Source organism: Panthera tigris, chromosome D1 (genome assembly GCF_018350195.1).
Source record: "Panthera tigris isolate Pti1 chromosome D1, P.tigris_Pti1_mat1.1, whole genome shotgun sequence".
NCBI classification, from domain to species: domain Eukaryota; kingdom Metazoa; phylum Chordata; class Mammalia; order Carnivora; family Felidae; genus Panthera; species Panthera tigris.
The window spans coordinates 81,860,023-82,436,738 of NC_056669.1; the positions used below are offsets into that span (position 1 = coordinate 81,860,023).

General features: G+C 36.2%; 2 protein-coding genes, 2 non-coding genes and 1 pseudogene across 10 annotated transcripts; 1 reads left to right on the forward strand and 4 right to left on the reverse strand.

Annotated features, from left to right (window-relative positions):
* Positions 1-28,481: 28,481 nt before the first annotated feature.
* KIF18A (kinesin family member 18A) lies at positions 28,482-108,521 on the reverse strand. Of its 2 annotated transcripts, none has more exons than XM_007098465.3 (18): positions 108,417-108,521; positions 107,786-107,898; positions 99,077-99,446; positions 96,584-96,741; positions 93,405-93,509; positions 92,568-92,678; positions 90,232-90,429; positions 87,730-87,906; positions 86,273-86,347; positions 85,957-86,069; positions 82,028-82,190; positions 76,840-77,004; positions 72,496-72,617; positions 66,056-66,294; positions 38,019-38,457; positions 37,129-37,236; positions 31,338-31,447; positions 28,482-29,142 (listed from the first exon to the last, which is right to left on the reverse strand). In XM_007098465.3, the coding sequence occupies exons 3-18, from the start codon at positions 99,399-99,401 to the stop codon at positions 29,060-29,062; spliced, it is 2,691 nt and encodes an 896-aa protein (XP_007098527.2). In that variant the 5' UTR covers positions 99,402-99,446; positions 107,786-107,898; positions 108,417-108,521; the 3' UTR covers positions 28,482-29,059. The 2 variants fall into 2 exon arrangements, with proteins under 2 accessions (XP_007098527.2, XP_042815226.1); XM_042959292.1 differs by lacking the exon at positions 108,417-108,521 and adding an exon at positions 108,277-108,347.
* Positions 71,066-71,131, reverse strand: LOC122231601. Its single transcript, XR_006208858.1, has one exon. It is a non-coding gene; the product is annotated as a small nucleolar RNA SNORD57 (small nucleolar RNA).
* Positions 108,522-108,607: 86 nt separating the features above from the next.
* Positions 108,608-356,543, forward strand: METTL15 (methyltransferase like 15). Of its 6 annotated transcripts, none has more exons than XM_042957668.1 (9): positions 108,608-108,682; positions 110,616-110,824; positions 114,291-114,577; positions 135,214-135,290; positions 136,561-136,699; positions 196,992-197,128; positions 256,527-256,718; positions 260,698-260,876; positions 296,490-297,447. In XM_042957668.1, exons 3-9 carry the CDS (start codon positions 114,308-114,310, stop codon positions 296,933-296,935), a joined length of 1,440 nt encoding a protein of 479 aa, XP_042813602.1. In that variant the 5' UTR covers positions 108,608-108,682; positions 110,616-110,824; positions 114,291-114,307; the 3' UTR covers positions 296,936-297,447. The 6 variants fall into 6 exon arrangements, with proteins under 6 accessions (XP_042813602.1, XP_042813603.1, XP_042813604.1 ...); XM_042957669.1 differs by lacking the exons at positions 108,608-108,682; positions 296,490-297,447 and adding exons at positions 108,692-108,785; positions 356,475-356,543; XM_042957670.1 differs by lacking the exons at positions 108,608-108,682; positions 296,490-297,447 and adding exons at positions 108,692-108,785; positions 263,789-264,102.
* LOC122231579 lies at positions 304,955-305,061 on the reverse strand. The gene has a single exon (XR_006208841.1). It is a non-coding gene; the product is annotated as a U6 spliceosomal RNA (small nuclear RNA).
* Positions 340,978-341,905, reverse strand: LOC102959560 (annotated as a pseudogene).
* Positions 356,544-576,716: the final 220,173 nt, after the last annotated feature.

Here is a 576,716-nt window from a genome sequence, read left to right on the forward strand (position 1 = left end):
TCATAAACTTGGCTTCCTACTTCTATCCTTGCCTCAGCTGGCGTATCTCTTTTAAAACCTAAGTTAGATCAAGTCAACTAACTACTCAGAACCTTCCTGTGGCTCCTGGTTAGCCTCAGAGTAAAAGCCAAAGCTCCTACAGTGGCTTGTGAGACCCCATGTCACCTCCCTGACCTTATCTCCTACTCCTTTCCCCCAGCTCACTCAACTCCCAGCTCTGCCCTTTCCCTCTGAATGATGAGATCTTTCTCTCATATCGACATGGTTGATGGCCTCATCTCTTCAGGCTTTGCTCAGATTTCAATTTTGTAGCAAGGATTCCCTGATCACTCAGTTAAAATTGCTATATGCCCTCCTGTACCCTTCTTTATTTTTTTCTTTTTTCAAAGCACTTCCTGTCTTCTAAGAAAACACCATAAAACTTTCTTATTCATCTAATACTGTCTGTCTCTCTCCACTGGAATATAAATATAGTGAGGGTAGAACCTTTGTATGTGCATGCATGTGTCTGTGTATGTGTGTTTTGTTTATTGATGCATCCCAAGAAACTAGAACTCAATATGCATTTTTTAGTAATAAATAAAGGGAGTTACATAATGTCGATCAACCTTTTTCTTCCTGTCATTACCTTTCCAGGGCAAACCTATATCATCTGGTGCTAAGAAGGCCCCAGTAGCATCCCAAGTCCTCTATCTGGCATGTAGGTCTTTCCAGGTCCCATCCAACTGAGCCCCCTTCCATCCCATCCTTTTGCAAAGAAGACATCCAGATGGCTGACAGACCCATGAAAAAATGCTCAACATCATTAACCATCAAGGAAATAGAAATCAAAACTACAATGAGATATCACCTCATTGTCATGGCTAAAATGAACAACATAGGAAACAACAGATGTTAGTGAGGATGCAGAGAAAGAGGAACCCTCTTGCACTGTTGGTGGGAAATGCAAACTGGTGCAGCCACTCTGGAAAACAGTGTGGAGATTCTTCAAAAAGTTAAAAAATAGAACTACCCTATGATCCAGCAATTGCACTAGCAGGTATTTACCCAGAGGATACAAAAATACTGATTCAAAAGGATACATGCACCCTGATGTTTACAGCAGCATTATCACAAAAGCCAAATTATGGAAAGAGCCCAAATGTCCACTGGCTGATGGATGGATAAGGAAGAGCTGGTATATATAATGGAATATTACTCAGCCAGCAAAAAGAATGACATCTTGTCATTTTCAAGGATGTGGATGGAGCTAGAGGGTATTATGTTAAGCGAAGTAAGTCAGAGAAAGACAAATATCATATGATTTCACTCATGTGTGGAATTAAAGAAACAAAACAAACATGCAAAGAGGGAAAAAAAGAAACAGAGAGGCAAACAAAGAATCAGACTCTTAACTATAGAGAACACACTGATGGTTACCATAGTGGAGTTGGGTGGGGGAATGGATTGAATAGGAAATGGGGATTAAGGAGTGCACTCATCGTGATGAGCACACGGTGATGTATGGAAGCGTTGAATCACTATATTGTACACCTGCAGCTAAAATTGCACTGTATGTTACTGAAATTAAAATTAAAAATTAAAAGCAAATCCACTAGATACTTGTGAATAGCCAAAGTCAGTAAAATACAAACGTTTGGCAAATGCTGGGGTATGGATAGTTAATGATGGACTCCTCTAGCAGGCCTCTGAGGCATAGCTCTTTTACTATAGAGTATTTAGTCTTAAACCTGTAGGCAATAGGGAATCATTGAAACGTTTTTAGTAAGAGAGGTGTGATAAAAGTGGTGCTTAACTATTCATTCTTTTCCATTTTTCAAGGCAATTTTCTCAGAATCAATTTAGATAGTCCTAAAACAAACTAGTGGGTTCACATTATCTCTGACCTTGCGGGAATAGCTTAATTGAGCTACAGTTTGACTGTAGACATGAAACCCTTTTATAAAGAGCCATACGATCTGGACAGTCTCACTGTATTTTCCAAAGTTGAAAACCTTTTTGTTTAGTCACGAATAAGTTAATAAAAGACCTACATGATTGTTCTACATTAAAAGTGGTAACAGAAAATAATATTTTTTGCTCTTGCAAATCAATGATTTTTCCTTCATCTGAAAATGACAATAAAATCTAATATATATTATATATATTATATATACATATACATGTATTTTTTGCCTTAGTAGTCAGAAAAGCTTAATTCAGTGCCCTATCATGCTATTTACCTTACCACTTCTATCTTGTAACTTTTGGGGAACAAGGAATTAAGCTCTACCACCTGAAGGAAGGAGTATCAAAAGAATTTGTGGACATAGTAATTTAATAAATATCTGGGAGGGAGTTTTTATGAGGCTACCAAGCATTATTTTAACTCTAAATCAAGTTCTTCTTCCTCCAAGTAGATTTTCTAAACAATAAGGATTCTCATCCTTGGAATGTCTCACACACAGTGTGTATATTAGCACATATCAATCTTTGTTCACTATGAGCTACCTGAAACACACATTCTCTTTTTTGCCACGGTCCAATGGCTGTGCTCAGACTTCTAGCTATAATACTATCGTTTTTCATTCCAATGGTCAAGACACACTGGATCTAGCCATTACCTCTCATTTCAAAATCAATCATGCAAGTCCTTGTGCATTTTTGTCTCTGTATGTACGTGTGTGTGTGTGTGTGTGTGTGTGTGTGTGTGTGGGTGGGTGTAGTTTTCAACTCTTGCATTCTTTTTAGGTATAAGAGTTTTCAAGGATGTTGGAATCAGCTAGACTTATGTTGGAATCTCAGGTTTGCCAAATATAACTACGAGATATTGGGTAAGTCATTTTATCTTTCCAAACCTTAGGTTTCTTTGGGTCAAATATAAATGCTTATACCTACATATCCAGATTGTTTTGATGATTAAATTAATTGATAGAGGCAAAGCCCCAGTAAGAGTGTCGAGCACAGAGGGGAGCATATTAGCTGTGGTTTCCTCACCATGACCAACCATAGTCATAATCCCAAACCTTGACTGATCTATGCTTTTATACATCTTCTGGAGCTATTGGTTTTTCACACTGTAGTTTATGGAGTCCTTAGAGGCAACCTGGAAAAAACTTATCGATGGAACATTAAGCTTCTACTTCTGCATCCTCCAGAACAGTCTGAATTGAAGTATTTTATACATTAATTTCAGCATAAGATTTTAGTTCAAAAAAAGTGAATTCTAAAATTTATTATTGTTTTTTCATTTTTTTATGTTTAGTTTTGAAAAAGAGAGAGCACGAACAGGGGAGGGGCAGAGACAGAGGGAGACACTGAATCCGAAGCAGGCTCCAGGCTCTGAGCTGTCAGCACAGAGCCCGACGCAGGGCTCTAACCCACGAACCACGAGATCATGACCTGAGCCAGACACTTAACCGACTGAGCCACCCAGGCACCCCTAAAATTTATTATTTTTTTAAAACCTACACTATAAGTTGCAGAGGGGAGAGGAAATCTAGTATACTTTTCTTTGGTCATAACTCAGTATAGACCATGAGATTGTACATGTCGTTGATGTTCAATAAATGTCCAACCAATAAAGGAACTAAAACTCATTTTGGCTCTTGGTCTTGTAGCAGAATGTGGAATATTTATCCACTGATTTTTAATATCCAAAACCACACATGACCTGCCTGAAGATGGTTATATGGTATCCTTAAAAAAGATCAACATAGGGCACCTGGGTGGCTTAGTCAGTTAAGCGTCCAACTTCAGCTCATGTCATGATCTCATGGCTAATGAGTTGGAGTCCTGCATTGAGCTCTGTGCTGAAAGCTGGGAGCCTGGAGCCTGCTTTGGATTCTGTGTTTCCCTCTCTCTCTGCCCTTCTCTCTCTTGTGCTCTGTCTCTCTCAAAAATAAACAAACATTAAAAAAAAAAAAAAAAGATCAACACTATAAATTTATTTTCTCAGAGACCCTATAAACATTGGGCTGTTGGCACTAAATTAAATATATTATTGGGGTGCTTGGGTGGCTCAGTAGGTTGAACATTCGACTCTTGATTTCGTCTCAGGTCATGATCCCAGGGTTGTGGGATCAAGCCCTGTGTCAGGCTCCATGTTTAGCATGGATCCTGCTTAAGATTCTCTCTCTCTCTCTCTCTCTCTCTCTCTCTCTCATTCTGCCCTTCTCCCCTGCCCACACTCTCTCTGTCTCCCTCGAAAATAAAAAATAAATGTTTTATAAAAAATAAATAAGTAAATAAACAACCAAATAAGCAATTGATTGATTGATTTGCTGAGTAGTTTCTAACTGGAAAGAAGCTGTGCTCCTGAAACTTTCTGAGGGCTTATAAAAGTTTATAAAAATTCTTCTAGTCTCTGTAAATTCAGTTTGGAAGTTGTATTTCACACACTTACACTCATGCAAGTGCACTGAGACATATCTCAAAGCAGATACCAAACTGCCAATAGTATTTATTACCAGTTTATAGATTGTGTGTATTTCTTATTTTTCCTCTTTGCTTATCAGCCTTTTATAATTTTTCCATAAAACTTAATAAAATGTATTTTACCAAGAAAGTATATGAGGAAGAGAGACAGAAACAAAGAGAGAAAATTGAAACATATTATTGAAATTGAAAGCACAATATTGAAATCTGCATTCACATTTCTTTCCCTAACAGATTTTCTCTGCAGTCCTCCTTGAAATGTTGTTCTCTGAAGCTCTCTGTGTCTCAGTTTACTGGTGGCAATGCCATTTGCAGCTTCTTTGCATCTCTGGTAGACAGGCATGGTAAGTCAATGCCCCTAGTGTGCCTCAAGAATTACAAAAGCCATCATCCAAAGGTAGTTATATACTTTCATATATTATTAAAAAAAAAAAAAAAAAACAAAGGTAGTTATATACTTAACAAGCCCCTGAAAAAGGGACAAACCTGATGATGCTTGAGGATTTTGCATATTATTTGGACATTGCAACTGTTTTTGAAAAGACAAGAGAGTCATAGAACTCTACAGCAGATTCAGAAAAGAACATCTATTCCATCCTGAGACAACTGAAGTTCAGAAAAGGGGATGTGATTTTCCCAGGACGATTTATATCTTCCCATGAGAGCTTATTCTCCACCTTTTCTTGGCTGCTTTGCTCAATCATCACAGCTCTGTATGGTCAGTTTTCTCTTTAGTTGGTTTTTAGAAGCTGTACTTTTATTTCATTATCCAGGTAAATAAGACCAAAAGCAAAAATACCTTGGAAACAAAGCTGTACCTCATTTCTTCTGCCATGATTACTTTGCTTAATGACCTAAATGCACCATCACTTTGGTCAGGCTATTGATTTATCAAGTAAGAGGGTGTTATTGAAAAGGAGTGAGTCAGAACGTCCACAAAGAGAAATATTGCTCTCAACACACTATGAGCAAGATGTTGGGGGTGGGGAGAGGGAGAGTGGAGGTGGTACACAGGGAGTTAGGAAAAATAAAAGACTATGTTTAAGATATAGAAAAAAAAAATTACAGTCTCCAATCTGCTCAGTTCACCCAGATTATGGAACAAAGACCAAAGCCAAGTGATCCCCACTGGGCCTTGTCCTTTTGAAACAAATCCCAGCCACATTCTTTACCTGTCCAGGCCTGGGCTGCCAGACTTGCACTGCTTTTGATGAAGCCAAGTATCCTTGTTTGCTACGCTGTCATAACAAATTATCACAAACTGTGTGCCTTAAAATAGCAGGAATGTATTCTTTCACTGTTTTGGAGGCTAGAAGTCCGAAATCAAGATATTGGTGGGGTTGGTTCCTTCTAGGGGTACGGAGGGAGAACCTGTTCCATGGCTTTCTCCTAGTTTCTGGTCATTGTCAACAACTCTTGGTATTCATTGGCGTGTAGATGCATCACTCCAGTCTCTGCCTCTCTCATCACATGGTATTCTCCCTGTGTCTCTTCTCCTTTTCTTATAAGGACCCCAGTCATGTTGGAGTAAGGGCCCATCCTACTCCAGGATGACTTCATATCAATGATTCCATTTGCAATTACCCTATTTCCAAATAAGGTCACATTCTAAAGTGCTGGAGCTAAAGACTTCCACATATCTTCCTGGAGAACACAATTCAACCCATAACAGGGTCCAATGGACTTTAACTGAGCAAAGAATGTGTTTCCTTCATTGCGAAAAGGTCAGTGTCCAGTTGGGATAATCAAATGTGGCAGCTTTGACATTGATGTGTGAGCCAGTGCTACATGAAGAATGAGGAGAGGGCAACAAGAAGGAACACTAGGGGCATTTATGAGAAGGTAAGAGTGAATCAAGAGTGGTTAAGGTATGAGTTTGGGGCAAAGCAGATGAGGTGAACAGGGGAAACACCCCTGGCTCACAGGCACTTCAAGAAGTGTTGGAAGTCCTAGCAAGCCCATGGAATGGACAAAGTTCAGTTCACCACTGGAAATTTTGAAACGGTTGAGCACAACTGCTTCCATGCTTGATAATTCTAGTCTCTACCTCCCTGTTTGCCATTCTGTGTCGTATCCTTACAAATACATGTGACAGCCACCATACTACTCTTCCTCCAAAATTCATTAGAGTGAGGGCTGCAAACAAAAAAAAAAATTCTACAGGGGCCAGATGATAAGAGAAACAAGTGAAGTGGACTGGGTATAAAATACTGAGAGTCCATCGATTTTCAGTTGTTTAATTGGTACTGGGTCTCAAAGCTGGGGAGAATGAAGAGAATGTTAGAGAAGAATGTGCCCCACCTTTAGAAGGAGCTGTGTGGCTACAGCTGCCAGATGGAAGTGTGCAAGAGGGTGCTGACAATGAGGGAGGTGGGGGAAATCCGACCTGGTCTCCTCTTACCGAGCTGTGAGCCCACTGGCCCCATCAGCCTGGGGCAGCCCCTTGTTCTAATTTATGCAAAGTACAGGAGTATAGACAGAGAGCTGGTTCCAGCTTGCTATTGCCAGACTACAAAGTGTACTCTGTTTCTAGGTCTTTGGATTTTTGAAGAGAAGCTGGAAATCTGCAACTTTGTATGTAATCTCCTAATATTTCTACATTTTTAAAAATTTTATTTATTTTAGAAAGAGGGAGAGAGCACACATGTGAGGGTGGGGGAGAGGAGCGAAGGTGGTGGGAGGGGCAGAGAATCTTAAGCAGACTCCACACTCAGAGCAGGGCCTGACATGGGGCTCGATCCCACAACTCTGGGATCATGAACTGAGATGAAATCAAGAGTCAGATGCTCAACCAACTGAGCCACCCACATACCCCATAATCTAACTTTTACATGGTGGCTCCAATATTGTAAAAGCCTGCATAGGCCAGTGAATCCATGGCAGCAGGCTCTGTGCCCCAGTGTGTGAGTCTCCTCTGGTGGGCACAGAGGGGATGGCACCACACCAGTGTACTAGCGTACTATCAGAGGGTCACAGGTGAGTATATGTATAACCCCTGCCTCCTAGAGGACTTCAGAATTAGTCACACCAGCCCAGTGTCTCAGTGGAGAGGTGCTGGCTCTCCTGGACCCTCCCATTAAGGTAACCCCTCCAGAAGGCCTCTGAGTGTGAATTATTGGTGAGTGGCTGCGAATCACCAGCTGTGTTACCTAAGGCAAGTCATTTAACTTGTCTGGGCATTTGTTTTTGCATCTGAGCCAGCTGTCTCAGAGGTGCTTACAATGATTAAATGAGATAAAGTTTGTGAAGCCCCTGCATATATGGCTGTCATTCAGTGCATGGCAGCAGCCATTACTTTCAAGATTTGACTGTGAGGACATGCTGATACCCTTTTCATCAGGAAGGGCTGCCGCTGCATTCTTATTCTTGTCACAATCAGACTACCCCTTTGAGTAACAATGCCTAATATCCTGCCCATAATTGTTACAGCATCCAACTGTGGGGATCAGAAACCTTCATCACCACCTATTATTTACAGGCATAACAAATTTAGTTATATTCAATCACGTGAAAGGAACATAGAAATGGTTTAAGATACTATTTCAATTTCCTCATTTACCAGATGAGAAAACAAAAGCTGAGAGAGAGAGAGAGAGAGAGATTCATCTGTGGCCACACAGTGAAATATTAACAGAACATGAAATGCACTTTATATCTATGTTTTTTGTTTTAATATTGAGCTTGAAAGAATTTTATGCTTTTAATTGAAATTTTGAACATTGTAGATGTTTCAAACATGAAGTAATAAATGTATTCTTGATGGATTTGGCAATGAAATACCAATTTTCTGATCTGAACTAAAATGTAAAAAATAAAAATACACTGTCCAAACCATACCCCCCATTATCCACCCCATCTTTGAAGGGAATGAATTGTATTAGAAACATCTTGCTTTTGGAGGCAATCGAAGCTGTATTTAGCTTTTTGAAGTGTAGGGCTGGCTTTGATCTCTTTTTGGGGGGAACCTGGGGAGCAATGTGCTGGTACCTTCCTTATAGAGATGTGAGGATTACATGATCAGTACTTGGAACCTTATTAGTCCTCAATAAATGGTAGCTTTGATCTCTTCCTTTTCATTCCCACATACTACACCCTATATACCCCATTCCTGCCCAGAAAACACACATAGACTTCACACTTCTACACTGTACTAGGGGCATTTTGGGGCCACACTAGTGTCTTTTATTTTATATAGATCTGGAAATAGTACAAGACTGGCCACCATGAACATACTCAGTAAAAGTTCGTTGAATTTAATTGACTTACTGTGCTGCATTCAATCATAAGAATTTAGATTATGCTCAGAGAACAAATTCATTCACACATTTGTTTGTGTGTTTATATCCCACCAAATGCTACAAAGGATTTAAGTCTACTTAATTGCTTTAGGTCAGATGTAAAATACTTGATCATATTTACCCCTGTGACCACTTTTAAATGTCTCTGTTACAACACACATGTGCTTGATACTCTGTTTACATGTCAACCTCCTGAACTATACTGTGAGCTTCTAGAATCTAGAAGCCAAGACAATATCTTAGTGTTCTTTGCATCTGTCTCAGTTCCCGGCCTTGTGCCAGGCATATGTCAAGTATTTCATTAAAGTTTGTTAAACTAAAGAACCAGGTTATTTGAAAGAAGTTTGATGAACAGAGAGAGGCAATTTTTTTTTTTTAAGTTTTTAAATTTATTTAGGGGGGCGGGGAAGGCAGAGAGAGAGAGGAAGAGAGAGAGAATCCCAAGCAGGCTGTGTACTGTCAGTGCAGAGCCTGAACTCATGAACCATGAGATCATGACCTGAGCGGAAGTTGGACGCTTAACCAACTGAGCCACCCAGGCGTGAGGGGCAACTGTTAGAGGCAAGTGTTAGTATACCTGATAGAACAGGTTTCAAGAGTGGGCAGAAGGGGAGAGGACCAGAGCACAGGTGGAGGGATTAATCTTTGATAGGAAGAAGTCTAATAATAAGTGGGATTTGATTTCTCTCCAACATGACCATCATCATTTTCCTTTTAGGGCTATGCACACAGCCAGGCACTAAATATCTCCCAGTGATTATTACCAAAGCAAGGCCTGGGAAAAACATTTGTAACAGAAAGAAATATCACAGTGAACTATCCTCCAAGAGGGCTGGAACCAGTATCTGTGTTTATGTTATAGATTAAACTGAATATGACTTTTTAAAGAGAGAATTATAATTTTCTCACACAATATTAATCTTTACTACATAACATTTTGAGAATGGAACAGGTCCAACAGAGAAGAGAAATGAGTTGCTTAAGGTTCCAAGTCACATAAATGATAATAGTAATAAATATCTTGACACTATCGAGTAGCAGTTTTAGAAATATTTCATTTTTCTTCATCAAAAGTTCTGTGGGGGGTTAACAAAGCATGAGTTGTTACTTCTCTTCCAACATGGATTAGTCATGGATTAAGTCATTTGGAGTAGACCAAATTCAACAATACTATTGTTTATGCATTAAGCAGCAGCAGTAATGTTACAGGCACAGGGCTAGCTCTGGGGGACACAGAGATAAACGAGGCATAAGCCCTATCCTTATAGAAATTACTTTTTAATTACCCCAAACCCAACTAATTGAAACTTGTCTGTAGTCAAGTTTGAGGAGAAAGTAGGCAAATAGGAGGATGAGTTCATCTTTGACGATTCTGCATTTTTTTACAGCAGCAGAGTATCTCCTAGGGCTATTCGGCATTGAGCCCAGTCTTCCTCACAGCAGCTGACATTTTCCATTTCTGTGATGACCCAGTGCTCCTGTATAATCCTCTCAGACTGCACTGGTGGGCACACGCCCTCCCCTCCCCTTGGAGATCTGAAATGTGTGTATAAACTAGAAGCACAATAGAAACACCTGTGGAGCTCCCCTGGGGGTCAGGTGTGTGGAATAGCTCTGGAGTTAGCACCCTTGTTTCTGTGCACTGGAGAATCTGTTTCTGATTTGGACCCTGCACAGGAAGTGACTTGAATTGCCAGATGGAATTTATATGTTCTTTTTCAACTTCTCTCACAATTGCTCTCTTCCTTCTCTCTACCCTTTCAATTGCCAAGACTCTTGCAGATAAGAATGCAGATAAGAATGCAGATAAGAATTAGAGAGACAGGAAGCTGCAGCATGATGCATGGCCAGCATTTTGCAGAGCAGGATGGAAGGAAACAAGGCTTTCTAGGCTGTGCATCAGTGGATAAAGCCCTGGAACTTAGAGGTGTACTTCAAGTACAAACTTTTGGGCAAATGCACAACAAAGTTCAGGACTTAGTGGAAAGAACCTGAAAGAAACAGTGGACATCCCAGTATCAGGGCTGCCCATGTGGCTACAGTGTGGGATTCCTGAAGAAAGACACAGACTTCCCTAGGTAAAGGGTTGATTGTCATCAACTCCCTAATAATGAGACAATGCATTTATTCAATGTGAACTGCATGCCAGGTGCCATGTTAGTCTACAGACTCGATCTGTATTTACTGTAATCTGATCCAAGACAAGCTTTTTAGATCACTACTGTGATTATCTTAATTATATGAATAAACATAGACTCAGAGAAGTAAAGGAACCACCCAAGAGTTCATGGCCGGAACTCAAACACACATCTTTCCAACTGGCTTTGCTTGTAACCATTGTTCTCTACCACCTTGTCAGAGAAGATCAGGAAACTGATAGCAGAATCCATCATTGATCCTTTATGATCTGTTCTGTCCATTTACAGTATACTGTATATAGTTGCAAGTCACACAATATACTTTTTTTCTACAAAGTGTGTTCAGTCACTTATAAAAAGCCCTCTGTCCTTTCATAAAATGTAAGTGCAAAACAATACCTGAAAAACTCCTGGAGATAGAAGACAAAAATGACAGCAAGTAATTGTAAACTATAAAAATTGGGACAGCACTTATTTGCAACAGAATCAGCTAGAAATGCTCAAACTGAAAAATAATGAAAGGTTAGGGCCCAAAAGTTCAATTTGGCAGCAGTGAAAGGATGGAAAGTATGGGAGAGAGATACTTAAATGAATAGGTTTAGTATGCATTTAACTTGAGTCCTAGGAGAGGAGAGAGAGAAAATGCAGAGATGATCAATTATCAAATATTTCTCTGTGATGCATTTTTCTAGTACATTTTATCTTTTCTGAGACCAGGATTTATCTGATAACTGATAGCCTCCTACTTTTACTGAAGCTAGACAACTGTTATCTATTATCATTGCCTGTGCATATGTGAATAGCAAAAGTGCAAACAAAAACTTGGAGGAAAATCCCTGAGACAGTAGTGGAACACTCTTTCCACTTGCTAGAAAACAAATGGTTATGGGAAGAGGATGAAGGAGATCACACAGGCATGTTTAATGACATTTTCCAAAGAGAAGTCACTCGTAGGCTAGTTTTATATAATTTCAAAACCAGATTAGGAGCCCATCACTAATGGCTTTTAGTTCCTTAATGGAATCTTTGAGGAAAAGCTATGGATGCAGAGTAGCCAAAAAGTGATTCAGAAGACTTAGATTCTTTATGGGAAAAAAATTTTTAGGAATACCTGTGTAGGTAGTTTATTTTGCTTATGTTTTCCTTGTTGGGTATTGCAATGGTTAGTTTTATGTGTCAACTTGGCTGGGCCACAGTGTCCAGATATCTGGTCAAACATTATTCTGGATGTTTCTCTGAGGGTGTTTTTTAGGTAAGGTTTGAATAAAGGTTATACTTTGGAGTAAAGCAGATTGTCCTCCATAATGTTGGTGGGCCTCACACAAAACACTGAAAGTCTGAATAGAACAAAAGGCTGGCCTCCCCCACATAAGAAGGAATTCTCCAGGAGACTGCCTTAGGACTCGAACTATAACTCTTTTCAGATTCTTCAGTTTGCTAGCCTCTGTCATCAGACTTTAGACTCGCAAGCCTCCATAAACACATAGCCAATTCCCTGAAATAAATCTATCTGTCCATCTACCTATATATACACTCACCCATCCTATCCATTTCCCCACAAATGCATCCTACTTGTTCTGTTTCTCTGGAGAACCCTGATTAATACAGGTATGAGCAATGATATATAACACAATTCTGTCTAATAAAAGGAATTCTGTCTAATAAAAGAAGATACAAGAGGAATGAAAAGCAACCAAAATGGGGGCACCTGGGTGGCTCAGTCAGTTGAGCATACGACTCTTGGTTTCGGCTCAGGTTACGATCTTATGGTTTGTGAGTCCAAGCCCTGTGTCAGGCACTGTATTGACAGTGCAGAGCTTGCTTGGGATTCCATCTCTCTCTCTCTTTTTCTCTTTCTCTCTCTGTCCCTCCCCTTGTGTTTTCTCTCTCAAAATAATTAAAGGAACTTTAAAAAAAGAGAGAAAAAGAAAAACAACTAAAATGGAAAATGATGGGAATAAATCTAAATAAACATTGTATATTATAATAAGAATTTTGTCTGAGAGATAAGATACAGAACAAATTCACAAGGAAACAAAAACACGTAAGTGAGAAGGGGGTAAAAGGAGCAAAAGTGTGTGATGATCTTTGTTTAGTCTGGGAGGAGGTAAATTACCAAGGACCATTAGACTTTGGTAAGTCAGTGATGCATGTTGTAATTTCTAGTGAAATCACTAATAGTAAAGGAATATATGCATCCAAACTGACGAAGAAAAATGTAATAAAAAATAATCCAAAGGAAGGAGACCAAAAGGGAAAGAGAAGCCTAATAGAACAAGCAGGACAAACAGAAAGCAAATATTAGATTGAACCGTATGAAATTATTGGTTTGTAGGAAAAATGATCAAATATTGGCAATTTCATATAACTCAAACAATAGTGAGATATATTTACACAAATACATAAGGAATGATGATAATGTTGGTATCAGACATCACACTAGCAACACTGCATGAGTTCTGGGTGGAAAGGATACTGAATACAGAATTCTGAATACTCAGCCAAACCAGTAATCAGTAGTAAGAGCCAAATTGAGACATTTTGGGACTAGGAAGAAGTCTGAAAGTTTGCCTTCCACACACTCTTTACTTAAAAAAAAAATTATTCAAGGAGGTACAATAGCAAAATAGAAACTACATCATGTAAATAAAAATACATGGATTATAGTAAATAGTTGGTTTACTAATAGTTGGTTTACTAGTGGTTGGATATAAACTAAGAAGTAAAGGAAGAGCTAGAAAAAAATGAAGGGAAGCTGTTTGGAAGATTTTCTGTCAAAGGGCAAAGTCTTCTTGCAGACTATTGTTTCTCAACAGGGGACAACTTTGCTCCCTGGGAAAATCTGGCAATGTCTGGGAACATTTTTGGCTTCCACAACTGGAGTGGGGATTGCTACTGGCATCTAGTGAGTAGAGGCCAGAAATGCTGCTCACCATCCTATAACGAACAGGAACAGCCCTCTATATCAAAGAACAATCTGGCTCAAGTAATGCCCCAAATGGGAGTAGTGTCAACTCCAATGTAGAGTATTACATTTCCTTCACCTTGGATAAAGTCATACTACTTAGTTCTGTATACATGATTTCTATGTAACTATAGTAATAACATTGAGAGTCCTTAGTTGGTTTATGTAAAAGAACAGAACATGTTATATAATATTATATAGTTTAATATAATAATAATAATATAGTATAATCATATACATAATGAAGAAAAATTGATGGTGGAGGAAGAAAGGATGGAAAGAGTACATATTACAGATTGCCTGGAGATCTTATTAAAATACAGTTTTTGATTTAGGAGGGCTGGGGTGAGGCTTGAGATTTTCCATTTCTAACAAGTTCCCAGGTCTTTTTCCTCCCTGGTAATATTTATTTATTTATTTTCTTTATGTTTTGAGATTTCACCAGGAAAGTCTCCACAACAACAACGTATTGATCATTTATTTTACGTTTACTATTATTTGAAGACAAGTGTCATCAAATGTGTACCATGAGAGCCCCTTTTGTCAGACTGAAATTTCTAGCAAGCAAGAAATAGCATTTAAACAGGTTTCCCTTTAGTTTCTTCCTTCTGGTTGTTTTCTTTTCTCTTTCAGAGAGGAGTGAGAGCTTTTGGATTGCATTGTGTCTTGATTTTATATTTATCCCCCCTCTGGTCTGGATTCCTCTAAGGCCAGTGTTTTATACACATGATGATGCTGATGTAAGACATTCATTCATGTATTAATTTCATAACATTTAGTGATTGCTTGCTGGGTGCCACATTCTGTTAAGGGCTGGAAACAAAATGGTAAATAGACCATACAAGTCTGGTTGGAGTCTTTCTGGGAAAGCTTTTGTTGCTTTCTTGAGAAAAAGAGAGATGCATCTGGGGAAAACCTTGCACTTTCCTTTTCTTCGTGCCTTGAGCATAGGAAATGACAAGAAAGACCTAGAGGATTGCAGAGAGAACATTCCTGAGCATTGCTCAACTGCTGAACAAACATTAGCAATTAGTTATCTTTAGATTTCTAGCTAGGAGAGGAAGTACATCCTCATTCCTTAAGCTTTTGTACTTGGGTACTCTTCCTTGCAGCTGAAGGCATTTTTGACAGACACAGCATACACAAGTGATTAGGAACTGGATGTTTCACAGTGGTGTTATCAAGTACTTGCAATAATGGTTAATGATACTGCACAGCAGATTTTACATTATATATAAGTGGGAGGAATTATATATATATTATTATTATATATATAACATGGGAGGAAAGGATATACCTTTATTGCTTCCAATAACAGGACTAGAACCAATGGACCAAAGTTTCAATGGGCCAAATTGAATTCAACATAAATTAGAACTTTCTAACAGGGGCGCCTGGGTGGCTCAGTTGGTTGAGCATCCGACTTCAGATCAGCTCATGATCTTGAGGTCTGTGAGTTCCAGCCCCGCGTCAGGCTCTGTGCTGACAGCTCAGAGCCTGGAGCCTGCTTCCGATCCTGTGTCTCCCTTTCTCTCTGCCCCTCCCTCACTCATGCTCTGTCTCTCTCTCTCTCTGTCAAAAACAAATAAACATTAACACAAAATTAAAAAAAAAAAAGAACTAACAAAGTATTCCATTCATGGAGTGTGCTCTCTTGCAAAGAGATTGATTCTTAACCATTAAAATTTTCAGGAAGAGGCAGCAACACCATAGCTTAGGATTCTAGCATTGTGTGGAAGGTTAGAGGAGGAACTCCTAATATTCCTTCTTACTCTAAGGTTCTAATACCACTTTTCAACAATGAGTGTCAAAATCAAAAAAAAGTTTTAAATCAGAAACTTCTTTTAAACCATTAAATCTCAAATTCAAATAGCCAGAGCACCCGGTTCCTTAATTCTGATTGGTATTTTGTCAGACAGAGATAATAGTAGTTTTATCCAATTCCTACTCAAAAATGAAACATTTCACTTACATATAAAATGTGATTTTTTTTTCTTTATGAGTCAGTAGGTAAAGAAAATGAAACTATAGTACAAAACCTAGATGTTCAAACATATTGAAGTGGTAAATTTACACAGGATTAATAAAAGCTGTGTACTAAATGTGTAGTATGAGTTCCAATACAGCAAAAGAAAATAATACTTTTAGCTAAAAATAGCCTGTAAACAATTACAGTTATAATTCCAGGCAATCACTTACCTTGGCATTATAGACGAGTCCAATATGTTAAAAGTAATTTTTAAAAATTTCAACAGAAGTTATTATTAAAAAATTACAGTATTTAGGGCTCAAATGAGAGCCTTGCCGAGAATGGCATAGCCATCTATCCCTCTGCCCACACAGAGGGAAAAATGGCATACACCTCTCAGGTTATATGACTCACTCACTACCTGAGAGATATAGAACATATGACCCAGGCCACTCCGGAGAAGTCAGAACATATTTTAAGAGATAATTGTAAGAAATAAATCACTTTTTAATTGCTGGTTAAAAAAAAATTGTGCCATTTGTACAGACAGTGTTGGAATTGTGTTCTCCTAAATTAAGCAGTTTGCATCCCTCTGGGAAATGCCAAACATGAACCATGATAGGGCCTCCCACTGGAGTTCTTGAGCACAGGAAAACACCAAACCAAGTACTGGGTTATGTACAAGGTGAACAAAAGTGACATGATCTTGAATTTCATACAGCTTCGAGTCTTATTGCTATGAGCATCACATAACTAAAGTGCAGTGGAATATGAAATACTGATTTATTCATTTTAAGTGAAATAATTTCTTTCTTGGTTTCCCTACTTTAAATAGAAACAGCTCATTACCAAGAAATGCAAGTTTACTCACAAATAAGTCACTGGGTTCTGCCCAATGTTTATGGCTATACAAACCTATTAGACTATGGCTCTGATTATAGTTAGGTGAAATAAACCTAAATGACATTTCTGAAACTTTTACAAATAAGTTAATTTTAAAATGGCAAATCTAAGGTTTCAAAGTTGGCCTCATGAATATTTACAGTGGATATTTTCTACTCAGCTTTTTGTTTTCATCTAAGGTACAGGTAGTTTCATGTTTGCATCAATGATTTCTTCTAATTTACTTTGACATTTCAACCAGTTATGAACGCTTCTTAATGTACACCTGTGGATAGGCTAATTGGCCCTTTCACAAATAGACATGTTTGAATCCAAAGGGTCCATTTTGCTACATGTGTGCTAATGCTACAACTGCCTTCATCAATATAATAGTCTGAAGAATTGGTTACTCAGGAACAGGTTTTCTCCCTTCCCCCAACTCCAGCATTTTTCTTTCTAATGATACTTCTAATTGAAAAATATTCTAAATCTAAGCCACTTGGATTGCTGAGTCATGCTAAGTTGTGCAATATTATGTTACATTCCATCTGGCATTAGATAATATGTTAGGATGTAGAATCTTGAATTTTAATTTAAAATACGTTTCAGATAGAGATAGATTTCAAGGTATCATGAAACTACCTATAGTTCAGGATTTATCTTGAATTCTATAAATAGCCTTTACAATGGCCACTATAAAAGGAAAACATTTTTACATTCATTGTACCAAATGTGCTTTCCATATCCAAATGTTAAAAATTATTGGCATTCATTTGAAGAACTTGTTAAGCATCTAAAATTTTGTACCAGCAAGTATCTGGAATATGCCTTGAAGCAACTTCTGTTTACAGACAAAGTCTGTAAGATATCCAAATACCACTGTGATGTGTTTACAGTTTATAAAAGAATTAAATATCAAGTCCTTTTGGGTGTGTATTTCTAAATGAGCATTAAATGAATTGGGGGAAAAAACTAGAAAATTTTCATGTCTGGTTCATGCCAAATGAACGATTGCACTCATCGCCCCTTTTCAGCTTACTTTTGGTTGATGAGGGACTCTCTAATGGTCATTAAGGTCATTGCTGGGAATTAGTTTACTTTTGTAAATGAGTTTCACCTGGAAATGTCATTTCAATGCAATCAACTGTATCATCTTGGGCCTATGAGCAATGATGCTGAACTACTGACAGATGGAGAATTTTGAAATGAGTTCCAACTAATTCTGACAGCCATCACTTCCCACCACTCTTAGTTAAAAATTAACTTCCAATAGTGGGAAAGAAAGATGATGAAATCTACCCAATACCTACAAAAGATGTTTCATATCACGAATTGTTACCCATCATTTCTTTTTTGGGAGGGAGCATGGGTTGATCTAGAGAGTCATGATGACTACCAAATACAACCAAAAGTTCATTACACTACACTGCCGACAAAATTAAACTTGTAGTCATAAGGAAGCAGTCTCCCAGGGAACATCACTGTTACAGGAATCAAAAGTATTATGTTGGTGAAAAAGAAGCATTAAAATTCACCTGCATGGAGTTCATTTAGTTCAATTAGTTCTCAAGGCTTGCCCTGTATTTATTTATTATTTTTTTTTAATGTTGATTCATTTTTGATAGAACACAAGCTGGAGAGGAGAAGAGAGAGTGGGTGACACAGAATCTGAAGCAGGCTCCAGGCTCTGAGCTGTCAGCACAGAGACTGACGCGGGGCTCGAACCCACAGATGAGATTATGAGCTGAGCTGAAGTCGGTCACCCAACTGACTGAGCCACCCAGACACCCCTCGAGGCTTGTCCTTTAAATCTTGCCAGGAAATGGAGAATAGTAACAGCACATTTTTTCAATTCAAGATCATTAAAATATTTAAGAGAGTCCCTGTGGCTGTCTGGGTACCACACAGAGCTAAATTAGACTTGGTTACTTCTTAAAAATAGAAAACATAAAAAGAAAGAAAGAAAGAAAAAAACATAAGCAAGAGAGAATCCTCTTTCATTGGAGGCTTTGAAAGCAAGAACTAAGATCATGAACTTTGGGCTTTCAGTAGTGGAAGTGCCCAATTGCTTGAAAGATTTATACTCTGGTATACTCAGGGTAGCTTTATCGAACTAAGAACCAAATAGAGGACTTTGGTAGAAGCATCTGCTCAGAGTCAAATGCTAATTTTGAAAAAAATTGTGTGAAAGATGGCTTTTGTTACTCTAATTACCAATAGACGTTCTACATTTTCCCATCATGCATATCTCTTTTTGATACCTTGTATCTCCTCTCAGCTTTGAGGCTCATGTGCCAGTGATGGCCAGGTACAGGAAGGCAAGCTTTGTTGCTATCAATCCTTGGCTTTAAAAAAAGAAAAAAAAAGCATATGAGGACAAGATGGAAACATTGTAAATTTATTTCAGTAATGTAAAAAAATGTAAAAAGAGTGGCAGCCCTCATCACAACAATAAAGGTGAGTAAATGTGTTTGAACTGAGGATGAAAAGTTGAGAATAGGTACTCAAGAGATGGAGTCAAGTGGAGTTGAATAATACAGTTATGGGTCAGTTGTGCATAGGAGTGATTTAATTCAGGAATTGAGGACCATGTTTGAAGTGTGTGTGTGTGTACATATATATGTATGTGTGTATATATATATATATATATATACATACATACATATATATGTTATATATGGGGGAGAGAAGGGGTAGAGTGAACATAAACAGATTAGAATTTAAGTGATCACCATGATGCAATAAAAAAATTTCAATTTAATTGTGGAAAGCACTTAAGTGTGGCAATATCTTTGAGAAGTCATATAATACTTCTTAAAAAATATATAAGCATCTTATATTGGGAAGTTTGGGAAAAACTAATCTCTCACATCTCTTCTCTAGGTTCAAAACCAATTAAGAGGTAGACATGAGATCTGGATGGGGCTACTAATAGAGTATAGAGCTTTCTATCACTTCCCCCCTAGTTTATATCTTGGAATTCTTATACCCACCTAGCTCCTCAGGGACATAGGCTATGCAATGCTCCTGGAATGCGAATGAGCAAGAATAGAAATGCTGGAGGACAGCGAGGCTCCCGGCTTATGTCCCAATCCTGGCTGTTTACTACATGGAAATAAAGTCTGAGAAAGCACAAGCCAAGAGAATGCAAGAAGAGATGCAAGAGAATATAGCAAGAGGCCAGGCTACACATGAAATAGAGTAATAACATTCTACAGTTTAACTCAACCCAGTAGAGCAATGTAGAACAATGGGCATTGGGATTTTACTATCCCAGCTTAGATAAATCTATTCTCTTTGAGAAAGTAAAAATAGGAAGGTGGAGGAAAGAAGCTTCTCTATTTCCATTCAGAGAGAAGAAAATGTTGGATAAAATTCCTAATTTATGGGCAATAAAGGAATATGTAAAGATGGAAAAAAATTTTCTTCCTATACTCTTCTGTCATTTTCTGCTTCTATTACTCAAAACTCTTTTAGATACAAGTGATCGAAAATTAAAAGTGACTCAACACACAAAAACCTGTATGTGAATAGTTTATAGCAGTTCTAATTTTAACAGCCCCAAACTGGGAACAACCAAAATATCCTTCAAGAAATGAATGGTTAAACACATTATGGTATATCCATATCCGCATCATGGGATACTATTCAGCAATAAAAAAGAAATAAACTATTGATATATGCAACTTGAGTGACTCCGAAGGACATTAAAAGAGTGAAAAAAGCCAATCTGAAAAGATCACATACTGTTTGATTTTCATTTATATAATATTTTCAAAATGATCAAATTTTAGAGATGGAGAACAGATTAGTGATGGCCAAGGGTAAGGGATGATGGGTGGGTTTGACTATAAAGGGGTAACATAAGGGAGGTCTTGGTGGTGATTGCAGTGGTGGTTAAATGAAAATACATGTGATAAAATGGCCTAGAACTATTCACACATACTGTACCAACATCAATTTCTTGGTTTTGGTATTATGCTGTACTTAAACTGGATGAAGAGGACACAGGACATCTCTGTACCATTTTTGCAACTTCATGTGAATCTAGATCTTAAAAAGTAAAAAAAAAAAAAAAAAAAAAAAGAAAAGAAAAAGTGGCTCAAGTGATAAAGGGAATACATTGGTTTATGGAATAGGATAGTCCAGAAGTTGAATCTACTTTCAGGCAAACCTGGATTAAGGAGCTCAATCGGGGGGCCCGGGTGGCTCAGTTGGTTAAGGGCCGGACTTCCGTTCAGGTCATGATCTTGCGGTTTGTGAGTTGGAGCCTTGAGTCAGGCTCTGTGCTGACAGCTCAGAGCCTGGAGCTTGCTTCGGATTCTGTGTCTCCCTCTCTCTCTCTGCCCCTCCCCTGCTCAAAATTAAATAAACATTAAAAAAATAATAAAAAAAAATAGGAGCTCAAGCAATGTCACCGGGCACTTGCTCTCTCTCTCTCACCTTTTTTCAGTTCTGCTCACCTTTCTGTGTTGACTTCATTCTGCTGACAGCTTTCTCCATGAAGCTGGGGAAGATGTCAGAGATCTATGCTTACACGATCCAATAGTAACCCGGGAAGAAAACAAATTCTCCATTTTTAGGGAAGACTCTAAATTTTGGATCAGATGTCTTCTTGGAACAGATCATTGTTGCCAAGAAGAGGGACTACATTGACTGGTCACGGTGGGCTGGGGGAATGTGTGCGTGTGCTTGTGTGTGTGCACACACATGCACAGAAATAGCTCCATTAGGACCTCACTGAGGAAGAGTGGTTTCCCAAAGAAAAACTGAGATGGTTTTATCAAACTCATGTTAGGCTGGGCCAGGCAAAATACAGATTTCTACTATCCTATTAAAATGTCACAGTGATAACTCTGTGGATATATATAAATACTTGAAAATCTAATATTTGAATATTGATAAAGTATAATGAAGAGTGGCTACAGGTTTAAATTGCATGTATTTTTTGGGGGGTGGGGGAGAAGAGTTAAGGCTAAAAAGACTGAATAGAATTTAGTAACTAGCTAAAGATCTACCAGAAACATGATAAGATGTAGGGCAAAATGAATCTCAAATTGCAATGTAAGTGAAGTTAACAAAAAACTACAAATTCCCCATGGTCTCTAAATCATACAGAAAACTAAACTTTTATAGGTAAAATGATGGAATAGCTGAAATAGGTTAAATTGAAGTTTTGGGGAAAAAAAAAGTAGAAGCCCTCTAACACTGATTCCAGGATTTAAAAATACCCACTTATGCTCTCAAACCTGGAAAATACCTTTTTTTATTGGCAAAACCCCACTGTGATTATCTATTAAGCTCAGTGGTAGCTGGAGACTTTTTTGAGTTGGGGCCATTTTAGGTAGTGCTCTGTAGCAAAAGAGAGAAAGAGGGTTGCTGGTTGTCAGAGATGTATTCTGAGTGAGGAGATTCTCTTCAAACTGTGGGGGCAGAGCTAATCGGGGACTAACAACATAGTTCAGCTTGAAATTGACTGGGGAGGTAGAAAAAACTGGCAGACTTGTTTGGAGAAAGCAAAGGAATCAGGCAAAGAGGAAAACATAATGGCAGTCAGGTGGTGATCTTTCAGACTCAGCTTGAGTAGATTTGTTTTATTTGATATGAAGAATTCAGAGTGGCAATATACTTGGAAAAGGAACATTTTCAAATAGCGTTTTGAACAGTGAGAATTAGGGTGGGAATTAAGAACCTACGTTATTAATTGCTACTGGGAAAAACAGGAGAGAGTAATATATATATATATTTTTTAACGTGTGATTCTGGAATAGTCATATAAAGGGAGAATGGGAAAGGGATGTGTGCAGGGGATGGTAGAAAGGATCCCCAGCATTTCGTTTTTGAGAAGTGAGAGGGTAAGAACATTCTGCAGGGATGAGAAATGAGGCTGAGGACAAAGTCCTGATCATAGAACTGTTTTCCTCTCATGTCACTAATCTTCTTAATTATACCAAACAGACATCTTTCACCTTCCATCTGTTTGAAAGTATGAGAATAAATATTTTTTTAATTATAACTCCTGGCTTATTTTGTCTTATATCTGCTTTAGGTATACAGACACATACGTGATAGAAATATCTCAGAACTAACCTTTCCTGACAGCTCTTAACTTGACAGACTAATCCCTATAGTGTTATGCAGAACTTGCCATTTGCGGGGCTTGAGTGGTTTGTTAAATGATGTTCACTCTGAGAAGTATGGACTATCTGTCAACTACTGTCTTTTGAGGGAAGTTACAGGAGAGGGAGAACTTAGTACTCTACCTATACATTTAAAGAACTATTTTTCTGTGCTTATTCTTAAAACACATACTATATTTTGTATTAGTGTCCAAGTGGTGTCTTCAGACTTTGAATACAGAATCTTAACACAAAAAGATTCAGGATATAAACCAGTGATTTTGTAACATATCTTACCTTGAATAGTGGCCAAAACCTCAGGAGCAATTTGTGAATATGCAATTGATTGAATAATCAATCCATACGATTTGTGAATGTCTTCAGTGATACTATAGACTTTTGTTAATAATATTTTAATAATACTTTAAATTGTTTTTGTTTTCATATAAACAATGAGATAAATATAATTTACTTATAAATTATGATTTTATAATTATAAAATGCATTGAATAAACTTCCACCAAATCTGTAGTATAATCAATTTGCTGACCTTCATCCACAAATTAAATTACCTAATCACAGGTGACCATGGGAGTGGAACTGGTTTTCTGTAGTAGATACTTTTTGTACAGTTATCCGCTCCACTGTAGATGAAGGCAATGTTTACTGTCTAGGGTTAACAGCAACCCTTTTATACCAATCTTAGTTCAAAATCCCAATTCTGCTACCATTTAGTTGTGGGATTTTTTTTGGCAAATTAATAAAATTTTCTAATTGTCTTCTCTCCTTTTTAAGCAGAAAAATAGATATACATCTTCTGAAATAGTTGGGGCTAGGAGTTCGGGAATTCAAAATTCTTTGTTTCGGAAAGGCAATATAGTACACATACTTGCTGATACAACACCCTCAATGGGATCTAGGACAACACTCCATAATCAGTAACATTCTGTAGTAAAACCTTTGGGTTTTTTTTTTAATGTTTATTTTGAGAGAGAGAGAGCAAGAGAGAGAAGAAGGAGGGGGGAGGGGCAGAGAGAGAGGGAGAGAGAGAATCCCAAGCAGGCTCTGTGCTGTCCGTGTGAGTTGGATGCAGGGCTCAATCCCAGGGATCGTGAAATCATGACCTGAGATGAAATCAAGAATTGGGTGCCTAAACCGACAGAGCCACCCATGCGCCCCTGAAAACTTTGAATGTTCACTCCAAGTGGGATAAATACTCTCATTAGTTTCACATTAGCGGAACTCAGGTTTTACTGCCCAAAATTACAGAAACAAAAAACTTCTAGTAATTTTCAAAACCTATGAAGTTTTAGAACTGTGTATGAGGGGCTGTGGATCTGTTTTCTTTTACTATTATTATTTTTTAAATGTTTATTTTTGAGAGGGAGAGAGAGTGCAAGTGGGGGAAGGGCACAGAGAGAGGGAGGCACAGAATCTGAAGCAGGCTCCAGGCTCTGAGCTATCAGCATACAGCCGGATGCGGGGCTCAAACCCACAAACTGAGATTGTGACCTGAGCTGAAGTCCCATGCTTAACCGACTGAGCCACACAGGTGCCCCTGTTTCATCTATTTTAAGTTTGTTGTGAAGAATAAATGAAAATTGCATTTAAAGCACTTAGCACATGATAAGAGCACCCCCCCCCCCCCCGCCCCAAATGTGACTATTATTAAAAGGTATTGATTGATGGCTCCTTCCCAAGGATGGGATACTTCAGAAGACTTGTGACTGGAATTCTCTCTCAAGGGAGGGTTAGAATGTCTATTCTACAATCTGTATCTGTAACAACACCAAAGCTCTAATTGAGCAGTTATCTTAGATATTTCTAAGTTATTTAAATGTGAAAGAACCAAAGGATAATTTAAAATAAAATACATTTCTCATAAATACTAATTCTTCTGATTATTAATAATAAACTCAGTATTTACATGTATAGTTCTGCTTTAACTCTTTTGAAAACACATGAGTTTGCTCCAGCACCACTGAGAGATGAGGGGAAACAATTTGAGCATAATGTGCATTTCGTGTTTGTGTTATTTCATCCATATGAAACACTAGGTGAACACAAAACACTGCATCCGGCTGAACCAAGCCATGTAGGAGTACACAAAATGCACACACCTCACAAGAACGAGGAGCCATGGCTATCCACATCTGATCTTATAAATGTCCATCTAACTTTGGATCACCCTCCTTCCATTATTTTACATTAACTTGTACAAGCTACAACCCTTTGACACCCAAGTTTATAGGCAAACTTAACTTCTTTTTCAAAGCAAAGTGCCATACTTATTTATTCATTTATACATTTCTTAAACATTTAATGTGTGAAGCTGGGCTACTGTTGATATTAGCTTCCAGTCTTTGTTTTATTGTGTCAATGACAAAGCTTTTGAGTGTTGTGTCCCCTAACCCATTTTCCCCATAAGCTCTGGGGTTTTACTGCATAGTTCTGCACAGCAGTGGTGATTTTTAGGAATACATACCGGGTGTGTATTTAGCATGTACACAGTTAACACAATATCCAGGCACATAAGAACAAGTTCCCCAGCTAATTTTAAAAAGTAGGAAATCATAACATAAACTTACTTTTTAAAAAATGTTACTCTACAAAAACGAATGAATGAAAAAGATTGGTGGATTTAGCACTAACATGTCAAAAGAGGTTATTTGAAACTAGTAAATCCCTACCATAAAACTCTGTTTTATAATCCTGTTAACTTTATAGAGATTTTTAATCTAAAACACTATTTTTTAAATATTTATTTTGAGAGACAGAGAGAGAGAGAGAGAGAGAGAGAGAGCGAGCACACATGCAAAAATGGGAGAGGCAGAGTCAGAGAGGGAGAGAGAATCCCAAACAGGCTATGCTGTCAGCACAGAGCCCTACGCAAGGCTTGATCTCACAAACCATGAGATCATAACCTAAGCTGAAATCAAGAGTTGGGTGTTTAATGGATTGAGCCACTTAGATGCCCCTAGAACATTATCGTTTAAAGTACATTCTTAGAGATATTACTAGGAGTGCTTTAATAAAAAGATACATTTTTATATTTAAATAAAAAAATGGCCTTTTTTTTTTAGAGATTCATGAACAGTATATAAAGGTGAAATAAAATGTCTAGGGTGTGCAAAGCAAAAAAAAACACACAAAATCAAATGATAAAAGGGATACTACAGGCAAATGTGGAAAATTTTGATAAATGGATTCAGTGTTAGGATTATAAAAGGGTTCACTGCCTTATCCTCACTTAAACATTTTTTTTTTTTTTTACGTTTATTTATTTTTGAGACAGAGAGAGACAGAGCATGAACGGGGGAGGGGCAGACAGAGAGGAAGACACAGAATCGGAAGCAAGCTCCAGGCTCTGAGCCATCAGCCCAGAGCCCGACACGGGGCTCCAACTCACGGACCGTGAGATCGTGACCTGAGCCGAAGTCGGACACTCAACCGACTGAGCCACCCAGGCGCCCCCTCACTTAAACATTTTTAATGAGTTTGAGGTTTGAAAGGAATTTGAGAATTACTGGATTAAATCAAATAAGATGCTGGATGGCAAGACTTCAGGGTTTACATTGTCAACGTGCATGATCAATGTCCCAAGAGACTCTGTTTCCCACTCTTCTTTTACACAACACTCTTCTCTTAGTAGAATATCCAAGGTGAGTCATGTGTGTGGACCATCCTTTGGACACTCATCTACAAATAATACTGAGTAATCCAACTTATTCTCAGAAACCATGTTCAGTGTTAGTCAAAAGAGACTGAGCATCATCAAGGTTCCTCTCTGATCTTTGATTTGTCACATATAAATTATTTGTTGTCAGCTGATACTAAGAGCAGTCTATTTGCGATAGCAGTACTTAAAAAATTCACACTTAAAAATTTGACATAGATGGCCATGCTGCTTTCAGATATGAATAAAAAAGCCAACTGCAAAACAATATACAGCATGATACAAGTTTTGTATAAAACCAAGCATACAGGTTTGGAAATGACCCGGTGGGGTACCTAAATTATTAGCAGTGGTTACAACTGGGATGATATTGGTAAGGGATGAGGAGGGAACACATTTTTACTGTCTACAGTTCATGTCAGTTTTTCAAACAAGATATTATTTTTTAATAAAAATAAATTTAGTTAAAATCTGTCTATAGTGTTAGAATAGTGGTTACCTTTATAGGAAGGTGGGATACAAGGGAGGCTTTTGGAGATATAATTTTCACTTCCTTGATCTAAGTACTGGTTACATGGATGTGTTCATTTTGTGAAAATTCACTGAGCTATATACTAATGATTAGTCTCCTTTTTACATGAATAAAGTTCATTTAAAAATTGTTTTCCAGGCACGCCTGGGTGGCTTAGTCAGTTGAGCACCTGACTCTTGATTTCAGCTCAGGTCATGATCCCAGGGTCGTGGGCTCAGAGCCCTGTGTTGGGCTCCATGCCGAGCGTGGACCCTGCTTAAGATTCTTTCTTTCTGCCCCTCCACTGCTCACTCTCTCTCTAAAATGATAATAAAAAAATTATTTCACAGTGACTTACTGAATAGCATTCTTGTTCTAGTTTAAATGCATGTAGTTTCTCTGTATTCATATAGTCAACAGCTTTCTTTCCTCACAATCATTATGATTTCTTCCCACTACTTTCTCCTTAACATGGTTGTATCGCAAATGAATTATTATTAATTTTTATAGAAGGCCAAACCTCTAGCTTATAAAAATGGCATATAAGAAAATCATTCACTCATACTCAGCCATACAAAAATGAGATCTTGTCATTTCAACATGGATGGACCTAGAGGGTATTGTGGTAAGTCACACAAAGAAACACGAATACCATATGATTTCGCTTATATGTGGAATCTAAAAAACAAAACAAACGAACAAACAAACAAAGCAGAAATAGACTCATAAATACAGAGAACAAACTAGTGGTTGCCAGAGTGGGGAGGAGTGGGAGATGGGGGAAAAAATAATCACTCACATCTTATGGTATGAGGTGGACCACGAGGTGTGGTCACTGAATCCTGCTAGCTATTCATCATTACCTAGTAAAAGGATGTGTTTTTTTTTTGAAACACATAATTTCCTAAGACAGATGGAAAGGAAAACAGGCGAAAGTGACTGGTAAATAGGCAACACAACTAAAGGCTTAATGTCAAAGGGACCTCAAAGAAATTGCATGGGTGGCTCTTGCTAGGACAGATCCTGTGTGCACATTTATAAACATGGAATTGCAGACCCAGAGTTGGGAGGAACCTGAAAGATTATTATTCCATCTCATACTCTCCCACCAGATTTTAAGTTGAAAAACATGACTAAATTAAAGGTCCTAAGATGTTTCAACTGGTTGTTAAGTGGTTGTTTGTTCTGGTGGAACAGTTCCCAGGCCACATAAAATTAAAAATGTGCTTGATCAAATATTTGTTGCACTCAGAAGATGAACAGGTCAAACACGGCAAGTGAACAATATGATTAATTGCAGCTCCATATATTTCCTATAGGAGAAGGAATGATTAAAAACACTGTCTCACTATCATTAAGGAATCTACGGATTATTTTCAGACTTGGTGCTACTGCCATATACCTTGATCTAAATTGAAATACAAATCTACAAAATTCACATGTTACACAAAATGATAGTTTAAAGTGTGTAAGGGGTGGTAATAAGACAGAAAAGCCAACATTGTAAAATCTACATCTTTAATATACCGAGTAGCAAGGAACAATATTAGTATTTTATTCATGAAGACTACTTAAATAATCTTTACAACAACTTTATGGGCACATATATGTACATTTGTACATCAAAGTATTTTTGGAAAGTAAAGTCACATGTGATTAAAATAATGTAAGACTAAACATATCCTGTGCCATAATTTTATCACTTCTAAATTCTCCTTATTTTAAAACAAACAGTAAGGATAACGTAACTCACTATTATTTTCTAAAATGTCCTAATCAACTTGTTGTAGCACAGTAACACTGATCTGCCACCATGCTGACTTAGGGATCTCAAAAGGTAACAAATATGTTAGTAACTTTATTAAACCATAACTTTTTCTGTTGAAATTTCATATTTGCTTAGAATACAAAAGAATAAAACAGAAAGAACTTCATCTTCTGCTTGTTAAAGTAATTAGGGTAAACTGAGCTTTATTTAAGATGGTCTTCTTTCAAAGGTTTTAAATAAGTTCCTGAAAGGGGACTGGCAACAAATCTTTTTAAAAGGAGACATGTCAATTTCGTTTTCCTTGATTTTGAAGTGACTTATCTTAGACTTCCTTTTGAAATACTTCTTCCAAATTTTCTAACCATGTTTGCCTTTACTTTATGGATGTTTCTTTTATAGTCTAGAAAGGAAAAAAAAAAGACATATAAATATGGTAAAAGTATCATTCAAAAATAATTTTCACTTTTCATTCAACGTATAAAAATTTGTTAAAAATTATAACCAAATAAGAAAAATTTATTTTTAAAATTCATAGTTGTTAACTAACATGATTTAAAACATGACATGAAAGAAACATTAACAACATTCATTTAAAAATAGGAAATCATTTCTCCATGTTGTCAACTGAGTTTGACAGGTATCAAGTAATATCACTGAATAAACCACTACATTTACTTTTGTTCTTTTTCAACTATTCTACAAGCATTGCTCTCTTTCTTTTTTGCATCATTTTTTCCCCTCATTCTTTGGGATTACTTCCCTAAGACTTTTAAACTTTCATATTTTTCCTATTTAAGAGTATAATTTGCATCTAGTACTTCCCTAAGTGCTAATCCTGATCCCATAGCCCTTATTCCTTTTCCTGCCACCTCTCAAATGTCCATTCCTCTGGTTCTTCATAAGCCTTCACCATGACTGCTCAACCAAGCCGTTAAAAACAGTGCCACTGACTTATTTACAGATCAGCCTAATCTCTTATCCATTTTCCTGGTCACATTAGGTTTTAGTTTCAGGGGCACTTAGTCTCTTGACACTCTTATTTCTCAGTAAATAGCAGTTACCTTCTTTCCCACTGATGTTCCTTTGTTTTTTTTATTTGTACATTGTTAGTTGGAAAACTCAGATAAAAATATTCTAGGAAAGGCAGCTCTAGTTCTCTCTTACTTTTCTAGCAATTTTTCATGTGTATTTGGGCATTTTCACTCGGCTATCCTAATACACATAAACTATTACTGCCCCTTAAACCAATACTTCTTTCTAAGTACTCCATTATCCTTAATAACACATAATCTTTTAACTTAGCTTTAGCTCCTCTTTGCTCTGGCAAGCACTGCAGTTTAGTATCAACTCCTACATTCTTCTCTGTAGAATTTTTTAATTCACCTCTCTTTATACATGAGATATTTAATGCATTTTTATACCACTCTTAGGAAATAAGCATATTAGGAAAACCAAATCTCTATTTGAGAAATATCATAAATTATTTAGTTGTAAATTATGATTTCCTGGGGAAATTTTTCAGGAGACCAATGGGGCAATATATATCTATACCAACTGCACATACACATTTTTAAACATTATTAAGTTTGGCATGCTAACCAAATAATTGTAGTAAATTTTACATTTCAGGACTTTTTTGATTTTTAAAATTTTCATTAAAGACATTTCCACTGAACTTAAGGATGCCACTGGCTACCACAATAAGTAAGGATTTATCGATACAGTTCGGCAAAGCTATTGAGAGATTTTGTATTACTCTAATAAAGAGGATTGACAGGGAAAAAAAAAGTTTTCATGTTATTCTTAGAAACCCTCATTATCTCATGAAACCCCTTTAAATTCCAAGCACCATAATTACAAGTTACTTTAGGGAAGAAACCAAACTGGGTCTTAAAGATCTTGCTATCTGTCACAGAACCTAGCATATAGTCAGTGCATAGTAAAGAAATACTTCCTAAATGAAGTCTTATGAATTACAGTGTCAGAGAGACAAAGGTCTGGACACCAACGCCCAGATGCTGGTTTGTGCTACTACCTCTACTTTTACCAAAGATGTGGTTTTGTTACTACAGATTCATCTCACTGCCATATGCAATTGAGAAGATGTAGCGGTCTCCATCAGCATCTTTTGCAACTTGCTAATGTGGTTTACAATATGACTATAACTAGATACAGATTGAAGCCTGGCAATAATTACACTAATGATTCAGAGGCCAAATTATTAAAAATAATAAGCTAATAAATTTCAAGTAAACTGTAAAATACAGTTAATCATTAACTTATTAAATAATACATTTAGCTAATTATTTCAATTATTACTTAAATTATTTATGAATTCTTCTGCAGTATGGGTGTAAAGAATACTGAGTTAGAAGTCTGGCTCCACCATGAAATATCTGTGTGATTTCAGGTAAGTGTTTTCTATTTTGTGTCTTAAATTTTCTTATCTGTAACATGGAAAGTCACACTTATCATGTAGTAAATGTAATGGGTAGATAAAAGGAGATTCTTATGAGAACACTGTAAAAAAAAAATGTACTATACATATGTTTGGCAATCATGTTATTAAATCTCAAATTAAGAGCTGAGACATACCTGCTGTTGGTCTGTTTTCTTGTAAGTGCTTATCACTTGCATTATCTTGTCGAACACGTTTGGCAAATCCAGAATTTACCTCCACAGTTAATGAAGTATTTGATGCAGAACTTGAGGGAAAAAAAAAAATTATTTTAGTAAAGCATTTTTTATATTTAGAATTCTAATACATATTCTACATGCAAAAAAGATTAAAGAGAAAGTGAAATCATAAAACAGTTAGGTTGCAAAATTCCATAAAATTGGAGGTACTAAACACATTTTTGGCCCATAGGGAAATGTAGTGATTTTAATGATGTTTACTCAAGTTGGAGATTATGACTGTAGGTATATGTAAACAAGTCTGTAACAAAATATTTTCAGAGTGCCCTGCTAGAATATAAGCAAACTCTATTATTCCAAGTGTAGAGATAAAGAACACCCTGCAAGAGGTTAAAAACCAAGTTCCTATTATACATTTGGAGCATGAACCTTAATCTGGAGAATATAAACAAGTGAGATTTTTGGAAACCTTGTTTTTATATCGAAGCATGGTAATAGACTGAGAATCTCTCTCTGATTACTACAATTATAGAAACTGAAATGAAAAGAATGGCCTATTTTCATTTGTTTTGTCTTAAAAAAATTTTAAAGGGTCAAATTTCTAACTCAATTTGAGGTGACATATTATGACTAAACACCTACTACTATGGCCTCATGTTACAGGATATACAAATAAGTTAGGCATTAATAACCCCTGTCCTGAAAACTTACATAATGAATTTATGGGGAGTGGGGGACAAATAAGACAAATACACAAAATAATACAAGGTAAAGCAAAAAACAGTGCTGTAGGTTTTTAAACTACAAGGAGCTGTAGGTTCCTGATTTTAAAAGTAGAAAAAACAAAACAACTGAAAGATTGTGGATAAGAGGAGTTTGATCTGGGTCCTGAAAAATAGCAATCCAATCCTTCTTAATCCAAAGAGGATCAAGTTTTAACAGGCAGGGTTGGGATCCAGTGAAGGATAAACATCCCCCCTTCATACTGATTCAAATAAGCTAATTTAGGGAGTTGCTGATTAAAAAAGATATCATATGCCATTTTACAAGTTGATACTAATTTGAATGTGGGTTGCATTAACACTTGGGGGCTTCCCTGTTATGGCAACAGCTTGCTCTAACCAAATAGTAAACTGATGTGGGTGTGTTTGTGGAATAGGGAGAAGATGGATCAGTTGTATGGTAACTGACAGTGGTCAGAAATGGCAACTTACCATGATAGGAAAGAAAAACAGGCATGAGCACACTGAGTGCTGGCAAAAATAAATCAACCTATGTACCTCAATTTTTCTAGAGCCTGTGAGAAAAGTAATTATGGTACTCCAAATGTAATTTTGCCTACTCTATTCAAGAATATAAGTTATATCTACTCAGAATGCTAACAAAAAAGTACTAGTATTATGAAAGCAAACAAATTTGGTTGTAGAAATTCTCCATTTCTAAATGGTGCTAAATAAACTAAGTTACTATAATTCTGTTTGGGGTACTAACTGCCCTTTTTGGATAATATATGTATCCGCTGTCTAAGGCAAAAATTCTTTTTTGGTCATTTGGTTATTTCAAGTATAGAGATCAATGTCATGGGTTACTTTTGATAAGAGTTAGTTTTCCTAACAATTTATCTTAAAATTACCTTTATTATTATGTGGTACGATTTTTCACTTTGGTTCTAGGACCTCTGTTTTTACTCATAAATTGTTTTTACTTGAAAATTAGGCTTTCAAATAAATCTATCTGAAAGAATCTTCATATTTCGAGGAATGAAATAAAAAATAAGTTATATATTTATATATAAGTAAAATACCTGCAAACAGTTTTTTAGGATTTAGATAAAACAGTCCACTAACGAAATGTTTAACAGTCATGTTATAAATTTATTTTAGATTTACGTTGGATCACAAAATAAAAAGACTTAAAATTGGTATGAGTGAAAATTCAAATTATCTTAAAGACTATATTGAGAAGAAATTTAATAACTCTTCTGGTTATGTGTCAAATATACTGTTACAACTATTAATGAAAGTAAAGATTTAACCCCTGTCCCTTATAAAAGTAGTATGTTTCTGCATTATGTTAACATAATGCATTTCATATTCTTTCAGTTGAGATAGTTTCTAGTTGGACTCATTAGATGCCTTTCAGAATTTTATTATGGTTTATTTATTTTTTTTTTTGAGAAACAGAGGGCAGGGGAGGGAAAGAGAGAGAGAGCGAGAGAGGATTCCAAGTAGGCTTTGTGCTGTCCACGCAGAGTACGATGCAGGCTCGAGCCCACAAACTGTGAGATCATGACCTGAGCCAAGATCTAGAGTTGGACGCTTAACCAACTGGGCCACCCAGGCACCCCTAGATGTCTTTCAAAACAAACCAAAAATGTATTATGAATGTGAGACTCATTTCTGGGTGCTAAGCTAGATTGTGAAACAAAGAAAAAAACCAACTAACCAAATAAAGACAAAGCAAACAAACCTCCAAAACTCTGATTAGTGTAATTTATAAGTACAATTTTACATATGTATATATTACATTTGATAGGTTGATTTATAGTTAAATCAGTGTGCTATAGTGGTATTAAATAATCTGAAATGATTAAAAATTTCATATTCTCAATTTAAGCAGTAACTAAGAAGTTGAGTTTCATAAGTTTTTAGAATATCCAGTGCTTTTTGGACTGTAATTTTTTTTTTTCAGAGAGAAAAACTGGTACAAAATAATTAAAAAAACTATACATATGGAGCCTTCCCTTCTTCATTTTTAGAAACCACATTAGAATACACATACACACCTAAATATGTACATAAAATGGAAAATATGCTAAGTGGAAAATACCAGAGTTTATTACTCTCAAACTCATGTAGGCTTAATTGGGGAAAAGGAAGATTAAAAAAAAAAAAAGTAATTATGTACATTTCTAGCATTAATCTCTTTTAACCTTAGTTAATGGCAGGATCTAATTATTGGTACCAGAGGGAATGTAATAGAGCAATTAATAGGCTATGAGAAATCTTACTTTCTTCATATGTCCTTTAATATTATTTCGCAATATTAGCTGCTCATGTGGAAGCTCTTTAATTCATCTAAAACCACTCTAAATATAATTTTCATACCTGGACATTTCTTGAAAACTCATTTGATTTTGATAATGATGCAAACATTTTGAAATGATAATTAGCTATAAACTTTTGCTACATCTTAGTTAACACAAAAGAGCATGCTATCAGTGAAGAACCACAAGAACCAAAAATTCCAACACTAATTAGCAGAAAGAATAACACAATTGACGCAATGAAAATTAGTGATAAGATGGATGAAACGTGATGGTTAGCTAGGCTCACTCATTAAATGATTGATACTCATACAGGAGCCAGACAAACTGCATCATTCAAATTTGTGCCACAGCAAAATACAGAAATTTAAACGTTATGGATAAAGACATTCTAGAAAAATCAATCCATGAATCTTAAATCTATGTTCCAAGGTTCTGCTATACTTTGGAAGGGAAAAGGACAGATCTTAAATATGCTAATGAGGTAATACTCTATGTGGCACAAACAGACTATTTGTAAATTTGTTTACACTAGCCCAGATGATAAGAGGTTCATGGTGGAAAACAGTAAACTTAAAAAGAGTTATCCTATCTTAGGATCTTATACTCTTCCTCATAATCACATGTCAAAGAAAAAGAGATAAAGCAATTCAGTCATTTTATAATATAACCATTTACTACAATCTTGTCATTGCATTCAGTGTCGTGAGATATAAAGACTACAAAATGGACTTTGTGTCCTATAATTCAGTATATTTAAGATTTTTTCCTTGTCTTTGATTTTTAGTTGTTTTATTGCTATGTAACTAGGTATGTTTCTTGTAGTATTAATGCTGTTTGTGGTTTGCAGTGCTTCTTGAATCTGTGATTAGTTATCTTTTGTCAGTTTGGGAGAATTATTAGCCAGTATCTCCTCAAACACTGTTTTCCCCATTCTTTTTCTCATTTCTTTCTGGGACTCAAAATACACACATGTTAGATCTAATTGTGTCCCATATGTCTTTTTCACTCTGTTCCATATTTTCTATCTTATCCTTTTGCACATTGGTTTAGACAGTTTTCTGTCAATCTGTCTTCCAGTTCACTAAACTCTCTTCTGCTGTGTCTAATCTATTAAAAAAATTTTTTTTATTACTTATTTATTCTTAAATTCAGATTTTCATTTTTCAGTTCTAGAATATTCATTTGATTCATTTTAATACAATATAGTTCTTTCGGAAATTGTCACTGTTTTGTTGAACTTAATCACAGTTAAATTTTTAAAGTCTCTACCTGATAATTTTAATATCTGTATCACTTATGGATCTTCAGTTTTCAGTAATTTGGTCCTGTCTCCTGGCATAGTTGGTGATTTTTGCTTAAGTGCTAAACATGTAAAACAAACAAACCAAAAACCTGTATATGCTCTAGGTATACTTCTCCAGAAATTAATTTCTTCTGGCAAGCAGGCAGGACAGAGCTAGATCACTCTGATCCAAAAAGAGACTGAGTTGTTGTAAGGTCTGTTTCAGGCTTTCAAGAACTGGTCTATCTCCAGTTTGCCCTACTCCTACAGCACAGGCCTTCAAGAGTCTCAAATAAAATCCTGAAGGTTTAACAGCACCTTTTCTTCTTGATGGATCCCGGTACAGTTTTTGTGTCCCAGCCGCATGAGAATGTCAAAACTCTACTTAATACTTCTGCTTCTTTCGGCTTTATTTCTTGGCCTCTTATGCCACAGAATTCAGAACTTGGCAAACATCTTGAGGGCAAAAGCTACATACAGAACTATTTTATTTCCTTAGCTCAGTGAGACTGCTGGTAGCTGGAGTCTTCCATTTTGTGCTTGGCCTCTACACTTGATGCTTGGCAAATGCTAAATGGAAAAAAGAGGCAGAGAAGGTTTGACTCTCTATAGCTTGTCTTCCTTTCCTCTGCATCTTAAACCTTCAAGTCTTGGCTACTTTGGTTGTTCTCCAGTGCCTTTAAAGCAGCCGTTGGTTGTATTTTATCAGCTTTTATAACTTGTTGATGGGTGGGCTCGGTCTGATATAAGCTACATTGTCATAGCCAGAAATAGAAGTCTCTTTGCTCATTACATTTTAGTCATATATCAAAATACATTTAGTCATATATCAAAATACATATTTTAGGACTGAAGCAATTAATTAATGTATAAAAAGAAAAATACCAAATGAGTACAAGTTGTCACCAGAAGAAAAGTTAAAATTAAATGACATTTTTGAAGGCCAGAAGACTTTTCAACTTATTTTTAATTATCTGAGATATAGAATACTTTATGTAAATAGCAAGTGAAATACTTGGGATTTATCAAGATCTGCTTTTGATAATATAAATCCAGTGCTGCATTCAGAGCAATTAATTATATATACGTTTAAATATGAATTCACAGGGGGCGTTTGGGTGGCTCAGTTGGTTGAGCATCCAACTTTGGCTCAGGTTGGTCATGATCTCATGATTTGTGAGTTCAAGTCCCTCATATCAACTTTGTGTGGAAAATGTGGAGCCTGCTTCAGATTCTGTCTCCCTCTCTCTCTCTGCCCCTCCCCTGCTCACATACATTCTCTTTCTCCAAAGTAAAGAAACATTAAATAAATATGTAATAATTCACAGTTTAATCACATGAAATAAAAAGCAACTATAGGAAACAAAGTATAAAGATGATCTTATGTAAATACTGAGTCAGTTTATGTTTAATTGTACCTTGTTAACTTCCGTTTCCTTTTGGCAGCCGCAGTCATTGCCATGTACGATGGTACTATGCTTGGTATAGGCAGAGAATGTTTAGTTGAAAATGAAGAAGAGGCAAGCCTGCATATTAAATAAAAAATAAAATGAGTACTTTTGATTTGTACTATGGAGAAAAATGAACATACACTTTCATAATTAGAATATTATTTTGTATGCATATACAAAGAAAAATATTTTTGTAGACTATAAAGCCTCTCTTGCTTGCCCTAGGGTTTTCTTCTTTTTTATCTCATAGAAAGAGTTGCTCTCAAGAGATTTCTGCATCCCAACAGCATAGAAAGGTGAAGGTATCATTCTTCCCATATTTGGATTACTTGTGATTAAACAGATGAAGTGTACAGGACATGAACTGAGAAGAAGTGAGAAGGCTGTTTGCTTGGATGACATGTAGTCAGCCATACCTTAGATATATGATGATTCAGGGTAAGCTGAGGTTCACCGAACGTGAATAAAAAATGTGAGATTTTCTTTAGTGAACATATTAATAAATAAAAGTAAACACAGTAATCCTCTGATGATGGCTTGTATCATCTAACTTTGGAGTAGGTAGGACAAACTAAATATATCTTAAGGTTTCCTCTAGTCTACTGAGGGTCAATCAACTAAGATATCAAATTAAAGACTTTAAAATATTGTGTTAGTGGATTAATATTTATAAAAACAAGATTTAATGAAGGTAAAACACTGACTTTTGTAATCAAGATAGCATACTTGACTCATGAAATAGACCTTAAATATAACTAAAGAAGAAAAAAAAGCTACGGTTTAAAGACTATGTAAACAAAACAAAATGAGATAAAAACACAAACAAAAGAAGAACTGGTAAATACTCTTTTTTGTACCTTTGTAAAATGTTATTGTTTGATAGTGATTCTTGTTCAGGTAATTTACTCTTTAAGCTCCTGGTGTCTTCACATATAGTAAATGTAGAGTCCAAATCTTCCTGTCCATATTCTTTCTTCCTGCTGAGAGGAATACCTGCTTCACATAACATTTTCAGAGAATTATCACTGTTTACATTTGAGCTGATGGTCTGAAAACTTGTAGAATGTGATGATGGTTGTAGTAAGGTCACTATAGATGAATTTTGAGTTTTTCTACAGTCTTCTGGTGTATACACAATAGGTTGAAGTTCTTTGCTGAGAGAATCATTGAGCTGCAAACTTTCAGACAGTGTAGACTTTTGGGGATGTTTTGTGTTCAAGGGAGAAGGCATTAATTTTCTTCGGGTTCTTTTTTGTGGAAGGATTTTAAACAGATTAGATTCACTTGAAGATGTACCTATTCAATAAAATTAAAAAGAAGCTCAATAATGTCACCTAAATAGTTTTCCAATAACCATATCAGTTAAACAACAACATCACCACCAATAATAAAGTACATTTTCTGCCAACTGATTAAAATTTAAAAGAAAGTTGGAAAGAAAAAACATAGTTTATTGCTAATAACTTTAAATAATGTTAATGAACTCATTATAAAGAGATTCTGGAACAGAAAATAAATAATAAATGGCTAATACCAACCCTAATTCTTAGAGATAGCAGAATTTAGATTTTATGTTTGATTTATGTTTAAGATAACAAAAAAGTACTCAATAATCGTACACACAGAGATTAATAACTTAATAACTTAGAGATTATAAAATATCACCAGTTATTTTTTAATTGGGTGGCAGTCTAGTCTAAATTAACAAGAATGGTAATAACCAATAAAATCCCAAGTGAATGAAAGAATTAAATCTGTTACTATCTCAGATATGATGGTTAATAAAGCGTTCTGATCATTTGTTTCCTATACCATACATAATTCATCAGTTTTTGAAAATTAGATTAGTACCTTAAGATAAATGAACATAATTTGAAGAGGTCAGAATACTCTTACATGGCCCTTCCTTATCACTCTGTACAAGTAAGTCTCCTAAATGTCAAGAGGTCGTCAAGTTTAATGAACTTTTCTTAGCTCTATCCTACAACTTCTGTAGCTTTTCAAAATGATTTCCCTCTCCAACATCTATTACCTTCTTTTTCCTTCATCCAGTAAACATATATATTTCCCTAAAGATCTGTACTTGACCTCTAGTCTTATTCTACACTCTTGTAATTATCCTCTCGCCACTACTTTCTCAGTCACCTGGGTCCCAAATAACTCTTACTGTTTCCTTGCATTTTCGAACCTCCACCAATCCTTTCTCTCTTACACTTAAACTTGAAACATAATGTTGATGTCATTCTTCTGACTAAAGGCTCTTAGTGATCTTTAAACAGAAACATGATATCCAGAGATTATTAGTAAGGAAATTCCTGTTTCTTGTTCCAAAATTAAGAGACAAATTGTTTTGTTTGAACTTAAGTTTGAATTCCCACAATCTAGACAGGCTTAATATTTACCTCTCAAATACCTTTTTAAAATATATACAATAATGAATTGATTGAATACATAACAATACACTTCATCAGCTCCAGTGTGCTAATCTTGTCTTTCTTAATTAACTTTCCGCTGCTTTGCCAGTTTCATTCACGGTGAACTTCAGGTGCCTGACATGAAGCAACTTTGCTGGAGGTGTATTGTCAGGAAACTACAATGTGTATTTCTGCCCATGTTTTCAAATCGTGCAGTAAGATTCCCAACTAATGCTATATTTGCTTTATGATATAATACTAACTTAAATAACACTGAAAGCTGCATAAGTGTTACATATTTCAATAAAGCAATTCAAGCTTTCAACCCAGTTAGAAAATACACTTATAATAACCACTTATAATAATCAGTACATGCATTATTCTTACTATGTTAGTTGACAATAGGCTCTGCTATGGCGAGGTTGACAATTACCCTCTAGGAAAGACAATTTAAAAACAGGAAGAAAAATATGATCCCTGTTCTACTAAGGAATTTTACTTTTCTGAGAACTAGATAAATGAGATCCAGATCTTAAAATAATTTTCCACTCCCTTTAACATGACATTTGTCAAATTTTCCATTACCAGATATTTTTATACTAATGCTGCAGTGTAAAGACAGTTACTTTTCTCCACTGTGCTGCTACCACCAATTTGGTGGCTATTAATAGCTGGAAGATTAACTTCTTTTCCCATGAGAGGCAGCAGGGGTATATAGAGGATAGAAAACTATATCAAGGATAGAGAGCTGAATTGGGAGTCAGGAGACTTGGATTCTATTTCTGGCTTCAGCAACAACTCACTGAGTGACCTTGGGCAACTCACTTAAGCAGTGTGGGCATTAATACCCCCTAAAAAAGGCTGGTGGGGGGGGGGGGAATACTACCTTCATGTACAGGGAGTTTTCTAGGATTAGGTAAGATCTATAAAATACTTAAGGTTCAAAGAAAGGCTCTAGAAATGTAAATATGATCCAACTGTTAGCACTACTACTTTTACAGAGAAAGTTATAATTTACTTTCCATTAATACCTTATACACAGTTATCACAAAAAGAACACATTTCAAACAATGTCTCATTTTTAGTTTATCAGATAACCAGTTTACCAAAGCTGATAGTAAACTGTAATATAAACCCAAAGTGTTGGTAAAGCATACACAACTAAGTGTTCTTTAAAAATGCAGGCTTCATAACAATATTGTAAAACTTAAAACACAATGGAACATGAAATCTCAAGAGATAAGGATTATCCAGAGTCACTATTTTTCTTGTACATAGTATCTAGAAAGGGATAATCTCTGGAGTGGCACTGGGCAAATTCCCATGATGGTGGACCACTTTTACCCTACTGCTTGTAAAGAACATGAAAACAGGGGTCTTCCATAAGACACTGAAGAAATATCCACCTGTTCTCTGGGATAATTTAAACATACAGCCAACATCAAATTTTGATATCATCAGACTAACAGTTTGTCAGTGAAATCAACAGCAATGTCATTATGACACATCTTTAGCCATAATTCTGCTCTCTTGGAAAGAAAGATATGGTAACTTCAAGGAGAAACATGGAGATGTGGTAGTTAATGTAGATTCACATACCATGGTTTTCCTGTGCCTGGAAGAAGAGATGCTACAAACCTACAGCATACATGCAAAACACAAATCTAGAGGGTTCTTTTATATTTATCCTTTCAATTATTAAATACATACAATAATAAAAAGGGAGCAGAAAATAGATGGTCATTTCAGGACTACTTAGGCTGACTAGTTGCTCAGAAAGGCACAGGAGATAACCAGACTAAAAACAAGATTTAGAGGCTTACATAGAAATTCAACAGTCAATCTACTGTTACTTGATAAAGAGTTTATGTCTCCATTTAATCCATGAAAACTAAAAGAACACAGTAAACTGACATTTGATATGATTTCCATAATATATAAATACAATTATATGATAAACAATTATTCTCCTTTAGGCGATAAAGTGAAGTATATTAAGTGGGCGTGGCAAACTGGAGACTTGTTAGGTTAGGGACACTGTACATTTTAATAGGCTTTAAGAACCATTGGGTATGCTAGGTCTATGTCTATAAAAGAGATTTGCTGTACTTTTCCATTAGAGGATGTACAGTAACTTTCCAGAAGACAAGGCTTGGGGCAGTTGTAGTTTCCCCTGATTCAGACTGGGAAAATACTATCTAACAAGATTCTGTAATTCTTGGGCCTACAGAGTGGAAATGATAAAGAAGGAACCTGGAGGCAGATTATAATTCCTTTAAAAAAAGCTTCATAAAATGAGAAAAGGAATCATGCAGTTACAGACTTGCAGAACAAGGGACTCTAACAGATGATAATAGTCAATAAAATACCTCAGGAACATGGTGTCACACAGGAGAAGATAGCAAATTAAAAATGCATTGTTATAGGCTCTTAAAAAGTGGGATAAAAATGATTGGTAGCCCCTTGGAAGGACAGCATGTCTTCTCTCCTGGGCATTTCCATCCCGCAAACCAACTGGCATCATCATATATTTAAGTATAGGAGGCAGTAGGTAGCAATGTATCTTACGGTCTAGAAATAGCAGTTTTGGGACTCTAGCTCTTCAACACATTGTAAGTATACTGCATTTCTACTGCTCTGAAACAATTATGATCCATGGGATATAAATGAATATGTTGAAATTCATTTCCAGATAATAACAGTAACCATGTCAAGACACCTAAAATAAGTCACTACTATTATTTCCAATCTAGTATCAATGTTTATTTTAATTACAAAAGAAAAAAAAAGTTTTCGTCAGCTATGGTACAAGAGAAATAACTAAGAGGACTGTATCCGCATAAAGAGAAGTCACTGTTTGTTCATCCACCCAGTATTAAGCACCCACCATGTTCCAGACCTTTTTTAGGTTTTGAGAATCTAGCAGTAAACAAGACATTTAATAACTTACATTTCTGGGGAGAGAGGGAAGAAAAGTAAATTATCTTAATTAAGATAATCATGACAAATTCATTTAAATTCAATAAAACATAGAAATGTAATAGAGAGCGATGGGAGATAGGAAGGGTGTTAATTAGATGGCCAGGGAAGGTGATTCTAAAGATGGGAGATGGGATGCGACGTGAACCGCTGGGAAGGAGTCAGCCCTACGAAGATATGGGAAAGAAGCAGAGGAAATAGCAAGTGCAAAGACCCGATGGCAACAATAAATTTGTTGAGCTCAAGGAAAAGAAAGAAGACTAATGTGATTGAAGTGTAGTGAGTCAGAGGGAAAACAGAAATAAGAAGAGGCCAGAGAGTTCAAAAGGGGCCAGCCAACGTTAGGGCTTATGAATGAGATAAAATGAGATATTCTAAGTGCAAAGGGCTATCTGTGGAGGATTATTTTAAACATGGATATGAGGTGATATGATTTATGTTTTAAAAAAAGATTGCCTTGTTTAATGTGTAGATAACAATATGAATGGGTGAGAGAGGAAACAGAGAAATCAGTAACATAGCTATTGCTACAGCTCAGGCAAAAAATGAGAGCCTGGACTAGACTGGTAGCAGTATGATGGATGTGGGAAGGGTGTTGTAATCAAATGACCAGATTAAAATTATACAAAGTAAATTCAGAACATTTTCAATGGCATACATACATGTGACTAGCTGCCCAATAATCAGGACCAAAGATAAGGACTTCACACAAAGGAGCAGTATTTCATATAATTTAATCAACAAAATTGACAACTTTCAGTGAAACCATGAGCCATTTCTATGTGAGCAATTACAGAAAAGTTCAAAAGGTCCTAAATGTCATTCCTTCAAATTTGGCATCCTCATTGTTACTGACAGCTTCTTCCCCCCACTCCCACTTATCACATTTGAGGTCCTGTCCTCTACTGAGGAACTCTGATTCAAGTAAATGCAGGTGTCTGGGAATCTGCTTCCTTCCCTGTCTAGTTTGGATGCTCATGGACCTGAGGCAGCAGATACTTTTTGGGGTTTGAGGATATAGCTTCTTATTCAGAGATGATGGCTGTTATTGTCATGCTTGGGTAAGGAAAAGGAAAGAACAGGAGAGAGGAGAGAGGTTCAGTAGGAAATGGTTCTAGAAAAGGGTGGCAGAAAGACAATTACTGAAAATGGACTTTGGCTCCTAGGAATTTATACAAAGGGAGGGAAAGATTTAAGTGAACAGAATGATACAGAAAAAGTATCCTTTTTTAGGTCAGGCACTCTACTTTCTCTGCAAATTCATCTCTAGACACCCTCTAACAATTGAAACAGATTTATCTTCAGTTCTAGGCATAGACCTACTATGATTTCAGATACAAGGACTGACTGCTCCACCCCCAATACCTTGTTGATTGATGGCTGCATTCAATTCCTTAAAAAGGAGCCACTGCATTTTAATGCGTATTTAGTGAAGCTTCAAAATGCAAATGTGGTCCCATAATGAATGCATTTTGATCAAATAATATATGATATACATGGTATCAGAACCTTTTCTTTTTGATAGGGAGGGAAGACAGAAAGGCATCAAATACTTGGAAGAATTTCTTGCTGGAAGAACCAGAACTTGGTTGGCTTCACCTTGTACGTGTTGTTTTAGAAGCATCCATGGTACAAGAAGGGACATGAAGGTTAACTTTGCAAAAGACAATCAATTTTAACCAAGATGGTAATCTGAGTAGAGGCATCTAGCTTCCCTTCCACATTTCCTTTAAAATGACCATATAATAAAAATAGGAGAAAACTTGTCTTAATGTTGGTGATAAGGGAAGAATATTATCTGCACACTAAGGCATTAGAGGACTTTAGGGATGATACTGTGTACCTAGAACTAGAATAAAGAAAGACATGGAGGAGAATATGATAAAATATTCCCCCACCTCATCCTTCAGTGCTATCCCTGGGAGTTGAGTAAAAGACACTGGCAGAATGTTACTAGAGTCCCTTACATTAGGAATAGGAATGAGGGAGTAGATGAAGTAGAAGTAGAAAGGATGAGACAAAGCTATGGGATGCAGTAAAATGGTAATATCTGAATACTAGCAGTAGCACTAAGAGGCCCTCAAACCCAGTCCTGGCCCAGCTGTCTCAGTATTGAGAGGAGTACGGAACAGAAAGTACCCAAACCTGTGGGCCTTGCTCCTAGCATTGGTACCACACTACACGTGGATCAGAAGATCTTGGGCAAAATGGCAAAGTTTCTAGCTGATACTACCTAGAGCTCTGGTTCCTTTTCTATACTCCTGGGGCTGTTAGATCCATGAAAAGGAATGCATTTGTCCCCCACTTGTGGACCCTAATTTCTAGTTGAGTATCAGCAAGTTATGGGCAAAGCATACTGATAACACGTATTGAGGGAACTCACTGGATCAGTAAAAAGACATGGCAGAACAAAGGAATGGCAGAACTGGCATACAAACTCAGGCCTGTTGATAATCAAGATGCATGTTCTTCACTCCCACACAAGATGGAGTCCCTACCACATGGAGAATGAAACCGATTAGAATAATGGCTAAATAAAACACAGGATATTCATAACTACAAAATTATTTAAAGCCATGTTTCATAGATTATCTGAAAATATGGAAAAATGAAGTAGTGTACAAATTGTACACACAGCATGATCTCAATTTTGAAAACAAAAAACATACACATACAAACTCTGCAAGCAAAAAAGGTGGGGGAAAGTTAAAGAAAACAGCAGAAGGAAATATGCATAATCTATTAAAATATTAGTAATTACGGCTGGAAAAATTCTGAATGATGTTATTTTCTTCTTAAAGTATTTGACTACTTTTGTAATAAACGTATAATTGCTCCTCCAAAATTGTAAATAGCAAAAACATTTTTTAAAATAAGAGTAATGTAAGGAATGAGACAAAAACAAATAAAAACCTAGCTCTCTGAAGCCTCAGAAAATCTCAGGAATTGGAGGCATGAGGATGACTCTGAAGGCACAGGGCGGAGCTAAAAACAGAACTGATTGAAAGTATGTATAAGGAAGTTGGACCCCCTAAATTCTTACCCCATCAATATCACCTGTCCTGCCAGGTGATTATTCCTTCATCACCCTGTTAAAAGACATGAGGTTTTATTCTCTGGACAGGTGGAGACTTGGCGCCATCATGCAAAGATTACATTAGGGGTTTTTTAGTAATTTCTCAATAATGAATGCACAGATTTTTCTCCTACTGCTCTAATACACTGGTGCCAGACTTACACACCTCCTAAATGGGAAATCAGAATTCTTCATAGACAAACCATAACAATAAAGACATAGGTACTCACATTTTCAGGCTCCCCAAAACTATTTTTTTGGAGATCACCATAAAGTAAAGCTGAAAGACCTAACTATGTACACAGAATATAACTAGGGTCACCAGATGTTTGAGTATATATCTTTCAACATGATAATCAGGATAGAGAACTACATGCAGGAAAAAAAAAAAAAAAAGAGAGAGGAAATAGACAATGTAGAAATAGAAGACTGTATTAGAATAACCACAATTAATATCTTCAGAGGGATGAGAAATTACTACATTGATGAAATAGAAACAAAATGTTATGGAAAGAAACACTGAATTACTAAAAAGAGTTCTTAGGAATCTAAAATATGAGAGGGACGAAAAATCAAAATAAAGTCTGTAAAATCAAGTGGAGGACATCTCTTAGAAAGAACAAGCAAACCGAAAGAGTTAAATACAAGAAGGCAAATAAAAGAATTAGAGGCTCAACCCAGGAAATCCAACATCAGATTAGTTAAGAGTCCAAAGACAGAGCAGGAAGTAGGAAAAAAATATTATTATATGGAGGTACATGTATGTATATGTGCACACATACATATATGAACATTTCTCAGAGTGAAAAGATAAAGATTTTCAGAGAGAGAGAAGCCCAGACTACTTAGTTTAATGAAGTAAAAAAGACTAATATCCAGGGTACATCATTGTGACATTTCAGAAAACTAAGGATAAAGGGAAAATCCCAAAATCTTCCTTAGAGGAAAAAGTCACACACAAAGTACGGAGAATAAAAATGGCATGTCACTTAACAGCAACACTGGGATTTAGAAATCAGTGGAGCCAATATCTACATGGTTCTTAGAAAAATTATTTCCAACCTAGAATTCTATACCTAGTCAAATAACCAGATAATATAATGCCAAACATGCACTATCTCAAAAAAGTTTACTTCCTGCACACCCACTGGAAGACTCTATTGGAGGATGTATTTCTGTAAAATAAGGGAGAGTAACAAAAAAGAGGATGGGAAAAAAAGCAAGTACTACATACAGAAACAATAAAGCTATACAAGAAAGAAAACTTTCATATTTTTTTGGCTCAACAGGAAACAATATTTACTTGAACACACCCTAGAGATTTATTTTTACAAAGCTGAAAAACTTTTGGAAAGATGGGAGTAGGGGAGGAAACATATATAGCATGTAAAGGTATTAAATACTTAGGGTCCAAAGTAAAAAAATAAGTAGATGATATTTAAAATTGGAAAAATGTAAGCAAATAGGAATTAGCAGTATAAATTTGAAATTTGGAAATTAAAAGGAAAAACCAGAAGTTATCGCTAAAAGGGGAATAAGAATTGGGAATGGGCAACAAAATGGCAGAGATATTTCCACAAATAGGAGTACCTGTTAGCTTTCTAACCTATGCACTATGTACACTATGTACATATTAAAAAGTATGTATTATTACTTTTATAAAAATGTAAGCTGGATTTTAAAAGCAGATGAAGGTGGAGAGGGGAGAGAAAGCAGAGGGGGAGGCAGACAAACACACATACGCACCCACATGTAAGAGTTTTGATGAAAATAAAATAATCAGACTTTAGAGCTGTAAAGAGAAAAGCAGGCCAAAATATGTATCTTGCTTGTTCTGGGAAGGCTTTACTCAAAATCTGTGGACCCCAAGTGGGGTCAAGCTAGCCAAAGCTGTGAAGTTTTACATTCAAAAGTCTAACTGAAACATGTAAACAAATAATATGAAAGGAATGGGCAAAAAGAACAGCATATGAATGTTCTAGGCCTAGGGAAGGTGGGAAAGATCTTTACTTAGCCCTACTCTCTAGATGCTTACCACCAACCTCCCTCCCCACGTCATGTTTTCTCTGGCATATAACAAAAAGCAAGGGAGAACAACTTCCTACCCGGAAAAATTTAAAAAGGGCTAATAAAAATGTGACTCAATTATCAGAAATAAATCATTCAATATGGTGAGAAATGGATAAAACAGATTTAAAGTCATGAGTTCCAGAATGAAGGAAAATTCCTTTTCTTCAGGGACCTGCCTGTGTAATCTGAATGCCAGCAGATGTAATGTTGATATACCAAAAATATATAGAGAACAATAGCAGAAATAAAAATAACATTTAGGATAGCAAAATCTCTAAGAAAGAAGACATACTTTGTATAAGAACAAGGATTTAATCAGTTTGTCTTCAGATATTCTGTCTTAAAGATCTCCAGCTTTAGTTATTGGATTTCTTATACCTATCTTTACCTTCACATTTAGATTCCATATGATGACATGACATACTTTAATTTCTTTATATGTTTGTTGAGAAATATTCAGATGATTAAACAGAGAGAGGTCACTTTAAGGATCCGCAAATTTTCTATTACTATTTTCTACTTAACCGGATTATATAAGATTGTAAAAACACGTTGGGAACTACTCAGAGAATTATTCACTGAAAAATAACTTTGGTATTTCTTTAGTTATAAAGGCCTAATACAATTATTCTTAAGTTCAAGAGGATCTTTTTAGACTTATTAACACTTCACATTGTTGAAGGCACATATTAATGAGGTAACAATATAATGCACCTGATTGCTATTTCTAGAATCATGAGGCTTTTCTTAAAAATAACAATTTAACAAAAATACATATGACATGCTAAAGACTTATTGATAAACTCCTAGTTTAGGAAAGAGGGTAGGCGGTGGAAGTTATAGGATTAAATAATAGAACTTTTCGAAATAATTATGTGCTATAATTCAAAACAGGATTTTAAAAGTAATCAGAGATAGGACTACTGAAAGATATAGAAGAGCTCCTCTTCTAAACCCTATAATAAGTTGTGTTTAATGAATCCAATCCTAGTCTTTGTAATACTTATCCATTAATAGTTTACGAAACATCTTAAAATATTTATATGATGCTTTAAGGCATCTTATGTACAACTGAAAATGTGCATTTCAGGATAAAGTGGTTAGTGTTCTATTCATCTGTTCCTGCATTATGGCTAGAGATTTCCCGCTTTAAAAAGTTTGTTTACTGTAAGTCCATAGAGAGGCTTAAAAAGGAAGTCAGACAAAAACATTTTGTTGAGACTGCCAAGTTTTAGAAGCCTTTCAAAAGACTTTTAAGTATTAAAACCACTTTTAAAATGAACTGTAAATGCAACCACTAAAGTTGTGGATTAGATGGAAAAAAAAAATACAATTTTCATCTGTGATTGTCCAGATTGTAACACAATATTACCTAGGTTACAACTTATGTACATTAACATTTGTGTAGTTTGTATAGTATTATACAGAATAAAATATGCTAATATAAGCCACAGCTTAAAATCAAAATAAAAACAGTGACAATCATAATGAAATTAGAATAATTTGCTTCTCCATTAAATTACATTTGTTAGTGATGAAAAGAAATTATGAATAAATATTTGATCCCTGGGTAAGGAGTTAATGAAGAAGTAAATGAAATTGATATACTAATTAATCTACCACTTGCCATCTCTTTCTCAAACTTCTGGGATCTTAAGGAATATGATCAATTATGGTAGTATAATAAAAACAGTAAGTTGTATATTTTGACTCTTAATGAAATATAGGACAGTCTCATGAAAAAGTATATGCAAAAGACCTGAAGAGAAACATCTAAAAATGTATTTATTGGCTGTATTGTTCTTTAAGCTATTTAAATCCACCTCTAAGCACAATCTAGTCTTCTTCATTATTTCTATCAGTATTTCATTTCTCCAAGAACCCTATCCCACAGATTTGGTTGAGGAATCTGAAACATTTCTAGTAGGAAGCAGAAACAGATTGCTTTCATATCTATCTTTCTGAAAGTAGTTTTAAGGAATGTCTTTAAAAAAATCTTGCTAATATTTATTAACTTAAAAATTATGCCTAAAACTTAAAAAATGTTTTAATAATATTTATATTTTATTATAAAAATTTCCTTAAATAGGCCCTAGTATTGTTATATTATTAACATATGTGTAAGTATAATATTATATATAATATATGCCACTTATTACCTGATCCTGCTAATATGCCAGGATATTATAGATTTAAGTTAATTATGTATTATATAATATTATACATGTCTATAATGTTTTAATAATTATCACATAGTAATTATAAAATAATATATAATAATAAACTATGTATATTGTATAATACCTGGCTACATTAGATCAGGGAAGAAGAAATAGTGGTGGTATAAATGAACTAAATCTTCATCAGAATCAGAAGATGATAAAAATCTAAACATAGATAAATCAATAAACAGCAGTGTAAGCATACTGTTTAGAAATACTAGATAAATTCTAGCAGTTTGTTATGTCATCCATCATGAGTTTCAGTGAACAACAGAATAAAAACTGATATGCTGATTTTCCTAAAGGTAGTTATAAGAATGTTGGTATATTTTTATTTTTAAATAATTATTATTTTTTATTATAAGAAATGCCCTTAAATTAATAAATTATTAAGAAAGTCAGGTCTAAATAATTTTAAACCAAATGTCACTGTGATATTCCTATGTCACAGAAATCATGACATTTAGCTATCTATCTATATTTAAATGTTTATTTATTTGAAAGAGACAGCGTGAGCAGGGTAAGGGCAGAGAGAGGGGGAAAGAGAGAATCCTAAGCAGATGGATTAGGATTAGGATCCTAAGTACACTTGGAGCAGAGCCTGACATGGGGCTTGATCTCATGAGTGCAAAATCATGACCTGAGCCGAAATCAAGACACTTAACCGACTGAGCCACTCAGGTGGCTAGCAATCTACATTTTTTAAATGAATTTCCACTTTAGAAATTCCCACTTTAAAGCAGGTCCTACTTCTTTCCTAATTACAGATCACCAGAAAAGTCACAGTGGGTACCATCTCACACAAAGAACCAGAATTTAGTATTAGATTATCTTATAATTTGTTGTTCACAGCAAGAAAGTGACATGCTCAAAATCATATCAATCATATTTGTTGTTGACAGAACTCAAAGTATCTTGATGAAGTCAGGTAAAGAAACCAAAGTAATAGCATATATAATTATAATGAAGACTTAAAAAAATAAAATTTCACAGATTCAAAAATATGAATAGAGGTAATATATAATTTCATCTCCCCAAAACAGATTCTATCTCCTGACTACTACTGTCAGAAAAAGAACGTTAAGAGTGAATGAAATATGGGTATTTTTATAATTTAAAGTTGGGTTACATAAAAATTAAAAATCACCATGAATAAAAGAAAAAAAAAGTACCATACATGGCAAAGGGTTTAAAGCTCTTGTATGTGTACATGTCTCTGTCTGGGTATTTATATATATATATATATGTATCTGTGTGGTTGGTTATCTTTGGTCTACCAAGAAAGAATTCTTAAAAGATGAATAAGAAACATGAAAGAGAAAAAGAAAGCAAAGGAAGTGAACAGGTAATTTAGAATGAATCACAACTGGACAAAAGCACATAAAAAAATGCCCACGTTCATTACCCATGTAAAGTGGTAGATTCTACATTTATAATAGTTCTGGGGAATAATTTGACAATGCATATCAAATACTGTGAAAATGTACATACCCCTTGATCTAGCTATTCTATTTTTTAGGGGCTTAGCCTAAGGAAATAATTAGACAAGCTGTGAAACATAAACACACAGAGAGATGTTTAGTGGAATGTTACTTGTTAACAGCAATAAAATGAAAACAAACTAAACGTTCATTGGTAGGGGATGAGGTAAGCATGCAATTGTTAAAAGTAATTTAATTTCATATTTGATAGGAAAATGTGTGTAACAAGTGGTTCGGTGAGAAAAAGCTGGTTATCAATTCTATGTATAATAGATCTCAATATTTATTGTTTAAAAAATACCAACTGCATATGAATGCTTAGAAAAAATGTCCAACTATTAAAACAAAATATTAATAGACGTTAATGAAAGACATCTTATTTCTTTTGGCTGGACTTCTTTTTCCAAATTCAAATAAATGAACATTTATTGCTAAGATAATAAAAAGGCTAAAATATTAGTGAAAGGAGAAATAAAGTTAAAAATGAATTACAGAAAACAGTTTCTGACTGCCAATGAAGATACAGTTGTTGGGGAGAGAGAAGGTAAGGAGTGGTAATCACTGTAACAGAAATACAAAAAATATGGTGGAAATGCAAGGGTATGTACAGGCCAAGGAGAGAGGACTCAGTAAAGGGAAGGTTCATAAAGAAGGCAGAATCTGAACTGGACTCTCAGCGGGGATAAGGATTTTAATAAGTTAGGATGTGGGATGAAGCAAGAGGAAACAGCATTCAAGATTGAGGGAAAAGCTTGGAAACTAGAGAGGCAAGAAACAGAAAGTATGTTTAAGAAAAGCCCGGGACACCAAGTGCTGTAGAAAAGTAAGTCTGCAGCTTGAAAACAGACTGGCAAAAGCCTTAGAAGGCTCTCCTAAATAAGGGGGTCTGCACTTTATTAGGAAGATAATTGTAGTGTGAAGGGTAGACTGGAGAGAGGAGAGACAGGAGAAATGGAAACTAGTTTAGATATTGCTATTATTATTCATTTCTTACATCACATTTTCTCAAAGTGTTTTAAAATAAGTTGAATCAAGAACCATCATTCTATTTCCTGTCTTTCTCTCTTGGTTTTAAATAAATCTCTAAAACACAAGTATGAATGGGCAATTTCATGTGATGTCTTAGGTACGAGGGGTCTATATTTTTTAGCTTTCTGAAATATTCCACAGATGGTTCTTTTAAATAAAGAGACTAGATAATTTATCACTAATGAGTGAAAAATCCCTCTCTTAAAAAATGGGCAGGCCTTCTGGGGTCATCTTTTGATGTGCCATATCAGGTGTCCTGAGTGATTTTACCCAGAGGAACTAATTTATCAAGAGCTTAAGACTGCAAACGTTAAAAGATTTACAGAGCTGTACGTTAGTGTAAAAAGCAGAATGCAGTATTTAGCAAACATGAGTCACAGGCTGCAAAGCAGGGTTCACGACAGGGAGACATTGATGAATGGGATTAGATCTAATTGAGGCTTGGTACAAAATGATGGCAAGGATTTTTCTTTTGCTAGTACTCATGTTAATATGTACGTGAGGAGGTATTTTGGGAAACTATGCTAAATTAAAATTAGTTGGCAAAGGTCTAAAGTGAAATCAAATATTAATATATGCATTTCAATAAACACTTCTAGGCTACAAATGCTTGATACAATTACTGTACTAATCATAAATCTGGATTCCTTTAACAGCCTTATGACTCATGGAATTCAGTTGCAAATGATACAGGTGAGTGAATTTTAACTATTTAAAAGATATGTAACTTTAAGGCACTACTGATTAACCATACATACAATAAACATTTTATAATGCATTCATATGACACTATTGTGGTTACTGCAGTATTAATGCTTATATAGATAGTTTACAGCTATTTACAAATATTGCAAAGAGAGAATACATTTCCCTACGTATTAAAAAATTGGCATAGTGTTTTAAATTAATCCAACACTCTGAGTAATAAATCAACCATAACCTTTTGATACTTGCCTTTGTGGGAAATAGCAGATACCATGTTTTCCACTCAGTCTCATTTTCCTACTATTCATGCTTTTTTTAAGGGGGGGGGGACAATGCAAGAACCTTATAATTTATAGTAACATTTACAGTTATGGATGAGCAACTGAACACTGTTTTGTCTACGAGGAGAATAAGGGCCAAATGAAATGTATTTAAGGATATAAACATGACTTCCATTGTCTATTGGTAATGATTAAATTTTATTGCCAAATGGGAAAATACATGGAAAATTTAGGTTATAAATATTTTTGCTATTTCATATTTATTATATGAGGAATTCATCTAGAGACTTATTTTTTTAAATGACATATTCAAGTAATTTTAGGGTAAACCTAAACTTACATTGGAACTATATTCAATCATAATATATCTACTATATAGAAGACACTGATTCTACTGGTATCTTTTCTTTTATTGTACTTTAAGATAAAAACCACTAACATGAGGTACAAAATTTAAGAAAAGGAAAGGTTAGAGACAGAAATATTACTAAATGTGAGTTTCCAGATGGATAATGAGGAAATCTTGACTTTTCATTTAATGTCAGGAATTTTATCCGTTCCATAAATAAACCTTGCTGCCAGCACCCCCATCCTGCATGGCACTCAGTGAGTGCACTTTCTGTTTTCCAGACCTAAAATAGGTGCATGTTTTACTCCAAGTAAACAGACATTTAGTTTGGAGGCAAAGATTTCAAGTCAAATAACTATTCCAAAATCAAGCACTGACATTGGTAAGATATTAAAATGAACAAAATTTTAAAAGTTAGTTTCTTAAGAGATAATACAGGCTTATTAATAAGAAAAATTTAAATAATCCATGTAACAAAAATAAAATATTGCATTTAGGAATTTAATAACAAATGTACAAAATATATACAAAGAAAGTTCTGTTCTAAAATTTTGCTGAGAAACATCTAAGAAAATATGAATATGGAGACACACTACTGCAGAGTGAGAAGATTTGATGGCGAAAAAATGTGAAGACAAAATTAACTTACAAATTTTTAAAACTATTTTATTTCTTTGGAATTAAAAAAATTCTACTAAAATTTATTTCTTAGGGGCAGCTAACAGCATTTTAAAAACAAAGAATAATGAAGGGGGACTCGCACTGCTATATATCAAAGATACTATCAAGTATCAGTTATGAAAATAATAGCTACTAGTTCTAGGACAGACAAATAAGCTAAAGAATAGGACAGAATAGGATAAATAATTCCAAAAAAGGAATTATAGGACTACCTATTGCATTTAAAACAAAGGTACCATGAGGATGGACTATCAACTTATTACACAAGAATGTCAGGTTCTTTGCAAAAAATTAAGCTAGGTTCTTGCCTGTTACCTTACATCAAAATAAATTAGAGAAAACGAAAGTAAAAATTAAAAGAAAAAAAAAAACCTTATGGATAAAAAGACCTTTTGAGGAATTATTCCAAAAGCAAGAGAGAAAAAAAATGAAGTTGTTTTATGACATAAAAATTTTAAAAATTCAGTATTAAAAGGGGTATCTCAAAGTTCAGAGTTAATGATAAACTTAAGATATTCACAACATGTATCTTAGAGGAAAGAGTTAATATCCCTTGATGATTTCATCCAGTCCTATGGCTTTAAATATCATCTAAATGTTAACAGCTCTCAAATTTATATTTCAGTTTGGACTTTTCTTCTGAACTCCAGATTCTTATCTCCAACTGCTTCCACGGCCTCCACTTGGATGTATGGTAGACAAATTTAAAATGCCCCAATTGTGCTTTAATCTTCTGCCACACCCACCCTACAAACCTGCTCTACCTGAAGTCTTCCCAATCTCTTGTAACGTGACTTGATTCTTTCTGTTGTTAAATTCAAAAACCTTAGGGTCATCCTTGACTTTTTGCTTCCCTCACATCCCAAATCCAATTTGTGATGAAATCCTGCTAGTTCTACCTTCAAAATATATTGAAATCTGACTACTTCTCACCAACTCCATTGCTACCAATCTGGTCTGAGCCACCATCTTTCACCTGCGTTATTGTAGTAGCCTCCTGTTTCCACTCTTGCCATACTACAATCTACTCTCAACTCACCAGTCAGAAGGATCTTTTGAAAACATGATGGAAATATGTTACTTCTCTGCTCAGATCATGCCATGGTTCCCTGATTTGTTCAGCGTTAAAGTCTAAGTCCTTATAATGACCTATAAGACTTTACTTGATCTGCTTTCCTCCACTTGATCTTTGTGATCTCATCACTGTCTACTTTAATTCCTTTTTCTTTTGTACCAATTATATGTCCTAGCCATTCCTTGAATATGTCAGACTGTGTTAGAGACCTGCGTGAGTTGTTCTACCTAAAAATGAGTCTTCTCTCAGATATCTACATGGGCAACTGTGAACTTCTTCACATTTATCAGTGAAGCCTACTGTGACAATGCTATTTAAAGTAGCAACCTCTCCCCCTCCCCCTTCTGAACTCCCTGTATTTCTTTGCTCATAGCATGTACCACCTTCTAAGATTTGGTTACTTTACTGACTATATTTATTGTCTTTCTTCTTGCCCTAGAATGTAAACTCCGGAAGGGTTAAAAAATTTGTTTTGTACTTTGATGCATCCTTAGCATAAGTATCTGGCACATAGAAGTTCAATAAATATTGCTGAATGAATAAACATTCATATCCTAAGCTCTTGTAAATATGTAACAATTTTTACAAAAGATGACTATGCAAGAAAAATGATCAATTGATGGCTAAGTAATTCACAGAAAAGAAAATAGATCCTTGAATAGATGAGAAAAAATATATTCAACTATACTAGTAAACAAAGGAAAAATGGAAAGAATATTTATGGTTGAAATTGGCAAAGAATCAATAAATTAGCTAGCAAAGACAAAAGAGGGAGAGAGAACCCCACATTCAAAATGATTTAATAGATATATCAACCAATGACAAGGTATGGGCCTTGTTTGTATGCTGATGAAAGGACTTAAAAAGAAATCATTTCTAAGACAAAGGGGGAAATTTAAACACTAATTGGATAGATATTTAATGACATTAGGTATGAAAAGGATATTGTGTTTTCTTTTAGAGACACTAAGATGTAAATGGAAGAAATGATACGCTGAGATTTCCTTCAGAATAATCCAGTACAGATTTGATGGGGTGGAGAAAAGCAGATGGAGTTCTCAAGACTAGCCATGAGATAAACCTTAAAGTTAGGTGATGGGTTCATAGAGTTCATTACTGTATACTTTGCAATTTTACGTATGTTTGAAAATAATTTTCTACAAATTAAAAATTAAAGATACTTTAACACCAAGAGTTGGTGAGAATAAAGGGAGAAAGGAACACATTTTCTTACACTGATGATGGGAATTAAAATTGGTATAATCACATGGGGGTGGGAGAAGTTACTAAGCAATATATACTTCAAACTTTAAAAAAATGTGCTTATTTCTTGAGTTAGAAATTTTACTTCTAGGAATTTGTCATAAGGGTAATCAGACATGAGCATCAAGATAAATATACATATTTGCTTACTGCAATATTATTTATAATAAAAAGTTATTAAACAATCTAGATGCCTAACAACAGAGCACAGAATAAATTATTATGGTTAATCTCATCAGACTTTTAAAAGCAATGTAGGCATTTTAAATATAAAGACCGCTGCTGATCTAATAAATACTATTAAAAGGTCCCTAATGCACCAGAAAAACAAAACAAAACAAAAAAAACAAAAAAAAAAACCAAATTCAAGTCTCAAATACCAGAGCATTTAGCATTTTTGAAATTTAACAACAACAACAACAACAACAACAAGAAATTTGACAACAAAACTACTTATTACCTATTAATGAGAATGTAGGAAAAAAGTCAGTAACACATGTATAAGCTTAGATGAATGAGACACATTTTTAACTCAGGTTTTGCTTAAGTTGAATCTCTTCAATTTTCTTAAATGTGTTAAGGCTACCATTAATAGTATAATTTTCATAATATGTTATCTAGCTATTGCTTCATATCTTTAGAAACACAAACATAAATTTCACTATGTTTTTTTAATGAACGATTTTATTTTAGTATTCTAAGACTAAGGAAAATAAATATTTATAAGTGGACTTGCTTTGTACTCCATGCCCCTTCCCTGTTACTCATCTTTGACTCCCTACTCATAGTGAATACAACATATAAAATTCATGGAATGAATAAGACACAACAAATAGTTAATCTATGAAATCATGTGAACAAAATATTAAACAACAAACCAAGAACAAAACATAATAAAAACAAAACTCATCTTCTGATACACTTTCAAAAGGAAATACATGTTTATAAAATGTAACATGACTTCAACAGTTTTTCCTTTTAAAAATGTTATGAAAAGGAATTATGAGCCAAATAAATGTTGTGTTTTACTGCTGACAAGTATAGTCTATGCAATTACACTGTAAGTGAAATATGGATTTTTAAATAAGTAATAATGACCATCAGGTGGTCAGTATTTCTCAATCTTGGTGGTTAAAACACTATTTCCTCTCCAACATCTTGAGTACATTATATAAGAAAAAAAACAAAAAAAACAAACAAAAAAAACCCCCAAGGCCCAAAAGATACAAGAGAATCTGAAAAAAATCTTAAGTTTTCTTTCCTAAGATCTCAACTAGGTTAGTTCTAATGACGATAGTACTTTATTAAAAGAAAAAGAGGATATAAATATGTATCTCCAAATTCCCACTCATTTTAATGTAAAAATATTAACATAGGGAACTTAATAATAGAGAGCTAGGTAATCCAGACCAATCTCTCTACTGAAGGCAGTAAAAAAATTCTGGACAAAATATAAAAAAACATATGGTTGATTGCACAGAAGAGCTAACAAGATTGTGAAGAATTATAGGTAAGTATCAAGAGAAAGTGGGGAACCTCTGGAAGGTAATCTCTGCATTTACAGCTATTTTCCCCTTGAGATTTTTTGCTGATCCTGAAGGAGGTGGCAGAAAAACTTAATGTTGTTGAGAACTTGGTAGAACTGGGGTGCTGGCGCTTGAAGTTAGGGCAAAGTTCTTCCTAAACCCTCCTTGCTTTGAGTTAGAACTCTAAACAGCTTATGCTCTTGAGGGTAAATCAGGGGGTAGGCAGACCCTAGCAGAAGTTTCTGTGTAGTTTCAAATTATCCCAGTCCTTAAAACTGGACTACAGTGATTTTGGATTGTTAATGCCATCAGGGGCCTAGAAGAAACAAATGTAAATCCTCTCTGAAGGAAGACATTACTATGAGAAGTCAAAGTATTTCTGTAAACAATTCTGCAAATACATGTCCGATGAACAAAACTTAGCATGTCTTCAAGGAAATGAGACCACGTGAAAGAGAACCAGAAGAAAGAGATAACAGAAACAGACCCAGAGGGCTCCAGACCTGAAATTCTCAGACACAGACTTTAAAATAATTACACCCATTGTGTTCAGTGAGAATTTTAGTCAACAAACGGAGTTTATAAAAAAGAATCAAATAGAAATTCTAGAACTGATATACAACTGAAATTAAGAACTTGATGGATTTAGGAACCATTTGACACAGCTGCAAAGAGAAGTAAACTATAGAATATGTGAAAAGCAATTTCCAGAGACAAAAAAAAAAAAAAAAAAAAAAAAGGCACATATAAGGCAAGGAGAACTAATGTGAGATAATCCAGACACAAAATTTGAAAGTTCTATGAACCTACATAGAGAAGTAAAAATAAAATCATATAGGAATAATAGAGCAAAACTACTAAGACCCAAAAACAAAGAGAAAATATTTTGGGAGATCAGAATTCTGATTATATTCAAGGAAGAAATGACAGCTGACTTTAACAACAACAAGAAAAAAAAAAAAAAAAACCCAGAAGATAATGAAATGATATCTTTAAAGTGCTAAGAAAAGAAAGAATACCAAACTGGAATTCTATACCCAGCAAAATAGTCTTTAAGAAAGAAAGTAAAATAAATACAGCTTCAGACATATAAAAACTAAGAAAATTCATCATTAGCACATCCACTGTAAAGGAAATAAAAAAGATTCTCTGGATGAAAGAAAAAATTTATTGGATGGAGATGCAGAGATGCTGAGAAAATATAGAAGAATAAAAAGAGTAAAGGTGAATACTGATTACATAGACAATAAAAAAAACACATTTTATGGGTATATTATATATAGAAAAATAAAATGCATCATAACAATGGTATGTCAGGAGAGGAGTTTACCCAGGTAAAGAATTTTTTAAGTTTCTAGCACTGTTTGAGGGTGAATGTAACATAATTACTTTGATAAACAGACTTTGATAAAGCAAGGATACATAATGTTACTCAAGGGTAACTACTAAAAGAATATAAAAAGAGTATATAGTTTCCAAGCTGAGAGGTAAAAAAATGGAATATTAAATATCACTCTATCATTTTAAAGCAAAGTTCAAAAGAAAAAGAATTTGGAATAAGCAGGACAATTAGAAACGTGCACAAGATGGCAGGTTTAAAACCAAATATCAATACATTCATCAAGTAGAAAAGGAATGAATAGTTTAAAAGATAAAGACTGATAAACAGAACAACAAAGCAAAACCCAGAGATGCCTGGGTGGCTCAATGGGATAAGTGTCCGACTCTTAATCTTGGCTTAGGTCATACTTTCAGAGATTGTGAGTTTGAGCACTGCATTGGGCTCTGCGCTGACAGTGTGAAGGCTGCTTGGGATTCTCTGTCTCCCCCTCTCTCTGCCCCTCCCCTGCTCACAGTCTCTCTCTTTTTCTCAAAACAAACTTTAAAAAAAAAAAATTATATATAAAAAAAGCAAAACCCAATTACATGCTGTTTATAAGACACATGTTTGATTTAAAGTGAAAGAATCAGAAAAAAGATGAACCATGAAGACATGAAGCAAAAGAAAAGTCGGATAGCTATATTAATAGTAAACTTAGGGTTAAGAATAGAACTTTCTCCCTGAGATCAGGAACACGACAGGGATGTCCACTCTCACCGCTATTGTTTAACATAGTGTTGGAAGTTCTAGCATCAGCAATCAGACAACAAAAGGAAATTAAAGGCATCAAAATTGGCAAAGGTGAAGTTAAGCTGTCACTTTTTGCAGATGACATGATACTATACATGGAAAATCTGATAGACTCTACCAAAAGTCTGACGAAACTGATACACGAATTCAGCAAAGTCGTAGGATACAAAATCAATGTACAGAAATCAGTTGCATTCTTATACACTAATAATGAAACAACAGAAAGACAAATAAAGAAACTGATCCCATTCACAATTGCACCAGGAAGCATAAAATACCTAGGAATAAAACTAACCAAGATGTAAAAGATCTGTATGCTGAAAACTATAGAAAGCTTGTGAAGGAAAATGAAGAAGATATAAAGAAATGGAAAAACATTCCCTGCTCATGGATTGGAAGAATAAATATTGTTAAAATGTCAATACTACCCAAAGCTATCTACACATTCAATGCAATCCCAATCAAAATTGCACCAGCATTCTTCTCGAAGCTAGAACAAGCAATCCTAAAATTTGTACGGAACCACAAAAGGCCCCGAATAGCCAAAATAATTTTGAAGAAGACCAAAGCGGGAGGCATCATAATCCTAGACTTTAGCTTCTACTACAAAGCTGTAATCATCAAGACAGCATGGTATTGGCACAAACACAGACACATAGACCAATGGAATAGAATAGAAATCCCAGAACTAGACCCACAAAAGTATGGCCAACTAATCTTTGACAAAGCAGGAAAGAATATCCAATGGAAAAAAGACAGTCTCTTTAAGAAATGGTGCTGGGAGAACTGGACAGCAATATGCAGAAGGATGAAACTAGATGACTTTCTCATACCATTCACAAAAATAAACTCAAAATGGATAAAGGGCCTGAATGTGAGACAGGAAACCATCAAAACCCTAGAGGAGAAAGAAGGAAAAAACCTCTCTGACCTCAGCCACTGCAATTTCTTACTTGACACATCCCCGAGGGAAGGGAATTAAAAGCAAAAATGAACTATTGGGACCTCATGAAGATGAAAAGCTTCTGCACAGCGAAGGAAACAATCAACAAAACTAAAAGGCAACCAACGGAATGGGAAAAGATATTTGCAAATGACATATCAGACAAAGGGCTAGTATCCAAAATCTATAAAGAGCTCACCACACTACACACACGAAAAACAAATAATCCAGTGAAGAAATGGGCAGAAGACGTGAATAGACGCTTCTCTAAAGAAGACATCCACATGGGCAACAGACACATGAAAAGATGCTCAACGTTGCTCCTCATCAGGGAAATACAAATCAAGACCACACTCAGATATCACCTCACGCCAGTCAGAGTGGCTAAAATGAACAAATCAGGAGACTATAGATGCTGGAGGGGATGTGGAGAAACAGGAACCCTCTTGCACTGTTGGTGGGAATGCAAACTGGTGCAGCTGCTCTGGAAAACAGTGTGGAGGTTCCTCAGAAAATTAAAAATAGATCTACCCTATGACCCAGCAATAGCACTGCTAGGAATTTACCCAAGGGATACAGGAGTGCTGATGCCTAGGGGCACTTGTACACCAACGTTTATAGCAACACTTTCAACAATAGCCAAATTGTGGAAAGAGCCTAAATGCCCATCAACTGATGAATGGATAAAGAAATTGTGGTTTATATACACAATGGAATACTACTTGGCAATGAGAAAGAATGAAATATGGCCATTTGTAGCAACGTCGATGGAACTGGAGAGTGTGATGCTAAGTGAAATAAGTCATACAGAGAAAGACAGATACCATATGTTTTCACTTTTATGTGGATCCTGAGAAACTTAACAGAAGTCCATGGGGGAGGGGAAAAAAAAAAAAAGAGGTTAGAGAGGGAGAGAGCCAGAGCAGAAGAGACTCTTAAAAACTGAGAACAAACTGAGGGTTGATGGAGGGTGGGAGGGTGGGGAGGGTGGGTGATGGGTATTGAGGAGGGCACCTTTTGGGATGAGCACTGGGTGTTGTATGGAAACCAATTTGACAATAAATTTCATATTAAAAAAAAAAGAATAAGCACATGAGTAAGTACATTTTGTAAAAAAGGGAAGATGTAAGAATTCTGAAATATATAGATTTAATAATATAATCTCAATGTATAAAAACCAAAAATTGACAGAACTACAAGGACAAATATCTCCTAAAAGATGTCCATCCCTAGCTCCTGGAACCTGTGAATATGTTACATTACATGGTAAAAGGGATTTTACAGATGTAATTGAGGTTATGGAATTTAAACCAGGGAGATTATCCTAGATTACCTAGCAGGCCCAATAGAACCATATGAACCCTTAAAAGCACAGACTTCCCTTTAACTGTAGGCAGGAGAGATGAAGCAGAAGGGAAGGTGAGAGAGATTCGAAGCATGAGAATGAAGTGTCCTGCCTTTCTTGGCTAGGAAATGAAATGATGAAGAGGGCAACGTGCCAGGGAATATGGGTGACCTCTAAAATTGGAGAATGACCCCTGGCCAACAGCACCAAGAAAACAGGGACCTCGGTCCTACAGTTGCATAGAATTGAATTCTGCTAACAACCAGAATGAGCCTAGAAGCACATTCTCTCCTCAGAACATCCAGGAAAGAGATCCAGCTGGCTTACACCTTGATTTGGCCTTCTCAAACTCTAAGTGGAGTTACCAGTTGAGCCTGCCATAACTCTGATCTACAGAACTCGGAAATAATAAATCAGTGTTATTTTAGGTTGACATATTTGTGTTGATTTGTTAGGGTGGTGAAAGAAAACTGATGCAAAATAGAAAAATCCAATGTAATAAAGGGAATTTTTAATAGGTCTCCTCAGTATATGATAGAATGTGAATTAAAAAAAAAGTCTGGGGGCGCCTGGGTGGCGCAGTCGGTTAAGCGTCCGACTTCAGCCAGGTCACGATCTCGCGGTCCGTGAGTTCAAGCCCCGCGTCGGGCTCTGGGCTGATGGCTCGGAGCCTGGAGCCTGTTTCCGATTCTGTGTCTCCCTCTCTCTCTGCCCCTCCCCCATTCATGCTCTGTCTCTCTCTGTCCCAAAAATAAATAAAAAACGTTGAAAAAAAAAAAAAAAAAAAAAAAAGTCTGTAAGAGTAAAATTTGAAGAACACAGCAAATTTGACCTAACAGACTGGCAATATATGACTACAAAATACACATTCTTTATAAGCATACTTGAAACACTTATACCAGCTAACTATATGTTGGGCATAAGACAAGTCTCTATAATCTTCAAAGGATTAAAATCATATTAAGTATTTTCTCTGAATACAATTTAATTAAGCTAAAAATAAAAAATTGGATGGAATATGCTATAGCTTTTTAGAGAATAAAAACTAAAAAATATTAAAACTAATCTACCAGTTTTGTGAAATATTTATCGGATGCCTATATGGCACTTAAAAAAGTATGATTCTCGGGGCGCCTGAGTGGCTCGGTTGGTTAAGTGTCCAACTTCGGCTCAGGTCATGGTCTCACAGTTCCTGAGTTCAAGCCCCACGTCGGGCTCTGTGCTCACAGCGCAAAGACTGGAGCCTGCTTCAGATTCTGTGTCTCCCCCTCTCTCTTTCCCATCCCCACTCATGCTCTCTGTCTTAAAAGTAAATAAAACATTAAAAAAAAAAAAAAAGTATGATTCTCATTTTAATTGCTTCTCCAAGCCTGAACACAAATGGAAATTTGCTCAATCTGAAAGTGCAATTTTAAATAAAAAGTGAGGAAAAAAATGCTCCATAGGTAAAAGAAGAAATTACAACAGAAATCAGAAAATATTTTGAACGAATAATAATCTAGAATATTATGTATCAAAACTTGTGAAATGAAGTTAAAGCTGTGTTTAGAGGGAAACCTATGGACATTAATGCATAAATTAGAAAAGTCAGGTGAAAGTTAATGAACAAATATCCATCTTTATCCAGTCAGAAATAAAAACAGCAGTATAAACCGAGTAAAAGTAGATGGAAAGAAATAATAAAAGTAAAGATAAAAGCAATTAAATAGAAAATAAAACCCACAGTGAAAAAGGAAACAAACACCTAAAAGGAAAAAGCTACAAAATAAATATTTGACTGACCGTTTTGACAAGAAGAGATCATACTAAAAGAAATAAAATCAAATACACAAATCTACAGAGATTTGCCTCATCTTCCTCTTAAAATCCATTGACACAGCATCAGCAATAGAAAAAAGAAACAGCTGCCAACATCAGAAACTGGGTAATTTTTGGAAGTTGGAAATCGCGTGGATCAGATCAACAGAAAAGCTACAAGGAAGATTGGGACCCCACTATTGTATATATGAGAAATGCTTTTCCCAAATCTGTAAACTCAGAAAAAAGGAATGGGGAGAGACTACAAGGTAATTACCAATGATAATCAGATTAACTGATCAATGGATTGACTGCGATGTTGTACGGTAAATTAAAACTCTCTAAACAAAATGGAAACCTCCTAGTACCAGCATTGGAAACAAAGAAAAGTAGAATAGGGCCTTGGGAAGATCCAAACTTCTAGAAAGACAGAAAAGTTTGGAGGTAAAGTCTGAGAGCTGCAAATTTAAAAAGAATACAGACCAGTTTAGGGTTGCTATTATTTTGGGATAAGAATGAGAGAGGTTATCTCATATACATTTGGCATAGAGAAAATTTTGGAGTTTGATAGATTAATTTTTTAAAAAATTACTTGTCCTATATTCCAACAAATCAGTCTCTAGGAATCTGGTACATATGCACAAATGTGAATATACAACCATGTTTTCTGATGCACTGTTCACCAATAGATCAACGGTTAAATAAATTATGGTACATCTATTCTCTGAATTCTCACAATTGTTAAAAAAATAAACAAATAAGGTAAATTCTTTAAGCATATACCCTAAATATGTTCATAATAAACTAGACAAATAAAAAAAAAGTTGTAGATCAATATATATTATGTGCTATGATTCATATGAAACTTAACAAAAAGCTAGAGTTAGATTATGTACTACAAATATTACACATTCACATACACACACGGATGCACACATTCACACACGCTATAAAGACAATCAAACTGTTAAATGTATTTATTTCTGAGACAGGACACAAGATTGGGTTCTGGGGAAAGTTGAAGAGGCCATTCCACTTGTACGTGTAATTCTTTATTGCCTGAATTTATTTTAAACATTATATGTTTGTTTTGCAATTAAAATGTCCTAAACACACTTTGATAACAAGTGATATATGGCAATAAAATATAGTTTATTCTATGCTGTTAGTTGATCTTAAGAACAGATTATTATGTATTACAGAATATAATATTCTTGATTATCATCTTCATTTTTAAATGAGGTTAACTTTTAAAGAAGGGTGGAAGTACAATTATTCCATCAAAAATAGGTAAAATAACTTAAAGGTTTTATTGCTAGAGTTATTTAGGACATCAAGCATACTTGGCTCTTAAACCTTTGAAAGGTACTGGTTAATGAAATGATTGTGAAGCTAATTTTCCCATTAATTCTCACAAAATAGCCAAACCTATTAAAAAATTAACTGTTCTGGAGATCAATATATAAAGGAGGTTACTCTTTAGAAATAACCTTATAATTTACCTAATAAAAGAAAAGCTGTACTTACAACAAGGAGATTGATCTGGTGGTCCAAGTTGTGGAAAGGTCATAAGAACAGAAACCGCTGTTAGGTCATTTTGCTTTAAAGTATGCTCATTAGTTTGGTCAGCCCAAACCACCACTTTCTTTCTCTCTACCAAATGTTCAATTTCTTTGAAGTCAGACTCAAAAGCAGCATTTGAAAGGCCAGCTTCTTTTAATGCACAATACTGTTTTCTTAGGACTGGAAGCAAAGCATTCAATACTCTATATAAAAAAGGTGACAAGAGACATAAATATTAAATTTTAAATACACTATTACAGTTCTACATAATATCCTAAGTATTAGCACATCATTAAATAATATCTTGTATATGTTTTCATTTAGATATTTCAATAAAATACCTCAACATATTTTCACTACATTAAGTACAGAGTGGAAAGAATCCTGGATGGGAATTACAAGCACCAGGGTGTAGACTTGGCTAGTTTTCAATTCCAAGATGATCTTGGGTAATACACGAACTGAGGTTTCTTCTCGATAACTTGGGGTACAACTAGACAGTCATTACTTAAAACAGGAGACTACTGTCAAAACTAAGTGAGTTAAATACATGTAAAAGGTTTCTACAAAGCATTATGTGATTTATAAAACAAAGATACTGTTATTACTCATACTAAGTACCATGGAATTAAAATGAAAAAATGCACTGTTAAATGATGAGATCTGTTTCAGGTATATAGTATTTTGAAGGAACCGCAGAGTCAAATTTCCTCCAAGATAGCTCTTTATGAGTTAAAGCAATGGCTTTCAAAGCCATTCAGAGGGGTTCCAAGTAGAAGAGTTGTGGACAAGGATGGTAGCTAAAGGGAATCAAAGGGGCACTGGATTCTTGGCTCTGATTCAAAATCTTGCCTAATGCTATCAATCAGAGCAGTACTGAATGTATCTTTTCATGTATTAGACCTCCATGTAAGTGCTCACTGAAGAAATACCACAGCTAAACAGTTATAAATTTATACACTCAATTAATGGTTCCTAATTTTTATATCAAGGAAGATGTCAAACAACTTGAATGACCTTGAAATGCTTCGGACCTGGTTGATTCAGTTGACTCATAACATCCGGCAGAAAAGGATTATTTGAAGTATGGTAGGGCAGCGGAAAAAGGATAGGCATTAATTTTAACAATCAAGGAAATAACTGCGCTTTTACCTCAGAGACTTAAATATTTAGATAGTAGTACACATAAATTGTGACACTGCCCCTTTTGGGGAGGGTAGAGAGTACTCCATTTAAATCACGTAGGCAACAACTATAGGGAAAAGTCATTAAGTATAAAGTCACTAAAAGAAACAGTATTTATTGAGCACCTATACTAATGAGGTGCTGTGCAGAGAACACATAACACAGCCAGCCAGACGTTGCTATTCTTAAAAAGTCTTGCTAGTTGGGGCACCTGGGTGGCTCAGTTGGTTAAGTGTCCAACATTAGCTCAGGTCATGATCTTGTGGTTCATGGGTTCAAGCCCTGCATCAGGCTCTGTGCTGAGAGCTTGGAGCCTGGAGCCTGCTTTGGATTCTGTGTCTCCATCTCTCTCTGCCCCTCCCCTGCTCCCACTCTGTCTCTCTCTCAAAAATAAACACTAAAAAAAAAAAAAAAAGGCTTGCTGGCAAGGTTGGCCCTTGGTTGACATCTTAATACTTGAATTTTGAGAGTGTTCTCATTTTCAGAACTAATAAGAGTGGCTCACTGTACTTAAACTATTTGTATAAGCAATATGGTTTATGCTGAACAACTACTTTCCTCCTGGAAAGTCTGGAATTTTGGTACAGGCTAGGAAGAAGGTGCCTTTGTAACCAACTCCCAGTAAAAACCCAAGTGCACTAATTGTATAATGAGATCCCAAAGTTTAGACAACATTCAAAATGTATTCACAACTTTTTGCTGGAGGACTTAAGCACATCCCGTGTGGGTCCAAGTGGAAGAAGACACTTGAAAACTTGCATATGGTTTCCTTTGGACTTTGCCCCATTTGCCTTTTCCTCTTGCTGATTTTGTTTTGCATGCTCTTGCTATAATAAATCGTAACTATGAGTACAACTATATGATGGGTTCTGTGAGCCATCGTAGTAAATCATCAAACAAGGAGGTGGTCTTAGGGACCCATGACATACATATGTACTTATATTTGTTTGAATGTATTTATGAATTCATTCATTTATATTTTTTGATTTAATATTTATTTATATTGCAAATGATCACCACAATAAATCTAGTTAATTTTCATTACCACATGTAAGTTTTTTTTCTTGCAATGAGAACTTTTTTAAGATCTACTCTTGAGCAACTTTTGGATGTACAATACAGTTTTACTAACTATGGTCGCCATGTTGTACATTTTGTTTCATGATTTATTTATGATGGTAAATTTGTATCTTTTGACTCACTTCACCTATTTTGCTTAGTCCCCAACCCTGGCCTCTGGCAACCACCAATCTGTTCTCTGTATTGATGAATTTTTTTTTTTTTTTTTTTTAAGATTCCACATAGGAGTGAGATCATTTGTTATTTCTCTTTCACTGATTTATTTCATTTAGTATAATGCCTTCAAGGTACATCCATGCTGTCACCAATGGCAAGATTTCATTATTTTCTTATGATTGAATAATATTCCATTGTGTGTGTATAGATATATTATACACATAAACATATACCACTTTTTCTTTAACCTTTCATCCACTGATAGTCACTTAGGTTGTTTACATATCTTAGCTATTATAAATAATGCTGCAATGAACATGGGGTGCATATATCTTTCTGTGTTAGTGTTTCATTTTCTTTGTATAAATACTGAGAAATGGAATTTGTTGATCATATGGTAGTTCTATTGTTTTTTTTAAAGAAAGACTAAGAGAGAGCAGAGAGTGTGTAAGCATGAGCAGGACTGTGCAGAGAGACAGAGATTGTTAAGCAGACTTCATGCCCATGGGACTCAATCTCATGACTGTGAGATCATGACCTAAGCCCATATTCAAGAGTTGGACACTTAACCAACTGAGCCATCCAGGTGCCCCAGTAGTTCCATTTTTAACTTTTGAAGAACCTCCATACTGTTTTCTATTGTGGCTACACCAATTCCCATCAATAATACACAAGGATTCCTTATTGTGTTCATACTTGGAAACACTTGTTATTTCTTGTCTTTCTGGTAAGAGCCATTCTAATAGGTATAAGGTGATATCTCATTATGGTTTTGATTTGCATTATCCTGGTTAGTGATACTGAGCACCTTCTTATGTACCTGTTCACTATCTATATGTCTTCTTTGGAAAAATGTCTATTTAGATCTTCTGCCCATTTTTAAATCAGATTGTCTCTCTCTCTCTGTTATTGAATTGTATGAGTTCTGCATGTATTTTGGGCATTAACCTTTTATCAGATATATGATTTGCAAATATTTTTTCTCATTCAGAAGGTTGCCTTTTCACTTTGTTGTTGGTTTCCTTTTGTATGTAGAAGTTTTAAAGTCTGATGTAATTTCACTTATTTTTGCTTTTGTTTCTTCTGCTTTTTGGTGTCAAATCCAAAATATCATCTCTTACCACCTATGTGGTGGTAAGGAGCTTACTACCTACATTTTCTTCTAGGAGTTTTATGTTTTCAGGTCTTATGTTCAAGTCTTTAAACCATTTTGAGTTAATTTTTATGTATAGCGTGAGACAGTGGTCCAGTTTTATTCTTTTGCATATCACCCTACTGTATACTCTTGGCTCCTCCTCTGTCATAAATTAATTGACCTTATATCTGTGGGTTTATTTTCTGGGCTCTCTACTCAGTTCTATTAATCTACATTTTTTCTTTTTTTTTTTTTTTTTAAATACACAGAGCAGTTTCTTTTTTTTTTAAATTTAAATTCTAGTTAGTCAACATACAATATACTACATGCTTGTTTTGAAACCAATACCATAATGTTTTGATTGCTACAGCTTTGTAATATAGTTTGAAGGAAATAAATCAGACAGGAAGTGTGATACTTTGTTCTTTCTTGAGATTGCTTTGGCTATTTGGTATCTTCTGTAACACTATACAAATTTTAGAATTTTTGTTCTATTTCTGTCAAAAATGCCATTGGAATTTTGATTGAGATTGTATTCAATCCATAGATTGCTTTGGATGGTATGGACATTTGAACAACATTAATTCTTCCAATCCATGAGCATAGAATATCTTAAATTTATTTCTGTCTTCTTCAATTTCTTTCATCAGTATCTTAACAGTTTTCAGTGTACAGGTCTTTCACCTCCTTGGCTAAATTTATTCCTAGGTATTTTATTCTTTTTATGCAATTGTCAATTGGATTGTTTCCTTAATTTCTCTGATAGTTTATTAGTATGTAGAAACCCAACAGATTTCTGTATATTGGTTTTGTATCACGCAACTTTACTAAATTCATTTATTAGTTCTAGCAGTTTTTGGTGGTCTTTAGAGTCTTCTATATATAGTATCATGTCATCTGCAAATAGTGACAATTTCGATTCTTGCTTTCCAATCTGGACTCCTGTTCTTTCTTTTTAATGTCTAATTGCTCTGGCTAGGACTTTTTTTGTTTTTTTTTTTTAGATTGTACATAGAATCTATAATAATATATATAATATATAATTAATAATCCAAGTTTTATGTTTTGATGACACATTTTATGTCTTTTCATCTTATATATCCATTAATTATTACAGTTAGAGTTTTTCTTTTAACTCTCATACCAGCTTTTTAAGTAATTAATTCCCTACCTTTACTATATATTTCCTTTTACCAGTGAGATTTATACCTTCATGTTTTCTTATTATTAATTAGCATTCTTTCTTTTCAGCCTAAAGAAGTCTCTTTAATGTTTTTCATAACACCAGTTTTATGGTAATGGATTCCTTTAGCTTTTGCTTCTCTGGAAAATTCTTTATCTTTCCCCTTTAGTTCTGAATGATAATTTGTTGGTGGTTAGGGTTTTCTTGGTTGGAAATTTTTTTCTTTCAGCACTTTGAATGTATATTAAATCAGTTTTTTTGCCTCCACTACACAAGGTCAGAATAAGACAGTTCACCTCCTTTTTAATGTCATTTAAATCCTTTAAAAATCTTTTAAGGAAAGTATTATGGTCTATTAACATAAAAGAAAACTAAGGCTTAGTGAGGTTAAATAATTTATGCAAGTTTATTCTGCTAATATAAAATAGAATTCAAGACTAACTCTAAAACTCATACTCTTTCTACTATGCTGTGTTACCTCTGCTTGTAATGTTTTGGCTCACCAATTTACTAAATTGGAGAGTTAGTCAGAATCTTTTTGCCCATTTTGAAACTAAAATTTACCTTAAAATGTATATATGTCTTATATAATAAATACAGTATGGGTAAAATAAATTAATGGGTTTCTTTGATAACTTTAACTCTTGCAGGTGGTTTGACTGCTAGTGAAAGAATTTTCATTGTCTGTTCTAGACAGAGATACAAAAAGTATGAGGACATTAGGTTGAACTTTTATCCACAGAAGAATATCTCCCTAAAGTTCTTCCTTTCCTTTTTCTTCTTTTTTTTTTTTAATTTTTTAAAAAATGTTTATTTCTGAGACACAGAGAGACAGAGCATGAGTGGGGGAGGGGCAGAGAAAGAGAGAGAGGGAGACACAGAATCTGAAGCAGGCTCCAGGCTCTGAGCTGGGGCTTGAACTCACAAACTGTGAGATCATGACCTGAGCCAAAGTCGGTCGCTCAACTGACTGAGCCACCCAGGCGCCCCTCTTTTTTCTTCTTTTTAAAGTAACTATCCTAATATGATTTCCCTTACATGAGACGTATGGAAAATTAATTGCTAGATATGCAAGAATACTAGAACTGCAGAATTGTAGACTGGTGGAAAGCCCTTAGAAAAATAAATTTCTTTTCTACAGAGCATGAAAGTGACACCTAAAGAAGCGACTGACATATAACAAAAATAAAGACTTATACTTTTTAAATATTATGTTTCAAAAGATGTTACTACTAAGCTAGTAGAGCATGAAAGAGCTACTATAGCATCACATAAAAACTGGTACAACTGAAGTTAAAAAATATACATTTTTAGTAATTTCATTTTAATGACAGAAAAATCATTCTGGAATTATGAATACTTAAAAACTGCCTCCTTAAAAATTGATTTGGTATTAATAGTAATTGCTTCTAATAATTAAGTTTTATAGAAAAATGCCTTCAAAACTTTATTATAAAGCAATAACAATATTAGTTGGAGAAGAACTACCTATTTTATACTTTATCAATGTTTTCTGACTCTGCATACTTTCTGATGCTGGCAGACACTAAAAAATAATGTATCCTATACCTAATAAAACTCAATTTTCTGGAAAACAACTTCTGTTTCAGGTTCCTTAGGGCCACAATGTTAAAATTTGTAGAATAGGTAAATCCATGCACTTACGCCTCAGTTTGCCTGTGTTGCTGTTCTTGAAGACAAGCTAGATCCATCATATGTTTAATTTGTGCTTTCAAGTCTTTGTTCTGAAGGTGCAAATGGTGACAATGAAGATCTTTACTGAGCTCCTGGGGAAAACAATGCAAACTACACTTCAGATTCCTTTAAGAATGTTGAAATTAAATAAATTTTAATAAAACTTATTTTATATTGGTGTTAATAATTTTAATTTTTTATATATAAAATGATAATGTTTAGAAACAATTTGACAAATAAACATATTGGTATAGGAGTTCTATAACTTACAAGCAAGATAAGTTTCAAGTTTCTCAGAAACTAAGTGTTAGGAACTCAGAACAAATTTTATTCTGGTGGCAGTTTCTTGGTCTATCCAATTTGTTGATAATGCTGTGAAAATACATGAATATGACCAGTTTTTACTTAAATGTCACTTCTTCAGGGAAGCTTTCTCTGAGCATTATATTTAAAGATGGACACTCTACTACCAATAGTCTCTGCCAGAGCACTGATCAGTAATTATTTCATTTACCTATTTGTTTGTTTATAGTTTCACTATCTATACTAGAATGTTAGGTTCAGAACCAGGAGGGGGGTGTGTCAAACTATTTTAGTGTTACAGACCTAGTGTCCAGTGTCTGAAGTTGCATGTAATAAAAATTTCTTGCCTTCACTCACTCAACCTGGTGTAAGCTTCATCCTAGAGCAAAAGTATGAAAAGTCTTTTGTAGCTGCCCATTTTCCTAAACTTCATGTGCTTAGGTACAAGTGTTCTCCAACCTATCACCTAACGTCATTCTTCTTTCCTTAAGCCTACTATACCCTCAGTAGGAAAATGTCAGCTAAGTGGTCATATGAAAGAGTGAATGGGATAGTCCAATAGCATTCTCAGAATCCTTAACTGGGAAAATTTTACTCAATACGATGAAAGGAAATGAAATCTTTTGGACATTTGAGGGGCTAAGACAGCAATCCGATAAGTAGGGAAGCTAAGCTTGGAAACTTGCTCCTGGAGACAATTCCCACAATCCATTTTAACTTTTCAATATTCCTTCCTAACCTGCATTTGACCAGATTATCTAAAAGCTTAAAACTGTTTTTTTTTTTTCTTTTTTTCAAAACTTCCTATGCCAGTGGTAGGCACTATGACTGGAAATAATGTCATTTAATATATCTGAGACAGAGTAAACTTGGGGGTTGTTTCTTTACATGATTTATATTTCAAGAAATATAGCATGCATTTTAGAGAAAATCCTTCCTAGGGAATCAGGATAATATAGTTAGAGCACTGGCCTATGAGTCAAGTTGTCTCAGAGATGGTTTCAGCCAGGACAAAAGTGCTACCTTAAGCCAAAAATATAGTGTTTATGGAGATCACTTTACTTGACTACAATTTAAGAGCTTGACTAGATGATCTCTATAGTCTTTTCCAGTTAGAAAATTCAATGATCCTAATGGTCTGAACATATTTGCCAAATATTCCATCCTTTCTCTTAAAAAAAAAAACCCTTCTTTAAATATTTCCTCCAATAATTTTATTCTTTTATCTTCTTGAATTACTTATCTCTTAAAAAGACAAGCCTTGAATGTATAATTATATTAGTCAACAATGGGCCTTGGCTAGCTTGTTGTCTTTGGAAAGCCAAGTTTACAATGGGAGTCTTTTCTCAAAATTAGCTATTTTAAAGCAAGTAAACAAATAAATAGATAAACAAGTGCAAAAATTTTAACTCTAACCTAAAGCCATTTTGACAATGATCATTTTGAAAACAAGACCATATTAGAGATACATGGTATCTAACGAATAAGTAAAACTTATAAATAAGTGAAACAAAACCAAAAACTACTCTAAACATTCAACACCTGCTGCCTTTCCAAGAGAAGAGGCTCTTGTGCTGTGAATGAGAAACACTTATATGCCCAGGACTCTCAGCTGTTTTCTCAGAAAACCTGTCACTCAGCACCTGGCTTGGGTGCTCTGGTAGGTGCTCTGACGGAGGCTGCTGCATTCTATGATGAGCCCTTACAGCTTTAGATGCCTTAGACCTACGTGGAATTTTAGAAGCTACCTTTTCTAAACCTAAATAATCTCTAGTACAGTTTATTGATTAATCACTGTCTCTTTTTGCTTACTCCTCTTGTTATATAAATGTCTATTCTGTCATCTTAATATGAATACAGCATTAAAAAAAGTGTCCCTTAGTTTGCTTCTAAAGTAGATACTCTTAATGCTGATAAATAGAAAAATGACTTAAAAAAAAAGTGAAATTATATGAATGTGACCTCCCTAATCTCTGGGAGAAGATCTGTATAGCTTTTTGATCAGATTCTCAAAGGCATCTATTACCCAAAAAGGTCAGAATCACTGTTCTGGAGGAAGAATAGAAAGTGCATTTTGTAATGCAGCTGACACTTTTCTTTGGCTACTGACATGTATGTTATAGATGCTGAGAATACTATTATTTGTCAACCATCTACTATGTGTTAGGTGGTGCTAGGCCTCTGCATATAGCATCTCATTTAAATATTTAAATATATTTTGAAGACAGGAAATTAAGACAACAAAATTAAACAACTTATCCAAAATCATACAACAGTGTTAGAGGGGATATTCAACACAACTACTAAATAACAGAATGACTAACCACTCCAACTCTGAAGTCTAACCTTTCCCCAATATTTACATTCTTTCTCTGTAGGGAATATTCCAAAGTGCTTTATCAATTAAATTATATTATAAAATATTATTAAATTATGCTTTGTATTACACTTAATACCTAATCTACTGAATTAATCCAGTGGCATGCTTTCGGTAAGATACTTTGAAGACTTCTAGAATAACTGAAGTGTAGATCAAGTTGTTGGCTGACCCTCCACAAATCTCCACACTGAACAATTACTCAGTTTCTACTTGTCTTTGGTTTTCTTTTTAGGAAACAGGGTATCTGCTGTTTGTTGCTCACTGCTCCTTTCACTACCTTGACTGTCATCACTGACTGCTCCCTCTAATCTTCTCCCTCTCCAGTCTGAGCTGTAATGCTAAAAGATGGCCCCTGATAGCTATTGCTAGACAACCAGAGAATTCATTTCCCTAATCATGGTGTACTGGGTAATACCTTTTAAAATTACCTTTGAATATTAACCATTACAACTTGGATTCGTTTGTTACTGAATATACTGAGCTTTATTTTATCTGTATTGATAATCAGTCTAGTGCTTTTTTAAAAATTTCAAAGTTCTAGGACTAGATACCAATTTGCCAATACATAGTAGTGAATTTCAGAAAAGCACCACCAAAGTAAAGGCTGTAGATACTCGTCCTTTAAAAAAAAAAAAAAAGAGTGTAAAGAAGTTGTTCTTTTAAAGTATTAGGTACTTGGATCAAAATTAGTTACTTTGTAGTAGGCATCTACTTGTCGCTTATTATATATTCATTTCCCTCTTCTTTCTTATTAAGAAAACTCTAATTTTGTTCAGGGTGATAATGTGTCCAGCAAGAACAGTCACCTTTCCATATTCCCTTATATCTAGGGACAGTCATGTGACAATTCTAGCCAATAAGATGTCTGTTAAGAGTTTCTGGAAAAGCTTCTGCTCTCCCCCGTTTCTTTCTCTCTTCTTCTTCTTGGCCTAAGTGTGAACTTGAGGCTAAAGATGAAATGATGACATGGCAACTATGAAATGAAAAGTAGAATGATGACATTTTGGAGGTGCTATATTGGGAACGAACTGCATATTCCCAAGACTTATTGTGAAAGGAACAAAATACAGCCCTAACTGGTAAAGGCAGTAAAGTCACATTTCTGTAACCATGCGGATGAAAAGAATTCTTATCTGATTCAGCCATTAACCATTACCCATCACTACTTTTTATAATCCTTTGCCATTCTAGGTGGAATATCTTCACTTTCGTACACACACATACAGCTTTCAAATCAGCTTTCATTAGCCATAATACAAGTAAGGGTGACTACATTTAAAACTATTTTTCCACAAAACATCAAGCATTAAAACAAATTACCTATATGATGAATCCTCAAATAGTTTGATTACTTCATTCTAACTTAAGAGCTACCTCATAAAAGGAAGCGATTGCTTAAGAGTAACGTCACTTAAAAGTAACCTTACTCTTCTCAAAGTACAGAAAAGGCAAATTTAACGGGTAATTAGCAAGGCAGATGGTATATTCAAATATAAATGGTAAAAAGAATCAAATCTCAGAGAGATGGAGCAATAGTTGTCTTATGAAAGATATTTACTCCATGACAAAGACAATGGGTTTAAAGAACTCAGTTTTTACAAAGTGAATCTGAACACATAAACACATCTTACCTTTGGAATATGGCCATTTTGACCTAAGAGCTCCATTTCGGATTTTACACGATGGAGCCAATTAGTATTCTCATCAAATTGCTTCAATTCCTCTTCCCTTTTCTTCTCTAGGTAGCAGCGACGAGTTTTCAACATTGCAAGTCTATGATCTCGTCGGCAAGTGGCCTGAAAAATAATGTATTTAATAGCCAGACTAATTTTTATGATATTTGATGTATGTGATATTAGCAAAGTAGTAAATTTTCTTGTAAGTTTGCCATTGTAATCTATTAAGTTAGACTATACTTTTATATTTAAATCTATTTCCCCTTTGAAATCTCCACAATACTACTGCTTGCAGGAAAATAGGAAATTGAGTTGTGACTCATTTTTATAAAATTACATGTTGAGAGTTTATGGCTTTAAGAATTTCACTGGCCAAATTGAAGACTATAACTTTGTGTGTGTGTGTGTGTGCTAAAATACATTCCATTAAGTGTTGCATATGAAAAGTTCGTACAAGGTCTGATAATTCCCACAATTTTACTCAAAATCAAAGTAGACACAAGTCCCACCTTGCCTTTCCTACAACATGAAAGATGTGAAGAAATAACTCTGCTCTGATTTTGCCCACAACGCTTTTAGATAGGCTGGTGCAAGTAATAGAAAATAAAGCTTATATCAGAGTGCTTATAAATATCTGATCTTACCTGATGATTGGTTCAGGACTCATAATGGATATTCTGAATAGTTTTGATGTTTTATGTAGGCACAAATCTGGCCTTTTGGCTCTCTTTAAAAGCTAACTTCTTCTTTCTTGCTATCTTTCATAAAAGATGTATTGAAACTTTTGGGGAAAGCCAGGCATTAGAGACATTTGCAAAAATGTGAAACAGTGTCATTCTTTTCACTATCTCTTTTGGTTTGTTTTAGAAAATATAACTCACTAGTTTTCATTAAAGTGTTAGTTATGTTGTCATGCAATGAGCTAATGGTTTTAAAATTAACTGATACTAAATAGATTTTTATAAGTCTCAATTTGAATTTTTAATATAGGAATACTGGTAGATGGAATTCATATGAACAAAAGCTCTTTTAGGTCCTAAATAATTGTTTTTTTAAATAGGAAGGGGTCCTGAGACCTGAAAAGTTTAGAGCCACTACCTTAACAGAAGGTAGGATATGTAGCTTCTTGACTTTCTTCTGCTGTATTCAGCAGGTAGGAAAACTTAGGCAAGTTAATCTCAGTGGTTCTTTATCACCTCATCTGAAAATGAACATAAAAGTATTGTACCTGCCTGGAGGAAGGCAGTTAAATCAGATTATCTTTACTTGGCTTTAACATTTATAAATGTTGTAGGAACTCTTAGAAACCAGGGCAGGAAATGCTCTGAGGCTCTCATGGCAGCCAATAATTTAATACCAAAAAGTTCCTAACTCAAAACCCCAAAAAGTATGCTTTTGAGTTTTTACTTCTAATGTCCATCAAATGTATCCTCTATGATGGTTCCCTATGGGGACATTTTCCATCAAGGTACTCATAATAACCTACTGTTCTGAAATAAATAGCAAATAACTATCTGAGAATAAATTCTAAATATGCATGTTAAACCCTGACATTAAAGTAAATGCTTCCTGTTAAGGTTTAAAAAGAACTTTATACACTTTATTAACAAACCCCCAGAATACCACAAAACTTTTTGAGTGAGAACAAACATATAATTCTAAAATTTAGGTGTTACTACTGCTCTGTGCAAAAGGACTGCTAATGTGGTAAATAAACTCATTATTTTGCTAAAAATAATTTGCAGATTATCTTTATATGGTCATAAAATTACCCAAGAGCTTCACTTTAATTCTAATCTCAGAGTCTATACTCTGGAACCATTTCTGCCTGAATCAATGTTATGAGATTCTTTTAGCACTTCTGATAATAAACCACTTTTGGAGAGGGTCCAACACAGATATAAAATTTCTTGCCTTAGCAAGCAGTTTAGTAAAACTATAGTTTGACACTTTAGTGTGTAAAAATCAAAACAAAAACAACTCAATCTCTATAGATGTCTTCCTATGTTTTTCAATAATTTAACCCAAACCGATACACTTAGGAGGTTTTATCTCCATTGTTTACCTAGTCTCATGAAAATACCTATAAGAACTGGAACATGCAGATTGAAATGACCAAAAGTAAGAAATCATAAAAGGTAAGTGGGTTGAAAAAAAGGCAATTAAGCAGAAGAATACAGATGAAAACAGAAAAAAAAAAAAAATTAAAAAAACCCAGCCAAACCCATTCCCCTACTCCATCTTACTAAGTACTCACATTTTTGGTGTCAATCATATCTAACAGTGATTTTTTAAATAGACATTTTTTGATAAGATAAGGCACAATAAATGCATACTCATAAGTAAAAATACTAATGTTGAGAGTGTAACAGCTACTGATAAGCTGGCATCAGTGATATACTAATGAATCCTTTAAGATTAGTTTCTTAGCATATCACATTTTACAATTTCATAGGCTGGAAAAAAAACTGAAATACTAGTGTTTTAAAGCACTGTTTAAAATTTGATGGCTTTCAACATTAAAACATGTGAAATTTTTATATAGAGTTGATACTTCTGGGACAGGAGAAACACATTTGGGGTAGAGGTCTAAGAGGACTGAAAAGTTATTTATAAGAGGTTTTTTTTTTTTTTTTTAGTATTTTAATGTTTATTTATTTTTGAAAGAGAGAGTCAGAGCACAAGCAGGGGAGGGGCAGAGAGAGAGGTGACACAGACTCTGAAGCAGGCTCCAGGTTCTGAGATGTCAGCACAGAGCCCGTTGCAGGCTTGAACCCACGAACCACAAGATCATGACCTGAGCCGAAACTGGACTCTTAACCAACTCAGCCACCCAGGAGCCCCTATAAGAGACAGCTTTTGAATAAGTAATTTGCAAATCATCTCATGTATTATCTATGTAACTAATTTCATAAAATAAAAATAAATTAAGCTTATCATCAGTGAACACCAGAACTGGGGGGGAATAATTATCAAAATGTTTATTTTTCTGCTCTTTGGTGATTTGGAGTGGCATACACCTAGGAATACATTATTTTTTATCCTGTTTAGAACTCATTCTTCTTGAATGTACATCTTATTAGTCCTAGAAAATTCTAAGCCTGAAATGGCATATTATCCTTTCCCCTTTTTGCACTAATATACCTCCTTCATAACAATTATTAGAAGAATGCATGCCTTTTCAGTCTGTCCTTCATGCAACATTTTATTTACATTTGCTATTTTTTATCCTCTATTTGACATAGTCTCCTCAGATCTCCCAGTTCAGTAATTCATCTTTAGCTGTATCTAACACATAGAAAAGGACAGAGGTAACAGGTTCTGGAATCAACTTGCTTGAGTTCAGACCATATAGGTCTGATACTAATGAGAGGTGTGACTTTGCCCAAAATGACTTCTCTGTCCTCTGGTTTCCTCATCTTAATTATGAGGATAATAACATATCCCATAGGGTTTTCTGAGAATTGAGTTAATGCATGCAAAGTATTTAAAACATTGTGCCTATAAAATGAACTTATAAACTTCAGTGAATAAATCTTTAATTTCTGGACATTTCATTTGTTTTCTTTTTGTATAATGTATGTTCTTTTGACCTTTAATTCCTTTATCATTAATTCCTACTTTGATGACTTTAGTCATTTTTATAGTTTTTTTTTTTTTTTTTTTAACGTTTTATTTATTTTTGAGACAGGGAGAGACAGAGCATGAACAGAGGAGGGTCAGAGAGAGGGAGACACAGAATCTGAAACAGGCTCCAGACTCTGAGCTGTCAGCACAGAGCCCGTCGCGGGGCTCGAACTCACGGACTGAGAGATCATGACCTGAGCTGAAGTCGGCCGCCCAACCGACTGAGCCACCCAGGCGCCCCAGTCATTTTTATAGATTAAAAAACTTTTTTTTTAATGTTTATTTTTGAGAGAGCGACACAGAACATGAGTGGGGTAAGAACAGAAAGAGGGAGACACAGAATCTGAAGCAGGCTCCAGGCTCTGAGCTGTCAACACAGAGCCCGATGCGGGGCTTGAACCCACAAACCATGAGATCATGACCGGAGCCAAAATCAGACCCTTAACCGACTGAGCCATCCAGGTACCCCAGTAGTTTTTTTAGTTTTTAAATCAGATTGCTCTAGTGTCTGAATTTTTGGGGATCCTGTCATTATTTGCTAAGTCTGCTGACTTATTTATGGTGGATTGTTTTACCATGTGTTTTGTAATTTGGACAGTGAGTTCTCATTAGTAATTTGAGTTGAGGGTCTGTTTCAATAGGCTATTTCTGTACGGCTTCTGCATGGTTACCCATAGATTATTGCTGCTCTGATACCATTTTCTATGTTAATTTTTCATTTTAAGGCTTTACTAAATAAAACATATGGATTGTAAAAATTCAAACCTCAACTCTTTGAAAAGTATATTTATAATGATAATCTTTACATGAGACTTTTTCTTACTCTAGGCGTGGTTGTCTTGCTGATTAAGAAGATGTTTCTTCAAGGTGTACCACCAATATGAACGGTGAAGGCTTCTGAGGTTCCCAGCTTTACGTGGGGTCTGCCATTTCTATCTCCCTGGTCTCCCTTCAGTCCCTTATCTAAATAGCAGTGTACATCAAAGCTAGGGTATCGGGAGTGGGCTGTGTATATGGAGGTTGTAGGGCAGTGTACAATTGCATAAAATAATAAAACCAAGTAAAAGATGGTCTGCCTTTTCAAGTACCACGCAATGGAAATTCTAACAGTGTTAGTGATAAAATATTCTTTCCTGGAAAAAAAAGATCTGAGTTTGGTCTAAGTTGTACATTATCACCTACATCTGGGATATACTGCTCCCACTGCCTCACCTTTGATACCCAACATTTCCTGAGTGCGGTAGGTTTATGTTAAGCATTCCAACAACCCTCACAGAAGCAACAGTTCCAACTGAGATTTTGTTCTTTTGGTTTCCGTTTTCTCTCTGACACCTAGGAATTTAATTTTCTGTCTTGCATATGTAACTATGCATTTGAAACAATCTTTGATACATTTCCCCCAGCATTTCCAGGTATTTGTAGTGAATGGGCGATTAGATAACATTATCTATCACATTTCTAGAATTAGAAGTCCCCATGTCTTTACAGTGCCTAAAATTTAATTATAAATAAATACCTTTTCTACCTTGTCTTCAGAACACATCATTTCAATTTGCTTATGGCACTGTTGTTGATAGAATGATTTAAGTTCATTTTCTTTTAGTAACATTTCCAACTTCAGATATTCTTGTCTAATTTCGTCTCGATTCTGGAACAAGCAGTTCAGAATTTCTTGAAATCTACCAAAATTAAAAATTAAAACACATTATAGAATCTCACTAATTTTGTGACAGATGTTACAATGGTTACCTAAAGAAATAAATGAGCAAAAGAATATATATCACTCACAGAATTAGACTAAACGACAAACAGCAAATAGGTTAGAGTGTTTCCTATGAAATTACAAAATGTTTGGAAAAGAATATTAAATTATTTTTACTGTATTCTTCCTCTTTCAAGGAAGATCATGTTATTAAAAGATATGGGTATTATAAGGCCTCTATATATAAGTCATAGGTATGTAAGTCATATACTCTATGTAATCCAGCTGCTTATTAGCAAAAATATTTTGTTTGTAGGAAAAGGATGATAATTTGGACCTGTACTATCCCAATTAACAAGGCCCCAGAAGCAACACATTATTGTGTGTTGTTTTGATGTTGGCTCACTGCAAAGAAAGAAGCAGTGGGTGGCATGATCATATGGTGCCTCCATGGCCCCCTAGGGAAAGTGAGATAGCCAGTTTTTAGTTTCAGAATTTGTTACAGCAAAAACACACCATAAGGTTAGGTACCCCCTACAGCCTGGCTAAGAGTCAGCTGACACTGCCAGGACCCAAAACAACCAAGTTTGCAATGTGGCAAACCTAGAAAAGCCACTCCAGTGTCTTTCCTCCAAAGGCAATGGAGATTTAGAGAATCAAAGTTGGGGAATTTGATTCACAGCATCTCCAAACACATAAAAGGCCTCAAGCTGAGAAACTACTATAAAAGGCCTAAAAGGAACCTGCAAATCTGCATCCTCCAGGGTCACCAGAACATTGGTCTCAGCAATATTCTAGTTTTGTAAGTATATATTTATGTTTTAAAATCTCAGATCAGGTAGGTCTGAGCTACAGTAACAGTATAAATAGTCACATACAGGTAAAACTCTCAAAGAAAAATTAACTGTGAAGCCTTTAAAATACAACTGTAACAAAGTATATGCATTTAAAAATAAATGTTCCTCAGCTAGAATTTTAAATGTATTTGTGAGGACCTGTGGTAAAAACATTGCCAATTTACGTCAGTAGTTCTTAATGAAACTCTATTGGGAATGGCTATAAACCACAATACATCGACTTTATTGCAGTTTTGTCAAACTGATAAATATTTCATAGGAAGTATGTACGGACATTGCAATTCCATTGTATTATATTACAACACGCTAATGCCAGTAAATGAATTGATAAGTTATCTTTAGGTTATACTCAAAGATAATTTCTCAGGTTTTTTAATAACATTTTATTCAAGGACATAGTTAAATATTGGTCAATTTTGTAATTTTGTGGTTCAGACTTATTTTAGTTGGTGGGGGTCTATTGTTTAGGATGGAAGAAAAGGTAATAGTATCAAAGGTTTCTAGAGATCTCCTTTAAAAAAAAATTTACCATTTTAAAACAGTAAGAACCCTAAGGGATTGACTCATAACTATTTTCTAGTCATTTAAAACATTCAAGTAACTAGTAACAAAAATATTTGCCAATAATTTTAGGTGATACATGATGAATATTAAATTCTACACAATTTTCGTGATACACTCATAGTGAAGTTTTATAATTATTCTGTATATAAAGAACTGTACTTTCTCTTTATGACTTCTCCTAGAATAGCTTTGATAGGCAGTAAATACTGTACATTCTTCCTTTCATCTCATTCAACCATATAAAAATGTTAAGTTTATTTTTAAAAAGACACTTTGCAAATTCATGGCATTAAAAAAGCTCTATGTAACAGTATGATGGATATGATAAAAGTTATTTCATATATTTCTTTCAGGAGACAGCTAATTTTGAGGGAAAATGACAAAGGCTATGGGGTATATAACCCGATTATTAAAGCTTCTTTGTAATACAAGTAAATTATTTAACATGTTGTACAAATTAAAACTCTAAAGGCTTTTACTCTTGGTTAAATCAGGTTGAAATGTGAAAAATACCGCCCTGAAATGCTTATTTCATAGTTCAGGCCATCTCCCTCCAGAATTATCTTACCAGAAGGAAAGGTTCAAAACTTAAAGCCATCAATTGCAGAAAAGTTTAATAAGGTTTCAACTGATAACTAAATCTGGTTAGATAGTGTTGAACAATTCCATGCAAGAAAGGAGTCCAATATATAGGTCAACTTTATGCTATATTAAAAACTGATTGTCACTCAGAGAAATAGTTGTTTAATTACCTCTTATGATATTTGTAAAATAGCATGGTATGGAAGAAAAAGATTAAGATTTAAAAGTTCTTGGCTTATCTTTGAAAAAACAATATCCCACTTCAAATTTCAAAGGATTGTTCTAGTGATCAGATTAAATTGATATGGGGCTAAAAATCATCAAAAACTATAAAGTCATCTACAAAGATAAAGTACTATTACTAGAAGTAGCAATCTTAGCATCTGGGGTCAACTGAGTCAGAAAACATTATTTTTTTCAAATCAAGGATATTTTCCATAAACTTCAAAATACAAATCCAATTTTAAAAATGGTGTCGTACCTGAAACTAGGTTGAAAGTCACTGTCAACTAGTCTTCCTTACATATAGCAAGATATCTTCTATAACCTCTAGAGTTCTAAAACAGTGTGAATAATCATTGGTTTCCAAATTGTGGTTAGTTTCTCATACTAATGATAACAGAACACTGGCTCTGGAGAATGTCAAGTAACTTTAACTTCAGTCAACTTCAATCAAGATTGAACAGATTCCTTTATTATAAGACCTCTCAGAGCCTTTAATAAACTGATATACTTTGGAAATCACCTAGAATCCTCAAGTAAGGTGTAATTTCCAAATTTGTTTGATCCAAGAATTTCTTACTGCCTTCTTAGAGCTACTCAAGATTCACAGCTTTTGAACTAGCATCCCCTTTGGGACAATTTGGAAAATTATCTTAACTGCTTAGGGGAGAAGTATTCGTGAATATCGTATTATCAACACCTTTTTTTTTTTTTCCCCAATTACCTGCTAGGAAGCTTAGTGGGAACCTATCAAAATTCCGTATTAATTTATATCGCTGAGAGATGTCCCTTCAAATAATTAACCAAACTAAGTGAGTTATTAGAGTTATACATAGTCAAGAAAGAGTAGATAAGATTCATGTGAACTATACAAATAATGATATTATGCCAGATGAGATTGCCTGAATGTTTGTTACCCAAAATTCCTATGTTGAAACCTAACACCTAAGGTGATGTATTAGGAAGTGGGGCTGTTGGGAGGTAATCAGACGAGGGCAGAGACCCTCATGTGTGGGACTAGTGCCCTTATAAGATAGGCTGTGGAGAGAGAGATCTCCCTTCAGAGTTCATGTGAGGATTCAAGAATTGAAATCTTCAGCTGGAAAGAATGCCCTCACCCAACTATACTAGCCCCCTAATCTTGGGACTTCCAGTCTCCAGGACTGTGAGAAAGAATTTTTGTTTATTTATTTTGTTTATAAGATGCCACTCTGTGGTATTTTGTTACAGCAGCCTGAGTGGAATAAGACACCTGAGAAGAAAAATATGAAAACAGCTAAGAACTAATTTCATAAGTGACGTAACTGGCTTTACTTTCTCCATCTTATACCCAAGTCCTGGTATAATCACAACTGTGTATAATCATAACTAAAATTATCTGATCTGATCAGTGACTTCCTGAATTCAGTTGAGAATATATATAAAGACATACTTACACAAAAAATGATGATAACATAAAATATCTGACTAAATCAAAACCATAAAATCCTCAAAATGAGATCTTAATGTCATTTTTACCTTTCAATTTCTTTTTCCTGAGGGTTTGAAATCATTAACTTTGCTTTGTTATTTTCATCAGTAAAGGCTTTCTGTTCTTCATAGGCTTTTAGTTTTTCTTTTAACATTAAAATCTAGTAGAGAGAAACACTAGTTAAAATACAAATTATTTGTCTCCATAATACATGGCTACAGAAAAATGTTAGCTGTGAAAAATAACTGAACATGCTAGATTTTCAACTATAATAGAAAAAAAATGTCAAATTTTTAAGCAATTAAGTTTGCAGAATCCCATAAATGAAGAACTAAAGGAGATTAACATAAAGAGAAGACATACCTCTTCCTTCTGCTCATTACAGATCTTTACATACCGAGTTATATGATTGTCAAGGTTAAGAACATTGCTCTTCAACTGTTAAAAGATAGAAATTATGATTGTATGTAGGTAGATAATAAGCACATAGCTATATATATATATATATATATATATATATATGAGAAAAATGGCATTATATCCTCATTAATTCAGATCCATGAATTCAAAATTTGAGACAATTACAGTCATGTGATAATCATGATCATTTACGCTCATGTTCAAAATCTATGATAAGAGGACATGCTGAGCACATCTACAAAATAAATGAAATTATAAAGAAATTATCTTACTACCTGAGAAAAGATACTTTTAAGAACTTACAAAATATTCATTCACATTATAATTAAAATTGCCCATTTTCTTTTTCCTCTGACTTCTAAGAAATTTAGAGATAATTTTAAGTTTCAATCATTTTTAAGTTCAACTAGTTTTTAATGAGTTCTTATTACATTTTATCCTTTTTATAATTGTATGGGCTCTTTGGCAGCTATGGAATAGTGGGAAAACATCAAAGATATAAGTCCAAATACTTGATTTCAAGGCCCTGTCCACTTCTTACTTAACTGATTTAGAATTTGGTACTTAAAATTCTGAGTATCAATAGGTTGGTGTAAGGAATATATGAAAAACATGTGAAAAGCTTTGTGTACCCATATAATATAATCTTTCCCAATTAATTATATAAAATGTATATAGACATTTCTCTAAGGAAGACAATAACTGGCTCATCTTCATACAGTGGGAGTAGCAGAAGGGTAAGCAGGAGGAGAAATCATCATACTACCTGAACTCTAGGTTTCTTCCAACCCTGAGATCCTGTGATTTTTAAACATATATCATGTTTGACCTAAGTTTCTTTAAATTGCCCCAAATTACTGGCGAGAATACTGACCTAATCAATAATTATTATATTGTTAGAGCTATATTGGTTGCATCAATATCATGAATTATTTTAAAGGGGTTATTTACTTCATAAACTGAGCCAGATATATCTATTTTACAGATGAAGTGACCGTGGCTTGTAGAAATTACCTAACATGTCCAAGGTTTTCAGGAAGAAAGGGCTAGATCTGAGCTATAGCAGATGGCATCATCCTTGGCTATAACAAATGTGTTAAAGCCTTGATCAATTACCCCAGGGTGCCATCAAAATATAATGTGCCATGATGTGAAAAAGTTTAGGAAGAAAGGCACTAAAGCATTCTAGCTTCCAAAAGACTAAATAATGGTATCTATTATATATGTAATCAAGATGCTTAATGATTTAATTGTCCAAGTAAGTGCTCAATTAACCAAGCCAATAAAGACATTTCTAACCCTGTTTGCTAATTCATTAGTAAAAATACAATATTTTTCAGAGTTATAAAAATAGTATACATCTAATGCCCTTACAACAAAGGCAGAGTAAACACACTTACAGAAGATTTAATGTCCTTTGCACGATTAGCATACTTAAGAGTGTTATATGTGTCATCGTAGAACACAGAGGAAGGACTAACAGCAGCTATCATTATAGTTTGACAGTTTCCTCCAAGAGAATCCTTTAACAAGCGAGTGAGCTTACTATTTCTGTAAGGAATATGCTGATTCTTTCTCTGAAAGAACAAAAAAAGAATTCTTATGTCATTTTCCACATTTAAATGCAAACCTGCTATCACTTCACTCTAAGAATTTAAGCACTGCCCAACTTTGCAGAGACTTATGATATAATTGGTGACTGAAATGATGATGATGAATCTTATGGAACTATTGAGTGAATATATAAAACAAATATCCTACCTAAGGATTATATCCCCATCTCAATAAACGTTAGCTAATTAAAAAAAATCAATATTGGTTTATGAGTTGTGATAAGTACACCAGATAAATGTGAAATGTTAACAACTGGGAAAACTGAATGTGGAGTATATTTAAGAAGATCTTTCCATATTATTTTAGCAACTTTCCTCTCTTAAAAAAATAAATGTCCATTAAAAAAAAATCACCATTAAAAAAAATTAAAATACAAAAGTATTACATGCCCTATACAAATATAATAAGAATTTTGTATGGCATACAGCTATTTCTCTCATTAAATAATTAGCTAACATGGACATAAAGTAAATTAAAATTATAATTTTACAGAGACTTCATCTGAAAGGACAACAGAGTTCTAAGAGAACTTAATACTTCTAGGTTCCCCTTTACTTAAAAGATACAGTTCTGATTTTAAAGTAAAAATCAAAATTTCCAAAAAGCACATTTTCTATATAAAAACAAAACATTATAATGTTGAGCTAAAAGCAATCTTATGCTATCTAGTGTAGATCTTTCATATTATACAAAAGACTAATGGAAGCTAAACCAAAAGTGAAATGGCTTGCTTCGGGTCATGTGCCTGATAATTCAGAGCTAGAAATGCACCCGAGGTGCCCCAGTTCCCAGTAGTACTGTGCTTTCCACTATAGCAGTGTTTCCCAAATAGTGTGGAATGATTTTGAAATGATTTTACATGTACAAGTTAACTTGAAATGATTTTACATGTACAAGTCCATACGTTAAACATGGACTCATAAATGACTCAATAGTTGAGAGTCAATTATTAAAAATGTAGACAGTATGGAAAAAATGCTATAAATGGCTTAAGTTCAGAAAATCAGTCTCTTTATCATGCTATTTACATGTTTGACATTTTAACTTAGAATATAAAAGACATATTGCCTTTGTAATCTTTATGTGATTTCAGGAACTTGCCTTTTTTAAAAACACTTCCCAAATCATTTTAATTTTATTAAATCAAAATACAACATTTTCCTAGCATTCATTGACCTGTATTTTCCTAAATATAATTTCTTAAATCTTGAACCTGGCTTGAACTTGATTAAAAAAAAAGTCATTTTTACCAATACAGAAATTGTTAAATATGCTGTATTCTAGTAAACACTCCAGCATATAGACGTAAAATATTTTTAAATGCCTCAAAGACATCTAATAATAAACGTGACCTTATTAGGTGATTTGATTATACTTTATATCTTAAGCCCTTCTTCCTAAGAAAAATTAAAACTCTAACATTTAACCCAATCTTACAGTATATAAAATACAAACCAGAACAAAATTTAGCTTTTCTAAATATGGTTTTCATATTCATCCCAATTCACTTATCATGCTTGCTGTGTAGTGATCATTAAGTGATCATTTTATTTTTTTAAATGTTTATTTGAGAGAGAGTGAAAGGGTACATGAGCAGGGGAGGGACAGACAGGGAGAGAGAGAATACCAAGCAGGCTCCATGCCATCAGCACAGAGCCTGACACGTGGCTTGATCTCACGACCCATGAGATTATAACCTGACCCAAAATCAAGAATAAGAAACTCAACCAAATGAGCCACCCAGGTACCCCTAAATGGTGATTTTAATAATCAGGTAGAAAATAGGTGATGAGAAAGTACGATAAAATACTGACTATGAATATGATAGTCAATCGTTTTCTTTCAACAAATTCTGATTCTAAAACTAGAAACTAAAACGAAACAAAATATAGCTTTATTTGATATACTAGGCTTTCTGTGATCTTTGCCCTATATACAAATGACATTTGATTTATAATAGACCATTAAAACAAAATTATTTTGGGGCGTCTGGGTGGCTCAGTCGGTTAAGCGGCCGACTTTGGCTCAGGTCATGATCTCGCGGTCCGTGAGTTCGAGCCCCGCGTTGGGCTCTGTGCTGACAGCTCAGAGCCTGGAGCCTGTTTCAGATTCTGTGTCTCCCTCTCTCTGACCCTCCCCTGTTCATGCTCTGTCTCTCCCTGTCTCAAAAATAAATAAAACGTTAAAAAAAAAAATTAAAAAAAAATTATTTTAAGTAGTATCTTTCTAGGAATTATACATATTTCATCATTTCAATATATTTAAATAAGTAAACATATGGCACCTACCTTTGTATCTGCTAAGGCATTGATAACATTCCCAAGAGCTAAGAGTGACCGATTAATATTTGTGCCTTCTATAAATCGGGTCCCTTTAGCACTGGTAGTACTGGCTCGCTCAGACCCTGCCAGATCAATGAGTGACATCTTGGCAATTCGTACATTTTGACTGATACTTGCTGTTCTGTCTTGTTGTCGCAAATAAATCTTTTTGAAATTACAGGAGAATAGGAAAAATGAGGATAAGATTTAACAAAATTAAAAGAGAAATGTGTACTTTATTTTTAAAAGAGCATGAAATCAAAATTATTTTCATTTCAAAAACATACTGAAGAAAGTATAATATTCTGACTGGCTGATATGTAAGAATACCAGAATTATGGAAGTTGAAAAAAACCTCAAGAGTGAGATTTCCCGTATGTGTACCAGAGGGCAAATGACTGTTGGCATGACAGAAGCTCAAAACAACTACCATTTGTGTTCTGGTAACCCTTGAACCAGAACATAGACTTACCAGTGGTGGTGGTAGGGAACAGGTACTCTAGAAATAATACTCTTTTTTTTTTCTTTTTTAAATTTTACTTTATTTTTTATTTTTTAAAATTTACATCCAAATTAGTTAGTATATAGTGAAGCAATGATTTCAGGAGTAGATTCCTTAATGTCCCTTAGCCATTTAGCCCATCCCCCCTCCCACAACCCCTCCAGCAACCCTCAGGTTGTTCTCCATATTTATGAGTCTCTTTTGTTTTGTCCCCCTCCCTGTTTTTATATTATTTTTGTTTCCCTTCCCTTATGTTCATCTGTTTTGTCTTTTAAAGTCCTCATATGAATGAAGTCATATGATTTTTGTCTTTCTCTGACTGACTAATTTCACTTAGCCTAATACCCTCTAGTTCCATCCATGTAGTTGCAAATGGCAGGATTTCATTCTTTTTGATTGCCGAGTAATACTCCATTGTATATATATATACCACATCTTCTTTATCCATTCATCCATCTATGGACATTTGGGCTCTTTCCATACTTTGGCTATTGTTGATAGTGCTGCTATAAACATGGGGGTGCACATGTCCCTTCGAAAGAGCACACTTGTATCCCTTGGATAAATGCCCAGGAGTGCAATTGCTGGGTGGTAGGGTAGTTCTATTTTTAGTTTTTTGAGAAACCTCCATACTGCCTTCCAGAGTGGCTGCACCAGCTTGCATTCCCATAGAAATAATATTCTTAACAGAACGAAAGGCAGTGGTCAGAATGCTTTGCCTTTGTCCGGGGACTTTTCCTAAAGGAAAGGTGAATTTGATGTCGGCCTAAATTGGAGAGTAAATGTATTCTAATTCCCAAAATTGTTGTATGTTGTTATATTTAAGAAAATATCCCATATAAAAAAAAATAGTAAAATGTATTTGTCATGTTCAGCTCGTTGGCATACAGCATCATTTATTGAGCCAATTTAGGTTACTTTATAGTTTAACTGAAATAAGCTAAGTGGCAAACTTAAAAAGATGGAGAAGATTAGCTATTATTCCATTATAAAACTCTTTGCTAATATTCTTATGAAGCAGGGTCTAAGACATTTGGGGGAAATTTCAGTGTCACAGATAAACATTTCTCTCATGACCACTGATAAATGAAGAGTCATTGGAAAGAACAGAAAAGATTAATAAAATTTTATGGACTAGAGACTTTCTGAATGACTTGACTGCTTCCGATATGAATTCTTTCAACTATGTCAATTTCTTTTATAAGATGTGCTCCAATAATATAATCTGGAATGAAGCTATAAAATAATTTGTATTTTAACAGGACCAGAAGCTACAAAAAATAATATATATTAACCTATGCTTTAACTCTTTCTAGAATTGTATTCCTAAAAAGAACTGTAACAATGCAATTGATGCCCTTCAGGAATGCAACTACTCACACAGTCCCTATGGTGAAATCTTTAGAAAGTGAATCAGTATCTCCCCAACTTATTGGTTCTGTAAATCTAGATCTATAAAGAGAAAGTTTGCTCTGAATATAAGGTTATCTTTAGAAAAGACTAAATATTTTTGCTAACTTAAAAAAAGAAAAACAACTAACTCAAGGAAAAAACCCTCTAACACTACTACCTTACTATCCTGTATCTTCACACATGTAAAACTTTATACTTCCGATTTACATCATCTCAATTCTGAATATTCTTGATAAAATCTTTTCAAAGCTGTAGAGTTAAGGAAATACTGAGTAAGGAGTCCACAGATGAAGGGATTTTCTTTGTATATGTGAAAACTACCACACATGAATTTGGCTTTGTTCATTTTAAATTGAATTTTAAGAGCAATAGTCTAATGGCCTGTTACCTGGAAAACAGCATGAGAACGAGAAGATGTGGCATTCATGTCAGTGGGATGCTGTGTCCTGTTTCTGTTTCCATTATCCAACAACTGTAAAATTTCCTCTGAGGATTTGGGCTAGAAAAGTTTAAGTGAAAGAAAAATATACAAATTAGCCATCTATCTTTAAAATTTTTAATAAACTTTCAACAAGAAAAAAGACTTTTAAAGATAAAAGGTAAAAAACGTTTTCTATAAATTGAATCCCATTAAATATTCCCCACCCCTCCCCTCCAGGGAATTGAAAATCTATGTGTAACTTATGATTTCCCCAAAGCTTTACTAATAATGTGCTGTTGACTTGAAGTCTTTCTGATAGTAGGAACAGGTGATTAATACATATTTTGCATGTTACATGTATTATACACTGTATTCTTACCATAAATGAAAAAAGGGAATGTTATTAAGAGAATCATAAGGAAGAAAAAAATACATTTGCAGTACTGTACTGTGTTTATAAGAAAAAAATCTGCACATAAGAGTACGCGTTCAGCTCAAACCCATGTTGTTCAAGGGTCAACTATACTTTGGTGTTCTATGAGAAATAAAAGATAAAATCTTTTCTTTCTGTGGAGATAAAATATAAATGTATTATGCAGAACACATGGTATTAAATTTTCAAGTAGATTTTTAAAAGAAAAGGTCATTCAATTATTTCAAAGGGAAACAATACTAAAGATATACTCTGATTATTTTAACTCTGCACTTCATTATTTTTCTATCTTGAACACAATGGAAAAAAAGTAAACGGCTAAATAATCACACTTGCTATTAGCATAAGGAAAAAGAAATTTATAAACATACCTGATGTAAAGTCAACCCCTGAACAACTACCCCTTTTTGGGCGTCTTCCCGAACGGCAAGTGGTCCTGAATTTACTAAGAGGTCACGAATCTGTTCATTATATACCTTAAGGGGGGAAAAAAACCCAAAAACAACTGCTTTAGCACTGATGTTGAAATAATAGTGATAACATCACATATGCTACTGATTTAACGTTGTATTAGAATTACATCTTAAAGGTAAGCATCAACTCATTTTCATTCATCTCACCCATTCTACCTCTTGTTGCCATTAATTTTCTATCGTCTGAGAAAACAGAATTTTTATTACCTAGGTTTGCAACTGAAATTTAGAGGTGAGTCATTATATTCTTACTCTATAATTCCTAGTTTGATAACTACAGTGAAACAAATAAGATAGCTGGATGTGTCTTTTCCTATTTTCTGGAAATATATGGGACATAAGGTCTTGGGAGATTCTAGTAAGTTATATGGAGATGCCATGGTTCTTACTGAAGATATATGTTATTTTATTATGCCCCAACAGTCAAAACTTTTTAAATTTTAGAGCTTAAAAGTTAAAGAAAACCCATACTCAGGGATATATTTCATTTATCTTTTAATTGCATTAAGTTTAATATGCAATTCTTAATAATAAATTCCATAATAGGACACCCCCCCCCCCCACACACACACACCCTTCATTCGAATGATGAGGGGAACTGAGGCCCTAGAAGGTTAAGTGATTTGTCCATGGTCACAAAAGTAATAGCAGAGTGGTGCCAAATAGCTTTACCCTACTGCATGGCATTGAATACACATCTGTATTTTATGTCTCTGGCAATATATATATTTTTTAGTAATTTTGTAAGCAAGGCATAAAAATGGTACTATTGATTTTATGAATTTATCAAAGTTACTGAATTTTCTACTTGCCAAACAAATCACAACTACAACTAGTGATAAAACTTAAACACATACACACACACCCCCACCCCCCCCCCCACACACAGAGAATTAAGGCTTTAAGAAATATTTTAAGTTATTTCCATGTTCTAATAAATAGCCAATAGTGATACTTCATTTCTCGTAAGATTTTCTACAATGAATGATAACCATTTTTAAATGTAATAAAAAAATTTTTTTTTAACGTTTATTTATTTTTGAGACAGAGAGAGACAGAGCATGAATGGGGAGGGTCAGAGAGAGAGGGAGACACAGAATCCGAAGCAGGCTCCAGGCTCTGAGCTGTGAGCACAGAGCCCGACATGGGGCTCGAACCCACGAGCCGTGAGATCATGGCCTGAGCCGAAGTAGGATGCTTAACCGACTGAGCCACCCAGGTGCCCCAAAATGTAATAAATTCTTAAAAGTAGTAAAATCGAAAGAGATAATTTTTGTTGGTTGTTATTTTTCTGATAAGCAGCAGTTACTTTTCAAACGCTTCCCCTTACCCATTTCAATCACACAAAATACACATTTAGAACAATCATTCTCAAGCCAGTCTACACATCAGAATCACCTGGGAACTTTTAAAAAACCTAAGATGCCTCAACCACAATCCAGACCTATTAAATTAAAATGTCCAGGGGGTGATACCTAGGTATGTCTATTTTTAAAAAGCTCCATAGCCAACTCGGGTGCAGAGCCTGAGTGAAAAACCACTAGATCAGACATTGCCTTCCTTACCATTAATAAAATGAAGGCAGATTAAAAGAAAAAACAATTAAAAACATTATAAAAATAACCAAACTTTAGAATTCCCCCAGTTACAAAAGGATCTAAGGAAGAAATAATGAATACTGCTATGCTCTTTCCCCAATTAAGTTCAAAGCAATTTTTTCAACACTTACTTATAGACAATGAGTTTTTTCAGCAACCTACATATCTTAATCAATTTTTGAAATGTGAAGAAACTTTCTCAGTAGGAACCAAACTACAAGATGTCAATAAGAGAGCTGTAACCAGTAGAAATGTTCTCTCCGATACCACAAACGAATAGGCAGTAAAATCACGGATTTGTTTCTGCACTGGCATCAGAAACACTATCTGAACACAAAGTTAAGAGTGCCTACCACCTAGTTATGATTTGTTGAATGTCAGCTACTACTAAGAAAGCAGAAGTCCTCAAAGAATGATGGCGTATGTCAAAGGACACAAGAGAAACATGAAGGAGACTTGACTGGTCAAATCTAGCATAATTTGAGCTTTATAAATAATTATGGAAAAGGTTTATAAGCTCTTAAATAATAATAAGAAACCATGAGTTCACACTGATATAATAAAGAAAAGGAAAAGCTCTTTCCGTATAGGAGAAAGTGAGGAATGACTATAGATGAAATTATGGAATTTAAGTATCACTATCATCTACCATCATAATAACTGATTCAGGCATGAATCATCAGTGGATGCCAATAGTAATAGATGAAAGTTTGAGGAGTAAGAGGATAAAGGGTAAAGTAATATCTTTATAGGGCAGAAATTTTGCCTACATCAACATAATGAAATGGATCAAAGTTAACCAAACCAGTAATGGGACTAACTAACCACGTAAGTTATGATACCATAAGAACTCAACATTACTTCTACGGTGTTCTTGCCAGTTTACAACCTGAATCCAATTGCTGACTAACACAAATTAGAGGTTTTATGACAGTGACATAAAACAGACAAAAAAAATCCAAATTAAAACTAAAGAGATATGACAATTGCATGCAACTTATGATCTTAGATTTCCTTTTTCAAAAAGGGCAACATTGGAATAATTGGCAAAATCTCATTAAGATTTATAGATTAGGTAATGGTGTTCTATCACTGTTAATTTCCTCTTTTTGATAACTATTCAGTGGTTATTCTTGTTTTTACAAGTTTGTAACTTAAACAGATTAGAAAAAAGAGGAAGACACACACATACCAAGGGAAAAAACAAAGGTAGTAAAGGTAGTAAAATATGGGGGATCTGGGTGAAGGGTATCTGGAAGGACTTTGTGCTAATCATGCTACTCAGAAATTAGGCCAAAATAACATACTCAGCAGAAAGAGATAAAGATGCATAACAAATACCTAAGAGCAGGAATTTCAATGATTTTATACATTCATAAGAAAATTCCTATATGATAAAATAGTTTGAATAGGCCATGGAACGTCTTAAAGATTTTGTAATACCATTGACTCATCTAAAGAATGATATTGTCAACTCACCTCCAGATAAGAAACTGCGGTACTACATACTTTCTCTTCTTTAATCTCCTCCATAGATTTGTAAAGGTCTAACATCGTTAGATACATCACTCCAGGTTCAGCAGCTGATCCTAGCATCGTGTGGGTCTTCCCAGCTCCAGTGGCACCATATGCAAGTACTAAGTTTTTATAAAAGGGGGATCAAAGCTCTTTATTATGACACACAACATTACTATATACACTGTCCAGTGGAGAGTTCAATCTGTATATCCCGAACATAACCTTAAACTCATTAGATCCAAAATTAACTTCTAGGCTTATCCTAAAACCTAGGAATTTTAGCACAAATCTGCTCTTAACTCCTGTATTCTTTATTCTGGTTAATGGTACCACTGCTCTCCACCCCCCCCCCCACCCCAGCTCATCTGCTCCCTTTCCTCTACAGCACTCTTAAAACCTTTAATCAGTTATCAGTATCCCTACCTAGTCTCAATCTTCTTTAATTCATCTCTTAGAATTTTGTACAGTTATTTTTATGAAAACAAAATCGAGTATGTTAAATCTCCTTAATTGTTCCACAGTCCTATATGAGAAAGTAGAAATTCCTCCACTTGGAATATTAATATTATTAAGCCCTCTCTCTATCCTATTCCTTCCTTGCTGTGGTCTAGGCATATTAGATTGTGTGACGTTCTCTGCATGTGCTGCTCCTTATCTACTCCACTGCCTTTCCATTGAAGAGTTCCTCCAGTTAATCCAGCTGGAACACTTACACCTGTTCTAAATATTCAGCACACGTCACTTTTCCATGTCACAGGCAGATATGTGTACTCCCTCATTTGAGTTCTCAGTGTATGCTGCACATCCTTCTATTCTAGCCTGTATCACCCTGTATTTCCAACTGTGAGCTCTAAGTCTGAAACTGTGTATCCTTCACAAATCGCGAATCAGCTGAAACAAAGCAGATATCCACTGCAAGTTTGCTGAATAAATGAATTCCAATAGAAGCCATTTATAAAATTCCTTTTTAAAATTTGCTTTAGGGGCGTCTGGGTGGCTCAGTCAGTTGAGTGACCGACTTCGGCTCAGGTCATGATCTCACGGTTTGTGAGTTCGAGCCCTGCGTTGGGCTCTGTGCTGATGGCTTGGAGCCTGGAGCCTGGAGCCTGCTTTGGATTCTGTGTCTCCCTCTCTTTCTGCCCCTCCCCCACTCATGCTCTGTCTCTCTCTGTCTCAGAAATAAATAAACATTAAAAAAAATTAAAAAAAATAAAATTTGTTTTAGGCAAATTACTTTGTTTTCACAATTCTCTCTAGCATAACATAAAAGTGATGTTTGAAGAACAAAAAACAAAAAGCTACTCTGAATTACATATGGCAATTCCTGACATAATAATCAATTAAGACAATTAAGTCCTCATATTATTACTGGTAAGAATATTTTTATAAGTTAAATTTCCCTGCTAAACCAAATATTAACAAACTACTAAAATACTTTTCAACAGAATTAATTGAACTGACACATGTTTCATTTTGTTCTATATTATGTAAGCTAGTGGTAAACTGAGAAGTCTTAAGACAGTTGGATCATAGTGTAAAAGTCAAGATTCACAGAGATTCACTATTTGCTTGGTGGAGACTTTTTCATTTGGAGTCAAGAAAAATTTTAAAAATCTCTAGAGACAATATGGAGTTTCATGAATGAGGAAAATATACACTTAAAAATGAGAATAACAACAGTTCTAATCAATAAACCACATTCTATTCTTATTTGACCAAGACGGTAAGTCTTCTGTAATAAAACTGAATGAGTCAGAGACAGTGAAGCATGTTACAGTTTTGGGGTATCTTAAAGAAAATGTCATAAATGGTGGTAATTACAAAAATAAGATATAAATAATAGTGTTAAGGGCCTTTGAAACACTGAATTAACTGGCCTTTTGGATCTCTCTCTAGGAAATGAACATGGCTGTTTTGAAAGGCAAATTAGAGATCTATCCAGAACACTAGAGATGCTTTGTGGGCTGAAGATATGCTGAAATAGCACATGGTACTCAATTAACATGGTCTTTTAACATTTTTATTTCAAGGTACTATAAATGAAATGTCCAACTATTCCCCAGGGATAGATCGTTGTATAGGTAAGCGGAGAGAATACTAATGAATTAAATTGTGAGAAATCTGGAATCAATTACAAGATATGTGTGGTTTAATAACATAGGAAACTGAGAAGATGACTGCCTAAAGGGACCATAGCAAGGCTCTAGAAGAGAGAGTTTCAAGATATGTTATATGTGATAATTGAATTTCAGTATATGTGCTGCCGAAGTGAGCACGTGATAATTGAATTTCAAAGGAAGTCTACATTTACAGTGAAATACTACTGAACTTAATAATTTTTAGCAAAAAGCACCTTAAAATTGATTATATTTAGAAGAATGGGCCAAGCTGATGTACATTCTAATGTAAAACTGAAATCAGGTGGAAAAATTAAACTCTAACTGAAATAATTACCTGTGCAATTATATCCATTCAAAAAACTACGAAGAATTGGCTTAGTAGTGTGTTCAAAAACTTCCAATTGAGTTGAAGTTTCATCAAAAACAGCATCAAATACAAATTTGAGATCCTTATTTTGTCTCTTTGTAATATCTCGATTTGCAGTTTTCTTTCCATGGAAAAAACTGATTTCTTCTTGTTTGGGATCAAAAACTAGGATATGCTTATCCACAACATGGACCACTTTATGGAATCCAGCTGCCTTTTCTTTTGTATTTTCAGGACGCACACGAACAACTACTTTCATGTGGTGACACAGGTCTTCCTCGGTGACAGACATTATTGACTATCTTGCTTCTGTTTATGTGAAAGCCTGAATATTTCTCTGTAATTAAAAAGGAAAATAAAGTATTAATATTAATTCTATTATAATATGACTGGAATGTAGTAGTCACTAAAAAAACTATGAATAATTCTATTCTACTCACCTGGTAAATGTTACTGGAAATATGTACATTTAAAAAATACAATGTATATTTCACTCCTTGGTTCAAAACCTTCCAGTCGTTCTTTATTTTATTCAGAGTACATGTTTAAGTTCTCTAAATGGTCTCAATTTCCCATTTTATTGATCTTCCCTTTGTTCCCTCCATTCCAGCTAACACACCAGGCACCCCAATAAGGTCTTTCCACTAGCCATTCTATTACAAAATGCTTCCCTCAATATCTGCATGACTAAGTCCCTCGCTTCTTTCAAGTCCTTGCTCAAATGTTGCCCTCCTCACGACTTATTAAAACTACCAAACCAATTCCTAATTACTCTTATACAGCTTTTCCCCCCCAAACACTTACCATCTCCAAATAGTATATATTTTTTACCTATTTATTGTATTTGTTGTTTATTTTCTCTCTTCCAGGTAAACTATGCACTCTTTAAAGGCATGCATTTTTTTAAATCTGTTTTGATTACTGATAACATTCCAAGAGCCTAAAACGGTGCCTGACACATGGTAGACTGTATAACTATTTGATGAATAAATACATTAGAAAATCTAAAATGTTTTAAATTTTTTTTCTTAGTTTTAACTTTTAGATTCTAGATTATTTTCTGGATAATTGAGGTTTCCAAATTATTGATCTTTGTTAGTTTATCTTCACTTTTACTATTTAATTTTATGTGAGACAGTCTAGCCAAAATTTTTTGAAGTTTATCTATTTTGAGAGAGAGAGAGTGCGCACATGCAAGCACGTAAGCAGGGGAGGAGCAGAAAGAGAGGGAGAGAGAGAATCCTAAGCAGGTGCCATGCTCAGCGCAGAGCTCAACATGGGGCTCAACCTCATGAACCATGAGATCGGGACCTGAACCGAGATCAAGAGTCGGATGCTTAACCGACTAAGCCTCCCAGGCGCTCCAAACAGACAATTTTTAAACCTACCATCACTGACGTACAGTAGACTTATAGAATTACAGAGCAGATTAGGATCTCTGAACACGTCATCGTGTATATGCCATCTTTATCACCTTCATGCCTGGGCTAACTAATTGAGGCATCCTTGTAACTATTTTTAAACACAGGGGTTTGTGAAGATACAGGTAGAGAAGAGTCTGGATGTATCAATTTCCACTGCCAACAGGCTTGCAGCCAAGATCACTTTTATTAAAAATAGTTCAAAAGCCAAGACTTTCCCTTCATTACCATGATGATTCTGAGAGATCTTTTCCTGTCCATTCCCATAACCCAAACTAAAATAGTGCTGAAGTTCTTATGAAAGCAAAAGCTTGGTTTTTGAGCAGCCTAGCTGTGGTTGTATGTGGTTTAACAGTAGTGTTTCAGTCTAAGTGGAAGCCCAGGGTCTGACTTATACTTCAGGCAGAGAGATTTATCAGGGTTTTGTGTGTGTGTCATTTAATTTTTTGTTTTGCGATATAATCTGCTCACTCTGACTACTGCGTAGATAACACACTATAAGGAATAGAGACTAGTTAGAACACTTTAGTAATATAAACAGGAGATGATGCTATCAACTCAGAAGCAGGTAGCGGTCATATTCTGGATGTATTCTGAAGGTAAAGACAATAGATTTTCCTGATAGATGTGCAGTATGAGAGAAAGTAGCATTCAAGAATAACTCCAAAGTTCTTGGCCTGAGTGTTGGAAGATCTAGAAATCTACAAATGTCAAGGCGGATAGAACCCAAGTTAAAAAAGTACAGTTTGTCCTCAGAGTCCTAATGCTCTTTGAAGCTTTTATTAGTTTTTAGAGCTTCAAGTGACACTAAGATTTTTGGGGAATCTTTAAATGAAGGACAGGATCATCAACTGTGTTAGATACTGCTAATACATAAAGTACACACTAAGAAGTAACCATGAGATTTAGTAACATGGAAGCCGACTAGAAGAAAAGTTCTAGGGGAAGACGGGACAAAAACCTGATGAGAGAAGACTCGGTGAACACAGGTAATAATAATACAAAAGTGAGCCAAGAAATGGTGTGGGGGAGGGGGAAGGTTAGAAGAAAATATTTTGTTATTTAAAAAATTTTTTCTTTAACATTTATTTATTATTGAGAGACAGAGAGACACAAAGCGTGAGCAAGGGAGGGGTAGAGAGAGAGGGAGACACAGAATCCAAAGTAGGCTCCAGACTCTGAGCTGCCAGCACAGAGCCCGACGCAGGGCTCAAATTCACAAACTGTGAGATCATGACCTGAGCCGAAGTTGGCTGCTCAACTGAGCCAGCCAGATGCCCCAATATTTTGTTATTTTAAAATGGGATGAATATCAACAATGATAAAGCCATACACTTTTGGGAAGAATTCAAAGAAGGCCGAAGTAATCTAAAAGCAGGAGACACTGGACACAGCACTCCCTTTTTAGGACTCTGTCTTTCCCCAGAAATAGAATGCTGAAGAGGGAAGGATGGTCATTTTGATTCCAACAGTCAGGTTCCATCCAGAAGAATTACCTTCTGACTAGCTAAGTCCCACAAAGCACCTATGCCTCACCTCTGTGACCTTGGACAAGTTACTTAATCTCATTGAGTCTCAGGTTTCTCATTTGTATTAAAGAAATAATACCTCATAGTTGTGAAGGCTAAAAGATATAACAAGTATTAAGCGTATTAAGGCATTCAATAAATGTCAATTCTCTTCCCTATCCACCCCCATTCTTGTCTCTTCTTGCCAGAGATATGGTTCATCTTTTTAGTGTTTCCCAATGGGCTTATGATGGCCCTTTGGATAGGACAATTCTTCCTTGTTTGGAACTGTTCCATGTATTAGAGAATGTTTAACATTTCTGACCTCTATTATAGGCCAGTAGCATCCCACATTCCGGGTGATACCAAAAACTGACCTCCATACACACTTCTAAAAGCTCTTAGGAATATTGAATGCTTTGATTTTGATGGATACAATTCCCCTCCCCGCCAATGATAGGTAAAATACACACAAATGAAATGGTTAAATAAGCACAAAACATTAGGTAATTATTTCAAAATAGACCTTAGAATCTCAAGGTTGGATGGGATCTCTTGCTAATGAATTAATTAACGAATCAACTCAATACGTTCACTGTTAGATGTTGGAGCCAGATACCTTAGGTTAAAATTCCAGCTCTACTATTTATTGGCTGTGACAGCAAGTTACGTAACCTCCCTGTGGCTCAGTTTCCTCATCTGTAAAGTGGGACTAATAATGCCTACCTCACAGAACTGTTGTGAGGAACTTAGAACAATGCCTGGCACACGATAGGTACTACAAGTGTTTGCCACCATTGCTATTATTATTATTATTATTATTATTATTATTATATACAGTGCAGTGAGAGAAAGTGGTATTAGTAAAATAGTGACACAAATATGTAAAGGTGTAACTATGACAAGTACTGTAAGGTAAATAAAGGTTAATAGTGCTACATAAGACTATCATGGGGGGCTCAAATAGTTAGAAAGCTTCCTAGAGGAAGTGACAGGAGCAGAGAGTTGAAGGATGCATAGTTATTAACAAGGTTAAAAAAAAAAAAAAGCATTTCAGGAAGGAAAACTAGTTACACATTAAATACATATGAGCTAGGCATTTTCCTGGGTCTCAGGATAGATGGCAGGAGTGTATGTGTGGGCTCCTATTTTAGATGGGGCAGTTGAGAAAAGCTTGTCTAGTAGAGTGTCTTTTTACAGAAACTGAAGAGGAGTGGCTCTCTGGGACAAGTATCTTAGGCAGCAAGTCTGAAGGCCTGTGGTAAGAAAGAGCTTGTGGTGAAGACATAACTGATTTAAGCATGGTCAATCTGCTTAAATCTCATTTCTTTTAGCTGTTTCGTTTTACCTAATTGCAACTTTACAGTATATAAAGAAATACTCAACTTAGCTTTACCCAGTCCTAAGGCAGCTGGAGAGAATGAAAGGGAACAGAGTGGGTTGCATTAAGAAGCTATAACTAGATAAGAGTGGGGCCAGATTTGGAAAATCTTGAGTACAGGCTATCAAGTTTAGATTTAATTTTGCAGTTTACTGGAAACTGCTGAAGGTATTTTAGAAGGCAAATGATCTTACTCAAGGAATACATCAAGTAGAAATACTGACAAATATCTAAAGGGGTTTAAGAAGTATAAACTCAAATACAACTTTGTTTTACAACTTGTTACAGATTTTAAGAAAGACATTGATCTTAACTTCTAAAGTATCACATATTTCTCCAATTTTTCAAAACAAAGGAGTGACTATAATTTTCTTAATAAAAACACCCAAGGTCAACAGAATCACCAAAATGTAAACAAGTAGTCTATGTTCAAATACACTGATGTCTTGGGGGAGCCTGGTTAGCTCAGTTGGTTAAGCATCCAACTCTTGGTTTCAGCTCAGGTCATGATCTCAGAGTTCAAGAGACTGACCCCTGCGTTGCGCTCTGTGGATGGCTCGGAGCCTGCTTGGGATTCTCTTTCCTTCTCTCTCTGCCCCTCCCCCACTCAAGGACACACACGTGTGCACTTGCTCTCTTTTTCTCTCAAAATAATCACATAAACTTAAAATATGAAGTTTTTCCTACATTAATGCATGATGCCAGTTTTTTTCCTGACATGGTCAACTAAAAGAGATGGGCATCTAGTTGATTCTGAATAAAGGCACACAGAAAGCAAATTCTTTGACCATGTTGACCAAGAAGCAACAAAAGAAAAGCCTAGATATTGCTATCTGTGTAATAATGTGTTGATTCAAACATTCTTTTCAGATGACTGTTCAGAAGATAGAATCACAATTTCTGATTAATTCTGTCATATCTACTCCTAATTATATTTGTTTAATAGAACCAAGAGTAAGCTGCTAGAATTTCACTGATGGGACTAAAACATTAAAGATAAATACTTCCAACACCACTGTTCATTATAATAAAAAGGTATTTGTTTAGTTTTGAGAAAGTAGAATATAAATGAGAATAATGAAGAGGCTTCAGTTGCTAATCTATAAAGTGATAGGATTGGTGAAAGGATAAAGTCCTTTTTTAGCTCTAATATTTTATTATTACATGTGATTGGAAAAGGGTCTAAAAAAGTGACAAGAAATAATAGCTAATGGGACTGTATGTTTTTACCATTATATCCCTAATCTCTTGCAGTGAGCCTAGTCAATAGCATGTTCTCAAACATTTGATTAATGAGTAAATTAATAAATTATAAAAAGTAGACACAGAATCCAAGACAGTAACTCACTCATTTAGAATAGAGGCAAACATACAATATATTTCTCTGAAAGAATCAACATATTATAGTAAGTATGACTGGAGTAATAGGCAGTTACAATGAGGATTCTGAGGCATCAAAAAAAAAAAAATTTTTACATAGTGTACCCAGTTTCTTGTTTACAAAATTAGGAAAATGGGAAGATCATCTTTTATATGAATTATTGAGGGTGGTTAAGACACCATGCCATGTTATACTTAACAAGGGTAACATTTAATTTTCTGGGACATTCACTTATATAAAAAAAGCTCATTCCTCTGCTACATTTAATGAAGAGGTGTTAAAATCTAGTTCTCTACACCAGCTGCAAGATAATATAAACCAAGTTGAAGAGGCAAATTCTTAACTTACAAGCCACTACTGTTCACCCAAGAAAAAAATATAAACCAAATAAGTTAGACTCACCCCCAGTTATGTGCAAGTAAATAATAAATTTTATTTAATTCATTGATTGCATGCACTGATGTCTTCTTCAAGAGCGATCAGATCATGTTATGTATCTCATGTCATTCCCCAGCTCCAAACTCTCCAATGACTTCCCAGCATCAGAATAAAATGTAAACTCCTTAGCATGTCTTGTAGGTTCTATATCTGGCCCTGTCTACCTCTTCAACCCCTTCCTTAAATGTTATCCTCCTGCTCCAGTCACACTGTCCTAAATGTTCCTAAAATACTCAGTCTTATTCTAACCTCATAAACCTTGCACTTTCTCTTCTTTTCCTGGAAGGCTCTACCTTCAGACACTTGCAAATCTTAATCTCTCAGTTCATTATTCTGGTCTCTGTTCAAATAGCACTACACAGAGGCTTTCCCTAAAGATTCTATTCAAAATAGTGTCACCTTGCCTTTTCCTCTTTAAGGCTATCTCTTAAGGGCTTTATTTTTCTTCTTAGCATCTAGATTAACTGGAAAATATTATTTGGTTACATATTTACTGCTTGTTTCCTCTTTAGAATATAAGCACTATGAGACTATGGACTTCATTTGTACCCTAGAAACTTGAACAGGGCTTGTTCAATATTTACGACTCAAAACACACTTGTTCAATAGATGAATGAATGAACTAATGCAGCTTTTCAAAATATATGTGCAAAAAAATAAGTGCAGAATAGCAGACTTGGCATGTAACCATTTGAATTTTTAGAAACATACATATTTGTATATGCATGGGCTGTCTCAGGAAGACAACACAAGGAATTGGTAACACCAGTTGCCCCATGGTGGGGAAATATGAAGGTCTGGGTGACAGGCAGGCTTACTTTCTACTGTATATTCTTTTGTAGAATTTGGATCTTAAACAAGACTAATTATTTTTATTTCAAAAACAAACCAAAGGAGAAAGTACTAAAATTTACCTTAAGCACAATCTTGCATTTAATAACATTGTATTTATGGAATATTTTCTATTGAGCTCTTAGTATACAAATAGAAATTGCTAAGCAACTTACATACTTCTCATTTAATCCCCGTAACAATCTTATAATATAGGTATTATTATCATAGGAAAAATATAATATAGAGAGATTAAGTTAACTGGCTAAAGTTAACTTGGAAGCACAAGACATGAGATTTGAACTCAGACTAACTGGATATGAAGTCAAAGTATTTAAATCACTACTCTTTCAGTTGTAAATATTTAATCTCTAGAAATTTTCTCAGAGAGAATAAAAATATATATTTGCCTATTTTTGATAGAAACCTCAGGGCGTAGCATAGGAGCTCTTGAATGAATACTGAAATAAAACCAAAAGTGTGTGATTTCTTTCTGCTTGTGGGATATCCAACAGCATCTATTCTCAGCAAATATACTATTGAGAACTCTTAAATTAGATCAGTAAAGTGATAACTACTATTAATGAACAATGATTATCATTTGAGCATGTTATGTATGTCAGACATACATATGGTATGGTAAACATTTAATATTCATCATCTTATTCAATCCTTAAAATAATCATATAAGGCATACTCTACAATAGTCTCCATTTTACAAAAACAGAGACTTAATTTAGGACAAGTAATTTTTCCAAGATGACATAGCTAGTAAATGAGAAGCCAGAATGTAGACTCATGTCTAAATCCAAAGCCCATGTCCCTAATGATTACACTCTACTGGAATAACAACAGAACATTTTCAAACAAAGGAACAGAAATGCTGCTCAAATTATCTTGAGTGTGGAGTTATACAGTTATAAATGATTTCTTATATTCAAACTCAAATCTGAATTAGATTCAGGTTCAACAAACATTTTTTAGGAGCAGGAACTATCCTTCACAATATCATTTATAGTCTCTATGCAGCTTACACCTCTCTGGAAATAACTTTAGTGTTAGAGCCAGTGCTTCTACTAACTTAAAAACATCAGGGAGGAACAAAAATTTCAAACGGAGTTTAAGGGTGGCACTAATATCTGGGCTATTTTTTCCTCCTAGATTTCATGGAGTTACCATAAAAGTGACTTTATTGTGTACTTTAATTGATTCAGGCTATCAATGGATATTGACAAGATGCACTTTTAAAGTGAAAATTTTATGTACTTCTATATACTTGCTCAGTAACAGAAGAGATTAATTACTACCGTTAAAGGCAGATAATCTTTGTTTACTGAAAAAGTCAATTCTTACAATGTAACGGAAACTTATTAACAAGCACTATCTAGTCTTTGGATCTGATATTTTCTAGCACCAAAGTTCATAAATACTTCCCAGAGGGCCTGAGTGTGGTGGAATAACGCTACCAACTAAACCCTGTAGAATGCTTAACACAGTCTACTCCATAGTTCATAGTAAATAACCTAAAGTATGTATTATACAAAATTACTCAACTCTGGACAAATAAACTCTTTTCATAAACAGCAGTTAGCCTTGATCTCTCTGTAACTGAATGCCTAGTAAGCTGCTAAAAGTCTTGCATAAACTAAGAACAGAGGGTAAAAGGAGTTCTGATTCATTTGCAAAGCACTTTGCCAAGTGGTATCGCTTCCATACCTCATCTGATTCTTGGCAATCCCGTTACACAGTGCTGGCAGGTCTCATCTTGACGCTACAACTGAGACTCAGAGGAGGTTCCCGACTGACCTTTGCCACGTTAACACCAGGACCTTGCAGGACAAAAAGTTTGTAAGTTGGAAAACCAAAATTCCTCATTACATAGTTAAGCTCAGAGTCACATTTACAACTGTATCTTAAACAAAACATTCTGAATTTGGAGTCCGGAACGAACTTTACACTGTAAGGTGCAAGGCAATTAAAGTGCTCTGCCAGTCTAGGGAAAGAGCCAGGATGCCCTTTAAAACTTCCGACTTTCTCAGAATTTAAGGCAGGAGATTTTTGCCCTTCCTGTGGAGCAGTGAAGGGCTCCCGATCAGGTAGAGCCCTGCTCTAGCTGGGACTCGAGTTCCTCTTCCTTTCACTTTCTCCCCGGGGACGCTAACTACCCGCCCCCTACGCCCACCTCCCCTACCCCCCCCACCCCCTACTCAATCCTTCGACGTTTGTCAACAAGCCCATCCCGTCTTCTCCTCAGGCGGCCGCAGGAGCCTTCCGTTTCCAGCGAGATAGGCCATCAAAAGAAGCGTTCCCGAGACGAGAAGTTTCTCCTCACGTGCCTCTCACTCACCTCTGGTCCACCAAAGGTTACCGCGACACTTCACTTCGATGTCCGCCTCCCCGCGATTCAAACTCGGCAACAAGATTCAAACCCAATCCAGCTTTTCCAGCACCTCGTTTCATTGGCTGCCGACTTCGTGACGCAATCACGTCGGACGTTGCCGTGGCGCGTGGTAGCTTGGCGCCAGTAGTCTCAGCCGCGCGGCTCTGTGGAACCGGCCTTGCTGCGCGTCGCCAGGGCAACGCGCACGGCTGTTTCCGGAGGCGTTGGCCGAGGTGGGCGGGGCTAGACCGCAGCTGCAGGTGGGAGGTAGCCACCTGGGATCCTCAGATCACTTCAAGAGCCGCGGGCGCAGGGCCCGGTCCTTGGGTTCAGGGTGTGAGTGAGACGGGAGCGGGCAGGGGTTGGCTTGTGCCGTCTGCTGGGGGAGAGGCGGAGCCTGTTGGGTGTGGGTTAATGGATTCTGAATGTTTATCTTCTTTTCTCTATTGAGTAGTGAGGCCTCCAAGGCACAGGTCCCATGCTCTGGAAGGTGTAGGGACCTGTTCCTTTCAGCCACTTTCACTTAAACCGAACTGGGGTCAATTCGCCTCAATTAATTGAAAGTCCAGAGCTTTAGGTTTGAGGCCCTAGGCTTCATTTCTCAGGACTCCCAGGCCTACTCCCTTTATTGCTGACTGAAACTATTTGGTGTTTTTGACATTCCTTTCGGATGAGGACTTTACAAAATAAATCCATTTAAATTTATTGGCTTAGTTCATTTTTGGATGCAGTGTTTTTTAAAGTCCTAGATTGTAGATATTATTTCAAAATGTACGGTTTAAAAGAAAAAAAAATACCAGGAAAAAAGGGAAATATGTTTGCTAAGATAAGTCCATTTTATTTGTCAGGATATTTTCAATAGCATGATCTGAATGTCATTGTTATTCTTTATATTAACATTATTGTATCCATTCTGCAATTACTGATTGTAGACTTTAGGGACATAATAGCATAAATAAAAACTCCCTGCCTTCTTGGAGCTTATATTCTTATATGGAGCTTATCACCATAATAAATAGGATGGCACAACACATTGCAGAATATTATAAGTGAAACAATTATGAAAACTTCTACATTATGGACACTTATTTCCTTTTGAAGAAAATCAGAAGCACAGTGTATTGTATATGATGCATGTTATATGATTGTTTCTGAACTCTGGATAGTGCATCAATAAAGATATTAATTGCTGGCTATATTACATATATGTTAGCTAACACAATAGTTACTTGTGTGGTGCTGGGTTTGGTAATAAAATTGAGAAGTCTTTTTATTTTATTTCAAATATGTACTCACTCTATAGTACTTGATGTCCCAGGCATTTTGTTAACCCTATATATGTTATTTTATTTCACTCTCAAAATAGCCCATGAGATACAGGCACAATTTATTTTACTTAAAAAACAAAAACAAAAACAAGTTTTCAGAAGATCCCTAAAGGAAATTTAACTGTACAAACCAGCCAATTCAGAAATGAGGCATTTGTCTCAGAAATAATTTCTAGGTTAAGTGATCTTAAGATACTTAATCTATTCTGAAAATAGGTATTTTAAAACCAATTTCTTGTAAAATTGCGTTCATTATTGGTGAATAAGAAGTGTTTTAGATTTCATTTATTTCGACACCACATTGTAAGCCTTGCTAACAGGTGTTTCCACACCTAATCTAAGTGCTTATTTTACATTTAACTTTAAATTCTGCCTTACAGTTGCCATTTAGCACATTTAGATGATGAGGTCTATATTCTTAAAGTATTGTGTAGTCAAAGCAAAGAAACTTTAATGTTACAATAAATGCCATCACTCTGCCAGTTGGCTTCTGTTTGGCAAGACATCAAGAAATAAAACAAAGTATGAGACTAGTGTATTTTGTAACGAAATGAAGGAAAAAGAACCGAAACCATAAAAACATAGGACTAAAGGAGACAGAAATTCCCACCTTTTGTTAGAAATTGGGAGTATAATGTGTTACAATAGAACACGGAAATTTAACAGAGGCTCATAGTAAACGGAATAGAGTGGAGTTAAGAATAAAATGGAGTTAGGTTTAAAGTTGATTCAGACATTAAAAAAAAAAAAAGTAAAAGTAAATTTAAACCTGGCAGTGGTAGGTTCTTATTTCCGCCCCCTCTTCAGGAACGCTATTTGAACCCCCTCGTGCCTGCAGGACCCTTTGTCAGCTGGGGCCTGAAAAGAGCGGAACGAAAGGCGGACGGTTTTCGGTTGCTGGGGCGGACGTGGACCAGATCTGTCCGTCCTTGCAAGTTTCCCCCAAGGCTGGGACCTAGACGTGCGCCAACTCGTGTTCTCTGGCACCGTAGTAGTGGTCGTCGCTGGCCCGAGTTAGAAGCCAACAGTGAATTCTTCGTGCCTCAGGTGAGGAGAAGGTGGCCGAGTCCCGGGAGCTCTCTTGGAGCTCACCCCAAGCCTTTGGGGGAACTTCCAGAGGTCGCTGAATTCGCCCAGGACAAAAGGAAACACGCCCCTGCTCCCGCTTTCCCTCCTAAACACTCACTCATCCTGAGTTCAGAAGTTTGTGAACAGTTTTCCCTCCTCCGAGTATAATTCTTAGGCAAAAGGATGCATTCTTCCTGAACTTTAGAACCTCTTTCAGTTTCTCTCCTTTCGGCTGCCAGCCTCCAGGCTGGGTTTTTGGCCTTAGGAATTAAGTTTTCGAACGTTTTTCTCCACTGGGAAAGCTGAGTGCTAAGATGGTAACGGCACCGTTGAGGAAGTAGTTTTCAAAGGTATCCCTCACTTCTGTACCCACAATTAAAGAGTAACCTGGCCAATTCCCTGCTTTCAACAGCTGAAACTGAACTTTGCTGGTAAAGCTAAAAGACTTACCTAGGAAACCAGAGTTGGCTCAAGCAGCCGGTTTCCCGTCTCTCCGCTTCCTTCCTGTGACCAGAGGAAACTTTTAAAGGACCTTAAATCCTGTAGGGTGTTTGGTTCATAGCCAACTGCTTGAGCGCTCTGAGTTATCTGGTAGGACACTGGGCTGCGGAAAGGAAAGAACATCCTCCTTTAGAGCTTGTCCCCTTCCATTCTTGGGAGATAGTCAAGGAAACCACCAAAGAGGAAGATTATTTGAGGTCCTTTCTCCATGTTAACCCACGTTAGTAGCCAATTGCTGCATAATAAAATCTTCAGGCTTTGTACTTGAAACATAGTTGAGTAAATACGTATAAATTGAATGCAAAAAGAAAAGAATTAACGGTTGGCAAAGGAAGCTTTTTTTTCTATTCTACTTGCGGTTCTGTGCGCACTTCCTGTGCGGTTCTGATTCCTGTACTGGAATATTATAGAGATGTATAGATGTATGTATATCTGTCTATTTAAATATACATCATACATTTATCTAGGTATATATTTAAATATAAACATATGGATATAGGATTAAGCAATAGGATATTGGCTCTTTACAGAAAAAGTAACCCATGAGATACAACAAATATACAGTCAGTATAATTAAAGTGCCATGCAATTACATGGGTGCATTAAATGGAGCTAGTGGGCTATGTTTGTAACATAGAAGCTAAGATTAAAGGCTTGGGATAGAATGCTGGAGTTACAGTTCTAGCTTTATGGCTTTCTAGGTATGTGACCTTTTGGCAAATTACTTCTCTGTTTTTCTCATCTGTAAAATAGAAATAAGTATACTGTCTATCTCTAAGAGTTGTAAGGATAGAATGAGTTTAGTGGTATTTAGTAAGTGCTTAATAAATGTTAGCCTCTATTTTGAAAAATGTTAGAAACACTAGGTTTTGAGGGTAGTAGGGTTTACTTTGTATAAGCCTTCTTTTTTTATTTTTTTAAATTTTTTTTTTTTTTTAATGTTTATTTTTGAGAGAGAGAACCCTTGCTGTGCACATGCGTGGGGGAGGGGCAGAGAGAGAGGGAAACAGGAACTCTGAAGCAGACCCCACACTGTCAGCACAAAGCCCTACCTGGGACACAACCCACCATCCACTTGAGCCATAGTTGGATGCTAAACCGAGTCACCCAGGTGCCCCTGTATAACTTTTCAGAAACAAATGAGGCATAATTAATAATTTGACTAATTTGAAACTGGTGAACATTGAAAACTTTACTTAAAACATTCCCCCCCCTCCCCCAATATTTTTCCTGTGTCACGTTTGCTACAAAATTCTGTGGATTATGCCTTAGGTAAAGTTGGCGTATTTTTAAGGTAACATCTTGTTGATACTATATTTACATAATATAAATGTATTTCTTTTCTAGTCATTATGTGTGGTCAACTTTTCAACATCATTTTTCATTTTCTGTTGCAAAAGGAAGGGAAGGCATATTTAAACAAGATATTTATGTTTCTTTTTCTTTTTTGGAGGTGGATATTTATGTGTCGAAGTATTTTGAGAATGTGGTTTTTGGTAGGGTCTGTCAGGCAGGCAAAATTTCCTAAAGCAAGTTTTGTTAAAAATATTAATTCTGTAGAATTATCCATCCATTCACTTTTTTTTTTTCAGAAAACACTAAGCACTGAGTGTGCATCTGCTTTTGTAGATAAAAAGGTGTTATCTTATTTTTAAATAACTCCTAATCTATGAGGACTAAAAAACAGTGTTAACTCTGCATTTACTATAATAGTATTAAAAACATTGCTTACAACCTGTATAAAAAGCATAATGTTTTTAAAACGTTTTCCGTTAATATATTTACATACTTTTTTCCTCTGCATTTAAGAGTTACAGATTGCAGAATAACAAGGAACAAGTGTGAGAAAGTTAAGGAACTTAATCTTTATTTTCTTGTTTTTTGGGGGCAAGGACAGACAGTTAAAACAAAGGTGAATACGAAATGCCAAGGTAGGCTCAGCTGAGTGTTTATAAGGTTAAAATTTATTTATTTTTATAGATTTCCTAAGCTTTTTTTTTTTTTTTAAGTGTTTATTTGTTTACTTTTGAGAAACACAGAGCAAGCAAGCAGGGTAGGGGCAGAGGGAAAGGGAGAGAGAGAATCCCAAGCGGGCTCTGCGCTGTGTGTGCAGAGCCTGAAACAGGGCTCGATCTCACAACTGTGAGATCATGACCTGAGCTGAAATCAAGAGTCAGGTGCTTAACTGACCGAGCCACCCAGGTGCCCCTGTAAAGTTATAATTTAAATTGAAACATGCTTCGCTGATATAGGCCATCTGAGACAATCTTGTCAGAGCATATTCATAACAAGTCTGCAAGATTTTCACAGACAGTTTTACCTTTCTTTCTTTTTAGATAAACATATGTAGCTTTTTCCAGGGACAGTTCCTCAAAGTTAAATTAAAGATGAAGATTTAGCATTATGAGAAAAAACAAATAGAAGAGCTTGAAATGAAAGACTACCTGAACCTAAAATAGGATAATATTTATAATCCCTTCAATCATCCAGATAGTTTTTTCAAATAAACATTTCTAATGCACTGAATCCGTTCTTTACTCTTAATTAAAATTAGAAAAGTATATTTCTGTGGTGCCTAGGTGGCTCAGTCAGTTAAGTGCCCAACTTAGGCTCAGGTCATGATCTCATGGTTCATCAGTTTGAGCCCCGTGTCGGGCTCTGTGCTGACAGCTCAGAGCCTGGAGCCTGCTTTGGATTCTGTGTCTCCCCCTCTCTCTACCCCTGCATCACTTGTGCTCGCTCTCTCTCTCTCTCTCTCTCTCAAAAATAAATAATCATTAAAAAAAAGTATATTTCAGAAAAATGATGACTTAATAAACAGTTTTTACATTTCTAATAATTAACATGTTAATGGTTTTAGAAGCTTACCAGGCCATTTTAAAAAGTTATACAAAATTACATATTTTAAAAATCCAACAATCATGATATTTTTAATTTTTTCTAGATTGGTTGACCTACAAGATGCTTCGATACCCATATTTTTGTAAAATCTATAAAGAATTTCTATCATGCTGGTTGGAATCTGGCATATTTAATTTAGGTATCTGGCCAAAAAAAATACATGCTACAACAGAAAGATGTAATGAATATGAAGCCCAGGAGCAAACAGATCAAACTGGAGCTCAGGAGTTACATAGATCTCAAAATGGAGATTTTGAAGCTATGACTAAATTACATATCCCAGTAATGGTGGATGAAGTTGTTCGTTGTTTGGCACCACAAAAAGGCCAGGTAAGTTGATTAGTTTTTAAAATTTTTAACACTTTGAAAATTGAGATATTCACTTATCTTAATATTCACTATTTTAAAGCATATTATTCAGTGGATTTTAGTATATACACAAGGTGGTACAATCATCACTATCTAATTCAGGAACATTTTCATCACTTCAATAGGGATTCCCATATCCATTAGCATTCACTCCGCATTGACCCCCTTCCTTTTGCTCCTGACAACTACTAATCTATTATTGTCTGTATGGAGTTGCCTAATCTGGAAATCTTATATAAATGGATTCATATTATATGTGGCCCTTTGCATTTGCTTTGTATTATTTAGCATGTTTTCGAGATTCATCCATGTTATAGCATGTGCCTGTACTTGATTTCTTTTTTCCCTGAACAACATTGCATTTATGGATATACCACATCCTTTTTATCCATTCACTAATTGATGGCATTTGTGTGTCCACTTTTTGGCTACTGTGAATAATGCTGTTATGAACATTCACGTACAAGTTTTTGTAGGGACATATGTTTTCACTCAGGTATATACCTAGGAGTGGAATTGATGGGTCATATGATATTCTATGCTTAACTCATTGAGGATCTGCCATACTGTTTTACGGAGTTGATTAGTTTTGTCAAGTAACTGTTTTAAAAGAAAAAGAACATTACATTGGCTGAGTGGTTTGGGTATGAAAACAATTCTAGCATAGCTTGAGAATTTTACTATCTTTTTAAGAATGACTATAGACAAAGATAAGGATATGAATTCCTGTTTTCTTGTTTTGTTAGACTTTTCAACTACCCTGCTTTTTGATTTAGAGTTCTCCAGAGAAATAGGACCAACAGGATGTGTGTGTTTGTGTGCATGCATGTATATGTGTACGTACATGTGCATGTATGTGAGTACATATGTGTGTGCACACACATGCGTGAGGTGGAAAAGAGATTGAATGATTGATTTTGAGGAATTGAATCTCAGTTAAAGAGGATTGGTAAGTCCAAAATGTGTACAGTAGGCTGACAGGCTGGAGACCCAAGTAAAAAATCTGAGTCCAAATTGAGTCTGCAATTTGCCGGCAGAATTCTTGTTTTCAGGATGTCAGTCTTTGTTCTATTAAGGCTTTTCACTAATTGGATGGGACCACCCACATTATGGAGAGTAATCTGCTTTACTCAGTCCAGTAATTTAAAATTTAATCTCACTCCCCCCAAAAAAACCTTGACAGAAACATCCCGAATAATAATGTTTGGCCAAATGTCTGGGTATTATGGCCCAGCAAAGTTGACATAAAATTAACCATCATACTTGACTTATTTATAGTGTTGCTGGCAGGATTATATAAGGTTTTAGATACAAAAATGCTTTAAACTCTATAAAGAGATCACAAAAATGTTAGGTAATATAATATCCAATATGATAAAGCTAGAATTTCTGGAAATTAAGCTCATTCACAAGAGAGAGAAAAAAAAAAAACCCTTTTGTCATAGTAAATTTTCATCAGATGTGTTCTTATAACCTAATGCTGATACTTAGCTTACTGACTTCAGAAATATGATCTCTTATTTTAAAAGTTATTATTCCCTAAATCAGTTATGTACGTTTAAAAGTCACACCTTGGTTCTTTTCCAGGATATAGTGGCTTAATGGTTAAGAGCAAAGATTCTATAATTGGACTTCCTAGGTTTGAATCCGTCATCTAACACACAAGTGTGTACATACATTCACATGCACAGCTCTTTTTTTTTTTTTTTTTTTTTTGAGACATGTTCAAGTTACATCAGATAGTTTTCATGAACTAAGTTCTAAGCTATACACATAAGGTATGCTGGAATGGGTGGATGTTGCTCATGTGAAAGCCGTCATTAATATGACTTAGGTTGCTTTACCACAAAAATATTCATTTACCTTATCCTTAGGCAGTATATATATAACAAGGTAAATCCAGTATTCTTAGATGAGATTATGTGTATAAAGCATCTAGGTCAATGCTGTCATATAGTAGGGACTCTAAAGTATACATGAAAATATAAATTAAAAAATTGGATCAAACTTCCTGTTAAATATGACTTAAAGTGAAATTCTCTTCATTTTCTGTAAAGATTCATAATGCAGGAATAGCAATTAATACCCATACCTTAATGTGAGTCTAAGAAAAAGTACATGTAAATACATATGATATATTTGAGATCTATAGGAGAGGGAAGGGGCAGTTAGTAAAAAAGTGGAACTGAATTTAGTGGCTTGAATTTGACCTCTGGAACCAGAAACTAAAGCTCGTTGTATAAATTCGCTGAAACTTAGTAACAACTAAATATTTATTTTGTAATAACTAAAGTAGAAAAATAGCCAAACAAAAATAAACCCCACAAAGTCTCCTACTAAATCGGTATTGGATCTGCCTTTGTTCTAAAACCAAGTGGAATAAAATGAGACAATTTTACAACTTGACCTATCTTGCTGTTTCATTTGTTCAGGTTCCTGACAAATGTAATGTTGGTTTATTTTGACATTTCCATTGTTCTGATTTGAGTTGGGTTTTCTGGTAACTTTTTATAGAAAGTTTAATTTTATGAATGTTATATTTGAAAATTTTCATGCGAGGTACATTTAGAGACAACGTTATTTCTTACCTTTTCTGCTGTCTGGCAGACAGCTTTATTCACTATTCCCTTAATCTTCAAGTAATAAAGAACTGGTGACAGTTCTTGGACAGGAAAGGTCTTCATTTCTTCCAGAATCCATTATTTGCTTCTTTCTTCCTGAGCCTTTTCCCCCAAATCATTTTCTTTTGCAAACTATGAGTCATACACTCACTTGTATCAATCACCCACATAATTATTGTTTTTCACATCACCTTCAATGGTGAATTAACAAATGAAAGTTTTGATCATAACAGGAACCTTAAAAATATCTAAATATAGTTTTCAATGAGGCCTTGTTCATTTAATAGTAATTTTTTTTTCTGTAACATTTAAAAGTTGCTTACTTCAAGCTAATTTGGGGGAATTTGTTCTATATCATAACCAATTTACTGTTATTAATTTATATTACTATTGCAAATACATGCAAAATATAAATTTGGATTAAAAGAAAAAAAAAGTTCTTCCTTTGGGAGGTATAGAAGGGATTGAATAAATTATAATTCTTTCTCCTTGGCAAGTTTCCATTTCATATTCTGGGGGAATAACTTTTTGTAAGAATATATTATTCTAAAAATTTTTTCTTGCTTCTGGAGATGGTTTAGTGTTGGCTACTGTGGTCAGTTTTTCATTCCTAATTTCTGAAAAGTGGAGAAAAAGCATGACCCTGCCTAGTTGAAGATGGTAGCAATTTGGAGGATATAGGAGACTTGATATTTATTTTTTTCCTAGTAGTAGTGCCAGTTTAGTTTGGTGCCTTGGGGTTTCTGTGAGAGTGATAGGTTATGAGGCAGGTGATGGACATGCAAGGACTAGTACCAGTAGCTGTGTAATTTTGGGCAGGTAGCTAATCATGACTGTGCCTCAGATTCTTCATCTGTAAAATGGGGAAATGTGACGTACCACCTGGTCACTGTAAGGATTAGGTGAGTTCACATATGTAAATTGCTTATAATGATATCTTCCAAGTAGTATGAACTCAATAAACATTAGCTGTTATTATTAGGGGGGATAGTAAGGGTCAGAGCTGGTAGCTAGCTAGATACAATAAAACTCAGGAAAAAAATACCAAGAGATAACAAAGGTGGAAACAAAAGTTCAGGAAAGGTGAAACCAATATGTCTGGAATTGGAAAAAGTAGTTTCCTTTGCACTATTGAACTCTCCTTATTGTCATATTTCTGGTCTTGAGTCAAATTTCACTTTATCAGGCAAATTTTTTCTAAGGCTCCAGAGGTGGCAGGTCTTCCTGTTATACATTCATTGAGTCATATGTTTTTCTTTCATAGCATTAATAATAATTTATAATTATAATTTTTTAATGACATATTTGTTCAGTGGACATTTCTCCTAACAGACTGTCCTCTATGAAGTCATAGGTGTGTTTTTTTGTTTTTTTTTTTCCATTATATCTTCAGTGCCTGGCACAGGCCTACAACATGGTGGGTTTTATAATGATATTTTAAGTGAATGAGTAAAAGTCAAATTGAAGGACAGATGAGAGGCACAAATAAAAAGAATGTCCCTTGGGTACTAAGGTTGCTTCTTGGGCTCAAGACTTTATATCATTCCAACTTCAGTGTGACAGGCCTAGTCCCTGGTGAGGGAGTAGATACAAGGACCGAGAAAATGAGCTGATATCTAAACTGATGCAAAATCAATTATGATAAATATCAGAGTAAGATTGTAAGGTTGGTTTTATATGTACTCGAAATCATTATCTTGCTATTTTGATATTCTAACATTTAATATTAATTTCATAATTACTAGATTTACTGAAGTTGTCCCGGTACCAGTTATGATAATTTTCTTTATAAAAAGATTCATTATTCCCTGTATAATGGATTTTTCTTAAGATCAGGAGCAATATTTTACTTGAAAATCTTTATAATCTTTAATGTAGAGTAAACATCAAAGAGAAAATCCTGAGACTATATGTTTGCTGTCTTAAACAATTGAAGGCTGATTGGTCACAGAGAGGAGGAGTTTATTTTGTTTGACCTCAAATTATTTAAAAAGGAACTTTTCTGAGAGACAGGACCAGTACCATAGCTCCTGTAGGGAGTTGCCTTTTTTTTTTTTTTTTTTTAGGAAGGACTATTAAAATTTCAGATGGAATGGACTGTCAAAATGTAGTGCTTCCTCTCCCATATATTTTTTTAAATTTTTTTAAGGTTTATTCATTTTTCAGAGACAGAGAGAGTGTGAGCAGGGGAGGGGCAGAGAGAGAGAGGGAGACACAGAAGCTGAAACAGGCTCCAGGCTCTGAGCTGTCAGTACAGAGCCTGATGCGGGGCTTCAACTCATGGACCGCAAGATCATGACTTGAGCCGAAGTCGGACGCTTAACCGACTGAGCCACCCAGGTGCCTCTCCCATATTTTTTAAAGTATAGGTTTCTTTGAAGTAAATTTTTATTTTACATTGCATTCTACCAATTATTTGAAAAAAATAATGTTTCTATCTTAAAAAATGAGGTAGCTAATTAAGTGAACTTTGCATCAGAATACTTTCTGCAGTGTGATACTTCCAGTGTTACACTGGTAAATATTTAGTGCCTGGTCTGAGAGTCAGGGTGTGGTGTAGCTTTAAAAACAAAAACAAGGGGCGCCTGGGTGGCTCAGTTGGTTAAGTGTCCGACTTCGGCTCAGGTCATGATCTCACAGTCCATGAGTTCGAGCCCCACATTGGGCTCTGTGCTGACAGCTCAGAGCCTGGAGCCTGTTTTGGATTCTGTGTCTCCCTCTCTCTCTGACCCTCCCCTGTTCATGCTCTGTCTCTCTCTGTCTCAAAAATAAATAAACGTTAAAAAAAAACCAAAAACAAAAAACCTTGATTTATTTTGTTTACAGATTTTCATGATATATGTATTCCTATTATAGGCCATTTCAGCCTACCAACCTAATGTCACTGATTGTAGCCTTAGGGAGAAATATGAATAGCTGGTGCTCTTCAGCTGGTATGACCAATACCAGGTATGATTCTCATGATGCCATGAGATATCTGTGAATTATATAATGGCAGAATTTTTGCCTTACGTTTCTGAAAATCAGTATGGTCTGTAGAGTTCTTTTGTCTTTGTTCATTTGATGTTCCCTAGTTAAAACCTTTGTTTTATGTTTCTCTGCCCTAGGAAGTACCATGGTATAGCCAAAGAATATTGTTTTTCATACATTTTTTAACAACAGAGTTCTTTTTTCTCTCTAATAAATAATCCCAAACATAAGACAGATAAAAACAGCATTACATAGTGTAAATTTGTTTATATAATTTAGTTGTGACAGAGTCAGTTACGGAACAGAGGCATTTTGTTGAGTGCAAAACTTCAAAATCAACATCCGTGTCTTTTTTTTTTTTTTTTTTTGCATAATTTCAAAAATTTTTTTAAATGTTTATTTAGTTTTGAGAAAGAGAGACAGAGCAAAAGTAGGGGAGGGGCAGAGAGAGAGGGAGACACAAGATCTGAAGCTGACTCCAGCCTGCTAGCTGTCAGCACAGAGCCCAGTGTGGGGCCTGAACTCACAAACTGCGGTGAGATTATGACTTGAGCTGAAGTTAGACACTTAACTGGCTGACCACCCAGGTGCCTCCCCCACTTTTTTTTTAATTAAAAAAAATTTTTTTTGTTTGCATAATTTGGATTCACAAAGGTAAATTATAATTTATAATTTATAAAATGTAAATTTTTTTAAACAGTGTTCCTGAAATCTTAATTTTTTAAAAATTTATTTTATTTATTTTTATTTTATTTTAGAGAGAAAGTGTATGCAAGGGGGCTAGAGGGCAGGGGTGGGGGAGAATTCTAAGTAGGCTTCATGCTCCATGCGGAGCCTGATGTGGGGCTCAGTCCCATCACTGTGAGATCATGACCTGAGTTGAAACCAAGATTTGGACACTTAACTCACTGAGTCACTTAGGTGCCCCTCAGCTTAATTTGTAGTTAAATTGAGGTGGTAAGAGAATTTTTAATTAGATTAAAAAGGACACTATATATTAATAAATATTCATGTGCCTAGTGCCAGGCCATCAAATTATATGAAGCAAAACCTGACAGAATTTTTATTTTTACTTTTATTTTTATTTTTATTTTTATTTTTGAGAGACAGAGTGGGGGTGAGGGGCCAGAGAGAATCCCAAGCAAGTTCCATGCTTACCATGGAGCCTGACATGGACTCAGTCCCATGACCCTGGGATCATGACTGAGCCGAAATCAAGAGTTCAACTGACTGAGCCACTCAGGTGCCCCCAAACCTGACAGAATTAAAGGGAGAAATAGTGCTATGATAATAGTTAGAGATTTTAATACCTCACTCAAAATAGCCTCTCCAATAACGAGAACAAATATTAATAAAGAAGTAGAGGCTTTAACACAATAAACTTACTAGGCTTAACAGATGTATACAGAACACTCTACCCAAAAATAGCATACACGTTTGTCTCAAGTGCACGTGGGACATTTTCTGGGATAGAACATATGGTAACTGGAAAATTCATGAATTTATGGAAATTAAACAACATACTCCTAAACAACTAAGAAGTCAAAGAAGATCAAAGAAGTCACAAGGGAAATTAGGAAATACTTAGGAATGAAAAAAAATACAACATACTAAAATTTATGGGACACAGTGAAATTTGTGCTAAGGGAGAAATTTATAAATTGCTTACATTAAAAATCAAGAAAGGTGCCAAGTCTTCCATAATGTATATAAGCACATTTTGTAATGTATATAAATGTTGAATTGCTGCTGTACACCTCAAAGTAATATTATATGTCAACTATACTTCAGTTAAGATCTCAAATCAACAATCTAAGTTTATAACTTAAGGAACTAAATAAAAAGAATAAATAAATCCAAAGTTAGCCGAGGGAAAGAAATTAAAGATTAGAGCACTGTTAAATGATATAGGAAATAGAAAACCAATAAAGAAAATCAGTGAAGCCAGATTGAAGAGATCAGCACAATTGACAATCTTAGCTAGAGGGACAATTAAAAAAGAAAGAGATGGCCCAAATTACGAGACTGAAAATGGGGACAATTACTACCAATTTTGCAGAAATAGGATTATATGAAAGCACTATGAACAGTTGTATGCCAACAAATTGGATAACCTAGGTGAAACTAGACAAATTCGTAGAAACACAAAACCTACCAAGACTAGGGGCACCTAAGTGTATCGGCTGAGCGTCTGATTCTTGATCTCAGCTCGGGTATTGATTTTGGGGTCATGGGTTAGGGCCCTGTGTTAGGTTCCTTGCTGGGTGTGAAGCCTGCTTAAAAAACAAAACAACAAAAAAACAACAAAACAAACCTACCAAACCTACTGAACCATGAAGAAATAGAAAATAAGGATAGACCTATTACTATTCAGGATATTAAATCACTAATAAGAAAATCTATTGACAAAGAAAAGCCCTGGACCTGATGACTTCACTGGTGAATTCTACAAATGTTTAAAGAATAATTAATAGCACCTCAGGCTTTTCCAAACACGTTGAAGAGGAGGGAATACTTCCTAACTCATTTTATGAGGCCAGAATTATCTTATACCAAAGACACTACAAGAAAACTATAGCCCCAAATCCCTTATAAACATGGACACTAAAATCCTCAACAGAATGCTAACAAAGAGAATTAGGTAGTATATTAAAAGGACCAGGTGGGCTTTATTCCCGGAATGCAAGGAGGGTTTAGCATACAAAAATTAATGTAATCTGTAATATCAACAGAATGAGAAAACCCATATCATTTCAATTGGTGCAGTAAAAGCATTTGACAAAATTCAACACCCTTTCATGATAAAACACTCAATAAACTAGAAATAGAAGGAAACTACCTTAACTTAACAAAAGTCTTAAATGAAAAACCTACAGTGAACATCATACTCAATAGTGAAAGACAAAGTGTTTCCTCTAAGCTTGGGAACAAGGCAAGGAAGTCTGCTTTCACCACTTCTGTTCAGCATAGTACTGGGAGTTCTAGCTAGAGCAGTCAGGCAAGAAAAAGAAAAGTTATCTGAATTGGAAAGGGGAAGTAAAATTATCTGCAGATGATGTGCTCTTATATATAGAAAACTATATGGGCTCCCCCCCCCCAAAAAAAAAGGAAAAGAAAAAGAAAGAACCTATAAGAACAAATAAATTCAGTAAAGTAGCAGGATACAAAGTCAACACACAAAAATCACTGTACGTGAACAATCAACCATCTGAAAAGGAAATTATAAAAACAGTTACATTTACAATAGCATTAAAAAAATGCTTAGGAATTAACTTCACCAAAGAGGTGAGAGACTTGTACACTGAAAACTATAAAACATTGCTGAAAGAAATTAAAGAAGACCTAACAAAAATGAAAAACATCCTTATAAATGGATTAGAACACTTAATATTGTTAATGTCAATACTATCCAAAGCAATCTACAGGTGCAATGCATTCCTTATCGAAGTCCCAATGATGTTTTCGAAGAAATAGATAAATCTGTCCTAAAATTTATATGGAATCTCAAGGGATCCTGAAGGGTCAAAACAATTTTGAAAAAGACAAAACTGGAGGACTCATACTTTGTTACTTCAAAATTACTACAAAGCTACTGTAATCAAAACTGGTACTAGTGTAAAGTCAGGCATGTAAACAAATGGAATAGACTAGAGAGCCCAGAAATAAGCCCCTAAATATATGGTCAAATGATTTTTAACAAGAGTACCAAAACCATTCAAGAGGGAAAGGGCAGTCTTCAACAAGTGGTGCTGGAAAACTGTATATCCACATGCAGAAGGATGAAGTGGAACCCTTCCCTAACACCATATACAGAAATCAACTCAAAAAATGGATCAAAGACTTAAATATAACACCTAAAACCATACAATTCTTAGAAGAAAACATAAGACAAACCTTTATAACATTGGATTTGGCAGTGATTTCTTGGATATAATACCAAAGGCACAGGTAGCAAAAGAAAAAAAATAGACAAATTGTACTTTATGAAAATTAAAAAAAAAACTGTGCATCAAAAGACACTATCCACAGAGTAAAAAGGCAGCCCACAGAATGGCAGAAAATATTTGCAAATCATATATCTGATAGGAGTTTAATATCCAGAATATATAGAGAACTCCTAAAACTTAACAGCAAAAACAACCCAATTCAAAATAGACTTGAAAAGACATTTCTCCAAAGATGATATCTGAATGAAAATATGCTTGATATCACTAATCATTTGGGAAATGCAAGTCAAAACCACAATGAGGTTTAACCTCATACCCATTAGATGGCTACTATCCAAAAAACTCCAGAAAACCAGTGTTGGTAAGGATGTAGAGATATTGGAATCCTTGTGTTTTGTTGGTGGGAATGGAAAATGGTAGAACTGCTATGGAAAATAAGATGGTGTTTCCACAAAAAATTAAAAATAGACTTACTGTATGATTCAGCAATTACACTGAGAGAGGGAGACACAGTGGGTATATATGCAAGAGAATTGAAAGAAGGTTCTTGAAGCAGTATTTGTATACCCATGTTTATTGCAGCATTATTCACAAAAACTAAAATGTGGATTTAACTCAAGTTTTCATTAATGGATAAATGGATAAACAAAATGTGGCATATATATACAGGGAGTATTATTCAGCCTTAAAAAGGGAAACAATTCTGCTGTTTTCTACAGCATGGATGAGTCTTGAAGACATTTTGCTAAGTGAAATAAGCCAGTCATAAAAAGATACTAGATGATAGTGCTTGTGTGAAGTATTTAGTGTAGTCAGAGTTATAAAGACTGAAAGTAGAATGGTAGTGGCCAAGGGTTGGGAGGAATAGGGAATAGGGAGTTATTGTTCAATTGGTACAGAGTTTCAGTTTGATAAGATAAAATAAGTTATGTAGGTGGATGGGGGTGACAGTTGCACAGCATTATGAATGTATTTAATATCTATCATTGAATGTATACTTAAAAATGGTTAATATGGTAAGTTTTTTTCTTATGTGTATTTTAGCACAATAAAACTGTTTTTAAAGCAAATTACCTTTTTGAAGAAAGCACAGTTCTTATATTACTTTATGGTTCTAGGTATAGATGATTGTCTAATATGAAGCTTGCAAGTAAAATGAATTTGTCGCTTTTTTATTTTTCTTTTGCAAATTTTATACTTGCAGATTTTTACTTTTTAAAAAAAAATTTTAATGTTTATTTTTGAGAGAGAGAGAGAGAGAGACAGAGCTCAAGTGGGGGAGGGGCAGAGAGAGAGAGAGACAGACAGACAATCTGAAGCAGGCTCCAGGTTCTGAGCTAACAGCACAAAGCCTGTATACTTGCAGATTTTTCTATGTGTACTTCCAAAATATGTCTTTAATATATACTTAAGAATCTTATTAGTACTGAATTTCATGATTAGCTTTGTGCTTATTATATGTAATATTTTATTAGTGACATTTATTTTGTTATCTTTCACTTGAACATACTATTAAGCATTTATAGAAAGCTACACTACCTGATGATGTGATGAACATACTGTTAAAGTATTTAAAATCTTATAGGGAGTCAACAGTAGTAAACGTAAAATAGACAAATGTTAAATCCTTATATTTTTTGATCATTTATTAAAATATTTTCTTTACAAATATTTTTAAATTTTTTTTAACGTTTATTCATTTTTGAGAGACAGAGAGGCAAGCATGAGCTGGGGAGGGGCAGAGAGAGAGGGAGACACAGAATCCAAAGCAGGCTTCAGGCTCTCAGCTGTCAGCACAGAGCCCGATGTGGGGCTCGAACCTAGGAACCATGAGATCATGACCTGAGCCGAAGTCAGTTGCTTAACAGACTGAGCCACCCAGGTGCCCCTTCTTTTCAAATACTCTCAATAAAATTTATCGTTTATGAAAATGTTAATGTGTATTATTAGTAAATCCCATCTCCTTAGACTGTCAAATTTAGAAATTCCTCTTAGAGTTTTGAGGTGGAGCATATGGGAGTATGGAACCCAGTGGTAAATTTAATATAATGTTTTCAATGGGAATTTATATAGTTAATGTTATTTATAAAATGCTTGCTTGTGTCTCGTTATAAAAAATGTTGAGAATTGATGCAGAAAGAAGTTTTCTGGTTACTTTTTAAAATTTTACTTGGTATATATAAAGGAATAAAGCTTTTGTAACGAAATGAGCTATTCAGTCATACCTAAAATGTTAGTTTCTTTAACAATTCCTTTAATGTTTTTGATATAAATGTGTCACTTAAAACTAAAAGGAAAATAACTTGTTTATGCTTATTTTTCATAATGATATGATACTATTTAAAATACTTATTTTACATGTATTTTTGTACACATTTATGTAAATAATACATATATTAATTTTCATATTGAAATCTTTAATAAGTGCTGTATATTTCTTGCATGTATATCCACCCTTTCCTTTAAGTTCAACATCCATGAGAATATTCTTGCTTTTTTACCAGCGAATTAATGCATTTTTATCACTGAATATAATTTTTTTCATTAGAGTTTACAATCAAATTAAAGAGGGCATAGGAAAAATAAGGCCAATTACTTAACTTGATTGTTTGGCCTATCCAATGTCTTCACATTATCGTCCTACAATTTGGTCATTTTTGTAGTCCAGAAGCTGAATCTTTATTACATTGTTACTATTAAAATATAAGAATAAAGATTTTTAAATTTTAAATTCAACTTAAATGATAGTTAGGAACTACAGTTTTAAAAATCACTGGTCCAGTTAAAACCCCCCAAATAAATATGTTTCTGTGGTTGTGAAAAATGATGTTCCACCATGTCTAAAAGTCAGCTTTATGTACTGATTTTTAAAAATTATTTAAGAGTCATTCTTTTAGTTCAGTAAATAGAGAGCCAGGAAGAAAACAGAGGTCCATTCTAGAATGGAAGCTCAAAGAAAACAGGAGAAATAAGACTTTTTTTGTTCCCAAAACACATTCTCATGAGTCATCCTGGGTACTGGTTACTCTCTATTTAGGTCAGTCAGCACTAGTCCTTAATCAATAGTCTAATCATAGTTACTGCAAGAGGCTAGGTTCAGTGGTTCTCTCTGTTCCTATTGTTTTTCTAAGTCCCATACTGTTTTTAAGAGTGGTAGGAAGTATACCTTGACCTTGTAAGTTCTCATAATATTTTATTTTATTCTTCCTACACTACTTTCTCCTCATATAACAAACTACTGAGCTGTAAGTAGCATACTTAAAATGTTATTTTATAATAAACCAAGTTGCAAAGCTTTATGATGACTCATCTTCTTGTAATGTTCTGTGAACCCTCTCTCTCTTCTTTTTTGCGGGTGCTAGTTTTTGTTTCTCTTGGGTGAAACAAATACCATTTACCAGGAGGTAATGTGCCTTTAAAGGTTTTATTTACTTTGATGAATGTCGTTTTAGAAAGTGTTTATGTGCATTTTTTTATAGTTACTTATTTTTCTTCTTGTTCTGTGTAAACATTGCACTTGTTTGGTCCTCAGTATATGAGATGTCATTATATCACATTTCATACTAATTTAAGCATATATTTTATCTTTGTCATATTTATTTTCTCTGAGTGGCATACAGTATTTTTCTATATTTATAATTAAATTTCCAAATAAAACCTAGCTTTTTCTTTTGTTGTATGTGTTTTTCTTTCTGGAAAGCAAGTAAGTTAACTCTGGATATTGAATATATTCATAAAGATGGAGGTTTTTCCACATGAGGCCAGTGTTTGCTAGGAAGAATATTATTAATAATAATAGCATAGAATTATGTAAGATTTTACTGTTGGCAAAGCACTTTCATATATTGTCTGTGCTTTTCATTAGGTCCGATCTTAGTAGCTTTTTGTACAAAGTACTATGTTAAATGTAGAAAGTAGGAAAGGAAATATTTCCAGTGCTTCTGTGCTACTGGAACCATGTAGTAATAAATGATATTGGTTGGATTTGAATGCTTCTAGCTAATATCAGATTATGCAGTATGCTTTTTAACTCCACCATTAGTGTTAGTTCCCTTGTATCTAGTGGTCAGACTACAAGATCTTCAGGATCTGTATTTGGTCCCTTAATCCCTTACGTCAGCCATTTTGGCCTAATATCCTTAGAAAATAGATAACTAGTTTCCCAAGCACTCTAGGGACTATGTTAGTACTCAGTCATTCAGAGCACATTATGCTGCTTTTGCCATCACAACACTCTGCAAGGGGTCCTGACACATCTCTTTGGTCTACTTTCTAGGTTTTTCAGAGCTTGTTTCAAGATCGATCTTTCATTCTGGCAAGGAAACCTTGTATTTCTAATGACAGGAGAGGGAGGTATATTCGTGTAATAAAGGTATAGGATAAATTGACTAGAGCCATTAAGTGACTAAGGCTTAGAAATGAAGGTGGAGGGAAAGGATAGGGTCAAGGGAAGGAAACTGTTAAGAGGATGATTTGAAGAACAGTATTAATGCTAAAGAGAGAAACAGCTTCATGAATTTCCATCTTTTATATGTTTTCAGTTCTTTCTCCTACACCTTGCTACCATATGCCTCTTCTCTGTGTTTTGATTTTACTGTTTCTTTGCAGCAGAAATCATGAAAAAAATGAGTTTATTCTCCCCCACCCCCTTTTTAAAAATGACCTTCATAATTGTCCTATGAAGACTAACTTTTCCACCAATATAGGATATCATCACTAAGATGATTTCTTCTTTGAGCCATATGTATGAAACCAACATTGTTAAATAGAAGGACTTCCTCTGCATCCTTGCCAACACCTGTTGTTTCTTTTTGTTAAGTTTACCATTCTGACTGGTGTGAGGTGATATCTCACTGTAGTTTGGATTTGTATTTCCCTGACAATCAGTGATGTTGAACATCTTTTCAAGTATCTGTTGGCCATCTGCATGTTGTCTTTGGAAAAATGCCTATTTGTGTCTTCTGTCCATTTTTTAACTGGATTATTTGGTTTTTGGGTGTTGAGTTTTATAAGTTCTTTACATATTTTGGGTATTGGCCCTTTGTCAGATGTGTCATTTGCAAATATCTTCTCCCATTCCGTAGGTTACCCTTTACTTTTGTTGATTGTTTCTTTCACTGTGCAGAAGTTTTTTATTTTGATGAAGTCCCAATAGTTTGTTTCCCTTGCCTCAGGAGACCTATCTAGTAAGAAGTTGCTATGGCCGATGTCAGAGAGGTTACTGCCTGTGCTCTCCTCTAGGATTTTAATGGTTTCCTGTCTTACATTTAGGTCTTTAATCCATTTTGAATTTGTTTTCATGTGTGGTATAAGAAAGTGGTCCGGTTTCATTCTTTTTCATGTTGCTGTCCAGTTTTCCCAACACCATTTGTTGAAAAGACTATCTTTTTTCCATTGGATGTTTTTTCCTGCTTTGAACCACAACCCATATAGTTGTGGGTCTATTTCTGCGTTTTCTATTCTGTTCCATTGATCTTTGTGTCTATTTTTGTGCCATTAAAATACATGTGTTTGTAAATGTATATGTAGAATCATATGGGAATAGCTGTATGCTTCACACTCTGAAACCACGATGTATAATGTCTTTCAAGTGTCTTCTTTCATTAGAAGTTTCTACATATATGTGTAGACATATATGTGAAAGCTATATGCTTAGCTGTGTATAAACTGTTACTCAAATAACACCTTCTTTCATTGATATATATGTTTGTAAACATATGTATGAAACATGTGGGAATAGACCTATTCTTACCTGAATGAAACTACACAGTATGTAATGTGTGTTTCAAGTAACAACAATGACAAAAAGAAAGACTTGATTTTACTTCAGTTTAAAATGATCAAAATGGTGAATCACTTTAATGAGTGAATCAATTTCTCTTGCTAAGGAAGATTACTGTAGAATTTAAATACAAAATGGGATTTTTAGAAATGAGAATAGAGATACCAATGAGAGAGAAATGTTTTATAATGTTTTCTTGTGTTAATGATTATTTTTGTAATATGTTAGTAACAGAAACTGCCCAGATTTTTCTAAAGTTACAAAGTTTTCCCCTGAAAAGCCATTAGCTTAAAGCATGATTCATAACATACAAAACAAAAAAATTATTTCGGAATTCATTCAAAGTATATATTAGAAATTCTTTGAGAAACGTATATCAGGGACATTTAATCAGTTCTGCTTAACGTGACTATGCCTTCTGAAAGCCAGAGGTGAGAAGTGGTGTTGTGTCAGATTCTTCAGTTCCTGTAAAATCTTCCATAAGTAGATTGACACTACTGTGGCTCTATTATGCTGAATGTATTATTTCTGAACCTTTTGCAATTGGTATCCATCTAAAACTAACATTTTTTGTTTGTTCATTTTATTTTCTGTGTGTTCTGTTCTGAATTTTTTAATTACACCCAAGCTATCTTACTTGACACATTTGGTTTTATAATTATATATGGGGAAAAATCCAAAAAGTAATTGTTTTTTATAAATGATTAATGAATGACTTTTGCCAGAATTATTTTTTCTGAAGATGTAACCATAAAAATTAGAAAGTTCTTTTGTTCATGGCTAATCAATAAATATTTATTGACCAACTGCTTGGATATGCCTCAGTCTATTTGGACTGCTATAACAAAACTCTATAGATTGGGTAGTTTATAAACAACATAAACTTATTTCTCACAGTTCTGGAGGTTTAAGTTCAGGATTGTGGTGGCAGCACGGTAGGACAAGGGACTTCTTCCTGGTTCATTGCAGGCACCTTCTTGCTGTGTCCTCACATGGTGGAAGGGGCTAGGGATCTCTCTGGAGGTTCTCTTAAGGCACCAATCCCATTTATGAAGGCTCCATCCTCATGATTTAAGCACTTCCCAAAGGCCTCACCTCCTAATACCATCATCTTTGGGGGTTAGGATTTCAACATAAGAATTTTGGGTAGATACAAACATTCAGAGCATAGCAAGGTACACATTTTTCTTCCATTTGAGGAAACAAGAATATAATCTGGTACCCACCAAAAATAGCTTAGAGTTTCCTATTGAAGGTAAGAGAGAAGCAGCCTAGGTTTCAGGATAGGAGACTGTTGACAAAACTAATATTAAATGATATATCAAAGTTAATATAGATTTTCATTTTGCTGAAATAGGAGCAAACTCTAATTGAGTTATGATCTGCAAAGGCAGATATTCATTTGTATGGTGATATGAAAACTAAGATATTAATTTATGTTTTAAATAGGATTCAATATTGCATTTCTGTCTAGTTCATTATGTCAGTTTAAGATGTTAACCACAGTGTTGCATACCTTGGGCCCTTTTCACTGTACTTCTATGATAATGGGAAAACAAGAACTAACTAATTAAATGAGAAAACAAACCATAGCTAACACTTATGTTTGATTTTTAATTAGGGTGATTGCATATTTAGTTACCACTTTAAGTATTATAATTGTTTTTGTTCACTTGTTTTGTATTGGTTTTTCGATAAAAGTCTTCTAAAATCTGATCTTTCAAAAATGCAAACTTACTTACCTTAGAATATATGCATTTAAGTTAAACTTTTCTTAATTGACTTATGGTAGTAATTTTCAATATTCTTTTTCTGTTCTGTGTAACAGTGATATTCTTAGTGCTTTAATTTCTCCCTTATCTAAATCCCTACATGGCTATGTATTTCTAGATGCCTTTTTGTTTTTAAATTATTTCTGCAGGTGTTCATTTTGTAGTATGCAGACTTACAGCAAGAGCTACATACTTACTTACAACATAGAGCTAATCTAAGCAAATTGGGGAGTTTGTAGGTGAAAGTAGATAACACATTTATTGAGTCAAAAAAAGCCTCAAATACTCATCGCTTAGTTATCCACATGACTGGCTTCCTTACTACTGGTCTTTCTTTAAAAAACACCTTTTTAGAGACCCCCTTCCCTGGCTACCCTATCTAAAATTTCAGCTACCACCCACCCCCAATAGTTGATGTCCTCTTTTCTTGGTTTTTTTTTCTTTTTCTTCAGCACTTATCACTAATATATATGGTATATATTTAATTTTCGTCTTGCTTCTTTTTTAAAAAAAAATTTTTTTTCAACGTTTTTTAATTTATTTTTGGGACAGAGAGAGACAGAGCATGAACGGGGGGGGGGGGGGGGGGGGGACAGAGAGAGAGGGAGACACAGAATCGGAAACAGGCTCCAGGCTCCGAGCCATCAGCCCAGAGCCTGACGCGGGGCTCGAACTCACGGACCGCGAGATCGTGACCTGGCTGAAGTCGGACGCTTAACCTACTGCGCCACCCAGGCGCCCCTCGTCTTGATTCTTAACTGTCTGTTGCCCTTGTCTTATGCCCTTCCTCTGTGGAATCCTAGAATATAAGCTTCATGAAAGCTTGGATTTTGGCTGGGTTTTACAACCCTATCCTCAACCCTGAAAACAATGTATGGCACATAGAAGGTGACCCATAAATATTTTTTGAAATAATTACTGAATGGAGGAATGAAAAGAAAGATGCTAGTAAGAGAGATGTTAAGGAGAGAGATGTGGCAAGTGGTTGGATGAAGACCAAAATTAATGAGTAGTGATGGTTGTGGAGTTGGAGAGGAATGGATGGATCTGAGAGATATTTAGGAGGTAAAAACACTGGATGAAACTGATACTTATTAAAACACTATTTTTACGTTAGACACTGTGTTAGGTAATGGGGATACAGAAAAGAAATAACCTGTGGTAAAAGAGCTCTCTGGAATAAAGGTATCTATTTTAGAGATAATGTATAGATTGCTTTGGGATAATAGTAAGGAAACACTTCTGCCTGGTGTTTCACAGAAGATATGGAAAGCTAATATACATTTTCAGAGTTTTCTAAGTGGATAAGTAGAGGAAAGGCATTCTAGCTAGAGAGAACTATTTGTAGAAAGGCAAAAAGGCAAGAGAAGGCAACATTTGTTCAGGGAGGCAAAAGTTCAGAACATGAAGGAATGTCTAAGGAATGCTAATAACATAGGAACTTTATCCTGTTGGAGATTGGAAACATTGGTCATTTCCTCTTTCTCATTACCTTCAGGTTGGTGTGGAATCTGGAGTTAAAACTCATTTGGGGGTAGAGATGGAAAGATGGACAGTTGGGTTTGATGAGATAAGGTTTTCATTTGAAATGTTCACCAGCAGAAAGAAGAGACTAGAAAGAGATAGGTACTAAATATGGAGATTGAATATATCACACAAGTGATATTTAAACCCTTGAGAATAGATATGATTGTTAAGGCAGATAAAAGAGGTTCTTGGATAACACATTGAATATCAAAGCTGTAAAAGAATTTGGGAGATAGAAAAAGAAAGGGTTAGAGAAGTTGGTAGGTATGTAAAGTAAGTTGGAATGAATGGCTACCTAGTCTAATCTGCTTCATTACTTTTGGCCCATTGGCCCGGGGTTTGAAGGAAAAGGTTGTTTTCTGGCTCTGTGAACAGCTCAAGTGAAAGGCAAAAATGATTTATAACATCTTTAATACCTGGACTATTTTCTTCTTTATATTTAGAATTAACTCTTCCCTTGTTATAATTAATAATAACATTTCATCCAAGTTCCAAAACACCCACTTGCAATATATGCATTATTTAATCTAGAAACTTAAATTTTAAAAAATGACTTTATTTAAAAGCTTTACATTGCTATTGCTTTATGTAGAATAAACTTTACCACATAGATCCAGTTAATCAAATTAATACTATATCACTACTAATCTTGACAGATTTATTTACAAAAAGGAATTCCAAAGAAATTGCCCAGTTTAAATTATTTTTTAACATTTATTTTTGAGAGAGAGAGAGAGAGAGAGAGAGAGCGAGCAGGGGAGGGGCAGAGAGAGAGAGGGACACACAGAATCCGAAACAGGCTTCAGGCTGCAAGCTGTAAGCCCAGAGCCCGACCCAGGGCCTGAACTCTGAAAGGAGAGATCATGACCTGGGCCAAAGTTTGATGCCTAACGACTGAGTCACCCAGGTGTCCCCTGTTTTGAATTGCCAGCTTCGAATTAGAGGTTACCCATCTCTGGTCCATTGTTTGAATTTTGTTGTATTTCTTTCCATGTGTTTATAGCTTCAATGCTTTGGGCTAATATTCAACCTATTAGTTGACTTATTACCTTTCAGAGACTTAATTTCCATGTAAATTAAGTAACAGAACACCTACTTAAGTTGTGAATTTTAATTTTGTCTTTTTGGACCTACTTGATGAATTATATATAATGTTCATACCTAATGGAGAAAAGAAAGGATCTTCCTGCATATGAGTTTCCATTGAATTATCTGTAGGCGTTGTTTTTTTTTTTTTATTTTTATTTTTTTGAGAGAGAGAGCATGCATGCACCTGGGAGAGAGAGAATCTTAAGCAGACTCTATGCCTAGTGCGGAGCCCCACTGAGGCTCGGTCTCAGGATAGTGAGATCCCAACCTCAGCTGAAATCAAGAGTTGGACTCTTAACTGACTGAGCCACCCAGGCATTTTCTTATGGCAACTGTTTTAATCGAGGTATAAACCTCTCTTCCATATTTATATATTGATGGTATTGTATAGATTGGGTAAAAAAAACAAAAGGAAAATAAGTAAATAAATTTAAGAGCAGAAAACTAACTAGGAATAATAGTCTACTCTCAAAATGAATGAATGTTGCTAAAAGGTACACTATATACCACACTTATAGTCAATGAGAACATTTAAAATAAGAATAATTTAGCTTACATATACATAATGTTCAAAATTGAAAAGTAGAGTTTGTATGATGTTTTAAGAGAGGCATTCAGGGTGTATTTTTTTTGTAAATTTGTTGTCATTTGCTGAAAATTAACATGAATGTGTATGCTTGCTATAAACATTTTCAAGATGCTTAAAAATCAGACATGTATTTTGTATAGTTTTTCCTCAGATAATATTACTGCTAGAGATAGAAACTTAATTGTTTTGCAATGGACATTTTATATGAATCTTTGGGGTTTTGTTTTTTCATGTTTTGTGTAAAAGTTCAAAACGGAGCAGAAATTACGCATTCACTGTTTTTCTTTTTACTAAAATCAGGGATATATGATTTCCTGTAAGAATGTGAATTGGGAAACTAAATTCTTTCAAATGAGTTTCCTGAGCAGATTTTATAGGTAAGGCTTTATTATTTAATTATATTAGATGACTTGGGGATGTGTTGACCATCAACAGAAGTTTTTAGACTGTAATTTAAAGTAGCACTGATGGTGTTTTAGGAGAGTACAAAAACATTAAATTGACAAAATGCATCAATTAGTCTTTGATGGTTTTGCTTTTTGTTATGTTAATTTATTCTCATGACTCAGAAATGAGAGCTCTTTTAGATTCTATTCATTTACACTGCAGGTCAGTGGACTTTAGATCAACATGTCTGTGAATAGATATTTGTGGTTATCTTGAACATTTGAAATTGTTTAGATTTCCCCCCAGTCTTCATAACATTTTATTATATTGATTTTGTTAGATTGCAGAAGAAAGGCATACTCATATACTTTGATATTCATTTTTGTACTTTTTTCTTTCTAATCTAATGATGGGGAAAATGTTCAAGTTATATCAAATTACTTATGGATCTTTTATATGCTCTAAAATTTTTTTTAAAAATTCAGTAAGTATGTATTGAATGTTTTTTATGTGTCTGGCATTGTGTTTGGAGACGTAGGGGTTATCAAAATAGTGGGTGAATAAATATTGAGGGGATAGTCAAAACTAAGGAGATTTTATCCTTTAACTGAAGGCCCTTATTTTGTGTTTGTGGGATGATCATCTAAATCTAGAGTTGGTGGAGAAAGAGCCCAGGTATGAAATAGCTTGGGTATTCATGGGGAAAAGGGGTGGGTTTTCTCTTACTTAAGGAGCAGTCACATGTTAGGGGTGGTATGTGTGGGGATGGATTTAAAATTTCTCTCAGGGTTTATAATTCAACCTGTGAGAATAATCCATATTTAGATGACCATAATAGTAACACTAGTTGAAAAGGTAAGTGTTATAACAAAGGTGTATTATTCAAATTAGAGGAGGGAGCAATTATATTAAATAGGGATCTTTAGAAAATACACTATGGAAAAGGTGGCATTTGATAAAGACTTGGAAAGATGCTTATGCTTTTGGAGACTTGAATATTTCATTGTTTAATGGAAGCTTACAGAACTCATGAGGTGTAATGGAAATTGTCACCTAACTTCCAGTACATGTATTGCTCCTAAGTAATGATATGACTTTGGAAATGTCACTTGATTCTCTAAACCTCAATTCCTAATATGGAAAAGGAAGATTTTGGAACTATATTCCTCTTTAAGGGTTCTTTTAAACTGTAACAGATTATTTGTAATTATCAGAGTTGACTTTGTAAATGGACTGGATATCTTCTGTTTACCTTTTCAGAACTACTCTCTACCTCTGTCTACACTATTTGTGTCCTGGGAGACTGACCTTCCCCAGCCAAATCATCTGGCTCCCCTGCCCTGTGGCTTCTGGTTGGATTACACAAATGGGAGTCACCAGCTGGAGATCAGAGAGTGAGGTGAAAGTGGAGTCAGGGTAGTTACTCCCCTGGTGCCCTCCCTTGTGTTGCCTTGAATTGGCAGCTTTCCTCTCCCAAAAGCTATACCTCCTGTCAGAAGGCCCTCTCTATATAATTACCCCTTTTTAGATTCTGATAATTACTTACTCCTCTTGCCCTTCAGGCTTAAGGATGGTAATATCTCTTGTTGTTGCCAGATCCCCAGGAACTGTGCACTATCCCCTGTTCTCTATCCCCTAGACTCTGTCCATGTTTTTGAAGTAGACCCTTAGTTAAGCTGTCATTCTCAAATTACCAAGTTTGAGCATGCCACTTTTTTTTTTTGCCAGAACTGACTGAATACTTTCTGTTCTCCTGGAATGATGTCCCACAAATCTCTATATCTTAAAGATTTATTGCCATTACGTGTTATCAAGAGTCTCTATAAAATGAAAATATTCTGGGAGGAACTACATGTTAAGTTGTCTGGGTATTATGTTAATTGTCAGTAGCTATGATTGGATTGTATGCTACCTGTTTAAGAGATGTGTGTGTACTCTTCTGTGTGTGCCCCTTTTCTTTGCATTCAGTGAGAACTGAACAGTTTTATTTAAGTCATCTTCCTGGAAGAAAATATCATTAGACTAATTGGATCAAGGTGTGTGGAGTCTTTTCTTGTACCAGTGAGGAGGAGTCTTTGAAGAGTATAAGTCCAGGGCACCTGGGTGGCTCATTCAGTTAAGTGTCTGACTCTTGATATTGGCTCAGGTCATGATCTTGGCAGTCATGAGATCAAGCCCCATGTCATGCTTTGGGCTGACAGTGCAGAACCTGCTTGGGGTTCTCTCACTCCTTCTTTCTCTCTCCCCTCCCCTGCTCACTTGTGTGCATGTATATTCTCTCTCTCTCAAAATAAATAGACTTAAAAAAAAAAAAAGAGTATAAGTCAAGGAGTCACCTGGTTAAATTTCCATTTTTTATGGGCTCCTCAGATGTCTATATGTTGGGTGAATTTGTAGGTAAGGAGGCTGATGTTTTATATTAGATAAACAATTATAAGTATCTGAAGAAGAACAGTAGTAATCAGTGTGTTGAAGGAAGGAGTTGAAAAATGAGTGGTTGTGGCAGTGGACTGGATGAAAGGGGAAAAAGCTTTACATCATTTTTATCTTTTTTGTGTGAGTAATCAGATGGAGGATGGTGACATGATATGGAGAATAATGGAGGAAGATGAGGTTTGGGGGAGAGATGATGAATTAATTTTTTATTTGTGTATTTGAGGTGCCTAAAGGACATCTAGGTTCTCCTGTTATAGAAGGCAGTTGATTGGAATAGTCTGAAGCAAGGAGGAGTAGACTAGATTAGAAATAATAACCTAAGGAGTCATCAGCAAACCATTATTAAAACCAAAAAGGGAATGAGATCACTCAATAATTGTGTGTAAAAAAGAATGTGCACCAAAGATCGGAAGCTGGAGAAAACTAATGTAATATGAATTTGGTAGAAGAAGTTGACCTGAGGAATGAGAAAGAAGGAATGGTTGAAGGGGTGTACAGAGAACCAGGAGACGCTGGTAGCCTGGAAGCCAAAGAAACTGAGCTTTAAAACACAGGACCATCAACAATGGCAAATGCACCCAAATTTCAGAAAGGTAGAGGCTGAAAAATAGTGTTTGGAGTTGACAGTTAAATGATTACTGTAGGGAAACAGCGGTTTCAATGGAGTAATTGCTCATTAGATATTAGATTTCTATATGGAAGGGACAGAAAGAGAGAGCAAGTGTAAACTGATATGAAAAAAATTGAGGTGAGTAAAGGAGAGAATATGGATGGAAATATGTCAAGACAAGGTTTTATGTATGTGTGTATGTATGTATGTATGTATGTGGGTGAGTAGGATGGTAGGTAGATAGGCAGAAATAGATATTGATTTACTTTTATGAGAATGGGGTAGGGCAGAATGAAATTTTGGAGATACAGGAGAGGGGATGTCTGATAAAAGCCAGACAGTCTTGGTTCAAGAACACAGGTACTAGATTGGCCTTAAGTAGAGGAGAGTCACTGCACCCTTTGGGACTTGAAGTAAGGATAGGGATGATTAAAGGTAAATTTGTAGGTAAGGAGTCAGAAACATTGAGAGGAATCGAGTCTGAGTGCCTTTACTTTCATGATAAGGTCAAAGACAATGTTGTCTGTAAATCTGAGGGTTGTTTGAAGAAATTATTAAAGTAGGGGTTTTAGGAGGTTGTTAAAAATTTGGAGTAGTCACTGAGAAATGAAGTGTGGTTAAGAGCTTGAGCTCTAGAATTCTGCTACTGTTTAGCTGTGTGACCACAGGAAGGGTACACTGTCTTTCTGTGCCTCAAGTTTCATGGAGAAATGGAGATAACTATAGTTCCTGCCTCACTGGAATATTGTGACAGTTAATAAATGTTTACCTTCTAAAGTGTGTCTGGTACTTAGTAAATACTCTATAAATTATAGTTCTGATTGTTATACTTGAAATGTGAGGGATGAAGCAGTGAATAAGTGGTATGGAGAGGGAAAGAGAGCAAGAATATATGTGGTTGTGTCCATGCAAGAGCTGGAGTAGTTGTGGTTAAAGAATAGGTTATTTGAATTAAAAATTTTAGTTAGAACATGTTGAATTGATGAGAAGGTCTGGTAACTGACTGTGAGAGGTAAAGGTCACTGGATTTGAGATGGACATATTGTCAAAGTATTAGAGTTTTGTACTTATAGACAGAATGATTGATGCAACCTCTGCAGACTGACAAAGGGGTGTGGTATTGACTGTTGACCACTTAAATATGACAAGTGGCATTGCTAAACGTGAATTGATTTTCTGGAATGGAAAGCTATTCTTGGTAAAGTTTCTCTTAATTTACCTAATAGTTGCATTCTTGGAAAATTTACTGTATATTAAATTCTTATAAAAAGTACTGTGTGATATGTAAATTTAAATTTGGTTTCAGGCATAATTGTCCTCCCCTTTCCCCTACCCCCTTTGTGAACTGTATGTCCTATAGAATTTGGGTTCTTTTTCAGCACTGTGCTGTCTATTGCAGGGCATCCAGCATTCCTGTACCTCATCCATTGATAGCTAGCGGTGTCCTCTAATGTTTTGTACAGCCTAAGCACATTTTCAAAATGCTCCTGTCGAGCATTACAGGGAATTAGGGGAGAGAAGGCACAGAGTAGCATGTGGATTGGATCCCAGGAAAACGGTCCTGTTTTGCACAGTGACCTAATATTATAGAGATATGAGGAAGGGAATTACCTGGTAACAAAGTTCCAGGTAGAATCCTGATACAAAGTTGAAATGGTGCAAAGTGGTAAAGTTTTCTTACCACCTTAGCCTCTTGTCCTCATTAATTCCTTCCTCCAAGCCACCCCCAGCCCAGTTGCAGCTGGTAGCCAACCTATGTTAACACTTCATGGCCCGGTGCAGTAAGAATTCTTGACTGGATTTGGTGAAGAGTATAGTTTCAGCATAATTTCTCTTTTAACTACATTAGCATTTTACTTCCTTTCTGCTAACTTCCAAGCTTTCCTTTTCTGTATGAAGACTGGTATAAATGCCTTATCATTCCCATTTAAATGTTTATTCTCATTTTTTTCCTTGCCATCAGTAAATGTTTTGCATAAAATTGTAATCATTGAATTTCTGTGTTTGCTTGTGAACGTAACCCAATGCATTAAAATGCAGTAGTATTATTTCTGTTTCATCTTTTGCTCAAAATGATAAACCTTTCATAGTGTCACCTTTGTCCAATGTCAACAGGTTTTGTTATTTTGGAAGAATCATCTCATTTGCAGCAGGTTGCTTCTGGTGATCTTAATCAAAAGTATTGCTTTTGAAAGAGTAAAGTTTGGTCAAGTTGTGCCATTCAGATATTGTGCTTTTTAAAAATTAGGTGACTTTTCTTGTTGGGATGAGCACTAGGTGTTATATATAAGTAATGAATCATGGGAATCTGCATGTGACGCCAAGAGCACACTGTATACACTGTATGTTATATAACTTGACAATAAATTATATTAAAAAATAAAAAAATAAAATTAGGTTACTTTTGAAATATGGAACAATAGTTTCCATTAAAAAATTTTTTTTAATGTTTATTTATTTTTTGAGAGAGAGGGAGAGAGAGAGTGTGAGCAGGAGTGGGTCAGAGCAAAAGGGAGACACAGAATCTGAAGCAGGCTTCAGGCTCTGAGCTGTCAGCACAGAGCCCAACGTGGGGCTCGAATTCTTGTACCTCAAGGTCATGACCAGAGCCAAAGTCCAATGTTTAACTGACTGAGCCACCCAGGCTCCCCAATAGTTTCCATTTTAAATAAAAATTTAGGATGATAAAAAAATGATTAGTCAGGGATAAATGAGGTTTGATGAGGTTTTTATAGCTTCCCTTGGGAAGTAAAACCCCATCCTTAATAGTGAAGATTCGTTGTAGTTCCTTAAGTATACATGCTTTGTGCAATATACCTACTTTCAGTCTGTTTCCTGGGAGAAATGTCCATGCCAAGAAAATCATTGTGATTGGCATTAATTGTTATGCCTCTTGGGTTTCCCTGCAGATTAGCCAGAGTTGTAAAAATGGAACCTTTTTTTTTTTTTTTTTCCCCATATAAAGGTCAGAGCAACAAATATGGTCTTGAAATGAAGCACTAGTATGGTCGCCTAGCACTGTGTAATTACATCACAATTATATGCATGGGTGGCATCTCTTTATTCAGTTACATTTCTTCTGTATTAAAATATATATCATTTTTATGTGAGAAAAAATAGATTTTTCATAAATCCAATTTGTTCTTGTCCCTTAACCTTAATACATTAGTCTATGTTTTAAACTGGTAGAAAATAATTTGTTCTTACTGTCTTACTCTTTTTATCATGGCTCCTTAATAATCTTGAAAATGAGTCTATTAAATCAATTAAATTAATTTCAGCTGCTTTTAAGTTCATTCTGTGGGGGTTTTCCCCTATGAGTTTTTCGTAAACTATACTTGAGCTTATATATACCATAAATGAGTTTTTCAGTCATCTATTCTTTGAAATTCACTTTGGTGTGGCATGTGGTATATTAGAGGAGAATTACTTCTTCATCTTTGATACATGGTGTATAGTGTTTTGTTTGTTTGCTTGTTTGTTGTTTTTGCCACCAGTGACAAATTCCTGAAAAGTTCTATGAAAATCAAATTTCAGAAACTTCCATTTACTTACTGTATATTATAATCTTAGCAAGTTTTATTTGAATAAAATATTGAATTAATACTGATTCCAAAAATCAGCAAGAGTTGGTAAGATTAAAGGGAAGTATATTTTTTAACTTTCAATTTTCATTTCCTCAGATTTGGAAGTCTATAGACCTATTAGAATAATGATGCATAAGGAAATTAATTGCAACTTAGAAAATAAAAAGTTTTAATATTTGTTAAAACCTATCATGTCATGAAGAAAAAATCCTGAGAATATTGCTTAAGAGTAATCTGATTTAAGAAAAAGATTAAAGATCTTAGGATATGTAGTTTTGTAAGTTTTTTTTCTCCAAATATTGACATTGATTTTAGGGGAGCCTGCCTGGCTCAGTTGATAGAACATGCAACTTTTGATCTCAGTGTCCTGAGTTTGAGGCCACACTGGGCGTAGAGCTCACTAATAAAAATTATTTTAAAAATGTCTCGAGGCACCTGGATGGCTCAGTCTGTTAAGCGTCCAACTTCAGCTCAGGTCATCATCTCACAGTTCGTGAGTTCCAGCCCTGCATCGGGCTCCATGCTGACAGCTCAGAGCCTGGAGCCTGCTTCAGATTCTCTGTCTCCCTCTCTCTCTGACCCTCCCCTGCTCACACTCTGTCTCTTTTTCTCAAAAATAGATAAGCATTAAAAAAAAATGTCTCTTAGAGTAGTTAGGCTAGGTAGTGGTTGAAGTGCGGGAGGCAGATGTAGAGTGCTTTAAAGAGGATGTTTTTGGAACGTGGCAAGAAATAGGTTACCTTGGGGGTGGGAGCTGTGACTCAGATTAAGCACAGACTTCAAGGTAATTTCAGGTTTACTATAGTCACTTGAGTTTAGGACCTGGAGTTTAATCTCTTGGGGAACATTACAAAAAATCAGTTAACACACTGTGATATTCAGTGTACAGATGGCTGCTGTTGATCTTCACCTCCTGGTGTTCACAGTCTTTGGAGTTCCTTCCCACAGTGAGTTGGGTTGACCTGTGTAACTAGTAAGATATTCCAGATATGATGGTGGGTGACATCTGAGGCTAAGTCAGAAAAGAAATTGTGTAGGGGTGTCTGGGTGGCTCAGTCTGTTGAGCGTCCCACTCTTGGTTTTGGCTCAGGTCATGATCTCATGGTTCCTGAGTTCCAGCCCCAGTGGGCTCTGTGCTGACAGTGAGGAGCCTGCTTGAGATTCTTCCTCTTTCTCTGCCCCTCCCTCGCTTGCACTCTCTGTCTCTCTTAAAAATAAATAAATAAAATTTAATAAAAAAATTTTAAAAAAGAAAGAAATTGTGGGTTCTTCCTTTCTGTCTCTCGGATTGCTTGCTTGCTCTGGAAGGCCAGTTACCATACCATTAGGATGCTTAAGCAACCCATGGAGAGGCCTGCATAGGGTGGGATTGAAGCCTCTTAACAGCCAGCACAGGTAAGTCAGCCATCTTGGAAGCTGATCCTCTAGGCTCAGACAAGCCTTCATTTTTTTTTTTTTTTAATTTTTTTTTCAACGTTTTTTTTTATTTATTTTTGGGACAGAGAGAGACAGAGCATGAACGGGGGAGGGGCAGAGAGAGAGGGAGACACAGAATCGGAAACAAGCTCCAGGCTCCGAGCCATCAGCCCAGGCCCGACGCGGGGCTCGAACTCCGACGCGGGGCTCGAACTCACAGACCGCGAGATCGTGACCTGGCTGAAGTCGGACGCTTAACCGACTGCGCCACCCAGGCGCCCCTCAGATAAGCCTTCAAATGAATGTAGTCCTGGCTGACACTGCAACCTTGTGAGAGACTCCAAGCCAGAATCACCTGGTTAAACTGTTTCTGTATCCCTAACCCGTAGAAACTATGAGATAAGAAATATTTATTGTTTTAAGCCCCTAAGTTTAGGGTAACCTGTTACACAGCACATTAATATGCTGCACAGTAATGCAGAAATAATACACACAAATAAAAGAGTTTCAATTGTGATAAATGTCATCAAGGAAAGGTATGTACTGCTATGAGAATGGCTAACAGACTTTTGACTTAGTATGGGGGTTTGAGAAGGGCTTGTGAGTTTAGATCTAAAGAACAGGGAAGAGCATTCCTGACAGGAAGCATCATATGAAATTCTGTTGTGGGAAAAGGAGAGTACTTTTGAGAAACCTGGAGAAGACCAGTGTGGCTAAGGGTAGACAGCAGAGAAGAGATGGAAAGAAAGGAAGGTAGACCAGAAGATGCCAGGCCTGGGGCCGTGTTAGGGATTTTGGTCTTTATTTTAAAAAGCAGTGGGAATCTACTACAAAGTTTTTATCAGGGGTTGTGGGGTAACTGGATTAGATGTGTTTTGTAAAGAGCATTCAGACTGCCTTGTGGAGAATAGATTAGAAGTGGTAGGCTGGCAAAGGGTTGTACAAAGGTGGATGAGAGGAGACCGTGGGAAAGCAACTGAATTCATCTAAAGAGGTGATAGTTTGGGCTAATGTGGTGGCAGTTTAGATGGAAAGAGGTGGGCAGATCTGGGAGGTTTTCTATTTAAAATAAACAGAATGTTGTGAGGAGTTAGATATGAGAGGTGAAGAGAAAGGCAGCTGTTAATGAAGGTGTTTGGCCTTGTTACTGTATGGATAAAGACTCAATTTTTTAAAGGAAGAAAGATCTTGTATTTCTTTTTGGACATGTTTTTAGGTGCTTTTCAGACAGCCAAAATGGAGTTTCCAGAACTAGTTAGATACATTGTTCAGAAGCTCAGTGGAGAGTTATGAACATGAGACCAAAGTTTGTCAGATTTATTTCTTAAGTCATAACCTGTGTGATGCAGTCCTTGAAGAGTGTTGTGGTCAAAAGAACACAGTCTAGCAAAACAGTTATGTCAAAATAATGCAGATCCTTTGTGCGTTTCTTAAAACTGTGAATGGGACTCCTAATTCCCAGCAGTACTTTCTGTTAATGCTCTTGTTCCATTTTCCTCTTTCTTCGTCACATGCAGCTGCTCTTCCACCCCTGTTTTCAACACTCCTGAAGAAGCTGCTCCCTCCTATTCAGGCCAACTTTTATACTAACTCTTCCTTTACCTTTTGTTTTTTGCTCCTCATTGCTTAAATTGATGTAACTGTTTTGTCCTGTTTTGACAAAATAGGGCTTTCCTGGCAATGGAGGGTAGGGAAACTGGGAACACAAAGCCAGATGTTCTTCAGATGGCTTAGGGAGAGGAAAGTCAAGGAACACTTTTGGGAACAGTGACACATTAATGATTTTCGTTACATCACTGATTTTTCAGCGTGTTAAGTAAAAATTGAAGCCATAGGCTCAGATGATTTTGCCTGTCATTGAGTAATGAAAGAGTGTCCTGATCCTTAAGTAGCTCTATCACGTAATGGTTCGAGTTAGGAAGATGAGCCTAGAGAAGGACCAATCTGTTGACTTCTGACTGGAACCTCTGAGCTGACTCCTCTGTTAGGTCTCAGCTTAGATAGTCGTTTCTTTGAAAAGCCTTTTCTAACGTTTCATTTCCAGGTTAGGTTCTTCTCCAGTTGCCACTGAACCCTATTATTGTCCTCATCATTGCTATAATTATTTAATTGCATGTGGTCCCCAATATTCTAACCTTGGGAGGATGGAGGACAAGTTCACTATTGTATCTTCAGTAAGTACTGCCTTATCTGTTAAAAATGGGACTCCTTAAGCACTTGTTTAATTAATTTAAGCAGGTATTCTCATTGGACTCATTAGGTTTTATATGTGTATATCAACCACATTCCCTGCTTAGCTTACTGGTAAAATATATAGACTTTCTCTTTAACAAACATCATAAAATAGCTATAGTCCAAGTTTTTATTGTAGGTTATGACTTTGAACTCTTTGCCACCTAATACATATAAAAAGTTGGGGGGAAATAGAATTTATGAAGGACTGCACTGTACTCGGATCATATCATTTTCACATTCTTAGAACTGGTTTTACTGAATTGTGTTATTCCATAGCTTATATCAAGGGATACTGAAAGTAACACAGCTCTGACACTCACCATTGTGATCACTTGTAAGGTTGGAGGAGAAGGTAGTTTACTGTGATTTCTTTGTGAAGACTAGTAGGAAATTTTTTTCAAGGTACAGTAAGTAGGAAGACTTATTTTGTATGACTATGGTTTGTGTATGTGTGTGTGTGTGTGTGTTTAATTTTCCATGGATATGGCAAATGATGCATCTGCTTATGTTTCTCTCTTTATACTGGTTTCTGGGATACTCAGATAAATTTTGTAGCTGCCTTTATCAGAGGACATAAACATTCTTTGTTCTGTGTTTTGACTAATAGTCTTACTACTGATTTTAATTATACTTTTTAATTTCTTCTGTCTTTGTTGCCACCTTCCTCCCCTTCCTATCTCCATTTCATTGCTTTTTTACTTTCTGTGCTGATTTCTCTCTGTAAGTCATTTTAAATTTCCTTTGAATCACAAGGCATTAAAAATTACATGTAGACATGGATCTCCTATTGGCAGTTTGTTTGGGAACTGACTTGGTGTTAACTTTGGCTTCTCTCACTGGATTCTCTAGGCTCTCCAGGATATTGAGACTGGCTGGGGCCTGTGGAACACCCCCCTCTCTTAGACTCTATTTTGTGAATACAGGGTCTTGTTTGTCTACCCTGCAGGCAATAGTCTTTCATTCTTTTTTTCTCTGGTCCTCTACCCACTCTCCCAACCCCAAAGCAATTTTTAAGTATTTTAAAAATAGTTACCTATATTATAACTCTATGATCTAATAAAACCTTTGAATTAGGTAGAAGTAAATTTTATACTAAAAGCAAGGAAAGCTAATTACTTGCCTTCTTTTTTATATTATGTTTTGTAATTTTTTTGAAGAACCATTTAACTCATTTATATTAATTCTAGAAAGGTCAGTAATCTTGGATCACACTAAGAATAAACTAAATCTGAAAAAAATATAAGAAAGTTCCCATAGGCTAAATGTATTTTAATGTTTCTAGGCTTTTGTTCATATCTAAATTTTATTTCCATTGCTATTTACAAAGAGTTAGGAAATATGGGATATGTACATATATATAAATATATATATATATATATATATATATATATATATATATATATATGAATTGGTGCATTTCATTAAACACTTTAATATGAGTTATTTATATCCTCTATATGGTTTAGAAAGCAACTAGCATTCCTTATGGATATATTTGCAAAACTGATTTTAAAGCAATATATTTTCATTGTTTTGTTAACAAATCAAACTTTTCAAGCTATTTTTGACTATTAAACCTTTCTGAAAAGTTGTTCCATATCCTTCCGGTCATCTAAATTTATCACAGGCCTTTAACTAAGAAGGTTGGTGAACCTTCTTTCCTTTTGATCTTGCATCCTGGCGGGTGCTTGGATATTTCTTCTGTAAGAAAAGTTTTGGTGGATGAGTCAGTGCACTGAGTCATAGGCAGCATGAAGCCTCTAGTGTTCTATACGAACTAATTGGAAACAGTTTCAAAATTAATTAAGGCACAGTTGTCAGCTCAGTGTTACTGATTGACATCCCACCAAAGTATTTTGTCTTTTGGCAACTTGCTTAATTGTTCTTTGGTATTTAGGTTTTTGTTTTGCTTTATGTATTTTTTTTTAAATCTGTTGAATAGACCTATAGTTACCATGTTGATTTTTTTTTAAGCTCTCTTATGAACCTTGTGTCATTTGTGTTTAATTTCTCCCTTGCTTGATGCCTTTTTTCCTTTAAAAATTATTCAATACAGTTCCTGTTCTTTCTGGCTTGCTAATTTATCAGGTCACTAGAGAAGTCTTTTATGCTCCACAGAAACCAGTTTATACAATAATAATATATTGATTTATCAAATAAGAGCCCCTTCTCCAATGAAACACCATGTGTTTAATTTAACAAATACAAATTAAATGGCTTATATAGATTTCTTTACATTGCCTTAATTTGACCTTAATAAATTCATTAAAGATGACATGTTTTTGAAAGATTCTTTTTCTTTATTGTACTTAGATTTGTTGAAAGTACTTTCATTTGTATGAAGGATTTTGCAAGGGGGACATTGATTAGGTGTTCTTCATGTTTACAGAAGATTAAACAAGAAATTAAGACCAGGAAGATATTTTGGCTGAGAGGTCAAATATGTTCTGGCAAGATGATAAAACGCTAAGGTGAATTAGTAAGGGGGAAAAAGAAATAAAAGTAAGAAAACTCACATAATAAGTACCTACTAATTTCCAGGTACTTTGCATATATTATTTCGTTAAGTCCTCTTAGCATGTCTTTAATATGGGACTTATTTACCCACAATCAAATGTGGAACTTGAAGCCCAGCAAGTTAATAACTTATTCAAAGTCCTTTAGTAAACACCTTAGGCAATCTATGGCAGCTCTTTAGTGTGCTGTCTCATGCCAGATTCGGGCATTATGCCAAAGGAAAATGCAGGAAAAGTATTTATTTTAGTTATACAATAGACCATCTATATGACAATAAATGGATGACACATTTTTTTAATCATTCCTCTTAACCATTACTTTTGAAGTTATTTCATTGAAATTGAGAAACATTTTACGACTGATGATATGTCAGTTTAATTGGCAGCATCTTTTTTTTATAGTATGTAAGATTAATGCTGCATCTTATAATCAGTATGATCTTAGATTTGTTGGAATACAGTAGATAGTCTTTGTTCTTGTCACTCCTTAGAAATGTTTAAGAACAAAAGCAACCATTTAACCTTTTGGTTTTTCTTTCATTTTTTCCTATGTCTGCTCTAATGAGATGGTCTAAAAAATTCAATGGTCAACGAAGTTTTAGAAACATAGCATACTCTATCCTCTTGGAGATTCTCATTGCACAGTAGCATATAAGCATTTTAGCAAAAAAAAAAAAAAATGAAAAGTAAAATATATTTAACTTTGTTTAACCCATTGTTGTACAAATTTGTTTGACCAAAGAATCTCCTGTATTCTTTTTTTTTTGTCTTTTTGCACCTGAAGAACTTAATACCCTGCTTATACCTTTGGGAAATGCTGGATTACACACTCTCTTGTCTGAGGGTATCACCACTTAAGAGTCTTAGCTTTCTGAGGGTTAACAGGTTTTTCTTTTTCAGACTTCTTACCCAACCTCATTTTATTTTTATTTTCATGTATTAATCATACCTCATTACCAATTTCTTGTCTTTTTTTTTTTTTTTAAGTTTCTTGAGTTGTGTCTTGGTGTACAGTTTTTCCTCATTTGCTAGCAAAATTTTTGAAGCTTATCAACTGGGTGTTTGGAGTTTTGTTAAGGATTCTAAACAACCAGAGAATTCTTGGTAATGTATAAATTACAAATGTATAAATCACATTTTCTTTCATTTTATGACATCTAAAGGTCAGTAGGTTATGGGAGACTCATTTACATATCTTATGCTGATCTCTTCAAAGGTATGACATTTTTCATCTTCCAAGGACTTACTAAGGAGGAGTATGTTCCCTGCTATTTTTCTTACTTATCTTCTTATTTCCTGACCCTCCCCTCCGCTCTCCTCCTCTCTATCCTTCCCCCTGCCCTCTGCCTAATATCTGGACTCAGTTTACTTACCAATTCTGTGTTCTGTCGGGATTATGAATTTAATCATGTAATATTTGTACACTCTCATTCCCCATTGTATATTTTAATGATCTTGCTTCTGGAGCCCTGTTCTTAGCACTTCTGTACAACAGAGCCTGCTTTTGGCTTTTTATGCTTAAGCTAAACTAACTTCTTACCAGTCTTCCTGTTGGCCAATAGATCATCATGTCTTTTCAGTCACCAAGCATTCAGGTATGCTGATTTTATTGCAGTGTTTTCCAATTTCCTCCTTTCTTACCTGTGGTACTTGTAGCTATGCTTGTGATCATTATGCCTGCTAGCAAGTACTCTTGAGTTTGAAGTATGTTTCTAAAATGGTAGTGGCCATCATGGAGTTTACATATTCATGCTTTTAAGCATCCTATGATCTCAGTGAGGAAAAACCCATTAAGTCGTAAGTTACTGCATTCATAGCATATAAAGGGGACCCTGAGAAGTATAATACTGCATTAAGGGTGTAGAAATGGGATTAGAAATGTGGACTGGTGCCAGGTTGTTTAGCAGTTTTATTGCCAGAGTAGGATAGCTCTTGAGCAAGGGAATAATACACTTCATTTTTCCTATCAAGCTATGTAGTTAGCCTAAACACTTGAATTTATTTCAAGAAGCTTGATGCTTTTATTACCACCACATCTTTTTGGCTTCAGCCTGTTTTCTGATATTATGTTTTAGCCTTTTCTACTTTGAAGAACCTATGTCATAGGATTTTCTGGTGATTAAATTATACATTGTTCTGGGGCGCCTGGGTGGCTCAGTCGGTTAAGCGTCCGACTTCGGCTCAGGTCATGATCTCACAGTCCGTGGGTTCGAGCCCCGTGCCGGGCTCTGTGCTGACAGCTCAGAGCCTGGAGCCTGTTTCAGATTCTGTGTCTCCCTCTCTCTGTGACCCTCCCCCGTTCATGCTCTGTCTCTCTCTGTCTCAAAAATAATAAACGTTAAAAAAAAAATTAAAAAAAAATTATACATTGTTCATAAAGCATTTAACAGTTCTTGGCACATATGACAATGACAATAATAAAGTGCCAAAAAGTACTGGAATATGGGTATAGCCGAAGTATGTGTGTGGGGAGTTTCGGGGCAGGAGTTGAAACCACACAATCTGTTCTAGTCTAGCAAGCCTAGCTGGGTAGCGGACATACCACCCCAGGGCCATTTTTGCAGCTTGTATTTTCTAGACTAGAAATCAGGAGACCTGGGTTCTGGTCCTAGCTCTGTGTGACTTTGACAGTCACCTTCCTTTCTAGGCCACTGTACCTAAATAGATAAAATAATGGATTTGGATTAGGTAATTATTAAAAGATATTATCCCAGCTTAAAATATATGATATTTTGGGGCCAGGCAAGTAGTAGTTAAGGATGGCTTAAAGATGACAGGAGAGTTGGGCTATCTCTTTTATTTCATTATACTATTTCTGATGGATTACCCTAAACAAACTGGTAAATGACTATTCAGGATTCATCTGCTTCCAATAGAAAAATTATTTTAACTACAAGAAGGAGTTACACACACACACACACACACACACACACACACACACACACACACAAAGCACTGTACCAAAACAGTGCTTAAAGTGCATTTAAAATGCATTTGTGTTTTGCAAATTGAGAGTCAATACATAAAATTCTCAGACAGGAAAACATCCCTGCAGTTGGAAAGTGCTCACTGAGTTAACTGAAGAATTTAGAAAAAAATAAGTTGAGTAGTATCTGATATTTTTATAGTCCTTACACATCTAAGGTAAATGTAGCCTCTCTACATTTCAGATATACAAACTTCTGGCCTATTACTGTGCAGGATGCATCTCTTGGGCAGGCAGTCTTCAACTCCTAGCCGGATTAGGGTTGAAAGGCTCTTCTTTCCATGCCCTCCTATGTACTCCAGTTCTCCTTTGTGTCAGATTGTCAACAAAGTAGTTAGACTGGAATATTTTTAAGATACCTTCCAATTCAGTAGTTTTGCTATATCAGTATATACTGATCTTTCTTCAGCTTGGCTCCTGCTTCATTGTTACTGGTTCTTTTGCCTTTTCCCTGTTACTGCTTATTTCCCTGTTCTTTCTTACTATTTCTATTTCGGCCTTGGTACTGAGGTGGATTTGTGTGAGAGAGATTATGGGAACAAAGAATTTGACCAGTATCTTCTCACTAACACCTCTTCCACAAGCAAACACACAAATACCTAGCATTTTGGACATGGAGAAGGAGGAGACAGTGAGATGGAAAAAGGAGAAAAGGTGAGGATGTTGAGTTGGGAAGATGCATTGGGAATATCTGTACTGAATTCGAAGTGTAGATGATTTTAAAAAAATGAAAGATTCTCCCCTTACACATACATACATGCCCCCTGAGGAAAAAAACAAAAACCTAAACAAAACCCCCTAACATTTATATAATTTCATTCTAAAGGATGGGATATGTTGTTCTAACTTCTGGTGATCAGCAGTTTAGGAATCCTGCCCATGAGGGTTAGAACATTAAAAACAGAAGAGAATAATTCCTGTCTATTCAAGAGAGTTGAGGCTTTAGCCTTACTTTTCTTATAAAGCTTTATTTATCAAAGGCATTCTCAGGAGGTAATGATAAACCCAAAGCTCCTCCAACCTGTGCTGAAATACTCCCACACTATGTTGTTGGAATAGATTTAAGCACTCTTTGTAAACCCATGCCAGAAGGTTCTTACCATTTGAAGTTTCTGCCCTCAGTTGGATTAAGAGGAGGAATTTCCCATCTGTTCAGACAGAAGAACAGTGATAAAAAAAAATAGGTAATAAAAAAGATTTCCCTGTTTGAGATGTGCTTTTTGTGGATGAAAGCTTTTCATTGGAAGGGATTGTTTGTTTCCATATGACAAATATTTGGACCTGATATTCAAAGCAAGTATTTGGACCTGAATTAAAAACAAACTTATAGCTTTCAAGATTGTACTATATAATCTACTTGTTTGGGTTGGTGATTGAATTCAAGACCCAGTAGGTATTCTTTTGCTTAATATCTCACCCATTTTAAAACACTGTATCACCACCTTTTCATCTCTTACGAGGATGACTCAAGAACATCATAATAGGTCATTTACCTTGAATACATCTTCCACTCTGCTGTTAAATGGATCTAATGTTACCTGTGATCATATCACTTTTCAGTTTAATCGTCTATAAATTCCTGACAAATGTACAGGTTCCTTTACCGCTAGACCCATTCTACCTCTTCAGCCTCCTCTTCTGCCACATGCCGTACTTGCCACTCTGATCAGACCTGTGATGTTCTTTTAGGTCTTTGTTACTCTGCACATGCTTCTGTCCCTTGTTTTCTTTCGTGATGACACTTAGGCACTGTTTATTACGCTATTTTTTTTTCTTTTCTTCCAGTATGGCATTTATTACATGCTTTATAATTGTCTCTTAACTTACCTGTTTCCTCTTTAAGACTGTGGATCATACCAACTCTGTATTTTCTCAACATTTAGCCAGTTAGCCCATTTGCCCCTCCTTCTGTGTCTTATAAAATTCACTCTGTGTTTGTTCAACAACATTTAGAATTGTAAGTAAATTTATGACTATTCTTTTTTTTCCTAAACCACTTAATTTTTTTTATTTTACTTTTTTATGTTTATCCTTTATTATTATTTATTTTTTTTGAGAGAGAGAGAGAGACAGAGTGTGAGCGGGGAGGGGCAGAGCGAGAGGGAGAGAGAGAATCCTAAGCAGGCTCCACGCTGTCAGGACAGAGCCCCATGTGGGGCGGGAACCCATGAACTGTGAGATCATGACCTGAGCTGAAGTTGGACACTTAACCGACTGAGCCACCCAGGTGCCCTGATGGCTGTTCTTTAAGACCCATATTTTCTAAGTTTTCCCCTGAAAACATATCTTTAATTTCTAATTTTTACCCCTGCTATCATTGGTCCCATCCTCTTCCTTCAGATTTCAATAATCAGTTGTAATTATTTGTCTAGAGAGGGTTAAACCCTGGCATGAATGTTTGCTTTATTCATACTATGTAACATTGGTTAGTGTATCTGTATTTCTGCTTTTATTTCTTGAGACTTTTACATTTTCCTTCTATCCTCTAGGCCACACCTGTTACTTTATGCACATTCTAGATAAGTGGAATTGGGTTTAGAGAAGTGAAATGAGTAGCCCAACATCACAGAGTGGGGAAGTGATAGAATTAGTTTTACATGGCCTCAGAGCCTGTGTGTGTTTTTTTGCTGCACCACCCTGCTTGTTCCTTTCTGGTTCATTAGCATTATGCCTAAGCTGCTCTCTACAGTCATCTTGTAACCTTAGCTTTCTTGATTCATTTCTCGTTTCCAAATGGATGATAGGGAAGGAAGTGGAACTTAGGATACAAAAAATTTTCTTTCCAGTCAGTTTTGATGAAAGAGATTTGTTTATATACTGTAAATATATAAACAGTGTAGCCAAATGGTGGTCCCATCACATTCTTTTTATAGTTTGACAGTTCACAGAGAGCAAAAAGGAAAAAGGTTATGAAACCTTCATAGCCTTTAGTGATGTTTTTTAATTTTGAAAAATAATCTTTTAAAAGAAATATTCTAATGTGTGATTTATACAATTGGGCTTGGCTACATGGAGAAGGGATGCGGGGGGGTGGAAGGACGTGGAGGGAGAGAGATCTGAGCCCAGGAAAATATTAGTCTGTTGGTTGCTTGTAATAATTAAAGAATTAGAAAACTTCATTTTCCTGTTATCTCAAAATTTTGTCTTGGTGACCCAGGCTACTGAGTGGGCAAAAGAGTGTGCTCAGAACATGATGGAACTGGCATTTAGAAAATCCAACAGATAAAATATTACACCCACTGACTCATGAAACAGAAACAATTAAGGTCCCAATTTAGAATGATTCTGGACACAGACTCTAATCGTTAAGCTCGTTTAACAAACATCCATGTGGTAGAGTTGGAAGCATGAGCTAAGTGCAGAAATTAGTTGTGCTGGGAAAAGTTCTAGTTTAAAATTTGAGCCTCGGTTAATCTCCATAAATTGACTCATTTGCCTTCTAATATAAATATCTATTATGAGTTGAAATAATGGAGTTGTTTGAATTTTCAAACTAGGGTTCTTATCTGATGTTTCTATTATTAATTCTTTTATCCATAACTCATAAGTGCAAAGTTTATCTTAATTTCAGGTAGGAATTTTTGTTTATTTAGTCTGCAGTAAAGGGAGCTGAAAAGGGAATTAGGAGATCCAACTTGCAATTGAAAGGCACATTCTAGCACAGCAGTTAAAAACACAGGCTGTGGAGCCAGACTGTCTGAGGACAAATCTCTGCTCCTCTTGTTGCTTGCTTTATGATTTTACACAAGCCACTTAAACCTTCCCTTTGCTTCAGTTTTTTTCATTTAAAAAAATTGGATAGTAAGAACACCTATGGTACAGGGTAGTAAGTTCAACATAAATGTGAACAGTTTGTAGTTTCTGTCCTGCCAGTTAACTAACTTGTTATGTAATCTTACGTGAGTTACTTTATATCCTTGGCTTTGTTTATTTTATTTATTTTGTACAAGAAACTAAGCTCCAGGTTTCCTTCTGGTTCTAGAATTAATTTTAATAGAATGAAGTAGACAGGTAGCAGCTTATTGCATCAGTGTATATATGAAGTATATAGTTTTTGATATTAAATAGGTGAATAAGGTTTCTGATCTCAGAAGTCTGTGATTTAATATTGTGTTACTTTGGACAAAGTTTTTTCTTTAAGCTTCAATAGTATTGTGTATAAAATAGGTTAATAGCAGCTATTTCATAGGGATGTTGTACTCATTTTATGAGATAATGTGCACACTGCCAGTTATGCTTGATATGTAGTATATATATTCAAAAATGCTGCTGCCCTTAACTTACAGTTACATACACAGTCTTTCTCTCTCTTAAAGGAACTTCATTCTAATCTGTGTATTTGAATATGTGTCTGTCTCAATCTGGGATGGTTGTAGCATATGACTTAAGTGAATTTGTTGGTTGCCAGTGAATTTGAGATGAAGCAAATTTCATCCAGTCCTTTGTGGAAGGGAAAGCCGTATTAAGGTTGCTGAAAATTAAGAAGCCACAAAAGATAGAAAGAAGCTCTCGAAAGAAGCTCTCCTGATGGCATTTATTCTGGCAGGATCAGAATTGAGAACACAGGGAAAAAGAATTACAAAAGCAGTGTAAGGGTAGGGTGGATCTCAAGTTATCTGCAGTGCTAATGCAGCAATTTATAGGGAAAACCAGTCCCAGTTCCTTCCCTTCTGATTATTTTGCTGAAGTCTTTCTGTGCCTTATTACTGCACTGTATTTGGTAATTCTCCAGTATTAAGGATTTTTAGAATGTATTGCTTTCCAATAAGAATTCAACATCGGTTCTTTATCTGGTTTTGCCACAGCTTATTAGGGCTTGAGAAAAGTCACCCAACTTTTTTAATGTTCACTTAATGTTTCAGCCTCTTCTTTTTGGGGAAGGAGAAAGGGGGGAAGAGACAGAGATCGAAATAGATGATTTAAATGTCTCCCACCTCTAAAATGTTACCGTCTCTAATATTAACCTAAATATATTGTCCTGCAGAGTGCAGAGTAATCAACCTTAGAAAATGCTACATTTATTCCAATAAAATTTCCTTTAGAGCCAATTCTTGATCTGTCAAAAAGCATAGCTCTTGCTACTTTACAGTCTGAGTAATGTGTCCTTCTCTCTTTAACTTTTATTAGAATTTACTTTGTCTTTTCATTCCCTCCCTTGCCAGGTTTCTGGAGCGGTTGTGTTTGAATGAATAGCCCATAGACCCTCTTAGCAAGAGTGAGATGGAGGGGGTGGTGAGACCATAATAAATCTAGGAGCTGAAGATTTGAGTAAAGGACAAAGAAGAAAGGACAATACAGAGAAGAGGTTATGAGGATGGGACTTGGAGAAAGACTGCCTGAGTTCACATCCTGACTTCTTTCTGTGCCTGTGTCCTTCAGTTTAATGAAGACAATAAACCTCAGAGGACTGTATTAATGTGATACATACTTGGTAGTGATCTTTAACTAATGTGTGATAAACACTAAATGAACACTTGCTAATATTAACAATTATTATTTTAAAGGTTGTTACTAAAAAGTTCTTAGGATTATATCAGAAAGTAGATCGGGAAGCATGGGCTTCATTTTTGTGATAAATGTGAATTACTAGAAACTGATATGCCTAAAGCTGAAGGCTGTGTAGGTATATGTGTAAATTTCCTCTATGAATGCTATTCTGTTTGGAAAAATTTGTATGTTCCCATGTGTATCTAGTGTGTTATTACTCTTGCTCTTTTAGGGTCTAAAGTGTACCGTAGGGTAGGAAATTAGATTTGGAAGGGACCTCAGAGAAAATCTTTTTTATCCCTTGTACTTTTTAGGAGACATGCTCGTGATAAGGTACCCAGTTAGAGAAGAAGGAAGAGATGAAGACCTGGAATTTATATTAAGGCATATATAACTTGGGAACATTTTGTATCTTTCAAATAGATAGAATGGTTAGAAATTCATCTTTCTATTCATGTCATAAATGCATTTCATATGCTTGAAACTTTAACATTAACACATCTCAGTGTATTAGGAAAGTGTATCTTTAGTTCAAAATACCATAACTCTTCCTGACCATGGATATTTATTACAATAGAATCTTTGAAGCCTTTAAAAATAACCTTTTCAAATAGGTAAATATCTTTGCCCATAAACATTTATGTCATCACTTTGTAGATGTTTTAAGCCACTCTTATTCTTTTTTTGAAGTGTTAACAATTACCAGTGCTTCATTCTCTGGGAATGGGGAGGGAATAAAACAACCAAAAAGACATTTGTGTAAGGTCACTTTCTTAAATGAAGAAAACTCCAAAATATAATATTTACGAGCTGTCAAACTTGCCTGTGGACAAATTTGTTTCCCCTCTTATCTTATAAAATTAAGTGTATCACCTTAAAACTTACAAATGATAGTATGGGCAATTATTTTATTCCCTGGTAGTGTTAGACATATGACTCTGATGGCTCCACTGAGAAGAAAATGGGCTTCAAACACAATAAAAGAACAGAAAATATCCTTGACATCAAAATTCTGCAAAAACAGTTACTTTATGTCTGAAAAACATGGTTATTTAATCTGCAATAGATATAAGAGAAATGATAATTAGTTCTTACTCCTGAAATTATAAACCCTCATTTTCTTATTTCATAACAGGTGTAGTAGTTAATTCTTGTTGTTGGGAAGTGGTCAAAGAGAAAAGGATGGCATCTTTCTCTTCATAACAAGTTAATAGACTATTTTAAAAATTGCTTGTTAGATATTAGGATTCTAAAATTAATGACCTGGCTTATGTGTCGGATTTAGGATTTTTTGTACAATTTAATCTGTTTAAGAATGGTTTCCTGGATATCCTTTATAAATACAAGTGCATAGTTATGTACTGATCTAGTGTGGCCCTGGCTTCTTAGAAAATCGTTGTTAGTTTGTTTTTTTTTTAAGTTTATTTTTATTTATTTTGAGAAAGAGAGAGCAAGCGGGAGAGGGGCAGAGAGAAAGGGAGAGGGAGCATCCGAAGCAGGCTTCGCGCTGTCAGCGCAGAGCCCAGCACAGGGCTCCAATTCACGAACCGTGAGATCATGACCCAATTGAAACCAAGAGTCGGACGCTTAATTGACTGAACCACCCAGGCCACCCCTGTTGTTACTCTTTAAAAACTTTTTATTTTTTATATTGGAGTTGGTATACTTAATTCTGTCATAGAATTTATACATATGAAATCAATATGCTTAGTGAGATTTTGCAATAATTACATACTGGTATGATGAAGACATTTGTGAAATAGTATTGTACTGGTAATGATCAAATTCACCCTATTATTCATATATAGTACATACCAAGTGGCTATAATACTAAAATAAGTAAACCCAATAGCAAAACATTCCTCCCTTTAATAAACCTAGCAAGACAATAGAACTTCATGATGTAGCTCTTCATTTAGTACAGTAATTCTAAATCCTATCAGACCTGGGTGCCTGGGTGGCACCAGGCATCTCATGGTTTGTGGGTTCAAGCCCCACATCAGGCTCTGTGCTAACAGCTCAGAGCCTGGAGCCTGCTTCAGGTTCTGTGTCTCCCTCTCTCTCTCTGCCACTTCCCCGCTCATGCTCTGTCTCTCTCTCTGTGTGTCTCAAAAAATAAACAAACATTAAAAATAAAGAAATAAATAAATCCTATCAGAGGTAACATCCCCTTTTTATAATAAATATTTTGTAGCATCTCTTATAATCCTGAATATATAGCCAAATATGCACAATAAAGCAAATCAATGTAATATACCAATTGCAGTTCAGAAAAATTTAAAGAAGTAAATCATAGTAAATACTAAGTATTACAATATGTAAATGCTAGAAAACAATGCTAATAGTGAATATTTGGAGTTAAGAGATGGAGGAGATCACATATTATTCCATATAAGAAAGATAGGAAATTGAAACAGCTCATGTACAAATGGGCTGTAGAGTCACAGGGGATGTTAGAATAAGTAATAACATACCATGTTTTTAGTTTTTTATTTAAGCAAAATACCTTTTTAAGGATAATACCTTTAGCCAAAGTAGGGAAACATAATAAGACAAATTATATACTATCAAATTGGAGACAATGAATTGGGCCTCATTTTATGTGTAATAGTAAAATGATTGTCTAGGTTGTGACATAAGGTGGTATAGTAGTGAAATAGGATAGAAAATATGACTTGTATTTGGAATTCTTCTACATCAAGAAAAAGGAACGTAAGTGTAATAATTTTGGGGTAGTAATGAGTTCGGTTTGGGGTCTGTTGAATTTGTGCTTATTGTCAGGGCATTGTAATGGAGATATTCAGCAGGTAATTGAAAATGAGAATTAGAGTTCCAGAAAAAGGTTATCTTGACAAGATTTAGTTTTGAAGGTCATTCACAAAGCAGGAATCATTGAAGCTGTAAGATTAGACAATATTACAAATAAAGAAGAGGATGATAATAATAATATAATAATAATAAATATCTTCATGGCTAACATTTGTTCGTTTCTTTTGTGCCATGCATTATACATCTATTTGACATATATTTTCTTATATATTTCTCACAAACCCCTATAAAATAGGTAAAATTATTATCAACATCTCCTTTTTACGTATTAAACAATGGACACACAGAAAGGTTGCCTTACTTCACATAGCTAGTAAGTGGCAGGGTTTGAATACAAACTCAGGTGATCTGACTCTGGAGCCCAGTTTCAATGAATTCTTGAAGAGTTCATTCATTTTAGAGGCAACAGTAATAAGAAATAGCAGTTAGTGAATAAATTATGTTGTTATAGAAGGCCAAAGACACGAGAATGATAGCTATATCACAGGATTAAGAGCATTTTAGAAAAGGTCATTAGATTTGGTGATTAGTAGATCCTTGGGAAATCATCATTCAGTAATGTTACAAAGCCCACAAAAATTATCCAAGTGTGTTTCTTCAGACTTTCTAGAAATTTTTAATTTTCTATTTCTCCAATACCTATTCTGAACTTTAATATATTCTATACAGATTGAATTTGAGCTTCAGCAACCATGGTGTAGCCATTCTTTTAATAAATCCTTATGCCATTCTCGAAGATCTATCAGAAACAAGCGGTCTAATTTTGGATTTAATTGGAGCAGTAGAATCTGTTGAAAACACCAGAAGCAACAATTAAATTATTTTTATTTGGAGCAACAAATATTACAGAAAAGTTCAGTGTAAAAGAGAAACAATTTTAAGTATGATTTGTACTATGCAGTCCAGAAGAAGCCACTCATCATTCTTGGGTGTGATAATGAAGAGAGAAATATTCATGTGGGCGTTTTGATGATTAATTAGTTGTGTGTAAAATGCTTGAAGAAAAAAAGTATGGCATAAATTTTAAATATTATTATTGTATTCCCAGAGTTCTGTCAGGCTTCATGGCCGCCTTCCCATGTGCCCATCTTTCTGGACCTTTTGCCAGAACTTCTTTCTACAGCAGCACTGCTTTTGCTGTCATTTGAAATCTGTTCCAGATTTTTTCCTGTCATAACTCCTCCACATGCTGTTACTTGGTTATCTAATTTTAATAGGATCCTTTTTCTTATAGAACTATATATATCACACAATCATCATATACATAATAAACACAAATACGTTTCCTCACCCTTAATGACTTAGGTGGAATAATTTTGTTTATATAATTTTCCCCTAGAATTACCTTACCCAAAATGGCTTGTTCCTTGGGAACTTCATTATCTTTAACTAAAATTTAGTGAACTGTTGTTAATTCTTCAATGTGCATTTCATTGTCTGGAAGCCTTTTCTTTGTCCAATTTGAAAACTTGCCACAACTAATATGTCTTCTCTTTTATTAGAAAGAGTTATACTGGTAATGTATTTTCCAAATTATAATTTGTATCTTTTTAGAAGAGGCTCTTTTTATTTCTTTTGTTGTTTTTCATTTTAAGAATCAAGACCCCCCCCCTTTTTTCCTGGTGGGCTTAAATTTATTTTTAAAAATTAAATATGAATTTTAGAGGCAATTGGTAAAGTCTGAAGACAATACAAACACCAAAATTTCACATTTTGAATTCTTCTTTTTTTTAATTTTTTTTTTTTTTTAATCATTCATTTTTGAGGCAGAGACAGAGCATGAGCAGGGGAGGGGCAGAGAAAGAGGAAGACACAGAATCTGAAGCAGGCTCCAGGCTCTGAGCCATCAGCACAGAGCCCGACGCGGGGCTCGAACTCACAGACTGTGAGATCATGACCTGAGCTGAAGTTGGACGCCCGACTAACTGAGTCACCCAGGCACCCCTTGAGCTCTTTAAATATAAACATAAGTCACCCTTAGGGATTATTCATTGCCAAAATGAAATCACTGTATTTCCTTGGTACTTTATTTTGATACTGACTTTATTACACATGCATGTGCACACACACACACAGACATACACACACACACACACTGGGTCACTATTATATCTTTCTTTCCTGGTCTAAAACTAAAACAAGCATTTAAAAACTGTGTGAACAAAATGATTACGTATTTCATCTGCTCTCTCTATACCCTGTGGGTTCTGACTTAACCTTTTGATAGTGTTTGTTCCTTTTTTTTCCCCCTGAATTAACAAGTTTTGCTATTGAAAGACACAGTCATTAAATAATGGGGCTTCCAGGAACTTTGAGAGATCTTTGCTTATTGCCAAATGAATGGATATGGCTAGTTATCAAGGCAAGAGTGGAAGAGGAATTCATTGAAGTAAACTGAATAGTTCTCACAGTCAGCAAAAGCACTGGAGAACCAGGTTCAGAAAATGGGCAGAAATCAAGGGAAGCTGAGCAGTGGCAAACATAACCAGCATCATGCCACTGAATAGTCTAGGTTGGGAATCTGTCATTCTCAGTCCTGTTGCTGCTGCGAAATTCTCAACACTTTCGCCACACCCGGGCTCTTATCCTCACATGTATAATTTTAACTATCCCCGATTCTTACTTAGTATCACTCCTTCAGGATTCAAAATCCCAGGTGGAACCATTGAACTGCCTGAATCTAGATCACTTATTGCCGGGGAATGAGAGCAGAAGGGGGGTGATGTGGTCCCTGCAGCTTATTTATGAGGAGATAGAGGGTACTTGTTACCAAGGAAGCCCACGCTGGGGTATTTACCTCCATGGAAAGATTTTTGGTGCTAGATACTAAAAAGTCAAATTTAGACTGTAATGACAGAACCCTACAAGTTTTCTCAGATGGTATTTCAATATCTTATCACAGTGATCTGCTACTTAGATTTTCTTTTATCCAGTGTAAGTTAATTTTTAAATAATTTTATATTCTTGTTTTAGTCTTTGAGAAACATGAAGAAAAACTTGTTAGCATCCATATGTGAAAACTACTTATGTTCTATAAGATTGTAATGTGCCAATCCATTTTTTAGAATTAAAGTGAGAAGAAGGTAATAATGGAAACTCTTTAAATTTTTATTTATTTATTTTTAAATGTTCATCTATTTTTTTTAAGTTTATTTATTTTGAGAGAGAGAACGAATGAGAGCAGGGAAGGGGCAGGAGGGGGGTGGAGAGAGAAGCCCAAGCAGCCTCCACACTGCCAGTGCAGAGCCCAATGTGGGGCTCAAAACCAAAAAACTCACAAACCATGAGATCGTGACCTAAGCTAAAATCAAGAATCAGATGCTTAATGGACTGAGATGCACAGGCGTCCTGTTTATTTGTTTTTGACAGAGAGAGAGAGAGAGAGAGAGCGGAGAGAGAAGGAGACAGATGATCCAAAGTGGGCTCTGCACTGAGTGGAGAGCCCGATGCGGGGCTTGAACTCATGAGCTGGGAGAACATGACCTGAGCTGAAGTCAGACGCTTAACTGACTGAGCCACTCAGGCACCCCAATTTAAATTTTAAATTCAATACTTTTCCTATATTTGGGGAAAGATTCTTATACTGACGATTTTTATTCTTTCCCTTCCTCCTCCTTCCCTTCCTCCTTTTTCCTTCTTATCCTGTTTCCAGCCCTCTTTCCATTTGTCACTTATTTATTGAGCACTTCTATATGTAGGCATGGATGTCTAAAAGAAAAAAAAAAAAAAAAACATGGCACCCTCAGCCTCACCCACCCTTGAGGAAACTCACAGTCCAGTGTAGAACTGCAGACAGGTATGGATACTAAATGCAAGTGATTACCATTATAATTGAGAAATGAAAAATGGTATAAAAATAAGTATAAATTTTGATAGGTTATGTGGTAGGATAATTAAGGATAATCTCTTTGCTTTCACTTGGTTTTTAAATTTATTTTTTCCTTTTAGAGAGGGAGAGAGTGCACAAGGAGAGGGCAGAGGGGGAGAGACGGAATCTCAATGTAGAACTTGATCCCATGACCCTGGGGTCATGACCTGACCCGAAATCAAGAGTCGGTCACTCAGTCAACTGAGCCACCCAGGCGCCTTTTCATTTGGTTTTTTAGAATCAGTAATCTAGCGGCACCTGGGTGGCTCAGTCAGTTAAACGTCCAACTTCAGCTCAGGTCATGATCTCCCGGTTCCTGAGTTTGAGTCCGCACTGGGCTCTGTGCTGGCACCCCAGAGCCTGGAGCCTGTTTCGGATTCTGTGTCTTTTTCTCTCTGCCCCTCTCCTGCTTACATTCTCTCTCTCTCTCTCTCTCTCAAAAGTAGACATTACATTAAAAAAAAAGAATCCGTAATCTAAGTGATGCTTCTTTTAAAGAGAAATTTTTAAATATAGAAAAACACAATGTGTAGTACAATTAACTCCCATATTCCCATCTCTCTAAGTTAACTCCTTGTCATAATATCTTTTAGTTAATTTTTAAAAGAAATAAAACATTAATAGATATAGCTTAAGTTCCCTTTAACAAACACCCACACTGTTCCATTCCCAACCCCTTTCCTCAAGAACAACTATAGTCTTTGGATTTTTAACCTGTAGGCAACAGGAAATCCCTGGGGTTTTTTAAACAAGGGAGTGATATGCTTAGATTTGTTTTATTAAGAAGATGTTTCAGAAGGCAAAGTGGCGGTCAGATCAAAATGGGGAAAGAGAATAAATGGTAGAATTAATAAAAATGTTTATGTAATCTAGGTGAATGATTCTGACAACGTAACTAAAGAAATCACTGTTACAGTGGAGAGAAGAGAGCAGGTTTGAGAGTGAAATCTGAGGGTTAATTCAAAGGATCGGATAAGAGGTATTAATGTTCAAGCTTTACGTCCAATCTGGGTGTCATTTTATGTGTTTTGAAATTTTCATGGAGGAAAGATTCTCCAGATGTTTCTTATCTTGGCTCTCCAAATCTTTGAAAGCTTCAGATTTAAAACATTTATGAGGGCTTTTCCTATTTTCATTCGTCTCTAATATACATTATTATTAGTTATTTGAGTATAGTTGATACACAATGTTACATTAGTTTCAGCTGTACAGCATAGTGATTTGACAGGTTTATAAATCATGCTGTGCTCACCACAAGTGTAGCTACCATCTGTCCTATTACATTGCCATTACACTATCATTGACTATATTCCTTATGCTGTGCCGTTTATCCCCATGATTTATTCATTCCATAACCGGAAGCCTGTATCTCCCAATTCCCTTTACCTATACCTCCCTTCCCCCTACCAGAAACCACCCGTTTGTTCTCTGAATTTATAGTTTTGATTCTGCTTTTTGTTTGTTTATTCATTTGTTTTTGTTTTGTTTTGTTTTAGATTTCACTTATGAGTGGAATCATAGGGTATTTGTTTTTCTCAGCCAGACTTATTTCACTGAGCATAATCCCCTCTAGGTCCATTCACGTTGTCTCAAATGCAGCACAGTCTCATCCTTTTTTATGGCTACATAGTATTCATTATATATAGATAGCACGTTTTCCTTAACCATTTGTCTATTGATGGATACTTAGGTTATTTCCATATCTTGGCTATTGTAAATGCTGCAGCAAACGGGTGCATATGTCTTTTCAAATTAGTCTTTTTGTTTTCGTTTTCAGTAGTGGAATTATTGGATCATATGGAGAAATACCATATGAAAATAGAAATAATTTTCAGTTTTTGGATGAGTGTCCATTTACGTTTTCACCAACAGTGCACAAGCATTCCTTTTTTTCTATATCCTTGCCAGCACTTGTTATTTCTAGTCATTTTGATACTAGCCATTCTAAAGTGATATAAGGTGATGTCTCATTATGGTTTTGGTTTGCATTCCCCTTATGACTGGAGATGTTGAGCAACTTTTGTGTCTGTCATCTATATATCTTCTTTGAAAAAATGTCTATTCAGGTCCTCTGTCCAGTTTTTAATTGTACTGTTTTTGTTTGTTTTGTTTTTGGTGTTGAGTTTTATAAGTTAACTTACTATATTTAAGATACTAATCCTCTATCAGGTATATCATTTGCAAAAACTTCTCCCATTCAATAGGTTGTCGTTTCCTTTTGTTTTGTTTTTTGATGGTTTCCTTTGCTGTGCCAAAGCTTTTTATTTTGATGTAGTCAAATAGATTAATTTTGCTTTTATTTCCTTTGCCTCAGGAAACCTATCTAGAAAAATTTTGCAGTGGCCATTGTCAGAGAAATTATTGCCTGTGGTCTCTTCTAGGATTTTTATGGTTTCAGGTCTCACATTTAGGTCTTTAATCCATTTTAAGTGTACTTTTGTGTACAGTGTTAGCAAATGGTCCAATTTCATTCTTTTACATGTAGCTACCCAGTTTTCCTAGCATCATTTATTGAAGAAGGTGTCTTTCCCCTATTGTATATTCTTGCCTCCTTTGTCATAGATTAATTGTGAGTTCATTTCTGGGTTCTCTATTTTGTTCCATTGATCTGTGTGTCTATTTTTGTGCCAGTACCATGCTATTTTGATTACTACAGATTTGTAGTATATCTTGAAATCTGGTATTATGATATCTCCAGCTGTGTCTTTTCCCAGAATTGCTTTGGCTTTTGGGGTTTTCTGTGGCTCTTACAAATTTTAGCATTATTTTTTCTAGTTTTGTAGAAAAGCTGTTTGCATTTGACAGAGATTTCATTGAAAAAAGTATATTGCTTTGGGTAATATGGACATTTGAACAATATTAATTTTTCCCATCCATGAGCATGGAATATCTTTCCATTTGTTTGTGTCATCTTCAATTTCTTTTATCAGTGTTTTATAATTTTCACAGCACAGGTGTTTTACCTCTTTGGTTAAGTTTATTTCTAGGTATTCTTTTTGGTTCAGTTATAAGTGATTTTTAAAAAATATAATGTACATTGTTTAAAAATAAATTTAGAAAGTAAAGGCAAATGATATAGAAGAATACTATACAGCCATTAAAACTTTGATGTAGCTGAAAACTTTATGAACTTTATGAGTTCATTGTAGATCTGAAAGGTGATATATCAAAATTACTGTAGAATCATAGCAATTAATTTCTCTCTTCATTTCAAAACTTTTTTTGTTGGTTTCTTTAATGGTGAACACTTTTTAACATTAAAACTTGTTTTGTGGTGCCTGGGGGGCTCAGTTGGTTAAACGTCCAACTTCACTCAGGTAATGATCTCACAGTTTGTGGGTTTGAGCCCTATGTTGGGCTCTGTGCTGACAGCACAGAGCCTGGAGCTTGCTTCAGATTCTGTGTCTCCCTCTCTCTCTGCCCCTCCCCTGCTCACACTCTGTCTCTCTCTGTCTCTCAAACATAAATAATCATTAAAAAAAAAAATTTAAAAAAAACTTGTTTTAAGTTACTAAATTTGTGAAATCTTATTTTGATAATTACATTAGTCATAAAGCTATAACTATTAACTGGGTTAATATTAATTACATTTTAGAATAAATATATATTAAATTTAGAAACTTAAGAAAACACAGGTAAGTTTGAAGGAGACCAAAAATATCCCTGTTATTAGGGGTGATCACTGTTAATACCCTTGGCATATATCTTTCCAAACTCTTTGTGTTTGAAGGATTGTTCTTTTCTTATAGAATTGGAATCATACTATTCACACTTTTTTGTATGTAGCAAAAAATTTAAATATCTTTTTTTTTTTTGTGATATAGTATTAAGAGCCTCGAATGTCTGAGTCGGAATCCTGATCTTGCAAAGTACTATTTGTGTTCTTGGGCAAGTTATTCTCTTCTGTGCATCAATTTCCTAATCTATAAAGTTAGGATAGGGGTATAACAAGGGTTAAGTTAGTTGATGTTGGAAAATGTTTAGAACACTGCCTGGTACCTAATCAGCTTTAAATAAGTATTTGCTATTATTATTATCATCCAGTATTCTTTTACACTAAGATATCCAATCTTAGGAAGTGTGGTCTTTGTAACCTAGTGGACCTGGCTTGTGTTGCCAGTTATTACCAGTGTGACCTTGAACCATTGACTTTAACTCTGTGAGATTATTTTTACATGTAAGATCGAGTTGTTATGGTACTGTGTAAGGTTTTTGTGAAAAATAAAGTATTCGTATAAAACACCAACTTAGAAAAACTCCTGGCACATAATATACTCAATAAATGTTACCTACTGTTTTTGTCAAGGTAGAATAGCTTCATAAAGGGCATCAAAAGGGTATCTTAAGTTTTTAAATGATATTTGTAAAATTAAGAAGTTATGAGTGATAAGCTTTGATAAATTTATAAATGTAATAATTCTTAGCTGGACACACTAGGATAAAAGTTCTATGTAAGCTGGACACACTAGGAGAAAAGTTCAATGATTCACATTGTAGTTATTTTTTAAACTTTACATTAGTTGAGATATTTGGTAAGTCTTTTTAGAAATGAAAAGTTTCACAGAGTCTAGAAGAAAATATTTAAAAGTTTGAAAATATTTTATGTAAACTTTTTTTGCAGTAGTAAAATAAATGAATTTTGTTCAGATTTCTACTAGGGAATAGATCACGCCATAAAAAAATATATAGTAATTTTTTGTAAGTATTTGGCTTCAAATCAAGAGAAATGCTAATTTCTACAAAGATGATTGAAACAAATGTCTTCAAATTTGAAACATTTGGTGGCAAAGCAGATGTTTTATTTGAGACAAGTGTCTCAAGTGTTTCAGGTTGTGTGAAGACTCCAACTAAAATGTTTTCTGTTCACATAGAAAGTTGTATTTAATGTGAAATATGGCAATGGAAGCACAACATTTGGATTATAAAGGTTAGGTAAGAAAAAGTAAAAGTTAGAACACAGAACTCTGGGAACTGCAAAATTAAACTACTCACATGATCAGAGGAGTTAGGAAGGCATTTGAAATTGTATGCTTTCTTCACTGGATTTATGAATTTTCATGCTTTTCTTGGCATCTGTTCCTCATCTGATGTGGTAAAAGTGATAGAATCTTTTGGAATTTAGATATCCTAGAGTGTTTAGGCCTTAGAAGGAACATTTAATGTGAAAGTCTGAAGAGAGGTTGTAGCTTAAATTGCTTTGGGTGGATGGATGGACAGATGGATTTAAAACAAAGTTGAACAACCCTTTATGAGTTCATTGTATGTATATGGGACTAGAACTTAGGACCTTACTATGATTTAAGACTGTGATTTTTACTATATTATTACATCTCTGATTTGGGACTTTTCAGTGCTTTTCACTTCCTTGGAAGAAATACTGAACCCAAGTTACTTGCTTTTTTCCTTTCCATAGAGGTAGAAATGATTTGATGCTTGACTGCCTAATTTGCTTCTGTTATCATTTATTTGCCTGCCCAGCCATTCTACTAAGCCACATTTACTGGCAGTGTGGTTGCTTATTCAAGATTATGCGAGTATGAAAACCCATACATATATACGCATTCACTGCTCTTACACCAGTATTTTTGAGTAGCAATTTATCATTAACATTTGTCATATTAATAAACATAAATACAGTATATTAACTGTATAGGATTCTGCCATAAAAATATACCACAAATATTTAAGCAGTCATTGTTAGGAATTCACTTTGTTTTGGGGTTCCTCGGTGGCACAGTTGGTTAAGCATCTGACTCTTGATTTTGGCTCAGGTCATGATCTCTCGGTTCGTGAGTTCAAGCCCCGCATCAGGCTCTGTGCTGATGGTGCCCAGCCTGCTTGGGATTCGATCTCCCTCTCTCTCTGCCCCTCCCCTGCTTATGCTCTCTCTCTCTCAAAATAAATAAATAAACTTAAAAAAAAGAAATACACTTTGTTTCTAGTTTTTGCTATTATTCACAATTTTGTATGGAAAATTGGTATCTCACTTATATAATTACTACATTCGCATCAATTACTTGACATAGACCATTTTATGGTAGTTGATACATATTACTTAATCGCCCTCCAGAAAACACCTACCAGGTGATAGTCTGCCAACAGTGTTATCAGTGTCGCCCTCCTACAAGGCCAGATGTTAACAAACTTTTTTGTCAAGAGTATTTTATTTCTATTTTAATTTACATTTCCTAACTATATGTAAAGTTGAACATTTAATCTTCTGTCTCTATGTCTTACTTTCAATGTGGCCATTAAAAAAATTTGGGGTGCTAATCTTTTTACTGTTTGGAACAAAAACTCAATATCATTGACATGAATACTTTCAAGTCATAATCATTATTAGCCTTAGAAAAATGGGGTAGGAACAAGATGGTTTTTATAAGCAATGCAAATAAAATGAATAACATTTGAACACGAGTTTCCCCAATTCTTTGGTATTTTATTTCATTTTTTAGGCCTTTTTTTCTACTGGTGGTCTCTAAGACTTGAATAAGAAAATTGAGTTATGACAATTGCCATCGAGTGTTACCAGTTTTTCCTTTTATTGTTGGTAAAGGAAGTAAAAGCATTAGTAATTAATTAATAATTTACACATACACTAAATCTTCCATATTTTTTTTTTTACCAGGTTTAGGTTTTTTCCTCTCAAGTGTAATAGCTACAGAGATAAAACATTGACTGATAATAAATTTATTTTCCTTTCTTTCCTGTTTGTCCTGTGGATTTCAAAAATGGCCAAACGGCAAGATAAATAATAAAGAAAATATTCATGCCCAGAGGCATGAATAACTACTGTGTTACATAAAGGTCTCAAGCATATGTGTAGAGACACATTGATGAGTCATAATTGTAAGTAATTTGTTACTAATAATATTTAAAGATGATACATGTAAGTACTTAGGACTGTGCTGGGTTTATAATTCTTAACTACCATTCTCTTATTGTCATTAGTACCAAATGCAAATTTTTAAAATTATAGCCGATTCAGGTTATTGTTATAGTAATGTTACCTAATACTTTGCAAATATTCTCATGTATGTTCATATGGGGGAAAGATGGTAAATGATGGGTATTGGTTAGGAATCAAACCCAGTCTTATCTTCCCTACAGAGTAAGTAGGCTCCTAGCAGTATGTGTCACCTGTGAAAGCCATCTTCCATCAAATGTGTGATGGAGAAAAACTGTTGAAAATGCCCTGATATGTCATCCCTGGGTAAAGGAGATATATTGGAAGTTTGTAATGATGAATCCTACTTAATTCACATTTCACTTAATGCATTTAATGCCAGAAGGGGTATTATAAGAAGAAAATTGCATTTTAAAAAATATATATAAAATAACTGCTATATATATATATACGTATATATATACGTATATATATACGTATATATATGTGTGTATATATATATATATTTTAAATATTTTTTTGATTTGAAAGCTATCTACAGTGGTCCCTTAAGTTGTATATAATAAGCTTTATAGGACTAGGGATTATATCTGTATATTTGTTTACTGTCCTACAGTGTGTTACACATTGTAGCTATTGATTGATAGTTCTTTTGGTTAAGTTGAATACTGTTGAAAATGAGTAGACACTAAAAATAAGAAGAAATGAAAACATTTATTTTAAAAACATTGAGTTTTGAGTCAGACTGATTTGGGTGGGCTCAAATCCTAACCCCCCCTTTAAAAGAACTTGGACAGGTTGCTTAACTTTGAGTCTTAGTTTCTATATCTATCATTATTTGCATTTGGGAACATGAAAATACCTTTCTTTTAAAATTGTTAATTAGGATTAATTATGTATAAAGCCGTTTCAAGTGTGACTCCCATATAGTAGCCATTGAACAGTTAGTAGCTATTGTCATCATCATCATTTTTTTTTTTTATTATTGATTAGGATCAACTTGACTTTGCTATGAAACAAAAGAAATCCATTGTTATGTAATTCACTTAAAGATAAAACAGTTCATCAGTTATTACCCTGTGATGGTTTTAGGTTTAAAACTGTTTTGCGTATTATTTTAAAGCCCAGGGCAAAAGCAAAGTGAAGAATCGTTTATTCCAATTCTGTATGTTATTTATTCATTCACTTAGTACATATTTATAGAGCTCTATGTTTCAGGTACTGAAACAGGTTTGTTCACAGCCCTGAGGATTTAACAGCTAACAAGAAAACATTCATGTTTTCGTGGAGTTTATGAGTTACTGGGGAAGACATAATTAATACATAAATAAATATAAAATGCACATTTATATATAACATATATAAATATATATATATATATGTATGCACATATATGTATGTATTTAAAATGTAGTAGAATCAAGTATTCTGCTTTAGCTGTGTTAAGTGTAGGATGCATAGTAGAAATCCAAGTAGAAATGACAAATATGACATTTGGATGTTCGGGTCTAGAAAATAAATGAAAAGTTAGGCTATAGAGGGTATTTAAAGCCATGGCTAGGGAAGACAGTAATTTGAGGAATGAATCATCCACTGTGTAAAATGCTGTGGTCAAGTAAGATAAGAACTGAGTTTTGTCTAGATACAGGTCATTGGAGATTTTGTGAGGAGATGTGTCAGGAAAGTAGTAGGGATTGAAAAACCTGATTGGAGTGGGTTAAAGAAATAATGTTATAAGGATAGCAAATATAGGAAACCTGTATTACAGAAATTTGTATTATTTTCAATAATTATCAAATATTTTACATTCAGCAAGAAAATAAATGATTTCTTAATGTTTATATGCTTAAGATTTGCATTTCTTGATATAATTTTTCAGTGTTTTTACTAATTTATTTGGAAGGCTAATTTTATGAATTTGGATTTTATATTTATAATAAAAATTGTTTTAGTGGTTAATACCTTGAGATGAAAACATCTTGTTTCATAATAGTTAATTATAAATAACCATAATTGCCTAGTTTTTCACTATGTACAATAATATATAGTACCTATATTATGAATGAAAATGGCATAGGTGACAAGTGTGAACAAAGCTTTAAATCCCACAAGCTTGAGAATATTTAGTGGGATAATAATTCTTTGTAAAATATTTTTAAACTTTGTTTTTTTTATTTTGATAGAGAGTGTGCAGAAGTAGGGGAGGGGTAGAGGGAGAGAGAGGGAGAGAATCTTAAGCAGGTTCCACACTCAATGCCGAGCCCGACATGGGACTTGATCCCAGGACCAACTGTGAGACTGTGATCTGAGCCGAAATCAAGAGCTGGGTGCTTAACCGACTGAGCCACCCAGGTACTCCTCTATGTAAAATATTTTTAAATGCAGTGTAGCTGTTTATCTTTAGTACTTTTATCATCTTAATTTTACCCTACACTATAGTAATACAGCATTTTTAAAAACTTTTAGGAAGAGGATACTGTGGTTAAGTAAGCTTAATCAATCTATGTATAGTATACTTGTCAAAAGCAAGGAGATTCCTTGGATAGAATAGACTGGTAAAACCTTTGAAGATGTACTCATATTGGTTAATCTTTAAGTATGTATTTTTGGAAATAAATTAGTTTACCAATCACATATCTTCATTCCAGTAATCAGATGGGATGTACACAGGGTGACACTGTGTACTTATACTTGGAGACAAACCTCATAAAAATATAAAAACAACTCTATTCTTGAGGAGCTTAAACTGAATAACCTTAAGTAAATCTTTACTGGAAACCTCTCAGAAGTATATAATAGAAAGCTTCAGAAATCTATGGGGTATACTAGCTCTTTAAAAATAATAATTAATGAATATAAAAGTAACTAAATTTCTCCACATATCTAGAGGTGATTCTGCACAAAAGTAGGTGGGTTTGTAAACTTTGACGTTGCTTATGGCCCTCTTTGACTAAATAAATCCTAGCTGAACTTTGAGCACATGCAGTTAGGTAGCTGGAGATTTTGAAAATGTTTGAAAATTTATCATTCAGGAAATGCTTAAATAGAATTATAAGATTGCACATGCAGCTTTTAGAAATGATGAAGTAGGACTGGTAGGGGAGGTAGGGGATATTAATAAAATAAAACTCAGAGTCATTATGAAGATTGAAGAAAAGCATATGAAATAGTACTTGATACATAGGAAGCACACAATAAATGCTGGGTTTTTTCTACATGTCAGTAAAACATAGTTACCTCATAGTTGCAATACAAGACTTACTGTATAATTTTATTTTAATCTGTTATTTTTTTTGTAGTGAAAAGCTATATATGCATATTTAAATATATTTATATTTGGGGCACCTGGGTGGCTCAGTCAGGTGAGGGTCCAACTCTTGATTTCAGCTCAGATTATGATCTCCTGGTTGTGAAATTGAGCCCTGAATCAGGCTCTGCACTGACACCACAGAGCTTGCTTGGGATTCTCTCTCCTTCTCTCTCTGTCTCTCTCTCTCTGCCCCTCCCCCACTTATAATCATTCTCTTGCTCTCTCTCTCAAAATAAATAAACATTATAAAAAATATGTATTTATGTTTGCATATGTATAAAACAAGAAAAAGAAGCACTTAAGTTTATATTGGAAAAACTAGGAGGAGGAAGTAGAAGCCATTATTTATTTTTCATTGTTATTTATTGTTTGAAGTGTTCTAATTTGGAAAATAATAATAGAGAAGAAAAAAGTATATATTCTGATCTGGAAAGGTCTTTAGGTGATAGTTTCACCACTTCATGTATATGGATACTATCCAATTTATTGACAGCAGAATTGGATTAATTTCTACTTAAAAGTGTTTGACTGCTACTGTAAGTTAACCGATTACTTGGGAGAATGGCTTTACTGTATTTTCATGTATAAGAAACTGTGAGGTTTGATTTATGTCACACAGGTAAGTGATCAAATATATGGAAAAGAAATGTTTTTGATTCCATAAAATTGTAGACTATAACTTAAATTTTAGTGTTCTAGTATTTGCATTTATAATTTAGATATGCAAGTATTACTTTCTTGGGTACTTTTCTCTTTACCATTTATTCTTTTTAGGTTTTCCCCTACCCCAGCCTATGCCAGATTAGATTAATATTTTATTCATTACCTTTCCTTACACTAGTTTTCATGGCATTTGAAAATACAATGAACACCATTTCACAAAATTTTATCCAATTAACTTTCTAAATGGGAAAATATTCTGAGACATATCATAGTTGACTTAGCCTATTTCTGGCATTTGGTTCATCAAAGAATATGAATTACGTATGTTATTTGAAAATAAATTCAAATATATCATTGGAGAGATATTTTAATATTCTGACAAAGTTTTAAACTGAGGCATATATGGTATTTTAATTTGTGATATTTAACAGTGAAAATTATTAAATAACTTTGATCTTTTGTTTGGATTTATTTAGGGATGAAAAATATAAAGTCAGATATTCACTTATTGGAACTAACTTACTATGAATTTGAAAACTGATGTAATGATACCAAGCAGATATTAAAAAATTGACTCGACTCATGCCTAAATGTTAGCTTACTAGTTTGTAATATTCATAACAATAAATAATGTTGTATAGATGTACAGAAGAAACAGAAAGATATGAAATCTTTTTTTTTTTAATTTTTTTCTGAAGTTTATTTCTAGAGGCAGAAAGACTGAGCAAGGGAGGGGCAGAGACAGAGGGAGACACAGAATCCAAAGCAGGTTCCAGGCTCTGAGCTGTCAGCACAGAGCCGGATGCGGGGCTTGAACCCACCAACTGCTGGATCATGACCTGAGTGGAAATTGGAAACTCAACCGACTACACCACCTAGGCTCCCCAGAAATGCCTTTCAAAAAGGTGTAGATAGGGGCACTCTTGATTTAGGCTCAGGTCATGATCTCAACCCATGTTGTGGGTTGGAGCCCTGTTTTGTTCCCTTGTGGGACCTGGAGCTGGCTTAGAATTCTCTCCTCTCTCTGCCCCCCCCCCCCCACTTGCCATGAGCGCGCATGCACACACTGGAGTGCTCTCTCAAATAAAAATAAAATTAAACAAAACAAAAAAACCCAAAAAGTGATACATAATATCAGTAGCAAAGCTGATGTTAGGACTTACTTGAGTTTGTATTAAGCTGCTTAGTTTCAAAGCCTTGGTGCATTCCGTATAGTCTTGGCTGAGCTGTACCTGTTAGCCCTTTGAAGCATGGCTGTTATTGTAATTTGCCCAAAGTCAATTTAATCATATCATATAGATGGATAACTGATTCTTCCCTGTAACCTTATTTATTTTTTTACACTGGGAAATGTCATCACTAACTTCTTTCAGTGTAAAATAATATTTATTTCCCAAAGGAAACTGTGATTGTTTGCATAAATGATAGTATAAAAATATATTAACTTGTTTCTTAGTAACCCATTCATCTTAACTTATTTTTAATGTTTGCATTCATGAAATATCATCATTTATTCGATGTATAATTTAGGTATATAGCTTATTTTATTGTTTTTATTTCCTAGAACACACTTAAGTGTATAATAAAGTGTAGCATATAGGTGATAGTATAAATTGACTGAACTAGTATGCCAGTAAATTTATTGTTGAATTTTTATTTCCCTCAGAAGCCCTCAAGAAATTTTAAATTTAATGTTTAATCATAATTCCAAGTTTCATTTCCTTCTTTAACATGTATTTAGAATTTTGGGGTTATAAACCTTGCTGCAAAGTCACTAATAACTTGAACTACCAAATGAGATTTTTGTGTGCTTAATTTAATGGCATTTCATCCTGTGTATCTTCATTTTTTATTAACTGAAGAAAGAAACAAAGTCTACAGAATGTCATAGTAGATAAAGATAGGATTATGCCTAAAGTCAATATCAGATATTATTTATGGAGAAAGAGACCATGAAATAATTCCCAAGGAATTTTCCAAAAGCTCTAATTTGAATTCTTTTTGAATTTTGTTTACAAACTCCTTATATCTATTCTCCAGTTCTTATTCTGACAAATATAAACAAATATGGATCAACTTATTAGTCTCAATTAAGCATAGAGGAAGTGGTAGTAAATGACACAGACCAGTTTAAAAATCTGATTCCATGACTACTTTTATCAGTTGACGTGTACAACTGGGTGAATTGTTATAATTGGACTAAACTTCCATGAGTTCACTTGCATTGATGATTCCCAGTGATGATTAGCTAGCCAGTACAGTAAACTTCACATTTTATAAAATATCAGTAGGTTGTCATGCAAGAGTATTTTGTGAATTGTTCGAATAACATTATAATAGAAATTTTAATAAAAGACTCCCAATTGATCACAGTCAGCTGTGTTTTTATTGCAACAGCACTTAGTTATGAAGCCATTACCACAAAGTTCTTTGAAACAGATTTCATGTGTATTTGCAATGTTATTGATTTATAATTTTTTCTTTTTGGGGCTCCTGCTAGAGTCCTCTGCAGTGCTCTGTATTTTGAGTTAATGTAATTGATCTATTCTTATATAGTGATTATACTTTATTGTCTACTTTAATTTTTTTCTTGATCAATGGTTATTCAAAAGTTGATTTAATACTGTTTATTATTGATGATTTTAAGATTACTTCTCATAAAGAGAGACCTCTGACATCTAAATTTCCCTTAATAGTTCTCTTCTTGTGTGTGACAATAATTATTTAGAGAAGGGAAATAGATGGCCTCTTTTTGCATTTATCCTAGAACATGAATAAAATCCCTTCATCACATGAGACTTTTTCCCCCCTGTAGCTAGCAGTAACAAAAATAATTTATATTTTTATAAGTGATATATATATGAAATTCAACTATTTTTCAGGAATTTTAGGAAAAATCATTATTTCAAGTATTTATCAATCTTTCAGTTACTTAACTCTTTGGATTTAAATTTCCAGTGCACTTGACGTGATATTAAGTTATAAGAGAGTTATTTTAAGTCTATTTAACTCTATTAAAAATGCAAAGAAGATGTCTCTGAATTTATAGTCAGCTATATTTAGATCCTGTTTATTTTAGAATTTTAGAATATTTGAGCTTGAAGAGATTATCTTTTTTAATCCCCTTGCCTTATCATTTAGGCAATTAAGGCCTGGAGAGGTAAAATGGCTTCCTGAAGTTACATACCTGTTTTTATATACAGAGCTTAGCATGATGCTTATACATGAAGTGTTTACTAATTATCTGTTTCAAAACCTGGGTAAGAGATTATGACAGAAAAGGCAGAATTAATGTTTACATTAGGTAGAATTATAATGTGACTTAAATTGAAATATTTATTTATGGGGCTCCTGGGTGCCTCAGTTGGTTAAACGTCCAACTTTGGCTCAGGTCATGATCTCATGGTCCATGAGTTCGAGTCCCACATCGGGCTCTGTGGTGACAGCTCTGAGCCTGGAGCTTGCTTCGGATTCTGTCTCCCTCTCTCTCTGCCCCTCCCCCATTAGCGCTCGCTCTCTCTCTCTCTCTCTCTCTCTCTCTCTCTCAAAAATAAAAAGTAAACATTTAAAAAATAAAATATTTATTTAAAAAATTAAGTGAACTTTTTCTCAAGATTTGGAATGATGCAAGGCAATATTTGTCATACTTAGCTCATGTGCTTTAGTTATAACTTGTTTAACTCAAGTTATAGATGTAGAATGGCACTAATGAGAATTATACTAGATTTTATTTACATTATACTATACAATGAAGTTATAACATTGAGCCTATTAATAATACCTTTGCTTGACAACAGTTAGATTCTGTATTATCTCCCAGAAGACAAGTGATGCTTCCTTCATATAATTACCATAATAAGTTTTATATTTTATAGTTATCCCTGAAGTTATAAATTGTTTTGTAGAACCAAACTAGCTTTGTAAGTTCTTACATTTGCCAGTGGAATTTAAAAGTGGGTGACAATACTTTTACTTAAAATTTTGTCTGAAATTTTAAAAGCAAACCTTTTCTCTATGTAAGTTGATTAAATTTATGAAAAATTTCTTTTTCTTGTGATGTCATTAGTTTGGGTATTGGTGTAATTCAAATTGCTTTTTTTCTCTTGTGTTACAGTTTTGTTTTTTTTTTTTTTTTTTGTACCTCTCAGGTATTATTGAGAATTCAATTATTAACTAAAATTAAAAAACAGGAAAAACTTGGAATAGAGGCAAAAAAGACAAAAAGATCGAAATTTTACTTGGCCTTTCTATCTAGCATAAAGAAAGTTACCTTTCAAAGTCTGTATATTTTCATAAAAAACTATTTTTTAGTGGAACAGTTAGTCAATAATAGTCATTTTTACAACTTAAAAATGTTTTTATAAAAATACCATACGGATATAAGTCTGTGGTATACTTCAGGCTTTGTGGATAGTATTCTAGTGTTTAATTTGAACTCCGAGTATAAAAAAGCAAGTGGTAATATATTGTGGAAGAGTTCTTTTGGCACAGAAATATTTTAAGAAGTAACAGCAATTACATGTCTGAAGTTAGATAAACTCCTGAAAGGTAAAGTTGATTTATTTTTAAGTCTCTTGTGAGAACTAATAGAAAATAGCTTAGCATTGTGTTTTGACAGTAAAATACCTTAACTAACCGAAAGTGCTGATTGTTTCTGTCTAATAACTCTTAGCCAGAGTAAGAAGAATTTTCTTGATCTGCACTAATATTTTAATATATATTTTTTTATTTTCTCTTAGCCTGCTTCTGATCTCTGTTTGCTATACTTAATGTTTACATATTTAAAGCATGTTTTATAATGATTAATCAAATCATCTGAAGTTATTTGGAGTATTATGTTTTACTTCAAACATAGGCAACTAAACTTTCTTCTTTGCTTATTTGTATGTCTTTTCAGGATTGGGTATTCATTCAAAGATCATATCTTCTCTGGCTTATGGTATCTTCTCTTAAAATCATATCAAATAAATAGGCTTAGTACTTGCATTATGAAGACATAAATGATATTGTTCGATAACAAATGATAACACATACTGCAGTACACGACATGGCGTAACTAAAAGATTTACATGCTTTAAGTGATTGTGAACTTGTTTGTAGTCATGTTTACTGCAGCATAAATCTAGAATTGGAGATAGAAAATTTAGGGTAGGCATTTAATTTTAGGTGAAGGGTTGAAGGAATGATTGGAAAAATTGACTTTTCATCTAGTTTAATGTTTCTTCCTTAAATCCAGAAGGCATGTTAAGATGATTTAATTTAGAATGGATTGAAAATATTGGACTTTTTTGGTCATTTCATAAATAGAAGTAACTCAAGCACCACTTGAAAAGTGGAAGAAAGAAGATATATTGAGAAGACTAGCTTCCTTTTGTTATTAGATTTATAGCAATTTACATTTTTTGTTTTAAGAAGTTGCTCCTTGTATTCTAACATAATATAGTCCTGGTGCTTAAAAATATAATTATTTTGCACGTTACAATTATTGTTTTGAAACCTAAATGGTCCCTGTAGTAATGGATATATTTGGCATTTAAGTACCTTTGTAGCTTAAAAAAAAATTTTTTTAATGTTTATTTATTTTTGATAGATACAGAGAGCAAGCAGGGGAGGGGCAGAGAGAGAGAGGAGACTCAGAATCTGAAGCAGGTTCCAGGCTCTGAGCTGTCAAGCACAGAGCTTGATGCAGGGCTCGAACTCACAAACCGTGAGATCATTATGTGAGCTGAAGTTGGATGCTTAGCCAACTGAGCCACTCAGGTGTCCCTAAGTACCTTTGTAGCTTTGAAAATATTTATATACTTTGGGTTATTGCTTCAAGTATTCCAGCATACTTTTTGGATGTGCAGAGGTGTGAAAATTGGGGGAGAGACAGGAAGTATACAACACAGGTCATGAACTGTTCAAGAATGTGGACCATGATCTGGGCTTTTGAGATTCCCATTACAGTTGAACTCAAAGAGTAGTAGATCTCTAATAGTGAGACTTTCGAGCTTCTTAGTTATTTTTCATAGACAAATGAAATAAAAAATAATAATTTCAAGTGACTTGAACTTTTTCATTTTTGATATATGGCGTTTTGAGAGGCAGTTTTCTTTAATTTTTTGTTTGTTTCAAGTTTTTATTTGAATTCCAGTTGAAATACAATATTTCTAAACACATATGAGATAGAATTAGATGCCATGCCATTATTGCCACCATGAAATGATTAATGGCAAAAATAATATTTGTGTAGTGATCTACAGTGTACAACACATTTTCATATGAATTATCTCATTATTTTAAACAACAGTATTGAGACTTTTATTAAATGACTTTTCCAAAGTCATTTATAGTGGAGACCGCTTTCTAAATGAACCCACCCTTTGCTTACTCCATTTTCAGTGTTCTTAAGGGCACCCATCTGTTTTCCAGCACTATATTGGGACTCTATTGAATTATGTGGAGAACTATCTTATGTCAATACCTATAGTAAAGAACACTTGAAAGAAGCCCATAGTGAATCTAAGATTCAAACAAATAAAATTAACACTAATTCTGGATATCATTTTTTTTAATGTTTACTTATTTATTTTGAGAGAGAGAGAGAGAGTGGGCGAGGGGCAGAGAGAGAGAGAGAGAGAGAGAGAGAGAGAGAGAAAGAGAGAATCCGAAGCAGGCTCTGCATTGTCAGCACAGAGCCCAGTGTGGGGATCTGTCCCACGAACCATGAGATCATTACTTGAGCTGGAACCAAGAGTTGGACACTTAACTGACTGAGCCACCCAGGTGCTCCTAATTCTGGATATCTTTAATGTATTTTAATAACACTGTAACAATCAAGCAAGATGTTCATTTCATATCAAAGTTTATTTAAAGCTTTTCCTGGTAGATAATATTTTCTTTATGGATTTTATAGACTTCCTCTCTTCTTTCCATTTTAAGTAAGCCATCTATTTGTTCATCTATACTTAACAAATATTTATAACCTGCTGTGTTCATAGCATTGCTGGAAGTCTACATTTGGAGTTTCTGTTTTGTCCTATTTATTGTTTCAGACATTTTGGCAGTATTTGTAAAAGTCAGGGTTCTCTGGAACCTGAAAAAAAGAATCAGTAGGATGTATACATATATATTAAGAAGTTTATTTTAAGGAATTGGCTCATACATTTGTGGGGATCTGAAATCTGTAGGGCAGGCTGGCAGTCTGGAATCTCATGTAGGGGTCAATACTATAGTGTTGGAGTAGTACTTCCTCTTTCTCCAGGAAACCTTAGTTTTTGCTCTTTATGCCTTCCAACTGATTGGATGAGGCCCCACTCACTCACCTAATCTCACTTAAGGTCAATTCGTTTTAGATGCTAACTATATCTACACAATATTTTTACAGCAACACTTAGAGTAGTGTTTGATTAAGTGACAGGGTGCTATAGCCACACCAAGTTGACACATAAAACTAATCATCACGATGCCATTTACTTGAAAAGTTACTTATGATTGCATCCCTCCATTGATGGAGTTTACACATGCTAGATTAGATATGTAAATCTTAGCTAGTACCTAAAATACTTTATAGGAGGCAGGGTGATAAAGCAGGAAGCTCATTGACCCTCAGAATCAAAAAGGCACTGTTTACAACTTGGCTTCATTACTTACTACAGTTTGTTTTGGGAAAAGCTGCTTAACCTCAGAGTTTGTTCTTGTTTTATAAAATAGGGGAAATCTGTATCTCACAGGAGGATTAGATGAGTATTTAGTGAGTTAATATATGCTAAACACCCAGTAGACTTCCTGGCACACATTAGATGTTAAATAAATATTAATTATGATTGCCTTTTCTCCTTTATTCTTTTGAAGACAAATTGTGTTTAATTACCAATATATTTGTATTCGTTTACCCATGTATACATTCAACAAATAATAAATGGTATAGGGAAGCAGTAAAACAAGAAAGGGGTATAGGGATTGAGGAGTGTTAGTGGTGAGGAAAAGAGTTTCAGTTTAAAATAATAGCTTTACTGGAGACAGCCTTACTAAGGAAATTATATTTAAGCAAAGACCCAGAAGAGAAGATAGGGTAAGTGCTCCAGCCTTGAATATCTGGCTGCAGTGGAGTAGGCAGATGGGACACTTAAGTGCAAAGGCTTTGCGACAGGAGTGTGTTTGAGGAACAGTAGGGAGGCTCTGGTAATTGGAATAGAGTGATCCAGGAGGAGAAGGGTAGAAGATGAAATCAGACAAATTGGGTGAGGTGTGCTGGGCATATTTTGAAAAGGGCTTTGTGAAATAGAAGCCATCAGAAAGTTTTGAGCAGAATTGTTGATGTGATCTTGTATTTGTGCTACTCAAAAACAAATGGTAGGAAATGGTTTTGTTAAGAGTGTAAACTCAGAGGATAGACTTCATCCTTTGGATCTGTAATTTATTAACCCTACAAGCTTTGGTGACTTCTCTACATGAAAAGGAAATAATAATAGCATCTATCTCATAGAGTTGTTATATAAAGTAACCTTCTCCTTGACATATAGAAAGAATCTAATAAATCTTTGCTATTAGTAGTAGTAATAATAAAAGGGTCTAACTCTAATGGAGTGCTTGGATGGCTCAGTTGGTTAAACATCCAACTTCCTGATTTTGACTCAGGTCATAATCTCACAGTTTGTGAATTTGAGCCCTGCATCAGGCTCCACGCTGACAGTGTGGAGTCTGCTTGGAATTCTCTCTCTCTGCCTCTCTGCCCATCCCCTGCTCTTTAAACAAACGAACAAACTTAAAACAAACAAACAAAAAAAGTAAGGTTCCTGGTGCCTGGGTGGCCCCATAGGTTAAGCATTCAACTTCAGCTCAGGTCATGATCTCTTGGTCCGTGAGTTGGAGCCCCGAATCTGGCTCTGTGCTGACAGCTCAGAGCCTGGAGCCTGCTTCAGATTCTGTGTCTCCCTCTGTCTCTTCCCATCCCCTGCTCGTTCTCTGCTTCTCTCTCTCTCAAAAATAAATAAAATATTTTAAAAAATAATGAAAAAATAAGGTCCTAACTATACTATTTTTTGCTAGTGATCTTGAATAGAACCTGTTCTTGTCCTTGTTTTAGATACAAAACTATATTGGTGAAGTAGAGATGATGATGAGTCTTAGGGAAAAATACCTCTGCTTCTAAATTCATGCTTCTGATTTTGAGAGGGCCGGATTTGAGAGGATCATGGTAATTCCCTGAAAAACAGATTATCTCCTTTCATGATACCATCTTTTGGTAAGCACTGTCATTAGTTTTGAAAGTGTTGTGACAATGTTAACCTTTTTCCAAGTGTAGTATTTACATCCAAACTGAGCTTTAGTTCTTATGAGTACTTCTTTATGGTGGTATTCCTTCTGTCATTTCTCTCATATGGACCCTTTCCTCTCCATCTGTTATTATCCTAGTGCAAGTCCTGTCATGCCATGGACTCTCGTCTGTTCTACTTTTTGTCAGTGGAAGTAGTAGGTTTTATAATTATTATCGTTGTCATTGTGATTGTTATTATTTGAATGCTCACTATGTTTCTGGAAGTTAAGCACTTTATATGTAAACACAAAATTCACTTAATCTGTAAGGCAGTGTTTTTGACTCCATTTTATAACTAAGGAGCAGACTTAACAAAGGTTAAACAATCTAACATTCAACCTGGTCTCTTCTATTTCTTATTACAAATCTTGTATTTCAAACAATTAAATCAATGAATGATTCAAGGATAATATCTTTGTTTTAGATTTTTTCTGTACCCTGGGGGCATATTTTTTCCCCTCTATTATACTTAGTTAATTATAATCCAGGCTTGACTTGGGCCATGATTTTTTAATAAAGGGGACTTTTAAGACAATGACTGCATGGCGTATTATTTGCTTCTGTAAAACATAGTTTACTCGTTATTAATTCTGCCATTAATTGTATACTGGTGTTTAGCATGCCTGGAATTTTCTTTCTTCTTATTTAATCATTCTATAGATATGTTTGGTCTCTGCAAGTAGATTGAATGTTCATTAGGAACTAGGAATTATTTTAATAATTCTTATATTTCCATACAAAATTTATACTCTAAAGTTCTGTATTCTACATACAGAATTTATACAATAAGTATATAATTTTTCTTTACTGTCGAGATAATTAGCTAATTGATTTTCATATGAATAGTGCTTACTTTGAGTAAACTGGCCAATTTGAAAGTTGTATAAAGTCTTCCGGGTCAGTTAAGAATTGAGAAATTTTGAATTCTTTGTTCCTAGTACTATGTCAGAGTACTAGTGCAGTTAAATTTGCCCCACTGCCCAATTCATTGTCCTAGATGGAATTGTTTATCCACTCTAAAATATGACCAGCAGTGTGATAAAATTTTAAAGGGCAATAATAAAATTTTTTAAAGCTATTACTATCTGAAAAAGAAAAGTAATAATTCTTACATTAAAAAATATTTTTTAGGGGCGCCTGAGTGGCTCAGTTAGTTAAGCATCCAACTTTGGCTCACATCATGATCTCACAGTTGGTGAGTTTGAGTCCTGCGTCAGGCTCTGTGGTGACAGCTTGGAGCCTGGAGACTACTTCAGATTTCTATGTCTCCCTGTCTCTCTCTGTCCCTCCCCTGCTTGTGCTCTGTCTCTCTCTCAAAAATAAATACACACTAATAAAATTTTTTAATTAAAATATTTTTTATTTTACTCAAAAGTCACTTGGAATAATTTTTTTCTGCATGGTTAGGTTATTTATTTGAGAATACCAACAAATGTTTCCAATTTGGGGGTTTGTTTTTTTTTTTTAATTTAAATTGATGTTTTGACTATGTAAAATTTATATGACTCAGAAGTCTATATATAAAATAATATTCATGGAAAAATATTTTTAAAGAGTGAGTACTTACAGAGAACAAATTGTTGGTTGCCAGAGGGAAAGGGGTAGAGGAATGGGCAAAATGGAAGAAGGGGAGTGGGAGATACAGGCTTCCAGCTATGGAATGAGTAAGTCACAAGAATAAAAGGAACAGCATAGGGAACATAGTCAATGGTATTGTAATAGTACTGTATAGTGATAGATGGTAGCTACACTTGTGAGCATAGCATAATGTTTGGCGTTGTTGACTAGTTATGTGGTACACCTGGAACTGTGTAACATTTGTGTCAACTATACTCAAATAAAAAAAATAAAAATATAAAGAAAAAGGATTTAAAGATCATCTACTAAACTGTTTTGCTTTTTTAATTTGGGCTGAATTAAAAGATAACTCAAAGACATTTTCTTAGTTTTAAGCATACCAAAGACAAATTATGAAATTGTCTTATTTCAGATGTATCATTAGTGATTTTTGTTGCATTTAAAAGTTTTTGAAATTTCTCCCTCTAGAAGCATTACATTATGGAGAGGCTTCTTTTATTTGCTGAATTTATTTAAACAAATCAGTTTAGAAATATCATAGAATTAAACAAAAATTTTGACGTGTAAACATACTGCCATGTTCCTGAAACAGATGTTAACACCTGATAAAAGTTAATAATCGCTTGTTAGGAAAGCTGTCCATTAATAAGGCCAATCTTCATGAAAACTAAAGCCATTTTGTTTCTTTAGCTTTCCTAGTGTGACAATGCAATACTATCAAACCACAATCAGACAAGATTGGGTGGATAGATGAGTACCACTGGTTACAGCTGTTAAACAGTTTCATTCTCGATGCTACATAAAAAGAAGCCAATCACATCAAATGAATCATGACTTTTTCCCTTTATTACAGAGAGTCTCCTTTTAAAGACCATCTGCCAACTGAATGTTCTGTTAGTGTTTCTTCAGATTCAGAAGCCAAAAAAAGTGGGGTTTTTTTTTTGGTCTGCTAAATTACTTTTGTATTTAGTATAAATTATTATGGAATTTAAGTCTTTTGTGAATAATTATTTTCTTAAAGTACATTTTTAAAATGTTTATTTATTTTTGAGAGAGAAAGCACATGAGCTGGGGAGGGGCAGAGAGAGAAAATACCAAGCAGAGCCCAATGCAGCACTCAGTCTCAGGAACCGTGAGATTATGACCTGAGCCGAAATTAAGAGTCAGACACTTAATTGATGCTTAACCTTAAAGTGCATTTTATTACTAGTATTATTAAATAGCACTATACCATTTTCAAAATTCCTTTATGTATATTGTCTTATTTCCATATCCCAATAACCTGGTGATGTGGAGTAGGACATATACTTATCTCCATTTGCATATGAGGAAATTGAGGTTTAGAGAAGTAACTTGCCCAACTTTTATGGCAGTTAAATAATAGATTCTGGACCAGAAACTAGATATTGTAACCTTCAGTCTCCTTCTTTTACACCCTGCTGCCTCATTTATGTCTTATTTTTCAAGTTATATAGTACTTGAAAGTCACAAAGGCAGTTCTAAAAGTATTTAGATATTTTATTTAACCTGTTTCTTCTGATTATTTTGAATTATTTTCAAAATAATTAATGATTTTCCTTCTTACTAACCTATGAAACTCTTTCTCTTTAAATTTTACTTTCTAACATCTACTCCACACAAGGGTTTCGTGGTAGTGTAGTGTACCCTATTCTGAGTATGAAACTTGTCCAACCTTGAGTCACATATTTAAACAAGTCAAGTACATTGGCAGTTTGTACTCATCTGTTTTTATATGTATGCATGCATGTGCATACACATATGCCTTCTTGTGTGCGCACATAGCACAGTAGATTGGACACCAGTACTTATGTATATATTGGTCTGCTTTGATTTGTACAAAGTTGTTATCTGAAGGCTAAGTAGTAGAAAATGTTACCATTATTGGTTTTATTTTAATGCTGATAAAAATTTAGTACTAGAACCACATTGAAAGTGCCATCAGTAAAATGACATTTGCCCCTCTGACCAAAAAAAAAATAATAATAATAATATTGAAAAGAGCATTTGCTGAGCACACTGATTAAAGAGCTCAATATGCCATTATTTTCACATTATTTTTTGCAAATACTGTAAACAATCTATATATTTAATAATATTTATAAGAAAATATTTGTCTGACATTCTCAGAGAAAGTGTGTCCAGAATATGTCATATGAGTTTCTTGATGGTGTAGATAAAAACTTTTTTTCTTATTAAAAAGATGCTAACAGATTGGCATTGTCTGGGCCAGAAATGTCTGTGAAATTAAGCTTATTGTGACCACCCATGCCATATTATTTTTAGCTATTTTTGTTAATTCGTGCATTGTATGTATCTGCAAGCAGATCAAGTGGGAGTCCATTGTACATAGTTGGGACTTATGACTGAAACCCATCCATGTTACAGATAAGAGCAAACCTACTTATCACTGGAGAAAGATGAATACTATAATTATTTAATTTAATATAACTGAAGAACATAATTTATGAACAAGAGAAAAATAAGGTTTGTTATGACAAGTAAAGGTTTCTATTGTGAATAGGATGGAATTTAAGCTACAAGATGAAATGTTTGCAGAATGAGTTATAGTAACACCAATACTCTTGATAAAATGGGAAAAGAGATAAATTTATTGCAGTACATTGATTGTTTTGTTTGTGGTATAACTTTTATGTCCTTTTGAGACTTTTTTTTTTTTGCTTTTACATAAGCCCATGTAATAGTTACAAATAAAACAAAATAAGCGTGTAGCAGACAGATACTCAACAGAGCTTGACAAGACAATAATAAATCAAGGAGTTTGGTAGAAAAAATGTTTGTTCAGAATGTTAGCTGACTATAAGGTTGGTAGCCTTCTATGTTCACAGTTATATGTTCTAATTTATTTTGGGTCTTCAGATTCTTCGGTGTGATAAATGTCTACCTGTCAGTAGATTAGACAGATACATAAGTAAAGTCTGAGAGAAGTCAGTGATAGTCTTGTATGATTCAATACACAATGGTACAACAATAGTTTGCTTAGCAATTATAAATATTCCAGTGACACTGTAAAGCAGGTAACTTCTTCTAGTCATTTTTTTTTAATTCAAAATATCCATTATATTTATCATATCATGTCCAAATAACTAGCTCATCTCCCTTTTAACATTTGCCTCACTAATTACATCAAGGGGCTCTCTTCTGTTGCATTTGGTTTAATGTGTGCTACGTTACACTGTATTGGGGGCACAATACTTCCAAAGGCTACATAATACAATTTGGATATATAATAAAAGTAATTTATCTTACTTTTTTTTAATGTATCAATGTTTTTGACTAGGATGAGCTTTAAAAATATAGTTAGAACTTAGTGTTCTTTAAGTATTTTAGGAAATCAAACTTCTTCCTCCCACTATGCATTAATGCTGTTATAATTGGTCTTATGTTTTTGGGTTTCCAGCTTTGTATTATTATTACTCTCTTCAGAATCTCTGCTCAGTATGGCCCCTCACTTCACTGTTTCCAGTTTACTACAAAGAGTTACTCTATTCCCACGTGGAGTTCTTAAATCTTTGTTCTCCCTGTCAAGCTGCCTGTATCTTCTCATACTTCTGTTTTTCTCTCTTCTGGAGTAAAAGAAGTTGTTCATTGGCCTTTCTAACACTAATTGGGAGGTGGTGAGGGTGGAGTAGAAGGGTGGAAGGGAGGAGAGGGAAATGCTTATTTCTGCCTCTATCTATAATTACACTGCCAATTTATATTTTCCTAAGTAAATGGCTCTGATATACTCATCTGTGAAATGAAATTATTTTATGTACCATACAATCTGTTGTAAGTATTAAATTAGGTCAAGTTTTTAAAGTGTGTGGCATAATGTATGGTGGCACATAATAATTGCACAATAAATATTGTCTTTTGTGTACTCCTAGTTACCCAGATAGCATGCCTTGTAATCATTTTTTTATTTTTCTCACTTCTCCACTCACTACATCTAATTAGTCTATTCTACCTCTATAGAAAGGCAAAGCTGTTAGGTTCAGGAGACAGGATTGCTTTTGAAATCTGTTTCCAACATTCATCAGCTGTGCCTCAGACAATTCACCTAACCCTCTTTTAAATCTCCTGTTTCTCTATAAAATAGTAATAATAATAGTAACTTAGAATGTGTAAGAATCACATTCAATTAACTGTGTGTGTGTGTGTGTGTGTGTGTGTGTGTGTGTGTGTGTGTGCTTATGCCTATGTATAAAATGAATACATGATGCAGATCAAATGTTTGGCACCATTTTTGGTTCATAAAATAAGCACTCAATAAGTGCATTGTATGTTGTTATTTATCATAATTACTCTCCATTTCTGTTGACAGCTCAGCCTTTGTGTCCTCTGGCCTGGGTGCATGCTCTATACCAAGTCACAACTATATTCTCACAACCTGCCACCCATCTAATACTCTTGGCAGTTACATTATTTTATGTACTTTAGAAGTCTTCAAAAGCTGTTCATTTTCTAGCAAATGTGATGTGAATCACTTACCTTGGCCTTTTATGATTGCCACAGTTGCTTCACCCTACCTTCCAGCATTATTTCCTAGTTTGTCTCATAGGGCTACTATTAGGACGGAGAGAGGGAACATATCACAACAAATTACACAGTATCTGGCACATAAGTGAAAGTTTTAATTTCTCCTTGCTTCTCTTTCCTCCCTTTTTCTTTCTCCTCTCTTCTATTAATACATCCTGGATTCCAATCAAACTGTATATAACATATTCTTTCCTATGTCTACACCTTTGCTAAGATTTAATTCTCTTTGTCTTTATATATTTATTCAATAGATATTTATTGATTATATTCTGTGTCATTCATTATTTGGCATTGGGGACAGAGATGTTTAGGACATCTTCCTGAGGTGTATTCTAGAAAGAAAGAGAGAGAGAGAGAGAGAGAGAGAGAGAGAGAGAGAGACAGAAAGAAAGAAAGAAAGAAAGAAAGAAAGAAAGAAAGAAAGAAAAAGCAAGCAAAGAAAGGAAAGAAAGGAAAGAAAGCAAGCAAAGAAAGAAAGAAAAAAGCAAGAAAGAAAGAAAGAAAAAGAAAAGGAGAGGACAGGAGAGGAGAGGGGAGGAAAGGAGAAAGAAAGAAGAATATATTAAAGATACTAAGGCCCCCAGTTAAATATTACATGAGAGCAGAGGCCATGTCTGTTTCGGCCTACTGTTGTATTTCCAACTTTTGGAAAAGAGCTGTGGATATACCAGAATCCTTGTAATTGTTTGAGAATAAAATGAGCGAGATGGAACAAGGAAAGAAGGGAGAGAAGACATGAGACAGTTCAGCATGTTTGGTAATTGCATGTGCTTTTATTATGTTTTATAACCATATGGCTAAGGAATACATTGTAAAATTCATGTGTGAGTGGTGGGAGATAACGTTAGGCAGAAATGCAGAGGCCAGATTCTGAAGAATATTATCCAATATGCCTAGAAATTTGGACTCTATCTTGAACCTTTGGAGAGCTTTTGAGGAGAATAATGTCACATGTTAACAATTTTATTTCAGAAAGGATATCCTGTTAACAGTGTAGAAAAAAAATTAGAATTCAGATTAGAGGTGCGGATATGAGTGTGAGCCTATTGCAGTAGTAAAACAAGGAAATAAGGGGGCCTGAATTTAAAATGGGAGCGGAGAAATTTAAGACATATTTATATGATAAAATCAACAGGACTTGGTAGCTAATTGAATTTGGAGAATATAGGAGAGTGAGAAGATAGGGTGCTTTCGGACTTCTGCCCAGTCTTCGAGGCCCAGCTGAGTGAATTGTAACCTACCCTGATTCTGTCCATCTCACAAGTGATTGACATAAGTATGTTTTTTTCACTCCTATAAAATATGCTTTTTCTTGTATTGCTGATTTATTTTTATTAGTAGTTATTTGTATGCATGTCTTAATTCCTTACCAAATTTGAAGGTCCATAGCTTAATATCTTTGTATTACCTCATGTGGGCTTATCTGTACTGAGTGTTCAGTAAATATACAGATTATTAATTAATGCTACATTTAAATTTAATTGCCTCCTGAAAAAAAATTCAGAAAGTTAAGTATATGCTTGAGACGTTTCAGTATTTAAAAAAATACCGAAATAGGTGCCCGTTGCAAATAGGTGAAGCTTAACTAAAATTCTTTCAAAAACACTTCAATTCTAAAAATTCAAAATTAGTAATTGCCAGAAAAGAAAATATTCATAGGAAGAAATTTTAAAGTGAAATCAGGCCATATTGTTTCCAAATTCGGATGAGAACTTACTATTAAAAATCTTGCACAGATTGGAAATGACTAATCAACATTAGGAAAATGAAATTGAAAGATCTGCCCTCATGCTATTCATGGCTAAAAATGTTTTCATGTCCAATTTTAACAGTGTTCCAGTGTGAAAATTTCAATGATTAGAATTCTTGGTTTGGAAAAAACAAATCATTTAATTATCTAGTCTGCAGGATGATCTTGGGCAAATCCCTTGATTTCTGTCAGTCTCCCCCTTCAGAGAGCAGCGTTAGCTGAGTCTTAAAGGATATCATTTCTGAAAGGTATAAAGGAATGCTAAGAATACTCTAGAAAGAGTAGTATACACTAATGGGATTAAATTAGCATTATTTCTATGGGTCATTCTAGCTCTAACTACCCATGAGGCTGTGATTTTAAGTATTTTAATTTTTTGCTCTTAATTTCAATATCAATTTGAAAACTGTAACTTGTCAAGAAGTCAGTTATCCCCAGTTGCTCTTACATATAATGGGTGGACATTTATATGAGGCCATATATATAACATAATTGTCTTTGGAATTTAATTCAATTGGATTTATCTTCATAAAGTCTTAAAACAATTTAGAACAGTAGAACAGTGGTTGCTTTCAACTGTGTTGGAGGCTTAAGATGTAAAGTTCCTACATATATCTATCTTCATATTAAGAAAAAATACTTTTTCAAAAATTGATTATTTCAGTGTTATTGTATAATGTCAGTAGAAGAATATTATGAGATCAAGTGGAAAGAGCATAGGATCTGAGTTTTAGTATTAGCTTTGCCCTCCACTAGTAAACATCTACCTTCTTTGGTCCTTGGTCTCCTCATAAGTAAAATGAGGAGGTGGAATAAATAGTGTGTTATGTCCCTTTCAGCTCTGAAATTCTGCATTTGTACCCTGTTCATTATCAGATTCACAGCTATAGCTCAACTATTCAAGTGTGACTCATCATGGTGCAAGGTAGAACCTAATCATTTCTATATTTAGAAGACCATGGGGATAAAATGTCATTTAGTTGTATTTGATTAAAAGAGGGAACCTAAAATAAGAAATATTCATTTCTTATTTCAAACGCAAAGGAACACTAGTCAACAAATAGGAACATGGTGCATTAGAGGTACATAATACTATTAATATCAGATTATTATGAATGTTTTGCAAAAGTTTTTTTCCTTAGTGAATCAATTTGTAATGTTAGGATTATATTAATGTTAAATAAATCCAAAAGTTGGATATCCTGTGACTGTTTTATGTCCTCCTATGGTAATGAATCTTCTATCTTGAGTATTTCTGAATTAATATGCACAAATGAGTACTGCTATCTTTATCATTGTTACCTTGGGAGGCTGAGCTCTTTTTTTCAAATTGCATCACTAAATATTTACTATGCATCTACCTCTGTGCACTGATGCTACTCTATTAAATTTGAGGCAAGGGGCATCTGGGTGGTTCAGTCAGTTCACATTCAATTCTTGATTTTGGCTCACTTCATGATCTCTTGGCTCATGGGGTTGAGCCCCTCATCTTCGCTGGCAGTGCAGAGCCTGCTTGGCATTCTCTTTCTCTCTCTCTCTCTCTCTCTCTCTCTCTCTCTCTCTCTCTCTCTCTCTCTCCCTGTCTCTCTGCCCACCCCCCTTTCTCGCAAGATAAATAAATAAACTTTGAAAAAAAGTTGGAGAATTGTAGTCATGGATCTTCCCTCAAATGCTTGTTTATTTTTTAAGTCACTTTCATTTTGACTCTGAGCCTCAATGTCCTTGTGCTAAGAAACCATCAATCTCAGTCATTCTCTTGACTCCACACACCATCCAGAGCTGTGCAGAGAAACCCTGCATCTTATTGTTCACCTCATACTACCCTTTGTTTCCCCTGAGATACCTTTTGTTATAACCTGTGTAGGCCCTCGAGGACCAAAGGTTCTGCTTCTTCTGTACCACATAGTGGTATGGAAATCTCTAGTAGCACTGAGAACCCTGTGTTGAGGGACCACACTCCCTCAGTTCCTCAAACAGACAGCTGCTTTGAGATCTTATCCCCTGTCAGTCATTCATCGGTCCTGCACCTTCTTGGAATTTGTTCATTCATTTCCATCGCTCTTCTGCCCAATTTCAGTGAAATCTCTGTCTCTCTCTGTCTCTTTTCCTTAAAGACACTAACCTATCCAGGATAACTAGCATTCTTTCTGAGCTTTTTTTTTTTTTTTTTTTAAACTACTGACAGGAAAGTAGTTGTCTTCAGACTATAGGAAAGATACTTTTTTCTTTGTGCCATGCAAAAATCCTCAAGGAACATACATTGTAAAGCTCTGAATCCTTAGGTGCCTGTTTGAAAGAGGAGAAGGAGGGAGGACAAAGGAAAAAAAGAGAGAAACACACATATCTCAAGAATTACCCTGGTACAACAAAGATTAAGACATGGTTTCCAAGAGCCTAAATGCCAGTGGGAATGAGTGCTCTATAAAACAAGTAAAGTTTTCTTGTATAATTTTTGTAAAGCTATCTCTGCTGTGATTGTTTCTGTGCCATCCACTTTTTAAAATTTCTTTTGTTTGCTCACCCCTCCTCCTTCTCTTTTTTTCTTTCTTTCTTTCTTTCAGAAAAGCACAGAATTTAGAGTTGGTGACACATGGCTTAGAGTTCTCTTTCCCTCACTTGCTAGTAATATTATCTAAGAAATCAAGTCACATCATCTCTCTGCACCTTGAGGTTTTTTTCTATTTGCAAAAATGGGAATAACGCCACTTGTCCATACTCACTAACAGAGCTTTTGTTAGACCAAGAAGGAAAACGTTAATGCTTGTAAACATGAAGTAGTGGGCAAATACAGCCTTCACTGATTTAATGCAGAGGCAGAGTAGTGCGAGAAAAAACACAAATTGTATTCAAGTTCCTGTATTCAGTTCCCGCATTTGCCACTGACTAGCTTAATGTAATCTTAGTTTCTGTGTATGTACAAATCTAATAACATTTACTTTTTTGGTCATAAGGAAGAAATAACATAATTTTTATAAATCTCTGTAAAGTAAACAGGGAGACATTCTATCTCCCTTTCTTAGATGAAACAGCTGGGGCTCAGAGAGTTAAAATTTGACCAGGGTTATACAGGTGAAAACTGACATTAGCAGAATAAACTCTTAGTATCAAATATGGGTTTTGTGTTTTAGATAAATTATATCAGGTAATCTCAAAGAAAGAGTTCCATGTATGTTTGGAACATGACCTAAACATATGAACACACACACACACAGATCAGACTCATAGAAAGATTGTTTTTTAACATGCAGATATATTTGTTCTTGTGCATTGTTCTTGTCCAATCTCCTAATTTTATCATCAACTCGTACAAATTAAAAAATGTGGTCCTATATCAAGTTAATGACCCAGGAAAAGGGAGAGACTGATTGGCTCCCTTTTCAATTGTAGTGCTGGTTGACTCACAAGGCCTGGATGTCATGATTTATATTTGATGAGCAATGTATATTTGAATTTTAAAAATGAAAGTCTATGGCTTCAGTCATGTATTAACCCAGGACATATGGTGGGGTTCACTTATAGTTTTATAAATCCCATATCTCCCACTTTGTTTTGTGTTACACTTGACTGGTAATAATTTTTTCCCTCTATGGAAACTTCCTTGATTGTCAATATATCTCCAATGGTGTAATCATTGTATATTAAAAAAAATAATCATGTAAATTATTATCATCATCTCACATTTTCAAGAACATTTTTAATGATAAGGAATTTTTCTTTTTAATTACTGATGGGGACTTTTCCTGGCTTGGGATAAGGTAATCATATTTTAAGTGCAGGATTATAGACTTGATATTAAGACTTGATACTGAGCATAACAAGAAGGTAATTTATACTTTGCCTTGGAGAAGTTTTTTTGTTTATACCAAACGCCTAGAAATTTCGTTTTTAATTTCTTTTTAAAGCTTATTTATTTTGAGAGAAAATAGAGCACAAGCAGGGGGGCACAGAGAGAAGGAGAGACAGAATCCTAAGTAGGCTTCATGCCATCAGCACAGAGCCTGATGTGGGATTCAAACCACAAACTGTGAGATCATGACCTGAGCTGAGATCAAGAGTTGGACCCTTAACTGACTGAGCCACCCAGGGGCCCCTAAATCCCTAACAATTTTAAAACTGAAATACGGTGAGATGGCAGATTTTTACCTATTCATAGATGCATAAGAAAAGTATACAGACTGGGAAAAGAAATTATTCATTCTTGAGAGTATAAGTACGTACTCCTAACAACTATACAAATAATATGACTTCAAGTATTGTTTTCACATTACTGTTTATAATGGTGAAAAGAGTGTGTAGCCATGTCTTTTGTGCTGACAGTGACAGAAATGCAAGGTTAAGTTGTATTAACATACTTTTGTTAAAAAGCAGTGCTTGTGTATTTTCACCACATTTACATCCCTCATAACTTATATCTCTCTTCTTTTCAATTTTTATTGGAATATTTTCTCCATATTATTCTTCAAATAGCAGGATAGCTTTTCTGAGGACTTGATCAGAGGATGGGGCTCAGCATGATTGCTGGTAGCAAAAATTGAAAGCATACTTGCGTCTTGTTTCTGCCCACTCTGCTGGAAGTAAGTTGTAGCGTTCAGGGCAGGGAAATGTTCACATTCATTGCAGGGATTTCCCTTGTGCAGTGTATTCATATAACTTTAAAGTTATATGTTTGAATATTTTAATAGTTTGGCTTAGTATATATTATTTTTTCACAGTATTCGATATTATTGGAATGATTATTTTTATTTTCATAATACCATGAAGCTTATTGAAAGGGTACATTAAACTAAGAGCACAACACTGAGTGTCTTGACTTCCACATTGGCTGCCATCAATTAACTTCTTCACAAATATGTTTTTAATGGTTTTAATTATTACTGGCAAATATTTTACTCTCAAAAGTGTCTTCGTTTAGGTAATTATATGTCATCTTACCAGTTAGGTAGGTATTGATGGTATCTTCTTCTAGACTTTCTTTTTCTTTTCAGAGCCTGGAGAAACCTAAAGACACTGGGATTTTAAGTGTCTTTCCCAAAGATGTATAGCTGCTTCATGGCAAAGCTAGAGTTTACTGTAGTTGTTTTTGACTTTAGATTTTTAAAGATTTGTCCTGTGACTATTTATTGTTGGATATATTCATTCTCTTTCCCTCCATCTCTCCCTTGCTCGCTCTCGATGTTTCTCTCACTCTCGCTCTCTCATTCTTTCTTTGTATTCTTGAATATCTTTATGTGTAATATAAAGTATTTAGAGAAACTGAGATAAAATGAGCCATACTAATTGTAAGCTGTCTCCTTTTGATGAGAAATTGTTGGAAATATCATTATCAGCCAGGTGCTGGAAAGCATTAAAAAGCTAGCAGTACAACACTGTGGCCAGTTTGACCTTTGGAGGAAAATGTAAATTTGTCTTGAATTGGCCACCCTGTACCAGAGATTATCATTTTACTGATATCTGTCCCGTTCTTTTGGACCGATCAATCATAATTGATCCAGATCTCATGTATAACAAATTCAACTCTCGGCAAAATGATTTTAATTGTTTTTCAAATTACTATCAGCTCTGAAATTCAGTATGTGCTTCTAGAAATTAAGGTAGCTAGCAAGAATATTTTCTTCATGCTAAGTGGTAATTTTCTTTTTTCATGTTGGCTAGATTTTTCTAGATATGACATTTGGTTCCGGAGGACACACAAGAGCCATTCTACAGAAGGAGTCAGATATTACTCTGTATGCCTTAGACAGAGACCCGACAGCTTATGCAATAGCTGAACAGCTTTCAGAATTCTATCCGTAAGTAATACTCTTGTATAATTATTGAATTTTCATGCTGAGTTTTATAGAGCTTGGTTTACCATTTTGGCATTTGTTCTCCCTTGTGTGATGTTATGCTTCACTATGCTACATATTTTCTCCCTTTTTTCCTCAAAAGAATTAATGTAAATAATGTTTTAGTACCACTTAAAATGATATTACTGCCTTTATCCTTTCTGAATTCATAAAAATGAATACAAAAATGATTTATGGCTAAAATCTGAAGATGGGTTGAAATCCATCCATGAATAATGTTTTGACAAATAAGCCTTGGTTTAAAAAATAATTTTTAAAGAATTTATGAGTTACAGTTTCCAAGAATTTACTGAAGTAAATAAGTATGTGAGACTTCTGCAGAATTCATTAGGTCACATATATTAACGTAATACAGTTGTTGTCTCTGAATTCTTTTTGAAATTCACAAGTAAATTTAGAGCAGTCTATCCCTCTGTCACGAATTAGGTGACCTTTCACCTTGGAAATGAATATAAAATATTGTCTTCCTAAGTTCTTCCTTAGGAAGAACTTCCTTCCTGTTCACTTCCTAAGTGAAAGCATCTTCCTTTAGAGAAAATTTTGGATGAGTTATGCTATGTTGTTTAAAAGTTTTCAGCCTGAAAAAGGAAAATGTCTTGGAGTTAAGATGACTATCTACAAATATGTAAAGGGCTGTTTTCAGGAATAAGGAATTGTTCTCTTCTCTTATGCTTCAGAGACTGAAATCAAGAAAATAGATGAGAATTTTAGAGGTAAATTTTGACTTGATGTAAGCCAGGGTCTTTTGATAGTTCTAACTGTCCAATAATGAAAAGGTCCATTTGGTAAAGTAGCAAAAGTATGACCATGGAAAAGTTTAATCACAGACTAAGGATAGGAAGCTGAATTACTAATGTAGAATAGTCTATTTTGAGGCACCTGGGTGGCTCAGTCAGTTAAGCGTCCGACTTCAGTTCAGGTCATGATCTCACAGTCCGTGAGTTCGAACCCCGCATTGGGCTCTGTGCTGTCAGTCCAGAGCCTGGAGCCTGCTTCAGATTCTGTGTCTCTCTCTCTTCTCTTCCCCCACTCACACTCTGTCTCTTTCTATCAAAAAATGAATAAATGTTAAAAAAATTTTAAAAAAAGGAGAATAGTCTATTTCACGTTTTCAGGTCCCAAACTCTACAAATCTATCAATGTGATTAATTCTCCCAATAAAAATGTGAATAAATACACCTAAGTTTTTGTTAGCAGTATCAGAGGGTTTATTGGAGTGCCTGAAATCAGTTTGACCCCAGGTTATTTTCTTCTAAGAAAAATAGGAGGATATGGTTTAATGATATGATACTTTTTTTTTTAAACCTACCTCTGTCATTCTGCAATGTCCCATAGATGCATCTTCTTTAAGAAGATCTTGTATTAATTAGGGCATCCATGTTTGTAAAACATCTTAGGAGTTCACTTGTTTATGACCTGAACATTCATAGAATGCATGTAGGTCTCCTATTTCACTATCATAGAAAAACTGGATTTTTCTTAGATATTGTTGTTTCTAAAGGCAATGAGTTCCAGTTCAGATTTTCCAAAGTCTCTTATTCCTTCAAATAGCCTCCTTTCCTCAGATAGAACTTAACATTTTATCAATTTTGTCAGGTGTAGTTTTATATCTTGAGACTGTGTTTTCTTTTCAGTTTTCAGTAGTAGAAACCATTAGCTAGACAGATATGATTTGCTAAAAGGCATATATGACTAAATAGAAACAAAGCTGAGACATGCATCCTGCCCCATTACCTAATATTGTTATTATCATCGTCATTATTATTATTATTATTATTATTATTGTTTTGAGGAATAGGTGACATAAATGTTCTATTAGTTTCAGGTATGCATCATAGTGATTTAACATTTCTACACATTACTCCATGCTTACTATAGTAAGTATAGTTATCATCTGTCACAATATAACATTATTACAATGTTATTGACTCTATTCCCTAGGCTGTACTTTTCATCTCTGTCACTTATTTATTTTATAACTAAAAGTTTGTGCCTCTTACCCCTTCAGCTATTTCACCCATCCTCCCGTCCACCTCTTCTCTGGCAACCACTAGTTTCTCTGTATTTAAAAATCTATTTGTTTTTTGTTTGTTCATTTTATGTTTAGATTCCACACATAAATGAAATAATAGGATATTTTTCTTTCTCTGTCTCACTTATTTCACTTAGTATTAATACCCTCTAGTTCCATCCATGTTGTCACAAATAGCAAGATTTCATTCTTTTTATGGCCAAATAGTATTCCAATGTATATATACCTTTATCTCTTCATCTGTCAGTAGACACTTGGGTTGCTTCTGTATCTTGGCTATTGTAAATAATAATGCAATAAAAATAGAGATGCTATTATCTTTTGAGTTTAGTGTTTTTGTTTTCTTTGAGTAAATTCTCAGCAGTGGAATTACTAGGTTGTATGGTATTTCTATTTTTAGTTTTTTGAGGAACCTCTATACTATCTTCCACAGTGGTTACACCCGTTTACTTTTCACACAGGAACGTTCCATTTTCTCTACATCCTCCTTAACACTTGTTATTTCTTATCGTTTTGATACTAGCTATTCTAACTGGTGTGAGGTGATATCTCATTATGGTTTTGATTTTCATTTCCTTGATTAGTGATGTTGAACATTTGTTCATGCATCTGCTAGCCCTCTGTATGTCTTCTGTGGAAAAACATCTATTCAAGTCCTCTGCCCATTTTTAAATCAGATTGTTTGTTTGTTTTTGTTTTTTTTTATTTGAGTTATATAAATTCTTTATATATTTTGGATATTAACCCTTTATTGCATGTATCATTTGCAAATATCTTCTCATTTAGGAGGCTGCCTTTTTGTTTTGTTGATGGTTTCCTTTGCTGGGAAAAGCTTTTAATTCCTCTCTCTGTCTCTCTCTCTGTGTCCCTCTCTCTCTCTGTCTCCCTCTGTCTGTCTCTCTCTCTGTCTCTCCCTTTGATGTAATCCCAATAGCTTATTTTTGCTTTTGTTTCCCTTGCCAAAGGAGACATATGCATAAATATGTTGCTAGGGTGAATGTTTAAGAGATTCCTGCCTTTGTTTTCTTTTAGGAGTTTTATGGTTTCAGGTCTCACATTTAATTTTTTTTTTTTTTTTAACATTTACTCATTTTTGAGAGACAGAGAGAGACAGAGCATCAGTGGGGAAGGGCAGAGAGAGGGAGACATAGAATATGAAGCAAGCTCCAGGCTTTGAGCTGTCAGCACAGAGCCCAAAGCAGGGCCCAAACTGAAGGACAGCAAGATCATGACCTGAGCTGAAGTTGGACGCTTAACCGACTGAGCCCCCCAGGCACCCCTCAGGCCTCACATTTAGGTCTTTGTTTTTAATTTTTTTTTAATGTTTATTTATTTTTGAGAGAATGAGACACAGAGTGCAAGGGGGGCGGGGAGGGTCAGAGAGAGAGTGAGACACAGAATCCCAAGTGGGCTCCAGGCTTTGAGCTGTCAGCACAGAGCCCGACACAGGGCTTGAACTCACAAATGGTGAGATCAGACCTGAGCCAAAGTCAGAGGCTTAACCAACTGAGCCACCCAGGCACCCAGGCATTTAGGTCTTTAATCCGTTTTGAATTTATTTTTGTTTATAGTGATCCAGTTTCATTCTCTGGCACACAGCTGTCAAGTTTTCCCAATACCATTTATTAAAAATACTGCCTTTAATTCATGGTATATTCTTGCCTCCTTTGTTATATATCAGTTGACCATATCATCATAGGTTTATTTATGGGTTCTCTATTCTTGTCCAAAGAGCTGTATGTGTCTATTTTTGTGCCAGTACCATACTATTTCATTACTATAGCTTTGTAGTATACCTTGAAATCTGGGATTATGATACCTTTGGCTTTGTTCTTCCATTTCAAGCCTAATAATCTCATTTTATTTTGTTTTATACTACCTTGACTCAAATCTAATTGATACTTTTTTACTTCATCCATAAGATAATTCTTTGTCAAGCATAATAAATTAGTTAAGGAACAATAGAGTAAATCAAAATAAGATAGGAAGAAGGGATTAATACAGATTGAAATCAGAATCAAAGAAACTAAAAAGAAAAAAGAATAAAGAAATCCTAAGTGTTTATTTGAAAATAACAAAAGTCCTTGATAGCTTGATTAATTTTTTTTATTATTTAAGAAAATTTTTTTTTTTTTACATTTTATTTATTTTTGATAGACAGAGAGAGACAGAGCACAAGTGGGGCAAGTGCAGAGAGAGAGGGAGACACAGAATCCGAAGCAGGCTCCAGGCTCTGAGCTGTCAACACAGAGCCTGACGCGGGGCTCGAACTCACAAACCACAAGATCATGACCTGAGCCGAAGTCTGATGCTCAACGGACTGAGCCACCCAGGAGCCCCAATAGCCTGATTATTAAAGAAAAAAATGAGCAAAAATATATGATTAAGACTGTAGAGGACACCAACCATAGACACAAGATAAATTAATCATAAGATAATACAACCATAATTCTGTGGTAACATGTGAAACCTGGATGAAATGAATAATGTTTTATCAAATATAAATTATTAAAATTGACTGAATATTATGAAAGTTGAGTAGATCATTACATTATCACAACAGAGATAAGAAAGGTAGCTAAAGTATGTAGAACAATGTACCATGACTAGATTTGCAGTTGTTACCTAGTTCTTAAAAAAATAGGAAAGAGCATTGTCTTTTACACTATTCTTGATCATGGTAAATATGTAAAGCCCTTTCAGTTCATTTTATATTGAATCTAACCTAGTTTTAATATTTAATCCTGATAGAAATAGTATAAAAGAAAAAAAATAGAAAAAGTCTAACCTCACTGAAGAATATAGATGCAAATTCAAAAGGAAATACTAGCATATCTAACTCATATATTATTTAATTAAAAGAATAATACGGGCCACCTGGGTGGCTCATTTGGTTAAACGTCCCACTCTTGATTTCGGCTCAGGTCATGATCTTATGGTTTGTGGGTTTGAGCTCAGCATCATGCTCTGTACTGATAAAATGGAGCCTGCTTGGGATTATCTCTCTCTCTGTGCCTCCCCCCAGCCCCACCCCTCTCTCTCTTAAAAAGAAATAAACTCAAAAAAAAAAAAAAAAGAAGAAGAATATGTATAGCCTAATTAAGAGTAATACCTAAAGAATATAGAGATGGTTCCACATCAAACAGCCAGTGATAAGTTGATAAGCATGACTATAATCAACTATTCTTATTAAAATCTCTATGCTAAACAGGAATATAAATAAACTACTTAAATGTAAAATATCCTATTATGCAAGGACAAACAGAAATTATTTTCCCAAAAGGTAAAATACTATAACAATTTAAATCAAAATCTAGATTTAAATATGGATTAGCTTCTATAAATATTCTAATCAGTATTTTTGGAAGTTCTGGCTTATGTAAGTAAGAAACTAAAAGAAAGGTTAAAATATTCTTCTTGTAATCATTTAACTGAAAGACTTGTAAAATTAGTAAGATGATACAATAAGATGGCTAGATAAAAACTTTAAAATATACTCAGTAGTAAATACTTGGAAAGAGAATTAGGAAAAAAATTCCATTCTCAAAAAAGTATCTAACACTATATAGAATATTTAGCAATAAATTTAATAAGAAAGGCGCAGTTCTAAATTTTAAAAAAATATAATTTTACTGAAGGACATATGGAAATGAACGAAGAGAAAACATTTGTTTTGGTGTAGTACCAGTAAATTAGTATTATTTAAAAAGTCAATTCTCCCCAAATTTAATGTACTCCCAGGAATTATCTTAGTTGATTGCACTTTAACTGAGGTACATTTGTTTATTAGTTTATATAATATGATGTTAAGTATGTATGGCAGGGGAGTGACAAGATCTTTTTTTGAGGGGATGGAGGGAGTGACACGATCTTTGGGGGGAAATAAAAAAGTGAGGGGAAACTTGCCTTACCAGATGTCAGATCATACTTTAAAAACACTATAATGAAATCAGTATCATATTGGCACAAGAATAGGTAAGTAGATTAGTGGAAGAAAGAATCTAGATATAGATTCCAGTATGTAATAGATATATACTATACTATAAAAAAATTAATAAAAGACAAAGGTATTTCACTTCTTTGAGAAAATAGTGCATTGTTAAATAAATAGGGTTGTTACAGTGATCACTATGAAGAACATAAAATGAACCCCTATTTTAAATCAGATTCAAAAATAACTTCCAGATAAAGTAAAAAGGTATGAAAAACTGAAAATAAAAATTCTGTAAGAAAATTGAAGAGATAATATAGACAATCCAAGGTAAGAAAATTTCTTAAGACTAGAAATCATAAATCTATAAAATTAAATGCTAGAGTATCTCATAAAAATTTTAAAAGTATATGACAAAAATAATATGGTATATTTTCCAGTCAATCTGGAAAAAGAAATATTAGTAATATAGAGAATAGGAACAGAATTGATATTCTAGGGAAGGAAAATATCTTTTTCCTCTATCCTCCTAAATTCTCAGCCTGAGCAAATTAACAAGAGAAAAAGCATACACATTTTTTATTTAAGTTTTCTGTGACATAGGAGCTTTTATAAGGAAGTAAAGTACCTAAGACATGGTTATACTTGATTATTTCTATACTGGGTTTGATGAAGAGTGGAAAGTTATGGATAAATATGATAGGACAAGGGTATGAACTAAGTGTAGTCAACTGGGAGAAACTTAGCAAGCCCCATGCATTCAGATTCCTCTTGTCCCTCATCTTCAGAGATAAGAAGGCTTTTTTCCTCTGCATAGAGGGAGGGCATCTCTCACATAAGGGTCTGAAGACCTACTGCAGAAGAAGGTCAACAAGTTCTTTCATGTGCCATTTCTCAAATTCCTTCAGTTTGAAATATTCAGTGTGCCAAGGTAATGTATTTTGAGGTAGCATGTCCTGAACCCGATCAATATTTATTATGTAGGAAGAGTTTTTTTTCAAAATTGATAAGACAACAAAATCCAATTTGGCAAATGAACAAAAGATATGGAAAGGTCATTTATGGTAGATTAAGGTATGAAAAGATGCTCAATATCAATAACGGTGATGAGGAAAATGAAGTGAAAATAATAAGGGCTAATATCCTATATATATCAGACTGGAAAAACAGAATGATTTTGAAAGTGAAGATATGGGGAAAGGATATTCATCCATTTCTCGTGAGCATCTTTTAATATTAAAAAAGTACACAACATGCTAAGAATTTATTTCATCTAAGTAAAAGAATCAGTATCTAAGGAAGCATATCTTCAGCATTATCGTAGACTTTATATATACATTTTGTGTATATATAATCATGGAGTACTTGAGGAAGAAGGAATTAGTTGTGGGTGGATGTGTGGAAAAAGGGAAAATTGGTTAAAAAGGACAAACCCAGAGATTGTATGATCACATGTCTGCATGATATGGAAAGTAGAAAATGCCAAGCAATGCTATATATTATTTATGAATACCTACCTATGTAGTTGTAGTATAGGAACATACATGAGATAAAAAAAACAGATTCGGCCTTAGGATTATTTTTCAGGATAATGGATGGATGGATGGATGGATGGATGAATGGTTGGAAGGATGGACAGATTAAACTTCTTAAAAATACATCTTCTTAAAGATACATGTATAATTACGACTTGTAGTAAGGTACACAATAAAGGAAACGGTTTTTCGTTTCAGTGTGAGTATCCTTTGAGGAAATATAGTAATTTCTTTCTTTCATTTATTTATTTTGCCATTGTCAAAGAGAAGCTTATGCTTGTGAAAAATCTCATATTCTTTACTCTGTCAAAATGAAGTCAAAAATAGAAAGTAACATTTTCATTGAAAACTAAGAAATTCATGGGAAGGTTGAATTTTAGGCTAACCAATTTTAGGTGTTTCAGAAAAGATGGCATGTCAGATCACCTCTTGTTTGAAAACTGAAGCTTTTTCCTATTGCCTCTGAAGACTGTAAGAGAGAAAACACATTTAAATTGGAGCAGTGGGGTGTTTGCTTACTTTTGCCACAGTGGAAGATGGATGTTGGAAGACAATTTTTTTAATGATTTTTTTTTTCTAAATTCAGGAATAAAATGTGCTATTGAGTAGAGAGAATATAGACATATATAAAGAAAATAATAAATATCATAATTGATTCTATCATTTGACTAATTTTTTTTTAAATGTTTATTTATATATTTAGAGAGAGAGAGAGCGAGCAAGCAGGGGAGGGGCAGAGAGAGTGAGGGAGAGAGATAATCCTAAGCAGGCTCCACGCTGTCAGCACAGAGCCCGAGGTGGGGCCCGAACCCACAAACCATGAGATCATGACCTAAGCTGAAATCAAGAATGGGACACAGCCAACTGAGCCACCCAGGTGCCCCGTCACTTGACTATAATTTTAACATTATAGTTCAACAGTTTATAAAAGTAGGTAGCTCATTGGAACAAATTTATAATATACAGAAAAATGTAAAGGAAAAAATTAAACTCACTAATTATTCCACCACCTTTATCAATAGTAATGATTTTATGTATTTCATTCCATCTTTTTAATTATCAATATTTCATTATATGTACTATTTCTTTTTTGTACTTTCTTGGGTACTTTTGCTTTTTATACTTATATCTAAATTGTAAGAATATCTTGGCCAAGTTTAAAAAAATTTTTGATCAATTGTATTAAACAATTAATTTAGAAAGAATTGGCATATTTATTCTATATCCTAATCCAGAAGCGTCATATGCTTTTCCATTTATTACAGATTTTGTGTAATTTCTCATTAATACTTTTTCTTGATTAAAATGATAAAATACAGAACAGTCTGAAAAGAAAATTAAAATAACTCAAAATCCCATCACCAGTATTAACATGTTTATGCATTCAATATGCATACATATATGTTTTATAAAATTTGATCATACTTCTACATTATCAGATTATTATACATTATATATTATATGTTATATAGATCATATATGATATATGTATCATACTATTACTTATATATTAGCACGTTCATATTTCATTAAATTATCTAAATAATAATTTTATTGATTGTAGAGTGTTTCCTTCATGTAATTATTACTTAATTTATAAGAATTCTAACTTCACTATAGTGTCATCCATGTCCATATTGCTGCTATTTTAAATCTTTCTATGCTATATTATTTTAGATGTCTTCCTATTAACAACAAATACCAGATGTACTTTGTGTAAACAAATCTGAGTATGTGTTCTGTAAACGGATAATTAATTCAGGACATGCTTGCACTCTTCTATGTGATCTTGTTTTATACTTTTCTATTTTTATGTTTCATTGAAATTTTTTTGGCTTTTAAAATCTATTTTGTCCATATATATATCCAGTTTGCCTTTTCTCTACCAGTTTTGATGACATACTTTTTGTTTTTTAATTTACTACTGGCTGATGTGTTTTTTTAAAATTTAACGAATTTAAACATTTTTTTTGTTAAGTATACAGAAGAAAATGATATTCCCACTTTTATTTTACTTGTTTTTCCCAACCCCCTGCTTGTCTTTTAAAGTATTATCTTGGATTTATTCATTCATATCTACTATTATGATAATTTATTAACATTTACACTATTTGGCGGTCATATCTAAAATAATTTAAAAAAATTTTTAATGTTTATTTTTGAGAGAGAGAGAGAGAAAGAGAGACAGAACATAAGTGGGGAAGGATTAGAGAGAGAGGAAGACACAGAATCCGAAACAGGCTCCCGGCTCTGAGCTGTCAGCACAGAGCCCGATGCAGGGCTTGAACTCATGAACCATGAGATCATGACCTGAACCGTGGTCAGATGCTTAACCGACTGAGCCACCCAGGCACCCCTAAAATAATTATTTTTACTTAAATCCATTTAATTCATGTCAGTGCACTCCACTAGCCTTTTTATACTACAGGTCCTATTTTGAGTTCTTCATGTAGGCTCATATCTTAGTCGGTTGATCACATCTTTAAATGTTATTTCTAGAAATATGCAAAAGGGAATCATCTCTGCTTTTGTCTACAGAGACTGTGGTACTCATGCTTTCTTACATCAGTAACTTGATTTGGCATACCATTTGGGGCATTTTATAGATTTTACTCTGTTTTCTTCTGACGTGGAATGTTGTAGAGAAGTCTGAGATCAACCTAGTTTCCTTTTTCCACTCCTAGGTAATCTGTTTCTCACTCCCCTCTCCCCACACCAGCCTAGATGCTTACTAGATATAGTTCTTGACCATTTTTGATATTCACAAATTTCACTAAGAAATATTACTAATTGGTCTCTTTTCATTAATTTTCCATATACTCTGTGAACAATTTTGCCTGTGGATCAGGTCTTTTCTCTACAAAGGAGTTTTTTGTGTTAGCCTCTGCTTTTCTTTCCATTTTCTAACCTTTGAGCACTTTTTATTTGTTGGCTGGAGTTGTATTATCTGTCTCCATGACCTTTAATTCCCTTCAGTGTTTCCTGCTACTTTTACTTTGCCTCACTGTACTGGGACATCTCCTCAAGGTTATTCTCCATGTTACAGATTTGGTTTTCTACAGTGTCGATTGTGATTTTTACTGACTCTTGTTCATGTTTTGATTCAGGTATTGGAAGTTATCTTTCCTTGTAACCATATTTAATTTGTTGATCTGTTCTTTTCTGCCATTTCCTTTTTATTTCTTCCTGTTCTGTTGTCTCATTTTTGTTTTAACAGTCAGCAGACTTTTGAAATTTATGGAATCCAAAGTATATGTATTTCTGTTTTTTCTAACAAATCTTTTTTAAAAGTATGTTTTTGCTCTGTCTCTTGAATGCAAAGTTTTCCTTCTTTTCTCTTCCAGGATCTTTTCATAGGCCCCCTTCTTGGTCATGTATTTATATGTACAGTTTTTACTATTTGCATAGGTTCTTTGTTGACCTGCTCATTATTTGGTGTTATGTGGCTGGAATCTTCACTTTAGATTTTAAGCTAAAAAATTACTTGAGGCACATAGTCTCTTACTGCAAAAAGTTTAACATTTTAGACTCATTGTCTAGGATCTGCCAATAGGAGGAGGATTCTGTTTTCTTATTCTTACTGGAGAACACGGTTTATAAATGCTACTGATCCCATAACCTATTACTTCTGTGGCTTTTCCAGCCTTCCATTCTACAGAGATTCTTCATATCCAAGGTACCTTTTGACAATACCTATCCATTTCTGCCCTTGGTGTTAACACATTGTATGAATTGTAAGCCCTAAATGCATGTAGTCATAAAAGTATTGTTTCCTGCATAAGAAGTAGTGAGGTAAAATGGCCCCGGTAGCCCCAGAGTATTCCTGTCTAGACTGTTTAAATAATCCTTTCAGGTGCTTTTTTGTGTTTCTGAGGTAATGAGTAAGAATGGAACATTCTTAACCTTTTAATTAAGTGTCTCTACTGCCTTCAATCAGGCTCTCATCTTACCTTTGGTAAGAAGAGATGTTTTTCCAGTATTCTGCCACATTTTTGAGGAAAGTTTTTAGTTACTGATACTATTCGAACATCCATTGTTTTGTTTGCTTTCAGAGAAGATTAAATAGGTATCAATAGCTGGCCTCCATTTTTTTAGATTAAAGTTTGTTCCATGGTCATTAAAGTGGAGAGTTATAAGTATATTACTCATATGACATGATCTATTCTTTTTTTTTTTTTTAAGTTTATTTATTTATTTTGAGAGAGAGTGAGAGAGGGTGCATGAGTGGGGGAGAAAGAGAGACAGAGAGAGAATCACAAGTAGGCTCCACACTGTCAGTGAGGAGCCCTACTTGCACCTTGAACTCACAAACTGTGAGATCATGACCTGAGCCAAAATCAAGAATTGGACGCTTAACTGACTGAGCCACCCAGGTCCCCCTGACATGATCTATTCTAAATCAAATGATCTCTTCTAAGTCTATAGTCTGTTCCCTGGCACTTTGAAGTTTACCATTTAACTTTTATTCCTTTTAAGCGACTATTTCTTATTTTAAGCGACTATTTTCTTATTTTTGGTTAAACTTGTTAAATTTTATTTTAAATTCATACAGGAAGCCAGGGCAAAGGCAAATCTAGACCTCATGGGTTCAGGCTTGCTACTTATGTTCTCTGTACCACTCTACAATATTGTATGCAAAGCAATTTAGTCATTTTCTCTAGCAGAACCCATACTCATACCCAGGCTTTTTGTCCCCAGGGTCAGTGTAAAAACCGCACAAAGGGATACACTACCTCAAACAGCCCTATCTACCTAAAATTTAGACTACCAGGATAAGATAGGAGACACAGCTCCTATTAATCTTACTAACCATGGGAGGTCAGTTCTACTATGTACCATCAAAGTAAAAGAATTTTTATAAATATAAGCAAGCATAAAAAAGCAACTTGAAAAATTAACAAAGCCATTTTGAACTATTGTTGATGGTCTGTCACCTTTTCACTATTTTTGGTAATATAAACATTACTAAAAAGACATCTTAGGTTTTGTCCCACTGAACACTACTAAATATAACCTTTACCCGAGGGATATCCATCTTACAGGATGAAGGTGTTTGGGGAGGTGAACGTATGTGATTTTCTGATATACTAAACATTTAGTTCCAAGGCTTGAGGAAACATGCTGTACTAAGTAGTGTTAGGCAGTCGTGACTGTTGTAGTGGCTCCCAGGGGATGGGTACAGGGTCCATGCCTTCACATAGCTCATGAAGTAAATGGAAAATAGATAGGAGAAGATAATTTCACAATTAATTATTGCATTGCAGTTGTGATTATGGCTAAGAATGAATATAGTATGTTCTAGGAGCAATATGTTCTAGTCTAGAATACCTAGAAAGCTACCTACTATGTGAATTCAAGACAGGACCTGAAGGACTAGTGACTGTTAGCTAGGTGAAGAGGGAGGGATGATGGAGTTGAGACAGCACTTGTAGTAGTGAGAACAGAATATTCAAAGATCTTTAGCAGGAAAGAGAATGCCAATGAAGGGACTATAAAATGAACAGTTTGAATGGATGAGAGACAGAGAGGAGAAGTGGATAGAGAGGTAAACTAGGGCCAGATCATACAGTGCCTTGTGAAGGATTTTAGATTTTATTTTATGAGCAATGTAAAGGTACCAAGTGCTGAAACAGAAAACTGACATGATCATATTTGCATGTCTAACAAATTATTCTACCTGAAGAATATGGGTAGGAAGAGGGTAAAATGGAAAAGATTTAGTGAGAACAAGTTAAAAGACTAGGAATTGACACTCTTTGTGAAAGCTGGTAGTGATTGGGCCCTGTAGGTTTCCTTTTTCTGATCATCCTACTAGAAATCCTACTTTTCTTTGATGGTCTGTGGCTTCCCATTTTAATGGGATTTGAAGGGATTAAAGTAGTTCATTCCAAGGTAAAATTATGTTGCATGTTCATAGGTGAAATTTAAGTTAGTATTGTGATACTAAATTTTATTTATTTTATTAAAATTTTTTTTTAATGTTTATTTTTGAGAGAGATAGAGCATGAGAGGGGGAAGGACAGAGAAGGAGGGAGACACAGAATCCAAAGCAGGTTCCAGGCTCTGAGATGTTAGAGATATCCAACACGGGGTTGAACTCATGAACTGTGAGATTGTGACCTGAGCCGAAATCAAGAGTTGGACGCTTAACCAACTGAGCCATCCAGGTACCCCTTTTTTGGGGGGTCTTGATCAGCATTTTATGGAATTGAATGAAAAAGAATAGGAAATATAGTATATCACATGAAGTTAATTTAAGTATTGTTTTCAATGAAATAATATGTATGTGTGTTTGTATATATACATATATATTGTATTGTTTTCATTTTTAAGTTTTTATTTTAATTCCAGTTACTTAACGTACCATTTATATTAGTTTCAAGTGTATAATATAGTGATTCAACAATTCCATACATCACTTGGTGCTTATCATGACAAATGCACTTCTTAATCCCCATCACCAGTTTAACTATAGGTTATATCTACTTAACAATTTAAATATATTGTATTTTTGTATATGGGATTGCGGTTAAACTTTATATATATTATATAAACCATAATATATATAAATGTTTATTTTTGAGAGAGAGAGAGACAGAGACAGAGAGACAGAGAGACAGGGAGACAGAGTGCAAGCAGGGGAGGGGCAGAGACAGAGGGAGACACAAAATCCAAAGCTGACTCCAGGCTCTGAGCCATCAGCACAGGGCCTGAGGCAGGGCTTAAACTAAGAAACTATGAGATCTTGACCTGAGCCAAAGTCTGATGCATAAGGGACACGCTTAAGGGACTGAGCCACCCAGATATCCCTAAACCATATTTCTGACTATGTATCTTGATCAAATTCTTTTGAAAACAGTAGTTCCATATGGCTACATTTCACATATTTGTTCACATTGTATACTAAATGTTCACTGAAGATAGAAACTCTGTCTAATGCACATCCATATTCCTAGAACCTGGCTCAGTGCTTGAAATACATATGGAAGTTAACAAGTGTTTGTTTATGGTTGAAACAGAAAGAAACCAATGGTATAGAGGGCAATTATACCTTCTAGGATCGTGCTGTCTGGAAAGCCCAATTTGCCTAGAGAATTAGAACCCCCTGAAAACTGCCATCCCTTAACTTGTATTTGCTTAACTGTCCTGCCATGATTGAGATAGAATATAAAATATTAGACACCGACTATGAAGAAAGGACACATGGTTGGGAGTGGAATAGTGTTTCAAAGTAAGAGATAAAGCATGATGTCTATAATCAAAACATTTTTAATATATGACAAAAGTTAACTTTTCTTTTGACTTAGAACTATGATAGCACCTGGAAGAAGGAATGATAAACAGGCTCAGAAAGGTACCTGATTCCAAGTTGACCAAATGAATTGCTTTTCTCAGTTTTTTTTAAGTCAACCCTTACTCTTCTGAATTCCTATGAGGTGTACTGAATAATCTCCATTTATCCCTAGGCTCTCCCTCCACCCTTGTCCACATTTGAATCCCAGAAGATAACCTTTATGGATTTATCAACAGTCTTCTTTGCCTCTGGCTTCTGGTTGAGTTCAGCAAATGGGAGGCACTGGAAGGAAGTGACAGGGCAGAGGAGAGTGAGGCCAAAGTGTGAGACACAGTGGCCACATTCCTCTTCAGGGAGGTCATTGTTCATAGCCTCCTACCAGATGTATCTCTGGCTCTTCGGGATTCCACTCACCACTTCTTGTCCTTGCCTTTTCACCTCGTAGCTTTGGGGTGCTTCTCACAGCCCGTTTTGACTCTCCTTAACCTAGTCATACTTTTGTAAATAGTCTCTTTATTAAACTTTTTCTATTTACCCTGCCTGGATGTGCCATTTTTCTCTTACCTTAAACTTTGCAGATTCACAGGGTTTCTGACCCTTCTTTATCTCTGGGTTCTCCTTCTATGGACTCATGTGGATCTAACTTATGACAAATTTCCATCCCCACTGATGGAGAAGGACTCTAGATTTTGGAATCAATCAGTCCTGGTTTGGAGTCTTATTTCAGCTTTCTAGCTGTGGAATTTTAGATAAGTGACTTAAACTTTCTGAGTTTTTATTCTCATCTCAAAAATGAGGTACTATTAATATATGCCCCATGGTATGTTTATTAAGTTAAATAAAATTATACAATTAAATTGTGTAGCTTCAATTTACTTACTAAATATTAGCTATCATTCCTTTGTTATAATAACTGTTATATAAGATAATACATAATTATACTAATAATTATTGCCATTATTCTAAAAGTATGGAAAGTTTCTTTGGCATATACCAAGATGATGGTTGGCTTTTGTTTCCTGTCTTTACCTTCTTGGTTCCTTAACATGCATGGATACGAGCTGGTCTGAGATTTCAGGTGTGGGACACTGCATCCAGCTTTCTTCACCTTGCCATATTCTGCCTTCTGTCTTTTATTACAGGTTCTTTTTCCTGTTATCAGCAAAAAATACTGAAGACGATGTCTGTCACAATTCCAAACACTTTTCCACTGAGCTGTATCATTGTCTTCCTTTTTACCCCCCTCCCCCCCGATTTACTTTTTTATTGATTGTGATTTCTCTATCAATTCTTGGCTTCAGGATAAAATAACTAATATTCTACGAATGCCATCAACCAATCAAAAGACCTTTTCTATGTGTCTCTTCTTCTCTGGCCCTCTCCTATATTTATATGCAGCTACCTTCCCCAAAACTTTTTCCCCATTAAAGAAGATTGAAGGTTTTCTGTCATTTACTTTTCAGTTACTTCTTGTTCTGAAATCTGAAAATTCTGAAAGGTTGATTCCTGAGTCATCTTCATTGCCTTTATATTTAAGTTCTAACTGTCTATTATTTAGCTTATTACCAGCATGGGGAGACAGAGTCTGCAAGTGTTTATTTAAAATAAAATCTTTGATGGGGCACCTGGGTGGCTCAGTCAGTTAAGCACCGGACTTCAGCTCAGGCCATGATCTCACAGTTCGTGGGTTCGAGCCCCGCGTCAGGCTCTGTACTGACAGCTCGGGGCCTGGAGCCTGCTTCGGATTCTTTGTCTCCCTCTTTCTCTGCCCCTTCTCAGCTCTCTCTCTCTCTCTCAAAAATGAATAAATGTTAAAAACATTTTTAAAAAAATTAAAAATAAAATAAAATATTTTGTTTTTGTTTTCTGACATTAAAAATTTAACTCTACATCTATATTATTAACACCTCTACACCCATTTCCAAGTGGTGTTATAGATTAATTTCTTCACTTAGAATATTTGACTTAAAGGTTTACAAAACTGATTCATAGAAGTCAACATTATATTTGAAATTCAAATCATGTTTCATATTATGATAACTATGAGAAGATGAATTATCTCTTCACAAACTTAAGATAATCCATTTTTATTGCCTACGTCATTTGAACATATCCATATGGTACCAGGATGAGAATAGCAGCTTGTTTAGCACAAGAATGACTATACCTAGAAAGACTTCATTTTATTTTATCTTGGGTAAACAATACATATTTAGGGACATATATTATTACATATGAGAAAGCTTTAGTAAAACCCTTTATGTTTGGGCTTCTGAGATATTAAAAGAATGAAAACAATAATTGTATTTTCTCTAACATCATAAACTAATTAAATCAAAATAGGTTAGCTATAATTACAAGTATAATCTTCCTGTTCTCTACACCCCCACTTTTGCCTGATATTTAAAGTAAAACTGAGACAAACAGCTGCTAGATTGGATTATCTACTTTAGTATTTTATTCTTGTTTCCTGAGAGAATACAATCTAAATTTAGTACACAATTCAACATGCATTTTAGTACCTCCTGTGTATAGGGAAATAGGCTTGGCATGGGGAGTGCTCAGAAGCCCCAAGACAAGGTCTCTGTACCACAAGAGAGAGTTCATTGTCTAATACCTAGACAGGTAAACCAATAATGAGATCAGTTAGGTAAATCTCTCGGAAGGGAAAATACCAGATGTATTCTAAATCCAAAATTAAATTATTTTTGGAAAATCTGTTCTTATTTTCTCTGTTAGTACTATCTTTTATTCATTTATGCACTTCAGGAAACCCCATTTTGGGGCAGATATTAACCACATTCTGGGAGTACAGCTGGATAAAAAGAGCAGTATAATCCCTTCCTACGTTATTAAAAATGACAGATATTAAACAGGTGTTTACAATAGATAGTAATGAGTGTCAGGACCCAGAAGCATTAGATGTTACAGGAATAAGCTTTTATATCATGGAAGAACTGATTCTATGTTATTTAAATAAAATACCATTTCCAGAAATATTTATGAAAAGTGGGAATACTCACTACATAACACATATTACGGACATTTCATAGGACAATTAAAATGTCTATAATAACGATAACACTGATCAAGTTAAATGAGCTATTCAAGTAATACTTATATACAGCAATCTTTATTCCATGGTAAAAGTCTTATAGTTTTTCAATGATGAGCCATAGCTTTCCAAATAAAGTTAAACTTTTCAGCTTACCACAGGAGGCCATTGAGGATTTGGCCTCTGTCTTTTCTCTAGAATCCCCTCCTATGACTCCATACCAGTTTCCCCATACCCTCTATGAAATACTAAACTGCTTTTACATAAACTTATCATGTTATGTCATACTTTATATCTACATGCTGTTCATTTACCTGGAGCATTATTTATCCCACTTATCTTTCAAGACTAAGCACTATGGCCTCTGAGAAGTCATCAGTGATTCTCCCAGTCTGTTTTAATGTCTCTCTTTTGTTCCCCATCACACCCTGTACAACCCTTGTCTAAGTTCTTAACACACTATTCTGTTGGTTTACTTCCATATATTACAGGCTTCTTACAGTATGGTTGTAATCTTTCCTGACTTTGTATCTTCCAAATTCTGTAGTAGATACTTGATTAATGTCATATGGATAGATGGATGAATGAATGGTGATGATTTTCTATTATCTGGATCACATGTGTGAAGGAGTCAAATTAGATATAATTTGCAGAGTTTATCTTGCTTTCCATTTCACAATGTAAATATAACCCTTCTAAATCTCCAAACCACTGTTTGAAATCATGTTAGTCCAGATCTAGGTTCTAGTGAGAACTAAAGACTAAGTGCAGATTCAACTACTCATTAAATATTTATGAAGAAATACTAGGAGATAAACTCTGATTGGATACAGTAAACTTTAGAATGAGCTAAAAGCCCTTATTACCAGTTTTACTATGGAGAAAGTAGTTACCACTTGTTTCCACTTGAAGTCCTGCACATCCAGGGAACCTATATGGAAATATATGTATTCCCATTACATAAAGGTGTTTAGATACCATATGTTATAAGAAATTTTAATTCCATTCTCTAGTAATGCTAGTCTGTTTCTCTTTCACTGAAACTTAAAAATTCAGATTTAGAATGTCAAGCTCCTATAGATAAAATTAATAATTTCTTTTAAAAGAAAAAAAAGTCAGTACTACATGATATTAAAGTCATGTAATAATTTAAGACATCAGGATACATAGAATAATCTAGAAAATAATTTTTATATTAACATCCTTATTTGTATCTTAAAGGATTGTTTTCATATAAGCAGGTATATTAAAAGGAACATATTGTGTGCAATATGTAGGCTCAGTGTAGGATTTTCTGCACTAAAACTTTGCAATGATATTGGTTAATTGCTAGATTTCGGACACCTTTCTAACCTTCTTTTTAGTGGGTGTGAAAGGGTTTATTTGTAAGAGATATTGCTACTGACAGAATTTTACCTTTTTCCCCTGGAATCTCAACAGCAATTCCCATGTCAGAGGCATCCCCAGAAAGCTCGTCAAAGGATTTCCACCTACACTCTGAATATCTAACAGGGCCTGACCTATTTTTTTCCCCTTATTAAGGTAGCAGCATACACATCATGGGGAAAAATAGAATAAGAGCTTGTCCAAGCTTGGACTTTCAAAAAATTATCTACCTGTATGCAAGGAATTGAAGTGGAAACCAAAATTCCTCTTTATTTCTTATTATACCCATAATAAAAATCTAAATTTCTCATATCAAGGAATCACATCTGGTATCATCAATATGGCTTCATTTTTAACGTCTTAAGATTTATGTTATCAAATGCAATGAATGTGAATACCAAAAGTAGAACACATTTATAAATCATGAATATGCCTTTGTATCTGAATTTTAGGATGCAAAGTATTTTTTTTATAAACCACTTTATCGAGGTATGCTCGACACACAAAAAGCTATATATATTGAATGTATATAACTTGATGAATTTATAGGTAAGTATACATTCATGAAACCATCACCACAATCTATGCCATAAACATATCCATTAGTTCCAGAAGTTTACTCCTACCCTCTGTATTATCATTTTGTGTGTGTGTGAAAAGACTTAGAATAAGGATTACCCTCTTAGCAAATTTTAAAATATATGTACCGTATTGTTAACTTTGGCTCTATACTTTCCAGTAGATGACTAGGATTTATTGATCTTTATAACTGAAACTTTGTACCCTTTGACTAATGTCTCCCCATTTCTCTCTCCCCCCCAGTACCTGACAGCCACCATTTTATTCTCTCCTTCTGAATTTGACTATTTTAGATTAGGACACAAAGTATTTGCCTTACTGGTTAAATAATATAGATAGTAATAATTGAATGAAGACTAAAACTTTGAATAGTAATACTGGTAGAATTCTTTAAAATCAAGCAAAATAATTATATAGAGAATAAGAAAAAGTATTTTAAAAATAATTTGCTCACATAAACGATCACATCTGCTATAAATTTCTTTATCCATCTGAGCCGTAAAACTCTTGTTTGTTTTGTTGCTGTGTTTTATTGTTGTTGTTGTTGTTGTTCTATTTCATTTTTGTTTTCATGTGACATCCAGATACTCCTATGTAATCTGTGGCTGATTTTTTTTTTTTTTTTAACCTAAAGGATAAAAGTCTCTTTGGAATACAAGACTACCTTCAGTTTTTTCCTCTCATTAACTGTCCAACTTTGAGCAAGTTCCTTTATGTGTTAGTCACCTTGTCTTCTTCCTGATGAGTGTAGTTTATAGGCTTAAAGAAAATAATGCTCAATTATTTAAATAAATGTTAATCATTGTTACCATAGCTGTTGCTTCTTATGCTATTGTTAATTTGTAGTCAGTCCCCCAGCTAACATCCAAGTACAAATACATGAGTGTCATATTCACTGTCCTGTTTTAGTTATTCCATCATCTCTCTGCATTCATTGTTTTGAATTCCTCTTTCTATTCTTTCTTGGATTCACTCAAGTATGACTTTTCAGCTGCCGCACCTCCCAGCTCTACCAGAACTGCGCCCCATCAAAGGTACCAGTATATCACCCTGCCAAATTCAGTGCTCCATTTTCATTCCTCATCCTATTTGAACCAGCAGCATCATGTGATATAGTTGACCATGTCTCTCTTCTTCAAACTATTTTATTTGGGTGTTCTGGTTTTCCTCCTCCCTGGGCTGTTTACCTCTTGTGAACTTCTCCCCACATTCTTCTCATCTTCCCCTTACATTTGTGCTTCTCTGGGGCTCATTCTACAGGCTTCTTTTCTATTTATAATCACTCCCTCTGTAATCTTATCTAGTCTCAGAGTTTTAAAAACTACCCATTGATGACTCTCATATTTTTATCTCTAGACTTATCCATCCAGTTGCTTAGTTAACACTTTCACTTGGCTAATAGAAATTTCAAATCTAATACATCGAGACAAAGCTTTTGATCTTCCCCTTTAAAACATGTTTTGCCCTGATTCTGACCATCTATTAAGGGCAATTCTATTTTTCTATTTGCTCATGCAAAAAAAATAAAATAAATTTTTTAATTAAGAAGAGAATATCATCTTTTCATATGCCAGTACAATTCTGTCTGGAAATCCTGTTAGGTGTATCTTCAAAATACACACAAAATTTGACTCCTATAAACCACCTTAGTGATACTGTGTACCATGGTTCAAGCCACTCTCATCTCCTACCTGGATTTTTGCTTTCTTAACTGGTCTCCCTGCTTCTTTCTGCCATTATAATATTTTTGTAATCTATTCTTACCACCAGCACAAGTCATTCTAACTGTTAAAAGCAAATTAGATCATGTCACGACTCTGCTCTTTGCTTGCCTCCATTTTACATCATTCTAGCTTCCCCAGCTTCCCAGTTTCCTTCCTATTTTTTGAAGATTCCAAACAGGCTTGGAACAATAGAGATATGTATTAAAAGACACCTAGGTAAGAAATCAGATAATGGAAAAAATTTTTAATTTGCTGATAGGTTTCAAATTTGAAGAAAATAAAAGCTAAATGGAATTATTTAGCAAGATGATCATCAGAAAATGAAAGATGTATTTTTATTTTTTTATTAAAAACATTTTTTAGTGTTTTATTTATTTTGAGAGAGAGAGAGAGAGAGAGAGAGAGAGAGAGAGAGAGAGAGAGAGAATTCCAAGTAGACTCTGCACTGTCAGCGTGCAGCCTGATGCAGGGCTCAAATTCACAAACTGTGAGATTATGACCTGAGTCAAAATCAAGAAGTTGGATGCTTAACCGACTGAGACACCCAGGTGCCCAAGATGCATTTTTAAAGAGCTAATCAGATTTCTCAGAATAGTAAAATACTCTGGAAACGTTTTCTTGAAATATTGTTTTATTCTAGACACACAGTCATTGGTTCATTCATTCAACACATATATTTTTAATACTGACAATGTACCAGGTATTTTTCTCAGTGCTTGGGTTAAATCAGTGAACAAATTAGACAGAGTACTCTACCCATGGGAGTTAACGCTAGCACAGCAGAACCCATAATAAACATATTGTTGTCCAGTATGTGAGAAAGTGTTACATGCTTTGGAAAAACACCAGAACAGAGCAAAAGGGGTTGAGATGGGACGGAGAAGGGAGTGTAGACATAAACTAGTTGCAGTTTTCAATAAGGTAAATGGGATCTCATTAAGAATGGGACATTTGAGCAAAGATTCAGAGGAGTTGAGAAATTAGCATGGGATGGATCTGCGAGGATGAACATTGAGGCATATGAGTGGCCAGGGCAGGGTGAAGGCATGAGGGTTATACCACTCACATCCAGAGTGTTCAAGGGAAAAAATAAAAAAAAAAAAAAAAAAAGGAAGTCCATATGGGGAGTAGATAATGATCAAGTAAGATTTTAAGAATAAGAGATGTCAGAAAGCTAATGGGTGGGAAGGAGGGAGGGTGGTGGTGCTCGGATGACAGATCATGCAGAACTTTTTAGGCCATTGAAAGAACTTTGGCTTTTATTCTGAGTGAAATGGGAAGTTATCACAGATTTTTGAGTACAGGAATGAATGACATTGTCTGACATGTTTTAAAAGCACAACTCTGGCTGCTATGTTGAGAGTACTCTCAAGAGGCCAAGGGCAGATGCAAGGAAGCTAGAAATAGGGGGGCTATTAAAATAATATCAATAAAACTCTTTAAAATTCTAATCTTGATTAGGATTGTGAGAATGTCAGAACTAGGTATTTGGTAAAAGATCTATACACACGTTTGCATGTTATTAGCGTGCACTTGTCAGTTCTTAAATATTCATGTTAAAATTCTTGTTACTATACTTAGATTTATTGATTTTCTCTCATGCTTTGCATCATCTCTGCTCCAGAGTATGAGCAACTCAAAGACAGAAATGATGTCTTATTCACCTGTATTTTCAGTGCTCAAAATTTGTTTCTTGAATTAGAATAGTTCAAATATACCATCAATATGCAAAAATTATCCTAGAAAGAGAGACAGCCAGAGGCTGGATTCCAAACAACAAACCTTAGTCAACTGTAATTTAGAGAATATCATTTCTAGCATATAAAAATACCCATTTATTCAAATGTAATAAAAGGATTTCATCAGATTACAAAGTCATGATAGTTTCCTTTTCCATGTTTATCTATTATATTATTGCTTTTCATTTTCATTTGTGTCTTTCCATGTTTTTGTAGATAAAACTCCAATTTTACCTTCCTTGGACTTTCTGCATCTATTTTAATTTCAAATGATAAAATAAATATTCACGATAGTCTTGAAGAATCAGGGAAAAGGAACTTTAGAGTTAATTTCCTTCTCTCTATGGACCCTGGAGGAGTTTCTTTAAGGCTGCTCTGAAGGGAAAGGATACGCTAAGCTGGCAGAGAACTAAATCTTACAAATCTAGCCCAGCCTTCCTATAAGAGTTGTTTATTGGCAGACACCAAATTTCTTACATTGTTTTCTAGACATCCTATTGCTTTAATAATTTCATTAACATAAGTGTCTGTTATTGAGTGAATGCTTGTTGTTTTGAAGGAGGTAATGTGGATTAAACTTCATAGCCAAGAATGACCACATATATTTTTATAATCTCTTTAAAAATAAAAGAACTTACTGAGGAAAAATTGTAATTCTGTATCTTAATAGAAGGATAAGCAAAAACAGCATGAGAGTGAAAATGGTATGTTTAAAACTGGTATTCTAGAGGGATTTTTAAATGATTTTATAGATGAATGCCAAAGAAGAGTTCCTCAAATGTATGGGGTCTTGGTGCCATCATTGGTATAAGTGTATGTTTCCCAGCAAGACTTCTAGTAGAGTACTCAGCTGTAGGAATATTGGTTTGGTTAGAATTAGTCTTGTGACTTCTTGTGGTCAATCAATGTGTTATTTGCTACAGTTAAAGTAGTTAAGGTGGGAAAGAATATCTAAAAACATACAGATGTGTTTGCTTCCTTGAATTTGTGATTGAAGACTCATCTTCCTACTTGACTTAATAAAATGATGCATTGACATCAACTACTTTTTTGAGAAGAAAACTGTTTTATTCTATTCTTCTCCCTTTTGCCAGTGTTATAGCATTCAAATACCTAAGCAAAGTTATTCATATTAAAGTTTAATTCAAATTAAGAATAGCATTCCAGGATCTCCAGATGGGTTATGTGGAAGTATATAAAGTAAGGGACAAATCATCAATTTTACTGACCATTGAAATTTACTGACCAATTTGCTGCTCAGCTGGGTAGCTCAAATGGCTGGAAGTGGCTAGGACAGCCAGTTCAAAACAAGTTTTAAAAAAAGTTCAAAATCAGGCAAGTAAACAGTAATATTTAGTTATATAGTCATAGACTGTAAAAAATAAAAAGCTATAAATAAAAGTAAGGGAATAATTAGTGCAGAATTCAGGATCTTAGTTATAACTTGATATTAGGCAAGGACATCAGATTGCTGAGGATCAAGAAAATTTTGTTTCTTTGCCTGGTGAGTATCTACATGGGTATCTATTTTATTGTTATTCTTTAATATGAAAAGTGTCATTTATTATAATGATTTTTTTCTTGTCCTGATCTTTTTTAGCTCTACCTGAATTTTAACATGATGACATTTATATAAGAAACAATGTAACAATCATTTCCCATAGATTGTGGGATCTAAGTAGTTGAAATTCCAGATACATAAGATTATTGGGGGTGATTTTTTTATTTGTTTGTTTTCTTCTCCCCCACCTCCCATATACATTCCTAGGTTCTAACTCCAATTTTGTTTTGTTTTGTTTTGTTTTGTTTTGTTTTGTTTTGTTTTGTTTTGTTTTCACTATAGCCCAGCAATTTGTATTTCTAAAAGCTCTTCCAGGTTATTTTGACATTATGTCCAGGTTTGAGAACTACTGGAGTTTTATCCAAACCTTATACTTATTGGAAAGAGTATTAGCAAGTGTGAGGAGAATTCTAGAACAAAAGGAGACTCTCTCAGTGAGGGGAGGGGATATATACACAGTAACTGAAGAGCTGAGAAGTCAAACAGGGAGGCTTTCCAGGGATTAAAAAGGCCAGAAGCCACTACTAATCCTAGGCCGGGGGACAAAGGCATGAAAGTCTTACTAGAGCTCAAGAACCTGGGTCACCTAGCTGAAGCTGGAGCTATGGAAAAGAGACCCAGAGGAAGTGGAGAAATCCCCTGGCTTCTTTCTTCCTTTTGCATTCTGATATTATGTCAGTATCCTGTATTGGCTGACCCTGATTGACCCCCGGAGAGTGCAGCCTTTAGCATTAGCCCCCCTGAAATAGAAAGCAGAGCAGGAGAAGGTCAGAAGATAGATTTGAGACAAGCATGTCTAGGACCTGAACTGATGCCCGGCTAGATGGGGGATGACATTCTTTTTAATTGATTTGGCTTCTCGTATTTTGGTCTGTATCAGTTGGAAATCAGAACTGCAGAATTGTTAAAAAAACAAAAAAAAGCACAGATGATGAACCATTACAAATTCTGTTCAAAACCCAACTCTACCCTTAGTCATGTGAGGCTTTGGGAAAATTACTCAATCCCAGTGCCCATTTCCCCATTTGTAAAATAATGGAAGTAATTAACTACCTCTCTCCACTTCTGAAACTGTATACCAAGGAGGCTAAGCTAACTAATGTGGCCACAAAAGGATATTTTGAATTTTCAAGGGAAACATAGTGATACTTAATACCTTTTGTATATTGCCAACCCACCAGTTCAAGGTTATTGATGATTTCAACATTAGATCATGCATTATTTCTTTCAGTGATGTTATATCTTTACAAAGCTTGATTTTTAGTGGTTGTTATGAGAAAAAAAATTACCACATAAAGGCAACGTGGAAATAAGTAAGGGTGGTAACATTCAGTCTGATGCCAAGATTTGAAAAGCTGTACATTGTCTAACAGGCATACATATACCTTTAGTAAGTAATTGTGATGAAGAATAAAATAGAAATATTTCTTGTTTCAATTAATGCATACTTCAAATGTCTCTAAATGATGAAGACATAAATACTTATTAAGCTGCTTGGCCCTAACTACTTAATAACAGAACTTTTGGATATTTATTTTGTCCTGGGGGGTGTTGTGAAAAAAAAATGACTGAAACACTAAGGGTACAGTGAACCAGGCAAGTTAACCTCTCATCTGTTTCATAGCATTGTTGAGAGGATGAACTAAGCTAATAAACATTACATGATTTTATTTATTTTTTGATTTATATCCAAGTGTGTTAGCATATAGTGCAATAATGATTTCAGGAATAGAATCCAGTGATTCATCCTCTATTATAACACCCAGTGCTTATCCCAACAAGTGTCCTTAATGCCCCTTGCCCATTTAGCCCGTCCTCCCACCCACAACCCTTCCAGCAACCCTCAGTTTGCTCTCTGTATTTAAGTCTCTTATGTTTTGTCCCCCTCCCTGTTTTTATGTTATTTTTGCTTCCCTTCCCTTATGTTCATCTGTTTTGTGTCTTAAATTCCACATGAGTGAAGTCATATGATAATTTGTCTTTCTCTGACTCACTTTGCTTAGCATAATATACTCTAGTTCCGTCCATGTTATTGTGAATGGCCAGATTTCATTTTTTTTTTTGATTGCCAAATAATACTCCATTGTATATATATACACACCATATCTTCTTTATCCATTCATCAGTCAGTGGACATTTGGGCTCTTTCCCTACTTTAACTATTGTCAATAGTGCTGCTATAAACATTGGGGTGCATGTGCCCCTTTGAAACAGCTCACCTGTATCCTTTGGATAAATACCTAATAGTGCAATTGCTGGTTCGTAGGGTAGTTCTGTTTTTAATTTTTGGGGGAACTTCTACTGTTTTCCAGAATGGCTGTACCAGTTCGCATTACCACCAGCAGTGCAAAAGTGTTCCTCTTTGCGTCCTCGACAACATCTGTTGTTGTCTGAGTTGTTGATTTTACCCATTCTGACAAGTGTGAGGTAGAATCACATTGTGGTTTTGATTTGTATTTCCCTGATGATGAGTAATGTTGAGACTTTTTTCATGTGTCTGTTAGCCATCTGGGTGTCTTCTTTGGAAAAGTGTCTATTCATGTCTTTTGCCCATTTCTTCACTGGATTATTTGTTTCTTGGGTGGTGAGTTTGATAAGTTCTTTATAGATTTTGGATACTAACCCTTTATTTGATATGTCATTTGCAAGTAGCTTCTCCCATTCCGTCGGTTGCCTTTTAGTTTTGCTGATTGTTTCTTTCACTGTGCAGAAGCTTTTTATCTTGAGGAGGTCCCAATATTTCATTTTTGCTTTTGTTTCCCTTGCCTCTGGAGACATGTGGAGTAAGAAGTTTCTGTGGCCGAGGTCAAAGAGGTTTCTAACTGCTTTCTCCTCGAGGATTTTGGTGCCTTCCTGTCCTACGTTTAGGTCTTCCATCCATTTTGAGTTTATTTTTGTGTATGGTGAAAGAAAGTGGTCCAGGTTCATTTTCCTGCATGTCACTGTCCAGTTTTCCCAGCACCATTTGCTGAGACTGTCTTTATTCCATTGGATATTCTTTCCTGCTTTGTCAAAGATTAGTTGACCGAACGTTTGCGGGTCCATTTCTGGGTTCTCTATTCTGTTCCAATGATCTATATGTCTGTTCTTGTGCCAGTATCATACTGTCTTGATGGTTACAGCTTTGTAGTACATCTTGAAGTCCAGAATTGTGATGCCTCCCTCCAGCTTTGGTATTCTTTTTCAGGATTGCTTTAGCTATTCGGGGACTTTTCTGGTTCCATAAAAATTTTAGATTCCATACAAATTCTAGCTCTGTAAAGAATGCTGGTGTTATTTTGATAGGGATTGCATTGAATATGTAGATTGATTTGGGTAGTATCAACATTTTAACAATATTTGTTCTTCCAATCCATGAACATGGAATATTTTTCTTTTTTTGTGTGTCTTCTTTAATTTCTTTCATAAGCTTTCTATAGTTTTTAATGTATAGATTTTTCACTCTTTGGTTAGGTTTATTCCTAGGTGTTTTGTGGGTTTTGGTGCAATTGTAAATGGGATCAATTCCTTGACTTCTCTTTCTGTCGCTTCATGTTGGCATATAGGAATGCAACTGATTTCTGTGCCTTGATTTTATATCCTGCAACTTTGCTGAATTCATGGATCAGCTCTAGCAGTTTTTTGATGGAATCTTTTGGCTTTTCCATACAGAGTATCATGTCATCTGTGAAGAGTGAAAGTTTGACCTCCTCCTGGCTGACTTGGATGCCTTTTATTCCTTTGTGTTGTCTGATTGCTGAGGCTAGGACTTCTAATACTATGTTGAATAACTGGTGAGAGTGGACATCTGTGTCGTGTTCCTGATGTTAGGGGGAAAGCTCTCAGTTTTTCCCCTTTGAGGATGATATTAGTGGTGGGTCTTTCATATATGGCTTTTATGATTTTGAGGTATGATCCTTCTATCCCTACTCTCTTGAGTGTTTTTATCAAGAAAGGATGCTGTATTTTGTCAGATGCTTTCTCTGCATCTATTGAGAGGATCATGTGGTTATTATTCTTTCTTTTATTAATGTGCTGTATCACATCGATTGATTTGTAGATATTGAACCAGCGCTTCATCCCAGGTATAAATCCCACTTGATCGTGGTGAACAATTCTTTTAATGTATTATTGTATCCGGTTGGCTAGGCTAGTATCTTCTTGAGAATTTTTGCATCCATAGCATTACATGATTTTAAAAGTATAGCAATTAATAAGTGCAGTTTAAGTATCACATACTTAAGTATCAGTGCAGTTTAAGTGTCACATCACATAATCGAAAAGGCGTAATCAACAGATTTATAACTATGGCCAGTAGTACTTCTATTATCATGAAAACCAGGGAAAACTGACCTGGGGCTTTTATGGTATTTTGGGGGGACCCCTTTCAGTCAAGCTCACATTTCCTACTAAGATACATTAGTGATGCACATGGCTGATGTCTATGAGCAAGGATGACCATTTTCAAGAATTGCACTGTCCAATAGGGTAGCCACTAGCCACATGTGACAGCTTATTAGACACTTAACATGAGGCGCATGTGAGTAACTGAATTTTTAATTTTAATTAATTTAAATTAAAAATTCAGTACTTAATTATTGGAACATTTTTTTAAATTATTGGAAAGCTTTTAAATGTTTTTGGAGTAACATGGGCATATGAATCTACTTTTTCACCTGCATTTTATGAAATCTAAATACAGATTGAACATTTCTGATGAAATTTTGCATTTGAAATGAGATGTGCTGTAAGTGTAAAATATATACTGGATTTCCAAAACTTAGTGTAGAAAAGAGAATGTAAAAGATCTCATTAATAATTTTAACATTAAGTTATCCACAGTGGACATATTCTTCACATAACTTGGTACATGTCTATAATTTTTTAGTAGGAAACTTATTGAAAATGGAATATGCGAATTAAAAAGTATGCATATTTTAAATTGTGGTATGGGCGCTTGGGTGGCTCAGTCGGTTGAGCGTCCGACTTCGGCTCTGGTCACGATCTCGCGGTCCGTGAGTTCGAGCCCCGCGTCAGGCTCTGTGCTGAGTGCTCAGAGCCTGGAGCCTGTTTCAGATTCTGTGTCTCCCTCTCTCTCTGACCCTCCCCCGTTCATGCTCTGTGTCTCTCTGTCTCAAAAATAAATAAACGTTAAAAAAAAAAATTTAAATTGTGGTAAATATTGTCACAATTGTACAATTTATAATAATACAGTTTTAATTTTTAGTTTTGTGACTGGTTTTCCTAATTTCTCAAGATATTAAATTTGTTCATGAAAAGGAACTTTTCAAAAGAAGTCTGTTTATTTCTGTATACCTTTCACTGGTTTGTGAAGTGAGTTGCTTCATACTTTTATGCTATAAATATCAGTTAGCATCTTTTATAATTTGACCCACAGATCAAGCCTTATATAAGGCCAGAACCTGAGAACATTTTCAGATTGATTGGTAATTTGAACAGAGCTTCCTGGGGGGAAAGAAAATACCATGTTGCAAATCCGGAACTAAAAACTCATTCTCTCCTTATTGGGTTGCTGACGTCTTTGTCCCATAATCAACTTTTAGAGGTACAGCAGGTGGCTTAAAGGTAAAGTGAGTTAACAATTAATAAGGCTTTTCAAGGCTTTTTGCGTCACTTTTTATTTCCAAATCATTTACTAACAAGTCATCCAAGGGGTTGAAATCAACCAGAAAAATAATCAAACAAAAGCTGTTAAGCAGCATATTTTAACCAACAATGGCTAGTTAAAGTAAATTAAAATAGGTAACTGTAATAATAATTAAAAAGACATTCACCTGTTCAAAATGATATTTTTGAGTTTGAAAATAGCTTCTATCAAATTCTTGGTAATTTATATTTATATTTATTGTTGAAGACAACAATGAGAGAATTTGAAAAAGAATACTTGCCAGTTTATTCTGTAAATCTCATCATCAGGTTACTCAGTGGTTTCTCATCTTTTAAGAATAAAATTCAAAATCCTTTTGTCAGAAGTTGAAAGCCACTTATGAGTCTGTCTACACCCCATCCCTATCACCTCTCCTTTTATTCCAGCCTGCAGTCCCTTGTGTTGATTATATCCAGAACCCCTCTCCTCCTCCTACACCTGGTAAACTCCTACTGCTCTTTGCAAGCCTTCCTTGGTTTCCCAAGTCCAGATCACATACCTGCCGTGTGTTCCCTTAGTATCTACTTCTTATCTCTTTCATAACATTTATTGTATTGTAGAGATTTGCCTGTTGGTCTCTCCTACTACATGAGAATAACTTGATGTAAGGGTGTTTTTCAATCCTCATTGTTTAAAACAGTGGTGTATGAAAGGATTTGATAGATATGTGATATTGAATAAATTGAAAAATAAGGCGTTTCATCTGGGAATGGATCAGTTGCAGATGGTTTTAAATTCAAAGCGTGATACTTTTTATCCTGAGAAGCTAACTAATGTTATATAACTTTTCTAATTTCAGTTTACTTTTCTATTGCAAAAGCAATTAAACTGATGGATTTTAAAATCAAAGAAGGAAGTAAAAATTCACTCATGGTCACCCTAATGTAAAGTCTGTAGCTTTTTTGCTGAAATCTCTATCATTGTGGGTTTATTTTTTTCTTCATGTAGTTCTATCAGTTTTTGCTTCATATATTTTGAGGCTTTATTATTAGGTGAGTAAAAATTAGAATTACTACTTTTAGCAACCCTCATACATTAGGTACTTAACTAAAAATTGAAATACTCCTCTGGTATTCTACCTAATATTGTATTATAGCATGTAAATATATTATTTCCTAAATTACATTATATTTTCTGTGGGGAAAATCTTATGCTTCTTAAATTTATTATTTCCTTATTGCTTTGCATTTTGTAAGGGATTCAGTAAGTGTTCATTAACGGGTAAGTTCCTTCTTTACATCATTAGACAGGTAATGCTCATCATCATGCACATTAATATGTTGTATAATTTAGCTGCCTTGCCCTATTAAACAAATGATGTTGTCATGTGATGTTGCACTGATTTGGTACGACACTAATGAGATATTTTAAAACTTTTTTTCCATTAAAACATCATGTTTCCCCTACATCAAGTTGCTTCATTTTCTTCTTGCTCATAAAAGTATGAGTAGAGGAACCTAACTATGTAACTTTCTGGGCAGCAGGCATGGCTGATGCAGCAAAATTAATTATTGATTCAAAGGCCAAAGCAACCTTCTCTTCATTGGTTTTCTTGTCCAGAAAATCCCCTTCAACTCTGCTCTTCACCTGCCAGAAAAAGATCTTCTCTCTTGTTATCAGTGACCTTTGACTTGTCAGTAGCATTCAAAACATTGTTATTTCTGCATCACTAATAAAATGTTTCAGGTCAACCACCTTGTCAGTTTTAGCTCTTCACTTTCCTGTCCCACTTGCATTATTTGTGTGTGGGGTGTAAGAGAGGAGCTTCAGGAGTTTCTGTGGATATTTTGGGGAAAGGGTGATTCTTGAATCAAAAGTATCAGATCTGGAGTTTTCTTTTGTCCTTTTAAACAAAGCCTCCCCATAGTCGCATGTGAAATATAACTTGTTCTCTAATGCTCTATGACTTTCTAACCTCTCATTTGCTTCTCAGTAATGCAGATCCTGATATTCCTACTAATAGTTGAAGCAAATTTGAAGAGATAGAGAAATTACTCCTTTTGCTTTTCATACCATGGTCCTACCCCGCTGTGTCTGCTATTCTCTAGCAAAGGGGTAAATGAGAATGATCATTTTTTGGCCTAGCCCCCTGTTACTAAATTAGAAACTTCCTATTTTGGTCAGAGTTTTGCTTCACTCTTTACACATAACCCTCTTAGCCATAAATTTTATAATTAATAAAGCTTTTAGCTTTAAGGAGACCAAGGCTTTCAGCTAACTCCAAACTCATAAACTTCTCTCTCAAGTCATTGTTGAAGGTTAATTTTATTCTTCCTAGGTCATTAATTTTCTTGTCTATCTGAGTCATTACTCCAGGGCTCTGAGATTCTTTATGCCATCAGAAGTAATATAATGCTGGAATAGACTTTCCTTGTAATAACTGACAAAGTCCTAGATGCTTCATATACACAAGGTACCTGGTACTCCAGGAATCAATATTAGAAATATGTTACTAACCAGTCTCCGCGATGAATTCCATTCAACATCCTGCTGTCTCAGTTCCTTGGCTTCCTTAACTCTAATGATTTTTTCTTTTATCCCACCTCAGCCATCAATCACATGATCATACCCTAGATCTCTAAAATTTTCATTTCAAACATTCTACTTTCTGACCATCACTTTCTGTCCTTTTAGATCCCCTACCCAAAAATATACCTGCCAACTTTCAGCTGCTTGGTGACCTCCGACCTCTAGTTAACATCCAATGACTATTATTCTGTTTCACTCTTCATCATCCACTTCAAGCCATTACTCATCATTTTCCCTTTCTTCCTCTGTCATATTGCCTCTCATTACCCCCGAATTTCTCTAAACCCACCTAACTCCCAACTCCACAGCTGCAACTGAGCTTTATTAGAGAAGGGAATATAATTTTACTGGGTGGACAAATCTCAAATTTATTACCACAAATTCATTCAATTAATTGATACTTATTGCTTATTAACTATGTGGTAAACATGGTCTGAGTGCTGGAACTGTATTTGTAAACAAAAAATACAAAAATCCTTTCCTTCATATAGCATACATTTTAGTGGGAGGTAATATATATATTATCAAGTGCTAAGGATAATATATAGTAGAGAATAGGAATAGAAGCATTGATGAGAGGAAAGGGGAAGTATTGATATCTTTGCTAACAAAGACAGCATCGCTAATTTCAAAGGGACAATATTACTGCCAGTAAATTTCCATTCTCTTAGACAGGTATTTTCATACCTCCACTCTTCTTATATCCTAGCTCCTTTTTCCTCTCTCCCTCTCAGCCACTGACTTGCCAGGTACAGATAAAAAGGATGAAATAAAATATGAACTGTTTCAAATTTCTCCCATCAGCCCCACCATCTTACTTGTATCTGTATCTGTCCACTGTTGTTCCTTATAGTTGTAATGGAGAAGTACTTTTTTATAAAGTAGGCCTCAAGCACTGAACCCCACTCTCTTTTTCTTCTCAAGGATTTTGCTCTTGAAAATTTCCCTTCCCTGCATTATCAGTCTGTCCCCTTCTATGATACACCCTCATCAGTAAACAAGCATTTTTAATATCACAATTTAAAAAATTCTCTTGACCCCAAATTTCTTTACAGCTTTGCTTTATTTTTCTCATCTCTTTCCAGCAAAACTGCTTGAAAAAGTTGTCTATATTTACTCCTTCCAATTGTCCACTTCCCATTTGCTCCTTAAACCACTCCCATTGGTTTTTTTGTCCTCATGACTTTACTGAAATAACCACTATGCAACCTTTACACATAAAATGCACAGTTATATTCTGACTTATATTGACCTTTAATGTCAACAGAATGTATCATTCCCCTAAGAAGATGGTAAATGCCTTGAAAGCAAAAGTCACATAATATGCCTCATGTGATTCTTCCTTAGGGCTCGGCACAGTGCTACACACATGGCAGTTAATTTTTTACACTTAAATTCTAAGCTCCGTTTAACCACATAGAATCTTAACAGGCCTAAAAAATTCTCATGACTTTGCCTAAGTTGCACAGCTGGTTGAATCCCTACTGTTGTAATCCCCGTTCAAATCGTGTGACCGACACTGTGAGAAGTAAATTCTTTTAAAAATGTGAAAGTGTTGTGGCGCCTGGGTGGCTCAGTCGGTTAAGCATCTGACTCTTGATTTCGGCCCAGGTCATGATCTCACAGTTCGTGAGTTCATTCCCTACATTGGGCTCTGCACTGACAATGCAGAACCTGTTTGGGTTCTTTCTCTCCCTCTCTCTCTGCCCTCCCCCGCTCTCTCACTCTGTCTCTGTCAAAATAAACTTAAAAAAAATGTGAAAGTGTTTCATTCAGCCCAATTCTCTAGTATAATATTTTGAATAATATTGCTCATAGACTATTATTGTATTTCTGTTACTATTCATACAACTTATTTTTTTCTTGACCTAAATTACTGCTTAGTATCTGATAATCAACATTAATATCTCACCATTTTTTCCATTCATTTTAGTAGAATTTTTTGTACATTGGTAATTAGAGCAATAGAATTAGTGGTTATCTGGATGGTTTTTGGTTTTGTTTTGTTTTTGTTTGTTTGTTTGTTTGTTTTGGGGTTTTTTTGGTTTGCAACTACTCAAAAATCAGTGTAGACTGAGGACCCTGCTTAAGAATATCCTCTCTGGTAACGAACCTCACGCCACTGTCGTCTCAGATCCTGTGGTTACATGTCACCTAGTTATTGATCAAGTCAAGGATCAATTGTTTGTAGGAACCAAGAAAAATCATTGTGTACCAAGATTTTGTTCTGCATATTAAGAGAATAAAGATGTAAAGGATTAGAATACTCTAGAATACAGTCTCTTTAATATATTCCTTTTCATACCCTGTTCACAGTCTCTTGTGGTAGACTTCAATTCTGAATAGACTTTGGTTCTTCTACTCGTTAACTATTTGAACTTGGACAGACTACTGGCTCTCTTTGAATTTTTCCTTATCTGTATGGTAAGGGCTTAGTTAGGCTATATGATCTCACGGATTTTGTGTAACATTTAAGTTGTAAATATTGACTACAGAAGGATATGACCTGGTGTAAGCATTGTGTATGGAGAAAAGAATCCTTCTTACTCACCTAAGGATTTACTTGTAGTAATGCTTTGCATCAATAATAATAGCTATAATATATCAACCATCTAATATACAAGCCTCTGTAATTGGTGGTAATCAAAACAATTGTAAAATACGTAATAAGCCAATCAGAGACTTTGTGAAATGAATTCTATATGTGCTGGGAATGAGTAAGTACAAGTTACCAAAGATAGCTAATGCTATAGAAAACAGTGGCTAAACAAAACAGATATTTTAAGGTCTGTGTATGTTAAGGTCAGGCCAAGCCCTATTTGTGATTCATAGGCAGGTAGGATCCTCATTCCCTGCACACCTCCCCTCCCCCTTTCCCTTGTGAATTCCCTAACTTTACAAGGTCTGAATTATTCAACCAGATTAGTACTATATGGAATGTAATGATGAAGTCTTCCACCTTAGCAGGTAGAAGCTTACTTATATCACAGAAAGGTAGAGAGAAAGAACTTTCTTTGAGAAAAGCATGAAAGAGGCAGTGAGTAAATGAAATTGTCAATCCTTTGGGCCTCTCTATATTATCTCCTATTTGGAGTCTAGACATGCACATGAAGCCCTAAATACAGTATCTGGGGAGCATCCTAATCTAAATTATTATTATTGCAATGAATAAATATTAAACATAAATACATTGTCAATCATAATTTCATCAGCTTTCCTAACTTGGTATTAGTACTGGAGTTCTGTGGTTCTCTTCTCTGTCTAGTTTCACACCCTTAGTAAGCTCACCAAGTCTAATGGCCTCAAATACTATCTTCATATCAATATTCTCTCTGGAACTCTAGACGTGTATACCTAAATACTTTCTTGACATCTCTACTTGCATATATGATGAGACCTCAAATTTAATGTGCTAATTGAACACCTGATCTTCACCCAAAACCTGCTTTATTTATGTCCTTCCTCATCCTTCCAATAGGTATGGCCAAAATCCTTGTAGACATCCTTGATTTCTCCCTTCCTCTCTCAGCCTACATCTCCTCCATTTAACTTCACAATATATTATAAATGAATACCTAGACTGCACCACCTCTACTGCTACCACTCTGTTCCTAACTACCATCTCTTACCTGAATCACTGCAATAGTCTCTTACCCAATCTTCTTGTCTCCTCAGTATATTCTCAACACAGCAAACATTAATGATCCTTTTAAAACAAAAATCAGGTTATGCCACTCCTTCGCTCAAAACTCTGCAATGGTAGCTATTTTACAAAAAAAATGAAGAACTTACAGTAGGTTACAAAGCCCTACAATGTATAGCCTCCTCATTACTTCTCTGCCCCTTGATCATTTTGCTTTGGTCATTCTTGCTTCCTTGCTATTCCTGAAATTACCAAGCATGCCTCTGAATTAAAGGGATTGCATTAGATATTTCCTTTACCTAGAATGTTTTCCCTCTTCTCTTCCCTCCTTAAAGTCTTTGCTCAAACATCATCTTCTCAATGAGGCCTACCTCACTACTTTATTAAAATCACAACCCAGCACTTCTGATCTTACTCTTTCCTATTGTATTTTGTATTTTTTGATGCTACTTATTACCTATTAAACTATATAATTTACTTATTTAAAATGTGTATTCTCATTCCCTACCCCTTCCAGACTATCAACTCCATGAAACAGAATTCTTTGTTTTGTTTGCTGATGATTCTCAGTAGCATAGAACGGTGCCTGGAATATTGCCTGTGAGGAGCACTGTTCTAGAGATTTTATATACATTAGTTCATTTAATTATTATTTCTGCATGTATGGAGGAAGACAACTCATAGAGCTCCCCTAACTTGGCTGAAGTCAACATGTGGTAAATAGTGGAGCTGAGATTTTTCTGTCTAAATCTTCTGCTCCTTGCCTCTCTTATGCAAAGTAAGGAAAAACAAGGCAATAGAATAAATACGGATAGATTAAATAATAACTATGTATAGATTTAGGTGTTATTTCATGGATAAGGCACTGTTCTAAAAGTGTCTACTGTAAGAATAAAATATTTTTTATTTTAATATAGAAATAATAATTGAATAACAATTCAAATATTTTCTTTCGTATAAATCATTGTCTTCATCAATCACTTAAATAAATATTGCTTTGTTTTGATATATTAGTAAATATTGTTGCTGAAACAGAAATTTTTTCTTCTTTCTTTACACAAATATATCCTCTATGCAGTCCATAGCAAGACACTGGTATAGAAAAACTATTATCATTCTGATTGTGCATGATCTGTTTGATGGATTGTTCCAACCTTATAAGATCTGATTTGCACTCACTTTGAAATGAACTGTTTCAATTGGCATCTTTTCAATATTAAATATAATACATAATTAGAGCACACCCTTCAGGTGTTTTCAACTTACCAGTTCCAAGTCTGGTTCTAGGGTAAGATTGTACAGTTGCTCTATTTTGATTGGAATGCCTGTATTTATTTGAGCAGTATCCTTTCAGAAAGGAGACTGATATTCCTATATGAGCTAACATAATAAGCCCCCCGCCCTTCCTTTGGCATTCTGTAGACTCACTGTTCCTATTGCTGTAAGTCCTTGGTTAAAATATCATCATTATACCTATCAAGGGAGATTTACCAGTGTATGAATCACTTTGTCTTTGAGATATGTAAATATTTCTAATTTGACACTGTGCTAACAGTGAATAACTCAGCTGTGTACCACTTTAGGTCCAGACAAAATAAAATATAGTATTTTTTAAATCTGAAATTTAAGGAGCAGGGCATCCTACACCACCAGATACTATTTTGGTATAATCTATCACCTTTGTTAACATTTTATTGGATATAAATCATAACGTATCAGGTTGCATAGCGACAATATGGTTCACCAGGCATTCTATTTTTATAACTTTATTTAAAACTGACATGTAACTTGCTGTACCTGAAACCCCAAGTGAGCCAGTTATTGGAGTGTAACAAAGTTTTGACGTCAGAGTAGCTATTTATTCCACTGGAAACCATTAGCGATGCATTACCCTTTGGCACTGCTGTTTTTTGCAGAAACATGGTTAAAATTTTATGACTGATTTTGACCAATTAGATTTCTTTCCCTCTTAGAACTAAGAAATTATATATAATACACAAATATATATACATGTGTGTATACATAATATGCATATGCTTTATATTCCTAAGGTGTGTAATATATATTTAAATGTTTATATTTATATATACTCTAACATTATACGTATAAAGCCTTTTAAAAGTTTCTTCTCAAAAGCCACGTATTATGTTTTTATTTTCTTAAGACTGCTTAGTATTTCATGGAAAAGCATTACCTATATATTATTGTTATTTCTCACTATCGATGTGGATACTGATTAGCTGCTTAGTTTTACATGTTTGTTGTCATTATTGCTGTTGCTTTTATTTTAAGAGGACTCCATAGCATTTCATTTGTTTACTACCAATTGTAGATTCTTTGGAAGTGATGGGGTAATACTGTGTTGTACAAATGTAATATAATCAGTTACAGACAGGCTTTCCTCCTGCTTCAGTTTGTCTGGTTTTTTGGTTTTTTCTTTTTTCCCTGAAGATACTAAAATATGCGCTGTGCATCCACGCATGGTGTTAAAGTCCCTTGACTCCTGAGCCAGCCAAGCATCAACTTATATGTTGAGCTCTGCCAGTGCATTTCAAATTGGATCTGATGGGACCACCATTTAGAATTAAGAAGAGGAAGTTTTTTGAGTTTTTTATTTAATGACCTAGCTGCTCTTAAAACCCTGTATAAAACTTTGCCAAACTTGTGTTTGTGGAATAATTCAGTTGTCAGTTAAGGAGATGCTTGCATTTAATCTGAGAAAAGAAAGTTAATTCTCTCAAACTCCAATGTGAAACTTCAAATGAACAATCATCTTACTATTATTTTTCATGTGTCATCTACTTTTTAATCCTCACATATTATTGGGTTGATTGTTTTTCTTCAGAAAATTCAAATACTTCTATATAAATTGGTAACCCCTTCACGTTATATAATTTTTTCAACTCATCTTTTCCTCTTGAAACCCACCCCACCAAAACTCTTTTGAAGTTCAAAATGTATATGATGAGTTCCAACTCCAAAAGTAGCATATTTCTAACAAAGCATCCTAATATTGCACATTGGTTAAGCATAGAGGCATTAGAAGCAAAGAGCAAACAAGGTTAGAATCTCAGCCTGCCGCTACCTCTGACAGTGACCATGCATTTTTAAATCCAGAGTCCGTTTCCTGACCTGTGAAATAGGTATAATAACAACTACTTCAAAGATTATTGTTTCTGTAAGGATTAGATGAAATAACAAACATAAGGTAGTTCAATGTCTGGCAGATAGTAACAACTCAGTAAAAGGTAGCCATCAATTGAGCTGTTGCACTCGATTAACTCTTGTTGTCTACAGAGGCAGTATGGCACAGGACCGGCTTTAGAACTAGACTGCCTAGGCTGGAATCCCATGTTTACTACTTATTGGCTCTGTAAGCCTCAAGAAGTTCTGGAGCTCTGCTGCCTCAGATTCCTCATCTATGAAATGGGAGAATATGGTTGTACTTACTTCAGGTGTGTTTGAAGATTATATGCTTTAATACAACGAGAGTACTCAGAACAATGCCTGCCACATAGTAAGGGTTCAATAAATATTATTTTTCACTGTCCAAAAATTACTGAATATTAGTTTCCCTGGTATATTTGAGGTTTGGTTTTGCTTTTTGTTTAAGTCTAGCTCTGGTATTTTATAATGACTAAACAGGCCCAGCTATAGAAATGATTTTCCCAAAGACACACAGCATTTCTGAGCATTTTGACATCCAGAGCCCACGCATCCTGTAAATTGCCTTTCAATAAAAATTTATTGTAAAACTCATTTAAACACAAATGAAATAACCCAAATAACTGACACTAAAATTCAGGTGAATTCATTTTAGTACTTAATGCAAAACCATGTTATTTCAGATTTTATTGGTGTTCCATTTTGGAAAGTTGAGAGAGTCCTTCCAGGAAATCTAGTTACACTGGTCTGAGGCTAACCTGGTTAATTCTCATTCAAGATTGAGATTTGGATTATTCCTGTTTTTGAGCACACAGTAAGTTTTTTTTTTTTTTTTTTTTTGTTTTGTTTTGTTTTTTTTAGTTTAGTTTTGTTTTTTAAGCAGGCTGATAATTTCAGTCTGATAATACTTGCCAGTGCCCTAACCATCCATATTGCTGACCTGGATGCTAGAGCTCTATAATTCCATTTCTTTGCTGCCTCCTCTCCCTCAAGGGTGGATGCTAAAACTAGAACAATGAATAGACTTTTTCTTCTGGCATGCTTGCCATTCCACCTTAAAAAAAAATGTATACATAGCTCAAGAATTACTATATTAAGAAGTTGTTGAATCAGTTACATCAGAGAGATGTACAAACAGATGCCCTGAATCAACCTCTCAAAACTATCTATAGTAATACTTTGACCTCTTGGTCTTAGAATTAACTTGACCTGACTTTAATTTTTAGTGTTACTGGTACTAGCTATGTGACCTTGAGCACATCACTCATTATCAAATATTTATTGAGGATCCACTATGCTCCCCGTTAGTGTGCCAGATAATCTTATACAAAGATACATTAGAAAAATATTCTCTAAGCCCACATTTCAATAACTATAAGTTAAAGGTAAAAGTATTTATATTATATAACTTCTAGGATTGTGATGAAGCTCCAAATGTAATCATCTAAGTTAAAACATTCGGTAAATAATAAAGCTTTGTACTATTATTTACTGTGAGATCTTGGAGAGTAGGGACCAGGTGTTACCTTTGTTACCTTAGTATCTAACATAATACCTGACACAAAGAAGTATTCAGAAAATGCTAGCAGACTGATTTCCTTAAAAAATCTCAAAAGCATTTATCTGTGCATAGAAGGATATTAACATTTCAAAATTGATTTAATCTATTATGGCCAAAAGCTGGTATTATTATGATGTACCTAAAGCCACAGTTAGCCTCCAGATTTTAGAATAATTGAATTTATATGTCATATATAGAAATATATTGAGTGGTTGAAAATATATTTTATACCTAAACCTAATAATAATCTTTGAATGATGAAATCTACTTAATCGGCATTGTAGTCAACTCCTTAAAATCCTTCTAATTATTTGGACACTATATGTTTATAAACATTATTGAATGGACGAGAAACACAAACTTTAGCACACTGGACTGCATTTAAAAATCTTTCATGTAATGTGTTTAATGTATTTTAAGTTAATAATGCAGGAAGTAAAATCCTGTAGACCAGAAAAGTGTTGGAGTTAGGCAACATTAATCTGACAAAAAAAAAAAAAAAAAAAAAAAAAGAGATCCTGGAGATTATTTCTTACATTGCATTTCCAGGTTTGAATCTAATCACCCAGGCACCCTTTTGCAAAATAACAGCACTCAAGATATATATGAACTAAATCCATGCTTGGTTTGGGAGATTATCTGCTACTAATATACCCTTGAATATTCTTTTAAAATGAGAAATTATATATAGTAGTTACAGGACTAAAACTCAGCAACTGAAAAGTACAGAAAGCCTTTTTTCAGAGAGAGGTCACTGGAAAATAATACGGCTAAAAGAAATTTCCTTCTGACACACACCCAGCGACTTAATTTGCATTTACAGAGGGAATGAATTTTCTTACTCCCACTGAACTTAAAAAAGCAATGAACATTTACTAAAATTTCCCACTATCAATTTTAAGTTTTAATGAACTTTCTTAAAGAGGCCAGAAAGGTTATATTTTCTTTTCCTTAGACTAAAACCATTAACTATTTGCCATAATCTTCTTGCTATATTATGTAATGACCACACTAAGTGTCTAAGCTAATGAGAACCACCAACAGGACAAAAGTTTGCATGCTTTCTTCTTCTTCTCAGGATACATCATTTTATTTTATTTTCTCTGGATACACATTTTAATATGCCAGTAGTTGTCAGCAGTGTTGCCCAGTGAGTATTCAAGACTACAGGAAAAAACATGATATGGCTTTTAGGGCATCAACTTGTTAAGTTAAACATGGTTTTATAATTAAACATTATATTAAAATGAACACAGATATAGAATAGATAAAAAATGTGCATTAATTTAAACATTAAAACCTCAGACTTCATGGTCTGAATTTTGAACTAATGACTACTCTCTTCATTTGAAAAACACTGCTTTGAGGCACCTGGGTGGCTCAGTCGGTTAAGCATCTGACTCTTGATTTCAGCTCAGGTCATGATCTCACGGTTCATGAATTCGAGCCCTGCATTGAGCTTTGTGCTCACAGTGTAGATCCTGCTTGGATTCTCTCTCTCTGTCTCTCTCTGTCTCTCTCTCCCTCCCTCTCTCTCTCTCTCTCAAAACAAATAAATAGACATTAAAAAAATGAAAAACACTGCTGACTTCCATTATAGATTTTTTTCCTTCATTTTAAAATACTTGGTTGTATTTAGTGATTTTTATTTATTTATTTAAACTGAACTCAAGGTGCCGTCTTAGAGTCCATCCATCAAAGGCTACTAGGGTAGGAATTGGAAATTTCAGATTGACTAGAGTTAGGGCCAGTTGATACATGAAGGCAGGTTAGCATGTGCCCCCATACCACTTCCTCTGTGTAGGTGACTTTATTGCTTACCACAAGTTAAGTGGAATTTCTCTCTTCTCTCTGCAAGGAGTGACATACACACCTACTTCCTAAGCCTCAGGTTCCTAACAGCTGCTGTCCTTTGTCTATGTGACAACCATCATTCTTTAGTATAATAGTAAGCATTTAATTTTTCTCACTCATTTGCTTCATGCTTGTTGTACATACTTCATAAAAGCTATTAGCCTCAAGAATTTACCATTCCTCATGGTCTTTATAAACATGCCTAAAGTTTTTTTTCTTTGTGTCTGAATCTAACTGTTGCACCTTAAAGAGGGCTGTGAGAATACCTCAGGAAAATCCCCAAAATATAGCATGTTTGTCTTGATGTTGATTCTTTAGGTTGGTAAAAAAAAAAATCCATAATTTGTAAACACTCTCCAGATGATTGTGATATTCATCCTTAATTAGAGATGTCTAGATTAAATCATCTGGCCCCTTCAGACTTGATTCAGGCCATCATCCAAGCATCCTGCATGAACAATCCCAAGCATTCAAAACTATTGATGTTTAAATTGTGATAGAATTCCCTGAATAACTAATAGAATCAGTGATATATTTTGGCAGTGTATATGCACAGTGATTATTTAGAGGCTGAATTCATCTAACCTACTTCACAGGGTATAAATTTTAGAAAGTGAAACCTCCGAGAAATGGATACTTTTTATTCCAATTATCACATTACTTTTTAGAAAATTGGATGTGAGGGTAGTATGAAGGGAGCGAGGTTAACCAGCATGCAAAAGCCAGAGACATATTAGAAATCATAGAAGGAGCAGTTTAAAGACTATTTTTTAATTACTATATAATTATTACCCAGAGAAAACCAGACTGTAGATAAATTTTTCTGCATATGAAAAAAAATACATTTATTTCTGGGACTTTTTAAGTGCCCCAGATGAGGAAAAAGAATACTCCAAAAAGAAATTTTGTTTAAATAGTATTGTGACTGTAATACTATCTTTCAAAGTAAAGCTCTTCAAAGTTTTCTTTTTTATTGAGTGAATTAAATTTATCTTTAATTCTCTGGCTATAGTTGGTATGAATTGTGAATTTTATTTTTTTTGTAATAGAACATGCTAGTGTTCTTCCTTTGATATTGTATGTATGTGGCAAGATATTGTGAACAAAAACTTAAAATAATCTAAATTGATTGTGGTTACAGATTAGTTCTATAAAACTTATAACTCTCAGACATGTGAAAAATAAGTGTCTAAAACTTATGCCCATATAACAATTGTATTTAGTTAACTACTTATGGGATAAGCACTGTATAACTACGCTTCCTCTCCAAAGCCTGTATAAGTATACTTTGTATCTTACGTCTCTTTTTTAGTAGTTGATCACATTTAAGTATGACTTAAAAAAAGAAATGAGTTATACTAAATGTCATGATAATCACCACCTTTATTGTAAAAAAAAAAAAAAAAGTTTATTATACACTTACAAATTTTTGGGTGATACAAAAGAGTATATGACCTAGTCCATGTGACCCTTAAGAACTTTAGGTTCTTATTGCAGATGAAGCAGGATGCACACAATAATGTTACAAAGTAGCATGTACTGAGCGCCAAATGAATCATCAGTAAATTCTATAGCAATCTAGGAAGAAGTGATCAGCAAACACTGGAATAGTACAGTCCAATTATGTTGGTGTTTTTATGTGAGCATTACATAGAATCAGAGTTCAGTGTTTGAATACCATGTCAAAAGAGTACATGAAATGCTAAAATAAGAAAGCAGTTTTTACCAAGAAAATTTCCTTATTAGAAGTCTTTTTTATTCCTTTTCTAATCTTTTTATACTATTAAAGTATATATAACATCCCTATGAGGGGCCCAAGTATAATGAAGCCTTCTCTAGACCAAATATTTGGGAAAATTACATTTTTATTTGATATTTCTTTTAGTATCAAGTATCCATCTCCTGAAAATATAGGCCTGAAACTGAGGCCAGAAGAAGTCTTCCACTTTAACGTCCTGTTATATATTCATTTAGTAAAAATTTAAGTGCTTACTATTCTGAGACAATTGCAGAAGCTATCTGCCCAGCCCTGACTTCTCTCCTTAGCTTCAGTACAGTGTGGTCAACTGCTTCATGGGTCTTGCCACTTGGATGTCAACCTAGTGATATCTATCATCTCATATGTGTGTAGTTGGATTTGGTATGCTCATATTTTGTTAATTTTGTTATTTTTTTATTTTGTCCATGAGAGAGATTGGTCTTTAGTTTTTCTTTTTTGTAATATCTTTGTTGAATTTTATATCAGGGTTATTCTGACCTTGTAAATTGAGTTGAAAGAGATTTCCTCTTTCTCTATTCTCTGGAAGAGCTTATATACTACTACTGATTTTTTTTTGTTTGTTTACATAATATTGATGTTGTATAAATGTTAGAAGAATTCATAATAAAGCCATCTACGCCTGTTTCCTTTGTGTGAGGTTTTATAATTATAGATATAATATCTTAATGTTTTAGGACTAGTTTACATTTTTTCTTAGGTCAGTTTTATATGTAGGATTTTTCTGGGAAATTTTTTATTTCTTATAAATTTCTAATTTATTTTCACAAAGTTGCTAACAGTGTCCTCCTATTACATTTTTAATGTCTGTAGAATCTGTAATGACATGTTCTTTTTCATTCCTTATATTAGTAATGTCTCTCTTCTCACTTCGTCATCATCTTTATAAGGGGTTAAACAAGTTTCTTAGTATTTTCAAGGAAGAAATTTTTAGTTTTTGTTTAATTCTTTCGATTGTATGTTCCTTTTCTATTTCTATAATTCGTTTTTGCTCTAGAGAATTTCCTACCTCTTTTTAGGAATTTAAATTGCTGTTGTTTAACTTATAAAAATGAATGCATAGATCATTGCTTTTCAGCCTTTTTAAACATGAACATTCAAGTATGTGAATTTTTTTTCAAATATAATTTTAAAATATAAGTTTTGATGTGTTATATTTTCATTGGGTTTTAAGTTATGCTGTACTTTTTATTGTTTAAAAATATTTACTAATTTCCATTCTTTCTGTATTATTTAGAAGTGTACCACTAAACTTCTAAACATTTGGGGACTTTCTAGCTATTTTCCTATTATTGATTTCCAATTAAGTTCCACTATGTTTAGAAGACACATTCTGTATAGTATCAGTTCTTTGAAATTTGGTGAAACTAGTCTTATAGTCTGGCATATAGTCCATTTTTTACATATTCAGTATACCTTTAAAACTATGTATATTGTGTAGTTTTACAGTGGGGAGTTTTCACATTTCAGTTATATCAAAGTTGATAATTATGTATTTGGAGTCTTCTATATGTCTGCTTATTCTATATTTACTAAGAGTGATATTTAAAAAACTACCATGATGATTATGTATGACATTTTCCCCCTTACTTTTTACTTTTCTGTCTCCAAGAGTTAAGTTGTTATTTATAAGCAGCATATAGATTTTAAAAATCTTAGTCTTTGAATTTGAATATTTAACCTGAGTATTTAATATAATTACTGTTATATTTGAGTTTAAATCTGTATACTATTTTCCTGTTTGTTTTCTGCTTGCCTAACCTATTCTTTGTTCCTTTTTTTTTTTTTTTAACTCCTTTATTGTCTTCTTTTCTTGTTGTTTTTCTATCTTCTCTCTCTGGTTGCTCATACATTATACATTATTATTCTTTCTAAGGTTACTCTGGAGATCACAATATGCATAATTTGCTATGAAAATCTCACATAAATTAGTACTTTAATCTCTTTCTGGACACTGGAATTGCAAGAATTTTAAATTCGTTAACTACATTTATCACACGCTTGCCTCTTGTGCTACTACCATATATTTAACTGTACATATATAAAAGGCACAAGAAATTATTATTGTCTTATACAGTCAGTATTCATCCAGATTTACCAATATGTTACACATTCCAGTGATCTTCATTCCATCATGTATTTTCTTTCTTTCAACTTGAGATTACTTTCCTTCTGCCTGAAGAAAACTATTTTCAGTATGTCTTTTAGTATGGGTCTGCTAGTGGTGAATTATCTCAATTTTCTTTATCTGAAAATATTTTTATTTCCCTTTCACTTCTGAAAAAAAATTTACCAGTCTTTTGGCTTTCATTACTTCAGTTCTGACTATTGCTCCTGTGAATGCAATATATCATTTTTCTTTGTTCTTAATATTTTAATTTCCCTTGTCTTCACAAATTCTACTGTGAAGGTCCCACTGCTGGTTTTGTTTCCTTTTGGTTTTGTTTGTTTATGTATTTATTCTCTTTAGACTTTATTATGCTTTTTGAATCTGTGGCTTGAAACCTTGAATCATTTTGGAGTCTCTTGGTCATTATATCATTATAAACATTGTTTTTTTGCCTCATTTCCTCTCTCTTCTCCTTTGGAATTCCAGTTATACATATGTTAGATTTCATTACCATGTTACATGTCTCTTATGCTCTGTTCTGTATTTTTCAAATCATTTCCTCTGCCTTTTTCAGTCTTAATACTTTCCACTAAACTATCTTCTATGTCAGTAGTACTTTCTTGGTCTATGTTCTAAACTTACCTATTGAATTCTTAATTTTAATTCTTGTGTTTATCTGTTTTCCATTTGCTCTGATTTTCATTTTACCATTGTCTATAGAGGCATTTTTGGGTTGAAATTACTTAATTTATCCTTTCTTTTCTTGAGCATATTAGTTATATTAAAGTTCATTCTAAGGACTTTATTCTATATTCTGTATGTCTGTTTCTATTATCTATTCCTTAAGGTATTTGGGCTTTATCTCTTGGTCTATCTAGTAGTTTTTTATTTGATTTCATACATTGTTTTTGAAAACTCATGGAGCTATTTTGAGAGTCTGAAATGTATCTTCCTCCAGATATTGTTTACTGTTGCTTCTGGTGGGCAATTCATCAAAGACCATATCACCTTATTGCAGTGTGTATTGAACTGATTTGAAACTGTATTGCAGTCTTTGTGTGACTTATTTTTGGTCTACCTTTCCACGAGTTTTAGCCCTTTTGGGTCCCATCTAAAATTTTAGGGCTATTTCCTGGTCATATCCACTTAATGGACTCTAAGCTCAATCTTTGTCTCCCTCATCCTATAAGGTTCCCAAAAGTTCTCAGTTTCATAGCCTCTGAGTTTCTACTTGCAAATAAACAAAGGCCTTGAGTGTCAGGCTCACTTGTTTGCACTACCCATTTATCTCCTCAAGTCTTAGCTGCTTTTGTAGCTGTCTGATCCCTTCAAACAGATAACTTTAATTCTCTAACTTTCCTAGGTTTTTTCAATGGAAGGGTTGTTCTGGTCAAGTTAATTGCTATAGACAGAAATAGATGTTTTCAAATATATTGATTGGATTATCTTCTGGATTGTAAGCTCTGCAGTCGTGGGATTTTATGTTTTATTTACTTATATCACAGGTGCTTAGAACAATGATTGATATTTAATAGTTGCTCGGTAAATATTCATTTGTTGTTTGTTTTTGTAGCCGAGCACTGGGCAGTCTAATTTCTAACCTTGCTATGTTTACAACTCACAATAGCTATAGGACTGTAACAAATTAGTGAGTGGAAAAGTTATGAGGCCTGCCAAGCTATTATTCCAGAACAGGGGAGATTACTCCAGTGAATAAATGTTGAAAAATTTTGTAAGAGATACAAATACCAATTACATTTTATCATTTCTAAAATGTGTATTATTCTAAAATGTACATTATGAGTTTGAATGAATGGCTAGATCAATTTTTAACAAGCATTTCCTGAAAGGAAATACAATGGTCAGTAAATATGCTATCGAAGATTTTGAACAAATTATGCAAAGCAAAAATAATTTTTTTTTTCATTCTACCTCTGCGGTATATGGAACTATTCTTTGAGCAAGGGCATCTTTTAATAATATTTAAAAGTGATCATAATTAATATGAAAATCAAAATATCTTAGATTACATATATATGTGTCTGCAAAGAGCTCTATGCGGTATGGTAAACATAAACATATCAAAAAGTTAACAGTTCTCAACATCACTTATCATCGGAGAAATGCAAATCAGAACTATGGTGAGATATCACTTCATACCTGTCAGAATAGCTGGAATCAACAACACAAGAGACACCGGGTGTTGGTGAGGAAAAGGAGAGAAGGGAGCCCTCTTGCCCTGTTGGTGGGGATGCAAACTGGCTCAGCCACTCTGGAAAACAGTATAGAAGTTTCTTGAAAAGTAAAAAAAATAGAACTACCCTACAATAGAGCAATTGCACTACTAGGTATTTACCCAAGGAATACAAAAATACTGTTTCAAAAGGATACATGTACCCTGATGTTTGTAACAACATTATCTGCAATAGCCAAATTATGGAGGCAGCCCAAGTGCCAATTGACGATGAATGGATAAAGAGGGTGTGACATATAATGCAATATATAATTCCAATATATAATGGAATATTACTCAGCCATGAAAAAAGAATGACATTTTGCCATTTGCAATGACATGGATGGAGCTAGAGAGTGTTATACTGGGTGAAATGGGTCAGTCAGAGATAGGTACCATATTATTTCACTCATATTTGGGATTTAAGAAAGAAAACAAATGAGCAAAGGGGAAAGAGAGAGAGGGAGAGAGAGAGAGAGGCAAACCAAGAAACAGACTCTTAACTATACAGAGCAGACTGATGTTTACCAGAGGGGAGGTGGATGGGGGGGGGATGGGTTAAATAGGTGATGGGCAAAAAAAATAGGTGATGGGGATTAAGGAGTGCCCTTGTGATGAGCACCAGTTGTTGTATGGAATTGTTGAATCACTATATTGTACACCTGAAACTAATGTTACCTTGTACGTTGACTAAATGGAATTTAAATAAAAACTCAAAAGAAAAGTGAACAAGTTCTCAAACTAAAACAGGGGCATGGTGAAGTGGAAGGAGAAATAATAGTGGCACATCAAAGAGGTTGGAGAGAAAAATCTTTGTAGTCAAAGGGTCACAGCCAGTATGCCCTGCATTTGGTGGGCTTGAAGGAAATCCTTGCCAATGCTCCCAGCTCTTGATTGGCAGCATAGTGACCAACTTGTAAGAAGAGTATCTAAAGGAATAAAATAACGTGGAGCAGAGGAAGAGAAGTAACATTTCTTGAGGGCTTTTCTATGCCTAGGGCATCTTAGTAGGTGTTCTCATGTACATTAATTAATATACTCTTCACAAAAGCTCCATGACATTGGTACTGCTGTGTTGTTCACATAGTGCAAATGAGGAATCTGGCTCCAGAATCATTAGACAATATGCAGCTAGAAGAAGGATGAAGTTATATATCCGATCTTAAATACACAAATCAAATGCTCTTACATCACCAGCCTCAGTACATACCAGTGCACCACAGTTTTTTGTAATAGAGCAGACCCATAACTTGTATTCCAAGTGCAGATCTTGCTGGAGTCAAGATTAACAATACCTAACATAGTCAGATTCAAAAATAATTAAAGAATTAGAAAGCTAATGGTCTGATTCAGTCTGAGTCCAGAACTTACTGAGATATTTCTTCCATACTAAGTTGAGTTAAAGGGGGGAAACTTGGGGTGCCTGGTTGGCTCAGTCAGTTAGGCATCCGACTCTTGGTTTCAGCTCAGGCCATGATCTCACAGTTCATGGGTTCAAGCCCCGTGTCAGACTCTATGCTCTCAGCACAGAGCCTGCTTAGGATTCACTCTTTACCTCTTTCTCTGCCCCTCCCCTGCTTGCTCTCTCTCTCTCTCTCTCTCTCTCTCTCTCTCTCTCTCTACCCCAACCTCAAAAAAAAAAAAAAAACAACTTAAAATAAAAGGGGAAAATTTAAATAGCATGAGATATTAGGAACTGAAATGGAGAGAAATTAAATTACTTGTCCAATACCACAGGGTTTAATAAGTAGCAGAGCCAAGATTTAAACATAAACCTTATGCTGCAGTGTCCCCATTCCACTCTGCCACTGTTGTTTTAAGAAGAAATAAACCACCTCCTCTGTAATTTAGTGAGTTTGTGCATATACCTTTCTATATTATGTGCTCTCTTTCATTTTTATATTCCTGTGTCCAGCACCTAATAGATAATCCTTATTCAGCAAATATTTGTTGAGTGCTGAATCTGCAGACCTACAACTATGAAGAGATGGCAAACATTAAAAACAATTAAAGTATTTTAATAAAAAGTGAGACAAACTAGGCAGATTTGTGGATCATGACAAGGTCATAATGGTAAGGAGTAAGAGATCTGAAATGGTACTAAGTAAATAGAAAGTTGAAAGGTATCACAGTATAGTGGTTGCGAACAGAGACTCAGTAGCCAGACTAGCCTGAGTTTGCATTCTAATTCTGCCACTTACTAGTCGTATGACTTGGATAAATAACTTCACCTCTGAACTTGTTTCTTCATCTGCAGATTGCAGGCCATAGTGTCACCTACATCATAAGGTTATCAGGAGCTGAAATGATTTGATAAGTATAAATGATTTGATAGGGTCTGGCACACAGAAAGCACTCTGGATGTTTGTTCTTACCATTGCTCAAATTAACTACATGTTTCATCCACTGCTTTGGCTCACTCTGAATTCCTATTTGGGAGGCCTAAGGACATGGTAAAAGCAGCCACGGGCCCTGCTTTTTGCCTACAGATCAATTAAATTTAATGACTGGAAAACAGGCAGTACATTGGGATTCATATGAAATAATGTTGATGCTAATGTAAGAAGGACCTGGAGCCACAGTAAAAAAAAAAAAAAAAAAAAAAAAAAAGCTATTTGTATTTTGCTCTTATCCTCTTATGGAATGTTATCACCTAGGTATGTCTCCAAGTGTACACACAAAATGAATGATTCAGGTTTATGATGAAGTGAACCCTGGATTCAGTTCACTTTAAGTTCAGTGAAACAAACTTGAAGTGTCTGGGTACTGTTCCTGGCAGCTTCTTAAGAAATGTTAGTTCTCTTCTGCTTTCCATTGCTCTGCTTATCACTCTAGTTCATATGATCAGAGTTTTCTGTATATCCATCTGCTAGTTCAGTGTACCCTCATTTTTCACCACAGGGCTCCGGTAATGGATTGAAGATGGCCTAGTCTGTAGCCTAAGTGATAGCATCAAGTTGCCTTTACTACTACTCCCGATTTGATGCCTTAGTTTTAGTGACTGGGCTGGTTCTAATTACGTGTCTAAGCTTATTGTCTTATGCCTGAATCTCTTCCCTTATTCCTGTTTAGCACCTCAATTCCTTTACACTTGTCCTACACGACTTGTTTTTTTAGGAAAAGTCTGGCCAACAGTTAGAGCCCGCCTATTTGCTGCCACATTTACTTGATGTGAACACAACTAATTCCCAATACATTGCTTTCTTGCAGGCCCCCTACTACCACATGCTACCCCCTCCCAGATGATCATGTATTAGCTCTTGCCAGACCCGTATGGCAGACTCCTTGTTCGTCTCTGCCCAGAGTTGTATTTCTGGTACCAGAACCTAGCACCTTAGTCTTCCTCTGCATTCTAACATCAAACACCACCACTCACCACTGCGTATTTCTTGTGATGCCTGTAGAGGAAGCTACTCTGTAATATAAATTCTAACTCCATAGAAGAGAATCTAGAGGGAATTTTTTTTTCTCCTTCCTACTTTCAAATTCACTCCTAAATACAAAGAAAGTGGTACATTGTTTGCAAAAATGCCTACTGTAATCCCTCTCTTTTCTCTACATACTCCCTTGTAATATGTCTTTACTATTTTTATCAAGAGGTGAATCTAATTTTATAGCCTTTGAACCTGAATTGAGCTGTGGGCTTCCTTTGGCCAATGGGATATTAGAAAATCCCATTGGCATAATCAGAAACTTAAAAAGTACTTCTGTATTGGGGTTGTCCTACCTTGCTATTTTTGGAACTTGACCACTCTGTGTTGAAGGTTGGGCTAGCTGGCTACATGGTAGAGACACATGGTTTACCCCAGCCAACTTCCCAACATGTAATTGAGGCCAAATGAGACCAACTAAGCCTCAGTCACCCACTATCAAAAGAATCACCCAGTTGAGCCTAACCTAAATTGTTGATGCACAGAACATGAGCTGATAAATAATTGTTGTTTTAGGCTAATAAGTTTTGGGGTAGTTTGCCACACAGCAAAAGTTAAGTGATTCAGAAAGAATCAAGACTGTCATTAATCATTTTCAAGGACCATTTTTTGTTTTTGTCAGTTGTGTATGTTTCTATATTTGTTTATTATGGAAAAGTTCATTACTGTACTTGAGGCTAGAGGCATATAATGACTTAAAGCATTTATTTAGTATTATTGGTGAAGGTGGAAGAGTGTTAAATCCTATGAGGAAAAGTATAATAGTGATGGTTTTCTTCCCTAGCCTGTCTCAGAGTTAGTCTCCAAATTCAGTGTTTTTTGAACATTTATGTTCAGACTTCATATGTTTTAAATTGTGTTACCTGATTCTACACAAATAAGTCTTCTCTCCATGAAACTGAAAATTACATATCCCTGGGCAGCCAAAGTACCTCTTTTGTATCAAGCATTTTATAAACCATTGGAGTTTTGGGGTTTTAAAACCAAGATGGATAGATATTCATGTTAACTCCAAGGTGTTCAACCCTGTGAGTTGGATCCACTTTTATAATTTGTAGAGTAATTCATCTTTAACATCCTTAAACCCTTATTATTAGACTTTATGTGCAGTTAGAGGAATGGTGATGTGCCACATTCAATCCTAAATCAAATACACAGTGAGTTGTAACTACTCTTATATCACCACCGCAGTATATCCCAGTGCACCTTAGTCCTTTATAATAAACAGACCCATCACTTGTACTCAAAGTGCAGATGACTTGTTAGAATCAAGATTATCACAGAGAACCTCATAAATGGCTTCCAGCAACCAAGGTATTGTTGACACTCTACTGCTAAGCACTTTGGCTTTTCCTGGGCTTGGGTTGCAGAACCATTCTCACATAGGATGTGCTTTGAGTCACAGTAGTATTCTGCTTACATCCTAGGGAGCCTAAGGTGACGACACACGATGATGACAATTTGAACAAATTGTGCACTTGTAATTATGGCTAAATGTCCTGGTTTGCCTCTATTTTTTGTGACCATCATGATCCTCCCTGGCCAATTCACACTTCATGTTACTTGTTCTAGAATCCTTGTGAAATACATATGCAAAAAATACTGAAAATTAAAATTTGAAGGAAGGGAGGAAGAAAGAGAAAAGGGTGCATGGAATGTGCCTGTCCAGGAAAATTAGCCTGAACATAATTGTATATATGAAATAATGCCCCAGGGTCTGAAGTTAAGGCTGAGTTTTCATGCGACAGATTGGTCAGTAAACATTGTGGATGGTTTTTTGACTGTGAGAACGATCTAATTCTGGAAACATATAACTGATTTCAGCATCAGAAAACTCTGCCTTAATGATCTGCCACATGATTTACTTTGTGCTATTGCCACGTGGTTACTTTTGTTCCCATGTGACATTTTCATACTTGTGTTTTACACTGAGTTTTGTACCACAAGGATTGCATTTTTATTATTTACTAATAGGCATAAAACTGTGTGAGTACTGTGTGTTAAACAATTATGTTTGAGGGTACGCAAGAATGCAAACACTCCTTATAAGATGTTACTTGTTATTTAACAAGTATGTTAGCTTCAAGCAGGATAATAGCTGTAATACTAAGGAATTAAGACTGGGAAGTAGTGATTTGTTGGAGGTTTTGCTGAAATATAAAGAAGAGTCTGTGGTTAAAGGTAATACCTGGATTCTAAAGGGTTGTAGAGAATGTGTAGGGCAGAAATTATACTTAGATCTGCAACATTTGACAAAACAAAGCTATACAAACACAGTGATGGAGGAAGCTTAGCAACTGTGTACAGGAAAAAAACTGAAGGGTATTAGGTACCATAAGGCAATGGTGTGAAATCAATTCTAAAATTATTTTGATATCGAGCTGCGTTAATATAGTAACTACAATAAGAAAAGGCCAGAATTGACTTTATTCCATGCTGATCATTATAGAATTTAGATCAAGGGGCATAGGCAAACTGGAACACATTCAGAAAAGAGCATCTAGCATGATAGATTTTCTTTTTTAATGGAGAATATAGCAGAAGAAACAAGAGTATGGTTTGGAGGAAAGAAGACTTAAAGGAGCATGATAGCTACAATAGTTATGATGTTTGTCTGCCATAGTAAGAGAAAAAGCATTTCTAACTGGCTTCAATAACAAACAACTTATGGGTTCATGTAACTCAAAAGTTCTAAGACAAGTTGGATTTTATTTGAGTCTCAATCTAGTGGCTGTTTGGCCAAAAATGGTTACTCTCTCCTTTCTTTGGGTCAGAATATTTGCTGGCAACAGTCCAGGCAGTGTGCTTCTTTAATGTCAAGTGAGAATCTGAAAAACCTTTTTCTTCCTATATAGTTCATTGAAAGAAAGAATAATTTTCTCTTCCTAAATCCCTAGGAAATATCTCTTGTATCTCACCGGCTAGAATTGTGACATATGCCAGTCTCTGAACAAATTATATAGGCTTGGAGATGGTATGTAAATTAGGATGGCTAATCACAAATCTACATCTTTTTTTTTAAAGTTTATTTATTTTTGAGAGAGAGAGAACAACAGAGGAGGAGTAGAGGGAGAGAGAGACAGAGAATCCCTAGCAGGCTCCATACTGTCAGTGCTGAGCCTGACACAGGGCTCAGACTTATGATCTGTGAGATCATGACCTGAGCCAAAACCAAGAGTTGGATGCTTAACCAGCTGATCCACCCAGGCGCCCCCACAAATCTACATCTTGAGCTAAGATACTACGTCTGTCAAGATTCTCAGGAGAAATAGAATCAGCAAAAGATACCCACATACACACACGCACACACACACACACACACACACACACTTACATATATTGTATTATATATTGATATATATTATAATTTATAGACTATACATAAAATATATTTTTATGTATAAATTGTGTGTGCAAGTATATTTATTTTGAGAGAGAGTGCATGTGTGCAAGCGGGGGAGGGGCAGAGGAAGAGGGAGAGAATCCCAAGCAGGTTTCACCCTTGTGTGCAGAGCCTGCCGCAGGGCTCAGTCTCACACCTGAGTGGTCACCACGTGGGATGATATTAAGATTTGGTCACTTGAGCAACTGAGCCACCCAGGCTCCCCCAAAGTGAACTGATTATTAACCACATCTACAAACTACCTGCACAGCAACACCTTGATTATTGTCTGATTAAATAACTGGGTACTGTAGCCTAGCCGAGTTGACACATAAACCATCATAGATATAATGAGTCTCTTCCAAAATACATGGCTGAAACGTTGACGTCCTGTTGAAACAGAGATTGGCAACTAAGAGGTAGCCAACAAATATCCCTTACAATGACCAACAGAAGAAATGTAAAAGGCTTCCATGGTTGTGAGTTTTCAGTTGTTTTACATAGACTGACACCAAGAGGAAAAATTGTAGAAATAGTGAGGAAACAGCTATCAACTAAAAAATAACTAAGAAAACAGTAGTGAGTTCTTATTATTGGCAGTGTTCAAACATGGACCAGGGGATTGTGGTGTAAGGCCTTAAAATTAAATCCCAATATTATGTGTTCTTGACATCTGAGGAAAACTAGGAGATCCTCCAGTGGACCAATCAAAAATTGTCCTCCCCACTGTGCTCCCACAGATAAAGTCCCTGAGCCAAATGACCCTTGTTAACAACATCTGCTTATCATTGAAAAGCAGGTTTCAGTTCCCTGCCCGTGGAATTACTCAGACAAGACAATCACTTTCATGGGAACGAAGGGCCACCTGCTCTTTTGTTAGTATAAAACCTGCATCCTACAGCCTCTGCCTGCCCATTCTGTCTGTGAGTACAACCCTCTCGTAGCCATGCAGGGCACATGCTGCCCTCCTCCCCTGGGCTGTAAGTGTGTGTGATTAATAAACTGTCAATCTCATCTGTCCAGTGGTCAGGTGCCATATTTCAAGCAATGTCCATAATCCTAGAATGGGAATCCTTCCCTCACCAATGGGGTGAACGGGAGGTGGCTAAAAAATAACTGCCCCCCCCCCCCCACCCAGCCCATTCAACTGTGATGGTGGAGAGAGAAGAGATTCAAACATCAGTTAAATAATTGGAATAAGTGATTTGTGAGTTGCTTTTCAATCCCATGATTCTATTTTTTGTGTTCCCGGTATTAGTATTAGCATTCATTTTATATTTTCCAAAGACAGACATAACAATCCATCTTTCTACAATTAGCCCCCATCAGGTTGTTTCACAGACTATTCATTTGTACATTTCTTCCTCTTAGTTCAAAGCTCGGAAAGCCATGCTTTATTAATTTTTATATACCTTCAATTAACATAATGCCTGAGAGATAGCAGATATTCAATGAATTTTTGGGGAGTGAATCTGAGAATCACTTTCTCCATTCGAATTTGGGAAGAAATTACCAATGAGCAGTGAAATTCTCCTTAAACATAACACATAAGTAAACATCATAAATACGAATTCCCCAACACTGTTGAAATCCAAATTCACCCTATCCACCTGTAGATGGAGGAAATGAGGTCTTGGGAGAGTTGCCATTTTTTTTTCTCTTCTCATTCCCCATCCAAAATGCATACCAGTTGCCCTAAGGCTTCCGAAGAACCCTGCAGGCAGCATCTCACTTTGTGTAGGAAGAAGAATTAGTATAGCTGCAAGGTGATCCCAACTTCTTGCCTGTCTATTGATTTTGAATGCTCCATTGACTTCAAAATCCCTGCTGAAAGCTAAAACATGCTTCTGCAAGAAGGTATTTATTTTAAGCATAGTTTCATGCTTCAAGTATGCAGCTACACAGTACCCCTATCCTAAATTATGGGGAAAATATGGAGAAAGCTAAAATGCTTGGCTTGAAGATGTTTGACATATCTTTTTTCTGTGATCTCTACTTTATTATTTGTTGTAATTAAATTGGCTTACTCAAAAATTTATTTTTTCCAGTTTTATTGAGATAGTAATGCATATAGCACTGTATTAAGTTTAAGGTGTACAGTGTAATGGTTTGACCAACATATATTGTCAAATGATTACCATGATAAGTTTAGTTAACATCCATCATATGTATTCACTTTATTTATCTGGACATTTCTACCTTTTAACCACCTTCATCAAATTCTCTTTTTCCCCATCTCCTACCTCTGGTAATCACAAATCTGATCTGCCTTTTTTTTTTTTTAATCAATTTGGCTTCTTTCTCTCTCTCATTTTTTAAGATTTCACATGTGAGATCATATAGTATTTGTCTTCTCTGTCTGATTTATTTTACTTAACATAATGCCCTTAAGGTCCATATATGCTGTCACAAATGACAGGACTTCCTTCCTCTTTTATGGCTGAATAATATTCCTGTGTGTGTGTGTGTGTGTGTGTGTGTGTGTGTGTGTGTGTGTGTGTATGCAGCTTCTTTATTCATCTTTTGGTGGACACTTAAGTTGTTTGCATGTTCTGGCTATTGTAAATAATGCTGCTATGAAAATGGGGGTGCACATATCTTGAACAGAATGTTTTCATTTCCTTTTGATATATTTACAGAAGTGGAATTGCTGGATCCTATGGTAATTCTATTTTTAATTTTTTGAGGAACTTCTGCATTGTTTTCCATAGTAGCTGCACTAATTTACATTCCCACCAACAGTGCACAGTTCCCTTTTCTCCACATCCTCATCAGCATTTGTTATCCCTAAATTTATTCTTTTGATAAATGATATGTGCTTTTTTTCCTAACCTATAGATTTAAGATTTATTTTTTTAAGAAAAAAGTGAATGACCTGATCCGACAAAGGGATTTTGCAAATTCAGTGACTTATTGTATACCTTCACATAGGTATACAATAAATTACATTTATTAGCAAAACTAAAATTACATTAAATCACCTCTGGTGTTGAAACCAAGGATGTAAAGTTTCCATTTCCAAATGTCTTTATGTAGTACTAAACATGTGGTTGGTATAAATATATATTGGTTAAATAAGCTAATAATAGGATACACTTCCTTTCATTGATCATAGACCTTAAGAATTTAATATAACAGAAGTCTTTTCTCCCATCTCCTGGGTTTATTCACAGTAAACAGATCCGAGCTATGCTAGGCCAGTTCAGCCAGGCAGAAGCCTTATTAATGAAAGCTGGAGTGCAGCCAGGGACTTTGGATGGAGTTCTTTTGGATCTTGGGTGTTCCTCCATGCAACTTGATGCTCCTGAAAGAGGTTTTTCCCTTCGGAAGGACGGCCCCTTGGACATGAGAATGGATGGTGGCAGGTGAGTATTGATAAAGCATTTCTCCTCACAACAAGAAATCAATTTTGCAAAAACACCCTGAATTTAATTTCCTTTTAAGACTGCAGAATTCCCATCACACGCCCACACCTAACACTATCCATACATAATAAATCAGTTTTGTTTGCTACTCATTATAGATTTTAGTGTTTCTCTAGATTTGAGATTCTAAAAGAAAAATCATTGCTGTCTTTACACAAAATAGTGAGGAGGATAACTTTCATACTAATTATCTTTTTTATAGATACAATATGGGCTTTTAGACTGCTTACAATATTGATTAATGTGAATCTGAAACAATGGATCCATTTTTATGCAGGCCCAACTATGCCTCTTGTGAGATGTAAAAGGAACTCTACTTAACACATATTCTTTTGAATCCTGCATGAAATGCAGGATTCTAGGGGTCAGTGATTGTGTGTTTTGTGCTGTCTCTTGTATAGTCACTTTTATTTAACATTCTCCAGGGAAATTACAGTTTATGGTACTGTATCCACATAGTACTATATATAGGACAGCTTTACACCTCCTGTTCATTCCTCACCACCATGGAAATACTAGTTTGTTCTCCATTATTCCATTATTCAAATAGGTACATTTGAACACAATGAGGCTCACATTCTAGTAAAGTATAGGGTAAGTTCTTTTAAATCCAAATTAACGTGTAAAGCTTAGATTAGCACTTGTCTCTATGCCTAACACTGGCTTAGGGACTGAACAGCCTGTTCCTACAAAGCTTAACCATGTTTTTCTCCCTTATTTCATGTCCCACCACCACTGCCAAATCATGGCCCCTACCTTTGGGAACCTTATCTTCTAAGAGAAATGTTAGATTTTCTTATATCTGAATAAGCAAACCATTCTGTTACTCTTACTAATCTGCAATTCTAGACCTGCATAAACATTTCTACTGAGACAAACAGGTTTTCCAAAATTTCTTACAGTCTACTCAAAGGACCTATATATAAGAAATTTAAGGTCCAATTCAAGTCAGCAAATTCATATTGAGTTGACTTTGACTTCTTTTCCCACAAACTTCTTTGTCCAATGCTAATTATTCACAGATAGCCTTTTCCCCATGTTCTGATATGACCTAGTAACTTGGATTGTGACCCATACTTGCTAGAACCTTTTGTTCTGAGTCTTATACCTTCTTTTTCCCAAGTTGGCATTCATTGAATGAAGAATGTGATCATAAAAGAAAATAATGAAAATCCTTTAAAAAGCAGTGACTAATAGTAAAGGTCAAATATCTTTTCATGTTTGGAGATTGAGGTTGTTGTGCAGAGGTAATAAAATGTCAAGCAAATTTCTGCTGTTCCTATGTCTTGTTAAGGAGGATGCCTTCTGAAATACGAAGAACAAAGCTTCTAGTTAATGGTAGTAAATCCCCATATTGTTAATGTAAAAACTTCTCAGCAAATTGTAGTTGTGAATCAGGGTTCTTGAGGTTTTCCCCTAAGAACCTGAAAATAAAATTTTCCTTAAACATTAAACTCTAAGTCAATACATAATGGATGAGATTTGAGTTTAGCAAATATATCTTAGAAAGCAGGGTGGCTTCCAGGTAGATAGCCCAGACTGTATAACCTGATCAAAGATATTAACAGATCTGAAGAAAGTATATGGCATTCAGAAAAAGGGAGTTCATTCGCATGAATTCATAGAAAAGGAGAATCATGGTAAATATGTGCAATGTTTACCCAAGTGGTATCATGGGGAGAGGGAGGCCACACCAAAAAGTATGGCCAGTCAGATCCTGGAGGCTGATATATCTGTGGTGAAGGTGGACACAAGAGGCTTTCTTAACCTGTTCCGTTTATCACTAGAATCTTACAGCATAGTTTAGTTAGTTCACAGCTTCAAGTACTTGTAGGTCTAACTGTTGTTAGTTGTATTCTTCCCTGAAGGTTAATAAATAAATTTCCACTTATGTTAATATTTTCCTTCTGTTGTTAATGTAGTCATTTTAAATCTCTGGAGAACCGTTAAAATCTCTTACCTGTTAAGTTGGGGGGGGCAGATTTTGACTTCTTCATTATGAATGCCTACCCTGATGTGTCTGCTAGCAGCCTGTCAGCTTTTCATAGTGTTGCCCCTTTTGTCTTGTGGAACAATGGAAACCTGTACATTGCTATTCAATGTTAGAATGAGAGTAAAATAAAATGATGCCCATTATTCACTGAACTCTATTTGAGCAAAATGCTGTTTTAATTGTCTCACTTAAAAGTAGAAAGGTATTATAAAGAACTGCTAAGTCCATCTATACTAATCTCAGAGTTGTCCTGGTAGAACTGGACCTTGTCCCTTGGGTCTGAATTTACCATCATTAATAAGGTTTATCTTGATGCTCAGTGGTTTTGGGCAGTTGAATGCACAACTAGGTAAGATGTAGCAGGGATTTTGTCAATGAGGCCAAGAATGATGATGGGAAAATTTAGGAATGGGCAAGATCTAGGGGACATGCACATTCATTGACCTTCTCCGTGTGCCAGACATTCTACTATCTGCTTTACAGCTGCATGCACCCTTAATTCTCCCAACAATCCTATGAGTAAAGCATGGTTACTTTCATTTTACAGGTTAGAAATTGAGGTTTCAGTAAGTTAAAAGTCTTACTCAGTGTGAATAGCAAGTCAGGTATTCTAATCTATGTGGATCTGACTCCTCCTCATTGTTGTTGTTGTTATTATTATTATTAGCAGAACAAAGCCTATTGAGATGGAAACAGGACTACCTTACAGGATGTTCATTGGTCTGGGGGTGTCATGGCAGCTAAAAAAAATGAGGCAGATCTGGAAAGCAATGTTGCCTTCTCTCTCTCTCTCTCTCTCTCTCTCTCACACACACACACACACACACACACACACAGAGAGAGAGAGAGAGAGAGAGAGAGAGAGAGAGAGATCATAACAAAATAGGGGACAAGCCATTCTCCTGGAGGCACTAGATATGTTAACAAGGTTCAGGTTATTATTTTTAAGAAGGGATTTTCAGGTGTTTCTTTACAACCCCCCTCTTAGGCCTTAAAGCTCTACCATATCCTTATTACTTAAAGTCCTCACAGTGTGATACTGGCAATCAATCCAACGTATTAATTACAGGAGTAGTAACAATACTGTTAACAAAGCTGTCTTACCAATAAGTAAGTTCTCGGTTCGTTCATCATTTAGAATTCCTTGGCACATTTCCCTAAAGGAAAGTAAACTGCAATGGTCTGACAGAGTGAATGCTGTTTCCTACTATGTGATCTGTTCTGTTTGGCTAGAGGTTTTCCTTTGTCTCCACCACCTAAAATTATTGTCTTAGGCTTATTTAGTACTGTTTCTTGATTACTAAGTTTTACCCCATGGTGACTTTAGTCCTGAGTTTATAAGCCAATATCGTTAAATATTTGAAGTAATATACATTATTGTCATTAAGATTGTTCAGTTTTTTGTGAGGGAAACTGACTGGGAGTACCTTCTTGTATAGACTTTCTAAGTTCAATTTGTGCTCCCATATCAGTACTCGGTTACTTTATAATCTCAGATTTAGTTAAGTTCCTGGGATATAGGCTCATCTAAATATGTCAGTATCTTGTATCTTGTATCTTCTTATAGTGAAAAAAAATCAAATGGTAGTTTAAATTTTCAACAAACTATATGCAAACATTTTCCATTATTTTGGCTTAGGGGAAATCTGCATAAGGAATAATAACTTCGTGAATTAAATGTTAGTAAAATATTTTAATTTCCTGCTGCCTTTGACCTTGATGAATGTCACACACAATCCCCTCTTGCCATTATGATGGGTATTTGAAATGGAAAATCTATTTCATTTGTGTAAGATTTCAGTCTCTGACTTGAAAAACCTCAGATGCTTAGACTGTGTGTGTATGCCTGACTTCAGTACTCTGAAGTCTCACCTCTTGTCAATGAAAACTGACGTCAGCGAACTAATTGGCTCTTCTTGTGCGTAGGTACCCTGACATGCCCACCGCAGCTGATGTTGTGAACGCTTTAGATCAACAGGCACTTGCCTCCATCCTGAGAACATACGGGGAGGAGAAGCATGCCAAGAAAATCGCTTCAGCAATCGTCCAGGCTCGCAGCCTCTACCCCATCTCCAGAACCCAGCAGCTTGCCAGCATCGTTGCAGGTACCCTCATTAATTCTGAACAGTGTCTCAGAGAAAAAAAAACAACACTAATATATGTATGTGTGTGTGTGCGTCTGTATATATATGTATATATATATATATATACACAGACACACACACATATGTATGTGTGTGTGTGTATATATATATATATACACACATATACAGACACACACACACACATATATACAGACACACACACACACATATATACACATATCCTCCAAACTCCCAGAGGGATTCATTTGTACTTAGAATCATTCAGGATAGAATCTTGCCTATCTTTCTCTCTATATCAGCTTTCTTTTGGTTCTGCAAGCTTCCCTCACCCAGCACCTCTCCCCACACAATTTAAGAAAATATACTATAGTTGCTGATTAGTTGAACAATAGATTGTTTTTTCATGAGAGGTAATTTATCATTGTGCCTACCAAGGTGCAACATGGAATGGTGAGAGCAGAATTTCTTGATCCATCACAGTGGTTGATAAGCATTCTGTATAAGATCTGACATTACCTCTCTTAGTTTCACATTTCTGCATTTTAATATTTTGGGCAAAAGGAGAATTGCATTGCCCAACTGCTAAAATAAAATCTAGTGACTCATACATCTATTCTAAACAACCAGCTAACAAAGGGTATGTGATGTATAGGTTATTCCACTTTGTGAATGCTAACTAAATCAGCCTGAGGGGCTTATTGAAACATTTCATCTTTTCTGCTGTTCGCCACCATAAACCTCTTGAACTTAAGTCTAGCTAGGAGGCGCTTTATTATAGCCTTTCTGTTTGAAGCCAAAGTTGTTTCACAGCTGTGTTCCATGATGAAAGTTTTCCAAGGCAAAAATACAACTCCTGCAGTTATTTAACAGAATTCATGTTACATTCTTTGTCTTGTGGGCCATCTGAAACCCTACATCATTTTTATTTACCAAATGTATTAGGATTTCTTTCCCATGGCCCCTATTAAGTTACCTAAGTAGCTAAAGAAGTGGAGAAAAATAAATAATTGTATAACTTGTAAAAAGAACCTGATATTGGTTGCCTCTAATCTTAATATTATCTATAATTTAAGGAATAAAGCTTGATTATAAATTCATTCAGATCAAGATTTAGGGATCATATAGCAATTGTTTTATGACATAACTTAATAAGACTATATTTTACTTATTTAGAATAATAAAATATAAAGAGCTGACCAAGTCTTTAAATGTTTTAAGCTTTATATATACCTCAAGGCCCTTCCAACTTACCACTGAGATTCCTTTAGGCAACTAAGAGCACAATTCTTGTGGGTTAGATGATCATAAAATATGCCATTGTATTTGTTTCCCAAAAAGAGTTTGTACTAGTAGGCTGCATTAATTCACTCTCTGTCTTGTGTCCCTTTCTTTCCAGCCCATACTCACTAAACATTACCACCTTACCTTATCTTTTTGTCATGATTTAACTAGCTATATGTGTTGTTCTCTGTCTCCCATATGGAAATGATGACAGTGAAAAGTCACATTTTTTATTCATAAGAAAATCCAGAATTTTCTGGTGCTGAAAATGAGGGCTGAGGGAAGTCAGCCAATCAAAAACCTCATCTGATAACTGAAGAAACTGCGACTCTGAGAGGGTCAATAGTATCCTCGAAGGTATACAGCCTAATTAATGACAGAGTCTGTACTAATCTAGAATCAGAGGCATAACTGGGTATTTTTGCCTTTAAGATATTAATTTTTTGGTCTCAAGGTCCTAATCTTCGAACTTGGGGTACTAACACTGGCATTACAGAGAAATTATATCAAGATGTAGAATAGAAACAATTTAAGTACTTTCAGAAAGATTATGATGTGAAAAACGTATTAGGGCTATAACAAATGATATTGTAAAAGTGAGAATATTCATATATGTGTAGGCTTTAATTAATGCCATTAAAAGATTGAGTTCCCCATAATGAGTCCATTTTTATAGTTCAAATCAGCCCATAATAATACAACTTTATTGATGATGATATAATTCTGTAGAAAAGGAAAAAACATAAAAAAAACAGTTTGCATTTTATGCTCATTCATTCACAAAATATTTTGGAAGAGGCTGGTATATACCAGACATTATACTGAGTACTAATGAAAAATGGGTCAGAGGTGACTAGATTAAAAAATGGTAATAGTAAACAAGGTTTTTCTACTTATAGTGGAAACCCTCTTATTTGTTGTAGTCTGAAGTTGTGATTGTGTGGGTAATAGAAAAAGTTGGTACATGGGGAGAATTTATAGAACCTATCCATATTTATATATATGGAGATGCTTAGGTCCTAATTGCAGTTCCACAAAGTCCATTCTTACATAAACCATACCCATGGCATACCTTCTACAAGCGCTGATTTTATTTTTATTAAAACGAACTTAGAGTTCAAAGGTACTTACAAAGCAATCTGAGCATATTTTCTAGATTTTCTTAATTTTCTACATTTTCATAATTTTTTAAATCTTTCATAATTACCTTACCTACATGTAATTTGATTGCATTTTTTACATGACTTATCTTTATTAAGACTCTCCAAAGTCTCCAATTTACTTTTCATGGGAACAGCAGATGTCTTTCCTTTTGCATTCATATTTCACCAGTTTATGTAACATTTGATTGAATTATTTAATGGCAATAGTAAGTGCTCTTGGCTTACAGCTCTTACAGGACTGTATAGGAATATTCGAGAGTAAAATACCATGCTGAGACAGTTTAACAGAGAAAGGGATTAATCTGTCAAGTCCATTAAACAGAAGTCTCTTAAGAGAGCTAATCCATGAAGATGGGAAGCAATGGAGGGCCCAGGAAGGTTCCTCTGTTAGTTTCATTTCCTAATGCTGTATTAACAAAGTACCACATATTTGGTGGCTTAAAATAACACAAATTTATTCTTTCACAGTTCTGGAGGCCAGAAGTCCTAAATGAAGGTATCAGCAGGGCTCTGGGGGAGAATAGCTACCTCCTTGACGCTACCTTGTGTCTGGCACTTGCCAATAATCCCTGGTGTTCGTTGGCTTGTGTATGCATCACTGAGTCTCTGCCTCCACTCTCACTATCCCCATACATGTTTTTTGTGTCCAAATTTATCTTTAGTATAAAGACACCAGTCATATTGGATTTAGCACCTACCCTAATAGAGTATGTCCTCAACTTGATTATATCTGCAAGTACCTTATTTTGAAATAAAGTCGCGTTCACAGCTTCCTGGTAAACACAAACTTGGGGGGACACTATTCAAGCTGGTACAGCTCCTAAGCAATATCTTTATTTAACAAACATGTATTTTGTCAAGCTATAATATGCTGTGACTATATCTGGACATCTTTTCTGGTTCTAATAAATTCATGCTAAATATGTTCAAGATTATCCAGGCACTCTGGGAAATATGCCACAGTTCCTGACACATGGTAAAACCCATATATTGATGGAAATATAAATCATTCCCCTTGCTTTCAAAAAGCTAATAATCCTTTAGGACAAGGAAGACCACCACACTTATAATCACAATATACTTAGTGGGATTATATAATAATTCAAGTAAGTAAGTTGTAATTTGTAGAACCTAGAGCCTGGTGCATTTCACTAGTACAAATGAGTATAGTCCAGTACTCTTCCATATCCTATTCCTATCAGCACCAGAAGACAGATTCAAGGCTGCAAATTGAGGCAGGAAACTTATAACTACCATGGATTACTTTGTAAATTACCAAATTAGTAATTTATAATTCCAAAAACGACCTGTGGGACTTCACTATTCATACACACTATTCAGAACTGCTAGGCAGAAATTTCAATGTTAATGTGTCACACATGTTAGATAGTGTTCCCTCCAAAAATAATTTATAAATAACAAGTCACATTTTGTTAAGCATAGTTTCTATTCTAATGCAGTTATAGCTGAAAAATTGGATTTATGAAATTTAAGACTTGAAAATGGCCTGAGGGACTAATTTAATGTAGAGCCAAATTCTTCATTACCTCTAATAAGTGGTCATCTTGCTTTTTAGCCTTTTCATCTCCATCTATCTTACTCCCCCCTTGTATTTCAGTGAAGAGGAGCACATTTCAGTCTGAAATTGCTAGTTCCATAAATAGAGGCCTTAAGTCTTTAGAAAGGATGAATTCCTTAGAATAAAGTCCAAATTCCTTTACATGGCTTGCAAAGCTTTTCATGGACCGGTTTCTACCTTTTCGTTTTCATCTCTGTTGCTTCTCCATGGTAATCTCCGTTCCGGCCATGCTAGAGTCCTGATGGTCGTGTCTTTCCGGCACACCACAGTCCCTCTACTCTTACAGGCCTTGGATATTATTAACATTAACACTAGAGTGCCCAACCCCTATCCTCTCCTGTGGTTAATGCCAGCTCATCCTTGTGAGCTTTAGTTAAAAGTGTCACTTCCTCCAGGAAGGTTTTTCTAGCTCTATACAGATTAGTTAGTTGAGGTGTTCTCCCACATGCTCCCCATAGTGCTGAATTTCCCTGCCGAAGCACTGACACTGTTCTTATTGCTTTCTATTTAACTTCTCCCCTAGACCTATACTATCTAGTACACTTGCCAGTAGCCACATGTGTCTTTGGAATTCTTGAAATGCGGCTGCTCCTAATTGAGAGGTCATATATGTAAAATACACACCTTAGTTTGAAAAAAGAATTTAATGTGTCTCAAAAATTTATATGTTCATTCTATGTTGAAATGGTAACATTTTATAAATTATTGAGTTACGTACAGTATTAAAATTAACTTTACCTGTTTCTTTTTACTTTTTTAACGTGGCTGTAGAAATTTTTAAATCACATATGTAGATTGCATTATATTTTTATTGGATGTCGCTGCTCCAGATACTAAGCACTGTGAGGGCACTGCTGTGACTCTTTTACTCATCAGGGTGTCCCCAGCACTTATCATAATTTTGGCCCTTGGAAGACATTTGGTAAATGCTTTTTCAAGGTTAATTTATCAAATAAAGAAAATCACATAGATCCAGGAAGATTCTGCTTTTATACAGTTGGTATTCAGTGAAATAACATCAATGTTAGTAAAAAATTGGTGTTCAGTCTTGTAGACCATAAACTGAATCTCTCCCACACCAATATGCACTAATAACATTAACACTAAAGTACTCAGGTAAATTAGAAAAACACACTGCCTTCCCAGTATTTTAGTTTATTCATCTTTAGACTGAAATGATATTTTTCTTCCCTTATTGTTTAGAGGTGCTGGTAAGAAAAATAACACTAATAAAATATTTTTATTAATTAAGAATCTTTAATAATGGGAAATGATACATATAAAAATCCCTCCAGCTCCCCAGGAAAAAGATTTATGTACTTAATTTTTTAAAAAACATGGCTGTGGTCTAGATTTTGCAGAATTTGTGTATATTTGATTTACAGAGGCTTAAAAAATGGGATTGGTTCTAGACATACTTCTGAATATTGTCTCAAAAGGCTGTCCATATTTTATTCCATATTCCATTGTTCTTTCCATTCTCTGGATACATCAAGGGAAACTTAATTATTAAATTCAGTTTAACAAAGAGAGTTTGGTTCAAGTCCTGGTTCTGCTTGCTTCCTGTGTAGACTCGAACAGTTCTAGGCCTTTTCTTTCTCATCTTGAAATGGAAGTGAATAAAATTGATGATTATGACCATTTGTTATTTTGTTCATAATGTAACTATGTTTTGTAATATTGAAATTCACTCAGTTTCCAAGCACATGCCAAAATCAAAGTATGCTTTTCAGATCATTGGAATTTAGATTCAAATTCACAAAATATATAATCAATGCACTGATAATCAAAAAGTGACAGAAGGCATACAATATCAATTTTTGAAAGGTAAAACGGAGGGGGGTAGGTTTCTTAGATTTGTTTGATTCTTGTTGATTAAATATATAGACTTTATTCCCTGACTGAAACTTCTATGTAACCTTTATTCTGACTCATGAACTGGGTACATGGCCAGATCTTAATGAATGCTTGTTGAACAAATAAATCAATAAAAAGATGTGTACATTCCCAGCCAAGGTAAAATGAAAATTCAGGGAAAAAGTATAAGTTGTTAGGTGTTACTGAGAATCAATTGTACTTTCCCCTTCACACTGAAGAGGGGGGAGACCTAAGCTTCCAAGTACAGTATAAATTAAAACAGCTTGAGGAATAGATGAGACTCCTAGGACATGGAATCAAAAATTCTCAAGTTCTTTGTCTGATTCTGCTATTTATGTGCTCTGTGAACTTGAGTAAATCACTTCTCTTCTCTGATCCTTATTTCCTCATCTGGAAAAGAAGAATAACTAATTCTTGCTATGACCAATAAATGAGATGGTGGTATGTAAGAAAGTTCTCTGTGAATTGTAAAGTGTATATACAACTATAAGCATTTTCTACTTCTCTCTATCCAGACCTGAGAAGATCCAGGGAACAAACAAGTGCAGTAGTCAGAACTATGACTGTGATCTTATACCAATGAATACCTGTCCACAGCCAAACCGTGTGATTTGTGATAGGCTAATTGCTTCATTCCAAGCTTTTCTTCCCTTAGGGATTATGTGACTTTTAGAAAAAAGAAGAATCTTTTTTTTTTTTTTTTTCTGCACTGGCATATAAGGTATATCTTTCCACAGTAGCATTAATAGCTTATGCCTCTGCTTGTATCTGAAATCATTATATTTTTCCAACAAAGCTTTGTTAATCTGGAGAGAAACATCCAAAATACAAAATAAATGAAGTGTAGCATTCGTTAAGAAGTAGTCATTGCCATCAAATTTTAGTGCAACTTTTTCCTGATGAAATTAATTAGACCAGTTTGCCATCCTTTTATTGTTTTAATAACTTACATGTTACTTCCTCCATCTTCCCCCAAAAGCACTCTGTATACTAACATTGCCATGATTATGAAATAAATGAAGATATCAGAGAGTTCAATTGTCACTCTCTGGTCGATCTGTCACTCTGTAGTATGGTCAAACCTACAGTCAAATTTGGATGGCTTGCCAGTGAGTTACAGTTGTCATTGTCACCACCTATGATAATGCAGTTATTCTGTCATTTAAATCTCTTGAGTTCAATCTGTTATACACTGTGTACATTAGTATGGTAACTTCATGCCAACTAAATTATCAAATGACATTTCATAAGTAAACTTATTTCTTATTTTAATAAGTAATTTTTCCAAGAGACATTCTGTACAAGAAGCCCAACTCAGAAAAAATGAAATATGGAAAGAAAGAAAGAAAGAAAGAAAGAAAGAAAGAAAGAAAGAAAGAAAGAAAAAGAGAAAGAAAGAAAGAAAGAAAGAAAGAAAGAAAGAAAGAAAGAAAGAAAGAAAAACCTGAAAAATCTTTTTTCCTTCTAAAAACCTGGCCATTCTCAGTTTGAAGTATCACCTGGGGAGCAGGGATTGCCCTAATCCCAAGTAATGGTGGCCCAAGCCTAATTTGATGATGATGGTGATATGATGATGATGATGATGATGATGAATGCTAGCTAACACTTATTGAGCAAATATAAGACACTATCCTAAATTATTTTCATGTATTAAATCAATCCTCAATAACCTACAAGGTGGGTACTGTTTTTATCCCCATTTTATATATGAGTAAACTGAAGCACAGAGTCTAGGTAACTTGTCTCTTGTCACATGGAGCTGGAATTAGAAGTAATCTCACTGTAGATTCTGTGCTCTTATTTAGGACGCTACCCTAGATCCCTTTCTCATAATTAAGGTACAGTGTGAACTGTTGCTGGAGGATGCTGACAGCTCAGTCTTCCGGGATCTCACATCTCTCATATGGGAGAGAGTCATAAAAGCAGCTCACTCTGTCACCCTGTGATAAGTGCTGTATAGAGTAGAGTCATGAATGAAAAGGTATGGGAACCCAGAGAAGGGAGAAAGTTGATTTTGATGTAGTGAGAGGGTTTAATTTATTGTGGAGAAGGGTTAAGTAGAAGTTACAGAAAGGAGACCTTTGAGTTGAGTCTTTAGGGGGAGAAGTGATAGCTATCTATAGAAAAGTGCATGGCACACAGTAGATACTCAGTAATCGCAGAAGTAAAAAAGGAATGAACAAATAGCAGGTAGGATTTCAAAGGGCTGAAGGGAGTACAAGATAGGCAATTCAGAGTCCAATCCCAAAACCCAGTGGAATTCCAAATCCCTAAAATTCCCCCCATTATCTTGGTATCCACTATCCTAAATGTGACCTTGAGTTGGGTTAGATTTTTAGAACAATAATTCAGCATAATCAAGTCCTCTAAGTCTTAATGATTATGGCCGAATTTCAAACTGCTTTTATGGAACAAGAGAAGAGAAATGCATCCCTTTACTTATTTCTTATCCCATTTCTTATGTTATATTTTGTGTACTTCTACAGGTGAAAATTAAAGTGATCTGCTGGTATTGTATGTTCTGCATATAGTAGTTTTCACATTGGTATTAATTTTGCAAAGATGTATATAAATAGCCTGGCCATCTTGTCCTTATCTTTATTGATTAGAAAAAAAAAAAAAAAGAAGAAGAAGAAGAAGAAAGATTATTTGTTCCTGTAACTAGTTATTCAGAAGTTTTAAGAATTTGGTGCTAGATATTTACAAGAGCTCTTGATTTAAGAATTAAGATAAAGCAGTCTTCTATATTTGTACTACCATCCTGTTTTTGAGATTAACATGATTCAGATCTCATCTACATGGTAGGTACAATTACCTGTCTTTACTTCACCCTAAAAGTGCTGAGAGGATCAACAGTGTGCAGCACTTTTCCAAAGAGTAGGTTTCAGACATCAGCAGTTATATGTATACATTGGGAACATATTTTGAAGACAAGCATCTGCTTTCATTTTCAAAGTTTAAATGTTTAAACCACCCCAAAAGACTGTCAGAGAAAGAGAACCCCAGATGTTAATAGGTTGATAAAGATCAAAGGTTAGATTTCTAGGGCTGGGAGGGGGAATAGTGAATGAGAGTAGATTTGATGTCCAAGCTTTAATTATAATGAAAAACTAACACAAAAGCTTTCAAATTATTTTCTGTTATATCTTTTGTTTTGTGAAGTTGAGAAATTATGGAATATCTGGAAAAGATATTCCTCAGAATTTAAAAATAAAAGGAATCCATATTAATTTTTCGTATCTTTTATGTATGTAATTGTTTTGTGTCTTTCCCCATCTTTTTATTTTTGTCAAGAATTAGCAGTTTTGGGAAGCCTGGGTGGCTGCTCAGTTGGTTAAGTGTCTGACTTCAGTTCAGGTCATGATTTTGCAGTTTGTGGGTTTGAGCCCCATGTTGGGCTCTGTACAGGCCTGGAGCCTGCTTCAGATTCTGTGTCTCCCTCTCTCTCTGCCCCTCCCTGCTCAAGCTCTGTCTCTGTCTCTCTTTCTCAAAAATAAATAAACATTAAAAAAAAGTTTTTCTTAAAGAATATAGTAGTTTTGCATTTTAATTTATTTTACCCATTTATTCTTTATGTGACTATATACTGCCTCACATATTTTTAATTACTTAGAATCTCATTCCATATGATAAACCAGAGAACGTATATTCTCCCCTTACATTTGCGTGTAGTACACAGTAAGCAGTAGGACTTCCTACATTCTCATAATGCATGAGTATTCATTTAATGACTTTCTTATCAGTTGGACTACTAACTCTTTGAGAACAAGGATTAGATATATCTTTTTCATTGTTACATCTTCAACACCTAATATAGTATTTAGCTTATGATAGGTGTTTAATTAATATTTCTTGAATGAATTCATCAGTGTCCATTTCTTTGTAGTTCTTGTGATGTTTAGAACATGGATGAGATAAGAGACAGCTAATAATAAAATTTCCCAACCAACTAGTTTCTTCAGCAATAGGCACTTTCTATTGTTAGTAGACTCAAACCTACAGTAATAAGAGAAACTGTCATAATCTTCTTGGCATTGTAATATCTTTCCTGTTCTCTAAAGGGTGGATCAGGTTCAATATGTCACACAATACTGGGTCAGTCTTCTATATTTTCAGTTTCCTCATTAGCAAAGCAGGGAATTTGACCTAACATTGAGATGAGACACATTTTATTTATACATCACAAATTTATTTAATCAAGTATTTATTGTGACTCCACTTTGTTGTAGGCACTGATGAAATTGCGTAAGTGATAAATACGAAGTTTTCATCTTCTAAGAATTAACAAAAAAGTGATTTTCCCCTATTTAGATAGTAGTCTTCATAGTTAGTGCTTATTTGCATATAGCATCATGTTTACTTTTTTTTCTCCTTAGCATATACTCCCCACTCCTTTCTGGGATCAGTTTTCTTCTTACCCAAGTACATATTCTGATATTTTCACTGAAGATCAGTGAGTGATATATTTTCAAACTTTGTCTAAATATATCTTCATTTTGCCCTCACTTTTGAATGATAATTAGTTGAGTATAAAGTCAACAGTTTTATGAATATTTTCACTCAGTTCTTTGAAGGTAATATTTTATCGTCTCTTGACATTTATCATAGTTGATGAAAAGTCTAACTGTCATTATTTTATGGTTGGTCTTTTTCTTTCTCTGGCTACCTTTAAAGATTTTCCTGTCATTGTTGTTTAATTGTGATGTACTTGGTTGTGACTTTGTTTTTATTGATCATTAATGAAACAAAACAAACTTCTTTAATATTTCTATTTCTGGAAATATCAGATATTATTTCTTTCCATATTTGTTTCCTTTACTTTCTTGACTCCTGGGCAGCACTTATTCCTCACCACGTCTCTCATATTTCCTGTGTCTTTGTCTCTGTATGTTACAATCTGGGTAAGATCCTTTACTGATTTGCTAAGTCTCTTTTAAAGAGATAGTTAATCTGCTGTTAACCCACTTGTGGAATTTTTAAATTCACTATTCATCCCTGCAAGTTCTATTTTTAAAAAATACTCTTGTTCTTATTCTTTCATCATAGTCTCTATCAATTATTTTAAATCTTAACATTTTAAATAGTAAATATACACAGTTATCTCATATTTTGTGCTGATTTGTTCTGTTATCTCCAGTTCTTCCTATTTATTTCATCCACTGATTTACCACACACACACACACACACACACACACACACACACACACTTGTATGCATAAATGTATATAGTATGAGCATGTCTTCAGAGGGTTTTACATATACACACATCCCCTTTAGAAATCCTGTTTTGTTTGTTGTGATTGAATGCTTGCTTCTTCCTTTTTCCCTTCCCCTTTTCCATCTAGGGTTCACCTGATGAGCAAAACGTATGTTTGGCTATTTAGGTTGTGGAAATCAAAGACACATGTAGGCAGACTTAAGTGATAAACGGTTATTATAAGGTATATGTGATAATAAGAAGGAATTATTATAAGGCTATTCATGTTATTAAGAAAGACAGTTATCTGAGCTTCACAGATCTCTGAAAGACTGGAAGACAACTCAAAGGTTGTTCAGGATGCTACACAGTTTTGCAACTCAACGATTGTGTTGCAGCCTCAACAGGAAACTTCTTTTCTCGAGTAAATTATTATTATTTTTGTTTGGCTCTTCTCTACTACTAACTTTTTTCCAGGATTACTAGTTTCTGCTTACTCAGATATTTCTTGTTTTTACTGTCTCATGGCTCCTACTTAAGTAATCTTTTACTGTGTGTTTTAATTTTTGCTTCTTTTGCCAATTGTTTCTGTCTTTCTCCTTCTTTTTTCATCACCTCATCTTTCTTTTTCTTGGCCTGGTATTCAAGTTTCCCAAACTAAAGGACTTAATTTGGACCATAGTTATCCTTAGCATCTCCTTGTTTGGCAGAATTTTACACTAGTTCCATTTAAAATGCCTGCCACTGGAATTACTTGGCACTAGCACGGTGACTAAAGCTTAAGGAACTACTTAGGACAGTTCCAGTCAGTCCATAGAGTCCTCCTCAGGATTGCAATTATTCAAATAATGCTTTAAAGAAGGAGTTGTTCTTTAATGAAGGAGGCCATGACTAGTGGTGAGGTTTTTTCCCCTTTAATTCATCTACCTAGGTAAACAAAATGGACCCTGTAATTTGTGTCTTTTTCAGTAGTCTTTTGTTGAAAGAGTTGCTGTGTAACTGCTGTATAACAGTTCTAATATGCTACCAAAGCATGATAAAATTTATAGTCTTCCCAAATCTCCAGTGGCAATCAAACCACTCTACTGTCCAAGACTAATAGCCTTATTTTGAGATCTTCTCTTCCTTCCCCCCCACTCCCACCAAAATAAGGCTACACTGAGACATCTTCTCTTCTCTCTAGAATGTCACTTTTAGCAGGTCATTTGATAGACAGACAGATATGCCTCTGGCTAGGATCACATTTCCGAGGTCCACTCCTATATTTCCAGTGGTCTACAGGGCATCTCCACCTGAATTTCTTGCCAACACCCCCATCTCAAAATGTGTAATGTGGCAAATTCATAATTTTCTACACCAAAACCATCTTCTCTTCCTGGGTTTGTTGTGCATATGTTAATACCTGGATTCCATTCAATTGCTGCCAGTTGGCTGACTGACCATGTCAATCTGGCTTCCGACTCACACTACCACTGGTGACTAGTAAGCCTTCTTTTCAGTGTTCTTGGTTCCCAGCTAACTTGATTTCTTATACATTCTATACCTACCTGACCATGACTAGCCCTAGTCCTGACCAGCTTCCACTTCTCTCTTATTCAGTGCCCAATTCTGTTACTCTTATATCTTCACTTTACTAACACAGGTATCTTTCCTTTTGTATCTCTAACACTTCCCATGGAATAGTGTTCTTGCCTATTTTCTTGGAAATCTTGCAGCACCATTTCTTCTACCCCACCCAAGGTCCAAATTTTTATCACCACTTCCTGGCCAAGTCCAATCTCCACAAGTCTTAATTCCTACTCTACTACTAATTGACTGTTACTTAAGTCACTTTGTCTCTCTGGTCCCAATTTTATTTTCTCATAAAGGGAAGGTATATTAAACCCCCCAGAGTCTAATGTCTTATGAAACTACATCAGGCATTTTCCTAGTCTCTGGTATGGAAACTTCAAAGATAGTTTTGCATCATTTTCTGCCACACACACCCCCACACACATTTTTCCATTGATCATTTATTAAATTCTGCTCTGATTGTGGCTTTTGGTTAAGTTCTCTTTTCCATACCTACCACCACTACTGTTATTTCTTGTGTAGACTATTACAAGAGCCTCCTTAGAGGTTTACCTGCTTTCACTCTCTCCCCTTAAATCCATTTGTTACTCATATTTACAAGTGTCTGCCCAGCCCACACTCTCTTCCTTTAGAATTGCCCAGACTCCTACCAGTTCCTGATACCTGATTAAGAAACAGTGCACCTAGGCAGCCATGTTGATACCAGGTCACCCAAGAAGCAACTGATTAGGTCATATAAATTAGATACTTTTCTCAAAATGTGAGCCACCAAACCCAGAAACTATAATTATATGGTACTGGGAGTGTAGAATTGAGACTAGATTTGACTCTCTGTCAGTCCAGAGCAAGGTGAAAATCACAGTTAAGAGAACTGGGAACCATGAGCAGAGTGAAGGAAATAAGTTTGAAGAAAGAACAGACATCCAGTAAATGGAAGAGATGTTCACACACGCACACACACACACAAATGCACACACAAACACAAGTGTGGAAAGAATGCTTGTTGGATAGGTTTCCAATTCCCATAAAGTCTAATGGTATTTCCTATAGTTGGCTTTTTGTGATCCCTACATATCCTTTATTATTTTGTTATCTTAATTTGAGTGGGTTTTGCTCTATTCATTAACATCCAACCAATCCCCTAAGGCATTACAGTTTTACTAATCATTGAATTTACTTGTTCAAAAACTTTCATTAGCTCTTCATTGCTGCTGCATTTTATCCCATAAGTTTGCCATATTTGGGTCCATTCTCTGGCCTGAGCCATAGTTTTCATGCTTCTCTCTCATCATCCTCCTATATTCTTACCTAATTGTTCTGTCCTTTTTCCCCAAACATGACTTGTACTTTCCTTGGTTATATCTTTGATCATGCTATATCCTCTACCTGGAAAAACAACAACAAATAAACAAAACAACAAAATTCTCCTTCTATCTCTACTGGTTGAAAACATTTCCACTGGTTGAAAACATCTACACTCTTAAGACCCAGCATAAATGCCATTTTTTCATGATTGCATCTCTGATCTCCTGAGTTGGATAGAGTCTTTGATTTAAACTATCATAGCATTTTGTCCATCTTTTATTTTCCTTGTGGCAGTGTGGTATAGCAGGAAGAATATAGGCTTTCAAGTAAGACAGAACTGCATTCATATCCTGGTTTTGCTACTTAAGGGATGTGTGATTTTTGACAAGTTATTTAATCTTTTTGTGCCTCAGTGTGGGGGGGGGCAGGCAATAAGCAAATAATCCCTCAAAGAGAGAATTATAAATTGTATAAATGTTAAGAAAAAAAAAGTCATGAGAAAGTATAGTAGGGAGACATAGCAGGTTAGGGGTTTTATGGAGGCCTTTAAGCAAAGACTTAAAGAATAAGTAGCCAAGGGACAAGTCTGGGAGTAGAGTTTTCAATACAAAGAAACTAAACATAAATCAAAGTACTGGGGCCCTTCTGTATCCTATTTCATCACTAATATTTTCTCTTCTCTTAAATGTTACCTCACTCTCAATTTTTTATTATTTCATGTTTATTTTTTATTATTTCAACCAATCCCCTAAGACATTACAGTTTACTAATCATTTAATTTACTTGTTCAAAAACTTCCATTGGCTCTTCATTCCTGATGTATTTGATCTCAAGCTTAATTCTCATTCCTCTATTTCTGTTATGTGACATTTTGTAGCATAATCTTGATAATTGTTAGCATCAATTTTGTGTATCTGTTAAGCTGTGTCACTCTGGTACTTGACCAACCTTTTCTTCTAAAACATTGAAATATGAATAAACCAGGACAAGCACTGCTGTTTTAATTCTAACATCTCTTGATTATTTCCTTTTGATGACTTCCCTTTTTCTACTTTCTTTGTTTTTCAGTAATATATATATATATATACACACACATACATATATATGTGTGTGTGTGTATATATATATATATATATATATATATATATATATATATATATCCATCCATCCATATCTATCTACATCTCTCTCTCTCTCTCTCTCTATATATATATATATGCCCATCCTTGTTATATGTTCATAAGAAGAAGTTTAAACTCTAATGGAGTATTAGACATCTAAACAAATAATTCTAAAATGAAGCAGAATATTTTGCCACTCTCTGTCTTTTAACTACCTTCCCCTTCTCCACTGATGTTTATGATGACATAATCTCCCTTTTATCTCCCTCCTACCTCTCTGATTGTATTTTTTAGTACTAATTTCTCTTCCTCTGCTTGTGCCTTTAATGTTGATATTTACTGGGGTTTCAGTCCTTGGGTCTTTTCTCACAATGCATATGATGCTGGACATCTACATCCATTTCCACAGATCTGACATCATCTGTATTTCCATCTGCAGCTGAAATCTTTCTTCTGAATTTTAGACCAATATTTGCCCAACTTTCTGAACATATCAGTCAATGTGTCCTACAAGCATATAAAGTTCAGTGTTCCAAATCTTACCTTACTGAGTGCCACTGACCCTTCCTTTTTGTCTATTTCCAATGCACCTAACTACATTTACCCAGTTTCCAATGCACCTAACTACATTTACCCAAAAGCCCAAATCAAAACCTGAAAATCAACCTTGAGTTGAAGTGTAAAGGTTTATCACTAGAACTTTTCAGTTCTGCCTCCTAAATGTCTCTTAAATCCTTCTATTTTCCCCAACCCCAGGTTTCCACTGTCATTGTTTTATTGTAAATGTTTATCATCTTTGCCAAAATTACTACTTTAATCTTTTAACTGGACTCTATCTTCTGTCTCTCCCAACCTCCTCAAACTCTGCCAGAGTCATATTTATAAAATATACTTACAGAGTTATGTTTATAAATAGAAGCCTCATAACATCACACCTCTCCATAAAATTCTTAATAGGTTCCTATCATCTGTAAGACAAAATTTAAACACATTCACATGAAAAACAAAGTCCTTCATGATCTGGCTTCTGCCTGTCTTTTTAACCTAATTTCTTCACTGCCACTCCCCACCACAGCCCTCCATATCTACACCAAACTGCTCACCATTTAGGTTCCCAGAACTCACTTTCTGTTTTCTCACTTCCATCCTTTTGTGTATGATCTTCCTCTGCAGGATATGTCCTTCTTCATGTTTTCTCTTGCCCCTACCTACTCTACAAAATCTCTACTTCTTTTAAGACTAGGCTTATGTATCATTACTTTGGATCCTTCCTGCACTTTCCTTTTTACCCTCCTCCTGAAGTTGCTTACTTTTTCAATATATTTATATATCTCCTGTTTATCTGCTGTTTATATATCTGATGAACATTTGCTCCATTATACTTTGTCTCCCTTATATACTTTGTGAGCTCAAAGATAGAGTGACTACATCTCATTTTCCTGAATAGCCTCAGCACCCATCTGTTAGAGGATATGTTGAAGAAGTCAACAAACTGGATTAACGAAAGCAAGAACTATTGAGTCAGGTAGATTTGAGCCAGCTGTGTCATTTCCTATCTTTGTAAATTTGGGCATTTATTACCTTCTCTGATTCTGTTGTTTCATCTGCAAAATATGGGTTATGATAACTACCTTACAAGATTCTTGGATTACTAAATCAGACAATGTATTTAAAAAAATGTTTTTACGTTTATTTATTTTTGACAAGCAGAGTGAGACAAAGAGTGAGTGGGGGAGGGGCAGAGAGAGAAGGAGACACAGAATCTGAAGCAGCCTCCAGGCTCTGAGCAAGCGGTCAGCACAGAGCCTGATGTGGGGCTCGAACCCACAAACTGTGAGATCATGACCTGAGCCGAAGTCGGACGCTCAACGGACTGAGCCACCCAAGTGCCCCAACGATGTATTTTAAATGCCCAAAAGAGATCCACCTCTAGTAGATAATCTATTTATTTTTCAACTTTTGTTGCATGGGCACATAAAAAATGAATGAGTGAGTGAGTGGATAATTGAATGAGCGAATGCACTTGAGTGAATAGAGCAAATACTATAAAAATTTTTTTATAACGAATTCACCAGAAAAGGAAAGACTTTCTATACAAGCAACAACTGTCTTACTCTTTAAAGGAATGGTTAAGATGTCAGCATGCAGCAGTGTTGCAGTCAAGGCACTGGGAACCTGAACCTTGAGAAGCAGCGTGCGAAAAGCCTAAGACTGGGGAAAGCACCCCTTTTTTGTTGAAAACATTATTCTCTGCTGTCACTTTACCCTTCTACCTAGTTTTTCTTCCTCACGTTAAAGAACTCTAAGGATGGGCTGGCTGCCAATTCATTCAAGGTACATCAGCATCTCATTAGCCAGGTGACAAGTTAGACCTCACACAAAAAGGTCTATGGATTTTGAAAAGGGAAAGTGGATTGTTATTAATAGTAACATAAATTATTGTTGAATGGAGATTTCTGTTGCCTAATTATTATTATTCAATGAGCTGTTTCAGACACAGCATACACTGCAACCATGTTGAAAGCACTACATTTCCTTCCTTAAAAAAAACAAACAAAAAATATTAACATTTATGTAAAATCTACTAGAAGGCCTTAATTTAGAGTCTTGTGTGCTTCAGATATTTGTCTCAAAAGTTGAAGCTGAGAAAGGTAATCTAACAGGTAGAATTTATAAGCTGTTGATTTGTCTCTGTACTCTTTAGATGGAAATGGACTTTGATGACAGACTCAAATCATCAAGCCAACATGCTGTATTGCTATATTGCTTACCCATTTTTCCTTATTAGTCTTTTTTTAATGTCTCATCACCCTTGCATTATTTATGGGTTTATGTCACTGCATTCTATTGTGTTACTGAGTAATTGAAAAAGAAATTAACTTTGGAATTATACAAAAACCAGGATTCAGATTTCAGCCCTGCTGTTTACTAGCTGTGTGAACTTAGACAAGTTATATAACCACTCTAATCCTGTCTAAAATGGGGATAATGGTTCCTAACTTATAAGATGGCCATGATGATTAGAAATTAGAATGTAAAACTACCTACCCTAATGGTAGACATATGATAGCCACTTGATAAAGCTAGTCAGTAAAAAGAATTTACCTTATCTAGTTGTTGACAGAATCTACTTTATAAATATATGTAAAAATATGTAAAATCCATGATTTTCTGTATTATATAAGCATTTTCATTTGTTGGTCATATATATAACATTGTTAAGAAATTCAAGTGAAAACTTTTAGAAGCTTGTAACACCACTCTACCACCATAACATGATTATAATTTTACATATTTTCTTTATCTCTTTACCTTTATTTATTCTCACATCATTTAGTTGAAATGATTGAATTTATATAATTTTGAAATTTATTCACTTGGTATCTTATCATGCTACCTTTGATGCCACTATACTGTGTATCAGTAAGAAATATTAGAATTTATTTAATCACATCCTTATTATTAAATATTTGGCATACATCTTAGTGAGGGTTATTATTAAAAACCGTAATAGTTTTTTGTGCATATTTAAGAGATTTTTGGAGAGGAGAGGTGTACTTTCTTTCTAGTCTAAATTCCCTAATGAGGTTAATGACATATATGACTTTTGCCTTCGAAACATTATTTTTCAAAATGGATACACATCCAAAACCAAAAGACTTTACTGGACATTATTCAAAGCACTGCTCCTAGACCAAGGTAGTAGAATAGAACAGGCGGAAAAATAAAAGATGGAAGAGTGCAGTTCAGTAGTGAATTTAGATGTGGTAGAAAAAAGTTACTTATAACCTGTGATTTAATTAAAATCCATATGCTATTGGCCCTTGGAGATATTAATCATCTATTCTTCAATTCAATCAGATAGTCTGTTAGTCTTTCAACAAGCGTGTTATGAGAAAAATTATGATAATGCAAACTCCCTACTTTCTGAGAGTAACACGCAGTCCCTGCCTTCTGCAAGCTTATGCTTCAGTGGAAGTGATAAACATTTTTTAAAGATCATTGTAAACAGCTGATCAGTGTTCCACTGCAGGTTAAGTATGCTACAGGAGGGCAGGCAACTTACCTTGGATCCCAAGGATCAGGTCTGGGTATTTGCTCATCTCACAAAAAAGCACAGTTACATACCTTTTCTTGTTACTATCTCCCAGTGCTGGGAAGTGCAAATGTCCCAACTCAGAGGGCAGTACTGCACTGCCCTGTTCAAATAAAGTAATGGTTCAAATAAAGTATCTTATTATGGGTCTTAAATATGCTAGAACCTTCTTCTGCTTTGTGTTTACAGTATTTGGCAAATAGGCCTCAATTCCTTCTTAAAGATTCAATAATTAAATTTAATATTGACCACCTAAATAAGTAAAAGGAGTCATGATTCACTTTGAGATATGCCATCTACCCTCAACATTTTAAGACTTAGATACTATAGAATTATAGTACTATACTATATTATAGTATAGTATAATATTATATAGTGTTATATGTTTTATTTAAAAATTATATATGAAAAATATCAGTCCTTTTCTTTAATTCTAAGCCATGTTTTTTATTTCAGCTCAGCAGGTAATGTTCCTCTTTATCTTTTTTGCTCAAGCCTATAACTTGATTTTTTTTCCCTATTGTATGAGGATTTGTAAGCCTCAACCACCCGTAGTGAGATCATGTTGTCATCAGACTTAACCTGTAGGAGTTGGGGATTAGATGAGACGATGAAGAAGTTTAAAAAGAACCTCACTGAGTAAAGCCAATTTTATCCAGAACCATTCAAGTTCACAGATTTTAATTAACAGTTTGAAATTTGTAATATTACTTGAATTTCAAATGGGTGAGAATTTAACACTGTATTATAGGAGTCCAGGCAAAAGGACACGAGTTGCGTCACAGAGACTTATTAAATGTGATGGAAATTCAACAGACGAATGCCGGCAAACAGGTGCAAGAGCTGAATTAATTTTTAAACCCTACCACTCAGGGGGAATTGCAATGCATCACGTTGACAGCCACAGCACGTTGCTAATTTCATTCACAAGCTTAAAAATCTCAATACATTTGAACATGTGAATGTATTAAATTTTAAAAAGTGTAAGTAGCATAAGGGTATCCCAGAACTAAAAATGATAATTTCTCTCTGGGACTTCAAGTCATTTATCTAGCCAGAAGCATGGTGTTTTTTATGAATGAAATCTATCTTACAGCTTCCCCATACAAATTGTGTTCTATTATTATATGTAGTGCAGACTGTTACTAAGCAAGGTTTTCTCTTACTTTTAATATGAAATCCCTTGTTAGTCAGCAGAAAACTGAGTATTCACTGATGCAGTTTCCAGCTTCTGCTGTCATGCATGAAGGGGGTTCTCAATCCGTGCCTCTGATGATGCTAAGTGGTGGTACTCCTGGAGTTAAAAATGCAAAACCAAACTACATGAAGGCAAAGGCTTTTTTGGTGGTGTCACTAAAGGTGGTAAATTGTAAGCTGACAACGCAGCCAACTCTTTTTACCAGGAATTTACCTACTTTGGGGTCCCTGATGCATTTGAGAATTCAGTAGAAACCCTGGATTATCTCCACATAAAACTGTACATACACACAAAATCTTACAAAGATTCCAGCGCTTTCAGGAATGTCCACATTTAGAATACCATTTATGGTGCATCTTGATCTTTGGGACTGGAGGAGTGTCTCTTATTTAGTGGATTTTATCCCTTCACCACTTACTGTGCACCAGGCCTTAGCCCTGGGACTGAGACCTGGGACTGAGGATATAAATGAAGATAGTACAAGATCTTTGGACCTTTTACAGGCTAGTAGATGTTAATAGACCAATAATGTAGAATGGCAATAGTTTGTTGAAATATGTATAAAAAGTTTATTGCAAAAGCTTCCTGGAGAAGATGCCACCTTAGTGAGCATTAGGGATGAGTAGACATAAACTGTAAGAAGAGGGAGAAGGGCATTCTAGACAGAACAAGAGCAAAGATCACTGCCCTGTCATTGCTGAAACTGTATTTACAAGAAATGCATAATATAAAATGTATAGAAAATCTTTCATTCTTCTCTTTCAATATTTCTCAAGAAGCTTTAAAGAAAAAGTTTTAGAGCTGGGTTTAATTTCCCAAGACTTTAGCCACCAGAACCCTTTATTTCTAATTTTACACAAGCTTGTCCCCTCATTTTGCTTAGCAAGAGAATATTAAGCACTAATTTTTGGAGCATAAAAACAACTATAAAGGGCTCCTTTCCTAGCAAGTGAGTCAGGAAAGGCCCCAGTGTGTACTGCATTGGATGAGTCTAGATTCTTAATCAAAAACATGTAATCAGTACCTGCCCAAAAGTCTTTTGATAATGACAGCAGTTTCTTTTTTAAACCCACTATCAAGAAAGCTGATGAAGAAGAGAGGCAAATGTACAGTCTAATAACCTGAGCTAACAATATGTTATTTTCAATAGAACGAAAAGGACAAAAGCCAAAGGTATTCATTACCGTTCCCAGGGTAAGAGACCAGGGCACTCGCTGCCTTCACCAGATGTGCCGTCTTGAGGCCTAACAATGCACATCTCCCCAAGGGAAAAGTGTAGAGAAAGCCAAACTCTTGCAACCTGATGCAAAGTGATTTGGGTTCCATTACAACATCTCTCAGTAAAAGGCTATTCAGGCTTAAAGATTCCACACTCATTTTCTCCCCGAAATAAAACACTAGACATGGAATCAGAGCTTCTGCAAATCACTCTAAGCCATGTGATTTCATCTTAACTTCCTTAAATTCTAATCAGGAAAAAGGAGATGAGGTGGTTTGGTGAATGTACCATCTTAAAATTGTTGCCTTGTTTTGAGCACATGTAAAGACAAGAAAACTCAAGAACATCCACAAGAAACTGAAAAATTAACATAACAAACCTATATAATGAAATGATTTTTTTTTTTTTTTTTAACGAAACAAAACTGGCCTTCCTAGAGTGTGTTTATCAGATGGACTAGTCAGAAATGTTAGGCCTCTCTTCGGGAGGAGTCGACTTCATTCGGTCTCATAGGAAGAACAGGTGTAGGGATAGGCTTCATGTTGAAAAGACCCAGATTTCCATTTGAGCTCTGCGAACTTGGGAAGAGGCCTTTAACCCTCAGTTTTTCACCTTTAAATGCAAATACGAATATCTGCTTTTCCCTCAGAATTATTATAGGGATTTAATGACATAATTAAGATATGTGAGAGGGTGCCTGGGTGGCTCAGTGTCCAACTCTTAACTTTGGCTCAGGTAATGATCTCATGGGTTCGTGAGTTTGAGTCCCAAGCCAGTCCCTGCACTGGCAGCATGGAGCCTGCCTGGGATTCTCTCTCTCTCTCCCTCTCTCTCTGCCCCTCCCCCACTGGCACTGTCTCTGTCCCTCTCAAATAGTAAATAAATAAACTTAAAAAAAAAAAAAAACTAGGGGCACCTGGGTGGCTCAGTTGGTTAAGCATCCGACTTCACCTCAGGTCATGATCTCACAGTTCATGGGTTCAGACCCCACATAGGGCTCTGTGCTGACAGCTCAGAGCCTGGAGCCTGCTTTGGATTCTGTGTCTCCCTCTCTCTCTGCCCCACCCCCATTCTCCCTCTGTCTCTCAAAAATAAGCATTTAAAAAAAATCTTAATGAAAAAACATGTGTGGAGTGATTAACACCAAGCATACTTCTAAGTATTTTCCTTCCCAGAAAACAAATTCTATGGAATGGATGGTTATAAAATTGAAGTTTTTGTTTCAGGAAGTTTGGAAATACGAGGTAAACAAAGTTAAACAATTATCTGCAGAGCTTTACCATGCTAATGGGCATTGTGGCTCTCCAAAAGAGGAGTATAGCATGCTGCATTTCTCAGACTCACTTGCAAACAGACACGTTGGTATTTGGATAGGGGTTGAAAGTGCTATATAGTTCACAAGGTCACTGTCTCCAGAACAGTAGATTGGAAAATGCTGTCTTTCCAGGGGTTCAAAATTCCTTTTTTTTTTCCTGTTTTGTTCCCTTCATACTGTGTACAATCCTTTATAGCCCTCTACACAATATTTACATACCATTCTTGGGTTTAAATTTCTTGAGGGCAAGGACTAAATAAGATGTCCTCATAAACATTTTAATCCCCAGTGTTTTGTACACTGTGCATAATAAATACTAAGTGAATGAATGATGTGTTATTCGGGTTGTCATTACTGCATTAAAAAAATTTTTTTTCATCTATATTTATTTTTGAGAGACAGAGAGACAGTGCGAGAGGGGGAGGAACAGAGAGAGAGACACACAGAATCCAAGGTAGGCTCCAGGCTCTGAGCTGTCAGCACAGAGCCCTATGCGCGGGGCTCCAACTCAGGAACCAAGAGATCATGACCTGAGCTGAAGTCAGACACTTAACCCCATCATTACTGCATTTTACCAAATATTGCTGATGCCAGTTTTAATTGAAACAATTTCAGTTAATGTCAGATATCATTCAACTAATAAATGGACTAAATAAATCAGGGTTTGGATCGGTGAAAACAATGGGTATGATTTAAAATGATCCACAGGGGCGCCTGGGTGGGGCAGTCGGTTAAGCGTCCGACTTCAGCCAGGTCACGATCTCGCGGTCCGTGAGTTCGAGCCCCGCGTCAGGCTCTGGGCTGATGGCTCAGAGCCTGGAGCCTGTTTCCGATTCTGTGTCTCCCTCTCTCTCTGCCCCTCCCCCGTTCGTGCTCTGTCTCTCTCTGTCCCAAAAATAAATAAAAAACGTTGAAAAAAAAATTAAAAAAAAAAAAATAAAATGATCCACAAATATATTTCATCCTTGTGGAACTATGCTTAAGAAAGAAGATACCCTGTACAGAAAGGTGCATCATGAAAACTAGAGCAAAGGAATAAGACAAGAGTAGAGACCAAATAAATAAATAAATAAATAAATAAATAAATAAAATTGTGTGCTCAAAATACCAGAATACAATTTGTGTACTTGGATGACAAGAGAAATATAGAAGTTTAATTATGGAAAATAATCTGGCCAGGTGAATATAATGCAACCAGGAAGGTTTAGGTTAGTCAGTTAGGGCTCTTACAATTTTAGTATTAGTTATTAAATAGTTAAGGTCAAACAAAAAATTATTTTTAGGGGCTCCTGGGTGGCTCAGTCAGTTAAGCATTGGACTTCGGCTCAGGTCATGGTCTCACGGTTTGTGGGTTTGAGCCCTGTGTCAGGCTGTGTGCTGACAGCTCAGAGCCTGGAGCCTACTTCAGATTCTGTGTCTCCCTCTCTCTGTGCCCCTCCCCTGCTTATGCTCTATTTCTCTGTGTCTCAAAAAATGAGTAAACATTAAAATTTTTTAATGTAGTATATGATCAAAGTGGTACTTCAAATGAGTAGGGAATTAATGTACCATGTAATGGGATAATTGGCTATGTAATTTTCAAAAAATGAAGTTAGATCCCTGCCTCATACCATACTAAAATTAAATCTTCTGTGGATTAAATATTTAAATATAGGAAATAAAACTAGAAATATACCAGAGAACATACAGTTGATTGTAACTACATAATGTTGATATGGGGAAAGCCTTTTTAAACTTGATAAAATCTAAAAAAATATGAAAAAAAAGTCTATATACTGTTTTAATGGCTGTATGGCAGAAAAACTCCACAAAGTAAAAAGATAGTCACAATCCAGGAAACATATCTGCAACTATATATAAGACAAACAGTTTAATATCCTTATTTTATAAACAGCTCTCTTAAATCAATAAAGAAAAAAAAGCAACCTCAGAATAAGAACATGGACAAAGGGTTTGCTCAGTAAATTCATAGCTGAAATCAAATGGCCATTAGATTTGGTAGGATGCCCAATTCTAATTGCCAAAGAAATGTAAATTAAAACAACTATAAACTATCATTTGCTCAGTATAGTAGACTAGTTACGGTTTAAAAGATAGCTAGTTTTAGTACTAGTGGAGATATGGGGGGATGGACTCATGTGCTATTGATGGAAATAAATTGGTACAATCTATTGAGAGTGAATTTAGAAGCATTGATTCAAGTTTAAATGGACGTAAATAGCCTTTGACCTAAAAACTCTAATCCTATAGATGACTATCATAGGTTCAAATAGTTACACATATTTTTTTTTTTTTTCCCCACAGTGTGGCTGTCTTTTTACTTTGTGGAGTTTTCTACCATGCAGAAATTTAAAATGTGTATTTCACATGTTTACTGCAATATTTTTGTGATAGCAAAAATAGAGACAATCCTAAATGTTACTGCTGTGATGGCAACTTGAGTGCCACCAGAGTAGAGACTGCCTCTGTCTTAATTACCATGGTATTCTGGTACTGTGGTTCACACTACACCCATTTGTTATATGAACAAGCAAAATGAATTACATTCATCTCTACAACTGAAATTATTTTTTAAAGTATGATAAGTAAACAAAGCAAGTTGCAGATTATTGTGCATTTCCTTCTTACAAACATATTTATATGCATAGATACATTTACATATACAATGTCATATGTGTTTATCAGGAAAAAAATTATAAAGTATACCTCTCAGTTGCTTCTTGGGGTGGGATTTAAGGAGTAATGACATTAATGTTTTACTTCATGTACAACTAATATGTTTTTGTTTGTTTTTTAAATAATAATTATGTTTATAAATTTAAAGTACAAATGAAATCATTCGTTAAATCCACCAACTCTTCTTGGTGCAAAGGATTTATGGCAGTGAACAAACAGTTCTCTGTTTTCACTGAGTACATAATCTAGCGGAGGAAGACAGGTGGTAAACAAGTGAATATTTGTTCCTGATAAGATATTAGGAAAAAAATTAAACAATGTAAGGGACTTTAGTGACAGGATACTACTTTTCATAACTGTGGTCAAAGGCTATCTAATTCTGTGATACTTAAGAATAGACCTGAATGAAGTAGGGAATAAGCCATCCAGGTATGTGAGGGAAGTCAAAGGTCCCAAGAAGGAAAATGCCATGGTTCAGTTAAGAGTACAGAGCTCAAGGTTAGGAAGGTGAGGTTAAAGAAATGGGAGTGGTAGGTAGCAGTAGTTGCATATGGCACAGAGACACTTGACCAAGGTAGGAACTTCAGTTTTTCTTTCTTTTTTAAAATCTTTTCTTTTTTAAGAGAGAGAGCACGAACAGGGGAGAGGGGAACAGAGAGAAAGAGAGAGCACAATCAAGGGATAGGGGAAGAGAAAGTGAGAAAGAGAGAGAGAATCTTAAGCAAGTTCCACGCTCAGCACAGAGCTTGACACAGGGCTGGATCTCAAGACTCTGAGATCATGACCTGAGCCGAAATCAGGAGTCCGCTGCTTAACTGACTGAGCCAGCCAGGCGACCCTTCAGTTTATAATCATGTGATAGAAAGACACTAAAGGTGTTGAATAGTATAATCACATGATCTAATTTTTATATGAAAAGAAGTGGTCTGAGGTGCCTGGGTGACTTGGTTGGTTGAGGGTAGGACTCTTGCTTTCAGCTCAGGTCATGATCCCAGGGTTGTGTGAGCTGAGCTCCATGCTGAGCATGGAGCCTGCTTAAGATTCTCTTCCTCTGCCCCTCTCCCTCACTGCGTACCTTCCTTCTCTCTTTCCCTCCCTCCCTCCTTCCCTCCCACCCTCCTCTCTCTCTCTCTCTCTCTCTCTCTCTCTCTCTCTCTCTCTCTCCCAAAAAAAGAAAAAAAGGGATTGACCTGGTGGCTGTGTGGAAAAGATGATGATGGCTTGGACTAGTGTGATAGTGGAACTGGTGAGAAATGGTGGGGTTCTGGATACAATTTGGATATAGAGCTGTCAAAAATTGCTGATATGAGAGAAAGGGAAGAGTAACCATATGAGACTGTCAGGAACTTTAAAAATCTTGCAACAACAAACTTGATTTGGAATGTGAGAAGCGAGTACCTTTAATGAGGCAGAACTCAACAGTTTTCTTGAACAGCTAGGGTCAATCTCGTATGTCAGAAATTTTCCCAAATTACTGTGTGAGAGGTAAGTATCAAATAATGTAAAGTTGAATTGAAATTACAACTTGTTACCGCATAGTGGATTTAATGTACATTCACTTTTAACTATACATTGTTAAAAGTGTACTTAATTCGAAAACATCTTGCTGTTAAATGTATGTTAACCTTTAATTCCCTTTTGTAGTCAGATTTACTAGCATAATTTTGCAATCATAAAGTATTAGAAGGATATAAAAAACCTCAAAACATGAAAAAAAACGTATTCGGAGGAAAGCAGTTCTGCTATTTTGAAGAATTGAGAAAACTCATGATTAAGGATTTCATAGGTGTTAAGTGAAATAAAAGCTTACAAAAAATATCAACAGTATTGTGCACTAATCTTTGTGGAAAAATTTTTGGGTTGATATCATTGAAGATCATTCTCATGTCTTATTTTATTCTGTAGAAGAAATATGCAAAAACGTTCACCTTGCACATTGGTTACTTTCAGTTAATAAAGGCTTGCAAGTTTGCATTTCCTGAGGTTAAAATTATTTGCAGGTGCTCTGTTTCATGTGCAAATAATTGATTCATTAAAGACATTCATTCCCAGCCATTATAAAATATCATTAAATACATAGGAATAATTATATTGAGATAATGAAATAACTAGCAAATTTGAGAGTTCTGTTGTCCCATTAAAATCATAATTTGTTACCCATATTCACATTTGGCCAAAAAGTAGGGCATTTCACAACATTATTTGAAAATTCAGTTCATAATGTTTTGTGTGACTAAAAATATGCCCTTCATTTAGTCGTTCATTTATATGATTGAATATTATACTCTTCACTTATCCATTTATTTTTTCCATTCATTATCTATTTATTATCTTTTCAATAAACATTTACTGAGTGTTTACTATAGTAGTTCTGCAATCAAAATCCTCTGTGAAGCTTTTTAAAAGTAGTGATTCCCATGTAATAAACCCCTGAAACTGATTCCATAGGTCTGGACTGGGGCCAGGCATCTTTTTTTTTTAAGGCTCCACAGGTGATTGATGTACAGTCAAGGTTAAGAATCACAAGCTTCTCTGTTAAGTATGAGGAATATGAAGAATGAACATGAAACAGCTCCTATTCAGCGTCAAGGTACTGAGACACAAGTAACCTAGTAATCAGAGTAGAGTGTGACAAGTGCTCCACTAGGAGTAAGCACACCTCTGCCCACTTAGAACTCATTCACATTGGCCTGGTGTTAACTAAGTCCATTGAAGGACTAGAAAACACAAAAGAGATTTTCTCTAAGCACCAAATCAAAGGACCAAATTTGTGATTGAGTCAATATTTTCTGTCTTACCTACTGTATCCCTTAATCAAATGAATTAGCCATCTAAGATCTGTGACTAAGCTCAGGATAGAGGGAAGATCAGAGACCTGTTTCTATTTCTGATAATAGATATGAGCGATGAGAAGGAGGTGGGAGAAGGAAGACGTCTTGCAAAACAGTGAGTTCCTCAGGGGCAAGAACCAGGTCTCATTTTAATATTTTTCTTTCTCTGACCTAATTTAGAGTCCAGCAGATGTTCCCACATAGTCTCTGCTTACCTAGGAGAACTCTGGCCCCTGCTCTCTGGCCAGTGACTTTCACAAGCAAGTCCATTTTTGGTACCTTACAGGCACAGGACATTTACTGATTGTCTTTAAACTTGCTAATTCAGACCAAAAATCTTTGCTTAATCCTTGATAGTAGGATTGTCTTTTCTTCTTGTCTATGTGTACCATTGCCAGTTGATGTTTTGTTTTTACTATTTTAATTTCCATTACTGGCTGTTTAAATTCTGTTTTTTTCTTTTTAATTTCATTTTATACAATCTGCATCGTCAGCCTTTCTTCCTATAAATTACAGACACAGAAGTGCCAGTTTATAAAGGAAGCGTAGTCCTAGAAATTGAACTTCTCTAAAATAAGGCAGCATATGTACTTCTGATCCCCAGAGCAGCACCAGAAAACTCCACGGAACACATCGTTTGCCCATTGCAGTTCTTTATCTTCCCGTAAAGATGGGGCTTGAGGAGGTCACCGGACCACACCTGGAAATCCTGTCCAGGAAACTCATTTCACAGAGTCTAGTTTAGGATTTTCTAAGCAAAATAAGAAAGCCCTGGAAGAAAAGCTTTTCATGGATTGGAGTTCTCCTATTATCTTTAAGACCATTCCTAAATAAAATGAAAGCTCTTATTTTCTCTCTCTATTATATGACATTGGCAAGGCCTAATTAGACCCTATAAAGAAAACTTGTCTGATCACAGTGGTGTTAATTTTTCAGCTGCAGATTCGTATGCAGTATGCATATGTTTAATGTAAGTATTAATTATATAAACATGAGGTTGTATAATATAAAATATGAATAAATTCTCACGTTATGTGAAATACTTTGAAATAAAAACAGATCCCTTCATTTAAAATAATTGGGGATCTCATAATTTCACAGCTAGCTGGCTGAATGAATTATAAATGATAATTCAGCCATGGGAAGGTACCATTTAGCTGGTAAATGGAAATGCCTACCATACTTTATGTCAACCAATGCTGTTGTTTATATTAGAATTTGCATGGTGATTTGAGTTATGATTTTAGCATTTTCTATTTTCATTAGTTTTTAAAAATACATTCATTGACAATATCAAGCAAATATTTTTAAGCTCTCTGCCATTGTGTTATTTCATCAAATTAGTTAACATATAGCCAGGTCTGACTAATTCAGTGCTGTTAGAACAACATCCTCGAATATATATCCTTGAAATGTGATAAGAACCAGGAAAGCTAGGGAATTAACCTTTTGAGCCATCCTTTTATTTCTACAAAATACTAGAGATAATGTTAAGAAAAAACATTTTTTTAAATGCTACGTTATTTGTTGCTTCATGTGCTCCATGGATGTTAACCTCCTATTTTACATCAAAATACATGTAAATTAAAATGTATTCTATATTACATTTCTTCTTTGAGAAAATTAGTGTTGAACTATGCAAGGTTTGAATCATGCAAGTCTTTAGGAATACACCCTTCCTGAAGCATCCTCTAAATTCATGCTCTAAAATATGAAGAGTTGCGTATTTGTTCAGATATTCAAATGTTTTAAAATACATTTCCCAGTGACCAAAACTCATTCTGTGGAAAGCAGGGAGATTGAATAGCAAATAGAAAAGAGGTGATCTCCCTCTTCAGCTTTGTCTTTGATAGTTTGTTTCTGAGAGACCTGTTGTTAGAAGATAAATTTCCTAACATCTAACATCTTCTAAGAGCCTTTCATCAGAGTAGTTTTGGTAGAGGAAAGAGTGAACCCATAACACTGATTTGGTTAACTGTTGACAGCCAGGTTCTCAGCTCCCTGGTACAAGTAAGATACTATTTCTTTCATTCGCTGATCCAGTTCCCCAAGAAGCTTAATCAGGTGTGTCTTAATGTACTTCTGGACCTGCAGGTTACTAAAATGTGTACCAAGGTACCAGCCTTGTATAATTTACTTTGCTGTAAGAAGCATGCCAAGGAAACTCAAGTGCCAGGATTGTAGCCACACTCTCAGATCTTCATCCATAGAAAATCTGGACTGGAAGGATTACATCTCTCTGGGAGAATACTCTCTAGGAACAAAAATTTTAAGACACGATTAAACAAAAATTTAAATAGAAAATTTCTGTATAAATGCATTGAACATTATACTTTAATATAATTTGTATGCCAATGGAGTAGGTCTAAATAAAATTATATTCATTGATTTATTAAATCAACACTTTTTATTTAACCCTATTCTTGAAAACTAGATGGGGCTTGTCTCTTTTGATGTGCATATTTTAAAATGTAAATACTATCATACATACATGCATCACTTTGTAATTTTCTTCTTTTACATACCCTAGATACAAATCTCTAGTCAGTTATATGATACGCAGTTTTTTCCCCATTCTTTTGGTTGTCTTTTCATTTTCTTGATTGTGTCCTTTCAAGAACAATTTTTTTTAAGCTTATTTATTTATTTTGAGTGAGAGAGACGGCGAGCAGGAGAGGGGCAAAGAGAAAGTGAGAGAGAATCCCAAGCAGGCTCCACACTGTCAGTGCAGAGCCTGACCTGTGGCTCAAAGTCATGACACAAAAGATCATAACCTGAACCGAAATCCAGAGTCAGTTGCTTAACCAACTGAGCCACCCACATGCCCCTAAAGAACAAAATTTTTAATTTTGATGAAGTACAATTTTCTTTTGTTTTTTTTGTTTGTTTGTTTGTTTTTGTGATTTGGGTGTCATATCTAAGAATTATTTGCTAAATTCAATGTCATTAATATTTATCCCTGTGTTTTTCTTCTAAGAGTTTTCTAATTTTTGCTCTTACATTGATGTCTTTGATCCATTTTGAGTTAATTTTTCTATATAACTTAAGGGTCCAACTCCAGTTTTTAGTATATGACTACCCAGTTGTCCCAACACTGTTCAATACACCATTCTTTCCCTATTGAATGGCTTTGACACTCTTGTCAAAAATCAGTTGCTCATAGATAGAAGGGTTTATTTCTGGATTTTCAATTAGATTCTTTTGATCTCTCTGTCTGTTGTACCACACTGTCTTAGTTACCATTACTTTTTAGAAAGTTTTGAAATCCTTAAGTGTGAGTCCTCCTTCATTCTCTCTTTTTTTTTTTTTTTTTTCATCCCCCCGATCACTTTGACTGTTCTGGGTCTCTTACAATTCCATGTGAATTTTAGAATTAGCTTGTCAGTTTATATAAAAGAGTCAGCTGGGATCTGATAGACATTGCATTGAATCTTAAACCAATTTGGAGGAAGGAGTATTGCCATCTTAAACAAATTTTTAAAATATTGTTTGTAGCTCTCATAGCATAAATTTTACATTTCTTTTTTTAACTTTATTCCTAAGTGTTTGATTCTTTTTGATGCTATTGGGAATCAAATTTTTGATCTACCCTATGACCCAGCAATAGCACTGCTAAGAATTTACCCAAGGGATACAGGAGTGCTTATGCATAGGGGCACTTATACCCCAATGTTTATAGCAGCACTTTCAACAATAGCCACATTATGGAAAGAGCCTAAATGTCCATCAACTGATGAATGGATAAAGAAATTCTGTTTATATACACAATGGAATACTACGTGGCAATGAGAAAGAATGAAATATGGCTGTTTGTAGCAACGTGGATGGAACTGGAGAGTGTTATGCTAAGTGAAATAAGTCATACAGAGAAAGACAGATACCATGTGTTTTCACTCCTATGTAGATCCTGAGAAACTTAACAGAAGACCATGGGGGAGGGGAAGGAAAAAAAAAAAAAGTTAGGGAGGGAGCCAAAACATAAGAGACTCTTAAAAACTGAGAACAAACTGAGGGTTGATGGGGGGTGGGAGAAAGGGGAGGGTGGGTGATGGGTATTGAGGAGGGCACCTTTTGGGATGAGCACTGGGTGTTGTATGGAAACCAATTTGACAATAAATTTCATATTTAAAAAAATAATGAACTAACCCTAGTGAAAAAAATTCATTTTGGATTGTTTATTATTAAGTGTAGAAACATAACTGATTTGTGCATGTTAATTTTATATACTGCTGCTTTGCTGAATCCATTTGTTAGTTCTCACAAGGTGTGTATATGCGTAATCTTTATTGTTTTCTACATAGAAGATCCTGTCCTCTGTAAACAGATAATTTTACTTCTTCCTTACCAATCTGGATGCCTTTTATTTCTTTTTCTTGTTTGATTCCTTGATTAGAACTTCCAGTACTGTGTTGAATAGAAGTGGTAAAAATGGGTATCCTTGCTGGTTCATGATCGTTGAAGAAAAACTTTCAGTCTTTCACCATTAAGTATAATGTTAGGTCTGGGTTCTCATATACGGGCTTCATTATGTTGAGGTACTTTCCTTCTATTCCTAGTTCTTGAGTGTTTTTATCATGGAAGAGTGTTGAAATTTTTCAAATGCTTTTTTCTGCATCAATTGAAATGATCATGTGTTTTTTTTTCCTTCATTCCATAAATACGATGTATTACATTGGTCAATTTCCATGTGTTGAGCTACCCTTGGTCATGACCATGCAGCTTGGTCATGGCATATAATTCTTTTAATATGCTGCTTTGCTAATATTTTGTTGAGGATTTTAATGTTTATATTCATAAGAGATATTGATCTGTAATTTTCTTGTGATGCCTTTGGTTTTAGTTTCATAGTAATACTGGCCTCATAAAGTAATTTGAGAAGTGTTCTCTTTTCTTCAATTTTTTTTGAAGCATTTGTGAAGTATTGTTATTAATTCTTTTAATATTTGGCACAATTCAGCAGTGAAGCCATCTGGGCTTGGACATTTCTTTGTGGGTTGCTTTTGATTACTGGTTTAATCCTTTCACTTGTAATAGTTCTGTTCAAATTATCTATTTCTTTCTTGGGTCATTTTCTTTTTTTTTTTTTTTTTTAATTTTTTTTTTTTTTTTTTACATTTATTTATTTTTGAGACAGAGAGAGACAGAGCATGAACGGGGGAGGATCAGAGAGAGGGAGACACAGAATCTGAAAAAGGCTCCAGGCTCTGAGCTGTCAGCACAGAGCCCGACTCGGGGCTCAAACTCACGGACCGCGACATCATGACCTGAGCTGAAGTCGGCCGCTTAACCGACTGAGCCACCCAGGCGCCCCTCTTGGGTCATTTTCAATAGTTTGTTGCTTTCTAGGATGTAGCATCTAGTGGATGTGTGCTGGTATTTCATTGTGGTTTTAATGTGCATTTTTATGGCTAATAATGATGAATGTCTTTACATGTTTACTGACTTTTTGTATATCTTTTTGTGAAGTGTTTGTCCAAATTTTTGCCTTTTTTTTCAAATAGGTGGTTTAGCTTCTTTTTATTAAGTTGTCAGATTTCCTTATATATTCTGGATAAGAGAGTTTTGTCAGATATATATTTTATGTTTAGTATTTACTCTTAGGTCTGTGGTCCATTTTGTATTGCTTTTTGTGTATAGTGTGTAGTAAGAATTGAAGTTCATCTTCTTTTGTACAGGTACTCTCTTTCATTGAAATTTTGAGAACTATGTTATTTGGTGCATATGCACTTATAGTTGTATCTTTCTGCTGTATTGACGTTTTTGTCAATAGGAAATGTTCCTCTTTGGGTCTAGGAATTCTCCCTTTTTTCAAAAACTTGTTTTTTCTAATATTAATATCATTATTATATATTATGATATAATAATATATAATGACCTCTCTTCTTTATGCTTCTGTGTACATGGCATAACTTTCCACAGCCTGTTCCTTGCTTTCACTTCTATTTGTTTTTATATTTAGAGTACATTTCTCTAGACAGTGTAGTTAGGTCTCACTATTTTTCCATCTGATGACCTCTGCATTTATATTGGGATGTTGAGTACATTTATACTTTATGTAATTATTGATATATTTGGTTTTACTGTCTGCCATTTTACTATTTGTCTTCTCTTTGCCTCATTTTTGTTTCTTGTTCTCTTCTGTCTTTTGTGTTAAACAATAATTTTTTTGTATTATTTTTATTCTCTGTTAGATTATTAGCTTTATTTCTTTGCATTATTTTTATCGATTGCTCTAGGGACCACAATATGCAACTTTAACTTCTAGCAAAACATGAATCTTGCAAGCGTATGGTTCCATTTACCCACTCTAATCCTTCACACTATTGCCTATCATATACAGGACATATCTATCTATATTAAAATATTTATAAATGTAAAAAATTGTTGTAATTTCACTTAAAGCGTCCTGTATTTTAAAGAAATTAAGAGAAGAATTAATATATAAAGATGTATCTATAATCTCTTTTTTTCTGTATATGCAAATTATCATCTGGTGTCATTTTACTTCAACATGGAAGTATTTCCTTTTGCATTTCTTGAATACAGACATATTAGCAGTGGATCCTCTCATTTTTTTATTCATTTAAAAATGTCTTTGAACTTTAATTCTGAAGAATAGTTTTAGATAGCCTTCTTGGAAGACAGATATTTTTCCTTAACAATTTGAATGTTATTCTAGTACTTTATAGCTTCAATTGTTCTAATGAGAAAATAACTGTTAATCATATCTTTGCTCTTCTTTATGTAATGTATTTTTTCGTTGTATTCAAGATTTTTCTGATTAGCTTGTAATAGTGTGATTATGATGTGCCTAGATGCAGTTTTCTTTTGTTCATTATATTTGGGGTTCACTGAACTTCTTGTATCAGTGAGTTAATGTCTTTCACCTAAGTTGGGAAGTTTTTTTAATCATTATTTTTTCAAAAATTTGGCTACCTCTTTATCTGCTCCGTGTTTGACACCAGTTACTCTTATGAGTTATGAAATCTGTTTCTGACACAATAGTTTGAATCTTGGTTGAATGGTTGGAAATAAAATGGGAAAGTATGGCTGAAATGCCACAATTTTCTAAAGAAACTTAGTTCCTTAAATATATGCACACACAATACAACGTAGACTTAGAGTGGAAAATATTAATTTTTCCTCTCCTTTTTTCCTGTTTTTACTAAATTTTTTTTATAGGTGCATTTCCTCCATCTGCTATTTTTGCACGAAAAGACTTGCTACAACGATCTACCCATATTGCTACCAAGACTTTCCAAGCTTTTCGAATATTTGTAAATAATGAGCTCAATGAACTTTACATAGGATTGAAGACAGCTCAGAAGTTTCTGAGACCTGGTGGTCGCCTTGTTGCCCTCTCCTTCCATTCACTAGAGGATCGCATTGTCAAACGATTCTTGCTTGGGATAAGCATGACAGAAAGGTTTAACCTAAGTGCCAGACAGAAGGTGATACAAGCATCACAATTAGGTTCAAGTTATGAAAACAAGGAAGGAGACTCTATAAGCAGAGCCCCTTTAATGTGGGAATTGATACACAAGAAAGTACTTACTCCAGAAGATCAGGATGTACAGGATAACCCCAGAGCACGCTCAGCCAAGCTTAGAGCAGCCATCAAATTATGATAAAGAAAGTTTTCATCATGTGGTCCTTCAAGTTTTCCCTCAGAGTTTCTCTTCTTTTATTGGATATTCCTGAATAACTTAATATAAGGAAGTATGGGATCTATAGAGAAACATGTACTATATATGTGTGGAAATTTAGGGTATTTACCATTTTTTGTCTTAGAAAGAAAATCTCAGAAATACTAGCATGACACAGAAGGTTCAACTCAAGGAGAAGCAGCATCCCAAAACTGGAAAAATGTCTCTATCTGAGCATTATATTTGACTTTTGAAATGTAGTCCTTTCCCTAATCATGGAAAATTTTTAAAAAGAAGAATACTATGTGTATTTATTTAAGTATGAACACTCAAACTGTCGGAAGATAGAGATTATAATTGTATCTGTATTTTCTAAGTTCTGAATTTAGATATTCAGATTTGCAACAAACTTTCTATGGGTCAAGTAATAAATAATAAGTAAGTAAAGATAATCAAAGAAATTTTCATTTCTATTTAGGAGTAATTAATTAGTAAGTACCATAGTCTTCTCAAATACAGGTATTATGTAAATTTTAAATTTTCAAGTATTATTTTTAAAATGCATCATACTGAGAAATGTCACTTTTGAAATTACAGAGTTCATTGTTTTAAAGGAATTTTGCAATATGATATGTACTATATTTTTATATATTATAAAGTAAAAATGCAAAATTGTTCAATAGCCCTCATAGAGAATGTTTCATAAAACTAATATTTAAAGTCAATTATATTTTAATAATATCCCAGAATGTCTTTGACAAATAATAAAATCTGTCATCATTTGAATCTGGCATTTTTTAATTGAGCTATTCAAAATAATTCAACCAAGTCTATTGCAATAAAATATAGGGCAGATTAAAGATATTAAAATGAATGTGCCCTTTGCCTGGGTGGCTCATTTGGTTAAGTGTCTTGACTTCAGCTCAGGTCATGATCTCATGTTTTGTGATTTCGAGCCTGGAAGCGGGCGCTATGCTGACGGCTCGGAGCCTGGAGCCTGCTTCAGGTTCTGTGTCTCCCTCTTTCTCTGCCCTTCCCCCTCTCACACTCTGTCCCTCTCTCTCGAGAATGAATAGACATTAAAAAAAAAAAAAAAGTTTAAAATGAATGTGCCCTTTAATGTTTTTATTTACCCAACAGTACTGTAATAGTAAAATGTTTTTTCAGGAGACGTTCACTTGGTAGAGGATTCTTAATGACATTGATTCATAATTCACGTATAAACTTTTTATATATAAATAAACATTTCTATTTTTTTTTTAATTATTCAGCAAGCACTGAACTAGGCAGAGAAATAAAGGTGAGTAAAATATGTCACAGTATCTGGCGTGTAGAGTTTAGAGTCTAGTGGAGAAGAGTGATGGTAGTTAAATAATCACAAAAGTCAATGTAAAATTAACACAGTGGTAAAAGCTACAAAGAAGCAATACAGGGAGACGAACATCTAGTAGGGATTTCATTTACTGAAGGAAACCAGGCCTGACAAGGTGATGCTTGAATTATGACTTGAAGGATGAATGAGAGATATAGTCAAAGGGTACGTTGGCATGTTGAATAAAGGTGTATATAAATGATTGCTTTCTTAAGTAGTTCCTGATATCATATTTATACTACTAATATGCTTAGTAAACTATTCAAATACAGGGAAAATTCATTCTCTCCACTATGATGACATTCTGAATTGGTGAGTACAAGTGAATAAAATATTAACATAACTATGGGCAAAAGATAAGAATTAAATACTTTAATTCTCCTTAGATTTACTTTATCTACCTCTGTGATATTTAACTTTAGTTCTCAAGCTTGTGCGCCACTTTTACTTTATTTTTTAAATTTTATTTATTTATTTTGAGAGAGAGAGAGAGCACGGTGGGATAGGAGCAGAGAGAAGGAAAGACAGATTTCCAAGAAGGCTCTGTGCCATCAGCACAAAGCCCGATGCAGGACTTGAACTCACGAACTGTGAGATCATGACCTGAGCCAAGATCAAGAGTTGGATGCTTAACTGATTAGCTCACCCATGTGCCCCACAACTTTTACTGTATAGGCTGTATTCAAGTCTGAGCAATTCTGCAGTGAAAGTAATTTCTAGTTATGCAGAATTAGAAAATATTCTAGGGAGCAGTGTCCTCAATTTAGAAAGAAATGAATGCACCCAAGTTAATCTGCTAATCTTTTCTGAAAAAAAAATGTTTTGCATGTAAGTCATATTTGTGAATGAGAAAATTCCAAAAGGTGAATACCTGTATGAGTATCTGATTGGAAAATAGGAGATCACACTCATATATAACAATGATTCACTTATTCATCATTTTTGGATCCTGTATAGTATGGGAATTTTTTCTTTAACATTGAATGGAAAGTAACTGCACTGGATTGAATAGTGTTTCCGCTCCAAAATTCATGTCCTTCTCAGAACATCAGAATATGACCTTATTTGGCACTGTGGTCACTACAGATGTAAGTACTTAAGCTGAGGTCATACTGGAGCAGAGCAGGCCCTTAATCCAATATGTATGGTATCCTTCTAAGAAGAGAAGAAAGACAGAGAGGGAAGAATGTCACATGAAGATAAAAGCAGAGATCAGAATGATACATCTACAAGCCAAAGGACACCAAGGATTGCTGGCAACCATTAGTACCTAAGAGAAGCATGGACGGGATTCTCCCTCAGTCTGAAGTGGGAGCCAACAATTTTGCTGACACCTTTATTTCAGACCTTCAGACTCCAGAACCACGAGACAATATGTTTCTGTTGTTCAGAGCCACCTAATGTGTGGTAATTTGTTACAGCAGCCCTGGGAAGCTAATACCGTGATAGAAAAAAATCTTGAATAGAAATCCTTTCTTCGATAAATACCAAATTAGTTTCAAATGTTGTAGTGTAAAAATATATGTTATTTTCATGTATCTAGGCTGTTTGCCACAATCATTCTTGCCTGGTTCTTAGTCTTTGCTGTAGGATGTATAATAAAATACATGAATGAGTTTATGCTGGAAAATGTTTTTGTGAAATTCAAACAGTACATACAGAAAATAAACACTGGTCTTAAAAATGAATGTGTATTTCTTTTCTAATCAAATATAATGAATATAAAACAAGTGTCTTACGTTTCTGAATCTCTTCTTGACTGCTTTCTACTAATCATTTTAATATAGCATCAATACCACTGTGTAGTACATCAGTTCTTAAGAGGTTTTAGTTCGTTGCTTATTAAGAAATTAAATTTAATAACAGCACACAATTTTTAGTTGATATCTCTATTTTGTATATTCATTTTGTTTTAAGTACTGTATATTAGTTATTATATAATCTTCTCTTTGGAGTTTCTAGGGTCATTTGAGAGACATGAATCATTTGAGAGACATCTTTTCTATTTCATGTAATATATGATACATGATTTGTGCTTAAAGTCATTTTTATTGAAGTATTTATTATGTTACAACCAATAGTTCATGAGAGAATCCAATACGCCTAAGTAGGTTTTTTATATCTCTTAAAATTCACTTGTGAGCATTTGAAAATCATATTTTCTTTAGTCTATGCAAAGTAATAAATGTTCAGAGGTTTATAAAATTCTTTTTTCTGATTTTTGTTTTTAAATAAGCAGAAATAATGATGCATCTACACTGCAGACTTCTAAACAAAAGCAATTTTAATTTCATTTTAAATCTCTCATTCAAAAAGTAAGAGATAATTCTTAATGGAAAATTCAATGTACATATAAATGTACAAATAAAAATCTGTATCAGCACTTTTATTCTGTTAAAATGTATATGTATATTTCTTACATAGTATGTATTAAAAGCTGACTATTTGGGGGCACCCTGCTGGCTCATTTGGAAGAGCATGCGGCTCTTGATTGTTGATCTTGGGGTTGTGAGTTTGAGCCTCACATTGGGTGCAGCAGAGATTACTTAAATAAATAATTTTTTTAAGCTATTTAGGAAGAAATCAAAACAATTCTCACTTCTCTTTTATAGTTTTATTTTACACTGTATTATCCATTAAATTAATAAATTTAAGGTGATATTTCTTTTATTTTTTTTAATTGAAGTGTAGTTAACATAAATGTTATATTAATTTCAGGTTTACCACATAGTGATTCAGCAATTCTATACATTATGCTTGCTCACCACAGTAAGTATAGTTACTATCTGTCACCTTACAACACTATTGTAATATTATGGACTATATTTCCTACACTATACTTTTCATTCCTGTGATTTACTTATTTTATAACTTTAAGTCTGTACCTCTTAATTCCCTTTACCTTAATTGCCTACCCTCTGGAAGTCACCTAATTTGTTGTCTGTATTTATGATTCTGTTTCTGCATTTGTTGTTGCTTTGGTTGTTCTTTGGTTGGTTTTTGGATTCCACATAAAAGCAAAATTATATGTTATTTGTCTTTGGCTTATTTCACTTAGAATAATACCCTCTAATTCCAACCATATTTTCAGAAATGGCAACATTTCACTTATTCATGGCTGAGTAATATTCCATTGTATGTATATATCATATCTTCTTTATCCATTTATGTATTGATGGACACTTTGGTTGCTTCCATAACTTGGCTATTGTGAATAATGCTGCTATAAACATAGGTGTGCATATATATCATCTTGAGTTAGTCTTTTCATTTTGAGGGGGTAAATACCCAGTCGTGGAATTACTGGGTTGTGTGGCATTTCTATTTTAATTTTTTGAAGAAACTCCATACTATTTACCATAGTGTTTATACCAATTTACATTCCCACCAGCTGTTCATGGGTTGTTTTTTTTTCTCCACATCCTTACCAACAGTTATTTCTTGTCTTTTTGATACTAGACATTCTGACAGGTATAAGGTGATAGCTCATGGTGATTTTGATTTGCATTTCCCTAATGATTAGTGATGTGGAGCATTTTTTCTTGTGTCTATTGGCCATCCATGTATCTTCTTTGGAAAATGTGTATTCAGGTCCTCTGCCCCCTTCTTAATTGGATTGCTTGTTTTGGTGTTAAATTGTGTAAGTTCTTTATATTTTAGATATTTTAGATATTTTAGATATCTAAATATATTTTATATATTTATATTTTAGATATTAGTCCCTTATCAGATATTCTTTTTTATTTTATTCTTTCAAAACTTTTAATTTTAGATTTATTTAGGGCCATTTTCAAATGTGTATAGAATATTTACTTTACTCTAACAGATGGCAAGACAGCTCCCTCTCAGACCCTGGCCTAAAGGAATTTGCTTTACTTATAGAGCAAGAGGATAACATTAAACATGGAAGCTTTTGACTTGGTCTTGTTTTTAAGCTCTTTCCCTTTCCCGTTTCTGTTCACATTGGTATGTGAATTTCTTATACCAACTGTGGTGGCATTATGTTTCATATTTACTGTAGATAAAGAAATATTAGACAATATTAGCATGTACTCTCACAAACTAAGCCCTACATGTTAGGATTTCTGTAATGACTAAAAATTAACTAAAAATTGCTTATGGTCAAAATTGTATAATTTTAATTAAGCTACTTTTCTACTGAGTTTTTGTGATTGCTGCCTTAATCTAGTAGATTTGTGTGTGTGTGTGTGTGTGTGTGTGTGTGTGTGTGTAAGTAACATTCTTTAATAGAAAGCGGTAAGCAATAAAGAATAGAAGGGAATTTTGTGAAGTGCTTTGTAAATATAAATTTAGTGATAGAAATCTTAATCAGAGATATATTTTTCTCAGAACCACAATGCCATATGTTCGATGTTGAATGAAGCATGATTTATAAAAATCAGCATCATATTCTAAAGAGGCTGGATTGTATAACAAGCATAACTATTTTTATATTATTTTCTCAAATTTCATCTGTTTATAGCTACTATTTCCAGCTAATGTTTGGTAACACACAGCATGATCTGTGGGAATACTAAGAGAAAGTTTAAATATATATAAATTATTTTTTATAAGTCTAGTTACAGCATAGATTTCCCAAAGCATTAAAAAGTTCAATAGAATTAATTACTTAAGATGCAGTGGTGATAGTCATAATGCCTGTTATTTAGATGGACCTTAAAAATTCTTCGTAGACTTTTGTCCACCTCATTCTTTTCTTATATATTCTACCAAAATTGTTGGACAATAAAATAAAGAATAAAATTTAATACTCTGATATGCACAGTAGAAGTTTGCCTCTTTGGTAATGTCACATATCCTTAAACAGTTCTTTACCTTAAATATTGAACAAGTTTTCTACATTAGCATATGTCCTATTAAAATTTTTTTTCGATGTTTATTTATTTTTGAGAGACAGAGTGTGAGCAGAGGAGGGACAGAGAAAGAGGGAGACACAGAATCAGAAGCAGGCTCCAGGCTCTGAGCTGTCAGCACAGAGCCCGACATGGGGCTTGAACTCACGAACCATGAGATCATGACCTGAGCTGAAGTCTGACGCTTAACTGACTGAGCAACCCAGGTGCCCCTTAGTACATGCCTTATTAAATATATCATTGCCCAGGCACTAAAAAACAAAGGTGAAATCAAATGACAGGACATTTTCCATTTCTCATTCTTGAATAATTGCATCTATCCATTAAAATCCATCCTTATACTTTGGGCAATATACTTGTCTGCCTTGCACAGGGTTAGAATTTGTTACAATAAACAATCAAATATTCTAATTTCTTATTCTCTCACAAGGAAAAATATTATCATCCAACTCATAATTATAAGTGCTAGACTGGGGAGGAAGCTGTATAGCATTGTAAGTAACACTATTGGCTTTGGATTCAGAAAAACAAGTTTGAATTCAAGGTCTGCATATATTAGCTGAATATACAAACTTGGGCATGCTCTTTAATCTCCTGAATCCTCATTTATTTCACCTTAAGATGAGGATAATATTGGTACTTTCTCATCAGTTGCTATGAGTCAAATAGAAAACACTCAATAAATATTTATGAATTAACTGAAAGTTATAATTACCAAAATGTAACTCACATTTCTGGACATCATGATTAAGGATGTGTGTGCTTTATTCTTTGTAATTTTAAGTTCAGTATCTACATTACTAGCAGCAATTGACTGGGTTATAGTCAGTTTTATTATTTGGAAGCTTTATCCCCATTTATTATTTATGTAATGCCCCCAATGTTTGCAACACATTGACAGGGCCTATAAAACACAGTCATTTTTCATGTGGAGTTTCCATTTATAAGAAAACAAAATAAGAAAAAAAGAACTAGTTGCTAAGGTTATTTGACATTCATTTAGGTTGGAGAAAGTATTTGTCCTCCTACACTTACATATCAGTAAGTAGCCAACCTACATGGTCCTTATATTAAGATTTTTCAGAATACATTTTGAGGGAGGTAAAGGAAATGAGTACTTTGTGAAGTAAGAAAAGATTGCTTTGGGAGTATTAAAAAAGTTTCCTACTTCTTCACACTAAAGGCAATGAAAGGATACCAAAGGGCTCCAAAGCCAATGAGAAGGACTAAATATGTGTGTTGCAGATATTAAAGGGAAAATAGTCAGTGAAAGGTAAGAGAACTATTTACACTTAGAATGAGTTGATGACCTTTTTTACAACACCATAGAAATAGATACTACAGAACTGAATCCATGTAATTCCCACCTCTTTATCTTCATCTCAGTATTTAGAAATCTTGTCCTTTATCTCTATTTTGTACTCCTATATCTCAGTGGAGAGATTAGCCTCGCTCCTTTTCTTTTTATTTTCTCTGGGATTTAGTTCAATTAATTTTGCTTGTCCCTCCAGGCTTTAATCTGTTCTCTGCTGCCAAACATACTCAAAAGTGCCTAGGTGAAAAGCAAACAAGGACTAAAATCTCTCCTTGACTCTGTCTTCCTTACCAAAATACCACACCCATCATTCTGTTTTCTTTCATAACTTGACTTCTTAAAGTCTACACTACCTCCAACTCCTCTCCTGTCTTTTATTTATCCAATCTAGTACACTATCTATAGAAACTGTTCTCTTAATGATTAATGGTGACCTTAATTTTTTAATGGAACATTTCACAAATGTGCCTGTCATTCTTGCACAGGGGCCATGGTACTCTTGTTGGTGTCATTTGAATTTTAGTGAATGAGCTGCTAGAGTAAGCACAATGGTCACCTCTTAATTACAAGACCCAATAGCCTAATCTTCTTCTTGTGGTACGTTATCTCTCCAGTGTTTGATAATATTGGTCTTTCCTTCCATAAAAACCTGTTCTCCGTTGCATTCTCCAAAATCACCCCTTCTGTAGTTTTATTTCTCTCACACTCTAATTCCTTCACCAGATTTTCTTCCTTTGTCCAATCTAGCCAGACCATGTCTCATGTGATTTGTTCTCATGGTGTAGGTATACCAAGTGAAGAACTACATTTAGTGAAGGCACTGCTATGAAATCACTCCATAATCATCTGTGAAGCAGATGAAAGATGGGTATGTTGCCAAGATAACAAGCAGTGGAAGGAACAGAGAATGGAGTCTTCCTGGATGCTAAAATTGACATCAAATTAAAGTATATACTAATCAGGACTTCAGCTTTGGTAATGGCAGACAATAACTTGGACCAAACATCCCAGTAAGAACAATTAGAAAATCTAGAAAAACAATGTGTTTTTTTTTTAATGTCTATTTGAAAACATAAAAAGCTAATAAGGCAGTGAAGAATATCTGGAAGAAGGAAACCCTAGCATTTGTAACTGCCAATTGCCAATTAATTCCAGAGAAGGCAAGTGAGAAAGAAAACCCAACTTTTGACAATCTTTTATGGAGTACAGGTGAACTGGAAGTCAATTGGACCTTGAAAGAACTGAAACTCAGTTTCAAATCATCTTAGTCCTTGAAATTGGACTAAACTGATCCTAGATGCTAGAGTCCCTACCTGTTTGACCAAAGCAATTTTAAATACTCTTTGGGGGTGGGGAGGGCAGGGTGCAGAATTCTTGCACACAATTTCTGTTATGTTTCATATTTATTGTCTATTACTGAATCAGGAAAATAACCAGTCATGAAGAGACAAGACAATTTTTAAAAGAAGGAGAAGAATATAGATAATTTAAAAATACTCATAGGGTATGTAGACAAATGCTATAAATATGTTCAAGGAAATAGAACTAAAAACTATAGAGAATAAAGCAACTGAAAATATACAACTGAAAGATGTAGTATTCAAACTTAAGAACTTAGTGGATTAATTAAAGAGCAAATTGTACCCAGCTAAAGATAAATCATGAACTGGAAGATATTTCTTTTTTTATTTATTTATTTTTTTTTAATTTTTTTTTCGACTTTTTTTTTTTTTATTTATTTATTTTTGGGACAGAGAGAGACAGAGCATGAACGGGGGAGGGGCAGAGAGAGAGGGAGACACAGAATCGGAAACAGGCTCCAGGCTCCGAGCCATCAGCCCAGAGCCTGACGCGGGGCTGGAACTCACAGACCGCGAGATCGTGACCTGGCTGAAGCCGGACGCTTAACTGACTGCGCCACCCAGGCGCCCCGAACTGGAAGATATTTCAAAGGGAAATATTCAGAATAATGCATGGAGAGACAAAAGGTAAGGAACACAAAAATATGAGTAACTTAGCAGTTACAATAAGAGGTATAATTCATGTGTGATTGGAATATTGAGAAAAGAGGAAGAAGAGAAAATGGCTGAGAATGTTCCAAAGCTAATGAAATACACCAAGCTATAAATTCAAGAAGGCTCAAAACTTTCTAGAAACAGCATCTAAAACGTACTAGAAATCAAAATCAAAGGCAACAGGCATTCTCTAGGAATATGGCTCACATGAACTATTCTTAGGGAAAGGTAACTATTGATGATGAAATAAAGCAAACCAAGATAAGAAAAACAAAAACAAAAAACCAGTAAGGGAGAAGGTTGGTAAAGGGTACCATGATAAGCTCGGAATCCATGTAATACAGAACTAAGAGTAAATAACTGTGGGAATTATGGCTACAGAACAGAATACAAGCATAAGTCTTGAAAATTAACAGAACTCACCAAAATTATAAGGTTAAGAGGTCAAGATACAGGGAAGTATAGTGCACCAATTTCCTTATTTTTAGAGCAAGGACTCAATACTGTGAAAATTTGAAACATAGTTTCTTAAAAATATTCCAACCTTTTTGTACATTAATTTGTACATTTTTGTACATTACATATTTTGTACATTACATAATTGTAACTTGTTTCTGTAAAAAAACAAGGGTTTTTTTTTAATTCTTTTTTTTAACGTTTATTTATTTTTGAGACAGAGAGAGACAGAGCATGAACGGGGGAGGGTCAGAGAGAGAGGGAGACACAGAATCTGAAACAGGCTTCAGGCTCTGAGCGGTCAGCACAGAGCCCGACGCGGGGCTTGAACTCACGGACCACGAGATCATGACCTGAGCCGAAGTCGGACGCTTAACCGACTGAGCCACCCAGGCACCCCAAAAAACAAGGGTTTTTTATAGTTAAAAAAAAATAGAGATTCAGCAGTTCTTCACTCTCTAATTTCTTTCCAGTTAAATTCAAGTAAAATTAAATGTTCTGTTTTTATTTTAAAAATAAGATACATCATGATGGGTCCCTTTTGCAAAAACAAAACAAAACAAACACACACAAAAAAAAACATTGCTGATCTATTTACTCTTCTTAGTGATATATTGAAGATATTCTTTGTTAATCATGTTAAATTCTAGGTGGAGGAATGTGGGGTGTTTATTCATTCTGTGTTAAACATAGCACAGTGTAACTATTTATAATGAGCACTTACATGCTTTATAAAAACAATCTCATCGTCAGTATTATTATTTTTAAAGAGCACAGGTTTTGGAATCTGACAGACCTTTGTATAAATCTGGGCTGAGACACCAAGTAGCAGTGTAGCCTTAGAAAATTTACTTAATCATTGGACCTCAGTTTTCTCATCTGAAAAATGAGGATGTTAATACCTATTTTATAAGGTGATTGTATTAAACATAAATATGTATATACAACACTTTATCAGTTTATGGCCAAAGCAATCAACATTTATCTTTTTATTTTCATTTATTGAGTTCTGGCTATTTTGCTAGTTTGTCATATAAGCTACAACAAACCAATTCATCTCTTTGCTTGCTTACCTGTAAAACGACAGAATTTGTATGAGACATTCCATTGTACCCTCCACCTCTTCTAGAGCTGACTCTCATCTACATGACTTCTTTGCAATCTGTTGTGTTATTCCATTATTCCATGACGGCTTCCCCTCCCCAAATCTCTTGCTCCACTCTTGTCACAATAATTGATTGGTCCAGGGGAGGATTCTGATGCAAACTAGATTAATCCTGACTACAAGTGATTGACCTAATCTAGACCAATAATGCATTATTTTCTTAAAATTGTTTGATTTAATGTGAAAAAAGAAATCTCTTGATCCCTCCTCCATATCTGAAAGATGTAAAACTGAAGAACTCTTAGGAGTACACATCCCACCATGTAAAAAAAGAGTGTGACTTGCAGAGACAATAAAGAGATAGAAGTTGGAGAGCTACTCCTGGGAGCATTCTCACTCCAGATCTCAGTTTTTCCGGAAACCCATCTGTATCCATGCCTTTTCCATGATTTTGCTGTGTAGCTCATTCTTGGACTCTATAAGCCACTATATTCCTTCCTTCCTCCTATCACTTTTTTTTTTTTTTTAAAGACAATCACTTCAGGTTGAATTTCTGTTATTTACGATTACACCAGTATAGGTTTGGAATAGATGATGCTTAAGAATTATTTTACCTGAATGTTTAATAATTCCTTAAAATGTGTTCTTTAGCTTTCCTAATTTACTGAATCACTTAATGTGATCTTCATATTAATGAACACTTACGAAATTATTTTACATGCACAATTGTACAATACATATCCAGGTTCTAAGCAATAAAATAAGTTCCTCAAACTTACCTAACTAGATATCACATGGCTTTGTCATTAGTCTTTCTAACTAAATTTGAATATGTCCATCTGAAAGAGACTGTCCAACCCATGGAACTTTCATTTAAGTGATAACATCTTACATTCCTGCACAGTGCTGGTATGGTAAGGGAAAAAATGACTATGTCCTCTTTCCAAATTTACATATATTCTTTATGATTCTGCTTTTCTCTTTTTAATGGCACCATATCTGCTTCTTTATCCATAAATTTATTTTCACACAGAAACCCTTTGATGATGAAGAATAAAACCATGTTTTAAAGTCAGCCAGATGGTTTTCCCATTTCCTGTTGTGTACATACATATATATTTTTCATGATGGGGAGGGGTCACAGAGAAGACAAAAAGCAAAACCTATAGTGAACGTTGAACCTATCTAGCTATCCTAGAATCTATCATTGTTCCTTTGAAGAAATTCAACATTTGCCTTACAGCCAGAGAATAAACATCAGCTGCTAGAGAAAGCTATTGAATTTCAAAATCCCTTTGAAATGTCACATTAACCTGTTTAACTTTCAGTCAGTTCTTTAAAATATCAAACATTTCCTGATGACTCCCAGATCTAAGACTGCTTATATTTCTCTAACTTAAAAGCTTGTTTCCTTCACTTGCAAACAAACTGTGGTGAATGAATCAGCACTATTTGGGCCTGGGAAAAGTGTATCGCAACCACAATCTGTGTGCAGTCTTTCTACAGGTTAGCTCAATTTTGGATGTTGAACGAGATCAAATGCTGAATCTCGCTGATTTGGCTAAAACTACACAGCTCTAGCCTTTTATTTAGCCCTCCATTAAGTTTTAATCTTTAAAGCTGTATTTCATAAATCATCTTTTATTCTCAGATGTGTAGAAGTCAGGCAACAACCATTAACTTATTTTACTCAACATCTACTGAGCATCCACTTGTTAGGCGCTGAGGGCAAAAGAGTGAAAAAAAAAGTTGTGCCTGTTGTTCATGAAGAGCCACATTATACATTGAGACACAGATATGCAAATTATGAGAAGTTAGAATATAATGGGTTAAATTCTGTAATAGAGGTTAAACTATTGAGAACACAAAGGAATGAATAAGTGAATGATGTTTTATTCTTTCAAGCAGAGCTGGATTTATAACTTAACCTTTAAGTGTAAGAGCTACAGGAATTTTGTGCTGAATCATCAGTAGTGTCCTGGGACATAATCAATACCAGGTGTCTTTCCTTTTAATGCCATTGATAGCCTTCCCATTTTATACTTATTGCTGGTGATTCTTCTTCACTGAGCTCCATGCACTTTCATTTTCATGATGTGTGTATACACATGTTCACATTATTAAGAAGGCTACTAGTCATAGACATGGATGACTACCTTACAATAATTGTGAAGTATCCTATCTAAATGAGCCATTTCATTCTAGAGTTTCATTCATTTGAGTTTTTCATATGAGTTCATATGAGTTTTAGGTGTACAGCATAGTGGATGATTTCAACAACTCTATGCTATGCTCATCACAAGTATAGCTGTCTTCTGTCACCATACAACACTATTACTATATTCTTGACTATGTTATCTATACTATACCTTTCATCCCCATGACTTATTCATCCCATAACTGGAATCCTGTACCTCCCACTCCCTTTTACCCATTTTGTCCATCTCCTCACCCCCCTCTCCCCTGGCAACCACAAGTTTGTTCTCTGCATATATGAGTCTATTTCTGCTTTTTGTTTGTTCATTTGTCTTGTTTTTAAGATTCAGTATATAAGTGAAATTATATGGTATTTGTCTTCTCCACCTGGCTTATTTCACTTATCATCATATCTTTGAGTTCCACCCATGTTGTTGCAAATGGCAGGATCTCATTCTTTTTTATGGCTGATTGATATTCCATTGTGTATAATGTACCACATCTTCTTTATCTATTGATGGACAATTGAGTTACTTCCTTATCTAGGCTATTGTAAATAATGCTGCAGTAAACATAGGAATGCATATATCTTTTTTGAATTAGTGTTTTCATTTTCTTTGGATACATACCCAGTAGTGGATTACTGGGTCATATGGTAATCTATTTTTAATTTTTTAAGAAACCTTCAAACTGGTTTTCACAGTGGCTGCACCAATTTACATTCCCACCAATAGTGCACAAGTGTTCCTTATTCTCCACATCCTTGCCAACACACGCGTGTGTGTGTGTTATTCTAGCCATTCTGACAGTGATATTTAATTGTGGTTTTGATTTGTATTTCCCTGATGATGAGTGATGTTGAACATCTTTTCATGTGGCTGGTAGCCATCTGTATGTCTTCCTTGGGAAAATGTCTATTCAGAATATCTAAGAATAAACTTAACCAAGGAGGTGAAAGACTTGTACCTATATCATGAAAACTATAAAACATTGATGAACGAAAATGAAGACAATACAAGCAAATGTAAAGAAATTCCATGACCATGGATTGGAAGAACCAATATTGTTAAAATGTCCATAGTACCCAAAGCAATCTATAGATTCAGTGCAATCCCTATCAATCTACCAATAGTATTTTTCACACAACTAGGACAAGTAATCCTAAAATATTTATGGAACCCCAAAAGATCCTGCAATCTTAAGAAAGAAGAACAAAGTGGAAGTGTCACAATCTTAGATATCAAACTAAAGTACAAAGCTACTATAATCAAAACAGTATGGTACTGGCACAAAAATAGACACACAGATCAATGGAACAGAATAGAAAGCCAAAATAAATCCATGCTTTTATGGTCAATTAATCTATAACAAAGAATTATAAGACAGGAAAAACCAGACCACTGTCTTATACCATGCATAAAAAATAAACTCAACATGGAATAAGACCTAAATGTGAGACATGAAACTCCTAGACGAGAACATAAGTAATCTCTTTGACATTGGCCTTAACAACATTGTTCTATATATATGTCCTCAGGTAAGGGGAACAAAAGCAAAAATAAACTATTGGGATTACACCAAAATAAAAAACTTTTGCACAGTTAAAGAAATCGTTAACAAAATGAAAAGGTAGCCTACTGAATGGGAAAAGATATTTGCAAATGATACACCTGGTAAGGCATTAATATACAAAATATATAAAGAATTCATACAACTTAATGCAAAAATAAATAATTCTGTTGAAAAGTAGAATTAGGATCCTTAATATTTTTGAAGCCATGGCCTCCTATGAGAATCTTCTTAAAATTACAGCCTCTTTATTTTTATTTATTTTTAATGTTTATTTATTTTTGAGAGAGAGAGAGTACAAGCGGGAGAGGGGCAGAGAGAGAGGGAGACAGAATGTGAAGCAGGCTCCAGGCTCTGAGATGTCAGCACAGAGCCCTGTGTGGGGTTCAAACTCCCAAACCGTGAGATCATGATCTGAGCTGAAGTCGTATGCTTAACACTTAACTGACTGAGCTACCCAGGCACCCCAGAGTCTCTTTAAATAAACAGGTACACACAGACTAATTTTGTGTAATATTGAGTGGTTATAAAGCCCTCATGTCTATGATGGGCTCAAGTTCAGTAACTCTAGCACTAGAAAAACATCTCAGTTCATCGCATTTCCAAATCTGACCCTGTGAAACATCTAAGGATCAAGGCTGGCAATTTCTACCATTCAGGTTCACCTGGTCCCTTCAGTCCTAGATACTTCAAGCTCCATATGTTGTTTTCCAGGATCCCAATCTTGGTATCACCCACTTGGGCAGTGTCCCAAGGCTAATCTGAGCTCCTGTAACAGTTTTGACTGGGCACAATGAATAGAAGAGATAAAATTATTTCCAAAAACCTGAGTAGATCAAATATTCCAGATGAGTGCTGTCTAATGGAAATACAATGCAAGCCACCAAATCAAGCCACACTGTAATTTTTAATTTTGAGAAGTCACATTGAGAAAAGTAAAATGAAACAGTTCAAATCAATTTTAATAGCATAATCTATTTAAATGAATGCATCCAATATATTCCGACATGTAATCAATATACAAAAGTAACAAGATATCTTATATTCCTTCTTTTGTACTAAGTCTTTGAAATCTGGTATGTATTTTACACTTAGAGCACATCTCAGTTTGGACTAGCTACATTTCAATAACTCAGTAGCTACGAGTGTGTGGTGGCTTTCATACTGGACAGGAAGGTATTAAGCCCAGAATAAATGTCAATCTTTCTGTATACCCGGCTTTGTTATAGCAGTGATCAGTTTTTTACCTTTTTAAGAATACTTTCTCCCATAACTATCTGCGAAGAAACGAACAGTTTATTTTCTTCTATTGTACTGCATCTCACGTGGGAAGAGATGCAAGTCATGCCCCCTGAAACCATGTTGTGCAGTGGCCCTGATCAGGAGGAAGCTGCATCTTGTCAATCCTGTTCTCTAAAGGGCCAATGCATTTGGTACGACTTCCAAAACAGCTTTAAAAATAAAATAACCAAAACAGATCTTTGTAGCCACATCCAAAATCAAACTAATTCATACTAGCAACCTCTCTAAAAATTGCTTCAGGCTGACTACACCAGGGTTGATCAGCATTAAAAGACGAGTTTATACTGTAGGTAAATTGATGCATTCCTGGCCAGGAAACAACCACAGCATATATTAAGCCAGGAATGATGGTTATAGAGAAAGATATTTAAAGCAAATCATTATTTAAAAAAAAAAAAAAAGAGGGAGTGGGAATCTTCCTTCCTCAACCTCTTCATCGCTCATAAAATATTGCTATCTTATTCAGGTACTATAGGACATTTAACTGAATAATCTTGGAGACCAAATGTCAAAATTATAGCTCATATATAAGCTAGAGTATACATATACATATATATGTAGCTGTTTTACAGACACATCTTCAGCATGATTCCCCAGTTAAGCTATTTCTTGTATGCATTTCATTTTTGGAATAATTTTTTGCCATTAAATTAAAAAAAAATCCTCCAAACTATTCTAGCCACCATTTTTTTTTTACCTGATAAAATATTCGTTGTGTTTTTAAATGGCATCATTTGGAACAGACAAATCATACTTTGAGGAAAGGGCACATTGTTAAGTTTGTTAAAAGCTATAATGGACATCTTGAATCTTTTCTTAGGGTTAAAAAAAATCTCTCTGCTAGCAGTTAATAAATGTTAATAAGATTTTTTTCAAAATAGTGGCTACAGTATTGCAGTGTTAATTGCATTACTCAGTGAAAAAAATGCAGTGAGTCATATTTTATAGTTGTTACTTATGCAATTTGGAGAACTTTTCAGGCCCTTGATAAAGAATGAGGGGACTCCAGACCTGATAAAATGAGTCTAGAAAGACCATTTCCTTTCTTTAATAGGGTTTAGAAAATTTGCAATTAAGAATAGACTAAAACAACTTGAAATTGTGTTATGAATTCATACTCTTTTCAGACTCAATAGGACCTCAACAAGATCAGTAATTTCAATTGTTCCCAACCTTCACAAAACTGAGGATCCCTTTTGCTATTCCTTTTTACCAGCTTTTCTCTACCACATGAACCTAGTGTTTAAGGGGGAAAAATGTGCTTTTCTACTAAGTATAAATAAAATGTATTTCCCTATTTTATTAGTGAAACACATATGTAATTACTAAACAGCTTCTGTTCAGTGTAAAACAACTTGTGTTACCATGATGGATCAAAGTAATTCCAGAAAAAGACAGTTATGTGATATTTAAGTTAGCCTCCTCCACAGATGGACCAAATAAAAACAGAAATTTTAACTACATTAAGAAGCCAAAGCAAGTTGGTAGGCTCTCCAGGATTAGATGTCCATGTTTATTAACTGCAGATTGATAAGTGTGCTCATGGCTCATGGCTCAAAAGTGCCTGATTCCTTTGTAAATAAAAGCCAACTGATAATTTAAAAACAACAAAGGTGAAGTACTAAATGCTTGAGTTGAAGGTTTTTCACACCTCTCCCTGGAATATCCTTCACCTCTTCTGTCAATTAAATCCTTTCATAATCATCAAATGTTTTTGAGTTTTGTACATGAGAATGTATTGCTTTCTTCTACAAGAGGGAGCCTGATTGACTAAGGATCCAAGCTGCTGCACTATGAAGTTTCTCCCTGTGTTTGCACTGAGGCTGTGCCTACTGTGGGCTGCTTCTCACCAGTAACTGAGTGAGGTAGGATAGTAATGCAGTCTTGTTCCTGGGAAACAGGGGAATGCTTTGGCTCAAGGACTCATAAATGGTTTTACTGAACCTTCCCACCAACTTTCCTTACCTTTCCTTCACTCAGCATCAGATGTATGTCACAGCCAAATGACTCTCCCAGACTTCGGCTTCCTCCCAGTTCCCTTTCATGCAGGCATTTCTCTTAATAAACTTGCACATTTAATCCTGTCTTCGCACCTGTTTCTCAGAAGACCTGGACTAATACATTAACTCAGATCATTTTTTTCAGTTTCTCAAACTGTATATGTATATAATACTCTGCAAAAGAAAGCAAAGAAAATGGCCCTTTATAATTTGGCCTCACCTCATTACCCTGGCTGCTTCTACCATCTCTAGGCTCCAGATATACCCAGCTCACTACAAGTACCCAGGACCCTGCAATTTGAAAATGCTATCCCCTTGCCTAAAATGACTTCCTCTCTAGTTTATACGGCAATGTTTACAAGACCACTTGTGAGTCATCTCCTTTGATCAGCCTTCCCTGACATCTATAAACAGAATTCAGAGAGTGTCGTCCTCTTGCATCCATACTTGACTTAGCTTGCATGATCTTGGCACTTTTGAAGACAGGCCGGTTGTTTTTTTTAGAGTGTCTTGCAGTATAGATTCATCCAGTGTTTCTTCATTATTGGATATATAACCATTATTATACCCGTTGTGTATTTTTGGCCAGACTGTCTCACTGTAGTCTCTTCATTATATTTTATCAGTTGCACATTATGGCTATTTGTTCCATTACTAGTGTTGTTCATTTTGACCACTTTATCAAGACCAGGTTTATCTACTTTTTGTTCCATCTGTAACTAACAAGTACTTTGTAAGAGTATTCTTTGAAACCATGTAAAATTTTCATTCCGTGTCTCATTTTCACCTACCTGTTTTAGTATCCACTGAAATTTCTTGCCTGGGCTAATTATTACTATGCCTTTTGCCAAATGGTAATTTTCTAAAAACCATTATTCCTTCTACATTTCATTGAAGGCTTTCCACTCTATGGAGGAACTTTCTCTTCTATCCATCTATTTAGTCATTCATTTATTTATATCAGTGGAGTACTAGTTAAATCAATGAGTTACAGTTTGTTATATCATTCTTTAAAGGCTCCAATTGTCCTTTATTTGGCCAGTTAGAGCCCCCTCAAGTTTACTTCTGTGTTCTTTTGACATGCCCCTATCCTTCTTTGAGCATTTCCTTACTTTCTGTTACCAAAGATGATTCAGGTTCATCGTGTTCTTTTCCAGCCCCAGCCCTGGATTTAGTCATTTCTTCAAAGAGCCCTGGTTCATTTAGCATTTGACACCAAGAGCATGAGGTATTTGTTACTACTAAGATGCCACTGCTCCCAAGCCTTTCCAGCAGATAGCTAGGAACTAACCACATGTTTATATCTATATTTATTTCTTTATCTGTAATGGAAACTTAGCTCACTCTGGTACATCCAATTCCAACCCAATGGCAGCTGCATTTATTCTAGCTTTATCTTTTTCTGTATTTGTAGCTTTTTATCCAATAGTGAGAAGCCTGACTCTTATTGTTCTTGATGTATTTATTTATTTGCTCAATCTCCCTGGAGGTAGCCAATTTTCTGATACTGCTGGGCCACCACCCTCTTTGCAAATACACCTGCCCCATGCTATGTTTGGCTTCTTCTGCATAGGCCCGCAGCCTTCCTTGTCAGACTCAACTCATGGCTATTGAACAACAGAAAGAAAAATGTTAATAAATATTTTTTTTTTGAAAAAAGGAAAGAAACAAAGGGGAAGGGGAGAGGGAGAGATATAGCTGCTAGTGTTTTTTATACTTTTTTTCTCTTTTAAAAAGGGAGCAGCTTTAGGCATAGAGCCTTCTATAAGGAATAGTATCTATCTAGAAGTTAATAACACAATTTTTGTTTTAATTGTGAATGTATTTAAGTTACCCGGTCTATTTCTTTTGTTTAAATATATTTTTAATTGAGGAAAAAGTTACATACTTTAATCAGCACAGTTCTTAGGCATATATTTCAATGCTTTAACATATATATATATATATATATATATATATATATATATAATCACATTGAGATGTAGAATACTTACATCTCCCTAGAAGATCCCAGTCAATTTCCATCCCCTGTAGGCATTGAGTTTTGTGATTTATATCAGGATTGGTTTTGCTTCTTTGTAAATATTTTTAAGTAAAGTGTTGATGAAAAAAATAAAATATAAATGATAAAGATTATAAAAGGAGTAGGGAGGGGATAGCACAGAAGGTGTTGTAGCCACAATGGTTTGTTTCATGGACATCTTGCAGAGTTTTTCTCTTGCCCTTAGAAATGTTTCTCTGCTACACTGAAGATAGCCACCAATATTAGGCTAATGGATACAAGCTCTAACCTTCCCTCTCTACTCCCTTCATATGTACTCATTTTTCCAAGCATTTACTATATACCTACTGTGTGCTCCAGGAGCTAAAGACAAATAAGGAACAATGCCTGCATTCAAAATAGAGATGATCATCATAACCTGGTCCAAGGAATTGTTTACAAATATGGCCACAAATTTGTCATATACTCTGGGTCTGGAGTTCTTTCTTGTCCAGCAAGAAAGCGGGACGCAGGATTAAAAATATGACAGATTTTTCTTCTCCTAATGTCCAGGAGAAGACAAGAGCCCTGATTAAGGGTACTTGCTCCGTTTTTATTAGGATCAGAAGGCTTACAAACATGGTGATGGAAGTGCACAAAGAGGCAATGAAACAATATTAACTCATGGGCGTGAGGGAAAGGGGTTTTTGAAGGTATATGATGTTAAGGGTTTGGGTTAATACAGAACAAAATCCTGACTCCTGGTGGAAGTTTGTTTACAGCAGACGTGAGGCACCACCTGTGTTTACCTAAACTGGTCTAGGGGGACAAGAAAGACAGAGCATGCTACCTCAGGGTCAAAAAGGCAACTTTCTTTTTTATTTTTTATTTTTTTTTAATTTTTTTTTTTAACGTTTATTTATTTTTGAGACAGAGAGAGACAGAGCATGAATGGGGGAGGGTCAGAGAGAGGGAGACACAGAATTGAAACAGGCTCCGGGCTCTGAGCTGTCAGCACAGGGGCCCGATGCGGGGCTCGAACTCACGGACCGCGAGATCGTGACCTGAGCCGAAGTCGGCGCTCAACCGACTGAGCCACCCAGGCGCCCCAAGGCACCTTTCTTTTGTTAATTAGCTCCGCTTTGGGCAACTTTGCCCCGCAGAGGTATATAACCCTATTAACCTGTTCACCTAATTTGGTCCTTCCTTCCTGTGGAAGCAGCTTTCTGCTATACTACTAAAGGGGGGGGGGGGGTGTTTCTGCCCTGAATACCTAACCTTATTTACCTTGTATACCTTTGTTCTATATTGGGGCATTTGCCCTGCCTTATCTATACTGGGGCCTTTGCCCCACCCTCTCTATACCTATTTACCTAACCTCGTTTACCCAAACTTGGACGTAAACATCCTATGGCTTTCTAATTCTTTATGCCTTGTTAACCCATCAGTGCAGGCTCAGGGAATTCCTAAACTTATTCCCCACACAAATTATTGTTTCTAATTTATGGATTATGGCCAAAATTCACAAATATACAGATGTGCAAATTGACCATTTCAGAGGCACTGGAAAGAAATGAGAAAAACAAGGGAAGAGCAAAGAGGGTAGATTTCCTATTTAACAATTTGTATGTGGTTTTTAATAAATAAAAGTAGTTTTATTATAGAATTACAGCTGGCATTAAAAAAATAAAAGGGCCACCCATAATCTACAATTTAAGCCTATTAAACACTGAATCAACCCAAGTTTGCTGGAACAATTGCCCCCTTCATGGTAAAATCCATCTAGAAAGAAAATTACTTGGTTTGAAGATTTTTGGAGAAAAGCCTGGTCTTTCTAAATGGTGATCACTCCTTTTGCTCTACATGTTTTTGCCTTTATATCTTTTTATTGTTCAGCATCTGACCCAAGTTGGGGAATTCCTTTTGTACTTCAGTTAGCACACTGATAAAAGTATAAATATAGAACACAAAGTGATGTTGTCAAACAATCAACAGGTATTCATTCACTGCCTGGGCACTGTCCCTAAGGAGCTTTGCTCTATTTAAGAAAATAAATCACAATTAAAATTTTTAACTTAAATTTTGAGACGTAGGAATTATAAACCTCCTTATATACATTCCCTACCCTAACTATTAAAATAGGCCATTGGTAACCAAGCAACTCTTATTTACAAAGATTACCCACTCTCCCATATCCTACCTGAATTTGAGAAGTTTAGCCAACCTGGAAAATGCAATGAGCTCCATTAATTTCTCCTTACAGACAGTGTGGCAGTAGCAGAAGAAATCTCTCTTACTTGTTAAACCTAATGGAATTTGAAGCAGACTACTTAAAGTATGAATTCAGAAACAATCATTCATCAACACAAATAAATAAGCAACATGAACATTTCAAGTCCTTTGCCCCACTTCTCTATGAGAGTATCTGCCTTACTAGCAAGTCAGTGTGATGATATGTGTGTGTGAGAGAGCATTTCATAAACCATGGCCTACAGTCCAGGTGTAAGGGAGTATATAGTCTTCATCAGTCTACACAGGTTGCTAAGCCATAGTATGACAGTGTGTGTCCTTGCATTTGAATATCATTAAGTATAAACTTAAGGCAGTTTAATATGACAGAGCAGTATTACCCAGTCACATATCATGTTTCAGTTAGGCATAACAGGAAATTTATAACTAAGCAAAATCATCATAGGCAGGACTTAGAGGTCTTCAATGAAGATGGCTAACGATTAAGAAATCTCTTAAGCCAAAACTTGAGAGGGACTAAGTTTTATAAGCTCTGCTGGAAGGTTCATTTCACCTGGAGCCATGAAGCTAGTCACTTATTCTCTCAGCTTTGATTTCCCTCAAAAGGATTTCATGGTTGTAAGAATGAAAATGGCTCTGTAGATGAAAATTGAGAGTCAGTGTATATGGTATAGATAATGTAATTTTTGTGATGTAATTTATTATTCTCTCTACATTAGGTCTACTTCCTTTCTTTGCAAATTGAGCTTGAGAATCTGAACTCTTAGAGATGTCCCCAGACCCAGCCTGCACTTCTTCACAGCACAGGTGAGAAATGCTGTCTGACCTTTCTGCTGGGAGGACAGAATGTTTAGGTAAAAATGGCTGACCAATGAACCAGCCTACATGGCTCTCTCACTTTGGTGCTCTCACAGGAACATAATGGGGTGAGGTGAGAATATGGAGAATGGGATATCAGAGTAGCAAAGAAATGGCTATCCCCTTTCCCACTCTAATCTGTAGATTTATTGTGCAATGCCAAACTAGAAAAGAGAGGAACCTAAATTTGAGGATAGATGTTGTTTTAGATTGATTTTAATATTTGAAAATAACAGTTTTATTAATATCCAGAAGTGGCCAAAAAAGTTAACAAATTGGCCTAAGAGGACAGAGAAGAAAAATCTTGTAGAATGGTTTGAGGGCAGCAGTGGAAATAAAAAATAAAACTGATTAAACTCCATCTTCCTTAGATAGCTTATCCAACAAACAAAATAAGAAAGGTCAGGGCAGTAAACATTGCTACTCACACAGAGACATAGAGCTTAAGGAAAATCAGTGAGTGGCACTATAATTGGGTGCATTTTTTTCTATTTGACAAAACTTATTTTAAAATCAGTATTGAACTTCTAACTTTTAACCCCTTCATGTATATTGTATGTCAACGTATGCTGCCAACTAAAGGGTATTAGGAACCACAATGGAAGAGAGTAGGAGGCATGAATAGGAATTGGGTGTGATCTTGGGGTTGAACACAGATTTTACAATCATTTATACAGAAGTAGTTGAGAGGTCTTTGTCTGCCTATCCCCAAACCTGTTTTCCGTTATCAACTTTGGATGGAAGTATTCATATAATTTCATCCCTCATTCACTGTTTTAAAGTTGTCTCTCTTGAAATTTGAAAAATTCTTATTTTTAAATAGATTTTTTAATTTTCTAGGCCCCATCAATACAAAGGCCTGGAAACAAAAATTATATTTGAAGAATTTTATTTATGCAGCAATTTGGAACTATTTTGTAGGTTAATAGTAGCTCTCCAAGGCTAGGCTTCCTTGTCTTTGGAGGAAAGCCACCATTCAGTTGGTTAAATTTTATTGGTAGAAAAGATATTAATCCTTAACTGGTTTGTGGAAAGATCAAACAAATATATATATTTGCTTATATATATTATATATTATATATGTGTATATATATACAATGTGGCCTCCAGCACCTACTGCCACCATGATTTAGATTCTCCCTACCTTCAAAACTTTATCTCATAATACCTTTTTCCTTCACTCACTACCCTCCTAGCACACTAACTGCCTTTCTCTTCCTCAAAAACACCGAGCTGTTCCCCACCTCAAGGCCTTTGCATGTATTCTTCTCTCTACTTGTAATTTTATACTTACAGCTCTTTGCTCCTTCTCACCTTTCAGGACCCAGCTCAGATGTCACCATCTTAGTGAGGTCTTTCCCTGCCTTCTATCTAAAGTTGCCTCTGTGGATTTTTGGTATCTCATAACCATGCTTATATGTCTCTCTCATAACACTTTTTACAATCTGTAATTATTTTGCTTATGTGTGTATTTACTTTGTTGTTTTCTGTCTCCTTCCACTGGATTCCACGCTCTTTGAAAAACCTTGTCAATATTATTTACTGCAGAGCCCAAGATAGCTAATACAGTGTCTGACTTGCAGTAGACACTCAATAAATGCTTGTTGAATGAATAACCTGAGCCCTTTGTATATGAAAGTCTATTTAAAAATTTAAATAATGAAAAAGTAAAAAAATGTATATATATAAAGTTTCTGCTCTTTCTCATAAGAAATTACTTGGGCATATTTATGAAGTCTTAAAGAAGAGGTAGGAGAAAGCTCTCTCTACAGGAAAGGTTTGAAAGGCTAGGGTTTGTTTAGAAGGAAAGCCAAACCAGGAGCTCTGGCTGGGTGGACAATGGCCTGGCATCTTCTGACTCCAAAAGTGGCTTCTGTCAAAGCAGTGGCATAAGTTCTATTTTGGCAGAACATTTTCAGACCAGCTGAACCATGCCAAATCAAAGGCCTGGGAACAAAAATATCATTTGAATGATGTCATTTTGTAGAGCAATCTGGAATGATTTCACAGGTTAGTACCAGTTTCTCTAGGTATTTAGAGCTAACCCACCTTCAAATTAATCAGAGACCCAGATGGTATCCTGGCTGAACCAAGGTGTTCTCCTGAGTAGAAGAGGCATCACCTGGCGTGTTTGTGGCTGACACAGGCCCAGGTGTGCTGGCCTCAGGGCTCATTTCTTGAAGAGATTGGGCACATTCAGCTCCATACTTGAGCCTGACACCATGGATGTGTCCAGAACCTCACGGGTGCTAATAACATCCTGGTTCACTGCACACAGAACATTTCTCTTTTCATTTCCTGCTCCTAATAGGCAAAACTTTTGCTTTTAACTTTGGAAGGAGTGTGTCACTTGTAGGACAGGTAGCATAAACTGAAGGGCTACAGACTTTGGATTTACACGTGGTTCTCTGGTTACCTCTTACAAAGTCTAGGGTCTTGGCAAAATTACTTAACCTGAATGAGCTTCAGTTTCCTTTTCCATAAATGGAGAATATATAACCAAATAGAATATCTTGGGGAATTCCATGAGACTGTGTGTGTGTGCATGTGTTTGACACATAAATATTCCCTTCCCTTCTCATCTCTTTTTTCTTTCCCACCTAGTTTACATATAAAAGAAAGTTTCTCTCTGGTTACCAGGAGAAACAACACTGGATAGTAGCCTTAGATTTACATCTCAGGATTTCCTGTCTGGCTATACAGACTCTCTGGACCTTCATTACTTTATCTTTCAAATAATCACAGTAATACTTCTACTTCATAAGAGCATTGTGAGGATTACATGAATTTATGTGCCTGATTCATGGTAAGTAGTCAATAAATACCAATCAGCTCGGTTATCAGCCTCTACCTTTACTGACTACCCTAGAATGACTGAGAGGTTTAATGAAAGAAAACCACAAATTAGGACTAAGTGGTTTAATCACCTGACCTAGTCCAAAGAAATCTTCATTTTATTAGGCATTGCCTTTGAGTTTAGTACATCTTCTGTCTAAGGCACTGGTCACTTTTTATAGTGATTCAAAAGGAATCAACCAGCAAAGAAAGGAAGAATAATATACATATGTCAGGTATAATAGGTAGATTTTTTGTTCTGTGACCTTATCTCTTTCTGGTTTTACACCCATGAATATGTTGTTACATGACAGAATTACACAAATGTAATTAAAGTTACTAATCAGTGGATTTTAAGATAGGGAGATTACATGATCCCTTTAAAGCAGAAGAGGAAATCTGAGATATTCAAAATACAAGGAGGATGCTATGTGCTTTTGTTGGCTTGAAAATAAAAGGGACCATGTGTCAAGGCAATGAGAACATCAACCCACCTTGGAACAACCACAAGTAACTGAATTCTGTCAACAACCAGTTAGCCTGGATATGAATCTTGGGCTGTAAAAGGCTGAGAACTGATTTTAGCCTTGTGAGACCCTAAACAATCATGTCATATTATACTTCCTACTGAAACTGTAAGGGTAATAAAAGGTGTTGTTTTAAGCCACTAAGTTTGTGGTAATTTGTTACAGAATCAGTAAAAAGCACTACACCAGGCTTGCAACTTTGACTGAAGCATAAAGTATAAAAATGAAAAATTAATTAGGGAAGAAGTGCCTCATGCTAAAAGCAGTACTTTGGATCTGAAATAGAAATAGAAAGTACACGTAGAATCTCAGAGATCTAAATTTTGAAACTTCAGGTAATCTTTCCTACTGCCTCCCCTGGATTCCTTCAGCACCATTATGTGGTTTCATTGTAGTACTTTTTGGTGTCTTGTGATTACCTATTTATGTGACCATCTCTGCAAAATAGTAGTGTCTTTAAGGGAAGGAACTATGTGATTTACCTTCATATCTCCCAAACTTAGCATAGAACCTGACATTGTGGAGACACGTGAGATGTGTTTGTTAGATGAAATAATGAGTGAATATGTAAGAGAATTAGTGAACTATTGACACTGAGACCCAAACAGTCAAAGTATTTGTTAGGATAACATTGTAAATTTTGGTTTTAAACTTATATATATAAGAAATTATTATTTGTTCTGCTTTGCAACTCATAAAAAACTGTACCCATCATGCTCTTTGACAAACTGATTTAACTAAAAGAACGACTATTAAATTTGCAGAATCAGTTACCGTCCTAACTGAAGCAACTTTAATTATATGAGTGATTTTTATAGAGAGTAACATCCATGCCCTATTAATACCAGTTCTCTTGAGTGATTTCTGAGAGGTGCAGTTCTTTCACCTTGATCCCTATCTCCATTTACCTGCTTGATCCAAAAGTAAATTTGACTCGAGATGGTCTTAAAAGACATAGAAGAGAAACTCACCCCTCAGGAGAGAGAGTGCCTGATCACTGGAGTCATGGGAGCTGGAAGAGACATTAAGAGGGTGTTTTGCCTCTAAGGGAATATCTAAACCACATCATTAAAGCTTCTCTTCTCTTTTTTTTTTTTTTCTTAATGTTTATTTATTTATTTTTGACAGAATGAGAAAGAAAGCATGCGCACAAGCAGGGGAGGGGCAGAGAGGGTGGTATTGAGAATCCCAAGCAGGCTCTGCTCTGCCAGCACTGAGCCTGACAAGGGGCTCAAATTCACAAACTGTGAGATCATGTGCTAAGCCAAAATCAAGAGTTGGACAGTCAACCAACTGAGCCACCCAGGAGCTCCTAAATCTTCTCTTTTAAGATTTCCAGGGATACAGTCACCATGACATCTTTTCATGTCCAGAGATACATTCTTTCACTTGCTATCTTCATTCTGTTCAAACTGCTCCTCCAGGTCACAAGCATGAGATGAACTTACCAGCCATATTTCCATTGTATAATCCAACCACCTCACCTACCATCCTACTTCACTCCCTAGGCAAGGCTGATTGGAACTGGGCTGAAAACATGATTCAGGATGAACCAAGCAGATTATTTAGCCTAATCCTTCTCATGAGAATTGGTATTTGGAACTGAGAAGCAGCTGATAGTTTGTATTGTAACCATACAGTGTAAACTCATAAGATGTTGGATGGCCACTTTCCCCTGGAGAACAAGAGAAATGGAGAAAGCCAATCTGTAGACTCAGGCATGATGTGGAAGAGGAACACTGCCTGGGATCCAGAAGGCTTTCCAGAATCTGTGAGGCCTGGCATCTTTCAGGATCTGTAAGGCATCTCTTTATCCTTAAAATATATCCACCCCCCAAAAAAACAAAACCAAAACCAAAAATGTTTCTTTACTTATACCAACTAGATTTGGTTTCTGTTGCCTCTTAATGAGGAATTCTAATAAATACACTACCAGAACTGTATCCTCTTTTAAAGCACATCTTTCCTTCCTGGACAGGGGGAGGAGAGCATAAAGAATCCTATGATATTGCTATTTCACTTAGTAAATATTTACTTAATGCTTATAACATGCCAGAAAATATGATCAAACCATAGTATTGGCTCCCAAGAGGTTGGGATACTGGAGCTTGTCTATTTCTTCCTAACACAGAATTCCTCTAATGAGTACTTTTTGCTCTAGAGCTCCTCATTGGATTGGAGAAGACTGTTCAAGGCTCTCCCTGCCTAATTCTGTTTCCTCTCGCTGTTATCTTTGACAAACATTATTCCAATAAACTGATTACACTCATAACTCCATCTCAATGTCAGCTTCCTGGAAGACCCAGCCAATGCAGATGACCTTCAAAGAAAAATGGAGAGAGCATTTTTATTTATTCAATAAGTATGTACTGATGATCAGTAATGGCCAAGTGATATGCTAAACACCAGCTGTATTCATGAACAAGATAAACAAGATTCCTTTTCTTATGGCTACAGTCAAATAGGAATAGTATTAAACAAATAAATTACACAAAACACTGGACCCACCAAATAATTGAGCAAAGAATCACAATGGTGATATTAAGAAAAATAAAAGAGTAGAGAGAACGCTAGGTGGGGAATATTAAATATCAGAGTAGGTTGGGTCTCAGTGAAGTAATAAAACCTATTATTTTCTATGCTAATCATATTCCTCCTTTAGGACTCTGAGTCTGGAAACTGTGGAATTCCTTTCACAAGAATAGAATATGGAAGACTTCAATTGGCACTATTTTATGTGAAAAATATGTGGAGGATTGGACAAAAAAGCAGAATGTTAACTTGACACCATTTGGAATCTTGTGTTAAGTTCTGGAGTCCTTTAAAGAAAATTTTAGGTAGGACAAAAGCAAACCAGACTCCATGGAGGCCATACAGATGGAAAGAAGTCCTTGATTCATACAACAAAAGGGCTTGGGGATGTTCATCCAGAACCAGATGAAACTAGAATGAGTCATTGTATTCATGTTTAGATAAAGGACTGCCCTATGTAATTAAAAGGAAACAACAACAAAAACAAACTCAGACCAATTAGTTTGAATTTCTCCTGAGGGTAGGAATAGGAGCAATGAGTAGAAACAATATAGAAGTAGATTATAATTTAGTGTTAAAAAAATCATGAAAATTCAATTTCTGAAGCCTAAGACTATTTATCAGTTGAATTAGTTCATTCATGAAGTGGTAATCCCTTCACTCTTGAAGGTGAAAACTCCTGTAGTGAGGCTTCCTGTGAATGGTATTCTGATACTGGGTTTTCAAACATTGGAAAATGTATGGATATAGTGTCTAGAGGGGCCTGGAAGACAATTCTGTATCATTCAGGGCTCCATATAAGATAAGTGAGGGTAGGACTAAACTGAGCTGCATGCTCTGCTGATCTATAATCAAATACAAATTTTCCAAAAACACTATGTCAGAGCGAGATGGTAAAATAGGCATCCCAGACTTCATTCCTCACAGAGACACTGACTTAACAACAATATACCAAAAAGCCTTCATGAGAATTCAGAAATTTAGTTAAGACAACACAGTACCTCAAACAAGTGCAAAACCAGAAAACTTGCACTGAAATGGGTAAGAAAAGCCATTGCATTTTACCTGTGGTAGTCCTTTCCCCAAGCTGACACAGCTTAATGCATTTGGGATAAAGTGCCCACTTTTTTCTAAGAAGGGAAAGGGAAATGTGGAACGTGTCCCTAACATTCTGCTTTTTGGGGGACTGCGTGAGGGACGGGCAATGTCTTACCTAACTCACAGTGCTGATAGAGAACTGGCATATTTGGATATGTGGGGGCCTCTGAGAAAAAAGAGCTCAATGGTTTATTGTAACTCGAGCAAACCTGCAGTGTATGCACATACCCCAGAAGGAGAAAGAGATTATGAGCCCATACACCAGAGGGAGAGAGAGATTATGAGCTCCAGAAAAAGAAACCAGCAAACCCCTCTAATTCAGAAATGGCATATACAAGCCCAGAAAAGATGCCTTCTTAGAAAAGACTTGAGAGGCCAGAATCTCTAGCCAAGCTGATTGGGAAAGATCTTTCTCTGTATGTATCCAGTTCATAAGAACAGGAAAGGTGGCTGTTTTGTTGAATGCCCAGATCCTAGCAAAAAATAAAAAGGCCATAAAATAAAAATACCAAAAAAAATGACTGAAAAAAAAAATAACAAGGCATATGAAAATATAAGGAAACATAGCCCTATCAAAGAAACAAAATAAATCTCCAAAAACTGATCCAAAAGAAATGGAATTTGATGACTTATCTATTAAAGAATTCAAAGTAATTATCTCAAAAAACTCAATGAACTGCAAGAGAACACAGACAACTAAACAAAATCAGGAAGATGATGAATGACAAAAACATGCATCAACAAAGAAATAGAAACTTTGGAAAAAAGAACCAAACAAAAATTCTGGAGTAGAAGAATATAGTAACTAAATTAAAAAATTCACTAGAGGAATTCAACAGCAGACTTTATCAAACAGAGGAATCACAAACTCAAGACAGATCATTTGAAATTATCAACTCAGAGGAAGAAACAAACAAAAAAGGAAAGAAGAAAAATGAAAAAAGCCAAAGGGACTTATGGAACACCATCTATGGAACAATATAGTAATTCCCCCTTATCCATGGGGTGTTCCATAGGGTATCTGAACCTTATATATACTATGATTTTTCCTATAACTACATGCTTATGATAGCATTTCATTTATAAATTAGGAATATTAAGAGATTAACAACAATAATGAAATAGAATAATTATAACAATATGCTATAATAAAAGTTATGTGAATGTGTTCTATCTCAAAATATTATACTTTACTCATTCTTCTTTTTCTTGTGATGAGGTGAGATGATAAAATGTCTATGTGATGAGATGAAGTGAAGTGAATGATGTAGGCATTGTGGTATAGCATTAGGCTACCACTAACATTCTGATGATACTTCAGAGGAAGGATCAACTGCTTCCAGATTGCAATTGACCACGGGTAAGTGAAGTCACAGAAAGCTAGATTGCAGATAAAGGGGGACTACTATATATGCATTACAGGAGTCGCAGAAGGAGAAGAGAGAGAAAAGGTGACAGAGAGCTTATTTGAGGAAATAATGGTTGAAGAAGCTCAAAGAGCTCTAACTAGGAGGAATCTAACAAGGCCTAAACTGAGACACATTAAAATCAAATTGTTAAAACTCAAAGACAAAAAGAGAATCTTGAAAGTATCATGAGAAGAGCAACTTGTCACACACAAGTGAGCTCTCATTAGATTTTTAGCAGATATATCAGCCAGAAGGAAAATGTGGAGATGTATTCAAAGTGATGAAAGAAAAAAAACCAAAAAACTACCAACCAAGAAAACTCTATCTCACAAAACCGTTCTTCAAAAATGAGGAAGGGACACCTGGGTGGCTCAATCAGTTGGGCGTCTGGCTCGGCTTAGGTCATGATTCTCGGTTCATGGGTTCAAGCCCCACATCTGGCTCTGTGTTGATAGCTCAGAGCCTGAAGCCTGCTTCGGATTCTCCATCTCCCTCTCTCTCTCTGTCCCTCTCCTGTTCGCACTCTGTGTGTCTTTCTCTCTCTCTCAAAAATAAATTTAAAAAATGCTTAAAAGGAGGGATAATAAAGACCTAGCCATATAAACAACACCTGGGGGAGTTCATTAGCATTAGACCTGCCTTAGAAGAAGTGCTAAGTGGACTCCTTCAGGTTGAAACAAAAGGATGCTAACAGCAATATGATTAGCATATGAAATCATAAATCTATGGTAAACAAACACAGAATGCTTTAATGGTGGTGCATAAATCATATATGATTCTGGCAAAGAATTTAAAATATAAAATTGTAACAAATAACTATAAAACTATATTAATGCATACAAAATATAAAAATATGTCATTTATGACATTGACAAACTAGGAAGGACATGTAAGGAGTAGAGTTTTTGTATATAATTGAAGTTGGTAACAGTTTAAAATATATTGTTAGAACTATAAGATGTTTTTTTTTTTAATTTTTTTTTTAACGTTTATTCATTTTTGAGACAGAGAGAGACAGAGCATGAATGATGGAAGGTCAGAGAGAGAGGGAGACACAGAATCTGAAACAGGCTCCAGGCTCTGAGCTGTCAGCACAGAGCCCGATGCGGGGCTCGAACTCACCACGAGATCATGACCTGAGCCGAAGTCAGACGCCCAACTGACTGGGCCACCCAGGCGCCCCAGAACTATAAGATGTTTTATGTAATCCCCATAGTAACCATGCAAACACATAAAACCTATAGAAGATACACAAAAGAAAATCAGGAATTAAAGCAGATTACCACACACAAAAAAATCAATAAAACATAAGGAAGGAAGAGAAGAAAGGAAGGATAAAATAACTATAAGACATGTAGGAAATAGTGAACAAAATGTCAATAGTAAATCCTTCCTTTAAATTTAAATGGATTAAATTCTTCAATCAAAGACACAGAGTGGCTGAATAGATCAAGAATATGAGATCCAACTATAATGTATCTATAAGAGACCCATTTAAAAATTTCTATTTTTTGAGAGACAGCACGAGTGGGGAAAGAGCAAAGAGAGGGAGAGACAGAATCCGAAGCAGGCTCCAGGCTCTGAGCTCCAAGCTGTCAGCACAGAGCCTGGCACAGGGCTCAAACTCACAAACGAAGAGATCATGACCTGAGCCAGAGTCTGATGCTTAACTGACTGAGCCACCCAGGTGCTCCTATAAGAGACTCATTTTAGATATAAGGACACACATAGGCTGAAAGTGAAAAGATAGAAAAAGATATTCAATATAATGGTAACCAAGAAAAAGTAGGGGTGGCCATACTTACATACTTAATTCAGGAAAAATAGGCTATAAGTCACAAATCATCACAAGAGGCAAAGAAGGACATTATATAATGATAAAAGGATCAATTCCACAGGAAGATATATCAATTATATATGCAACTAATATCAGAGCATTTAACTATATAAAGCAAACATTGATAGAATCGAAGGGACAAGTAGATAGTTACACAATGATAGTAGTAGATTTCAATGTCCTATTTTCAATATAAGATAGAACAACCAGCCATAAGATAAATAAGAAAATAGAGGAAATGAATAGCACTATAGACCAATTGAACATATCAGACATATACAGAACACTCTACCCCAAAACAGCAAAATGGATATTCTTCTGGAGTACATACAGAACATACTCCAGGATAGATCACATGTTATATGGTTACAAACTATGTAACAGGTAAAAAAAAAAAGTTTTAACAAATCTAAGAAAACTGAAATCATACCAACTATCTTTTTTGACCATAATGGAATAAAACCTAAAAATCAACAGTAAATGGAAAACTGGAAAATTTATAAATATGTGGAAATTAAACCACATACTCTTGAGCAACTAACAGGCCAAAGAAGAAATCATGAGGGACATTAGAAAATATCTTAGGATAAATGAATATGAAACAACATACCAAAATGTATGGGGTGAAAAAACAGAACTAAGAGGTAAGTTTATAATGGTAATCACCTACATTAATAAAATAGAAGAAAGATCTCAAATCAACAACCTATTTTTATACTGCAAAGAAATAGAAATGAAGAACAAACTAAACCCAGAATTAACAGAAGGAAATAATAAAGATTAGGGTAGAAATAAAGAGAGAATAGCAAAACAATAGTAACATTTTTAACAAAACTGAGAGTTGGTATTTTGAAAATAACAAAATTGACAAATCCTTAGCTAGACTAAGAAAAACACAGGGAAATTCAACAAAGCCTGAAATGAAAGAGGAGATATTATAAATGATGCCACAGAAATAAAAAGGATCATAAGAGACTACTAGGAACAATTATATACCAAAAAATTGGATGACCCAGAAAAAAATAGATGAATTCCTAGAAACATAAGACCTCCTAAGATTAAATCATAAATAAATCAATTATGCATCAGGATTCATAGCCTTCCAACAAAGAAACTAGATGGCTAGGACTAAATGGCTTCACTGAAGAATTCTACCAAATACTTAAAGGAAAATTAACACCAATCCTCAAATGTTTCCAAAAAAGTTAAGAGAACACTTTCAAACTCATTTTATGAGGTTAGCATTACTCTGATTACTAGACAAAGGTATAAAAAGAAAAGAAGCAAAACCCCATAGACCATTATCCCTGATGAATATTGATGCGAGAATCTTCAACAAAATACTGGCAAACCAAATTCAACAGAACATTAAAAGGATTATGTACTATGACCAATGGGATGTTGTCCTGGAATGCAAGGATGGTTTAACATATGAAATGTAATACACCACTTTAACAGAATGAAAGACAAAAAAATCAGATAATCATCTCAAGTGATGCAGAAAAAACTTTAGAGAAAATTGAACACTGTTTCATAATGAAAACACTCAACCAACTAGGAATAGATGGAAACTACCTCAACATAATAAAGGCCATAGATGAAGAACTCACAGCTAACGTCATACTCAATTGTGAAAAACTGAAAGCTTTTCCTTTAAGATCTGGAACAAGGCGAGGGTTTCCATTCTTACCACTTCTATTCAACATAGTACTGGAAGTTTTAGCCATAGCAATTAGGCAAGAAAAAGAAATAAAAGGCATCCATGTTGGAAAGGAAGATATTTACTGATGATATAATCTTAAATGTAGAAAATCTTAGAGATTCCACACACAAAAAGCTGTCAGAACTAAAAACTTTATTCAGAAAAATCGCAGGATACAAAATCAACATATAGAAATCAGTTGCATTTCTATACACTAACAATGAACAATCCAAAATGAAATTAAGAAAGCAGCGCCTGTGTGACTTAGTCAGTTAAGTGTCTGATTCTTGATTTTATCCCACATCATGATCTCATGTTCATGACTTTGAGCCCCACATTAGGCTCTGCACTGACAGTGCAAAGGCTGCTTGGGATTATCTCTCTCCTCTGTCTCTGCTCCTCCTCCACTATGCTCCCTCTCTCTCTCAAAATAAATAAATAAACTTTAAAAATAATCTTAAGAAAGAAAAAAATGAAGAAAAACAATCATTTAGCATAACATAAAAAAGAATAAATTACTTAGAAATCAACTTAACCAAGTAGGTCACAGACCTGGGACAAGCTGATTGTCCTAATGCTGCTCCTCTCCAGCCACTGCTCATGGGCCTTGCCTCCTTACTCTTCCTTAGGAATGCATGCTATAGCCCTGATGCAGCCACTGACTCACTCAGGTATCATCACACTGTGCTTCACCTTTCCATACCGGCACCCTGGCCCACAAACTCATACTGTGGCTGAGCTGTGAGTGCTCATGTTTGATGACATGGTGTATAACCTGCTGAAGCACCAGAGCCCACCTACACCAACATGGAGGTAGCAGTGGTGCCAGCAGCACCAACTCCTCTATTGCAAGGATAGTAGCAGCCGCTCTGCTTCTGCTGACACTGACTGCACTGACTACCTGTCTCATGTGGCACCACAGACTCAGTCTGCTGTAGGCCTTCAGACATGAAGAGTGCCTATTCCATAGCAAAACCCAGTCTGAGTTTCTGGTGTCCAGAAAACTCCAGATGTCTGAGGAGGCCTTGCAGTCCCAGTCCTGATTTCCAAGAGAACAACTAGGACAGTACTTCCAAAGACAGTATATGAGTTCCAAGGTGAATCCTAGTCCATCAGCCTTTGGGGACAACCAAACTCTCAAAGCAGGAGCACTTGGAGTTTTCTGTGACCTCTGGATGGGAAGAGGAAGAGACACTCATTCCAGGGTGGTCTTTCATATCCTTCTTTACCATCACATGGAGTTTTCATTTTCTGCCTCTTCTTGAAATGCAGCTCAAGAGGGTCTCTGTCTCCCCTTGACAGTAATGTGGGGTTGTGTTCACTGAGGAGGGGACTGGAAACTGTCTCTACCCAGGTCAGCATCAGTTTATTTCACAGGGTTTGGTCAGGAAAATCAAAACCACTTGAGAAATTTAAGGCAGAAAGACATTTAATAATTTAATCTCTTGATTAATAATTTAATCTCTTGAGAGATCAAGGCTGGAACAATGGACAGGAGATCAGGAAGTATGGCATTCATGGAGACCCGCCACCCTGATTCTGGCTGCCAGAAATTCTGATGTGGGCAACTCTGGAAGGATGCCTGGGGTTCTGGCAAAGCCTCATGCCTGTCACTGGCTTGAACCATAGTGGCTTTTCCCAAACCTCACACTGGTTTCATCTCAGAACCCAATAAGGGATCCCGACAGCAAAGGCCCATGGTTTCCAGACTTGTAGCTGCTGAGACACACAGGCTGGGTAACAGACTTCCCAGCATGGGCACCCTTTGGGCTTTTAGCACCTGTACTCACCTCCTACCTTACCTCTCAGTTTCAGCAGCAACACTGAGCCATGGCCTAAGATCCTGTAGCTATTGTCATGCCAATGACACACTGGTGCTTCCAAAGACTGGAGGGCAGAAGGCCTTTTTGGTCACCTGTGCATTTGAGCATGTCAATTCTTGCTCTTATTCAGACACACTGCACCGGGACATCCTATGGCCTCAAGACTATACTAGAAAATTAATCACCATAAAGACTCCTTAAATAAAATAGTGGGGAAAGAGAAAAGGAAAAAGTGGGTACTCTATATGAATTACAAATAATATAGTTCTTAGTTAATATATAACAAGGTAATAATGAAAAGAAAGACTTGTACACTAAAAATTACAAAATGATAAAAAAATTGTAAAAGACAAATAAATGAAAGACATCCATGTTCATGGATTAGAAGACCTAATATTGTTAAAATGTCCATTCTTCCCACATGATCTTTAGATTCAGTGCAATCTCTTTCAAAATTCTAATGGCATTGTTTCCAGAAATAGAAAAAAATTATTTTAAAATTCATATGGAATGTGAAAGGACACTGAAGGGCCAAAACAAATTTAAGAAAGAAAAACAAAGCTGGAGGTCTTATACTTCCTGATTTTAAAAAGTTACAGTAATCAAAGTTATAGTAATCAAAAAAGTATAGTATGGCACTGGCATAAAAACAGACACATAGACCAAAGGAACAATGGAATAGACAGCCCCAAAATAAGCCCTGATGTCTATGGTTAAATGATCTTCAACAGGGTGCTGCTGAATCTACACAACAGGGAAAGGATAGTCTCAACAGATGGTGTTGGGAAAACTGAATATCCACGGAAATAGTGAATTTACCTTTATCTTATACCATATAAAAAAAAACCCTAAGATATATATATATATATATATATGTATATTTATAGCTATATATATGTATATTTATAGATATATGTATGAATATTTACAGATATATGTATGTATATTTATATATATGTATATATATGTGTATGTGTATGTGTTTGTGTGTGTGTGTGTGTATACACACATACATGTTGCCTGACTGTCTTTGGAATTCCCATATCTATGTAGATTCCTTGTATATACACTAGTAAATTTGATTTTCTACCATCAAAAAAAAAAAGAAAAATAACTCAAAATATATTAAACACTTTGTTATAGATTTAATGTTTGTGTCCTCCCCAAAATTCGTATGTTGAACTTTAATTCCCAATGTGATGGTATTTAGAAATGAGACCTTTGGGAGAAGATTTGATTATGAAAGTGGAGCCCTCATGTAAAAGTTTAATGCCCTCATAAAAGACATCATAGCTTCCTCACCCCTTTTGACATGTGTGGACATGGTGAGAAGACAGCCATCTGTGAAGCAGGGAGCATACCTTCAGTAGACACCAAATCTGCTGGCACCTTGATCTTAGACTCCCCAGCCTCCAGAATGGTGAGAAATAAATTTTTGTTGTTTATACCAGTATATGGTATTGTTATAGTATCCCAAACAGACTAAAATAGAAATATGTACATAGAAGTAGGGTGCTACTTTAACAAATACCTAAAAATGTGGAAATGACTTTGGAACTGGTTAATGGGCAAAAGCTGGAAGAGTTTTGAGGTGCACGCTAGCAAAAACCTACATTGTTATAAACGGACTGTTAAGGGTGATTTTATTTATAGCTCGAAAAAGAAAGGAGCTGTAGAGAAAGCCTCAGTCTTTTTAGAGAATACTAAATAATTTTAAAAGAATGTTAGTAGGAATATGGATGGTAAAGGACATTCTGATGAGATCTCATATGGAAATGAGGAACATGTTATTGGAAACTGGAGGAAAGGTCATCCTTGTTATTATAAAGTGGCAAAGAACTTGGCTGAATTGTGTTCATGTTCTAGTGTTTTGTGGAAGGTGAAACTTTTGAGCAATGAAATTGGATGTTTAGCTGAAGCTATTTTTAAGCAAAGTGTTGAAGGTGTGGCTTGGCACATCCTGACTGCTTATAGGAAAATATGAGAAGAGAAAAGTGACTTAAAGATGGAACTGTTAAGGAAAAGGGAAGTAGAACTTAAAAGATTTACAAAATTCTAAGCCTTTCGACATTTAAAAAAATTAAACACTATGGGGCGCCTGGGTGGCTCAGTCAGTTAAGCGTCCGGCTTCAGCTCAGGTCATGGTCTCACAGTTCATGAGTTCAAGCCCCGAACTGGGCTCTGTGCTGACAGCTCAGAGCCTGGAGCCTGCTTCAGCTTCTGTGTCTCCCTCTTGCTCTCCCCTCCTCTGTTCATGCTCTGTCTCTCAAAGATAAATAAACATTAAAAAAAAATTTTTTTTAATTAAACACTAAGGGTGTAGCCATGTGATAGTTTAATGAAATAAGTGTAAGTGGGCCAACTTAACTTGAGGCAGAGCTATTCTATAAAACCATGGAAGAATGACCCCAAAGGCAATTCAGAGATCATCAGATTTGCCACTCCCATCACAGGCGAAGAGTGCAAGGGCCCATAGGGTAGAACAGTTTCAAAGGAGAGGCTTCTGGCACTTGAAGAACCTTGGTGCTTGCTACCCAGCACTGCCTCACATCCATGGCTCTGCTCTTTGCTCCATAGCACCATGCTCCTCAGCCACCACAAGTGCTGCTCCCCTGGGCCCCAGTGCAGAGCAGAACAGGCAGCAAGTTTTGGTGGCATCTGTGTGGTGCCATCTCTGCCACCACAGGCCCAAGGGGCACGACTGCCTCTACCTAGGTTTCAAAGGATGGAGCTTCCTGGAACCATAGGATTTCAACCTCATTCTGAGAGAACTACTGAGGCAGGCCCCAGCAGAGAGCTGGCCATAGGAATGTTCTGCTAAGCCTTGGGGGTGACAATGTTAGCCCTATGGTTCTAGAAAGCAGAATAGCAAGCCAAAGAGTGTTCTTTTTTTTTTTAATTTTTTAAATGTTTATTTATGTTTGAGAAAGAGAGACAGAGTATGAGCAGGGGGAGGGGCAGAGAGAGAGGGAGACAGAATCCAAAGCAGGCTCCAGGCTCTGAGCTGCCAGCACAGACCCCGATGCAGGGCTCAAACCCATGAACCATAGGATCATGACCAGAGCAGAAGTCAGATGCTTAACCAACTGAGCCACCCAGGCACCTCTAAAGAGAGATAATTCTTAAGCCTTAAGGTCTAATAGAATTTTCCCTGTTACGTTTTAGACTTACATAGGACCTGTCACTCCTTTTCTATTTCTCCTTTTTGGAATGGGAATGCCTGTTCTATGCCTGTCCAATAGTCTTTTGGAAGCACATAACATGTTTGATTTCACAGGTTCACAGCTGGAGAGGAAATTGCCTCAGGATAAATCATACCTCAAGTCTCACCTCTATCTAATTTAGATGATATTTAGATAAGGCTTTGGATTTTAGACTTTTGAGTTGATGCTGGAATAAGTTGAGACTTTGGGAGATATTGGGATGGAATGACTGTATTTTGCTATGAGAAGGACATGAATTTTGGGGGCCCAGTGAATGAATGTTTGTGTCCCTGCAAAATTATGTTGGAAACTAACCCCCAATCTGATGATATTTAGAGGTGGGACCTTTGGGAGGTGACTAGGTTGTGAGGGTGGACCCTCATGCATGGGATTAATACTCTTATAAAAGAAACTCTAGAGAGCTCCCTCACCCATTCTGCCATATGAGGTCAGAGAAAGAAGATAGTCAACTAATAATCAGAAAGCAGGCTCTTGAGGTGAGACTTGAGGTATGATTTATCCTGAGGCAATTTCCTCTCCAGCTGTGAACCTGTGAAATCAAACATGTTATGTGCTTCCAAAAGACTATTGGACAGGCATAGAACAGGCATTCCCATTCCAAAAAGGAGAAATAGAAAAGGAGTGACAGGTCCTATGTAAGTCTAAAACGTAACAGGGAAAATTCTATTAGACCTTAAGGCTTAAGAGTCCCCCACACCCCCCCTTGCTCTTTGCCCCTACCCTGCTTGTGCTCTCCCTCTCTCTCAGACATAAACAAACAAACAAACAAACAAGCATTCTTTTAAGTATATTCTTAAAAAAAACTGTAAGGAATACATTTCTATTGTTCATTAGTCATCCAATCTATGGTATTTGTGATAATAAGCCTAAATAAACTAAGACAGACCTGAATGTCAGACCTAAAACTATAAACCTCCTAGAAGAAAACATAGGAGAAAATCTCCATGATATTGGATTTGGGAATGATTTATTGGATATGACCCATCAAAAGCACAAACAATAATAGAAAAAGTAGACAAACGGTACTACATCAAACTTAAAAACTACCACAAAGGAAACACTGAACAGAATGAAAAGACAACTTACAGAATGAAAGAAAATATTCATAAACCATATATCTGATAAGAGGTTAATATCCAGAATATATAAAGAACTCCTATAGCTCAATTACAAAACAAATAAACAGATTTAAAAATGACAAAAAACTTCAACAGATGTTTCTCCAAAGAAGATATACAAATGGCCAACAAGAATGTTCAACATCACTAATCACCATGGAAATGCAAATAAAAACCATAATGAGATATCACATCACACCTATTAAGATGGCCACTAGCAAAAAGAGATAAAAACAAAACAACAAGCAAAACAAACACCCCCCCACACACACAAACAAATAAAACAGAAAATAACAAGTGTTGGTGAGGATGTAGAGAAATTGGACCCTTGTGTACTTTTATTATTATTATTATTATTATTATTATTATTTAGAGAGGGAGAGAGAGAGAGCACTTGCCCATGTGTGCACCTGAGTGGGGGAGGGGCTGAGAGAGCAGAAGAGAGAGAATCTTAAGCAGGCTCCATGTTTAGTGCAGAGCGTGACGTGGAGCTCCATCTAATGACCCTGAGATCATGACCTGAGCCGAGATACTTAACCAACTGAGCCACCCAGGCACCCCACCCTTATGCACTTTTAACAGAAATGTAAAATGGTTCAGCCCCTACGGAAAACAATATGGAAGTTCCTCAAAGAATTAAAAATAGAATTACCGTATGATCCAGCAATTCCACTTCTGGGTGTATATCTAAGAGAATTGAAACAGGACCTTGAAGAGATACTGCACACTCATATTCATTGCAGAATTAATTTTAAAAGTTCCAAAAAGCAGAAGCAACATTAATGTCCACTGACAGATGAATGGATAAAAACAGTGTGAAATATACATACAGTGGAATATTATGCTGCCTTTAAAAAGAAGGAAATTCTGGCATATGCTACAACATACATGAACCTGGAGGAGATTATGCTAAGTTAAATAAGCCAGTTACAAAAAGGCAGACTCTGCATGATTCTACCTGTATAAGTAGTAAAACTCTTTAAAACACAAAGTAGGATGGTAATTGCCAGAGGCTAGGGAGAGGGACAAAAGGGGGTGTTGTTCCATGGATATAGAATTTCAGTTTTGCAAGATGAAAAAGTTCTAGAGATCTATTTCACAACAATGTACATATATTTAACACTATAGTGCTGTATACTTAAAAATGATTAAGATGGTAAATTTTATGCTATGTATTTTTTAACACACACATCAAAAAAACATTATACCAACCAAATTAAATGTATCTAGTAGATGCATATGGCTCTCAAGTTCATGAGTTTGTGACCTCTGAACTGTAGAAGACATTGACAGGAAAGAGACAGAAAATTACCATTTATTGAGCACCTCATATGGGCCAGGAGGTATACTAAACATTTTTAAAATGTTTTCTTACCCAATTGTCACAATAATCTTATAAACATTTTTTTATTACCAGTTTACAGATGAGAAAACAAATTGTGAGTTTAAAAGACTTCTCTAAGATCATATATCTAATTAATCAAAGGCAGAATTTGAACACAACAGACTCCAGAGCTGGTGTTTTCTCCACTGCTTTAGGAACAGAGAAAACATGTCAGGAGAATAAATGCTATACAGAAAATCAGAGTGGTGAAGATCAACTAGCTATGTGAAATTTTTGAAGGTAAATAGATAAGTGTTCCATGGGGACCCCATTGCAGGATAACAAACTGTGAAGTACAGGAACCACATTAGAAGACACTGAGTGAGAACACTGGCTCTGGGTTTGAGTCCTGGCTCTGCCACTTACCAGCTTTGTGACCTTGAACTACTCACTTAGCTTCTCTATGCGTTATAAAAGTGCTTCTTAACATGCCTGGCAGATAATAAATGTACGCTAAACATTAGCTATTATTAGATAGTATGGTCTATTGCTAGATTTTAAAGGCCAGATTAGGTCTGAATTTGATGTCCTGGATAATAAGCAGATATCAGACATAGGATTTCAGCTAGGTTGATTGGAAAGCAAGCAGCTTTCCCTGTGAAAACTGTTTTAACTGCCTGCCAGTGAACAGTCTGTCCCTCTCCAATCCACTCACCACATAGCTGCCATGGTCCATCTGAAACTCAGTTTTGACTAAGTTCTTTTTTTCTTAAAAAGTTGTCAATTGCTCTTCATTTGTCACCACATTCTTAAATTTGCATGGACTTGAGAATCAGCTGAGGATGTTATTAAAAAGCATATTTGAAGGCTATGCCCACAAAGATTTTAACTCTGTAAATTCAGCTGAACCTAGAGACGCAGAGAGTCCACTGTTGAGAATCTTTGTTGGGATCCACTTCAAATTTATTAACTAATAAAACACTTCATGTCTTGGCTCTGGCTACCTCTCCAACCACATTAGAAAAAACCAACAACGACAACAACAACAAAAAACTTTTCTATCCTAAGATTAACTCTCTTGCACTAGAGTTTCATTTTTAGCTCCTGACATATTCAGAGCTTTTGTTGTTTCTGTTTTTCATAGAACACCTTCCATTTTCCTTCTTCACTAAACTCCCATGACCTTCACCTGCCTAAGCCTGCCCAACTATATTAGTCTTCTATTGTTGTGTAACATATTGCCCCAAGACTTAATAACTTAAAGCAATGATAAATATTTATTATTATTCAGAGTGTCTCTGCAGGAACTTGGAAGTGGGTTAGTTGGGCAATTCTGCTTTGGGTCTTTCAAGGGTTGCTGTCAGGTGTCAGCTGGAGCCATTTGAAGCCTTAACTGTACTGGAGGATTATTTTCAAAGTGGCACAATCACATGGCTGGCACGTTGGGGCTGGCTGTTGGCAGGTGGCCCTTCTACATGGGCCGCTGCTTAGGGCTGCTTGAGAGTCTTCATAGCATGGGGGCTGGCTTTCCTAGAGCAAATAATCCAAGAGACCAAGGCTGAAGGTGCAAAGCCTTTTGTTTTCTAGCATTGGAAGTTAGAGAACATTTTTACTGCAGTCCTCTCTTGGTCATGCAGGTCTGCCCTGCTTCACTATGGGAAGACACTACACAAGGATGTGAACACCAGGAGATGAAGATCATTTGGGGGCCATCTTGAAGGGTAGCTACTACCACATCATCATTTATCACTTAGGTGTTAATCCTCAGGAAGCCTTCCTTGAATTTCTTTTTTTTTGTTTGTTTGTTTTTTTTAAGTATAATCTCTGTTTTATTTTTCCAGAGAACAGTTTTTCTTCAATCCTTAAGGACTTAGCTCTTTAAATGGGCTTTGGTGGAGGTCGTGGGACAACACCCGCAGGTCTAAATCAGGGTGGCGGTGTTCCGTCCTTCCCGTGCTTCACGAGAGCAATTCCTGACTATCTTGCTGTGAACGGCACAACTCACCCAGTAATGTAGTTTCACATACAGCTTAGGAAGCACATAGGCGTCGAAAACACTCGCTTCGGAAATGTCCCTGACCGCGGCGGCGTCCTCTACTATGTTCCAGATAACGAACTTCTTAATGGCGTTGGCCTTGGGCACGCAATGGATGCAGTTGGTGCAGCCAGAAGGCTGCACGTGGCCGCGGCCTTTTTTGGCATGACCATTGTTCTTTCTTTTCTTGGTCATCTTGGAAACGAGGACCCGAGAGAGGCCTTCCTTGAATTTCTTTCCCAAATTGTGTAACTGCCTCTTCTTCATACTACTATATATGTATTTAAAATGGCAAGTGTGCACTGTATGTGTGTGCATACATATACATATATATCATATACATGTATGTATCACTATGCATATATGTATATGTAGGGGTCATGCCTTTTTATCCTTGTACTTTATATTTTGCTCAAAGATTAATGAAGGAAGGAAGAAGGAAAGAAGACAAAGAGATAAAGGAAGGAAAGATCAATCTTGAGCAATTAGATTTGGTTGTCACAAGGCTCTATGACACATAAGAGTTCCATTTCTGTTAATTAGCAGATGGTTAACAACAACAAAAAATATATCTTTGTAAGGGCAGTTGGGAAGGAGCAGGAACAATTAGAAAATATTTCACCACAACAGAAATGTTGAGGAATTTGTATGAATTTTGGTATTATTCAATTTGTACAGCTCTGAAAATCACATTCAGTCATATTTGGGTCTAATTTTCTTTTTGTTCTCCTTTTGATGTTTCACTGACACACTGTGGCTCACAAATAGGGGGGATGGTCTTAGAGATGGCAGAAGACAAAAATTCTCAATACAAAAAATTCCTAGAATGTTTTAAGGACTCAGTTCTAATCTTCCTATGCTGGGAGGTCCACATGCACTGAAGATATTAGATATTTTTCTTTTATTTTTTTAATGTTTATTTATTTTTGAGAGAGAGAGAGAGACAGAATGTGAACAGGGGAGGGGCAGAGAGAGAGGAGACACAGAATCTGAAGCAGGCTTCAGGCTCTCAGCTGTCAGCACAGAGCCCTATGCAGGGCTTGAAATCACAAACTGTGAGACCATGACCTGACCAAAGTCAGATGCTTAACTGAACCACCCAGGTGCCCCTAGATATTTTTCTTATAACTAGATTCTACACTGAAAGAGAGGTGTACACATAAAGACATTAATGAAACTTCATCTTTTTAATGACACCATTGCTGCTGTTTTCTGGAAGTGGCTCTTCTGTCCTTTCCAACAAAATTCTTACCTTGATTTCCTATAATCATTAGTTTGTGCTGGTTTCTTCCCAGGACTATGAAAGAGTCAAGCACTACTTATCTTTATATGCACATCATGGTCCCTGATACACAAATGAATATGCATTAAGCATAAGCTAAATGAATGAAATCATTTATTCAAAACAATCCATGTTTAAGATTACATCTTAGCAGATTCCTTCCCACCAAACACACTACTTATTGAAATCTGCAGAAGCAGTGAGCTGATTCTAATAAACCAGTCATAATTAAAATAAAATATAATGAAATCAATTTAGGAGAGTTTCTTCCACATGTATATTTTATACACAGCATTCTCTGACATTATCTGACAATTATCCTTGCCCACAATTTCCTTCTACTTCAAAAGGGACTTGATTTTGCCTTCACAATTTGGAACCCAAGATTGTTTGTCCTTTTGAACTTAGTGTCACGTGAAGCACAAGCCTGACTCTGATTTTCAGGGGAATGCTAGTCAACAAACTCACTGAGCATTTTCTAGGTGTCAAGCACTGTGTTAAGGCACGGGGACAGTGAGGATACTGTGTCTGCCTTCTAAGAGAAAGTAGTTGAGTTCCTGTATGATCCTGGAGACCGAACAGAGGTTACTGTAGTAGTCATTGTAGTATGTTGGCCTGATTACCCATCCTACCTGCTTTAAGACTGAAACACTAATTCCCCTATTGGCTGCATGTTGATGACTGATAGCTCATGATTGAGGCCCCTGAGGAGATTGGCCTTATCCTGAAGACAGCTACTTCACCTAAGGTTATGTCCCCTGGTCAACATGGAGATATAAAAGTCTGCCCCTGGCCCTGATTTTGGACAATTCTGCAGGGATGGAGATTATAGATATATATATCTCCAATATCCAAGATATATATATCCAAGATATATAAAATATACAATATATAATATCCAAGAATTTTGGGTAACACTAATAAAACATAACCCACGTGAACAATAGGAATCTAATTTGCTTATTTTAGTATTTATCACACTTGCCTGAAACTCACAACTGGAACTTAGTATCTAAGTATAAGAACTCAGCACTTATGATGTAAGTGTGGATTATTTTCAATGCATTAAAAGTAGGGAAATTTTGTTCTCTTTTATTTGTAGCAGCTACTATAAGAAAGGGAAAATGGAACTTTATTTTCATCTCTCTGAAGAAAACTTGTAGATAGCATCCTTATTGTATTTGTAGGTGTTATTATAAAGCAATGTATCTAAATGTCAAGAGGGTTTTTTTAAAATCATTTATCTTCATAGCACATATGTTGGAATATTAGTTAGCAATTTTTTTCTAATAGCTAATTCTATACTGTAGTAGTGACAGATACATACCAAGTGGTTAATACAAGGTTACTTACTGTATTCATTACTTGCTTTTCTCCCCTAATACAGACCTCAATATATTAAGGTATAAAATCTTTCTAATCATTTGAAAACATCAAAATGCATCTACTGATTGATAATGAAATTCCAAAAATAAAATTAAAAAGATTTACATATAATTTACACAAACATTTGATATATAAATTCAAGGTAGATATGTCATTCACAAAGTCTTTTTCTAAACTTTTCTTTAGTTAACATAACAGAGAGAATGACAAATTGCCATGTTATCCACACTATTTGGCAGCATGGTACCTGAAGCCATAAGCTAAATGTTTATATCCTACTATGGGGTGGAGTATAAAATTTGCATGAACTTTTAAGACTTCAAAGAAATTCCTACAATGACCTGTTTTTGCCTAATCTTAGATCATTCTTTTTTTCTCTACCTCCTCACATTCTTTGCTGCACTTAAGCAGTAAAGTTTGAGAAAAATTGCTGTGCAGATTTGATTCAGGACCATAGATTTGGCCTTTTGCTTAGAGATGGCTACAATTTATTTATTCACCCATAATTTATTGACAACCTACTATGTATAGCATTGTATGGAGCAAGTTTTCTTTCCCTACTGCAGTCCTATACTGTACAAGGCAGCTTCCATTCAACCTTGGTAATCCAGACTCCATGTTAAGCCTACAGACTTTTAAACATGACTGCACTCACAGTCATCAACATGGAAGGGAGCTATGATGTCCTAACCTGACCTTTGCTCAGAGGTAAGGCACCATGAGTGCTGAAGGCCAGCTCCTCAGATAAACAGCAAGCCAGCTTCCCCTAATTAGGCATCTTTCCAGGTGCTCCTCAGACAAACAAAGGAGATCTGATGTGGATAAGGTGAGGAATAGTTTAAAAGCCAACTGAAATTAGTCAATGTAGTCTTAGTTGCCCCCACCCCTGCACTCCTCTTTAGGTCCAAAGGTTACATATTTTCCTAACATTTCTGCATTCAGCTTTCTTGCTCAGCAGGCTTTGTAGAACCCAAGGGGTTTACATTAACCAGATGAGGGTGGATGAAATCAAAGTTCCATCCACTGCGGTGGGTGGGCTTGGGCAAGGGAATGAAAATGTTTGCTAAATTTAGATGGCTCATGTAGTGTTCACTAACTATAACAACGTGTTTTCAGAACACTGAATTTGGAAAGACAAGCAGTTTCCCTCCTAACCAGCTTCATTCAGCACTGAATTGAACAGGATTGAAAACACTTGAGAGCAGTGACTTATTTGAAGTCTTTTTAACTGCAAGGTTTCCACTGGACTAGGATGAGCACACACTAGTGTGTGTGAACAGTTGTCAAGAGGAAATCATTACCAATCTCTGTTTTAAAAATAGCCAACGAGTTTTCCTTACAGCAAACAATAGATTTTTATTTGGCAAAGTTCCCCATAAATAAATGACATGCCCAGCGGTATCTGTTGCCATTTTAATGTTGACAAAAATCGACTGATTTCAAGTGGACATGAGACTGCCATATTTGTGATTCAATTTAATGAAATACCTAAATTAGGGAATCCATTATTTTTATTGGTATTATTATTACTTGCCTGGAGGAAGAATCAGCTGACTATGGCTTTCTGTCTAAGAATATCTGCTTGGGGAGGATCCTTTTGGGGGCTTTTACCTCCCCGAAGAAGTAATTACTTAATCTATTTTTTTTAGTTAATTATCAGGATTTAAAAAAAATCATCTTAATTTTTCCAGATTTGGAGAAGAAGACTCACTGGTTCTCTCTCATCTTTTGTGTGATTTATATGGTTTTCCTTTTGTTGACCCTACTGTTTTTATCTCTGTTCTTTTATTGAGTAATTGTCTTGATGATTGCTGTCTCATTTATTTGGTGTCCTTTTCTAATCTTTGTCTTTGCAATGAGAATTGTAAACAGCAGCACCAGTGAAATCCGTACAAGGCAACCAGTGCCACACCTGGGAATAAATAGCTGAATGCATTCATAGTTCTCAGCAAACCTGCACTTGGTCCTTCCTGAACCAAGGGAAACTCTTACTTGGCTTTGATGAAGATCTCAATCCTCATCTTGGCTGGCTAAAAGAGACCAAAAATGACAACAAAAGAAAAAACAAAAAAAGACACTGTTCCCTTGTAATTCATAAACTTTAGAGGCCAAATCACTCTTGTAGGAAGATACTTCCAGGATAGCTAAGTTACTGCTGGAACATCTTTTATCTTACTTTCAGCATGATTCAAGGTCTCTATGAAAAAAAAAAAAAAACTCTGTAATTTTAAACTATGCAGTAAAGCTTCATATTATTGTATATTTTGATCCATTTGTTTCCTTACCAGTGAATGTGAAATAGACATGTATAACTCCTACCTAAGATAAGCATCCACTTCCTGTGCATGCAACCTTCCAAAGCCTACCCAAGCCTGCTTTAGTAGTTTCCAGAACTTCTACAAAATATGGAAGATTCCAGGTCAATAAAGTTGTTTCCCCTTCTCTTGTCCCTATTTTAGAGAATATCACCATTATCTATTAGCTAACTAAGCCAAAACATGTATCATTCCTTCTGCCTCTTCCCTTTCCCTCACCAGCAGCAACAAGTCAGTTCAATCCATGGATCCTCCCTACTAAATGTCTCTCCAATGCATTTCCTTCTCTCAAGTCTTGATTGCTGAAGCAGTCTCCTAACCAATCTCCTTGGCTCTCTGTTATTCCTTCTATACTCTGCAGACAGAAAGATACTCATCAAATATAAATATTTTTTTGCAACCAACTGGTAGTCTTCAGTGCTCTTCATTTCAGTACAAAGTCTAAATCCTTAGATGTCATTGAGGACCTTTCCAAATCTATACCCTAATTACTACTTCAACATTGTCATCTCTCACTACCATCTCCACCTTGAATCTGATGACAATTACTTGGTGTTCTCCAGATACACCTCTTGCCTTTGGGCCTTTGTACCTGCCGCTTCCTCTATCTAAAACATTCTTCTTGCTTATTGCCTGGCTACCTCCTATTCATTGTTTAAGTGTCCACTTCTCCAGGATGCCCTAGATTGGGTTTAGAGTCCCGTTTCTTTGCTTCTGAAACTTGAGTTCAGTCAATGGTACTTGTCACACTGTTTCTCCAAACTCTTCCCAACCCATCCTACCACTGATTGTATCCTATTTAACTAAGTCCAACACCTGACATAGGGCCTGACACAGCAGGCTCACTGATTGTATCCTATTCAACTAAGTCCAACACCTGACATAGGGCCTGACACAGCAGGCTCAATGGACGTTGGTTGAATGAATGGATGAATAAGTTAACTAATGAATGATAGAACATGCAGATGAACACTGATTTTTCATGTGCTTTGCTGCTTCTTTTGAGGCTGCTTTAAGGCCCTGTAACTTTTATGTATAAACCATCCCTGTATCTGCTCTTCTATGACAACATTCACCAACAATGTGTACCTTTGAAAGGTTATGGTGCAACTTGTTGTTTGGAGATTTCTGAGAGTAGGATTGAAGCTTTAGGTAAAGTTTCAGTAGGAAAGAAACAAATGGCAGGACAAGAGCAGGACAGCTTGAAACCACAGGGACAGCCAGTGAAATCCTCTTACTTTTGAGGCACAGAAATGAAGGTCAGAAAGGTTAACTGGCTGCCAGGGGTCATAACCATGTTAATCACAAAGGGTCCTAGAGCCCAGACCTCCTGATGCCAGCTTATATTTCCTCAAGCAGTGTGGGGCTTTTGTGCTATTACTGTAACATTAGTCTCATGTGACTACTGACCACTTGAAATGTGGTTAGTGTGAATTGAGATGTATTATAAGTGTAAAATCCATACCTGATTCAAAGACTGTAAGAAAAAAGTGTAAAATATCTCACACAGTAAGTTTTATATTTTTAAATATGTTGAAATAATATTTTAGATATCTGGGTTTAAAGAAAATATTGAAATTAAGCTCTTGTTTCTTTTTCTTTTTTTAATGTGACTAGTAGAAAATTTTAAATTATCTATGCTGTGCATTATATTTCTATTGGACAGTATTACTCAAGATGAATTTTAGGTAATGCACAGACAGGGTGTTAAATAAGAGTAAATCATACAGTAATAAAAGTTATTCTCTTCTTTATTTCCCTTTAACTCTTCTGATTGGATCAAAGAGAAATCCTAGTTTAGTACTAGTTTTTCTCTAATACTACATAATTTCCCCTTTTAACAATAAGAAAGAAGCACGAAACTTAGACTTAGAAGGCCATAAATCTAGATAGAACTTGACAACATGGTTTCTGTGTTTGCTTTGAAAATTGCCCTCTATTTAGGTTAGATGGTACTAGTTTTCCATTTATTGTGATGAAATAAGCTTTCATTTATAAATATATTCATTTAACTAAAAAAAAGTATATTTAAATCAAAATATTAAATAAATACTAGCACAGATAGCACAGAACTGAAGAAAAGTCTTGGCCAAGCTTTGGGAAATAGCCATCAATGTAGTATCTATCCCTGGCCAGCCCAATATACTTAGTCTTCTACGTGTGATCCATAAAACCTCTACATATAATTTATTAAACTTGACTGTTCAGAGTTTAACTCCAACTTTGTTAAGGCCATTGCAACATAAATGTTTCAACATCCTTTCTTAAACAACTGAATTCAGACATAATTGACCAACAAGGAGTATGATGGTCGAGGTCCCTAAATGGTCATCCTAGGTCACTAGGATGACTCCATTTAATCCCACTCCATTTTTATTTTATTTTATTTTTATTTTTTTAGACAGAGAGAGACAGAGCATGAACGGGGGAGGGTCAGAGAGAGGGAGACACAGAATCTGAAACAGGCTCCAGGCTCTGAGCTGTCAGCACAGAGCCCGATGCAGGGCTCGAACTCACGGACCGCGAGATCATGACCTGAGCCGAAGTCGGCCGCTTAACCGACTGAGCCACCCAGGCGCCCCAATCCCACTCCATTTTATCCAGCAGAAAATGCTGGAAGTTTATGGAAGTTGAATATAGAAGGAACTTTGACATTCTGAGTGGGAGAGCTGAGGAGAACAAACATGGAAAAAATTGGGTTGACGAGAAATGAGGAATATATGAGCAAATAGAGGCCAAGTAGCATAATAAACTGTGGAGTGACTGGGCTTAAGTTCTGGTTTGGGCTTGCTAGCTCTGTGATCTAGGATAATTTACATAACCTTTCCATAGTTTAGTTTCCTTGTCTGTAAACTTGTTAATAATAGTCACTACCTCCAAGGCTTTCTGTGAGGCACATACTAAGTACTAGACCAATATCAGCTATCACCATCATCACCCACACTGTCACACAGTGATGTTCAGAGGTGCATGGAGACACATATGTGAGTTTAATCTAGAATAGGAGTTAATAAATTGGGACCTGGAACTCAAGAGCATGCAGAAGGTAATATATCACCAAAATGAATCAGGATTAAGTTAAAGATAGCCAAATTACCTACAGGCAGGCAGGCTTTCCTCTCCAAAAAAGGTCCAATCACTGTGGACTATTTCATAGGCACTCTGATGACACTGGACAATCCTATAGAAATGTTTCTTTTTAAGGTCTCTACATGGCTAATAAATGGGTAAATATTATCTCATTTATTGCCAATGATGACACTTCTATCTGGTTAATTGCTGTTTTTATAACATATTAAGATATTTTTTCCTACAGGATTTTTTGTTTATTTGTTTTTTATTTTATTTTATTTTTTCCATGTAGCAGTTGGGATCTTGGGAAGCTAAGAGGAAGAGAAAATCCCTTTAAATAGCTTTTTTTTTTTTCCTTTTAGCAATTGCGCTGATTACTGTACCCTGAGGTTGATGATGATTCTGATGATAGGTAAATTACTGTAGCAGTAACTTAGACTAGTATTTTGAACTTGAGCATTAATTTGTGCCTGTTTTGTTCTTCATGTACCTCTCAAAAACCTTAAGAAACCTATAAGCAGTAAGTTTTAACTTTTTTGAGGGACTTAAAATTCCATTTGAAAATCTACTGAAAGCCATGAGGTGTGTCTCCAGAAAGATGAATGTTCTCATGTAAAAAGAAAATGTTTATACCTAGTTTCATGGGGTTCAAGGGCCCCCTGAAGCTTAGTAACCCCAGACTGAACATTTCTGTTGTGAGGGCAAATAAACTATAGGCCAACCTGGAACTATGGAGATAAATACAGAAAATGTAGTTGAGCAAGGTCCCTGATCTCTGGGGCACAAATATCTGTCTAGGTAAAAGGCGGGACAGAAATGCACTTAAATTTTAATTATTGATGGGAAGTTGAACTATCTGTCTTCCTCTTGATTTATGTCTTTACAGTATAGCATCATTATTAAAAATGCTGTGGGTCTTAGAGAAAAAGATTACCATCAGAGCTTAGTCACAGAGAAGCTGGTTAGGTCTTCCTGAAGTCCATGAATGACACCAGGTGAGAATGATTGAAAAGTTTCTGAACATCTAGTTCAAATCATTCATTGATCTAACCATTTATTGTATGTATACTGTGCCAAGCAGAGCTCAGGGAGCCTGAGTTAATTTTCTAAGGTCACAAAGTTAGCTAGTGGCTGAGCCAATGACTCTATTTTAACTCCTACATTGGGACTTTGTCACCTCATTATATGGCCTCCACAAAAACATGTCATGATGAGATAAAATTCACAGTCCACCAAATCCTACTTTTGTGTAGAGCTATGTACTGACAAAAGAAGAATATAGCTCGTTTGGCATTTTTAAAGAGATAAGGAATTTAAATTGAAATCAAGATTTCAAAACATGCAATGCTTGCCATTAAACAATTTAACCTAATCTATAACTTAAACTGATGTAGTTTTTCCACTGGCCTTGACTATAATTTACTTTTCCTCAATCCTGTTCAAGTATTTTGCCCAATCTGGTGTTCCACAGAACACTCTTCTCTCAAGATACTTTAGTGCACAAAAGATTTTGTGGCCAAATAAGTTTGGGAATTGTTCCATGTTATAGTCTCTGTTTGGTGTGTTAAAAAACATAGAAGAACATTAAAGGTTCTGGGAAGTCCTACAGTAAAACATAATAGCAAAAATCTTGTCTCGCTTTAAGTCTGTATTTCTCAAAGTCACTATACCTCAGAACACTTCCCTAATGTAACACCTATTAAAATCCCACACAATGGATACTCTGCTACGGAGAATTCTGCTGGAGCTTTACAAGTCTTTGGTCTAAGCTCCCATTTTCCAATGATTGTTGGAAATTCAGAGCCACTATTTTATGAAAGTCTGTTGCTTTGGCATGCCCTCCTTCTCATTTCAGTTATGAAAACAATGCTAGCTAAAACCACCCTCTTTTTCTGAGCTTCAAGCTTTTCTCTCTACATTACACTGGCTTCATGTGCTGCCATCTTTATTCCCATTCTTCTTCCCACCATTTCTATTTCAGAAGTGTACTGTAAGGAAAGAATCATACATGGGGACAATTATTTATTTGATAATAAAAAATTGAAAACAGTATAATCTTTAATAATAGGGGGATGGATAAGTAAATGATCCATGCAATAAAATGTTATCAAAAATCACATTTTTCAAAGATCATTTAGAGATGTGAATAAGCGCATGTTATGTTTTAGTGATATACATAAGACACATCATATTGAGTGCACCATTCCAATTTTGTAATATATACATATACATGTACATATATACATATATATATACACATACATATATATTTTTTTTCCAATGCGCACATGCGTAAGAAAAATTTAAAGGAAATACTTTAATATGTTTGGCTATTTATCTCTGAGAAGACTGCATTTTTTTCTTTATAGTTTAAGCATTTAAAACATTTTTTACAACAAATATAGTTTTCTTTTAATACAAAACAAAACAAAACAAAACAAATGGGTTTTACAGTGTGGGCTCAAACTGGAAAAAGACACCCTTTCAGACATGGGCTGACTTAGTCCTCATGCATATTTCATCCAGAGATTACCAAGTAGTATTGTTTGTTTTCCCTCCAAAACACTGTTCTTACTTCCTCTAATTTCAGAAAATCTGAAACATGAAAGTGTTGTACTCCTTCCCTGAAATTATAATCCTTTTTTTTCAAATTAAGCTTTTTATACTAAGATGTTTTTTAAAACTGATTTTGGAAAGACTATTTACACTTTACAAAATTTATATTAGTTTCTTACAGGATTTAATTTTTATAGGTAATACAAAATAATACATATGCAAATCTGTGTAGCGGGTTCTTCACACAGAAGTACCCTTGAAATAAAAGGATGAAATGGATCTCGAATTCTAATATGCACAACTTCTGAATTGCTGATCATTTGTATAGACTCTTTTCTCCTGAAAAGAGATAGTTTGATAGTGTGATAGTTTTTATGGTAGAGGAAGTTGGTCCGATGTACTTGAAGGAATAGGAGGCACTTTGTGAGACCATAAAAGAGGACATTTAAAAGAAGGAGCTACTTTACTGCCTGCCAGAACAAAACTTAATAGCTTTTAAAGGAAGATGAAATAATCAGACTCATTATAATGTGATTTAACCTAAATGTATATATGTTTATATATACATGTATAATATATGTATATGTGTAATGTAATGTTACATTAAATGTCTTGCATAAAAATTTTAACAATTACTAGATATAAGAAGAAATAAAAAAATAAGGTGACCAATAATTTTGACATAAAGAAGCCAAAAGAAACAAATCCTAGATGACTCAGAAGTTAGGAGTACTAATTTTAAATTAGCTATTAAAATATATATTTAAGAATTTAAAAGGAAAGATGTATTAGGAGATATACAATGGGAAATCTCAGAAAAATGAAAACTATAAAAAAGAACCAAATTGAACTAACAAACACACTGTCTGGCACTTAAAAAGTTGATTGGATTGTATTAACAGCAGCCTGGAAACTGGAAAAAAAAAAGTTATTGAACTTGAAGATAGGAAAATAGACATTATCTACTCTGAAGAACAGAGAAGAAAAGATTTAATAAAATAGAAAGAATATATTCTCACTGACCATGGGACCTTATAAACTGTTCTAACGAAAGTGTAATTGGGGTGCCTGGGTGGCTCAGTCAGTTGAGCGTCCAACTTTGGCTCAGGTCATGATCTCACAGTTTGTGAATTCCAGACCTGCATTGGGCTCACTGCTGTCAGTGCAGAGTCCCCTTAGGATCCTCTGTGCCCCTCTCTCTGGCTCTCCCTCATTCATGCTCTCTCTCTCTTTCTCAAAAAATAAGTAAACATTAAAAAAAAAAGGAAACTGTAGTTGAAGTCACAGATGTAGAGATATTGAATAAGGCAGAAAAATAAATCTGAAAAATTAATGACATAAAACCCCCAATTCTGGAACAGCAGCAACAATCCACAAGCACATCATGGTCCATTTGCTGAAAATCAAGAATAAAATGAAAATGAGAGCTATTCACTAATTTCAGCTTTCCAAACTTAAATATCTCTAATCTCAACATAATTTTCTACTTTTAAAATTACTTCAGGGAGCCTATGTGAGTGATCTTTGATAAATACAGAGAACAAACTAAGGATTGCTGGAGGAGAGGGTGGTGGGGGGTGAGTAAAACTGGTGACAGTGGTTATGGTGGGCAATTTTTGAGATGTGCACTGGGTGTCATATGTAAGAGATGAATCACTGGGTTCTATGCCTGAAGCCAAGATTACACTGTATGTTAACTAACCTGAATTTAAATTAAACAAACACACAAATAAATAAATAAGATGATTTAAAAAATTAGTAAAGAACTTGAACTCAAAGCAAAACTTGCCAAACTTCAAATCCAGTACCTTTATACAACTGTATTTTAGAGAGTAAGACGACAATCTCCTTTTTCCTTTTAGGATTTAAGATGACGGAAATAGCTTAGAAAACATATCGAAGTGTTAATTGGCTGTCTTTCATTTGAAGTTTACCACCTGTTGGCTGATACTGGTCCAAATACCACCTCTACCCACTCCAGACCATAAGCTCCACACAAGGGATTATTTTTTGTTGTTGTTCCTTATTCAGGGATATATTTATAGGACATAGAAGAATGACACACAGTAGGAACTTAATGAGTAAATGAAAGAATGAGATCAAAATGAAGGCAGACATTTCTGTGATTTTGGTTTATACAATATTTGGCACTTGTTTTGTTAACACACCAGACATAATATTTTCAGATGTTTCCTTGAGCTATTCTAATGAACATCTTAGTGTAGCCTGTATAAAAGTGCAGCAATAATAAACCTGCTGGCCCAAAGTCAGACTGATAAATAGGTGAGTGATTATTCTTGCATTCACTGCTCACCTATATATTGTTTTATCTGGAGAGAGGAAAAAAAAAAGGGCAATCAAGTTCCCAGATTCTTCTGGTGCCTCTGATTTAGTCTTCTGGCTCTTGCTGGGGCTGTTTGTTCCACAATTTACGCTTCATTTAATGTAGTATCCTAAAAAAAAAAAAAAAAAAAAAAAAAAAAAAAAAAATATATATATATATATATATATATATATATATATATATATATATATAGTGACTTACTGTATCCCAGGTCCTTAACATTCCTATTAGTGCACTAATGGTCATGTGCATTGTTTCAGAACTCAATGCATATAGGGAGCCTGGGTGGCTCAGTCTAAGCATCTGACTTCTGCTCAGGTGATGATTTCACGGTTCTTGAGTTCAAGCCTCATTCTGGGTGAGCTTGAGACCCGCTTCGGATAAGCTCGAGACCCACTTGGGGTAAACATACGCCCCCTTTCGGATGAGCTCCACTCCTCTCCCTCTCCTTCTCCCTGCCCCCGCCCCCATGCCCCTCGTGGGATCGTCTCCCTCTTCACCCTCGCTTACTTGCACCCTCTCTCTCTCCAATTAAAAAAAAAAACATTGGGGCGCCTGGGTGGCTCAGTCGGTTGAGCGTGGGACTTCGGCTCAGGTCATGATCTCGAGGTCCGTAAGTTCGAGCCCCATGTCGGGCTCTGTGCTAATAGCTCAGAGCCTGGAGCCTGTTTCGGATTCTGTGTCTCCCTCTCTCTCTGACCCTCCCCCATTCATGCTCTGTCTCTCCCTGTCTCAAAAATAAATAAATGTTAAAAAAAAAATAAAAAATATAAAAAAATCAATGCATTATATTATCAGAGTGTAACCAAGAAAACAGAAACCACCTTAAGACTTTCCAACACAGTGAATTTAATTCAAGGATTTATTACACAGGTGATGGAAGTTCTGAGACCCACAGAGGAGGTAGTAAGGTATTCCAAAGTTAAACAGCAGGAAATCACTACCATCTCTGGGCTAGAAAGATGAAACATGTAGTGGTATTAATGCCCAGGGAGTCATCAGGTGGAAGCTGGAACTAAGACAAACCTGCTGAGCCATGAAACCAAGGAGCTGTAGCCATAAAGGAGAAGTAAATGTTGACAAGATGCCTCAGGTAGAGAGGCAGGAAGAGAAAGGCCCTGGCTTCTCTCCCACCCCATTCAATCTCTGACCCGTGTCTTTCCTTGTCAAAACTCAGCCAGAAGACAGCTGATCTGGGATCCTGGGAAACATGGACTGCAGGGCTCAGTCTCTCCCTCTAATGGAGAGCTGAGCTGGAGAAAGACAAAGGATGGAGCCACCATGCCCAAGCTCCTAGCCATAGCGCCTATAGGTGTGTCAATTTTTTCCAAAATTTAAAGTAGTTTTTCCCAAAGCTTCTATGTTTGGTGCCATGTCTCAATGGTTCCACAATTCCAAGTAATCATTTTCTTTTGGGGGCTGGGGAAACTTTACAGGACCATCTGGTGGCGACCATTGGAAACTAGAAGAATCTTCTAAAAATAAAAATTACTTAATGCAGTCTTGCTCATCTCATTATGGATTTTTAGACATTTGACTGAAATATGCCAATAAAGTAACTTTTGAAATGTTCCCTTTTCCAAGTTTCTGAACCAGAAACAGAAAGCTTATCTTCCTGTTAAGCAGAGGCTACTGTTGTGGTAGGCTCTTAACCTGAAAAATGTAATGAAAAGAAAATGCATCATGCTATGAAAGCTGTTTGAAACTTGTATTGCTATAGGACTAACTCTAAAAGATTCCTTAAGATTCTGAAAATCAAGAAAACCAAAGAGGAACTTAAATGCTTGAATCCTTATCTTTCTATTGCAGATCATGTCATTGGATACTCCAGAAAATGAATATGTCTTGAAGTGCATGGAGTGTGTGATTAAATCCCTGAGTAGGGTGAGTATGACATAATAATGCTTGACAAGTCCTTGAAGCATTTAAATAGCAAGCAAGGAAGAACATGGTTTCCTGTAGCATAAGGAGTTAGAACTTGAAGTACCAGAATGGAATTGGCAAATGGAAACACTTGAATGGCTTTCTAGAAATATTTCCTAATGCAGTCATAAGTTAGGACAGTGGAATTGGTTTTCCAGAGGGGAGTGATTGGAACAGGGGTTTCTGAAGTAAACAAAGAAAAGGCATCAGGGAATATACCTAATGAGTCAGCTATTATTAACTCTTTTCTTTAGGTCCAGCATTAGAAATAACAGTGTTACATCTGCATTCAGTAAAGTACACATATTATCTTATTCAGTCCTCAGATGAGAAATTAGGGTTTAGAGAGGTTAAACATGGCTTGTTCAAAGTGCATACCAGTTAAGTGTTAGAGCTGGGTCTCCAACCTAGGCTCTCATTCAACATCAATATTCTTGCTGCTACAGTACAGAACCTTGGGATTGGGAAGAGTCACTCAGAGAAAATCAAAGCTATGGTTGGTACTGGAAGAGTTCTATATTTTTAGAGTTGATGTGGATTTATCTACAACAAAAGGAAAATACCACTCCTTTCTAAACATCTAGGGAACTGTAACAGCCAGAGTTCTTAGTTTTAGAGAACAAAATATGCTCTGGATAGTTTAGGCCGAAGGAGGTTTATTACAGAGCATAAGGTAGTTTACAGAATGTAGCAGTGGCTAGAGAACTGAGTAGTTCTGCTACTAAAATTTGTGGGATTTGGGGCAAGAGTACGAGTAGATACTCACATAACATGTCTAAGTACTCAAAAGTTAAACATCAGCTTCAGATTGTTAATAACATAATGTGCTATGTTTCCTGATTGAGAAATTTACCTCCTAAATGAGCTGGAAGGTCAAGATAGACTTTAAAATTCTCAGACTCATTTGGGTTCCTCACCAAAGCATAATGGCATGAGGAAAGCATAACCCCAGTCCCCAGCCCAGGTTTTCCACCTTCTCGTTTTGTCTCTGGCTCCATTCTTGTGCTGTGAGGGACTCTCATTGCATATGGGTGGACACTGCACCCACCGTGTCCAGGCTGTATCTATACCCCTGGAAGAAAGTTGCCCTGTAGCCACTCTCAGACCTAAAGGTGTCCATACTGATTGTGTGGCTCACTCTCAGGAGAAAACAGCCCCAGGAAGCAGGCCCACAGAGATACCCTGGAAACAAGTTCAGGGCCAGTTAGGTAAGGAATCCGAGTCTATGATTCCCAAGGCACACTCTGGGACTAGGGCTCCAATTAAGTGTGTCCAATTGACCCCACATATTCCTTACTCAGTATTTAGGGGATGGCCAGAGGAGAGCTAGATAAGAGCCTCTAAAGTGTTGGACCCAAACAAGAGACTCTGTCACCTGGACAAAGGACAGAAACAAGTGTAGGTCCTGCTTGTTCAGGTACAATGCAGCCTCATGAATTGCCAAGCCACACCAAGGGACTTGTTTAGAGAAACCTGACTGCCACAGACACTGGCTGCTTTGTACCTTTGACGCCAGGTACTAACATATAGAGCCTGCCTCACAGCTGCCTCAGGAGAATCAAACACTTCCGCGGTTATGCTGGCCAAAAGGTCTGGTCTCTTGTGTAAGGCTATAATCTCACAATGTTGATTTTTGCATTTCAGGTTTTGTGCAGGTATATCTGCTTAGTGGAACCTAATCAGTGTGGAAACTTAGCTTCAAATGTAACTTGGTCTTCACAGTTTCTATTACTCTGGAAAATACCATAGAAGTAGATTGAAATGTGTGACCACATGAGACCAAACCTCTTTGCAATATCTTTGGAAAAGCCCATTTATTGAGATAGAAATAGAAACGGCTTAGATACATATTGCCTTTTTTATGGTAAAACCACCATTATGGATTTAGTTGTAATGGCTTTCTGGAGTACTCTGCTATAAAGGATTCTGAGGCCTTCTCTGGACTCAGTGAGAAAAAATACTTCTTTTAATTTTTGATATCTGCCATCATTGTGGGAGAGGCTGGGGTAATACCTATGCCATTTTTGGAGGCGGGACTATGTCTTAGATATATGCAAGTAGGTACCGGGTAGGGTTTGTTAAATGAATAAATAAACTGTAAATGAGTGAATTATAGCTGGGACCATAGGCAGGAATTAAAGTGATTCTGAGTCTTTTCCACTTTCTAACCCTAATCTATTTAATTTTATGTTACCACAGTGACTTAGAGAAGAAAAGAGATATAATGCAGGGGAATCAAAGAAAGTGACATTTGTAGAAGTTAAGGAGGCAGAAGAGATTCTCTTGACCTTCTTCCCATTCTCTTCAATGTTAGTTAATACTACCTGCTGTAACAAACAAACCCCCAAATTTCAGGGGTTTAGCATGAAAGAAAACATGTGTTCTTTTCCCCCTAGTAATCTGATGGGGGTGCTTCCTGCCAGTGGGGAAAGACGTCTCAGACTGATGAACCTACAATGTCTCCCAGTCATCCATCCACATGCAAAAAGCATATAGGAAAAGGGAGTGGGAGAAAAGGATATGTAATTGCTCTTTAACCACTTTACTTGGAGAAGTGACACACATCACTTCTCATATTGCCTTGATGAGCACTAGTCATTTGGCCCCATCTGGATGCAAGGGCGAGGCTGGGACGTACAGTGTCTGTCTGGGCAGCTGCTTCCCAGGCACAGCTCTAGATCAGTTCTCCTCAAAATGTGCTCCAGGGACCTGAACATCAGAATCACTGGGGAATTTGTTACAAATGCACATTCTTGGGCCTCACCCAGGATGATAGATTAGGACAAATGGAGGTGGGCCCCAGAAAGCTGCAGTTTAATAAGCCCTCCACAGGATTTCTGTGTATGTTCTTTTGAAAAGTCCTGATCTCTGGTGGACAGCATGTCATTTCTGCCCTAGTGTCTAATGACTGCCTTCCGGCACACCCATATTTGAAGCCCCTGCCCCCTGAAGGAGTACCTCCTACTCCCTTAAAAGTCAAGCTTCCTTATGTGACTTATTTGGGCCAAGAGAATGTGAGAGAAATGATCATGACCACTTCCAAGTGGACATTTTAAGAGCCAGTGTATGCTTTGCTACTCTGTCTTTCCTTCTGTCACTGTGAACTGCAATGAGCAGATAATAGCTGCTCTGTTAGCCTAGATCCTGGAGCAGGTGAGCAGACAACACAGAGCGGAGTCCCAGCTGACTGACAATGAAGATGCAGCATGAGAAAGAAAGAGACCTTTGTTGTTTAAAGCTTTGAAATTTCGGGGGTGTTCACCGCTGTGGCATTGTCCTCACTGACATACCTCCTTTCCTCCAACCTGTAACTGACTATGACTTTTTATGAATGGCTTTGCAAAGCTTATCTCCAAAGGGTTATTTCCTCCTTGGCACGATGTGAAAGAATATTGGCATGCTACCCACAAGTGTTTCCTGGGGTTTGTACACCTATCCTTTGCCTTCTTTTTTTTGTCCTTTTCATTCTTACTTCAAGTATTGACAGTATCTAGAAACCTTAACCATTTGCACAGTAGAATTATCTCTGGTTTGTTCTGGTATTGGTGACCTGATTTTTCCTTTTTAACATTTGTGAAAAGAAGCATGCAAAATATCACTTACGTAGATTCTTGCTCCATCTTCTAGGTCCCAGTCAATCTATTATCTTTCTCTTCTAGGTTCAAGAATTCAGTTCTATTGGGTGACAATAATTTGATTTCTTGAGAATCCAGCACAAGGGATTCAAAGAGAAATCAAATCACAAGAAACTCAGACCGTTAGATTAGAAGGATATCTTCTTAAGTGGACTGCTAAAATTGGATTTAAACTTGATCAGCACATACAATAACATACATTACTTACGATTGGCAGCTGGCAGCAGGACAGATAAGTCTGGAATCATCTGTGTAGGGCTGGGGTGGCTAGCAGTGTATGATTTTATTTTGGGGAGGGTAGCAGTAACTTTATATGCCTAATTTTGCTAAGCTTGGGGGTAGTACTAGCATAAACATATTGTGTTTCCTGAGCATGGCTTCCTGGCCAGTGAGGGGTAAGAAGGGCAGGTGGCTTGGGATTAAAATTGAGAGGTAACTAATGTACAGTAAAATGTCAGCTATCTATCCAGAACTACGGAAATGAGTTGTTCTGGTTACAACGCTCATGTGTATAAAAATAGGTTCATTTAAATTATTTTTGGTGAACGTCTTTGAAAATATATGTATACTTCCCTTCTTTATTAAATAGAACATTCTAATTTGATCTTGTCCTGATGACTCAATCATAAATTATTCTAAAGGGCTGTAACAGAGCCCGTTGAGTTCAGGGCTCTGTGTTTGAACCTGTGGGGGTTCCAGTTTAGAGTTCTGGTATCAATTTTTCAGACTTTTCCTGTCTTCATCAACTCTCAGGCTGCCAGCTGTCACTTTCTGATGCTGCCAGTGTGTATCTCCCTGTGACCTGCCTCCAGGATACCTTGAACTGGGAAACTAAACAATCATGCTCATTAAAGTTGAGCCTAAAATATGAGCAGATCAACTCTAAATGTGAGCCCCAGGAACATCCCGATGTGAATAAAGTGCATGAGTTTTATTATATCACTTTGCTTTATCAGTGACCCACTTTTCTTTTTTCTTTTATTTTCTTGATTTCTTGTTTTCTGTCTCTGTCTCTCTCTCTCTCTTTTCTTCCTCCCTCCCTCCTTTCCTCTCTTCCCTCCTTCCTCCTTCCCTCCTTCCCTCCCTCCCTCCCTTCCCCTTCCCTCCTTCTTTCTTTCCTTCCCTCCTTCCTCTATCTCTTTCTGTCTCAGGAAAGTAAGATTGTTTCATTACCAAGTTTCATGCAAGTGAAGTATTTCTTTTCATCAGGTCTATTCTGAACAAGAATGGTAGAATATTGAGTAGAGGTGGGATGTCATAGCAATATGGGGCTAATGAAACACCTAGTCATAATACTTTGCATTTTTAAAGCTTTTTATACTGCTCAGAATGTTTCTCCCTACTGGCTTTTGCATCTGTCATTTTGATATAATGCTAATATTACATCATTTTTATAGTCATAATGGCTATAAAGTTGTCTTAAACTAACCTTGCTAATAAGTTAAAAAAAAAAGACTTAATCTTACAGAGAAGAATTAAAAATGTCTAACCTATCACTTGTTACCCAAGGTGGGTAATTACTATAGGCCCCTCTCTCCTCTTTGGTTCTCTGCATGGAGGATAAGATAGGGTAAAAGTGTAGAGAAGGTTTGTACATATGACAAAGAAGGTGATAGAAACACAAAGAACAGCATAAATTCAATACAACACTTAGAATTTCCTGCACCTAATTCCTTCTGAAAAGCATTAGCAAAGGCTCTTCAAAGCCGTGTCTGTCTTGTCAGTTAGAGAACTTTGTATTCTATGAGCACCTGGATTGTTAAAATGTGTGTGATAATAAAGGAAATGACCCCTGCCACCCTGTACCTCAAATGGGCTTGTTTAATGCTTGGAGAAAACCATTCGGCCACACACAGAAAAGATGTGCCCTTTCAGTTCTACCACTGACAGATGTGGAAGGTATGATTTATCACATAAGGCCAAGACCTTTTGTGTGAGTGGGATTGCACCAAACATTCCAGACCTTTTTTGTGCCCCCTTTTCTCTGCATCAAGCCATGACCTGTGGCTTGATGCAGGGATGTGGGGAGAACAGAAAACATATGTTTACAGTTACTGAAGTAGTGGTGGAGGGTTGTAGATGACTTGTCAGACCTATAAAAGCTGGGCATGAAGTCTCAGAAACCAAAGGCTGCCTGGCTGGGATGGGAACATGAGGGGCCATGCAAAGCATGAAAGGAAACCACCATTAAATGAAAACCAGTCCTTGTTCCCATATGATAGCATTCCTGCTGGTAGACTTGGTCTCTGGGGCTGTCTTCTGGGCTCTAGGCCCTCATAGAAGACTGAGGGGCAGGTGGGTTTTCAGAGCAAGTAAACCAACTATGGCCTATTTCATGGAGGAGGAAGAACAAGAATTGATTTTCCATCCATCCATCCATCCATCCATCCATCCATCCATCCATCCATTCATCCATTCATCCATTCTTTCCACACAGAAGCCAGAATAATTTCCCAAAATGTACATCTGGTCATGTTACTCGACTTTAAAATTTTCCCGGCTTTTCCATCAGAGTGGTCTAGATTGCTGCATGTGACCTCCCTGGTTCTGCACAATGGGTCTCTATGCACTTCTCTGGTGACATCTCTTATCCTTTCCTCTCACCTCCCTATCTATTCTACACTCCTGTTGCATAAGTTTCTTCCAGTAATTTGAAAGAAATCATGCTTTTTCTTGCTCCTGGGACTTGAGCAAGTTGTTCGTTTTATTTCTTGTCCCTCCTTTGTTTTCATGACCACTGTCTTCTGTCACATCCCTCAGGAGATCTCACTTTAAGGGAGCATTGGGTCCTGGCGTGAAGTGCTCTCATAGCACTCTGTAGTCTCCCATCAGGGCCCAGGAGTAAGTGTTACTATCTTTATTGCATTTATAATCCCACTATAACCTAAGCTATTTGAAGGCATGAGTGATATCTATAATACCTAGCACAAGAGTCCGCCACATCATACGAATTTAGCAAATAATTCTTGTATACAATGTATGACTAAGATCAGCAATGTAGTTTATAGATTGGATCTTGTTGTCAAGCTATTTGTATCTGTATTCCAGTGTCATCTCTTACTAAATTCATGACATTGGGCAATTACTTCATATGCCTTTGCCTGGGATTTCTTATCTGTGAAATAGGAATAATAGTATATACTTCTTAGAATGTAGCTAAATGAGATAACACATGACAAGCACCTTGACTAGTGTCTAGCACATAGAATATACTTATATAATTATATAATTATAATTAAGTGTCTTCTACATGCTCAGGGTTCTGGACTTGAACCTGTGGTGGAATACAAAATTATATAATCTACAAGTCACTATAGGGACTGGTTTGATCCCTATAAACCTCACAGATGCCTCTATGAGGAAAGATGAGTACCAACAGAGGCTCTGGGGGACATCTTACCCTGAATCTAGTTTAGGAGCTTAGGACCTCAGTCTCTGCTGATCTGTCATGATCTCCTTGACAAGCCCAACTGCTCCCCATCCCTGAGGTCAGATCATTGCTATCTTATTACCTTGTGTCTTTCTTTTCCAGGACTCTAGTGCTTTTGAGAATGGGCCTGTATTTGTCACCAGCAGATCCCATTCTCATATCCTGATGACTAGAGTCCTATTCCTAAACCCCAGGCCCTGCTGGGGCCAGCCATGCTATTTCTTTGATGCTGACCACCTATTCATATAACCTTTGTCTGGAATGCTCATCACCACACTCTACCTGCCTGACCTTTTGGCCCTCTGTGACACTGCTGCCTATTGGACTGCTGCCTCTTCCCTGTACCTCGTGGCCTGTCAGGAATATAGCAGGACCAGCTTTCTACTGCTTTACCCTACCTTATGTAATAGGTCCCTCAATCTGACACTCTATTCTCAGTTTTATCTTGCCACCACCAGAACTGCTGTTTAGAGAGCTCCTGCCCTCAAAACACTACGCTGTCTTAGGGGACATAATATATGTCCTTAAATGACAAAGAAGGCTAGAAGTCAGAAGTGCCTTGGAATATTGGTGGAAGTTGTATGTTTATTACAATACTTTAAAGTAAAGAGAGGAATGAAAATACTTACGTCTAGGGACACCTAGGTGGCCCAGTTTGTTAAGAGTCCAATTATTGATTTTGGCTTTGTCACAGTTCATGAATCCAAGCTCCACGTTGGGCTCTGCACTGAGTGCAGAGCCTGCTTGGGATTCTCTCTCTCCACCTCTTTCTGTCATTCCCCTTCTCTCTCTGTGTCTCTCTCTCTCAAAATAAATAAAATACACATTAAAAAAAAGAAAATACTTATGTCCAGTGAAGTCTATAGTGACACTCCAGGAAAGAGTCAGACTAATAGCTTATTAGACAACAAGCAAACTGTGTCTCCACAGGATAGGACATCATAGGACTCTTGACTCCCTCCCAGCCTTTATTAGGAATGGAGAAATCCTTCCATTAACACCGCAGTATGTAACTATGGGTATAGGAAACAGTCCAACTTTCCACTACGAAACCTTACGTGACTTGGCATCCATCTCATGGAGAATGCCCTTTTGTGCCATCTATGGGATTATAATTGGGATGACCAAATTCTTAGTCAAACCCTATAGTCTGTTGTAGACAGGTGGTTTGGATAGTAATTGAGAATGGAAAAGAATAAGGACACAGAGTTGGAAAAGAAAAACAACTCACTACTGTTTTATTTCTCTGTTAATAGTCTTTAAGATGTTGTGGTAGTTTAATCAAAGTTGGGTGAATCTCTTTCTTTTTAAGGAATCAAGTATAAGGACCAACAACTCTGATATAATCATTCAACTGACTGGAAATGACCATTCATGTTTATTATTCTTTTATCTCTTTGGAAATGTATTTGAGGGGAGAAAGTGTTTCTTCTTCAACATTGCCCACTGAAGGCAAAGGGGGACATTTTCTTTCTCTTTTCTTTGTAAAAAATCTTTTATTTAAATTCAAATTAGTTAATATACAGCATAATATTAGTTTCAGGTGTACAACTGAGTGATTCAGCACTTACAAACAGTATCCACTGCTCAATGCAACAAGTGCCCTCCTTAATCCCCATCACCTTTTTAAACCATCCTCCCACCCATCTCCCCTCTGGTAACCATCATTTTGTACTCAATAGTTAAGAGTCTGTTTCTTGGTTTGCTTCTCACTTTTTTTCCCTCTATGATCATTTGTTTTGTTTCTTAAATTCCACATGTGAGTGAAATCATATAGTATTTGGCTTTCTGTGACTTATTTTACTTATCGTAATACTCTCTGTCTCCATCCACATTGTTACAAATGGCAAGATTTAATTCTTCATGTGACTGAATAATATTCCATTGCATATATATATTTATACCCACATCTTCCTTATCCATTCATCAGTCGATGGACATTTGGGCTTTTTCCATAATTTGGCAATTGTAGATACTGCTGATATAAACATTGGAGTGCATGTATACTGTCAAATTAGTATTTTTATATTCTTTGGGTAAATACCTAGTAGTGTGATTGCTTGTTCTTAGGGTAGTTCTGTTTTTAACATCTTTCTTCTTAAATTTTAATTAAATTCTAGTTAGTTAACATACAGTGCAATACTGGTTTCAGGAGTAGAATTCAGTGATTCATCATTTACATACAACACCCAGTGCTCATCATGACAAGTGCCCTCCTTCATACCCATCACCTACCTAGCCCATCCCCCATCCATCTCCATCCATCAACTCTCAGTTGGTTCTCTATCATTAAAAGTCTCTTATGGTGGATGTCTGGGTGGCTCCGTCAGTTAAGCATCTGACCCTTGATTTTAGCTCAGGTCATGATCTCACAGTTCATGGGTTTAAACCCCACATCAGACTGTGCTGACAGCTCAGAGCCTACTTGGGATTCTTTCTCTCCCCCTCTCTGCCTCTCCCCATCCCTCTCTCTCAAAATAAATAAACATTAAAAAAAGTTTCTTATTTTTTTCCCTCTCTTTTTTCCCCTCCCATATGTTCATCTGTTTTACTTCTTAAATTACACATATGAGTGAAATCATATGGCATTTGTCTTCCTCTGACTGACTTATTTTGCTTAGCAAAATACACTTTAGCTCTATCTGCATCGTTGCAAATGGCAAGATTTCATTCTTTTTGATGGCTGAGTAATATTCCTTTGTGTATATATACCACAACTTCTTTATCCATTCATCAGTTGATGGACATTGGGCTCTTTCCATAGTTTGGTTATTGTTGATAATGTTGCTATAGACTTCAGGGTGCATGCACCCCTTCAAATCTGTATTTTTGTATCTGTTGGGTAAACACCTAGTAGTATAATTGCTGGGTTGTAGGGTAGTTCTATTTTTAACTTTTTGAGGAACCTCCATACCGTTCTCCAAAGTGGCTATACCAATTTGCATTCCCACCAATAGTGCAGGAGGGTTCTCCTTTTTCCACATCCTCACCAACATCTGTTGTTTCTTGTGTTACTGATTTTAATCATTCTGACAGGTATGAGATGATATCTCATTGTATTTCCTTGATGATGAGTGATATTCAACATCTTTTTCATGTGTCAGTTGACCATCTGGTTGTCCTCTTTGGAAAAATGTCTATTCATGTCTTCTGCTCATTTTTTATTTTAATTGTTTAATGTTTATTTATTTTTGAGAGACAGAGAGACAAAGTGTGAGCAAGGGAGGGGATAACAGGTCAGCAGAGAGCTATCAGCACAGAGCCTGATGTGGGGCTTGAATTCATAGACTGAGAGATCATGACCTGAGCTGAAGTCAAGACACTTAACCAACTGAGCCACCCAGGTGCCCCATCTGCTCATTTTTAATTTGGATTATTTGGGTTTTTTTGGTGTTGAGTTTTAGAAGTTCTTTATATATTTTCGATACTAGCCCTTTATCTGATATGCCATTTGCAAATATCTTCTCTCATTCCATAGGTTGGCTTTTAGATCTGTTGATTGTTTCCTTCACTGTGCAGAAGCTTTTTATTTTGATGAAGTCCCAATAGTTTATTTTTGCTTTTGTTTCCCTTGTCTCAGGAGACATATCTAGGAAGAAGTTGCTATGGCTGATGTGAAAGAGATTACTGCCTGTTATCCTTTGGGATTTTATTGGTTTCATGCTGCACATTTAGGTCTTTCATCCATTTTGAATTTATTTTTGTGTACGCTGTTAAGAAAGTGGTCCAGTTTCCTTCTTTTTCATATTGCTGTGCAGTTTTCCCAGCACCACTTGTTGAAGAGACTGTTTTTTTTTTTTTTTTTCCATTGGGTATTCTTTCCTTCTTTCTTGAGGATTAATGACCATATAGTGGTGGGGGTAATTTTCTCTTTCAGTCAGTGGTCTGAAAGTTCTGTTTGCGTGGTATAAAAAAATAAGACAAGGTTTATGTTTTTTATTTTCTTTTTTACTTTATTTATTTTGAGAAAGAGAGAGGATGAGTGGAGTGGGGGGGGGGGGAGAGAGAGAGAGAGAGAGAGAGAGAGAGAGAGAGAATGAGAATGAAAATTCCAAGCAGGCTCCGAGTTGTCAGCACAGAGCCCAATGTGGGGCTCAAACTCACAAACTGTGACATCATGACCTGAGCAGATATCAAGAGTCAGACGCTTACCCAACTGTGCCACCCAGGCACCCCAAGAAAGGGTTTTAATGTTAGACAGATTTAAGTCTGAATCCCTCCACCATTTTTTCTCTCTGAACTTTATTCACACAATGGAAGGAATGGTATCAATCTAAGAGTGTTGCTGTAAGGATTAAATTATGGAATGTATATGAAGGGTCTGACACAATGAATAGTACATGTACAGACATAAGCAGTGAATTCTCAGCTGTTCTTGCTAATTAGGGTCAGTGCACATGGAAGCAGGTGCAACTCAGGAAGAATGCTTTATAGCATGGCCATCTTTGACCACAACTTGGTGAGATATTCTTTCTCAGCAGCAAACTCCCAGAACTTGTGTGCTAGCTCATTTGGATGACCTTTTTTCCCTTTATTTTTTGCCTTCTGTTCCTAGATATGCAAAGGTTATTCTTATCTATATAAATAACCTCGTTGCCTTTATATCATTGATGCCAAAAACTGATGTTTATTTAATTTCTTGTTCAAATTTAGTACACTGCCTGATACGCTTGTTATAACAAGCATAAGTATTCAATAGATGTCAGTTTTTGAGGATAATGATGATGATTTCTGATAACCCAGTCCTTCATGGAACTCAGACTTTAGTAAGGATATCACATACATTCCTAAAGAAGCATTGAAGGTTTTTAAGCAGATTAATGACTGTCTGTGATCACCTTTAATGCCTCATTTTCACTCTTCCTCTTCCACAACCAGACCGTAAGACTAGTAGGATTTTCCTTTGATTATGTTTCACAGATCTGTCATTTTTTTCCCTCTAATCCCACTAGGATTTCTAATCCCCAGCAAATTGGCTGGAGATGGCCTGATTTACTATAGTTTTAGATAGAACACTTGGCTCTTTTCTATGTGTCTCTCATTCCTTCCAGGAGACTAACCCAGATATGTTCTAATGATAGTGTCAAGAATCAGGGAGATCAAGGCAGAAATGCATAAAAACTTTTTTGAGTTTCTGCTGGTGTCAGATATTTCCTATTGGCCAAAATAAGTCATGTGTTCTAGTGGGAAAACATGACCAAAAATATGGATATAGGGAGGTGTGAAAACATGGGGCTATTACTCCAAACAATCTACTGCTGTCTGCTTTCTGGCCACAATTACTAACATGCTGTCATATGTGAAATATGTTTACTCCCATATCTCAAGTCCTGGCATTATGCTTGAAGTCTAGGGTATTATGATGTACATCAAGTTCATATAAGGTTCTTCTTGAGAAAAAGTCATCTGCCCTATACATATTCACTATATAGTAATGAAATGAGGAATGACCAATATAAATATTCCCATCTAGAAAAAGGAAGAGTAGAAAGTATGTAGCAGTCACTGGTCCATAGCAATTCTGAACTTTTCTTGGGCATATCCTGTCTGTTTTCCTACTCTGGAGATAGGGAATGTTCTTTTAATAGACTTTAGTTCTGCTCCCTAGGAATGGCCCCCAGTCCATTCTTCTTCATGGCTCTTGGGTCAGATTTCTGGCATGTTGTTTCTTTTCCATCCATTTTGGGTATTTCCAAAGAAGATATTGGAAAATACTCTTGATTTTTTCCTATAAAGAATTGAGGACACAAAGGTCTTTCTACAATTTTGACACATTTTTCTATAGTCCCAATTCATTTTAGTGCATACTGACAGAACATTGCCAATCCAGCTGAATTTAAAATATTGCAGATTTCCTTTGAATATGATATGATTCTACTCCATGAACTAAAAGCCACATCTTGAATACCTCTATAAGCCTTTTTGTATAGCAGAGAGGTTCTACTAGGCCCTGCCTTAATTCTTTCACAGATATTTATAAGGGCCTGATAGCCACATCTATGATTTCATCTTTTGTCCCCAAGCTATATTTTATTTTATGTAAAAAAGTTTTTAAATTTATTTATTTTGACAGAGAGAGAGAGAGAGAGAGAGAGAGATTGAGAGAGTAGGGGAGGGGCAGAGAGAGAGGGAGAGGGAGGATCTGAAGCAGGCTCTGTGCAGTCAGCACAGAGCCTGACACAGGGCTCCAAGTCACAAACCTTGAGATCATGACCCGAGCTGAAACCAAGAATTGGATGCTCAACTGACTGAGCCACCCAGGTGCACCCCCCAAGCTATATTTTATTTTGAGAAGTTTTTTGCTCCCTAGAGAGGCTAGAGATGAAAAGCAGTTTTAGGTTTCCTGCCAGAAAATTGCAAACCCTCTATATTTCCTCTGTGTTTGCTTATAAACTAGCTAGTTTTTTTTTCTTTAGACTATCTCCTTATTACAGCAGTTTATTAAACACAGCCAATAAGAGCCAGTCAATATTTCAAGATTTTGCCTAGAAATCGCATTGGTCAAATCTAAAAACTCATTACTACATTTTCTCTTTTCTTTGTTGCAGCAGGTGACAGATTTACCAATTGTTTCACCACTATATGAAGTGCATGACCATTCTCATCATTCCAGGTTATGTAGGCTCCTATGACCAAAAGCCAATGTCACATATGCTATGTTTTAGTGATGGCAGAACCCATGTGCAACACCAAATTCTTTGTCAGCTTGCTACAGTGTATGTCACAAACCATTTCAAAATTTCATGACTAAAATAACAATAATATGTCATTTCTCACAAGTCTGTGGATTGATAGAAGATTTTGCAGATCTTGAGCTAATTTTAATGCTTCAGTGCTCTTATATCTATGGTCAACCTGATCCAGAGTGGCCTTCACTGGGAAATCTCAGCCCTCCTCCAAATATCTCTTACACTGAATTATTTTAAGTGCTTACATGGAATTCCATGTTCTAGAATATTCAGAGGCTGTATATAAGCTCAGCAGAAAAGGGTACTGTGTTAATTTAGTGATTTCAGCCATTAGTGAGAATAGAAGTGGCCCATGTGCCATGTACTCAGAATTTCTCTCTTGATCCCTAAAGTCGTCGAGGGTATTGATTAGATCTCATATATATATATACATATATATATATATATGTATCTCATATATATCTCTCATATATATCTCTCATATATATATCTCTCATATATATATATCTCATATATATGAGATATATATATATATGAGATATATATATGAGAGATATATATGAGAGATATATATATATGAGATATATATATGAGAGATATATATGAGAGATATATATGAGATATATATATGAGATACATATATATGAGATATATATATGAGATATATATATGAGATATATATGAGATATATATATATGAGATATATATATATGAGGTATATATATATGAGGTATATATATGAAATAAATATATATGAGATATATATATATGAGATATATATATATGAGATATATATATATGAGATATATATATATGAGATATATATATATGAGATATATATATATATATATATATATATATATATATATATTCACCCACTATGGCAGCTGATACATATTAGGTGCTTAGTGAATATTTTGAATGAGTAATTGAGTGGATATGTAGAAAAAGAATATGCACATATAGGTATGCAACATAGACTAAATTTTTAGCCAGGTATTATTCAACCTGTTCTGATGTTTTTCTCTCCAATTCCTAAACCTACCCTATAAAGCACTCATCCTGTTATATTTTTCCTCAAATAATAGATAGTCATATTTGCCTTTTCCTGTTATTTCAGTCAATGAATGTTCTTCTCCTGTCTGCATGGCAGAATGTATCACAGCATCCAATTGTTTCCAAATCATGTTTACTAAATTTGTTAAACAAATAAATTAATGAGTAATGAATGAGTGAATAAATGAACCAGATTTATGCCATCCAAGGGCAGTGACTTTGTCTATCTTGTTTATTCTTAGCCATTATATCAGTGCCCCATACATGGTAGATGCTTACTAAATATTTATTGGATTAGGAGTGAATAAATGAATGAGTAAATGAGTTAGTGAATGATTTAAAATAAACAAATCTGAATTCGTTATTTCTATTTTTAAGAAGTTCCAGTCTACATTACATTAGGGAGTTCTTTTGTGATTAGTTTTAATAGTAATTTTTTTTAAACAGCCCAAGAACTCAATTCTATTATTATCCCAGTTTGCACTTTTGCTCAAAGACCTTTTCCCAGACAGTGAGAATGAGAAATTGTGCACTATGCTCACCAGGAGCTTCATTTTCAAAGTGAAATATTTCAGAGTTCCTAACAGGACAAATAGGATGTTGGAGTCTTTTCAGACCAAGTGGGGCAGAAAGGACTAGGGTCTCTGTCCTGAGTGGGTAACTTAGGAAATCTCAAAAGTCTTTCCTTTGACCCTAAATATCTCTTCTTCTGCTAAAACATATTCCCTACACTTGAGAGATTTAGGGTTCAAAGCCATGGTTGTTGGACTTTATTGTCTGACTGAATTCCACTTCTCACTCTCCAAGTATTCTAATTTGTACAGACTGGGGTAGGTCCCAGGAAACCATTTTATCAATTACCTCATACTCATGATTCTGATATTGGTGGTCCTTAGACCACACTTTTAGAAACACTAATTGTCTGTGTATACGTGTGTGTGTGTGTGTGTGTGTGTGTGTGTGTGTGTGTGTGTGTATGCAGAATGCAAAAAAAAATGTCATAAGGTACTATAAGTGCTGTGGTAAAAGTCTGTGTAGGGTCCAGTGGGGACAGATCCAGTCGGGGACAGAAAAAAGGAAATTGCCACCCATTGCTAGAAGTCTCTAGACCCTTGTTTGGAATCTTGACTGGGTGAACATTTTCTCTTTTGCAATAACTTGTAACTGTTTTAGGATCTATGGAAGGAATGATTGAGGTCTCAAAAGGACTAAGGCATGCATAGAGGTTGGAAATTTTGTTAAGGCTAATTCTTTCCTAGAAAATCTCAGGAAGGTGCCTATCATATGTTATGTATTCCAGAGAACACTCAGAAATATTGTTGATGCTAGCAATAGTGATGATGATGATGATGATGATGATGATGATGATGAAAGCTTACTGTGCTGAACATATACCCAGCATGTGGACCACAGAAGTAAATGTTTTACATGGGACAGATCTGCTCCATGAGATGTCAGGAGAACTCAATCCCAAACTAACTAGTTAAAACAGTTTGGAATAACAGAATTTTGTCTATCAAGGTATCATATCTGATCAGGTGCCTAAACTTGAATGTGATGGTGCGTTTCTTCACGTAGAGCTCTATATGTGTCTTTCCCTCATTATTTTTGTGGGTGAGACCAATGGGAGGCAGAGGAGAAAACATAGTCAGTGAGTACTCAATAATATTACTAACATCAGATAGCCTTGGTTAGTGGGGATGTGTTTTATAAGCACTGTTAAGTTTGATCTCTTTTACTCCTACTGCAATTATGTGCTGGAATTTTACAGGTCTGTAGACATACCAAGAGGAGGGATTTAATCATTAAGTACTTTGAGACTAATTGGTTTTCAATTTGAAGAGAAGCCTTGGGTTTGGAAACCTGCCACATGTTAGCAGAACATGTCGGTTCATTGCCCACCTGTGGAGTTGACAGATACAAGAAAATGTATCTGACTTGGCATCATTTTTGGCATTTAGTTGGCATATCTATCTTCAGGGATGCTCCTAGGCCTCTGAATTTGTCAACTGTGCCTGTGTTGGGCAGAGATGGAGGCTTTCGCCAAGTCTCTTAGATACCTAGGTAAGTTCATCTCTACTTGCCTACACCACATCAATAGACTTTCATCTGGGAGATTTCTATTACTTGACTCCTTTCAATCCATTCTGCTTATCAAATCCAGATTTATCTTTCTAAAACATCACTTTCTAAAAAAAATTATATCCTTCCTATAAAAAAACTTTCAATGATACCAATATGTCTATAAGACCCACACCATTTGGCTTGGTATTATTCTGGTCTCCTTTCTAATTTCTTGGTCCAGATTTCTAGTCTAAAAACAAAACAAACAAAACAAAACAAATAAACAAACAAAAAAAAAAACTCTTGCAAATATTATGAGGTGGGATGGAGAGCTATAGCTATATTGCTATTCTCCCCCCAGGGATATCCATGCCTGGGTAATTGAATGACCATCAACCTACTTTTCAACATATATCTCATTATACCTTTTTGCATACCCAATCAAACTGGTGAGCAAGTTACTTGTGTTGCTGAACAACAAAGCCCCACTTGTGAGAAGGAAACCAAAATCCGGACAAGGAGAAATAAATAAATAATTTATCCATATGCAATTTTATGCACAATCATTAGAGTCACAATTTTGAATATTATTTTGAGATATGAAAATTGTACACAATGACTTATTAGCTGATAATAGCCTTAGCATTTATTTTTTGCCAGAAAAGAAACTCAATCAAATAAATCCCACCAGTCTTTTTTTCTCTCTTGAGTCCTTTATAAAATATTTTTTTATCTATAATTTTTTTAATTTATTTTTTTAAATTTACATCTAAGTTAGTTAGCTTATAGAGCAATAATGATTTTAGGAGTAGATTCCTTAATGTCCCTTATGCATTTAGCCCATCCGTCCTCCCACAACCCCTCTAGTAACCCTCTGTTTGTTCTCCATATTTAAGCGTCTCTTATGTCATGTCCCCCTCCCTGTTTTTATAATATTTTTGCTTCCCTTCCCTTATGTTCATCTGTTTTGTATCTTAAAGTCCTCATATGAGTGAAGTCATATGATTTTTTTCTTTCCCTGACTAATTTCACTTCGCATAATGCCCTCTAGTTCCATCCATGTAGTTGCAAATGGCAAGATTTTATTCTTTTTGTTTGCCGAGTAATACTCCATTGTATATATATACCACATTTTCTTTATCCACTCATCCATCGATGGACATTTGGGCTCTTTCCATACTTTGGCTATTGTTGATAGTGCTGCTACAAACATTAGGATGCATGTGCCTCTTTGAAACAGCATACCTGTATCCCTTGGATAAATACCTAGTAGTGCAATTGCTGGGTCATAGGGTAGTTCTATTTTTAATTTTTGGGGAACCTCCATACAGTTTTCCAGAGTGGCTGCACCAGGTTGCATTCCCACCAGCAGTGCAAAAGTGTTCCTCTTTCTTTGCGTCCTCGCCAACATCTGTTGTTGTCTGAGTTGTTAATTTTAGCCATTTGACAGGTGTGAGGTAGAATCTCATTGTGGTTTTGATTTGTATTTCCCTGATGATGCGTGATGTTGAGAATTTTTTCATGTGTCTGTTAGCCATCTGGATGTCTTCTTTGGAAAAGTGTCTATTCATGTCTTTTGCCCATTTCTTCACTGGATTGTTTCTAAGGTGTTGAGTTTGATAAATTCATTTTAGATTTTGGATACTAACCAATTATCCGATATGTCGTTTGCAAATATCTTCTCCCATTCTGTTGGTTGCCTTTTAGTTTTTCTGATTATTTCCTTCTCTGTGCAGAAGGTTTTTATCTTGATGAAGTTCCGATAGTTCATTTATGCTTTTGTTTCCCTTGCCTCTGGAGATGTGTTGAGTAAGAAGTTGCTGCGACCAAGGTCAAAGAGGTTTTTGCCAGCTTTCTCTTTGAGGATTTTGATGGCTTCCTGTCTTACCTTTAGATTTTTCATCGATTTTGAGTTTATTTTTGTGTATGGTGTAAGAAAGTGGTCCAGGTTCATTTTTCTACATGTCACTGTCCAGTTTTCCCAGCACCACTTGCTGAAGAGACTGTCTTTATTCCATTGGATATTCTTTCCTGCTTTGTCAAAGATTAGTTGGCCATATGTTTGTGGGTCTATTTCTGGGTTCTCTATTCTGTTCCACTGATCTGAGTGTCTGTTTCTGTGCCAGCACCATACTGTCTTGATGATTACAGCTTTGTAGTATAGCTTGAAGTCTGGGATTGTGATGCCTCTGCTTTGGTTTTCTTTTTCAAGATTGCTTTGGCTATTCGGGGTCTTTTCTGGTTCCATACAAATTTTAGGATTGTTTTTTCTAGCTCTGTGAAGAATTCTGGTATTATTTTGATAGGGATTGCATTGAATATGTAGATTGCTTTGGGTAGTATTGGCATTATAACAATATTTGTTCTTCCTTTCCAGGAACTTGGAATCTTTTTCCATTTTTTTGTGTCTACTTCAATTTCTTTCATAAGCTTTCTATAGTTTTCAGCATGTAGATTTTTCACCTCTTTGGTTAGATTTATTCCTAGGTATTTTATGTGTTTTTGTGCAACTGTAAATGGGATTGATTGCTTGATTTCTCTTTCTGTTGCTTCATTGTTGGTGTATAGGAATGCAACCGATTTATGTGCATTGATTTTATATCCTGCAGCCCTGCTGAATTCATGAATCAGTTCTAGCAGTTTTTTGGTGGAATCTTTTGGGTTTTCCATATAGAGTATCATGTCATCTGCGAAGAGTGAAAGTTTGACCTCCTCCTGGCCGATTTGGATGCCTTTTATTTCTTTGTGTTGTCTGATTGTAGAGGCTAAGACTTACAGTACTATGTTGAATAACAGTGGTGAGAGTGTACATCCCTGTCTTGTTCCTGACCTTAGGGGGAAAGCTCTCAGTTTTTCTCCATGGAGGATGATATTAGCATTGGGTCTTTCATATATGACGTTTATGATCTCAAGATTTGCTCCTTCTATCCCTACTTTCTTGAGGATTTTCATCAAGAAAGGATGCTTTATTGTGTCAAATGCTTTCTCTGCATCTATTGAGAGGATCATGTGGTTCTTGTCCTTTATTTTACTGATGTGATGAATCACGTTAATTGTTCTGCAGATATTGAGCCAGCCCTGCGTGCCAGGTATAAATCCCACTTGGTCGTGCTGAATAATTTTTTTTAATGTATTGTTGGATCTGGTTGGCTAATATCTTATTGAGGATTTTTGCATTCATGTTCATCAGGGAAATTGGTCTATAATTCTCCTTTTTAGTGGGGTCATTGTCTAGTTTTGCAATCAAGGTAATGCTGGCTTCATAGCAAGAGTTTGGAAGTTTTCCTTCCATTTCTTTTTTTTGGAACAGCTTCAAGAGAATAGGTGTTAATTCTTCCTTAAATGTTTGGTAGAATTCCCCTGGAAAGCCATCTGGCCCTGGACTCTTGTGTTTTGGGAGATTGTTGATTACTAATTCGATTTCTTTACTGATTATGGGTCTGTTCAAATTTTCTATTTCTTCCTGTTTCAGTTTTCGTACTTTATATGTTTATAGGCATTTGTCCATTTCTTCCAGATTGCCCATTTTATTGGTGTATAATTGCTCATAATATTCTCTTATTGTTTGTATTTCTGCTGTGTTGGTTGTGATCTCTCCTCTTTCATTCTTGGTTTCATTTATTTGGGTCCTTTCCTTTTTCTTTTTGATCAAACTGCCTAGGAGTTTATCAATTTTGTTAATTCTTTCAAAGAACCAGCTTCTGGTTTCATTGATCTGTTTTTTGTTTTGTTTTGTTTTGTTTTGTTTTGTTTTGTTTGTTTTTTTTTGGTTTTGATAGAATTGATTTCTGCTCGAATCTTTATTGTTTCCTGTCTTCTGCTGGTTTTGGGTTTTATTTGCTAATCTTTTTCAGGCTTTTTAAGGTGTAAGGTTAGATTGAGTATTTGAGACCTTTCTTCCTTCTTTAGGAAGGCCTGGATTGCCATATACTTTCCTCTTATGACTGCTTGCTGCATCCCAGAGGTTTTGGGCTGTGGTGTTATCATTTTCATTAGCTTCCATTGTAACTTTTAATTTCCTCTTCAACTTCTCGGCTAGCCCATTCATTCTTTAGTAGGATGTTCTTTAGTCTCCAAGTATTTGATACCTTTCCAAATTTTTTCTTATGGTTGATTTTGAGTTTCATAGCATAGTGATCTAAAAATATGCACTGTATGATCTCTATCTTTTTGTACTTGTTGAGGGCTGATTTGTGTCCCAGTATGTGATCTATTCTGGAGAAAGTTCTATGTGCACTGGTGAAGAATGTGTATTCTGCTGCTTTAGGATGAAATGTTCTGAATATATCTGTTAAGTCCATCTGGTCCAGTGTGTCATTCAAAGCCATTGTTTCCTTGTTGATTTTCTGTTTAGATCATCTGTCCATTGGTGTAAGTGGGGTGTTGAAGTCCCCTACTATTCTGGTATTATTATCAATGAGTTTCTTTATGTTTGTGATTAATTGCTTTATATATTTGGGTGCTCTCACATTTGGAGCATAAATGTTTATAATTGTTAGGTCTTCTTGGTGGATAGACCCTTCATTATGATATAATGCCCTTCTTCATGTTTTGTTACAGTCTTTATTTTAAAGTCTATGCTGTCTGATATAAGTATGGCTACTCTGGCTTTCTTTTGTCCACCATTAGCATTATAGATAGTTTTCCATCTCCTTACTTTCTTTTTTTTTTTTTAATGTTTATTTATTTTTGACAGAGAGAGAGAGAGAGAGCTTGAGCAGGGGAGGGGCAGAGAGAGAGGGAAACACAGAATCTGAAGCAGGCTCCAGGCTCTGATCTGTCAGCACAGAGCCTGACATGGGGCTCGAACTCATGGACCGTGAGATCATGACCTGAGCTGAAGTTGGACGCTCAACTGACTGAGCCACCCAGGCACCCCTCCATCTCCTTACTTTCAATCTGAAGGTGTCTTTAGGTCTAAAGTGGGTTTCTTCTAAACAGCATATAGATGGATCTTGTTTTCTTATCCATTCTGTTACCCTATGTCTTTTTTTTGGAGCATTTAGTCCATTGACATTTAGAGTGAGTACTGAAAGATTTGAATTTATTGCCATTATGTTGCTTGTGGAGTTGGAGTTTCTGGTGATGGTTTCTCACCCTTACTAGTCTTTGTTGTTTTTGGTGTTTTTGTTTGTTTGTTTGTTTGTTTTTTCTTTCATCTTTTCTCCTCTCAGAGAGTCCCTCTTAAAATTTCTTGCAGGGCTGGTATAGTGATCGTGAACTCCTTTAATTTTTGTTTATCTGGGAAACTTTTTATCTCTCCTGTTTTGAGTGACAGCCATGATGGATAAAGAATTCTTGGTTGCATGTTTTTCCAATTCAGCACATTGAATATATCCTCCCACTCTTTTCTGGCCTGCCAAGTTTCTGTATATAGGTCTGCTGCAAACCTGATCTGTCTTCCCTTGTAGGTTAAGGACTTTTTGCCCCTTGCTGCTTTAATAATTCTTTCCTTGCTTCAATATTTTGTGAATTTGACTATGATATGCCTTGTTGATGGTAAGTTTTTGTTGAATCTCATGGGAGTCCACTGTGCTTCCTGGATTTTGATGTCTGTGTCTTTCCCCAGGTTTAGAAAGTTTTTTGCTATGATTTGCTCACATAACCCTTCTACCCCTTTTGCTCTCTCTTCATCTTCTGGGACCCCTATGATTCTGATGTTCCTTTTTAATGAGTCATTGATTTCTCTAATTCTTAAATTGTGCTTACCTTAGTCTCCCTCTTTATTTCTGCTTCATTATTCTCCATAAGTTTGTCCTCTATCACTGATTCACCACTCTGCCTCATCCATCCTTTCTGCCATGGCATCCATTTGAGATTGCAGCTCATTTATAGGATTTCTTATTTCATTCTGACTAGCTTTTACTTCTTTTATCTCCACAGAAAGGGATTCTAAACTATTTTTGACTCCAGCTAGTATTCTTATTATTGTGACTCTAAATTCTGGTTTAGACATCTTGCTTCTATCTGTGTTGATTAAGTCCCTGGCTGTCGTTTCTTCCTACTCTCTTTAGGGGTGAATTCCTTCACTTTGTCATTTTGCAGGAAGAAAAGGAATTAATCAGTTAAAAAAATTAAAAACAACACACACAAAAAATCATATAAATGACGCTAGATCCTAGGTGAGTTTTGGTCTGGGTGTTGAAAGGAGCTTGGTAGATTAGAGAAAAAAAGGGATAGGTAAAAAACAAAAAAAAGGAAAAGAAAAAGAAAAAAAGGAAAAAGTTTGAATATTTGAAAAAAAATGAATACAATGAAATAGAATAAAAAGAAATGATGGACGTCAAATAGAATTTGGAAAATTTACAAAAAAAGTAAAAAATATAGTAGAAAAAAATTAAAGAGAAATATTTTTAATAAAATTGAAAATAAAAATAATGTTTTTCTTTTTCTGTATTCAAGAAAAAGAAATGATAAAGAAGAAAAAAATGAATAGATGGACCAATGAACAGACTGAAATATGGTTGAAATTACACAGTTTTCCCCTAGAAGTCAAACTCTGAAACACTTTATAGTCCATAAACTAAGCAGGCAGAGAGACTTGTTGTGTTCCTGAAGATCAAGGTTGGCCCAGTTGGGTGGGGCTTAGTGTAATGGCTCCATTGTTCACTAGTAGACGCTGCTCAACTTACTGTGGTGAATTGTTGTGGAGCTTGTAGGCATGTATGCCCATATGCGGGTGGGGTGAAAATGGCGTCACCCAGCTACCCAGTCTCTAGTATCGTAACTCTGTTCTCCCGATCAGTAATTGTGCACCTGTCTTTTATCTCCAGCTCCTGTACGCTCCATGCTTTTACACTGTCTGTGACCAAGCCATCAAGTTTCCGGATGGCACCTCCCTCCTGAGTTTATCTCATATGTGGCTGTGTTTCTAACCCCTCACTTCTGAGGGACTGCAGCTTTGGCCCACTCAGACCTTCTGTGGGAGGGTCTCACTGAGAAATGGGTGGGTGTTGGCCACACCCACGAACATTCACAGGACTGTGCTGTGGCTGATGCCCAGAGACTGTGGCTGGGTGCCAGCCTACCCCAGAAAAAGTTCACATGATTATATACCAGCAATGTTTCAAGGATTATGGAAAATCATAGCACACATCTGGCACCAGGCTTCACCCTTAATGACCTTGTTCAACACTAGAGAATGTGGTTGTTTTCTGGGGTCTGCTGGGACCTTTGCCCGTGGGATTGCCACACAGCCTCTACCAAATGTCCCCCTAGCAAGAGAACCATCTCTCCTTGTGTGGCCTGAGGACCCCCACCCCCCACCCCCAGACCTCACTCTCTGCTCCTGGGGATTTGTCCTTACCACCAGAGCACCGCCAGGTATCAAGCTGTGGAGTTTCAGACTCTGCCCTCCCTCTGTTTATAGAATCTTAATATAATTTAAACCCTCTCCTTTCTCCCTTTTTTATTCAGTCCCTGGGGCTGTTTCCCCTTTTCACTTTCTCTTCAGCTGCTTTTGGAGGGAGGTGCTTTTCCCGTACCCTCCCCCATCTCCATCTTCTCTCCACAAGCAAAAACAGCTCCCTGCCCCCCGCAGCTTCTCTCTCCTCCAGTCCACCTCTCCGCACCACATACTTGCTGAGTTCTGTGGTTCAGGTTGTGGAAATTGTTGTGTTAATCCTCAAATCAGTTTTCTAGGTGTGCAGGATGGTTTAGTGTTGATCTGGCTGTATTTTATGGATATGACACACAAAAAAAAGTCCATGCTGTAATGCCATCTTGGCCTGTATAAATCCCACAAATCTTAATATAAGTTAAGTGCAAAGATTTTGGGATGAGACTGGTCCACTTTAAAGAAAGTAAATAACGGGGTGCCTGGGTGGCTTAGTTGGTTAAGTGTCCAACTTCAGCTCAGGTCATGATCTAACAGTTCATGGCTTCCAGCCCCCCCACTGGGCTCTGTGATGATGGCTCAGAGCATGGAGTCTGCTTCAGATTCTATCTTGCTCTCTCTCTCTCTCTGCCCTTTCTCCGCTTGCACTCTTGTATCTCTCTAAAAAAATAGATAAACATAAAAAAATAAAGAAGGTAGATAACTTTTTCAAATCTACTTAAGTATTGCATAACTTTTAAAATTTTACTTAATCTTATGAGACTATTTTTTAATTCATAAAACAAGACTAATATTCATAGTACTTACTCCACAGAGTAGTTTTAGCCATTTTAACATACTAATATATGCAAAATGGTAAATTAATTGCATGGTATATAATAAAAACTCAATAAATGTCATTACAAATGTACACATAAATATAAACACATACAGATGCACACAAACAAACATAATTTTATATACCTTCTTACCTTTTCTGTCTTGGTAATCAGGTTTTCCTTCTCCTACGGACTTCTGTTATAAATGCTAAACTATGAGAAACAGGAAAATATCATCTAGAATTGCACTGTGCAATATTGTAGTCACTACCCATAGGCAATTAGCTGCTGAGCAATTGAGATATGGCTAGAACAGACTGAGATGTTCTGTAAGTGCAAAGTCCACACTGGATTTTGAAGATTATGGAAAAAATAATTTTGAAGAATATGGGAAAAAAAATATAAACATCTCAGTAATTTTTAATATTATTTACATGATGAAAATATATTTCTGATATGTCCAATGGTTAAATATGTTATTTAATAAACTCATTACACTCTTTGACAGAGGCAACTATACAGATTCTCTATGATGACATTGATGGAATGTTCTTCCCAAAATAATTATGTTTCAAGCCATTCTTCTGCTTCCTATTCCTGCACTTTCAGTTGTATATGCCTGACATTTCTGTTTGGATCCCACTGTCACCTTAAACTCACCATGCCCTAAACCATATTTTCATTTTCTTCACGACTATATCCTATTTCTGACTTTCCTATTTCTGTTCTATTCTTATTGCTCTCACGACCTCACCTCCACTTGCCTGAACCACGTCAATAGACTTTCATCTGAGAGATTTCTATTACTTGACTCCTTTCAATCCATTCTGCTTACCAAATCCAGATTCATCTTTCTAAAAACATCACTTAATAGAAAAAATTATATTCTTCCTTTAAAAAACTTTCAATGATACCAATTTGCCTGTAAGATAGGATCCACCTCATTTAGCCTGGTATCATTCTGGTCTTCTTTCTAATTTCTTGGTCCAGATTTCTATTCTAGAAAATACTAATTATTCTCTATCCTGCAAACACAACTTCCAGGGATTATATAAATGTGCTAAGCTGCTTTGTACACAAGAAAAAGAGTAGGTTTTGCAAGTTGGTGGGTTGAGAGAAGAAGAGATTTCATTTGGGGACATATAGAAGTTGATATGCCATTTAGATAAATTAAAACTTCCTTCTGAACTAATTGATAAGAAGGGGCTCTCATTCTAATGAAAATTGGAGTTAGAGAAAGGTATAGAATGGGTAGGGTCATTTGTCAATTTCTCAGATCATGAGCTTCTCATTGTACTACAAAAATGTGCTGACTGTAAGAAGGTGATGCTTCAGATTCACAGGTGTTTAGGCAATTACTCTGGGTTATTTTTCCAGGAAAGAAGGAGGTTTTGAGTTCTACCTTCAAAATACACATCTCTATGAGTTTACTGAGATAAATGGAACTTCCCATGGTCTCAGATGGTATTAATATTTCCCAGGCCTTGAACTTGTGGAATTTTTTATGACTTACAAATAGCTCTCATGGTCATTAGCTCATGGAATTGTCTCAAGACCATGAGATTGACAAATTGCAGACAGCATTATTGCCATTTTGTAGAAAACCTGGATACAAAAGTTAGCTGACTTACTCAAGGACATAAAACTACATTTTGACATTAGCTTCCATTGTTCTTTGTGTGAAAAATGCAAAAATTACTTATCACCTGAAGTGTCCAGTCTTGACCTGTGGAGAAGTAGATTTTGCCTGTTTTATCTATAAGAATTAGTTTTTTACTTGCAGAGGTGAGTTTCCCCTGGGGAATCCATGGCAAAGTTTTCATTATGTACACTATTCAATTATTATTTACATTGGTTTTTGGTTGAGGGAAAAAATAATATCCTGCTAATTCTTACCTTTACAATTCAAAGAAGTTTGACATATGCAGTAATCCAACCTTCGTTTCCAAATGTTTATTTTTTATTATAAAAGTAATGAATGTTCATTATAGTAATATTAGAAAATCCAGAAATGTGAAAAATAGAATTTATTTTTATTTTTTTATTGAAGTATAATTTGCACATAGTAAAATGCACAGATATTAAGTGTACAGTTTGATTAGTTTTGAACAGTATTCTCACCTGTGTGACCCACACCCAAGTCAAGATATAAAACATTTTCATCACCCAGCAAGCTCCCTGATGTCCCTTTCCTATCTATCTTCATGATTTCCTTCCCCACCCTAGGCAACCCCTGTTCTGATATCTATCAAAAGGGGAAATTCAAAACAAAACAAAATAAAACTTAGGTCCTACCATTTACTGACAATCACTGCTTAACCCATCAACTTTTGACACCACTAATAGTTTCCTCTGTAAAACCCTACACCTTGGCTTGACTTCTATGGTGTGGTACTCTCTCATTATACCTCTCACCTGACTGGCTGCTACTTTTCTCTCTCTGCCCTATTCTCATCATCTTCCTAATCTCTGTTTGAACAGAGTCAGTGCTTGGCTCTCTTGTATTCCTTATTTGCACACTTGTCATAGTGATTTCACCAAGTCACATGGCTTTCAGTGGAGGACAGTTCTGAAATTTCCAACCATAATCCCAGCCCATCCCTTGAACTTGGGTTCTATATCCAACTGCCTCAACATTCTTGCGTGAATGTCTAACTATCATCTCAAAGGTAACATGCCCCAAATATAAGCCTTGATTTGTACTTTCCAGCCTGCTCCTCCTCAGTGTCTCCATCTCAGAAAATGGTAACTCCAGTGGCGTGAGCCAAAAGGCTGGAGGGCATTCTTAACTCTACTCTTTCTTTCATACCATACAATAAATCTGTTAGGAAATCGTGGCAGCTCTACTTCAGAGTATATAAGAGAATCTGACAGATTCTTACCACCTCCCACATTAACACCTGAGTCCAGTCCACCTCCAACACTGTTCTCCTGGACTAATGCAGTAATTTTATAAGTGGTTGACCTATCAGCCTGTAATCTATTCTCCAACCAACAGGTAGACACAATTTTTTAAAATACAGAAGGTTTCTCCCAAGCTGCAATCATTCTTTACATTTAATTTTAGATTTTGATTTTTTTCACTCAATACCATAACAGAATTTTTTCATGTCATTACTCTTTATAAACATAATTTTTAATGACTGCATTGTTACTATATGGAGATATACGCCATGATTTACTTATTCACCCCGTTATCATTGGACATTTTGACGATTATTTTAACTATTATTAATAACACTGCAAGAAATATCTTGCTGCATAAAGTCATCCAGTCTCCATAGTTACAATACTGGATAGATGTCCAGGAATTGCTAGGTTAAAGGCTATAAACATTTTGAGGCTGTAGCTACGTATTGTCAAGTTGTGTTCAAAAAGAATAGATCAATGCTCCCACTTGTAGTGCTAACAATAAAGAGATTTTTTTCCCTAAATTAGTTGAATTTTATTAACAATTTTATAGAAGATGTAAATGAAAGATCAATATAAAGTGGCTTATATTTATTGGGCTTTAACAAAATAGCTTATGTAAAATAGTTCATAGTTTATTTGATATTGCTAATTATAAGTCAGTGCAGATAGTACTTCTCTACTGTTTGCCCACAGAGTTGGGATACCATGTAATGAAGTTGTTTAGATCATGAGGCTTGGAAACATAAAGACATGGGTTTGATTAATGACTTAATCATTTAGTGGCGTGAATTTGAAGTTGCTTAACATCTTTGAACCTCAATGTCTTCATCTATAAAATAGGGATAATAAAATCTGCCTTGCAGCAGTGTTGTGAGGATTAAACAAGATAGTGTACATAAATCACTTAGCATGAGGGTGACACTCACAAATGTTACCTCCTTTCTTCCCTTCCAAATTTACCTTCTTTTCTAGGTTAAGATTCCCACACTAGCACTATCATACACAGACATGAATTGCAAGCAAGCCATTTCTCCTGCAGCTTACTGAACTTGCTGAACTCCTAAAAAAATAAGGAAAATTATATTTGCTTTTTTTTTTTTTTTTAAACAAGAATGGACAAGCCAGGGACATTGCTCAGAGCAAGGTAGAAAGCTGTCATGTCAGGATGTGAGCAGCATCAGGTCAGACCAGATATGAGTAACTGGCCTGAATCCTGATCTTGAAGGGATGGGGTTACAGATATGATGGGGGTAGCCAGGAGAAACAAGCTGAGGGGCAAAACTGTGGTGTTTCCAGAGATCAGAACCAAGTGGGAAGTAGGTGTTTGAGGTTGTCCAACATGGATGCAACTCCTGGTGGTTAGGAACAAATGAGGAGGCAGGAATCCTGGGAGTGAAACTCATAAGTCATGGTATGAACATTAGAACTCACTTTTAAAAACTTTTCCTTTGAGGGGCACCTGAGTGACTCAGTTAGTGAAACATCTGACTTTGGATCAGGTCATGATCTCGCAATTTGTGAGTGCGAGCCCTGCACTGGGCTCTGTGCTGACAGGTCAGAGCCTGTAGTCTGCTTCAGATTCTGTGTCTCCCTCTCTCTCTGCCCCTCCCCCGCTCATGGTCTGTCTCTCTCTTTCAAAAATAAACACTAAAAAAAATTAAAACTTTCCCTTTGAAATAATTTTTAATTTGTAGAAAAATGGTAAGATTAGTAAAAGGTAGTTCTGTAGACCCTTTTCCATACTCACCATCTATGAACAATTTTGTCATCTTTGTATCTTTATCATCTTTGTATCTTCTATGTATCTAATGTATCTATGTATCTATGTATGTATCTATGATCTATTATCTATCTATCTATCTATCTATCTATCTATCTATTTCTTTATTCCCTAATTATTTAGTGTCTGTTTCCTAAGAACAGAGATTTTTCTCTTACATAATCATAGTCTAGTTATCAAATTCAGGAAATTGAATATTAATACAGTACATTCTAACTTCATTTATTGGCTCAGTAATGTCTTTTACAGCATTTCCCCCCATTGTATGATCCAGTCTAGGATCATGTACTACATGTAGTTTCCATGTCCCTTTAGTATCTGGAATGTGTCTCAGCCTTTCTTTGTTTTCACATGACATTGACATTTTTGAAAATTACAGGGCAGTTATTTTATAGGATCTCTTTCAATTTGCATTTTGTAGCCCTCATATTTTGAAATTGCTTCTGAACTGCCATTTTCTTGCTAGATATATTAGACTCTCTATCCAGATAGAGTTAGGATTAAGGATTCTAGGTATAGCAGGACATGGTGGGACATCTGTGTCTATGGAGTAGCAACAGCCATTGAATACAAGTTAGGCCATTTGGGTCAGGTGGAGTTCTTATGCCTGAGCCAGAGTTGTAAGCCTGAGTCACAGGACCAGAAGGGATCTTGAGGGGTCACAAAGCCAATGTCCATCTGCTTAGCTTTCATCAGAAACACATTTCCACTCACCCAGACACACCAGCCTATTTTTAAAGTCCTCCAGGGAAAGTAATTCTGTGTGTGCTTCTTGTTAACCCACATGGTGTCACTTGCCCTCACTGTGTGAAGTCTTCCCTGTAAATCAACTAACTTTTTAAGGAGCAGGTCTTACATTTTTTCTCATCCTGTTTTCAGGAAGGACTCACAGTAAGTCATGAGCCCTTCATTAGGATACGTCTAGGATACGTTAGTGAGCACAAATACCAGAATCTTGCTCCCCATGGATCTTGCTTTCCAGTGGACACTTTAAGAGTGAGAGATTGTGATGCTGGGGCTGGACAGTTGTGTCCCATCAGAAACCAGGCAGTTCTCCCAGCTATCCTCTCTAGGGATCCATCTGTAACTTCTGCCAATCCTATCCTTTGCTTTTGTACTCTAAGGTTTCCAAATTTGTGTCTAAATCTACCTTAGGTATGGCAGGTCTTGCATTTATAAAATGTTTTCCTCCCCAGTATACTCAGCCCTTATACCGAAAGTTCCTATGGACTAAATTATCCAAGTGTACACTTGAATTTGGTCAAACCAACCAGCTCCTCTTTTTTTAATCAGTTAATAGAAAAGCCTTGGGTCACTGAAAATATATGTGTAATATAACTGCTTGTGACAGGTAGAAATTAAGATCATGACACAATGAGAAAATAATCCTTGTGCCTATGGAATTAATTTGAATTTGTGGGAGTGGGGGTTTTAGCCATGAGAAGTAAAACCATGAGAAGTAAAATTCTTTAAAATAAAGAGCCTCTAGAAACTAGTGTGGAGAATAAACTTTAGTTCTCTTTGGAATCGTCCGAGATGCCCTGTGCTTGTTTGTGCTATTTGTATTTCCTTTCTTCTATGTGGTTTCTGGGATCATTGTGCTATTTTAGCTCTTACTTAGCCATACTCCCTGTTGAGATGCTAAAATATCCTGAAAGTGGCGGTGCTGAATTTTTTCATGCCCAGGAGGTGGATAGCACAGGGTTGATTTGTAATGACACTTTACTGTAGAGTAAATTTTTAGCTGTAATGATATTTTGGGCAGCTTGATCCCACCAGATTTGGAGAAGTTTGAATTACCTTAAATAACTAGAACATAGACACTCCTATGTTACCCCTGAGACATGCTCACTGAAGCATGGAAATTAATTCAGATATGCATCCAAGTTTCATTGAATTTTAATCTAAGGGTTTATAGAATTATTTACTGATATTTGGGAAATGAAAGTTATGCCATGAGGAAAGTCTGATTGAAGGTGGCAATAAGAACAACTGTGTAGTTCACTGTTGCTGAGCTTCCTGTCCTGGTTAAGGACACTGTAGCAGATTAACAGTGACTTTATATTCTTTGTTAATCTTGCCATCAAGTTGTGGGATCAACTTCCCCAGTCTGAGCCACAGGCCATCATGTGACTGCTTTGACCAACAGAATACAGTGGAGACGTAGTGCTCTAGCTCTAACCATTACACTTAAGTGATCTGTAGGGTTTTTTTTTTAATTTTATTTTTTATTTTTTAAAATTTACATCCAAATTAGTTAGCATATAGTGAAACAATGATTCCAGGAGTAGATTCCTTAATGCCCCTTACCCATTTAGCCCATACCCCCTCCCACAACTGCTCCAGCAACCCTCTGTTCTCCATATTATGAGTCTCTTCTATTTTGTCCCCCTCCCTGTTTTTATATTATTTTTGCTTCCCTTCTCTTATGTTCATCTGTTCTGTGTCTTAAAGTCCTCATATGAGGGAAGTCATATGATATTTGTCTTTCTCTGACTAATTTCGCTTAGCATAATGCCCTCTAGTTCCATGCACATAGTTGCAAATGGCAAGATTTCATTCTTTTTGATTGCCAAGTAATACTCCATTGTATATAAATACCACCTTTTCTTTATCCATTCATCCATTGATGGACATTTGGGCTCTTTCCATACTTTGGCTATTGTTGATAGTGCTGCTATAAACATGGGGGTGAATGTGTCCCTTCGAAACAGCACACCTGTATCCCGTGGATAAATGCCTAGTAGTGCAATTGCTGGGTCGTAAGGTAGTTCTATTTTTAGTTTTTTGAGGAACCTCCATACTGTTTTCTGCAGTGGCTGCACCAGCTTGCATTGCCACCAACAATGCAAAAGAGATCTTCTTTCTCCTCATCCTTGCCAACATCTGTTGTTGCCTGAGTTGTTAATGTTAGCCATTCTGACAGATGTAAGGTGGTATCTCATTGTGGTTTTGATTTGTATTTCCCTGATGATGAGTGATGTTGAGCATTTTTTCATGTGTCGGTTGGCCATCTGGATGTCTTCCTTGGAGAAGTGTCTATTCATGTCTTTTGCCCATTTCTTCACTGGATTATTTGTTTTTTGGGTGTTGAGTTTGATAAGTTCTTTATAAATTTTGGATACTAACCCTTTGTCTGATATGTCATTTGCAAATATCTTCTCCCATTCTGTTGGTTGCCTTTTAGTTTTGCTGATTGTTTCCTTTGCTGTGCAGAAGCTTTTCATTTCGATGAGGTCCCAGTAGTTCATTTATGCTTTTGTTTCCCTTGCCTCTGGAGACGTGTTGAGTAAGAAGTTGCTGCGGACAAGGTCAAAGACGTTTTTGCCTGCTTTCTCCTCGAGGATTTTGATGGCCTCCTGTCTTACATTGAGGCCTTTCATCCATTTTGAGTTTGCTTTTGCATATGATGTAAGAAAGTGGTCCAGGTTCATTCTTCTGCATGTCGCTGTCCAGTTTTCCCAGCACCACTTGCTGAAGAGACTGTCTTTATTCCATTGGATATTCTTTCCTGCTTTATCAAAGATTAGTTGGCCATATGTTTGTAGGTCCATTTCTGAGTTCTCTATTCTGTTCCATTGATCTGAGTGTCTGTCCTTGTGCCAGTACCATACTGTCTTGATGATTACAGCTTTGTAGTATAGCTTGAAGTCTGGGATTGTGATGCCTCTGCTTTGGTTTTCTTTTTCAAGATTGCTTTGGCTATTCGGAGTCTTTTCTGGTTCCATACAAATTTTAGGATTGTTTTTTCTAGCTCTGTGAAGAATTCTGATGTTATTTTGATAGGGATTGCATTGAATATGTAGATTGCTTTGGGTAGTATTGACATGATAACAATATTTGTTCTTCCTTTCCAGGAACATGGAATCTTTTTCCATTTTTTTGTGTCTACTTCAATTTCTTTCATAAGCTTTCTATAGTTTTCAGCATGTACATTTTTCACCTCTTTTGTTAGATTTATTCCTAGGTATTTTGTGTTTTTGTGCAACTGTAAATGGGATTGATTGCTTGAATTCTCTTTCTGTTGCTTCATTGTTGGTGTATAGGAATGCAACCGATTTATGTGCATTGATTTTATATCCTGCAACTTTGCTGAATTCATGAATCAATTCTAGCAGTTTTTTGGTGGAATCTTTTGGGTTTTACATATAGAGTATCACATCGTCTACGAAGAGTGAAAGTTTGATCTCTTCCTGGCCGATTTGGATGCCTTTTATTTCTTTGTGTTGTCTGATTGCTGAGGCTAAGACTGCCAATACTATGTTGAATAATGGTGGCGAGAGTGGACATCCCTGTCTTGTTCCTGACCTTAGGGGGAGAGCTCTCAGTTTTTCTCCACAGAGGAAGATATTAGCATTGGGTCTTTCATATATGGCTTTTATGATCTCGAGGTATGCTCCTTCTATCCCTGCTTTCTCGAGGGTTTTTATCAAGAAAGGATGCTTTATTTTGTCAAATGCTTTCTCTGCATCTATTGAGAGGATCATATGGTTCTTATCCTTTCTTTTATTGATGTGATGAATCACATTAATTGTTTTGCAGATATTGAACCAGCCCTGCATCCCAGGTATAAATCCCGCTTGGTCGTGGTGAATAATTTTTGCTTCTTCATTTTGGAGGCCTGTGCTGCTGTGTAAGGAGTTTGAATACTCCCTAGAGACACAACATGGAGGGGCTCTGACATCACATAGAGAGGGAAAGGAGTCCAGCTTGGACCACCTTCAGCAGTTCCTGCAAAAGCCAAGGCAAGTGAATGAAGCCATCTTAGAAATGGATCCCCTAGCTCTGTTCACCCCAGCTGATGCCATATGGCTTAGAGATAAACCAGCCAGGTGAGCCCTTCCCAAATTCCTGATCCCCCAGTATGAAATGCTTGTTTTAAGCCACTAAGTTTTGGGCAGTAATAGATTAAGGAAACAGACTTTTTGTTTAAATTTTGGGTTTCACTTTTTAGAAATGATGTTTTATTCATTCACCTATTTAGCCACCTATCCATCCACCAACATTTATCAAGAGCTCATTATATCTCTGATGACACTGGGCTAAGTCCACCAGGAAGTTCTAATAGAGTTTTAGCTTGGTATTGTTTTGGCCTCAAAGTATTCAGTTTTACTGTTCAGGAACTGAGAGTTCTTTTTTTATATTTTCCCTTCATTTATTCCAACACACTGAGCACCTCTCATGTTCTAGGCACTGTATAAAGTGTTGGTGAAGCATTGCTGACTAAAACAATATAGTCTATGTGCTCATGAGTCTTATTTACAAAGGAGAAATACAAAAACAAAAACGAAAACAAAAATGGAACAAACAAGTAAAAACTTTTCTTCCAGTCCGTAAAATAGGACACTAATACAAACCTCATAGGGTTTTCCTGAAAATCAAATGATATGATGAATGTGAAAGCTTTTTGTAGGTAGTTATTGTTTATAAAGGTAAAAGCTTTCATTGAGTCTTTTTTTAAATGTTTACTTATTTTTGAGAGAGTGTACGCACAAGCAGGGGAGGGGCAGAGAGAGAGGGAGAGAGGATCCCAAGCAGGCTCTATATGTAGAGCCCGGCACAGGGCTTGAACCCATGAACTGTGAGATCATAACCTCAGCTGAAACCAAGAGTCAGATGCTTAACTGACTGAGACACCCAGGGGCCCTCTTTACTGAGTCTTGATGATAGTATCAGTAGCAGAAGAACATCAGAGGCAAAACAGGGATTTAACACTCAAAATGAAAATAAGTATATGTCATAAGTGACCATATATTGCAGGAATTATTAACCTAATTTTGCTGGGCCCTTATTGGACTTCAGTGGATCCAAAGAACTTCTGAAATTATATGCAAGATTATGTGTGGATATGTTATGCATATTATCTTTTGAATGAGAGACCCAATGCTTTTGTTAGATTTTCAAAGGTGTTAGTGATCCTGACAGGTAAGGAACCACTGATTTGAAGAATTAAGGCAATTGCAATATATTAAACTCTTCTAGGCATCAACCAGCCTATGCAGTATTTTTTCTCATAGTAATTTAATCTACACAATCTCTCTAGAAACTGAGACTTAGAGAGGTTAAGTGACTTGTCCAAGTTTAGTATATAATGGGCCTGGCATTTCATTCCAGCTCTGCCTTATTCAAAAGGTCTTTCCACTGTAACATGTTGAGTATTTGAGTTCTTAATTACAAGCCACAGTAACCAATTATGTTGGCTTAAGCAAAAAGGAAATGCACTGAGAAGATACTGCCGCTCACAAATTTTCTGAGATAGAAAGAATGGAGAGTCAAAATCATTCCTATCATTCCAGTAGGGACTTTCTAGGGACAAAATATTACCCCTTCAAAAAAAATGTCTGAGGTATAAGCCCAATGCACCAATGGGTTTGCTAGGTGTTTAAAGAAGACCCAAATAAACAGATCCCATCCCCACTTTTGTCTGATCCTGCTCTTTCAATGCAAAATTGTGTTTTTTAAACATTAGTAAGACATGTTTTTAAACACCTGTAAGACTGCTTATATTATTATAATCCTTAGCATTTATGATTTGTACTGAACTTGCACAAATTTTATCTGTTTATATTTTGGTTCACTCAACCAGTCTGAAAGGTTGATACAGGGGAAGTATTTTCATCCCTATTTGATCAACAAGGAAACTGAGGCTCATAGATGCTCCTTGACTTCAAAGCTCTCATGGCTGTTAAAGCCTCTCATTGCCCACCTCTCGGGCCTCTGCCTACTAGACGTCCTGTGGACCGCAAGTGCCTCAGCTGCCCACAGAACTGAGGTATCAGGCCTTCACCAGGCAGGCTTGCCACACTCTTCCCTTCTTAGGTGCAATAAGGGGAAGATAGTTGATTGTGTACACTCACATACTGAGCATTGTTGCACAATTGCCGAAAGATTGGCAAGTGTGATGTTTGGTCATTAAAACATAACCTGACAACAATGAAGTGAGATGGGCTGGCATCATGATATGAATTTGTTATCTAGACTTGGATGTTAGTTTCAGGTGACAGTTTTCATAAATATATACATCAGTTATGCTGGTGTTTCAGAGTGATGTTTTTGGGAATATCCAGGCTTTGAAAATCCCCTCCTCAGGGCTTCCAACTGTCAAGACCTCACCCTGAATGGGCAGAAGAATATAAGCACACATGAGTGCATCTCCTCACTGAGGAAATGGGGGAGTTTTAAAGCTGCATGCAACGAAAGTCTTCCAGTGCAATATTCTATGGTAGCCTTTGTAGGAAATGCATCCTTTGGTGTCACTGGGGTTCACTGAAACTGGTATGGGTTTAGGTATCAGATTATTCTCTTTTGTGAAGTCTCATCTTCAGTCTTCTGTGGGATTCCTTTAGTATCAAATGCAGAAATGAACAAATGGCCCTGTTTCATTCCTTTTTTCTTCCAAATAACCATAGTTACCATTTATTGAGTGTTTACTATGATGTAGGGACTGTGATACATAATATCCATAATTATGCTATTTAATATCTAGTGTAATTCTATGAGATAGTTATTGTTCTATTCATTTAACTGGAATGTAGATATAGATTGCCCAATATCTTATAGATCCCAACTGGCTTAGGAAGGATTTGAACCTAATTTTTTTCTCCCAGACAAAGCCTGGAATTCTTCATGCCTCACTACTCAGAGAGGAGATTCTGCATGTCTTTTAAGTCAAAATAATAGGAGAGTTCATGGTGTGAAGTGTTCTCATGGTGTGAAGTTGTTCTTCAACTGCCTAGGGCCTTGCAGCAGAAAAAAAATGTGTCACTGCATAGAAATCCTGGAATACTGTATCACTTGGGTCCACAAGTTGACTGCCTATGTTATTTCTTTGATGCTATTCAAAACAACATGTAACCTACATCTGTCCAGAGGTGCTTCGCATCCATCTGCATGACTATCTGTGACTAGAAAAACACATTTCTCTTTTCTTTACACCACTGTAGCTGCAGGACATTTTGGGGGATTATTGTTGAAGGAAGGAAGGATTTCCATTACTGGTGGAAAAAGTCAGGTGGAATGTTCAGAAATTCACTCGTTTATGCAGTGTCTGTTTATTTATGTTCTTTCTAGGATGTTTATGTTCTTTCTGGATTTTTTAGTTCACCTGACATGTTTATAAACACCCTTCTCATGACCCAGTATTATTGAGATGTTCCTACTTTGATTCTCAACCTGTTTGCTTTGTGTCTTGTTCTTTATCTTGGCTCTTCATCCTTAACTTTTTCTTCTATTGTGTCCTTACCAAACACCAAGAACAAAGGAGATTTCTCCTATGTACTTTGGTATTCCTTATTCAAACTAGTAATTAAAAATTAAATTAATTTAAATTAAGTAATTACTATACTTTTATATAGTGAGTATATATTACTTGATATGTAACTATGTGTTAAGTATTACAATAGTATCTTCAAAATTCACAAACTTTATGAAGTGGACTTTTTAAAATCTCATTTTCATAGATGAGGAAGCTGATGTCTGCTGGAGTTAAAAATCTTACCCAAGTTCCCACAGGCAGAAAGTGACAGCCAAGAAGAAATAGAGTCAGGATTAGAACCTGTGTCTTTCTAAAGCATATGCATTTTCCACAGTGTCATAGTGCTTTTTTAATTTCAGGCCGAGCAAAGTACTTTGTAGTAATTCCTTATTTCTTATCTTACCATTATTATTGAAGTGCTATCCTCTTTTGGAATCAAGTTGTTCCTATGATCAATTTTAGGAATTGGGAAATTGTATAGGTTGAAAGATCCCATAAATGAATGTTACCCTCTAAAGAGAAAAGCTCTTTAAAGCTGTTGGAATCTGGGCTGAAATAACCAATTTCTATCTATGCTCATGTTAGAAAGGTTTAACCTAGAATAGCTTTTTGAGTGAAGTCATTGACCTCATTTTTCTTCTTCCCCTAAACAGAACCAGTTGGAGATAAGTATATGTTTATCCCTTGTCATTTATTCTTGGTGTCCATAATGGTTTTATAGATTAGCTGTTTCATGCCCTTATGTGTACACACAGAAGTTTCTTTTGGTTTCTGTTGGTGTTAATTTACAGATACCATGATTTCTAGCCAGCATATTAAACACCAAGAAATTCTCTCTGGCACCATGAAACCCATTTATTTATATGTTATTGAGTGTTTTTCAGTGGGACTTGGAGGTGGCAAATTTATTTTGCCATAATAAGAAAAGTTCAAAGACACACATGTTAGTCACATTATTAGTATGTGTACAGTTAACTGGGCATTTACTTTTCCCTTGACAACAACCTTACATGGTATTATTTTGGAAGTGAGTAGTCATTAATTCATCCAACAAATAGTGGACTATATTTTATGGGAACTGTGATTGATATATGGTCTTAGCTCTCAAAGAGCTCAGGGTCTAGGAGGGAAAGATAGATCAAAAGATAAATTACACAGATCATGGAGATATGTTTTACAGCACTGTGGATGTTCAGAGGAGTGGAAGGCTAAGTCTTTTAAATGAGTAAATGGTATGGAGAGGATTTTTCCCCTAAATAAAGGGGACTAGGTTTCCCAGTTAAAGGGTGCAGCAGGCTTGAAAGTACCAGGATCAAAAAATATATATTTGGATAAACTGGAAAAGTTCAGAGTAACTAACTTTTGAGGCAGAATGGTAGAGATAGTGGGAGAAGAGACAGGGTGGAGCCAGGCGAAATCATCAAGGGCCTTGTATGCTAATGTGAGGAATTTAAAGTTCATTTTGTACACAAAGGGGTTAAGATGAAGAGGATCAAGAGGTCAAATTGGAAAGATCATTTTTCCTTTCCCTTCAAGAATGGGGACATATAATACCAAAGCCATATTATCTAACTCTGGTCAATCAGGAAGGGCAGCAGGTGAAATAGGACAGGCACCATTAAATAATACAAAGAGAAAACCAATTCCATTTATTTCCCCCTAGTTTTGATTAGCATTTTGCTTCTCTGATTGAAGTGAATTCATTTGAACAATTGCAAAATGAAGCTTTGGATCAATCTTTTCAGTAAAGAAGAGAGGAATCCCTGGCATTTTCTTCTTTATGTTTTGTTTTTATTGAATAATTCACTAGCTATTTACCAAGAGGAGCCCAACTGTATCCATCTCCAGAATTTCCTAAGGGATTGCATCCTTGGCCTTCATTCACATTAGCAGCCTTATTAAGGATTTCATGAGTTTTTTTTTCTTTTTTCACATAGTCTCAAGAGAGGAGGGAAATCCTGTTTGTTATACAATGTAACTCATTGCATAATGGGTCATTGCATATTTCTGCTAAGACAAAGGCCAAGGGAATTTAGAAAAAAAACAAAAAATGGCATTAAAATGTGATGTGTCAGTGGAAAAGAGAGAAGCACCGAAGCACAGAAAGAAGTGGGACAACTATTTTTGCTTTCTACATCTCATCAGTTATTAATTCCCAATTCTGTAAAGTGTTAATGGGATACAATGTTCAAAAGAGCACAGGATTAGAAACTTTAAAACATATAAACAATAAATAAATAAATAAATAAATAAATAAATAAATAAATGCAAGAACCATCTTTTAGAAAATAAATCTCTTTAGATGTGATTCAATTCATTCAATTCAACAGATATTTGTGGAACTTTGTGTGTCCTTGAGGACTTCAGCATCTCCTGGAATCACTAGCTATGATACCATATTGTAAGTTAGAAAGAAGTATAAGTTGCTATGGATACACAAATGCAAGGACACTTCATTTTGCCTGTTAAGGGTGGGGAAAGGTTTGAAGTAGAAATACTTCCATATTTAAACTAACACTTGAAGGATGAATTGGACTTTTCCAGGAATGAAGAAAGGGTATTATGGGAACAGAGAACAGTATGATTAAAAGCTTGAAGATTGGAACTATATAGCATTCTGTGGAAACTGCTCAACTTCTTGTGGTCTTGAAATCTAGTACGTATAACAAGGAGAGGCCTGGGGTAAGGTTGGGAGGACCAGTTAGAATTCTCTGGTTACAAGCAACAGAAGCTAATGGAGTAACTCATGACAAATGTACACATATACACTCACATAGCTTCCCCACCAACACACACATACACACCCACACTGTCACTGTTAATGGTGGTCTCTTCAGGCAGTCTCATAAGGTGAATCATCTTCAGTGATTTTTCTTGAACATCAGGGTTCAGTGAGGCAGCATATGATTGGTACAACTTAGACATTCTTTGGCTAGGAGAGAGCAAAACTCTTTGATAGAGCTCTTTCTAGAGAGAGCTCTATCAAGCTATAGAAATAGCAAAAAGTTAGATTCTCCAATCTATTTGGTTACTATCACCCAAATAGATGGGAACAGATACTGGCCAGAAAAATGACAAATGTCCATTAAAAGTAAGATGGGACCAACTTGTGAAGGATTTTTTATGTAAGCTGAGAATATCAAAGCATATTTTAGAGGAAGAATCAACAAGGCTTCACGGTCCATTATCTGTTGGGGAAATGCTAAGGGAGGAATGAAAGAAGACAGAAGAGTTTTGCCACAGATGAATTCATGGATAATGAAAACTATTATTGGGACAGGTGTTACAGGAGGGTGACAAGTCTATTCTGAGAAGCCTAACAGATATGTAATATGAAGATGTATCATGGGTGTGGAAAAAAAATTAATGTGTATTTTAGAACTACCTGCGATAAGTCTGAAAATTTCTGGAAGAAATCCATGAAATTTAATTAAACATGTGGTAATCCATTCATCTCTTATCCAAAAATTACTGGTTGAAACCTTCTCTGATTTAGAACACCACCCAAAACAAAGAAGGAAGTTAAAAAAAATAGACCTCTGAAAAGTCAAATGGATATTATAAGACTCGTACTACTAAACATTTTAATCACAAGAAATTCCCTCAAGGACTTCTCTCAGAGACAATTAATTTTACTTTAGAAATGATTAAAATGATTATAAGTATCTGCTTTCTCAGACTATATAAGATTAAGATCAGCAAATTATAAATGAATGTGAATGTGGGACATGCTGACTTAAAAGGATAGCCTAATATCAAAGAAAAAGAAAATATGAAGTTTAAAGTATTGACATGCTCTAGTGTATGGGTCTGGGAGCAAATAGCATGGAGGAAAACATTCTTATGCTGATAAATAATTCATAGGGCATTATATTAGTCCATATAGGATAGGTTTATATTGCAGTAACAAACATTACCAAAATCTTAGGGACTGAACACCACTAAAGATGATTCCTTACACAAAGACTACTTCTGGTCTGGGTGGCTCTTTTAGACTACTAATATCCATGTGAGGGCTCCTCAGTTTAGCCTACTGCATACTGGACACTTGACCCTCAACACATTTATTACTGAATGCCATGGCAGGGGAAAATTATCCTTAGAGCATCTCCCTCCTGGCAGTTAAGTGCTTTACCTGAAAGTGACACACACACACACACACACACACACACACACACACACACACACACATCTACCACTGGGCAGAACTAGCCACATAATTTCAAAGTGCAAGGAGAGGCAGGCAAGTAATCCTCCCTTGTGTCAGAAGGAAAGAAAGACTAGATGCCGGTGAACACTAGAGAGCTTTCTTGCAGTCATTCCCATACTACAACCTAGGGTGAGAGTTTAAGTTTACAACAATGCTGGAGTTATCTCACCAAAGTTCAATCATGTTTGATTATATTTGACTTTAGAAGGAAAGAAAGAATATAAGGGATTTATTTCATTTTATTTATGGAAAGGTGAAGAAAGCCTCAGTTCATATAACACTGTCATCATTTGTGCAATACAATCTAAAATATTTTACACAGATTTCTACCAATGATGATGAAAATAAAGTTTAATCATATGAACAGAAAGACTTCTATTACCTAGAACAGGAGTTGGCAAACTTTTTCTGACAAAGGCCAGATACTAAATATTTTTGGCTTTATGGGTCTCTGTCTCAACTATTCAACTCTGTCATTGTAGTTTGAAAGCAGTCATAGACAGTATGTAAACAAATGGGTGTGTTGCAATAATATATGATTTACAAAAATAGCTGGCAGGCTGGATTTTACCCAAGGGCCATATTTTATCATTATCTGATCTAGAAAATTTACTTGTGGACATCCCTGTGGAAACTCTAGGGCTCCCCAGGGTACCCTTTGAAAAATATGAAATGTGGATCCTTTCTAAATCTACTATTCTTCTCCAGCCAGATTGGACTACTTTCTGTTCCTCAAATGCTATTGCATGCATGTACTTTTATTTACATTCTTCCCCTCCTATGAATGCCCTCTCCTTCTAAGTTTAACTCCTCTGTCTCAGGACCAGATCAAATTCTACTTTCTTTTTGAGGCTTCCCCTTAAGGGTTTAATCACTGGTGAGAGCTATTTCATCTGAAGTCCAAACTATCTGGCTCAGTGTCTCTTTACCTTAATGTTCTTCTCTGTGGATATATCCTCATTTCATACTGGATTTTGAGTTCCTTGAAGGTAAGAAAAATGTCCTTGATTTAATTTTATGACCTGACATAAAAGATACCTTACAACTTTCTTCCTAATCACTTCCAAGCTTCCTGGAAGATCTGGCCACATTGGCTCTATTTTCTTCTCTCCTGCTTACTCATCTTTTTAATGTCATCTGCCTCCCAACTTCACCATTACACTGTTTTTGACAACATGGACAAGGAACACTTTCTAGCCAATTTCTAATTGAAATTTTTTTTCAATGAGAAATTGTCCATTTTCTATTTTCTTATCCAAATCCTTCAGCAGTATGGACACTAGTGACTACTCCCTTCTGAAATATTCTCTTCCTTTTATTTGTTTGGTAGTAAACCTATTGGCAAACCTGTTGGTTTTTTCCTTCCCATATTCCAGGCATCTTTCTCCAGACCTTCTTCCCCTTCTTATCCTTTTAATAATGGTGTTCTTTAGAGGTCCTATACCTTCTTCTTTTATTTTGCACATTCTTACTGAAAAATTAACTCCTGTATATTTAATTAAATTCCATATACTGATGACTCACAAATCTATTTTTTCTTACTCAAATCTATCTTCTGAACTCCACACCTATAAATTTTCTTATGAGACATCTCCATTTGGATAACTTAGAAGCCTCTCATATTTAATCTCTCTAAGGCTAACCCCTTCATATTTCTTCATACTATATTTTATCTTTAGTGAATTGTTTCCACCATCTACTGGTTGCCAAATCAGAGACCTGACAAGCATCCTTGTTGCCCCTGACCCCACTGAGATGCTTTTTTATTTGTGTGCTTCTCTCTCCTCACCTGCATCTCCCTGGCTCATCCTGTATCACAGCAAGATTCTCCTAACTGGTATCCCTACCTTTTGTCTAGTCATTTTAATACATTCTACACATCACAACCAGAACTATCTTCTAAAATGAAAATCTAATTTTCAAACATACTCATGACATATATGTGCTAGGACCTGTGCAATCTGGCTTGAACAACCTCTTAGCCTTCTCTCTTGTCACCTCACTTTTGGACTCTGACTAGCCAGTTTTCTCAATATAATGCCTGGAATCACTCCATCTCTTCTTATACCTGGTTAATTCCTGTTTTACTAAGAGCTTTCTGCTAGAATGTCACTTCCTCAAGGAAGTTCTTCCAACCCTGTAATGCTAGGTTAGGTGGCTGTGACCACCATTAAGGCCATTTGCAAATGCTCTCATTCTCCTCCTTTTGGGCACATGGCTGGATTGCACATTCCCACCATCTTAAATTATGCTGTGATCATGTGACTTGCTCTGGCCAGTGAAATGTAATCAGAAGTTGTGTGTGTCACATCCAGGCAGCAACCTTTAAGAACAAATGTGCGATTAGCCATACCCCTTTTAGCTCTCAAGGCAAATGCCGAACCCCAGGTGGTTAAAGGCTCCATCCATTTGGATTCCTGATTGAGAAAACTTGCCATCCAGTAGAAATATGAAGTACCGACTTGGTGTTATAAACTACTATGATCTGGGGGTTGTTTGATGCCTTGACGTAATCTAGCGTCTGTTTATTAATATAGTGCTCCTTTCTGTGCAACTTGTTAGCACCCCATACTTCTTCCTTTGTTGCACTTGCACATCTCCCAGTAGACTATATGCTTTATGAGGACAGGGATTATGTGTATGTTACTGACTTTTCTATCTTCAGCACCTAAGAAGTGTGTAGCACTGAATAACAAAGATAAGAATAGCAAACACTTTTATAGTGTTACATATTCATTCCCTTATTGCACACAATAATCCCAGAAGGAAGATTCTTATAATTATCCATATTCTACAAAAGAGGAAGTGGAGTCATAGAGAGGTTAAGCAACTTGCTCAAGATCACACAGCTGGGAAATAGCAGAGCTGAGATTTGAAGCCAGACAATTCTATATCCAAGAGTCTGTACTCTTAACCACTATGCATTCTTCCTTTCTCAGTAAATGTTTATGGAATGAATGAATACTGAATGAATGGATAAATTGGTATTTGAGCAACTACCTGTGTTTCTGTAAAGGGAAAACTTTTCTCTCTCCTCCCTGTTTTCTCTGTCTCATCTAACACTGCATACCCTGTAATACTCAGCTCAGTCATCATCTCTTTAAGAAAGCCTCCTTAGGGGCGCCTGGGTGGCGCAGTCGGTTAAGCGTCCGACTTCAGCCAGGTCACGATCTCGCGGTCCGTGAGTTCGAGCCCCGCGTCAGGCTCTGGGCTGATGGCTCGGAGCCTGGAGCCTGTTTCCGATTCTGTGTCTCCCTCTCTCTCTGCCCCTCCCCTGTTCATGCTCTGTCTCGCTCTGTCCCAAAAATAAATAAAAAACGTTGAAAAAAAAAAAAAAAAAAAAAAAAAGAAAGCCTCCTTAATCTTCTCCCATGGGAGTTACATACTCTACAACTGAGCCATATCAGTCCACTATGTATAACTCCAATGGTGTACACTTGCCACACTGTACTGTAATTATTGGTCAGTTTCTGTCTTTCCCTTCAGACTGTGAGCCACTCAAGATCAATTACTTGGTCATGTTTGTCTATGCCTAAGTAGCTACTTGGTGCTTAAAACATTATAAATGGTTAATAAATGTTGGTTGAATGAATAAAAGAAAAAGTGAATGAATGAGTGACTTTCTCTAGTCTAAGGTTTCTGAGTAGTGGTCCTATTAACATTTTGGGCTGGATAATTCTTTGTTGTGGGGGTTGTCTTGTGCATTGTAAGATGTTTAGCAGCAACGCACGTCTCTACCCATTAAACCCACACCCCACATTGTGACACATACACATGCACACACACATGCAATGACTCTAGACATTGCCAAATGTCCCTTGAGGGGTCATAATTAGCCCCACTTGAGAACCACTGTGTTCAAATATCTTTATTATAACCATATGAAAGGTATATGTTAATTCCATCTCTCCCTTCTTTCCTGTGTTAATTAGAGCTCTATGTTGTAAGGGACAATCAACTTGAGCTAGATTAGACGAAAAGGTAATATCTTAAGGAATGCAAGAATATGAATTTGGCTGGGCCTTGGGCACAGCTGCATCCACAATGTTGGCTCTCTTTGGGTCAGTTATCTATACCTGGATCAATCAACCGTAGCCAGTGTCAGAAGGCAGGCTGAGGTATGTTAGTTCTTGCAGAAACCAGATGGGATGGGAAGATTATCAGAAGACTGTTTCTGAAAGAAGGCATCTGACAGATATAAAATAGGTTTCCACTAAAACCTCTTTCTATGATAAACCCACAGAAAAAAAGAAATTCACATTAATAAAGAGTCTGGAAACAGGATGGGTCCCTCCAATGGAGAAAATTCCTCTTCACTTGAATATTGGCCTAACCCACCAGGCATCAGTAGTAAGACAAACACAGAGACCATAGCCACACTGCAGCTCAGCCCAGTTCCTCAAGATGTGTGGGATGTATTAGTGCACTCCCAGAATAGATGAGAAAGCCTTGGAGGGTGATTGTCTCCAGTAACTAGGTAATTTGGTGTTCCAAAGCCAGTCTCAACCCCAACCTCACTCTTTTCATCTGGCTAAGGTGCTGTGGCTCTCCCCATACATTCATATGGTGCCCAATTGTCTACATATTTGCAGCAAATCCAGAGCCTCATTAACCCTCAGTTATTTGCAAATTGTTAACTCTCTATTCTGCCACAGGTTTAGTTTATTCTTTTAGGAGCTAGTTTGGGGAAATAAATGCAGTTAGAGGTGGGTAAAACAGAAGTATCTGGGCTCAGTGGTACAGATGCTGATGAAGCTGAGGCTTATGTCTAGGCAAGATGCACAGAGTTTAGTCTGCTGGGGAAGAGGAGGTGCAGAAACTACCACAGCTGATATACTTTCTGCCCTGGAGATGCTTTTAAAAACTTCAGTTCTTTTTGGGGAAAGTATATGTGAATTTTTCCCCTAATGGCTTGGCCTAAAATTTCCCTTTCTCAACTCTGGCATGCTGCCTTTAAGGATATCCCTAGGTAACTTTTCTAAATGACCACCAGCACCAGTTGGCTATTCTAGTTCCCGGAGAGGGGAGCTAATGGAAGAGGCACTATACAGAAGTCAAAATGTGGCTAGACTCATGTTGACCCTCCAGACTTCTTCCTCTGGTCATGGTGGGCTCATGCAGCAATGGCGGGAAGTAGGAGGGTGAGGATGAGGAGCCTAGATAGTGGCAATATAAAGATTTGAGAAAAGGATTTTGGTGTTTCAGGAACATTTTTATTCTCATGCTACACAAAGATCAAGCTGCATAACACCGCTGTAGACACCTGCAACCCAACTGACTTGGAAGAGCTCAGCTCTTCAACAAGAGGCTCCTAACTGCCGCACCGCCCCCTACCCCCCGCCCCCGCCAGCCACTTCACTCTGCATGTGTCTGATCCTCCCACAGCACCTTCTGTCATCTAACCTCTTCTCAACTGCTCACATTCCATTAGGTCTGTGCCCCTTTGTTGGAAGTCCTCAGTGCTCTTTTTGCATCACTCATTTTTAGAAATCACAGAGGATCTGTTGCTGTCTTGTTCCCTCTCCTGTCATTGGCTGTCTGGGTTTGGCTTCACTGACTCAGGTACTGAGTGTCGTCTCTGAACCAGATACTCTATTAGGCACCAAGCACACAATGGTGAAAAGACAGACCAGAAGAATTGCGTGTTTCAGTAAGGGGGTGATGGCTAAGGGAGACAATAATAAGCAAGGAAATAAATCAATTTTCTGGGTGCAATATGGCCAATAAAGGGTTCTTTGAAGAGGTGACATCTTAGCTATGACTTGAAAGAAGAGGAGCCAGTGATATGAATTTCTCTTCCAATATATATATGTATATATATATATATATATATATATATATATATATATATACATATATATATATACTTATTTGTTGCACTTCACCATTCTGAATAAATGGAAATAAACTATTTTACTATAGGACTGCCTGGCTTGCAGATTGTACATGACCTTACCCCTTAAATGCTTGAACTTAAAATCTCAGCATAAAACTTAAATGACATCCCAGCCATTTAATTCTAATGCTGCTAATATCCCTGTGCATCTTAACACTGATATACCCCAAGTGACTTGCTTTCCAGTCCTTCCCCTACTCTGATTGTCCCTGGAAATGTTGGACAAGCCCTTGCCTTTTCTTTATCTTAATTTCTTAGTATACAAACTAAGGAGATTAAACAACATATTTTATTAGGATTTTTTTCCCCATTACAAATTCTGTAATTGAGATATTCTCAAATGGGGTGAGGGTAACTCCTGAGAAAGAGCACCAGGGAATCAGGATAGAAACACAATGAAAGGAGAAATGAAGGGGCAGGATCAAAACTACTGCCATGCATCCATGAAAAAACAATCTTGTTTCCCAGAGCAGCTACAAGCAATGCCAAATTGGGGACAGTGAGGCATGTCACCTAGTTTAGCTGCTTTATCAAATAAATGTTGATATAATATTGTCTTAGCCTAGTGCGCATCATCTTTTTTTTTAATTTTTTTTAACGTTTATTTGTTTTTGAGACACAGAGAGACAGAGAATGCATGGGGGAGGGTCAGAGAGAAGGAGACACAGAATTTGAAACAGGCTCTGGGCTCCAAGCTATCAGCACAGAGCCTGATGCGGGGCTCGAACTCACAGACTGCGAGATCGTGACCTGAGCCGAAGCGGGCCGCTTAACCAACTGAGCCACCCAGGTGCCCCTAGTGTGCATCATCTTAAGAGACCAAGGGGTTGTTCATAAATCTGTGAAGAAATTCTATTTATATGCAAAATATTATTATTTAATAATATATGCAGGCATAATTGCCAAAGCTCTCAAATTTCTCTGAGTGCCCCTAGTGTAGGTTTTCTGAAGGGCGAGAAAGGATTATTATGGACCTTTGCAAATAACTCCTTGAGTTCCACAGTTAGCAAAGGGAGTTTCGTGATGAGGGTGTTCATACTGGCCACAGTTTTAGCACTCAATTTGCTAATTTCCGTAACATTCTAGAGCTCCACCTCATATACCCTTCTTGGTATTTTAATGTCTTTTGATCAATCAGTGTTTCCTGGTTGAATGAAAGATTGAATCCCAACTGGCACTCACAGTTGAAGCTCTATTTTACATGTTAGAGACAAGGCCAATTTGGGGAGTAGATAGAAAACCCAATTAAGAATTGATTTTAATTTCTGCCACTTTATAAACATAATACAACCTTTTTGAAACCTCCAGGGGGCGCCTGGGTGGCTCAGTCGGTTGAGCGGCCGACTTCGGCTCAGGTCATGATCTCGCAGTCCGTGGGTTCGAGCCCCGCGTCGGGCTCTGTGCTGACAGCTCAGAGCCTGGAGCCTGTTTCAGATTCTGTGTCTCCCTCTCTCTGACCCTCCCCCGTTCACGCTCTGTCTCTCTCTGTCTCAAAAATAAATAAACATTAAAAAAAAAAAAAAAAGAAACCTCCAGGACCTATTTAAGGATTTTATTTTTTTTAACATTTATTTATTTTTGAGACAGAGAGAGAGAGAGCATGAACAGGGGAGGGTCAGAGAAAGAGGCAGACACAGAATCTGAAACAGGCTCCAGGCTCTGAGCTGTCAGCACAGAGCCCGACACGGGGCTCGAACCCACAGACTGTGAGATCATGACCTGAGCCGAAGTCGGAAGCTTAACAGACTGAGCCACCCAAGCACCCCTATTTAAGGATTTTAAAAGAATGATATAGCAAACATTATTTTCCAAATTTATCCAGTTCATGCGTTTTATAATTTATTTAGGAATGAAAGTGTGTGTGTGTGTGTGTGTGTGTGTGTGTGTGTGTGTGTGAAATCTTGCACTTCTAGTGCATACCTTTTGGGCAATAATATTTTAGACCTTATTTAGTTGGGCCAATTTCTGATACCTGGCTTCCACCATGGAGTCTCTAGCTTTTAATGTAATATTTACATCTGAATTGGCAATTCAATTCACAATTGAGTTGACCTTGATTTACCAAATTCCTGAATTCAAAATTATTAGATCCCCTCCTTGGGTGGGAGCAAAGTGGTTTTGTTGATTTTTGAATCTGTAAGATATTTTCCATATTGAAAATTGTTATATCTTTGCAATGAGAAAATGTTTAAAACTTTGCTTGTTTCAGGATGCCCCAAAGTTATTTGACTAAGAAACATCCCTTTCTCTCTCTCTCTCTCCTTTTTTTTTTTTTCTTCATTTTTTCTTGACCTTCATGAAAAATACTTTGGGAAACTTTGTCCTATACAGTTATACCTTGAAAAATGGTGCTTCAAATTAAGCACATTCCCAAGGGACACCTTTATTCTATGCATTAATTTTTTTTCTTTTTTCTTGACATTCTGCCACTAAATTTGGGGGCATAATTTATTATCTATTGCTGGAAAGTGCCTAAAATATTATGTATGCTTAATAAATATTTGCTATATTTTACTGGTATTACAATAAGAATAACAGCAGAGTTATCAGTTAGTTATGTTTTCTTTACTTGTGCTTTTGATTTGGTTGAGAATAATTCACTGCCTTGGATTGTTCACAAATTCCAGGACAGATAGTCAAAATGTCTGCTGTCTAGACATGATCTATTCCAGTCAGTGTGGTTGTTTTTGTTTTTGTTTTGTTTTGTTTTGACAATTTAGGGGCATATTTTTCCTTTTATTTATTTGTTATGAAATAAGTTTTTCAGCAACACATGTGCCTTGAAGATATATAACATATACTGAATGTTCTTTAAAAAAATAAAAATGTTCATTTAACCTTTTAGTACTTTCTGAGATAGGAACTTTTTGGAAATGTTTAGAAAACAGGGAAATATGACATGTTATAAGTATACAAAGGAATATTGCATAGCAGTTAAACATATGATAAGATATGATATAAGAAGAAATATCAAAAATGTTTCATGAAAAGGTCATGTTGCAAAGGGCTACAGATGGTAACATTTATTGAAATTTAAAAAAGGGCTTGCACAAAACAATACCACTTACTGCTCTTGAGGCACAGTGGCCATTTTTTATTAGTGATTCTAAAAGCATGTACTCCATTCAGAGTCAGCATGCATGGATTTGAATCCTGGAGCTGCCACAATTGGTTGTATGACCTTGGGGGAAGTTATTTAATCTCTCTCTTATTTAAATTCTCCATCTGTAAAATGAAGATAATAATTGTACTCACCTTTTGGTTATTATGATGGTTAAATGAGTTACTATTTACAGAGTTCTTATAAGAATGTCTACACAGAGGAAGCATTATATTTCCTATCATTACTATCATTATTAAAATATTATATTGTGCATTGTTGCACACAATTTTTATGAAGTGGGATGCATCTAGGGAGGAAGAGAAAGGAATGGGACAGGGGAATATAACACAGGGGATTTTGACTTTTTCTGTAATATTTTATTTTGTAAAAAAAAAAATGAAAAGGTCTACAGTCTCTATTAAAACACAACAACATTTGCTAATTTTCAGTGTCAGGCTCATGAATGTATTCTAACTTACCTGTTATACTTTATGTTTATTTGCTTATTTATTTTATTAAAAGGAAGAGGTAACCATTAATATTAATCTTAAAAACCTTGTTTAGCTATTGCTTCCATAGAAATGTCACAACTGACAGGCTCTAATTTCCAGCCATCTTTATATTTTAGTGGCAATAAGATACAAGCTAAGCAACTGCTAAGAGAAGTTTTTATCGAAAAACAATCAATAATAGATGATCTTATTCTAAACACTAGATAGGGGGCGCCTGGGTGGCTCAGTCAGTTAAGCATCCGACTTCAGCTCAGGTCATGATCTCACGGTCCGTGAGTTTGAGCCCCGCATCGGGCTCTGTGCTGACAGCTCAGAGCCTGGAGCCTGCTTCGGATTCTGTGTCTCCCTCTCTCTCTGACCCTCCCCCGTTCATGCTCTGTCTCTCTCTGTCTCAAAAATAAATAAACATTAAAACAAATAAAAAAAAAAATACTAGATAGGCTGCCAAGCAAAGTGGTGTACCTATTTTTTTAAATTAAAACATTTCATGCACAAACTTCAAAAAATAACAAAGACAACAAAAGGTAACAAATTAAAAAATACCCTGAATCACATGCAGAATCTTTTTTTTTTTATTTTTTTAACATTTTTATTTATTTTTGAGAGACAGAGCACGAGTGGGGAAGGGGCAGAGAGAGAGGGAGGCACAGAATCTGAAATGGGCTCCAGGCTCTGAGCCATCAGCACAGAGCCTGACACTGGGCTCAAACTCACAAGTGGTGAGATCATGACCTGAGCCAAAGTCAGACGCTTAACTGACTGAGCTACCCAGGTGCCCATCAAACTCTCTTATTAGAGAAATAGAGGGCCATTAATACTAGTAATGCCACTGCTAATAATTTTCAAGGAGAAAGAATCCCGTGTTGTTAAAAAAAATCTTAGAATCATAAAAATTCCATCCAGATGCATGCAGTGAATGATTTTGTTTCCTACTCAGCACCCATTCTCTTTTCTGCTGGCAACTCTTGTCTCCTAGAAATCTTACACAGTGACAAGAATTTTAGTTCGGCACAAGGCCATTAATAAAGACTACGTTTCCTGACTCTCTTGTAGCTAGGCATGGCCAAGTGATTCAGCTGTAGTGAATTGGATGTGAACAGAAGTTTAATGTGTAACTGTTGTATCCTTCCCTTCCCTTTCTCCCCTTTTCTGCTTGGGAGAATGTGACCATGACAGACAGAGCTGCAACAGCCATTTTAAGTTATGAGATGGAACCTATGTATTAATAATGGCAAAACACTAGGATAAAAGAATCCTGGGCCCCTGACATCTTCAAGGATGAGAGGTGGTTCATTGCTTGAAATTATATGTGAGAAAGAAATGAACTGATTTTCAAAGCTGTTTTAAAGTTTGGATTTCTGCTCCTGAACCCGAAGTGATAGCCTAGCTAACATAAGCACCCCCATTTGTTCAGGGACTCACTCCTTTACTCTAGTGTCTGTTTATGAAAAAGCCTTGATTTTATCTCTGGCTTGAGGAGTGGGCTTGTGGCCCAAACCAGGCCAGTTTACAGAAATATTGTATATTTATTGGAATGGTTGAGACAGAAAAGCGCTTTCTGCTGGAGTTTCCAAACGTTAACTTCAAGAATAGTGCCGTTGGTGGCTAATGCTAGAACCTGCTTGGGAGTGGAGTTAACTAAAGAGCAGAGGGCAAGGAGTAAGCTCAGTTTCCTACTATATCACTTGAGGACTTAGATCTCATTACGGCTGGAATTATCTACAATTAAGATTTTCAGCTACCTGAACAAATAAATTCCCTTCTTGTTGCTTCAGTCAGTACAGTAAGTCATTTTCAACTAAAAAATTCCTGTGTAATGCAGGGCTGATGTCATATAACCTTTGGAGTTAGTACCCCTAACTTCTAAGAATATTTTTCCTGTTATTTACTAGAGCATAACCATGTCTATCCCTACTCCTGCCCCAGTTCTGGAGGCTTAAAACAGCAATTTATTATTGTTGCTCATGTTTTTGTCCATCAAATGAGCTCAGCCAGGTAGTTCTAGCTTGGTTCCTCTCATGTGCTGCCGTCAGATGTCACCCCAAGCTAGAGGCACCACAAAACCCAACTGTGCTGGACATCTCAGATGACTTCTTCACTCACAAGTCGACTTTTTATATAAGGCTTGCTTCTCCAGAGTAAGGATACCAGAGACCAACGCAGAAACTGCTGCTTCTGACCCAGCGTCAGAAGACATGTAGCATGACTTACTTATTTGTTTCAGGAAAACCAAATTCTCAACCCAGACTCAAGGTGAAGAAATCTCACAGGGTAAGAATACTGGAAGATGTGGGACATCTTTAAAGATTAGCTGCAACAACAACAACATTTTTTTTTTCATTTTTTATGCTCAGGAAAAATTCCCTTTTGTGATCTGACTCAATAGAATAACTAATCATTCCTCTGAGTTGTGATACAAGGTTTGAGCACCAGTGGTTGAAAGAATTTCTGGGCTTTACATGGTTCCAACTGTAGCCCTCTCTTCACCTGGGGTTATGGCTTCCCAGCTCTGCCATCACACAGGGTTGCATTTCAGCTAAAACTTTTGTTATCTCTGGAACAGAACACAACACATTCTAAATCAAGGTCTGGATACAGTATAAGCTTCTTTGAGGAAGTGCTAGATGTTTCTTTATAAACCCCCATTTCTATAGACTTTAACATTGTTGTTTGTAGAGAAAATGTTTCCAGCTGGTAGATTATATACTTCCCAGTACAGGTGGGAAAAGTGGTCCTTGATCATAGGAAAAGAACTGGCTGGATTCTATGCTAATCAGAGCAGATCTCATTCTCTGTGGGGGGGGGGGGGGGGGAGGAAAAAAAAAAAAACCTCTCAATGAAATACTTTGAGGCAAAAGCTATTTGAATGATTTTTCTGAATGACGTAAGGTTGAGCTCAGGAGAGGCAGATCAAATCCGGCAAAAGAGACTAATGTTGAAAAAGACTGAATGTCCAGCTGGGATTCCTGCTAGTCATAGGCTTGCAATAGAAACTTTGAGAAAATATGGTCTTTTTGAAGTACAACTTCTCCAGGAAAAGTAAGGCAATTTAACTTGAGACAATGAATAACAGAAAGTGTCCCCATAATTAGCACATAGGGGTGTTGGCTAGAACTTGATAATAGATTTGTTAAAAGCCTTTGCTCTCCTACATCAGATATTTTAAGCTCCAGAAATTCGGCATGGCTGGGAGCTCACCATTGATAGATACCTGTTTAGGGGCTTAACTGCTTGCGAGCACTTAATAAAGTAGTCATCAATCTGCTAATAAAGCTGTAATTTACCCAATTTCTGAATCTCAATTTTATAGGGGCTCATGCAGGCCACATTGGTGTTGGATTTCCAGAGGTATACTGGTTGAGGTATTCTACCTGAGGTATCATGAGGCTAAGGAAATTAGTTGGGATACATCTAAAGCAGATTCCATGACGGAATTCAAAAGTCAGAATCTCAGAGGTATCAGAGGCAAACATCTACTCCAACAGGGCTATGAAAAAGACGAAAGAAAGCATATGTGGACTGAACTGAGAGGAAAGCAGGACAGGAAGGAGCAAGGAGCCTTAGGACAAGTACCTTAAATGCAAGAAGTGCTTGTATCTCACTTTACATGCTAGCAGGTACATGAGGAATAATAACAGCAGCAGCAAAACAGCATTTAATGAGCAATTAATATGTACTAGACACTGTTTTAAATGCTTTACATAAATCAACTCCCTTTAATTTTCAAAGCAACTCTATGAGGAAGGTCCAAGTACTATTGTTATTTTTTAGATGAGGATACAGAAGCCAAGAAAGCTTAAGCAGATTGCCCAAAGTCGTATATCTTGCATGTAGAGAGCAGAACTGAAATTTGAACTTACATCTGTCTTATCTCAGAGCCCAGCTCTTAATTGTATGATTTGCACACTGAACATCAGATGATTAGATCCACTTACAGTTTGCATATGGGCTTTGAGTGATGAAATAAATCTTCACTCTCTTGTGACCATCCCCCTTTCAATCATCTGTACAATTGCCTCCATAAGTATTCTCATAATTGCTGGAAAATGAATCCTTCCTTTGATTTATATGATAGTGTAACCTTTATCTAGGGATCCTATTCTATGAATAGTATAGTGTGACAACTCAAACCACCAAACAGTTAAAGAAGACATCTATGACAAGTATGTTGCTGTTCATTTACTTGGAGGGGGGAAGGGTAGGAAGCATGAAGCCTTTCACTTCTCCATCATGTACACTTTTCTGATGAATATTTTATTTCTGGAGCCTGAATTGACTAGTCATTGTGTTGGGTCAGTAGTATTTAGATCTGGCTTATTGTCATTATGATTATATATATGTGTGATTATATATGCTTGGCCCTCCACTCCAGACCTCCTGAATCTTAATCTACAAGATAGTGTAGTGCAAGTTGTATTTTTAGCAATTTTTCCTCCCCAGATAAATGTAGTCTGTTTGACTTTTTTTTCCCTCAAGGAGCAGAGTCTCACTCAGAATCCATAAGTGTAGGAATAAGGGTTACATGTAAGAATAAGTTATTACTATGCCAAGCCTCAAGGCAATATGGGGATTGTCACACAACCAGGCTGCAAGGGAAAGTAGTTTGAGAGGCAAGATGTGTTGGGTATTGGTACAGCTGTAGCAACAATAGAGGAACTGCCTCTTCCCCAGTCTGATGTCCACCATTTCATGACCCATCTTTTCTTGCATGATCTGCTTCTTTGACTTTTCCTCCAGATTTAAACTACTTCTCTCTCTCTCTCTCTCTCTCTCTCTCTCTCCTTCCCTCCCTCCCTCTCTCGCTCCCTATCCCTCTTTATGCCCCCCTCTCAAATTCAAAGTTCTGAATGAGATTTGATTGGTATGGTTTGTCACTCTCATTTTCATGGGCAGAATTCCTGAATAAGCCTACCTCATAACCTTCCAGCTGGCCTACATATTGGCTGAAGTTGTAAAAGCTCTCCTCCCCTGGTTCAGTCACCTGTGACCAAGGTGGAAGGGTGATATAATAATGCATATAGCCACCTACCTTATAAATAATAATTTAATTAATTAACTAATTAATTAATTAAAATAGTGACCTCAATAGGAATAGTTGGTAAGAAAACTGGAGGGAAGCTGAGGCTTTTGCTGGTATGCTGAGGCTTGATTGGTCTGGTGTACACTTTTCTTGCTTGGGAAATAAATTCCATGCTGATATAATCTCAAACAGGCAGCCTCTTTCCTGATGGTGGCAGCAGGAATTTGGCCTGGGGAAACAAAAGGTATGTCTGGGACACCTGCCATTATTAAAAATGTATGGGTCAGAGCCTAATCACTGGGTCATTGGATTCTGAGCCCATCACTCAATGTTGACAGTGGAAATTAAATCCTTGGACCACCTGGACAGCATTATGCCTTTTTTTTTTTTACCTTGTTAGAGTTAATATTTCCTTCTTTTTTTCTTTTTTTATTTTTCTCTCTCTTTTTTTCATTCTCCTAAAAGACTTCAGCATTAAGAACAGATGATGACACAGGAGTCTCTCTTTGCTCCCAAGAGCAAAAACATCATACATGTGGGACATTCTGAATGCCTTTGTGACCAGAACTTAATTAACTTCAAGCTAATAACTAATTGACTCTCTAATGGAGCTGAATGAATCCCTAGTTTCCAGCCCTGATCATTTGTTTTGTGTAGTTCGTCTCTTCATGATACACAAACAAAGATGGGCTGTTTTGGAATCATTCCAGTTCTTGCTGGTGTGACACTTGTGTTATTTTGTTTCTTTTGAGAAACAGACACAAATGCAGAATTAGATGAGAAAGAATTTGACTAAGAGAAACAACAGAGAGAAAATGGGAAGGGAGCCAGGGAAGGCTAGTCAAACTGGCAGAACGTGATGCAGGCCTGACCCTGGGTGAAGGAGAGAGGGAAGGTAAGAGAGTGAGGAAAGCATTTTAGATTGCAGTGTAGTCCAAATGAAAGGTCAGCAATGCAGTCAGGGAGTCCTCAAGCCAAAGTTGCCCACTGAAGTGGTCCCTTATCTCCTGGGAACATACCTGCCTTAATGTCCCTGTTGTGCTCAGTCCTCCATTATTGGTTGGGGGTAGCCCATGGGAAGTATGGCCTCACTGCAAAAAGAGGGATGAAATGAAGAGCACAACATCTAGACCAGGAGTCTGTCATACATCTACAGTCAGAGATCTGAGAGGCACATGTCCACCACAAAACCCATTCTTATAGGGCAAACCAAAAACTTATGTTCTTTTAGAAGAAGCTAAAGGGCCGTGGCAACCTCTGGGTCATTCCCAGTTGAAAAAGTCTAAGAAAATCATCTCAGTTCAAGAATCTTTTTTTTTTTTTTTTAATGTAGACTTTATTATAATGCAGTTATGGCAAGACTAAAAACAGAAGACCATTTCCACTGAAAAGATAACTTGTTATACTCACAGATCCAAAAGGAGAGACCATGCCAAGCCATGGGGTTTGTATGGGGAAGCACCAGGGCTGGTCAGGAGACAGAGGGAATGAGGGGAGGATGTGAGCAAGAGCCTTTATTGTGGTTTCTGTGGGAAGGAATGGGCAAGGCAGGGTTTACCAGTTTGGATTGGCTAGTTTGAATAGTTTAGTGGGCTTTGGAGTATACGAACTGGGCCTAGTTGATTGTTAGTTAACTGGCTCTGGGGAGAGTCCAGCAAAATGATAGTGGTTCTGAGTATGAGCTTGATGGAGGAGGTGGTGGGGTTGTGCGGGCTGGATTGGCTGCTTTACATATGAAAGGCATACTTGAAGGCAAGTCTTTTATAGTTTCTAGGAATTGGCTAACCCTGGGAGGGGCAACCCCTTGGGGTCAGCAAGGCCTCAAGATGTTGAAGTGTCAGTTATAGAAACTAGAAAATGTGGTTATTATAGCATTGCCTCCTTTTCCTTAGAGATTTTGGTTCAACCTCTAACATCTTGAGTAAAGCCTGGGATTATAATGTTGCAAGGTGATCTTAGAATTAAAAGCATTGTTCTACCCCCCGCCCTCCACCCTGCCAACTCCTATCCCTTAACCTCCCAGGTCTTTCTTAGTTTAAGTTCTTGACATGTGTCTATATAAGACCTGTAATGATAATTTAAAAAGTCACATTGCCATGTGCAACAATGTGGATGAATCTGAAGGGTATTATACTAAGTCAAATAAGTCAGTCAGAAAAAAACAGATATTATATGATTTCACTCATATGTGGAATTTGAGAAACTTAACAGATGACCACAGGGAAAGGGAAGAAAAAATAAGATATAACCAGAGAGGGAGGCAAAACATAAGAGACTCTTAAATACAGAGAACAAACTGAAGGTTGATGGGGGTGGGAATTGGGGAGAGAATGGGTGATGGGCACTTGTTGGGATGAGCACTGGGTGTGGTAAGTGATGAATCATGGCAATCTACTCCTGAAGCCAAGACTACACTGTATGCTAGGTAACTTGAGAATATATTAAAAAAATAAGTTTAAAAAAGGTCATGTAGAAAAAGGCCCTTAGAGGAGTAGCTGGAGAGGAAATCTAAAGGAGAGATTGGATATAATTCCAAGGGTTAAAAAGCAAAGAAAGTATTGCAGAGTTGTTAAAGAGGAGAGAAAACATGGAAAACACCAGCAAAATAAAATGTGGTTGAAAGAGAAAGAATGAACAAGACATGGGCCTTAGAAAAGTCTGAAGACTGAGCATTCAGCAGAAAATGTAATTTATTACTTAAATATCTATTTTTCCCTTTAGACTTTGAGCTCCAAGAGGGCCAGCTCTAGATCTGTTTACCTAGTCATCACAGAGCCTGGCACATCATAAGTTTTCAGTAAATGTGGGGAAAAAAATGAAGGAAGGAGGCAGACAAGCCAACAGAGAAACTCTGAGGTCTAAATTAGGAAGGAGCACAGACTAAAATTCCTCCAGGAAAAGCATGTAGTGGCAGTGGATGAGGGTGATGTGATTGGCATTCAATGAGATGAGATAAGATGGCTCTGATACCTGCAATACCCTGTCCTCATGTCACTATAGACTATTTTGCAATGTATGGGTCACCTAGGAATTTCTTTCCATTTAGCATTTTAATAGACTTTTCTGGAGAGAATATTGGTTTTGAATTTCAATTATTCCCAGGAGTGCCTGGAAACTGGTGGTGTGCCACCAAGAAGAGTCATGAAACTAATTCCCTGGGGAAATGCAGCTGAAATTGCAATGTCATAAGTGCTACATGTTAAACCAATCTTGGGCTACATGTTAAACCAATTAGGGCTTCCTGTTTCTAGGGTAAGCAAATCTTATGATGGTGTCTTCCTGTCCATCAGTCAAGGAATATTTATTATGTTTAATCTATCTCAGTTGCAATGACCAATTGTTGGCACATGTGCTGCCCTGCTCTGCTCCTGCATTCATGCTAGACTCAGACATGTTCATGGTATGCGTAATCACAGTTCTTTTCCTCTTGGAGCTCAGAGAAGTTCCCAGAATCCCTCTCACCTTGGCATTCAGAGCAGCAATTTATGGACCAATAAGAGTTGGGACTCAGGATGTTATTCAAGAATGGAATATGAAGTTCTTCACAAAAGACAAAGAATGGCATTAAAGATTCTCTTCAATTTCACCTTTGCATTATCAAGCTTATCTTGTTCCTTAATCTGTCCTTCCCAGTCATCTATTGCTGATGATCCACCTATAGACTATAACCTGGCAGAGCATTTGCCTTCCATCCTCATCTGCCTAATGCAAACTAATGTTTTGTTCAAGACTCCTTTGCAGTGTTTCTGGAATTTTAATACCACATCCTTTTCTTTTTCCCATTCCCATTCCCCAGGGCAGAATTGACATCTTCTCTTCAGTGCCTCCACTCTATGGAAGACTTGAGGAGCCTTCTAATATGTTGCTGGTTTTCCTATCTGTCCTGTCCAATGGCAGTGAGCTCCAGGGTAGATACTGTCACATATGAATAGAGATGTACACATATACATATGTATACACACACATACACATATGTAGGTATATATGTATGTATGTATGTATTTAGTTTTTATTTAATGAATAAACTAAAAATTTTTGTATGATTTTCTAAGTATTAGAGATCAATTTGTAAGTATTTATTTCCATTTTCTTCATCCTATCTTATTCCCCTTGTGATAAATACTCACTAATTTGTTTCCTCAGTCATTGGAAATTCCATAGTCATTCTATAATTCTTTCTTTAATCCAAGAAATAACAAAAGAATACATTTTATTACATTCACAGTTTATAAGGCATATTTATGCTCCTTGGAGGCAGCAGGACAAGTGTGACTTAACTATTTTTAGGTTAATTTTAATGAATGAATTTATGTTACTTAAAAAAAAGTTTATGTTTTTTTTTCCCCTAAAATTACAGGTTAAAGGCACTTTTAGGGACAATAATAAGAGAACTAGATGTTACAAAACTCTCTACAAAACATACCACTAAGACCACAATTGAAAAATATGAGCAAGGCCCCTCAAAATATTATAGAAGTAGATATTCATAAATGTGGGTATATGAATGCATGTGAGAAAGTAAGCTCTTAAAGATAGCTGAAGTTGGCCCAAAGTGGCAAAGTTCAGCTTTTCTGGGAGAAAATTCATAAACAGCCTGATGGTCTTAAGGTAGATGTCAGGTTACTTAGAGATGAAGCTATGGCAAGGCTCCTGGTCTAGTGTATAGGCATTCAAAGATGAGATAGTCTCACAAGCCCTGTACCAAAAGTTCAGGCAAGCACCACATTTTTATGAGAAAATTTAATATTTGGCTTGAAAATGCTATTGACCCAAAAATTTCTTATATGTAGAATTTGGCTAGGCAATGAAGGATGAGCTCTACATGAACATGTCAGATGAGGGAGAATGGTTTGTCGTGTCAATGCAATGTTAAACTCCTATACACACTGATGTGTATTTGATCATTGATCCTCCTGGGTCTCAGACTGAGTGCTTCATATTTAATATATGGAAGCATAAAGGCAATGTAATTAGCTGATAGTACAGATGACTAAGAGACAGATCTCCCATCCCCTCTCTCTGTCTTATTCAACCAGCTTGTTGTTGAAAGCCAGAGGGTACTATTTGAACTGGAGCTGGTTTAACAAGAAGTCTAGAGGTGTGTTAGCAGTTGTATTTACCTGGACAAGACTTTTATTTGAATAAGGGCCATGAAAGGCTCCTAGAAAGAAACTGTGGAAGGCTAGGGTCCCTCTCAGGGACTATAGCAAGGTCCTGAGGCTCTGAAAGTAGGTGGGAAGACTTGAGGCTGCCTTGACTGAACCAAATTGTCAAATGAAATTTGCATGATCCTCTTCAACTTGGTGTAAGTTCACTTTGTTTTCTTTTTTAATATTTAGGCTAATCACTGGATTAATTTTGAGATTTTCCTCTACAAACTGTCCAATAACTTTACTTCTTTAGCCCAAAGATTCCAGGCCTACTTCTAAATTGCAGGAGAATAGAAAACCTGGAAAAATGATCAGTCTGGTAGCAGAACCTGTTTCACATAAGTTCCTTCTGTCATAGCTGCATGGTGTTGCTGTGGAAAATGATCTTCATGGTTTAACACCTTCTTGCACCCTGCTGCAGTGATGCCATTGCTGGTCCTTCTGCAGACAGCAGTCATTCTTCAAGAGTTCATTTATTCACTCCCTTTAGTGTTATGCTCTGCAAAGAGTGCTCTTTTTGGGAGGCTCCCAGGGTTGCAGTTCTCTAGTTGATATTTTCTCTTACTTAAAGAGCTGTCCAGGAGTCAGGGAGGCTGGCTGGATAGGAAAGAATTCAAGTCTTGGAAATGTGCTTTTCCAGAACCAACTCTTCGAAGATAATCTTAGATTTCTCTCTCTTTATAGCTAATAAAACTGAACTCTACAGAATTGAAGTGATTTGCCCATTCATTAAGTGCTGAGCCATGATAAATTTGTGGGTCTGCCTCTCAGTCAGACCAGTGACAGTCCTTCCCTCTTGCTACCATCCAGACTGCTTGCAGTCTGCTGTGCATGCACACTCATTAGAAAGCAGTGACCTTCAGCTGAACATAGTGCAAGAGACTTCTTGTCCTGATACCTTCTTCAGTGCTCTGTTTGCCTCTGCAAAACCAGGCTTGCTGGGGGTAGTAGACAAAGAGCAGAAAATGAATAATTTATATTTCACTCTTTCACAGAGGCTCCCCACTGGGTTGCTTTCTAGGAAAAATATTCCTGGCTTGCAGTCTCAGCGTGAGAGCATGTGCCAGGCCCAGCCCATTGTCCCCCTCTTCACACTGTCTGAGATAGTACCCAGACAGAAATGTTAGGCTGCTGGGTTTGATTATTCCCTTTTTATTTTGGCCCCTGGGCAGAAGGAGTGCTTTCTATCATGCATGGGCAAAGCCTCACTTTCTTAGTGTTTAGCTGCTGTCAAAATGACCCAGATGGCAGGTAACGCGATAGTGGTGCTTCTAACAAGACCACCACTTATTTTATATCTTCCTTGTGTAGCTACTTCCAGCTGTCAGAATTATAGACTGAGAGTTGACATAGACCTTAGGGACTAATTTTTAATTCCATTTTCTTCCTGCCCATTGTTCTAAATGAATTCACCAGACCATTCTTTCCTATGAGAAAATATATTGCCTACAGAGTGTGTTGAGTGGCCAGCTCTGGGATGCTGTTTTCTTTGCCACATGACCTCATTTTACTTTGGACAAAGCTGCTAGGGTCAGATAAAGGATCTGACCCAAATGTAGGCAAACCTTAAACTAACTGGTGGTCTATGATACAACTTAGTGCTAAAGGCTCAACTGAACAATAATTTTTATGGGATAATCAATTTCCTTTCTGTACTGCGCTTTTCTGTGCTATGGAACAAATCACATAATAAGCAGTGGGTATATAGAGAAGAACCATGATAGACATGAGTGAGCAGTTATGGATACGTTAAAGCCATGAAGAAGCAGAAACTATGGATAAGCAGAGAATGGGATGGAAAAGGAAGTCAGGTAGAAATAAGAGGAGATGCAAGAGACAGAAAGAGAAATGAGCAGAGTCAGTAGCTGAGAACTTAGTCACATTATCGACAGCCTACTGAGACTAAAATCTCCAGACTTGTGCTGCTAAGGTCCCTAGAGCTTCCACAAATACATAAGTATCTTTTGTTCCAGTTTCTTTAGGGATGGCCATATTGCAGTTTCCAGTCATCAATATCTGACAATTTTTTCTTTACCTTATTGCCACAATTATCCTATAACATTAGTTAACCTGAATGGAACTCTGTGTTTTGCCACTAAAATAATATAAATCCTTCATTCCCTACCTCATCTAATATAAGAATATCCTCTATAGCATACCTGGCAAATATCTGTACATTTTCTACTTAAAGACCTATAAGACTGAGGTATTCTACATCACAAAAAGGCCCATCCCATTTTTAATCACTTTAGAGAATCATTCTTGAGACCATTTTCCACAAATCTAGCCCCTTCATAGTCTTCCATGTTCATCCTGACCCACCTGTTTACCCTTGAACTCTGTTACAATGTGGTTATTTTGTTTTGTTTTGGTTTTGGTTTTGGTTTTAATTTTCAACTTTCCTACATGGAATTTGTTGAAGCTCAACCTTAAACTATTGCCATCCTTCAATTTCATTTTTGATTTTAGGATGCATCCCTGGTAATTGACCCCATTAAGACCTCATTCTTATATGTTGATGGTCTCTAATGTATGCATACCACTTCCTGATCCTAAATTCTCTTTTCAAAGTTGTTTTATCTTTTACTCATTTATTTCCATGATGTACTATCTATATCCCAGCTTTAAATTTATAATTTCAGTACTTTAAGCTTAGATCTCTTATTTTAAAACTTTAGTTAGATGAAGAATAAAACTTTTAGAAAAAAACTGGAAACTTCTGGTCATTAAGCTGTAGAATCTAAGGGTATATATCCTATGAACAAATTGCCTTTTTCTTGCTTTGGTAAAAATGTCGACCATTATATTTTAATTCAAGCTCTGTTTGTACCATTAAGTTATAAATCTAAAGACTACTCACAGAGATGTTTGTTGGTGGCAGAGTCTGTGTCTACCATGACTTCATGCCTTCAAATTAAAAAAAAAATGTATCACCACATCATTCAAACAGAGCTAATAAAACATGAATATTAGGTGGGCCCATGGGCTCAAACATGGCAATTATCTTGCCTCTCTTGCTTTGCTTCTGTCTCTATTGTTTGTATTCATGACCTTTCAGTTTGTACCTAGCTGTAGAGCCTCTTATATTTGTCTTCAGTGTTTTCATGTCCCAAACTTAACAACATATTTGGTTTCCCTGCTTCTGATGCTTGGGCTGCCTGGGAACATCTTTTGCATTCTCTGGCTTGTTCTACTCTTGGATATTCACAGTAACTACCTGGCATTCATTCACTTCTCCTTTCTCCAGGAACATAAAGACTATGAAGAGTTAAGTGAAAGTGGTAACTTGAAGAAAGTTCAGTATGCTATAGTTGCTACCTTACAGATGAGCTGCAAATTCCTGGGAGGCCCTGAGAGGCTATGTATAGATGGCTTAAAATAAAAAAAAAAATAACTTAGGCTTTGATTTGTCTTTGACTTGTAAAGGTTTAAGTCAAATTAGCTCCTAGGAGGCAGAAAACAATATGGCTCTGCTAAGGAACACCACACGGATAAGGTTTAGACAAGGTGTGAAAACAGAACAGAGGCCTACTGCTTGGCAGGCATTCTTATTACCTATTAAAAGAATGTAAACTTGTAGTTTGTAAGCTCTACCTTTTTGAATTTTGCTTATTTCTCTCTGTGTGTGCATGTATTTGTGTGTGTTTGCTTTTGTAATGTCTTTGCAAAATTCCAGCCATGATCAGTTGAAATAAGAATAAAAGAAAGGGTTATGATTGCATTTTGTTTTTAAATATTTGTTATATATATAACTACTTGTTTATGCTTGCTATATGTCATGACTGTGCCAGACGCTAGGGTTGACAGGATGAATAAGACAGATACAACCCCTGCCCTCACAGGATATAAACTATAATGTTCTGTAGGACAAGGAGAGGAGGGAAAGTCAGATAACCCAAAAGGACAAAGTAGGCAAAAGTGACAGAATCCAAAGAGGGAGGAGACATCTTAGGAACTAAAAGCTGAAGAATCTTTGTACAGTTCCCATTGGTTTCCTTTTTTTTTTTCTTTTAACAATTGGCTATCTCAAGAGCCCTCTTGGTTGGGCCCTGAGAACATTTATTCAAAGTGGTTCTCTTATAGTCTTGAACCCTACCTGTTTTGTATACAGATTTTTTTTTAGTAATTCTAATATAGGTTCTATCTAGTTTGGCTCCAGTCTCTTTGCCCATCTGTAGGTCAGTCTTCATGAACCTCTTTTAAAAATGAATGATATGTCCTTAAAATATTCTCTTTCTTCTTTGTAACTTGTCTTAGTGGGCAAGTGACTCTTTCTAAAAAAAATAACCAGTGATGTGGCAGTAAATGTTTAATCACCAGCTCTATGAAGAAAAGTGTGTGGATGTATAGATATATAGATATAGATACATACATGTTTATTAGTTTATTAAAAAATTTACTGACATCAGGGGCACCTGGGTGGCTCAGTTGGTTAAGTGTCTGACTTCGGCTCAGGTCATGATCTCACATTTCATGGGTTTGAGCCTCATGTCAGGTTCTGAGCTGACAGCTCAGAGCCTAGAGTCTGCTTTGGATTCTGTATCTCCCTCTCCCATTCTGTCCCTTCCATGCTTGTACTTCCTCAAATAAATAAATAAATAAATAAATAAATAAATAAATAAATAAATTTTACTGACATCAAATACGTGAATTACAAATACTAGAATATATAATACTCTTATCATAAATTATATGTAGTGAATTGATTCTCACAGTGTTTTGTTGATTTTTGCTGAACTCTTTCATCCTTACCTGAACTGTTGTTGCAGTTGATGAATGACTGTATTTCCAACATGCATGCTGTTTGGTATTTTCATTTCCATTAACTAATAACACAGAAGTGGAAAAAATGAAGAGGTATGTCGGAATTTTATTTGTCAGTGATGTGTACAGCTTATTTGTTGAGTTTGATAAAAGTTCTAGAGTACAGGGAGATTATTTTTTCAAACAGTTATAGACATAACATGCTTTTAAAATGAAATCTGCATTATTAACTTTTCTTCAGCACATTCTTAAGTCAAAATAGTCAGCAGAACAATAAATCAAGCCCTGACTTTTATTTCCATGCTGTGAATATTTCCACCATGGCTAATTTTAAGCTACCAAACTGATGTCACTGAATTCAGACTTGGGAAGGAATGTGTAACAGTATACCATTACATACTATTTCCACTTTACAGTTATAATAGATGTAAATAACCTCGAAAGTATATATAATATTATGGAGCACCTGGGTGGCTCAGTCAGTTGAGCGTCTGACTTCAGCTCAGGTCATGATCTCAGTTTGTGAGTTCAAATCCCGCATTGGGCTCTGTGCTGCAGCATGGAACCTGGAGTCCACTTTGAGTTAGTACTCTGTCTCCCTCTCTCTCTGCCCCATCCCCATTATGCTCTGTCTTTCTCTCTCTCTCTCTCTCTCTCTCTCTTAAAAACAAATAAACGACAATAGCCTAATTATGGAAGGAGCCCAAGTGTCCATCGATAGCTGATGGGATAAAGATGTGGTGTACATATATATATAATGGAATATTACTCAGCCATTAAAAATAATGAAATCTTGCTGCTTGCAATGGCATGGATGGAGTTAGAGAGTATAATGAATGCTAAATGAGATAAGCCAGTCAGAGAAAGACAAATACCTTATGATTTACTCATGTAGAATTTAATAAACAAACAAAAGAAAAGACCAAAGGAAAAAAGGAGAGAGGTAAACCAAGAAACAGACTCTTAACTATAGAGAACAAAGAGATGGTTACCAGAAGTGCAGTGGGTATGAGGACGAGTAAAATAGGCAATGGGGATTAAGGAGTGCACTTGTAGTGATGAGCACTGGGTGATGTATAGAATTGTTGAATCACTGTATTGTGTACCTGAAACTAATATAGCACTGTATGTTAACTATACTGGAATTTAAAATTAAATTAAATTAAAAAACAAAACAAACAAAAACAAACAAATGTTAAAAAAATTTTTTAAAGCATATATAATATTAAATATAGTAAAATCATTAGGAGTGGTGGGTTTTGAGGATTTATTGACCTTGCTTTTAATATTAATTAATTATAAATTTACATGATAAAAAGTTTAATAATGGCTGTGTTTAACAATCAGCTTGCTAAATTCCTGGAAATTGAACAATCATCTGGCTCTGGCACACCACTCAGTATCACCCTTCGGTTTTAGCAGAATGATCCTCAGTCTTAATTCCCAGAGCAGAATGAGTAAGAGTACTACAAACAGTGGTATGGCTTTGCAATTATATATTATTGTTTCACATCCTCATCCCTGTTTTGAGACTTGAAGATTTTATTTATTTTTTATTCTTTGAGAGATAGAGAGTGAGAGAGCATGTGCTTGAGAGCAGGGGAGGGGCCGAGAGAGAGGGAGAGAAAGAACCTTAAGCAGGCTCCATGCCCAGTGCAGAGCTCTATCTCAAGACTGTTAAGATCATGACCTGAGCTGAGATCAAGAATCAGATGCTTAACTGACTGAGCCAGCCAGGCACCCCGAGACTTTAAGATTTTAGAATTCTAATTTGCAAGTTGTGTGCAATTATAATTTAAAGACTATGCAGAGACTTTGGATGTGATTTCTTGGTGGTAAGCTTTTCACCTTGCAACAACTTCAGAAAGAAGGAAGAGACACTGGGTCCCATTTGCACACTGACTCCCTGCTACATAGATCTTGGTCCCTGAAGAGATCCTTGAAGCTTTGTCCCTTTAATGGGAGCAGAAGCCCCTGTCCAGGGTTGTGGTAAATGGGGTCAGGGCTTAGCTGTTGAATAGGCAAGATTTAGGTAGGAAGAAGAGCAAGGAGGGATAAGGTCTTTTTTGCTCATGTTAGAATGTTTTTATAATTTCAATCTACTTGAGAATGAGTGATCAAGGAATGCACTAATGAATGGGTAGTTCTAGGATGGGGGAAGAGTGTCACATTATCGATAAAATTGGAATCCAGATGTCAGATTAGGTTACGTACCCCTTGAAAATTTAGAACAATTGATTTAGGCTCTAGAACTCGTATCCATGTGGAAAATGGCTCTAGAAGAAATGCAGCCCTCCTGACACCTTGATTTTGGAAACCCATTTTGGACTTCTGACATCCAGAACTATAAGACAATAAACATACATTGTTTTAAGCCACTGAATTTGTGGTAATTTGTTGTAGCACAAGAGGACACTAGTACGTCTTCTTTTCCATCTGCAGGGACTTCATGTAGAGGTTTTCCTGTGAACATGAAAGGCAGCACAGAATCAATGATGGGTCTACTTTCAATTGCTCCAATTTTGGGGAACACATCCAATATCCCCACAAAGCGACCCAATCTCTCTCTCTGGCTTTGGTGACGTAGTTGGATTTTACTCTCTGATCTCCCTTGCATCAAATGAGAGGGGTCACTTTCCCTGGCACCTCAGCATAATATCCCCTAAAGTCACTACAGTGGCCAGGAGGATCACCTTCATCCTCAACAGCACAAGTGAAAGAAAGCCTGGTCATGGAAGAGCTTCTTCGAAGCCACAGCTCAGGCTGCACTGCGGTGTCTGTGACAGCTCCATTAGAGGGGTGTGTCACACAGCCATTATCCAGTCACATATTAAGTGCAGCCCGCTGGGCTCAAATACCACTTTAGGAAGCAACAAATAATTTTCTGTTATTGACGAGGGTCGCCACAAGTCTCCTCCTGCTCTTTGGCACTTGTTTCCACAGCTCATTGCTGTTACGAAATGAAAACCCAGCATTAAACGTTTAATTCTGAAATATATTTTCTCAAGAGGTGTTCATTTGAGCTCCCGGGATTTTGAAAGTTTTTTTTTTTCACCCTTGGCTGCAAGCTCTCTCAGCCCTAGGCACCCCTGCTGCTGGTCATTGAAGGATGAAGGATGAAATGATTGCTTTCAAGAGTGGGTAATCACTGGTCTCAACACTCCATCAAATAACATCATCAGCAGAGGGCGAGTGGGGAAGCTGTCTTTACTTGTCTGATGGCTGGAGGCTGTGGCTGCTACCTATAGTCAGGAGACCCAACTTTCTCTTGCACACGGGATAGGAGTTACAATATAAGCAATTTCATGTAGAATAGGAGACTAATTATGCCGATTTGGGGGATTAAAAAGCACGCTTTGACCACATTCAAGTCTGGGTTGGAATTGCAGGGTTTTTTTGCTTTTTTATTGTTGCTGTTGTTGGGTTTTTTTTTTTTTTGGTTTTTTTTTTTGTGTTTTTTTTTTTACTTCCTTAGCTGTACCTCTCTGGAGCCTTAGGATCCTTGCCTTTTAAATGATGATCATATTTCCCTTTTGGCAGTTTCTTATGAAAATCAGACATAATATGTGGTATTAATGCCTACTACCATGTTTGGTACAGAACTGAGGAATTAGGAAATCCCAATTCTCATTATTAGTAAATATGAAAACAACCTCTGCATTAGTCTCCTCTTGTTTTGATTGTTAGCTTCTTGGCTCCATTCTTTGTCAGATGAGGAAGGTAAAGCCCAGGAAGTTTTGGTGACTTGCTCAGGTGGTACACAGCACACCACTGGCCTTTTGCTCATTGCTGTGCAAAGCATCACTTGAGAGCTTGATAGAAATACAAATTCTCAGGCCCTATCTATAAAGTCAGCATCTCTGAGGACAGAACCCAGGAACTGATGTTTTAACATGCTCTCCTGATAATTCTTAGGTCCAGGAGGAACTGTTTCAGCTCATGACCTAGATCTTATTTTGATCTAGCATGCTGACTTTCTAGCTCCAGGTCCAAACTGTTGCTGTCATCCTAGACAATCTAATTGACTGATCAATTGGGATCAGCCTCTCTCTTTTTCCCCTCTCTCCTTCTTGCCCACACACAGGCATACTCATGTGAAAGTAAAAATGCTACTGACCAGCCCCAAACCAGAAACCGTATTAGCTGTAGAGGAAAGAGCACTAATAGGAATCTCTTTGATGTGACACCAGAAAGAAAGAGCTGTGTTGCTGAAGCAATACAGTGGGCATAATGGAGAATATGTGCTTTGAGTTCCCTCCATGTTGCCTGGCATTTGGCAAGATGATTGAAGACAGCCAGCCTATCTAGTGGGTGGCAATGGCGGGAAATGCTATTGACTCATGGGCCTGATGTCGGATATTTAGATGCCTGATTGATGTTCAAAGCTCCATCTGCTTATTTCATCAAGCCTCAGAGACTTCCTCTTGGCCTTTCCATTAAAACCAATAACTTTGGAGACTGTGTAACAGTGACTGAGAGCCTGAGCTTGAAGCCAAGCAGACTTGGGATTCAAGTTTTTCTCTGAAGATGCTACATGAACCTGGAGGCTTGGTTTATTCTGAGTCTCAATGTTTTCATCTCTTTGGAAGAGGGGTCAGCAGACTTTTTCTGAAAACTTCCATCTCAACTAATCAACCCTGCCATTGTAGCATAAACATAACCATTGATAATATGTAAATGACTGGTGTGGCTGTGTTGTAAGAAAACTTTATTTATAAAATAGGCAGTGGGCTGAATTTAGACTGCAATTCATAGTCTCCTGACCTGTACTGTAGAAGAGATAATGGTGTTTCTTTTTAGATTTATTTTGAAGACTAAATGTGATTTTATATATATATATATATATATATATATATATATATACACACACACAGACACTATATATATATATATATATACACACACACACACACTATATATATATATATATATATATATATATATATATATATATAGACTGCTGCTGTGGCTGCTGATGCTGATGCTAAGAAAGAGGAGGAGGAGGAGAAGGAGGAGGACAGGTAGAAGAATACATATTAAGTACTTGCTATAAATCTGGAATTATTTTCAATGCTTTACTTGTATGTTTAACTCTTACAAACAACCCTATTATGTCTGTACTATCTTTAACCACTTTTTATATACAACGAAATCAAGTTGAGTAATTTGCTCAAGATAACATAGCCAATAAGTAGTAGGACTGAGGTATGAACTTAGCCTGGTCTCAAAGTTAGTTCTCCTAACCATTAGGCAATACTGCCTCCCTAATGCAATTTGAAGGCATACTGCCTTGATGTACACACTGAGAACTATGGAGAAGAAATGCCCAGTGGATGCTTAGCCTGCATGGATTTCAACCCTGAACTATTTGAAGTGTGCTCTTGTATGGGGTTTGCACATCCTTTGCTGCCCACCCCTTCTTTCTCCATTTAGTTTCTACTTAGGCTACCCAGTCTGATGTTCCTTTTGGGGATTTGCTCTTGACTTTGCCTTTCCTTTACTTCAAAACATCATAGACACTCTCATAATGACACTGACAGTGTCTCTGCTGCCTCCCACCAACACACTCACTTCTTTTTCACCAGAACCCCTGCTCTTTTACTGGGAACTCAATAGTTCTGAGTGGAGGTATAGAGACACAGAAGATGAGATTCGACCTCAAGGCATCAACTAGGGTTTCTCCAAGATACTTGACAAGGAGTTTCTAAAGAGTCTGGTGTCCTGCCTCAGGGTTTACTGACCACTTCCACAGCTGTTTGTTCTGTTCCCCATGTCAGTGCTCCACCTGCTCATGAGGCTTAGGTATCTCTGATGGCTTACCTATATCTTCCAGGAAAATGGAGGGCAAAGCTGAGCACTGGAGAAGGACTGTTCTTGAATTCTTTTCACATTCTCCCTTGCTCTGGTGCTGGGTCCTGGTATCAAGTTTTTCCTGGTCTGTGACATCTTATAATCCAAAAAGGAATTTTTTCTTCCCCCATTGTCACCCCCCCTCCCCCCCACCACACACACACCAAAGGGCCATATTAGCATGGGAATTCTTGTTTCAGCTGTTCATTTGAAGGGAAGTATGACTAACTATGCCTATTCTTATTGAAAGCTAGCAAAGAAAAGAAAAATAGTTTAATTATAATGTCACAATGCTGGATAATAATAATGACAATAACTACATTTACAGGGTTCTCTATGTGCCGGGCACTGTTCTAAGGTACTAGATGTCTTTTCTTACCAGTGACAAATTCATTAGTCAAGATCAAGTGCGATTCAGCATTAAGAACATAAAAACCAAATGGCCAAAAAGAGGGAACATTGAGAAATTCAGACTGTTATTAGGATGAGGATGGAAACATTAAGGTCAGAGGTAGGGAGAAAATAAATTATTATGTTGCAAACTCTGTTACACACTGGGAAAATACCTTGGTGAGATGGTTATGGGGAATAGAGAGGGTAGAAAACAAGAAATATAAACTTTATTGGATACTTAATATGTGATCTGTATTTCCTACACAAAGAGTCATTTAGTCTCCCCTAACAACACTATCTTGGTCAGCTTGGGCTGACACAACAAAATACCATAGACTGGGTGGCTTGAACAACAGACATTTGTATCTCACAGCTCTGGAGGCTGGAAGTGCAAGGACAGGGCACCAGCAGGGTCAGGCTCGGGTGAGGGCACTCTTCCTGGCTTATAGTTGGCTGTCTTCTCCCTGTGTCCTCACATGGCCTTTCCTTGGTTCATGTACATGGAGAGAAAGAGAGAGAGAATTCTCTTTCTTCCCCTTCTGAGAAGGCTACCAATCCTATCAGATTGGGATCTCACCCTTATGACTCATTTAACCTTAATTACATTCAAAAAGTCTTATCTCCCAAAACAGTCACACTTCGGTTACTGCTTCAACATATGAATTTGGGAGGGACACAGCTCAGGCCACAGCAAACACTATGAGAAAATTATTACTAATTTTAATTTATAGATGAGAAGTTAATGCTTAGAAGGAGTGATAACTTGTGCATGGCCTCACATATAGGACTTGGTAAAGGAAGGTTCGAACCCAGAAGCTCTGACTGCTAAGCTTTCCTCCATCTCAGGCCACTTGGGGGATGGTGTGGGCAAGTCTGTGGGAGCCTCTGTGGTCCTGGGGACTGAGCTAGGCCTCCTGGACCTGCTCCTATGTCAATATTTCCTAGCTAGGTGTGGCTTCTCAGGTGAGGATATAGAGAATGTGTTTTTCCTCTTTTTTCTTTTCCCTGCTTCTCTTGGATTATTGGTTCAAGCAGATGTTCTGCCACTTTGTAGAGAAATTAGCAGGCTCTGGAGATACTGAGTGGACTTCTGTGATTTTCTCCTGTCTGTGCCAACAAGAACAAGCCTTTGCTGTTTTTCTCTCACCCAGAACTGCCAGGATTGTTAATGAGCCTCACCTCTCGGGTGGCAGTGGTGGCCATCTGCCCTCTAGGCCATCTATCTGGTTGGCCGGAAGTAACCTCTCATTGTCTGTGGCAATAAATCCAAGCTGCGAGCCTCTCTGACAGAAAGAACTTTTACAATCTCAGCTGTCTTCTCCATAATGTATCTTCAGAGTGTCTTTTCTCCATGCCAGGAATTTGTAGGTGATAACTTATCTTTCTTTATCCATTCAGCTTGGAAGTGTGCACATGGGCCTTGTTCACCTTGTCAGGAAGAATCAGCCTTTCCATGAAAAAAGGAGGGTGAGAAAGCTCCAAGCTAGGTCAGCTGTGGCCACATTCTTCAATGCTAGCCGTAGACAGGCAGGCATGGGAAACTAAGAATAGATCTGCAAATAGACCTTTAAAAAGGTACACAGAAAATGCAAATTAAAAAAAGAAATACAGTGTCATTTCCTTTTATCGGACTGGCAAAAAAACCTTTTTAAGACAGCTAAGTATTCAGTTTTGGTGAGATTACAGTAAAATGCTCAATATGTTAATTCTCACAGCTTTTTTGGTGGGCAATATGGCATCATGTTTCAAAAGTCTTCAAAAGTGCCTACCCTTTTAAACAGGTGAATCCACTTTAAAAAATATGTTCTAATAAAATAATAATGTACCTGCACAAAGATTTTGCTATGAGACATTTATTGCAGCATTTGTAATAGTGACAATTGGCATAACCAAATGCTAGTAATTGTGTAGTCAAGTCATTTATGGTACATTAATGCAATGGAATAATATCCAGACATCAAGAATCTGATATATTAAATATTTGCTGGTATAGAAATATACTCATGATACATTTTAAATTAAAAACAGATTAAAAGTCAGTATACACAGTGTGATTTATTGTACATACTGTATGTATTGTATATATTTAAAGACTGGAAAATTACATGCTTAAGATATTCAATAGCCATAAATGGGCACATGATTGCAGTTTTCTTTTCTTCTTCTTCCTTTTTTTTTGATTAATTTTTTAAGTTTGTTTATTTATTTTGAGAGAGAGTGAGCAGGGGAGGGGCAGAGAGAGAGAGAAAGGGAGAGAGAGAATCTCAAGCAGACTCTGCACTGCCAGCCCAGAGCCCAATGCGGGGCTTGAACTCACGAACCACAACGTGATGACCTGAGGTGAGGTCAAGAGTCAGATGCTTAACTGCCTGAGCCCCTGGGAGTCCCTGCAGTTTTCTTTACTTTCCTATATTTTTATTAAAAATGTTAATACAATAACCAGGTCTTATTTTTCTAATTTTATATATATATATATATATATTATATAACTTTTATTTATTTTTGAGACAGAGAAAGACAGAGTGTGACCTGGCAAGGTGCAGAGACTGAGGATGACACAGAATCTGAAGCAGGCTCTAGGCTCTGAGCTGTCAGCACGGAGCCAGATGTGGGGGCTCAAACTCCCAAAAACATGACATAGTGACCTGAGCTGAAGTCGGATGCTTAACCAACTGAGCCACCCAGGAGCCATGGTCTTATTTTTCTAACAGAAAAAAAGTTGCAGAAAGAGGGGCACCTGGGTGGCTCAGTTGGTTAAGCCTCTGACTTGGCTCAGGTCACTATCTCATGGTCCATGAGTTCCAGGCCTGCGTCAGGCTCTGTGCTGACAGCTCGGAGCCTGGAGCCTGCTTCAGATTCTGTGTCTCCATCTCTCTGCTCCTCCCCTACTCATACTCTGTCTGTCTGTCTCTCTCAAAAATAACTAAACATAAAAAAAAAAAAGTTACAGAAAGAAACAATTGCTTAGAAGGTACACAGGACCACAGGCACAGGTATAGAATGTAGCCCTACCCAATGCCTCATTACCACCTATCATTCTTTCATCCCTCTCTGGATCCTCTCGCTTCTCTCAAAATCCAGCTCTCTTCCTTGGCTGTCTGTGACTCTGCACAGTTGTACTGCATGGGAACGTGGAAACTTTTGATAAATTGTTTATAGTTTAGAAGAAGAAGGACACATTTACTAGGATGGTTGGAACCACAGGAAAGGAACAACTTATCTTTATTTGTATCACAAAAAACCAGAATTTTTAACTCCTTTGGTTATAATGGAGAATCATAACATCTAAACTCTGATTAGTGTCCACACAAAGGATAGGGCAACAAGCAATTTCATAAATTATATTTCTACTTTGACTGGTAGCCCTACACTATATGCTTATTGTTATAAGGGTTTCTAGCTTAGCAATGAAAGTATGCTCATTTCACCAATATCCTGGCATTGAGTTGTATTTCCTTTTCAGGAACAAGTATTAAAATGTTTTGAGGTAACAACTCCAATAAAGCAAAATCACTCTCCTTAAAAATGCTAGTTTTGAGAATAGATGTTTCAAATGAAGCACATTTCATGAGATAACATGACTTATTCAAAATAACAATTATTGTGATCTCAAACCAAGTGATAGCAAATTATTTGAATTCTAGCACTGACTTTCTATTCTTACATTTATTTAAAAACATTTATGTGTCTCTAAAGGATAACACAAGACTCAGTTTTGCAATAAGAGCATTGTGTTGTTTTGTGTCACTTCTATTTTCTCATCTGGAATTAACTTAAATGAGTATCAGCCTGGCTCTCCCCAGGACCTAGTCTATTTACACCCACTGAAGTTAACTGGACTAATTTCATTATGCCATCATTGATGCTACCATGCTTCTCCATGTGAGAAGTTGAATTCTCAGTTCCGAGATGGTCTCTGGTATCTGCAAGTCTGGGACGCAGAGGCTATGGTTGTGTTCCGCCACACTCAGCTGGATTTTGTATTGTAGTGGAATTATAGTCCTTGTTACCTCAGGACTTCTGTCCACTCTGGTCATGGAAATCTCAAGTCAGTCATATACGCTTAAATGCCTCAACTGATTCTAAATAGCTCTGACCCCACAAGGCTGTGTTTGTGGATATTTCTAAGCCTGCTCTCTCTACTCCCTCTTTATGCCGCCTCTTGTTTCTCTATCCCAACTCTAATCTGCTGGATCTTAGGATCCAGCTTTTGTGTTTGGCAGTGAATCACATGCCAAGAAGTCCCTCGTTAAGAAATGTTAATGTAAATAAGCTTGGAGGTAACAACTGTGTGGCATGGCTGCAACCTTCCCTCCCCTTCCCTTACCCAAGGGAGACATTGCTGATTAAACATGGTGCTCTTTCCCTACTGAGCCTGGATGCAGTCTCAGATCATTCCCAGCAGTCATTACCAATGCAGTGGATGAAATACATGAGACAAAATCAACTTGCCATTTCTGGACTGACTGCCATTTCTGCTAGCTCTTCTTGCTTTGGACAGATGGCAGTATCATATCTTTCCCAAGTTTAGAACCTTTAAAACTCAATTCCAGCACAGGCTGTTTGGTTAGTGCCCCAGCCCCTTCCTCTGCAGCGGATAGCTTTTATTAATTGAACTTGTGATTTTAAAACAAGAGTTTCCAGATTTTAGATCCTTTACTCAAAAGCTTCCTTGGCACATCAGAACGTAAATTGTTAAATGAAATTGTCAGCTGTTTAAGCATACACTCCTTCACTCCTAAATCCATTTGCCTTTAGCCTGTTATTGATTGCACATGTCCTATACCAAATATTGTGCTGGCACAATAGAGACATAAATAAACAAGATATAGTCAGTACCTTCACAGAGTAAAGATGTATAGGAGGTTCAACAATTGCCACATGAAGCAGAACAAGACATGTGGTTAAAAGGAAAACTGGTGCTGCAGAAGCCCAGAGAAAGGTATCGCCTTCCACCAAAGGTTGGGGATGTGGATCATGGAGGAAGAAGCAATCAAGGTACACATAGATTCTGCTGATTATGAGGTGTGCGACTTTGTACATGACGTTTTACCTCTCTAAGCCTCAGGTTCTTCCAATGCCAAGTGAGAATAATATTGGTCACTCTGCAGAAGATTGCAGTAAGGATTAGACAAAGATGAGAAAAAGAAGAGCAACTCAAATTGGAACTCCGAAGTGCTCAATAACTGTTAACTCTGAATGCCCCCAGGATTAGACCAGGAGAAGATAGAAAGGTAAACTTTATTCACTGGTCCCTCTGTGCAGATGACCCTGCTCCTGCCTTTTGTCCTTCAGAAACACTAGCAGTGGTGCTAACGGGAGTAGTGGGAGAGGAAGAGAATGAGAAGAGGAAAAGGAAGTCAAAGGAAGCTTGCAATGGATAAAGGTGGAAGAAGATCAGTTTTCTTGAAGGACGGAACTTGCCTTTTCAGCTATTGAGGTGTAGTGGTTGAGAAAGGTTTTTGAAAGGGCTTCTGGAACCTGGTCCATGGAGGATATGTCAACGTCTTTATATGCTCATGTGGCATTGCACATGTGGTGGTTTTAGAACTGTACTCTTCCAAAACCCCAGAGGCCTTGCAGTGAACATTCATCTTCACCCAGAGATCATAATGGCTAAATGTCCTCTATGGCCTTAGACCCTTAGAGTCACGTCTATGTTAATTCCACTCCCCCCGCCAACCCATCTCTCCATTATGCTCCCAGACTGGATGACCTACTGGTCACCTCACATGTCTTGCAAGGATAATATAAAGTTATAATGCCATGGAAACAATGTTGGTGTCTTAATTCAGTGTGTCTCAATCCTGTGTGCACATTAGAATCACTGGCAAGTCAGGGTTGCCTCCCCCCAGGATTTTGATTTAATTTATCTAAGGTGAGATCCTGGCCTCGGTCATTTTAAAAGCTCCCCAGGTGTTTTTAAAGTGCAGTTAGGGTCGAGTACCACTAATTTAATTGAATACATTTTGAGAGGAAAACCTCAGCCATAATTTGCCTGTTAATTCTAATATATAAAAAAAGAAACATTGAAGAAAATGAACAGAGAAAAAATAGTGTTTATTTATTAGAGAAAAATGTTTGCCTTTTAAAATGGCTAGGCTAAGGAGGCAGCATTTATACCAAGACTGTGCATAGATAATTTTTGTCAAAGACTTGGCTTATTACTTGAGCCATTTTATAGAGAGAAATTCCAAGGATTTGAAACTGGTCCCAGGATTAGAAATTTGGAAGGATTTGTGTTGAATTATGAAATTAAAACATGGTCTAAGTTTAGCAAAAATAATTTTCCAATGAGTTATTGCTCAATATTATCTTAACACATTAAATCTTGGCCTCCCTAAAAGGGAAATTGAACATCTTTATGAATTTTTTTAATACATAGGGCTGGCCCTGGATATACACATAGGCAAAACAGTTCAGATGACTTAAAAGGGGCTAGGGAGACAGATCATCTATATATTTTGACCCAGTAGTTTTACAGATGAGTAAACCAAAGGCTACAGAGTGGGAAAAGTTGTGTAAGATGGCAAAGCTGGGGCCCAGCTTTTACCTTGTGGTCCATTTCTTCGTGATGCTGAATTAAACATTTAATATTTATCCTTGATAAGTCAAGCCCATATGTAAAACATCTCAAGCTTTTCCCAAGGTAAGACTAAACCAGGCAGCTTCCTCTGGGAAGAAGATTGCCAAATATAATACAAGATACCAGTTAATTTGAATTTTGCATATACGGCAATTATTTTTTAAAGTATAAGTGTGTCTCATATTGTCCCCAAATACTGATATTTTAAAAAGTATATGCTATATATCTAAAATTCAAATTTAGCTGGACCCTTCTGTTTTTATTTTCTAACTTGGGCAACCTGATCTGGGAAACTCCTCTGGACCTCTTTTTTTCCCATAATCTGACTTAGTTTCCTTTCTTCTCTGTTTATATAGGATTTAGCACCTGGTACCACCACAATTAGCTATTAACACTTCCCCCATTCCCCTAATTTACTGTATAGGATACGGGCCTCCAGTCAGCTGGTACAAGTTGGCTCTCAGAAGTTGATTGGATGGCTGATGAATGGAACAAATGTGTCTGAGCCTAAGATTGTGGCTGGTTCAGAACAAACTCTTTTCTGCTTTGGGAGAAGCAATTCCATGTGCAGCTGACACCAGTGTCACGTGAAAATATTTCTGGGGCCGGTCTGAGTTTTGTTATTCAGAACCACCCTCTCTATTTTGGCTTTCTAGAAGCACAATGAAGCAGCTTGTGATGCCTTCCCACCCCATGGTGGGTCTGGGGTTGGGTTGTTAGGCCAGCAGAGTTGAGAGGCACATCTTGTGGCAGGCGCTTCTCTAACTGCTCTTGAAATGTCCAAAGGCTCTGTCTGCCTGCTGTACCTCAAAGCTGCAAACCATTGAATCAGATCCCGTGGGGGGTGGTGAGTGCATAGGTTTCCTTTGACTTTATATTCTTGCTGTGTGAAAATGTCAGAAATTGATAAATTTTAGAAAATGGAACTGGAGACAAAAAAAAATACTTTGAATGCTGACTTATTCCCATTGTCATGAGCAATTCATGATTCACCTGCATGTTGATACCTCCTGGAAAGCCTATGTCATGTCTCCATTTGTGATTTTCAGAAATCAATTCTGGCTTTTCACTTTATAAGGACAAGTACAGGGTTCATGGAGTTGACTAGCATTATCTGGGGACAAAGATAAAAACATTAGTCCCTTATGTGAGTCTAGAATGGAATAATTTAATGCATGCAAAACATCTAGCACAATGTCTGGCCTCAGTAAATGGTAGTTGAAGGTCAGTAAGGATTTTTTAGGTATATTACATATATAGTGAGGGAGACACACTATGAGATTGAGTAGGATATATATATATATATATAATATAAGGCAAAACTAGAATTAGAACTCAGTTTGGCTGATCCTCAACCCCAGTAACAGTTCCATCTCAACAGTGATGGATCCTGAATCTCCTGGGTGATTTTGGAGTCTTGCTGTAAATGAGAAGTATCTGTTTGGAAACTACTCTTACAAATTCACAAGCACAGATCTTCACATTTGGCTCTGTTAAGGACATAAGCGTCTCTTAGTTTTTCTCTACTTCCGAGATCTAGCAGTTCATGCCCTCCCTCTCCTTTTGCCATCCAATGTGAAGGATGCTATGACATCAGCCGATATTTGGACTCTACTGTTTTTACTGTAAGCTGTTAAGTTTAGGAATATTGTGGACAGAATCAAGAGTGAGCTGCCCCATGCTTAGTTCATCATGTGGCCTCTCTTCCATCACGTTGCCTCTTAGCTGTTGGGCCTGAAGACTAAGAATGGAGCATCAATAATTAAAGGTACAATCACAGCTGAAGCTTCCGTTAGTTATTTTTCTTCAACCCTGACATTTTATGAGTCAACAAAGCCAAAGCCATCAATATGAAGCAGATTATTTTTAGCAGTTTCTTAACCAGTGTGCTCTAGCTTTAAATTAAACATTGACGTTGGGTATTATTAAAATTCTGAAAATTCTGAGCAGAGAGGAGCCCACGTTAGTACAGTAAACACTGGGCTTTCATCACCTTGTTTTGAAAAACATCGACTCACTTGCTGCTCCCACCAAATACAACTGCGTAAAGCTAATGGATTGTGGATTTGCTAAGGATTAGTTGTTCAAGGTCAATGTCTGAATGTGTGGGTGAAGTTTGCATGGTTGAATATTACTGTGGACTTCAACCTTTTTAGATGTGCAATATCTTAGCATTGACATTATGTTATTATCATTTGATTTTATGAAATTTGTCCCAGTCTCTGGTCAACATCAAAAATATGGCATTACAAATTTGTGAAGTCAATTATCACTTTTGCTTTGAGAATTTTGCTACATCCTTTGCAATATGAGATAACTAGGACAGCCTCTGATAGCATGAAACTAGGGCTGGGAATCGATTCTACTGGCATGATGTAATGGAAAGAACACTGATCTTGGAGCCAGAAGACCTGGTTTCTGTTACTTACTAGCTCTGTGTCCTTGGGCAGATGATACAGTGTCCCGGGATCTTATATGTCTCATCTTTTAGTTGAAGGGATCTGGGCTAGAGAAATAACAGCTAAACTGTGTTCTACATCTACATCTACATCTACATCTACATCTACATCTACATCTACCTCTGCATCTACATCTACACTGAGATGCTTCAGGATCATCCATGGAGGAAGGGAGAAGGTCTTCAAATAGGGGTCTCAATCTCTCCATCCCCAGCCCACTTCAACGGCTCACTGCCATTTGTTTTACCTCTTGAGCTTCTGCTAAAGATTTTGCCTAGAAGTCCCATTGCTAAGAAAGTTTGAAAACCACTGGACAATATGATTTCTAATCTTTCTTCTGGTTCTAAAATTCTATTATTCTAAATGTCAAATTAGTATTCAAAATATGTCATCAAAATATTTACTGGCAAATTTTAACTACATCATTCTGAGTTTATTTTATAAAAAGGCACTTGGATCTCAGAGAGGGCCTGAGTACTATCATTCATTCAGTGTTGTGTGGTGAGTAGGAGCTTAGGCTCTGTGGTCAAAAGGTCTAAGTTCAAATTCTGCCCCAGACCCTTACAATGAACTTGGGAAATTCACTTTGTGCCTCGCTGTGCCTTATCTCTATAGGTCCTATTGCCACCCCCCTTTACAAAGAGGAAAGTGAGGCACAAAGAGGGCATTGAGATAAGGAAGGTAACAGTTCCTACCTCATAGGGTTTTGTGATGATTAAAGAAATGAATGTTGGGGCGCCTGGGTGGCTCAGTCGGTTAAGCGTCCAACTTCAGCTCAGGTCATGATCTCGCAGTCCGTGAGTTCGAGTCCCGCGTCGGGCTCTGTGCTGACAGCTCGGAGCCTGGAGCCTGTCTCAGATTCTGTATCTCCCTCTCTCTCTGACCCTCCCCACTTCATGCTCTGTCTCTCTCTGTCTGAAAAATAAATAAATGTTAAAAAAATTTAAAAAAAAAGAAATGAAGGTATATAAAATACTTATCACAGTGACACATAGCATGTGTGGAACAAATATCAATTATTATCATAAGTTCACTTATTTTAAATATCCATTGTGCATCTATTATGTGTCATTGTGCTAATTCTAGAGATTCAGAGTGAATACCACATAATCACATCCTTATGAGCATTCTAGGTTAGGGGGAGAGAGAAACTATAGGGACAGCCAAGTAAAGATTCTTGTACAGCAGTATAATGACATGTGATAAGGCTCTTAGGGAGGTATATGTACAGACAGAAGGAAGAACTCATGGAAAGGATATAACAACCCATGAAAGGTCTTTGAGACACTATCAGTAGTTTAGAAGGGGCGGAGCATGGGCTACAGGAAGACAGCAATGGATAAAGGAGGAAAAGGACAGACTTTGGATCTTCAGTAGCTAAAGTCCAATTTGTGCCCTCCAATTGTGAGCTCTCTTGTGATGTAGATGCTGAGGTGCTGAGCATGTTCATAATGAGTGTTTTCAGTGCAATGTCTGCCCCTCCTCCACACTATTTCTGGCTTGTCCCATCCAATTGTGAGGAATTATAATGTATACCCCCTTGCCCAGTCAGAGCCTGAAAGATTATGCTTGCTTATATATTTTAGTTATTCATTGAAAAGTCAAGGATTTCATATAACTTCTAAACAAATCCCCTGGAAAAGAGAGGGTGGGAGAAAAGCTAAAAAACCCATAGTCTTGGCTGGTAACATTTAAACCCAAAATAAGCTGTCTTTCTGAAAGCTAAGTGAAGCCCTCAAACCAGAAACTCTGGTCTTTAGTTAGAGAAAATCTCAGGCACAATCCAGGCCTAAAGAAGAGATTATGTTGGAAAGTTCAGTGAAAAGGAAAAATACATTTAAGGATGAAAAGATCCTTGCTGAGAAATGAGCCCAAATATAGCAATACTTTCTCTCTTTTGGACTCTGCCTTTCTTTCCTTATAGCTCACCAAATTCCTCAGACATTGGCTTCTGAATGCGTGAGGGACTCCACACTTTTTATTAATGTTAGTCATGTGGCATCATTATTGGTTCTGGCACATTGCAGACTCTCGATAATATACTGTGAAAATAAATGATGAATGAATGAGCAAAAGACAGGGAAACACAGGTGAATATCCTGGGGGCTGTTTGAGCTAGCACTAAATCTACTGGTTTCATAAGGACGGGGATTGTGGTTTTTGCTGCCCTTTGTGGCCACCAGAGAGCTTTATGGATACATAATTAGTGCCCTACTGGACACACCTCAGAACTCAGTGAATATTTAGTGAACACTTCAATTTCTTGGTTCATGTTCCCCCTGTTTCTACCGTGAAACAGCACTAAGGGAAAACCAATATATTTGTTGTAAATAATGATATAAGAAAATAATGATATAAGCATGGAATTGGGGCTCATCTAATCCCCTAATTCTCTAGGCTGCTTTTAACTTTGTCTCTGTGCAATCTGCATACCTTTCCCTGAAAATTCAGATCTTTCCTAAATATGAGGCTGTAAACTGAAAGACATTTTCTAATCTTTCCTTACCAAATACCCCTTAACCTCCTTCTCTCAACTGAGATGTTTCCCATTCAGTTCAAGGGAGTCAGTACCAGGCACGGCCTCTGTGTTTGACACTGAGCTGTGCATTGAGGGTAGTAGGGGAAGATGAAGACTCAGTCTGCTCTTCAGAATTTTGTAACCTAGTTTGGAGATAAAGGACATGAAGTTAACAACTGGGGAACAGTTAGCAGGCACTATGATAAAGAGTTAAATTGTGTTTTAGAGTTCAGAGAAAGGACAAATTGTAACAAAGTGGAGTGAAACGTTACTCAATTTTCTTTAGCTTTCTACCCCTACAAACCCTCTCCCGGTGGCTCCAATGGATGCAAATATTAGTGTTTGCTTCCTGCATAAATTTTCAGTCCCCATGGAAACTGTAATATAAAGGTGTGTGTTGGGATGAGAGGAACTTAATTTCAGTCAGTGCAAAAAAAAAAAAAAGAGGGAGAATAATAGTGTACACACTTTGAATGTTCTTCCACGTGTCCCCTGTTTAAAGAAAATATAAATTTGGTCATTTATCTCACTGGATTATAAGCACTCTGAGGCAGGTACAACCATTTCTTACTAATTTTTCTTCCAAATTCTTATATTTAAATATCTAATCTAACAGAGGCACTTAATAGTATTTGTTGAATTATATGTATGTCCTAAAAAAATTGAGCAACTATGTTAGCGATTATCAAAGAAATGACAATTTCTCAGATACCTCAAATCCCATTCCTGACTCTGTTTGTCCTCTCCTTTTATATTGATCCCACTAAAATTTCCCCATTGGTCCAGGTACCTCCATTATTTAGAGACTCATTCGTTTTATATAAGCACTGTCTATTTCCCTGTGCCCTTTTATTAAGGCAATAGTTTTTGGACTAATGATCTACAAAATATCCAACACCCAATTATTGATGCACTTCAGATTCTTCATGATACAGAAAGATACCCAAAAAGAACACTCACAGATACCCAGACATTGTGCATGGCCCATATTCTGCACTGTTCTGCCTTAACATTTTTTTTTTACTCTATTTCTCAATTTTTCTGATCTTAGCTACTTATTATTTCTTCTCTTACAATTTATGTATTTCATATTCTATGAGGTGGAGGGAATATTCAGAATGGTGGAAAAGGGTCTGGAGTCTTGTCTGTGTGGTTTGCATCTTACTCTGTTGTATGACCATGGGCAACTTTATCTTATTTATTCCTACCTCACAAGCTTCAAATGAATAGTAAATAAGATCTGGTATATATTATTTTGCCCCTCATATGACCTCTGGCATTCTCCCTTGCTTCAGATTCACACCTGTCTCATGGGTCTGCTGGTCTCAATGAGACCTGTTTGAGTCTGCCCTGCCCTTGGACCCTTATCTGGTATAAGGTGTTCTTCTCACACCCCCCACCCCCACCCTAAGCCTTTTCTTGTCCTCTTGTCCTCTTCTGCTGGGTAAAGTGGGAAAGTCTATGTTCAAGATCACAAAAGGTAAAATTTCTTGAGGAGTGTTTCAGACATCTTGTGAACACACACAATATGTATACACACATGATAATTGTTATTATAACTTCTAGGTATGGCACTTTCATACTTCTTTTTCCATAATAATAAAAAAGATCTTTGTAACTAACTATAGAAATGGTGTGATTTCTCTGCTAGGAATTTACCCAAGGGATACAGGAGTACTGATGCATAGGGGCACTTGTACCCCAATGTTTATAGCAGCACTCTCAACAATAGCCAAATTATGGAAAGAGCCTAAATGTCCATCAACTGATGAATGGATAAAGAAATTGTGGTTTATATACACAATGGAATACTACGTGGCAATGAGAAAGAATGAAATATGGCCTTTTGTAGCAACGTGGATGGAACTGGAGAGTGTGATGCTAAGTGAAATAAGCCATACAGAGAAAGACAGATACCATATGGTTTCACTCTTATGTGGATCCTGAGAAACTTAACAGAAACCCATGGGGGAGGGGAAGGAAAAAAAAAAAAAAGAGGTTAGAGTGGGAGAGAGCCAAAGCATAAGAGACTGTTAAAAACTGAGAACAAACTGAGGGTTGATGAGGGGTGGGAGGGAGGGGAGGGTGGGGGATGGGTATTGAGGAGGGCACCTTTTGGGATGAGCACTGGGTGTTGTATGGAAACCAATTTGACAATAAATTTCATATATTGAAAAAAAAAAAAAAGAAATGGTGTGATTTCTAACCTAAAGAAATATTAGGAATGCTTCAGCAAAAGCTAAAAACCGGAACTATTTTTCCTTTACTGCCCTTTATTCTTTGGATGATACTGGTCTTTCAATTTCCATGCCAAGATTTGATGCCTATCAAAATTGTGGCCAATCCCAGATTGTTCCCCATAGCCTGAAGTCTATAAAAGTTAATATGACTATCTCTTCTTAACTTTCCAGCACTTGACAAAATAATTTTTAGAGTGACCACTGAATAAGTGACCAGATATCATTTTGAGTTTTGACTTCACAGTCTGGGCAAATCATAACATGATCACAAAGAAATACATTTTGGGGCATTTCAGACATCAGGAACTGTAAACATGGAGGACCCTTGAAAACTTCAGCCTCCAAGTTCCTTACGTGGCTCAGGTCTGGGAACTGGGGCTTCAACAATCATATGAGAGAGGTAAGAAGAGAGGCGTGTTCAATGAGATTCTGACAGTCTGCCAAATTGGAATTTAACTTTGCTGATGCATATGGTATTCCGGGTAGAGCAATTGTCCTTTTAGTTAAAAGTAATAAAATATATTTTTGTTTAAAGGGCAGGTGGTTGGGATTGCTATATTTTGCTTGTGGCAAGTCCATAATGTAAACCAATGTGGTCTGGATGGGAGGAAATAATAAAATACCATGGTGAGATCCTAATCCCTTAGGAAGGGAGGCCCATGATATAGAAACTCAGGTAGTGTCTGTGAATGGTTATACATAGCTACTAAGTGGAAGACACAAGATTCACATACAGGACCATAAGACCCCAGACACTGTCCTCTTACTACTACTGTATATTGCCTCATTCTGAAATTGATTCTAGAGCCAAAAATAACTTCAATCAGCTTCCAATCCAACTATTTCATCTTAAAGAGAAGGAGGCAAAGGCTAAGAAATGCCCATTTACTTGAATGAAAATCTCATCTTGTAAAATATGTACTTCACATCTGGGGGTGGGGGGTAGATCCAACAACCTTGATTAAGAGGACGTTTGAAGGTGATCCCTCTGCATTAGTCGTAGGGTTTCCATATTTAATTTTTTAAAGTTTATTTATTTATTTTGAGAGATAGAGAAAGAGAGAGAGAGGGCACAAGTGGGGAAGGGACAGAGAGAGAGAGAGAGAGAGAGAGAGAGGGAGAGAGAGAATCTCAAGCAGTCTTCACACTCAGCACAGAGCCCAAGGCAGAGGTCAGTCACACAAACTGGGAGATCATGACCTGGTCTGAAATCAAGAGTTGGACGCTTAACCAACTGAGCCACCCAGGCGCCCATTCTGTATTTAATTTTTGTGTATTTTTCACAGATGCCTAGTCTCTTCAGATGGACTTGATACTGTACATATGTAATGTGAGCAATATTTTTTTAATGCTTTTAATGTGCTCTTCTCTTCTGCTTTTCAGTGTATATGACTTTCTCCTCTGTAAGCCTAAGAGCTGCATCTATTACAGGTTGTAGCAAGAATGAAAAGATTAAAATTAAGCTTCTGACATTCTAGTTAGGGTTTTCCAGAGATTTAACAATTCAATAGTCTTGGGACACCTAGGTGGCTCTGTTGATTAAGTATCTGACTCTTGATTTTGGCTCAGGTCATAATCTCACGGTTGGTGACTTTGAGCCCATGTCGGGCTGTGCTCTGATGGTGTGCAACCTGCTCGGGATCCTCTCTCTGCCCCTACCCTGCTCACACTCTCTGTCTCTCCCCCAAATAAATAAATAATAAAGTAAATAAACGTTAAAAAATACAATAGTTGGGGTGCCTGGGTGGCTCGGTCGGTTGAACATCCAACTTTGGATCAGGTCATGATCTCGCAGTTTGTGGGTTTGATCCCTGCATCAGGCTCTGTGCTGAAAGCTCAGAGCCTGTATCCTGCTTCAGATTCTGTGTCTCCCTCTCCCCCCCCCCCAAACCATCTCCCCGCTCATGCTCTCTCTCTTTCAAAAATAAATAAACATTAAAAAAATAAAAAAAAATACAATAGTCTTTATGCCCAAATTTGTTGAGAGAAACTAACACACTGAATGTCTTTTATCCTCATAGTCCCCCATATTGCCTATTAATATATTAAAAGTCTGGCCTGGTAGGTTTGATTGTAGAGTTTTATGGACCTCATTAATAAATAGGAAGACAAACATGGTAATACTCATATAAGCTAGAGGGATTTGAAGAGAATGGGGGGAAATAGAAGTAGAAGCAGCAGATGGTCAGTCATGTGTCCCACTTTTCCTCCTTTAGAATGAACTATCAGAGGAGGGAAGACTGTGAGATGGGTAGGAGGGAATGCTGAAGGCTAGGAGATTTCTGCTTCCTTTTTACTTGGGATGCTGGAAGGTGATTTCCTTATAGGTTATCTGTCCCACTTGAAACTAAGCATCACAGTTTGGTTAAGTGAAGGGAAAGCCTGAGTGTAGCTCTCTCAAGCTATCCTTATTTCTCATGAAGCTTGGGTAGAAGCCAGAATTTCCCACATGTCCCTGAGATAGGATGTGGAGGTTACTTGAGATTTTTGTCTGGGAATTTTGCCAAAAGGGATTCCTAGCATAAATAAAAGTGGTCCTACAGCTGAGGACATCATGGGAGTTACAGCTGGCTCTCGATGGAATCTGTAACATCATCTGGAGTCAAGTCAGCAGGGAAGATATCACACCATTGACCAGGGGGAAAAATAGGCCATGAGTTTCACCAGTTGCAAACTTTGGCATTGAATGCAAACTTTGGCAAGACACTCAGGAATAAGACCGGTCTTATGTCAGTGTTCATAAATCCAGGGAACAATCAATATAAATTACTGTACAGTAGATATGAGCAAAAATCCAGAGGGTACCACATACACTATCCCCTTCCTTTTACCATGAAGTCACAGACACCATGTGTCTCTAAAACCCAGATACTATATTGGATAGGAGTTGAATGAAGAGAGAAAAATCTGAAAGACTAAGAATTTTATCCCAAAGGGACTGATAATTCACTTAAAAGAAAGTTCTTATCAAGGGTCAGCATACTTTTTCAATGAAGAGCTAAATAGTTCTTTAGACTTTGTGAGATCTACAGACTCTGTTACAAATACTCAACTTTTCCGTTGTAGCACAAAAGCAGCGATAAACAATATGTAAAGGAATGGGTATGATTGTTCCAATAAAAATTAATTTATATGAATAAGCAGTGGGCTTACAGGCCCTAGTTTGTCAACTTGTGGTTTATATCATTGTATCAGACTAAGCCTCTTGGATTCCATTAAAGATAACGGGTTATTTCTCCTAGGGGTATTGAAGAAATATGAAATTAAATGTAGAAAAAATTGGTATTTTCTTTGTACATTTTTGTACAATATGAATACAATTTTGGTTACTTTCACACTGAGAGGGGAGAGGTAATTTTAGTGAAAAGAGGAATGATTTATTTTTTTCCCCTTCCCCAAAGTCTTCCAGTCACTGGGAGTGTTGGGGGCTCTGAGAAGCCAATAAAGTAAGCCAGAGTGGGTGATAGAATAGGGAGGGGGAAGAACAGCTGAATACAAACAACAGAGCACAGATCCTGCATCATCTTGTTCCTTTGTCAGTAGCCCTAAAAATACAGGAAAAGGAGACCTGGGCAGGACAATAACTTTGAATAATAGCCACAATTATGATAATGATAGTGATAAAAAATAGTTATTGTTATTATTATCACTATAATATCAGGATGTGCTAGGTTATGCTGCAGTAACAAACACTTTTGAAATCTCAATGGCTTAAAGCAAAAATGACTTATTTCTCATTCACTATCCTTGTTTGTCAGAAAGTCAGCTAGAAGCTCTCCTTCACATTGTCCTTAAGCTCACTCCAGGACTCAGGCATTAGATGGGCCACTATATGGAGCATCATCAATTGCAGTGGTACAGTAAAAGTAATAAAGTACAAACTGGCCTCCCTGGAAGTGACACGCCTCACTTCTGTTCATATTTCATTGGATAAAACCAGTCACATGACTAACACTGACTTCAATGGGGCAAAAGAAAAAAAGTATGATCCTTCTCCAGGGAGGAAAAATTATTATTAATGAAAAGCAATTCAATATACCTCAACTACTATTGCCATGTGATGACATACTGAGCATTGTGCAAAGAACAATCTAATTTTATCCTTACTCATAGACCCTATATAAGGTAGATATCATTGACATTTTACTGATGAGAAAACTGAGCATCCTGGGAATTAAATAACTCATCTCATTCAGCTGGTAGATGGTAAAATTTTATCTTTATTATTATTTTTTCTTTCCAGGATTTTATTTAAATTCAAGTTAGTTAACATATAGTGTAGTATTGGTTTCAAAAGTAGAATTTAGTGATTCATCACTTCCATATAACGCTCAGTCCTCATCACAAATGCCCTCTTTACTGCCCATCACTCATTTAGAACATTCCCCAACCCACCTCCCCTCCAGCAACCCTCAGTTTGTTCTCTATAGTTAAGAGTCTCTTATGGTTTTCCTCCCTCTCTATTTTTATCTTATTTTATTTTTTTTGCTTCCCTTCCCCTATGTTTTGTTTCTTAAATTCCACATACAAGTGAAATCTTATGGTATTTATCTTTCTCTGACTTATTTCACTTTGCATAATACATTCTAGTTCTATCCATGTCCTTGAAAATGACAAGATTTCATTCTTTTTGATGGCTGAGAAATATAGCATTATATATATGTGTGTTTGGGCTCTTTGCATAATATGGCTATTGTTGATAGTGCTGCTATAAACAATGTGGTGCATGAACCCCTTTGAATCAGTATTTCTGTATCCTTTGGATTAATTCCTAGTAGTGCAATTCCTGGGTCATAGTTTAGTTCTATTTCTAACTTTCTGAGGAATCTCCACGTTGTTTTCCAGAGTAGCTGCACTAGTTTGCATTCCCATGAACAGTGAAAGAGGGTTCCCCTTTCTCCACTTCCTGTTTCCTGCGTTGTTAATTTTAGCCATTCTGACAGGTGTCAGGTGGTATCTCACTGAGGTTTTGATTTTTATTTTCCTGATGATGAGTTATGTTTAGCATATTTTCATGTGTCTGTTAGCCATTTATATGTCTTCTTTGGAGAAGTGTCTGTTCATGTCTTCTGCCCATTTCTTAATGGGGTTATTTATTTTTAGGTGTTGAGTTTGATAAGTTCTTTATAGATTCGGGATATTACATCCTTTATCTGATGTGTCATTTGCAAATATTTTCTCCCATTCTGTAAGCTGCCTTTTAGTTTGGTTGATTATTTCCTTCACTGTGCAAAAGCTTCTTATCTTTATGAAGACCCAATAGTTCATTTCTGCTTTTGTTTCCCTTGCCTCTGGAGATATGTTGAGTAAGAAGTTGCTGTGGCCGAGGTCAAAGAGATTGCTACCTGTGTTCTCCTCTAGGATTTTGATGGTTTCCTGTCTCACATTTATGTCTTTCATCCATTTTGAATTTATTTTTGTGTATGGTATAAGAGTGGTCAGTTTAATTCTTCTGCATGTAGCTGTCCAGTTTTCCCAGCATCATTTGTTGAAAAGACTGTCTTTTTTCCATTGGGTATTCTTTCCTGCTTTGTCAAAGATTAGTTGACCATATAGTTGTGGGTCCATTTATGGGTTTTATATTTTGTTCCATTGGCTTATGTGTTTGTTTTTGTGCTATTAGTATACCATTTTGATGATTATAGCTTTCTAATACAGTCTGAAGTCTGGAATTGTAATGCCTCCCAATTTACTTTTCTTGTTCAGAATTGATTTGGTTATTCAGGGTCTTTTTTGGTTCCATACAAATTATAATGGTTTGTACTAGCTCTGTGAAAAACGCTGGTACTATTTTGTTAGGGATTGCATTAAATGTATAGATTGCTTTTGGTAATATAGACATTTTAACAATATTTGGCCTTCCAATCCAGGAGCACTTAATGTTTTTTCCATTTACTTGTGTCTTCTTCAATTTCTTTCACAAGCGCTCTAAGTTTTCAGGGTACAGATCTTTTTTACCTCTTTGGTTAGGTTTATTCCTAGGTAACTTATGGGTTTTGTTGCAATTGTAAATGGGATTGAATTATTGATTTCTCTTTCTGCTGCTTCATTACTGATGTATAGAAATGCAACAGATTTCTGTACATTGATTTTATATCCTGCGACTTTGCCAAATTCATATAGCAGTTTAACAATATTTTGGAGTCTTTCAGGTTTTCCATGTAGAGTATCATGTTATTTGCAAAGAGTGAAAGTTTGACTTCTGCCTTGATGATTTGTATGCCTTTTATTTCTTTTTGTTGTTCGATTGCTGAGACTAGTACTACATTGAACAAAAATGGTGAGAGTGGACATCCTGTTGTGTTCCTGATCTTAGGGGGAAGGTCTCAGTTTTTCCCCATTGAGGATGATATTAGCTGTGGGTCTTTTGTATAAGACCTTTATGGTGTTGAGGTATGATTCTTCTATCCCTACTTTCTTGAGAGTTTTATCAAGAAAGAATGCTATATTTTGTCAACAGTTTTCCTGCATTTATTGAGAAGATTTTATGGATCATATCCTTTCTTTTATAATTGTGGTATATCATGTTGATTGATTTGCAGATATTGAACCACCCGTGCAACCCAACAATAAATCCCACTTGATCATGGTGAATAATTCTTTTAGTGTACTGTTGGATTTTATTTGTTAGTTTCTTGTTGAGAATTTTTGCATCCATGTTCATCAGGGATATTGGTCTGTAAGTCTTTTTAGTGGAGAATTTGTCTGGTAGTGCTGGCCTCATTGAGTGAGTTTGGATGTTTTCCTTCCATTTCTATTTTTTGGAACAGTTTCAAAAAAATAGGTATTAATTCTTCTTTAAATGTTTGGTAGAATTCCCCTGGAAAGCCATCCAGCCCCGGACTCTTGCTTGTTGGGAGACTTTTGATTACTGATTCAATTTCTTTACTGGTTATGGTTCTGTTCAAATTTTCTATTTCTTCCTGTTTCAGTTTTGGTAGTCTATATGTTTCTAAGAATTTATCTATTTCTTCCAGATTGCCCAATTTTTTGGCATAAAATTGCTTATAATATTCTCTTATAATTGTATTTCTGTGATGTTGTTTGTGATCTCTCCTCTTTCATTCGTGATTTTGTTCATTTGGTTCCTTTCCTTTTTATTTTGCTAAGTCTTGCTAGGGATTTATCAATTTTGTTAATTGTTTCAAGCATTCAGCTCCTAGTTTCATTGATCTGTCCTGTTTATTTTTTAAATCTTCATATCATTTATTTCTGCTCCAATTTTTATGATTTCCATTTTTCTGCTGTTTTTGGACTTTATTTGCTGTTCTTTTTCCAACTCCTTTAGGTATAAGGTTAGGTTGTGTATTTGAGACTTTTCTTGCATCTTAAGGACGGTCTGGCTTCCTATATTCTCCCTTCTTATGACTGACCACCTTTTGTTGTATCCCAAAGGTTTTGGACTGTCATGTATTCATTTTCATTGGCTTCCATGTATTTTTTTAAATTTCTTCTTTAATTTTCCGGTTAACCCATTCATTCTTTAGTAGCATGTTCTTTGATCTCCATGTATTGGTGTTTTTTTCTGAATTTTTTCTTGTGGTTGACTTCAAGTTTCATAGCATTATAATCTGAAAATATGCATGGTATAATTTCAATCTTTTTGTACTGGTTGAGGCCTGATTTGTTACCCAGTTAAGTGATCTATTCTGGAGAATGTTCCATGTGCACTTGAAAATAATGTGTATTCTGCTGCTTTAGGATGAAATTCTTTAAATATAACTGGTAAGTCCATCTGGTTCAGTGCATCATTCAAAGCCATTGTTTTCTTGTTGATCGTCTGCTTAGATGATCTTCTCATTACTGTTAAGTGGGGTGTTAAAGTCCCCTACTATAGATGGTAATGATTTAAATTCAGCTAGGCCTAATTCCATAGCTTGTACTCCTAAGTGCTACATTACAGTGTCCTGATCATTTGTAACATCTAGTTTAGGGATCAAAAACTTAAATGTGTTCAGGGGCCAGGAAATGAGTACAAATTTTTGAAGTAGTTTGGATATAAAACAATTTGGGCCAATTGGAAACTCTGCGTGAATGTCTAATTCATCTTAATTCATCTTAAACTGATTGTTGTTATGTAAAATTGTGTCATTTATTATCAGATCTCTAGAATCTTTAAAAAGTCCTCAGAAATCTGGATTTTTATGTGTAATTCCTGATTTCAAAATGTTAAGAACAAATATTAAAAAAAATTATGCACTAACTAAAATAAATCTATGGGCTAAACATGCCCCATAGAACAGTCTCTTAACTAGGTCTTCTGGTGCAGTCTAACAAGCTTGCTGGGGAAACACTAAATTAAGAATAATCTGCTCATATTATTAGTTAGGTAAGGCTCAAGTCTATGTGTGATCTCTGTTAAGCAGCAGAAAAGTACAGTGTGGTAAAGTCTGAATACTGAATTCAAATGATTGTCATGAAGATGTATAAATGTTTGTATATGCCAGGGACATGTTTGTGAATACACAGTTGACTTTGAGCCAATTCACATGTTTAAAGAGTTATGGAGCAATTTTCACTTGCAAGCTGCTGCCATGTAACTTGTACTAATTCTTTCTTTCTCTGGCCAGTGCAGTGCAGGCATCGTTCACTGGGAAGTACTCCTAAGGAGGGGATGGTTCAGTATCCTTCAGTTCACTTTGTGCTGCACCACCAAACTAAGCAGCCTGACATGTATTAATTACAATAGAACAAATGTAAGGGTCATTCCCAGGCTCAGTTAAAGCTAGTCACATCAGCCTCTAGTATAAAGTCAGGACCGGGGTCTGGTGGAAAGTTATAGGGAAATGGCTTTTCTTGGAAAGGTGAGAGCTGGAGTTTTTGAAGAAATTAGGAAATAATCTAATTTGGGATTCTTACCTGAGGATTAAGGTATATTTCTCTTGGGGGGCAGAGCCATTACTTTTATCAAATTCTCAAATAGGTCTTGACACCTCCAGAATACTCACCATTAAATCTTTAAAGTTGGAAAATCATTAAGAAGATTATGGAAATACCCCATCCAAGCCACTTTTCCTAAAAGAGCATTTAAGGCAGGAAGGTTTACTGCCTTTAAACATAAGCTATAGTTTCTTACTGCTTTTTTTTCTTTAATCTGGAATGTACTTTCTGTACATCGTTTTCTAGCCAATTCCTCTCATTAAAAACAAAGCAAAAGTGAGAGCAAAAACTAATTTATAAAGCATTTTCCAGTTCCTTCAGAGGAAGTTTTTAATTCCTCTGTGTTCTGAGAACATTTTCTTTGGAGCTCTCTGATGACATTACTATTCTGCCTCTTATACTTTGTGTGTGTGTTTTTATGTGTGTGCATATTATATTATAATTTTTTTTAATTTTTTAAATTTAATTTATTTTTTAAATTGCCATCCAAGGTAGTTAGCATATAGTACAACAATGATTTCAGAAGTAGATTCCTTAATGCCCCTTACCCATTTAGCCCATCCCCACTCCCATAATCCCTCCAGTAACCCTCTGTTTGTTCTCCATATTTAAGAGTCTCTTATGTTTTGTCCCTCTACCTGTTTTTATAATATTTATGCTTACTTTCCCTTATGTTCATCTGTTTTGTATCTTAAAGTCCTCATATGGGTGAAGTCATATGATATTTGTCTTTCTCTGACTGACTGATTTCGCTTAGCATAATGTCCTCTAGTTCCATCCACGTAGCTGCAAATGGCAAGATGTCATTCCTTTTGATTGCTGATTAATACTCCACTATATATATATATATATATATATATATATATATATATATATACCACATCTTCTTTATCCATTCATCCATCAATGGACATTTGGGCTCTTTCCATACTTTGGCTATTGTTGATAGTGCTGCTACAAACATTAGGATGCATGTACTTCTTCGAAACAGCATACCTGTATCCTTGAATAAATACCTAGTAGTGCAATTGCTGGTTCGTAGAGTAGTTCTATTTTTAATTTTTTAAGGAACCTCCACACTGTTTTCCAGAGTGGCTGTACCAGTTTGCATTCCCAAGAGCAGTGCAAAAGTATTCCTCTTTCTTCGCGTCCTCCCCAACATCTGTCATTGTCTGAGTTCTTAATGTTAGCCATTCTGACAGGTGTGAGGTAGAATCTCATTGTGGTTTTGATTTGTATTTCCCTGTATGAATAATGTTGAGAATTTTTTCATGTGTCTGTTAGCCATCTGGGTGTCTTCTTTGGGAAAGTGTCTATTCATGTCTTTTGCCCATTTCTTCACTGGATTATTTGTTTCTTGGGTGTTGAGTTTGATAAGTTCTTTTTAGATTTTGTATACTAACCCTTTATTGGATATGTCATTTGCAAATATCTTCTTCCATTCTTTCGATTGTCTTTTAGTTTTGCTGATTGTTTCCTTCGGTGTGCAGAAGCTTTTCATTTTGATGAGGTCCCAGTAGTTGATTTTTGTTTTTGTTTCCCTTCCTCTGGAGACATGTTGAGTAAGAAGTTGCTGCGGCCAAGGTCAAAGAGGTTTTTTCCTGCTTTCTCCTTGAGGATTTTGATGGCTTCCTGTCTTATGTATAGGTCTTCAATCCATTTTGAGTTTATTTTTATGTATGATATAAGAAAGTGGTCCAGGTTCATTTTTATGCATGTCACTGTCCAGTTTTCCCAGCACCACTTGCTGAAGAGACTGTCTTGATTCCATTGGATATTCTTTCCTGCTTTGTCAAAGATTAGTTGGCCATATGTTTGTGGATCCATTTCTGGGTTCTCTATTCTGTTCCACTGGTCTGAGTGTCTGTTTCTGTGCCAGTACCATACTGTATTGATGATTAAAGCTTTGTGATACAGCTTGAAGTCTGGGATTGTGATGCCTCCTGCTTTGGTTTTCTTTTACAAGATTACTTTGGCTTTTCGGGGTCTTTTCTGATTCCATACAAATTTTAGAATTATTTTTTCTAGCTCTGTGAAGAATCTGGTGTTATTTTGATAGGGATTGCATTGAATATGTAGATTGCTTTGAGTAGTATTGACATTATAACAATATTTGTTCTTCCTATCCAGGAGCATGGAATATTTTTCCATTTTTTTGTGTGTCTTCTTCAATTTCTTTCATAAGCTTTCTATAGTTTTCAGTGTATAGATTTTTCACCTCTTTGGTTAGATTTATTCCTAGGTATTTTATGTGTTTTTGTGCAACTGTAAATGAGATTGATTCCTTGATTTCTCTTTCTGTTGCTTCATTGTTGGTGTGTAGGAATGCAACCAATTTCTGTGCATTGATTTTATATCCTGCGACTTCGATGAATTCATGGATCAGTTCTAGCAGTTTTTTGGTGGAGTCTTTTGGATTTTCCATATAGAGTATCACGTCATCTGCGAAGAGTGAAAGTTTGACCTCCTCCTGGCCGATTTGGATGCATTTTATTTCTTTGTGTTGTCTGATTGCTGAGGCTAAGACTTCCAATACTATGTTGAATAACAGTGGTGAGAGTGGACATCCCTGTCTTGTTCCTGACCTTAGGATGAAATCTCTCAGTTTTGCTCCACGGAGGATGATATTAACATTGAGTCTTTCATATATAGCTTTTATGATCTCTAGGTATGATCCTTCTATCCCTACTTTATTGAGGGTTTTTATCAAGAAAGGATGCTTTATTTTGTCGAATGCTTTCTCTGAATGTATTTAGAGGATCATGTGGTTCTTGTCCTTTCTTCTATTGATGTGATGACTCACATTGATTGTTTTGCAGATATTGAACCGCCCTGCATCCCAGGTATAAATCCCACTTGGTCATGGTGAATATTTTTTTTAATGTATTGTTGGATCTGGTTGGCTAATATCTTGTTGAGGATTTTTGCATCCATGTTCATCAGGGAAATTGGTCTATAGTTCTCCTTTTTAGTGGGGTCTTTGTCTAGTTTTGGAATCAAGGTAATGCTGGCTTCATAGCAAGAGTTTGGAAGTTTTCCTTCCATTTCGTTTTTTTGGAACAGCTTCAAGAGAATAGGTGTTAATTCTTCCTTAAATGTTTGGTAGAATTCCCCTGGAAAGCCATCTGGCCCTGGACTCGTGTTTTGGGAGATTGTTGATTACTAATTTGATTACTTTACTGATTATGGGTCTGTTCAAATTTTCTATTTCTTCCTGTTTCAGTTTTTGTAGTTTATATGTTTCTAGGCATGTGTCCATTTCTTCCAGATTGCCCATTTTATTGGCATATAATTGCTCATAATAGTCTCTTATTATTGTTTGTATTTCTCCTGTGATCTCTCCTCTTTCATTCTTGATTTTATTTATTTGGGTCCTTTTTCTTTTTGATCAAACTGCCTAGGGGTTTATCAATTTTGTTAATTCTTTCAAAGAACCAGCTTCTGATTTCATTGATCTGTTTTATTGATATTTATAGTTTAGATAGCATTGATTTCTGTTCTAATCTTTATTATTTCCTGTCTTCTGCTGGTTTTGTGTTTTATTTGCTGTTCTTTTCCAGATCTTTAAGGTATAAGGTTAGGTTGAGTATCTGAGACCTTTCTTCCTTCTTTAGGAAGGCCTGGATTGCCATATACTTTCCTCTTATGACTGCCTTTGCTGCATCCCAGAGGTTTTGGGCTGTGGTGTTATCATTTTCATTGGCTTCCACGTACTTTTTAATTTCCTCTTTAACTTCTTGGTTAGCCCATTCATTCTTTGGTAGGTTGTTCTTTAGTCTCCAAGTTTTCCTTTCCAATTTTTTCTTCTTTTTTCTCTCCAAATTTTGAATTTCATAGTGTTGTGGTCTGAAAATATGCACAGTATAATCTTGACCTTTTTATACTTTTTGAGGGCTGATTTGTGTCCCAGTATGTGATCTATTCTTGAGAACATTCCAAATGCACTGGAGAAGAATGTATGTGCACTGCTTTAGGATGAAATGTTCTGAATATATCTGTTAAGTCCATCTGGTCCAGTGTGTCATTCAAAGCCATTGTTTCCTTGTTGACTTTCTGTTTAGATCATCTGTCCATTGGTGTAAGTGGGGTGCTGGTGTCCCCTACTATTCTGGTATTATTATCAATGAGTTTCTTTATGTTTGTAATTAATTGCTTTATATATTTGGGTGCTCTCACATTTGGAGCATAAATGTTTATAATTGTTAGGTCTTCTTGGTGGATAGACCCTTCATTATGATATAATGCCCTTCTTCATGTTTAGTTACAGTCTTTATTTTAAAGTCTATGCTGTCTGATATAAGTATGGCTACTCTGGCTTTCTTTTGTCCACCATTAGCATGATAGATAGTTCTCCATCTCCTTACTTTCAATCTGAAGGTGTCTTTAGGTCTAAAGTGGTTTTCTTCTAAACAGCATATAGATGGATCTTGTTTTCTTATCCATTCTGTTACCCTATGTCTTTTGCTTGGAGCATTTAGTCCATTGACGTTTACAGTGAGTACTGAGAGATATGAATTTATTGCCAATATGTTGCTTGTAGAGTTGGAGTTTCTGGTGGTGTTCTGTCCTTTCTAGTCTTTGTTGCTTTTAGTCTTATTTTTGTTCTTTGTTTATTTCTTTCATCTTTTCTCCCCTCAGAGAGTCCCCCTTAATATTTCTTGCAGGGCTGGTTTAATGCTCACAAACTCTAATTTTTGTTTGTCTGGGAAGCTTTTATATCTCTCTTTCTATTTTAAATGAAAGCCTTGCTGGATAAATAATTCTTGGCTGCATATTTTTCCAATTCAGCACATTGAATATATCCTGCACTCCTTTCTGGCTTGCTAAGTTTCTGTGGATAGGTCTGCTGCAAACCTGATCTGTCTTCCCTTGTAGGTTAAGGACTTTTTTTTTCCCTTTGCTGCTTTCTTGATTCTTTCTTTGCCTGATTTTTCTGAATTTGACTGTGATATGCCTTGTTTATGGTTAGTTTTTGTTGAATCTAATGGGAGTCCTCTGTGCTTCCTGGAATGTGATGTCTGTGTCTTTCCCCAGGTTTAGAAAGTTTTCTGCTATGATTTGCTCACATACCCCTTCTACCCTTTTTTCTCTCCCTTCATCTTCTGTGACCCCTATGATTCTGATGTTGTTGTTTTTAATAAGTCACTGATTTCTCTAATTATTAAATCATGCTCTTTTACCTTAGTCTCCCCATTTATTTCTGCTTCATTATTCTCCATAAGTTTGTCCTCTATATCACTGATTTGCTGCACTGCCTCATCCATGCTTGCTGCTTTGCCATCCGTTCAAGATTGCAGCTCAGTTATAGCATTTTTGATTTCATCCTGACTAGCTTTTACTTCTTTTGTCTTCACAGAAAGAGATTCTAATCTATTTTAGATTCCACCTAGTATTCTTATTATAATGATTCTAAATTCTGGTTTAGATATCTTGCTTGTATCTGTGTTGATTAAGTCTATGGCTGTTGTTTCTTCCTGCTCTTTCTTTTGCGGTGAATTCCTTTGTTTTGTCATTTTGAAGGAAGAAAAGGAATCTATAAGGTAAAAAGAATTAAATTAAGAAATTAAAAACAACACACATGCAAAAAAAATCAAATAAATGATGATAGATCCTAGGTGTGTTTAGGTCTGGGTGTTGGCAGGTGCTTGATAGATTAGAGAAAAAAGGGTTGAAAAACAAAGAAAGGAAAACTTTTGAAAATTTGAAAAAATGAATACAATGAAATATAATAAAATGAAATAATGGAAGTAAACTAGAATTTGAAAAATTTACAAAAATGTAATATAGTAGAAAAAATTAAAGAAAAATATTTTTAATAATAATTGGAAATAAAAATATTTTTTCTTTTTCTGTATTCAAGAAAAAAAGGAACGAAAAAGAAAAACAAAAAGAAAATTGAATATATGGACCAGCGAACAGACTGAAATACGATTGAAGTTACATCATTTTCCCCTAGAAGTCAAACTATGAAGTAGTTTATAGTTTGTCAACTAAGCAGGCAGAGACTTGTGGTGTTCCTGAAGAGCGAAGTTTGCCCAGTTGGGCGGGGCTTAGTGTAACAGCTCTGTTCTCCACTAGATGGCTGCTTGACTCACTGGGGTGGATTGTTGTGGCGCTTGTAGGCATGTATGCTCCTAGGCGGGAGGGATGAAAATGGCTTCACCCAACTACCCAGTTTCTAGTATTGGAACCCTGTTCTTCCTGATCAGCAATCCACACCCTTCCTTTGTCTCTGGCTTCCTTCCAGTCCCCACTTTTACACTGTCCGTGACTAAGCCATCAGGTTGCCAGGCAGCACCTCCCTCCTGAGTTTTATCTCAGATGTGGCTGTGTTTCCCTATCCTCACTTCTGAGGGACTGTGGGTTTGACCCATTCTGACCCTCTGCAGAAGGGTCTCACCAACCAATGGCCGTGTCCTGGCTGCACCTGTGAACATTTGCAGGATCGTGCTGCTGCCAGTGCCCAGTGACTGCAGCTGGGTACCAGCTGGCCCCAGAAAAAGTTCACGTGATCATGTAACAGCAGCATTTCAGGGATTATGGAAAATCACAACACATATCTGGCAGCAGGCTTCACCTTAATGACCCCGTTCCAGCACCAGCAAATGTTGTTCTCAGGGGTCCACTGGGGCCTTTACCTGTGGGGTGGCCGCACAGCTTCTACCAAGTGTCCTACCAGCAGGGGAACCACCTCTCTCTGTGTGGCCTGAGGACCCTCCAACTTCACTCTGCTCCTGGCATTTTGCTTTTCCCACTAGGGCACCGCCAGGTATCAAGCTGTGGAGTTTCAGACTATGTGCTCCTCCTATTTATAGAGTCTTAGTGGAATTTAAACCCTCTCCTTTCTCCCTTTCAGTTCCTTTGGCTGCTTCCACTTTTCTACTTCTCTCCAGCCGCTTTTTGGGGGTGGGTGCTTTTCCCATACTCTCCCTCCATCTCTGTCCTCTCTCTGCAAACAAAAACAGCTCCCTGCCCTCTGCGGTTTCTCTCTCTCCCAGTTCACCTCTCTGTGCCACATACCTGCTGAGTTCTGTGGTTCAGGCTGTGCAGATTGTTGTGTTAATCCTCAAATCAGTTTTCTAGGTGTGCAGGATGGTTTAGTGTTGATCTGGCTGTATTTCATGGATGCAAGATGCAAAGTAAACTTCCATGCTGTTCTGCCATCTTGGCTGTTTCTTTATATAATTTCTTTATAGAATAGTAAGCTCCATGAGGGTAGCAATGGTGTCTTATTCATCTGGAAATCATGGGTGGTTGCTAGTACATGGTTCATGCTCAATTTATTATTTGCTAACTTGAATTGAATTTTGCTGTCTTGTTGGATCCATATATAAGTTGGTGCAGTCAGTAAAATACGTTCTTGGCTTACAAAAAGGTGACTGAGTAATGACAGTGCATTAGCTATTTGTGTGCTCTTGGGTTTCTTAAAGAGTTACTGGGAAGAAGGGTATGCTGTAACTCTAACACCTAGAACAGAATATAGTATGTAGTATCTCCACAACAAATATTGGTTCTATGAATGACTATGTGAATGTCCCTATTATTTATCCCTGTTTAGAATTTATTAATATTTATAACCATGGCTTTATTCTTTTCTAGCTATTTACCTATCCATCCACCCAAGGAATGTTTATTTTTGACCAGGTGAGAGTCTGATTGCAGAAATGGAATCCAGTATAGATTGCCATGGCAGAGCTATACTTACACTTCGTGTTTACTGATATTTCCATGTCTCTGTGGGGTTACCTTATCCCTTGATCACTTCATTTTATAACCATCAACAAATAGGCTCACTCTCACCTCTTGCAAATCCTTCTGGCTTTAAGTCTGAATAATCATCAAATTGTTGTTGGTCTTGGAAAATGCTGGCCTGAGAATAGGCTACCAAGACTTCTTTATTCTGCAGTCAGTTGGAATCCAGCAATTCCTCCTAGTTGAGGAGAAGTTCAAACAGAAAGATAAGGGGCGCCATTAAGTGATAAGAGCAAAGCACCTGTTTTTGGTCTGGCCAATCATATGTGTTGGTATTAGATCAAGAAGGACGTGGTGCAGTGATGTTAACCTACATTCACATCTTATAAATGTTGTAGAGGGATCATTTCCATGTTACTAAGTCATGCTATTGTACTGGCTAAGTTTCCTGGGTCCTCTTTTTACAACCAGCTAGTATATACCTTTTCATTGCTGATAACATTAAAATGATTCTCTTGCATTTGTTTTGCAATTTCTACTGTTTCTTGATATTGATAGCATCATAGAGTTAAAATCAGGGCATGTCTGTTGCTTGTTAGTACCATAACTTTGCCATATGTTCTAAGGTTTGTGAAATGGAGAATAAATACCTGGGAAGTTGAGATTTTCAGACTCTTGACTCAGCATAAACATAAAGGTTTTCTACTTTTACAAGAACTGTGAATAGCCTAACTGATTTAAGTGTATCATTTGTGATCTCCAGAAGCCTGCACAGTACCTAATACAGTGTCAATGTGTAATTGATGTATGATGAATGAAATCTTTCCAACTTTTCAATAACTGGCCAGTCTTGGAACCAGTTTAAGACTAATCTGTCTTCCTCTTCTACGCTGAGTCAATCTTTTATAATTTTAAAAAACATATTAAAAAGACTCTTTTATAATTTTTAAAAACATATTAAAAAGATTCGGAGAGAAAGAAAAATATCATATAATTTTACTCATATATGGAATTTAAGAAACATAAAAGATGAACATAGGTGAAGGGAAGGAAAAATAAGTTGAAAACAGAGGGAGACAAACCATAAGAGACTCTTAAATACAGAGAAAAAAAACCTGATGGTTGCTGGAGGGGAGGTGGGTTGGGGGATGGGCCAAATAGATGATGGACATTAAGGAGGGCACTTGTTGGGATGAGCCCTGGGTGTTATATGTAAGTGATGAATCACTGGGTTTTACTCCTGAAACCAGTACTACACAGTATGTTAGCTAACTTGAATTTTAATAAATTTAAAAAGATAAAAGACTCTGAAAGGTCTTTTGGATAGTTTCTTTATGCCCTTAAATCCCAGGGATAGAATGATGAAAGAACCCTAGGTAGGAAATCAGGAGATCCTGTTTCTGCTTCAGCGTGAGCCAATAACTTAGTATGCTAACTTGTGTGAATTGTTTTACCTCTCTGGGCTTCTGTTTCTTTATTTGTAAAATCAGGGGCTCAGATTAGATTTCCTAAGAGCTCTTCCATATTTCGCATTCTGTGAATCTATTGCTGAGACACCCCCAACCTTATGTCTAAGCATGCTGAGTGAGAGCATATTATGGGGAGCTCATTGCATTTCAGGTGTTTTCCTCCATATTGAATTAAATCCCTCATTTATCTTTGCCTCTGCCTCATACCTCCCACAACTTTATTTTAGGATGTAAACTTTGCTGCCAGGTTTTTTCTTTCTTCCTTTCTTTCTTCTTTTTTTTTTTTTCTATTCTTCTTGACCTAAAGTAGTAAAAGAGTTACTATGACAACAGAGTAATTTTCTTAGATGGCCACATTCAATTTGCTTAAGTAGATATTAGGAGTGCAACATGTTTCATTAGCTCCAAGGCCCTTGGGATGTAACACTGAAGTTCTGGGAAGACCAGAGCTTCAGGTTAAGCCCATTGAAACCTGGGTCTATTGACTGTGTAGAGATGACATTTTCTTTATAGGGCCTGTGTCTTAGTTTCTTAGACCTGGTAAGTACCAAAAGTAATTACTAAAGGAAATTGTAAGAAGATCTGCTACTTTAGCTAACAAAAAAAGAAATGGAAGAAAAACTTTAAGCACAGTGCTGGATAGCATAAATCAGAAAGTAAATAGCCAAGATATTAAAAAATATATTTTGTATCTGTTTGTTTATTTTCCTTTTCTATGAAAGAGGAAAACAGACCTTTATCTAAATTAAAGGTTAGATTCCCAAAGGTAATATATTAAGCAGATGGAAATTATATGCAACTAACATCCAACAGTAAGGAAATAGAATAAATTTGGTCATTTGAGTAAAATAATAAATCTAATTAATAATCATTAGGGTAATACAAGTAAATATTAATGTTTATTATAGTAGTAATAAACAGTTTATTCAGCAGTGAATATTTTTTAAATGTTTTCAATATGCCAGACATTGTGTTCATGACAACAACATGGAATGTGTATTATGATTATTATTCCGGTTTTATAGATAAGAGAAATAGAGGCTTGGAGAGGTCATAGGCCAGCTGAGTAGCAAATTTAGGGTGATCTCATGGTCACCTCTGTACTTAACCATATACAGTACTTGAATACTCTGAATATATCTTGCAACTGCCCAGACCATTGAGGATGATGAAGTGAAAAAGAAAAGGTGTAAGGTACCTTCTCCAAGGACTGTGTTAAGTGTGTGTATGTTTGGCTACTAACTTGGAAATGACAAGTTAGACAGGAAGATATCATTGCTGTGTAACAACCCCATGATGATTTTATGGGACATACTGGAGAATTTCTGGAGGGAGGATAGCCATGTGCCATAGATTTATGTTTTTTCACAACTAAGGAGAACCATGCAGGCCATGAATTGTTAAGATTTTAAGATCATGAGGAAATAGAACAGGTGTACATGTGTACCTCACATCCACACATAAACACTTTCTATTCAATACACAGATTATACTTAGACACTGAGATGATTACAGGGACCCAGAATGTATTTTTTCCAGATTCAAAGTGTGGATTCTGTACTTATAGAAAACATTACATGTAAGAAAGCAGAGCAGAGCCCATTGTTCAAATGGGAGCTTTCCTAACATGGTAGGCTAAGCTGGGATAATAACATCTTATAACTTTGGCTTATCTTTGTATCAGGCTGGGAGACATCATGGTGGGGCATGAGAACATGGAACTGAATCAGGTGGAGCTGTGGCTGCATCCTGGTTGTACCCCTTATTAGCTGCAATATCTTAGGAGAATGGTTTTATTCAAATATTCTCAATTCCCTCAGCAATGAAAAAGGATGATTTCTTACTCACAAGGCAGCAAAAGCGAGGTCTGGTGAGTATGTCGGTAGGGTCTGGTAGCATGGAATCTACATAAATGAAGACCTGAAGCATATTTTCGGAGAGACTCTAGGAAAGGGGCCAGACATACTGAACTTGACTTAGTATTCTGGACATTGTGATTGCCTTGGAAGGTCTGCTCCACCCCTCTCCTGTTACATGGTTATTATGCAAATTGATTTTGCCCTGATTAGCAAAATTCAATCAGTATTCTTTCATCCCCTTTGGCATAGCAATTTTGTCAGGGACCAGCAATAACTGCAGGTCTAAGCCAATGAACACATGCCATTTACCTGACCAGGTTAGTCAAGTCAGAACATGGAATTATTTTATCTATGATTAGAGAAAGGATAGGATCCCTCTCTTATTTTGGAAGGTACAATATACAGCTACAGCTTTAAGGTCTGGGGCTGCGCAACAACAGAAGATGTTTGGATGTAGTTATCAAATATAGGAAGGCGGAGATAAGTGAATTCTAAGGAAATAGAGCCAGAGCCCTGATCAAACTATTCCTAAACCCCATGCTACTGTTTGCACTTAAATGAGACAATAAATTCCTTTTGTTGTTTAAATCTGGTTGATTTGTATTTTGAATTTGTTATTACTTTCCACTAAAAGCATGCTAAAATATACACACTTACAGTTTTAATTGTCAGAAGGCAGAAATGATTATGAATTTAAAGTGAGCCTGTGTCTTGAACTTGTTCCTGGCAAATGTGTCAACCACTCCATTCCTCTTCCCCCACCATGTCTCCATCCTTCCTAACCACCCCCACCCCCAAACTTTGGACACATCTTTGATGTGTAGGCTGAGATAGCTTTGTAATTAGAAGTTAAACAAGAATTTTACTATTCTCTGGGGCACATTTAGTTCAAATTGTATTGCTTTAGGGCCCTCTAATGGACATTAACACAAAAGAGGGCACCAGGCCTTTTACTTTTTAGAGCTTTGGCCGTAGAAGACAGCAATGCATTTGTGTGTGGCACATTTCCTTAGCCAAGTTATCTATGGCATCTTGCTACTAAGTTTAAAGAAATAATATGTATGCACAGAGTTAAGTGTAGCCAGTATTGAAGCAGGCTTATAGAGTAAAATACATCATGTTTTACTTCTGTTTTATTTGGCCATCTGCTAAAGTATGAGATAGAGGACAGGAGGGTAGGAAGAAAAGCATGAAAATGAATAAATGATTCTAGGAGCCAGGGTGGATCAGGAAACTGTTGAGTAAAACAAAATCTTGTGGCTCTGCCTTAAGCTCATTTTGGTGGCTCTTTAATTTTACATATTTAACTCTCAATTCCTTTATTTTGTACTAGAGTCATATTAGTGAAGGCCCTCCTAACTTATTTAATAAATAACTTCTAAAATTTCAATAGACTAACCAAAATAGAAGTTAGCTATTATATTCCTGTAATGAGAAAAGACTGTTGATCCTGGTCTGTGCTGCTGATTTTTTCCATGTTGGATTTAGGGATTCAGGCTTTTTCTGTCTCATGTTCTGGTATTGTCTAAGTCAGGGGTTGGCAAATTATGTTCTGTGGACTCTTCACTTGTTTTTGTAAATAAAGTTTCATTGGAACACAGCTTCAAATGCTTATGTGTTGCTCATGGCTGCTTTTGTGCTATGAAGGCAGAGTGGAGTAGTTCTAACAGAGATAATATGGCAACAAAACATAAAATATTTACTATCTATCCCTTTTCAGGGAAGTTTTCCAGCCTTTCCTTTAAGGCCCATTTGTCCTCTGCGTTGAACCAGCAGGAATAAAAGAGCATGGAGAACTTACAAACACTTTTTGAAGCCTTGAATCAGAGAAGACATTCATTTCTACTATTTACATTTCATTGGTAAAAACTGGTCACATGGACACAATAGATGTAAACAGTTCTGGGAAATGTAGTCTCTGGCTAAGAAGCCTCTTCCCAGCAATGACTTGACATTATGAAGGGTGGAGCACACATTTTGGCAAACAATTATCTGTCTCTGCTACAAAATATCTAATCATAGCCTTGAAAGGGACCATTGAAGTTATACTTAAGTAATTAATTCCTATTCATCAAGTGTATCCTATGTTTCAGGCAAGATTTTGGGTTCTTAAAAAGGAGAAATGAATAAGACTCAGTCAAATAAGTGAAACCACCGTATATATATCTCTTTCACTCTCGTTACAGGAAATTCAAATTTAAGACAGTCATCTAAATAATCATGGTGGGAATAATGGACTGATAGGGGAGGGGGATATGGGTACTGTCTGGTCCTGGGTCAGTGCATCCTAGATGTCAGCTGTTGGAAAATGAAGTTGTTTACATTCAAGAATCTGAGCAGATACTCAGAAATGGAACTCAGAGGGCACTGGGCATGTAGAGCTAGGCTACACAAACCATGCCAAAAGCTTACCAAGGAACTGTGCTGGCAACTGGTGAAGATAGAAGATGTCAACAATAATGTTACTTCAACTGGTATGTTAAGGAGATAAGACAGGCTTGCCTATAATGTCTTTATACTTTAAGTTCAGTGTTTTCCCTTCTATTCCATACTACTCTTCCTTTGTTTGATTACATTCAATTAAGTGTCTATAATTTGCTTGGCAGTGAGGACACTAAGTAAGACATCATCTTTGCCCTTGAGGAACACATGATTTAGTAGAGGAGATAAACAAAAATAAGTTGTTTCAATAAATTTGGTAATTCTCTTGAGGATGCCATGCCCAGGTGCCTAATCCCACATTAGGGAATAGTTTGGGGTGTTAAGAATAACTTTGTAGATGTGATGATACCTGACAGGTAGGATTAGGGAAAGGCAAAAGATTGAGTAGAGGGAGAGGGCCATCCATGGATATAGAATATCATGGAAAAACCCATAGAGGCCTAAAATAGCGTAGTCATTTGGAGGAAATTAGAGTTCCTGAAACTGTTGTAACATAAATTTCAAGAGGCAAAATATTAGGACTTGGATCTTGGATGATAGCAAGGGTCAGCTTGCAGAGGCCCATGTAGACTATGTTGAAGACCAAGGATTCTATTGTTCTGGTGATGGGGAGACATTGAAGCTTTTTATCTCTATATTGCCATTTTTTAAATATTACTGAATATTAAATATTCTGAATTCAAAATAGAGACTGCTGCCTTGTTATGAAAAGTATAGTGTAAGGAAATACATGAAAGATGCTGCATATCCCACTAAACAAATAAGCCAAGATCAAAATCCCAGAATCCCTTATAAGCCCCTGATCAATAACAGCATCCTTAGTTTGGCATTGGCCCAGCCAAGAAGTGGGGGAAACTCTTAGCTCCAAAAGTATTTTGTTTTCCTTGAGATTATGAAAGTTGGGATTATATTTTGAGAATCCTTCTAGCTTCTGCTTTAATATTATATAATCCTAATTTTTACCTTCACACATAGTTTTCCCCATTGTTCTGGGCCTTGTTTTACTTACAAATAATTAAAAGGCAACATTTTCTTTGTGGGAGTGGGTGGGAGTATGCCCTGGCATTCTGGATGAGTCATTTCTTATCTGTTTACCTTTAAAAATAATTTTGCTTTCGGTCCAGTCTTGCTGGATGATGAAAGGCACTTTGAGCTTTTAGAGGACAAGGGACTCCTTTCCCTTTTTAGCAACTTCTCTTGTTTATATCAATGCCTTATTCCTATATTTCACTCCCTCTTGCCACTCTTTCCATTCTCAGCTGTCATTGCCATTTGTTTTAGCAATAAATAAGGAATGAAAGGCAAAACAAAACAGCCCGCCACGGTTGCTGACAATGATAAGTCTGTGGGGAACTTTTTCAGAAGCCTCAGAGAAGAGACTCCAGTGGTTTCTCAGCCCACAGGTTTCAGCTGCACTGGGAACAATGGCTCTTCTGCCTACCTCCAAAGGACAAGATGAGACATGGGCCTTGTTTTTTCTTTCTCTTCCAAGCTTCAAACTTGAACAAACAATCTTTACTTAACCCATATGGAAAACTTGCAAACACAAACACATTCCTCCTCTCCTATTAGTGCCGGGATGAAAAGCAAACTTCAAATTAGTTAATGTTCATGTAGTTAAGTGGTTCCCTATTGACTGGGAATACATAGGTGGGGGAGTGGACTTGGAGAGGGGCTTTTGCTGTCGGGCCAACAGCAGAATGAAAGCCAAAGTCACTCAAATTGCAAGAGAAAGCTTAGGGGGAAAAACAGCACAAAGAAATCTTGTAGGTGGTACAGAGCTTCTCCCATATTGTATGTTGGAGTTCCCACTTCACATGGCATATCTGGGTGGCACTGTGAAAAATGGAGGCAGACGTTTGGGGAGAGACCATCCTGTTCCTTGTCATGGTCCATGAATATTTATGGAACAGCCCTTTATAGGGGTGCTTGGCGCCACCACAGTTTTATTGTTCGGCAGATTGAAAATGAATTCCAAGCTCACCCTTGGTCCTCTGAAAAGAATGTCTGGGCTTCTAGCAATGAGGTGGCCACATAATTCCTGTTGGAAGACATGGCCCTCTTGTTCCACAGCAGGAATGTCTATGCATACAATTTGAGAAGCAAACCAATTAGGAACTGAACAGTCCTTACAGCGGAATCTTGGGAAGTGTCAGCTGGTTTGCGGAAGTTTAGCAATTTCATTCTCATACCTGTAGTAAAGTAAGTATTTGAGGAAAATTCAGGATGACACTATCCTGGTGAATAAGAAAGGCCTCCCCCCACCTCCAAAAAAAAAAAAAAAAAAAAGGAAGGAGGAGAGGAGAAGAAGGAGGAAAAGGAGAAGGAAGGAGAAGAAGAAAAAGAAGAAGGAGAATCAAATATTTTTAACAAGTTGAAAATTGGTTTACAGGTCATAAAATTGGAAGAGCCTTTAATTTAGTGCAATATCCAGCAGTCAAGAGAATTTGATTTAATCCCAGAAGGGCTCTTTCTCTAACGAATAACCACATTCACCCTAAAATATCACTGTTATATCATAGATATCATAGGGGTTTTAACTACGGGCCCATAGAGTGTCCATGGATGGACATTGGGGAGGTACATAACTGGGTATTTAAACTTGCTACAATTCTAGGCAAATTTCATGTGTGTGTGTTTGTGTATATGTGTGTTCACGTGTGTAAATGTGTGTGTTTGCACTTTTCTCCAAGAGAAGATTTATTGCTTTCATCAGATTTCAAAGGGTTTGTCAGACTTACATATTAACAACCAATGTTAGAGTGTTGAAGTAGGAAAAGACTTCAGATGTATCTAGCCTGGTGCTTTTCAATGTGCTTTGCTGTGCTCAAATTTTTGTGTTCATGAGATTCACCTAAGATGCTTGTTGAACGATTCCTGAACCCCACCTCTATTTATACAGGCTAATTTAATTGATCATGGGGTTGGGGCCCAGAGTTCAGCCTTATTTTGTTTTTCTATTCAAAATTAATTGGATGATTTTTATTTGTTTGTTTTTAATTTATTTTTAAATTTCAGTATAGTTGATGCACAATGTTACATTGGTGTCGGGTGAACAACATAGTGATTTTACAAGTTTATACACTAGGCTGTGCTCACCACAAGGGTAGCTAGCACCTGTCATCATACAACACTATTACAATACCATTGTAGAGTTCTGATTTTTTAAAAAAAAATGTAATAACAGTATAGTGAACATACAGTGTTATATTAGTTTCAGGTGTACAATGTAGTGATTCAACAATTCCGTATATTACTCAGTGCTCATAGAGATAATTGTGCTCTTAATCCTCTTCACCTATTTCACCCATCCTCCCCCCATCTCCCCTCTGTAAAGGTCTGCTTTTAATAAGAACTTCAGGAATGGTGAGCTGAAAACACAGGCCAAAGATTATACTCTGAATGCCAAGTGAATTTAAGAGATACAGGGAAGTGTAATGGTCAAGTGTACAGAACTGGTAGAAATCACTTTTCCTTCAAACCAGAATATCTGTGTCTTTTTCAGCTTTGTATATGGAACTTCCACGTAAGATGTCATTTGAACAAAGGCTGAAAAATAGCATGAAAGTTACTGACATAATGCAACACCCACATATTACAGAAGAGGAAACTGAGACCTGGAAAGGTAAAGTGGTAATGCCAAGGTGACAATTGCTATTAGTGATAGGATTGAAATGAAAACCTAAACTCCCCTTATTTCCTTGTCCAGACATTTCCATCATGGCTGATTCTCCTTAAAGCCACAAATTGGAGTTAAAACACCAAACGGTTTTTAGCATACTATCTAGAAAGGAATACAGTGAGTATTTAAGCTTTCTTATTTAGCCAGGTAAGGAAGTCTTCCTACCTGGGAATGTTTAAATTAGGAGAGAATTGGGTGATCAGGAGGCCTGAGTGAAGGCCTTGGGAGACCAATAGTAGTTATAAAGGCACATGGAGCACATGTGATTGAAAATATCTTCATATTGTCTACTGCTAGACTTGCCACCCAAGATACATTGCCTCCATAATGGTTCCAAGTAAGTAATTTAGTGTTAGGCCACCCATGAGTTCTTTTATTCATCTCTATATATGAGTCTTTTCTTTGGTTTGAGTAGTATCTGGTAATTAATGGCTTCAATGTGATTCTTTAAACTTGATGTTAGGATTTCCAACATGATATAAAATTTCAATTCAGTTTAATATTGGGGAGGAATAACACTTAACATTCTTCACGGAGTTTAGAATTGTATTCATTTAGGAAGATGAACTTCAAAAGTTTTCAAAGCTCAGTCAAGGTAAATTTGGGTGGTAATATCAATAAGCCAGGCTAACAGGAGTTGTAAAACCAGTCTGAAAATGTTTTCCAACTTCGCTCATGATTTCTGATTCTGCTGCCTTCTGACATAAAAACAGTTTATTTTCTTTGTTCTCAGTTTCCGTTTTGGGTTCTGGCCAGTATTGAGAGCTAGGAATTTCAAGGCTGGTTTACAAAACCATCAAAAAAACTTTTTTTTTTTTTTTAAATGTCAGACGCTGTTAACATGGAGCATGCAGTGAAGTATCCAGGATGCAAATAATCAATTCCATAAAATAAAACCAGAATTATATTTTATTCAGTTTTGTGCAATGACTATTGACATTCAGAATCCTCACCTGAGGCCCTACATATTCTTGATATGCTCAACTCATCAAAGGAAGATTCCACTGTTATCAGTCACTTTTCAATGCCAAGTACATCTTACCATATTTTATTGTATCATGGGGGTCTCAGCATGGAGGTCTTAACATAGACATATCCAGCCAATTCTGACATGTCAGAGCCTGTCCCAAGGTCTGGGGGTATGAAGCCACTGGTGCTCTAGTTGAGAAAAGAAAAGCCCAAATTGTACCAGATGTAAAAGAATTTCACCCTGATGGGAAAGAGTTGTGTGTACAGGTTTGTGAGGTGGATGAGATTATTAAGGAAGACTGTTAGCTTTATCTTGGAACAGCCATATGAAGTTAGTCCTTTCTGGAACAGTGTCAGAGTTTTAGGAAGATAGGGCAATGTGCTGGATATTTGATGTTTGTGGCCCCTACAGATTTACTCTCTATCCTTTCCACCCTTCTCTGAACCCCAGAGATGATCTTGGGCTCTCTTATCCTCTGGATCTGGTTGGGTTTGGTTGTACCATTAGCAGGAGACAGAGTAGAATGAGGTCTTTATTTTGGTATTATCACTCTAGTTTCCTTAACATCCTCAGGCTGGGTGTTTCTCTCAAGTGAAGGTCATAGCTCTGTCAGTTGTCCTCTACTCTCTTCTCTCTGTCTCTCCAGGTTCCCTCCATGACTGTCTCATTTTGTCCCTTCAGGCCTGGGAATAGTGATGGTGATCCTCTGTCAGTTGCTTTGGGGTAGTGAATTATCCCATGTGATTTCTCTATATGCTCTCTGCTCTCCACAACCTGGGCAAGAATCCCTTAATTAAAATTGCTTTTATTTTCCCAGTTTAAGTATTTCATCTGTTTTCCAATGGTACCCTTATGGACAGGTGTGTAATAATGAGTCAGTAAAATGAATGTTGTATCATTAATAGTTTGATCAGACACTGAAAGCATGCAAGGCAAGGAAGTTCTGGGTCTTAATATGGGCAGGAAGAAGCATTTTTCTTGAGATGTGCAGGCTTTGGAATTGACATTAGTACATAATTTCTCTGAATCCAGCCATCCCAGTTACCTCTTGTAAGTGTTTAGGATATTGTCACTGTCTATCTAGCTCTGGTCTCTTTAGATAAACTGGTTTGCTCAAATAAAGTCATTCTAGAGATAAATGTAGGTTCCTCAGACAAAAGTACTGTTTTCATAATTCATTTAGGCCATCTTCCACTTGCCTGCTTCACTCAGGTCCTGATTTTTCAAGTTCTTCAGCTTCCTCAATTTCTTCTGATTTGTCATTTCAGTGCAGTTTTTTTTTTTTTTTCAACTTTTTTTTAATTTATTTTTGGGACAGAGAGAGACAGAGCATGAACGGGGGAGGGGCAGAGAGAGAGGGAGACACAGAATCGGAAACAGGCTCCAGGCTCCGAGCCATCAGCCCAGAGCCTGACGCGGGGCTCGAACTCACGGACCGCGAGATCGTGACCTGGCTGAAGTCGGACGCTTAACCGACTGCGCCACCCAGGCGCCCCCCAGTGCAGTTTTTATTCCTAGTTTATCTTTTGATTAAAGATTGTTTGGAATGATGATCTTGGCACCTTTCCAGACACAATAACAGCTATTAATAGTTTATGTTTGTTGAATTATTGCTATGGCCAAGTATTTTTATAAGACCCCCCCCCCCCTTTTTTTTTGAGAGAGAGAGAGAGAGGGCACAAGTGAGCATGGGAGGGGAGAGAGAGAGAGAGAGAGAGAGAACGGGGGTCACTTGAAGCTGGGTTCATGGTCACCTGAAACAGGGTTCATGCTCACCCAATGTGGGACTTGAACTAATCCAAGCTGGGACTTGAACTCACAAGCCATGAGATCATGAGCTGAGTCGAAGTCAGATTTTAACTGACTGAGCCACCCAGGCACCCTTGATAAATGCTCTATATGCTTGATCACATTTAATTCACATTACAATATTATAATGTGTGTATTATTGTTATCCCCATTTTAGAGATGAGAAAGTTAATGCTTGAATGGTCACATTACTAATAAGTGGCGGAGCTAGAAATTAAACTCAGGTCAGTCCATGCTGGAAAATATCATGTGTTATTTACCATTTGGCTCTCCACAGTGTTATTACAGGAGAAAAAAAAAGCATAGTCCCTATGTTTTTGAGTGGCTGAGTTTTTCTCTAAGAAGACACATTGAAAGTCTCCTCTACAACCCCAGTGTACTGAAAGTAATCAGAAATGTGGAAAAGTAGACAAAGGTGGTAGTTTGGGGGTTACACCAGGATTTCTTTTGCTTTGAGCCAGTGAGAGGAATGGTTTGTGATGAATTCTTACATTTTTAGCAGATAAATATCCAGCTATTAATTTATTCATTCATTTCTTTAACACACTTAAAAACTTTTATTTTTTAAAAAAAAACTTTTAATATACAAGAGATAAAGAGATGAAAATGATATATTTATTTATTTCACTTGGGAATAGGTAAGTGGAACCTAATTCCTAAGATTTAAAGATCTCTTTTCACTTCAGACATTACAGCTCCATGCAAACTCTTTGAAAGTAGGTATTCATGTGAAGTATAAGGGCAATACTGTTACTTAGGGTGAAGTCTGGAATCAGTGTATGTACATGAGTAGTGTATTAGGGCTCTCCAGAAAAACACAACATATACCTATATCTATTCTATATCTGTATATCTAGTCTATATATCCATATCCATATCTGTATCCATATCCATATCCATATCCATATCCATATCCATATCCATATCCATATCTATATCTAGAGGGAGATTTATCTTAAGTAATTGGCTCACATGATTATGGAGGCTGGTCAGTCCAAAATATGCAGGCTGGTCTGGCAGGCTGGAGACCCAAAGAAAAGCCAAAGAGTTCAAGTCCAAAGGCTGTCTGCTGCAGAATTCCCTCTTTGTTGGGAGTAGTCAGTCTTTGGTTTTATTTAGGTCTTCACCTGATTGGATGAATCCCACCCACATTATGGGCAACATTCTGCCCGCCATAAAGTCCACCAGTTTAAATGTCAATTTCATCCAAAAACACTGTCATGGAACTATCCAGAATCATGTTCGATCACATATCTAGGTACTGTGGCCGAGCCAAGTTAACACACAACATTAACTGTCATAGGTAGGCAGAAGGTACCTCAGGAACCGATACAATTAGTAAAAGCTGGGCTCTGAAGACTGCATAACCCCTTTTCTCCTCACCATAGTAAGAAGAGCAGAACCAGATAGTACTCTAATAAAACAGGGTAAGCATGAGATAATGAATTCAGGAAGAAAGCTCTAGCCTACTGCATTGAATTCTAATTTTTGCTTGCTTGCATCCCATCCTCACCCTCCATCATTAGAATATTCTTCTGTTTTGCTAAGTCAGCCAGTCATTCTCTCTTGTTGACCAATACCTGGATCTGTGTCTTGCAAAGAATAATGTCTTATAAAGATTTACTAGGCCATATCCAAATCAAGGGTCATATATATCATTTATTCATTCATCCATTTATTCATTCCTTTATTTATCTATTTAACAAATATTTATTAAGAAAGTATTAAATGCCAAAAATTCTTCTAGGTTTTGGGGACCAAACAAACACTGAACAAAGTGGATGTAGTTCTGGTCTTTATGGAGCATACTGCCTGTGATGTAAGATGGATAATAAACCAATAGTTTTATATTGCTCAAATAATTACCTTATTATAGATGTAATAAATAGCATGAAGAAAAAGTACAGGGCTCAATGACAGGATGTTACAGGATAACACAAGAATGAGTAAAAGTAACAGACACTTAGAGATGACAATAAAACCTATTTCTTTGTATCTCAGTCTAACCCATACAATCCCATTTATAAATGCTCCATAATCTGTTTGCTTATGGCTGGAAACACACAAGCATGGTGATTCTTGAAGCTATGTGTTGAGAACAGCAGAACCACACATTGAAAGCAGCTTGGATTTCTGAAACCCTGCATTGAAGGCCACCCACCAAATGCCAGAATTGGACTGTTATGTGTAAGAAGTGAATTTATATTGGGTTTAGCCACAGTAATGTTGGTATTTGTTTATTCTGAAGCTATAATTACTATAACTAATATGGAAACAAATTCTGAAATTGAAATGCAATACTATCTATGACAAATATTTAAAATAGGTGACATTGACTTCTCAGTAATGTGTTAGGAAGCTAGAAAAGTTTAAGATTGGAAAAATGGAGGCCTATGCTATAAATTTGAACAAATGTTTGGTAAAGGTATTGCTTGTAATAACCTGAAGGCAGAAGATGGACCTAATGAGCCTGTAGTTTCAGTTCTCAACTTGGGGTGATTTTGTACCCCAGGTGACATTTGGCAATGCCTAGAGACATTTGTGTTTGTCACAACTGGGGATGAGGATGGTGTTACAGACATGTAATGGGTAGAGGCCAGGGGATGCTGCTAAATTTCTAGTAATGTATAGGATAAATCAGTGAAATACAATAATTATCTTTTGTAAAATGTCAATGATGCTGAAGTTGAGAAACTGTTCTAGGGTATGTAGTTAGAAAGATTCAGAATGATCATGTGAATTGGCTCTCACTTCCATTTTTCACTCAAATTACTAGAAAAATAAAGATAAATCCAGAAATAACTGGATAGTTTTCATACAATAAAGGAATATGGAAAATCTCAAATTTTAGGTCCTCTAAAAAATCCTACTTCAAGACCCTAAACCATAACAAATGAGATCTAAAGAGGTTTTGAATGACAGTGGCTAATTTACACATAACCTTGGAGTAAAGATCAGATTAAAGGTATGTGACCTTCCCACCCAAGTCTTTGATTTCAACTGGCCTCAAGGTATCTGCTATTAATTTGAGACAGATTGTTCTGGGAACCTGGAAGCAAAAACCTAAATCAGCCTTGAGAATTTTGTCTAAGAAAGAACTTTGGACATGGTTACTGGAACATGGAACTGATTGGAAACTAGATTACAAAAGAAATTTTTTTTGGTAAAGCAGTTAGTATTATTGTAATAAGTAGTTACTTATAAGGGGCTCAAGAAAGTGTCTTTGTGGAAATAGCATTTAAGTGGGTCCTTAAAAGATAAAAGGGAACAATCAACAAGTCAAAATTATAGAACATTGTATACTCCCTGGTGCCAGGAACTGAATGAGAGCCAGAGAAACTCAGATACAGTAAATTAAAGGGGAATAACGATAGATGAGGCTGTTAGGTTGGATAAGAACATAAAGGGCTTAAAGGCTATGGTGGGGATTTTTGGTAGCTTGTGAATTTCTAGGAATTTGTCAATTTCATCTAGGTTATCTAATTTTCTTGGCATACAGTTGCTCATAGAATTTCCTTCTAATTAATTTAATTTTTTTTTTTTTTTTACTTTAGTAGTTTGAATGTGTCATCCCATTGCCTTCTGGCCTTCATAGCTTCGATGAGTGTCAGCTGTTAATCTCATTGAGACTCCCTAACACATGAGTCAGTTTTGCTATTTTCAAGGTTCTCTCTGTCTTTGACACAGATACACTCAGAGGAAAAACAAAAACAAAAACAAAAACAAAAACAAAAAAATTGTGAAGACCCAGGGAGAAGATGACCATCTGCAAGCCAAACAAAAAGGTTAAGAAGAAACAAATTCTGCTGACACCTTAATCTTGGACTTCTATCCTTCAGAACTGTGAAAAAATAAATTTCTGTTTAAGTCACCCAGTCTATATTATTTGTTACAACAGTTCAAACAAACTAATATAATTCCTGACACAGGCTTCATGCAATTTTATTCTCCTTTCTCGGTAATGATTTTCTCCTCTGTTAGATGCTCTAACTATAAGTGATGAAAACTAAATGTGTGTAATTGTTAGAGAACATCAAAGAAAATAAAAACCCTCATTCTTGCTTAATTGATCTGCCCATTTTTAGGAAGTATCTTCTTTTATACCTAGGTTAAGCAGATTCAGACTTTCTCTATAAAATACAATTCTTTTCTCCTCTCCTTTAAAAAATATGTATGTGATTTTCTGATGATAATCATTTTGTTGAATTATTTTTAACCCTGTTTTGCAAATAATCATTCACCAGAATATTACTGATGGTTATGAGAGTAGCAGAGAACTTATTTTACTACGCTGGTTGGGAAACAAATTTGGTTAGTTAGTTTACACAGTTTGTGGTATTGATTTGAATCATTTATGTTTTGGTTTATGGTTTTTTTTTTTTTCTGATAAGACACATTGGGAAAAGAAAGTCCGATGAGATTTTAAGTCCCACCTAGCTCTGTTACTAAATAACCATGTTATCTTGAGTTAACTAACTGGATTTTCTGAGTCTACTAACTACTTTGTAATATGGCATTAATTTCATGGTTGCCTTACCTGGTCATTTATTCATAATTCAATAAAGAAACAAGCAGGCATTGAGGAATGCCTGTATGCCAGGCACTGTATTAGATATTGGTGACTCAATGGAGAGTAAAGCTAGCCACAATCTGTTTTTGAGGAGCTTACATTTTAGCGGGAAAATAAATATTTATCAAAGAAATACAAAAATAAATATAAAATCTCAATGTTTCTAACTTATGTGAGGAGAGAGGCTTTGAAAGCTTATCATGGAACTGGAGGGAGATAGGAGAAGGGTATTTTATCTAATCAAAGTGTTTGAAGTTCTCCTCAAGGAAGTGATAATTGGGCTGACATCTGAAAAAGGGAGTAGGTGCCAGCTAGGTCATTGGGAGGATAAAAATAGGCAATGGATATGGATGCAGTACTATCTTCTTACTATCATTACTGTTTTTTAATAAATGGAGACCCATTCAGCTTTTTTTCATCTAGTCAGTGAACTTACAATGTGTCTTATGATACCTCCTTGTCTTCAATAAATCTTTCCAAACTTAAGGTTGACATACCCACAGAATTTCATATTCTCAAAGTAATTGCCACATTCATGAGAAAAACTATCAAAAAAAACCAATTCATTGTAAATCATGGCCCCTTTACGTTTTTCTTAATCTTGTTGCTATTTCCCATTCTTTACCTATGTTAAATAATAACTTTTATATCCATTTTTAGTATTTATCATATTAAACTTGAATTATGGAATTCTTTCTGTATCTTATGTCATGCATTGGAAATGGAGTTAATTCTCTTCAGCTTAATCCTACCCCAGTTTAAAGCCTTTGTAATAATGTACGTTGTTTTTGAAGACTTCTGACCAGTAAACTGTATACTTCAAAAATGGACCATCTAAGCCCAACAGACACCATTTAACAACAAACCGTCTGATTCTCTAATACTAGGCAATTATATAAGGACTATCCAAAGATAATAAAATACCTTTTTCCCCCAAGGGAGGACTTAAGTGGATATTCACCTATTTCTGCTCCTTTCATATAGCGTTGTTGCTTTCCCATCTGAACTGAGACCAAGTCAGCAAGATGGGTTAAGCTCTTCTAACTGAGAACAAACTGAACCCAGATGTGAATTAAGGAAAGAGGGCCAATTTTGCTTTCAGTCTTGGCAGTAGCAAAGGGCCAATTTTTTCAAAGCTTTACAGTACCTGGCAACTTTGGGTCAATGCTATAAAGGTCAAGCTTATGAATGTTCCTTTACCAATTCTGTGATAATTACTTTGCCATCAATTTTCCAAATGGACAAAAAAACTGAAATTATTTCATTTTTTCTTCTTTTTGTGAAATATTTCTGGTATATGTTTTATATATATTAAATAGCTATATTTTTAGATCATTCTAAACTGGCTTCACTGAGAACTCTTCAAAATTGAGACTTTTCTTTGGTGAACAATTCTGAAGCAGAGATAATTTAATGGGTCTTTTTACTGGTCTAATTTTGAAAGGTGTGCATAAAAATGCCCCTGTAGAAAAACCAAAATGGATGAAGCCAATGTTTGACATGGCTGGAATTTCAAACATAGCTGGAGTGAGGTGGAATCCTAACCTCAGATCTAGTGTCTTAAATTGAGCAATTACTAGGGTCTAACTGGTGGATTCATAGTGCTGGAATGTTTGGAAAAAATGGAGACATAGGTGAAAGTCTACTTGCATTGAGGAGAGAGAGAGACTTTAAGATCAATAAACAGCACTTAGTTGAAACCACTAATGAGCTACACAACATGTCTCAGAAATCACAAGTTTATTTTGCTTTTGTGAGAAGTTGGAATAACTTGTGGCTGAGGCTGTCAACACACTAGACCGCAGTCTTGTGGTGGCCTCTATTTTTTCTAGTGCCTGAGAAGTGTAAAGTTCCAAGACAAGGGCAAGAGCCCTTTCATGTGAAGCATGCAGTCATCAGCTCCACGATGGAAAACAACTTGAGACATATCATCTTAAAGCACCAAGGATGTAATGTTATGAAAGCCAAGTTCTTGATATTCTTCCACACTTTGAACACTCCCACATTTTACAGAAAAATATACCTTCTTGCAAAGCTGGTACTCTGAAAATATGGAACACAGACTTTCACCCTGAGCCCTTATTCTTTTTTCCCCCTTCTTTGTGAATTAACGAACACACTTGAGAAAATTTTGTCGTGGGGGCAGGGGAGTGTGTGTGTGTGTGGGGGAGTGAGGGGGTAAGAGGAGAGAAAATAAAATTGAATTAAAAATGTACTTTTATTCTTCTGTTTGGCATTTAGTGAAGGCTTAAGTAGTCCTGGGGGGTATTTCATTTCTCTGACTCTAAGATTTCTCTTCAAATCGCCATAATTCTTAGCTCTATACTTGGAACAATATGAGTGCCCTCTGGTGGACAAAATATCATTTTAAAGTTTTGTGTATATGGACTGAACATGGGTAAGTATGGAGAAAATAAGTCTTATGTTTCAAATGTCCTCGTTGAACTTCTGAAATCCCTGGAAAATTAGTTCCTGATGTTCTGGGGTGGTGACAGCTATGAAAACAGTTCCATAAAATAAGGGGATGAAAGGCAAGCTGGAGTGGCACTCCAGGTCCTATTTGCTACTGAAATAGTGTCTTGGAACAAAACATAATTGGGAACTTGAACAGGGAACTCAAATGTCTAAGGGAAGGCTAATAACCCTAGTTCTTGGTCATCAATGCCAAGATCAGAAATGCTCTCATTAAGAATGTGACACTAATGAAACAACTTGGGCACAGGCAAAACCTCTTAAAGCCCTCTAACTGTTGGCATATAGTAGTTAAAATTCTTTAAGAAAGAAGGGAAGATGTTACAAGAAAGGAAGTAAGGAGGAAAGGAAGGAAGTAGGGAGAAAGGAAGGGAGGGCTAGAGAGAGAGGAAGGAAGGATGGAAGGAGAATGGAAAGAAAGAAAGAAAGAAAGAAAGAAGAAAGAAAGAAAGAAAGAAAGAAAGAAAGAAAGAAAGAAAGAAAGAAAGAAAGAAAAAAGTTGGGGGGGGAGGGAGGAAGGAAGGAAGGAAGGGAGTGAGGAAGGAAGGAAGGAAGGGAAAAGGAAACCACACAGGTTGTGTAACACTTTCATATGCCCAACTAATGCAAAGGACCAAGCCAATGCAGGCCTTCAAGGGCTCATAAAGCATGTTTTCTCATTGTTTATTCAGATAGTCTTTTCCTTTTCTGTTGGATGATGACACATTAAAGGTTGAAGGTAGACTATCTGGTTTTTCTTTTGAATCTCTCTCACTTTTTGACTTACTACTAGGATAGCAATCTGATTTAAGATTCACCAAATTGATAAAGCCCTAGGATTATGGGCAGTGGTATGCAGATAAATCTTTAATAATTGTACAGAAAATAAAGCCCTGCTTTGTAACATTGATCAATTTCCATGGTGTAAATAATTTCACTATGGTTGATTTCAAGCTACCAGAACAACATCAGTGAATATGTAATTGGGAAGAGATGCACCAAGTTGACTTTCACAAATTGGTACATTGCGGCTCCAGCCTGCCACTACAGAGGGGACTTTAAATTATTTTTCCTGAAACTTTCATAATTTGGACCTTGAAGATATATTATTTTTGTAATAAGAAAAGGAATGCTCAAGTATAAGTTATTTGAAAAGCTGACCCCTACTGAAGAAATTATTTGTAATAAAAAATGTCTCCCAAAATGGCATATATCCCATGATTTTTTAAATTTTTTTAGTGTTTATTTATTTTTGAGACAGAGACAGAGCGTGAGTGGGGGAGGGGCGGAGAGAGAGAGGGAGACACAGAATCCTAAGCAGGCTCCAGGCTCTGAGCTGTCAGCAGAGAGCCTGACATGGGGCTCGAACTCATGAACCTCAAGATCATGACCTGAGCCCATGTCGGACGCTTAATTGACTGAGCCACCCAAGTGTCCCTATCCCACAATGTTTAATACTCTTTAAAATGTTTCAAAGCTCAGGATGTCACTGGAAGCTTGTAAAAATTCTGTAAAGTAAATAGAATAGGTGCACATACTACCACTTGAGAAGGGAGGAATATGAAGACGAAGGGGGTTGCAGTAATATATAGGACTGGTCCTAAAATTCTAGTTTTCTAACTATTAATTTAGTGATTTTCCTGTTTTATGCAGATATTAAAAAGAAAAATTACAACTGGAATTGGTGAATTCTAACTGCTTTCACAGTTTTTCTCTCAACAATGATGTTTACTTCCATTCACTGCTTTGGACAAAAAGGATTATCTACAGCTATCTCTTTTAGAAACTTCTGACTTCTCAAAACAGTTTATGCCTAAACAGTGCTATGTTACCAGTGCTGGACTCCAGAATGATTACAAAAACCACTACCCCTGTCTAGCTCCTGTGGATCTGGTAAGAGTAGAGTCTGATTATATTTCCCATCCCATCTTTCCCTTTGTTTAATTCTTTTGTTGGTTCAATGTTGATAGAGTTCTCGGTAACTCATTTCTGTAAATAATCCTCCTATTCTTGGGCTTAAGGAACTTAAGCGTCCAGTTTCAGTATATCCAAGACCACTCCAAAACACTGTGCCATGTGAAAATCAGTAGTTTAGGATGGCGGAAATAGAACAGATCTGGGAGTCACGAATACCTTTATTTGAACACTGCTTCAGATACTTACTGTGTGACATTCAGCAAGTCACTCAGTCTCTCTGATTGTTTCCTCTTCTGAAAATAATAACACCTACCTTATAGGAAACTTGAGAAAACTAAATAAGATGGTATTGATTAAGTGCTTATCAAAATACCTGGCATATTGTAAATATTTACAAATGGTAAAAGTAGTAGCAGTAATAATAGCAATGATAATATCATTATATGCATATATATAATTACATATTTTATACATAACTGGTAGCAGTAATAATAATAACAATAACATAATAATAATACTTACTATTATATATGTATATAATTATAATTATTATTATTACTAAATAATACTTAACTGAACGCCTGACATTTTTCTAATAGATATTCAATCAAGATTAGTTTTTAGGTAAGTAGTCACTAAAATAGCAAATAGTAAAAGAGAATGATGTATATCTCCTTAAACCCAAAACACAGGTTTCTATCAGGAACCATTTAAATGCCTTTATATTTTGTCTGTGTGTATTAGTATTCATTCACTCATTTCCTTGGCTATTTTTATTGCCCTTTTACTGACAAGAAAAATCTCAGCTGAGGTGAATGCACCACTGCTTCCATGGAGGAGATGAGGCTTAAAAAATAATTTACTGGGGTGCCTGGGTAGCTGAGTTGGTTGAGTGTTAGACTCTTGGTTTGGGCTCAGGTCATGATCTCGCAGTCTGTGAGACTGAGCACCGCATCTGACAGAGAGTGGAGCCTACTTGGGATTTTATCCCTCCCTCTCTCTCTACTCCTCCCCTGCTTATGCATACACACACACACACACACACACACACACACACACACTCCACTCTCTCTCTCAAAATAAATAAACTTAAAAAATTAATTTACTATTCGTCAAGTCCATGATAAATGTATTGTTCAATATCTGTCTATCTATCTATCTATCTATCTATCATCATCATCATCATCTATCATCTATCTTCCACCTTCATCACCATCATCATCTATCTAACCTATCCATCCATCTGTTGGCTAAAACCCTCTCCATGCTAACTGTACTCTTAGAGATTTATATGGTTGATTCACTGATCAACTAAAACTAACTTATTAAAATCCCTAATTTTATAGAATTGCCTTTTGCTTCCTACTTCCATGAGATCAGCAACCAGTCTTCGTCAGGAAGTGTTATTTTAAACATGAATACCAAGAAAGCAAAGCAAGAATGCATTTCTATTCCATAAGCATATCAAGGGTTATGGTTTTCCTTGAATTTGGAAATTTTGTCTGAATTCAATCATTTCTCTGTCTTTTTTAAAAGTATGATTTTTTTTCTAACTATGGAAATAATTCAAATTTATTATAGTTTGAAGACATTAGAAAAGCATAAGCAAGGTAGTACAAATCACTCATAGATTTTTTACCCAGAGAAAACAACTGTCCATATTTTTTTTGATTCACCTATATGGGTGCTCTGAGTACATGTCTGTGTCTGTGGGTATACATATGTCTAAAAAAATAAAATTTGTATTTACTGGTTTTGTTTTAATCTAATAATACATGAAGATAATTTCTTTGTGTCTCTCAATATTATTCTGTGACCTTATTATTAATGATGGTATGTATGCCAGTGTATTGTGGAGGGAAACCATGGTTTATTTGAATAAATGACTAGTATAGGACATTTACTTTCCATTTTTTGCTATTTAAAATTTCTGAGATTTATATCCTTGTTCTTGATTATGAGCTGGTACTTGGTTTTAAACTGATGACTTAGGTATATAAAGGACTACCTCAATCTTCTGATGCCTTCTTTCAGGCACAAGATTTAGATCTTCCAACTATGCTACTTTTGAATTTGGTGATATTAAAAGCTGTCTGGCATCCCTTTTCCTAAAGAGTCAATAGCAAAAAAAAAATTTTTAAAGGAAAAAGTGTTGAGAGCTGTCTCCTTTGTTGTAGCCAGAGGATATATTACAAGGAGAAACAAGAAACACCATAGAAGGGCATTTGTTTTATTTCTTGATGATGGTTTTTCTCCCAGCATCCTTGGAAAAATCCATTCCTTTTCCTGCCTAAGTGGTGGGGTTTCCTATAAGGAACAGAACTGCTCATGTAGATGAGAAGGATGTAGTCAAGTCAGCCGTAGCAGGTGCCACTAGCACAAAGCGGGTGGTAAGAGCATATGTGAGCTCAGTGTTAGAAAGAGCCTCGGCAATGAGTCAGAAGACTTTAATAAAGCCAGACTTCAAGGCACAAGAGCCAGCTGTGCAATGTGGCAGCCCTGGAGGCAGTGCTAAAATCCTGAAATAGTCATTCCTGGATTATTGACTCTTCAGGGATTGGTGGTCAAAAGCTAAACATATATTAATATGTTTATAATTAATTATTTATACTTAGCACAACTTCTCAGATGTATTTGTTTAAATGTGTTATAGTAAGCACTCAATAAATAGTATTTTAAAAATAATTCACTTCTCTAAAGATTATAGAATATGTAATGATGTATACAAGAAAATATTTCAGTTATTAAATTATACATTATATAAGTGTGTATGTAACTATATGTACGTGAATACATGTACAATCTAAGTCTTAGTTTTCCAAATAAACAAATAGCCAAACAAAGAGACAAGTAGTGAATTAGTCAGGGTCTAATGAAGAGAGACAGAAACCACACAGTAATTTTAACAGAGAAAGTTTAAGATAAAGAATTATCAGCTATACCTGGAGGCTGAAACAAGATATTGAGTAGTAAGAAATAAAAATAACTTCCAAAGAACATAGGAATGACATATATAAGGAGCAGCAACTACTCCTAGGACTGAGATAGAGTACCTAAGGGAGATACTTCCTTCTTTCCTCCAGGAATGAGATCCAGACCTGTGGAGAGGGCATAGCTGTAGCTCTCTGGATTGTAAAGAAGTCACCGGTGCTGGCAATATGCCCTTTGGAAGTTGCCTGAAATCTGTCCTTTAGGGTTCCCAGGAAAGCTGTACATGGGACCTTGTCTCACCAGACACAGCTTGAAAAGGATGCAGGGGAAAGCTGCTGGCCAGTGGGTCCTTCTAGTTGCCATGTACTGGAGAAACTACATGCTGCAGGAGTTTGGTGCTGAACAAGCTGCCTACTCTGTAGGAGCTGGGCACTGAGGAAGCCATGTGGCCTTTAGGAGTCAGCTGAGAGAACATAGGAGAACCAGAAAGTAAAACCCTTCCTCCTGCAATGTCCCTCCAACACCCTCTGCTGACAAAGCTTAAAAAATATGCCAGTTGGCACAGCATAAAAATGTTTAATGGGCCCAGATACATTTTTTGCATAACAGGCCATGAAGAATGAATTTAGAACTGAGAGGCAATAAACTGATACACGGAACAATCAGCTCTCATATACACATTGCCTACATAATAAAATCATGCCAGGTACCAAATTCTGAGACATTTTATCAAGTGTCCTCATAAAAAACTCTCAAAGGAGACATTCAATATGTAATAATATGATATAAATGGCAATGTTCTCAACAAAACTCATGTAGAAAAGGTAAATGTATTGTGATACACACACACACACACACACACACACATCTTACACCAATTTATCCACAATGGAATTATTCAACTCAAGTTTTATTCATATAATGTTTCAACTAAAGAATCTTAATCTGTTATCATCTGAGGTAGAATTATCTAAGTCTGGACGTCTGGATGGTTCATTTGGTAGAGCATATGACTCTTGATCTCAGGGTTGGGAGTTCCAGTCCCACATTGGGTGAGGAGCCTACAAGAAAGAAAGAAAGAAAGGAAGAAAGAAGGGAAGGAAGAAAGAAAGATCTGGTTGAATTTTACCAATCATGAGATCAATAGGCCTTATGTCTATGTCAGCAAGGATTGTGTCTTCACAACTATCTGTATTTCCAGGAGCAAAGAATAGAGCAAACTTATGGAGCACAAAACAGCAGTAGCTAGAAGGACAAACCACTAAAGGAAATATATCCACCATGATTAAAACATTTTTAGAAACAGCCAATGTGTCCCTTGCTTCTAAGGAGTCAGTATCTACCAATATAAAAAGGGACAGTATCTAGTGAATAGCAGGAATCTTGCTATGTCCTTTACTGCAGAATCAACACTTTATGTTAAATAGCCAAGTAGTAGATACTCTAGTTGTTGTAGGCCACACTGTCTCTGTTACAGTGACTGAACTCTGCTATTATAGCTCAAAAGTAAACAAGTTTACTTAGTAATAAGTAAACAAGAAAACAAATTAGCTTGCTGTACGTTGTTGACCTCTGCTTTTTGGGTAAATTATATTGTACAATTGTGTTAGTATTCTGGGGTTTTCATGCTATTTCTTGCCAACATAGAAACATGCCTTTCATGATCTTGAACAAAGAGGTCAGCCAACTTTTTCAGTAAAGGATTAACTACCAAATATGTTCTAATATGTGAACCATATTTGTGAGAAAAGTCTTTGTCATGTTCTTTCCTACCCTTTTCTTTCTACTCCATCTTCTTCTTTGAAAAAAAAATTAATGTTTATTTATTTTTTGAGAGAGAGACAGACAGAACACAAGCAGGGGAAGAGAAGAGAGAGAGGGAGACACAGAACTCGAAGCCGACTTCAGGCTCTAGGCCCTGAGCTGTCAGCACAAAGCCTGACGTGGGGCTTGAACTCAAAGACCATGAGATCATGACCTGAGCTGAAGTCGGTTGCTCAACTGACTGAGCTGCCCAGGTGCCTCTCCATCATTTTCTTCCTAACAACCCTTTAAAAATATAAAAACCCTTCTTAACTTGCAGGCCTTACAAAACAGGTCATGGGCTGTTTTCTGACTCCTGATCTAGGAGGGTGATTTCACAACTTTTTGTTTTAAATATTAGAGATTTTGTTGGCACATTTAAAGGGATTAAATTGCATCTACAGTGTTTTGGTTGCTCCTCAGCATGGCGTGGATATTTGAGCAGATTTTTTATTGCTTTGACCTCACTCTCTTATATATTCATAACTCAAGGTTCTTTCATGCTCCAATAAACCCCTAATCTTTCTTTGGTCCCAGCTTGACATTACATAATATCTTTTATTTTTTATTCTTTACAAATTATATGCCATTCTATAGTGCTGTGTCTGGCCCATTTAATCTAATATCTTACGTTGATGTTGCCTTAAAGATATCTATTCTATATTGAAGCAAAACATTTTCTTACCTATTGGAAAATTTACCAACATGCTTTGAAAGATTTCCAGTATACACTTTCCCCCCTATTAAGGTGTGGTAGTATTTGAAGTATGTGAACCACTTAACCATGTTGCCTTTACCTGTGGGAAGTTGCACCAGAACAAATTGTATTTCCAGGCAATGTTTACATAATGTAGAAAAAGAAAATTCTAGAAGTTGTTTCTATGTTCATCCAGTCTAATTTACTAGCTACAGTTGTACTGTTCTTGATGTAACTATACAAGATTGGTAAGAAAGAGGGTTGAGGGCTTTTTATAGGCTCCTATAATTCCAGACTCAAACCGCATTCTCCTTAGAGCTGTAAATAATTCTTTTTTCTTGTGTCAGACTGAGTATTAAGAGTCAAATGAAGACTAGACAAAAATTCGCAAAAGTGAATTCTAAAATTTCAAAAAAGTTGGTACGATGTAGACCAATGTATTGATTTTTGCTTTTGTTGCCTTTGCTTTTGGTATCAAATCTAAAAAATCATTGTCCACACTGATGTCAAGGACCTTACCTCCTATACATTCTTCTAGGAGTTCTACAGTTGCAGGTCTTAAATTTAAGTCTTTAATACATTTTGAGTTGATGTTTGTGGATGGTGTAAATTCAGTTCAGTTTTATTCTTTTACTTATGGCTGTCCAGTTTTCTCAATACCATTTACTGAAAACACTATCCTTTCTGCATTGTATTTTCTTGGATTCATTGTCATAAATTAATTGACCATATGTGTGTAGGTTTATTTCTGTACTCTATTCTGTTCTAATATCTGTGTCTGTCTTTATGCTAGGATCATGTTTTGATTACTATGGCTTTGTAATATAGTTTAAAATCAGGAAGTCTGATGCCTCCAGCTTTGTTCTTCTTTCTTGAGATTACTTTGGCTATTTGGAATCTGTTATAGTTCCATACAAATTTTAGGATTGTTTTTTTCTTTTTCTGTAAAAAGTGCAATTGAAATTTTGATAGATGACTATATTTGACAGCAATGTATTATATAATTGAAATTTGCTGACAGTAGAACTTAAGTGCTTTTACCAAACATGTATCCATATATAAATATATATATATATATATATATATATATATATATATATATATATGTATATGTGTGTGTGTGTGTGTGTGTGTGTGTGTGTAGGAAGTGATGGATATATTAATTAACTAGATGGGAGGAATCCTTTCACAATGCATATGTATATCATCATGATGTACACTTTAAACATCTTACAGTTCTATTTGTCAATTATACCTGAGAAAAGCTGGAAAAAAAAAGAGTTCACAAGTTGGAAATTTCTATTATAACTTGACTTCTTAAATGTTAATGTAAACTTGGGACAATACACTCACCTGTTCTCTTTATTAGTGTCTTCATATAAGCAATTGCAGTTAAAATCCTTTACTTATTATAATGGTTAAATAAGATAACATATATGACAAAGCACCATCTGTATAAAAACTGATATCACTTATTAAATACCTTACCTGTGGCAGGCATTTTTATGACACTCCAATTTCCTGTAAAATATCCTACATTGCCCATGTCTCATTTCCTTAAGAGTTTGATGGAAACCAGAAAATTTTATGAAGAAAATATATGTGAAATAATGTTTAAATACACTATCTCTCTCAAGTCATATATGTGCATTTGAAAGGGAACGTAGAAGTCTTTCTTAATGAACACCTATTGAACAGAATTCAGTTGACATATTCAGTATATGGTACACTATCAACAATCATCATAAGACATTATTATTATTATTATTTAATTTTATTTTTACTTTATTATTTTTATACGAATCACTCAATATCCACTTAATTTCCTTATGCCTGGGGATACCCATCCCAATCCCATGTGTTTATTGTATTTCCTTCCAATTGATCTTCCATATGTTTATTTGGATATATGTTTTTCCTTGAAAAACATATTTTGTTGTTTCATTAATATTTTTGAAAACACAGGCATTGTATTGTATTATAAATTTAATTTGTGGTTATTTCTTTTTAAAATTTGAACTTAGTGCTTAGCTGTGTCTATTTTTGCTGTGTTAAATGTATTACAGGTTTCCCCTGTTCTCTGAAAGTTCATTTTATGCCACTTTGCTTTTATGAAAAACCTGCATTGGTACTTGTTTTCACTAACTGAAAGAAATATGAAGAGGATTTTGCCTTTATGAAGTGGTATTTGCTTCTTTGCTTTTTGCTATTTTGGCTTATGAAAGTTTTCATGAGAACATTCTACTTTCAAATAGTGGGAGAAATCTGCATTAGTTCTGAAGACTTCATGAAGCAACATGTCTCGTTTTTAAAAAGTTTTATTTATTTATTTTTAGAGAGAGAGAGCATGAGCAGGGGAGGGGCAAAAAGAGAGGAAGAGAGAGAGAATCCCAAGCAGACTCCACACAGTTGGCACAAAGCCAGATGCAGGGCCAAACTCACAAACTGAACCATGAGATCATGACCTGAGCCGAAATCAAGAGTCAGATGCTTAAACTGACTGAGCTACCCAGGTGCCCTGCAACGTGTCCCATTTATTCATTCATTCCCCCTTTTGGTAGACACATAGCCTAGCTGACTCTTGGCTACTATAAACAGTGCTTCAAGGAACATCCACTGTAGTAGAATATGGCTGTTCATCAATATTAATTGACCTTCTTATGGAGGATTATTCTTTTCCACTATGTTGAGCTTAGACTTAATTATGTATGTTACTGTATTTGATGAAATGTAGAGACATGAAGCATGTGCTTTGCCTCTGCCTCTGTGACTGACAATGTTCCAGATAATTCCAGCTCTGTCAGCCTGAATCTTAGAGTCAGATTGATCACAGCCATCTTACCATAGAGTATTCAAAAGAGGACAAATGGAAAATATTATAATCCAATAAGATTTGGAAAATGTTTGTTACTGCAACAAAACCTATCCTGTTCTGACTGGTATAGAGACTAATGTCATGATAAGATGAGACTATAAAATTGTTTCCCTTGGGGGAGGGTTGAGAATATGTTGTAGAAAGGAGAATGAACCCAATATTTAACCACAGAGGTGAACTTAGGACTGTTCAAAATGTCAGTTTTATTAGTCTAAATATAGGGTAGGATTATACTGTTGTCTAATTTGGACATGTCTGTGAATATTTCTCTGGCCTATATACTCAGGAGGTGGTTTGCTAAATTACAACCTACCTAGCTTTTCATAGTGGTACCCTTTAGCAAAGTGAGAATCCTTCTTATTTTTGATGTTCTCAGAAACACTCTACATCTTTGTAACTTGTATCAGTCTTTTGGGTAAAAATTGGTATATCATTATTGTTTTCAGGATTCTTCTGAGTGATGGTGAGATTGAACACCTGTTCAGTTAATCTTAATCATTTTGCATCATCTTCTATGCACTTTATGGATTTAATTTTCGCCCACTTATTAGTCTTTATTAGTTTTTGACCATTTATTAAGCATTGTGTTTCCTGTGGTTTTTGTGCTGATTTTCTGGAGTTCTTTGTATTTTTTGGATGTTAAACTCTTGTCAGATTTTGATATTGCAAATATCTTCTCTCAGTCTGTCACCCATCTGTTACTTTGACAATGATGTTCATTAAACAAAAATCTTTAATTTTTATGTAATTTCATTAGTTTTTTTTGCTTATGGCCTGTAATTTGGAGTCTTTTTAAAGAAATCCTTCCCTACCTAGAGTATCAAAAAATAATCTCCTACTTCAACTTTTATCATTTTGTAATTTTGTCTTTGTTATTTAGATCTTTAATTGATTGGGAGTTTAATTTTTATGTAATGTGTAAAGTGTAAAATATGACTTATTTTTTCTTGACACCATTTTCTAAATAATTCATATTTTTTCCAGTAATCTTTGATGCCACCTCTATCATATGGTAGATTCTCATCGTAAGGGATCTGTTTGTAGATTTCGACCATATTCCATTGTTCAATTTGTTAATTCTCTGCAAGGACCACACTGTTTTTGTTTTTGGGGTTTATTTATTTATTTATTTATTTATAATTTATTATTTTAATTTTTATTTATTTCTTTTTAATTTACATACAAGTTAGCATATAAAGCAATAATGATTTCAGGAGTAGAATCCAGTGATTCATCCCCTACGTATAACACCCCGTGCTCATCACAAGTGTCCTCCTTAATCTTACCCTTGCTCATTTAGCCATCTCCCCACCCACACCCCCTCCAGCAACCCTCAGTTTGCTCTCTCTATTTAAGAGTCTCTTATATGTTTTGTCCCCCTCCCTGTTTTCATATTATTTTTACTTCCCTTCCCTTATGTTCATCTGTTTTGTATCTTAAATTCCACATATGAGTGAAGTCATATGATATTTGTCTTTCTCTGAGTGACTAATTTTGCTTAGCATAACATACTCTAGTTCCAACCACATTGTTGCAAATGGCAGGATTTCATTCTTTATGATTGCTGAGTAATACTCCATTGTGTGTGTGTGTGTGTGTGTGTGTGTGTGTGTGTGTGTGTACCACATCTTCTTTATCCATTTGTCTGCATTCAGGCTCTTTCCATACTTTGGCTATTGTCAATAGCACTGCTATAAACATTGGGGTGCATATGCTCATTCAAAACAGCACACCTCTATCCTTTGGATAAATACCTAATTGTGCAATTGTTTGGTTGTAGGGTACTTCTAGTTTTAATTTTTTGAGGAAACTTCCAGAGTGGCTACACCAATTTGCTTTCCCACAGGCAGTTCAAAAGGGTTCCTCTTTCCCTGCATCCTCACCAACATCTGTTGTTGCCTGAGTTGTTAATTTTAGTCATTCTGGCAGGTGTGAGGTGGTATCTCCTTATGGTTTTGATTTGTATTTCCCTGATGATGAGTGATGTTGAGCAGGACCACACTGTTGATTACTATGACTTATCAATTATTGTTCTATTCATGGCTGATTATTCTTCATTAAAAATTTTAGAATAAATTTGTTGAATTTGTCAGTGTTATTTGGATTGGGAATACATTAAACATATATCATTTGATGGAGTTAACATGTTTACAAGGCTGTCATTTCCATGAATAAATTTTCTATCTATTCAAGTTTTTTTGGGAGAGGGAGGAGAAGTTATTTAAAAAAGGTTTAAGATTTTTCTCCACAAAGGACTTGAGCACTTTTATTAGTTTAATTCCTAGACATGTTTGGTTTTTTTAATTGCCATATTATGTGCCAGTTATTAGTGACAAAGATGGATGTTACTGATTTGAGAGAATTGATTTTTTTCTCTGGCTACTTTGGTGAAATCTTATTAGTTCTAATGGTTTGCCTTTTGATTTTCTTTTTTTTTTTTCATGTAAATATATCATTTTTTAAGTCTTTAAAAAATGGTAACAACTTTGTATCTTCCTTTTTAATTACTATCGCACTCTACCCCTTGCCATTTTACTATGTTGGTCAACACCTCTAATACCATGTTAAACAACTGGAATGATAGTACATACTGTTTTCTTCTCTCAGCCTCAAAAGATACAAATTTAAAATTTTATAGTATGAATTATGGTTGCTTTCATTTGTTAGCAGGCTATTATTATTATCATCATTATCTTTATCAAGTTAATAGTTCTTTTCCTATTTCTTGTTTTCTAAGAGGTTTTAAAAAATTAAAACAAAATGTGTTACTTTTATCACACACTTTTTTTGTATCTATTAAAGTGACCATAAGAATTGTCTTCTTAAATGCATCACATAGTAAATTACATTTTCACTGATATTTAGCCAGGTAAGAATTTCTGAAATGAATGCTGTTTGTCTTACTTTCTAAAATATGCTATTGAATTTAGTTAGATAATCTAGAATTTTCACATCCATGTTTATAAATAAAATTTCTTTCTTTATTGTGACTATCTGACTTATTTTTATTTTATCTTATTTAAATATAGAGGTGGCTTACCTGGGTGGCTTAGTCAGTTAAGCGTCCCCTTCCTGATTTCAGCTCAGGTCACGATCTCGTGGTTGTGAGATCAAGCCCTGCATCAGTCTCCATGTTGAGCGTGGAGCCTGCCTAGGATTCTGTCTCTCCCTTTATCTCTGCCCCTCCCCTGCTCATGTGTGCTCTCTCTCTCTCTCTTAAAATAAATAAACATTAAATAAATAAATAAATAAATAATAAATAAAAAGATGTTATACTATAGCCTTTCAAAATGAATTGGGTAACTTTCATTGTTTTTAGATTTTCTGGAGCAACTTCAATATATGGTAGTTTATCTGTTTCTTTAAAGTTTGCTTAACTCAGCCACACAACTATCATGGTCTAAAATGTTTTGGGGGGGGGTATTGTGGAAGAGGAAGTTTTGAAAACTGTATTTATCATGATTTCTTTAATGAGCTTTGGCGTATTCAAAAGTTCTAGCTCATCATATGCCTCTTTTGACATTTTGTTTCTTTTTTCAGGATATTTAGTAATTTCATTTATATTTTTAATGGTTTTTTTTTTGAGAGAGAGAGAGAGAAAGAGGGAGAGACAGAGCATGAGTGGGGGAAGGGCAGAGAGAGAGGGAGACACAGAATCCAAATCAGGCTCCAGGCTCTGAGCTGTCAGCATAGAGCCCGACGTGGGGTTCGAACTTGCGAAGCGCGAGATCATGACTTGAGCCAAAGTCAAACACTTAACTGACTGAGCCACCCAGGCGCCCCTTATTTACATTTTAAATGCAATTCAGTATGGTTGTTCAGTTGTTCATAGTATTTTACATAACTTAAAAAATCTGTTATTTTTTGTAGTTATTTCCCTTCCAAAAATTGTTTCTTTGTATCTTTGCTCCATCAAATTTGTCAAGTTTTTTTCTATTTTACTATTATTTTTAAAGAACCCACTCTTGGTTTAGTTAACAATCTCTATTTCCCCTTCTTGTTCTTTATTTCATTGATTTCTAACATTTTTATTACTTCCTTCCTTTTTATCTCTTTGGGTTTACTCCTTTGCAATTTTTTTTTTCTAGGTCTTGAACTGAATACTTAGATCATTTGTCTTTAATAAAAACTAGTTTACCCAACAGTCTGATTTTTGCAGGATAAAAGCATGAAACAGTTTTATTGTTCTTTTTTCAATTGCTTACTTCAAACATCCTCCACTGTGTACCTCTTTCCCATCCCTTAGTAACATCTCTGGATGCTCCAATTGTTTCTTGGTCACTTTCACATATTGAAAACATCCAGTCTTATTTAGGAAGTTTAAAAATTCAGTCCTGCTTTTATCTGGTGTTTACCTTCTTGATAGCCTTGAGTTTGGTCAGGCCACAGCCTGAGTGGGAAGGCGTATCTGTTGCTTTTTCACTTCTCCTTCATCACTATTTTAATTCTAGTTTCTCTGGTGTTGGCAGAGGGAGGGAGAGTTTAAAGAAAAAGTTAGAAACCAAAACAAAAGCTTTTATGATATTTTAATTTCTTCCTGGCTCACAGCTCCTTATAGGAAGAAAGGGCCTAAATGTTGGCTCTCTTCTGGGGTACCTCTGTGTAATCTTTCAGAAGCTCTGCACGTCTCTTCCCACTGCACTGAGTTCTAGTCATGGCATTTTCTGACTCTTCCAAGCTGAACTCTCATAAATACACCCTTCAGCCTCTTGCTGGAGGACACTTTAGCTTGGTTGGTAAGTTTATACCCAGCTACTTTCCAAGGTGTCCATGTGGCTCACGGGCTTTCAAATCATATTGTCCATATGGTTTCCTTTCAGTATCACAGACTGTCCTTTTTAACATCTGTTTTTTTCCCCTTTCTGTTATATTTCTTGCTTCTTGATTAAAATATTCAAAGTTATCTATTTTCCCCTATGTACTGCTTTAGCTATATTACACAAGTATTGACACATAATAGATCTGTTGACATTCTGCTCAAATTTCCTTCATGATTTCTTCTTTACCAAAGAGTAAGTTAGTAGTGTTTATTATCAATATTTTTAGATTATTTTTTTATTAATTTTCAACATATTTTAGTAATTCACAGAAATATAATCTGTGTGATGCTGAGTCTAGATATCATACTACAAGTGATTTACTGTAATATATACATATCAGGTACCACAGGCAGGCACAAGAGAAGAGATCTGGTTCAGGGAATATTTGTATATGATATTGATTCTATGCCTGTAACAGGAGAACAGAATTAACCAGAAAGCTGTAATTCAAACTTTCTCCACATGGAAGAACAGGAAATATGAAGCTGACAAGAGAAGCAAGGCTAGAGGATATGGAAAGAAAGCTTCATGACTGACTCCTCTCACCATATTAATCTTTACTTTTTTGGCAGTAAGTAATGAGTATATATAATGTTTAAGGCACTATGTATGTCTTTGGGAGATTCTGACTGGATCTGTAATTGGGGACAGTGGCAGAAACTGGCTAGATGTTCACCAAATACATTTCCTCCTCTTTCTGTGCACACTGCTAATGTACCTTCTCACCTCACCTGTACGTAGCTGAGGCCATGCAACCATTTATCATGGATGGAAAGTGATATGTGAAGTAGTGATATGTGTCACACCTAGACCAAGGCTGTCAAGAGTATAGCTTCTCTATGCTCTCTCTCCTCCTTTGCTTACAATAAGATTCAGATGATCAAGTAGAAGATTCCAAGGCCCCAGGAGATGGCACTGACACCAGAAGGAAGAAGCGGCCTGTATCCTAAATGACTGAGAAGAGCAGAGTCTCCTTCCCCACCTCCTTTCCTCTGTCCTATCCCTATTGTGATATCACACACACACACACACACACACACACACACACACACACTTATTTTGTTAAGCCATTGGTATTATAGGATTGTTTAGCACAACAGCTATTATTTACCCTGCCTAATACAAGGAGCTTATGGACTGGTAGAAAAAAATAAGACAAATACAGAAAATTGCAATACAAATTGGAAAGTGAGATGTACCATTTGAGAATGAGGAAGAGCTTCTGTTCTTTTGGGAGAATCAAAGAATATTTTATTAGTGGAGATGGTAGCTGAGCCAGGTATTAAAAATTTAGATAAGATGTAGATAATTGGAAATGGGAGAGGCAGAAAGTGTGTAATTATTTCAGACGTAGAAATTAAAGAATAGAGGAGGGTATTGAGAGGTATATATATGTCACATATCACATGTTAGTTTGAGTGGCAAGAAAGATGGAAGGAAGGAAAGAAGGGTTGTAAAGGTAGAATTCTGAATTCCAGTCAAAACAGCTAGAATTTTATTCTGCAGGGGTTTCTTTGTTTGTTTTTAGAATAGAGAGGAAGGAAAAAATAGTTTGAAAGGATGTTTAAGATAATCGATTCAGATATTGAGCTCAATAATATCCCATTGTTGCAATAAAATCCCTAATCATAGCAATGGCTAATAATAGAGTAGAAGACACAGGGAAAATGTTATACAGATGAGGTTGGAGAAGTGGTGGAAGCCCGATCGTGGCATTACATTCAGGAGTGCGGATTTTCTTCTAAGTTCCAAGGGACATCATCAGGAATTTTCCTGCAGAAGGATGTTATGATTTGATTCGCATGTTTAAATCAGCATGACTGCCGTGTGGAGAATGGACAGTAGTGTGTAAGAGTGGAAGCAAAGCACCAATTAAGAAGTGATGAGTAAAGTGGAGCAGGTCTTCACAAAGCATCTGAAATCCTAGTTTTAGTCCATTCATTTAGGGAGAGCAATGCATTAGCAGGTCAAGGCACGAAGTTAGAAAAGAAATACATTCCTATGATTCCTCAGAGTAGAAGTACAGAAACAGAAAATTGAATGAATAAGTGAATATATAAATAATCGAAACAGTAATAGCAGAAAAAATAAGCTAAATAGCCTTTTCTAGCCATAGAATGTAGATTGATAACATCTCAGAAAGGCTGGCTCTGATCACTCTGTTTAGGCCAACCTACTTGCCCCATCCCACTTGCCCTGCTTTATTTTTCTGTATAGCATCTATCTCCACCTAAGATAATATAATCTATTTTTTGCACTCATTTGTTGTTAGTTTCTCAAGCCCTTTCAAGCTAATGCCCAAAAAAGCAGGGGACTCATTTTTCCCCCCACCATTTTATCTCCTGCATTTAAAATTGTGCTTGGGAGAGAGAAGGTAGCATTCATTAAATGAATGAATGGACAGATGAATAATAACTGACTATTCACACTAATGAACTTTCCTGAACAAAATATGTTGCTATGTTGAAAATCTTGAAGGATCAGGAAAGCTAAGGAGACACGCGTAAGAGTTGTTCTTAAATAAAGGAACCCAGCTTGAAATAATAGTGGGAAAAGCATTAGCTTTGGAATCATATAAGAGTATATTCAAAGCCTGGCTTCTTCTGTTTCTAGTTCTCAAATCCTGGGCATGTGGGTCACCTCCCTGAGCCTTATTCCTCATCTGTAAAATGGTATAATTACTCTTACCATAATGTAATGTATGTAAAGCACAGTCCCTGGCTAATACCTCCAATCCCAATGTTTAAAAATCATCTTTAATTCAGTGAATGCCTAAGGTTTTCTAGGATTCTTATCTAGAATTCGTATTTCATATCCTGAAAATTTGGCTGTGACTAATTTGTGTATCTGCCTTTGTTTCTTCCATTCCCCACTTGATTAAAATAAATAATTGCATCCTTTTTCCCTTCGCTCTTCTTGAATCTTGCTTCCTACCTACTATACCACACTGAGCCAGTGAAAACTTGTTTAACTGCACAGCGTTGCCTAGCAATGTCATGTTCCTCTCATGGTCTCACTCTGGGACACAGTAACTGGACTCCTGCTACTAATTCTTCCATCTTCATATCGCTGTATATCCGGTCTTTTAATAACTATTAGAAGGGACATTCTGCTTTTATTAGCTGAAGGTCTTATAGAAGAGTCACCATTGTTATTCATTCTGATAGAATTAAGCTGAACTGTTTCTCTTTTCTCCAAATCACTCAGGTTCTGTGTTTAAAAGGTCAATTACATTTATTTCAAATTGGTAAGACAAACATTTCCTGTGCATCCTGAAAATAAAGTGGCCCAATGAACAGTTTCTTGAGAACATTTTATTTTTTAAATTTTAAATATGTATCTGGCACTGATAAGTTTCCTGCCCAACCTTAGGACTGTGTTAAAAGTGATATTGAGCATAGGCTGGTGTCTGAAATGGAATTCATTCCCCAGGAAGCTGACACTAGGAATGGTGTGGGTGAAGTGACCTGGCCCTGTTATTGTATCCTTCACCACTAAATGACCATCTCAGCCATGCTATGAGTTTGCAAGTATTAAACAGAAAAAGCAACATCCCACTCACAGTGCTACATCATGGAACGTTGGAGGTGGGCCAGATGTAATAAGTATAATTGGAAAGAGAAGTCATTTCAAATCACTAATCTGTAGATGACAAGGCAATCTTAAAGCACCAATCAATGGTCAGCTTGTTTTTAGAATCCTCAAGGCAAGACTATTCAAATGCAATAAAAGAATTTAGAGTCTTCTACTGTGTGGCAACGGGATATTCTATCTTACCAGCAGCTTTAGCAATGCCCTCAGAGGCCTTACATACAGAGTCAGGAATCAGACCTAATCCTGCTCAACTACATACATTTAACCACTACCTTATACTGCATGGGTTTTAAATGCAAATGCCTACTGGGCTAGTCAGGTAGTTGGGTTAAACTGGAGACACTGTGCCCATTTAAAAGTCAGCCACTACTGAGTTATAGGACTGTACTGCATGCAAGAATGCAGGTCCAGTGATGCCAGATCATCTCATTTCTTTAGGACAGTCTGATTATCTGAATTTTATAGTGAAATGTCTTGATTTTTTACATGTTGACAGTTTAGTAAAACAGTGCAGTCAAACATGTCTTTGGGACAGATGCAGCACTGGGTCCAGCAGTCTGTTACTTCTGTGTATAGTCTCTGCTATTTGTGGGTATAGGCTGGAACCAATACATATTATTCCTAGGGTCCCACAGGCTCTCCAGGGAAAGCACAAGTATGTTCTGGGTGAGAAACTATAGGTCAAATTTCATCTAACAAAACTAACTCTCAAATGGAGAATACACAAGTATTCCCTTTGTGTAGCTACTCCTATCCCACAAGAGGGTAGGAAGAAGTTCCCAGGGAAGAGAATTATGAGACAGGAAGGAGGGGGGAATGTCCAAGTGTCCAGGGAGAGGGGAGAGAATAAGAAAGAAGATGTGGTGGCAGAAGCCTCTGGTTGGGTTCCAGTCTTTTGTTCTGTCAGGGAGAATGACCCACTGCCTATCACAAAGCAATGTTAGATTCTCTTATGGCCTTGATCAGTCTGGAAATCTAAGATTTCTTTAAATAAACAATATGGCCTTGGGCATCAAGTTTTAGCAAACTCATTACCACTGTAAAGGAAAAATACAACCCAATGTCAGCAATATTCATTCTATTTTCTCTGCCCCTGCAGGAATCTGGTCCTTGTTTGGCTACTGCATTCCTTAACTTCCCCTGAGAGAAGGAGACAGGCGAGCTTTTGCTATAATCAGGGAGGTCCTGGGAGGCGTTCTATTAGTTAAAAGAGATACATCCCTGCACTTGAACACATTGTTGGGATACTTTCAGTTTGATAACTGGAATCAAAAATTGGATCCTGCCTAAGTCCATTTTTACTGGTGAAGGCAGTGAAAAGTATATCCTTGGAGCCCTCTGAATATTCTATTTCTCTGTCTTTGAGACACCCATCGGGCCCAGGAATCCATCTTAGGTTCTATTCTTATGCTCAAATGATGGTTGATGAATGTCTACAAAGTAAAAAGGTATAATCCTTCCCAAGGTATTTGTAATTTCAAAGGTTTGAAGATAAGAGTAACTGGCGTCAGACCCCTGAAAAATGAAGCTACAATTCCTGGGACAGGGACTTGTTTAGTAGGGAGAGCAGCAGACATCCCTGGAGATGATCCAGGCAGTATGGAAAAGCCACAGTAGTAAAAAATTGAAGTTCTGGAACAACAGTTTCCTATCAGTGAGCTCAAAGCCACAGCCTGGATTAAGAATATCATTGTATGACCTTTAAAGCTAGGTGATGTTTTAAGGGCAGGAAGGTGTGTTGTACAGGGCATAAGAACCAGCTCAAGGCTAAAATGAGGCCAAGCCTCTGAAGTCTTTAAGTTGCCTGGACTATTGCAAAATGGAGGCATAGCAAGCAGAATCATGGCTCCCTGAGTTTTCCATGCCCTAACCCTTCAAATCTATGAATATGTTAACTTACATGGCAAAAGGGACTCTGCAGATATGATGGAGTATAGGATCTTGAGACAAGGAGACTATTCTGGATTGTCCAGTTGGACCCACTGTATTCACATGGGTCTTTATAAGAAGAAAACAAGAGTGTCAGAGTCAGAGAGAGGTTAGAAGATGCCCTATTGCTGGCCTTGAGGATGAAGAGCCATTAGCAAAGGAATGCAGGCAGCCTCTAGACAGAAAAAGGCAAGAAAACTCATTGTCTCCTAGAGCCTCCAGAAGGAAGGCAGCCCTGCCAACAATTTGACTTTAGCCCAGTGAGACATATTTTGGACTTCTGACGTGTAGAACTTAAGAAAATACATTTGTGTTGCTTTAAACTATTGCATTTGTGGCAATTTCATATAGTAGGCAATAAGAAACTAACACAGTGGGCAAACATGTTTTGTTTTAAAAAAATGAAAAAAATTGCCCACTTAAAAAATCCTATTTTATATAAAAACCTGTATTTGTGGTATCTTCAAAAACAAACTGAAAGCTTTGCTAAAGCTGTTCTTATGTTTGTTCTGGAAGAGTATGTTGCACTGTGCTGCAGCCTTCTGATGAGGATGGACTTTCAAGTTTTCCATGATTTCCACTATGCCTTACTATCAAAGTTATTGTAACATCTCTCTCCATTTTTATATGCCATGTGTCCCCTTTGGGCATTTGGATTTAAGCTCCTTGCCTAGGTGATTGTAGGTCATTTTCTTTGACAAGCAGCAAGATTGGCTTTAGAGGTTGGAATTAGGCTGAATTTGCAAGTTGGTGTTAAGTGAGCCCAGCTGCCTATGCTGAAGAAACTAAGGAAATAGGACCCTAAACGATTAGTACATTATCTGTACTGGGAAATGGGAATATTGCTTGGCTTCTTTAAAAATATCTCTAGTTGGGGGGCGCCTGGGTGGTTCAGTCAGTTGATTGTCTGACTTGAGCTCAGGTCATGATCCCATGGTTCATCAGTTCGAGCTCCGCCTCTGGCGCTGTACTATTAGGACAGAGCCTGCTTGTGATTCTCTTTCTCTCCTTCTCTCTCTGCCGCTCCCCCACTTGCACACGCTCTCCCTGCCCACCCAAATGAATTAACATTTAAAAAAAACTCTAGTTGGCACCTGAGGATTCCTCCTCCTTTTACAGAGGGGCCTTGTCAGTAACTCATCAAGCTCAATGAGCTGATATCATAAAGCCAGACGGGCCTGCGGAAGAATCCTGCACAACCCAGTCTCTGTGGAGTTTTCCTCACAATTGTCCACTGAGAGAGGCAGAGGACCCAATTCTGGATGTCATCAGCTGTGACAACAGGTACATGGAGACCGTGTGGTGACAGGCACAGGTGTAGTGAGAAATGGCTGATGGTGGTCAGAAATGCTCTTGTTGTGGCACGTGGAGCATGTTACCAGAGGGCCTCATTTACTACAGCTGAGTAACTTGGTATAGAACTAACAGCCCTAAGTGGCATTGTTTTCCTATTACTCAGCATGGTAATATGTTGGGAGCATTTGCTCTGCTCTGTCTAGCATAATGGTGTCATGGTGAGTTTCCCAGGATTTTATTGTCACTGATGTGAAATAGCAGTGTTTTTTTTCTCCAACACTATAATTTTCCGTGTTCTGATCCTGCAATCATAGCACCATTTGGGTTAACTCAATTGCTTCGTCGCTTTGGTAAAGACAGCCCACACATAATGGCAATTTAAAAAATCATACAATTTTAATAATTGAGTGACTAAGATCCAAAGTGTCTGATACAGGAAGCTCATAATATTTTGTAATACAATTTTGAAAAGATAATAGAGGGTAGAGAAATGAGTCTGACAAGGAAATGACAACCCTTTCTTAAAGTACTGCTATTAAGTGGGCATGACAAGCCCAGCTGGTTACCTACACATTTAGCAAAGAATGACACCCTTCAGAGCTGCTGCCAGGGGCAACTTGCACACAATGAGGGTAGGGTGGTGGTGAGTTGTTTTCTTTCCTCTTTTCTGCTCTGCTGCCTATGCTTCTAAGGATCATTGTACCACTCTCCCACCCCTTCCCACTCCTTACAGATCTGGTGGAGCTAAGGGACCCTAGAACCTGTTTCCATTTTAAGCTTTCTCTTTAATTTTTCCTGCAGAGGTTTTCACGTGGTTTTGTTTTTCCCCAAAGCACTAGAATCCTTTCTTCAAGAGAAACATTTCATGAAATTCGAATATGTAATACATATAAAAGCAGTAAACTCTGATTGAATTTCCTTGGGTCCTTACAATCCAGGCTTTCCCTTTTCTCCACCACTCACAGGGACACAGGTAAAAATGTTTGAAATACATTGGCTTGGAGCTTGCTGAGAACCCTTGAAGATGCTTTGAAATGATGTTTCCAAAGTTTGTTTCAAGCCAAGGCTATAGAATTTCTAATTCAATCACATGGCTAAAAATTCCGAGATTTGAACACCACTCTGTGGGTAAGGCTCAGAGGACCTTCCAGATTAACAGGGCATTTTAAAATTTATTTTTAAGTTAATTTACTTATCTAGGTTTGGTAATGGTTTGTTTGTTTGGTAAGCTTGAGGGAAATGTTAGAATTTGAAAAGTTTCCCCCAGTGGTCTGTAACCATCAGAATTTATTTAAAGCAATTCCTTTCAGACTTGTAAGAAGTGCGTGTCAAAATTCTAATGTCCTAGGCACTTGGTTCTCTCTCAAATGTAGCTTTCTCATCCCTAGAGGTTTGTGTGAAACAGTTTCTACTCTTGTTTTATTGCACAGAGATTCTGGAAAATTGATTTTTTAGCTATCCCTTCCACAGAGCAACACACACTTCAGCATCTTCTTCTATCAAATGACCACAAAGGGTTAAAATGGCACCTGGGTCACATAGCCTTAAAAGTCTCAGTTCTGCTGCTTTCAGATTGGGCCGTGGAAGCTCCAAGAGGCCAATTGAATTTCTAATGACATGTTATTCTTTTTGGGTTTCTCGTGTGTCAGATTAAAATATAACTAAGCTACTGAAGGAGATTTGAAAATCTCTAGGTGACAGTCTTGACTTTGGTAAAGAAGCTGTTAACACACAGAGATGAATTGAAGTCCACCCCAGGTCATTGGTCATCAGGTTCAGAGTGCAGATTTATCTGGTGCCAAAGCCAAATTTCAGTACGCCTAGCATTTCTGCTGTATTCACAGGATACTGTAGTATTGTACCTTAGATGAAGTCTCCTTGGAGGTGAGAGCTCACTGTAAAATTAAAGAAAATAGCCTATGTTTTATTTTTGATTCCAGGATCAAACTCAGAAAGTTATCTTAAGGCAATTTCAACCCTTCAGGAGCTCAGTTGTTCTCCAAGGGAAAATCGCTTCAGCTGTGTAGGTTGCTTTAGAGAAAAAAAACGGTGTTAGCAGAAGAATTGCCTTTTTTACTTTAATGCTGTGGACAGTGAGTGGCCAATTTACTCAGATCTGAAGGCTATGAGCTTAGACAGGTGGTTTTGAATGCCCAGCCCAGCTCAAAGTCATGAGAGTAGATCAGAGCAGATGGTGGTGTTTGGTGTTCCTGTCTAAATTGTATAGTCACTATTGCCAGACATTTAGGCACACAGTAGGGAGGAGAAATTTCCTCTTGTCCTGCAAGCCTGAGTCAGTCTCTCTTTTCTTTTTCCCTCTCATTCAATGCCTCTCTCTTAAACTGACTTTGTCAGATCAGCCTACAAATATTCCCAAATCATTTTCCTTTTTTGAATTTCTGAAATAATGCTCCATATTAACTTGAAATTTCACTCTTTACTTAAATGGTTACTTTTGGTAGAGATGGGAGTCAAGCACAGAATATTCCTCTGTTTAGAATATTATTTGCCATTTCCACTTGTCTAAACCTTCTATAATAGAATTCCCAAGGACTGCTGTCTCTCTTCATAAGAGAATTCTACCTCCATGCTTCATTGATAGCAGACTTGACTTGTAAATTACTTTGTCTGATGAAATGTGAATGAAAGTTACTTAGGTCACTTCTGAAGAGCGGCTTTACGAGTCACTGCATGGTTCTGTCAATTATTCTTTTTTCTCCGCCATCAGATATGTTCAAATAGGACATATTATGTCAACCTAGTTGCAGAATCAAAAAGATATCCAGCTGAGCCATGATGGATTTGTAATATAAGAACAAAAAGAGATCGTATTTTTTTTTTTAACGTTTATTTATTTTTGAGACAGAGAAAGACAGAGCATGAACGGGGGAGGGGCAGAGAGAGAGGGAGACACAGAATCAGAAGCAGGCTCCAGGCTCTGAGCCATTGGCCCAGAGCCCGACGCCGGGCTCGGGCTCACGGACTGTGAGATCGTGACCTGAGCTGAAGTCCGACGCTCAACCAACTGAGCCACCCAGGCGCCCCGCACTTGTTCATCTTTTAAAGCCCAATTCAATGTTATCTCTTCTATGAAACCTCTTGTCTATAATATCACATGTGGATTAATATTAAATTTACTATTTTGTAAGTAATATAACATTGGAAAAGTTATTTAATCTTCCTAAGGTTTAGGAATATTCTTTATATTTTACCTGTAAAATGAAAATACTAATATCTCAAGGACTGTCACAAAGCTTAAGATAATTCATGTGAAGTTCTCAGCACTCAGTAATTGTTAACTATTATTTATCTTTAGTTTTTTTGTTTATCATTCTTAGTAACTGGCACATTGCCTTGCATTTTGGAAATGCTCAATAACTGTTGAGTAAATAAGTGAAAAAAAGAGCTGCATATTTATATCTATATTCTTTTGCTTTCTCCTTAAGAGTTGAGAGTAGATCTATTAGAAAGTCTACCATGGAATTTGCTTTGGACTAGACAGCTGGATAGGAGAAGAGCATAATTTTTGTTTTTATTTGCAAGTCACCTTGAATTTTTGAGGATCTAGAGAAAAAAATCAGAAAAGGATTTCCTACTCTCTGTTAGCAGAATTTACTTGAGTTTCTCTTCTAGGTTGGATGAGGCATAAACCAATGCACTTTTGCTTGTCTTCTGCCACTCTTTGCCAGATAATTCTATGTGAATGAGCTAAACAGTGGTCATAGATTATATTATGATTATCAAAGAGAAAGGATAGTTGTAAAATAATAAAATTTAAAGATGATTTTATTGCTCCCTAAATTCTTTTATAAAATGTTCTCATTTTATATAAGGAACACTCATGCTGCTTTTATACATATCCTTTAGGGTAATTTCCTTTTTATATTCAGAATTAATTCTTTTTAAAAATGGCTCCCCAAAGTCTTCCTTTTCTAATAGTTTCTCACTCATGTGTACATTTGTATGCCTTTCTGTAATTCTGGTTTCTGAGCATTGGAAAATTTTGTCTCCAATGATACTCACTATAGGACAGATAATACAAATAAACTTTTTTTTAAGTTTATTTATTTATTATGAGAGCAAGAGAGAGTGATCAAAGGAGGGGCAGAGAGAGTGGGAGAGAGAGAATTTCAAGCAGGCTCCATGATGTCAGTGCAGAGCCTGATGTGGGGCTTAATCCCATGAACCAGGAGATCATGACCTGAGCCAAAATCAAAAGTTGGATGCCCAACTGACTGAGCCACCCAGACACCCCCATAAATCAACTTTTTAATGATTATCTTCCAAGTACTATCACTGTGGACAACACAGTTTAGGAGATAGAAGAGAATATGAAAGAAATTTATAGTTAAGAATCTAGTCACCTAAGTCAGTTTTCTTTTCCCTCAATTAGATACTAAGTTCTTTGGAGCCCCAGAGAACTGAGGTAGGAAGATAGAAATAACCCCACCAACTATTTGTTGTTATGCTGATTGTGGTTTTGCTCAAGTTATGAGTCTTGGTCCTGCAACAATACTATCAAGTCATATGTGCAAAGCCAAGTGCTGACCTTTGTGGCATAGAATATGAGTGCAGTAGAAACTAATTAGTCTGAATTGTTACTATAGAGCCAGGTATTGTATGTTTAAGGACTTTGTCAGGGACAAACGATCAAGACCAGTTGTTCTACAACTTGATAGGGGAAATGTAGACACAAATACAGAGGGAACACAGAGGAGTGAGATTGAACAGGTCATAGAAGACTCCGTATAGGAGTTCTGTTTAAGCTGGATCTGGAGGGACTAATAATTATATGGCAAAAGGACAATGTGAAAGAGCCCTGATATCAGAAGTCATGTGGGATGAAATAGTAACATGTATTTTGAAAACTACATTAAAGTGTTAGAGGGTTTAGCTGGGACAGGATTGGAGAAGTTCTCTGTATGTAGACTGGAAGGGGTTTTGTGATTTTCGGGGCGACAGTTTTGATTGACTAGAAGATATGAATAGGTGGTGAGAACCAGTGTTCCAAGAGGAAGGTCAGTAGAAATGGAGAGGGTGATTGAAGTGTAAGCTGAAGATAACGAATAAACATGGCCTTGAGTCAGGTGGAATCTGGGGTCAGACTCTTTGGAAACCAACCACATAAACTCATTTTTTCTAGTCTGGCCCCAATGGTAAATGTAGGTCGATCTGAAAGCCCATTGAAGTCAGGCCCAGTAACTTACATGATTTACTTCTGGGGACCACTACATATTTGAGTTTATGCTCAATGAAGCTTGGGAAAAATAAATTCTATCTATCTTATTTTTTCTGGTTTATTCATTCAGTGCTGTCACAGCCTTATCCATTTTACCCCCTCATGATTTGATTCACAGTGATAACAGCTAACATTCATAGAGTGTCAGTTATGGGTCCCGCTCTATTTTAAGTACTGTATATGAGTTACTCAATAATACATAATGAAGAAAATAGTGCCACCTGTGTGCTATCTCAAAACAATCCTATAAGGAAGCTAGTGTGGCATATGGGTTTCCTCATAAAAATCCTATGAGTGAGATAATAGAAATAAAATCTGGGACACATCAGGCAACGTTCGCAACTGGAGAAAGTGGGATTTGATCCCAACCGATCTGAGTCCAAAGTGTTAGCATTTAACCACCACGCTCTACTGATTCTCAAAGACAGCAGTTTACTTTATGACAACCCTCCCAAACCTATGGTTCTTGGCAATGTGTTACACCATTTCTGAAGAGGCATGGCAGAGTGAGTGGAAGAACATGAACATTTGCTTTGGAGTCAGTCTAGACTCTACATGCCCTAGCTATATAGCCTGTGGTAAGATACTTCCTTGCAATGTTCCATTTTGTTCTTCATTTGTAAAATGGAAATGGAAATTTACACATTGCAGGGTTGGTATGAAGATTATGACTAACCCAGGTAATTTTTTCTGGAATATAGTAAGTTTTCTACTAGCCTTTAGAAGTAGTTGTTTTTGTAAATGTGGAGAGCACCTGTTTCTCATGCATTCCCAGGCTTGGATGCTTTTGAAAACAGATTAGGTACTAAATAAAGCCTGACTGACTGGTTGATATTTTTGCCTTGCTTGGGGGAAGACATCCTAGAACAATATGTTACTATTAGTCATTTTTCTCTCATGTGTACACAGCCTCTTTAATAACGATTTGCACTTGCACAACATTTTCTCTATTAACCAGAATCAGTTTTACTAATATTACTGAGGTTTGCAAATACCTGTGCAATGGTAAGATTATGTTTTCCATTAAAGTTGGCCAGGTTAAAAAAATGTTAGTGATTGAAAGAAGAAACCAAGGCTATAATATTAATATTCCACAGTGACCATTATCTTTTTAGAAGGTCCACTATTTGAAAGTACAAGTACTTTTTCCTTCTCATGGCAATTTGTAACTGAAGTCCATTGTTAACATGAAAGGCACTGATGTTATGAATTATTTGTGTATTCAATTTGTACCAGCTTGTTATTTATCTATTAAAAATCCTCTAGATCTGGTAGACAACAGAAGACATGTATATTTAGGTCTCAGTACAATTTAAAATAAACTCTGTTGCAAAAAACAAGTCACACTATTGACATGATCCAATGGCCTGCTATATTATGACACAAAAGAAACCACTGATATTTGTTAGCATAAGAGCTAGCTCTCTGGCTTGCCAGCATTTCATTTTACAACCTAAACACATAATTTTGTTCCAAAGAGTAAAGGAATCTATTTATATAATATGAGCAATTTTTTTTTGAACTCAAGAAACAGATAATGAGATAGTCACTAATCCCATGTGGCAAATCCTACTCAAAGAGTACTTTTTCTCCTCTCGCAGCCAATCTGTTATTTGTTATTGTATTTGTTATTTAGTATTCTTTTAAAAAATTGGGTAGAGACCTTCTAGCCTTTTGGTCTGCAAGGCAGGAAAATGCTGCAATACTTGTTATTCCTCGAGATCACCATATGTAGAACAGATTATCCAAAGCTGTTTCCCTTCTCTTTTCATTATTTTTTCCTTTATCTTACAACATAGGTGGTCTTCCTGAGGCTTTTCCACCAGCTAGTTTTTGCTGGTTACTTTACCTCTTTGAGCTTCAATTTTTTTATCTGCATTATGAGAGAGAGGTTAGAGGTAATATTTTAAAAGATTTTTTCCAGCTCGAAATTACATATATTTTGTCACAGTACACTAACAATTCAGTTTTGCTCAATAAATATTTTTTGAGCTAAAGTCAATTAGGAAATGTATTGAATTTCTGTGTGCAAAGCAATGGTCTAGGTTGTTGTATTAGTTTCCTATTGATGCTTTAACAAGTTACCACAAGTATAGGGACTTAAACAGCACAAATTCATTATCTTTCAATTATGCAGGTTAGAAATACTTAATGGGTCTTACTGGGATAAAATCAAGGCATTGGCAGGTCTGTGTTCTTTCTGGAGGTTCTAGGGTAGAATTAATTTCCTGGAATTTTACAGATTTGATGTACCCCATTGCTACCCCCATTGCTTGGCTCATGTCCCCCTTTCTCCATTTTTTTAAAGTTTTTATTTTAATTCCAATTAGTTATACAGTGTTATCTTAGTTTCAGGTGTACAATATAGTGATTCAACAATTCCATACAACACCTGGTTGTCATCATGACAAGTGCACTCCTTAATCCCCATCACCTCTTTAACCTACCCCCTCTTTGGGTTTGTTCTCTATAGTTTGTTCTCTATAGTTAAGAGTCTCTTTCTTGGTTTGTCTCTCTCTATTTTTTTCCCCACTTTACTTGTTTGTTTTGTTTCTTAAATTCCACATATGAGTGAATTCATATGGTATTTGTCTTTCTGTGACTGATTTTGCTTAGCATAAAGACATATGGTATTTGTCTTTTTCTGACTGACTTATTTTGCTTACCATTTACTCTCTCTAGAGCTATCCATGTTATTGCAAATGACAAGATTTCATCCTTTTTTATGGCTGAATAATATTTCATTGTATATGTGTGTGTGCACACACACACACATCTTTTTCACATCCAATTATCAATCAGTTGACACTTGGTTTGCTTCCATCTCTTGGCTGTTGTAAATAAGGCTGCTATAAACATAGGGGTACATGTATCCCTTTGGATTAGTGTTTTTGTATTCTTTGGATAAATACCCAGTAGTGTGATTGCTGGGTCATTTTTGAGAAACATCTATACTGCTTTCTAGAGTGGCTGTACCAGTTTGCATTCCTACCAATGTACGTGAGGGTTCCTTTTTCTCCACATGTTCACCAACATCTGTTGTGTTATTGAATTTAGCCATTCTGACAGATGTGAGGTGATGTCTCATTGCAGTTTTGATTTGCATTTCCCTGATGGTAAGTGATGAGTATCTTTTCATGTGTTTGTTTGCAACCTGGATGTCTTCTTCAGAGAAATGTCTGTCCATGTCTTCTGCCCATTTTTACTTGGAATATTATTTTTTGGGTATTGAGTTTTATAAGATCTTTATATATTTTGGGTACTAACTTTTTATTGAATATGTCATTTGCAAATATCTTCTCCCATTCTGTAGGTTGCCTTTGGGTTTTGTTGATTGTTTACTTTCCTGTGCAGAAGCTTTTTATTTTGATGTAGTCTCAGTTTATCTTTGCTTTTGTTTCCCTTGCCTCAGAAGATACATCTAGAAAACAGTTGTAGGGCACCTGGGTGGCTCAGTTGGCTAAGCATCCAACTTTGTCTCAGATCATGATCTCACGGTTCATGGGTTCAAGCCCCACATCGGGCTCTGTGTTGACATCTCGGAGCATGGAGCCTGCTTTAGATTCTGTGTCTCCCTCTGTTCCTGTCTCGCCCTTGCTTGTGCTGTGTCTATCTCCCTCTCTCTTTAAAAAACAAATAAAAATTTAGAAAAAAGCAATTTAGAAAAAAGTTGCTATGGCTGATGTTAAAGAGGTTACTGCCTGTGTTCTGGTAAAAATCTCTTCTAGATTTTTATGGTTTCCTGTCTCACATTTAGGTCTTTAATCCCTTTTGAATTTATTTTTGTGTATGATGTAAGAAAGTGGTCATTATTTTGCATGTTGCTGTCCAGTTTTCCTAACACCATTTGTTTTCTTTTTTAACTTTTTTTGAAGTTTATTTATGTTGAGAGAGATAGAATGAGCATGTGAGCCAGGTAGGGGCTGTGAGAGAGGAGAGAGAGACAATCCCAAGCAGGCTCTGCACTGTTAGTGCAGAGCCCCTTGTGGGGCTCAAACTCATGAACCGCAAGATCATGACCTGAGCTGAAGTCAAGAGTTGGACACTCAACTGACTGAGCCACCCAGGTGCCCTTCCCAACACCATTTGCTGAAAAGACTGTTTCACCCATTGGATATTCTTTCCTGCTATGTCAAAGATTAATTGGCCATACAGTTGTGGCTTTATTTCTGGGTTTTCTATTCTGTTCTATTGATCTATATGTCTATTTTTGTGCCGGTACCATATGTTTTGATTACTATAGCTGTGTAATATAACTTGGAGTCCAGAATTGTGATGCCTCCAGCTTTGTTTTTCTTTTTCAAGATTGCTTTGACTATTTGGGGTCTTTTGTGGTTCCATAGAAATTTTAGAATTGTTTGTTCCTATTCTGTGAAAACTGCTTTTGGTATTTTGATAGGGATTGTATTAAATGTGTAGATTGCTTTGGGTAGTGTAGGCATTTTAACAATATTTGTTCTTCCAGTCCATGAGTATGGAATGTCTTTCCATTTCTTTGTGTCATTTTCAATTTCTTTCATCAGTGTTTTATAGTTTTCAGAGTACAGTACTTTCAGGTCTTTGGTTAGGTTTAGTCCTAGGTATCTAATTATTTTGGGGGCAATTATAAATGGGATTGTTTTCTTAATTTCTCTTTCTACTGCTTCATTATTGGTGTATAGAAATGCAACGATTTCTGTACATTGATTTTGTATCCTGTGACTTCACTGAATTTATGTATCAGTTCTAGCAGTTTTTTTTTTTTTATTTTTGGTAAAGTCTTGGGTTTTCTATAAAGAGTATCATATCATCTGCAAATAGTGAAAGTTTTACTTCTTCCTTATGAATTTGTATGCCTTTTTATTTCTTTGTGCTGTCTGATTGCTGAGGCTAGGACTTCCAGTACTATTTTGAATAGAAGTGGAAAGAGTGGAATTCCTTGTTTTGTTCCTGACCTTAGGGGAAAAGCTCTCAGTTTTTCCCCATTGAGGATGTTGCTAACTGTGGGTTTTTCATGTATGGTCTTTATTATGTTGAGATGTGTTCTCTGTAAACCTGCTTTGTTGAAGGTTTTTTTTTTTTTTTTTTTTTTTTTTTTTATCATGAATGGATGTTGTACTTGGTCACATTCTTTTTCTGCATCTATTGAAATGATTTCCCTTATTGATGTGATGTGTGACGTTGATTGATTTGGGAGCATTAAACCACCATTGCAACCCAGGAATAAATCCCACTTGATTGTGGTAAATGATTTTTTAAATGTATTGTTGAATTTGGTTTGCTAGTATTTTTTTGAGGATTTTTGCATCAGTGTTCATCAGGATATTGACTTGCAGTTCTCTTTTTTATTGGAGTATTTATCTGGTTTTGGGATCAGTATAATTCTGGCCTCATAGAATGAATTTGGAAGTTTTCTTTCCTCTTATATTTTTTGGAATAATTTGAGAAGAATAGGTATTAACTCTTCTTTATATGTTTGGTATAATTTACCTGTGAAGCCATCTGGTGCTGGACTTTTATTTGTTGGGAGTTTTTTGATTACTGATACAATTTCTTTGCTCATTATCAGTCTGTTCAATTTTCTGTTGCTTCCTATTTTAGTTTGGGTAGTTTGTATGTTTCTAGGAATTTATCTATTTCTTCTAGGTTGTCCAATTTGTTGGCATATAGTTTTTCATATTATTTTCTTATAATTGTTTGTATTTCTGTGGTTTTATTTTTATTTCTCCTCTCTTCTTTGTGATTTTATTTATTTGAGTCCTTTCTCTTCTAGATAAATCTGGCTAGAGGTTTATCAGTTTTTCTGATCTTTTCAGAGAACTAGCTCCTGGTTTCATTTGTCTGTTTTATTGTTTTTTTGTCTATATCACTTATTTCTTCTCTAATCTTTATTATTTCCTTCCTTCTGCTGTTTTTAGATTTTGCTTGATGTTCTTTTTCTAGTTCCGTATGTGTAAGTTTAGGTTATTTATTTGAGATTTTTCTTGCTTCTTGAGGTAGGCCTATATTGCTATCAACTTCCCTCTTAGAACAACTTTTGCTTCATCCCAAAGGTTTTGGACTGCTATGTTTTCATTTTCATTTGTTTCCATGTACTTTTTAATTTCTTCTTTGATTTCCTATTTGACCCATTCATTGGTTAGTAGCCTGTTATCTAACTTCCATGTATTTGTGGTCTTTCCAAATTTTTTTCTTGTGGCTGACTTCTAGTTTCATAGTATTGTGGTCAGAAAAGATGCATGGTATGACTTTAATCTTCTATAAATTTTTTGAGGCTGATTTTGTGGGCTAATAGGTTATCTATTCTAGAGAATGTTCCATGTGCACTTGAAAATAAAGTGTATTCTGTTTTAGAATGGAATGTTCTGAATATATCTGTTATATCCATCTGTTCCAGTGTGTCATTCAAAGCCATTGTTTCCTTGTTGATTTTCTGTTAAATGATCTGTTCATTGATGTGTGTTAAATGTTAAAGTCGCCTGCTATTATTGAATAATATCAATTAGTTCCCTTATGTTTGTTATTAATTGTTTTATATATTTGGGTGCTTCAATGTTGGGTGCATAAATATTTACAATTGTTTTATCTTCTTGTTAGATTGCCCCTTTCATTATTATATAGTGTCCTTCTTTGTCTCTTGTTACAACCTTTGTTTTAGGGTCTATATTGTCCAATATAAGTATTGCTTTCTTTTGACATCCATTTGCATGATAAATGTTTTTCCATCTCCTCACTTTTAATCTGAAGGTGTCTTTAGGTCTAAAAAGTTTCTTGTAGGCAGCATGTAGATGGGTCTTATTTTCTTTTATCCATTCTGTCACCCTTTTGATTGGAGCTTTTAGTCCATTTACATTCAAAGTAGTTATTGATAATAATGTATTTATCGCTATTTTAGTATTTGTTGTGATTGTTTCTGAAGATTTTCTCTGATCATTTCTTGTCTTTCTCTCATGTTTTGCTGATTTTCTTTAGTGATATATTTGGATTTCTCTTTTTTCTTTGCATGTGCATTAGTGTTTTTTTGATATATGGTTACCATTAAGTTTGTATATAACCTCTTCTGCAAATAGCAGTCTATATTAAGTTAATGGTCATTTAAGTTTGAACCCATTCTTTGCTCCTCTCCACCCTATGTTTTAGGTACATGTTATTATATTTTATATCCCGTTTTTGTGAGTTTCTTGACTGATTTTCGTTTTTGGCTCCTTTCGTTTTTGTTTTGGGAATTCTTTATCTCTCCTTCTATTCTGAATGATAGCCTTGCTGGATAGAGTATTGTTGGCTGTAGATTTTTTTCCCATTCAGCACTTTGAATATATCATGCCAATCCCTTCTGTCCTTCAAAGTTTCTGTTGAACAATCTCTGCTAGCCTTATGGGCTTTCACTTGTAATTACTATCATTTTTTGCTGCTTAAAAAATTTATCGGTATAGTTTGCCAATTTAATTATAATATGTCTTGGTGTGAGTATGCTTTTGTTGACTTTTATGGGACTTCCTGTGCCACCTGGATCTGGATATCCAGTTTTGTCCCTCCAGATTAGGGAAGTTTTCAGCTATTATTTCTTCAAATACATTTTCTGCCCCCTTTACTGCTTTTCTTCTTCTGGTATTCCTATTATGTGAATGTTATTAAGTTTGATTAAGTCACTGAGTTCCCTAAGTCCATTCTCATGTTGAATAATTCTTTTTTCTTTTTGTGTTGTTTGATTACTTTCCATTACTCTGTCTTCTATATCACTAATTCATTCCTCTGCATCTTCCGTCCTGCTGTTTATTCTATTAAGCATGTTTCTCATTTCATTTATTAAGCCCTTTATCTCTGCTATGTTATTCTTTATCTCTGTGTTAAGGGTCTCAATAATGTCTTCCACACTTTTCTCAAGTCCTGTGAATATCTTTATGATCTTTGTTTTAAATTCTCTATCAGGTATGTTACTTACATCTGTTTTACTTTGATCTCTGGCCATGGCCTTGTCCTGTTCTTTCATTTGGGATAAATTTCTCTCTCTCTTCATTTTGTCTGTCTCTCTGTGACATTTCTGTGTATTAAGAAAGTCAGCTATGTCTTCTGATCTTGAAGGTAGTGAGCTTAAGAATAAGTAGTCCTGGAATGCCCTGAGTGCAGTTTCCCTTTTTCATCAGAACCTGTCATCTCAGGAGAGTATCTTATTTGTGTTGCTTATGCCCTGCTGTTTTGTCTGAGTCACTTTTCCTTTCAGTGAACTTGTCTTCATTCTGCCTGTTGTTGACTGTGCTTGCTCTCTCTGGTGTTAGTGGGACCCTGGAAGGGCTAGCTCTGAGGAGACATGTCTGCTGGGGAATTTGGGTGTGGGACAGGGATGTTAGCAAAATTTGCACTGGGCCACTAGTTTTATGTCAGATTCACCAAAGCACTTTGGTGGCTGAGGCTGTATAGTGGGGCAGTGGGGAGATTGAGGCTAGGTGAATCATGTGGTAATGGCTGGGTGTGGTGGCTGGCCATGGCATGGTGATTGGGTGTGGCATGTGCACGGCTTCAACAAAATTTGCCTTGAGCCCAGGGCCAATACTAGCAGGCTTGGAGTGGGCAAGTCATCAGGAGAACTCATGGGCATGGTGCACTGCTAGCTTGTTAGGTAGCAAGTGTCTGTACATTGCTGTCTCCCACAAGTGGTTATGTGTTTATTCCAGGAGGCAAAGGAGGATAATGGTATCTTCTAGTTCTCTTGTTTTTGGAGAAGTTCTCCAACATGTTCTGAAATCAGTATGAACAGATCTGTCTCTCACTTGCCTCTGGCATTATGTAAACTGCCATTTTTATGTTGCCTCTCTGTGTAGGCTGCCTCTTTAAGGGCAGCAACCTAGCTGTCACTCACCTTCTTGGCTCACCTTGTGCTGAGTCAGCTGATTTTTTAAAGCGCCAGGCTCCAAGTCCCACCAATTTTACAATCTCATGGAATTCAGTCCCTTTGGTTTTTAATGCCAAACATTATGGGGATTAGTCTTTCCTGTGTGAGCTCCCTGGTACAAAGGCCTGTTTCTATGCCTTTTCCCCATACACAGCTCCCTACCTCCTATGGGAAGTTTCCCTCCTCCTTTCTGATCTTCCTAACCTTTCAGATGTAGCTTCTCTGTATTTAGTTGTGAAGTTTGTGCTGCTAGTCTTCAGATTGCTCTCCAGTTTATTTACTCAGATATGGATGTTATCGATAAATAACTAGATTGGATGAGCTCAGCATCCTCCTACTCCACCATCTTTCCAGGCTCCCACTCCTCTTCTTCCATTTTCAAAGCCAACAATGTAACAGTTCTGTTCATGTCTCTTTTCTCTAGTGACATCCTTCTCTGACTGATTCTTTTTTTCTTCCTCCCTCTTCTACTTTCAAAGTCCCTTATAATTACATGGGACAACCCAGATAAACCAGGATAATCTTTTTATTTTCAGGTCAGCTGATAAGCAACCTTAATTCCCCTTTGCTATATAATCTAATATATTCACCAGTTTCAGGGATTAGAGTGTGACTATCTTGGAGGGACAACAGTATTCTACCATATTTGTATATGCACTTATTTAAGAAATGATTTTCTAAAACAGCTATAGTGTTCCAGGAACCCTGTTAGGCACGATAGATATACTAGAGAACAAAAATGGACATGGTCTCTCCCATCTTGGAATTCACTGGCAAGTGACATGACTTTAATTAGATTATCTGATTCAAGTATTAAATTGCAACTGTAGTAAGGAAGAAGTGATACTGTGAGAACCTATAAAAAGGCTTAGTAGCCTAGTAAAAGATGTGAGAAAAGGAAGTAGTGACCATTGTGTTAAGACCTAAGGGAGTAGTTGGAATCTACCAAGCACAGAAAGGAGGGAGGAGGGTTCCGGATAGAAGGAACAGAACATACACAAAGACTCTGGAATAGGAGAAAGTAAAGCCAATAAGAGAGACTGAGATAAGGCTACTGTGGCTGGAGATCCAGCAGAAAGATTCCGTGATGTCTTATGAGTTAGAATTAGAGAAGTAGGAGGGGCCCAGATTATGTTCTACCATCTCTATTGGTCACACCAATAGAGAAGTACTTCATTTATACTAATGGCAACTGTAAGCCATGCAATAATTTAAGTAGTTCATTGACATGACCAAATCATATTTTCAGAAGTTGATTTTGAGGATAGAAGACCCCATCCTTGTCTTCAAGAAGCTTTCAGCACCTTTAATGGAAGTTATAAAAACACACATGAAAATTTAAATAACATGAGAATTAAATAGCCAGACAGGACAAACAACAGATGTGTTGTTATATGGTACAGATAAGAGTTCTGAATTTATAGGATGAAAATCAGATAGAATGATCTAAGAAATCTCTCTGAATAATGATGGATTTGGGAGAACCATGGATATACTTCAATATTAATACTTTATTAAGGATACTGTCTTAGTATCCTTAGTTTTCTATTAATGTGTACCAAATTACCACACACTTCGTGGAATAAAATGACATTCATTTATTGCCTGATAGCTCTGTAGATCAGAAGTCCACCATCCAGCTACCTGTCTGGATTCTCTGCTTAGTCTCAAAGGCTGAAATGAAAGTGTTATTAATTAGCAGGACTGCTTTCCTTTCTGGAGTTCTGGGTCACAGTCTGTTGCCAAATTCATTCAGGTTGTTGCCAGAATACAGATTTTTGTTGTTGTATGTCTGGGGTCCCCTCTTACTTGTCATGTAGCCTTCTCCATCTTCAAGCCAAAAGTAGCAAATTCTTCTAATACTTTGAAGTTCTCTGACTGCTCTTTCTGCTTTGCTATCTTGCTTTTGAGTGCTCATGTGATTGATTACATTGGACCCACTAGATAATCCAGGATAATCTCCTTATTTTAAGGTCAACTGATTAACCTTAATCACATCAGCAAGGTCCCTTTTGCCAGGTATGGTAACATATTCAAAGTGCTAGAATTAGAGCATAAAATATTCTTTGAGTCCATAACTCTCCCTACCATAGGCACAGAACTAGGAAGATGGGTAATTTCAAAGAATATGCTTTTGAATTCACCTTATGACTGAGGAGGTAAGTTTAAGTCCAGTAATTATTGTGGTAGTGGTGGTGTTGTGGTGGTGGTGGTGGTGGTGGTGGTGGTGGTGGCGGTGTGTGTGTGTGTGTGTGTGTGTATGAACATGTGATATCATCATCATAAATACCTGCAAGACCCAGGAACATATACATGTTTTAAACAAAATATCAAGACCTTTGGTTAACTGAAAAGCAGTTTGAAAAGGCTTTCAAATTAAAAAAAAATTAAAACAAAGTCTGAGCTGGCCAAACAAAACATATCTGTAGATAAAATCTGGCCCAATGACTGCCAGATGTGACTCTTGGAATAGATTCTCTATAAGCTAGTAAAAAAAATAACGTAGAGAAATTACACTTAAAATTTGAGGCACTTAGACCTAGAACTATTTACTTCTTTTGTCATCACTAGCATTTGAAAAAATTAATTGCTGCCTATTTCTTGAAACAATTTTTCCAGGATGCCATTCTCTTTGGTTCTTTTCCTACTTTAGTCTCCTTTGTGCCTGTTCTTCCCAAACTCTATGTGCTGGGGTGGCCCAGGACTTACTCCTCTGACCTCTTCTTGGTTGATCGCATAAGTCCTTGGCTATAAATGCTACCTTAAGGGTGCTGACTCCTAAGTTTATGTTTTCATCCCTGACTTCTCCCCTGAATTCTTGTCATTTTTATCCAGCTGGCTGTTGGAAATCTACACTTCCATTTCTAATAGCCACCTACATCTTAATGTTAAAGCTGAACTCTTTTTCCCTCTAAAACCTGTTCCTCTCAATCTCCTCATCTCAGTAAATGGCTGTCTCATTCTTTGGGCTGCTCAAGCCCCAAATCTTGGTGCAATCCATGATATCTTCCTTTCTTTCACACCATACATGTAATATACATCTAATCTATTAACCAGTCTGTCCGGATCTTTGAAATATATCCAATGTCCCAATGCTATCATTCTGGGACAATCCAAAGCCATGTCTTCCCTGTATATTGTGCTATTCCTTGTTTACACCCTTTCTGTTGTACTGTCTGTCACCCATACTGCAGCCAGAATGACAATGGGCACTGGGTGTTATATATAATTGATGAATCACTGAATTCTACTACTGAAATCAATATTGTGCTTTATGTTAACTAACTAAAATTATAAACCAAGAAACAAACAAATAAATAACCTAATTCAGATTACATTCCTCCTCTCTAAAAATACTCCAGTGGCTTCCCATGTTACCCAGAATAACTTTCAGTGTCCTCCTTGGCCCATCATATGACTCTACCTGTATCCCTGACCTCATCTATAACCTCTTTTTTTATTCCTTGTTACTTCAATCACATCAACTATCCTGTTGTTTCTTGAATAGATCATGCAGAATCCATCATTCTTCTCCCCACTTGTCTTACCCTGTAGCTTCATTTGGTTGTCAACTCAAATATCAGTTAATAAGAGATCTCCTTAGATAAAACAGTATGCCATCCTACCACTTCTCTATACCTTTTACTTTGTTTATTTTTTAAATAACATTTATACTGCATGACAAATGAGATGTTATGTATTTATATGTTTATTGATTTAGCGACTTTTTTTTTCCACTAGAATGTGAGATCTTTGAGAGCAACAACTTTAACTGTTTTGTTGACTGAAGCACTCAACACTTAGGAAAATAGACATGTATTTGTTAAATGAATTAAAATAGGAGATTTTTCTGGTGGAGAATATTCTGTGTTAGTTCCGATAAGGGAACAACCCAGAAGTGAGCAAGACCCAGACACTATAAACAACTGCTACTACCAGTAGTAATAATAATAATATGTATTTATAATATGTTTAATATTATTGAATGCTTACTAAACCTTTCACTGTTTTCTCTTTGTTCAGAGATTTACACCTCAATCCATGCTTTGTCTTACCTATCCCTCATCATGCTTTCTTCTCCCCATCTCTCTCTATGTTTTCCAGCTCACTACTTCACTATTTCAAGTGATTTAATTCTTATAGCAATACTATTAGACAGTTGGTATTACAGATTCACTACTAAATGTTGATTTTTCCAACTGAGCGCTTACTTATTTATGTATTTTATTTTATTTATTTTGGGAGAGAGAGGGTGGGAGGGGCAGAAAGAGAGTGCTGTTAGCACGTGGAACCTGATGTGGGACTCAAATTCAGGAACCCACGAGATCATGACCTGAGCCAAAACCAAGAATCCAACACTTAACCTACTGAGGCACTCAGGCATCCCCTATGTCATATTCTTTTTTAATGTGTTTTCTGAGTATGTTGCTATTGTCCCTTTACAGCTCTACTACCAATTTATAATTATACATTATCACTGTGATCATTTGATTAATTCATTTAGTGGAATCTATGCTCTTTGAAGAAATCTGTCTGTCTTTGCTGGCCATTCTATTCCAAGTTCTTAGAACCACATCTTCTATATGGTAGGTATTCCATTAATATTTATAGAATGAATAATTAAATAGAAATTTACACAATGTCTGTCATATGGTAGGCTCTCGAACATGGTAGTTATTACCATTTTATCTTCTAGCTGCTTTATTTGTAAAATTACCTCAGTATATTCCCTGAAGAATATTACCATTTTTTAAGAACAGATTGCAAATGTCCCCCCAGCTAGCTGAAAAAGTATTCTGTTGTATAATGCTATTTAAGTTAACATTTAAGTCTGCAGCATTTAAAATGAAAGAATAAATGCCAAATAAAATGATTTCTATTTTTATATAATATATCTGAAAATAATTTCTCTGGTAATTAGGTAAAAGAATCCATTCTTTTCTTAAGGCCACTCCCAGTTTATAAAAATAACACTGTTGTCAGCATAGTGGAGGATGCCTGGTTTCCTTTTGTAACTGGGCAAACAGCCCATTCTTGTAACAAGTGAATTGTGTTCATGAGATATAAATACAAAAAGAAGGGGGTTATGACCCAACTCTCTCTTCTAATTAAGTATAATTGAAATTTCATCATGTCATCTACTCTGATTTTCGATTTAGGTCTGAGTCCTACTATGTCTTTCCAAATTTATTTCCTGCTATTTCCTTTTTAATACTATGTTCCATTTAAACAGAGAACTTGCAGTTTTTTTATCTATGCTCCAGAACTATCCCTTTCTCTTCTTTTACTAATGCCTTCTTTGCAACTATGTCCTTTGTCTATCTCTGCCAGTATAATCTTACCAGTACCTCAGGGCCCACACAAAGGCAATCTCTTTGCTGATTTCCTACCTGGAAATGAATCTCAACTTTTCAGGTCTTCCTATGTTTTTAAAAAATTTCTGCAGTGGTATTTATCATTTTATCTTTTCTAACCTTATAATATCTGTATTTCTTATCTCTTCTGCTAGATCTTAAAATCCTTGAGGGAAGAGTTCATATCTGATGCAATCATATGGCATCTTACTTGCGTGCTGATGACCTTACATAAATATTTACTAAATGAATAAACTAGTAAGTAAGTATTTATATGGAAGGAGGGACATACAGACTTCAATAAAACATTGATAACCTAGAAGAACCTAGAAATGATATTAATAGCATATGTCTATGTCCTTAGGTTATATACCTGTCTCTAAAATGAAAAACCAAAGAGAGAAGCCTTATCTTACCCTTAATCATTTTCTTGAGATATAAGCTTTAATTTTACTTGGTCCTCATATAACATGTTAGAAAGAAAAACATTGTCTTATAAATTGTTCAGTAGAAATAAGTAAAATAACATCTATAATATTGAAGAGTTAGATGCAACTGGATACAGCAAGTCTATTCATAGAATTCAGCTAAGGAGTTAACCAGTCTATATAAGTAATGGACACGATCACAGAAAAGCTATCTGGGTCAAAGATGGCAAAAAGCAGGGATACACAATTTACTCTTCTATTCAGTGGACAGAATAGACATCACTAATAAAACATGACATTCTTTACCACTAATGGGTGTGGTCTTAGAACTTTTCTGAACCCAGTGCTCCAGGCAGCCACTACCAACTTATGTGAGTTGACACTTGAGAGAAAACCTATTTTATATACCTCACATCTAAATGATCCTAAATGATGGAGGGATTTTCCTAAGGTGTTCTGTTTGGTTTTTGTTTGTTTTTGCTTTTTGTTTCAGGTGACTGATAACATGTTAAGTTGTGTGAAATTTCTGGAACCCAGGTGAAAGATATATATAGATCATAGAATTGTATGGGTGGGCAAAACAATTTTTCCAATGGTCACAAGATACTTGCCCTTCTATGGTGCCAGTGTCCCCTAAACTGTTCGCTATTCAATCTGACAGATATCAAAGCCTCCCAGGCAATTGAATTTAATACTCTTTTTTTTCCCTTGAAAATAATTAGTTGCTTGGGAAAGGTTTGAATTTCACAAGTGTGTGCGGGTGATCTCTTTTGAATTCTATGGAAATGTTGTGTCATGAACTTTTCCAGGAAACCAAAAATAGCTACTATTCATTTTTGAACCAGGAAATTCAGATGACCTAGACCAAAAGAGTATAGGGAGCTTTCATCAATGTCAGTTACTTTTTGGTATGTGGATCTAGACCAGTGGTCCTCACCCAGGTGCATTTTGTCCCCCCCCCCCCCCCCCGGGGACATTTGTCAATGTCTGGGGATGTTTTTGGTTGCCAAACTGGGAAGGGAGTTGCCACTAGCACTCTGGTAGAGGCCAGGGATAAATATACTAGAGTGCACAGAATAGTCCCTACAACAAAGAATCATCTGGCCCAAGAGGCCAATATTGCCATTTTTGAGAAACTCTGACTTAGAGATAGTGTCTCTAGAATGTTAGCTCACTGAAGTCAGAGATTTGTTTTTCTTAGAATCCCCAATACAAGGCCTAGAGCATGATAGGCACTTATTTCTTAAATTAATGGAAGAATGAGTGAAAAGTGTACCCTGCGTTTCAGGAACTCATGATGTACTTAGGAAAGTGGAATGATTTTTATTTTATTTTCAGTTTTTATTTCCATAGCCTCTTTGTTTGACCAATGAGCATGACCATATGTTAGGACAGTAATGATGAAGATCCCAGTATATTTAAGAGCTATATAAACACTCTTGAAATTGGCTCAAAATATCAATCTGTAATGTGGAAGTAAACAATGAAGAACTGATGCTTGAAGCATCCTTGGCATTATATCATCAAAAATGTAAGATTTCCCTTTTAGACCATGAATGAGCTCCTACCAATTTCATCTTATGAGGACAAATTAATTTTAAGAATATATTTTCTTCTATTATTGCCCACTTACCTTTAATAATAATAATTAAAGATAAAAAAGAGGATTACATTCCCACATCATGTGGTGAAAGGTTAAATCTGACAAAATTATTTCCAATCATTTAATCTCCAAGATTTGTCAAGCCAGGTAAAAGATCTTTATATAAAATTCAAGATGTTGTTATGAGATCACCAGAAATTAGAACATATATTATGAACCTCTAAATATCCAGGGATTTCTGCTTTTGTGGGTATGAATTTTGGCTTGGAGCTCAGTTAAGATAGAGTGAGGTATAGATCTGTTAGAATTTCTTCTGAGAGCCATTTCTTGGGTCTGGCCCTGGCACCTCTGGCAGCCACTGGATCCCAAACAAACAAACAAACAAACAAAATTGGTATTTATCAAGCAACAACATGATGCCAAATTTTAAAAAAGTATATCTAGATTTGCCTTATTACATAGCCTCAATTATTATTGGTTTCTTCATCTAATATTATTTTACTGGGACTCTGACTAGCTACAGGTGCATTCCCTTACCTAGGTACTTCCTCTTCCCTATTTAAAAGAATAGATAAAAAATACATAGAAAATATGGTTAGCAATAAAATAGATTGAAGATAAATTTCAGTTATTTTTTTTCACAGTGAAGCAGCTAGAAAATTCCTCTCCTGAGCTAATGTTTTTAAAATAAGTTTAAAAAATGCTCTGAGCAACTACTGTAACAAAGCTGGTTTCTTCTCAACAGAAACACTTCTAAGGGGCTTCCAGGAAGTTCTATAAACAGCCTCCCCATGTCCATTTACACACACATATGCACACTTCTCCAAGTAGGCTTAAGTTACTTACTCCCTATGACTTGTGAATTACTTTTCTAAAGTCACAAGTAACATGGGAATAATCATTTCTTCCTCACAGGGTGATTGAAAGGATTTAATAAGTTCATGGGGATAAGAGCATAGAATGGTGTCTGGCACACTGTAAGTACTTGGTGGTGACTTCTTTCTCAGGTCTTCAGAGAGGACAAGTACCCTGGGCTTCTAGTAGCAGTGTCTTGGTGTCACATGTCAAGATAATTTTCTTGATACTCCATTTTCTCATCGTCCTGGTGGATTTCCAAGGAGCCTCTTGAAATTAATTCATTGTCAACCAATGAGTTGTGCAGAATTGCTCTCTCATGTGCACTCTAACCACTTGGGCATCATCCTCAAGTTGATTCCAGAACAGTCTGAAGCTGCATATTAACATGACTTTATTCTCAGGCGCTATCAATCACTGGGGAAAACAGAATGGAACATAAATTCTGGTGATCCTCTGTAATAGACATAGCTCTAAATCAATTAAAATTTGTAATCTGGGTACATATGTGTTTGTTTTTTAAACTAACCTAAGGACCGAAAATCGAGATGCATATGATTAATAAAAGATGCCCTTTGGCTTTTCCACACACCAGATTCCCCAAATTCCTTAAATAAACTGATCCTGCCCCCATGATCACAAGGAAAGTTGATCCCATCATGCCTTTGTAAAAGTTCTTATATAAATTAAACATATTTGTTTAAAAAGATAAATCTTATTTTCTCTAAATAACATTTCCCAAAGGAGATATTCTGTGGACCACATCTAGGGAAGATGTGTCTATATTAAACTTGACTCTTATTTTTTTAATGTTTATTTATTGATTTTTTGAGAGACAGAGCGCGCAGGAGTTGGGGAGGGGCAGAGAGAGAGAAATCCCAAGCAGGCTCTGTGCTGATGCGGATGTGGAGCTTGAACTCATAAACCCATGAGATCATGACCTGAGCCTTAACCAAGAGTCAGATGCTAAACCGACTGCCCCAAACTTGACTCTTATTTTAACAGAAGTGGGAGACTTGTTGCTATTTTTTTTTTCTTGGCTCCATGGTCATTCTGAAGAATGCAATCAGCACTGACAACTCCACTCTTAAACTGGATATCAGAGCTCAAGGAGTCTGGAAAAAGTTGTTTCCCTTTATTAAAAGTCATTTTAATGACTGACTTAATAATTCCAGTGTGATATTTTCTTTGTGACCTAAATGCTTCATTTCACATATTTTGATATTAGCATAGAAAGCAAATTGAACTAAAATATATTGCCAACCAGTTTGCTTTAAATAATGAATAGCTTTATTTTATGCCAATCAGGAAAATTATCTTCTGGGATAAAGATTAATCTTGATTAACCTTGAAGAACTCAAACTTATATAAACCACTAGATTGTTTTTGAGATAGGATAAAACTGGCCATCAAAAAGATTCTGGTTTATTCAGGAAAAAGTAATTCTGTAGTTGTTACCTGTTCCCCTTACCCCAAAATACTCTCCCCCATTCTGCTTTTCAGATTTGATCTTTGTTCTCAAATATGTACAACTTGCAGCTATATATAGTACTTTTTAGATTTGCCAAGTTGTGACTCCCTGAAAGTTGACTTGGAAGTATCTAAATGTCACAGATGTTGACAGAATGACCACAATACACATGTGACTTTATTTCAGGGAGAAGTGTGTCGTGGGAAAACCAAGTGATGTTTTATTTCAAAGGATTTAGTCAGGGTGGTGGCAAATGTGGTGACCGGATGTATTAAACTTATATTTCCTAGTCTTTTAGATGCTCTCACTTTGGCAAGAACAAATGAAATTACAATAAATTCCACCAAGTAGTCACACAAAGACTCCAAAAAAAAAAAAAAAAAAAGAAATGTGTGTATGTATTCTAGAAACTGAAAGCTCCGGGGTTGATTAGTAATGAAATGTCTGTGGAGTTAAATTAACATCAGAAAGTTTTTTTAGAATAACTGTCAAAAGTATATTGCCCTCCTCAAGATTCTGCTTGTTCCCTGCAAAGAGTTTCCAACATATTCTGGAACAAGAGGGAAGTTTGCATTTGCTAAAGGAATGGATGGGAGTAAGAGAGAAAGCTTTGTCTTTCCTTCTTGTCTTTCCTTCGTGGCCATGATAAAAAGCTCCAGGGCCTCCTGTCCATGACCTTAGTCCTTTGGAGAGGGCCAGTGGGGTGCAGGCCCGGCTCAAGCTTGCCTTTAGTCAGTGATGTGTGAATAGCTCTCAGTCCCTTAATGACGTGAGCGCAGGCTCCAAAGGGAGCGGGTGACTCAGAGCGCAGGAGGCACGGAGATTGCCTGAGCAGCCATTAGCACGTCATTGGTAATCCCAGCGACACCTTTCACATCCGCGGTATTTGTCTCTATGCTCTCCGCGGAAGGCTGCGCGAATGTTTTATTTAAGGGCTCTGGGCTGCCTTCTGCCTGACGGATTGCTTGTCTGCAGGGCTTACTAACACTTGCAGATCTTCCAAGAGGAGAGGGGTGGGGGGTGCAGAATTCCTAGTATAGATACAGGCCATTTCTGTGAAGGCAGACATGATGCTTCTGCACTTTGGAAACTGCCTGACAAATTAAAACTGCAGCCCTAGTTCTTTCACTTCATGACAGGAAGAAGCAAAGACTCAGCTGCTATTGTGCACAGCAAATTCTTTGTAATTCCATAAATATCTGTTTACCATCTAGGGGGGTTGTGTAAAATAGTGGTTAAAAAGAGCAATTCTTGTGTTTTGTATCATCTGAATGCCAGTTCTGTGACCTTAGGTGAGTTGCTTATCATCTCCAAGCACGGATTTTTTTTTTTTTTATCTGCAGAATGAAAATAACAGTGACCTTCTCATAGGGTTGTTGTAAAGATTAAATGATGGAAAGTGTATATATCAATGCCTGGCAAATAATAAGCACAGAATATGTGGTAGCTATTTTATTTCCACTTATTGGACACTGGGCTAGGTACTGGGCTATAGGGTCTATAAATACAGTTCATCCTTGGAGAAATTCAGTGTAGGGAGAGACAGGCAAGGAAACAAACAACTGTAATGCAGTGTGATAAGTCTGCATTAGCACAGTGATTCTAGAATTTTAATGTGCATAAAGGTAACCTGGGCATCTTGTACAAATAAAGGTTTTGATTTAATAGGTCTGGAGTAGAGCCTAAGAGTCTGCATTTCTTACAAGCACCCAGGTGTTCATGATGATTTTGGTCCAAGGACCCTATTTTGAGGGGCAAGAACCCAGAGCAATGTATAAGGTTCAATGGGAGCAATAAAAGGGGAACAGATTCTGATTGTTTATCTCTGAGTTTCTGCCTGGTGGATGCTAGGCACTCTCCATCTTTTCCTTGAATTTTTCCATTCCTCTTTCCTGCCCCCCAGGACCTTGCTCACCTCCAACACCAAAATGCCAAGCAAAGGAAGGAAGAGTTCGATGAGAGGCATGCTTAGTTAGGGAAAACTTTTAGAATAGGTAAATCTTGAGCCAGATCTTCAAAATAGTGGCAAACATGGGTGACCACCTAGAAAGGTGGAAGACAAAGGAGCAGGGAAGTGTGTCTCTCCTGCCAAGTGCATAAAATTGTTGGTTTAATATATTTCAAGAGCCAGCGAATATGCAACAGGAGTTAAATATAGTTATTGAACATTTGCCACATTTATGAACTTCAAAAATGTTGAGAGAACATTTTTATTTTTTCCTTCTCACACGGGAGGCTTTGGAAATGTGTACAATTAGCTCGGATTATCAACCCCAGTGGGTGGGGAGTTCCATGTGCACCTCCCACGATTTCTTACGAGTGTAACTCCGGCAAGCAGCACCAAGCAAACACAGCTCTGGCTGGTTTCCTTTTGACAACTAAAATTTCTTTCCAAATCAAACCTAGAGGCAATGCTTGGGCTTAATTGTAGGGCATTTGAATAGTTAGGTTAGCACCCACTGGTCTGCAAATCTGTTTGGGGATCTGGCACTTTCTAGCACAGCTTCTCTGTGTCATCTGTATGTCTCCTCTTCATTCACACCTTAAGACTCTGCTTACCTGGATTTTCCTGCCTGGGGCATTCTTCCAACTCCCCTCACCCACTTGAATTTTAAAATCTAGTTTATGATTCATCGTTCTAGTCAAGGCATTCTTCATCCCACACTGAATACTTCTTTTCTTTCCAACCAGATTGTCCAGCTACAACTGTTAAGACTTTAAGGTCTTTGTATGGTTCAGTCTGTGTGTATCCTTCAGACTACTTAGCTCCTAGCTATCTACATTGTAGGGACCACAGACCTACACACTAACAATGATTAAGAGCCTTTGCTTTGTAGTTGAACGGTCCTGGATTAGAATCCCAGTCTTGCTATTCAAAAACTGTCTAACCTTAGGCAAGGCCGATTAGCAACAGCACAACCATACTAAGTCTATTCATTATATACATTTTATGAGTTCTAACTGGATGCCATGCTACTGTGCAAATCTTTTATATATACTCTCTTATTCAGACCTTGTAATAATCTTATGAGGTTGATATTTTACTGCTTGATCAAGGTCTTCATCTGTAAACTATTATTTATAGTTATTGCTATTTCCATGGTAGCTACCTCTTCCTCAGTGTGACACTACTGAGCATGCATATGTGGGCCCGCAGGCACACACGCGCGCACACACACACACACACACACACACACACACACATATATTAAACCTATATCCTGGGACAGCCCAACCTCAGAGTTGTGATCTTGAAATATTTCCTCCTATTCTTTCCTTCTTTGTCTACTTATATTATCACCCACCTACTCATAGAGCCAATGACCAAAGATGCTCCTAGGCTCATCTTGTTCCCGTAAGCACCTACTATGTACCATATACTATTCTAAGCACTTTATCATACCAATGATATGAGTTCTATACCCTTATAATCCACACTTGACATTTTACTGAAACCTTAATATTCATATAATCTGTGTGAGGTAAATACTGTTAATGTCTAGATTTGAAGATGAGTAAACTGAAGCACAGAGTGAATAAATAACTGGCATACCATCCTAGGAAGAGGAGCTTGTACCTTAACCCAGCATGGCCACAGAGCTATCCTCAATCTCATATCTAATTGGTCACTATGTCTGTTTTCTAAATGGCTTTGAAATCCATACCCTTTTCAGTCTCCACTGTCATCTCATGTAACTATGGCTACATTTACCTAATTACTTTCCCTGTCATTAGTTTTTTACTCCTTGTAAATTGTCCTCTACCTGCTACAACAATGAGTGTTATGTGTTACACATTAAACATCAATTCTTAGTTTTTAATCTTTCAATGGCCTTAACTGCCTATAGAATTAGGTCTAAGTTCCAAGGTCCTCCATATATGGCCTCTCATCATTTGTCTTCTATTTTTCATTTGTACTTTAGAAGTGAATCAAATTACTTGCACTGCAGAAAGTTTGGATAGAAAAATGTGGAATCAGATAATGTATTAAACGCTTTATGTATGTTATTAACTCATTCAGTCCTCAAAACAACCTTATGAGGTCTGTACCACTAACTATAATTACCATTTTACACCCAGGACACAAAGTGGCTTACAAACTGAGGCACAGAGTGATTAAGTAACTTGCCCAATTTCATACAGCTTGGATTAAAATCCAAGTAATGTTGGTTCCAGAGTTCATGCTTTTTGCCACCCGGCTCGAAAATTCAGTGAGAATGTATTTAGAGGAGGACCAGCTCACTACCCAATCAGGTGGCTAAGGAGGCCATATCTGGTTTGTATCTTTGTAGGTCCAGAAATCTGTTCTCAATGCTATTCCCACCCAGTGGGACAGTGACCTGATGTATAAAGCCAGAATTCCAGTTTACTAAATTAAAGTGAGATCTCTAACTCTCCATTGGAGTAGACAGGCTACACAAACACATCACGCTTTTAAGAGCACAGTAACCAAAGTGAGGGGAATAAGTTATATGTTTCTCTTGTGCTTTGTAACTTCAAGTTCGGATAGCCTGCTGCATCCACTATTGTCTCCACTGTCTCCATTATTGGGATATATTGTTGAGGCAGGCAGGGTTCTTATGGTAGCCTGATAACATCCTCTCCTCCCTGCCCTTATAGACAGATTTTTATAGGCACGAGCCTCTTACTGTCTTATCATATGGGAATATCTTATGATTATTTCTTTATGTATACTAATATTCTTAATCTTGTCATAGGTATGGGAGCCATTCTTTCTTTAAAAGTTCATTTTTAATATATCAACAGCAATTCACAATATGTGAATTTCATTGCTTAATGCCTAGAGAGCAATTTCCTCTCCTTTCAAAACCAATGGTCACTCTTATTAGCTACATGTTGCCAAATTTGTTCATAATTCTTTACCTGTACGTACATGGGTCCCATTATGTGATTAACACTGTTAGTTATCAAGACCTAACTCTGCCTCCTTTGGTAATGCATTCTTCAATTTTACTGAGTTCGGTTGGGTTGTATTAAACGCTTTATGTATGTTATTAACTCATTCAGTCCTCAGCAGGTTGGGTAACATGCTTCTGTTTGTGTACTCCCTTCCTATTTCCACAATAACATATCTCATAATGTGTCTACTAATCACCCTTGTAATTATATATCTAATGTCTGTATTTTCCCTGCATATCTGGCTTGGAGTCCCTCATAAGGTAGCCATCAAGATGCCAACTGGGGCTGCAGTCATTTAAAGGTTTCAGTGGGTATGAAAGATCTGCTTCCAAGGTAGCTCACTCACATATCTAGCCAATTACTGCTGATTGTAGGCAAGAGGCCGGAGTATCTTGCTGTGTGGCCCTATCCATAGGGCTACTTGAGTATCTTTACCAAATAGCAGCTGGCTTCAGAGCAAGTGATCTACAAAAGCAAAATAAAAGTGAAAATGTCCTTTACGATCCAACTTTCAGAGTCACAAACCATCATTTCCATGATATCCTATTTGTTGCACAGATAAGTCTGGAAGAGTGTGAATGCCAGAGGAGTAGGGATCCTTAGGGCCATCTTTCAGGCTAACTATCACATTCTATACTTGCATTTTTCTGTACTGTCCTGTTGATTACAAACACAGAGTCCAGTGCTTGTCTAATAGTACAGGCTCTGTAAATAGTGGTTAGATTGAAAAAAGAAAGGAAGAAGATAAAGAAGAAGGGGAAAAAAGAAGAACGAGGGAAGGAAGGAAAGAGAAAGAAAGGAACAAGGAAGAAAAGAAGAAATTATAATTACTTCTTTACCTCTGACTCTGACTAGATTATTAGCTGCTTGAGAATAGAAACTGGGATGTTTTTAAGAAATTGCTTTAGCTGAAGCAGTTTACTCTTAGCACAGAGTAGAATCTTAATGTTAATTGAATGATTGAATGTATGAGTGATGAATGCATGAATGAATGTTGAATTAAAGTGAATTCATCTTGTTTTCTCACTCTGAGCAAGAGCTCTCTAAGGATAAGCACTGGATCATTTCCTTTTTTCCCTTATTATGCCTATTATGGAGTTGAGCTCACTTTAAGCCACTACAAAATTATTTTTGAATTAATGCATAAATAACTGAACAGGTCATAGACATCACTGCCGAATGAAGCTTCATAAATATATTTTTTATATAGTTTGTTTGGTTCAGGACTATTATGTATCAGTACAGAAGCTCAGTTTCTGTCCCTACTCTGCATTGTAATGTAAACTGCAAAACAGCAGTGGCTGATAGGTCATTGAAGATGCTGTTTTGTGAACACGAAGGGAGAGGGAGCCTCTGCGGTTTCCAGTGTAAATGTGGTGCCCTTAAGGAATCTATAATTTTTTTCATTCTTTAAATAAAATTTATTGTCAAATTGGCTTACATACAACACCCATTGCTCATCCCAACAAGTGCCCTCCTCAATGCGCATTGCCCATTTTCCTCCCTCCCATCCACCCTCAGTTTGTTCTCTGTATTTAAGAGCCTCTTGTAGTTTGCCTCCCTCCCTCTCTGTTTGTAACTATTTTTTTCCTCTTCCCTTCCCACATGGTCTTCTGTTGAATTTCTCAAGATCCACATATGAGTGAAAACATATGATATCTGTCCTTCTCTGACTGACTTATTTCACTCAGCATAATACCTTCCAGTTCCATCTATGTTGCTGCAAATGGCATGATTTCATTCTTTCTCATTGTCAAGTAGTATTCCTTTATATATATATACCATATTTTCTTTATCCTTTCATCAGTTGATGGACATTAAGGCTCTTTCCATAATTTGGCTATTGTTGACAGTGCTGCTATAAACATTGGGGTACAAGTGCACCTATGCATCAGCACTCCTGTATCCCCTGGGTAAATTCCTAGTAGTGCTATTGCTGGGTCAAAGGGTAGTGGTATTTTTAATTTTTTGAGGAACCTCCATACTGTTTTCCAGACCAGCTGCACCAGTTTGCATTCGCACCAATAGTGCAAGAGGGGTTCCTGTTTCTCCACATCTTTGCCAGAATCTGTAGTTTCCTGATTTGTTCATTTTAGCCACTCTGACTGGTGTGAGGTGATATCTCAGTGTGGCTTTGATTTATATTTTCTTGATGATGAGTGACATTGGGCATCTTTTCATGTGTATGTTGGTCATCTGGATGTCTTCTTTGGAGAAGTGTCTATTCATGTCTTTTGCCCATTTCTTCACTGGGTTGTTTTTTGGGTGTTGAGTTTGGTAAGTTCTTTATAGATTTTAGATACTAACCCTTTATCCGATATGTCATGTGCAGATACCTTTTCCCATTCCATCAGATGTCTTTTAGTTTTGCTGATTGTTTCCTTTGCAGTGGAGAAACTTTTAATCTTGATGGGGTCCCAATAGTTCATCTTTCCTTTTAGTTCCCTTGCCTTTAGAGATGTGTCAAATAAGAAATTTCTCTGGCTGAGGCCAAAGAGGTTGTTGCCTAATTTCTCCTCTAGGGTTTTGATGGTTTCCTGTTTCACTTTTAGGTCTTTCATCCATTTTGAGTTTATTTTTGTGTATGGTATAAGAAAGTGGTCTAGTTTCATTCTTCTTCATGTTCCTGTCCAGTTCTCTCAGCACCATTTGCTAAAGAGACTGTCTTTTTTCCATTGAATGCTCTTTCCTGCTTTGTCAAATATTAGTTGGCCATACATTTGTGGGTCCAATTCTGAGTTCTCTATTCTATTCCATTGGTCTATATGTCTGTTTTTGTGCCAGTACCATACTTTCTTGATGATTATAGCTTTGTAGTAGAGGCTAAAGTCTGGGATTGTGATGCCTCCCACTTTGGTTTTCTTCTTCAATATTACTTTGGCTATTCGGGGTATTTTGTGATTCCATACAAATTTTAGGATTGTTTGTTCTAGCTTTGAGAAGAATGCTGGTGCAATTTTGATTGGGATTCCATTGAATGTGTAGATTGCTTGGGTAGTATTGACATTTTAACAATGTTTATTCTTCCAATCCATGAGCATGGAATGTTTTTCCATTTCTTTGTGTCTTCTTTTATTTCCTTCATAACCTTTCTATAATTTTCAGCATACAAATCTTTTACATCTTTGGTTAGGTTTATTCCTAAATATTTTATGGTTCGTGGTGCAATCGTAAATGGGATCCATTTCTTTAATTCTCTTTCTGTTGCTTCATTATTGGTGTATAAAAATGCAACTGATTTATGTACATTGATTTTGTTCCCTGCGACTTTGCTGAATTCATGTATCAGTTCTAGCAGTCTTTTGGTGGAGTCTTTCAGGTTTTCCATGTAGAGTATCATGTCGTCTATAAAAAGTGAAAGTTCAACTTCTTCTTTGCCAATTTTTGTGCCTTTTATTTCATTTTGTTGTCTGATTACTGATGATAGGACTTCCAACATTATGTTAAACAACAGTGGTGAGAGTGGACATCCCTATCGTGTTCCTTATCTCAGCGGGAAAGCTCTCAGTTTTTCCTCATTGAGGATGGTATTAGCTGTGGGCTTTTCATATATTGCTTTTATGATATTTAAGTATGTTCCTTCTATCCCAACACTCTTGAGGGTTTTAATTAAGAAATTATGCTGTATTTTGTCAAATGCTCTTTCTGCATCGATTGACAGGATCATATGGTTCTTATCCTTTCTTTTATTAATGTGATATATCACATTGATTGATTTGTAAATATTGAACCAGCCCTGCAGTCCAGGAATGAATCCCACTTGATCATGCTGAATAATTCTTTTTATATACTGTTGAGTTCAATTTACTTGTATCTTGTTGAAAATTTTTGCCTCCATGTTCATCAGGGATATTGGCCTGTAATTCTCCTTTTTTGTGGGGTCTCTGTCTGGTTTGGGAATCAAGGTAATGTAGCTTCATAGAATGAGTCTGGAAGTTTTCCTTCCATTTTTTAAAATTAAAATTTTTTTAATGTTTATTTATTTTTGAGACAGAGACAGAATGCAAGAGGTGGAGTGGCAGAGAGGGACTGAGACACAGCTCCAGGCTCAGAGCTGTCAGCACAGAACCTGATGTGGAGCTTGAACCCACAGACTGTGAGATCATGATCTGAGCTGAAATCAGACGCTTAACACATTGAGACACCCAGGTGCCCCTGTTTTCCTTCCATTTCTATATTTTGGAACAGCTTCAGAAGGATAGATATTAACTCTGCTTTAAATGTCCGGTAGAGGGGCGCCTGGGTGGCTTGGTCGGTTAAGCGTCTGACTTTGGCTCAGGTCATGATCCCACGGTCCATGAGTTTGAGCCCCGCGTCGGGCTCTGTGCTGACAGCTCAGAGCCTGGAGCCTGTTTCAGATTCTGTGTCTCCCTCTCTGTCTGTTCCTCCCCTGTTCATGCTCTGTCTCTCTCTGTCTCAAAAATAAATAAACGTTAAAAAAAAAAATTAAAAAAAAAAACATTAAAAAAAAAAAAAATATGTCTGGTAGAATTCCCCAGAGAAGCCATCTTGTCCAGGACTCTTTTTTGTTGGGAGATTTTTGATAACTGATTCAATTTCTTCACTAGTTATAGGTCTGTTCAAATTTTCTATTTCTTCCTGTTTGAGTTTTGGTAGTGTGTGGGTGTGAAATTTGTCCATTTCTTCAGGTTGTTCAGTTTATTGGCATATACTTTTTCATAGTATTACCTGATAATTGCTTGTATTTCTGTGGGGTTGGTTGTGATAAATCCATTTTAATTCATGATTTTATCTATTTGGGTCCTGTCTCTTTTCTTTTTGAGAAGCCTGGCTAGGGGTTTATCAATTTTGTTTATTTTTCAAAAAACCAACTCTTGTTTCCATTGATCTGTTGTACTGTTTTTTTGGATTCTACATTGTTTATTTCTGCTCTGATCTTTATTATTTCTCTTCTTCTGCTGGGTTTGGGGTTTCTTTGTTGTTCTGCTGCTAGTTCCTTTAGGTTTGCTGTTAGGTTTTGTATTTGGGATTTTGCTTGTTTCTTGAGATAGGCCTGGATTGCAATGTATTTTCCTCTTAGGACTGCCTTTGCTGCATCCCAAAGGGTTTGGATTGTTGTATTTTCATTTTCATTTGTTTCATATATTTTTAAATTTCTTCTTTAATTGCCTCATTGACCCATTCATTCTTTAGTAGGATGTTCTTTAATCTCCATGTATTTGGAGGTTTTCCAAACTTTTCCTGTGGTTGATTTCAAGTTTCATAGCATTGTGATCTGAAAGAGTGCATGGTATGATCTCATTCTTTTGTATCTATTGAGGGCTGTCTTGTGAACCAGTATGTGATCTATCTTGGAGAATGTTCTGTGTGCACTCAAGAAGAATGTGTATTCTGCTGCTTTAGGATGTAAAGTTCTAAATATACCTGTCAAGTCCATCTGGCCCAGTGTATCATTCAGGGCCATTGTTTCTTTATTGATTTTCGGTCTAGGTAATCTGTCCATTGTTGTAAGTGGAGTATTAAAGTCCCCTGCAATTACCACATTCTTACCAGTAAGATTGCTTATGTTTGTGATTGTTTTATATATTTGTGTGCTTCCGAATTTAGTGCATAGACATTTATAATTGTTAGCTCTTCTTGGTGGATAGACCCTGTAATTATGATACAATGCCCTTCTTCATCTCTTGTTACAGTCTTTAGTTTAAATTCTAGTTTTTCTGATATAAATATGGCTACTCCAGCTTTCTTTTGATTTCCAGTAGCATGATAGGTGGTTCTGCATCCCCTCACTTTCAATCTGAAGGTGTCCTCAGGTCTAAAATGGGTCTCTTGTAGACAGCAAATAGATCTTGGGTTTTTTTTTTTTAATCCATTCTGATACCTTATGTCTTTTGATTGGAGCATTTAGTCCATTTACATTCAGTGTTATTATTGAGAGATATGGGTTTAGAGTCACTGTGTTATCTGTAGGTTTCATGCTTGTAGTGATGTCTCTGGTCCTTTGTGGTCCTTGCAACATTTCAATTACAGAGTCCCCCTTAGGATCTCTTGTAGGGCTGGATTAGTGGTGATGAATTCCTTCAGGTTTTGTTTGTTTTGGAAAACCTTTATCTCTCCTTCTATTCTGAATGACAAGCTTGCTAGATAAAGGATTCTTGGGTGCATATTTTTCCTGTTCATCACGTTTAAGATTTCCTGCCATTCTTTTCTGGCCTGTCAAGTTTCAGTAGATAGGTCTGCTACTACCCTTATGTGTCTGCCCTTGTAGGTTAAGGCCCGTTTATCCCTAGCTGCTTTCAGAATTCTCTCTTTATCTTTGTATTTTGCCAGTTTCAGTATGATATGTCTTGCAGAAGATCGATTCATGTTATGTCTGAAGGGAGTTCTCTGTGCCTCCTGAATTTCAATGTCTGTTTCCTTCCCCAGATTGGGGAAGTTCTCAGCTATGATTTGTTCAAGTACACCTGTGCTCCCTTTCTCCCTCTCTTCTTCTTCTGGAATTCTTATGACACAGATATTGTTCTGTTTCATTGAAGCACTTCGTTCTCTAATTCTCCCCTCGTGATCCAGAATTTTTTTTATCTCTCCTTTTCTCAGCTTCATCTTTTTCCATAATTTTATCTTCTATTATTTCACCTATTCTCCCCTCTGTCTTTCAATCCTTTCTGCCACCGCCTCTAGTTTATTTTGCACCTTGTTTACAACATTTTTTAATTCATCATGATGATTTTTCAGTTCCTTGATCTCTGCAGCAGTAGATTCTCTGCTGTCTTCTATGCTTTTTTTCAAGAACTTCTCTTTAATTTCAAGCATTTATCTTATGACTATTATTCTAAATTCTTGTTCATGTTTATATTTGTTTTGAGCAATTCTTTAGCTGTCATTTCTTCCTGGACTTTCTTTTGAGGAGATTATTCCATTTCATCATTTTGGCTAGTTGTCTGTCCCTTATGTGTTTTAAAAGCTTGTTGTGTGCACTGCTTCTGTGAACACTTCTGTATTAAACAGGGATCATCCAGGGCCTGGCCTTTTAGGAGGTGTTTTTGGAGAGTGTATTTGCTCTCTGTTTTTGTGACTTTGGTTACTTTATATCCCTACTCATAGTGATGTTTTGGACCCTCCACCCCATGTGCTTTGATTTGTTCATTGAAGTAGCCCTGGAAAGGAAATCAAACAGACAAACAAACAAAAAAAAAAAATGGAAAACAAAAACACACGAGGACACAAACAGAAAAACAAAACAAAACAAAAAACCAGAAACACCAGCTAAAAGTAAACAATAGGATGGAGGTGGTGCTGAGGGAAGAGGCCTTATCCCATACAAAGAGAGAAATAACAGAGGAGGGGAAAAAGAAAAAAATAAGTGTTGACCAGGTAGAGAAACTATACGGACTAATCCAGAGAGAGCGGAAAATAAAGAAGGAGGCGGGGAAAAAGAAAAGAGAATAAAATTGACCAAAGAAACTATATGGCTTAATCCAGAGAGAGAGTAGAGAAAGTAAAGCAGGAGGCAGGGAAAAAGAAAAGACAGAATTGATGAGACAGAGAAACTATATGGCTTAATCCAGAGACTGAGAAAGGAAAATAAAGAAGGAGGTGTAGAACATGTATCAAGAGAATGGATTAAATATGTCTGCTTAAACAAACCAACAACCAGAGTAACCAGAGTAGAGGAGGGAAGAGATAAGAAGAAGAAAAGGAAGGAAGAATATATCTATATAATAAGAATTGTTGGAGACTTAAACCAGGCAATGCAACCACACTCATCTGGAGAAGAGGCTTTCTGGTTCATCCACATCAACCCCGCTCCAGAAGATATGCAGTTACCAGGCGTGGAGGGGCGTGGTTTGGGGTAGGCGGGTCCTGCCTCCACTGTGGGGCACTGTCTGTTCCTTGAAGCGCCCCACCTATGGTCCGTCAGGTTGTCTGGGTGGGTCCCTGGAAGCAACTCTGACTCTTTTCCTTCTGGACTCCTGGGGTTCAAAGTCCTTTGGCCTCACCATGGCTTTGTTTGAGAAATGAGGGAACTTCGGATCCCCTTGCTTCTCTGCCATGTTGGCCCCTTCCTCCAACCCCTCCCTTCTGAGGAACTGCAGCTTTGACTCACTCAGATCCTCTTGGGGGAGGGTCTCACTGAGCAATGGCCAGGTGCTGGCCAGCCCTCAGGAACATTCGAAAGACTGCGCTGCTGATGGTGCCTAGAGACTGTGGCTGGGTGCCATCCCGCCCCAGAAAAAGTTTGGGTAATCTTGTGGCAGCAGCATTTCAGCCATTATGGAAAATCACAACACACATCTGGCACGAGCTTCACCCTTAACCTCCTTGTTCCAACACCAGTGAATGTGGTTGTTCTCTGGAGTCTGCTGGGACCTTTGTCTGTGGGGTGCCCACACAGCCTCTACCAGATGTCCTTCCAGCAGGGGAACCACCTCTCCCTGTGTGGCCCATGGACCCCTTGGACCTCACTATCTGCCCCTGGGGATTCGCCCTTCCCACCAAAGCACTGCCATGTATTGAGCTGTGGAGTTGCAGACTCTGCACTCTCCTTGTTTTTAGAGTCTTAATGGAATTTAAACCCTCTCCTTTCTCTTTTCTCCCTTTTTTGTTCAGTCCCTGTGGCTGTTTCTACTTTTCCACTTTCTCTCCAGCTGCTTTTGGGGGGGTGCTTTTTCCATACTCTCCCCCCCATCTCTGTCCTCTCTCTGCAAGCAAAAACATCTCCCTGCCCTCCGTGGCTTCTCTCTCCTAGTTCACTCTCCATGTGGTGTACCTGCCGAGTTCTGTGGTTCAGGTTGTGGAGATTGTTGTGTTAATCCTCAGGTCAGTTTTCTAGGTGTGAGGGATGGTTCAGTGTTGATCTGGCTGCATTTCAGGGATGAGAGATACAAGAAAAACTTCCATGCTGTTCCACCATCTTGACCCCTCCTAAGGAATCTATAAATTGACTCTCTAATATATACAATGGAATATTATTCTGCCATTTGTGACAACATGGATGGAGCTTGAGGGTATTATGCTAAGTGAGATTAGCCAGACCCAAAACAGACAAATGCTATATGATTTCACTTATATGTAGAATTTTTAAAAGCCAAACTCAGAAAAACAGAGAGTAGAAGGGTAGTTACTTGGGGCTATGAGATGAGGGAATTGGAGAGAAGTTAAGAATGCAAACTTGCAACTACAAGATAAGTCAGTTCTAAAGACCCAAGGTACAATATGGTGATTATAATCAACAGTAGTGTATTGTAAACTTCAAAGTTGCTGGGAGACTAGATCTTAATTGTTCTTAACACAAAAAGGAAGTGGTCATTATGCAACGTGATATAGGTGTTAGTTAACACTACAGTGATGATCATATTGCAATATGTAAATATATCAAATTAACAAGTTTCACACTTTATTTTTTTATTTATTTATTTAAAAAAAAATTTAACGTTTATTTATTATTGAGAGACAGACACAGAGTGTGAGCAGGGGAGGGGGCAGAGAGAGGGGGAGACACAGAATCTGAAGCAGGCTCCAGGCTCCAAGCTGTCAGCACAGAGCCCGACACGGGGCTTGAACTCACAAACCAAGAGATCATGACCGGAGCCGAAGTCGGTCACCCAACCGACTGAGCCACCCAGGTGCCCCATAAGTTGCACACTTTAAACTTATACACTCTTATATGTCAGTTATATCTTGATAAAAAAGGTAAGCCTCAGGCACCTGGGTGGCTCAGTTGGTTAGGCATCCAATCCCTGACTTTGACTCAGGTCATAATGTCATGGTTTGTGAGATTGAGCTCTGACTTGGGCTCTGCACTGACAGTGCCACGCCTGCTTAGGATTCTTTCTCTCCTATCTGTTTGCCCTTCCCCTAACTCATCCTCTCTCTCTCCCTCTCTTTCTTAAAATAAATAAATAAATAAATATTTTTTAAAACATGTAAGCCTCTAAGTTTACTGGTATTAGTATTTTAGATACCTACACAGTATCTCAGGCCTTTAAGTATATTTTTATAGAGAAAATTATGGTTCCTTATTTTTGTGTAGCGCTGAATGGTTCATAGAATATTTTTATATTCATTTCTCATTTAATCCTTACAATAACATCATGGGATGGGTAATATCCCTGTTTTTGAGATTAAGAAGCTGAATTTTTGCTAGGCCATGATTGCCCAAAGTCATATTATCTTGGATGCAGCAAAACTAGAATTAGAACTAAAGCCACTGTCTTGATATTCTCCACATTTCCCTCGTGAACAGGAAAATTACAGTGCGTGTATACGTGTGTGCTTATATATCCTTTCTTTCTATATCCTGAAAACTCCCAGAAGTTTCCCTTTTATTTTTAAAATGTGATCGCACCCTCTGTCATCCATTGCCTTATTAAGAGAATGAGAGGTATAGCAGATAACAGTAGTAGATCTAGGAGGTGGGCAGTTTCTGTTACAAAGGGTGTGGATACAGATGCAAACACCTCACCCCGAAGGCAGAGGCTGCCTTTGGAAGGAAACTGTTGTAGGCAGGTGGGAGGTGGAGTTAAGACAGGAGACACTGGCAGGAGATACTTTTCCCCAAGACTGATTAAAAGATAGGATTCTGGGCCTGGTGTCTTGGAAAACAATAACAGAAAAAGAGATCCATTCATATAACTTAAGAACAAGGGAGCACATTGTGTGGTCTTAGGAAAATTACCCATAAATAAAATGCTGGAATTACAGTCAAGCCTCAAGAGATCTGGAAAATCATCAGCCACCCACTATTCCTGTCCTTGCTTTGTTTCTGGAGGCACGCCGGCTCTCATCTCTCCTTCTCCAGGCACAGTTTCATTCCTCTCTCCCAGCAGATTGATTTTTGTCTACTCACTTATTTATTGCAATTGGTTTGCACCTCCCCTAATCGGCAGTTTTTGCTCTGCATGACCTCTCTGCTTGGCTTACTACAAAGTATAGTAACCTTTTAGTGTTTAGATTCCAAGTGCATAGAAGAGGAAATATAATTGGCCAGTCTTGGCAGGTGTTTGCCACTGGTCCAATCAGCCATGATGAAGGACTAAGATAACATGGTATGAATATCAATAGATCAAGGTTGCAGGTTGGGCAGTAAGAAGAAGTATGAGTATTGAGCAATTAATACAATTGCTGATTCATCTAAGACCCTATGAAGCCAAGGCTAAGAGAGGTAAAACTTGGACACATTTGAAGGGCACTGTATGTAGGATTAAATCATGATCATTAGCAGGATAACTTAAAGTTGAACTTTAAACTATTTATCCAGAGATTCTTAAGATGGCTCTAAGGAAGGATAGCATTCCCCTTACTGGTCTGTGGTACAAGGGAAATGACAGGAGAGGGGTAAGTGGTTTTAGCTGAGAAGAGCAAAGTGCCACAGGGGCAGAAAGTCAGGCAGATCGTTAGATGTTTTTGAAGCCAGTACAGCCAATTTCTTATCTGGGTTAAGTCTTCCCTAAAATTAAAATTTATTCTCTTTGCATAGACCCAACAGGTAGGCCTGGCTGCCTCAAGAAAAAATAGCAGTGTAAAATCTTCAGGAAGCTGCTAGAGTGATACTTATCATTGAGGAAGGCAGAAACCAGCATCTGATGTACCTATCTGCCAGATACTTTCCCTATGGTATTTAATTATCCCATGACAATCCTCTGAAGTAGTCATCAACATTACTCCCATCTTACAAAGGAGGAAACAGGTTAAATAATAAACAACCAGCTCTGTACTGCTCAAGCTACCAGCCAGTCTAAGCTCTTTGTAGTTTCAATTCTTTTATTCTCTTTGGTTTCCCTTTCCTCTTCTTTCTTCCCTCCCTTTTCTTCTTCTTTTTTTTTTCTTTTCTTTCTTTCCCATTCTTTTTTCTTTGAAAATTTTGGATCAGGTTTTGTGCTCAGTGACTTTTTAGACTCCAGTTTCACAGTGGATATGATTAGTCTGATCTGTGTTTGATTCCCTGCCTTGACCTGTCCCACTGATGTTGCTGATGCTGGACCCTCAAGTCCCATCCAGAGACCCAGGATGCATGTTTCCAGTGTTTACCTATCCCTACATGGATGCTCATCTGAGGGTATTTGAGAGCCCTTTTTGGTTCAATCACCATTGTTCTTAGTGTTGTCCATTGCTAACATCATCATCATCATCATCATCATCATCGTCATCACTATTTAGCACTCTTCTGTTGTGCAACCCTTTCTATTTCTTGGTAGTCAATGGTTAGCATTTATTTTTCAAACTAGAAGTGTCTAAAGCATTCCTCACTATTAACAAAAGTGTCTCAATTCTCACACTTTCACTCTAGTCTGATTTTGGTCCAAATGTAATTATAGTGAGAGCAATTGTGATGATAAATCTGGCCAGCTCCTCTGTAACTCAATCAGTTGGACACTAACAAAGAGAATTGTAGGGGCTTCAGGGAAGAGCTAAGACAGTAATTAAGGGGCTGGCCTTTAAAGGGGATATTAGAAATATTTAAGCCTTTACATTTAGGCCTGCTGGCAGAGCAAAAAGGTTATCATCATAGTCACCATCCTGAAGAGTAATTTCTTATGTGCTATCGTAGTCTATGTAACATTGGGATTAAAGGCCATACTGGTACTTTATGTAAGATGTTCTCTATGAGTTTTTATTTTTCATTTCAAAATGCTTTCCTTAGGTATGATTTCCATGCAAAAATATGTACATATCTAACGTATAAACTCAATGAGTTTGGAAAACGTGAATACACCTACAAAACCATCAGCACCACCAAGGACATAAACATATCCATCACCTCTCCAAATTTCTTCCTATCTCCTTATTATTATTATCATTATTGTTGTGTGTATGTGGTAAGTATACTTAACATAAATCTACTCTCCTAGCAAATTTTAAGTTTATAATACTGTATTGTTAGCTATAGGCACTATGCTGTATAGTAAATCTCCAGAACTTATATACCTTATAAAACTGAAACTTTTTTCCAAAAGGAGCAGAGAAAAAGAAAGAAACTGAAAGCTTAATTTAAAAAAATGACAGAAAATTCCCAAAGCTGGGGAGGAAAATGAACATGTGGATCCATGATGCCCAAAGAACTCCAAATAGACTGAACGTAGAGAGGTATTCACTGGGACACAACATAATCAAACTGTCAAAAGTCAAAGACAAAGAAAGGATTTTGAAACTGGGAAGAGAAAAGTAGCTAGTTACATGGAAAGGAACCACCATAAGACTATCAGTGTTCTCAGCAGAAACCTTACAGGCCAGGAGAGAATGGAATAATATATTCAAAGTGCTGAAAAAGAAAAACTGCCAACCAAGAATGTTATACTCAGCAAATCTCTCCTTGAGAAATGGAGAGAGAATGTCTTCCCCAGACAAACATAAGCTGAGGGAGTTCATCATCACTAGAACCGCCTTATAAGAAGTGCTGAAAGGAGGGGCGCCTGGGTGCTCAGTCAGTTAAGCATCTGAATTTGGCTCAGGCCATGATCTCATGGTCAGTGAGTTCAAGCCCCACATCAGGGCTCTGTGCTGACAGCTCAGAGCCTGGGACCTGGTTTGGATTCTGTGTCTCCCTCTCTCTGTGCCCCTTCCCCCACTTGCTCGCTCACTCTCTCTCTCAAAATAAATAAACATTTAAAAAAATTAAAGAAATGCTGAAAGGAGTTCTTAAAGCTGAAATGAAAGGACCCTAATTATCAACATGAAAATAAATGAAAGTATAAAACTCACTTTAAAAGTAAATGTATGGTCAGAGTCATAACATTATAATACTGCAATGATGGTATGTAAGTCACTTTGAACTCTGTGAATTTTTCTTTGCTTCCTCCTTTTTCTCCTTATTTTTCTTAATTGAGGGATTGTTGACACACAATGTTATATTAATTTCAGGTGTGCCACATAGTGATTCAGCTTCTCTACAGGTTATGCTGTGCTCACCACAAGTGAGCTACCATCAACCACCATACAGCTCTATTACAGTATCATTGACTGTATTCCCTATGCTGTGCCTTTTATTCCCATGACTTATTCATTCCATAACTGGGAGCCTTATATCCTACTCCCCTTTACCTGTTTTGCCCATCCCCCAACCCCTTTATCTTCTTTAAAAATAATAATATTATTTCTTTTGTTAGGAAAAGGAGACAACAAATCAAAATTCCCTCCTTGTCCCACACCAGTCTTGCACCCCGGTTCTCCACTCCACCCACATCTCTGTAACATAAATGAAAGGTAAATATTCCATTCCTCATTGAATATAAACTTTCAACAATATTTGACACTCTTACCCTGCCTTTTAATCTTATTCTTCTTATTTTTTCCTTCTATTTCTGTGGCTATTCTTTTTTAGGATCCTTTGGGAGATTCTCTTCTTATATCTGACCTTCACATAGCCAACACATACATGGCTTTACTATGTGCCGGCATTCTTCAAAGCCCCCTGTGCATATTATCTCAGTAAATCCTTGTAACACCCGATGAGAAGTTATCCTTGCTTTACAGATAAGAAAATGGACACACAGAGAAGTTAAGTGACTCTCAGAGCTGAGAATTTGAACCTAGGAAATACAATTCCAGAATCCCTGTTCTTGACAACTAGTCTAGATTGCTTCTGTTTGGAATTCCTCTGGATTTTATTCTTAAAGACTTCTTAGCTTCTCACTTTATGCTTCTCTTCTAGGCAGTGACAGCAGTTGTCTCATCATGGCTTAAATTACCTACCAAACATTAATAACCCTCACACTGTACTGATAGTTCCTCCTTCCCTTCTTTTATTTATTTATTTATTTATTTATTTATTTATTTATTTAATATATGAAATTTATTGTCAAATTGGTTTCCATACAACACCCAGTGCTCATCCCAAAAGGTGCCCTCCTCAATACCCATCACCCACCCCTCCTTCCCTTCTTAACTCTAGACATTTACATTTAGTAGTTAACTAGATATTAACATAGAATTTCCAAAAGACCTCAAATGAAATATGTACATGATCTTAGACTCCTTTCATACCACTTGTCACAATTGCAACAAAATAATTAACTTTGTAATTATTTGTTTCTATCTTCTCTGTTAGAATGAAAGCTTGCTGAAGTCAGGAAACTTCTTTTATCATTATGGTGGCCACACTCTTAGCACAGTGCCTGGCACATTGTAGTTGCTCAAAAATACTTTTTGAATGAATGAATAAGAAAAGGAATAGTAAAGGAATTTTTAAAAGGGGAGAAAATAAGTCATTTTAAGTCCATTTCAATGTGCAACTCTCTGATGTCGATCACTGGCATACATTTTAAATAAATTATATTCCTAGGAAGTTAAAAACTTAGTATTCTGTTCTTTCCCCCTAACATGAAATATTTAAATAGTTCCCATAGATTTTTTATCATGTTAATGTTGCATGTGTTCAGTAACAATTCTCTATTTTTGGACAAAGATTTCCTCTCAACATTCAGTTATTATAGGTATATTTGTAATAAATAGTTTTATGCATGTAGTTATATTATTTTTATGAAATATTTCCTTAAAATAAGCTCTTAAAAGTGTTCCAAGTTTAAATGGCATGAACACTGTGATGGCTCCTGACATAGATTATAAAATTACTATATAACATTATTGCACTGATATCACTAGAAGCGACAGCAATAATTCCAATCATCAGCATTGGAAATAATATCTCAGATTCTGCATGCAAACTTAGGGGAACTGCAAATGTAAATAAAGAATGTTTTTCATGAACAAAAGAATTTTGCTCTTGGTAGCTAATCCTGATCCAATTGTGTTATCTTTCTGTTCATTTCTCAAAAATAGTTGTGTGTGTGTGTGTGTGTGTGTGTGTGTGTGTTATATATATATATATATATATATATATATATAACATAAAATTTACCATTAAAAATTGATGGGGTGCCTGGGTGGCTCAGTCTGACTCCTGATTTTGGCTTAAGTCATGATCTCATGGTTCATGAGTTCAAGCCCCACATCGGGCTCCATGCTGACAGTGTGGACCTGCTTGGGATTCTCTCTCTCTGCCCCTCCCCCCTTTGCTCTCTCTTTCTCTCCCTCTCAAAATAATAAACTTTAAAAAATAAAAAAAAAAAGAAAAAAAGAAAGTATAAGGGCACCTGGGTGGCTCAGTCAGTTGATCGTTTGACTCTTGATTTCAACTCAGGTCATGATCTCACGGTTTGTGAGATCAAGCCCCACATCTAGCTCTGTGCTGACAGCATGGAGACTGTTTGGAATTCTCTCTCTCCTTCTCTCTGTCCCTCTCCCGCTCGTGCTTTCTCTCTCTCTCTCAAAGATGAGAAAATGAATAAACTTAAAAAATTGAAAGTATATAAGCAGTGGCATTAAGTAATTCACAATGTTGTACAACCAACATTACTTTTTGGTTCCAGAACTGTCTCATCATCTGAAATAGAAACCCTGTACCCATTGACAGTCACTCTTAATTTTTTCTTTCCTCTGTGTCCTGGCAATCATTAATCTGCTTTATGTCTCTATGGATTTATATGTCCTGGATATTTCATATAAATGAATCAGGTGTTCAAACAAAATTTGTACTTGAATATTCTTAACAGCTCTATTTGCAATAGCCAAAAGGTGGAAACGACCCAAATAAATGTCCATTAACAGACAAATGGATTTAAAAAATGTGATATAACTATACAGTGGATTATTATTCAGCCATAAAAAGAAATGAGGTACTGATATATGCTACAATGTGAATGAATCTTGAAATCACCGTACTAAGTGAAAGAAACCAGATACCCATCTCTCGTTGTTCTTCACTAAACAATTTATACAGTGTAGATCAATGTAAACAGCTTAGGAGGATAAAGTACATTTGAAAGGAGCCAAAGATGCAGCAAAAGGTCAACCTAAAACATTCATTTGCTGGGACTGACTTTATGCTAATTGAATTCAGTAAGCATTAATTGAGTACCAACTGGGAGTCAGGTGTTGCTGTATGTGCTAAGGTTATAAAATGAATCAAAACAGCCCCTGACTTAAGGCAGGTCATACCTTAGATGAGATATAAACATGTAAATAAATCATTAATATTTATTATGCAGAAGTATGCATTCTGTGTTATGAGAACCCAAATGAAGTAAAAACTAATTCTATCCAGAAGGTCAAGGAAAGAGACAAAAGGAGAATATGATTTTTGTTTGGCCCTGAACTATGAATAAGGGCTGTCAGGAGGAAACTGGGGTGCAACTTTATGGGGAAAAAGAAGCATAGAAAAGGAAAATATCTTGAACTTTCCCCTTTCCTTTTTGTTGACTGAGATCTCTTCCCTTGCCCCACAATTGGTGGTTTATCTTCTGATCATCAATGTTGACATACACTGAAAATAATTTTGGTTTCATTTTAATAAAGATATTTAATATCAAGCAAGATTGAATCTTTGTGCTTGCTCAATGACATTAATAATTTTGTCAATATTGGGGCTCCAGGGTTAAGTTCAGTTGGTTAAGCGTCTGACTTTGGCTCAGGTCATGATCTCACGGTTCATGAGTTTGAGCCCCGCATCAGTCTCTGCGCTGACAGCTCGGAGCCTGGAGCCTACTTCAGAATCTGTGTCTCCCTCTCTCTGCCCTTCTCCCACTTGTGCTCTCTCTCTCTTTCAAAAATAAACATAAAAAATAATTTTGTCAATATTAATTAACATTGATAATGTGTGTTGAATGCAATCTTTTTTCCTCTTCATTTTCATTGGTTGTAAGAAGAAATACAGTACAGATTTTGTGGTCTAATATGAACAATCTTCACTAACTATTAGAACTATAATCATTTTAATTTCAAATGTGTACATCTGGGCCTTTCAATGAATGAAAGACTAAGACTATAGTCTGTGACTTTGAGTTCACGTAGTATAGAATGAGCCTCACAAATGTACAGCATATGTGCCCCTGTGCCTCCCTCCCAGTCCTTGACAGGCATCTCTAATCGATAATGACATTCTTTGATATGAACCTGGACATGCCTCTGAATGCCTTTTCACATAGTCAGCCATGTCATGATGAATCAAAGGCAACTGATAAAATTCCATTCGCTATGTCTGTTGGAGAGAAGACTGTATTGTGTTTGAGAGTCAGAAGTTGTGGGTTTAAAGCCTAATTATTTCTTTACTAAGTTAGGCAACTTCTCTGAACCTCACTTTCTTCAGCAGGAAAATCTACCAATAGCTACTTTAAAGGTTGGTATTGGAGGATTACATAAGTTCAAATGTGTGAAAGGGCACAACTCCAGGAACTTAGGTGCTCAATAAATAAGTTTAGTGAAATCAGGATCCTTGTGACTTACCTAAATCCTTCTGAGTCTTGCTTCCATGGATCTATTCTATTGAAAAGAGAAGTGACAGCTGCTTCTATCATTGGCAATGTTGCTGCCATTTTTCCATTTACCCAAAAGAGGAAGCTAAGAGCTATCTTCTACCTCCCTCTCTTTTGGCCTTCACACTAAGTTCTGTTTGTTTAGAAGGAACTCTGTTTTTCACCTTCCTCCAAGGTGACCTAGCATCACCCTAACACCAATGATGGTTCATCACTGAATGCCTGTATAATCTCATCAGCTTCTTGTGTTTCCTTTATCTTTTCCAGGGTTTTCAAACTTTGCAGTATTAACATTTTGGACTAGATGACTCTTCATTGTCAGAGACATTGTAGGATGTTTAACAGCATCCCTGACCTCCACCTACTAGATGCCAGTAGTACTTCTCCACTTGTGACCACCAAAAATGCCTTCAGACATTGCCAAAATTCCCTGATGGGGTGAGGGGAGATAAAATGTCCTTAGTTGAGAACTACTGCCCTAATCTCACCATGTTAAACTATTTCACCCAAGCTGAGAGATTAATTACCTATGAATATTGTTTTTGCTGTATTTCCTCAGTTTAAGAACTGTCAATAGATTCCTACCCTCCAAAGATTTTAATATTTTTGCCTGTCAACTTCATCAATAATTGGCTCTAATTACCATTCTTTGGGCCTATTCAAACTTTAGTATGGATTTTTAAATTTTAATGTGCTTATGAAAACATTTTTAAAATGCAAATTCTGCTTTATTAGATCTGGATGGATCTGAAATCTGCTTTTCCAATGAAGTCCCAGGTGAAGTTGATACTACTGTTCTACCCACAAAGTACTGGAGTAAAAATGCTTTAAAAGACATCAGTTAAGTAATTCAACAATCAATTAAGTAATTCTATTGAGGGTTCATAAAAAGCCAGCTCCTGCTTAAGAGGGGGAGCTCACAGGCCAGCAGAAAAGAGAGAAAAAGCAAATAATTTGAGAAAAGTTGATATTTGTTATTATAAGAATATGGATATAATGATATAGTGATCTATGAGTGAGAAATTTATTTTGCCCTGGATGATAGGTAAGTGAAGGGTAAAGAAGAAATAAGTATTAATCAGAGAAAGCTTTGAAGAGGAAGTGATCTTTTATTTGGACCTGGAGAATATGTAGGTGGTCTTCCAGGTGGAGAGGAAAGAGAAGTACTTATTCAGATCCAGAAAGTGGGTACAGCATGAGCAGAAATAGAGAGGAATACAAATGATTAGGGTATTGTAGAAACTGTGTTCAGTGTGGCTATAATTCAGGCTGGCACTGAAGGGGGTCTCAGTATGTTGAGACCCTTCAGATTAGGAAGTGCCTTGTATTGTGTAAGCAAGACAGATGCATTGAGGGTTATTAAGTAGGATAACAACATGGATCAGATGTATGTGTTTGAAAGATCATGCTACAGGGAATGTAGATGGGGGGGATGTCACAATGAGGACCATCCAGGAATCAAGCTATACTTCTATGGGTGAAGATATGGACTAGGATGAGAACAGTGGAAGCCATGATGATCTGGAGCTGACTCATACCAACCCTGAGAGTTGACTGTAGGCATCTCTCCCCAGCTCAACGTGTTATCATGTTGGTGGCCTGAAATTTGCCATAGTGGAAAATTTTTATGCCATTAAAATTGGCAAATGACAGAAATGTTTCCCTGAGAGCATGCTGTTAAATGCTTGTAAGCACATCACTGAGTGGAAGAGACTGAGGTAGACAGATGTCAGAGCCTGACATCTATCACTTGCAGGTGATTTATTAGATGCATGAGAAAGAAGGACAAGAATGCGTCACAGATGACATGCCCTCATTTAGCCAATTGAATAAGTTTGTTTTTTTTTAATGCAATTAATATTTACTAAAGGCCCACGATGTGCCTAGCACTGTTCCAAATACCTGCCCCCATGGAGATTACATTCTACCAAGACAGGGAAGACAAGGTCAGGGCAGGGAAGGTGAGAAATACTTCTTTTAGTTTGGGAATATGGATGGTATCTAGGTGGAGCTTCTCAGTCATAATCACACAGGCATACCCTGTGCTTTACTTTCTAAAGCATTTCACCTACATTCTAATTAATGTAGGGAAGATGGGATAAGTATTTATTGCCAGATGGGACAATCTGAGGCTCAGGTATTTGAAGAGATTTGTTCGAAGTCATTGAGCAAGTTGGTGTCAGAGTCAGGATTTGAATCCCGAGCTTCTGACGTTGAGCCTAGTCCTTTCTCCCCAGTGCCCACTCTACAGTCAGCTTAACAATCAGTATAAATGACATGATAAAGCAGTAATCAAAGCATTCCCTGGCATTCCATGTCATTTTCACCCTCAAAGTGCTTCCCCAACTGTGATCTCAGTTATTCTTCACAGCCCTAGGTGCTACTCCATGGTGTTCATTTGAGCTTGTTGCTAGGTGCGGATTAGTTGAAGAGTCACGAGATCACTGCTCCCAGCTGTAAGCCCTGGTTGCATGCTAATAGTGGTTTTGCCTGCTGTTGCTTTCAGAGATCAAGCATCTCTCATTCTTATTTCTGCTTTCATTTCTGAGTCTTCTCTATCCCACTCATTTCTGCCTCCAAATGACATACCAATACCTCAAGAGTTTACTAAATAATAATATAAAAAAGGAAAACAAAGTGAAAAGAAAGAGTAGTAGAGTAGGTATTTGTTGAATGCTAGTACAATATCCATAAAAATATTCTTAAAATAGAAAACGTACCAGACTGATCTAAAAATTATATTATAATTTAAATATTAAGTTTATAGTATTATAGTATTTAAGAGAGGTTATATAAAGTGTAATGTAATAGATTCAGGAAATGGAGGCTCCAATTGCTCAAGGGTCAGGGGTTAACAAAACCAAATACATCTGTCTTGGATTAATAAATGTCTATCTATGGGCACTTAGGTTGACATGCAGACAGAACAGGAACTATTTCCCAAATGGCATGTCACACTAACTTTTCAAAGTGCATCTACTTTCACAGAACTAGCTTTCCCTTTTTCTTTTGTAAAAGCGTTTTTGTGTGCACATGAGTATATGTCTGAATATATATTTATATATGAGACTATATATATAGATATGAGTGTATCTAAAGCAGCTACAGTAGTGTTGCTTGGCTGAGTGGGAGGTGATACAGGACTGTGCTATTAGTGAGCGGGAGGTAGGAGGTGGCTATGGCTGATGGGCAGGAGTGTGAGGTAACTGCAGGGTAATACTGTCTGCAGGTATTTTTAGATGACACCAGAATGAGAAGATGTTGGTTGGTGGTGATGGTCTTTCTTCTTCTAGAACACAGTGATGAAACATGCATAATAAGAACATAAGGATTGCCAATTTGGAGCAGACCTTTTGTCCATCTAGCCGAGAACTATTGACGATGGAGGCACCAACAGCTGTGTTGTGGGAGAGTAGGTTTTAAATCTTTCTTGGCATCCACCATTAATGTTAGGGACCTTGCTCTTGAAATCCTGGGTTTCCCTTAATAAGTCACTGTGGATTTGTCATCTTTTAATCTATTTCAGTCTTTTAAATAAACTTTGGCCTGGGCTATTTCTTGGGAGAAAGTGTTTCTTGGTTTGGCAAGTTTGCTATCCACTGTGTGGAGTAAAAGGCCCTTAATTTATCCTCAACTTACTTGTTTTTTTCCTAGTTTTAAGGGGCCACATTAGTTATAGTGTTCCAGAATTCAGTACATTTTATAGGGTTTCTAGCTTATCATCATGTCTTCCCAGTGAGAAATAAGACCACAGTAACCAAATAGGACTATGAAAATGAAAATGTCCTAGAAACTATGAAGTTCCTATAAGTTATTTTACTATTGTTGTTAACTCATGTTCAAAATCTAGGAGTCTTCTCCACCTGATACCCAAAGACTTTCTAGGTCCTGGTCATTTAGTCAAATAGCTACCTAGTTATGTGACACCGTTTTAAAGTCTAAATGCTACTTTCAACAGAAGATATTCTTTAGGAGCTACATCCCCAAGTCAATTAAAAATATTAATTGTTCAGACAAATGTTAACTTTTTCAGACCACATCTGCCATTCCCATCAGAGATGGGCAAAACCAAGTCTCTTTCATCTGGAAATTTGGTATCTGACACAGGCTTTTAAAGTCCTTTCATATTTTCTTTTAATCTAGGAATACTCCAAAGTGTTCTAGAGAAATTTTTAAAAAATATCCATATTAGAATAGCACTTTACAATGCAAGTTACTCATAAATATTTGTTAAAGGATTCTTAAATTTATTGGTGACGTGTTGATACACTTCTATTATTTTAAATTCAGTTATTTCTTGTTTTTTGAAAAAAAGTATTATTAAAACTTTGTTTTCTAAGCAAAATTATAGTTTGTGTGTATACATGTATGTGTGTGTGTGCATACATATATACTTATAATTTTCTTTGGGGACGTTTTTGGTCCCATGTTTATTTTACTATTATTTCCATCTCAGCAAATGGCACCTCCCTCCAAAGATTTTCTCATGTGCAAAACTTAAAAGTCTTACCCTCTCACATCCTATCACTTTCTAGATCCTGTACAATCCATCCACTTTTCTCCATCTGTATTCCTCCAACTTCAGTCCAAACTGTAACAATCTCTCACACGAGCTTTAGCAATAGTCTTCAATTGGTCTCCTTATATTCACTCTAAGCTTCTCTCTTTTCCCACAGTGTCATAAAACATTGCTGTCCCCTCTTCCTGGAAGGTGCATCTTCTCATCTTCCCCATGCATACCCTGGAACATGTGGGCACACACACATCCCTGCATTCTTCACCTAGCTAACTCCTACTCATTGTTTTAGCCTTTCCCTCAAAAGGAACTTCTCGAGGAGGCCTTTGTTGATCACTCAGTTCTCCAGACACCTAGCTTAAGTTATGTCTTACAGGTTATGTCTACTAATAGCTCTCTTATAATTTTCTATGAAAACAGCACAATTCTAAATATATAGTTCCTCTGTGTGGCTTTTATATGTCTTTCCTACTAGACTATAGGCCCACTGAGGGCAAAGAACTCATCTGTCTGGTTCACTTATGTATCCTTAGCACTTAAAATTGGTCCTCATACATTATAGCCACCCATGTAATAAATAATTTCTCTGTAAATCTTGCAGTGGTCTCTTCTAATGCAACCTATTTTTAACCTTACTGTTAGGTCGCTCAGTAGTATCACATTAATCAAGTGGTTTCTCTTCCAAGTAAACACTAAAGTCATATGCCTCAGATCATATCACCACCAAAACTGTGGGAAAATAATTCTAATATCCATGGATTATACCTTGAAAATCTCTGTCATCCAAAATGACTTTGTTTAAAGATTTCTCAGAAATTCACAAGGACTTGCATTTTATTAGGGAGAATTTTCATATATGTTCTTAGGCCATTTGACCTTCTCATTTCTACTATTTGCCTTGTGAAAAGAAAAGAAAAATCAGTTGTTTTGTCTATGTAATGGTCTTGAAGCAACATGCACAAATCAATCCTTCATCAATCCTCTGGCACTTATAGCATTGGTGTAATGTAATATATATATATATATATATATATGTCCATGTGCCTGATGTACACACTGTCTTCTGAGAAGACTAGATCCTTTGACCCTGGCAAAGTGGTTTTGTTAATTATAGCAAGGCTAGACCTTAAATAGCAGTTTATTAGTAGCTGTTGTCCCTTCAGGAATCATATATTTAGTTTTGTCTTTTGGAATTAACCCATCCTGATAAGCCTAGCAGCATAAATGAATGAATGTATAACAAGAGGAATCTAAACTTAGGGCAAAAAAGGCAAATTAAAATAGAGTGAATATATTATTTTCCATAACCAAGTTATGGAATCCCTAATTGTGCCTTCAACTCCAAAAGTCTATGGGAGAAAAAAATACCACCAGTTTCCTGAATTATATCAGGACCACGGAAGGGAGAGTTCATCATGTGGCAGAGCCTCCCTTTGCCCCTAACCAATGGAAGGGAATTAGAAAATTATATCTACCCCATCAATTGTGCCAAGGTGGGGGGAGTTATGATTGCAATAAAAAATATTATAGAATTACAAAAGTGATGAAGTTTATAAAGGAAAAATAGTTTTAGTATCTTCCTTAAGCAATTTTAAGAAAATGTTTTGATCTGTATTATATAATACAAAACTCTGCCTTCTCAATGAGAAGAGGACAATTTTCTTTCTTCCAGTAGTCTACAAAAGATCTGGCAGGATCTGGTTCATCGCCCAGCAAATTATATTTTCACGTCCTTCTTCCTTCTTCTTCCCATCTTCTTTCACCTTGTTTACTAAAGCTTGCTAAAGTGAGGCTTTTATCTGGTCCCAAACCAAATCTGCCTCTCTCATAAGACAATTGTACTTTGGGTTGATATTTAGCTAGAGATGACAAGAATATACTCAGTAGAATGGACACAATTTTAGGGATGTAAAATAGAACTTAAAACTGCCGTTTGAGTTCTGACTATTCCTTACTAGATACACCATCTTGACCTATTACATAACAATTTTGAGCCTGCCTTCTTTGTCCCTAAAGGAAGGTTGATGCTAATACTTGCCTGATTACTGATTATTGATTATAGGGTTATAATAAAAATTAATGTGATAATGGATGTAAACAGTGCTTGACAAACTGAAAAAAAAACAAAAACAAAAACAAAAAACTACCAAACCTCTATACGTGTTAGTTACTGTTGTCATTAATTAGTAATATAGACTTTTTACACCTTCCTAGGTCCTGTATAGATACTGTAAATTACTAGGGCATTTGATTATGAATTTAGCATTAGCCAAATGCTGTCCTAAGACAGATAACATTTAAATAACTTGTTAAGTACCTGTGAAACTGGAGACTTTATATTCTATCCCTTTATTTAGTCAAGCAAAGTATTTGAACTATATTGCTTCTATTCTTCTGCAGAAATACCCTAGAGACTTTTAGTTTATGATACTCTCTGCTTTTGTAGAGGTTTGATTTAAAAATTATCCATTTGAGTAGCCTTTCTCTGACTTCTGTAGAACAGGGGTGAAAGATAGCACCCATGCTATTATTATGCAGCATTTCTCTCCTGCTAGTTTTACATGATAAATTCCTCCTTGATTCTAATTTCAGGAGAAGTTTTGACTGTATCTAGATTTAATTCTTGCCTATGGTAGGATATAGGACTGCTATAGCTCAAAGTTTTTGCATTTTTGTCAGATTTATCAGAATATTTAGAGCCAAATTTTGTCAAATTTATCAGAATGCTTGTCCAACCTATTCAAAGATGCACAGGAACATCTTTGCCTTGAAATTGATTTTAGTTAAGGGAAATCTTGTAAGTTAAGTCACATTGTATTTCAGCCATTAAGTTGCTTTAAGTCCTTTTGGAATTGATGGGGTATAAGTCTTAAATATATAAATAACGGTATTCATGGCAAGGATGTTATGTGACTCAGGTTGCCTATGTCGTAATGAGTGATCACATGGTGGGTATTCAGTTCTATATTCCTTCAGGACAACCTGACATAGAACACATTGTGTAGTGAGTTTCTGTACAAGTATAAAGTTTTGCTATCTAAAAAAATACCCCGTATCTCAGAAGAATATCATGGTTGAGCTTTTTCATATATTTTCATTGCTCCCCCCTCACTCTGATACTTAAAAAAAATCACAAATATTTTGGTTTTTATTCTCTACTTCCACAGAAAATTCACATGTATTCTTTCCATATCTTCTCAGTTTCAGATAGGGTCTCTTGGCTACACTCTGGGTTCTCTACAGGAGAGGAGGCATGCCACAGTGGGAGGCAAAGCAGGACCATATTTGTCCTACTTGTCCTCTCAAGAGGCAACCTCTTGAGCTGCACTTCCATGTCTTAATAATAATCTCCCAAGGCCACATTCTTTTGAGCACTTGCGTTTTGAGTAAGATAAAAAAGAATTTGATCCATCGAATATGCCTTAAGGTTTGTATTTTACCAAGGCCAATCTTGTCTACTTTTTAGATTATCCTTTCTTGTGTCAAAGGATTCAAAGTCCAATTAAGACCCATCTGAAAAACAAGCTGCATCTCATCTGATGTTTAAAAATAATAAAAAAAATCACCAAGTGTTTTAAAACTAGGGAGAATTTTTATCTATTTTATTTTATTCACTAAACATTCCAGAACAATGTAATGGACACTTGAGGTACAAAAGTATATCAGACATCATCCCTTCCCTTAAAGAGCTCACTATCTAATGATTGTCACAGCCCTCACTACCTACTTCAATACCTGCCATACAATAAGTACCCAAACAACATTCTTTCTTTTTCATAATTACATGTTTTGGTTTATATGAATTTTGGATTAGCATAGCTACAGTATTTTATAGAAAAGGGATAAAAATCTACATTCCTATATCTATTGTCTCAAAATAACCTATTAGGAGTTTAACAGTTCACTAGAATCTGCATTCAATTTTACATTGCTTCCCCAACCACCCAAAAATATTTACACCATCCCATTAGTACAAAGTCAGGTACCCTTTTTGTTTTTTTACAGTTCAGAGTGGATGGGATGGAAATCATTTTGGAAGTCATTTTTACAACATGGAAGAATTTCCTCCAAAACGCTCATTTGTTACCACAGATAGTTTCTGAATGGTCCTGTCTCCATCAGTTAGGATTGGGGAGTGGAAGACAACTCTTGAGAGTGATGGATTGAGGATATGTGTTACATTCTCATCCATTCAATCCTAAGGGGGGATGGTATGACCTTCAGGGTCAGGGAGCATATGCACAAAAGAACATTGTTAAGAATGTGCAAGGTTTGTTTAGCAGACCAGTCTTAATCATGTGGAAGCCTCTTTAGAGACATAATAAATTAGAATCATATAGTCATGAATTTGGAAGATAGATCAAATACTACATAGTTTTGTAATTTGTATAGACTTTTTAGATTTCATACTAAACTTTAGTAAATGTCACTAGTAGAAATAATCAGTAAAAATAGGGTATTTTCTGTAAATGTTACAAGCCTTTTCAATTAAATGAACTTAGAGAAATAAGCACATTATTTTGGTAACATCATATTAGACGGCGTTGCTTTTATAGTCTCAGACAAAACTAAACTTTATTGAAACAGCATCCTATAGCTGCTTTCTTGGTTTTGCTACATCTGGGCATCATCATCTTAACTGTAGTAGTTAGCAGTCATCCTAGTTATTTTATCCATTTCAGATATAAAGGTAACAATAATACCTTGAGCAGTTTTGAACTCAGGACTTATGAGGACAACAGACTGTGTATAAGTGAATGCATCTGTATGTCAGAATGCAATCCATATCTTTTATAGTTATACAGTGAACTAAAATTTACATCTAATAATTATGAAAACTATAAAGTGCTTATCTTCCTCTTTGCATTCCATATTTGTCTCTTCCTTCCCATACCAGAGCCCTAACTTCTATTTATAGAATAGTTCGATATTTCTATGTATAATAGTTAAAAGGTTAGTTTTATTTACTAAGTCTCTATCTGGTATGGTTTGGAGAATGGACTTAAGTTCATTGCCTGGCTTGACCATTTACCAGCCACATGATATTGGGCTAGTTATTTAACTTCCGAGCTCTACTTCCTATATGGAAACTGGGAATCCTTATGGCACTTTGCTCATTGTGGGGTGGTGAGGATTGATGGGGGCTTAGAACGTGTTAAGCATTATATAAATTGTTTATTATTATTATCTGTAAAAAATAATGAGCTTAAGCCCTGGAAATGCTTTCCCAAATGCCTACCATTTGCTATTTATGACAGTCAACATGATCTGAGAAGCCCAGGTATTTACCTCTTTCATGGTTTCACACCATGGCCATCACTTCTTGACTATTCTAAGGACCTCCATTCTTATTTAAGGTCATCTTGGGCCAATTTAAACCTCTGTGCAATTCATTTATACAACTGTGCAGTTCTATGAAGTTCTATATTCTTATGGACAAGATATTCTCTCCTTAGAGAAACTAGACTTGGGGAACTATGTTAGTCATTTTGGGAAATTCTCATTTAACTCTATATCCAAAAGAGAGAGTCCTCCATATGTAGCTAGGCCTTTAAGTTACTGTTTTATTCAAGCAATAGGTTTTGACACCTGTTCTATTGCACATACTCAGTTGAGGTAATTTACTGATGCTGCATGCAATAGACTTCTATTTTGGTGTTTGAGGAAGACTCTATTTTGTGCAATAATTTGTGGCAACACAGTTACTCTCTATTCTCGCTCTACATTCTTTAAGAACTTTCCTTAATCCATTAAATTTCAAACTGCCTTGGATATCTCATTCCTCTTGAATTAAATCTTATTCTTTCAGAGATTCCTAGTGTGTATGGGAAGGACACAGGGTAAGGGTAGTAATAACTTATTTTTAATCTTCAAGAACTCCCAATCTGTTCTCTCTCTTCCTCTCTGTCTGTATCCCATTATCTCTATAATTTCTGGGAACAGTGTAGTTGTTGGCTTATTTTTGTGTATAAGTAAAATATTGTGGATGTAAGGAGATAACCTTTTCCTTCTATTAGCTGGCTGCTTTCCCTTTAGTATAGAAATGGGGTCATTGAAGGAAAGGCCAGTCATTGGAATGAGCCCCTTTGCCAGTGAATTTAGATTATCATAACAAACTAAAAATTTATTCCTGCAAGCATAGGGGCGAAGCAAATTTACACTCATGGTAGAGTTACTTGTCCTGGACTCATTGGAGTCACACAGGGCATTCAGTGTTCAATTGTCTTTGAGATGGAAATCTCTTCAGGGATTGCAGTGTCTCCAGGTCAACATCTTGAGTCAGGGTAAATGTAAACACTGCTATAGGACCAAGGAATGAAGATTACTTTTTGTTTATTCTTTCTGAGGTATTAGATAGAAAAAGCCACATCTGCAAATTTCTCTAAGATAAATTTCTCTTCCTTGGGTTTCTGTTGAGTTTGCTGAGGGTAAATATTTTCAAGCTTCTTGGAAGCTCTATTGTTTGACTGAGTTGTTCTGTAATGTACTGGCTTGAATCTTCCTGAGGCCACAGCTTTGGATTCATTTTTAGACTATGTTTTCCTGAATATATCCTGTATTTGATCTTTGCCTAGAAGCCATTTCTTAATTTTAGCATCATAGGTTGTCTGGAAAGGCTGAGATATCTTAAACTCAACAATTCTTGGCTCTGTTTTATCAGTATTTTCTTTACCTTTTCTCTCTGCTTGCATTTCTCTATAAACAACAGAAGGGAGGTAGCACCTTTAACACTTCACCTGGAAATCTCCTTAGTTAAATAACTCAGTTCACTAGGTTCATTTCTTACTTTCATGTTACCAAAAGGGACAGTGTTGCCGAACTTTCTCAGTTCCATAACAAGGATCCCCTTTCTTCCAGTTGTAGGTAATACTATCTTCAATTTACAATAAGCCTTTACCTGATGAACTGAAGAATCTGCTTCCAGGATGGCTCAATCATGTGATTTTTTAGAAGGAGGCCATGGTTCTTTAGGGCTCTCCATAGGGCTACTCATGTATTACTCAGTCATAGCAGCTGACTGAGCCCAAAGGGAATGATTCACATGACAGTAAGGCAGAAACCACGATGACTTTTATGACCTAATGTAAGTAGTAAAACATCATTATTTCTGCAATTAATTAATGGTAACACAAGTTAGCCCTATTAATTGTGGGAGGGGATTAGATAAGGATGTGAATACCAGGAAGCAAAGATCTTTGGGAGACATCTTGGAGGGTGGATATAACAAGCGGTAACACAGAGTAATAATAATTGATAATAATAATAATTAGCTATTAATAATAATAGGTAGCCCAACCTCAGTGTACTGATAAACCAGCTCTTTAAAAAATTAACCAAAACAAAAATACCCCAATTTGTACTGTTTTCCATGATGTAAAAACTCCCACTAGGGCCATGTTTAAGCTACCAGTGGTTTAACAGCAGAACTGAAAAATTCCCAAGTATTTAGCAATTGACTCTCATGAGTTGGTAAGAACCAGCTCCAGGATACCATTGTCTCCAAGGCTGGAGAGGATGCAGGAAACAGGATGGTTCTGAAAGCAAGTAGGCATAAGACTGGCTCATTTAGGTGGATAAAAATGGAGGCTCTGAGATAAAACTATAGGACAGAAAGCATATTAGTGATTGCCTGGGAATGGGGATAAGATTGCAAATGGGCATGAGAGATCTTAGTGTAATGGAAATAATATAAAACTGGATTTTGATGACAGTTACACAATTTTGTAAATTCACAAAAAATCATTGTTCTTTTCAGTGGAGGGGCTAGGATACCATCTATATCTAACTCTAACAAACCGTACTACTATGGGGTATCAGAAAAATAGAAGCTGCCCTTTATGCTGTTTGATATTTTAAATGTGAATACAGGCCTAAATGATCCCTATCTCCTGATGTTTACATCTTTATATAATCTCCTACTTTTGAGTATGGACAGGACCTTTGTTTTGCTTCTAACCAATACAATATGACAAAGGTGATGGGATATCACTCCCATGGTTATACTATGTTGTATAAGACTCCCTTTTACTAGCAGACCCACTCTCTCCCTCCTTGTTGGCTTTGAAGAAGAAAGATGCTATGAATCCTGCAGTCACAAAAAATTCTGTCAATAACCTGAATAAGCTTGGAAGTGGATTATTCTTCAGATGAGAATGAAGTCCAGCTGACACCTTGATTACAGCTTTGTGAGACCCTAAGCAGAAGACCCAGCTAAGCTGTGCTTCAACTCCTGACCCACAGAAATGTGAAATAATATATGTGTATTGTTTTGAGTGCTAAATTATTATAGCACAATAGAAAAATAATAAATCCTTCTTCAAATATAGTCATATCAAAATTTAGGGTTAAATTTGGCTTCCATATTTATACTATTATAATTTTATGAACACATTTTACAGTTGAATCTCTTCTTTCTAATTTTTTTATTTTCCAGGATACTATACTTGATCTTAGCCAAAAGGCCGAGAAGCGATTTTATTTTCCAGGATAAATAATTGTCTTACTTTTCTTTGATTTGTTTTCTATGAACCTGTCACTAATTCATCTTAAACCTTCTGTATAACCGTAAGTCTATCAAACTCAGTGGTAAACTGTCAACTTAATTTTTGCTATTGAGAAGTTTGATTATATTTTGACCCTCTCTCATTGCTGCCACACTGGAGACCTTTAGGATTATATTTATCTTCTGATGTTAAAATGCTAAAATTTTATGATGATGTGTAGTGGTAGTATTTCTTTCTTTCTTTCTTTCTTTCTTTCTTTCTTTCTTTCTTTCTTTCTTTCTTTCTTCTTTGTTTTTTTCTTTCATTATATTGGGCATCCAATGGATACTTTCAGTAAGAAAAAACATGTATCAGTTCTGGGACATTTATTTTTATTTTCTCTCTCTCTCTCTCTCTCTCTCTCTTTTTCTGAAGGGATGGTCATTCCTCCTTTCCATTTTCCCCTTAAATGGGAAAAACATCAAATCTTGTTTTTGCTCTAGAACCTATCTGTCTTGCCTTCTCGAGGACTTTATTCCTACAAATACATCCTGAGTTTAAGGAGGAGTACAACTTAAGTTATTTATCTGCTTTCCTTTTAAGATTTCAGCATTTTAGGATCTACTAAATCAATTATCACCCATCCATTTGCCTTCCAACTTTCAAAATGTTGCCTCTGTGTGTGTGTGTGTGTGTGTGTGTGTGTGTGTGTGTGTGTTTAGCCCTTTTTAAAAGATAACTTTACTGTCATTTAAGTGTATTTTGGGGAAGAGCAGAACATAAACTCTTTGTTCATTCTAATTTCTGTAATCAGAATATGACCTCTCTACATTTAACTTTCTTGTTGTTCTCTAATAATAGTCCTATGAAGTAAGCAGGAAAGATGCCATCATCTCTCTTTTACTGATAAAATGCTTGAGAGTTAGATTGCTTAAGTGACTTGTTTGAGATTACTAACTTTGTCCTGGAATATTCAAGTCTCAGGAGTCATATTTGTGTTTGTTGTTGTTGTTTTACTTACAGCATATTGCTTCCTAATTCTGGCCAGTGATCTCAAAGGTTAGTAAATTTGGATGTGGCTTTTTATTCCAGTGTTCCCTAAAATGTACACCATACAACAATAGTCCCAGGAGAACCTCTGAAAAAGAAAAAAGATTCCATAATCAACCATATTTGAGAAACACTGTATCCTAATGGATTCCCCTAATTCTATGACACCATTGATTGTAGGAAATAGTTATTAAGACTTAATAACAGATTTTGGAGGATCTGTAAGGAAGGGTGGGAAAAAAGTGTATTAAAAACTATATTATAAGAAACAGAATTTGAGAAATGTAAAATGGTTTTTAAAAGTAAATCCTAAAATTGAGCAAATGCAGTATATTTCCTTTTCATAGTTGTTTACATATTAAAGACTGAAATGGTAAAAAAGAAATCTGGCAAAAGTATTTAGTTCAGTGTTTCTCAAATGAATTTTACCATTAAAGCCCTGTTTCATTTGATGCCCATTAATATTCCAAGTAATTTTTTTATTTATATAATAAATACTTATTGAGCTTTCTGCTGTTTGTGAGGTACTATGTTATGTGCTAAATACTGGCATGATGATAGAGAAGTCCAGCCCCTCATGGAGTTTAAGTGAGATGGGTGTGTATCTAACAGAGGTTTTAGCCTACTTTGAAAATTTAGTTGTTTACTCCGAAGAACTGAGATTCAAATTAAAACCAGAAAGAGGAGTGTGAGTTAGTTTCTTGTGGGGTGAGGGTGTGGGGGAGGGGAGTGGAGAGGGCAAAGAGCATTCCAGGAATAGGTACTGTTATTTCAGACTCCACATGGAGAAAGCTGAGCTAGTCCAACTTCTTGCATTTATAGATAAGGAAAGTATAGTCTAGAGAAGTTAGAGTTAAACAATATCAGTCTTGAACGGAATATTACACATCCAATCCAATAGTATGACCAGCATACAAATTACCTCAGCCACATTTTAGATAAATAATTGCCCTCTTTCTTTGAAACAGCAGTTCTTAGAGGTTAAAGGGCCTGAGTCAATCTCTTTGGGAGGTTCATAAAATATTTTTTAAGTGCCCAGACAGGGTAACGTTTATAATATTTACACTAAATATTTTTTTATATACACGTAAAAACAGTAAGGAAACACAATGATTAAATACACAATACCATATAGAAATAATGCTGAAAGTTTTGACTCAAGGCTCTTACAAATGTGAGACTCAGACTGAATTAACACGCCTAAGTTCCATTCCACCTTCCCCTACTACATAGGCTTTCAGAAAGCTCACTATCTCTATTTAACCTATTTATGTAGCATTCACCTATTGGGTTACTTTTTGGAGACATATAAAACAAACAGGTCCTCTCCCTCTTCCATGAAAAAACCCTTTACGTATGCATAGATACTTGCCATAGGTTCCCATTGTCAAAATATCTCGAGTGTCCTTAAGCATTTCTCAGATGCTAGTTTCTAGGACCTTCATTCTTCTATTTCATCTTGTAACATCCTGGAAAACATAGAGGTTTGTACTCATTGGCTTTATGAAGTTCCTCTGTCAATACCATGGCAAAACTTTCTACTTAACTTAAATGCAAAGTTCTCTCTGAACCATTTCAGACCCCTTCGGCTCATTTCATATTAACGGACAGGGCATTTCTCCCATTACAGCTAGCTGTATCCTATCATCACCCTTCAATAGTGAATTCTTTCCTTGAGTGGAATGGGTTCTTTGAGAAAATGACTTCTTTCTTTGAGTGTGAATAGGTTCTTTGCATGTTATTCTGTAATGTGGGTATTCCAATGGAACGTGTGTACCCTGAATCAATATTTCAGCCAGTCTGACATGCTTATGGGTCATATTCATGCCAGTCACTGCGGAGGAGCTAAAGAATGCTTGAGAGAAGTTTTGGACAATTTTCTAGGACTCCCCTCACTTTATCTGTCTGGTTTCCCTTTTAACCCATCTCCTGCTTGAGACTTGATACTTCAGTAGTTTTCACCTAACTCTGACTCAATATTTCTTTAAGTGCTTTGATTGGATATTATTTCTTTGGTTGGTTCTCTTTCTCCAGTGGTCCCAAATAAGATAACCTTCCCCTTCTTTTGGCCTCTTGAAACATATTCCCTCCAATGCCCTTCTTGTATATTACACTGGCAAAACCCATTTGACCATTAATGAAAATAAAAATGTACAATGTGAGTATGTGTGAAAATCAGTCTCTAATTAATTTTAAAGAGGTCTCCCTCATATCTAAATTCCTGGGACATCTCTCATCTGAGATATGCAATTGTTGCACAGTATAAATAAAGATCCCTATATGTGAGAATTTCATGAAATCTTGTAGAAGAAAGTCTAGGTCAGAATCTCTGTCTCTGAGCTCCTTGGAAAGTATCAGAGCCCAAGAGACAATGAGTAAATTTGGTGACAATTCTTTGGAAGATTGGATAATTGTTCTTAATTACTCATTCATTTTGCCATGGCCTCCCATGAGAATAGACAGAGTATCTTTCCTGGGTATGTTGGATATTAGCCTAGGTCCAGTGAACAGCTTTGGCCAAGTTAGTGTTAGCAGAGGTGATACAGCAGAAGCTTCACGTGTGCTTGCCTAGAGTGCCTGACATTTTGCACTTTGGCTAACTGTCAGGAGAAGAGCAAGCCCCAGGCAAACAGTGGTCCCACAACAAGAGACTTGAACCTGACCTATCACTTGGAGCAGCTGCCTCAGCCAGCTCACAGACTGGTTACTGAGAAGTTTTTATTGTTACAAGTTACTAAGATTTTAGAGTTGTTTATTATATAGCTTTATCATAGCAGTAATCTGAGTGATAAAATCTTCTTTTACACCACATTTCATACAAGTGCCTTTAAGATATTGTCTTTATTACCTCCCCTGGAGAACTTTCTATCATTATGGGTTAAATTGTGTTCCAAAAAAGATATGTTGCAGTCTTAACCTCCAGTTCCTTGAATGTGATCTTATTTGGAAATAGGGTCTTTACAGATGTAATCAGGTCAAAATGAGGTTGTACTTGATTAGGTTGGACCCTCATGCGGTATGACTGGTGTTCTCATAAGAATGAAAAGCAGAAATTAAGACAGAGAAACAAGAGGAGAATACTCTGTGATGACAGAGGCAGAGATTGAAGTGATGCAACTGCAAGCCAAGGGATGTCAAGAATTGGCAGGTGCCATTAGAAGCTAGGAAAAGGCAAAGGATCCTACTCAGGGTCTCAGAGGGAGCAGAGCTCTGCTGACACCTTGATTTCAGAGTTCTAGCCTCCAGAATGGTAAAATAAATACCCAGTTTGTGGTACTTCGTTATGGAAGCCATTGGAAACTGATACAGTTTTTCCAATGTCCCTGAACTCCAAAGTTTTTTCTCTATTTGTAAAATACCTCATTTGTACCACTGGTAGTGCCTTTATCACAATACATAATTCTGTTATCAGAGTTACTTTTATCTTTCATCCTAGGCTGTGCACTCCTGAGGTTTTGTGCATTTTCAATGATAGTTAATCTGTCTGAAAAGGTTTTAGGAACTGCCAAATTGCAATACAAATGTTGGGTTGTTTTATAATTATTAATTTGAGCTTTGTCACATTCCGTCATTTACTCAGCATATATTTATCAAGTGCCTACTACTGAGTGCCAAGCATGGCTCCAGGTGAAGTGGATACAAGGAATGGAGTTTACAAACAAAAGTAAACTCATCATATAGGATTAAACAAAGTGCTGTGATGGAGAATAATTGGGGGCATTTGCTTTAGAGAATTGTGACAATCTTCTCTGATGAGGTGATATTTAATTTGAGATCTGAATGATAAAAGCATGTCATTGATATGAAGAGGCAGGGAAAAATTATTCTAGGCAAAAGAAACAGCAGGCTATAAATCCCTGTTTGAAGACAGACGATGGTCCACTCCTAGAGACAGGCAGAAGGCAAAGGAGACCAGAACAAAGTGAAGTGGGCTCAGGTCAGTTGCTATTAATGTTTGAGAGGCATATAGGGGCCAGATCTTCCAGGATTCTGCAGGCTATGGTCGAGAGTATGGATTTTGATTCTAAATGAAATAAGGGAACTACTGGAGGATTTTATGTAAAAGGGTAAGATGGAACTTAAATTTTAAAAATTTCATCTGGCTTCTGTTATGGACTAGGTGGTGGTTGGTGGAAGGAAGAGAAGGAAGAGAGTAGTTAGGAAGGAGGCTGTGATAGTTATCTGAGTGAGAGGCAGATGATAGCATGGATTAAGGGTAACGTCAGTGATAATTTTGGTAGCTTACATTAGGATAGGTAGGTTATGTGCTTTTTTAACTATGTGTTTGGTGGTACCTTTTACTGAAATGCAGAACCTAAGTTTCAGGGGAAAGTTAGGAGTTCACAAAAAATTTCCCTCAATGTTTCCCTCCTAAATGTCAACTTTGGGTCTTAACATAAGGGACAGAAATTCTGACCTAATGAATATGGAATTAGGCATCTACTGGACCTTATGTTTCAGAACAGGGGCTGGCAAACATTTTCTTAAGGGAATGGGTAGTAAATATTTTAAGCTTTGCAAAACAAGAAGCAAAATATTGGATACTATGTATATACCTATAACTGCTTAACATGTAATCATCTAAAACTAAAAAAAAATCCATTCTTAATTTGGAGGGCCATAAATAAAGCGGGAAAGTAGCTGTGAACCCCTGGTCTAGATCAGCAGTTGACAAACTACTGTTCATGGACCAAATCTAGGCCAGTCACTTAGTTTGGTAAATAAAGTTCTTATTCATACAGATTTATGCCTATTTGTTTACATATTGTAGATGGCTGTTTTCCTGATATGATGATAGAGTAGAGTAGTTGCAACAGAGACCATATTTCCTATTCTGCTTGGGCTACCATAACAAAATACCATAGACTGGGTGGCTTAAACAACAGAAATTTATTTTCTCATTGCCCTGGAGATTGGAAGTCTGAGATCAAAGTGTCAGCATGGATGGGTTCTAGCAAGGACTCCCTTTTTGGCTTATGGATGGCTTCTATCCTGCTGTATGCTCACATGGTCTTTCCACAATGTTGGTACAGTAGGAGAGAGAATGCAAGCTCTCTGGAGTTTCTTCATATACAGGCATTAATTTTATAGTGATGTCCCACCCATATGACCTTATCTAAATCTAATTACCTCCCAAAGTCCCCACCTCTAAATATCATCATATTGATAAGAGTGTTTGAGCTCCCTTCTTCCATCCTGTGGAAAGTCCATTATCTTCTGTAGGTTTCCCAGGGGGCTCTTCTCATGTTCCTCTCTGGATCTGAGTCCTTATTATTTCACCATCCCACACATGGTCTATCTGTTCAGCACTGTTTTCACAAAGGGAAAATTCTGCTACACTCTGTGACATCCATAACTGTTACAACAAAACCCAAGTTTACAAGTATTTTCTAGAATTTTGTGTGAGAGTTAGGCTTTGAGGATATGGAGGGGACCTAGATTATAACATAAAAAGAACTTGAAATCAATTATTGGAGATTCTTAATTTCTCTTTAAAAAGTCCCTTTACCACATTGATTAATGTAAATGCCAATCTCTCACTAAGATACTCTCCTCTCTTCATTCTTCCCTCTTCTATTTTTCCTTGTCTGCTTTCTCCCATGCCCCAAATTCAAGTTTCTTCCTCCCATTGAGTGACTGAGTTACTTTAAAAAAATTCTTTTTGCCTATTCTGTGATAGATTTTATTGTTTATTTCCAAGAGATATGTCAATATTTATTCTCAGATATTGTAAATAATGTTGTAATAAATGTTAGCTATTAAATTTTTCTTTAAAGATTTGTTTTCTTAAATAAAAATTGCTTCCTTCTTAAGGATAATTCCGTTTCTAACCTCATGATAATAATCTCTTTTTATCTCAACATAAAATATGGTTGGTGAACAGCCATCCTCTGTGCAGGTATCTGCTATACCCTCTTGCCACAGTTATGACAGGTCTATAATTAGAGGCATTGGTGGTTCCCTATTATGTGTCACACAGTATGCTAGGTATGTGACTTACAGTACAGTATCTCATTTAATGCTTACCCAATTCTCTTAGGTAAATCCTTGTTTCCCCATTTTGCAGTTGAGAAAATTGAGGTTCAGATGTTTTTGTGCCCAAAGTCACATCTTTAATAAATGGGATTTGAACCCATCTTTCTGCTGCTAATTTCCAGGCTGTTTTCACTGCACCACATAATTTTGAATCTGGCCAATCTTTTATGGAACACCAGATATAAACAGAGAAAATATATCACTTTCTGGGGAACAAGAAAATAAAGAAATATTAGTTGATATTTTTAGATATGTTCAACTGTTGGGCCAGATTGTGGAGAATGGGGAAATGACAAATATCATATTTCTGTTCCAAAAAGGACAATAAACCACGTAAGTAGTTCTCCTTAGGTTAGTATACGAAGCAGGTGTGGGGGAAAATATGAGAAACAACCCTGTGGGCTCCAGTGAGGAAACACTTCAAAAAATATCATTTGATTAAAAGACAGCCCGCATGATTCAATGAGGAGGCGGAGGTATTGCCTTGGAAAAGCATCAGATAGAGAAATACTAAATGCCTGTAGAAGTGTCGTGGGTATGGGGGCTAAAAACAGCTTGTGGAATGGCAAACTTTCTGAAAAACATGGCAACAGCAAGTGTCCATAAATGGCAACTTCACTCTCTGTGGATGAGTGGGAAACAGCAGAGGATAATTTTTAGATTGCTTGTTTTTTACGTTAGTGGAGTGAAGTGATGCCATTGGAAATATTAAGAAGGATGAGAATGTGTTGGTGACGAAAGAACACTTATGAAAATAGAATAGCACTAGGACGTGGTAACCTGATGGGGATCATTCGATGACTAAATAGAGAATATTGTTGATACCCAAAAAATAGTGCTGTTAGCCAATTAACCAGAATAGAATCCCTTTCCTCTGCAGCACATTGATGTAAAACAGTGTTCTCCACAAGAGGCCTTTTTGAGTTTACTTCATTATCTTCAGGTAACAGAACACCTCAGTTACTTGAATATTTGCTTATCTTGTTTCTGTCTCAGTCTAATGGGGGACTGAAAATCTGGCTAGGTTTCAGGATTTCTATGGATTAATAAAGATTCCATCCATTCAACAGATTTTTGTTGAGAAATTACAATGTAGCAGGTTTTATGGTGGGTGTGGATGACTTAATGGGGAACCTGCCCTTGTAGCATTCAAGGAACAATGAAAGTAGCCATGGAAGCTGAAAGATATTGGGATGACTATGGTTAAAACTAAAACATTCTTGAAGCTAACCTAAAAACCTTAAGACATCAGACTCCATCCCCTAAATATAAAAGGCAAAATATGTCAGATGGAAAGCTCTAGTTAGCTAGATTCTGGCTGATTGAGCTTAGTGTATATTAAAATATAACGAAAATAGTGTCAACTTCAAGTTCAATCTTATTATTTCTTGGGTTAATTTTTTAATTATTGTTATTATTTGCTTGCTTCTAATGGTAAGAACCCATTGTCTTGGATTATTAGGACAAAATAAAATATTTCTACCATTTTTTAGTAAGAAAAAACCCACACTCTTTTAGCAAATAAAATGGGCCAGGAAACTTTTTGAGAGCCAGGTATATATATTTTGGGGTAAAACAAAGGTTTTTAGGGGTTTGAGATTAATGTCTATTTGAGAAACATTGAAAAAGTTTTATTTTCTCATGAAAGCATGGAAGATGTTGATAATATAGATCAGGTTTGCATTTCACCAAGTGATTTCCTTAAATTCTAAGCACTGGTATTGGGACTTTTAATTATATTTTATTAATAAGGAATATTGGATGAAGACTATTTGGCACACCATAGTTTCAAAGGACTCCATTCTCCTTCCCCCACTTTAAGTTCCTTAATAAAGCAAGATTAAAAACTTAGAGAAAACTTTATTTATTTATTTTCCTCCCTGTTATCACTGTCTGCATTAATTCTCTTTCCTCAGAGCCTTGGATTCTCCGTCACTCAGACAAACACCTGTGCTTTAGGTCTCTCTTTTCCTTCTGTTTTACTAATCCACATTCAGCTATTAGTTTTTATCGGTATGGATTAAAAAAAACCTAGATTATAATAAAGTAACTTATAGCGGTTTACTCTGTATAAGACATCAAAAAACGATTCACACCTAAACAATACACTTAAACTAAATGAATAGGACCTTTTGTAAAATTTTACTAGCAGCTTCTATTGAATAAGTGTTCATTGAATAGCAATTAGAATGTGTGAAACACTGTGTAAGGCATTGGATGGGACTGGGAAGCAGGATACAAAAATGGGTAAAACATAGAGCCCACAATAGAGTCAAGATGGGGACTAACACATATCACACATTACTAGAACATAATGTTGAATAAAGTAAATGCTATAAGAGAAGATCTAAAAATTCGGTTCATATTCAAAAGCAGAAGGAATATCTAATTGAAGAAATGGGCATGAATTTGTGGAGGAGAGTATACAAGTTGAGCTTCATGAATGAACAATATTTTATCATGTGAAAAGTAGGTAAAGTATCCAGATGTCAAGAACATCATGAATGCAGATATAGCATCAAAAAACGTCAGGGTGCGTCTAGGGAATGGTTTATGGTTCAGTTTGGCTAAAATGGTGGGTTTTCAAACTTTTGTTCACAGTAAAACTCTTTTTTTTCCTTCTCCAAATGAAATGTTATGCTGAACTCCAAAATATAAACCAAATAACCAAGCTGCCCTAGTTAAAGTGTGTGTGTGTGTGTGTGTGTGTGTGTGTGTGTGAGAGAGAGAGAGAGAGAGAGAGAGAGAGAGAGAGAGAGACAGAGACAGAGAGATAGCACACGTGCAACCAGAGGGAGTATATTACTGTCTGCAGGCTACCATAACAAATTACCACAAACTCAGTGGCTTAACACAACAGAAGTTTACCCTCCTACAGTTCTGGAGGCTTAAAGTATGAAATTAAGGTGTTGGCAGGGCCATGCTCCCTCTGAAAGCTGTAGGGAAGAATCCTTTCTTGTCTCTTGCTAGCTTCTGGTGGTTGCTGGCAATCCTTGGTACTCTTTGATATATGGCAGCATAACTCTGATTTCTGACTCCATCTTCATATGTCTTTCTCCTTTGTGTCTTTGTGTGTTTCTGCATCCAAATCTCCAATTCCTCTTCTTATTAGGATACCTGTCATAATTGGATTTAGGGCTCACCCTAATTCAATATACCTTATTTTAACAAAATACATCTATAAAGACCCTACTTACATTCATATGTACCTGGGATTAGGACTTTGCCTTATCTTTTTGGGAGACACAATTTAACACACACCAGGGAACTTTCTTAAGATTCTACATTTTCCGTGCTACAACTACTCCCCTCTCCTACAACGACCACTGAGACATTTTAACTGAACCTTAGGATCGCTCACGGAGGACACTGAGAACCACTGAGCTGGCACCATATTCCCTCATCACCTGATCCAGTAGAATCACCTAAAGTACTTCTTACTTAGAGTCCTTGAGCTCCACCCCAATCTGCTGAATCAGAATCTTGGAGTCTGTGTTTCTATCAAGCATTCCAGGGAAGCCTTGTGATTGATTAGTCCAATTCATAATAAACATTGAGTTGGAGCAGAGGGAAATTTTGGAAAATAGACTGAAAATGTAGATTATGGAGAACCTGGATATCAGGCTGAGGAACAATAATTTCAAGGAGAGCTTGGGGCGACTTCTTCCCGATGTTCCTTTATAACAATACATTTGGGAATACACAGGACAATTCCCAAGAGCAAGTTTTGAGGGCTTCTTTTTTACCAGAGAGGTAGCTCTGGCGCCTTTGAGTTCTAAAACTCAGACTTAACAGCCTGGAGTTAACACGATTCCCCATCTTCCGGGAAAGCTCTGGAGCACAGGGGTGGGAGCATCCTGTGTCTGAGGGGTGACCTGCAGAGCTCTGGGGCTGGGGGGTCTCATTTTGCTGGCTGAAGAAGAAATGCCTGCTGCAGCAGCTGCCTTGTGTTTCCTCATTAGGGTTGCCTCCACCTTGAGCACACGTGTGGGAGCGGACAAGGGAAGTCAGCATAGGAAGAGAACTGCCAGGGCCTAATGGGCGGATGGGCCGCAGGGGAGGGAAGGCATGCTGTTGGTGACTCAGAGTCAGCAAGAGGTGGATGTCACCAGCAGGAAGTTGGAGTCAGGAGGCACTGCCGGGTACTTTTCCATCCTCCCCCCCCACTTGATCCCATGGTCCAGGATGCCAAAATGCACAGGCCAAATTCAGCCTGTTTTCTACAACTGCACAAACTGTTTGGACTAACTTGAGCTGGTCAAAATAAAACAACTGAAGGAACTGTCGGAATCTAGTGAATAATGTACAATCCTGCTTGTGAAGGTGGTTGTTTTGACTGATGATTAGACCAGGTGTTTGTGACCAACAACCTCGCACTATTTCTCACCATAAATAATACTCTACTTCAATCAGGAAAAAAGAAATAAGAATTTATGCTGGATGTTCTTTAAAAAATAGAAGTTGTGCTATTGAAACCTGACAACAAATCTTGGAGGCAGTTGTTCCATTTTATAGACAAGGAAGCAGAGGCTGAGGAACTTTCTCCCTCTCGCCTGCTGTTAGTAAGCTGCAGAGCTATAATTTACCTCAGACTCTATCTGGCTCCAAAGCTCATAAATTCTCAACAAATCTAGGCTCCCTTCTCGATCAAGTGCTTGTCTGTGCTGGTTCTGCTGTGGATTCCCAAGTGCTCACCTAGGCTTTTTTTTTTTCCCCCTCACTTACAGTAGCCTCTTCTCTATTTCTCCATACTTTACCCTTTCTTTAGAACTCTGTACAATAAGTAAGCAAACATGAAATGTTTGGAATCAGACTAAATTCCATTGTTGCCCTGGCTATGTGAATTGAGCATGTTTCTTAAGTATTCTGAGTCTCTGTTATTCATATGGAGGCACGGCCACAATTACTTAAAAGGTACAGTTATGAGTATTCTATAAAAGAATACATGAAAAATGCATCATGTGTATGCATGCATATATTATTATGATTATGATTAAATGTCTATTATTTTTGAGAGAGCACAAGTGGGGGAGGGGCAGAGAGAGGTGGACAGAAGATCCAAAGTGGGCTCTGCACCAACAGCAGCGAGCCCAATGTGGGGCTCGATGGAATTCAGGCACTGCGAGATTGTGCCCTGAGCCCAAGTCAGTCGCTCAACCGAGCCACCCAGGCACCCTGTATTTGAATGCATGTATTATTACTCAAATCTAATTCTTTCTTGAAGGTTCCTTCTCCATTAATGTCTGGCTTGTTTGACGTCCAATTCCTTTTGCACTTGCTGTCCGTATGACAGTTGTATAGTAGCTATGCAAGTGCTTGCTATTTGTTTCACATCTGTCAGCTTTGAATTCCAGAAGAGGATTTAAAGTACTTGTGGGCATTAGTCATCGCTTATGTTTGTTTTTTTTCTACATCTTGTGCTGGACACTCACTTAGATACTCAATAATTACACATTGAGGGTCTTTTATCAAAGTCAAAGCAATCAGACTGTTTTCTACATGTACACCCAAACTCCAACTAGTGGATTGCTGTGAATTTCATATCATCTCAGATGTTAAAAACTTGGTTGCTTCTCCTGTATCCCTTTTTTTTCCATCCTATTCCTCCTTTCTCTTTTTTCCTCCTTTCCATAAGCATGTCTTGGGTAACTCCTAAATAATTAACACTGGGAAAACTGCTGTGTTGGACACTGTCAGTCATATCTACAAGGAATGGATTGAAGAGGTGGTGGTACCCAGAGGCCTGAACACATGACCAGCCATTTCCCATAATCACAGCTACTTTTACAAAGTTCTCAGGAAAGATAAGGGATAAAGAAAGAAACCAGTTAAAACAGCACAACTGTTTTTTGTTTGTTTTTGCCTTAAATTGCTTGACTGTAGCCCTAGCTCAGCTGTAATGTTTGCAGTTGCAGGGAATTCTTTGGACTAGACCAAGTTCCCAAAGCATGGTCCTTAGATCACTTCCTTAAGAATCATAGCAAGAAGATACCCCAAATTATGTTAATCATATCAGTTCCAAGGGAATGCCATGATGGAAACATCCCCAAAAGATGCCACAAAAAGGTCAATAGGCCTAGAGGGAAAAAAACATGCTGTGGAAAGAACTATTTTTTTGAAATAGCTTTCTACTGTATCTTTATTTTTTAATCAAAGTAATACATATTTTAATGCATATTTTAAGATACCAAAGAGCATATCTTTGAATATATATGTACATACATATACACATATCTTTGGATAAATATGTATATGAGATACATATATTTTGACTTATGTATTCATATGTCTATATATATCTATTCTATATATAATGTGTGTGTATGTATATAGATATATAATGTGTGTATATATATATAACCAGCAACGCTTTGCCCCCTACTTCTGCCCACCCTTTACTAACCTCCAGATCTACTTCTCAGAGGGTGTCATTTCAACTGTCATACCTGTTTATTTTGCTATTCTGAATAACATGCTTACATTACTACTTCTTGGTTTGTTAATTTTAGATGTTAACTGCTGGTCTTAAGGCAAATAAAAATTTAGCTTTTTTGTGGTTCTTCCTTTCTGGAGATTCATGTTTTTCAGTTTTGAGAAATTTTCTTATATCCCTTCTCCAATAAATTCATCACTTCTCCATTTCTCAAATCTCCCTGGTGTCCACATTGGTAGATCTTGTGCCTCCTCTTGTGATCCTCTACTTTTCTTGTTTGTTTTTCTCTCTTCTTTTCTATTTTCTAGCTATTCTTTTGGAGAGATTATCTTGACTCTCTCTCCTAAACCTCCTACTGAATGTCTTATTTTGGATACTTTTAATTGCCACGAGTGCATTCTTCTCTACTTATTCCTCTTTGTTATGGCATCCTCTCCTTGCTTAATAGAGGCAAATCTTCACTATCTTCTCTTAATTGTGAGGATATTAAGTATAAATTTGTTTGTTTCTATTTGTTTTCCTGTTGGAATTTTTTCTCCCATGTTGAAAGCTTTTCTAAAATGCCTCCTAATCCTTAACTGTCAGTTCATCTTCAAGTGTGAGACATTAAGAGACCAATAATAAGTTCTGGGTCTAAGGAATGAATCAATGGATTTTGCTATTGGGTGACTGAGTGCTGAATGAGTTGTTTTGGTAGGAAGATCCACTAAATGTTGTGGATTTTCTAGGGGTTATTAAGTTTACCAAGGGAAAAAGAATCATCTGGTATTTTGCGTAGAAAACGTGTCTTATAGAATATTATAGGCAATATAACTGAGGAGTCCATTTTGTCCTTTGCAAAGAGACTTGAGGTTTTTTAATACAATAAAAGGTTAAAAGCACAACATAAAACAACAACATCCGGGAAACCATAAAACAAAAAGCCTAGCAGATGAGGAGTTATTATTTGTAATCCCTAGATCACTGAGAGTTCACAAGGTGGCAATGGGGTTCCTTAAATTTGTTTTTCACATTTGTTTTTAGAAGAACCTAATACAAAGCTACCTCCAGGCTGCACAGGCTAACTTAAACATCAATATATTTCAATTTGGCTGAAATTATATAAGGTGAGGTTTTTCATTCATTCATTCATTCCACTAGTAGCCTTTATAGAGAGTATGGTCTAGTTAACACATTAGTTACCTCAGCTTTATAGTTGGAAATTCTATATGCCTTTGATTAATTAAAAAAATAAGAAAGAAAATAGTTCATTACTAATAAAATTAGGTAATTCATAGCTAATTAGTTTTTACAGACAATGTTTCAAAATAAGGTTTTCATGAAGGAAAAACATGATTAAAAATAGTCCTTGAGAGGCAGTAAAGGATAATGGTTAAGAAGACAGAGTGTCTGAGTTCAAAGCCTGACCCTTCCACTTACTAGGTGAGTGCCCTTGGGGAAATGGCTTTCTTAGCTCACACTCATACAGAATAGGAGCAATAAAAATAGAACCTACTTCATGGGATTCTTGTGAGTACTTGAGTGAAGTTATTATTATTACTTTGAGCACAAAATACTTGCAAACTCACTACTTTAGATGATATGGCTTGAGGAGGTGTCTAGTTGGAGAGACCAGAGAGGCATTCATAACACAACAGGAAAGCAAAATACATCTGTGTTAAAGTAATCCATACTGCCAGTATAGGAGAACTAAGATGTGCTCAATTTGTATGGAGCTCATGAAGGGAAAAGTCCTGAAAAGTCTTGAACTCAGCCTTCAAACTACAAGCTTCACAGTAGAAGTGAATATAGAAATCATCCAGTTTCACATCCTCCATACAGCCTTTCACATTCCTCACCTAGTGTGAAGTAAGACAAGGAGGGAAAGGAAGAGAATATAAGGTTGATTAATAAAAAGTTTACTGCTGTGGACAATTGGTGCTTGATTTTGCAGGGGGCCTCAGAGAGGCCAGCTGAAGTTGCTTCAGATTTGTTATATTTGAAGGGCCAGGAAGCTGAGATATTTTTCTGTCCATTTTTGTCAAAGTGTACTTCTGTGGTTGGGGGTTTACTTTCCAACAATTCAATCTTACCCTATGTGTGGGTCAGGCATGCTAATACATTGACAGAAAGCCCTCAGGCAAAATCACAGAAGCTTGTAGAAAAACGCTATTGGCATCTCTAGAAACAATAAATGTAGTGGTATGTGGGTAGGGATGAACAGCATCTACTACAGACCACTCTTTTCCCCTGTGAGATTG

Coding starts and splice junctions, on each gene's coding strand:
- KIF18A (XM_007098465.3), bottom strand. CDS start 99,401: ATGTCTGTCACCGAGGAAGACCTGTGTCACCACATGAAAGTAGTTGTT. Junction 92,679..93,404: donor AGGGGTTGACTTTACATCAG/GTATGTTTATAA, acceptor AAACTTTTCTAG/CCCAAATCCTCAGAGGAAAT. Junction 90,430..92,567: donor GTTCTCATGCTGTTTTCCAG/GTAACAGGCCAT, acceptor AATTTCAAAAAG/ATTTATTTGCGACAACAAGA.
- METTL15 (XM_042957668.1), top strand. CDS start 114,308: ATGCTTCGATACCCATATTTTTGTAAAATCTATAAAGAATTTCTATCA. Junction 135,291..136,560: donor TTCCTGAGCAGATTTTATAG/GTAAGGCTTTAT, acceptor TTACCTTTTCAG/AACTACTCTCTACCTCTGTC. Junction 256,719..260,697: donor ATGAGAATGGATGGTGGCAG/GTGAGTATTGAT, acceptor TCTTGTGCGTAG/GTACCCTGACATGCCCACCG.